At 38.7% G+C, this 522,121-nt stretch overlaps 7 protein-coding genes across 14 annotated transcripts; 4 read left to right on the top strand and 3 right to left on the bottom strand.

Moving 5' to 3' along the window:
- Positions 1 to 22,217: 22,217 nt before the first annotated feature.
- SLC46A3 (solute carrier family 46 member 3) lies at positions 22,218 to 42,492 on the top strand. 5 transcript variants are annotated; one of them, XM_058185477.1, is made up of 6 exons: positions 22,219 to 26,848; positions 27,048 to 27,252; positions 30,158 to 31,022; positions 33,345 to 33,428; positions 36,130 to 36,286; positions 39,343 to 42,492. In XM_058185477.1, exons 2-6 carry the CDS (start codon positions 27,061 to 27,063, stop codon positions 39,428 to 39,430), a joined length of 1,386 nt encoding a protein of 461 aa, XP_058041460.1. In that variant the 5' UTR covers positions 22,219 to 26,848; positions 27,048 to 27,060; the 3' UTR covers positions 39,431 to 42,492. The 5 variants fall into 5 exon arrangements, with proteins under 5 accessions (XP_058041461.1, XP_058041460.1, XP_058041457.1 ...); XM_058185475.1 differs by having other exon boundaries at positions 22,223 to 22,380; XM_058185476.1 differs by having other exon boundaries at positions 22,223 to 22,380; positions 26,105 to 27,252.
- Positions 42,493 to 44,376: 1,884 nt separating this feature from the next.
- POMP (proteasome maturation protein) lies at positions 44,377 to 59,457 on the bottom strand. The gene is made up of 6 exons (XM_058186142.1): positions 59,345 to 59,457; positions 52,076 to 52,173; positions 49,799 to 49,859; positions 47,737 to 47,838; positions 45,777 to 45,870; positions 44,377 to 44,868 (listed from the first exon to the last, which is right to left on the bottom strand). Exons 1-6 carry the CDS (start codon positions 59,345 to 59,347, stop codon positions 44,801 to 44,803), a joined length of 426 nt encoding a protein of 141 aa, XP_058042125.1. The 5' UTR covers positions 59,348 to 59,457; the 3' UTR covers positions 44,377 to 44,800.
- A 24,701-nt stretch (positions 59,458 to 84,158) lies between these two features.
- Positions 84,159 to 223,759, top strand: FLT1 (fms related receptor tyrosine kinase 1). Its single transcript, XM_058185588.1, has 30 exons — positions 84,159 to 84,457; positions 98,531 to 98,627; positions 99,018 to 99,241; positions 106,804 to 106,928; positions 116,097 to 116,259; positions 116,794 to 116,930; positions 118,458 to 118,632; positions 119,554 to 119,671; positions 126,175 to 126,344; positions 127,448 to 127,604; positions 153,477 to 153,591; positions 165,285 to 165,393; positions 169,017 to 169,307; positions 175,522 to 175,668; positions 178,355 to 178,486; positions 184,997 to 185,103; positions 190,793 to 190,928; positions 197,767 to 197,871; positions 198,594 to 198,707; positions 198,954 to 199,042; positions 203,779 to 203,938; positions 204,296 to 204,393; positions 207,817 to 207,939; positions 209,532 to 209,643; positions 210,756 to 210,855; positions 215,773 to 215,878; positions 216,800 to 216,942; positions 218,710 to 218,791; positions 220,130 to 220,221; positions 221,430 to 223,759. Exons 1-30 carry the CDS (start codon positions 84,391 to 84,393, stop codon positions 221,623 to 221,625), a joined length of 3,990 nt encoding a protein of 1,329 aa, XP_058041571.1. The 5' UTR covers positions 84,159 to 84,390; the 3' UTR covers positions 221,626 to 223,759.
- Positions 223,760 to 231,478: 7,719 nt separating this feature from the next.
- On the bottom strand, positions 231,479 to 305,955 carry PAN3 (poly(A) specific ribonuclease subunit PAN3). 4 transcript variants are annotated; one of them, XM_058186376.1, is made up of 19 exons: positions 305,183 to 305,954; positions 287,619 to 287,740; positions 282,561 to 282,627; positions 281,216 to 281,286; positions 273,330 to 273,491; positions 260,039 to 260,189; positions 257,511 to 257,758; positions 256,166 to 256,270; positions 252,054 to 252,111; positions 250,097 to 250,258; positions 249,665 to 249,781; positions 249,459 to 249,560; positions 244,393 to 244,558; positions 243,031 to 243,118; positions 236,906 to 237,045; positions 236,215 to 236,344; positions 234,932 to 234,996; positions 233,767 to 233,905; positions 231,479 to 232,371 (listed from the first exon to the last, which is right to left on the bottom strand). In XM_058186376.1, exons 1-19 carry the CDS (start codon positions 305,619 to 305,621, stop codon positions 232,231 to 232,233), a joined length of 2,673 nt encoding a protein of 890 aa, XP_058042359.1. In that variant the 5' UTR covers positions 305,622 to 305,954; the 3' UTR covers positions 231,479 to 232,230. The 4 variants fall into 4 exon arrangements, with proteins under 4 accessions (XP_058042359.1, XP_058042362.1, XP_058042360.1 ...); XM_058186379.1 differs by lacking the exon at positions 305,183 to 305,954 and adding an exon at positions 305,155 to 305,173; XM_058186377.1 differs by lacking the exon at positions 256,166 to 256,270 and having other exon boundaries at positions 305,183 to 305,955.
- Positions 305,956 to 318,514: 12,559 nt separating this feature from the next.
- FLT3 (fms related receptor tyrosine kinase 3) lies at positions 318,515 to 382,583 on the top strand. Its single transcript, XM_058186601.1, has 24 exons — positions 318,515 to 318,650; positions 325,514 to 325,635; positions 330,134 to 330,342; positions 331,742 to 331,857; positions 337,700 to 337,814; positions 339,342 to 339,490; positions 340,806 to 340,945; positions 341,569 to 341,722; positions 344,802 to 344,967; positions 359,175 to 359,281; positions 359,603 to 359,711; positions 361,594 to 361,769; positions 362,644 to 362,729; positions 362,813 to 362,945; positions 363,027 to 363,131; positions 365,553 to 365,663; positions 366,283 to 366,436; positions 368,890 to 369,011; positions 370,542 to 370,666; positions 371,826 to 371,948; positions 376,344 to 376,455; positions 377,148 to 377,247; positions 378,427 to 378,532; positions 379,276 to 382,583. The coding sequence occupies exons 1-24, from the start codon at positions 318,596 to 318,598 to the stop codon at positions 379,399 to 379,401; spliced, it is 3,021 nt and encodes a 1,006-aa protein (XP_058042584.1). The 5' UTR covers positions 318,515 to 318,595; the 3' UTR covers positions 379,402 to 382,583.
- Positions 382,584 to 412,684: 30,101 nt separating this feature from the next.
- CDX2 (caudal type homeobox 2) lies at positions 412,685 to 437,564 on the top strand. Its single transcript, XM_058185937.1, has 3 exons — positions 412,685 to 413,183; positions 423,144 to 423,289; positions 437,364 to 437,564. The coding sequence occupies exons 1-3, from the start codon at positions 412,685 to 412,687 to the stop codon at positions 437,562 to 437,564; spliced, it is 846 nt and encodes a 281-aa protein (XP_058041920.1).
- Positions 437,565 to 465,583: 28,019 nt separating this feature from the next.
- On the bottom strand, positions 465,584 to 482,259 carry PDX1 (pancreatic and duodenal homeobox 1). The gene is made up of 2 exons (XM_058185178.1): positions 481,839 to 482,259; positions 465,584 to 465,972 (listed from the first exon to the last, which is right to left on the bottom strand). The coding sequence occupies exons 1-2, from the start codon at positions 482,257 to 482,259 to the stop codon at positions 465,584 to 465,586; spliced, it is 810 nt and encodes a 269-aa protein (XP_058041161.1).
- Positions 482,260 to 522,121: the final 39,862 nt, after the last annotated feature.

Below are 522,121 nucleotides of genomic sequence, written 5' to 3'. Positions count from 1 at the left end.
CTCTGCACATGCACACACTGGGAACAGGCTCCCGCTGTTCTTCTGCCTCACTGATGTCAGACTCTGGAGGCTCCAGAGACTCCAAAGGCAGCACATAACTATCAAATGGCCTTGGCCCCCTCTCTGCGTCTGATGCAGAGCCCTCGTCCAAGCTTTCCCCAGCCTGCAGGACTGGCCCAAGTTCCTCCCCAACCTCCTGACTGTCCGACACTGCTGCCAGCTCCACTGGCCACTGGCAGGCCACAACAGCCTAGTCTGTGGCTTTTTCTCCCATCTTCCAAGGCCATTCCCACATACCATTATATTTCCACAGTCTAAGATCTTTTAGTTACACTGGGACTAGAACACATAAAATTTGTAACGTTCAATTTGGAAGAAGCTTCTATTTTGATGTGCAAATGGAGACAAAGCTGGATTGAAGATTTCTAAGAATACATATAAAAAAAGATACAAATGCAGATATAGACCATGTTAGATTACCTGAAATGATATTTCAGCCTATATTTCTTTTCCATTTAAGATGCATTACCAAGTGCCCACATTAAATGAGCCAAAAGTGTGACCATAAGAGAAAAGACCTTTTGAGTAATATTATCTTCTTGTGGTGTCCTTTTTATTTTCCAGATAAAACTAATCAACAGAAAAAGAAAAAATGTATATAAACAGAGTTAGTTAATTCACATTAAGTATGTAAGTAAAGATAAAAGTGAGGTAGGGCCTGGAAATTTATCTCATTAACAAAACAGTTCCAAAAGTGTTACTAGATCACTTAAAAGTCCTCCTTATTGCTCCAATAAGTAACTACATAAAAACAAAAACAAAACTCCTACTTCAAACATAGGCAAGGCACAAATATTAACAATATATTGCCACAAGCCAGGTGTAGGTTTTCCTCTCTAATATTATTGGTTTTGGATGTCTCTTATGTGGAAGAAGTTCCCAGTCCTTGATGTGCTGATAAATTACAGATGTTAGGAATACAGCCAAGCAGTTATGCATCCTTAATCAGCATAAATCAGTCTAAAATTTTCCAAAATATAGCAATAATAGAACAAACTATTTTCTAAGGTGTCTAATATACCAAACTGAATTTTGCTTTGCAAACATAGTCTATATTTGCAAACTATCTATGTATCCTCCTTGTCCACACATTAATTTATAGATTGCCTTCTTCTCAAGTTAATTTGCCTTATAAATATCTTTGGGTAATATAACGTTGTCTGAATTTCAATACTTCTACTTTTGCGTGAACAATATGAGCCAAAACCTGATACACATTTTGTGGTAGAACATAGGAACTGAAAAAATATTATGGTCTGCAAGAGCTCTTGAAGCCAATATAGCAAACTTCATAAAGGAAAAAGTTCAGAACTGTTGACTTGGAACAGCAGTATAATATTAGTTTATTAAAACATAATCGCATATAGAGAACAAATCACAGATAACTGAGGTAATTAACTTAACATTTATTTTGTTTTGCAATATATAAACAAATTCAGGGACTTTACTGTATTACACAGTGTGACACTCCACTTCAATCGGTAGATTTTGATTGCATTAAATGGCACAAAATTGTCAATTATTTACTTATAATACGTTACATTAACCATCATGGTGATCAGAGAGAAGAAACTCATTTTTTTCTCCTCCTTCAACATCAGAAAGCTCCAAGGATGCTGTGTAGCTAGTTCTACATCAGACATCCCCTTAAGGTTTTAAGAAGTCTCCAAGCAATCTGTAACAAAGGACAATCACTGTTGTAGGTTGTATTAACCAGATAAGCAGTTGCAATTAGTGACACCTGCTCCATACATGATAAATGGTCATAATAATATCTGAGCTCTCAAGCTTTATTGTGCAGATATAATGATACGAGTGTTTCCTGCTTCATTGATTTAATTAGCATTAGTCATATTCAGGCAAGGAGATGTTCTATTCTGAATATTAATTCGGCAGTCAAATAGCATTTAGACCTTATATTTAATTGTGGGGTTTTTTTGGTAAGTTTAAAATGAAATTTGTTTTATGTTCCTGATAGAGACTTATATTTTTTGGTATGGTTGATAAAGAGATGAAGGAAATATAATTTAATTGAAATTTAAAATCTGATTATCCCATAAGTAGAATATGAATTGTGATTTTCATCTGCACAAGAGAGATTTTATCACATTTCCAGAGCACGCACTCACAGAAGAGATAAAACATTGATTCTAATAATATTGTGGCTTCACAAGTAATTACCATGGTTGGGGGTTCCTTTTTGCATTTAATAGCCACAAGACAAGGAAAACAAGTCTAGAGTAAGTGGCTACAATGCTTATTATTGCTTCCTATAGATTTGATTCAAATATTTCTATAAAAGTCGAGATTGGTTTGTCTCTGTAGAGATTATATGTGAAGGTGAGCCAGGAGTGCTATTCAGCAGGTTCTGACAGGTTCTGGAGAACCAGTAGCGGAAATTTTGAGTAGTTCGGAGAACCGGCAAATACCACCTCTAGCTGGACCCAGAGTGGAGTGGAAATGGAGATTTTGCAATATCCTTCCCCCAGGAGTGGGGACGAAATGGGGATTTTGCAGTATCTTTCCCCTGGAGTGTGGTGGGAACAGAGATTTTGCCACACCCACCAAGCCACGCCCACCAACCCACACTACACCCACCAAGCCACGCCCACAAAACCAGTACTAAAAAAAGTTGAATTCCACTCACTGAGGTGAGTTCATTAAATGAACAATCTCACGATCACCCAAGTGCAATTGGTGTGCCAGTTGTAGACTTAACTGGACCAAGACATCACACAGTAATGTCTGCTTCACCACTGTTTATTTGGACTTCAGCAAAATCTCTACACAGCACTGAAGTCCTCTCAAAAATTCAGTTCACCCAGAGTATAATGGCCAGGTCTTAACTGGTATATGAATACCAACCATGAAGACCATGAACATATTACTGTACATCTGTGTGACAGTATGATAGGATGTAGCATGGATTTATAGGAGGCAGGAGTTCCTTCCCAGAGAGCAAAAAGACAGCAAAGCTTGGAATCAATAAATGAGAATATTTGTAGTTCAGGGTTGAAATTAAGGGTCCTTGGTGTTCTCTGAGCTTGCTTGCACTGCGGAAATTATCTAGTTTGGGTAATGAAAGTCTGCAAGGAAAAAAAAACTTGGAATGTCTGGTAGGTAGGAAGAGGACAAAGACAGCCACTCCACAGCAGTTCAGAGTATATCTATGGTTATGAAGAAAGTTGCTTTAATATATAAGCAAACAGCAGCAAAGAAACTACTCAGAAGTAATTTCATAAAAAGTAACTCTGTTTTTGGTTCTTGAAGCCTGACAGTCAGACTCTACACTGGCTTACTATTAGCTTTTCGGGCAATTCAAATTTATAAGGTAAAGGTTCCCCTCACACATATGTGCTAGTCATTCCCGACTGTAGGGGGCGGTGTTCATCTCCGTTTCAAAGTCGAAGAGCCAAAGTCGAAGAGCCAGACGTCTCTGTGGTCATGTGGCTGGCATGACTAAATGCCAAAGGCATACGAATGTTGCTACGTTCCCACCCTATTTTTCTATTTGCATTTTTTACGTGCTTTTATGAACTGCTAGGTTGGCAGAAGCTGGGACAAGTAACGGGAGCTCACCCCATTATGCGGCATTAGGGATTCGAACCGCTGAACTGCCAACTTTTTAATCGACAAGCTTATAGGTCATGTCTAAAAAATCCTTGGTGCTGAGGTATTTGTAAGCTGTGTCCTCCAACCAAAATTGACCTTTCCAACTCACACACCTGGGAGGAATTGTGGTGACCCCCTATTTTCACAAACATGGTGTGAAGCTGCCCTTCTCAGTGATAGTGACTTTAGTAGAGATTAGCTTCTGCTTTGAAATCAGGTTGGTCCATAAACCTTTAGCCTTCTGGAAATTATATAAAATAAAGTTTGAGGTAGCTTATGAGTGGTGATGAAATTCCCAGGACCAAGTGAGATTCAAGGGTTTTTCATACTTGACAGTTGCCACAGTTGATGTCTGCATTATTCTAAACTTACCAAATTTGGAAAACACTGTTTTAGAATTATTGGAATTGTTTTAACTGAATTGCTCTTGTGTGTGTGTGTGTGTGTGTGTGTGATCTGTGTGTGTGTGATGTGCTTCATTATGCTAAACTACTGAGAATCTAGTTGATTGTGGCAGTTATAAATCTGGAAGACAAAAATAAATAAATAGAAAAATATGGGAAAAATACACTGTGAAAGAAAAGAAAAATAATGAACCTTTAGCCAGATCTCTAAAATGGTATCCTATGAATTCTGCTATCTCTCATAAGAACATGTAGACAGAGGTCGGAGAATGTTATTTGATTTTGCCAAAGGCAAAGAAGCTTTAACCAATGTAACAATAATATTCTCCAAGTGCATCTGGAATTACAAATCATTAAATATGAAAAATATTCAATTGGTCACTTTAGCAAAGAGTATGATGATATTAAAAAAAGTCACAATTACTGAATTAAAACTACCAATAGGTACTTTTTAGGTGTGTTATGTGTGCAATTAAATTTTTAAAAAGGGGCCCTCAATCACATATTTACACTCACCTATTTCTGTACTTGATTTCTTAAAAGAAGGCATAGTTTGCCAGTATTGTGTGGAACATTTTACAGGCAGGGATCGCTTTAAAAAAAAGATCCTTAAAATATACACAAGTAAAATGCCTATATATTTCAGCACCTAAGACATATTCAAAATTGTGAAATTGCACTTCCATTTAGTTTTCAATAGATGGCACTTAATGTAAGCTACATGGTTACAAAGAAAAGGGAATTTTAACAACTACTTTGAGATACTGATTGCACTACGGTATAAGCTTTTCAAATATAAATACAAATTATTGAATATGTCAGTGTTACCTCCACAGGAAAATGGTGCATAGCCCTACAATCAAACATAGAGTACAAGGAAGGCTGAGAATATAGTAGCACAAATACCATGATCTACTTCAGGCATTAATTCAGTCTGCTTGTCATATATATATGGGAATGCTACAAGATGCCCAACTTGTATTACCATGCTCTTTAATCCTACTCTTTAATGTTTATCTCATATCCATGTATAACTTTGACAATGGAGAGTAATTATTATTCATATTCCCACTCTAAACGAGTTGAAGGTACTATTTTGAAAATGCCACCGAGGCAATGTGGAACTATTCAAAACAATTGCACACGACAACACATACAAAGAATGGGCATAGTAAATTATTTTTACAATAAAGAACTTTTGGAGAATTTGAACATTCAAATAAGGGTCAATAAGTAGTCATAATAGCCAAAAAAAAAAAAAGCCTAGTTAAACAATCAGTAACTGATGAGTTTGCATGGAAATATATACTTGAACGGATTGGGGTATAATGTGATACACCAAATGTTTCTGGATTAAAATCAGGGAGGAAGGCATAATGGTTTAAATGAAGGGAGAGATCATGGTTAAAGAAGTAGAGAGGGATCATAGTTTCAAAGCAAAGCACCTGCTCTGAATAGAGAGAGTCTGCAGATTCAAATCTTGGCATCTCTACTTGAAAGGCTCTGATAGCAGGCAGGACTAAAAGAGAACCAGGGGTGAAATGCTCCCGGTTCAGACCAGATCGCCTGATCCGGTAGCGATGGCAGTAGGTGGTTCGGAGAACCAGTAACAAAAATCCCTGCCCCCTCCATGCCCAGCTGAGCCACGCGATCATCAGAGGTTGTTTTTTTTTACTTTTAAAAGCATTTTTTCTTCTGCTGAAAAAAAGCTTTTAAAAGTAAAAAAAAAAGCCTCTGATGATTGCGCGGCTCAGCTGGGATCATCAGAACCCTTTAAAAGGTTTTTTTTCTTCTGGTGATCCCAGCTGAGTTGCCTGATCATCACAGGCTTTTAAAAGCATTTTTTACAACCTCTTTGGCGGAAATTGTAGAAAAAATGCTTTTAAAAGTAAAAAAAAAAGTTGGCCACGCCCACCCAGTCACATTATCCCACCACCACCAAGCCATGCTCACAGAATTGGTAGTAACAAATTTTACATTTCACCCCTGAAGAGAACCCTGCCTGAGATTACTGTCAGGAAATTGTTATTTGCCTAACTAGTTGGCCAGGCAATATATAAACTAACTATGTACGTTTGTAGAAAGGCATGATATTGCTTTAAGGCTGTGCTGCATCATGCGAGCATCCTGATTGGTTGAGCTCCGTAGCCAGTGTATAAAAGGACTACTAAATTATGGCTTATGGGGAATCTACAGGTACGCTACAGCATTGTAACCTAATGACATGCTGCAACTGTATATTTGAGCTTTATGATCATTGCTTGATCATGGCTAGTTACTGATTCCTCAATATTTACTGGCTGTTGTGAATTAAACTGTGTTTTGCCGAACTGAAAGAAGATCTTGTTTGTTGTGCAAGTCTACGTTGGTAAGAAGACTTGATATTTGTAACATCCCTGACTGGCTTTATGTGTGTATGACCTGGATTGTTTTTGGACTATGTCTTTGCCTTTTCCCTAAAAGTAAAGGAATATCAAACCCCCGTTTGTCTGCAAGTGTCTGTTATTGTATACAACCAGTCTCAGTCGTTTTCATGTGCAGGGTACTTTGCTCAACAGTCCACAACCTTGGTTGTGAACCCAGATTACCCTTAACATTTACCACAAATAAAATCTAAAACTAGGTAGAACTGGCATTTGGTACATTCTTTTTCAAGTCAGAATAACAGAGTTGGAAGTCTTCTAGTCCAACCCCCTGCTCAAACAGGAAACGTTATAGGAAACCCTATAACGTTTCAGACAAGTGGTTATCCAATCTCTTCTTAAAAACTTCCAGTGATGGAACAGCCATAACTTGTGGAAACAAGTCATTCCACTGATTAATTGTTCTGTCAGGAAATGTATCCTTAGTTCTAGATTGGTTCTCTCCTTGATTAGTTTCCATCCATTGCACCTTGCCCTGCCTTCAGGTTGATCTCCTCTTCTTTGTGGCAGCCCCTTAGATATTGGAACACTGCTGTGAAGTTAGCCCTAGTTCTTCTTTTCATTAAGCTAAACATACCCAATTCCTGCAACCGTTCTTCGTATGTTTTAACTTCCAGTCCCTTAATCATCTTTGTTGCTCTTCTCTGTACTCTTTCTAGAGTCTCAACATCTTTTTTATATTTTGGTGACCAAAACTGGATGCAATATTCCAAGTGTGGTCTTTCCAAGAAATTCTAAAGTGGTATTAACCCTTCATGTGATCTTGATTGTATACCTTTGTTAATGCAGCATAGCTGCATTATTCTGTACCTGTGCATTTGGTTTTTCTTGCCTAAATGTAGTACCTCACTTTTCTCACCATTGAATTTTATTTTGTTAGATAGGGCCCAGTGTTCCAATCTTTCAAGATCCTTCTGTATCTTAAACCTATCTTCTGGAGTTTTGGATATTCCTGCCAGCTCCATGTCATCTGCAAATTTGATCAGTTCCCCTTTTATCCCCTTGTCAAAATCATTGATGAAGATATTGATGATACTTCTATTTGTGTATGTGGAACCCCAGTGTCATTGAGTTGGTGCCCCGTCCTAAAGCCCTACCAATGTGGAGGCATACATCTCATCCTGGGACTATGCAGAGACCAATAGCCATTTTTTCTCTCTTTACACAACAAAGTTTTTCTTTGGCAAAACCAAAACTTCCTGTGCAGGAGATACGTGCTGCCCACCATACGACTGGGCTGCCTTATGTGCAAGCAAGCAGAGTCATATCCACAGAAATACTGAAACAGAATCCCACTGCGTCCTGCTGCCCTCAGCCAGGAAGAAGCACGTCCAATATTCTTTTTGCTTCAGCACAACAGGCACGTAATGTGCAGAACAGAACACAGCCCTGCCGAACAGGTTTTGATACATCCCATAAGTCATACAAAGTTTTAAAAAAAACTTGCAGAAGCTTTAGCCAAGAAATTCTGAATTCTTTAATATCTAGCAAGTAGAGATATGATGTTTTTGTAAACCTGGGTGGGAGCAAAGGAAAAAGTAAGGATATCCAGGTTAGAAAAAGAGGGGTGAAAGAGTTTTGAGAAGGACAAACAAATTGTCAGATACATTTCGTATTTACCATTTCTTTGTGGAGTAACTTCTCGGAAATTCAACAGGAGCCTTTTTGGAACGAATGGCAGGACATTACATTTAGCGTACAGGAAAAACAATGCATCCCACAAAATCAAATAAATTGCATCATTAAAGGAAATAGATCCACAAGGGATTCAGTCTTGTCTGTCGGTGCATGTTTACTTTGAAATGCAGGGGAAAATGAAATACACCTCCAAGATAATCTCAGGATAAAAATGTGAACATTTATGGCTCAAAGGGTTAGACGCAAATATATTAAAGTGAAGTTCGGTCTTCCATGTTATGTCTTCTATACCAGGTGTATAGAAGACATAACATTGGAGACTCCTGTTCTATACATTACATGAAAGTTACGGGTGTTCAAAAATTTGGTGAGCAGTAAAGCTGTTTTGAAGAAAAGATAGAAAATAACTCCATAAGTCTGAAATGTCCAATAGCCCATCAGATAAATAAAAACCAGACAACCCTGATCTTGGGGTTTCCATACAAAAAGCAGAAGAAGAAGCTTTCCATAGCATAAAAGTAAATCTATTTGATGATCTAACATCTCTAGCATCTGCAAGTTGATCTCATTAAAAGCAGAGCCAGAGCAAACATGAAAGGCAACAATGGTACCTTGGGGTGAAGATCCAGGGACCATGGGCCAGAAGCCTTTTTCAATGCCTGAATGAAGGAATATTTGCCAGCATTGATGGCTCCTCTGGATCAGGGGTGTCAAACTCAAGGCCGGGGCCGAGATTCTGGCCAGCAGGGTGCTTAGATGCTGACTTCAGGGCCACCCTGGAAAGAGAAAGGATTGGCCTGTGGTGCCTCTGCCAGAGGAAATGGGCTCTGCCGAGCTCTGTTTTCACTGGCAGAGGATTGCAGGAAGCCATCCTAGCTGAAAACGGAGCTTGGGAGGCCATTTTCTTTAGCAGAGGCACCACAAGCTGCCACAGGCACCCGTGACACAAGTGACATCAAGCTGGCCACACCACCCTAGCCACGGTCATCCCAGCGCCGCCGCCCCCCCGGAGGTCAAACACAACCCTGATGCGGCCCTCAATGAAATTGAGTTTGACACCCCTGCTCTGGACTATGAAAGTGAATGAAGTAGTCAGAAAACCACTTCAAGACCAGGGCTAGATAAATTTTGACTCTCCAGATATAATTGATTTTATTTCTAAATAGACCTAGGCAAGATATCCAAAATTGAGAGATATTGAGGGGCGTAAATCTGCAATAAGATTGAGGGCTCCTACCACTGATAACCAACATATGGACAGTTAGCCCACAGTTTTATTCTGTAGGGGAAAAAATTAAAAAGCAAAAAAACCAGTATTTTTCTGGCTTGTCTGTAAACCACATTTGGTCTGAGGAATATATCACATGCATGGTAGCTTCAATCAGAAGTTTATTTTGCAATATTTTTATTTGCATTGCATTTTTTTTTTCAGTTGGAAAGCCCTTCCCTTCCTTCTGCTTTCCAAAGTTGTTCATGAACTATATACATTTATAAAAATGAGTAACTTTATTAAGTATAAAGTTGTTTACAAATATGCTTGTGTTCTTGAGCTAAGCATTAAACTAGTAAACAATGGCATTGCCAATTGTTTGGCTTTCTTGTACGAGGCTTTTAAGGACTATGGAATCACAAGATCCAAATGCACCTTGAATAATCACAATATATTTGTTGTCTCTCCCTTTTATACGGGTTGGGATTAGACTCCCCAACTGAAGCTCCAACCCATGAAAGGTACTAGGAGAAAGCTGAGCCAAAGAAATGCTGTGAATAACACTTGGGCTTTGTTTGACCATTTTTTTCCTTAACGTGCCTAAAATTAAAGAAGCCATTATCAGTTTCCTACAGATTCTTTGGAAGCTGATCTGCTTCATTAAGAAACTCAAATTACGGAAGCAATCTTGTTAGAGCTACTTCCCCAGTTTTTGCATCCTGCTGTGGTGATTCATGTCTTTTTGTGTTAAGCATGGAATCCAAAAGATATTTTTAAAAGGGTCTTCTCATTATGGCTGGTAATTGCATTTTCTTTTTCTTTTCTCTCTCAAGATTTTCAGTTTATTGAGAATCAAGGGCTCCGATTGCATCTCATAATCCCCAAGTTTGTCACCATTCCCAGTTTCACATCTGCCATTGTTTTAACTACCCTGGAAGATTAAAAGCATTAAGAAGCAGGTCAGACCCTCCAGACAACATATTTTACAATATAGTGTGAATGACTTTATAACCCCAGATCCCTACTTTCTCCAAGAAAATATTTTATGCAAATGCAAAAGTGCTTGAGCTATAAATTATTTATGAAGCTGCAGAGGGATAAGATCTATGAATAATTTACATATTTTGCCAGGCTAATGTTAGGGTGGCTATGATAAATAATTCTGTGTAATGAAGTTTCCAGTTTAACAAGAAAGCTTGCATCCTCTTTTTAATGGTATTAATATAATTTAGCCAGGTGGGATGAGGACACGCCTTCTAGGCAATGATGCAGCGCGGCTGGGTAGAACTAAGATTTTTGGCTTTTTTTCGGTTTGAACAGGATTTTTAAAAAGGATTGTTTAGGCATTATGCTATCTCAAAAGAGAGAGAAAGTATTAGGAATTGTCTCTAGGATGTCGACAGAGGGATCCAAAAACTCAAGATGATGGATGGAGCTGCAAGACTGAAGCCTCACTTTTATTATGTGTCATGGAAAGAAGAATATACGGTATACCAAAATGGAAAAATGGATCTTGAAATCCATTGGAACTAGATGGCAAGATGGCAAAATTGACTGCTCTGCTTAGAGACAAAAACTTGACTAAGTTTCTTGTGACTTGAAGGCTACTGTTAGGTTTCTTACAAGACAGGGCGAAAAATCATCTTTTGATGTTGAGATTTGACGATTGGCTTGGCTTGGCTTGGCTTGGCTTGGCTTGGCTTGGCTTGGATTGGATTGGATTGGATAGGATTGGATTGGATTGGATTAGAGAAACATTCCAGCTTTTTAAATAAAAGGTTATTTACATTTGACGATTTATGATGCATTAGATTAAAATTAAACATGTGAATATTGGTATTTTGGAATGTTGATTACTAATATTTTAAGATGGTTTAAACATAGGTGTTATTTGTTTAAACTTAGAGAAAGATTGTTGTATTTGTATTATCTCTGGACTAAAAAGAGAAAGTCAGAGGTCATTTTTGGTACAAAATTGTTTGATGTATATTTTGTCACTTTTAATTTGTTTTACTATTGCCTTTCCCTTTTTTTATGTTGGTTTGTATTTTAATATTTGACTCTGAAATTTAATAAAGAGAGGATTTTTTTTTAAAGGAGGGTTGTGATTGATTGCACAATTATATTTGCCAGTTTGATTTTTTTGACACCTTCCTTGAAAACTCTCATGAGTGATCCCCCAGACTCTCAAGTCTGTCCAATCTTGCTACAAATGTTATCCCAAAGAATGGGGGATCATTGTCAGAGAACTGAGAAACTTCGTGAGGAGCAGTGGTGGGATTCAGCCAGTTCGCACCACTTCGGGAGAACCGGTTGTTAACTTTCTGAGGCCTTTGGTGAACTGGTTGTTGGAAGAAATCATTAAGGCAGAGAACTGGTTGTTAAATTATTTGAATCCCACCACTGGTGAGGAGGTTCCTTTTTCGAAATGGTTAGAGGGAGTTTGAATTTATTCCCAAATTCCCAATAAATTTCTTTGGGATTTTAAGGATCAATCTGACCCATAAAGCACCTTTTCCAATCCTGTCAACATTTTAACTGATTTAATATTACAATTGGAATTTAAAACTCTCTGAAACTCTTCTATTTCTCCTCTTTAGAAATATGTGACATAGAACAGTGGTCACCAACCGGGTGGTCCCCGAGAAAATGTTGGTGGTCCGCGGCGCACAGAGAATGAAAGAGAGAGAAAGAGACAGAATGAAAGGCAGAGAGAATGAGAGAGAAAGAAAGAAATAGAGAGGGAATCAGAGACAGAATGAGAGAGAATGGGTAGGAGAGGGGGGGAGAGAGAGAGAATGAGAGAGAAAGAGTAGGAGAGAGAGAAAGAGAAAGAGAAAGAGAGAGGGAGAGAGAGAGAGAGAAAGAAAGAGAGAAGAGGGAGAGTACTTGAAGGACCCCATCCCATCACAGGGAGTTCAGGCGCTTCAGCAAGGGGCACACTGGATTTTTATTAGTGGTCCACGGGATTTAAAATTATAAACTTGGTGGTCCCTGAAGTCCAAAAAGTTGGGGGGCTCTGATATAGAAAATACTGCAAGAAAAAAAAAAGCAGCGTAGTTTTATTCATCTATCCATTCATTCATCTTAAACAGCTGCTATCTCACTAACATGACGCTAGGTAGAATTTAAGAATGGCTTTTAAAAATAACTGATGCATTGGTTGACAGTTTCACATGTTGTATGACATAGGACTTGAATGGAAACTAAAGAGAAGTCGTTTAACATAAATTTAATACAAAGTGCCAGATCTATCACTTACATTTGGATCAATGCAATCAGATGACTGTGGTATTTGTTTGTTTAAACAATTTATAGAACTACTGATCTCACTGTGGCAGGTACTTTTCATTTGGATTAAGGGATCAATTTAAGAGGGAGAAAAATCATGGATTAGAAGTGGGGGGAAGGTTTCCTTGGATACTGATATGCCAATCAGAGCTTATTGTCAAGAAGACAGCTGCAATCTTATTTATAGATTCCAGTTGCAAAGGAAAAAGCTGTGATCTCTTCCCATCACTCTGTCAGGCTCTAGTGTGCAAATGATAGTTGACAACTGCATCAAGAGCAGCCTGGATAAAAGCAGAGATACCAGGAGCAAAAACTTCAAAGGCAGACTAGTGAGTGGTTCTGGAGAATTTCAGAATTTCTCCCTCCGTGTTCAAGTTTAGCTGCAGATTACTGAAGAACGCTTTAATAACATTGAAAAGAGAAAGTGATAGGAAGCATTATGATAAAAATGAATTAAATGTTCACAGCGCCTTTTTTTAAAAAAAATCACCTGGGACACACTTCAAATATCTTCAGATCCAGCAGTTATAACCAGATCCCTGCAATCAGATGACTATGATACATTTGTTTAAACAATCTTGTTTTTGCTGATTTCTTCCCTTGGGTGAAGAAGTTAATAAATGTAAGAAAAGACATTTTAAAAAATGGAAGAATTTCTTTAAAAAACATGGTTTCATTTGAATATGCATACATTAGAGCAGGGGTGTCAAACGCACGTCATCATGGTGACATCACGTGATGTATCAGGACTTTCCCCCCCCCTTTCCTAAACCGAGTGTGGGCGTGGCCAGTGTGTGACACATCCGGCCCATGAGGCGGGAGTTTGACAGCCCTGCATTAGAGAGCAAATTTTAATACACACCGTAACCCTGTTCTGACAATAAATTCATTTGAATTCAGAGAAGAGTTTGCTATGTGATCACTCTAATCCAGTTAATACTCTAACCCTAGATGTGTTCATTTTAGAGCTAAAGAGAGACAGATTAATTGTCTCTTCCCAGATCTAGGGTAAAGTTTTGGAGAAGTCCAACAAATATGGAGCTTTCCCAAGAACAGATAATCCTTTTTTCTCCTTCCATAGTGGTTGAAAAATGGCAGAGGGCGATGGGGCAGGGGTGAAATGCTACTGGATCGGACCGGATTGCGCGATCTGGTAGTGATTGTGGCCGGTAGTTCGGCAATCCGGTAGCGATGGCCGAGCGAAGCTCAGCCCACCCGCCCAGGGGTCATTACTTCCCAGTTTTAACCAGGAAGTAAGTATTTTTTACCTTCTGCGCATGCGCATGCACTCCCAAGCTGGTAAGGAAGATAAGTAGATTTCACCCTTGGGATGGGCTTATAAAGTCCTCACTCATCTACATGGTGTGATAGTCCATGTAGAAGCATAGAACTGGACAACCCAGAATGACATATCAGAAAAATGGATAGACAAGAGATGGGACAATGGGAGCAATACTTGCTGTCAGGGAATTTCTTCAGGATAGAATAAATTACACACATATATATTTAAAAGGAAGATAAAAACTAATATAAAGTAAGAAAAAAGTGAAAGTTAAATGTGCAAGAATTGTGCACAATTCTATTTCAGACTTAATCATACAATGTTCAAAATGTTAAACTCTTTTTGTCTTTCGAATAGCTGTAAATAAGAAAAGTATTGCTAACTTATGCTTTTCTGCCTCCAGTTCTTCTTTTGATTCTATTTTGTATTCCCCTTGACAAAATTCTAGCATCTTATGATAAATTGTGTTTACCTATCATTTCTCAAGTATAAAATGCTTCTTGTGTTTCTTATTCTTGTTCTTCTGAGAGCCACAATGGCTCTTTGTTTTTAAGGCTCTAGGATTTCAAGCATAACCTAATTTTTATCTGTATCAAGTTCTCAATATGACACTTCTAACATGATTTTAAATTCTACATTAACTTTGGTTTTGTTTGTACCACAGGTACTGATGCTACCTAAATTTCAGATCATGTTCTTCTAACTCCAAAGCCTTTTATTTCTCAACAACACATACTTTTTCTTTCTTTCTTTCTTTCTTTCTTTCTTTCTTTCTTTCTTTCTTCCTTCCTTCCTTCCTTCCTTCCTTCCTTCCTTCCTTCCTTCCTTCCTTCCTTCTTTCAAACCAAAGAGCAAGCTGCAAAATATAAACTCAATTCAAGTAAACCCAATCTTCCTCTTTCCTTTGCATTTTTAACACCTTATATTCATGTTAGATTACCTTTTGCCACTGTTTAAATGTGCATCAGTTGCCAACACAGGCATTCTCTGAAACAAACAAACAAATAACAAATATATTTTGTCCCTTTATCAAATACGTGTTTCTTGTAGGCAAATAATACTTTTTTCAAATAATGACTGCTTTGAGGAGTATTTGCTCCATTTATATTTCACATTAAGCATTTGTAATCATAATCAAGCAAAAAATTAAGAAAAGTCTATACCTGTAGGTATATACCTATACACACATATACATATATACACGTGTGTGTCTGTGTGTAAGTAATATATATATATTTATGTAAGTATATACCTATACCTGTATATCTGTACATATAGTATCATGTATCATCCTTTCAGTTTCCTGTTGTACCTGTGAAGTTTTTATGTAGTCTCATCTGATTTCCCCCCTCCATTTGAAACTTCTCCAATTACTCTTTTAATTTTTTTCTAGAAATTCTCTCACTTGACGGACAGAATTTAGTTGAAACGTCTGCTGCCTAAAAGTAAAACTCACACCTCCCAATTTATCCCATTGAACTGGGAATCTTTTTCTGTTTTAATCTCTCATTAAAAAAAGAATACTCTTTTCCGACATGCAATATTCTAATGGGAATTTATTTAAGAACAATTAAATATATGGCACAATAGACATTGCTGAAGGAGCGTGGGTGGCATTGCAGTGGCAAATGGTGGCCAGCTGGCGAATCCTGGACAGCGCTGTCTTTCTGGATAGATAGAATAGAGGATAGAATAAATAAAATTACCAGGATTTCCTGTAAAGGCTTAAGTGCTGTACCGACTCTGCTCATCTCCAGGAATATATGCTGAAGAAGGGGGATATTTTTCTGATGCCCCCAAAAGATAGCAGAAGGCAACACATCCAACCTGTATCGAATGAAGTGTGGCAGACTTTCAGGACTGTGGTGGATGGGATAAGCATTTTGGTACATACTCATCTAAAATTCCCACATGCTGCAACGCTGAGAAACAGACTGTTATGAAGATTCACATCCCAAATATGGTACTTAAGGATCCTTCTGGCATGTTCAAAGCCTGGTATTCAAAGCTTCTCCAATGATGGTCCTAAGAAGTAAAGCTTACCAGTAACTTTAAAAAATAAATCCAGGAATCTTTAAGAACAGACCGATTGAGGGAAAAGATCACTGTAACCAAAGGTTAAAATGATGATACCAAGGTCTAGCTTTCAGAAAGAGTAAACCCATCTGTCATAAAGTATAGCAGTATTACTGCATGTTGGCACTGCATGAAGAGTCATAAAGAACTAAGACCAAATAGCTTCAAGGAAGTTAATGTCTCTAAAATCCCAGTCTTGAATTGCTGACACATGATCTGAGCTATCAAAACTTTATAAGCTACAAGGATAATATGAGCTCCTTTCAAGTGGAAAAATCTCAGGAAGACCCATGATGAGTGATGAGTATAAAAAAATGTTCTCTCCAAGACATTCTTGACATTCTTAAATTTGATGATCAAATGGTTCTATGTGTGGTTCTATTTATGTACAATGCCTTGTCATTTTTCACTTTATCAGTTATGAAACCTGTGTAAAAAAATAGTTTCTTAAAGAGGACCAAACTATATTATTAGTTTTGTAAATGTCAATGATGACTAACCTTGTAAATTATGGGTATTAAACATTACAATAGCTAGACATGAATGTAATAGTTAACCAGTGAACAAACAGACATGAGTCAAAGAAAAGAGAAAGTTTGTTAATTATAAGTAATTATAATTAACCATAGGGTCAAAGATGAAATGTTTCCTCTTCTAAAAAATCTCCAGGTTTTTCTTGCCTTGGAAAGCCAATTGGTATTTTCTGTGACTACCACTTATCTTCAGTGAGATGGGTGGCCCTTTCTCTGTGCTTCTTCAGATATTGATATTCTCTCCGCTATTTAAAAGACGTCTACATGAAGATATTGCATGAAGTCATTAATCAATATGATACATGTTCTCCATCTCCATCAAGGTCAACCAGGTGACAAAGTGGTGGCTCTGCCTGTGTCTGAAGGCTATAGAGGTTTGGATCAGAAGGAAGAGGCCTCAACTCAACACTGACAGGACTGAACGGCTTTGAATTTTAGGGTCCCCTGCAGCCAGTGTTTTTCTATCTTTCATTATGCATGGGGCTTGCACTAAGCTGGGGGGAGGGCTTGGAATTATAGCTTTTGTTCAAAGAGCAGCACACCTTATTTTGTGTGCCAGATGCACCTTTTCCTGGAGTAGTAGGATGCACTGTTCATGGTCACTCATATCTTAGTCAACTCCCACAAAGATTACTGCAACATGCTCCAATGTTCTTGAAGACCATCCAGAAACTATCCAGAAATCCAGAAAGTCCAGAATCAGCAACAGAGCGATGAATGGACACACCTCAGTAGGCCCATGTTGCTTGTGCTCTGTGAGCTGCACTGGCTATAGCATGCTGAATGGCTAGAAGGCCCTTCAGCATTGAATATGCTGAAGGGCTAGAAGGCCCTTCATGGCATAGGCTGAGTTATTTGCACAAACACCTCTCCCCAGCTTTTCTTACCCTTTTGGTTCTGCCAGGAGAGGCACACTCTGGTTCCCTCAGTTACAGTAAAGATTATAATCTAATGGGAGCTAGAAAATGGACTATTTCTGTTGCAGTGCCTACCCTCTGGAACACCATGTCCCAGACATTAGATTGTGAAAGGCTAGCAGAATCAGAGCCAAAGTGCTGAAATTAGGGATATGCTCCATGGCTTCAGGTCCAAAGTTAAATGACCCATATTATTCTTACCATTTAATGTTTCTTGGTTTGTTTTTGTCAACCATTGTTGGTTTTTATGCTTTTACTGATACTTGTTGTGGCCCACCAGCAGCCAGCGGAGCTGGTAGCAGACTCAAGACAGTGAGGAGATTGGGGAGGAACATGAGCCAGTCCTTGAGTCTGGGGAAGACTCTGATGAGTGCTCTGCATCAGAGGCAGAGATGGGACCAGGGTTGTCTGACAGTTGTCAGCTGCCTTCGGAGTCGGACATCAGTGGGGCAGAAGAACAGCTGGTTGCCAGTGTGCACATGCGTAGAGCTGCCAGGAGAAGGGAACAGCTAAGGAATAAGGGTCAACTCATGAGTAAACCACAGGTGGACAGTGAATGGCCCCTCCCATAAGAAATAAAGAAGTATGAAAGGGGCGGGGAGTTTGCAGGAGACAATTAGTTCGCTTAATTGGTTCATGACTCTCACAGACTTCTTGCTAAGTTTTGAAGATATTAGCCTGGCAGCTCTCCAAGTCAGATAAGGTCTGTGACTGTAAATTCTCCCTTGAAAAGACTTTGCTGGATGTGAATGAGAGGAATTCATAGTAACTTAATAAAAAGGGGTTCATGCTTCATGCTCTTGGGAAGCCTAGGTCAGAACAGATACACCTCCACACACACACACACACACACACACACACACACAAAGGTAGCTGTCCGGAATCATATTTGTAAGATCCGCAACCATATAACTTTGATTGAATAAATATTTACCCAATGTCCTCTTTGCTGATACTTTGCTGATACCCAATGTCCTCTTTGCTGATACTTTGTCCCTACATGTGGGACAGAAATTGATTCCACAGCCTTTTTGGATTACTGACAAATAGCAAGAAAAAGATCTTTTAAATCAATTCTACAGTAGCACTTCTAAGCCTTACACTACTGAGTAAGTAAATAGGGAAAACAGCCCCCCCACTTCCTTGGAAAGAAATCAATCTTAAAAGCAATAATTTTTTTTTTAAAGGAAAAGGATGGAGGTCAGCTTCATCTCTATTTATTTTCCAGAAGTCCCTCCATCCCTGGTTTTGTCATCAGGCCTGGGGTCTCAGTGGACCCGTGGCTCCCTTGCTCTTATGTGTTGCATTCTTTTTAAACTATTTAATATTGATGGGCTTTCTGTTTTGCCTTTGTTGTATGCCTCCCACTGTCACTTCTTGTGAGATATGTGATGATATAATTTGATGTATAAAATAGTCATAGGAAAAAAATATTCAGTAACAAAGGAAACTATAGTGCTCCTAAAATCATAGAACAATTAAAAAAGGTACAAACTATAAACTATAAAAGACAACAGCAACTGTTGGCTGACAGAAGATAATGTAGATTTGTTCTTAATTTGGAAGAACTTTCAAGTTGCACCCAGAATAATATGAGGAAAAAAATGATCTCCAGAGATCATAAACTAGTTTCAACACCATTCAGGTTTTGTTGTAACATATTTTGCTCACTTAAAAAACAAAGAACACTCAAAGAGATATCTTGTTTTGTACAAAAATGATTGACTGAACTTTGTACTGTTTTAAAAAGGAATTTCTGTGTTGTGTTACTTGGGTATTAATCTAAATGAACTCAGTGCTGTGTTTGTGTAAAAGTATTTGTTTTGTAAATCCTCTGCAATTACAAACTGTTTGGGTTATTTTCAGGGCTAGTTTTCACACAGATTTTTTTACACAATTCACTTTTCTATTAAAAAACATTCATAATGGTTAACTACAATGTTAAAAATATAAGAGCTCTGTCTGCTTCCCTAAAGGTGAAGCAATTTCGCTTCTCCCTCTTCTGACAGAAAACATTATTTTAGCTATTAAACACTGAAGGAAAATGTGATAACAACTTGACATGGGCATGGCTTAAGATGGAACCATCAAGAAAGAAACGGAAGGTTTAATACTTGCTCAAGAACAAGCATTATAAACTAATGCCATGAAAGCAAAGATACAAAATCTATTGATAATCCAAACTGCCGACTTTACAACGACAAAGTTGAAACTGTTTCACATTTAATAAATGAGTGAAGCAAAATCACACAAACTAGACATGACCGAGTTGCTAAATTAACCCACTGGTCATTATGTAAAATTATTTACCTGTATCCAAAAAGTCATGGAAACATAAAGTGGAAAAAAATTGTTGAAAATAAGAAGGTGAAGATCTTATGGGACTTTAGAATACAGACAAATCATCATTTGGAACACAACATGCCAGATATCACAGTTGTCAAAAACCAAAGCATACAATTTATTGATATTGCTATACCAGAAGATGCCAGAGTCGAAGAAAAAGAACTGGAAAAAAAATCACAAAATATTGTGATCTGGCTATCAAAACTAAGTGATTATGGATAAAACATGTGACAGTGATACCCATTGTCATCGGGGCACTTGGCAACATGTTCAAGAATTTTACAAAGTACATCAAAAAATTGCAGCTTCCTGCAATTTTACACCAGCGGAACTGCAAAAGACCGCGCTACTCAGAATGATATACATTTTAAGAAGATACTTGGTCGATACCTAGGATGCTGGCAGCAACCCGTATCGACCATCAGAGCCAGTTAATGATATTTGTGATACATTTTTAAATGTTCAGTTGACTGAGTTTCATGTTTAATGAATAAAAGCAAAGGAGGAGGAGGAGGAGGAGGAGGAGGAGGAAGGAGTTGCCAAGCATCTGAATTTTGATCACATGATCGTGAGGATGCTGCAAAGACTGTAACTGTGAAAAATGGTCATAAGTCACATTTTTCACCGCTGTTGTAACTTTGAACCATCACTAAACAAACTGTTGTAGGTCAAGGACTCTCTGTACTCTTTCCTGCTCCTCTTTTCCCAACAACCCTATGAAGTGGGTTGGGCTGAGAGCGATTAGCCCAGTCACCAAGCTGGATTTCCTGCCTAAGGGAAACCTAAAACACCTGGTACCAACAATGTGAAATCTCTGGCAGAGAATTCTCCAAAATCACATAATTAACTCCTACAGTCTAAGAGGAATTTGAATCTTGGCCTACATTCAGTTCAACGTATTAAGGCTCCCATATTTTGGCACCATAATAGAAATAATATACGAACAGGTTTTTAATCTTCAATATTATTACTGCTGGGCATTTAGCTTTCACGCTGTCTGCCATTTATTATTAGTTCTGTTTCTACATTCGTCTATTAATGAGTGACTCTAAAACAGATTGGAGGCCACTTTGAATCTGGTGGATCTTCAACTGCTACGCTCCCATTAATTACTGTACACAAGGTACTTCATTTCCCAGTTATCTAATCACAGTTCTTTGACTTGTTCAAATTGTGGACATATTTCACTAACACTTTATAAGCAAGCCCCAACAGGGGATTCTGAAGCCTTTCAAATTTGGTCAGGAGAACTTTGATCAATTTGTCTAATGCTAAGTCAGATGCAAACCTTTTCAACAAAAAATAGCAAGGAGCAGCCATACGTATTCTGGTTATTTCTTAAGGACTTCCATGTGGAAAAAACAGCAGAAAATGAGCAACGGTTTTATTCTTGCCTGTACACCGCCCTGAGTCCTTCGGGAGAAGGGCGGTATAGAAATCAAATAAATAAATAAATAAATAAATAAATAAATAAATAAATAAACAGAAGCTATTGTGATTCTTAAGTGAAAAAATCATCTTTAAAGGAACATTGTCTTCAGACATCATGTTTCAGCATAAAGTAATCTGCTCTTGACAGGTAATGTGTCAACCCATTGGCTAACAAGCCAATCCATGCATATTGTTGAATAAATGATAATTCGTTCACACATATAATGGTTAACTATAAAGTTTATAAACCATGTTTGGGTTTTCCAAACGCACAATCTCAGCATCCAGGCTTTGTTATCGAACCAATCACCCTGAACCTCAAATCACTGGTAAGTCAACCAGTTTATACAACTGGTGGGGGAAATAAATACAGCAATAAATAAAATCTTAATGCAAGTTGCGAACTTAATATTTATATGCCAAACGAAAAATCTGACATCAGCACCTTTCCGTGCAAAGTCCCAAAAGTGCTTTTTTTTTTTTCAAGGGGGAATTGAACTTTCTGGTTTTTCTTTGAAGACGTTTCGCCGAAGCTTGGATGAGAAGCGAAACGTCTTCAAAGAAAAACCAGAAAGTTCAGTTCCCTCTTGGAAAAAAAAAAAGCACCTTTGGGACAACCACGACCTGGATGACTGGGAAGCTCCAGACATTTCCTTGCAAAGCTGCGCGCGTCTGCAGCAGCTCCCCCCTCCCACACACGCTGGACTACAAATCCTATAACCCCCACCCAGAATCGCCTCTTGGGATGCAGGCTGAGGAGGAAAGTATTTAAGAACTCCCGCTCTCTCCCCTTCCACCCTCTTCTCTTCCCCCCCCCATCCCGCGAACAGAGCGGAGGTGAGCGCAGCCGCAGCAATTCGAGAAGCCGCGTCACGCGTCACGCGGAGAAGAAAGATCAGTCGCTCGGCCCGAAGGGAGGCCCCGCCTTCGGGTCGAATGATATCCGAATGGAGCAATCGCTGTGCTCCTCGCCCTCTAGCTCCCCTAGTGGTGACCCGATGAACCAGCCTTGGAAGGAGAGCCGGCGAGGAACCTGCTATTCGCCGGCTACAAAAGGGCTCTTTCGCAGTCCAGTGCATCTTCTCTCGGCTCGCGACCGCTCGGACTTCCTTGAACTGCCCCAAAGCGCCCAAGCGCTTGGAATCGCCTTTTCGGAGGTGAGCGGCTGGGGTTGGAAAGGAGGACCGCCGGACAATAGTGCGGATTTGCTTGCTTGCTGCCTGTGCTTGAGCTACGTTCTTGAGCGCCTGGTTAATAAACACAAAGGTTTATTTGCAACGTATGCAATGTTAAAAACACTGGGAAATGTTTTTATGTACGCTCCGGGAAAATGCATGAAACAGAGAATTAGCCACATTTCTCTTTTTATTTTTTCCAACCCAAGTTACGACGGCTGCGCTCATGCATGGATCTGGATTTTAATTTAAAATTCCGAAGTGTTTAAAAGTTGTGGGTTTGTTGTTTTCGTGTGTATGCGTCTATGTTCGGGTGAGAAGCGATGTCCGCTTTGTTTTCCCAGAGCCGATCCGTTAGACCAGCTGCTGGAGGGGGACACAGATTGTGTGGGACTTGAATAAATTTGGAACTGAATAAAAAGAACATTGAGTTAAACTGCTGTGTCTAAGGCAGGAAAGTTTTGGGATCTGACAACCCAAATCGCTGGGGTTTGCAAGGGATTTTTTGTAAAGGTTATTTCAGGCTGAGAGGTAGCTTAAGCTCTTCCTTCACTGACTCTTTTTTTTCTTCTTGAAATTGTTGTGTAAGAACTGTATGTCTTGTGAAGATAACAGAATATGTAAAGATGCCCAAATTCCCTTTAACTTCATAGCACCTTCAGTTTTTGACAGTATTGTACTTGTTTATTGAGAAAAACCCTGCTTGGATAAAGCTATAAAAGAACAAGTCTTTTATACCTCCTGGAATAAACTGTTTTTGGTAGAATTTGTGTGCAAAACATCTTGACATGTGATAGATTACTAAGGAGCCAATAATTATATTAACTTGTGCTGTCACATGCTGCTCCTGTTCCTCAGAAAACCCTCTACAGCTATGGTGGACAAAAGTCAGTTTTGTGTTTGTTTATTGTTTTAAAATAATTTAGGTTGCTCATTAATACAATTATTCCTATGGAGTATAGAAAACAATACAATCTTAAATATCAAGTGCAGGTTTGAGGAAAGAATAGAATAGAATAGAATAGAATTTTTTGTTGGCCAAATGTGATTAGACACGCAAGGAATTTGTCTTGGTTGTATACGCTCTCGGTGTAGATAAAAAACAAGATACATTTGTTAAGAATCATAAGGTACAAACTTAATGATAGTCATAGGGTACAAATAAGCAATCAAATCATATTAGGAAACAGTCAATATACATCATAAGGATACAAACAACAAAGTTACAGTCATGCGGGCATAAATTGGAGGAGATGGGTGGTGGTAGGAATGGTGAGAAGAATAATAGTAATAGTAATGCAGCCTTAGTGAATAGTTTGACAGTGTTGAGGGAATTTGTTTAGCAGAGTGATGGTGTTCGGGGGGAAAACTGTTCTTGTGTCTAGTTGTTCTGATGTGGAGTGCTTTATAGCATCATTTTGAGGGTAGGAGTTGAAACAGTTTATGTCCAGGATACGAGGGGTTTGTAAATATTTTCAGTCCTCTTTTTGACTCGTGCAGTATACAGTTCCTCAAAGGAAGGCAGGTTGGTAGCAATTGTTTTTTCTGCTTTTTCTATTTTTTTGAAAAATACTTCAGTAGACATCAAAAGCATAGCACAGAGAAATCTTCAAATATAGTAGAATTTCACAAGTTTGTTAAGATCCCTAAATCTATTAATTGGAGAAAAGCCACCAAAATATACTTAGGTTTAAAAAATTCAGGGTTTAGGAATTTGTCACTACCAAAATCCTAAGGCATACTACCGAGAATCCCAATCCTGGATACTTCCAATTTCTGTGATATAAGTTATTGCTGCTTTTATTAAGTAATCGGGAATCAAAATCCTTGCCTATCTACTGTACCTTGCCATATTTTCTACTTTGCCCAACAAGGTATTGTGGTTTTGAGTCCCAAGTTTCATTGTAGTGAATGTGCTCTGAAGAAAAACGTCACTGAACTAATAATTGTGGATGTTTCTTATCCATTGATCAATATGTAACACACTACCTTTGGAAGACCAAATACCATGCCTGGCCTCAAAATCCATTTTTGAATGTTTCACAAACATTTCATGACATTGTCAATATATTGTGGAATCATGCCTGTCATCAGAGCTATTCACATTACATCGTGAAAACCAACTTCTGCTAAAGAATAGCAGAAAGCCCTGTATGCTGTAATGTGGACTTAATTCACTAATGTATTATAATGATTTATATACTGCTTGATATACCAGACTTTTGGATTACAATACTATAACTAATTGAGAACCTAACAGAATAACATTGCTACTGCAATATCCATATAGGTAGCTGCCGGCCATTAAAATATGCTTCTCCAAAATATATTTTTACAACTTCTCTTAAATTTTACAGGGTGTAAGAGGCAAGATGAGTTTGCATTTACTGATTTGCTGTTTGTGCAAAACTAAAGATGGAACTGAAAACCACCAGTATTTTTATCTCTGCTATATGCTAGAGTCCAAATTCTGCACTTTATAATCCTAAAAATGATTGTGTTAACTCTCTAACAGTTGGAAGACCTGAAAGATCAGGTTAAGACATATAATCATGAGGAAAGTAGGAATTTTATATTTTAACTTGGAGCATTGTGTTTTTGTAATGAAAACATCCCAGCTGCAATTGCTCTGTGCAATCACAAACTGAACAAGCTTTGTCTTAAAGTTTGTAACAGTTTGATTGTCAATAGAAGATCGCATCTGTGCAGCACCTTCCTTAATTTATCAAACAGAATCTGCACATTTATTTTGCAAGATGGGAGCAACAGAGAATTATTTTTAGTATACTGTAATCCTTACCACTTTGTAGATATAAACAAGAAGAAAAAAGCTTCATATCCAGGGGAAGTGATGATATGGGGTGGGATCAGGCGTGAAATATAAAATTTGTTACTGCCAGTTCTGTGGGCATGGCTTGGTGGGGGTGGGGGTAATGTGACCGGATGGGCATGGCCAACTTTTTTTTAACCTTTAAAAGCATTTTTTCTAAAACCTCTTTGGCTGAAGAGGGTGTAAAAAAATGCTTTCAAAGGTTTATGACGATCCCAGCTGAGGCACATGATCATCAGAGGCTTTTTTTTTACTTTCGGCCAAAGAAAAAATGCTTTTAAAAGTAAAAAATATATATATATCTGATGATCACGCGCCTCAGCTGGGCATTGGGAGGAGGGCAGGGATTTTTGCTACCGATTCTCCGAACCACCCGCCGCCATCGCTACCGGATCGGGCGCTTTGGTCTGAACTGGGAGCATTTCACCCCTGGTTGGGATTAAGATAAATGTATTAGCTTTTGGCAACATAGGTATACATATTTTAGCTCTTTATCTCAATCAGTAGAATTTCTGAAATGATGGATCTAGGCCTCCAGGTGGCCATTTAGAGGGATTTGTTACAAAAAAAAACAAACAGTCAGCCTTGCACAGGAAGTGTGGGAGCATTGCCACAGCCTAAACCCACTGAAATTATTAGTTGTATTCATGAGGTTGTTTTTAAGGGTGCTGTAGAGTTGCAGTACTTATTCTCTCTCCCTCTCTCTCTCTCTCTCTCTCTCTAACTGTTGGAAGACCTAAAACATCAAGTTAAGACATATAATCATGGAGAAAGTAGGAAGCAACATCAATGTAATAGCATAATCTGTCACTTAATTATCAGAATATTAAAATTCTGAGTGTTAACTTGGTGTAAGAACCCTACATTTCTCACTAGGATATTGGAATGCTTTCTAAAACAAGGCAGGCAAGCCTTGCAAAAGACAGGCAAGCGAGCAAAGCTACATTTTCACATCTTCTGCACATGCTCAGGATCTAGGTAGGTGTGAAATCTTCCCCAGCCTGTGGAAAACAATTTTTCTTCCGAAACCGATCCCTGGTGCCAGAAAGTTTGGAGACCACTGCTCTAAAAGTTAGCTGGTTAAAGAAAGACGGGTGGAGCTAAGGCTTCTGAATGAGAAGTATTGAAATGTCCAGCCTTTTCATCCTATGTCTTATTTATTTATTTATTTATTTATTTAATCATATTTATATACCGCCCTATCTCCCAAGGGACTCATCACTGCCACCCTATACTGCCCCTTTTTCCAAAGTTGCACTCCAATTTTTTTAAAAAACAGCCTTGTCAATACACTGGCATTTCCTGGGATTAAAAATTAGAAAGTGACAAACTCTTCTTCAGAGAGTGTCCAGAAAATGCCTAAGACAAGATTGTAGAACATGTTCAGTAGAGCCCATTGAATCATTGCATTGCATTGCTTACAATAAAAAGTTGTTCATTATTTTCCTTTTCCTTTGAGTCTCATTATAGCTAACCAGCTTCTAATGGCAGAAAAAGAAACTGAAAAGCTGAAAATGAAAGTACCTCAGTAGAAAGTAAAAATAGCTTTAAAAAGTTACAGCATGTACTCTCAAATGTATTTGGTAGAATGCATTATGTATAACGTAACAGGTAAGCCAGGTGAGTACAGCATGCTTAGAACATGATTTTTGAATTGTTCATGATTTCCCAGTGACCCCTTTGAATTAAGGAGCACAAAATAAATCGCCTGCCAACTTTTCCATCATTTGGTTAATGATCAGAAAATTGTAAGGCATGCATGAATTCTCTTCCTCTGAAAAGGCTAACCTATTGTTTTCTTCCTGAATTACAATTAAAGCAAAACCCCAAGGATGAAGAAAACCTTGTTACTGGAACCTGCCATCTCCTTATATATTTTTGCCTATTCTTTGACCACTCCCCTGAAGCAGCAATATGTATACAAGAGGATCTGGGAAGAAACAACCAACTCTACCTTCATAGTTCAAGATAATGTGTCTCATTGTGAACGGAATCAAAGCAACCCAATCTTTGTGAAACAAAAGGTAAGATTGGATTATGCACTGGGTGTGCCCCAGACAAAGTTAAACAGAGTTAATGATGCATAATAGCAAATCATGTTGAATTTAACATGTTCAGAGAAGAGGTTTCACGCCTGGCAAAGCATCTCTTCACTTAGCTGTAGTTACTGTATTTTTCGGACTATAAGACGCACCGGTATATAAGACGCACCAAGATTTTGAAGAGGAAAACAAGATAAAAAATAGTTTTTGCTCCCGCACATTTGGTTTTTGCTCTCCCCGGCCCCCAGGAGCACTCTGCAGGCCTCCCAAACCTTCTGTGTGTCCCATTTTTGAAACAGGGTTTTGGGAGGCCAAAAATGGCTGTATACTGTCTATAAGACGCACCGACATTTCCACCCTCTTTTAGAGGGCGGGGAAAGTGTGTCTTATACTCCGAAAAGTACGGTACATAGATGGGAAGCCCCCAGCAAATCTGAGGGCTGTAGAATAGTCCAGAAACAAGAATCGAAACAAAATCTATAAGCACTATTTTCCTGGATGCAGTGTGTGTCAGACACATGCAATTCACTAAGAAAATGCCTTTATCAGCATTGCAAAATACAAAGCAGAAATTATTTTTGAGCTAAAATTTTTGGAAAAATGCACAAACCTATCCTTAAAATATTAACTGTATTTGATTCAGACTCGAATGTGTCCTTTCTCATCTTTCAGCTAGCCTCCATTCTGAATTCTCAAGAACATTTCAGGGTTTTGCATAAATTGGGGATCAATAGTTTAGCACCTTTTTTCAAAGGCCTACTGCCATACTGCTGCCAAATAAACCATAGAAATATGTCCAGGGGATCCCCTGAACTCAAACTGACTCAAGGAATGTAAACAACACAGCTTCCAAACCCAATATTTCAACATGTGTCCATGTTTCAGCTGTCAGGATTTCTAACCATGCTGCCAGGAAGCAATTGCTATAACAATCTATTAAATGGTGAAGGTTGATGTGCAGATATAAAAACTTCATTGGATGTAGTCCCAAAGTTAGTAGTACCTAAATCCCTCTGACTTCCATAACTATGTTTCAGACCACATTGATTTTCTTTTATACGGCATACTAAATTAAGCCAGCTCAATTTATATTAGTTGAGTTTCTGGAGTTTGTCTGTCTAATGCAGGGATGTCAAACTTGCGTCCCATGGGCCAGATGCGTCATGTGCTGGCCATGCCCACCCGTTTTAGCGAGAGGGGGAAGTCATATGTCATGTGACGACATGACCCCGCAAGTTTGAAACCCCCAAACTAATGTGTCTTCCCCACACACAATCAATGATGATAATATCCAGAGAAAGGATGGAGGCCATACCGAAATGATTAAATATAGGGCTAGAAAATAATATGCTAAAAATAACAGTGATAGATAACTTTAAATCTTTGTTCTTGCTATTACGCTTTCATCCTCTTCCAAGTTCTCAGATCATCATTTTTGTGGCCTTGTTAGTTTTTTTCTTATTTGGCAGGTGCTTTTTAGCTGTAGTTTGCATTCCCAGGACAACTGTAACTGCAGGGCTAGATTTTGCATCCAGAAGGTCCAAACTACAATCCCTGACATCTCTGGATAAAGATGGGGAAAGACTACATTTTAAATTCTTGGAAATCTTTTCTAGTCAGTTCATTCTGTTTTGGGCTATAGCAATCCCTTGGTATAAGGCAATTTTTTGAATTTAATTTGAATTTGGAACAATGTGCTGGCGTTAAAGAAACATATATTCCAATTACTTTGGCTGCTTTGTTTAAATTGCTTGAAGCGTAGTGAACATTAAAAACCCTCACCTCATCATCTTAAGGGAAAATGGAATATTTCAGGGATTTCACAGTAACCACTTGGACACTGGATAATGTCACAAATAGTATCTGTTACATTTCAAAGTGTGTTGATTCCATAGTTTGTTTATACTACTTACCATATTTTTCGGAGTATAAGATGCTCCGGATCATAATATGCACCTACCTTTTTTGGGGAGGAACACAAGAGAAAAAAAACTGCCTCTACCTACTAGCAGTTTGCCTCCTTGCAGCAAACAGCCTGTTTCAGTTTCAGTTTCAGCAAAGCCTGATTAGCAGAAGAAAAAAAAATCTGCCTCCCAGCAATTTGCCTCCTTGCAGCAAACAGCAAACAGCAAACAGCCCATTTCAGTTTCAGCACAGTCTGATTAGCATAAGCAGCTGATTGTCGGTTGGATCAGCCTCCCATGGATCAGCTGTTTCAGGCTGCAGGGATTGCCAGGCACGAGGAGGCGGCAATAGGCAATGGCAATCCCTGCAGCCTGAAACAGTTGATGGTCAGGAGGCCGATCCAACTGCTTGTGCTAATCAGGTTGCTCTGAAACTGAAACTGAAACATGCTGTTTGCTGTAAGGTGGCAAATTGCTGGGAGGCAGAGGAAGATTTTTTTTCTTGTGCTAATCAGGCTTTGCTGAAACTGAAACAGGCTGTTTGCTGCAAGGAGGCAAATTGCTGGAAGGTAGAGGCCAAAGGATGGGGCTACATTCAGTGTATAAGACGCACCCAAATTTTCACCGTCTTTTGTGGGGGAGGGACTCCAAAAAATACGGTACATATTCAGGATAGATACATTAGATAGCAATTTACTGTCAACTAATATTTCATGCACTGAATAAGTTGGAGTTCGGTATATAAAAGGTTTAGTTTAATAAATCCATTATACCATTACAAAGCTCTTTTTAATGTGTTTACTAATTAGCTATCATACCAGTAGCATGGCTTTAGAATATTCATAGTATCTTTGATTGCTGGTTTCTATACACAAAGCTTTGTAGCAAACCAGAATTACTATTTATAGATGAGACCAGAAGTTGAACTGTAATCCATACATTGATTGATTTGTTTCTATTCTTGTTTTATTTTCTTCTTTCAGGAAGTCCAAGAAAAAGCCTCTCTCTTTGCTATGAAAACAGACTTATGTGGGGCAATTTTCAGCATTTTGGTGGCCTTTGTCCTCGTAGCAAATGGAGATCGATATGGACGCAAAATATCACTGGTTCTTCCCCTGGTGGGGAGTCTTACCAGCAGCATCTTCCTCTTTGTTATGTCAGACTTATCTTTGCCCCTCTATCTTTTCTTTATTTTCTCCTTGATTGGGGGGCTGTTTGGAGACTTGGCTACTTTTCTTGGAGGTGCCTTTTCCTTTGTAGTTGATTGCTGTGAGACTCAGAAACAAAAGACCGTCCAAATAGCCGTGGTTGACTTAATCTTTGGATTCGCCTCCGGATTGGGAGGATTGGTCTCAGGGTACATTCTAAAAAAAATAAACTTTATGTGGACATTTGCCATGATTTCTCTATTTCACATGCTCAACATTTTATATGTCATATTTTTCTTGGATGAAACAGTGAAAGTCTCTGCAATCCAGACCCAATCTTGGCGGGAAGGTCTTAAAGACACACTTTCTGGAGTATATCTGCTCTTTAAATCTTCCTCCTGTAAGAAGCGAATTTTAATCATCTTGCTGCTTTCCACATTCATGACTTACCTTTTCACAGTGTTGGGAGGGCTTAGCCTCTATGTGCTATACGAACTGAATGCTCCTCTCTGCTGGGACGCCATTTACATCGGATATGGCTCAGCTGTGTCCACCTCGGTCTCTGTGACTGGATTCCTAGGGATTGTTTTCCTTTCTCGGTGTCTGAGAGATAGCTACCTTGTTTTTATTGGAATTTTCTCTTATATGGGAGGAAGTATCATGGCCGCCTTTGCCAACACTACCTTGTTGATGATGTTGGGTAAGTTTCACTTGGTTAAGTTCAAAGATGATGGTAAAACATTTTGATAACGTAGATCAGTGTTTTTCAATCTTGGCCACTTTTAAGATATGTGGATCTCAACTCCTAGATTTCTCCAAGTTGGGGAATTCTGTGAGCTGATGTCAACATATCTCAGGGGTGCCTAGATTGAGAAATATTGATGTAAGTGATTAGAAAATTGGTGGTGCTTGTTATTTTCTACATTATTTATGGTGCTGTCCTAGACTTGGGACTTTCTCATGATCAGCCGCTCAGATTTTTAGTTGGAAATGCCAGGGGATTTAACCAGGACTTTCTGGACACAAGTTTCAACCTCTACACTCCAACTCTGTAATATGCAAGTGATGAAGTTTGTAATCTTTTAGAAATGCTGTGCTTCGAATTATAATTCCCATGCCTTTAGGACAGCGGTTTCCAACCTTTCTGGCTTGGTGGACCGGTGGGGGACGGGGGACGGGGAGAGGCAGTGGTGGGATTCAGCCAGTTGGCACCACTTTGGGAGAACTGGTTGTTAACTTTCTCAGCAGTTTGGTGAACTGGTTATTGGAAGAAATCATTAGGGCAGAGAACCGGTTGTTAAATTATTTGAATCCCACCACTGGGGAGAGGGAATGGTGCTGTATAAATGATAGGCGTGCATAAGCGCATGCACCTGCTGCTTGTGCAAGTGGAGCTGCACGCTCGTCCGTCCCTTGCATGACCCTGTTCTGAATGGGCCGTGGGCCAATAGTGGGTCATTGCCCAGGGGGTTGGGGATCCCTGCTTTAGGATCTGTAAGGCAACATAATAGCAGGGTAAAATATAAGCTACAGTAAAATAACAGCAATCAGCAAAACTACCAGAGGCAACAATTTATATAAATCATACCAAAAGAGCCTCTTGAAATAGCAATATTATAACTTACTCGCTGAAAGCTAGCAGTAAAAGTAAAATGTAGCTACTTGCTACATTTTTATTGGAAAATAGAGGTGAATCTTTTACTTCCTGTCCCCAGTTTGCAGAAGAGGCATAACTTGGCTATGTTACGTCTATTATTTTCTTGTCTTTTAGCCATTTTCTATAACTAGAGAGATTTCATTCTGTTAGTTTGTCATTTTAGGGAATGTGATAACTTTCCATTTTCTTTGTCTGCTGTCCCCACAATGTTTTTGAATAAGATAACATTATAACTAATTTAGTATATTTCATGACTTTTGTCCATTTTCTACCATGCTGTACTCCACCTAAACCATGACTGGTGCTATATGCAACTAAGGGAAACAGCACCTGTCCGATGTTGCATTTAAAATCTGAATGTAATGAATTCCTTCTTGCAATTGCTATGCATGAAAAGTATCTTGCAGCTTCATATGAGCCACAATGGCGCAGTGGTTAGAGTGCAGTACTGAGTGCAAATTGCTGCCTGCAATTTGGCAATTTGAATCTCACCAGGCTCAATGTTGACTCAGCCTTCCATCCTTCCGAGGTGGGTAAAATGAGGACCCAGATTGTTGGGGGCAATAGGCTGACTCTGTAAACTGCTTAGAGAGGGCTGTAAAGCACTGTAAAGTGGTATATAAATCTAAGTGCTATTGCTATCCACATGCTACAATTGAAAATGTGCACACAAAGGAATATCCAATATCTTCTGAAAGAGATATACATTAAATATTTCAGCTACTATTTTTATTACTCATACAAAATTCCTAAGTGGACAAACATATTGCTTATGACACAGATAGTCCTCGACTTACAGCCATTCAGTTAGTGACCGTTCAAAGTTACAAAGACACTGAAAAAAATGACTTATGACTGATTTTCGCACTTATGACAGTTTCAGCTCCCCATGATCACGTGATCACAATTTGGGCGCTTGGCAACTGGCACCTATTTATGACAGTTGCTGTGTCCTGTGGTTGTGTAATCACCATTTGTGATCTTCCCAGCTGGCTTCTGAGAAGCAAAGTCAATGAGGGAAGCCAGATTCGCATAACAACTGCATGAATCACTTAACAACTGCAGTGATTCTCTTTAACAACTGTGGTGAAAAGGTCATAAAGTGGGACACAACTCACTTAACTGTCTTGCTTAGCAACAAAAAATTTGGGGCTTAATTGTGGTCGTAAATTGAGGAATAGCTGTAATGAAAATATATTTGGTGGACGGCATCTTTTCCCTACTTTAAATCCATGAGGATTTCTGAAAGATGCTACCATGCTGTACCATTACCCAGACAATTATTTGCTGTTATTTGTCACAGTATAAATTGATTAGCTATTTGGGGTAATTATTTTAAAGACTTTCTTGTCTCCTATTTTGCAGTGAGAATACCATCGATGCTCCTTTTCATACCCGTTCCAGTTATTCGAGCCATGTTGTCAGAAATAGTTCTTCCTAATGAACAAGGTGAGTTGGGGCTGCTAAAGAATTAATTGCAGGTGTCAAAGGTGTCAGTGAAGTTCCTTGGATCTGTCAGTTTGGTTTTTTTCCCTGAAGCAACAGCTTTATATTTTAGTGTTATCTTAATTAATTCTGGCACCAATAACACCATTTCCATTTAGCGAATATAAGTTCCATTCTGCAATTGGATACCCAGATTCATGGCATTGAGTATCCTCATCAGCTTAATTTGGTGGCCACCTTTGAAATTTTATTTATTTATTTATTTATTTTTGTCACAACAGTATACACAAACATCATCATAAATTAAAAAAACAACACAACATGAAAGAAATATATATATATATATATATATATATAAGTAAAAGTATGCAACAGCTATGTTAATTTGATATAATGAAGGGAACAATAGGACAGGAACGGTAGGCACTTTTGTGCTCTTATGCACGCCCCTTATAGTTCTCTTAGGAATGGGGTGAGGTCAATAGTAGACAGTTTCTGGTTGAAGATTTTGGGATTTTGAATAGAGACTATGGAGTCAGGTAATGAGTTCCAAGCGTTAACAACTCTGTTACAGAAGTCATATTTTCTGCAATCAAGTTTGAAGCGGTTGACATCAAGTTTAAATCTATTGTTTGCTCTTGTATTATTGCGATTGAAGGTGAAGTAGTCTTTTACAGGAAGGATATTGCAGTAGATGATTTTGTGTGTTAAACACAGGTCATGTCAAAGTCGGCGGAGTTCTAAGTTTTTTAAATATTAATTATTAAAATATTAAATATTAAATATTAAGTTTTTTAAATGTTGTGATTCTTAGGAAAATGAAGTGTCCTGCATTCTATACTTTCATCAATCAATCAATCTTTATTCAATCATAGACCAGGACTCTTATTTACTAAACTTGTGAGGGTAGCTTAGTAGGAAAAGTTAATGCTAGCTTAATAGCAGGGATCAATCTTGTAATGCATACTTAAGCATATTTTGTATCTAAACACAATTCACAATATTTTTATTGTGCTTAACTTTATGGTAACCATCTGCTAAAGTATAACAAGGATAATCTGAGGGTGTAATAGTTGTCTGGGAAGGTTAAAGTCAGTTTCCAGCTTATAAATATTAAGTTGCCTAGTGTAAGTTGCAGCTCTAATTTGCTCGAAAACTAATTGGTTTATTAGTTAGATTTCTATTCATTTTTTTCAAGATATACATTGTATAACCCCTTTCCATTTTCCCTTTACTGCAGTCTTATGAGGTAAACCAATCTGAGATACAGGGTCTGGCCCAGTATAAATCCTGACTGTGGGGATTTGAACCTAGTCTTACACACTGATCACTACAGCAGCAGGATAAGGAACGTAACCCCCCTCCCCACCCTCTGCATAGTACACGCTGCCCCAGAATTTGTGTAAGCAGAATTAAATATGGGGTTGAGAAGGGAAGGTTTATAGAGTAAAATGGGTATCTTTCAAAAACTTTAACATATCTTCTCTTTAAAATCTGGATTTCCCATCCAAAATCAGAATGACTTATTTTTCCTGTAGGTTGGGATTATGGGACCAAATGGAGTTTTTAAGTCTTTCAAAGGCGCTGTTTTCTTTCCTTGACTGCCCCTCCAACTTTTTTTTAACATCCACAAAATTCTACCCCTGCTCCAGTGATGCTATGATGTCAGCCATATTTCTTTCAGACCCTAGCCAGGCAAATCTCCAGCTGAAGAGGTTTGCCCACCCTTGCACTGATAGCTCCGGATCTAACGCTGTTAAAAATGCTTATGAGAATCATCCTTGCTAATTCCATTGTGCAACATTACAGAAATCATAGAAAACAATTCCAGCCAATGTGGCCAATAATTTTAGAGATTGTAGTATCATCCTATTTGGAAAGTATTGGTTGGGGGAATATTACAGTAGCATATTTTTGCAAGGTTACAGAACCTGTATTATAACGAAGAACAGACAGATAGACCAGCTTATCTGGTCTGATTCTTGGGGTCTAACTTGTGTGGTTCAGACACTTGCCTGACCTGTCAGAGAAATGCCTTGGATGGTATGTGCAGAGAGCTGAATCAAACAGCCATTCCATTACATTATCAACTTTCTAGTAGTATAGTGTAGTGTAGTGCAGTGGTGAAATGTAAAATTTGTTACTACCAGTTCTGTGGGTGTGACTTGGTGGGAGGGGGGGTAAAGTGACTGGGTGGGTGTGGCCAACTTTTTTTTTTACTTTTAAAAGCATTTTTTCTACAATCTGTTCGGCCGAGCCGTGCGATCATCAGAGGCTTTTTTTTTTACTTTTAAAAGCATTTTTTCTACAACCTCTTCGGCCGAGCCGTGCGATCATCAGAGGCTTTTTTTTTTTACTTTTAAAAGCATTTTTTTCTACAACCTCTTCGGCCGAGCCGTGCGATCATCAGAGGCTTTTTTTTTACTTTTAAAAGCAATTTTTTCGGCCAAAGAAAAAATGCTTTTAAAAGTAAAAAAAAAAAACCTCTGATGATCGTGCGGCTCAATGGGGTGGGGTGGGGGGTCAGGGATTTTTGCTACCGGTTCTCTGAACCACCCGCCGCCATCGCTACCGGATCAGGCGATCCCATCCAAACCGGGAACATTTCACCCCTGGGGTAGTCTAGTGTAGTCTAATTATACAGACACACACACACAAATGTCTGGATCTCTGTAATCTAGTTTTTCTTTTTCCTTTTTTTCAGGAGCTTTATTTGCTTGCATTGCCTGCTTAGAGGTTGTGACTGGGACCATTTCAATTACTGTCTTTAATACCATCTATGCAATGACTGTAGCATGGTTTCCTGGCTTCAGTTTTCTCTTATCAGCTGGCTTCTGCATAATTCCACTGAGTTTAATGTGGTAAGGAAGGAACGTTCGTTTTTTTAAGGTTGGAATCTGTTTTGTAATTTCCCAGAAATGTTATCTCCATACAAAAGGGATAGTAGTTTTTATTTCCAATTCTCATCATTCATATAATTGTATTTTTCAATTATAGAAAATGTATTATTTTATTTTGATTTGATTTTGCTTGTATTGTCATTTTATCCTTGATTATTTTAACATTTTTTATGGGGTAAGCCACCCAGGGTCACTTTGAAAGGAGATGAGCTGGAAATAAATTAAATAAAAAGACTAGTCTGTTGTTTTCTATGACGGTGGTCACCAACTGGTGGTCCATGGACCACTGGTGGTCTGTGAGAAAATTTTGGTGGTCCGCAGAAAAATTATTTGCATTTTTTATATTCCACTAAATCAGAGGGTCTTCAAACTACGGCCCCTGGGCCAGATACGTGCAATGAACGTTTGTGTTATTGAACAGAGTCTCCCGCTTTGGGATCTTTTTGTGCGGGTCGGAGGGGGACAGAAATTCTGACTTGGGGTCTGCTTCAGCCTCCTGCTGGAGGGCTTTGGGCGAAGGCTGGGGGGAAGTGCTGCTGGTGGTGAAGAGCCGAGGGCCTTGTTCCAGTGGGACTGTATCATGGCCTGGAACTGCCTGACCATCTCAGCCCACTGAGCCTCTAGGCACCGGTACCTGGCCTTGCATTCCTGTAAGTCTTCCCTCTGCTTGAAAAGCCTCTGCTTGTAGTCCTCAGTGAGGTGCTTCTGCTGAGGCTCCTTCTTGGTCAGATCCAATTTGAACTGAGCTGTTTTGCCAACTCTTTCTTATAGTGGCTGATTACATCCAACAACTGGAGGGGAGGGGTGAGTTGAAGCCAGCAAGGTGCCCCTCGACATGAGTGACATCAAGTTGGCCACACCCACCAAGTCACATGACCACCTAGCCACGCCCACCCAATCGGTCATTAGGCAGATCATATTAGTGGTCCACAGGATTTAAAATTTGAATTTAATGGTCCCTGAGATCCAAAAGGTGACCCCTGTGCTATGATACCCCTTTCCATTTATTCTGTACCAACCTGACTGCCCACACTTCTCAGTCAGAAAAAGGTCTATGGGAGGAATTCCTCCATGATTTAATTGAAGCACACAAAGCTAGGGAGGAGAGATGGTTATTCCCTAAAGAATAGGACTGTCAGATACCGGCTATGGACCACCTCTTAACTAAATGGAAGAACATAGAATAACAGAATTGTAAGGGACCTTAGCGGTCTTCTAGTCCAACCCCCTGCAACATTGCTCTATTTAACTTAAGCCCTTTTTTAAAAAAAACAAAATTTTAGAAACAGATTCTCTGATATCAGTTCAAATGAAAACTAGTAATAAAAACCATAGGAAATTTATCTGCATGACGTTGACCATACCACTATTTGTTTTTATAAATAGAATACTAGACAACGCATGACCCCTTGAATCATCCTTTTAGAGATGTTTCCTTATGAAATTTCTCAGTGACAGAACTTCTAATGCACCGCCTTCACTGGAAAAATTTGGGGTACATTCAGAGATAACCTGCCTTGAAAACAGCCCATGTTGAACTGTGTAGCATGAACATCTGCACAATAAATATTTTATGACATTTTGTATTACATCATAAACTCTTTTATGATAAATTTTATGTGATAAAATGTTTTATAAAATTCGCCAAACATCAGTCCCACGGAACTAATGAGTCCTGGATTTTGGACACATTCTGTAGGTTAGCCCATTTGAGGTATCTTGGTTCAAAAATTGTTGCTCTATGATGCATTATTTCTACCAGTTAAATGTTGTGGGAATGAGAGTTTTAAAAGTATATACTGTAAATGCGGCATCTATTTAAATTGGAAATCTCCACCTTTAAATTGGTTAGGATTTGCTACATTTATTTGCTGCCCATCTCACCATGGGGCTATAGTAGGTGGTTTGCAACAAGAAGAAATGAAAAGAGTGTAAACAGAACTAAAATAATAGAATATTATTATTATGAGACTATTTCCAATTAAGTCTGAAAATCTGGAGTGTGAATGTCTTTGAATCTGATTTTAAATGGGCCTGGAGCACAGTGGAGCAGGAGAATTAAGATAAACATCTATTCACGTAGTAATAGGATTAGAGTTAGATAAATTGAAATTATCATTTGGCTTGTTTAGTATTTTATCTGGACAAAATAGTCTTGAAAATGGCTTGTTTAAAGAAGGTGGGGAGGGAGATAGTATTACAGGCAAATTATTTTAGGTTATTTTAGATTATATATCTATTTTACACTTTGAAACTACCCAATAACTAAAGATCTTGGGGCAGTTTATGATAAAACATGCTAAAAATACAATTTAAGTTAAAACATAAGGTAAAGGTTCCCCCTGCACATATGTGCTAGTTGTTCCCGACTCTAGGGCGCAGTGCTCATCTCCTTTTCAAAGCCGAAGAGCCAGCGCTGTCTGAAGATGTCTCCGTGGTCATGTGGCTGGCATGACTCAATGCCAAAGGTGCACAGAATGCTGTTACCTTCCCACCAAAGGTGGTCCCTATTCTTCTACTTGCATTTTTTATGTGCTTCCAAACTATTAGGTTGGTAGAAGCTGGGACAAGTAATGGGAGCTCACCCTGTTATGCAGCACTAGGGATTCGAACCGCTGAACTGCTGACCTTTTGATTGACAAGCTTGGGGTCTTAGCCACTGAGCCACTGCGTCCCTAGTTAAAGCATACACAACAAATATAAGCTAAAATATTCTAAATAGCCACTGAAATTTGCTGTTGTCTGTTTGGGTTTTCCCCCCTGCAATATTCAATTGTCCTGGGGAAAGCATGTTAAAGTGTCTGAAACGCTCTTAACAATTTAGAGCCACCTTTAGTCTTAATCTAAAAATGGCACAATGGACATTTTCTTCCTAAATTAACTTCAAGGAAAAGAAAGATTGTGTCTCTTTCGTGCTAAAGAGAATACTAGGCTTTTTGTATTACAATTTATGGCAGTTTTCTGGCTTATGTTCGTTTTCAATTGAATTAATATGTCTTATCTCCTTTTCCCCCCAGTTGGTTTATGTATGTTACTCCGCGCAAAGAGGACTATGCGCAACTCGCAAATGAAGAGGGCTGTCCTAGCCAGAATGACGACAGCTGAATAGAGAATACACCTAGCAGCTACTGCTCTTGCGTTCTATAATGGATTGACTTGTGGATGGGGTTGCCAGAGTTTCAGTATTTTCAATGGCTCCATTTTGAGAATTCCACAATAATTGATTGGCTCAAGTTTGCTTTTATCTTGGATTGCTATAAGCTGCCATGCAAGGGGTGCAAAGTAAATGTAAATATGCTCTATACTCCTTGAATGTTGACTGTGGGGTTTTCCTGTCTTAGATTTCTTCTCATTGCTGCCCTGTTGGCACATTGCCCTTTGATCCAAACTAGGTCAACTAAAAAAAGGGTATTTGCTTTGTCAGATCACACATTACAAGATTATTATGATAAATAAGTAAGTTATGCTTAAAATATTGATTGGATCATATGTGTTTTCTAATCCCTCAACTAATTCTGTGTCCTGAATCCAAAATTCTCAAGATTTATTTATCTAGGTCAGTAAGGTTAATCCTTCACTATCACCCTATGAAGTAAATATCTCTTCTTTTTTTGTCTCTGTCAGAATTCTTTAATGCCTATTATATTCACTGGCTCCTCTTTTAACAAATGCATACGCTTAGACACGTGTGAAGTAGTTAGTAAGAGATTGGGCTGGAACTGGGGAGGATTACCGTTTCCCCTGAAATAAGTCATCCCCTGATAATAAGCCTGATAAAATCGGGTTTTTGAGCGCATGCGCTAAAATAATAAGCCCTCCCTGAAAATAAGCCCTCCCTGAAAATATTTAAACGCATGCACAGCTGGTCCCCACCATTTCCTCTGGTTAGGGAGACAGAGCTGGAAATCAGGTAAGATAGCAAGAGGAGCCCCGTCTTGCTCCATGTGCCCCAAAATAATAAGACATCCCTGAAAATAAGGTCAAGCACTTATTTCAGGATTCAAAAATATATAAGACAGGGTCTTATTTTCGGGAAAACATGGTAGATAAAGTCTGCTCTCAGCCATAGAGCAGTCAGATCTAGGACAAAAATCAGCCAAATTTACATCACTGGTTGTTGTGGAGAAAACAAGGAAGGTCAGAGTATATATTGACTTAAAGGCAAGAACGGAATGTAATAACAGTAAAGTTCAGTGATTCATATTCCTTACAGGAATTGAAAAGGAAAGAGAAGGAGTGGTGAGCCACCCTGAAAATCATAACCCTCCATTCTCCTAACTTATTTAGTTTTGTAAAGAGGGTATCATGTAGAACATGGGTGTCAAATTCGCACTGTCATGTGACATTTCGCGACGTTTTTCCCTTCCGTGGAACTTGGGTGGACGTGGCCTGTGTGTAATGCATCTGGCCTGCAGGCCACCAGTTTGACACCTCTGATGTAGAGGATAAAGCAAAAAATCATACATTTGCACTCTAGGATGGAAAAAAGGGTCAACCCATAGGCGAACATAGCTTTTTAGTAGGGTTCAAAAATCTGTAAACTAGAAATTTCCTTCAGAAAATAGAAAGCATATCTTTATTGAGAAAAAAACAGAGTTACAAGTTCTGGCAGAAAAAGAAGGGAAAGGGAATGGGGAAGGGAAAGGGAAGGGAAGGGAAGGGAAGGAAAGGAAAGGAAAGGAAAGGAAAGGAAAGGAAAGGAAAGGAAAGGAAAGGAAAGGAAAGGAAAGGAAAGGAAAGGAAAGGAAAGGAAAAGGCATGCCCTGATCCAACACGACTGTTTAATGGATTTCTCTTATGTAGTTGAGAAACCCTTGCTTGGATACTTGCCTCCATCTCAAATTTTTTTTAGCAATCATAAATCAGCATAAAATTGTAGCAATACTGTAAAGACTTGGAATCCTAACGGGTACATTAATAGCTTGTATCCCCTGTACAGATGCATTTTGAACAGAGGGATATGGGAATGAGGAGATTTTTCCAGGCATGTACAACAGTCAACAAATTTATGTGTTGTGATTCAACAGTGATATCACTATTTTTTGTAGGAATCATTCCCTTTCATCTGTGGAACAGTAAACTTGACTGAAAACTTCTCTTCTTATTCCACATGGTCTCTGAAAGCCTCTTGATTTTATGAAACAGAATAGATTCTCCTCAACAGAGCCAGTTTGGTCTCATGCCTAAGGCACCAGGCTAGCAACCAGGAGATTGTGAGTTCTAGTCCCACATTAGGCATGAAAGCCAACTGGGTGACTGGGCTAATCACTCACTTTCAGCCCAGCCCACCTCACAGGGTTGTTGCTTTGGAGAAAATAGAGTAGTATTAGGTATGTTTGCCTTGTGCTATTTATAAAAATAATAAGAGATATATAAATATTAGAATATTAACAGAAAAGTATGTTGTCACTACCTGATGTTTGCCATCTTCTGTTAAATCCTTAAATGTGCTCACTGCACTTCTGCCCTAATGTATTAAAATGTACAACTTTAGACATGCTAGTCACATGACTTATCAAATCACATGTGCCAGAAAGGCAATTAATCAGCAATATTTCTTGTGCGTTGTTTCTTCTGAAGTGCACTGTGTAATTTGACATAAGAAAGAGGCTTTTAATGGTATTTTGATTTTGCTTGGGAACTGGTAAGTGGTAGAGGCATGCATCAGTGATTTTAGGAGAATCTTACTATGAATAATGGAAGTGACATACACAGTGTCCGCAGTGCTTGTACTGCAATATATAACTGCCTGCAGAGCAGGTTATTTATTATGCCTTCAGGCTGCCATTGAAGACAATGTTTAAACTGAGGTGAAATGAGCAAGAAGAGGGTAGCCTAAATGCATTAGCAGCGAAGTACACCTGATAATGTATTGGCTCCATTGAACACTGTGGTTTCTGGGTAATTCCATATAGGGTTGTACTTTACAACCTTTAGTGGGTTGTGGCTTTTGTATTTTTGTAAATACACAGCATTTTATTGTTAATAAAGACTAAAAGCTATGATTAGAGAAGCAATCATGTGTTCTGTTGCCCACGATTGCAATTATGCATATTTTGTAATCTTTCTCATGTGTTTTTAATATAATTCTTATATATTTTCCATCTGGTTCAGAAACCTTTTGCATTTTTTATGCTTCTGCAATTAAACCAAAGATAAGCATCTAATTGGTCGTTATTGTTTTAAATTGCCATGTAACTATACATTTATGCTTCTCTTCCAAGATGTTGCAAGCGCGTATGTCATTGTACTTGCTCAGTGCTACTGTGAGACATGAATATTTCTATACCTACAGTATGTGCAAGTAATCTAATCTAAGAGGGCTAACCCATCACAATGCCATAAGAGCATTCAAGGCAATGAGATAAAAGCAATTTCTAGCACTTTGGTCTGCAGTTCAAGGAATCCCATTCAGTGCCTATAGGAAAAGTTCTGCGGATGCCTTAGTGGATTTCCTGTAACTTTTAACTCCATGTGCGTATTGTTTTGTTTTCACATTATTTTGTCGTGTTCTGCTGCCACATCTTGGACGTTTGTCACATGAGCAACAGCGAGATTTAAACTGGAAGTCAGATACATGATCCATCTTCAGATGGATTTTGTCCGTGGAACCAAAAGTGAGGAAAACATTTTTGCTTCTTGCCATTTGCTGACTGTTAAGATTATTGTTATTCCATATGGAGAACTAGATGCTGGGAGCAATCCATTCTGGCAAATTAAATTCAGCTGGTTTTTTTTTGGGTTTCCAGTAGATTCCTGAAGCTACCACTGTTGGTGGCTTTAGGGAATAGGCAACAGATTGTGCACATCTTCCCATCATTTAAATGAACTCACAGTCCTTTCCTAATTTACAAGTAAGTAGCCCCAAAATGCTTGTTAACCTGCTTGTTGAGAGTCAATGTGCTCCATGCCAGGAATGGAGAAACCCAAGCTAAAATCCAGCCTTAGTTATGGAAACTCACTGGATGACGTTAGGCCAGACTCTCTCGAATGTACAACTTAAAAGTATCCAATACAATAAAAATCAAAAAGGGATATATTGTAAGTAGATAGTGGAAAACAATTTACAGTGATTTTTTTAATATGCTATTCTTTATATGTATTGAAGCTAGAAGTTTAATTATTTAAGAAACAACATGAAAATGAATATAATGTTTGAAATAGAAAAAAAGCCAATAGATATTATCCCTGGTGTCATAACCATGAACAAAGATGTAGTTACTGAAAATCATGACGACGTTGACCGGCCATTTTGGAAGACTCCAAAATGCTATTTAGGTTTTATTCCCCCCATCCCACCCCAATATAGCAACTGTTGAGAAGTCTTTGTCAGTAACTCATCTTAAAGATAAAGGTTCCCCTCGCACACATGTGCTAGTCGTTCCGGACTCTAGGGGGCGGTGCTCATCTCCGTTTCAAAACTGAAGAGCCAGCGCTGTCCGAAGACGTCTCCGTGGTCATGTGGCCAGCATGACTAAACGCCAAAAGTGCACGGAACGCTGTTACCTTCCCACCAAAGATGGTCCCTATTTTTCTATTTGCATTTTTTTACGTGCTTTCAAACGTAAGGTTGGCAGAAGGTAACTTATCTAACTTTTAGCTAGTTCAGTTTTTAGATGGAACCCATATTCCCCATACCAAGGTGAGGGAGAAGACACATGTCTGAGTCTTAGAAGTGGGTGAAGGCTGCCAAATAACTGAAGATTAATAACTGGCTAATAGCCAATACTGCTACCAAATATTAGAAGCGTCCTGACAAAAAGGAAACTACAAACTCTTATCAAAATGAAGTTCTTCTGAAGGAAGAGTGCCTGCCAAGGAAATGAAGCTCAATAGAAAGGTATTACTTCAGGCAGACGAAAGAACGTATTAGAGACTAGTACCTGCTCTTATGATTAGTTATCACCAGATTCAGCTTCTGTCTTAAAACGGCATTAGTGACAAATAGGCTAGCGCTACATTGCAACTCAACAGTCTCCTAACAAAAACAAGTCCTGCTTGGGGTGAACAATTTTAAAAATGCTATTGAACACTCAGAAAAAGTCCCAATGCTTATTGAAAATGTTATTTATTGTTTAAAAGACATCAACAATCAGGAGCAAAGAAAAATTAACAGCAAATCTCTTGCTTTAAAATTGCAAAAAGTTTTTCTGCAAAGATTTTCTAATCCTAGCAGTTTCATATTTTCCTGTTTCTGAATATATTTTAATGTGTGGCCTTCTCTAACTATAAATATGAGCCACTATAATGTTGGATATAGTCATATATCTTTTTTAAAAAATCCAATTCATAAGACGTTTGACAGTAAACACAGAGCAGGATGTTTGTAATGTTTATTGTGCTTTTTTCACTGAGTTGCTGAGAAACTGCGTATCAAAACAAGTAGTTTTACTTTCACTTAATTTAGTTTATTTCAACCCTCAGAAACATGGGTAAGAAAGTTCTGATGAACAGAAAAAGCTGTAATGTGAAGTATTATAATAAACCAAGTTTATGTTCAACCATCATATGAGGCTCTGCCATTAGTTCACTTTGTGCAGGATCTGGAAAAGAGATTTAGTAAAATGTTAATTTAAGACAATTGAAGGCATGTTTGGCAGAAAATAGGTCACTTATGCATTATACTTCTCTTCATTTAATATATATTGAGCAAATTTAATTTTATTCACGTCTGAATAAAATCTAGTATTTGTTTCTTATATAACAAGTAATTTCTTTCAGGTCTAGACATTGCACACAAATATTTCGTCTCTTCTCTGCAGACTATACAAAATATCTAAATGGACGGTTTCACATATGAAAAGGAATTCTGCTAGATTGGACTGAAGACCTATTATGATCCATCTTTTCCTGATAATAAACTACTACAACATAGTAAACAACTACAAGCTCAACTTAGAACAGTTCATTTAGTGACCATTCAGTTACAACAGCACTGAAAAAAAATGACTTGTAACTGTTCTACACAGTTACAAACTTTGCAGCATCCCCATGATCATAATCAAAACTCAGGTGTTTGGCCACTGGTTCAAATTTATGACCGTTGCTGTGTCCCAGGGTCACATGAACACCTTTTGCAACCTTTTGACAAGCAATATCAATGGGGAAGCCAGATTCACTTAATAACCAGGCTACTAACTTATCAACGGCAGTGTTTCACTTAACAACTGTGACAAGAAAGGGCAAAATTCACTTAACAAATGTCTCACTGAACAATGGAAACATTGGGCTCAATTGTGGTTATAAGTTGAGGACTATCTGTAGATGCCTATTAAAATGTTTAAGAAGCCCAAGGGGCAGGAGACAAAAAGTATGTCCTTAGGTTGTTTCTATTACTAGCCCTCAGCAATGTATGGCCATGCATATAACTATGCCAACATGGGAATATGACCAAGTTCAGTCTTGTCTCCCTAGAACTTAAAACTTGTCTAAACTTCAGAAAGATCCTTACCGCCAAAAATATCTTCAAAACCAATGCAGTCGTCATTGCCTTTTAAGATATCCAGTGCCAGATTAGAGCTGTGAAGGAAAGGCAGGCGCTGGATCTACAAAAGATTTTACAAGTTAGCCATCCATATTTACTAATAATCAGATATATTAAAGGAACAAGCGAAACAGTATCAAGTTGCTGTACTTTTTGTATTCCACCCATTTAATGTTTGAAGGAGGATGTAAATGTAGCATGAAATGTACTGAAAAAATACATTCTAAAAATATGAACTTTACCATTTTGCCACCATACAGGAATACTGCAGTTAAACTATATCTCCCCTCTTCTTCTGAAACGTCAGCAAGAAGAAATAATTGTTCTTCAAAATAATATTTCTGTCTTGGCCTCACATTCATTTTTGACTAGTTAATGTGATATGATTCTTCCATTTGAAAAATAAATTACTGAAGGGGCGGGAAGACACACAACTTTTCAGGCAATAGAGGTATCGGTGTTAATTAACAATATTTTACATCATATTTAATATCGTACAATGGCAAATTCTGTGAAGGGGTAATTCCCCTAGGAAACACGTAATGCCTAGTAGGGTTGTCTAAAGAATTTGAAATGGCTCTGCAAGGGGTGAGTGAAGCTTCCTTTAGAAGCCTCACACAATTCTGTGCGTACGTATCAAAAAGTTAATTTCAGTGCAGATACTGAGAGTTAGTCCAAATAAATCCAGAGCACTAATTTATATTTAGTTAATAATCCTGACAAAACATATGTCGCTACCCATTCCCTTTTGGATAAAGCAAACTCAGGCAAAACTCAGAGAAAGACTAAGAAATAGTAAATTAAAAGAATATAGAAATGAGATATGAAGTTCAACTAAATCTGTTTTATACTATGGATGCTCAAGTATACAGTCCCACAATTATAAATCATCATCTTGGGCCATGCCAAACTTATAAGTGCTCAACTTACATAACAGAGCCATATTTTCCATTATAAATCATGACAGCCACGATGGCACCCACATTACTGGACCTGATTTGATATTTTTGTGGTGGTCGTTAAGTGAACAATACAACCATTAAGGTAATTTATGTATTTCAATGGGTTTTTCGCTAGAAACAGGCTAAAGAGGCACAAAAATAGCAAAAACCATTTTAAACAGCAATAGCTGTTTACCACTTTACAGTAGTATTACAGTCCCCACTAAGCGGTTCACAGAGTTGCAGTTTACTCCCAACAATCTGGGTCCTCATTTTACCGACCTCGGAAGGATGGAAGGCTGAGTCAACCTTGAGCCGGTGAGAATCGAACTGCCAAACTGCTGGCAGATGGCAGTCAGCAGAAGTAGCCTACAGTACTGCATTCTAACCACTGGGCCACCACAGCTCTTCAAATTGCAGTCATGTGACTGGAACACTGCAATCAGTCACAAAATGAGCTAGTTGCCAAGCACTCTAACTGCGGTCATGTGGCTGTGGGGAAGTGTATGCAGCCATCAGAACTCAGCCGTAATTTTTTTGGGGGGGCGGGGAGGAGGGCTGTCATAACTTTGAATGGTCACTAAATGATCAAATGGAAGTCAAAAAGCACTTGTACTGTGGAAGCCCTAAACTAGTACCTGGATAGAGGCTCTGGATAGAACAAAACAAGCTTAGATACAATCCTAGCAAAATTAACTTTTTTACCCATGAACATTTGGACATTTTTGAACATGAACATTTTTGCCCATTATTTGGGGAAGTATAAGATGCCCTGTTAATAGCTACCTTAAATATTATTGTCCTGGAGTTTTTTACTTTATGCCTTTCTCCCACATTTTCATTGTGTGTCATGTTCAACATTTTTTTCAAACTGAGATAGATAATAATTAGTAGCCATTTTAATTCTGTAAATTTTAATTCGTGTTTTAGATTTTTAAAAATAAACTAAAATCTGGAAAATATTTTTTTGTTGAAAATAAGCATACCTGTTTCGCTGCTTTGAATTCCATTTGCAACTTTAATGGTGCATGTAGCCCTTGAATATTTCTCAGAGTCGAAAAGTTCATTTTATCTTGAGTTAAGGAAAACTACCAAAAGAAATGGTAAAAACATTATTTTACATTCGAGGCAGACAGATGTGAATTAACTTAGAAAAAACTATGCACATAGAGAATGCTATTATTCACTTTTTTCTCACTGTCCAGAAAAAGAAAATCTCCTCTCCAGAATAAGAAAGTTTAAGCATGTTGTGGCCTATCGGCTGCCGGCCCCTCCAGCAGCCAAATCAGAGGAGGAGGAGACATGGGAGTCAGGATCAGCATCAGGGCAACCTGGGAGCTCCGAGCGGGAAGAGAGAATGGAGCTGGCAGAGAGAGAGACAGAGGCGGAGCTTGAGCCGTCTGTCAGCCTTGAGATGGAGAATCAACAGCCCCCAGGTCTGGAGGTGGTTGATGAAAAAGAATAGGAACAGCTGGGTCCAGTGCCTGACTCCCGGCTGCACAGAAGGCAGAGAAGGGTAGAGCAATGGAAAGCTGTGGGCCGATTCTGGGGAAGGAAGAGCCACTGCTAACAAGGCCCTACCCTAGCTCTGGGGATAATAGGCAGGGGACAGAGATGAATAGGTGTGGCAGACAACTATTCATCTTCCGGCTTGATGGACTTTTTAGGCTGCAAGATAAATTTTTTTGCTGGGGCTGCCAGCATTCCTAACAAAGGAATCTTTTGAGCTCACATCAGAGTGTTTGTCATGTTTGGGGAGCTGGGTCAGAACAAAGCATTCCTTTCCATTAACATACAGCTTTCCTGTTTTACACCAACTGAATTCATGTGATCCGCACGTAGTGAACAGATGAATGATCCAAATCCTACACAAATCACCTACCACCAATATATTTGGCATTGTCCTCTTAACTTTGGCTATTTTGAGAAGGGAAAAGAGGTGACTTTGCCAAAGTTTTATGAGAATCTGGGCAATTTATCTTACTAGTCTATTTCATCAAATTTGTACAAATTTGAGTATAGTATTATGTAATTATAGATTAATTTCTATCACATAAATCTTCAGACTTACCGTATTTTTCAGAGTATAAGATACACCTTTTTCACCCCAAGAGGGTGAAAAATTGGGTGCATCTTATACACCGAATGTAGCCCTGGCCACCCGCCAGCTCCCACCCTTCGGCCTTGGCGCGACATCTCAAACGGAGCTTTTGAATGGAAAACCTCTCAAACAGCCTCCAAAAGCTCTGTTTGAGAGCCACCTTTGCGGCCTCCAAAAGCTCTGTTTGCAAAGGAGCTTCTCTTTGCAAAGGCAGCCTCTCAAACGGAGCTTTCGGAGGGTGAAAAAGCAAGGCGCAGAGACCAAAATGGCAACCCAAAACAGATGCTGCCTTGTCGGACCGGTTCCGTGCTTCCCTGGCTGTACTCACTGGAGCGCCTTGCGATGATCAGCTGCATTTTTGAAGCTGCCTATCTGCCCCAATGAGGCACAAGCTCACAACCAGTGAACCTGTTGCTAAAGTTCACCCCTGGGAACAGCGGATTGGAGGTATTCCAGGAGGCTGCTCCACCAGCCAATCAGCTGCTTCTGCTGAATCGGGCTAATGTGCTGAAGCTGACCAGGCTGTTTGCTAAGGATACTAGCCAGATGAATGCAAGTAGGATGGATGAATGGATGCAAGTAGGCAGAGGCAGAATGTTTTTTCCCCTTATTTTCCTCCCTCAAAACTAAGGTGCGTCTTATACTCCGGAGTGTCTTGTTATCCATTTAGCCTTCTCTAATGTGATATGATTGACAGCAGGAATTTTAAGTTCCAATGGAATTTTCAACTTCACTCATAAAGAACCCTACCAAGGTGTTCTTGTACTCTGCTATCATTTTTGCAGCTTGTACTAATTATTCAAAGGTATCTATTCTGTAAATTATTGGTTGTTCAGAACGTCTCAGTTTTAGTTCAGGAACCTGAAAAGATACATTTTGCTATGGACAGGGTTTTTTCATATCTATAACTACATCTGCACCTATCTATAATATTCGCTTCTACTTACATTCTTCTCTGAAAGTTCCAAAGGATGAACAGGAAAAAGTTCACTCTTCACATGTGGAAAGCTACAAACACAAGTAAACAGAGATACCACATAAAATCTTATGTCAAAGTCTTGTGAATGAAGGCAAATATACATGTCAGTCTTGTTTCCTTCACCAATTTTAGAAGCCATTCCAAATACAGGCTTTGAATTCTAAAAGCCTGAAAATCTGACAGAAACCAGAATTATTTTAATTATTTTTTTCTTCATTTTTACCACTGTAATGTTCACTATACATTATATTTTCCTTAGCACATTTATATACTATTGAAAACATTTTAATTGTATTCCACGAATTTATCAGTGTCCTTGAATTGTATCAACTGTGAGATAAATAGTTCTTGTATACAGGTAATCTTGACTTAAAACCATTTGTTTAGCGACTGTTCAAAGAAAAAAAGTGACTTATGAGGTGTTCTCACACTTACAACCATCACAGCATCTCGATGGTCACGTGAGCAAAATATGGGAGCTTGGCAACCGGCATGTATTTATAATGGTTGGAGTGTCCCAAGGTCATGTGATTCCCGTTTACAACAGGGATCTCCAACCTTAGTAACTTTAAGGCTTGTGGACTTCAACTCCCAGAGTTCCTCAACTCCCAGAGTTCCTCAGCCAGCAAAGCTGGAGTTTGTGGAGTTGAAGTCCACAAACCTTAAAGTTACTAAGGTTGGAGACCCCTGATTTACAACGTTCTTAGCCAGCTTTCGACAAACAAAGTCAATGGAGGAGGCTGCATTTGCTTAACAACAATATGATTCATTTAACAACTGCAGTGATTTCCTGTGACTGTGGCAAAAAAAGGTTGTAAAATCGGGCACAACTTGCTTAACAACCATTTAACAACAACGATACTTAGCAACAGAAATTCTGGTCCCAAATCTAGTCATAAGTCAAGCACTGCTTGACTTATTTTTCCCTTAACCAGCTAGTTTGATGTAGTGGTTAAGGCATCAGGTTAGAAACCAGGAGACTATAGGTTCTTGTCCCACCTTAAGCACAAAGACATCTGGGTGACTTTGGGCTACTCACTTTCTCTCAGCCCTAGGAAGCTGGCAAAGGCAAGCCAGTTCTGAAAATCTTGCCAAGAAAACTATAGGGATACGACTGAAGGAAAGGATTTTTCCCCCCATGACTGATAACATTGAAGATTTTAGCCTTGTTTTGCTTACTCTTAAGTGACCCTCTCTATCAGTTATCAGGATATTCTCAGTTAGCACTACGGTGTATCTATTGTGAGAGAAAAATGAGGCATGAGTATTTCTACAGTAGATAATATGCGTGAAAACTAGGCTGACCACTCTAGAGTTCTGTGTGACATATGAACCCAGACAAAGTTATTATATAAAATATATCTTAGCATGGTGTGTGACTCCAAATATTCAGTAGCCTGGTCATTTACTTATTTTACTACTAAATTGCTATCAACCGTTCGCAGCCACATATTTTCCACAATGATTTGGTTACTCAAGGTAAAAGAATTCCAAAGAGACAGTGCTACAGAACTAGTAAGACAAAATTAGCTTTATATTTGTAGAGTCATACAAATGTTTTTGTAACAAAAGGAGTCAGCTTCAAAATCTTCATTCACAGAAGTCTCGCTCATTTCCGGCATGTAGAACTATACACACTTGCACAGACCCCTTACTCAGACATCAAGCTGATGGAAAATGGCAGCTATCTACTACTAATAAAAGAAACTTTTCACCTGATTCAAGAAAATGAATTGGTTCCACTACCTAAGGTTGGAAGCATTCTGGAGAATGTCTTAGGGCCAAAATTATGTGGAAATAATCTATATATTAGGCATTTATTTATTAGAACTGGATGACTGGGTTTAAGTTCTAAAAGTTATTAAATATTTTTATTGTAAGAATAAGGTAAAGTGATATTTGGAAAAGGGAAGTATCCAGCCCACAAGTGACAAATGGACTCCATTCCTTTGAAAGTTATCTTGATCTTGAACATTTCTATTAAGGAATTGAAGTTATAATTATACTAAATGATTGACAATCTGGCATATCCAAATAGATTTAAGTTTCAGCTTATTACAAGCAAAGATCAGCCCTCAAATAAGATGCTAGTCAAGAAATTGACTGGAACTTGGAAATAAACTATTTCCACACTATTTTTCACAAAAGTATACAAAGGTCAAGCAGAAGCATTTTTTATCATTGTGACTTGATCTGATTACACTGGAAATTCACCCTGATATTTCTATAAACCTCAGGTACTTACCCTTTGTGTATCACATCATGACTTTCAAATGTTCCACTAGCTGAAAAATCAGGCACTGAAATGCAGTCCTTCAGCTGAGATCCAAGCCCTCTGGTATTCTTAAACAGAAGAAAGCTATTATTGTAGACAGGCAACATTGTTCATTTTAATACAATTAAATTCTGTGCAACTGAGACTTCAAACTTTGCAATAATTGCTTGTTAAATACAGATGGGTCCTTGACTTACAACCATTCATTTAGCAACCATTCAACATTACAATGGCACTGAAGAAAGTGATATGACCATCTTTCACACATACAACCTTTGTAGCATCTCCAGGGTCATGTGATCAAAATTTGGATGCGTGGAAACTGGTTCATATTTATGACAGTTGCAGTGTCCCAGGTCATGTGATCACCTTTTGCACCTTTTGTGATTACCTTCCGACAAGCAAAGTAAACGAGAAAGCCAATTTCACTTAATAACTATGTTACTAACTTAACTGCAGTGATTCCCTTAACAACTGTGTCAAGAAAGATCATAAAATGGGGCAGAATTCTTAACTGTGTCACTTAGTATGAGAAATGTTGGGGTCAACTGTGGTCACAAGTGGAGGACTACCTATAGATGACAGCATTCAAAGTCAGGGTTAATGCAAAACATTTTTAAATCATTTTTTCCTGTTTACTACACTTTTAACACAAGCATATTATCTTGTAGTAAATTTGGGTTGTATCACTAAAGCTCTAACAGTTTTGATCTATTCTGTCCTGTCAAAATAGCAAAGTAAGTTAAAGCTTAATCTATAAATTGTTTCGACCTAATAATATAATTAGATGCATTGATAATTAATTTACACAGAGTGCAACTCATCATGTAACTTAGCTGTTCTCTGACTTGCTAAATCAATTACTTTGGTATGCAGGCTGTTCTTAAACAGTTCTTGAGACTACACTTTCTACAACAATTAATATGTCACAAGGCTTATTGCAACTACTAAAATCTTTTTATAAAACAATACAGAAACATTTTTATTATACTGTTATCCATACACTTGGTCAACTCAACACAGCAAACATAGTACTCCGTACAACAATACCATTTACACCTTTGTTCCTGCAATCTAAGTAAACATACTTCTATCAAACTGTAAAAACCAAAGAGAGTTCACCAAGAGACTTGCCACAATGGCAACAATTCTTTTTGCATTTAAAGCAGTGGTTCTCAACCTTTATAGTGCTGCGACCCCTTTAATACAATTCTCCACGATGTGGCAACCCCTTTAATATAATTCCCCACGATGTGGCGACCCCAACCATAAAATTATTTTCATTTTGAATTTAGCACGCCTGAAGCCGTATTGGCTAGCGATCTGAACTGCTTGCGATTGCCTTGAGGATGGAGGCATTAAAGCGGAGACTCCTCCCCTATTAAGTTTATCGCGCCTGAAGCCAGATTAGGCTAGCGATTGGGAGTGATTGCAGCTGGCTTGAGAGGGAGACATCAGAGCAAAGATTTCTCTCTTTTTTAATTCATCGCGCCTGAAGCCGAATTCGGCTAGCGATTTGAAGAGCCTGCAGCTGGCTTGTGGAGTCAACCATTGGAGCGCGATTCTTCGACTCGCAAGTATACTTCCCATATTTCCGATGGTCTTAGGCGACCCCTGGCAAATCGTCATTCGACCCCCCAACGGGGTCCCGACCCACAGGTTGAGAACCGCTGATTTAAAGTATCTCTAAACATTCTCACTTCCAGGAAGATGAAAGGAGCATAGCAACCATAAATTTGGGTTAGTTACTAAAAAGTTTTAGAGAGAAAAATTATAGTTGTATTTTTAGCAGCCAAGTACTATATCTATATGATAAACAACGAAGAGGGAGGGACGAAGAGAGGGAGAGGGAGAAAGAGAGGAAAAGTTGAAAACTCAGGGATATGGAAAATCCATTATAAAACAAGCAGAGTATATAAATTGTAGAACTTACCATAAATTGTAGAAATAAGGTCTGTGATCAAGATAAAGAACAAGACTACCTAATGCTTTACCTATTTAGTGACAGTGTCCCCCCCCCCCAAAAAAAAAATTAAATATTCCCATATGGTTGTACATAATTCTAAGATGTTCACTATAAACAACAATACAATGAAATAAAATTAAGACCATATGACAAACAGTCATGGAATATAGAATAGACTACCGTATATACTCGAGTATAAGCCGATCCGAATATAAGCCGAGGCACCTAATTTTACCACAAAAAACTGGGAAAAACTATTGACTCGAGTATAAGCCGAGGGTGGGAAATGAGGCAGCTACTGGCCAATGTAAAAAATAAAGATAGAGCCAAGTAAAATAACATGAATATTTATTTGAACGAAAAACAATAAAAGTGCAAAAGGGGGAAGGAGGATTCCCAGCTTTAGAAAATTTAGAACTACGCCGCCTTTGGTATGACCTGAGCATAGCTCATAAAATTATCTGCTACAATGTACTTCCTATCAATGACTACTTCAGCTTCAACCACAACAATACACGAGAACACAATAGATTCAAACTTAAAAGTGAACCGCTCCAATCTAGATTGCAGAAAATGTGACTTCAGTAACAGAGTTGTTAATGCCTGAATGTGCTACCTGACTCTGTGGTCTCTTCCCAAAATCCCCAAAGCCTTAACCAAAGACTATCTAGTATTGACCTCACCCCATTCCTAAGAGGTCTGTAAGGCGTGCATAAGAGCACCAGCGTGCCTACCGTCCCTGTCCTAATGTTCCTTTAGTTGTATTCCTTTTATGTATTCAATTCATGCTTATATTTATATAATTATTTAATATGTATTTGACAAAATAAAATGAATGAATGAATGAATAGAATAGAATAGAATAGAATTTTTATTGGCTAAGTGTGATTGGACACACAAGGAATGAATGAATGAATGAATGAGTGAGTGAGTTACTTCAACAACATTGTCTCACAGAAATTGACAATACAACTGCAAGCATGAAAATGAGTCCTCCTTTAGCTTCCAAGGGACCAGGGTGCCTCTGAAGGTCAGTGCTCTAAGCACTAAGAACCCAGCACAAATCTAAGCCTGTATGCACACCAATAGTGAAAATACCCTGCACAGTGTCTCTTGGCAGAAGGTTAATTTTCATAGGCGTTGGGGTGGCTCTTTTTTTTTTGGCAGGGCAATAAGGGTCTCTAATATCATTAAACCCAAGTGTGAGGAAAAGACAGCAGCTAAAATGTTAAGGCCAGTTGTGTGACCTTCTCCAATACAGTTGGCCTGGCTGTTTGCCAAAACTTAAAACACCCTCCCATCCCCCTCCTGCTAAAGCTTCTTTCTTAAAACAATTGTGGTCTTTGCCTTTCATGTCGCTCAACCTTTCACCTGCCAGGTTCCTAGCCCTTCACCCTTGACCCACTGCTGTGTTTGCTTAGCATTGTGTCGACTTTAGAAGTCTGTGTGTGTGTGTGTGTGTGTGTGAGAGAGAGAGAGAGAGAGAGAGAGGGAGGGAGGAGGGGGTGCAAAGGGGAAGGAGGATTCCCAGCTCTAAACAAAGGAAATCCCGGAATGCCAGCGCGAAAGGCGGTGCTCGCGTTCCTCCTCCCTTGCTCAAAAGCCCCAATAACCTTCACCAGCAAGGCAGACCCCCACGGGAAGGAAGGGGACGGGCTGACTCACCGAGCATCTGGCTGAAGAGCAGCTGCTCCAGGTCACCCAGCACGGTGACTACTAGCTCGGGATCGACCTTCAGGAAAGCCTTCTCCTCCGTCGGGGCCCCCTTCCCGGCCGGTTGAGTGGCCGTTTGGGGCGGCCGTTTGGGGCAGCGCCGCCGAAGAGAAGGAAGGGGACTAGGGCACACAGGCGCGCACACACACGCCCAGCTTCTGAAGCACGGAGGGAGAAGAAAGAATGAAAGAAGGGGAGGAACGGCCCCTCCTTTCTCTCTCTCTTTCTCTTCCAGCGCCGCCGAAGAGAAGGAAGGGGACTAGGGCACACAGGCGCGCACACACACGCCCAGCTTCTGAAGCACGGAGGGAGAAGAAAGAATGAAAGAAGGGGAGGAACGGCCCCTCCTTTCTCTCTCTCTCTCTCTTCCAACGGGAAAACGCTCTTTCGCTTGCGGGGGAGAGGAGGGAGGGAGGGAGGTAGGTTGGCTTATTCAACCCTTCCCGGCTAGCCATCCAGCCCTTCCCAGGAGAAGGCGAGGAGTTTTGGGCGAGCGACCTTTTTGCTAGAAAGCGGCAGCGGCTGCCCCGACACCACCAGTTGGGGCGGGAGCCGGGTGAGCCGCAGTAACTCCCGCCAGGCTATGCATTGGCGCGGGGAAGCCCTGGCGGTGCAGTCCTTCTCGGCTGAGGAGGAGGTTTCCCGACGCGAGCTTCGCCGCGAGAGCCACCCAAAGGCCAGAAGAAAAGGTCATTCCATCGAGTAATGGGCGAAGGCTCCTTCCTCTCCGCCTTACCCATGCTGTGCGAGCCCGGCTGGGCTGCAACCCCGCGCCGCCCCTCCTTCCTCACCCCCCCGGGGCTCGCGCTCTAGCAGCCGCCAAGCTCAGGCCGGACTCGGCAGCTCCCCATCAGCACTCGCACGGCGCGATTCGGGCAGGAGGAGTCGGGCTCGCTCCGTGGCGGTGGCGGTGGCGGTGGCGGCGGCGCCACCGCCACAGAGCGAGCCCGACTCCTCCTGCCCAAATCGCGCCGTGCGAGTGCTGATGGGAGCTGCCGAGTCCGCCTGAGCTTGGCGGCTGCTAGAGCGCGAGGCCGGGAGGCTGAGGAAGGAGCGGCGGCGGTGTTGCAGCCCAGCCGGCTCACACAGCATGGGTAAGGCGGGAGGAAGGAGCCTTCGCCCATTACTCCGATGGAATGACCTTTCTTCTGGCCTTTGGGTGGCTCTCGCGGCGAAGCTCGCGGTCGGGGAAACCCTCCCTCCCTTAGCCGAGAAGGCTGGCGGCTCCCCTGCCCAGCCCTCTCACTGCACCACCAGGGCTTCCCCGCGCCAATGCACAGCCCGCCAAGTTTGCGCCGTCCGCCCACCAGACACGGGAATGGGGGCCGTCCTGGGGGCGACAAATCCCGCGAGACCTCGGCGGGCCCGCTCCCCATCCCTCCCATGGGAGTCCATTCGGTACCCCCTCCTGTGCGGGGTTCCCGAAGACGTAGACTCGAGTATAAGCCGAGGGGGCGCTTTTCAGCACAAAAAACGTGCTGAAAAACTCGGCTTATACTCGAGTATATACGGTAATTTATGAACTGAAACACAAGCTGATGTTATACTATGAAGCCAAGATTCCCACAAATATTAGCAACACTTGTTTCCTTTCCCACCATCAGCTTTTCTTGTTTATTTTAACTGCACCTTATTTCTGTCTCTTTCAACCAATCTGCATGGGTTATTACACCACATAATCCTGACATGAATCTCCAGGCATTTCCTTTGCCCAAACACACACCTCAATTTTACAAATATTTAGAGTGTATAAATTTAAAATGAGCTGACTTATTAAAGCACAAGGCCTAAAACTGGATAGATTAAGTAAATAAGAGGCTGAACTGCAGGAAATCCTTCCAACAATGACACTGAAACTAATGTGCTATTGCTTCCCTATGGAAGTGAAATATTTGCAAAGTAAATCCTGCAAAAATCTTGCCAGCAGTCAGCGATCCAGCAAAAGTAACCAAGAAAGGTCTAGCTAGTCCCAGGGCAAAGCGAGTGGTTGCGATTGTTCAAAAGCTGCATTTACATTAACACTAAGAGTGATGCTTCCATATTTAATGAGTAAAATGTCTTTTTATACATGGCTGCTTAGAACTCAATTATCTCCACAATTTCTAGCCACTGCTGGACTTTTTTTTAAAATCAAGTATTCATTTCATTTTTATGTTTAGTTGTCCATCCCAGTGTGATGATTGTATCACTATTTGTTTGTCTCCATAAATAATGCAAATGTTTATGTGTTGGATCTTGTCATCATAGTTTTAATATTTGCATGCAGATACTATTTCTTAATTGTGGTGTTTACATTTATTTGCAACTATGCTTTTTAGCAAAATCCATGTAAAATTACAGATATCCACTTTAGTTCAATACATCCCCTCAAATTCTAACAACACTATTTGTCAGCATATGCTTTTGTATTTTCCTTATAGCCTTTGCAAATAATGGAACTTGTTATATGTTCACCTGTATCAGTCAACATAATTTTTTTCTTCTAGACTGATTCAGCAGGATTAACAAAGGCAAAAGATCCAATATTTGCATACGGATATTATTTTCTAATTTATATCCAGCCTTTTCTCCAGCGCCAAACATTCCCTCTTCTAATTTTATCCCATAGCTATAATCTGTGAGGTAAGTGGGCTGAAAGAGAGTGGCTGGCCTAAAGTAACATCAACTTCCAAAGATGAGTGTCTACTTCAACTTGGGTTTTTCCAATCTTAGTTTAATATTTTTGGAGGATTATCATTTTTCCATCACAGCTGGGTTTCCAAGCACTGCAGTCATATTTCTGGGCTACAGAATGCATTTGAAATGGAAAGCAGGCCTAGATGTAAACCCTGCAACCAATTCTACTGTCTTAATCCAATTAGCATGTGAAGTCCATGTAAATTTTTTGACAAAAGATCAGGCTCTCTAAGCAGTATAGAAGAAAAGCAAACTGACAAGTAATACAGCCTCCACCCCCTTTTTTTTAAAGGAAGCATTCGGCTGCAGTTGCACCAGTATAGCAGCAAATGAAAAAAACGAAACTGTCCTTATAAACCTTTTAAACGTAGCAATAGCTTTACTAGCCGCCCCGAAAGCCTGAATAAACTGCTAAAATAAATAAAGTATTAAATCGTGATCCTTTACCCACCGATATCCTGCAGAAATCTAGAATTTGAGTTACTTGGCCAAGAAAACCCTCCTGCTAGTTAAGAAAGGAAAAAGAGATGCAGAATCCACAAAATTGGGGAAAGACTCCACGTGACAATGTAGCCGCACTCTCGGAACCAAGATACCACCAGGCCTGCTTCTGATAACACAGAACCCCGTCGGGAAAGCCAGGGATCAGCCAGCATTGAACGTTAAAGCAATCCCCCCACCACCACACACACACACACATACACTGCCTAAAATCCCGGTTCTGTCCGGCCCTCGCTCCACAGCACGCGAGAATCAAACGCTCTTCGGCTCCTCGCGGCGGATCTTCCCACATTTCCCTTTCTCGTGCCTCGCGTTCCCCCCCCCCTTTCGCCCACCAACCGCGCCTTCTTCACCTCCCTTCAACCCCGCAACGACCCACTCACCATCTTTGCGCAGTCACCGGCGGCTACTTGCTTCCGCAGGCTCCAGGTGACGTCAAATACGCCCGCCCCGACGTACACGAAGTTCTCGCGCGACGGGAGAAGAAAGTAAGGGTTGAGAATGAGCTCGGGGAGCGGGAGGGGGCGGGGCTTGGAAGGCTCCTCTACCCGCCAATAGGAGGCGGCCGCTTGCGGAGAGAAAATAGTTTTCTACTGTGCTGCGTTTATTCTTCTCCCTTTGTTTACAGCAGGGGTCTCCAACCTTGGCAACTTTTAAGACTGGTGGACTTCAACTTCCAGAGTTCTTCAGCCAGCAAAGCTGGCTGAGGAACTCTGGGAGTTGAAGTCCACCAGTCTTAAAATTGCCAAGGTTGGAGACCCCTGGTTTACAGGGTGGGAGGTGAAGCGTCTCGACTTCACAAATTATTGCAGTCATTATTAGGTGGTTTCTGTTTCTGATAGTCCTGCTGGGATATTTTCTCACAGTTGCAGCCTCTGGGAGGTCAAAATAAAAGTGGGGAGGAAAAAGTACATTAAAGAGTTGCATTATCTTTTTTTTTTTAATGTGGAAAATATAGGAGACCCAAGTACAATCAGTCACCGTTTCTTGAACTCTTCTAAGACGGGTATTAAATGCTTGCTTTTCTAATAGTTGTGAGAGCTACTGGCCATCTATTATTTGTGGCCGCCATCTGTTCCATTACTAAAAAGCTCTTATTGTTGTGAAATGTTTCCTGACATTAACCCAAAATCTTCTTCCTTATAGTTTAAATCCATTGTTTCTTAAGCTATATTTTGCAGCAACTCTAAAAAAAGTCTGTTTCACGTTCAACATTACGGTCCTTCGGATATCCTGCAGTTTTCTCTTTCCCACGTAAACATTTAGGCAACTGTTTCTCATACCTTTCTTATTCCAGTGCCTTCCTTTACTATAGTTAGTTGTTCTTTGGATGGTTTCCAGGTTTCTGATTGTCTTTTCAGCAACATTTCTTTTCTGAACTATGAAAAGATTAACATATTTACATCTGATACTTTGTCAAAATTAGCTTGTGAATGGATGGTTTTATTGATATACAATACAATATGGTGTAGTTGAATATTATTGCTGTAGTCCTTCGTGTGAGAGATATTTCTAGACATTTCTTTTCTGAACTATGAAAAGATTAACATATTTACATCTGATACTTTGTCAAAATTAGCATGTGAATGGATGGTTTTATAGATATACAATACAACATGGTGTAGTTGAATATTATTGCTGTAGTCCTTCGTGTGAGAGATATTTCTAAAGTTATCTTCAAAAGGGTCACCATTGTAAAAAATGAAGCCTCATTTCCTTGAGGTTTCATTATATAATCCAAAAGGAGAAATAGCAGAGGTAGAATAGCATAGGAGGAGCTTGAAACCAATCTTGACTTCACTTATCAATGCCCTTTTTTGAAGGATGGGGTAAAAAAAGAAAAGAAAATGCCCCATTTATAATGGGAGTGTAGTGCTGGAGCATAATAAAAATAATGAGTGAATAATTTCTTGCCTCATCTTACAACTATTAATTTAGTGGTAGTCTTTGACTTACAACCATTTGTTTAATGACCATTTAGAGTTACAATGGCTGGAAAAAGTGACTTATGAGTGATTTTCAGACTTGGTCATATGATCAGAATTCGAATGCTTGGAAATTGGTTCAGATTTATTATGGTTTCAGAATCCTGGAGCCATGTGATCACCTTTTGCAACCTGCTGACAAGCAAAGTCAATGGGGAAGCCCAATTCACTTTACAGCTGTTTTACTAATTTAACAACTGCAGTGATTCACTTAACAACTGTGGCAAGAAAGGTTGTAAAATGGGGCAAAACTAACTTAACAATTGTCATTCTTAGCAGCAGAATTATGGGCTCCATTGTTGTCATAAATTAAGGATTATCTGTAGATACCTACTAATCAAATGACAATGGTTTTTTTATTGGTAGGAATCGGCATCAGTATGAGACATCATCTTTTAGCAAAATATTTTAGGGCATCAGTTGTGCTTCTGTTCCTTGCTCAAACACAGCCTCTAATAACAGAATTTTGTTCTGTTGTTTTGCTTAGCATGATCTGCATGCCATCATACCCTAAAATGCTTAGTCATATTATAAGAAAGGTTGATCTTTGCCAAATAGTATAGTAGAACAACTTAATACCTGATACTTGAGTGTATTTTTTCTACACACTTACATTTTGCAAAGTAAATATTAGCTTAATTAATGTAAGGGATTTTTTTTATTAAAAGGTATGGAATGTTCTTAAATTTCTGCTTAGTTAATTTTCTAGAAAAAAAGTAAATCTTTCATGTTTCTCTCTTATATTTGTGTTTGTTGATCAGGATGTGAAACATTTACATTTCAAAGTTGTCCTTGTAGATGTAGGATATAGACACAACACCCTCATTACACGTACATAATTGACATGTTTAGGCTATATAACAAAAGAATGTATTGTTGCAGTAATAATTTGGTTTCCCTTAAAAGCAGACTTCCATAAAAGGGTAACATGCTAAATATAAATAGTGAGAAAGTTTTGCCAACAGGTTTGTTCCCTTCCCCCCACCCTCCTGGGTTTGCCTTTCTTTTAATTAATCTTTTTAAGTTTATAAGGTAGGTGATAACCTTGTCCAAGTTAACAGAGTAAATCTAACTGAGCTCAAAGTTCTTACTCAGAATATGTTTGTTTGTTTGTTAGTTTATTTATTCATTTATTAGCTTTATCTCCTGCGTTTCTTCCAGAAGCTAATTTAAGCAGTATATATAACCCTTCCATTAAAAAACGCAGAATGGCATTGACCTATACAACTTTAACTCAGAAAAGTTAAAATACTTTGGACCACCTACTTTTAGCAAATAAGAGTTTAGTTATGTAAACTTGTATTGAATCAGACCTGGTCCACTCTAACAGACAGTTGTTTCAGTTCATTATGTTTTAAAAAACAAACTCCTACTGTATTGGACACATTCTGTTGGGAATGACTTGAATCATATGCTAGTCTTCTGGTAGCTGGCACTTATTTATCTATTTATTCAATTTGTATGGCCAACCATTTAATCTAATTTGGAAAAGAAGAGCAGGCTGCATCACTGCAGGAAGCAAGCACCATTTTTGGAGTGGCCACCATGAATTGTGTTGATTCCAAAAATGGCACCCACTTCCAAGATACCAATGGGTGAAGTGGCTCACTCTCCTTGCTCAATGTGATCTCCAGAGTTTCAGAATGTGCATCAGTGAAGGAGAGCAGAAAGCTCCACCCCTTGGCATCCCTAGAATGAAGGGCTCCACCCAGGAAACAGCACTATTTTTGGAGAGGCTGCAATGAATTGTGGCTGCTCCAAAAATGGTGCCAACTTCTGGAATGGCCTTCAGGTGTACCAAGATTGGGAGTGACCTGCTCACCTTCCCCAACATGAAGCTTCAGAGATCTACAGAAGATAAATGTGCAATTGATGATAGGAGGTGGGGAGGAGGAGGGCAAAAGACCTAATGGGCCTACAGAGACCCTAAGGGACAGGAAGTGGAGTGTGGACTGCCCCAGCTCTCCCACCTAACAACCACATTGGAGAAAGCAGGGATAGGGGTTCTTAAGTGAAGCAATCATGGGTGCCTCGCTTAATGACTATCACATCTTGCAACTATAATGTAGAGGCTTCATTAGAGTCCTAAGTCAAGGAGTGCTCATGTGAGTAAAGTGTGTATATTTTTGAAACTTTTACAATAGTTACCTGTAATAAAAAAATAGATATACTTGTGCCTTTTAACTTTTATTTATCCTAATCCTTATGTTCATAAAAACAATAGTGTCAGCCAGAGAAAATTCTCCAGGACTGATAATAGTCAATGTACATAGTTAATTATGAAGATGATAACTTTCAAAATGTATGACTTTGTTTTAAGCAAGTAGGTTATGCTTCTCTGCCTGAAAATACATAAATTCAAGCATAGACATTGATTTCAATAAGTGTATAATTCTATTTGGTAATTTATATTGTGTTGACCAATACATGATAAGTAGCTTTAAGTTTTCAGCCTTGGAATTAACAGAATTGAGGACAAAAAAAGATACTTTTCACAAAGATGTTGTAATACAACTTTAATAGTACAAGCGGTAATGGAAGTATTAACTTATTTTTGCAATGTCAGTAAACAGCCTGTTCTATAGAAAAAATAATCTGTTCAGGAAAATTTCAACTAATAAGAGAACTTTGTCAGGAGTGATTCATGAGCTTGTTTAAGTGAATGTCTTAATAAATGTATTAGAAATAAATATACATAAATAATATTTACATTATATGAGTAAATATAGAATTGTAACTGATAGCTGTTATAACAGTATATTGTACTTTGTTTTTTTCTTTCTTGTTTTTTTCAGCAGTTTTTATGCATTATTTTCTTCAAGACTGTATGTATTTGCATAGTAATTTTCTTTGTGTTCTTTTTCTAAAAAAAATAAATTAAAAAAGTGAAAGTCTTTATTAGCATTCATGAAATAAAATAAACACTTGTTCTTTGATCCCTAACCAACCCTTTCTTGTTAATCTATGCTAGACTTTTATGTTTCAGGGCTGATTGTAGATGTAGTTATTTGAAAAGTGATTTTGTTTTAAATTATTTAGCTTTTACTGCATATTAGATAAACACAGGCATGTTTTGCTAAAGATTAAAAATAATTTTCACACAACACTGCAAAACGTAGCAAAGATAATAATGTGTAGGCGTCAGTGTGTTCCAAAACAAAACTCTCTGGGGGCCTCTTTTAACACACTGCTACGTTAAAATCGTGTTCTGAATGCCTCAGGAAACCCCTACTTGAACCCACCCTTTCCTGAAACTGGTGAAAGTATTTTTAAAAATATTGCAGTGAAAAAAGTTGCTGCTAACTTTGCCAGACCAGATTGCTTTGTTTGGTTGCTGTTACCAGTTATTTCAGTTTGTGTCCAACATATTGATAACACTGCTGTTTTTAAAAATAACTTTCAATGTAAAAATAAAACAATCTAGTGGGTGAGGAAGACAAAAATTCTGTTAAGACCAACCTGGATGTTAAAGTAAAATAAAATTGTTAATTTAAATTTTTTTAAGACTTTCCTAAGACGAGGTGTTTAAAAAGAAAGATGGGAAAACCTGATATTGTGGCCATTATGGAATTAGTCCCAAATAAGATATTATAAACTAACTTTATTTACTGTTTGGTACCTCAGCTGTTAAGATTACTATAAACCTGAAGCAAAAAGTTTACATCTATTGTATAATAGCCAAAAACCCTTTTTGATTATAGCCAAAAATACCCCACTCACAACCATTTGCTTGGTTGTCTCAGAATCCTGTTATTTTTTGCCTTTTTGAGGTATGACAATGTTGTATATTATACTTACTGCTTTATTGCCTTTACTTAATCAAAATATCCTTTCAATTCAATTATAGTGAAAGATTGCCAATACAAGTAGAATTTTTGTATGTAACACAAATTCACATAAACAGATCTCAGCACATTGTAAAGCAGAAATATACAAGATACCTATTCTATTACAGTGAAAGCAAAATATTTGCAGTGTCATATTTGCAAACGAACACTAGAGGTTGCTCCATAGCTAAATACTCTACACCTTTGGCAGGGTTGTAAATGTCTACCTGATAATAGCTGTTTCCTCAACATATACATAGAAGGTGTCCTGTTTCAGGTATATTTGCCAGCTGATGATAGCAATTTACTGAGAGCTGAGAAGATGAAAGACAGAGGAGGAATGGAATGTATATCAAAACAGTCTCTTGGAATAAAAGCTTGCCTGGGTAGTTTGCTTCCAACAGGAATGCACAGAAGCAAAGACAAAATCCAATCCAAAATCCAGCAAGCCAAGGTTCATTAGCCAATCCAAAGGTTGGAAGTTCAAGATTTTCCAAATGAGCAAAATACACAGGAACAACACAACAGAACAGGCAGTCAACTTGCTGTTTCTAACAGAGAAACATGGATCAGGATTACCACTTAAATCAGGATGCAGCCAGCTCTCTTTAATTAAGAGAGTTATTTCCTTGCTTGGCAAGAAGCCTCACTGAGGATCTTTGCCCTATTCTCTGCTCTACTTGCTGAGTCTGAGAGCTTGGAAGCTGTATATCATCATCTGACTGCTCCAGTTTTTCTCATGGTACCTTTGTCAGGGGATTCTTGTCTTGGTGTTCCCTGAGGTTCCTGTTCCAATGGTTCAACTGCAGCAATTTCTTCAGAGTCCGTATCAGAGTCTGAGTCCTGGACCATTAGAGAAGGTAGATACAAAGGATTTTGCTTTGTTTGCTTTTATAAATGTTATTAATTTTCATTATAAGATAAAAAAACAGGTGAAAAAAACAAAAGTTAGGAACTAAGAGAGAAAGAAAAGTGCAAAAGAGTAAAACACTTTTTTCCAACTTTTTTTCAGTGCAGAAAATTCAGAAACAAAAAACAACCTCAACCTTTTGCTTTTACATTTCGTAACATTTTAAGCCATTTCTATAACAAAATAGTTCTAATGATCAAAACCTAAAAGTTTAATATATTTTTTTCAGTTTCAAGCAAAAAGTCCAGAAGCGGTTTCCAAATATAAACAAACTAGATATTCTCCAAGTAGAAACAACTATATTCTCTTTAATAAAATTAGTAGTTTTGCTATCTCCACTAATGTCACATTTACCATCTATTCTTCCATTTTGAAAATTAGTGTATCTTTCCATCTTTCTGTATACAAAATTCTTGCTGCTGTCAACAAATATAACAAAGTTCCATTTTTTTCTTTCAAGTTTTGTCCATTAAACGTAAAAAGAAAAACTGGTTTCAATTTTATACTTATTTTAAGAGACTAATGAATTAAATTAAAAATCACTGTTTCAGGTGGGATCTGACTACAAAAAAATGAAGTGGAGCAATTATTTCCTGTGATTTGGAATTAAATTCCATTTAATATACCCTAAAATTACATTTGCCTTATTTGCAATTATATCAAAATACTTGCTCTTTGGTATGCAATCAATTATTCAGAGATCTTTTACAAGTATTATTACTTGGTATTGCTCATCTCATATTTGCACATCTAATATTTTATTCTTAAGTGCATATATTTATTAAATTTCATTCTGTTACTTGAAGCTCATTATATGTTCTGTCAAGATAGTTTTTAATTTTATTTCCATCCTAATAGAGCAGGGGTATCAAACCTAAGGCCTGGAGGTCGGATCTGGCTCACGGGTGCTTACATCTGGCACATGAGGCCATCCTGGAAACAGCGAAAGCAAGCCCATGGTGTCTCTGCCAGAGAAAACGGAGCTCAGGAGGGCCCCTCCCGAGGTGCCATCCCGAGCTCCATTTTCACTGGCAGAGGGTTGCCAAAAGCCGTTGCAGCCAAAAATGGAGCTTGGGAGCCCGTTTTCTCTGGCAGAGCTCTCAGGCCAACACAGGCATGAATGATGTCGAGCTGGCCATGCCCCTCCCAGGTCAAACAACTTTGATGCAACCCTCAATAAAATCGAGTTTGACACTCCTGCTATAGAATATTAATCAACCTACCCAATTGTGCTGTATATCATCTGTAAATTTTATAAATATTCTATTTCTTCTTCCAAATCATTAATGAAAATATTTAAAAAAGGTTTAGGACTGATCCTTGTGATACTCTATGTGATACAAGATTTCAATTTAATTAGGAGCCATAGATATGACAAACACTATGGAGCTTGTCTATAGTACTTATCTATGCTCCTAAGCACTAGGAGCATAGAAAAGTACTATTTTCAAACCAAATGAAATCAACACTCTAAAGGGAGTTACGTGATCAGAAAATCAGATACTCATATCTTTATTATGACAATAAACCATCATAAAATGTGTTAAGATTAGTCTGAAAAGTTTTGTTATTGGCAAATTCATGATGACTTCCAGTCACTACTGCAGTGTTTTCAAGAGTGATTTATAATCTCTTCTAGAATCTTCTAGATATCATCAGAGGAAATGGTCATACTATATTGGAACTACCTATACCCTTCCAAAATAGGATATTTGCTTTCTACTATTCCTCTGGCATGTTATCATTTCTGTATGGTTTCTCAAAATTACCAAATAATGTACAGATTCCATCAGACCATGGGCTAGTTTTCTTAATAGACCAAGCGCCATTCATCTGATTCTGTAGATTTAGATTCATTCAAAGTAAAGATTCTCTGATCATGTTTATGTTGATCTTAAGTTTTAAACCTATCCATTCATCCTAGTGGAAAGTGAACCAAAATAGCAGTTAAAGTGCTTCAGTTTTCAATTGGCATTTTGCTTTCTTCATTAAGCAGCTGGCATACTGCTTTTTTTGCCCCTTTCCTCTCCTCTCCTTTCCTTTCCTTTCCTTTCCTTTCCTTTCCTTTCCTTTCCTTTTTCCTTTCCCTCTCCCTCTCCTTCTCCCTCTCCTGATCTTTCAGTTTTCTGTAGAACAGTGTATATTCCCAGGCTATCTATATCCTTCCATTAGTGATTTGGCCCTTCCATTTTCTATAGAATTGTCTTTTGTTTCCAAATCTTTACTAAACATTCTATTTTCCTGTCCTCATCCCTTATTCTCATCACCTACTCCTTTTATTATCTCGTTCTATAAGAATTTCTACCATCTTGCGCTCCAACTCATTAGCTTCTCCTGCAATGGCTTTCTGCTTATAGTTCCTTTGAGTTTATTTAGACTTACTTTTATGAAATCTATAATATAAGTTTGACTATACTTAGTTGTTATTTTCCCTTGAATTTACAAGCTTCAGATGGCATTACATGGTAATTTTTCTTTACTGTTCTTCTCCTTGCACTTCCCTTTTGATTCATTCCAGTTCAAGGATAAATCTTATTTGCTTTCTCCTTACAGAGATTTTGTGGTGCTGATTAGGATTATGTCCATTCTGCAGATAAGAGAGGAAGTAGTTTGGCTTCCCCTTTTCTAGTGCTGTGTCCTTATCCAAATAGCCTTCCCTGCTTCCTCAAGTCTCTTTTCAGCAAAAACCAAGAAGTATCACATCTTGTTTTAACCTGCAGAAGTAAGCATAAGACTGTAAACAATATCCGGAAGTGTATGTAAAGTAGTGAATAATATATTAAATATGATGAAGTAGCATTAAGAAGAAAATCTATGAGTTAGAGCAACATTTCTCAAATTTAGAAATTTTAAGATGTCTGCGTTTCAATTCCCAGAATTCCCCAGTCAAATAAAATGCCAAGATTGAGAAACACTGAGTTAGAACAATATTCTGAATGAGATTCATCAACATATTTTACCATTTGCATGTAATTTGTTTTTCCACAATGGAAGTAAACTAGGTATTGTTTCTGACAAGGATATGAAAAAAGAATATCTAGCAAAAAATAATTAACACTAATTTGCTTCTGCTGCATTAGTTCTGACTGATATCCATATAGACTTGAGCTAATGTAATTCATAAAAGCTGAATTCACTGTGTATCTAGCAATATTGTTCAAAATCTTATCACAATGCTCTGAGATATAATGTTGTATAAATTCTAAACATCTGATACTGTTCTAAATAGAATACACGAAATGCACTCTTACCGTGAATCTTTTCCATTCAATTTTGCCACTGCTCCATAACCCAAATGCATTGCCAATACTGGCTTTCTTTGTTGGATCACCTTCAAAGCATGCTACAAGATGGTTGTATGATAAATCTCCATTGTTCATTGTAGACAGTTATTCTTCATTAGTTAGAGACCACTATGTTATTTTCCTCTTCTTAATCTAAGCCAAGACTACTGTGAAAAATATAAAAGATGAATACAGAATCTGTTATTGCCTTTAACTTTTCTTACATTTTATCTGGATATATTTGTGATGTAATTAGTAAAATTATATATTTATTTTTATGTTTAATTTCACACTTTCAGTTTTTCTTCATGTTATTTGCATATTAAAAATATAATTATGTTATGAAGTTTCACTGTTTATTTTTCTTTTCAGATTTGTGCCGACCACAGTCAAATAACTGATATTTTTTCTAGTTTTCATCCAAGATTTCCATAATTATGCTAGATAAGGAATTGGCTATTTTTCACTAAAATTTATTTTAACCATGGTTTGCCAAATAAGCCAGACTTGAATTTGAAAATGAATTGAATAAACATGGTTTGTATTGACAATTCCTGCTTGTTTTCAGCTAGTGCCTGGAAGCATTCAAAAAAAAATTGTCTTGGCTACTTTTTATGGGAATGCATCTTTTGTTTATTGTGTGGGGGTATGCTTTCCTGTATTTGTTGTTTCTTCATCCAGAATGCTTATTCCAGGTGTATATTTTTAATAGGATGTGTGTTTTACAGGATCTGGGAAATGGGGTGTTTTCCTTGTTTTTGTTTTAGCAAGACATATAACATTGGATTTATGTCTGTGTTTTGCTCCATGCTCATAAATATGTTTGTTTGAGGGTGCTTGAAGGCACTGATATTGTGATGCGATATTACATGTCTGCATATGTTTTTGCACTTAACTTTTATTTATTGAGTATGTGTACATGAAAGATGATTGGTATTTTTAAATATTTTTCTGATCAACCCAATTTCTTGTTACAAAATGCATTTGGCATGCTCTCTGAAGTAAATATATGGTTGGTGTTTGGACAGGGGCATCTACAACATATGATCAGAAGAGTCAAGATGTCAGCCACAATAATGCAAAGAAAACTCTATTTTATGTATAGTGTGATAGACTTGATTGTATTGTCATGGCAGCCATCTTGATTTTTTTAAAACCATACACTATGGCCACCCCTACTTTTGGAGGTTGGATCCTATTCCTGCCATACTCAAGGCAGGGGGAAAATTGAATTCAGTCCATGGCAAGTTCTATCATCCATATTTTTTTTCTTTTATCTCTTATTGAGGTCATGTTCCAGCTTCATCTTCTTGTAGGCAAAATTGTAGATCCAGAGATTGAACTGGACAACCATTTGTCTGAAACGGTATAGGATTTCCTTGACTAGAAGACCTCCAAGGCCCCTTCCATCTCTGTTCTTCTGTTAAGAGTAACATCTATGATTTTGGAGTAAAAGACGTCAATCAAACTATTTAGTGTAGAACAGGGTTTCCGAGCTTTACAGACATTTCTAAAATTTTGTTTTCACTTTGCCATTATGGGGTACTGAGTGTAGCTTAATGAGGGAAGAAATGAATTTCAACTGTAGAATCAATCTGCAACATAACAAAATTGACAAAAGTGAAGGGGGTCTAAATTCTTTCTGAATGAGCTGTATTTTAACAGTAATATTGTTGACACAAAAATTCACTGACTTAGCCAGAAGGGAATTCATATACTTTATAAATATGCTCACTATTAAGATATTTAAATTGGAGCAGTGGGGTTGCGCAGTGAGCCAGAACACACAGTTATGGTTAATTGATTGTAGATTGCTAGCTCCTGTGTGAGGCAATCTGTGCTGTGATTGGTTGCTGTGGGTTTGGAGGGGGAGTTTCCCTTTTTCCCACCTTTTTTCCTGTGTGTGCTCTGTAATTTACCTCATGATGTGTTTGCTGTGTTTCATTTATCTCACGGTGCTCCTGTTTGCCTGGCTATCTTGTTTGATATAAATATATTTATTTATATAAAACTACAAGTTTATGTCCATAAACTTGTCATTTGGACACCGGCTGCGCAGTTCCATGACACTGACAATGCTTTTAAAGAACACTGTTTTATCTTTAAGACCAGCGCCATTTATATCAGTATTTAAATACTTCAAAGTAGCAAATGTTGATGGAGATTCTCAGTCATCCATGTCATGGTTATCCCAAAGGTGCTTTTTTTTTTTTTCCCCAAGAGACAACTGGACTTTCTGGTTTTTCTTTTTCTTTGAAGACATTTCGAAAGCTGCTTGGATCAGAAGCAAAACGTCTTCAAAGAAAAAGAAAAACCAGAAAGTCCAGTTGCCTCTTGAAAAAAAAAAAACTTTGGTTCAAAGTAGTAAATATCTTCATTTGGTGTCCCACCTATTCTACAAGAAAAAAATGATAATCTCTTCCTCTCAAATGCTATGCATACAGTATAACTTTGCAATGAAAGAACTGAATCCATTGTATCCTATCTGGTATTTTTACAATTATTTTCACTTTTTCTACTTTTACATTAAAGTATACTGATATGTCTGTTCCATGTATAAGAATAGTTATGGTGGACATCTCTTCATTGTTGTAGGTCCAGTATGGTACCTGGTGGTGCCAGTCTGTTCCTCTAATACTTTCTTTAGTGTTGCCAGACTCCAGGTGTCACTTAATAGGCAACAGCTGCAGCCAATTATTCACACAAAGAATAATAATATAGAATGGGGATCTAGAAGGAATAAGAGGCAGCATGTTGATAAATTAATGTAACTGCTTATTTCACAATGGTTGCCATTTTGTAAGAGTATAGTACTAGATGTCTCCTCCTAACCCTAACCCTAACCACCCCCCTCCTGGTATCCATGTCAAGTAAATGCAGAATAATTTTCAACGTTTCGAACAAATGACTTGAACAAGTGACACAGACTGCAAATTGCCCAATAACATTTTATATCTTGTTCAGATAATAAAGCCAGTAAACTGAATCTAATGAACAGAGATTGCTTGCTCTGGAGTATAATTGGCTATAAGAGTTAAATGCTGGCTTGCAAACTACAAAATCTGGCTTAGAAAGAGACTATCTGTTAAGCTTCCAAAAGGGAGTTCTTCATTACAATCTTTGTGATTCACACATAGTACTTCTCTGGTTTTACAGATGCTTATGTAAAATGTTCCATAGCCTAGAGTTGTTCACAGAAATTGGAGAAGATTGCTTCTATAATATTCCTTTGTTTTGATTGCCTCAATGATACTATCTCATACTGCTCTTTTCTTCATCTACCAAAACTGATCATTTTGAGTTAAACTCTCATATTTTCTTTCAGGAAATACCAGGATAGGATCTCAAATTCCAGGAACCATTCCTTGGGCTTCATCTATGTGGGCAACATATGTGGGAACATCCTGGCTATAAGAGTGTAAAGGTCAGAGCACAAACAAGGGATATATAGACTACCCAGAAAGAGACATCCTATCCACCAACTGTCAGAAAACTCCAAAGGAAACTGGAGCTCTATGCTATGATACCATCTTTATAAGACAAGAGGGCTTTGGAAGAAGCAACAGCAGTCAAGAATTGGGATTCCATTACCCTAGAAATTGTCATCCTGGTACTGGTAACTATACCCAGTCTGAAATGCAAGGTGATGCAAGTGACTTTTAGGTTGAAGAGTAAAATATATATGCGTAAAAACAATAATGAGATATAGATGTTATTTATATTCTCCATCTTCTTTAGAAATCTCAATATACTAAATGTAGGACTTGCAGAACCCTGATGTTACCAGTTGCCCAGCTCCACATCTGTAGTTTCAGCAGTACTTCAAGTGTCTGGTTTTTGTTTTGTTTTTTGGGGTGGGGGCGGGGTTTATTTATCAATTTTATAATTATTCAAAAATCCTCTAAGGGTGTTTTGAGTAATGTACTAATAAAAGCTTGACACCTCTCTGCAATATTTGCATATATTCTGATTGAGGAATGTGGATTTAAACAGGCAGAGATCTAAGAAATTGATAAGAAAGATAAGCTTTAGGAAGCTCAAACCAACAATTTGAATAGTTAAAAATACTGCATATTGAAATGCATGTAAAAGAAGGGCAAGAGCTAGTGCATGCTTATCTAACAGTGTCTGTTTTCAGTAATGGGAGGTCATATGCTAAATGGCTAACCGTTTCCATTACATTTTTCTTACCTCAGAAATCTATGCTGTTTGCTTTTTCTAGTTTAAAGAATATGCACACACACACACACACACACACACTAATGAGTGAAACAATATTTCTCATCAACCATCTTTGTACCATCCTTTGTTAAACCTTACCAACTAAATGTACCAACTTTTAAATGCAACTTTCACAGCATGCAATAATTTTATGGTACTTCATTCTAATAACCTTGTAAAAATATCATCTAGTAATAGGACTCTGCTTCAGGAAGAATAGCTTCATGGATCTAGCTATTACCTTACTCCTCTGTACAACTAACATGCAGCTTCCCATTAAATAAATTCCTATATTTATGAATATTTTTTCTAACATGGAAAAAAGAAAACCTATTATTTTGCCCTGAGGATAGCTGTTCATCTCCTCAAAGTTATCTGAAATAGTTCTACACTGAACTACATCTTTTGATTTTTTTAAGACTTGGGAATTTTACCCTACTTTCCTAGAGCAGAGTTGGAGGCTTCATACCAGTTACTCTTTACATATGAGTCAAATGGCTATAACTAATCTAAATTATCTCCAACTCAGAGACCTTGAGTTCAGTGTGTGAAATAGAACTGCAGCAAGCTGAAATTATTTCATTTCCTATGCATAGACAGACCAGATTCCTTTAATGGTCTGCCTAGTTCAGAGTTGTTGTTTTTAACTGAAGTTACCCTAAATCTGAAACTTCAGAAACAGAAAAAAATCTGGAATGGGGGGGGGGGTGGAGGAGAGAATACTGGATCTAAAAAAATCCTATTTTTACCTACAGTAATTTAATATTTATTAGTAGCAGAGAATGTGCACTCTAGGAAAATCTTTCTTCACTTAAATGAAATAATAGTACATGCTAATTTGCATTATACATTTTTTATTCCTTTTGTAATTAATTGTGACATCCATAAGATTTCACTGAATACTAGAATCAATGTGGTAAGTTTAGAGTATGTGCCATCTGGATCTACCAAGGAAAGACCAATTATCTCTATGGGTACTATATGTCCTACACTTATACACTCATATTTTCCTATATTATCTGTGTAGTTTAGAAGAATGAGTGGAATTTCAGTGCATCTGTGAAGAAATATGGCCTGGATTGGTGATCACACCACAGGATGCATTACACTCTAACAGACACAAGCACTAGACATTTCTTAACAGGAAAAGATAAGTAACATCTGAAGAAGAGCCGCTGTGTTTCAAAAGGCAGTTTAGGAGACATTCTTTCCTGTCATGAATTCACTCTCTTCAATTTCTTTTCTCTTTCTAAATATTTCTCAGAGTTCTGAGTCTGAACATAGTCCCTCTTTTTAAGATGTAGTAGACCAACAAAGAAATAATTTTGTGCAGAATTGACTATGTTTTCATTAAATATTTTGGGACAGTTATTATGGTCCAATAATATAAGGTTCTTAAAAAAATAATAGTTATATTATTTACGCTATGATTTTAGGTTTAAGCTTTTACACTACCTGGGTCCACTCAGTGAAATAACTGCCCGGGTCAATTCTTTAAATAATATGATTAACACGTTAGGCAATCTGTTTAAGTATCTTTTTTGGATCTGCAGAAGATAATGTAGAATTTAATAGGTGGGACTATTTTGAAGTTTTTCTTTCCTATTTCCTGTTATCACAAATTGATAAAGCAAACCTAGAGGAATAGATAAAATAAATAACAGGTGATGTGTCACCAATTAATTCATCAGCTAAGAATGCAAAAGAGAGCCGAATGGGGATTTTAGGTGTCAAAGTAACATCTTTAAGGCATCTTTTTCTACCTATAACTTTACAGAATCTCTCTAGAGCAAAATATGTAATTTTATTCTATTTTATATATTTATCCCAAGTCAACATCATATTGCAATAAGAACATCTTGGAAGAATCTTAGAGAATATTTAAAGAACAAAAAATATTTTTATGCAGGTGTTTTTTTTAAACATACATTTAAAATTGTATATATGGCAGAAGCAGGAAATCTGTTAAAATTCTGTTCATTTAACCAAGAAAATGATATCAGCAGTGACTTGTATAAGAAGTCTTGCATTTTCTTTTCTTTAATCTGTTCTTTTCTTTTACTGGCATATCAAATGGAATAAGGGAAAATATTCTAAAATGTGAAGTCGGATGAAATTAGAAAGCATTTACCTGGAAGTGAAGCCAGTGAACTTAATAGTTTATTTCTGAACATTGTAGCTACACCATAGAGTTACACTGTTAATCGTTCTTGTGATGCATTGGGAGAGTAACTGTTAGTAACTACTTGCTCTACCAACTGGATGGGTGTATCCTCCAGTTTTGTCTCCCAATGTACATGCACTTTTATTCTCAAGATCAAAAGTTCCCTGTTGCAGTGGTCTATTTTCACAGGCATCCTTTCTTACCATGTCTTTGTTAAAAAAGACAATAGATTTTTGTGTCAGTCTTATTGGCACCAGTTTTGTATAATACAGGAAACACCATTTCCTTTTAGTACTGGAAAATTAACTTGGATCATGCTTTCCCCTTTTTATTGCTAATCAGGACACACCCCGGGAAACCTGGCTTTGTGGTTCTGGAAAAAGGAAGGGAAGCAGCATCTGAATCCATTCTGATTGCTTTTCCCTGAAACTCTACTTTTTTAACAGTGATGGAAGGTTACTTGAAGAAATTAAACCCAACAAACTGACCATATACAGGTAGTCCTCGACTTACAACAGTTCATTTAGTTTCCCTTCAAAGTTACAACGGTACTGAAAAAAGTGACGTATGACCATTTTTCATAGTTCCAAATTGTAGTACCCCATGATCATGAGATCAAAATTCAGATGCTTGGCAACTGGTTCATATTTATGGCCATTACTGTGTCCCAACATCATGTGATCACCTTTTGCTACTTTTTGACAAGCAAAGTCAATGGGGAAGCCAGATTCACTTAACAACCGAGTTACTAACTTGTCAACTGCAGTGATTCACTTTAACAACTGTGGCAAGAAAGATTGTAAAATGGAGCAAAACTCACTTAACAAATGTCACAATAACAGAAATTTTGGACTCAATTATGGTCATAAGTCTAGAACTACCTGTACTGTAGGTGTAGAGCATCTTTTCTCATTTATCATGGTTTACAAGGCATCTTTGTTTTGACATAGGACAACATTCCAGAATTCACCTACTCAAAGAAAGATTGACATAGAAGGAGAAGGTGGTAAACTGCACCATTCCTTCTTTTCCCATTTAACTCTTTTTGACTGATTATGTGCCATCAAGTTATTTTCCTTTCTTAGCAACCACATAGATCAAGAAGAAGAAAAAATACTTCTTATATTCTATTAGCCTAGAAAAAAAAATCATGAATGTAATTATCGAGCGTTGATTCTACTGTGACTTTTTGTGACCTATTGAGACAGACAAGCAATCCTATAAGCCAATGGAGTGGTTTGGTGCTTGTGAACAGGAGTAATCAATAAATGTTCTGATTTGCTTCCCTGGAACTGCAAAATAGATATATTAAACCGTCATCATCTTGGCTTTCCTATTTGTTTTATAGAAACTTCACCAGATTGTCAAGAGTTCCTGGCATGCCTTAGTGTAATCTTAAAATAGGGTACAAAAAGTACACTCTGGAATTTGCAGTGGCCCCCATTGTGCTTTTTGTGGTCCCCAATATAGCCAGATAAATGGGGGGCTGGGGTATTAAGCATAGCTTGTATTCTGCAAGCCTTGCAGATTATAAGAACAGACAACTGATATCCATAGTCTATCTGCAGGCACTTCATGCACCTGTACTGTAGGTGTAGAGCATCTTTTCTCATTTATCATGGATAACCCTAAAGATATCCAAAACTGAAATTCTGGCCACAGCGACTTTTGTTTAAGCATCTTGAAGTATAATCTATTGCTTCTTAAGTTTGTTTATTATCAAAGTTGTGTGCGTGCGCATGTATTAATTATGTACACACACACACACACACACACACTTGGTGGATGACTTCTACTATACCAGTGTGATGTAATTTAGAGGAAGAATCCTAGAGCTGAAGACAGAAAAATGATCCTTGTGGCAGGGTGGATGTGATCTTCTTGCTCCTAGCTTTGCTTATAATTATTCAAATCACCCTATTACATTAGGAAAAACAAGATAGGAACTCCAACTGTAACAACATCAGCCCAAAGAAGCAGTTGCAACATTTTCTTTTTTTCAATACTGTTTTAAGATTGTGGATCCCTGGTTCTCTTCATCAGCCCACTGCATGAGCAAAATCAGTTTATAGGCACAATATTAAAATACGTTTATAAATATATTCAGAGAGGTGGTGATAAATATTTTCTTCAACCATAAAACATCTTGTAGAACAAAGGGTAAACAGGTCAGTACTGAAATCCACCCCCTTTCTGCCTTGAACCTTAGTTCTTTGGGCTGTAATTTTCTTAGGTTCAAATTTACAAAGGAACCTTCTGACTCAGTGGGAGGAAATAACTTGATTGCATCAGTAGAATAAGATTCCATTTCCCACTCTGAATCAAGTTAACTTTTCCTGTCATCGTAATTTTCTAGTCTATTTTTTTAATCAAAGGAAGTGAAATGTTAAGTAGGGAAGGAAAAGCAAGTTTAAAATAACTACTTTAGTTTTAAATATAAAATCAAGTTAGTGAATTACTTGGCTCTTTAACATAAAAGCTCCCTTAAAGCTAATCTTTAGCAAACATCTTAAATGAACTAGAGATGTGATGAGTTTTGTGTCTTTTTTAATATACTTATTTATACAATTGACATATCTGCCCATTTCACTGATGGGACTTTGGGCAGCAAACAAAAAACAGAAAACAATTCAATTAATGAAAAAAGAAATTACAACCGCAATCAATCAATGATCTATGTGGGAAAGGACATAGACCAGACATCTCACAATCAATCAATCAATTAAAAAAAAAAACAAGATCCACAAACCAGGCAATCAACAGGGCTCACCTCCAAATGCCTGGAAGAACTGGTTGAAAAATTGAACCTTTTCTTCATCATATGCTTTACTTCAAGCAAGTGTTGCAGATTCTTAAACAGAAAAAATGACATACAACCCAGTTCCTCAACATCTATTAAAATCAAACTATGAATCAGCTGGTATGTCTTCTGGTCTACTTACTTCTGGCTAATGTGAGCTGTCATGAGGAATACATAATATAACCCACCCATCTGGGTTTGAACTGATTTCTCATTTTCTCAGTGTTAGGTTTGCTTCAATTAGTCCACACAGTTGATTTTGATATTTAGAGGCACTTACTTAATAAAGTAGATGGAAATGTATCCCCCAAAGAATGATTTTTTAAAAATCATGTCCTTGTAATTGTGTGCTGCCAAGGAGCATTGGTAAAGAGATTTAATATAGGGAAGAGGCTATCCTTCAGGATAGGGTGTTCAGATATATGGACTGTCAGTAATAGCCATGACATTTGGGGCTTTTTGGAAATTGAAATCCTCACATTTACAAGTTGCTAAAGTTGGAAACAGAATTTAGGGAAATGAAATCATTTCCTACAGAATAATGATTTTATATACTTATGCGACAGGAGTCAGCTGAGATTTCTATAACTAAAGAGGATGTGATTTTAAAAAATCTTTTATTTTCCCCATAAAACCTGGATCTAAAATAATATGGTCCATTGATCAGTCTCGTTCTATGAGAGCTACTACTTTTTATCTTTTAACATGTGAGATAGAATTTTACACACTTTCCACTGCATTCTGGAAATATTTTTTAAATTGGGAAGCTGATTTTTTTTTAAGTTGTCATCCTGGTTCACATACAAGTTGTTATGGGATTTAAGAAATCTAACTCATGTTCTTAGCTCTTTCACTAGCTTCCTATGATATTGAACTGATTGCTTAGTTTTCATGTGTTTTCACTTTCTTTTCTTCACATTAAGGATTATTATCTTTGCTTATCTACCAAATATATTGAATGTAATTTACCTTAATGAGCCTTTATTCATATGTTAATTAATAGACCGTTAATTCCATTAAAATATTTTTGAAATATGTTGTTTATGGATAAGCATTAGGTCAAGTGTATTATAATTCAAAGCTGAAGGTTCAAGTACTACCTTACAAGGATAAATCAAATGGGTGGGATTATTTTTTTGGAACACCAATATTTGGACAATCACACAAAGTGGATGTTAGATATTTAGGGCAAAATTATAGTTCCCTTCTTTCCATTGTTAGGGTGGTGCTGGAGACAATTCTTCAGTTTTAAACATGGTATTCCGTTTCACCCTTTTATAGAGCTTTTGTGCTTTTTACACAACAGCCAGGCACAAAATCATGCTTTTGGCTTTTGTGGACAAAACAAAATGAAACAAAAGAGTTCCAGAGCCTCCTGTGGCTTGGCTTATTCAAACACCTCCACATGGTGCAATTCTTGTAAGGCATGGGTGAAACATTAGATTTTCAAATTAGTGCCAGTTTGGCATCAACTCTCAGTGAGGATGTGGACATTTACGTGCCTCTCAAAAACACAGCCACATCTTTCCACTATTTTGAAGATGGAAAATATTTGATAGACCTGAACATCACTCACTATTTGGTGCTGTAAAAGGAATAGATAAGTAGTGTTCCCAATATGCGAGTGGACAGATACTCTGGCCCTGGAATAAATATGGGTGTGTCTTAACAGAAGTTTTGAAATTAATTAGTGTTTATTATCTGCAAAGTTATCTGCAAAGTTATAAACCTGACCTTCTTGAAATGTCTTTAAGAGAATATGAGCTATTATATTGAGTGTGATTTTAAAAAATGATTTTTTTGTTTTAATGTGCTGCTGATTAATTGAACCCATCCAGCCTCCTAAAGTGGAGAATCATTCATTTGCAGCTTGCTTTGATTCTTTTGTATGACGGAATTGACTTATGAGCTCCTGTTGATGTGAGCCCACTTCAAGGAATGCAGAAGAATTTATAAAAGATTATTTTTGTTTGTTTGTTTTACTGCCTGGCAAGCATTTAGTTGAGCCCAGCAGAAAAGTCTCATGTGGAATACCACTTGAAATGAATGGGAGCTATGCAAAATCTTATGGAATACAATTCAAAATGGAAAGTCTTTGTTTTGTTGTTTATTATTATATTTATAGCCTTCCTTTCTGCTTAGATTTTACCCTGATGGTGAAGATGATTTACATTTTTGCATATTCAGGGCAAGTAAAAACTTGATTCATCTAATTCCAAAGGAAACTTTATAAGTTTCTGGCAATACTACACTACTATTTCTGTTATAAATTATATTATGCAGTTTTTATGTCTAATCTTGCAAATGCATTTAGTTATTTCCCACCTCAGAAGTATGTTTTATTTAATGATAACTGCCTGTGTAGTATCAGTTAGAAATGTTCATGGATTCCTCCAGTGAAGTAAAATCTTCAGGCCTATGGAAGTTTAATGAAACTTCCAAAAGCTGCAGTTAAATAATAAGCAAAGGTGGGAACAAAAATAGAGAGGGTTATTTTTAACCATGTCGCTAAATCTATTTTGCCCTTTGCATTGGTTGCTTATTGATGACCGCTAGCACTGTACCAAATCATGTTTCATGCAATTTGTTTCATTCGCGGTTCCTAAGAATGTTTTTAATTTCTAGGAGCTTCCTGTATTGTTACAAAGGTCAGCGGGCACACACTCATGGGTGGTTTTCCTATAGTCCAAAATGTCTAGGGCAGTGGTAGTCAACCTGGTCCCTACCGCCCACTAGTGGGCGTTCTTTTCATGGTGAGCTGTAGGGGTTTGTCCGATACTGAAGCACTTTCCTTTTTTTTAATTTGACTTTTTTAAAAAAATTCATAGCATTATTTAAAAACATTTTCATTAGGTTTTCATAAAATTCCCCATGACGATTTAAATTTCTGAAAATTTGTATCACCCACGCATAAGTTTAATTCACATTACGTAAGTGAAACTAAATGGTGCTATAGTGTGACCGCAAACAAAAGAGCCTCGTCCCAGAATAGCTCATGCATCTCTCCCCACACCACCCAGCTGTAACAGACAAGCAGAGCTGGTAGCCAGCGCCCCCCCACAAACCCAATCCACAATGCACGAGAGGCATGTGCAGACGACGATACACGGCGCATTACTGTGGAACCAGTGGGCAGTTAGAAAATTTTACTACTAACAGAGATACAAAAGTGGGCGGTAGGTATAAAAAGGTTGACTACCCCTGGTCTAGGGCAACAGCCATAGCTCAGCCTGAAAAAGCCCCAGAGGAAGAAATTCCCAGTGGTTTCTTGGTGTCTTCCTGTAGATTGAAGCCAAGTGTGAGAAGCCAGGGACTTCCACAAAAGACTGGCATTCTAGTGAATGAAGACAATGTCAAATATACGCATGCCAGTATAATGCTGCAGAAGCCAATGTGAGTCAGACACTGGGACCAAAGGTTTATTCTTCCAAACTCTTGGCCTCATGCTGGAGCCCATCAGGGAATTTCTCTCTCCAGGATATGTGCACTGAGCTGTTCTACAAATTATATTTATATGGTTTTATGCACACTCACATACACACACTTTCTCCCTATGGTACCTAAGTAAGTGAACCAGGAACAGATTTTAAACATTTCCTTTCAGCAAAGTACCAGAGGATTGATAGAGAGCAAACTAAGAAAAATGACACTTTGGGGCAGCAAGGCAGGGCCTAGCCTGGCTGGAAGAATAACTTGCTAATGATTTTTATAAATTTGCTAATGCTTATTATTTACTGTCGTTAATTGAGGGTAGTAAAACATCCGGGGGAGTCTCACTTTCTCGGATTAGCAAATTGGATTAAAAGGCACGTGACATTTTCTGCCTTTTAATGAAAACGTGTTAATCGGAAATGGGGCTGCCAGAGTTTTTTCCTCCTGGGTTTTTTGTTTGTTTGTTTGTTTGTTCCTGAATCAGCCACGGATCAGGCCGTTGGGCTCCGTTGGTGGACCTCCAAGCCGAAGTCAGGGCAGATCTGGAAATTGCGCTATCAGCAGGGGGGCGGGAGAAGAAAGAGAGTCGTGAGTTTCCATCACAGAAGTGAGAAGGTTTGAAAGCCCCGCCTCGAGAAAGAGCAAGCGAAAGCTCCGGGCTGGAGTAATATCCTGGAGGGGGAATTTCCTCGGAGGTTGGTGTCCTATTGGGGGTTGGAGGAACCTTCGCAGATAACCAGCGGGTGGTGAGACGCGAGCGCGTCATCGAGAGGTTTAGCCTTTGACAGATAGAAGGCGGCGGAGCTCCTGAGATAGGTGCCTTCCCGTTTCCTTTCCCAAAAGGTGTCACGCGTTTCGTGTCATGCTTGCCGAGAAGGTCTCAGCTTTGCAAAGACAAGGCTAAGCTATCCTCCTGCTGTCCAGGCCCCGTCGCTCAAAGCAAACATGCTTTCCCAGGAGTGCAACGTGTAGAACGTCCACGAGCAGAATCAATGTATCGGTAGTCAATCCTGCGCGAAGGCATTTGCAAGTCGCCGGGTTGCGAATCCGCTTTATGGCAAACAAAGACCTAAAAGAGGTCTTTGTCCTATCTCCTCTTAGGGACTCGATCAGTGTCCCCCACACGATCTGATGGATAGAGGAGGGGAAGCCATGGAGTCACTGGCCCGGAGCCCCATACCTGGATGCGGAGAATCAAAGGATTGGCTGAATCAGTGATTTCTAATGAAGGGTTAGAATGATCAGTTAAACTACGATCCCAAGGAACCTTTCGAAAATAACTTTAATGGGCAAAAAGTAGCGAGAGGGCAGGCAACATAAGACACAGGGAGAAAAAAGCTGCGAAGAAGCAGGCTGAAATGTTGGCAACTGCCCAAAAGTCCAGGAAAACCTTCTCTCCCCCTCGCTACCCCCGCAAACTGGAAAGCCCTATTTGGAAAAAGTTGCCATTTGGAGTTGCGATCGTCAGCAAACCAATCCTCTTTCTGGGCAAGGCATTTGTCCGTGTAAACCAGGGGTGAAATCCAGTAGGTTCTGACAGATTCTGGAGAATCGGTAGCGGAAATTTGGAGTAGTTTGGAGAGCCAGCAAATACCACCTCTTGCTGGTCCCAGAGTGGGGTGAATATGGAGATTTTGCAATATCCTTCCCCCAGGAGTGGGGAGGGAATGGAGACTTTGCAGTATCCTTCCCTGCCATTCCACCAAGCCACACCACACCCACCAAGCCACGCCCACAGAACTGGTAGTAAAAAAAATTGGATTTCACCACTGCCGTGGACCCCACGAGCATAGGGGCCCCATACTAATATGTATATGTTACACCTTCAATGCATCTTGTATCATATAAATCTAGCAACATATTTATTACATTTTGCTACATTTTTTAATTAACAGTAACATGCAAATATAGGTTTGATTTTATCGACGATTTACATTTGTATTCCTGTGAGTAGCTGTAGTAAAGGCCCCAGTACGTTGCTTTGCCCGGGGCCCATAATGCTGTTAAAATGGACCTGACTGGCGTGTTAACTAAACGCGCATCAAATCTCAGCATCTCGATCGGGACGGCAAAGTAGTGGCCGTTCCCTCCCTTCGTTGGGCAGAGAGAAGTTGGAAAGTTTGCAAGAAACGCAAAGGGAAAAAAATTGTGCCTGAGACTGAAGATGCAAACTGAAGGTGCAAACAGCCCTTTTTATTTATCTATGTATTTCACAAGAGTCGCCTTCGATTGGCCAAGGCGGGCGTGGGATAGGGTGGGCTGGGGCGAGGGAGAAGCTCACCTCCTTGGGAGCGAATAGCCTCAATAGCAAACCTGGCACAGCGTCCCCCCCGCCCCCCAAAATAGCTTCGCTTCCCCCCTCCCCAACGTGATCCAAGACGGTCCAGAGCGTGCCAGAGAGAAAGAGTCGTGCTCCCGGTTCCCAGATGGAAACGTGCCCGAGAGAGCATTCGCTTTCTTTGCCCCGCCAGGAAGCATCGCTGGAAATGGGAGGGGGGAGGGGGGAGAAACAGACCAAGTGACGTGAGGTGGGGGGGCGTGATGGAAAGGAGGGTACGGACTGGGAAGTTATAAAGGAGCTGAGCCCGGTGAGCTCAGCACCCTTCGGATACTGCCGCGAGGTGTGGATCCCCCAAGCTGCTTGCGTAGCCCGGCACACTTGAGGACCTCTCCGGCTAGCTAGAAGAAGCTTTCCTGCGGGCGCCGGGCGAGCAGGGCGCTTGGGCTCAATAGGCAAAGCGGATCTCGGGCAGAGTCGGGCATTCTCTCCCTTCCCGGCGGCGTTCCGTGAAGTTCAGAAAGCGGCATGTTGAGCTGGGGTCTCCCTGGATCCGTGCTGGGCGGGCTGCTGGGTTTCTGCCTTCTTCTAGCAGGTAAGTGCGAGTTGCGAGTCGTCGTCATCCCCCCATCAGCCCTCGCCCTCCGCTTTCCCTGGACCCGGTGCCGACTCTATCTGACTCGGATCAGGACTAGAATGGTTCCAGGGCGGGACGAGGCAAATAGGGGGTTGTCCGGTGGGGAGCACCGTAACCTCTGAGCCTCGTGGTTTAGCCACCGTAACCAAAAGCTCCCGTGGCGATGAGACCACAGCTTTGGCATCCGCGGCGGTGCTTTTTGTCTTGCGCTCGGACTGGGCAAGTCTTAGTTGGTCCCAGCCGGAGGACCAAACACTCCCGTGGCGATGCGACCACAGCTTTGGCTTGGCCACTCGTGCACGGGTGTGGTGGGACGCGCTGTGGTGGGAGAATCTAATCCTGAAGGCTGCCGGATCTCGCCTTACCCCTTGGCTTTGCCGCGAAGGCACCTGCGGGCGCAGAAGGGCCGCGAGATGGAGCGCGCTGAGAGCTTTCCTTTTTAGACGAACGCTACCCTAGAGCTGGAACTGCTGGCCCGCATAGCATAGCGCGGATGCAGATGGGCTGCTCCTCCCTTCTGCTATTTCGCTGAGCCTATCCTTGTTTTTTCACACACACCACACACGACAGGTTGTGCTCTGAGCGAGCTCGGCCTTCTGAACGATCTGGAGGACCGTCAATGCTAAGGGATTGTTCAGTTTTAGGAACGGGGACTTGGGATGCCCGGGATTTTCAAACGCGTAGACTTGGGACATGCATATTATTATTTCAGGAGGCCCTTGGCATTTTCACTCAGATGGGCGAAAGACAGCGTGTTTGTCTATGCGAATTGTTTTTAAAGCCGAGCAGAACTGGCTAGGGGATTTCAGAACAGGTTCTTACGAAGAGCGTCCTGGTTCCCGTTATCTACCGCGACAGGTGATGAACGACGGACGCCTCAGTTTGGCGCAGTAGAAAATCACATAACTTTGTACGCCTGGTTTCAAAGGGGGGTCGTCATCATCCGATCTGAGCGTAAAGTTTTGTATGGAGAAAAACATGGTTTTCGTGGTTTAGCGTGATGCAAAAACCTAGGCATCGTGGCTTATTCAACAAACCAAGATAGGGTAAAAATGGGCGGCTAACGCGCTAATCCTTGTGATCCCTCCCCCGTAAATCTGGCTCTGGGTTGGGAACCCAAGCAGCTCCGCAAAAAACAAAAAGACAGGACAGTCTTGGGAAGAATCTGAGGCTTGATTTTCTCTTTGGAAAGAAGAAGGATGCTGTGAGTTATCGGCTTCTTCTCCCGTCCTGGCCGGGCAAGATACAGTCAGCTACCCTCTGGGGAAAGGGAGTCGCTAAATGGTCCGGCGGGAATTACGTGTCAACCCACTGCAGTGTTTTTCTTGGTGAGCTTCAAAAAGCTTGCAAGGTATGTGCGTGGGTGCTGGGGGGGGCGTAGACAAACGCTCAACTCACCAGTGAGCTGAACCATGGAAGAAGAAGCAACCAGCGCTGGAAAGAGGCTGGAGTTCACTACAGTTCTCCTGGCGAGGAGACCTACCGAGAGAAGAAGCCAGGAGACACCTGCTGGGACGACAAGCCAGGGGATATAAGGGGAGAGAGAGAGAAAAAGACCATTGACCTTGACCTGCAGTTGAGTTGGCTGCCCTCCTCGTATTGGAGAAATGTGTTCCCTTAGGGAATTGGGGGGGGGCATCATCAGTGGGGCTGGCTTAGAACCCTGAAAGAGAAGAAGTAGCTGAAGAAGTGAGCAATGTGGACCAAAGATGATCCCCACAGTGCCAAACTAAATACTGGGAGATTTCGGAACAATGAGAGGAAGTACATCTTTATACCGTCTTATTAAAGCTGGGAAGGCCAGAGGATGAGATGCTTTGGAAAGGGGAGAAAGTGGCTAAGGACTAAAGCAGTAGGGACCTTTTCAGGCCTTAGGCAGCACACCTTAATCAGTGGCTGCTGGGAAACAAACAAAGAAGACCTCTGTGACTCTCCTCTCTGTTCTAAGGTACTCCCTGAATGAGTTTGGTTAGCCATGGCTGGACACACAGTGCCAATCTGATGTGCCTTTGGCTTAACCCTGCAGGATTCTTAAACATATCAGTGCTTATGTATGATTAGAAGAGTAACTTTCCCCCACAGTCCTCTGATTCATTCAGCTGAAGTGTTCTTAGTTGTTCTATTCCATTAAATACCTTCATTCCAAATATAACCTTGACTGAAAAAAATGCACTAGTATTCTTTGGGAATTAATTTGCATCTCGTGGTTTGCTTAATTATGCGATAATTAATTGAATAAGCCAACAAGCAGATGAGTTCACCTGATACACTAAACCAAAACCAAATTTTGCCTTAGTGCAATTTGTGAATGGAACTATAGGGGTTTATTTCTGAAGAAATATTCCAGGATTGAGTTAAGTAAAGTCTGCCAACATTTCATAGTGTTTGTACAGTAAAAATAGTTCGATAACAAAACATTTTTTTCACAGTGTTGTTTAAAGACATTGAAGTCTACTTTGGTCAGAATGGGTTCTGTAAAAATGTTCTTTTCCAATTAGTACTGCACATAAAAAAATTGTATATCACTTCTCAAGGATATGTAATCCTTTGAAAAGTGTTAGTGATGGAGACACACACAGGGTTGAAGAAGCTCTATGGTCAGCCTACTGTTTTATTTTTTTAAATCAGACATTGGGAATGCTAGCAGCCCTTTAAGTTCCTCTTTAGAGAAATAACCAAATCTAATTTTGGGTCAGCATTCTGCTAAGTGATTTTCCCCCCTAAAAGAAGCAGATCATAGTAATTTACTGTATAGATCACTCACAAAGAAGTGTGTGTGAAAGTTGATAAAATCCATAGTAAAGTATAGAATCATTACTTTAAGTCTTAAGCTCATAAAAGACGAACTGAAAATATATAATTGATACAAACTGAGAACTCAGGTATTAGGTATAGCTATTAGATGGGAAAATGATAATTCTAGGGTGTGTGTATATGTGTGATAAGTAACATCTACTGCAGTTGGGGGCATGGCCTAGCCAAAGACACATATTTCAGCATTGAATGAAATAGGTAAGTTAGGATTTACATCTTTACTTCCAAAATAATTGGCAAGATATAGTTGTATCTAGTAGTATTAGTAGTAGTTGTCATTTTTATGGCAATTCCTGTGATAAACTCATAAAGAATAAACATATAAGGGAGTCTTACTCTGTGCCTTTTTCATACTAATATTCCTAAATTTATTTGTCATTCAGATTTGCACCTGAAAGTTATCCTTAGGCAGTAATCCCACTGAGATAAATCTCACCAAGTACACTGTTCTTTATTTTTTAGTATGGTAAATCTGTTTTAGAGCTATTATCCTGTTTTACTGATGAGCTACATTCTGTGTTTTGTGGGTCGACTTCTAAAATATTCCCTGAATACAACAAATATATGTATAGCATATTCAAGCTTCCAAATTAGAAGCTTTTTCAAAAAATGAGACAGGTTATGATAGTTAAAGTCAAAATATAACATTTTAGCACCTTAAATTTCAGGCAGGGCATCTGCTGCCCTTTAAAAAATCTTTGTGCAAAATTTTTTTTGCCACCTCTTCCTTTAATTTTATTTACTAATTTTTTTTTAATTGAACAGAAGTTAAGACTAGATGAGAAGTTTGGAATAAGCATGAATGCTTTTAATATATAAAACCTATCAATGAAAGTAACATCAGAAAACCATTAAGACAAAGAATCATTTATTTTACAACATACAAGTAGTCTTCACTTACTGGCCACAATTAGGAGAAGCAACTCCATTGCTAAGTAGCAGTCATAAAGTGAAATGTCACATGATTGTGACTGATTTACAACATCAGTTGGTTAGTTCTGGTTGTGGTCATTAAGCAAATCACCATGAATTGTTAAGTGTAATGCCACATGACTCCTGCCAGCTTCCGCATTGACTTGCAGAAGCCAGATGTGAAGTTGCAAATGACCATCATGTGACCAGAGGAGGCTGCAACCATTGTAAAAGTGCACCAGTTGCCAAGTGCCTGTAACCTAATCATGTGGTTGTGAGGACACTGTAATGGCTGCAACTTCAAGGACTGGTCTAAGTGTTGTAACTTTCAATGGTCAATGAACGAACGGTCAATAAGCAAAGACTTATTTGCTTAAAAGACAATTTTATTCAAGTAGTGAGCAATAGTAAATATATGATAGACATAAACATAATTTCAATTTTTAGACAACTGTATTTGGTAAGTAATCCATTAAATACTGCAACATGATGCAGACCAGAAGATGTTAGTGGTGCGGTTAGTTTGTGTAATGCATATTGTTTATTTAATTGATGTACAATACTTGTTTCAGAAGCAGTAAAATCTGACGTAAGTGAGCACACACAGTTGGTGTTTGGAATGGAGAACTGATTTTTAAGATGTAATTTTCCTCCCACCCACCACCACTATTGATGTCTTTTTGTAGCACACAACTTGCATAGCTCCTTGTGACAGCTCTGTGTTCAGAAAACTCTTAAATATTTTGTAATCATTTTCCTTTCTTGTATGAGTCACAGTGGCACAGTGGTTAGAGTGCAGTACTGCAGGCTACTTCTGCTGACTGCCGGCTCCCTGCAATTTGTCAGTTCAAATTTCACCAGGCTATGGAGCTGGCAACGGAGCCAGACAAGGTTAGCCTTCCAGCCTTCCAAAGTGGATAAAATGAGGACCCAAATTGTTGGGGGCAATATGCTGACTCTGTAAACTGCTTAGAGAGGGCTGTAAAGCGGTATATAAGTGCTATTGCTATTTAGGCTGCATAGAGGTGTTTGAGCAGACTCCAAAGAGTTGTTTAACGTTTGAGAACAATTAAAGGAATCAAATTGTTATTGAGCATAGATACTTTTTTTTAAAATTTGCATTTATATACCGCCCTTCTCCGAAGACTCAGGGCAGCTTACACTATGTCAAGCAATAGTCTTCATCCATTTGTATATTATATACAAAGTCAACTTATTGCCCCCAACAATCTGGGTCCTCATTTTACCTACCTTATAAAGGATGGAAGGCTGAGTCAACCTTGGGCCTGGTGAGGCTTGAACCTGCAGTAATTGCAAGCAGCTGCTGTTAATAACAGACTGTCTTACCAGTCTGAACCACAGAGGCCCTATACTGTATGAAACTCTAAGTACTGTATGAAACTCTAAGTATTTTCCAGTGATACAGCCTATATCTGAAACCAGTTCAGGTAGATAATCTAACCTAATCTTAGCTAGTGCATCACCACCAACTGTGTGTTTCTAAAACAAAAGATACTGGCTAGAAAAGAACATTAAGTATTTGCTTCTTAACAGATGGGAAAAATTGAATTGAACGAATCCCTCCACTGATACAATAATGAACTGCTTGGGATCTCCTTGATGTATCTGAAATTATTTTTGTTTAGCTATTTGATTTATGTTGATGGTATTTTAGAGAGGATCAACCAGAGAGATTCTTGTGGAATGTTAAAAAGAATGTTCTAATGATCGAAGCTATTTGACAGTAGAACCAATTACTAGGCTTCCCTTTGCTAGAAATTTCCCCACAGAAATTGGATTGACAGTTTTCAAGATTGTTTTAATCTGGATTCTTGTTTTTGAGAAGGAGATTGGACTCAATGCTGTCAAGAGCTCCTGCCAACTCTCTGCTTCTAAAATAGTGTCTCTGTCGCAGATACTTTCAGTTGAACGTAGTGAAGATTAGGAGAATGAAGAGACACAGGGAAAGGATAGCATCCATTTCAGTTACATTAAACTATAGCACAATTTTATACAATGCCACTCAAAGGTAATTTCCACTGAATACAGAAGCCCTGACTTCCATATAAGTTGGACCAATTGCATTCTTGAGCTTGATTTTAACACAACACAAGGAATATAGAGTTGTGCTAAAGGCAACACAGAGCAGGAGAGTTGTATGGACAAGGGAGATGCTTGTGTCATCTTCTATTCTGAGAAAGAGTTCCAGGCATAATGGACTTTGAGGAAGTCATTGAAGGCAAAAAGAAGTGCAGAAGTAGAGATGGAGAAATAAAGGTAGCCAAAGATGTTTTCCAACACAAGATCAACATCCTTTAGCAATGTTTGAAAATAACCTATGTATACATGTGATGTCACATTAGCTGATAATTTACTATATATGATACAGTAATAATTTGAGATTTATTTATTTAGAGAATGTCCATCTCATTTGGGGGGAGTAGGGGGTTGTTTCTGTTTTTCTTGCTGTATATCTTCAGACCCTGAAGATAATATTTATTAAATAGGCATTGCAATAATAATTTAAGAGGCTCAGGCTTCAGAACTTTTCTGTGGCTTTTTCGGGCTTGTTGTCTACCTTTCCTTCCATGTCCCAGAAGGGGGGGGGGATGATTTTAGATCAGGGTTCTCCAACCTTGGCAACTTTAAGACTCAGGGACTTCAAATCTCAGAATTCCTCAGCCAATTCTGGGAGTTGAAGTCCACGAGTCTTAAAGTCACCAAGGTTGGAGACCCTTGTCTTAGATCATGGGATGGAGTGATTGCAAGTAACAAATATAAAGAAACTGGGAACTAAGCATCAAAAGTCCCCTGTAACATCCTTAATTACTTTCTGAACACTACAGCAACAACAAAAAAGGTACAGCTGAAATGGATAGGTACAAAATGTGTTAAAGTGGGAATAGTGCAAAAAACACCCCAGACTCCTTCCTAAATAGAATAGTAGAGCTCCTTCTCTTCTTCACCTTGTTGGAAGTCTTGAGAGAAGTTTCAGTCAACACCTGCGAGGTTGGAAAGCTAATGGGTATGAAAATGAACTCAGAAAACATAGTGAGAGAGAAATGGTGTGTTGAAGGTTCCTGGAGACCACAAGGGAGGTGCATTCCAATCATGCTAAAACATCCAAAATACCTTTTAGGCATACACCCCACTTATCAACTGACATCACATCTAAGGCAAACCTTATACACATTGAGCCTATCTTGTTTTTATTACTGTATTGATTTAACTAATAAAAATTAGTTGCACAGTTTTGTGATACTCCACAACTTGGAGTATAGTTCTCCAAGTTTGGAGAACTCCAAAAAAACAATACATCAACCCTAAATCTAACATATTCAGTACTATCTAAATTTAAGGTTGTCTCCCTAAGGTGGGCTCAAACGGAGGAGACGAAGGCGACTTTATAGAGCCAAGGAGGAAATTGCTATTATCAGACTTGATTGTTCCATGATAGTATACAAGGGTGTAAAACGTGTGAACATACCAAAGGAAATAAAAACCAATTCATACTTGGGAAAAAAATGCTTTCCGTATACTTCTGTATTAAAAATTTTTTATACTTTTATGAGCATTCCTTGAATTGATGGACATCTTTCCACAGAGACTGAGAGAGCAAAGGAAGCAAGTAAGATTGAAGCATTTGTCCCCGGGGTGTAATGCATGGTTTGTCAGTCCTTAAAATATAAAAAGGAAAGGAAATGGGAGTGATATAAGACAATGGATCTTTTGTCATTGTGGCTAAAATGCCTGGCAGAGAGAGTAGAAACCATGAGGAGCATATGAGTGAGAAGATTTTTTTTTACAAACCCCCCCCCCCTTTCCCTTGAAATAATCATTATAATTTGTTTCTAAAGCTTTATGGGACAAAGCTCACTGACTTGCATTTATAGTAACTCTTCTTTGGCCCGCATACTTGTTGCAGTTCGAAATGAAAGAAACTCTGCAATTGAACAGGTATGAAGACAGGTTTGGAATTTTAGGGCACATCTTCACTTGTTCCTAACCATGAAAGACAACTGCAAGTTTCCTGTATTGCATTGATCTTGTTGATGAGCAAAACAGCATTAAGTTGTTGCTAGTTTGAAGCAGTGGTTTTTCTCCCAAGGACAGTCCCAGAACTATCAAGTCTATTAGGTTGGAAGGACATCAGTTCACTAATTGGGTACTGAGGCTATTGAGGCAGGATAGGGATGATGAATTTCATACTGGTGTTTTCTGCTACCAGTGGGTAGATCACTACTTAAGGAAAGGCGTACATGAAAAATTTACCCTTAAGCAAGACATGCTCAATTTTCTCTTGAGGAAGCAAAGCAAAATAAATTACAGTGGTATGGATATGATAGAATTATAATCTTAATAGGTTTGGGAATGTTTCCTCTTGTGTTTCCCATTGATTTCAATGGCTTAAACAGGGTGTGGTTTTGTGTCCTTTTATAATCTTTGCACTTGTCTCTCCCTATGCTAACATTCAGATTCCTCCCAGCCTCTCCTTTTCCAAAGAAAGGTTTGTTGAACATCTGTTATAAAGGGAAGTCCATCACTTTTCATGGTTACAGCTTCTACTTTGAATTGTTCTTGCTATGAAGGTTTTTTTAATTAATATTCCTTTGAAATCTGCCTATATATAGCTTAAATTAATTAGTTTGCATTGGTGCTCTGGAACAAGAGAGAAAAATAATTAACTATTTCAAGATCTTTTTCAACAAATGGTATCATTAAGGCAGGCATCCTTCCTTCTATTCCTGATGTTTTTCTTTCTGTCATATTACTCCACTTGGTTTTGCAGCATGTGCAAACTGGTAAACATCCTTTCTCTCCATCAAAGTCATTCATAACAGTTTGGGATACTGTAGTAATGGAAGATCAAAAGCCCCAGCACAACTACAGGGGTGGTGAGCGGGAGTGACAGCATGTGCATTATGGATACCATGAGCAAATGATGTAATTATGTAATATAAGTTTAATTGGTCAATGTTCCACCCAAAACCCACTTGTGTGATGTAGTACAAATGTAATTAATATGAAAGCACTTAAATTGGACTAGAAGAACACTTTAGATATTCCATTTCTTTAAAGAGCTCACATAGTGTATGTGCTAAGTCATAGGAAATATATTCATAGGAAAAATACAGCATTCTTTAAGTTTATGGACAGGAGCTCATAAAAAAGGTGTGGATATTTATGAGAATAATCTAATTGGATATTCATTATATGTCAAGAAAAGCTGATAAGTAAGCTGGGGAGCTTAAATTAATGGGAACTCATATCAATAAACCATAATGATTTGTTTGGTTTTATTGAGAATGATGGGTGAATCAGCAACAATGGTTTGCTCCACATATAGGAGCGTAGTGCAAATATGAAGACAGTCATTGTCATTGTGAAATTGCTTTATTTGCAAACCTTTTGGGCAGGTAGCTAAGAGGGCTGTGAAGATCTTCAAGATGGAATTCTCTTTGATTAAAAGTCAAGTGAAGCATTCTCTCAAAAGTGATCATAAAATTTTGCCTGTTTTGTGCTGACTGCCTTGATCTTCATGCATTCATTTATAACTAGACATACAATATCTTGCCTGCAAAAATCCAGACAACCACTAGATGTAAGGATAGGCCCTTCTGGCTGGCTGCCATCTAGTAATTGTCTAGATTTTTGCACTCTAGAGATATATATAATATGCCTAATTACAACAGTAGTTCTTCTTTAGTTGCAGTTTGTAGTTCCCTGAGAAGTAGCTTTCTTGCATAGAACCTGTTCAAGATACTGTAAATACAATCTGCCCTGCACACGTTTACTAGGAACATTTGAAAGTTTAAGACTATGCTATGTATTAGAAAGAGATTCAGACTGACATCTTCCTGATTCCTTGGCATGTCAAAGGGAGGGGCGGAAATATGGCTAGGCTTGCAAGATTGCCTTATAGTAGTCTACTCAGTAAGATTTGGTTCTAGCCATTTGTATAGTCTGTTTCCTAATCTGATCACCTTCAAAGGGCCGATATCAGTCTTGTTAGTCTGACTATGTATTCTCCTCCTTCCCACTAATACCCTAGGAAGGGTCCAGGCTTCCTAATGCCCTGTTTCCCAGGCTCAACAAACATTTTTGCACATAATTGTTGTAATAATCTCTGACTACTTGCTTTAAAGTCATCTCTGTAGCTTCCTGCAGCATCTCACTTTTCATTTAGGAACTTAAGGTGGCATATATAGGGCTTGCTTAATATAAGACTGCAGAAACTCAGAAGAAAATGGCTTTAAAATATGTCTATTTTTGAGACCTTATTTTGTTTATGCCAGGACTGTCCATTTAGTTAAAATGTTGTATTCGCCATGTTATGGAGAATTTTCTGGGCTGCTTAATAAAGTCTGCTGGAATTTTAGCAAGGCATCAGAAATGGTCACATTTAAATTGACATCCTATCCATTAAAGGGCAGCTGGAGGTACTTATAGCCTTGCTCTTGGAAATCAGGTTGGCTTTTCTAGTAGGGATAATCTTGGCAACTTTAACATAACATAAACATGTTAATAAAAAATGTCTGAAATGGTGTAGGGTTTCCTGCCTGGGCAGGGGGTTGGACTAGAAGACCTCCAAGGTCCCTTCCAACTCTGTTATTATGTTATAAACATATACAAAAGTGAATTTGCCATCCAAGTAGAGACTTTCATTACATTATAGACAACCAGGATGCCAGAAAATAGTTATAATATCCACCCCCCCACCCCCACCCCTACAAAATTTCCAATGCTGGGAAAATGACTTATTCATTTTTTAAATTAAATTTATACACTGCCCATCTCTCTAAAGGTTAATCTATGTGAATTACAATCAATCAATAAAAATCCCAATATAAAACATTAAAAAAATAAATAGTAGCATTACGTTAACATTGACAAAGTTGGAGAGGAAGGGAGCAAGATGCACCCTGGGAGAAGGTGGGGCCCTTTCTTAATCCATTAATTACCTTCAAAATGACTTATTCTTATGGGGCATCCAGGCTTATCACAGGAAAAGAGCTTTCTTGTGGAAATATTGCTTCTGATGCAGGGAAATTTGAATGCAAATGACTGGCCCATTGACTTTTATTTCTCAGCCTTAGCAACTCTAAGATGAGAAGATGTCAACTTCCAGAATTCTCCAGCTAGCATAACTTGAGGTAAAAAAAAAAAGAATTAACATTTATTATACTGTGATGTTACTTTCACACTGATATCACATTCAGTTTTGAATATTAAATTACGGTTTAATTATGCTCTGAGTGAAGAAGTACTTTCTTTTGTTCTGATTTCCTTATCAACTCAAAGAGGGCTGTGAAAATATTTACAGGCCTCTCACATCCTGGACATAAACTGTTTCAACTCCTATCCTCAAAACGATGCTGTAGAGCACTGCACACCAGAACAACTAGACACAAGAACATTTTTTCCTGAATGCCATCACTCTGCTAAACAAATAATTCCCTCAACATTGTCAAACTGTTGACTAAGTCTGCACTCACCCATCTCCTTCCACTTATGACTGTAACTTTGTTGCTTGTATCCTTATGATTTATATTGATATTGTTTCCTGATTGCTTATTTGTACTCTATGACTGTCATTAAGTGTTGTACCGTATGATTCTTGATGAACGCATCTTTTCTTCTGTGTACACTGGAAGCGTATGCATCAAGACAAATTCCTTGTGTGTCCATTCACACTTGGACAAAAAAAATTCTATTCTATTCTATTCTATTCTATTCTATTCTATTCTATTCTATTCTATTCTATTCTATTCTATTCTATTCTCTTGGTTGTAGTGCTAGGTGAAAGAGGGGGAACCAATCTCAGTTTCCCCCATGCTCGACCACAAGATCCTCTGTGGATTGGGTGGACCAGAAATATTTCAGAATAATGATAATGATTTCAAGCAGCTTCATGATTGAATTTCCAGAATTAATCATTGGAAACTTTGCTAAGGGTTTGGATGTGAATATAGTAAAAGCTGCTGGGACCATCAAGTTTAGAAAGTTTTGGAAAATGATGGCTTAAGATCCCATGGAACTTTAAGATCCAAACAGATAGGCATCTTGCTCATATTATGGATGATATAACATTTATTGAAAAGAAGAGTGCCTGGTTCATTGATGTTGCTATTCTGGGGGTTCTAGGACTGAGGAAAAATAATTGGGAAAAGTTACAAAATATTGTGACTTGGAGATTGAAGTTGTATGCTTATAGAAAAAGAAATCCGTTGTATCAATTGTCAGCCTTCCATCCTTCCGAGGTCGGTAAAATGAGGACCCAGATTGTTGGAGGCGATATGCTGACTCTGTAAATTGCTTAGGGCTGTAAAGCAGTATGTAAGTTTAAGTGCTATGGCTATTGTTAATGTATTTGGTAAGGACTTGAATTATTAAGTTTCCACCAGTCTTAAACTGAATTTAACCAGATTAGATTACCCACACATAATAATAAATTTACTTGGAATAGTTTATATCCTACAATGATATTTTTAACACCATTAATGAACAATATCTACATATTCTAGGCTTTTAGGAAGGACTCAATAAGTGGATAAAAATCAGGGGTGAAATGCTCCTGGTTCTGACCGGATCTTCCGATCCGGTAGCGATCGCGGCCAGTGGTTTGTCGATCCAGTAGCGAAGGGGGAGCAAAGCTCTGCCCACCTGCCCCAGTGTCATTATTTCCTGGTTTTAACCAGGAAGTAATCTGTTTTTTACCTTCTGCACATGCACAGAAGATTTGACGCATGTGCAGAAGGTCTGCGCGTGCATGTGGCACGTGAGGCGTGTGCACTTTCAAACCGGTAAGGAAAATAAGTAATTTCACCCCTGATAAAAATGCTAAACTCTGTCTAAACATCTGGCTGACTTGTGGCCAACCATAATAATAATTGCTGCTATGTGGAAAATTATCTTTTTTAGAATAGAGTAGAATAGAATTTTTATTGGCCAAGTGTGATTGGACACCCAAGGAATTTGTTTTGGTGCATATGCTCTCAGTGTACATAAAAGAAAAGAAAAAGAAAAAAAAACCTTCATCAAAGGTACAACATTTACAACACAAATGATGGTCATAGGTTGCATTTAACCCTTAATGATAGCAACAAAAAGTTACAGTCATACAGTCATAAGTGGAAAGAGATTGGTGATGAAAACAATGAGAAGATTAATAGTAGTGTAGATTTAGTAAATAGTTTGACAGTGTTGAGGGAATTATTTGTTTAGCAGAGTGATGACCTTCGGGAAAAAACTGTTCTTGTGTTTAGTTGTTCTGGTGTGCAATGCTCTATAGAGTCGTTTTGAGGGTAGGAGTTGAAACAGTTTATGTCCAGGATGTGAGGGATCTGTAAATCTTTTCACAGCCCTCTTTTTGATTCGTGCAGTATACAGGTCTTCAATGGAAGGCAGGTTGTTAGCAATTATTTTTTCTGCAGTTTAATTATCCTCTGAAGTCTGTGTCTTTCTTGTTGGGTTGCAGAACCAAACCAGACAGTTATAGAGGTGCAAATGACAGACTCAATAATTCCTCTTTTATAGCCTGCATCACCGGAAACAAAACTAACTGTGGTTTTATATTAGATGTTGGCAATGTTCCACTCATAATTGATGACTGAATTCACACATCAGTTTAACGACATAGTTTGATGTGAGATTATTGTCATGTGTGAACTCATTCACTGAGAATTAGGAACAGAGTTGATGGTTGAACAAGATATGTGAACCTTACTATTGAATTTGCTTCAGTAAAACGTATTTAAAGAAACCTATATGTGCAAACCTGCCCTAAAGCCAATCTTAGTTATAATTTACAAGAACTACCACTCGGTCATCTCTATGATGATTTTTATAATTTCTGTTTTTCTCTTGCATTTTAAAGAAAACATCATTTATTTTATTTATTTATTTACATTTATATCCCACCCTTCTCTGAAGACTCAGGGCGGCTTACAGTGTGTAAGGCAATAGTCTCATTCTATTTGTATATTTACAAAGTCAACCTATTGCCCCCCCCCAACAATCTGGGTCCTCATTTTACCTACCTTATAAAGGATGGAAGGCTGAGTCAACCTTGGGCCTGGTGGGACTCGAGCCTGCAGTGTTTTAATAACAGGCTATCTTACAGCCTGAGCCACCACGGCCCTAATCATCAAGTACAGTTAACAAAACTTTCCTCATCCAGAGGATAGTTCTAATCCCTTGAGGTTTTTGACTTGGAAAATCTAATTCTTCTTAGATGAAGGCATACATTTGTGAATCAAATACAGAGATAATTAGATTTTAATATTATGTCTGTTTTGTTTGCAGGATCTAGTTCAGGATTCAAATGGAAAGGTCCCAAATTAAACATAACAGGAGCATACCATGTCATACAAGAAGGAGATACTTTAAACATCTTGTGCAGGTAATTAGCTTGGCTGAACTGACCTTGGCTACTATAATCTTACATTTGAATGCAAGGTAACTTTAGGCTAAGCCTAAGTAGACATTGGTCGAGGCACCAAAATTTAAGATGTACTGACACTGCCCCTTCTTCCAAATCATTCCAAAAATGCAAATCTTAGTATCAGTGGGAAGATGTGTCCTCACTCAATGTGGCATAGAGGTATCATATACCCATGATCTGGCATACCTTGGGTGGGAGAAAGACCCTTCATTGGAAGGGTTCTTTGCTTTTATGTTATTTTTGCTTTTGCAGAATATAACAGGGAAGACCCCAAATAGCTCACTGTAATGAAAATGAAAGCTAAAAAGTTAATTCTAATGTCAACTTTTTCTTAACCTGGATTTGCAGTGGAGATGTGCCCCATTCTTGGTTTCTGCCTGAAACTCTAAGTAGGAATGACAACCGGTTGAATACAATGACTTATGCTTGTGGAAGACACAACAAGCAGTTCTGCAGCAGCCTGACTTTGAACAGAGCTCAAGCAACTGACACGGGATATTACAGCTGCAAATATCCATCCTCAAGTGAAATAAAAAAGAAGACTATATCTAAAATATATGTATTTATTAATGGTAAGATCTGATATCTTTTTTATAATGAATTTTACAGATTGTTGCATTTTCAGAATAGCTAAGGGGAAAAGACACACAGTGGTACCTCAGTACTCGACTGCTTCAAAACTCATCAGATTTGGTACTCAACCCATTTTGATGCAAAAATGTTGCCCTGGTACTCGTTGTTTCTTTGGTACTCTATGCGCTGCAATAGGAAAATGGGGGTGGCTGCGGACAGGAAGTCGACCATGCCAGAAAGGTCACTGCAAAAGGTTTGTCAAAGTAGGAGATGGCCACAGAGAGCAGACAGGAAGTTGGTCATGCTGGGAAGGTCACTGACATAGGAAAGGAACAGACAGGAAGTCCTTTCCAGTGGGAAAAAAGGGTCATGTGGTAAGTCACATGGCTTGTTTGACACTTGTTATTTTAAGTACTTGTTGTACTTCTTGGAACCAATTAACAACAAATTCTGAGGTACCACTGTATTTATACATGAATTGCAACCAATTTGCTAAAACATTAGAGAAACTAGCTGAAGATATTGTTGACTCACTCTGTACTTGGACCCTTAGGGCCAAAACTGATGTGGTATAGAAGATTTCTAAAAATCTTTCCTAACCACTTTTGTTTCCATGTTTCCAAAGTAATTTGTGAATGTGTGATGAAACATACACTTGACAGCTAAAGAGGCTTTGTAAGGGAAAGATGCAATCAAATACCCCACACTTCCAAACTGAACTTGGACAATGGTAGCAAAACAATTCCCCATTCTTTGTTTTAAAACAAAATCCTCTCCATACAGCCACAAATTCTAGTGCAATAAATGCACTTGATGCCTATTATTTAGCTACAGTAGGTCATTACGTGGATGTGGGGCTTTGTTTGCACTAAAACTGTCTGAGAATAAGGATTAAACTAGGTGAGCCACCAATACTCCAATGACAAAATTAGTGATCATTGGGGGGTTTTCTTTGAATTTTGGAGGCAGTTTAATAGGTTTTTGGAAAAAAAGTTAGTTAAACCTATTGGAAATTTTATTTTGAAGAAGAAGAAGACAAATATTCTGCTGAAACTTGATAATGTACCACGTGATAATGTTTCAGGATCATATTTTGTTGGCACAGAGGCAGCAAATATGAGGCCAGGACAATTGTGTTAGACCTACAGCCATTCTCATTCTGTCCCTTGGTTAAGTCTTTTGTCTCATAGTTTAACTTAACAATCCAATTTGGCTTTCTTTAAAAATTTTAATTAGGATTGGGAAGTGGTCACATACTTCTTGCAGTAGACATACTATTGTGTGGTGTTGGATCAAAATGCAATATTAAAATTATTCATTAGCCTTATCTGAAAGGAAGCAGACCAGAAGTGTTTTAGGGTCCAAATGTCAAATAGAACTTAAACCGGAATGGTTTCTCCTGGAGATATTTAGGGTGAAATATAATATAAAGATAAAATATTTGATGTTACGTATATTAATGGCGGCAAGGACTGCCTTTACGCAGTATTGGAAGAAAGATAGTATACCTCCAGAGGGATTAGTAATTCAAAAAATATTTGATTGCACGGAAATGGACAAACTCACATTTATTAACTCTAAAGGGAAAGGATGATTCGGAATATTATGCGATATGGGAGAAAGGGTATGAATGGATAGATAATAGAAATAAGGAATGGAAATGTATATAATATACAATGTATTGCATATTGATTCTAATTGTATGAATAATGTCACAGATCTGTTAAATAAGTAACAGAGATATCTCAGGGATATTCCAGATATTCCAATATCTCAGGGGTTACCACAAAGAAGAGGGAGTTGGGCTGTTCTCCAAAGCACCTGAGGGTAGAACAAGAAGCAATGGGTGGAAACTGATCAAGGAAAGAAGCAACTTAGAACTAAGGAGAAATTTCCTGACAGTTAGAACAATTAATAAGTGGAATGACTTGCCTGCAGAAATTGTGAATGCTCCAACACTGGAAATTTTTAAGAAAATGTTGGATAACCATCTGTCTGAGATGGTGTAGGGTTTCCTGCCTGGGCAGGGGGTTGGACTAGAAGGCCTCCAAGGTCCTTTCCAACTCTGTTGTTATATTATATTATATTATATTATATTATATTATATTATATTATATTATATTATATTATATTATATTATATTATATTATATTATATTATATTATATTATATTATATTATATTATATTATATTATATTATATTATATTATATTATATTATATTATTATATGTAAAGAGAAAAATGCAATAAAAAATAAAAAAATAAAAAAGAAGTCTGTTAGGGTATGATTAAAATATTATTTAAGCAATGTCCACAGTATGAAATACACAGCTGGTAATGTCCTTGCTAGGATAATGCTGTACATGTATCTCAACCAAAAGGTGTGAAATACCAAATCATTGCCAACATGAAAAAACACCAGAATGTCAGGAAGCAATATTAAAGATGTTTAGGAGATTAATGTTTTATTATTTAGTTGATTGATGCTTGACTCATTTCCATTAATCAACTCTACTCTAGAAGACAATCTTGATAATCTTGACCATGTGACTTTTCCATTGTTATCAAAGCAAAATAAAAGATACTGTCTTTATAAGATGCACAAAGTTGTTACAAATACTTTCCTTCCATTGGTCTTAAAGAATTCCCATTGAGTATATACATATATTACTTAGTATAAAATAAGCTTTTTTGAATGCCCAAACTAGTGATACATTATACAGTGATTACCAAATATTATTTACAATATTATTTGAATTTTGAATTTGTACTCCAAAAAAGTATAAAACTTTGCATCATTTATATTTGCAACATCTCCTGGTATAAAGTCCCTTTGTATGCAATATTTTGCTAATTTGAATAATTGTTAACATTAAATCTTTCCAGATTTGTTTTTAAATTCATTTAAATTCATTTAATTCATCTATTTTATTCCTTTGATGCATAAATGTCCCAAAATCAGCTTTTTAAAAAAAAATATAACTTCCTTCAACCTATGCTCGTTAGTAAATTTAATTCCTCTGTTTATATATGGACAGTTGTATCATTTATAAGATATGAAGGTCTGTTTGTTTTTTGAGAAAGTGGACTTAAAAAAGAGAAATCTTTGAGATTAACATTTACACTGTTGCTAATCTGATGGGGTGGAATGCTTAAATCCTATCCTTACACATTCACACTTGCAATTTTCCATACATTGGAGGTGAGTGGAATGCTGACAATTGATCCTGGTGAACGTTTTTGTCTCTCAGAAGCAATCAAACTGGTTCAATTTAGTGATGTTCCTACCTGAAGCACCTCTCCCCACTCAACCAATCTATTGTTGTGTTGAAGTCTGATGGTCTGAACAAAGCAATACAGAACTCAGTAGATTTGAAGTAAATGTTCCATTTTACTTGTTAGATTTATATCCAGGCTACTGCTCAGGAGCTCAAGATGTCACATAAAGTATTGTCTATTTTTCCCCACAACAACTCTGTGATAGGACAGACTGAGGGGAATAAGTGGTACCAAAATACCTAAGTCAGTGTTTCTTTTCCTCATCAACTTATGACTGAATGGGGGATTCTAAGAGTTGAAGTCTACCAACTTCAGGTTTATGAGGCCGAGAAACACTGATCCAGAGAGCTTCCATGGATGAAATGCACTAGGATTTGGTTGTCCTCAGTACCTTAACTACCACATTGCTTAGTAAAGTGCTCTAAAGGAACATTTTACTCTGTTGCAGTGAAACAGCCTTTAAAGCAGGGGTGAAATTCACTTACCTTTCCCTACTGGCTCTCAAATGTGAGTGCATGCGCCTCCTCCACGCATGTGCAGAGCCTTCTATGAATGCACAGAGGGTCAAAAACGGGACATGATGATGTCTGGGTGGGTGGACGGAGCCTCCCGCCACTGACACTACCGGATCACGCAGTCCGGATAGTTCTGGCTGAATTTCACCACTGCTTTAAAGATCTGTGCACCTCTAGATTTCAACTCTATAACTGATTAATGCTATTTTGCAACTTCTTAAAATGTCTGGTTTCTACCAGGGTGTTGAGAATTTGTTTAAATTTTCTCTTGAGGACATTTTGCAATTTGCATGGTGGAGATGAAGGTATTTTTCTGTTACACCTCTTTCTGTCACTCTAAAGCCCTCCTGCTCACTCCACTGGCTTATTGGAAAAGGTCAGTTCCCTCATGATAGCTTCCACTGAGATTTAATTAAAGTGTGGGAAGGCAGAAGACTTCCGGAGAAATGACTGTACAGTGAAAACAGGATATTCATAGACATGTCTCATAATTGTTGGAAAATTATTGTAATTTCCAGTTTAATTTGTGTATATAGCTCACTCCAAGGCAATCCTTACCTCTAATAAGTGCACACAAAGCAGGGTATAAGGAATTAATTAAGAACGTGAAAGAGATTTTAATAATCATGTTGTTCTATTATTGCATTATAATATGTACATTTAATATTGCAATATTAAGATATTAGTTATGCCTTTAATGATTCCCAAATTCCTTATCCCAAGATACCAAACCTACAAATCTTGGTTCTATCAATGTTAATATTTTATCTGTCATCAATTTTCCACCTAATATTTTGGAGTCTAGTTTCATAAGGCAAAGCACTAGAAAATTTTGGAAAATCACAGTGGATGATTTCCGGGTTAGTTTTATTTAGCCCACTCCCAAGCAGTTGCTATATTCAGATTAAAGCACATATATATGACACTCAGTTCATCTGGCAAAAAAATACAACTTGATATTTACCTTTTCTGCAGGGCAGTCCCGACTAAGGTTTATGGGAGTTGTAGTTTAAAGTATTGAAAGGCAAAATATATAAATCAAACCTTTTCTTAGCTAGTAGGTGCATCTGAAAACTCATAGAATACCTAACTCAAAAGCACAGTTGTTTCAAATTCCCTGAAGCTAAATTTCTGATATGGATCATGTGACCAAATTCTTTGTAAGTAAATAACATGCTTTAAACTGACATTTAAACCAGGGGGAAATGATTAATTATAAGAACAATAAGGTACAAAAACAAACCATTTGACCAGGAGATATTAGAGTGACGTAGCCTTGCAACTTCTATCAGTCTAGAAGCAGCAATTGTATCTGAAAACTGAAATTCTCCATGACTGGTCAGTGATGGTTACAGTAAGTCCAGTTCTGAGATCATTTCAGCCCTAAGTAACTTATGTTTATGTAACATGGAGTTGACACAGAAAGAGTCCCAGTGAAGTCTATGGGTTTATTTTAGAAAGAATGACACAAGATACTCTCAAATGGAATGTGTACTAAATGATGCTTTTTTGCCTTGGTAGAGAGTTTGCTTCAGATGGAAATGGGAAGGGTAAAAGTTCTAAGTCCTGGGATGAACTTTCTTACACTTGAGCTTGTAACATGAATATTTTTATATGGTCACTTTTCTGAAAACACAATTTTGATTAAGTAGTTTTCTATGCCAAATATTCACTTGCTTGCTATTGATTGTAGCATAAATATGAGTAGATTTTTATATTAAGAAAAATACACAAACCTTTTAATGATAGAAAAAGTTTAAATGCCACCAGTTCTTTTTTCCTATCTATGTGATAGATAAAAGTGTACCATTTTTCCACAAATGATCAACTTTGTATTTTATTATCATTTTCAATATAACCGAATAAAGTAAATTATGCCAGGCTTTGTTTGCAGTATCAGCTGTCATATAACTATATTGGCCCATAATAATGGAGATAAAATATGGCAGAGTTGCTAGTCGAGTGAAATTTTTTTTATAGAAATAGACAAAAAGCCATCAAGAATACTGGAATTATTATTTCCTGGAAGATTACCTATTTAAAATTAAGATTGTGACTAAGCTTGGATTGTTTCCTATCGTGGCGATTTGTGTAGTTTCTCCAGCATTTTGGCAGGTTGCAGTATTTAGAAATGCAGAACAAATGTTTGCAAATGCAGAAACAGGATCTGACAGGAGAGGAAGAATGTTCTCCTTGTCTTAAACACTTAGCACTTCCTGTAGATTGATCAATAGAGACAATGAACCAAATAAAAACAGAGAAGATTTATGTATAAAAAAAATTTAGTCAGCTAGGAAGGACAATCTAATTCAAAAGAGTTAGAGTCACCATAGACTAGTGAATAAATGTACTCCTGAATGTTTTGAACCTATAACTGTAGCAGTAGCCAAATTTACGCATCATGGTAAGCTGGAATGTGGTTTTTGGCTCAACATGTTTTTGTGAAATGAGCCATTGCAATCTGTAAATTGTAGTTAATGATTTAGTATTGTGTCCAGACCAAATACCAGCTATGAGGCCTCCAGAACTACTGGTAGTTGCGCCACCAAATTTCAGCAGAGAGGTTGCCAAACATAGATGGGAAATATGCAGTAAGCAATTGGTTTAATTGGTTTAATTAATTTTTTAATGAAAAACAAAAACAAGAATGAAAAGTAAAATTGGACAAAAACTTTGGCCCACTGAGAGGTTTCCATCTTCCAAAAGTTTTTTGTTTTTTTTTGGAAACCTCCTGAGAAAATCTCGAGTGAATTGTATCCCTGAAGATACCTGAAGGTTTGACCTTATCTTATGTTTGATAGATTATTTGGATAACACTGAGACATTCACATAAAATATCTGAAAAGTAGATCTTTGTGCTTAAAAATATATTTCTGATTTCTAAAGAGAAGGAATCTGCACTGTGGAAGATATGCATTTGTTAATATTCTTCTCCAAAAAGGCGAGGCTGTTTTGTAATCTGTGACTGTCACCTTTGGTTGCAACTAGACCATGGACATAATTCTTAGAATGAAAATGTTTTTTGTATCCTGGATCTCTTTCCTGTCATTTCTTCAGAAGATGGCAGTGACCCCCACGAGTACACCATGGGCAGCAACAACTGGTGACATAAAGTCTAGAGACTTGAGGCAGCTCTTCCTTGTACTTAAAATGGCCTGCAGGTTATACATACAGGAAACTGCTTTGCAACATTTGCTGTTTTTGGAAAATAGCTTTTAATTTCGTGACAAGGATGAATGAGCCTTAAGGGAGTAGTAACCAGCAACATTTCACTGGAGGTACAACATCTTGGTTGACCCGTTTTTATAACTGTAACTCCTGCAAAACAAAGCAGAATAGAGTTGTTGTTTTCTTTTTTAAAAAAGTCTGCCTTTTCCTTGGATGATATTAAAAAATGGAAACGTTAAGTTGTTTTTATACTTAGGGGATTTCCCCCCCCCCTCCTTTCTCTTCTCCTCATTTTAACCAGCATGCAATATGGTTCAATTCAAATGCATTTTTGAAACACTGTATCTGACTTGCTTGAAGTCTTTCTGCAATTTTTGGATGAATAAAATTCAAGATGAATCCATCAATAAGCCAGGAAAGGGTTTGCATTCCTAATAAAGACCTTTCTCCATTACTTTGGGTGATTAATGCATGTAACTGAGATAAATCACTATATGGCAAAATTAAGTGGCAAATGTAATTCATCAGGTAATAGTTTCGGTTGTATTTGTTGGCATTTTCTTATGTCATTTATTATGATTTTCTTCTCTTACTGCAGACACACAAAACCCATTTATCAAGCTACATACAAATATACCAGAAATGATACGTACAACTGACGGAGAGGAGCTGATTGTCCCCTGCAGAGTTACAGCACCTGATATCCATGTTAAATTAAGAATGGTAGACTTTTTTTTAATTGCTTGCTATATGCATTGCTTGTTATTTATTTATTTAAATTTTTTTTATTCGGATAAATGCAATTAATACATCATCCTTTGTTGGATGTGTTAGTATTCAGTTTCAATGAAATCATTGGCATGTTTCAGCTTTCGCTTATGTTGCTCAGAGTGGATGTGGAATTTTCTAAAACAGGGGTCTCCAGCATTGGCAACTTTAAGCTTGGTGGACTTCAACTCCCAAAAGCTGGCTGGGGGATTCTGGGAGTTGAAGTCCACCAGGCTTAAAGTTGCCAAGGTTGGAGACCCCTGTTCTAAAAGCCACTATGACAGCATTATAATGATAAAGAACATCTTTAGTTAAGAGACTAATTATTTATTTATTGCTGTAGAGAGGAAGTAACACCTGGGACAGAGCTATGGAACACTTGCTCAGTCTATATTACATTTCATCCATAAATATATCCAGCAGTCTCTGCAGGCTATTGCTGGTTTCATGAATGACATAATAGCATCACAACTGTGTGTCACAAGTTCTGGTCTTCTTGGGTGTGTTTGGATTGTCATAAGGCATGTCGAAAAGGGATGGGGCTTGCGTAATACAGTAACTTGGTCTGCATAACTGAAACACACCCAAACCCTGTGTGTTAACTAGTTTGGTTACAAATCATGTGTTCTAATTCAGGGATCTAAGCTGGCTGAGGAATTCTGGGAGTTGAAGTCCACAAGACTTAAAGTTGCCAAGGTTGGAGACCTTGTTCTGATCTGTCTTTTGATGATATTTTATACTTCTCCCTGATTGCCATTGGAGTGCCTTCCATCTCACCATATCTGTTGTCTGGCGTGACATCTGGTGAAAAACTGCATTGCTGAATGTTCATTGATTTGCTATGGGGGACCTTGGGGTCTCTGGGGTGCCAACCAAGTGAACTCAGAGGCTGGGTGCAACCTGCACAGTCTCTGTTCCTTTCCTTGTTGTCTATAGCTAGTCAGCACAGGCCAAGCAGGCTGTCAATGTTTTATTAACCTAGAGAATATTTACAAACACACTGCTGATTGTGAAGGGTGAGGGGTGACAGCAAGTTGTTGGATGTTTTTGATTTGTGCAAAAATGATTACGGCTGAGGAAAGACAATTAGTCTTAAAGCACAGATTAAAAATTCAGTGGAGTCTGGTATGGCTTTTTCCAACTAATGTATTTTATTAAAAAGCACAAGAGCCAGTTTGGTTTAGCGGTGTAGCAGTGTAGTAAAGCATTAGCAGAAATTGGGAGACTGTAAGTTCTAGTCCTGCTTTAGAAACAAAGGCCGGCTGAGAGATTTTGGGCCAGTCTCTCTGTCTCAGTCCTAGGGAGAAGGGAAGGACAAACTACCTCTGAAAAGCAATGCGAAGAAAACTGAAAGGACTAGTCCAGGTAGTTTCCAGGAGTCAGAAAATTATTGGAAGATACACACACACACACACACACACACACACACACACACACACACACTCCATTAAAGCTTTCTTGATCTGGAGCTCAATTCATCAGATGCTTAGAGTGGCTAGATCAGGGGTCTCCAACCGTGGCAACTTTAAGCCTGGCGGACTTCAAACTTTCAGAATTCTGGGAGTTGAAGTCCGCCAGGCTTAAAGTTGCCAAGGTTGGAGACCCCTGGGCTAGATAGAGGTAAGATATAAACTGGGTTGAACTGGGAAGGGGAGAAGGGACTAAGGGCCGGTTTAGCTCTGCCTGGTAAGGCCTGTTATTAAGAACACAAAGCCTGCAATTACTGCAGGTTCGAGCCCGGCCCAAGGTTGACTCAGCCTTCCATCCTTTATAAGGTAGGTAAAATGAGGACCCAGATTGTTGGGGGGGCAATAAGTTGACTTTGTAAATATATACAAATAGAATGAGACTATTGCCCTATACATTGTAAGCCGCCCTGAGTCTTCGGAGAAGGGCGGGGTATAAATGTAAACAAAAAAAAAAAAAAAGGACATGCCAACCTATTTTCCCTTCTCTTTTGCCCACTACCCACTTCAAGCATCTGATGAACTAAACTTTAGCTCGCAGAAAACTAAGCTCTTTAATATTGTTAGTTTGAAAAGCTGCTGGCAGAAAGCCTATTCTGATTTTTTTCAGTACCAAAATCCAACATAGGTCTACTGTAATGTCGACCATGTCACATTTATTTCCTCCATGTCAAAGTTTCTGGGAAACCAGGACATCCTAAGCAAAGCCATCTAGGGAATAAGGTATCTGTTTTCCATGCTGTTGGTTGTGGATCTATCAGCCTAGGCCAGGGGTCTGCAAACTCAGCTGGCTGAGGAACTCTGGGAGTTGAAGTCCACAAGTCTTAAAAGAGCCAGGTTTGCAGACCCCTGGCCTAGGCTACCTATCCATAAAATGGGAAGTTCGACCAGGATGGAAAATATACCGTTTTCCCCAAAACAAGACATCCCCTGATAATAAGCCCAATCGGGCTTTTGAGCGCATGGCAATGAGGTCAAGCACTTATTTCAGGGTTCAAAAAAATATAAGCCAGGGTCTTATTTTCAGGGAAACACAGTAAGACTCACACTATATTAGCAATCATTTAGGTAAAGTTCATCACTCACAAAAGCATTACCTTTTCATGTAGACTAATTTTTAATTTATTCTTCTATTGCCTTTAAAAAAAAACAGTTGTCAAATTCCAACTAAGTATGTAGTTCAAAAGATATCTGAAATTTTTAGCTTTTTCACACAATTATATTTAAATTATCCATTACTTTATGCCAAATGTAGACTAATATAAAGAAATAACAAATTTAGTCTCGAAGGTTAAAAATGACTTGATTCAGTGTAAGCTGATAAATCAGGAAAGTATTTTAATATTCTTATGTTACTTTTTTTTTTGCTCCAGGACTTGCCTATACTAATTGTTTTCAAGATGCAGTTATGTTTTATTTTAGTTCTTATTCTTAATAACAATACTATCAGTCCATATTATACTTTAAAGAATAGTATATTGTATAGTTTGTTTTGCAAGCTTAGCAAGCTGTGTAACATCAGCTACTTCAATTTCTAAGCCATGGTTTATGTTGGGATAAAAACCTGAAATTTTCTAGCTTATTTACAAGTCCCACAGACATGATAAAATGACCCTTAATGTGGTCCACATTTCCAACATAAGTCTGAAGTAAATTTATTCATTCCAGATAATTTTTCCAGAGTCATATATAATTTCAAATTTCTCTTTGAAATTGTAACATAGGGTGAATTTCCATTTTTTTCAACCACGTTTTCCCACTATTCCAACAATACGTTATAATCAAAGTTCTTAGATCAGGTTATCTATTTCAAATTTTAGCAATTTTATGTTCATTGTTTGTACATTCAATTCAGCATGAAATTCTGTCTTCTGCTGTTCCATTCCAAATGCATGACTGCCTATTTTAAATCTTTCTCATGCACAAATTGTGCATGCACAAATTGTGAAAACTAAATTCTTCTTCAGCCTGTTGCTGTCATGGTTTCAGTTATGTTGCCAGCAAAGGCATTACAAAATAAAGACTTACTCTTTTATTCCTTTTCTTTTTGTAAGTTATGCATAAACTTATTTCATGGTTGACAGAATCTCCTGAATCAATGGGCATACTGCTTATTGTCAGCATCTACATATGCAGTGATAAATCAGCTCAAAGAACAAAAGAGACGTGTCTCTATTTGGCAGCAGGAACCACAATATAATCTCTAGCATTCAAGGCACTCTAGAATCTCAGCCAGCAGGTTATAAAATAACAGGCAGTGTGTGTATTGTAAGGCACACTCCTCTCATTATTTCAATAGTTATTATGGCTTCCTAGCAGATTCTGCAAAGATAAAGGAGTATATGCTACTCTGATATGAGCTGTGACTGCTATTCATTCTGTTAAGACATATCATTGTCTAAGCAAATGGCAGAAAGTGAAGGGAGGGGCCTTCCTGTGCAGTTCAGTCCATGTAATCCATGATAATAGAATCCAGATAGAATACAGGCTGATAGTTTGAAGCATCTGTCAGTTTGTGAAAGAGATGTGAGGGGAGTTGGGCTGAGAGAAAGGGACCGGCCCAAAGTTTTCCAGCTGACTTTTATACCTTTGGTGGACTCACAGTCTCCTGGTTTCTCCCAGCACTAGATAAAAGTTAATTCTAAAGACCAAAAAGTTTCATTCTAAAGACAGTGATATTTCAACTAATGTGACCAACTGCTAATCTTGTTAAATAAAAAACAAAAAACCCCAAGGATTAGGAATTTCTAAATGGAATTCTGTATCTTAAAGTCACAAAAAAATGATCATTTGTATATGTTCATACAATACTGGATGGATTCATGACCCCATAAGTGTGATGTTGCATGCTAATGCAGTACTTGATGCCAGAGTCCTTAACTCAGTTTTGTATAATGCTGAAAAAGTATTCCTCTACATTTTATCCAACTGAGACCTTTATGCAGAATTTGAAATGACTGATATTGCAGTCATAGTGTGATAATGTTTTAAACAATGCTGGATAAAGGGATTCCCCTAGTTCCCCCCCCCCCACATCAGTTCTCATTCAGTTTAATGGAAGAGAATTTACTTTCAAAATATATTTCAAAGGCAAACAGTATTGTGAAGAGACTAATGGGATGTCTATGGAGATCCTCGGTCATCTACATCATGGTTGTCCCAAAGATACTTTTTCAAAAGGCAATTGTACTTTCTTTGTTTTACCTTGAAGACTTCATATCCAAGAAGCTTCCTCAGCTCTGACTGAATGGTGGAGAATGGAAGGATTTGTGTCACTAATGGGTTTCAATTTCGTTTGCTACTGGTTCTCTCGTGGGCATGCATGCACAAGTGCAGAGACATCTGGGCGGGTGGGCAGAGCCTCCCGCTGCCACCGCTGCTACCAAGTTTGCCCGATCTGGGGCAAACCTGTAGCAACCCACCACTGATTTATATTCCTTCCATTCTGAAATATAATGGTCGTTAGCACTCTTTCTCAGAGTTGTTGAGGCCACTTGGAGGTTTATCTGTGATGATTTTACACCCATTTACACTATTCAGGTGAAACCTGAGGGCACAGATAAAACTCTAAGTGGCCTCAGTGATTCTCCAAAGAGGGCTAATGATCAGATGACTGCAAGGAATATAAATCCTTCCCCCACTATTCAATCAGAACTGAAGAAGCTTCTTGGATGAGAAGAGAAACATCTTCAAGGAAAAACAAGAAAATCCAGTTGCCTTTTGAAAAAGCACGTTTGCGAAAACTAATGGGATGGAGTGGTGCTCTTGTACTTATTTAATAATAATACGCAGAAGCAAAGAGAAAAAAGATTGTGTAAAGGACAAGGATTAGTAACCCCTTCTAGAAAGCATGCATCTCAGGGTCAGAAAAACAAAATTGTTTGTGGACATGCAGTGTTAGTTCAGGGTGGATTCATGTACTCCTTACACAATCCTTCCAGATTCCCCTAGCTTCCTACGCACTGATTTCCACAGCACAATGAAATGCCTCTCTTTTTCAGTAGCTATGCTACTATCACCACTATGAGGGAGTTTTGTTTTGAGAAATTGTTGGAGATAATTTTTCTCACAATTGCTTTGAACACATTTTTGGTGGAGAAGGTGGACCAGCTATAATTTTAAAGATGAATAATTAAAAGGGGTGCTGGCAGTTTTTGTCATTGAGTTCTCTAAGCAGATGGGCTGAATTTGAAATGTACCTTATGCTGCATTCATAGATTGTGGTTTGTATGTGGAACAGTATGTATGGCATATATGTATAGGTGTACATACAAACACACATATATGTATGTATACACACACAAACACACACACACACACACACACACATATATGTAGGTCTTGGTGTATTTGGGTCTTTTTCCTTGTAAGGTTGAGAGTATCTTGGCGATCTTTCAACGAGGTCTCACTCGTCATCTTCAGGCTAGTGCTTACAGCTTCGTGCTTGTGAGAGCAAAGCGTGGTCGGAGCTGCTGTCTCTCTATAAATACTGGTGGGGAGCTGGGGCTTTGTTGCTGTAAGCGGGTTAGTTGGCTGTGTGGTTGCATTTTGATTGGTAGGTGGAGTGGGTGTTTGCAGATTAGTCGGCTGTTTTGTAGCATCCTGTGTGGGTGTGGTCCTAGTTGTGTGCCCATTAGTCTTTTGTGTAATCTGCAAACACCCACTCCACCTACCAATCAAGATGCAACCGCACAGACAACCAACCTGCTTAGAGCAACAAAGCCAACACTCCACACCTTCCCACAGTATTTATAGAGAGACGGCAGCTCCGACCACGCTTTGCTCGCACAAGCACGAAGCCGTAAGCACCAGCCTGAAGATGACGAGTGGGACCTTGTCAAAACGTCGCCAAGATACCCTCAACCTTACATGGGAAAAGACCCGAATATGCCAAGACTTACATACCTATACCCGTGAAAACCTACGAAAAAAATTTATATATATATATATATTTGTTTTCTGAGGTTTTCGCGGATGTTTGTATGTAGGTCTTTGGTTATTCGGGTTTTCTCCCGCGTAAAATTGGAAGTGTCTTGGCGACGTTTCAACGAAGTCTCATTTGTCATCTTCAGGCTTCAGCTTCGTGCTTCTGGGAGCAATGTGACACATTGCTCCCAGAAGCACGAAGCTGAAGCCTGAAGATGACGAATGAGACTTCGTCGAAATGTCGCCAAGACACTTCCAATTTTACGCGGGAGAAAACCCGAATAACCAAAGACCTACACACACACACACACACACACACACACACACACACACACACACACACATATACATACATACATACATACATATCTATACATACATATCTATACATACACACACACACACACACACGAGTTTGATCATTATAAAGGTGGGCATATGGAACATTTAGAAACCAATAGAGACAAGGTAGAAAAAAAACAACAAGAAAAAAAATGCAATGTATGATTTTTGGAATTCTTTGTAGCCTCTTTACATTTTCTTCTGTGTTGTGATAGAATAAAACGTTGCATACGCTTCTGTTTTCCTACTTTCTTCTTGTGTTGCAAGGACAGGGCAACCTGAATATTATCTGCTCTAGGTCAACAGATCATGAGGAGAGGGTTTAGAACAGTGTTTCTCAACCTTATCAACTCTAAGATGGATGCACTTCAATTCCCAGAATTCTCCAGCCAGCAAGTTGGTTGAGGAATTCTGGGAGTTAGTCTGTACATCTTTAAAGTTGCCAAAGGTGAAAAACATTGCTTTAAAATAAAACAACTTGTAGTACTGCAAGATGCTGTCCAGCTACCTCTCCTAGAGCATTGTACTGGGGATCTAGAAGGGATCTTTGTGTCCACAACTGCCAACCCGATTTAGACTCTTTTGGACTTGATCTTTCTTTTGCCAGCTTGTCTCCAATGCTGAATGTGATCCTGTTTTTTTCAGTTTTCAGAGATTATCCATGTTGATGGGCTAATGCACAGATGGCACAGTCTTGACCCCTTTACATAAGTCATTTCTTCCATTTGTTTGGAAAGAACAAAAAGCAAAATTGCAGACATATTTGTGGTGTTGTCCCATCACACTCCCTCATTGCCTCTCCCTTCCCACAGGGCCATTAAGTGCAGCCCTTGACCACTAAAATATGTACTGCTATAGTTTATTTTACTGTATTTATTGCCAAATATTTCTTATCTAATTGCAGTCATCCCTGGGTTTTTCCAGGGTGGCTCTAATCTTACAGATGTGGCTACTATGTATCCCACTTAGAAATTTGCCTTTCAAATGAAAAAAAATCATTTTTGGCTCAAATCCATGTTTGTTTGTTTGTTTTGTCTTTCTTGGAAAGGTCTCCCATTGCATTAAAAAATATCTCAACACTTGACTCAGAAGCAAATTTGTCATTATGTAGAGCAGGGGTCTCCAACCTTGGCAATTTTGTGACTTGTGGACTTCAACTCCCAGAATTCCTCAGCCAGCTTTGCTGGCTGAGGGATTCTGGGAGTTGAAGTCCACAAGTCGTAAAGTTGCCAAGGTTGAAGACCCCTGATGTAGAGTATATAATGTGTTTGCTAAGAAAAGGGAAACCACTTCTTACTAAATACTTAGCACAATCCACATTTGTCAAAAGGAAATTAAGAGCAGGGCAATTTTGCTTGGAAAGTCCCATGGGCTTTTGTACCATGACGAATAACAAAATTTGGTGTGGTGGAACATGAAATAGTCCATTTTTAAACCAAGTTTTTCCTGTACTAAGAGACCAAAAGATTTCAGAAATCTTCTGTGTCATTTATTGACTATTGCAATATGACTGTCCACGCCAAGTGCAAATCATTCTAACATATTTGCAAATCAACAACTGTAAATCATTCTCAGCTGCAGCCAGCGGTGGGATTCAAATAATTTAACAACCGGTTCTCTGCCCTAATGATTTCTTCCAACCACCAATTCATCAAACTGCTCAGAAAATTAACAACCGGTTCTCCTGAAGTGGTGCGAACTGGCTGAATCCCACCACTGGCTGCAGCCCCCAAGTCATTCTTATCATCCATGACCCCAAATGGCTTGATCGTGGCTTTTTAACTGACCACCTTTAGTCAATCATTGCTTTGTCCATGCTAGTCAACACCTGTGCAACAAGCCAATCATTGCACTGTCTCTCTGCTTCAAATCAGTCACTCAATTTATATCTGCCTCTACCCAAAGCTCTCTCTCTCTCTCTCTCTCTCTCTCTCTCTCTCTCTGTGTGTGTGTGTGTGTGTGTGTGTGTGTGTGTGTGAGAGAGAGAGAGAGAGAGAGAGAGAGAGAGAGAGAGAGAGAGAGAGAAACAAACAGAAAAGATCCTCAATTTACCTGGCACTGTTCTATCAAGCTCTATTAATTGCATTAATTAATTAATCTATTAATTGCATTACTTCAACCAATCCAGAGTCTGGCAAATCAGCAAACTTTTGGATTTCTGTCTAAGCTGGGGTGGATGAAGTGGAGCTGTACAAAGGATGAAAGTACAAGTTCCAGATGTCCGCACTCAAGTGCACTTTTCATAAACCGCAGAAATGCAGCGATGTGCAATAGATGAGGCATGTTCTATAACTCCCTGAGGTTCTTTGTCATAAAATGTGATTAAACAAAGCATTGATTACTTCTAGGGTTAATAAGTACTTAACTAAATGCATTGATTTCGTTTTAGATACCAGGAGGAAACATCATTCCTGATGGGAAAACAGTCATCTGGGATAACACAAAAGGCTTCATAATTCCGAAAGCAACTTATAAATTCATAGGGCTTCTTAGCTGTGAAACTACTGTTGATGGTCATGAATATAGCACCAAATACCTGACATATAGGCTAAGTGAGTACTTTTCTATACATCTCAGTTTTTCTTTCTATCTGTTTACCGTATTTTTCGGAGTATAAGATGCCCCTGAGTATAAGTCTTTTGGGGGGAAAGTAAGAAAAAAGCTGATTGGCAGGTGGATTGGCCTCCCGGAATACCCCCAATCAGCTTTTCCCAGAGGTGAATTTTAGCAACAGGTTCCTTGGTTGTGAGCTCTGTGCCTTGCTTTTTTTTCTGCCTCTGAAACTTCTGAAACTCCCTTTCAAAAAAAACCTTTTTTTCCTGCCTCTGAAAGCCTCCAAAACAGCTTCAGAAAAAATGCCTCTGAAGCTCTGTTTGGGGGCTTCTTTTCTGAAGCTTCTTTTCTGAAGCTTTTTTTAGTCTCTGAAACCTCTGTTTGAGAAGCTGGGTGGGGCTACATTTGGAGTATAAGATGCACCGAGATTTTCACCCTGTTTTTTTTTTGGGAAAAGGTGCATCTTATACTCTGAAAAATATGGTAACTAAGCAACCATCCAGTTCATTTTACTTTTTTTGTGTGTTACATAGACAATGAAATCATTAGTGTCCAGGTGAATGACTCAAAACCAGTGAAGTTATTCAAAGGACAAAGTCTTGTTCTCAACTGTAGCATCACTGCAGCCTGGAACACCAGAGTGCAAATCACATGGAGTTATCCTGGGGAGGTGTGTACTTTTTGCTTTTTAAAATATTAATGAGCAGCCCTAATAAAAATGTTAACTAAATAAATGTATTAACTTCTTGTCCTTCTGCTGAATTTTGTTGTATGATTCATTTATTTTCCATGTTGTGTTGGAAAGCATACTTTTCATATTTTATCACTGAATGAGCAAGACTACATAATAGAGTTGCATAAATTCACTGTGCATATTTCATAATTACACATTTATTTTTAAAAGTTTCAAACTTGGAAATTTCTTAGGTGACGTGATTAGTAATACTTATTACACAATGTCAAAGGGTTTTATTTTACAATAGACTTCCTCAAAGTAGGCTTCCAATTCAGTTTCAGAAAGAAACTAGTTAATTTGTACAAAATTTCAGTTGGCCTTTGAGCAAATCACTTCATCCATGATATAATCATCCAAATCACTTCATCCATGATCCACCACCAATCCATGATCCATGATTGGCAAGCTGAGATGCAATAATAGTGATAAAATAATGATAAAATATGGTTACTGAGCTTTTCTTCACCACATTTTTAGCATATTCAGCCATGTACAAATATCTCCCAGATTTCCAAGGAAAGCTTGTTAATTTGCCATTGGTTCTTAATAAAGTTAATGTATGGGAAAATTCAATCTACTTGAGTTTTGGCCTAGTCAACCAATATTTAAGAGTATATTATAAAAAGTCCACTAAACACAAGGCCAAATTGATCAATGATGCATAAAGGCGAATATCTCTTCAATGGTAGAGATGATGTTAGCAGAGGCTAACGAAAGCTAAGTGAATAATATATTTTAAGGTCTGGAGATCACCTGTCTGTCTCTTCTTTTATCTATATTTGCTGTGGCCACGAGATGAGGCAGGGGGTGGGTGGAGCTGCATCATGCACCCCATATTGGCTTACCTCAGGGCCCCTGCAGCCAGGCCACTATGCCTGACACTTGCTTCACCTCATGGCCATGATACTGGTGCATTGCTTGACCTCCTGCTCCGTTGTGGCCACAAGCAAGCAGAAGAAGTGGGCCAGTGGCCACGCGGAGTCCTGCTGGATGGGGCTGCTGGAGCTGGTACCATGAGGCGAGGCAGGTGTCAGGGCATGAGTAGCCGCACAGCCTCCTGCCCCACCACAAACTAGCAGAAGTAGGCCTTGTATATATAGGGGGAAAAATAACCCCCCCCCCGAAAGTAAGCTCTAGTGCTTATTTTAGGGCTCAAAAGAAAATAAGACCCAGTCTTATTTTTGGGGAAACAAGAGTATATGTATTTCTATACCCATAGAAAAACTTGGTCTATGATCCCAGTAAAATAATTCTAAAATAGCAGGTTCTAGATGATCTTCAGTTTCTTACTTTCCAATACAGTGATTTTATAACCATATATCTAAGAACTGCATTAAAAAAGCATGAGAATAAAGTTAAAGTCTAATCTGGAGTTGCATGTTAAATTGTGACCACTGTATAAATTCCAAATAGAAATTGTTGGTGGTAATAAGACCTATGTTACTTTTTTCTCCTTTCTAGGCAAGCAAAAGAGCCACCATTAGTAGAAGCATTCAACAAAGAAAAGACGGGCCCAACCTATTCTATAGCATCCTTGTTGTTGATAAAGTCCATGATATAGATAAAGGCCAATACATCTGCAATGTTAAGAGTGGGCCATCACTCAAATCAGATAGCGTAAAAGTTTTTATTTATGGTAAGACATAATTTGTGTATGTTAATAAAATAACTTTTATATTCCAAATGTCAAGGTTCTGACTTACGAACCCAACCAAAGCAAACACGATCGAGAAGATCCAATCTCTTTATGCAAAACTTTATTGAGTACATGATTTCGGCATATTTGAAGGCAAAATCAGATCTAGGGCTTTGCTGCGCTAACCCCTATAGTTAAAGTTCAAATTCCACTGCCCCCTCTTCCTCCATTAACTCAGGTCACATTGTCCAATACGGTCTTTGGATATTGTTGTGGGGAAAGTCTTTTTTGGCTTCTGTAAACACCTGCCAAAATGTCCTTGGTGCTCACGTCAACATCTTGATGTCTGGGCCATTTTCTCCCTCCCTCTCCCTCCCCCCATAGTTCGTTGGCTGGGATCGTGAAAACCCTTTAAAAGCTTCTTTTCCTCTGGCGATCCCAGCTGAGTTGCCTGATCACCACAGGCTTTTAAAAGCATTTTTTTACAACCTCTTCAGCCGAAGAGGTTGTAGAAAAAATGCTTTTAAAAGTAAAAAAATTCTGGTGATCACGTGGCTCAGCTGGGGTGGGGGGGGGGCAGGGATTTTTGTTACCGGTTCTCCGAACCACCCATTGCCATCGCTACCAGATTGGGCAAACCTGTCCAAACCAGAAGCATTTCGCCCCTGGAACCGGGGTGAACCAGTAGCAACCCACCACTGGAACTCAGTAGAGCTCTGATTTTATTGGATGACTAATGAGGGCATCTTTGTGGACTTCTTATGTTGTTCTTTACATGCAAAAGTATTCCTCCTGATATTGACAGTCCCTCATATAGTCTTTCGTATATAAATCATATTGCTTATGTCATGCTTGAAATATTCATCCATATCAATATTTTTAAAACATGTTTTTTCCTTTTTTCCCCCCTTGTCTTTCAAGATAAAGCATTTATCACTTTGCAACATCGACAAAAAAACATGCTGGATGTTATGTCTGGCAAGAAGTCCTATCGACTTTCTATGAAAGTGAAAGCATTTCCTACACCAGAGGTTGTATGGTAGGATTACAGTTACTTCTACCTAGAGAAAGAAGCCATTTATTTGACAAGATAACCTATTTTCCTACCTCTAAGTAGAAAAAGATATTAAATAAAGATGTCCTGAAATAGACTTGAAATATCTGCTTTAATTTTCACTATTTAAGAATCTGTGAGATGACTGTGTTCATTTTATTGTGATTAATGTCTTGCACTAAAAGAAATCTGGCATATTTGATTAGAAAGCATACTGCAGTGTTCTGTCATATATTTAATATTCAAGGAAGAAATATTACAAATTAATTTTTAATAGATCCATTTTCAAATTGGATTGATAGTTTTATCTTGTATTTAAACTCTTCATGAAAATAAACTGTTGTTGGAAGATTTTGAAGAAGAAAAGTACTGCTAAGAACAGTGCCTATATTTTTTCAGAGAGTGACTTATGCATTAGACAGGAGTGCACAATTTTTATTGGGTCAAGAACTGCACTAACATTTGAATAGTACATTGGAAGTCACATTACATGCAAGTCTGGAACTGTGTAAAATATTTTTTAAAATTGTGTAGTGGGACAGAATATGGAGAAAGAATGAAAAATAAATAATATTATTTTTTAAGTACTAACAATTAAAATATTTATTTCCTACACGTACAGTACTCACAAAAAAACCTTTCATATAGAATAGAATTTATTTATTGGCCAAGTGTGATTGGACACACAAGGAATTTGTCTTGGTGCATATGCTCTCAGTGTACATAAAAGAAAAGATACGTTCATCAAGGTACTATATTTACAACACAATATATAGAAGAAATGTACACAATATATAGAAGAAATGGGATAGTTGTAGTATGTGGGTTTGTTGTTAATATGCAACAGACTGAGGAAATATGAAGGGAACATGCTTGCTTCCTTTATGTGTTACATTGCAAGACCAAAATCAAATCAAAGTAAACACTTAAGAAGTTCTCCTTCCAGTTTCTACTACTGGTCATCAAACAACCCTACAAAGACCATGTGGAACATATACCAGGACAGTCACTTCACTGTTATTGTTCTCAAGCAGCGGACAGTCAATAGAATGGTTCTCTTTGAAGAGCCAACTTTAGCATTACATAAAGTAAAGCAGCTAGCACAGGTTACAAGTTGGGAATGTAATAGAAGTGTAGCAAACCATTTTTTTTTTGTTTTTATGACCAGAGATCAGAAGAGGATTTTCTGTTATATGTATGAAGATAACTAGGCTTTGGATAGTATACACATTGACTTGGTTGAGTGGGAGGCATCGTTTCTGCTTTGCCTCAAGCAGGAAAACAACTTGTACCTCGTTATGTTTTATCAAAAGGCCTAGAAGTCCTCCTTAACTTTATCCTCCATGGGTCTGTCCACTGTTTTATTTTTTTTAATAAGGCTTCTTATTTAACTCACTCACAATTCAACAGACATATGAAAACTCATAAATGTAATATAGAATTCAGTGCTCAGTTTTGCCGCTGGCATTTTCATTTTGACTCTTTCTTCATAATAAAGTGTGAACATTTTAAAGGGTATGTGCTGTCCCGAGAAAGGAAGTTCTTTTAACTTAATTCTGAGACGCCTATTAAGTTATATAAATTATATTTGCAGTAATTGAAATGACAAATTCTTATGGTCTTTGGTTCAGATCCATTCATTAGCAAGATAAAAAGGGTGTTACTCCCTTGTGATACAACAGGAACTTCCTCCCTTTTCCCTGTCAGTGAGAAAATTGGCCCCTGGGTCTCTTAGTGTGTAGTGAGTGTGCCATAATATTTATTTTAAGCTTCATTCCATTAGTACATATTTAGGTTTACATTTAGAAGTGCCCACATTTTCCATGTGGGTCTAATGTAGTCCTTTATTAACCTGAAGTTTTGGACTAGCGATAAGAGGATAACAGTAGCCACACTAAATTAACAAGTTGGGAACATTTCAGCAGTAGCTCTCCTAATGTCTGCTTGCTGATATTTTTCCCTTCCTGGCAAGGGTGTGCCAATGAAGGTAATTATCTAGGCAGGCACAAAGCACTGAACATGGCCATAATTCATTCAGAACAATAAAAATACTCAATTAGAATGCAAACGTAACAGTTATAGCAATGTTTCTTGTCTGACTTCTGGAGAGAGAAATTACATTGACCTATAGACGGCATGAGGAAAAAGTATAAATGCAATATCAGATGAATACTCTGCCGTGGACATTTACGGTCTTAAAAAGGTTCTGAATCAGGCTTCCATGTTTTGTCTTTCTTTGTCTTTTGTTGAGGTCACAAACTTTCTGATTTTATTGCACTGTATGACTCCACCTGCCTACGCTTTTACTTGCTTCCTGCTCAGTTGATCAGCAATTGCTCTGAATCATTGTGTTAAAATAATCTGTTAGTGTACTTAAAGGGACCTTAATGGTAAGGCAGTGAGGAATGAATATGTCAGTGCACAGAGGGAGACAGGAAGGCAAATTTGCCTATGTTGTTCTTCAGTCTCTACGTCATGTCTGACTCTTCGTGACCCCATGGAACATAGCAATACTGGTCCCTCCTGTCCTCCACTGTCTCCTGGACTTGGCCCAAGTTCAACGCCATTGCTTCAGTGACACTACCTGAAGTCAAAATATCAAACACTTGCACACTCACTCACCTGTAAAATATCAAGTTCTTATATTAGATTTTTTTAAAAAAATAAAATCATCGTTTGATTTTGTATCTTGTACTAGAAATCTCTCAATTTATGGCTTCTTTTGCTAACGACAACTTTAAAATGATGTGGCAATCACTTAAAGCCATAGTATTTGCATATAAGGGAATTTCCCCCAATTTATTAATTTATATATTATTTCAATGAAGACTTCCTTGCACCTTTTTCTCTGTTCGGGCTATGACAAGATCTTAGCACTTGATGACAAAATACTAGGCCTAGGGGGTTCGGAAGTTGCAAAACATCCTGGAAGTAGAAAATAGCCAATAATTAATATGCTGTTACTATTTGAACATATCATATTGTCATACATAAAATTAAGTTTGTCTCAAACCTTTTAGAAACTAGTGGTCTACTGGTTAATGATCTAATAGAAGGTGCATTTCATAAACCTTAGAAGTACACAGAAATATGTACATTTATAGATAGATTCATGAGGTGAAGACAATATTTCTCTGAATCTAGTTTGTTTAGAGTATCAAGGCATTTAAGTCATGTTGTTGGCCTTACTGTTGAAGTATCATTAGAAGTTAACGTCTAGGACAGATGTGCTCTAAAAAAGTGACATAGAGAGGAAGAATTATCCCCACCCCTACTCCATCACAGTAAGATGTCTTATAATTTGGCCCAAACAGGGAAATGCGTGTTTTCAGCAAACCCATTGTTTTTCCTACACATTTCCTACAACTTCTATACTTCTAATTGACCTGAGATTTTCTTGGGTCATGAACATATTATTTAAGGAGTGTTTTTGTATTACTTGCCTGTGAAACAATGGTATCAATTTTGATCTCAGTGTTGCTTTTGTTTTCATTCAAATCATTCTAAATGGCAGGGGCTATTCCTGAATTCATTAGTGTTTCACAAAAGCATTGCTACAAGACTGATTAGGAAAACAGTTCCCTGCATGCATGTGTAGCATTAGTTCACCATACTTGCAGCCAAATTTAATGTGTGCTCTAAAGCTTGAGTTTCCACCATTGAAACAATCGCATTTCTAAATAAAAAATAGAAGCTGGAAAAGAGTTGGATGCAGGCCCAGTCCTTGGGAATGCTATTTGGCCTCACTTGTCATTGGATTTAAAGGAGGCAGCTGTTATGAAGAGTGCATTTGCTCCATCACGGCTAGTGGTTTGCTATGCCTTTTCCTGGCCTATTTCAATCTGGCATTTGCCTCTTACCTTCTCAACTATCACAATTTATTCTTCCAAGAACCAGTCTGGAAAAAAATCTTGCAAATTGCTGTTGGTGGAAAAATGTATGCCTTTATGCCGGTAAATAAATGTATGCCGATAGCCTTCCGGGTGTAATTCAAGGTGTTAGTGATCACCTTCAAAGTGCTCCATGGCTTAGGACCGGGTTATCTACGAGACCGCCTTCTGTCACTGATAGTCTCCCAACGACCTGTGCGCGCCCACAGAGTGGGCCTGCTCCGGGTGCCATCATCCAAACAATGTCAGTTGGTGGCCCCCAGGAGGAGAGCCTTCTCTGTGGCAGCACCAGCCCTTTGGAACGAGTTACCTCCGGGGTTACGCCAACTCCCCGACCTCCGAACCTTCAAGCGGGAACTGAAGACTTTACTATTTAATCGTGCGGGACTAGCCTAAGTGTGTTTTAATTATGTTTTAATTAATTTATTTATAATTTTAGATTTTAAAGGGTTTTTATATCGGTCTACGACCGTTTTAGTTAATTAGGCCTATTAAATATTTCGTTTTAAATCTGTTTTAAATTTGTGATGTATACTTTGTATATTCTGTGTTTTAATATGGCTGTGAACCACCCTGAGTCCTTCGGGAGAAGGGCGGTATAGAAATTAAATTATAAATAAAATAAATAAAATGTAGCTGCTAGGCTGATACCTAGTTGTATTGGAAGATGATCATATGATTCTTCTACTGAAGGACCAGCATTAGTTGCCAACTGTTTATCAGGTACAATTTAACATCTTAAATGACTTAAAGATTGACTATTTCACTGTTACTAGCCTGCTCACCTTTTAAAATCGCCAGGAAAAGGTCTGTGTTGCTAGCACTTGGAAAAGTCCTACCCACTATGGAATCTCTGCTTTTAGTAGACTCATGTCACCCCAGTTAGATCTCTGAGAGCAACCAAGCCTCAAGTCTTTGACCATAATTTCCTGGTCAAATGTCAACTGACATGGTCAATTGAAATGGTCAATTCTAATTTTTTTTTGGTTTACTATTATTTTTTAGTTTTCTCTCCTGTCTTTTTATGTCAGTTTTATTAGCTAATCAAATAGATTGAATGGAAATGCAGGAAATACCACAAAATAAATAATCCGTATATTTGATTATTTTACTTTATTAAAGTAAACTAATGAGCAGATGTTAGCATTGCTATATTAAATATTATTTTTAATTTGTCTTTTATAAGGTCTAAAATTAAATCATATTTTTTTATAAAAAAAATATTGTTGGAAATTTTAGCAAATCAGTAATTATTAGCATTTTACACCATATGCTTCCTTGTGCGTACATCTGAAATGTGATATCAGATCCCCAAGTATCACACCTGACTATATCCTCCTCATCCTCTATGACTAGTTTGCATGGAGACGAGGCTACACCCTTTTTTGTTTTTTTAACTAAAGGCTACCACTTCTTTCTTTAATTCAGCCACAGCAGTAGTAATAGAAATTAAACCATATCAGAGGAGAAGGAAACTCTCTTTTACAGAGGGATCTGTCATGGGGTTTAACTGACTTTCAAAAGAACCAATTATTGATTCTGGGTGATCATTTAGTCCAGCGGTCACCAACTGGTGGTCTGTGGACCACAGGTGGTCCGTGTGAAAATTTTGAGGGTCCGCAGAAAAATTATTTGCATTCTTTATATTGCACTAAATACTATTTATCTTTTTAAAAAATTCATATTAGTGGTCCGCAGGATTTAAAATTATGAATTTAGTGGTCCCCAGTTTCAAATTATTGCCAGTAAAATTATTAGATTTGTAGATTTAAGATAGCATTAAAATGGCAGATTTTTTTCTGGGTTTTATGTTCAAATATTCTGATGTTCCCTGGAAATTTTAAGTTTGGAATGTCTTTTAATAAAGAACTAAAACAGGAGGAATGCCACACACTCCAGGAGCTTTGGGGTTGTGGTGAACTCTTGTCACTTTTCTGTATCCATGTATTCCCTAATAATATTTAATAAAAGGAATGTCCAACATTTCATTTCATGAACACTTGAAACACTTCACATTTCTTTTAACAATTAGTATTTGAGCAGGAATGAAATGAGTAAAGGGAAATTCACTAGAACCTACACATGCTTCATATAATATGTAATTCAGTCCACATGGAGTTTGAATAAATCCACTAAATTGTCCATTAATTAGCTTTTTAAACATTTATAAAGTCTTGTAATATAATTTGTTCCTTCAACCTTCAATGTCTCACATCAGAGTTACACAACAGCCTGTTTCTGGTCCTCAGAAGTCTTGGATATGTGTCCCCTAGACATTATTCAAAGCCTGTCATTAAAGGTTATCTTTTTTCATGTTGCAAGTGGGAAATTAGTAAAGACACACTTGAAGAGTAATTATATTAACCACATTAATGTAATTTAAATGATATCAATTTCCATTTTTATACCTGCTGTTCCTATTTCTTCATATTGGCCCTAACTATGATGTGTGCCTCTACCATGCTACTAAAAGAATAAGTGTGGTCCTTGATCCATAAAAATGTGCACTGGTTGCTTGCTATGAAATGTTTATAGATTACATAGGTAACGTATGTAGTGATGTCATAAGCAATTATGGTTTTGACTGTTTTTCCACAGGTTGAAGGATGGGTTACCTGCTGCTGAAATGTGTGCCAGATATAAAATTAAAGGTTTCTCACTCATTATAAAACATGTTGCTGAAGAAGATGCAGGAAACTACACTATAATGTTGAGCACCCAACAGTGGAACCTACAAAAAAATTTAACAATAACACTCAGAATAAATGGTGAGTCCACATTACTATCACTGACAGTAAGCTGCAATCCTGTAAACACTTATTTGAAAATTAAGTTATCTTGAATTCTGACTAAACATAAATATTCTTTTAGAAGTTTTCATTATCAGAGATCACGTTGTTATGCTAAAATCGTTCTGACAAAGGCTTTTAAAGGCTGTCTTTTAAAAAAATGGCATTTCCATGCTCAACTTTTGTGTCACCAGCTGATTAGCTTATGTCCTGTGTCAGGGGTCAGCCACCTGAGGCTCTGGAGCCGCATGTGGCTCTTTCACCCCTCTGCTGTGGCTCCTTATCACTCAAAATATGTGTCACAACCGCCAAAGTGCAACACCAGCCAGCACATGATTTGTTGACCTTTTCAACCCCCGGTAGGCCAACCATAGGTAAATCCAAGAAAAGAAAAACTCCAGAAGAAAACAGAACGTTTAATTCAACTACATATGCTAGGTTTGTGGTCGCTCAAATAGTCAAAGAAATAGTCAGGCATAGGAAGGATTTTGTGGCTCCCAGTGTTTTCTTTTCTGTGGGAAATGGGTCCAAATGGCTCTTTAAATGTTTAAGGTTGCAGACCCCTGACCTATGTGTCCATGCAAATGGGTTGTTTGAGCCAGGCAGCTCTGCCTGCAGCCAATGCCCTCTTTTCATCTTTCCTCTTTACCTCATTTCATTGGCTTCTTACAAAAAGAAGGGGGTGGCGATAAGCTAGTCACTGTCAGATGAGGAGTGCAATTGTTTATCTACTGGAGAAAGATAGGGCAGAAGGAGCCCATCACTTGGATTATGGAGAGAAGAAGGAAATTCTAGAGGAAGTAGTTAAGACAGGATGGAAGTCCCTACAACTGTAGCTCCAGAACAAGCATTGCAAAACTACTGTTGCAGCACTTCTGAAGCAGAGAGCAAACTGATTCAGATTTTCCAAGGCTGTTGGAAACTGCATTGTAAGAGTACCTGTATAGGCAGCAATGATGTCAGATCAATACATACTGTATGTGGAAGGGGCCAGAATCTTAGTTTTTCTTTTGCAACAGTAATTCTTTCCATTTTATTTTAGAATAAGATTTCTGTTTACTCCTGTTCTTGTTTGTTAACAGTGAAACCTCAGATTTATGAAAAAGTGTCATCAATTCCTGGTCCTACTCTCTATCAACTAGGAACTAAGCAAATTTTAACATGCATTGTTTATGGCATTCCTCAACCTGTGATAAAATGGACCTGGCAGCCATGTCAACAGAACCATTCCAGAACAAGGTAGATCATTTTTGATCCTCACTTCAAGTACTCTATTTATTTATTTATTTATTTATTTATTTATTTATTTATTTATTTATTTATTTATTTATTTATTTATTTATTTATTTATTTATTTATTTATTTATTTATTTGATTTTTATACCGCCCTTCTCCCGAAGGACTCAGGGCGGTGTACAGGCAAGATAAAACCAGCAATACAATATACAGGTTAAAATACAATTTAAAAAACTTATTTAAATTAGCCTGAAAATTAAAATTTACCATAAACTAAAAACCCCGTTTAAAAAATTAATAAAATTTAACATTAAAATTCCAATTTAAGCCAGCCCCGCGCGGATAAAGAGATGTGTCTTCAGTTCGCGACGGAATGTCCGAAGGTCAGGTATTTGGCGTAAACCCGGGGGAAGCTCGTTCCAGAGTGTGGGAGCCCCCACAGAGAAGGCCCTTCCCCTGGGGGCCGCCAGCCGGCATTGTTTGGCGGACGGCACCCTGAGAAGTCCCTCTCTATGGGAGTGTACGGGTCGGTGGGAGGCGTGTGGTAACAGCAGGCGGTCCCGTAAGTACCCAGGTCCTAAGCCATGGAGCGCTTTAAAGGTCGTAACCAACACCTTAAAGTGCACTCGGAAGGCCACAGGCAGCCAGTGCAGTCTGCGCAGGAGCGGTGTTACATGGGAGCTACGCGTAGCTCCCTCTATCACCCGCGCAGCTGCATTCTGGACTAACTGAAGCCTCCGAGTGCACTTCAAGGGAGCCCCATGTGAGAGCATTACAGTAATCCAAGCGAGAGGTAGCAGGCGCATGAGTGACTGCGCATAAGGCATCCCGATCAAGGAAGGGGCGCAACTGCCGAACCAGGCGAACCTGGTGGAAGGCCCTCCTGGAGACGGCCGTCAAATGATCTTCAAACGACAGCCGATCATCCAGGAGGACACCTAAGTTGCACACCCTATCCTTTGGGGCCAGTAACTCGCCTCCGACAGCCAGCTGCGGCTGCAGCTGACTGAATCGGGATGCCGGCATCCACAGCCACTCCGTCTTGGAGGGATTAAGCTTGAGCCTGTTTCTCCCCATCCAGACCCGTACGGCTTCCAAACACCGGGACAGCACTTCAACAACTTCATTGGGGTGGCCCGGGGTGGAAAAGTACAGCTGGGTGTCGTCAGCGTACTGCTGGTATCTCACCCCGAAACCGTACAGATCGAACAACCCTCTAAATCTATCGTTGCCCTTCTATATTTAAAAGTCTTATCCATGCAATTTGCAACTCAGTTTAAGGTATTTATGATGTCCTAATGTTAAAAATGTTTTAAATTAATTATGTTGGTATCATGAATCATAGAGGAGGAGGTAGGATGCCTTCATGATGCAATAGCTGGTTTTTACCGTGGAGTGTTCTGACCTAGGCTTCCTGAGTCAGTAAAACACATGAGTAGTCCCAAAAACCTCTTTTATTGCAACAGCTGCGAATTCTGTTCATTCACAGATGAGTCCCAAATAGTTGTACAGAGTTCTTTGGGATAAGGCTGATAATCACCCACCTTTATCTCCCTTGACATGCTGCCAAATATCTAATTGGCAAAGCCACATGGAGTCCAGAATCAAACAGAGCTTCAGACTTTAAACTGAACAGAATTAACAATGTTGCTTCCTCCAAAGGCCCACGTGCCTTTGCTCTTCTTTTAAGTCTTATGGGAGGGGCCAATAATCTCCAAGCCTTACTCTCAAATCATCCCTATTGTTTGAACTATTGTTGCCTTCTGGCAGCTCTGCGTATGCAGGCTCACCCTGTTCTCTGCCTCGCTGAGGTCTGACTCTGGAGGCTCCGGAGGTAGCATATACCTCCCAGATGGCCCTTTCTCTGCCTCCGATACAGAGCCCTCGTCCGAGCCTTCCCCAGACTCCAGGACTAGCCCATGTTTCTCCCCAACCTCTTCACTGTCCGACTCTGCTACCAGCTCCGCAGGCTGCCAGCAGACCACAACATGGAGTTCTTGGCGCTCTCTGAGCCTGGTGGTTTGCTTGCTGATGCTTCATTACCCATTAGGTAACTTCATCAGCGTCACTGGTTTTGTTCCTCACGCAGGTTATCTAAAGACATTATTGGGATGAAAAGAAATTAAACAAGCTCTGCTTTTTACCTTGAAATTGCAGCATGCCTATCAGTAGTGGGTTTCAATTTCGTTTGCTACCGGTCCGCTTGTGTGTGTGTGTGTGCACACATCTGACGCTTCTGTGCATGCACAGAAGCATCCAGGCAGGTGGGTGGAGCCTCCCTCTGCCACTGCTACCGGTTCACCTGATCCGGGGAAAACTGGTAGCAACCCACCACTGATGTCTATACAATGCTTATAAATATGTTGCTTAATGATCAGTTTGAATATCTTGCCTTAGATACATGTCAGACTGACGGATCTGTAATCTGAAAAACTTTTGAAGTTCATTACTATCTGAAGTTCAGTATGCAAGCTTTAGTTCCTCTTCTTTTGGATAGCTTATATTCAAGTATTACCTGATCACTTTCCCTCAAGATGCCATCTTTAATTCTTCATCTGATTCTTGCCTGTTGGTAGGGATTAAGTACAGGATAGGAGACGCCACTGTAATTTCTTTCACTTTTTGACAAATGGAGTTGTCAGGAAGAGGAGACAAGAATGTTTTGGATCTCTGAGTCTTGGCAGAGTTAAATTCCCAGAAGACGCCAGGATAATTTAAATCCTCTGTTGCATGCTTTTTCAAAAGATTGGTCTATCCATTTTTCCTTCTGTTATCGGCCTACCTATCTTTTCTCTTGGATTTGTTACTCACAAATAAATTATAGCCTTTTAATATTATGGAGTATCATTGATACTCATAATGTGAATCATTGTGTATCATTGTGAATCAGACCGTTCTCCCTTAAATACAATATTGATTGGTTGTTGATAAAAATAAGATTGCCAACATGATTGCCAACGTCCAATGATGGATAGAGCACAAGACAAAGACAAAGTTAAAAGCTGTGTTCCTAATCATACTCAAAGATTGAACCCATGGTCTTTTCATGAAAAGAGTGTGCTCCAGAGCTATGGTTATTCTCTTCTTCCTTTCTATTGATATTTATTTATTTATTCATTCATTCATTTATTTTATTTGTCAACAAATACAAGAAAACAAGTAACAGAGTAGACATAGACATGGACACATGAAAAATTTTTGGCACACAAAAAAAAGGATATAAACAGGCAAAACATAGCCATAAACACATAGAATCATTAATATATAGTACGACCAGTAGGACAGGGAGGGTAGGCACGCTGGTGCGCTTATGCACACCCCCTTAGAGACCTCTTAAGAAACATGAAAGATCCACAGTAACAGTTTATGGTAAAAGGTACGGGGATTGGAGAGATCATCAACAGGATCAGGTAGATTGTTCCAGACATTTACTACTCTATTGCAACAGTCATATTTCCTACAATTAAGATTAGAGCAAATTACATTGAGTTTAAATCTATTGGTGGCCCTTGTATTATTATGGCTGAAATTAAAGTATTCATTTACAAGTAGAACATTTTGGTAAATAATCTTACATAAAATATGATTACAGAGGAAAAAGAATTAGCTTGAAAACGCACCACAAACGTTCGCTTACCTACTATGATTAAAATATACCACTGTATTTTCTACTAAGAAATTAATTTCTACGAACAACAGAAATAAAACAAGGAAGGGCCAAGCGAGAGGTAGCAGTAATGAGTTCCAAGGAAATGGACCAGATTTCAGCAGAAAAACATTAATGAAGGAGAATTGAGCAATGACAGTCATATGGGTGGAAACGTGGTTGCATTGTGGAAGTGAAGAAAGTTGGTTATGCAAGAGACTGAAAAAAAAGTCCAACCCAACTAATCCTTTGAAATTTACTCTACAGTTAAAGAGTTCATAAGACAATGTGCAGTCTCTGAGACAATAAGATCTCTATATTCACACACTTGTATTCTTCTGAGTAGGAGAAGACATTCTTTGACTGGGATTTATTTTAAGGTAGCTCAACAAACAGTGCTTTAAATCAGGGTCCTCCATCCTTGGCAACTTTAAGACTTGTGGACTTCAACTCCCACAGTTCCTCAGCCAGCAAAGCTGGCTGAGGAACCGTGGGAATTGAAGTCCACAAGTCTTAAAGTTGCCAAGGTTGGAGGACCCTGATTTAAATGGTTTCATTTAATACATGAACTCATTTTATATATGGACTCACATTCCTTTCACTCTTGAATGAGAACTCAAAAAACTCTTTCTTACAGCTGAGTAGAAGTGTCATCCAAGTAAATACACTGGTATAAACCTTGCCATCCTCTCTGGCAAACCCTATCTTTCATAGGTACCATGGTGGTAAATGCTGCTGTCCTTATGTCTGCCACATACGAGGCATTAAGAACAGGGACTGGCAGAATCCCCTGATTTTGTTTTTCTGCCTTCTCATCAAACATTACTAGTCAGAGGATAAACGTGCCCTGAACATATATTCATTAATGTAGCTAAGGCATAAAGTAAATTGCTTGGAGTGCAATTATCTGGCACTATTAACTTCAAAAGAAGGAGATTGAAGAGCATCTTATAATAATAATATCAGAGTTGGAAGGGACCTTGGAGGTCTTCTAGTCCAACCCCCTGCCCAGGCAGGAAACCCTACACCATTTCAGACAAATGGCTATCCAACATTTTCTTAAAAATTTCCAGTGTTGGAGCATTTACAACTTCTGCAGGCAAGTTGTTCCACCAATTAATTGTTCTAACTGTCAGGAAATTTCTCCTTAGTTCTAGGTTGCTTCTCTCCTTGATTAGTTTCTACCCATTGCTTCTTGTTCTACCCTCAGGTGCTTTGGAGAATAGTTTGACTCCCTCTTCTTTGTGGCAACCCCTGAGATATTGGAACACTGCTATCATGTCTCCCCTAGTCCTTCTTTTCATTAAACTAGGCATACCCAGTTCCTGCAACCGTTCTTCATATGTTTTAACCTCCAGTCCCCTAATCATCTTCTTTGCTCTTCTCTGCACTCCTTCTAGAGTCTCAACATCCTTTTTACATCGTGGCGACCAAAACTGAATGCAATATTCCAAGTGTGGCCTTACCAAGGCATTATAAAGTGGTATTAACACTTCACGTGATCTTGATTCTATCCCTCTGTTTATGCAGCCCAGAATTGTGTTGGCTTTTTTGGCAGCTACTGCACACTGCTGGCTCATATCTAAATGGTTATCCACTAGGACTCCAAGATCCCTCTCACAGTTACTACTATTGAGCAAGGTACCACATATCCGGTACCTGTGCATCTTATCTTATATCAGCTATCTATCTATCTATCTATCTATCTATCTATCTATCTATCTATCTATCTATCTATCTATCTATCTATCTATCTATCTATCTATCATTTTTGTATGCTGCTGTAATCCAATTGACACTCAGCAGCTTTCACCAAAAGAAGGCTATTCCAAAATAACATTAAAGTTGTCTTCAAAATCAGCCTAATTCGTAGCTGACCGAAATAGGGAAAGTTCTTTCACGGTATCAGTAGCAGAGAAAGAAATAACTCTTTCCCACTTCTTCACCACGTAAACTTTCTCCTCATTTATGCCACCCCTGGACAGCTGCTATTGAGGCTGATCCAGGTAAAGATAAGAACTTGGTTTGAAAGATACTGTCCTCTTTGTCCAAAGCAAAAAATTTTGGCCAGAGACTGAAGAGAAGGGACAGGCCTGCACCAGCTAAAGTGAGCACTTGATATTAAACTGGCTGCACTGCTAACAAAATGATCAGTAAAATGCCTTAGACAATATTTACAGCAAAACTACTCTATGTTGCATTAAGGTGAAACATGACTTTAACACCGAGAAGCCAAAACTGATGGCTTCATGCTGACTTATGGACTTGAGATCAGACAAAGACGTTCTGAAAGATTGCTGTGATATGCTTGGGCTGTAGGGAGACGCAGATGAACAATGACTGAAAGACAAAACTATTAGGATAGTTTCAAGTCAAAGAGAAGGACATTTTTTGCCCCAAATAACTTCTTTTCCCCCAACAAAATTATTATGGAGCTCATAAAATCATCTGCTACAATGTCCTACCTGTCAATGACTATTTCAGCTTCAGCCACAACAATACATGAGCACACAATAGATACAAATTTAAAGTGAACCGCTCCAAACTTGATTGCAGAAAATACGACTTCAGTAACAGAGTTGTTAATGCCTGGAATGCACTACCAGACTCTGTGGTCTCATCCCAAAACCCCCCAAAACCCCAAAACTTTAACCTAAGACTGTCTACTGTTGATCTCACCCCATTCCTAAGAGGTCTATAAGTGGCGTCCATAAGTGCACCAGCATGCCTGCCGTCCCTGTCCTAATGTTCCCGTTAATTGTATTCATTTTATGTATTCAGTTCATGTTTATACTTATTTATTTATTTATTGATTGATTGATTCATATTTTTATACCGCCCTTCTCCGAAGACTCAGGGCGGTGTACAGCAAATAAAACAACAAAAATCCAAAACAAATTAAAATATTATAACAAGTTTACAAATCTAATTCGACCGCTGTATACTTAAAATATTAGCTAAAATTTTTCAAAAGCTAAAACCCTGTTAAAAAACCTGCTAAAACCCCCCATATTAAAATCAATCAGGCCAGCCCCGCTTGGTGAAAAAAGAAAGTCTTGAGCTCGCGTTTAAAGGTCCGGAGATCAGGGAGGAGACGGAGTCCCACCGGCAGCTCATTCCATAGAGCCGGGGCCCCCACAGAGAACACTCTTCCCCTGGGGGCCGCCAGCCGACGTTGGCTAGCCGACGGCACCCTAAGAAGGCCCTCCCTGTGAGAGCGCACTGGACGTACCGGACAATGGGAGGTAACTGGCGGCAGCAGGTGGTCCCGGTCCAATGCCATGGAGCGCTTTATAGGTGATAACCAACACCTTGAAGCGCACTCGGAAGTGCAGTGCAGAGAGGTGTTACATGGGAGCTACGGGGAGCTCCCTCAATCCCCCACGCGGCCGCATTCTGTACCAGTTGGAGCCTCCGGGTGCTCCTCAAGGGGAGCCCCATGTAGAGAGCATTGCAGTAATCCAGACAGGAAGTGACGAGGGCATGAGTGACCGTGCATAACGAGTCCAAGACCAGGAAAAGGCGCAATTGGCGAATCAGGCAGACCTGATAAAAAGCTCCCCTGGCGGCGGCCGTCAAATGGTCTTCTAAAGACAGCTGTGTGTCCAGGAGAACGCCTAAATTGCGCACCGATTCCCTGGGGGCTAACGATTCGCCCCCCACAGTCAGCAATGGGATAAGCTGACTGTGCCGGGACACCGACATCCACAGCCACTCCGTCTTGGATGGGTTGAATCGGAACCTGTTCGTCCCCATCCAGACCCGAACGGCCTCAAGACACCGAGTCATCACATTGACGGCTTCGTTGGGGTGGTTCGGGGTGCAGATGTACAGTTGAGTATCGTCAGCATACAGCTGACAGCTTACCCCGAAACCACGGATGATCTCTCCCAGCGGCTTCATATAAATGTTGAACAGGAGGGGTGAGAGAATTGACCCCTGCGGCACCCCACAAGTGAGTTGCCTAGGGGTCGATCTCTGCCCCCCTGTCAACACCGTCTGCAAGCGGTCGGAGAGGTAGGAGGGGAACCACCATAAAACAGTGCCTCCCACTCCCAGGCCCTCCAACCGCCGCAGCAGGATACCATGGTCGATGGTATCGAACGCCGCTGACAGATCTAACAGGACAAGAACAGAGAAACAGCCCCTGTCCCATGCCCTCCAGAGATCATCAACCAATGCGACCAAAGCCGTCTCTGTGCTGTACCCAGGCCTGAAGCCGGACTGGCACAGGTCTAGATAAAGAGTTTCCTCCAGGTACTGGGGGAGTTGCCAGGCCACCACACTCTCCACAACCTTCGCCAAAAAGCGAAGATTGGAGACCGGACGATAATTAGCCAAAATAGCTGGGTCCAGGGAAGGCTTCTTAAGGAGGGGCCTCACCACCGCCTCTTTCAAGGTGGCTGGGAAGACTCCCTCCCTCAGAGAAGCACTGGTAATTCCCTGGAGCCAGCCTCGTGTAACCTCCTGGGTGGCCAGTACCAACCAGGAGGGACACGGGTACAATAAACATGTGGTGGCATTCAACCTCCCCAGTATCCTGTCCATGTCATCAGGAGTCACAGGGTCAAACTCAGCCCAAACAATGTTCTCAAGACATGCCCGCTTCATCCCGTCTGGATCTACCCAATCTGTGTCCAGCCCGTCCCGGATCTGAGCGATTTTATTGTGCAGATAACTTCCAAATTCCTCAGCACGTCCCTGCAAGAGGTCCTCCCGAGCGGCGGCAAAGTATACTTGCTTTGCCGTCCTTATTGCCACTAGATAGGTCTGAATATGTGACCGTATATTATCTAATAGGTATTCGACTAAATAAATAAATAAATAAATAAATAAATAAATAAATAAATAAATAAATAAATAAATAAATAAATAATAGGAACAGTTATTTCTTTAAAGCACTGTTTCAGAACCAGATGTCCTCTACATCAGGGGTCTCCAACCTTGGCAACTTTGAGACTTGTGGACTTCAACTTCCAGAGTTCCTCAGCCAGCTTTGCTGGCTGAGGAACTTCAGGAGTTGAAGTCCACAAGTCTCAAAGTTGCCAAGGTTGGAGACCCCTGCTCTACATGGGTTGGCTCTTGACTCTCTGAATGCCACAGTCACAGACATGTGTCTGTATTGATCAGATCAGTTGTAATCCCATTGTAAAGAAGACTGTTCAAATTAGCCCCTTCAGCTGTCCGAGAAAGTAGTTTGGTGCGACTATCCTTAGACCTAATTCCCTTAAGCTGGGAAAGATTGACTGTTCCTTCATGTCATTTTTTACATGACCTCTCATAGTCAGCAAGTTTATAAATTACTCTTCCTCTGTTCATTCTCAGGAAATCTTATGCTTCCAGAATTCAAACTAGCCATTTTTAAAGTATTTAACAGTATTATTTCTAGGCTAACAATCAAGTTATTACCTAAAATAGTCATCATGTTTATTGTGGTATCCTGACATAAATTTTCATGTAGGCCTTCCTGGGTGATGCTGCTGTTGATGAGAAAGATGTCTGTGTGGAAGAATCGATTGCACAGCAATTCTCATGGAAATTACGTTAGCATACAGAAATTCTTATCCTATTGAAAGACAATAAACCTGTTCTGACCCGGCTCCCAAACATGACAAACCCTCTATAGTTAAATCAATGATTCCTTTATTAGGAGCATCAGCAGCCCTGGCAAAAAGTCTCTCTTTCTCTCACAACAGGATGTCCAGTAGGGAGATGAATAGTTGTCTGCCACACCTTTTCATCTCCACCCCTTGCCTTTTATCCCCAGAGCTAGAGTGGGGTTTTGCTAGCAGCAGTGTCCCAAGGATCAGCTGATAGATTTCCACCGCTCTCCTCTCTTGCCTTCTGCACATCCGCATGTCAGATACTGGACCAGCTGTTTCTCCTCTTCCTCATCAGCCACCTCCAGACCTGGGGGCTGTTGACTCTCCATCTGAGGGCTGACGGATGGCCCAGGCTCTGCCTCTGTCTCTATCTCTGACAGCTCCATTCTCTCTTTCCCCTCGGAGCTCTCAGGTTGCCTTGATGCTGGCCCTGACTCCAACCCCACCTCCTCATCTGATTCGGCTGCTGGAGGGGCCGGCAGCCGACAGGCTACAACGAAATCTATTTTGATCCAACAAACCTAATTTGATGTTGGATAGGATATAAATGGCAGCATCTCTATTTCTGATGTGCAGAGGTGATGGCTAAATGGCGTCATTCACACATGTAACATGTAAGAAGATTGTAACCCTCAAAATGTGACTTGGGCAACATATCATTTTATTAAATAAATGAACAAAGACATCATTGAGTGTAAAATGACCCCCTCAACTCCCCCCCAAATCTTAATAAAGAAATTGAAAATGCTCAGTGAAAGAGTTATTAGTTGATTGTTCAAAGGTAAAGAGAAAAATTGGAAGAAAAAGGAAAGGTATGGGATAACATGGATACTCACACTTCAGTGTCAAAGTTCCAGGCATTTATTTTATTTTTCTTCTGTTTTAACCAATGCTTATGAAATTTCACTGGATGAAATGGCTAGCTAATTCACGAATCCAAAATTCTACTTAACAACATTACATGTTTGAAATTTTAAAATAATAAAGTGAAAGTTCAGATGAAATAACTAATCTGTCCTCAGCCTCTTGAATTGTTTCCCTATTGCAGACCATCTCCTACAAATTGCAGAAAGAGTTATTGCCCATTGCTCATAATCGCTCATTAGCCAAGAGCATTCTGCCTTTTGGCATTCATCCAACTGGAGAATATACTGTATTTCCTAGCATTAATTCTTTCTGAAACAATTCAAAACATCCAGTGTATTTTGGTGAGTCAGCTCTGGATCTCTGCTCATCCAAACATGCTTAAAACAGGGACTAAATTAAAAATGACTAATACTGAGTTCAGTGAACGCACATCATGCACAATAGGTAGACTGGATCTAACTGCTTGTGGTTGAATTATCCCTTTTTGCTTTTTAAAAATTTATTCTTCCAAAAAAATTACTAAATGATTTCCTTACTGGAAACCTCCTGAAAATGAAGCAGAAGATATCAAATGCTGTATTACAAAGCAAATTTATCTATTGTTAGTTTTGTATTCTGTCTTTAATTCAGGAGTTCAAATTCTCTGTAGCTGACCTTCTCGTGCTTACATGAGGGGCCAGGTTGCTCTCCATCTTGTTATAATGGTCTTTCTGGGGCATAGAGGACACAACCTCTTGGTGGTTCTTTGACCTCATCAGTAGATGATTTTGAGATCTTCAATAAGCCATGTTCAGATATTTATTTACCATTATATATTTATTTATTTATTGTTTGTTTCAATAAATAATGCTTCTCCCAAAGGACTCAGAGCGGTTTACAGCCAAAGTAAAAACAATTAGTACAATTTTTAAAACCAGTTTAAAAGGAAAATTTAGAGTTGGTTGAAGAACTTAAAACCAATAAAACCCATTATTAAAACTCCATTAGGCCAGTCCTGCACGATGAAACAGAAATGTTTTCAGCTCGCGTCGAAAGGTCCAAAGATCAGGGAGTTGGCGGATACCTGGTGGTAGCTTGTTCCAGAGGGTTGGTGCCCCCACAGAGAAGACCCTCCCCTTGCACGCCACCAGCCGACATTGGCTGGCTGACGGCACCCTGAGGAGAGCCTCCCTATGGAAGCGCACTGGTCGATGGGAGGTCACCGGTAGCAGCAGGCGGTCCCGTAAGTAACCTGGTCCTATGCATGGAGCGCTTTAAAGGTGGTAATTAACACCTTGAATTGCACCCGAAAGACCACCGGAAGCCAGTGCAGCCTGCGCAGGAGAGGTGTTATATGGGAGCAACGAGTCGCTCCCTCTATCACCCGCACAGCCGCATTCTGAACCAATTGGAGTCTTCGGGTGCTCTTCAAGGGAAGCCCCATGTAGAGAGCATTGCAGTAGTCCAGACGGGAAGTGACGAGGGCGTGAGTGACTGTGTACAAGGAATCCCAGTGTAAGAAGGGATGCAACTGGCGTATCAGGCGGACCTGATAAAAAGCTCCTCTGGCGACGGCCATCAAATGCTCTTCCAACGACAGTCATGCATCCAGAAGGACGCCCAGATTGCGGACCTTCTCTGTGGGGGCCAATGACTCGTCCCCCACAGACAGCGATGGCCGCAGCTGATTATACCGGGACGCCGGCATCCACAGCCACTCAGTCTTGCCGGGGTTGAGTCGGAGCCTGTTTTTCCCCATCCAGACCTGCACGGCCTCCAGACAACGGGACATCACCTCAACGGCTTCGCTGGGATGGTTAGGGGTGGAAATGTACAGCTGCGTGTCATCAGCATCCAGATGACACCGCACCCCAAAACCACGGATGATCTCGCCCAGCGGCTTCATATAGATATTGAACAGGAGAGGCGAGAGAACTGACCCCTGGGGCACCCCACACAAGAGGTGCCTCACGGTCGATATCTGTCCCCCTGCCAATACCGTCTGCGACCGGTCAGAGAGGAAGGAGGAGAACCACCGAAAAACGGTGCCCCCCACTCCCAGCCCCTCTAGCCGCCGCAGCAAGATACCATGGTCGATGGTATCAAAAGCCGCTGAAAGATCTAATAGGACCAGGACAGACGAACAACCTCTGTCCCAGGCCCTCCAGAGATCATCCACCAATGAGACCAATGCCATCTCAGTGCTGTACCCAGGCCAGAAGCCGGACTGGAACGGGTCCAAATAGACAGTTTCATCCAGATACTGAGGGAGCTGATGCGCTACCACACTCTCAACAACCTTCACCACAAAACGAAGTTCAATAAAACAGTAGTTCAATAAAACAGCTGGATCCAGGGAGGGCTTCTTGAGGAAGAGGGCTTCTTTTTATATATTACTAATAAATGCATTTTGAACAAGATAGATTTTATTCAGGAGATCTAAAAACCTGAGATATTTGGTTTCATGAAGTACTGTATTTTTCAGACTATGACGCACTCCCCCGCCACCCAAAGTGGATGGAAATGTCTGTGCGTCTTATAGAGTGAATACGGTAATCCAGTGGGTGAACTGGCATTAAATCTTAGGCTTCTATAACTTCAACCAGTTAGTTTATGGATTATTGTACATTTTTCTAGTTATTGTATTGTTTCTCTATCCATATTCTCCAGAGTTCAATCTGATAAGCATACATATTTATAATAAAAATTATATGTTCAAAATCTTGTGAAGTCACAGTGGCCAGTTCTTTAGCTACTGTTGGCCTTCTTGCACATCTACCGTACCTTCCCAAGAATTTAGGATGTTGTAATATATTGACATAGTATATATGTGGATAACCATGGCCAGTTTATGCCATGATCTTTGAGTTTTGATTTTCAGATATTGATACTTTGTGATCTTCTCCAATTTTCTGTCTTCTATTATTACTTGGTATTGTCACATCAATTATCCACACATTCTTGTTTTCAATCACAGTTATATCTGTTATATGTATTGTTAGCTTTGACTTTATCAATCTGTATTCAGAAATCCCAAAATATTGTAACCTGCTCATGTTTGGCTTCTTTTTCAACTATATGTTCCTACCAATTTTTCATGACTGTTACATGATAATTTTTCCAGATGTTCCAGTGAATCATTATGGTTACTGTTTATATTTATATATAGTTACTGCTATTGTTTATAATTAATTTGTGCAATCCTCTGGCATGAGCTGAGAATAGGATCTATTGTTTCTTTTGCTTGTTCACACAATCTGCCCTTTGAATCATTTGATAATTTTTCAACACTGGCCTTGATTGCATTCGTTCAAATATTGCACAGGCAATATCAAGGGTTTACTTTCTTTTTTAAATGTTCCTGTTTTATGCCATTGCCAGATTTTATCTTTATCCACTTCCCCCTCGATGTTTTATAGACATGGACCATGTGATTTTTTTGCTTGCCAGCATTCTGTTTGTATTTTTTTATTACACTATTTTGATATTTACTTTTTATTTCCTGTACATTTAGTAAGTTCCAATTTTTAACTTTCATCAGTTCTTGGCTGTTTTTTTTTTAAAGATAATCAGCCAATCCATATTTTTTTTACTTTGACAGTTTGTTCAACAGAAGTAAACCTCTGCTTCCATTTCTCTGTGTGGGCCATATATAATTTATCAAAATCACTATGAGACTGTGATGCATAGTGAATAGTTATCAGTTTTCTTGTTTTTCATTCCTAACTGCCCAGTGCAACTTGGGTCCAGTTAATAATTTCAGCAATGTATTATATCACAGGTATGGCCTAGGAATTGATGGCTTGGATCGTGTTACACCAGTCAATTTTGTCTTTAGCAATTCTCTCATTTTGGATGTTCTCTTTAATAATCACATTTTTAAGTTGTCCATACCTGATGTTTCCTAACTATAAAATGGCCAGATAACTTGCAAGCCTCCTCATGATAGCTCTGGATGGTTGATCATTTGGCATTTTAATTTCATTTCTATTTGGGATTTTATACTTCTTTGTTGCTACTCTAGAACATTTCCTCAGTTGAATTCTATTGTTATAGCTGTGCTAAAGATTCTGTCCATGTGTTTGGCAATGACTGGATTTTGATTTTTGATTTTCCATAAAGCTTCAGATCTTCCATAGAAAGCCAATGTGAGATTTTATTAACATGTTTTGCTGTTTGACAGCCAAGGTTTGTATTTGTTACTTTCAAATCACTGAAAGTAGGATCATGACAATGACAAATAATAAGAGAGATAATAAATAATCCTGGAAGATGTCTCTCCAAAGGTTGATACGCCCATATTTTTAATTTCCAACCACCAATTCTGTCTTCTACCACTCGGTATAGTTTTTCTAATATTTTTACTGATATCAGTGTTTCCAAACATTTGATGATCCAACTATATGGTGATGAATCAAACACCTTTTTATAACAATCCAGACCATATTCAAACTGGTTTTTCAGCAATTCTCCAGAACAATTTTATCACTGAAAAACTGATCTTTGGTACCTGTGTTTTTCCTTTTTTTCCTCTTTCTGTTCAACAGGGAGGATACTATTTTCTTCTATCTAATTTTGGATGTTGTCTTATGCCTGTGAGTAATTTAAACAAGCAAGTATTTAAACATATAAGCAAGTATGTTATACTTGTGTTATCAGTTTTGCTGGGTCTTTTTGAATCAGATACAGTTATTAGCTGATGTCTCCTTTATGCAATATTTCATTAAGATGTTTAGCTATAATTGGATGTAAGTAAATCAAATATTTGAGCCAAAAGCCATGTGGTTGATCACTTCCAGGAGATGTCCTGTTTTTAACTGGTTTTTTAACCATTTCTCTTGTCGTTAGTAAAGTTTTTCCATTTGATTTTTATTAAATTCATCAACAGATTCTTTTTATTCATCCAGAATTTTCTTTTTCTTTCTCATGTCCCAAAGAGCTTTTCAAAGCTGGATTGTTTCCTTTTTGTTTGGTTTTCCATTTTCAAAATTCCTATTGCCATTTATACTTTGGAAGAATCACCTCTGGTCTGATTGAAACAGCTGATTTTGTTTAAATTGGATAATTTATGTCATAGCATTCAATTTTCCCAGCTGTTCTGATATTTGTTGCTTTATTTAAAGTTGCTTCATTTTTTTTCTAGTGTTAAGCCAATATTTTTACTAGGCTTGTCCTTATCCTTACCTCTTCCATTTTTGTTCTTTCCTGTTTCTTAAATTACTTGCGAACAAAGGCCAACACAGCTAAAGAACTAGAAGTAAAGATGGTACCAATTCTAATAAGCACTCTGGATGGCACAACGATGTAATTCAATGACTGTTTAGTTTTACAGAGTGCCAATCTGAGTGTGAGACTGCTTGTTAAAAGTAGATTAATCGCAATTAATGGGATTTATTGCAAACTATAGCGTAGGTGAAGTTACTGTGGACTTTATAGCACAGAAGCAGTAATAGTATGAAGATGGTTAGTCAATGCATATGATACAGATGAACCCTTTCCAGCCTAACAGCTGCGAATAACTGAAAAACTTAACTTTACATGTTCATAAATATAGAGTGAGTCCTTGCTTACCAATTGCCTCAGATCCCTTTTATTTCCTTTCTGTTAGACCCATTGTTGCTTTTAGCCATCTGTACAGTATGCTGATGTGTGCAGCAAATACATGCATTCCTATTCATAGAATACACACATGCAGAGACTATAAAACTGCTTGGAAACTATAAAAGACAATATTTATCTGCCTGGTGTAACACAATTCATTGAAGATAGGAAGTTGAGTAATCCCTAGAACATGCCATCGTATTGCATTCAGAAACATTAGGTCACTGATTCATTCAGGAAACAAAGGCATATAACAGCCACAATGAGCCTACAAAAGTTGTGGGTTTAATAAGGAAGATTCCTTCCTTGGAACACTGCCAGGATTGTTCTGTTTCACTCTCGGTTGTGTTAGAATTGGTTCAGATGACAAATAGGCATGAATAAATGCCTAGTTAACTCCCTGTAATAAATGTTAAAAGAGGCAACCTTGTGACCTTTTGTGGGTGTCTCTTATGTTATATTGTTCATGTGAACTTGGGCCTTTAATTATATTATGGACTTATTGTCTGCTTCCAATTAAATGTAGCACAAATTATGAAGGAAACAAATGGAAAAGAAACAGACAACAATGTATAATTGTCACTGGTTAGATTCTAGTTGTCCTTTCTGTATGAACCATGTGGGTTTGTGTTTTGGAATCAATATTGTATGGCTTTTACGAGTAATTCTGGCATTTCGCTGGTAGGTTTATGAACAAGATTCCCCACCATAAAACTCTTACCTAATGTTCTGCTTATATAATATTATGATTACTAAAGCAAATCACTGAAGACACCTCTCAACCTGTGTAGATATGTTTCTGAGATCACAGTAGATCTACTTTCCTATGGATTCTGGATATCAAAGGCAGGCAAGTAGTGAACAATTTTTCAGGGAGTGGAGGATGTAATCAAAGTTATTGGTGGAAATAAGATGGCTGTTTTTTTTCCAGACCTTCGGTAGATTTTTTTAAGGCAAGGGGAAGGGAAAGCAAATGACCTCACAATGGTAACACTTGAAGAAAGGTGATACAATCTTGGAATGCTGAGGACTGCAAATGAGATGCTGAGCTATGTGGGTCACGAGGCAAGGAATATACCTCTGAAAGAAATAATTCATATTGATTGAAATGGAGACCGATGAGGAAAATTAATTCAGCTACAACTTGGAATGAGAATGACTAGATGTGGTTGAAAGAAGCTGTTGTACCTTTTCAAAAAAGATGACATCATTTTTATGCCTTTCATACACGGAAAGTCACTATTTATCTTCGTATTTAAGGCTTTATAGTTTTTCCCAAAATGACACTAGAATGTCCTTTTGAAAATTATCCATAATTTCAGGATGACTCATAAACATGCAAGATTTGCCTAAATACTTCTTACAACGAATATCTCAGAAAGGATTTGCAAAGTTGTATAGTATTCTTTTTAATAGTAACTTGTGTCACATTTTACATTTCCTTTTATTGGATACTATATGCACTGGAAAATGTGTCCTGTTTATGTTTCAAAAACATTGCTATAAATTCTTTATAAAAGCCAAAATTCATATCTTACCTGGTAGTTTTTTTATCCTAGCAGGTTTTTAAAAAGTCTTAAGACTCTAATCTTTTTACAGGCAATAGTGATATTCAAAACTTATTACTCAGGAGTATTTTACGGATCAGAGCATTCTTTATCTGAAATGCTATGCCTGTAAAATACAATATATATAATGTATTCTGTTTATCACAACAATATCACACCTAAAGACATAGTTGTGTTTTTATGAGTGATCTAAGTTCTATTCATACAGCCCTGTTACTGGATATTATATCAGCAGTCTTTGTAATCAGTAAACTAATTTATACTTTAAATCCATGGACAAATATCAAGGTGACACGCAGTAAACTTTCAGCCTGCAAAGCTTCCCTATCCACAGTTATAAATATTTCATTCTATTGTACTTGGCAAGCTGCAAGCAACTGGAGGTAGGATCTCATTAAGACAGCAAACTGTGGAATAGGGAGAGGATAGTGTGAAGCTAAGGGTGATAACAGTGGCCTTGTCCAGAATAGGCCATGGGAGTTTTCTTATCTTACTTAGGCAGGAGGTGCTGGGAGCTTCCTGTGCGAAATTAGGAGCATATGCTGCTTTCCTCTTGTTGTTTGGCTTCCTCCTGCATATAAGACGGTTCCCAGCACAGTGATTATCTTTGCATCTTCAAACATGGCACAATTTACTTCCTTAAGAGTTTGATGTATCCTTAAGAGTCATGTCTTTCCCCCCCTCCCATCTCCCCCTCTGTCCTAGATTCCTTCTCAAGAGCTTGCTGGTTGATGTCCTAGGCATATGTGCCTTTTAAAATTTAGCAATATATGCTCCGTAAGACCAAAGCATACAAAATATGCCTCCTGGGGCATGGATACTGTTTTGGGAAAGTACACGGTTCTTTACAGAGCTAGTGTTCTGGAATGTACGATTATTAGATTTACAGCTTTGACTGCTTCTTCCTCTGTCCTCATTTCTATGGAAATTGAAACTAAAATTAATGACTTCTGATTTCCAAAGCTGAATGATACCTTCTCAAACACATACTAACTGGATCTTTAAACGTGGATATGTTGATAGGCATGTAGAGTGATAAGTAGATGCATTATGAAATATTTTTGGTAAAAATGAGGTTTTCATCATTCATTGAACCACATTCTCTTGAGTTGGGCTATCTAATAAAGCTATAGTTTTATTTCCAAATTCTTTCCAATTCTGCCTGAAACAGCATTCTTCCAAAATCTGTTTAGACTTAACCATACTGGTTCTTAGGAAGGCTTTTAGGACTTTGGGAAGAGATATATTATGAGCTATAACATCTTTATTTGAAATTTCTTTCTTCTGGATGGAATGATATCACCCCTTGGCTAATCAGAAAAATCATTTTCTGGTTAGATAAAATGGGTTTCATGAGTTTTTCTTCCTTCCATTATTGTTTTAATCTCATTTGCCCAGCAGGCTATGTGAGTTATTCAAGACCACTAATGAATGGAGTGGTATATACAGTAAGCCCCACTTTTGATCACTGATGGATAAATCTGGAAATTCAGGGGGAAAATATCAAGGCTTCTGAATATTTAGAATATTTAAATTAATCATAAGTCTTGGATACTTTCCAAATACTAGCTGTCTCTATGAGCTAGGCTAGTCAGATTACAAACAGAATAGCTCATTTATGTTACATGGAAAATGAATCACTGGAGATATTGCTGAGTCCCACAGAGAATGCATTATTAAAACTACTAGGTGATTCACAGTGAATCTGGAATACGGCCAAGACTACAATGTATTTTGCATCTTTGTTGATGTTTGTCTTTTTTCATAGGACAGTGTTCACATTATGAAAAATAGATTCCTATCATTATTTTTCTATTGGTTAGACCAGGTTGCCCTGATAGACCAGTCTCATGGGGGAAAAAAACCATTCCTATTGCTATTTATCTTATGGATAAATCCCAACCATTCATCAACTTCACATAACTTTTAAAGAAAGTAACAAGATGAAATTTGAACAATTAACATGGATAAGCAACTAAGCCAGGGGTGTCAAACTTGATTTCATTGAGGGCTACCTCAGGATTGTGTTTCACCTTGGAGGGGGGGCTGGGGTGTGTGTGGCCAGGGTCAGCGTGGCCAGCTCGACATCACTCATGTCAAGGGCACCTGCCAGCGAAAAATGGGCTCACAAGCTCCATTATCAGCTGCGACAGCCTCCTGCAACCCTCTGCCAATGAAAATGGAGCTTGGGAGGGCTGCACATGGCTATCCCCAAGCTCCATTTTCACTGGCAGAGGCACCGTGGGCCAGTCTTTTACTGTTTCCAGAGCGGCCCTGCAGGCCAGATCTAAGCATCCCACAGGCCGGATCCACCCCTGGGCCTTGAATTTGACACCCTAAACTAAGCTGTGAGCAAGAAAAGTCTGGATTCATATTTTTTATTTGTTTATGTCCCACCTTTATATCCAATACATCTTCCAGCTTCTGTTTTTCCTGAACCCGTCTCCCTGTGAGGTGAGTTGGGCTGAGAAAGACTGAGCCGGGTTCACCTAGCTGGCTTTCATGGGTAAGGCATGACTCAAATTCATGCTCTTTTGCTTGCTAGCCTAGTGCCTTAATTGCCAGACCAACTAATAAACTTATTAAACTTATCAACTTGCAAGAAATTCAGCATGGAAATCCTAATTTAATTTGCCACAGCCCTATGCTATTTAGGTTATCACTCTTTCCCTCTCTGCTTCAAATTCTTCAAATTCTTCAAATTCTTCTCAATTATTTCTTTTCTGCTTCTGATCCTAATTTACTGGAGTCTGATTATAGACATGAAGGAATTCAGCCAGTGGTGAAATCCAATTTTTTTTACTACCGGTTCTGGGGGCGTGGCTCAGTGGGCATGGTGTGGCTTGGTAGGCATGAGTTGGTGGGTGTGGCAGGGGAAGGAAATCTCCATTCCCACCGGTTCTCTCAACTGCTCAAAATTTCTGCTTACCAGTTCTCCAGAACCTGTCAGAACCTGCTGGATTTCCCCCCTGAATTCAGCCCTTCCCTGGCCATGCACTGACCAACTTATTCAGACTTTCTGGAAGAGAAGCATATCTTGACTACAACCACTGAGCCAAATCATTATGCTTCTGGTTTTCTTGCTTTCCTCCTAAACTAGCTTCCATTTTAACTCAACTGCTGAAGTAAATAAAACCTTGTTACTCTTAAGTTGTGCTGGTATCCAGTATATTTGTTGGCATGTCATACCTGGAACATGTGAAAGGCGATTTTGTTCATCATTTTAGGCTTACAATGAAGTGCTAACATTGCATTCCCAACAAAAGATCTACAATAATTCACATATCATTCCTGTCATAAAGAATAGTAAAAGGAATCTGCAGCTACTGCTTAGATTTTAATAGGTAGCCATGCAGCTGGGGTTAGACCAGCATTTCTAAACCTCAGTAATGTGTAGACTTCAACTCCTAGAATTCTCCAGAAAGTTATTTTGCTTTCTCCTGTGTTGTTAACATCAAATTCTTCTGATACTTTTCTTCCATTTATGAAGGAATGAAGAAGGCATGCAAAACAAAATTTGACCCTTATGTAGTATCAAAATTCACAGAGTCCAGTTTGTAGAAAACACGTTGTCCTTTACGGTTAAGAGGACAGTAAGAAGATTGGACAATGCTACACTTGTAGTACTCTGTGCCATGGCAGTTTGTCAAGAAATTCTCACTGATGGTGCCATTCCATTCTAGCACTCAAAAGTTTTGGTAGCTTGTTGAAATTGTATAGGTAGTCATCAACTTACAACCACAACGGAGCCCAAAATTTCTATAGCTAAATTAGACATTTGTTAAGTGAGTTTTGCCCCATTTTAGGACCTTTCTTGCCATGACTGTTAAGTGAATCTCTGCAGTTGTTAAATTAGTAACACAGTTGTTAATGAATCTGTCTTCCCCATTGACTTTGCTTGTCAGAAAGTCACAAAAGTTGATCGCTTGATCCCAGGACACTGCAACCATCATAAATATGAACCAGTTGCCAAGCATCTGAATTCAAACATGTGACCATGGTGATGCTGCAACAGTTGTAAGTGTGAAAAATGGTCATAAGTCACTTTTTTCAGGTCTGTTATACCTTTAAATGGTCACTAAATGAATTGTAAGTCGAGGACCACCTGTAGTTGAAGTTTTGCATTATTACTATTAGTATACGTATTATATAAGATTCAGTGTTGCACAAGTTTTTTTTTTTTAAATCAGCTGCTTTAAACTGATGGGAAACTGACACCATAAGTAGTATTTTTAAAAAATAGAAAAAGACAAACATAGAATTATTGTCCTAGACAGGACAATAAATAAACAACCAACCAGACTGTTTGAAATCTTCTTCCTTACCACTCCTGAAAAAGAATCAATTCAAACAATGGCAAAGAAATACGTTAGCAATTGACTACTGCAGGTGTAGAGTTATTTCTCTAAGGCTATATAATTATCTATTACATATTTGCCATATGGCAGTGTTTTTCAGCCTTGAAAATTTTAAATATGTGGACTTTAGTTCTCAGAATTCAGAAGTTAGCTTGCTGGCTGGGGATTCTGGGAATTGAAGTCCACACGTCTTAAAGTTGATAGGGTTGAGAAAGTTGAGAAACTCTGCCATAGGGTGTTACAAATGAGGAACTGGTCTGATTGGCAAACCAATTGAGCATCCCAGACATAGACTGATATACAGGGATTTAAGTATTTTAATAGTAAGTGCTCAAGGCCACTGCATGGAGTTACTGATTGATGTTTTTGTTTGGGAGTAGGGTTGTTTTGCTTTATGTATGCCAATTTATTTCCTTTCATCAGGATCATCTTGTTAGCAACATCTGTCTAGCAGGGCTTTGGACATTCTAAAATGCTAATTTTCCATGTGATAAAAACCTAAGGGAGATTCAGAAATAGTTTGCAAAGTTGATGCTCAAATAAATGAAAGGAGTAACAACAGTTCCAGATGTGCCTAATCTCCTGGCAATTTCAAATAACTTTTAGAATGTTTGCTGTATACTTCGAGATAGCAGGCTAGCTTTCTTTAACCTGATTCATAACCCTACCTCATTATGGATAAGGAAAGCATAAAATTATTATTTTTTTATATAAATAAAAGTGGACAATTCCTAGTATCTTGACCTAGTAATGAATCATCTCTAAATCACGATGCTAATCACCACCCACACAATTCTGTAATGCAACATCCTGCTTGTCTTGTTATGGGCAGAATTTATAATATAGTATATAAAAGCTGAACGGATACATAACTGTTTAGTGAACACATCTTCTTCTTCTTCTTCCTAGTGTATTCCCACAAGTGCAGGGTCATTGAACACCACTTTGCTTGGTCAGCTGTGTCTCCAGGGCACAGGCCCACAGCTTGCATCTTTGTTGATAGTGTCTTGCCATCTCTGTTTTGGGCGCCCGCAAGGTCACTGGCCACTGACTTCTAGTTTATTTTATTTATTTATTTATTTATTCATATTTTTATACCGCCCTATCTCCCTAGGGACTCAGTGTACAGCCATATAAAAACAACATAAATATATACAAAGTAAAACATTAATCTAAAAAACTTATTAAATAGGCCAAATATTTAAAATAGACATATAAATAATAAAACCCAATTTAAAACCAAAGCTAAAATTTAAACAATTAAAATTTAAAAATCTAGTCCAGTCCTGCGCAAATAAATAGATGTGTCTTAAGCTCGCGGCGGAAGGTCCGAAGATCAGGAAGTTGACGAAGTCCTGGGGGAAGCTCGTTCCAGAGGGTGGGAGCCCCCACAGAAAAGGCCCTTCCCCTGGGCGTCGCCAGTCGGCACTGCCTAGCTGACGGCACCCTGAGGAGTCCCTCCCTGTGAGAGCGCATGGGCCGGTGGGAGGCATTCGGAGGCAGCAGACGGTCCCGTAAGTTGGTAGGAAGTCTCGGCCATGGTGGAATGGTGGAATGGCAATGGTGCTCTCAGGACATGTCGGTATCAGCGAAGCTGGTCTTCTCTCATCTTCTATATAATTGGTGCCAGACCAAAATGTTATTAAATGGTGTCATCTATGATGTGGTCAAGAAGGGAGATGCCCGATATCCAATAGAGCATTCACATTTCCATGGCATGGAAATAGCTTTCGGTCCCTGTTGTTGCTGCCCAGCATTCATTGCCATACAATGCAACAAGGCAGATGGTTGTCTTGTAAATCTTAGATTTGAGATGTGTTGGCATTTGTCTGTCACATAACACACCAATGAGTTCTCGCCAAAGCATCCAGGCTGCATTCACTATGATCATTCCATGTTTCGTTCAGTGAACACATACTGTATCTTATATGAAATTCCCAGATGCTTTTCATAAGTATATCAGGATTTTTTTTAAATTTCAACATAACATGCTAAGGATGCTCTGTATGGAATATTTGTTTATTTATACTATGTTTCCCTGAAAATAAGACCCTGTCTTATATTTTTTTTGAACCCTGAAATAAGCGCCTTATTGCCATGCGCTCAAAAGCCCAATTGGGCTTATTATGAGGAGATGTCTTATTTTGGGGAAAACAGGGTATATATTAAGATGCCTCTTTACCATTCAAAGTTAGGAGAAGATCCAATCTCATGTTAAACAATACTCTGTTCATTCATAGTAAACTATATGCCAGATTGCAATTCATTTTCTGTGCTTTTATGAATATGGCATTCATATGGCATCATTTGAAATTTATCATTTTATGTATGCAGTATTTTGTGACTCCATACAGGTTTTTAAAGCATTTATTACAATATTACTAAAGCTATAGTACTATCAGCGTTGAACTTTCAAGTTGTAATACTATAACATAGCACAATATTATTGTTAAAAAATGCTTTCCAGTCATTTCAATTTTGACAATGATTTAGGAAGATATTTATTTATTATGAAAAGCAAGATTGTTGATCAAGCTGTTACTGTCTGTCCGCCCATTTATCAATCTTTTTTTACTGATCTTGGAAACAGTTAAGAGCACTAAAATTCTGTGCAATGCTGTTGACAGTTGCATGCAGTCAAATGGTATTGTGAGGTATATGTAGAAAAAAATAACACACAATCAGGTTGTACACATTATCACAATCAATACACACATTTTTCTTAACTGTATTTTCCTCTGATGTCTCCCAAGTTTAATCTGGAAGGTTCAAAGATATTCTAGAATTAACCTGGTGGAAACAAGGACATGGAGAACAAAAAAAACTGTTTTCATGTTTTCCATAATATTTATATTTCCTCTGATGCGTAACAATGAGTTGTTGCTTTTTCAATGAAACAAACCAGTGTTTTTCAAGCTTGGCAACTTTGTGTGTAGTTCAAATCCCAGAATTCCCCAACCAGCATGAAAATCACTGACATAAATAGTTGAAAAAATTATGGGATGTTTTGATGCTTTCTGATCATGGATCACTGTCAATGAAAATAACAGAAACATTTAATTTTAAATTCCACTTTGCTAAAGATAATTATTTACAAGGAAACTAACAAGAACTTGTTTGCTTTAAGGAGAATGTTGATAAATATTAACAACCTAATCATGGAAAATAAAAAGTTTTACAAGAGCTCAAAACTCTGACATGCTATGAAGGACTAAATGTACAAATGTGGAATAGAAGAAAGAATACCTTCCAAAAACAATATGTATGATGTAATGAACATTTCTTCAAATTTATTTCCATAAATGTCAAATTAGGTTTTCAAAAATTATTTCCATCAAAGCTACACTTGACTGTTTTGATTAAGAGTTAATTAATTATATAATAAAAGGACTTCAAGAATTTCAACTGATACATTATAACATTTGTGATTTCTGTGATACCTTAAAGATGCCTTAAAGAAAAAGAATGTGTCATTTAAATTTACATATTTAAATGATTTTTCCCTAAATTTTGTAAACTACATGGAATACATTATCATACTATTAACTGCCTTTAAATTGATCAATTATATGCCTTCAAGTATGAAATATTTCAGTACCAAAGAACAAATTATATGTGGGTGATTAAATATATTTTCTATATTGACAAAAATTTCTGCAATATGGGTGTTAATGGGATACAATATAAAATAGATGTTTCAAAATTTACTTTTTATAAATGAAACTTAGTTCTTAACTTTCACATTGAAACATTCCATCTGAAAAATCAAAACTTTCCTAAACTTGAAGATTGAAACCTAGATTTTGAAGTTTAAAATAATTTTTAAAATAAAAATATTATAATTATGCCTGAGGAATAGTGTTAGTACTAAGTGGATAATTGTGTTAAATTTCAGTTGTGTTCAAATCAGCTAAAGATTTAGGAATTAGTTGATTACAAGCTATAATTTTTATATTTTTAAATATCTATATGTTTTCTACAAGCATTTTGGCCTTTACCTCCATATGTTTTTATAAAACGTTTTGATTTAATTTGCTACCTATAATTAATGGAAAACCATGTGTTTACTTTGAAATAATTGTAACTGTAATCAAGTTTCCATTGCAAGACAATAGGTGCAGGCTTACAATAGGAAACTTAGTAATGAAAGCTTGAATTAAATTTCAAACAGAATTTGTGGTTGGGAATGCCTTAGTATTTTTGGTGTTCTATTTTATAAAACCGTTGCTTCATTCTTATTTATCCTGCCACAGGTATGACTTTTGCTCCAGTTCAGAAAATTCGCTAGTTTTGACACCTGAAAGCACTACAGGAAACAGAATCCAAAGCATTACACAAAGAACAGCTTTAATAGAGGGGAAGAACAAGGTATGACACTTTGGAGGGGGAAATTAAACATTGAGCATCCTTTTTATGAGTTCCTGCTAAAGCTGAATGGTTGTTTGTTAGACTATAATTGTGAAAGCCACTGCCAAATTTTAATCTTATCATAATTACGATATAATTACTTTATGAGGTAACTTGACTGATAACACTGTCATGCTACAATAGCATTCAGCTCAGTAGAGAACATGGATCACACCTGTTCAAAACCAGCCCTTCAGTATATCTGTTTCCAAACAATACATAACTGATGCGACATCCTTCCTCATGTAGTTCTTAACTTTTGACAGCTTGCTTAGTTTGAAGTTACAACAGGCTGTCCCCTCCCCCAAGGTGCTTTTACAACCTGATTCCAAAGCTCTGACAGATTCCCCTCTTTGCCAATGGTCCCATTCCAGGCACTATGCAACCAACCCTGCTTATAGCTATTTGCAGCAACTTGTGATCACATGACCACAATTTACGAAGTTTTCTGATAATCTGCTCTACAACCATGACTTCTGACTGAAATAGCAATAGCACTTAGACTGATATACCGCTTCACAGTGCTTGAAAGCCCTCTCTAAGCGGTTTTCAGAGTCAGCATATTGCCCCCAACAATCTGAGTCTTCATTTTGCCCAACCCGGAAGGATGGAAACCTGAGTCAACCTTGAATCTTGAACTGCCGAACTACAGCCAGGAGTCAGCAGAAGTAGCCTGCAGTACTGCACTCTGACCACTGTGGTACCATGCCCCTCTTAATGGACAGGCTCCATTACAGTTGTAAATTAAGGACTACATGTACAGCAATAAATCTATTCCAATTATAACTAAACTTTTGCTTGCGTTAAGTGACTATTCACAATGAAGAATGGAGCTTTGGAGATGTTTAAATTCTTGTTTTGATATACTCTTAAGAATAAGCCAGACAAAATATTATGTTGTAATAGCAATAGGAATAGCACTTAGACTTATATATCGCTTCACAGTGCTTTAGAGCCCTCCCTAAGCGGTTTACAGAGTCAGCATATTGCCCCTAACAGTCTGGGTCCTCATTTTACCAACCTCAGATGGATGTAAGTCTTGAGTCAACCTTGAATCATTCAGAATTGAATTCCTGGAGTGAGTTAGCCTGTAGTACTGTCTTCTAACTACTGCACCACCAGTAGTTAGTTGTTAGTAGTTAAGTGGCTCTTAAATAAAATAAATGATCAAAAATCCATTTACCACTGTAATCTTCTCCAAAAAAATATAAATTCCAAGCCACAACACCTGAAGCCAATGTATGAAGGCTTGTTTACTGAATAAAGTATTAAGGAACATGATATTATTTTAGTGACCTTCACCAGTGGTGATTTGCCCCCAGTTCGGACTGGTTCTATAGAACCGGTAGTAAAACCGGTGAGAGGCTCCACCCACTGACCCAAACGGCATCTAAACATTGTGTACGGGCACGATGCGAACAGGTTGTAAAGATAAGTAGAACCCACCCCTCGCCTTCACCCAATGTCTGGTTCTGGTAGCTTGTTTGTCTCCGTCCTCACTTTGGAGTAATGAGCTGGCCTACAGCCAGTGGGTTCACAGCTCCTATCATCCTGGCTGAGAAAACGCAGCTGCCTGCCAAAAAATTCAAACAGATTAAGACTTCAGCTCACTTTGACACCGTTCAGCTAATTTGCTTCCCGTGGAACTGAGAGCAGTCCCAAAGCTCCTTATATATCCTGTGGGGTGGGGCAGGATCCTGTGGGGTGGGGCTCCTGCCCCACCCTTCCCTTTGATGACACCGCCTCTCTAATCTTCTGAAGCGCGGGTCGATCCAGGCTTGATTAGTATGATTATCACTTCCGTCTGAAGGTGTAGCCTGAGGAAGGGAGGAATCAGGGGATGTCAGCCTCATTACGTCCTCCATCTGGCCTGGTTCTGGCTCCTGGAGCCGGGCCAAAGGAATCGGTGCTTCTGAGGTAAGCCTTACCGGCCCTTCCCCCTCACTCTCGGGCATGGGGCCAGGTTCGGAGGATGGAGCCACAACATAGCTAATGAAAATGTTTGCAAGACATTTAACAAAAGAGAAGGTCTGGAAAATGATATAAACAAAATATGAAATCTTCGCCAAATATTCAAATATTTGGTGAAGCAAATATGAAATATAGATAAATATAGATATAGATATAGATATATTTCATGATTTCAGACAGAAATGCAGTGGGGATTAACAAGCAAGTAGATGAGAAACGTGTATGTATTTATGACTTCCTGGATGAATGGAAGCTGGAAGGGAGACAGACAGCTATTTTGCCCTTGTAGAGCTTGTACAGAGAACAATATAAATCAATTTCAGTTCTCTTTCCCTGTCCATTTTACTGTAAATGAGTTTATGCAAGCAAGCAAGCAAGTTAATTATGAAAAAGTGATGCCCCTAATTCAGTGGTGGGATTCAGCCAGTTCGCACCACTTCGGGAGAAGTTGTTAACTTTCTGAGCAGTTTGGTGAACTGGTTGTTGGAAGAAATCATTAAGGCAGAGAACCGGTTGTTAAATTATTTGAATCCCACCACTGCCCCTAATGATAGTGGTTTCCTAGAAAACTAAGAACTAGAGATATGTCTGATCTGGAGAGATGCGCTGCTCTTTAAAAAAGATGCACTTCCACAGCATGGGAATCCTTTTTGATGGGGCGTTGATGTTGTACACAGATGACAAGAAAATGATTGTTGTCCTTTCCTCTGGACAGAAGTCTGACATTGAGTAAAGCATAAGCATGAAGAGAAGCAACCTAGAACTAAGAAGAAATTTCCTGACAGATAGAACAATTAATCAATGGAACAATTTTCCTCTAGAAGTTGTCGATGTTCCAACACTGGAAGTTTTTAAGAAGAGATTGGCTAACCGTTTGTCTGAAATAGTATAGGGTTTCCTGCCTAAGCAGGGGGATCGACTAGAACAGGGGTGACAAATTCACAGCCCGCAGGCTGGATACATCATATGCTGGCCACGCCCACCCCCATTTTAGCAAAGGGGAAAAGAGTCACAATACGTCACATGACAACAACATGACGCCACAAGTTTGACACGCCTGGACTAGAAGACCTCTAAGGTCCCTTCCAATTCTGTTATCCTATAATCCTCAGTGCTGGATTATGTGCTATTTGTGGGGCAGATCTTGGAGATGGCTTGGAAATTACAAATAACTGAAAATGCAGCAGTACTGGGATGGTGAATAACGTTTCTGGGAAGTACTAAATCACAACATATTGAATAGCTCCTTTAGTTACTGCTTTCTGCATCCAGCTCAAGTTATTCACCATGATACAAAATCTTACCTGTCTTGACTTAGAATATTTGAAGGACTGCCTACAATCTTATTTCCTAAAAATGACTTGTCAGTAAATCACAGATCTCCTGACACTTGATAGTTAGCTTAATTTGTGGGCTAGAAAAAGATGAACAGAAAATAAGTCAACCTGACTAGAAACTTTACTGTAGACCAAAAAGGAAGCCATAGAAAACGGTTGATTGCCGACTGTCAGTGAAAAGAAATACTGTAAATGGCTTGGCACTTCTGATCTTCAGAAAGTCATTGAAGATTTGGTTGTTTCACGAAGCAGCCCTTTGGATAAGTAACCATTCTCATGCACATACTGTAATTAACATGCATGTTCTGGATTTTAATTTTGGACTGTTAGGATTTAGATAGTGGATTTAACTCAAACTGTAGATATGGGAAATTGTCGCTCCAATACCGGGTTGATTGGAATGACCTGGTAAGGAAATGAGTATATAGAAACTCTTGTAGTATAAGATTAAGACTTTGTTTGCTCACTTTTATAAATTAAAGGATACTGAGATGGCATTTGGTGGACTTGAAGTCAGGTGTTGTTTTATGTTTACTGTAATGTATTACTGTAAGTTTTGGCGGGAGTTTTAGGCGGGAAGTATCTCGCTTCTGATTGGATGCAGCCTCTGGCTGAAGTGTATATAAGGAGAGGTTTTTCTCCAGAGTTTTGCTGGGTCACACTATATTAAAGAGCTGTTGTCACTAACCTGGTCTCCTGCCTCGTCAATACCCAAACTTAACATTGGCGACGAAGGTGGGATCTTGAGGCAGAGCACCAGAACAGAGCTGAACTCACTACGAGAATCAAACCCAGCAAGGTGATAGCGAATGCAGCGATGACCGGCTACACGCCACCCACTCCGTTTGACCCTGCCCAGGAGACATGGGGAATATATTTGACCCGTTTCGAAAGTTTCCTGGAGGCAACGAGCTACAGGAGTCTCCGACAACCGCAAACGGGCTTACTTCATAAGCCACTGTGGGTCCGCAGTCATCGCCGTCGCAGAAGCCCTAGCGGAGCCAACACCGCTACACTCCGTGTCGTGGCAGACCCTTCAGACCCTCCTGAAGAATCACTACGCACCAGCCCCGTCCAAATACGCTCGACGGTACGAGTTTGGGAGCGAGGCAACAAGAAGGCGAGTCTATCAGTGACTACATGGCAGCCCTGAGACAAGCCTCCAAGCATTGCGAGTACCGCGATCTGGACGAAGAGCTGCTGGAACAACTTATACGGGGGGTCAGAGACATCCGTTTGAGGAGACGGTTGCTAGCCAAGAGCAACCTGACATTGGCAAACGCTCTGGACGAAGCCAGAGCCCATGAGATGTCCAACCATGCAGCAGACACCTTACAAAAGCGACTCACGCCGATGGCGGGCGCAAAGCCGAGCACAGTCCACCACTAAGAAACCTATCGTGAGTCAACCAGCGAAGAGGAGGAAGAAGTCCACTACACCGGAAAATCGACAAGGAAGACCCGGAGGAATGCGGAAGTTGCGGGCGACATCAGCGCCAAAGATGTAAGTTCAGGGCGCCATTTGCGGCGGTGTGAAAGGAAGGGCACCTGGCTCAAGTCTGCCGAGCACCCCAACCTTCCCGAAAATTCAAATCGGCCAATCAGAGCGGCTCTGAGTCAGAGATGCAAACCCCACATTCCGCCGAAATTTCAAACCAGCCAATCAGAGCGCGAGATCGGCGAGGCGACCCGCGATTGGCCAGGAAAGAAAGAGCGCGAAGTCAAACCGAATGACTGTTACCATAGACCACGCAGCTACCCGCATCGAAGAAAAGATCTTCACAAACCCGACAATTGAAGGCGTACCGTGCCGACTGGAAGTAGACACAGGATCAGCTATCACAATCATGTCCTGGGACACTTTTGTGAAAGCCTTGCCGCACATCGCAAAGCGCAAGCTACAGAAACAACGGCTCCGGGTGCAGGATTACCAGGGCAACCGCATCCCTGTTCGAGGGACAACGACCGTCGAGGTCAAGTACGGGACATACGAAAAGACCCTGCCCATCACGTTAGTCGAGGGAACCTTGCCAAGCTTGCTGGGGCTAGACTGGTTCAGGGCGTTGGGAATGGGGGTGACTGGCGTCCACCGGAGCGGATGCAACCTGCAAAACGCCCTACTGGAGGAATTCGCAGACGATTCGAGGACCGTTTAGGCAAGTACAAGGGGACCCCTATCTCCTTCAATTTAGACCCCCAAATAGCTCCCATTAGGTTAAAGGCAAGGAGGGTTCCTTTTGCACTCAAACCTAAAATCGACAAAGAGTTAGATAAATTAGTCAGCCAGGGGATACTAGTGCCAGTTGACCATGCCAAATGGGAGACGCCAATCGTCACCCTATAAAACCAGACGGGTCCATAAGAATTTGCGCTGATTACAAGGCTACCTTGAACAAAGCATTGCAAAAGAGCGCCTACCCAGTTCCAGTAGTGCAACACTTATTGCACTCACTAGGCACGGACAAGTTTTCGCCAAATTAGACTTGGCACAAGCGTACCAACAGCTACCCGTAGATGCTAGCACAGCTGAAGCCCAGACCATTGTAACGCACCGGGGTGCCTTTAAGTGCACCCGGTTACAGTTCGGGGTGAGTGTGGCCCCGGGGCTATTCCAAAATTTGATGGAGCGGCTCCTACAAGGGTTACCGGGAGTCGTACCCTATTTCGATGATGTGTTGGTATCAGGGGAAGATTTAAGAGAACTGGGGAAGCGGTTAAGGAAAGTTTTGGCAATTTTTAGGGCGGCAGGATTAAAAGTCAAAGCAAGCAAGTGTCAGATAGGGGTCGAATCTGTTGAATTTTTGGGCTATAGAATAGACATAAAGGGATTCACCCACTGAGAGCAAAGTCAAGGCGATAAAGAGAGCCCCAGCACCCAAAAACAAGACAGAACTCCAGGCTTTCCTGGGTCTGGTAAACTTTACGCCGTGTTTTTAAAAGACAAGGCAACCGTTGCTGAACCGCTGCATAAGTTGCTTGGAAAAAACACTGCTTGGTCGTGGGGGAAGTCAGAGAATAGGGCATTTGAGGCAGTAAAAAGTTTGCTATCAAGCGATAGCCTGTTAATACAATACAACAACAGACTGCCGTTAGTATTGGTTTGTGATCGTCCCCTATGGAGTAGGAGCTGTACTTAGCCACAGACTCCCAAAGCGGCACTGAAGCCCCTATAGCGTTCTATTCACGAACGATGTCCCCGGCTGAGAGGAATTACAGCCAGCTAGATAGGGAGGCTCTAATAGTGTCAGGGTGAAAAATTTCACGAATCGTTTTGGGAGAGACTTTGAAATTATCACTGACCACAGACCGCTATTGGGATTACTGGCTGGCGACAGCCCAACGCCAGTGGCACTATCACCCGGCTGACCAGATGGACTATTTTTCTGGCCGCCTACTCTTACAAACTGCAGCATCGACCTGGAAAGAGCTGGGGCATGCGGACGCATTGAGCAGATGCCCATTGCCGGGAAATCGAGGACCCTACTCCGGGCACCCCGTTCTACTAATTGACTCTTGGGACTCTGGCCCAGTCACATCGCAGGAAGTGGCTCGGCCTCCTACCGGGACATTGTTTTAAGAACTGTAATCGGTTGGGTTCAAGGGATGGCCGCTGCGGGCGACCGTTTTAGAGAGTTTGCAAAGAAAAGAGGGGAATTGTCTGTGCAAGGGGGGTGCCTGCTCTGGGGGGATAGGGTGGTAGTTCCAGAGAAGCTGAGAAAAAAAGTCCTGGAACTACTGCATGAGGGTCACCCAGGAATTGTAAGGATGAAGGGCTAGCCAGGAGCTATGTCTGGTGGCCCCTAATGGACAGGGAAATCGGTGACAGGGTTGGCCGATGCCAGGTATGTCAGGAATCCAGCCCACTACCACCAACGGCCCCAGTGTTGGAGTGGGAGAAACCCCAAGGCCCTTGGTCCCGCATACACATTGATTTTGCCGGCCCCTTCCACGGCCAAACATTTCTAATTGTGGTAGATGCATTCTCCAAATGGCTGGAGATCATCTTAATGAAATCCACAACCGCGGGAGCTGTCATTGCAGCACTAAAACACCTTTTCGCCACGCACGGGCTACCGGACACCCTCGTGTCCGATAACGCCCACAGTTCACCGCAGCATTATTTGAAGGGTACCTGGCTGAAGAGGGCATCCGACATGCCTCTCAGCGCCGTTCCACCCTGCGCCGAACGGCCTTGCTGAACGCTTTGTTCGAGTGCGAAGAAGCGCTATCACGAAGCGGCCCGGCGATTGGCAGGCACACATCGACGCATTCCTAACCGTCCAACACAGGACCCCTGTGTGGCCACCGCCGCAGCCCAGCCGAGCTATTAATGGGCGGAAGCTACGGTGCCCACTAGACCGGCTACACCGAACTACGACAGGACGGGTTCAAAACAAAACCAGATAGAATCCGGGAATTAAACATAGGAGACTCAGTGTGGGCACATAATTACAGCGACGGCCCAAGCTGGAAGAGGGGATAGTCATAGACAAACGGGCCCCAAATCTTATCTAGTGGAAATAGACGATGGCAGAGTTTGAGGCGCCACATAGATCAATTAAGAAACAGATTGAGCGATAAGGCAGAATTAGGCGAGACCAGCCCTGACTATGATTTAATTAACCCCACAGCTGACTGGAGCCGAGAACAAACAGAAAGCGAGAACCAAACAGAGACTTATCTGAGTCAGGCGAGGTCCAGCGACACCCTCCGGTCCCTCTAGAGGACAGCAGGTCCGAGCCGGCAATAATCCAGGGCCGGATGGCCGGGAGGAGGAGCTCAGAGGAACGAAAAGCCCTCCGCAAGCTCGACTCAACTCCAGAAAGTGAATTGCGCAGGTCCGGGAGAGTCAGGAGACGCCCCACGTACCTGCGGGACTACGTAGAGAAGTAATATGTAAATATTGGCAAAGTGCCTTCTGGGAGGGAAGGAGTGTAATGTATTACTGTAAGTTTTGGCGGGAGTTTTAGGCGGGAAGTATCTCGCTTCTGATTGGATGCAGCCTCTGGCTGAAGTGTATATAAGGAGAGGTTTTTCTCCAGAGTTTTGCTGGGTCACACTATATTAAAGAGCTGTTGTCACTAACCTGGTCTCCTGCCTCGTCAATACCCAAACTTAACATTTACATAATGGCCATATCTGACCTGGACACTGTTGAACCTTTCCCCAGACTTCACCCTCTGGTTTCCAGGTGTAAGCAATAAAGATTTTTATGAATTTGCAATTCTTAGTAATTCAGCTGAATCTAAACAACCTGGAACAAATGGCTAGTAAGGAGCCTCTCAGGCAGTGCTCCTCAATGGAGCCTGTTATGTCTCTCTGAAACTGACTCTCTTATTGTTGGTTTCTATATGCATTTAAAACTTGACTTGTTTCTGAGATCCTGAGGAAAGTGACCAATCCTGTCATTTTTTTTATTGTACTGTTGTTTGCTGTTTTATTATTTTTTTTAATATTTGCAAGCCTTAATTTTGTACATTGAATGTTTTATTGTAGTGTACTGTATAAGTTAATTTATAGCTACCGTTAAATCACGAAGAGATTTTCGATTGCATCCAGTATGAGTTCAAATCAGGGGTCTCCAACCTTCACAACTTTAAGAGTTGTGGACTTCAACTCCCAGAATTCCTCAGCCAGCTTTGCTGGCTGAGGTATTCTGGGAGTTGAAGTCCATAAGTCTTAAAGTTGCCAAGGTTGGAGACCCCTGGTTCAAATCATCATCTACATTATTATCTGTGCACACTCCCATCCTGTCAAAACTAGACTCCTCTTGCTACATTAATTGAGAACGAGAGAAAATTATTTGTCACGGGGCTGAAATAAATAAGCAACCACTAGGAAATAACTTGAGTTTAGCATATAACACCATAAGACTAACAGTATTTATTTATTTTATATATTCCATTTCTATAGCCACTCAGTGAAGTGACTGGGGGCATCTTATAATTCTTAAATTATAAAACAATTAAAACCATTTAAAAACATTAAAATAGTAAAAATAGACACAAAATATTTTTTTTGCTGAAACAACAGGTTAAGGAAAGAGTCAAAGAGAAAATATATCTATGTGGTTGCTGGGAACTGACAACAATTTGATGGCACATAATTAATGAAGAAAGTATTTTAATGTTTTTGTTTGAGCAGGGCAATTTATATTTCTGCAATATTAGGACATGCTTTTTTTCTCAGTATAATGGCAAAAGTTGGGAGGATTTTGCCCTAATTCTTTAGCATCTCATTGATAGAACCTGATAGAATTTTCCATTATATTTTTATACTTTTCAACTGGTTATAGTTGGCCAGGTTACTAATTTTTTCAGTGCAATTTTATTCTACTACGTAGTTACATCTAAACATGATAGAAATTTATTAAAATAGGAATGCTTAATTAAACGTTATTAACCTGAGTGGTTCCATGGAAATATTTTAGTTTTCTTAATTCTGAGACTTTCTGAGATCCTTTAGCAGGATTAAAAAAAGAAAAGCAGGGTTAGAAAAGTTTCCTTTTTTCAAAGCTTATAATAGAGGCAAGACTACCGGTAATTTAAACATTTTCATGCAAGTTGCAGAAAATTACTTCTGTGATTCTTAGTCCCTGCCTGAAGGTTATTTATGTGAGATATAAAATATATAAAACGTATCCCCTTCCTATCTCTGCTGATTAAATATCAGAGTTACAGGCTGCTTTGCAAAGGCCATTTAAATCCTTGCATGTTAAAGCATCTTTTTTTTAATGTGAGTCATAGCAAGATATGTTATAAAAAGACATTAATCTTAGGCAGAAATATCCATGATATCTCATGTGCTTGATTTTTTTATTATAAAAATCTTCCTGCGTTGGTATTACACTTGTGTAGGCAAGAATCAGTGTTATTTACATGCCATAAGAGACCTGTGTGTTTCTTGGATGGCTGTGAATGCTTTGTCTTCTTGGATCAAAGAATACTATGCATATGAATAGTATGCCATTGAAACCTCTCATTGTTTAATTATCAGCTTTTCTTTATAAAAACAAAGGTGTTGTTTAAAAAAAAACAGAGGAAAGAGAGTGGTTATATAGAGATCCTCCTTTATCTTTGGCAACTAAACACCAGTTGGAAAATATTGGTGACTAATGAAATATTTTTTAGGATGTATTGTAAAATGTTGACAGGCTGCTGTTGAGGATGGTAGGGGAGAAGGCTAAAACATCAGACAAAAATGGGGTTTGTTTATGAATGTGATGTTTGGGTAAAACAATGACAGCTTCCATTGTTGGCTGTTTCCCTGTTATTAATCACAGCAAAGTTAAATTTTGCTTTGTAAGCAGACCTTCAGAACAAAAGTGAGATAACTCATTAAGGGAATATCTAGACCATTGGTACAAAGTGCATTTTGTGCATTTTAGTCTTTGAAAATTATCAAAATCATACAATGATTTTTCCGCCCCCAAGAACTGTTTATCCTCAGTGGCTTCATTTTTCAGACATATGTTTCTTCTCCAGAATCTTCTTTATCGCTGAACATTCACTAATTGTAAGCAGTGGACATAATTTCCAACAATTAAATGGCCATCTGTGCTAAAAATAGATTCTATTTTGCTTATTAAATAATCTGAATGCCAAACTTCTTATTGTTGTTTTTTTAACTTGCCCCAGGCAGAGTTATTATTAATTGTCTTGCAACTGTATTTAGTATTTAATTTATAAGTGAGAAAGGCAAGGATCTCTTCCTTATCTTAACCGTTTCTTCGTTCTCCAAATGAGAGACAGATTTTCCTAGAAATTTCCTTGCCAATTTTTCTTTCTGACTCAGAATCTTCATTGTACCACACCTCATTGGCTGCAGCATCTTAAGCATGAGATCAAACAAATCATCCTAATTTTATATATTCAAAAGGAAATTACTATGATAATATAAAAGTCTCTTGGGAAAAATGGGCTTTCCTCTTAATTGTCTAATTATCTCCATAAGCTTTTTCTGCAATGAAATTTGCATTTGATTAAATCAATGCTGCAGTTGAACCAGTGGCTGAAATTGTTTATACTATCCTGAAGAGAAGGAAGAATCATGTTTTATGTATCTTCATATATATATATATATATATATATATATATATATGAAGATACATATACATACATACATAGATATATATACATATATATATACACATACACATATACATATATATATGTTTACTTTTTTATCATTGTGCACTATTTCTTTACTTTTATCTTTGTACAGTATTTTTAAGCTTTAATAAAATTATTTTTTTAAAAATATAACAATCACATTAGAGATATTGTTTAGCTGGATCTGTGAAAAACAGTTCAAATGTATAAATATAAAATTATTGTTCCTTTCACAGACTGCTAGCATCCTGGTTGTGGCTGAATCCAGAACATCTGGAACCTACAGCTGCATAGCATCTAATAAAGTAGGAAAGGACAAAAGAGACACCAGTTATTTTGTAACAGGTAAAGCACATTTCATGTTCCACTAATTCATATGACATTTAAGTATATTGGGTTTTTGCTATTTTGTGATTAATGAATAGCTATGACAGATGCAACAACATTTAATATTACCTAAGTGATCATGTTTTGGCTTGTAAATAAAATCAACAGCTAATATAATTAGGCATTCCTCTTGAATGCAGTTATCAAGGAAGTTGCTGTCATTTCAAAGCATCTCATGGCCTCTGAAAATATTCTTGTACAAGTTTTCCTGTGTAAATTTATTCAATACTACATTTGCTCACCTTAATGACTAACAAATGGATCCTTAAACTCTAAAATACAATGAAAACTATCAGTACTAAATTACTATAAACATTTTGTCTGGATTTAGCCGTCATGGCTTGGTTTGCTCTGACATAACATGTGTGCTGGGTTCACATGAACAGAGGCAAAGTAAGCCACGGGACGCTGTGGTCCTGCCAAAAAAGGAAAGCTTTTTAAATCAGTTTCAGACTCAAGTAGGTCTTGCTATGGGCTTAAAAAAAGTACGGAATGAGAAAAGCATCTGTGTGAAATTGTTCAAGCTTAAACTAGTGTAATTAGCTAGCATTTTCTTCTCCCAATCAGCTGAAGAGAAAAAACTGAATGTTCTGATTTACTAGGGAACAAGAAGAACAACAACAAAAAAATATCTTTAAACTAATGCCAATTCAAACTGCTGATGGCTGTGAACAAAAGGCCAGGATGCTAAAAAGGATTTCCTTTCAGTATATTCAAAATAGATACTTTGGGGCTAGACTGATTGCTAGAAGTCTGTTAGCTTTTCAACAACTTTTAAGTTTGTTTTTATTTTAAGTCTGGCAAAACTAGAGAGAATGCTAAGGTGGGGGCAGGAACATATGGGGGAACGGTTAAAAAGGCCATTCTCTTTTGAGACTTTGCTACTTTATACTGTCAATTAATTAGATTGAAATCTAATTGAACTCAAAAGTGGGAAAAATTGGGCTTTCCCAATTTCCCACCACCTTTGTGAGGAGAAATGCTGGGTGAATATTTTCCATCAGTTATTCCAGGAGATTTTGTCCCTTAAATTTTCAAAACGTGGAATTCTTCTTGGTGATAGCAAATTGTTTTGCTACAATATAATGCAGAGAGGGCCCTAAGATTTCATGGAAAGCAAAAATCTAAGGAGATTTGCATTTGCTGGAGAAATATTATGCAATGTATCAAAGATAAGGTATTCTGCCAATCCTTTGGCCACCTTGTAATTAAGTAGAGACAAAGACACTATGTGCTATTTATAAGAAGTTCTCCAATTTTCCTTCTTCTTTCAGGGTATACCTAAAGCAAATACTCTTTCATCAGACTGAACAAGAAAGTATAGTTGTAGAAGGCTTTTTTGCTAGCTATTAGTCAAAATGCAGGGCATCTCACCAAGATGCCGATGAGGGTTGATTATAGATCAGTGTGGATCCCTGAACTACTTTTTTCCCCAACTAGTTTGATTATGAATTTAAAATATAGAAAAATCTCCTTTATCCTTCCATTAATGATCTCCTCTAGGCTTTAAAAAGGAAAAGGAAGCAGAACCAATAAAAGACAAAGGAGCAGACAAAGTTAAAAAAAGAACATCAATTGACCACAGCTCAGTCCTGTTTTAATATTTTTTATGTGATTAGGGTTCGCTCCCTCCCCCTCCCCCCCATTGTCTACTCAGATTAGAAAAATTCATGAATCTGAATTTTTGTTTTAAGTAGATTTCATTTTAGGGACTTCATAACAATCAAAGTTACCATGACTGCCTTAGCTATCTCTGAATGTCGAGTGGTTCGTTCTCTATCTTCCATACACTCCACCCTTTCACTCTGATCCTTCCCCTATTTGTTGGGCTGTTTTGCTGGCACGCAGCAGGACCCTGGGTGGGTTTGCAATTACTGAGGGTGAGACAGGAACAGTGTAGCCTTATCTCCTGGCTGACCAGTGTCACTAAAGGCATTTTATTTTGAGATTCCTGATGGTGCTTGGCAAAGATAAACAAAATCTTCCATCAGGAAACCTGGGAGCGATTTCCACAGGAAGTTTCAAATCACTAAAGTAAATATAACTCTTTTACATTATTCCAGCCACTCACTATTCAACTGGTCTCAGGTTTTAATACTGTGAGGTGCTTTTAAAAAAGTTATTTTTATTTTTTAGTAAATGTATATTAGAAATTATCTCTTTCCCCCCCAGCTCCTTTCTTTCTAACAAAATTTAACTTGTTTATTATGCCTATTTCATGCCATTTTAAATGATGTGATATATCATTTCAAAAATGACATTATCAAATGCACAATATGCCAAAGGTGGATTAGAAGTGACGTTTCTTTAGGAAAAGCCAACTGACCGTCCCAGAATGTTTTGATAATATTGCTCTTAATCCCCAATCAATGGTCACCATGGATGAGGCTGGTAGTTTTCAAAGCCAGGTAACTTACTGACGTGTTAAAGCATTCTGAAAATATTTGAGCATCATAAACCTCTCCCCAGAAAAATATGTTGCCTAGCCGTCTATTAAATCATAAGAATTGATTAAATTGCAATAGCAGAAATCAAATTGCATCCTCAGAAGTATTATCAAGGATTACTTCCGATACAGAAAAAGTAATTGTTTTACTTTTGCATGTTTCCCTAAAGGCCAAATAGATACAATGCTCAGGGCAGCATAAAAATATATTAACCCTTTCCTACTCCTGTTCCCAGTAACAGAGGAATGCTATTCACTGACATCGGAGTACTTCTGAACATGGTTTTTACAAGTAGAAACTTTAGCTTTTTTCCACAACTTTACACTGCAATTCAGATTCCAAGAAACTTTTCTGTGACCAGAAAAAGATTTTGATTTCTTATATTAAATGTATATATAACAGAAAAGAATGACTAGTGACAATGTAAAGCATTAATTGGTCTCTTTCAAAACCAGGGTATTCAGACTTTGCTTTAATCAATTTTTAATTGATTAAAGCAATTAAATCAAATTTAATTTCCAAATCTTTTAGCTGATTTTATGGGTTTTAAATTTTTATTAATTTTATAGGGTTTGATTGTATTTTAAAATGGGGCCAAATTGAATAAGTTTTTTAATGTCTGTTTTTAGTATTTTATATGTTGTTGCTGTATTTTACCTTGGCTGTAAACCACCCTGAGTCCTTCGGGAGAAGGGCGGTATACAAATTATATTATTATTATTATTATTATTATTATTATTATTATTATTATTATTATTATTATTATTATTATTATTATTATTATTATTATTATCAGGGTTAGATATCTAGTGACAAGAACAGTGATAAGAAAAGCAGAAAACCCATATGCTTTGTTAGAAATAAAATAAGCATATATTTTAAGCCCTTTACATACTGATTCTTTGACCCTAACAAATATTCACCAAATACACTCTGTGTGTTTCATCCAGTTTATTTCTGTGAAAATATTCAATGCATCATAAAAGTTTTCCCATTATTTCCTCCAATTACTCAATAATCCCACTCACCACCATTTAATTTCAACACCAGGAAGGATACTGGGACTATGTCCTAGAAATTATATCTTTTTTCCAGATTTCCTATAAACTAAAAGAATGCTTTGGTTTTTGACAGATATACCAAATGGATTGTCTATTAACTTGAAGAGAGCACCTGTTGAAGGACAAACACTGGCGCTGTCATGTCTAGCGAACAAATACTTATACAAAGACCTCACTTGGCTTTTACCAAGGACAGCTAACAACCAAACAAGAATTAAAAAAGTCATTGTGAAGGAATATTCCATGGAGCTCCCTCTCATCATCAAGAATATTTCGCTTGACTATTCAGGCACCTACGTCTGCCGAGCAAGAAACGTCTACACTGGCAAAGACGTGCTTCAAGAGAAAAACGTTACCATCAGAGGTGAGCGCTGTAACAAAAGGGCTGTTTTCTCACGGATCCGCAAATTTAAGAGCGCAAGGAATGATTGTACAACACAACACAATGTAAGCCAATAAAGGACTAACTAAAAAAGTGACACTTCACTGATATAATCTTGATTGACCACTACTGTACACTTCCAAATATGGAGGTTTGGACAAAGGAGGAGTAACAATGCCAAAAAAAAAAGAAAGAAAAGAAAAAGGCCTCCACCCCAAAGTAAACACAAAAATACCCTTGTCCCTAAACCTGGGCTTCCAATTTGGTTCAGAAAGTCCTATTCTACTTTGACAAAGATGTGGAAGTTGGCATTTGGGAGAGTTCCCCCCCCACACCGCCTGCATTGCATTTTGTGTGTTATGTTGTATTGTTCTTTGCAGTCTCCCACCAAGTGCTAATGAAAAACTTTGGACCCAACCTGTCTTCAGGCTTTGATATTCAACCTTCTCCCAAGTGTCAAAGCTGCATAAACTGAAAACTTTTTTAAAAAAAATATAGAAAGACTGATGATGCCTTTGATCAACATTGGACACTTTGTAAGTTAACTTTGGTGCAGAATAAGCACAGCTCAGTTTGAGAGATTGACTGGACTATGGTATTATTTACTTTAATCTGCTCTTTGTGGATTTATAAATATTGCCTGCTGAGCAAGTTCTTCTGCTTATTTATTTGAATTCATTTTTTTCTACCTTAAATACACTCATCTTTTTTTTTAAAAAAAAAACTTTTCTCAGGGAAAGCTCTGAGGAGACTTTAAAATGAAAAATAACATGTTGAAATTAGATTCATTGTTCATGAATTAGACTATTTAAGTCCATCAAAATTGGACCCATTTTCTTTGAGTAAATAGATTGTGGGAGATTTCCATTGGGTCTCCCTTTGCTTTCCTTTCAAATGAATCACATACTATGTTAAACATGTGTTGACATAAATGGGAAAAGTCTTCATTGACATTATAATGAAGAAATATGTAACTGTTAAAACTAACTTAATAAAGAGAACTACCACATTTACCCTTACTAATAAGGTTTCAATCATCACAGCAAATATTTAATGTATTTAAAGTTAAGGCAACAAGTATATGTATGTATCTGTGTATGTACAGTATGTATGTGTATGAAACACACACACACATACATATTGACACAGGCACACAGACACACACACACACACACACACCATCATTTCTTTTTCATTTCCAAATGGTAATAAGATTTCTAAAATGACTAAACTACTGATAGAGAATTAAACACAATCTATCATTACTTTTAAATGTTTCTTGTCAGTCTCTTTTGTGATTTTATTTCTAGATTTCCTTTGTAATATAAAATCTATATAAGAAAAGAGTCTACTATTTTGAATAGATCTGATAACTTTATTTTTTTACAATGTGTACCTATTATATTTTGGATGGGTGTTCATCTATGATTAATTATTATATAGAAAATTTTAGCCAAACATGTGGGAATGACAATAGCAAGAGCAAAAAATGGAAACAAAACTGCCTTTGCTATGAAAACAGAGGGAGGGGGGGTGTCAAATATGATGGCTTCTAGTGCCTGAGAACTCACCCACCCATTTCCTTCTTTAAGGTAGCAGGACCGTGTCCCACAGCCAAGCTGGTCGTTCACGTGGGAATTGCTTTTGTCAAGCGGTTGGGGTAAACAATAGCATTTCCCCATCATACCAGTTTTGTAAAGTCCAAAACGGGATGAAAACAATTAGCTACCTGGAAGTTGTCAGAGTGAAGGAAAGAATAATGGTTCCTCTTTTGAAATTTTGCCTCTTATCCTACCTTTTATAAAGCAATTTTTTCCCCCAGTGTTATCCAGAAACAATTTGTGTTCCTGTAAAAGAGGACTTGGTAGCTATTTTTAATATGTTGGAAGCCAATCCTATCCCTGGTAACTGCATGACAGTGATAGCACAACTTATTTTACTGCATTCTAGAGGGGGTGGGAGAAAGAAAGAAAGAAAGAAAGAAAGAAAGAAAGAAAGAAAGAAAGAAAGAAAGAAAGAAAGAAAGAAAGAAAAAGAAAAGCCCTAACAGGATTGTGAATTTTATAGATGGGGTCCCTCAAAGACAAATTGGCAGAAACCTGAAAATTAGAATTTAGGGGATTGCATAAAGAACCTCTTTAGCTCTATAAGAAGCTCTAGTAGAGCTAAAGAACAGAATAGAGCATAAGTGTAGAGAGTAAAATTCAATCCAGCAAAAAAAAAAAAAAGATTTATACCAGTTTACAAGACGAATTGAAAAACAGGCACATAAGCTTATTTTATAAAGTGCTGTTAAGTTTAAAGCTTAATACTGACTTAATGCTATGAATTAAAAAATGCTCCATAGCACATTGTAGACATAAGAAGGGATATTGTTTCTGTTTTTTGGGAGCTGGGCAATTCATAAAAATAGCTATGAATTACAATGGTAGATATATGTTTTTCCTGCATTGTTTCTTATGTTGAAATTTATAATACAGTACAATCTCTGTGATGCCACTGAAGGCAAAGAGTTTAGACAAGCCTCTTTTAAACTCCCCCCCCCACAGCTCCCCATGATCAATACTAAATCATGCACATGTACTGGAACATACAAATTTTGGTCTTCTCTGAATGATTTAGCATTGCATATGTGATTGGAGAAACTCTGCATGTTAAACTTCAAATGTGTTTTTTTTCCCCGATTTAAAATGAAGCCGATCGTAGGTAATTGCTTCATAATGCAATATTTAAAAAGTAATTTTAAAAATACAAAAAAAAAATGGGAGGGCAGAAGTGTTTAACATAAAATCGCATTTTATTTGCTGATCGTGTTTATGGGGAGAGAATTTCTTTTCTGTCTCAGGGTTAATTTTTTTTCTCTGTCTGGCTAATGAAGGCATGGGACAAACTGTATTATTGTAATGGAGGACTTTGTACCGTGCCTGAGTTCTCCCTTCATGTTTCTGGGATCAGAGAAGCTACGGTTTTACAAGTAATTTCTTTAGTCGAGAAGTAGTTCATTGTTGACTGTGTACAGAATAGCCAGACTGGTTGCAACTGAAATCAGAGAGAGATTGGTACTTCAGTCAAGGAAAAATACCTAACGATCTTTTGGAAAATCCCTAAACTTAAAATCAGAAAATGTACATGTAAGAATCAGGAAAACACCAATTTTTTGCTTTAACCAGTTATTTCAAAACCAGCTAGTTATGGTAACAGCCTTACTAAAAGTAACATGAAGAGTGATGCAACCGAATTTAAAGTAAGGAATTGTTTCTTGATATGTATATGGCTGTAAACAAATTAAATTTAGTCAAAAAAACGTATCTAGATTGTGTGACTCTTTTTTCCAACTCATTCTACTTACCTCAATTGCACTGTTATGTATAGTAATCCTATAGAATACAAAATTCATATATGTGGCAAAATTCATATCCTTTTGTAATGGACATATTTTCAAAACATGGTTTTATATATAGCTTATTATTTCTTTTATATATAGTTTATTTATTTCTTTTAAGAAATAAAAATAAAATAAAATAGTGCATCACTGGTAATTAGGAGACAACAGATAAAATTTTTAAAATCCTTTTTTAAAAATAATTAACTAGTATAACAAAATGATTCAATGGCTTGTACACCAATCACCTTTCATAGAAATATAAATAGAAAATACCATTCAGTATTTTTACTATAGTGTTCAGAAGGTCTTCAGCATTTAAAGATATGCTGTGTAAACAAACTAATGTATGTTAAAAAAAACTGCTGGCTGGTTATACAGCACCAATCAGTTCTTAGTTTAATGCAGAGAAATAGAGATTTTCTTCAAGTAACAGAGGTCATTTTAAGAAGCCACATTTTTAATGTCAGCTTTCAACGTTTTTGTGAATAAGTAGTAAATAAAATTTTTAAGAGAGTATACAGATATAGTTCTCATAAATACTTGGTTTGCTGTAATTAGGGACAGAATAAGCTATCGGCTCTTGGTAAGAGTCTGAATTTCCTACAAAAAGAGGAAGTATCCATTATAAGAACAACTCAGATGCTGACCTTGATCCCATCACATTGGAACATAACATTGTCAATATGAAAACAGTCTGAGAAATGTTTTAGTCTACCAACAAGTATTCCTCATTGTTACACTAAAAATTCTTATTTGAAAGTTTTGTAACAGGGGCATTTGATGAGGTGGCCAAAATGACAATTCAGAGCCATCAATTTCTTTTTTCTTTTCCATTGCATTTTTCAAAAATCATCTATTTGTATGCAAAGCATGTGCAGGATCATACAAAGATGATGAACAGGAATAGGGTATCCGAGTTGTGTGGTTTGGTGCCAGAACAAGGATATGAAAAGCTGCCTGAAATTTTATATAATCAGGGAAATAAATGTAGCATTTGAAATGTTGACTCCTTTCGTGTGACTGCTGGTAAAAACATCCTACATGGTGATCAGTGACAATTTATTCAAAGAAGCAAACTTAACTTTATACAGATTATATTAGCATTGGACAACCACCTGTCTGAAATCATATAGGGTCATTATGGTGAACCTACGGCACGCATGCCAGAAGTGGCACACAGACCCATCTCTCCAGGTTCGCCAGCCGTTGCCCATTGTTCTTCTGGGTTCCAGTGTGCACATGCGCAGTGGCCAGCTAGTCTTCATGGGACCGCCAGAAACTGGAAGAGCAACTCCCTGGTGCGCATGCGTACACCGGGAAGCTGAGCTTCCGGTTTTTGGTGCATGTGTGCCAGCCAGCTGGTCTTCGAGTGTGCATGCATACCAGAAACCGGAAAACCAGGTGATAGACGCATGTGTGCACACCAGAAATCGGAAGCTTAACTTCCCAGCACGCACAGGCATGCCAGGGAACTGCCGTTCTGGTGCTCCCGCATATGAGCACCAGGGAGCTGCTCCCGCATATGAGCACCAGGGAGCTGCTCTTCTGGTTTCAGGCGCTCCCCCGCACGCACACGCACACACCCACTCCCATTTCAGCACTCGGTGCTGAAAAGGTTCACCAACACTGGTATAGGGTTTCCTGCTTGAGCAGGGGACTGGGCTGGAAGATCTCCAAGGTCCCTTCCAATTCTGTTATTCTGCATATATCAGGTGTTACATTTGATATATGTATATTCTTAAAAAACCTTGAATTATATGTCACATGCACACATATATGCATAGACACATATGATAGCTTTTTTTTATCCACCTATCAAGTCTTTCCCAAGAATCTGGGATAGGCAGACATTGTTTGATGCTCTTAAAGGTATCATCCCAGGATGTAAGCTATTCCATTTATAAAATGGATGCGTGCACAACTTATAAAATCATTCATAACCCTTTATAAGATGATCACACTTCACTTGGGGTACAAATGTGTTATCCAGTAATTATCAATATGATTGCACTGACAGTATTAATAGTATAATTATATTATACATAATTTCCAATTATGCATTTCTTTGACATTTTTATCATGATAATTGTGGCATTTTGCTTTTGTTTCCATTATTAATCTTCCATTTTTATGGAGAATTTACTGTTAAATTGGTGTAAAAACTCTTGCCAAATATTACAGCTATGCTCATTTGTCTAGTGCATTTTATTCCTATTAATAAATGATTACAAGTGAAAAAAAATACATTTAGGCATCCTATCCCATCCCATCCCATCCCATCCTATCCTATCCTATCCTATCTATCCATACTATCCTGTCCTGTCCTGTCCCGTCCCGTCCCATCCCATCCCATCCTATCCATCTTGTCTTATCCTGTCCTAAATATACAGTCCTAGCCTATGGATGAGTACATAGAGGTAATCTCATATCCTTCAGTGGAATATATTCCCAGGATTATGTGGTCATGGAAAAATTTTGAATCTAGCATTGAGGGTAAGTGATTAATTTCTAAACACATATGCAGAAGATTATGCAGTTAGATTATGCCTTTTCATATATGCAATAAAAATATTCACACAGCAACAATAAGTCTTGCATTCTCTATTCTGTACTTTCATTTTCTTCTACTGGTATGGGAATGGTGCTTTTCTTAAAAAAAAAAACACAAAAAAAACCCCTGAGATACTTGTGTAAGTATGTAGAAGGCAAATTGGCAAACAACCACTATGTAGAACAGGCAATTGGGATGAAACAGAACATGATGCCATTGCATTAGGAATGTACTAATTGATTTGTTAATTTGTTTTATAGCTCAGGAAGCCCCATATCTCCTTCGGAATGCCACTGATCAGGTGGTCAACACCAGCTACTCTCTTAGCCTGCAGTGTTCTGTACATGGTGTGCCAGAGCCCCAGGTATGGTGGTATAAAAACAACAAACAGATACATCAAGAGCCAGGTGAGTGCAGCACCCATTGATTTTTGTTTCTGCCTAAGATTCCTTGCATTTTTCTGCTTCATGTGAAATAGTATGACTGAGTTCTGCAATACTGAGCTACCGATCACAAAGTTGAACTGCTTCTACATCAATTTTAGAAACCTCTTGTTCATTAGCCTGTCCTTGACTTGAGGTTTAGGTTAGCCTTTTTTCAGATTCTAATTTTCTAGGGTGTTTGTGTGTGAGAGAAAGAGAGGGAGAAGGAGAGAGAGAGAAAGATGGTGATAATATACCAGCACTCTAGATATTTCAACTAACTTGAAACCTTCTTAAATTGTACCCTTGTGCTGGAATATTCACATGAACACTCTTTCAATGCTTTGCTCCAATATAAGGTAAAGTTCTTAGGACATAGCCCAAGAAAGAAAAGAGTGCCCAAGCCTCTGTCATTTCAGTAATATTTCTTAAATATGTTTTTGCATAAAAACATACCTACAAGAGAAACAAGTCAATCATAAACAAAGTGTTTTATTCACAGGGAGATCATAGATAAACGCTTGGAATTCACCTCAAAATAATTTTGTTGGCTAAAGTCTGTCCCCAATGCAGAGCATAATCAGGTGCCCAAATTCTACTTAATAGCCATTGGTCATCAAAAGTCACCAACTACTTCATTACTGTTCATGAAAGAAATATATTTCATTATTAATTATACCAAAGAACACAATTCACATTAGTATTTGCATACATATTAGATCAGGGGTCTCCAACCTTGTCAACTTTAAGACTTGTGGACTTCAACTCCCAGAATTCTGTACAGAATTCTGGGAGTTGAAGTCCACAAGTCTTAAAGTTGACAAGGTTGGAGACTCCTGTATTAGACATAATGGCCAATCTGGTTTTATACTTCACTGTATGAAGATCCACATTTGGACATGCCACCAGAGATAATGGATAATTATCTAACGCAACCTGATTAGAATCAGTACAAGGGATACAGTATCACTATTACACTTAAGGACAAACCTATGACATTTCAGTTTCAAGCATCCAAGAACATTAATCAGCAGACATCTGCCTCTTATCCTGGGCAAATTTATTTGTGCCAATTTCTCTAAAATTATATTCAATGGATAAAAATATTGTTGGCAGGGATGATATCAAACTCTTCACATACAAAGGATTGATGGTTATTTTCTAGTTCAGAAAGACCCTCCTTGGAAAAAGATCTTCTAGATTCACAGCTTTAAACCTGCAGGACGTGTAGTTCCTTTGTAGAAAAAAAAGGGAGGAATCTTATTTCCTTTTTTTAAAAAAAGAGGGGCCCACATGTTCCTCACTAATCCCAATTGTCCTTTCCACTCAAATCTGTAGATTTGGTGGATTTTAGAAGAAATCCTATACTATCACCTCTTACAATACTAGGCAGCACAGTATCAACAGTAGAGTCCTTCAAGTTTCTAGGTTCTATCATATATCAAGACTGAAAATGGACACCTAATATCAAAAACATCATCAAAAAAGCACACAAAAAATGTTCTTTCTGTGCCAACTCAGAAACCTCAAACTGCCCAAAGAGCTGCTGATTCAGTTGTACAGAGGAATTGTTGAGTCTGTCATCTCCATCTCTATAACTCTCTGGTTTGGTTCCGTAACCCAACAAGACAGACACAGACTTCAGAGGATAATTAGAACTGCAGAAAAAACAATGGCTACCAATCTGCATTCCATTGAAGACTTGTATCCTGCACAAGTCAAAAAGAGTGCTGTGAAAATATCTACACACCCATTGCATTCTGAACATAAACTGTTTCAATTCCTACCCTCAAAAAGACACTATAGGGCACTGCACACCAAAACAACTAGACACAAGGACAGATTTTCCCCAAATGCCATCACTCTGCTTAACAACTAATTCCCACAACACTGTCAAATTATTTATTAAGACTGTATTACTATTATTCGTTTCTTCCTTACTAGTATCTATCACTTCCCACTTATTAGAATAGAATAGAATAGAATTTTATTGGCCAAGTGTGATTGGACACACAAGGAATTTGTCTTGGTGCATATGCTCTCAGTGTACATAAAAGAAAAGATACGTTCATCAAGGAACAACATTTACAACACAATTGATGATCAATATATCAATATAAATCATAAGGATTGCCAGCAACAAGTTATAGTTATACAGTCATAAGTGGAAAGAGATTGGTGATGGGAACTATGAAACGATTAATAGTAGTGCAGATTCAGTAAATAGTCTGACTATAATCATGTTGCTTGTATCTTTCAATTTATATTGTTTTTATTTGTTTCCTAGTACGATTTGATAGCTTATTAGTAACCTTGACTATCACTAAGTGTTGTATCTTTTTATTCTTGATGAATGTATTTTATTCCCCTTGTGTACATTGAGAGCATATACACCTAAGACAAATTCCTTGTGTGTCCAATCACACTTGGCCAATAAAAAATTCTATTCTATTCTGTTCTGTTCTGTTCTGTTCTATTCTATTCTATTCTATTCTATTCTATTCTATTCTATTCTATTCTATTCTATTCTATTCTATGTCTTTGTTTCGCAGGGCATATCACAACTTTGGAACTGTCTTATAACTCCAACATCCATCATAATAGGATTTTCTTTGGCAGGTTACACTCCATGTTTATGAGCTACTCATTTTGAATCTTTCCAATTCTGCAGGTATAATATTAGGGCCAGGAAATCAGAGCCTCTTGATTGAAAGAGTGCAAGAGAGCGATGCTGGATCCTATCAGTGCATAGCCACTAATCTGAAAGGAATGGTGACAAGTTCAGCCTATGTTACAATACAAGGTAATGAAGTCTTAAGGCAATGGTTTGGGTTGCTTGATTTTTCCTGTTTGATCTTTCCTGAAATCCCCAACTGATTTTTATACAGGAGATCTTGTTCTTCATAGAAAAACAGGTAAGGAGCATCTTATCTGGGACATGCTGCTTTTATTTCTGTTGAACAAAGCTTTAGCAAAGGAAATGCACTAGGTCAACAGGACAGCTAACGGGAAACACTTAATCAGAATGTGTTTATATTGACCTGAAAATAAGTTTTGTTGCATTCCAACAAACAAGAGTCAGAATAGAAGGGCCATGTATATTTAGCTTCATTGCTTGCTTCACTTCCTGTTCCAGACTATAAACTGAGTGACCTATTTGATTCATCCTGAAGTCATTTTCTGTTTTCTTCCTTCTTTCATTCATTAAAACTGGTATGCTCTTGTTTGAGAATTGTGGCCTCTGAGTAGGTTGACAAGTCCAATACATGGTGCTGGATTACCACCCTACATAGCACAAGAACAGACTATTTGTGGGACTATCTGTGTAGCCTTGCTTTTATGCACCACACTGGGTCTATCAGGGAGGGCATGCTCCAAATCCCATCCAGAAATTCATACCAAATTCTTGGACCCCAAAGTCATATCTTGTGGAACAGCTAACACCCAGTGATTAGGACCCCTGTATCTATAAATCTATATCTATTTACACCCACATCTATCTGCCTGCCTGCCTGCCTGCCTGCCTGTCTGTCCATCCATCCATCCATCCATCCATCCATCATTTATGTACCATCTATCTATCTCTATCTACCCACCCACCCACCCATCTTTCTTTCTATCTGTCTATCTATCCATCCATCTATCTATCTATCTATCTATCTATCTATCTATCTATCTATCTATCTATCTAAATATCTATCTAAATATCCATCCACCCACCCATCCATCTATCAACCCTTTCATCCATCCATCATCTATATACTAACTATCTATCGATCTATCATCTATCTATCTATCTGTCCATCCATCCATCCATCCATCAACCCTTTCATCCATCCATCCATCATCTATATACTATCTATCTATCTATCTATCTATCTATCTATCTATCTATCTATCTATCTATCTATCTATCTATCTATCTAATCTAGGCTGTAATATGGAACACAGTAAATGAAACAGCTTACTGGATAAGCTTACTTTTATACCATGGTTCTCATCATACTGTTTACACATTTCCTGTAAGACTAGGTGAAAGCAATGTATTAGCACTGTATTTCATGTTTATGTATATCATTCCTCTTAATTACTTTAATTATCCAAATAAAACCACATAATTTTGAAAAATTCATGTTTTCTATGTGCATTGATATTTGAGAAAATCAATTTCTCTCTCTCTCTCAAAATCTACTGCAAGAAGTAGATTTATCTAAGTGTCCTTTTATTTCCAGTTATATTCTGTTTTTAAATAGCTCAATAAAACCATAAAACAATTATATATAATAATCTCCAGGGTTCTTATCCCAAGCAGACAAAACCTGGTGTTGCTGCTCTTAAAATCATTCATTGCTCCGGTAATTTTAATAGTGTAGCTCTGTGTTTTGAGTCTGATCAGGTCATGTAAACAAGCATACGATAAGCTAATGAATTGTCTGTCTATGTGACTGCCAAGCCAGTACATATATTTTTCAAAGAGGAGTAAGAACAGGAGCGTCAATGAGATCATATCAATGAATTGTCCCTATGTTTGACAGATTTGTGGAAAAAAAACCCAGTTTGTGATTCAGAGAGGAAGGAAACTGTCTGCTCTTTTTATTTCCTTAAAAAAAATAGTACTGACTACTATTTTTGTATCAAAAAGGGATGATGACTGAGCAGGATTCAGCAAGTGCTTTCAACAATTAAGTGTCCTAATCTTGGAATATTTCTAGAGTATAAAATTGGAACCCATGAAAGTGATGCTCCACCTTTTAATTATTTATAAACTTATTAGTCACTTTCATGATAGGGACAATTAAGAAAGGGATCAAAAATAAAACTGCCAATATTAAAACTCTTTTGCAAAAAAAAAAATGTGATTGAGGCACACCTGGATTACTGAATGGGATCCAAGTGGGAAAGAAAGAAAAGAAAAGAAGGAAGGAAGGAAGGAAGGAAGGAAGGAAGGAAGGAAGGAAGGAAGGAAGGAAGGAAAAAGAAGAAAGAAAGAGGGAAGGAGAGAGAGATGGAAGGGAGGGAGGAAATTAAGAAGCAAAAATATTGAAATAGAACAAAATCAGGAAGCTGGAATATAAATAAGATTATTAATGAATAAATGCTGGTTAGAGTAAAGATCCATACATAGGGATTCCATTATATTTTTACTGCCAGATAATTAAAAAAAATATTCCTATCTTCTACTAAATATTTCTTTTTTTATAATAATTTTATTGAAGTTTACACATTGTATATATCATAGCCAAATTCTGTGCAGCATTTAAAAGCCAATATGAGATCATGAGCAGTTTTCTGTTTTAAAATAGGCAGCTTATACATCTATTCAATAAATAAATAAGTAAATTAGTAAATAAGAAAGAAAGAAAGAAAGAAAGAAAGAAAGAAAGAAAGAAAGAAAGAAAGAAGAGATAGTCCATCAACATTTGAGATATTCCCATAAAAATGTGAAATTGACTATGTGCATCTCAATCTAGCTTTTGTATCAATATTTTCTTCTTTTTCTTTGTCTTAGGTTGTTGATTTTTAACCTTGATAAAAGTTTAATTCATTCTTTCTGGGAACTTTCTAAATATAACTTTCTGTGTCTTTCAATGTACTGCCTCGGACTAGCATTACAAGACCCAAACTTTACTGTCATTTTCAAGTGACTCTGAATGACTGTAGGCTATTGTTAGGTTTAATAAACATTTATTCAAGTCTTACTTTTTTCACACACTCTGATAAGAACTACAGTATACCAGAAATGATAGGTAGGAATCTGAGTAATACTATGAAGAAGCTGCCTTAGAAACAAAACGGTTGAAGGAAACCAAGAATGTGACTGCCCCTTCATAAAGTCACTTAAAATAGGCATTATAGACCTCTGGGCTAGTCAAGAACCCCCACAAGGAAGACATTAATCATTCCCTCTTTCTTTTGCCAAGAATGACAGTGGGCTGGAAGACTGAACAGCAAGACACATTCCTGGAAAATCATATTCCAGATCTGTTCCAGCGCTTGCTCAGCAGATGTTCTGTCCTAAACTAAGAGGACATTTGAAGAGAATGTCAGAGTTACAGGAAGTTTTAAAGAAATTCTATATATTGTTGGGATACAAGCTCAAGAAGTGAAATAAATATTTTACTGGAGATGTATGAAGAGAATTATGTTATAATTAATATTTTTTTCTTCAATTTAGATTCTACTCTTTTTCTTCCTTTCTCCTCTCTTTTTACACCTCTTCAATCATTCATAATGAGATTTGTATGTTTCTTGTGGTGCTTCATCATGCAGAATCTGATCAGGCCACGAACACATAGAACATCTTATCTAAGGATTTTAGCTTTTGAGATACGTAGTTGGGATCAGAACCAGTCTGGAGTAGTGATTAAGGTGCTGGCCTAGGAACCAAGAGACTGTGAGTTCTAGGCCTCCCTTAAGGAGTGAAAGCCAGTTGAGTGGCTTTTGGCCAGTTACACTTTCTCAGCCCAGCTCACTGTATAGGAAGATAAGGAAGAAGTATTAGGTATGTTTAGTGCCATGAACTACTTATAAAGATAGGATAAAAACCATCTTTTAAAAATTAAATAAACACATCTATTATTGATGGAGAATGTTAACATATATAAAGCAACAAGTTAGCTTGTGACCACTGAGCAGCTGAATACACACGATGTTGCACTGACTTGACAATTCAAAGCAATTCATTGTACTTATTACTATCCTGAGAAACTCTTGAATGTGCAAGAAGTACCGGGATAGCTCAGGCTGTTAAGAAGCCTGTTATCAGAACACAGTAGCCTGCAATTACTGCAGGTTCAAGCCCGGCCCAAGGTTGACTCAGCCTTCCATCCTTTATAAGGTAGGTAAAATGAGGACCCAGATTGTTGGGGGGGGCAATAAGTTGACTTTGTAAAAAATATACAAATAGAATGAGACTATTGCCTTATACACTGTAAGCCGCCCTGAGTCTTCGGAGAAGGGCGGGATATAAATGTAAACAAACAAAAAAAAGTACAAGCAGACTGGAAATTTTATATAATAGCACAAAGAAATGGCAGTATGGAACTATCTATGTCACAATAGTGAGGATTCTTTCAATCAATTCAAAATACATTTTTATCAGGATTGACATATATGATATACAAAAGATTTTTCATAATTTTTGTTAACAACACCCTGTTTTGAATAATCACTGATAAGGTTTATATCCTAAATGTACAGGATACGAATTTGAGGAAATAGAATGTGAGACGATTTCTGGTAGGTCATTCTATAAATTAAAAAGTACCATGTGTAGGCTTTAGTAAGGTTGTTGAAGACCATATGTGACCAGAAATTAAGAGAAAATCTGGAAGGTCCATTGTAACACTTCTTTATTTATATGATCTTTCTCTTCTGCACTTTATCCAGCCTTAAGACCATTAAGATCATTTAATTTGCTGAAATTTCTGAAAATTGAAGATGGTGCCAAGAACCATGCAAAATGTATGGGAGGATGGACAGAAATGGACCCATCTAAGAATATATACTTATTAGCTTCCATATTAGCTTTTGTCTTCACAACATTTATTTTCCATAACACATAATAAAGTAAACTATTTTGCAGACATGACTTCTTCTAGACCAGCAATTTCTGACTGACACTATATTCATGGCCTTTTGCATGCAGAATCCTTACACAACAATTCCAACAAGAATACATGAGAGTTTCTGAAGTATACTATAGATTATGGAAGTTCTCTGAGAACATCTCTGAGAATGGAAATTAGCATGAATAAATTATTTCTAGATAGACTTTAATTATATGCCAGTTTTTTTCAGGTGAGAAGGCCTGGAATATATTTTTAAAGATTTGAAGGAATATATTTTTAAAGACTTGAAAACCCGGATAAATAGATTCATTATTAAAAAAAACAACACTATGTTCTCCTTTCTAAACGGACTGTAGTATATCAAATTCAAAAACTATTTATAACAATCAATTTTCTTGCACTTCATTCTCCTACCTGTGCTACACTGGTGGGTTGCTACTGGTACGCAGTGGTTTGGGTGAACTGGTAGCACCGACGATCATTTGGTAGCAAATCGGTTCCTACCTATGTTCAGATTGGCCCACCTGGGCTCCTTTTTTACCTTTATCTTCTCAGCTGATTAGCACGGCAGAGTGGATTGCCGTGCAAATTAGCTGTGCTCTCCCCAGTAGAAATGCGGAAGTGGAAAGTTTTTGCAAACTGTGCACACACCTGCAGCGTGTGTTTGGTGTGCGCGCGCACGAAGTGCACAGTCAGCGAACCGGTAGTAAAACCGGTAGCAACCCACCACTGCTGTGCTAGAAGCAAATCTCTGTTGAGTAGGCAAAATGTCCATCTGTTTCTTGTTTTGATGATGGCCTGATCTAGTTTCAGGTTGTTTATTTTTGATTAAATGAGATTCACAGGAATTAAAATGTGATGGCCTTGTGAATCGGCTTTGTAAGAGATTAAGTACATCATTTTCTGTAAGTTGTGATGCCCATGAAAAAATAGAGGAAGCTTGGGATCATACCATCACAGCTGCCATCTTGACTCTTTGACCATGGACACTGCTGCTTCAGTTGGTCAGCTTATTTCTTTATCTCTGAAAAGGAGGCAGGATGCCAGATGAGGAGGTTTTAATGAAGCCATCCAGATTCCAATGAAGCAGCCAGCCGCAGCCTCAGAGCAGTTAACTTAAAACCGAACACTTATTTTCTTGGCATTTGGCTATGGAGGGCAGCCAACAGTCTAACTCATTTGGACCTCTTAAAATTAAGATCGGCATCTTAATTTGAAAATACCCTTAAAGAAGATCTTGAAACTACAATTGGTTCAGAATGGTTATAATGGCATTATTATACTTAAATTGCACCTATAATACTGTGGTACACAGCAGGGCTGTCAAACTCCCAACCTGTGGGCTGGATGCCTCACGCATTGGCCAGGCCCACGCCCGTTTAGCAAAGGGGAAAAAAGTCTGGATACATCACATGACGCCATTGTGATGATGTGAGTTTGATACCCCTGGTATACAGTATAGCACAGTAATATAGTACACTATAGTTATATAGTAATACTATGATACAGTGTAGTATAGCAGTATGATATATATAACAACATGATAGCCAGGAATTCAGAGAATTGTGTTAGTCAGTGATTATATCTGTTGCCACTCTTACTGGTTCAACTGATGGCACTTAAAAAGGAAATAGCTGTGTACTACAAATGTATTTCAATATATGTTAAGCTCTCGATTTATTTTTATAGAAACTAATGCTGGTATTTACAATGAACTTGTTGGTTTGCTTGCTTGTTTTTAGGAACATCTGAAAACTCAAATCTGGAGCTAATAACATTGACCTGCACCTGTTTGGCAGCCACACTCTTCTGGCTCCTGTTAACTCTCTTCATACGAAAGCTGAAAAGGGTAAAGACAAAGGCATCCAAAACTTCTATTTTAGAAGTTTAGAAGTTACTTTAGAAGTGTGGTTGCCCAACCTTTTGGCTTGCCTGAGCTGCATTGAGAGAAATTGCCTCATATAAAATATATCAGGGGTGTCAAACTTGATTGTGTTTGACTTTAGGGGATGTGGGGGGCGGCCAGCCATGGTGGGCATGGCCAGGTTGATGTCACTCATGTCAGGAGCGCCTTTGGTGGCCTGAGTGCTCTGCCAGCAAAAACAAGTTCCCATTCTCCATTTCCAGCTGCGACGGCCTCCTACAACCCTCTGCCAGCAAAAACGGACCTCAGGAAGGCCGCACATGGTCCTCCCAAGCTCCCTTTTTTCTGGCAGAGGCACCACGGGCCAGTCTTTTGCTGTTTCCAGGGCGATCCCACAGGCCAGATCTAAGCATCCTGCAGGCCGGATCCAGTCCCCGGGCCTTGAGTTTAACACCCCTAAAATAGATAATATAGTTAATGTATATAAATAAACTTCCTTTATTTTTAAAATATTTTTACGATCCTGTGGGGCTGCATGACTAGCTGGCCAGGGCTGCATGTGGCTAGTGGGACCGACATGCCTGCTTTAGTGTATCTTTTAGCCAGAAGTTTATATTTCAGGGTTATGCATGTGAGAGAGACTCCCAGTTTCATACACAACTATGCTCCATTGGCCAGTATACACTAAAAGCTGGATATACTTGTAAGTAAAGTTGGGTTTAATCAACTTATCACCATTGATTTTATCTGAAGCACAAATTCATTTCTTCTTAGCGGTGGCTTAGTGGGTAAGACGCTTAGCTTGTTGATCGAAAGGTCGGCAGTTCAGCGGTTCAAATCCCTAGTGCCGCGTTACTTGTCCCAGCTTCTGCCAACCTAGCAGTTCAAAAGCATGTAAAAATGCAAGTAGAAAAAATAGGGACCACCTTTGGTGGGAAGGTACCAGCGTTCCGTGCGCCTTTGGCATTGAGTCATGCCGGCCACATTACCATGGAGACGTCTTTGGACAGAGCTGGCTCTTTGCCTTTGAAACGGAGATGAGCACCGCCCCCTAGAGTCAGGAATGACCAGCACATATGTGTGAAGGGAACCTTTACCTTTTATTTTACAAAACTTTTGCTAAAGAGCTATTTAGGAGAAGCCTACATTCTCTCAGACTTGGAACCTAAGCCTAGGTATTTATGGTATCTTACGGTACGCTCCCCCCTTTTTTAGCATAAATTCTGGGTGAGTGGATGCGTCCGTGTGTATATCTCTCTGTGTGTGTGTGCTTTGTATTGTATTGGCTTAAAGCACAACATTCTCCTGTTTCTTCCTCAAATGATTTCACCACAATGATCAACATAAATCATCCATGCAATTCTCTTTCCCTTTACTAATCCTGTGGGGATCCTGGATAGCTCCCCCCTCCCCATATGGTGCAAGGTTGCACATATTTTTTTTAAAAAAATAATTTTATTAAAATTACAATTAAAAACTAAAAGCTAACACAAACTACAAAAAAAGAGAACAAAAAAGAAAAACATGAAAAAAATAGACAGGGGGGGCAAAAAAAGGAAAAAAATAAAGAAGTAAATTCCCCTATCAAAAATTCAAACAATTCTGATAATTTATCACCGTCTCTTAAAATATATCACCTGGTGTTTTCTTTTCCATATCTCATCTCTTAACCAGCTTAAATTTTCTCAAGCAGGCTTCCATACAATATACATGATTTAGGGCTCATTGATCATCGTATCTTCTAATTAGAACATAAAGATGTTCCTTTTTAGCGAACACATCCTCCTGAGCAGTGGTGAAATCCAAATTTTTTTACTACTGGTTCTGTGGGCATGGTTTGTGACATGGTGTGGCTTGGTGGGCGTGGCTTGGTGGGCGTGGCAGGGGAAGGATATTGCAAAATCTCCATTCAAACCCCACTCTGGGGCCAGCCAGAGATGGTATTTGTCGGTTCTCCAACTACTCAAAATTTCCGCTACCGGTTCTCCGAACTGCTCAAAATTTCCACTACCAGTTCTCCAGAACCTGTCAGAACCTGCTGGATTTCACCCCTGCTCCTGAGGTAGCCTTTATCTCAACCCAGGTTTCCCATGGAGGCAGCTTACATTCATCTTTGGCTGTTTTAAAATAGATCTTTTTTTCCCCTCTCTTCTTCCGAGACAAGACTTACTGTAGAAATACTCTTCTACTGTATGATGTCTCATTGACAAAGTTAAACATGACATAATCTGGACTTGGGATCTGCTCAGATCCCTTTGGTTACTTCTTTTTTTTTTTTTTTTTTTTCCAAAAAAAAGTTTTTATTGGTCAAAAAAAAGTTTATACAAATACATATCAGGTATGGTAAATTTTCATTTTTCTTATACGTGATAAGAATTTTACTCAAAATTTTAAACACATACAACAGCCATATGGCAAGCAGGTAATACGGAGTAGCTAAGTTTACCAATCTTACATACGCAATAAAGAAGGGTCAAGAATAATCAGAATATCATACGAAAGAGAATAAGTAAAACCAACACAATACCAAATATCTTTGTCACCTCCTAGTTTTGGATCTCAGAACTCTGGGTTCAGCCTGACCCAACTCCAGGGCCGCAACAGCGGCAGCCGCCTCCGCCCCATGGTCTATAACCTCCCCTTCTTCAATTCCTGGGTCATCTGATTCCAGGAGGGCTTTGTGTTCCTCCACGTAGGCCGTAGCCTCCGCAATTGTACTAATTTTTTTCGTAATGCCCTCCCGGAAAATCATCAATCCTCTGGCATCAGCCATCTGAAGCCTACCCTTCTGGTACAATTTGCTTGACAAAAGTAATATTTCTTTCTCATTTCACGTACCTGTCTGGGAATCTGCCTCAGAATGGCTATCTCCTGCCCCTATAAGTCAGTGCCCCACTCCTATGTTTTCTAAGAATTTCATCTCTCGTCTCTCTTTTCACAAATTTGACATGAACCTCTCTAGGAACTGCATGCGTGCGTGCATATTGTGAATTAACTCTATAAACTCGATCCACATCCCAATTCATAAAATCAACACCTCTCCCAAGAAATTCTCCCAACAGTTTAGTCACAACATCTCTCAAATCTTCTTGGTCCACTTCTTCCAAATTTTGAAACCTAAGGAAATAAGACATTTTATCCATCTGTAGTCCAAGCACAGCATTGCTTGTCGTCTCCCCTCTTTTCTGCACTGCCCGCATCTCACCCTCAAACCTTCCACTTTCTGCTTATTTTCTGCTGAGACTTGTTGAGTATCCTTTAAATCCTTTTGGATAGTCACAATTTCTGCTCTTATTTCATCCAGTTTCTTGTCCATATTAGATAACTTTTCCAAAATTCTCCATTTCTCCAGCAGTTGGTCTCTGACCTTTGCCATTAAAAAAATTTTTAAAGTCCTCAGGCAAGCACAGTATCCTTATAATTTCCTCCGGATCCACCAGGGGCACTCACAGGAGCAACGAGTCCAGAGTACAGTTAGTCAACCAGGAAGTCAAGGGAAGTGATGTCATCAAGATTCTCATAGTGAAGGCGGAAGCTGGACGCCACCATTGTTCCTCAGAGGAGGGGCCTCAAACCTCCCTCCTAAATTTCTCCATCACCTCTTCTCCAGAGCTCCACAAAACCGTAATCTTGTTATTTTAAGTTCTCCTCTCTCCAAAGTGATTCAGATTCTTCCAGTCGCAGGGGAGAAAACCCCCGCACTCCGGAGCACTCCACTCACGTTTGCCGATATCCCTTCCTTCTTCATTCCTCAATTCTTCTCCGTTCCTGTTCACCACCAGGCTGCTGCAATTATAAATCCAAAGCCCCGTGTCACTGGGCACTGTGCCTGCAAGCGACCAAAATAATGGCGGCCTGTGGCCTCGAACCCCGCCGAGCCTAGGACGCGCCAGCATCGGTCCCCACAGTCCTGTATGTCGGCTGGGAGACCCCTGGCGAGCCGTCCGTGCGGCAGGTGTCCTTTTCGGAACACCTGGCCCCTGAGGGCCTCGGCGGCGGCCGGATTCGGACACTGGAGGCAGGAGAAGCCTTCCAGACGTCCGTTGCCACCGGATACCGGAAGTCGTCCCCCTTTGGTTACTTCTGACTGCTGCAGATATACCACCAGTCCTGGAAATTACAAAATGCTGTTCAGGCATTAAGTAGACCCACATCTGTGCCTGCATCTTCTGAAATATTGTTAGACTCATAATGGTACAGAACGTTGATGTAACCTGAGGGAGAGAACCAGAATAAAATGTGGATGTGATTTCCATTAGACATCCAACACTTTAGTAATCCCAGAGACAATGAAAAACAGCCTCACACTGAATGCCTAGACTCAGTGGTGGGATTCTACCAGTTCTACCCGGTTTGAGTGAACTGGTAGCTGGGGTTGCGGGAGGCTCCGCCCACCCACCCGGATGTCATAATGTCCTTTTTTTTATGCTCTGCACATGCGCAGAAGGTCCTGCACATGCGCGGAGGTGATTGCTCACATTTGCAAACCAGTAGTCAAGATAAGTCAATACCACCCCTGCCTAGACTGATCTTTGGGATCTTTTCAACCATACTAAGATGTGGGAGGTCAATAGAAACTTGACCTCAGCTTGTTTGCTGGATTCACACTGAATCATAGATGGAATCCAGAAGACATCGGGTTTTCCATCTGATAGGGGAAAGAATAGTATCTCCATATCTTTTAAACTGAGTGATAAGAAGCATGATTTCAAAAGTGCCCATGTTATAAACATTTTGTGTTCATACTACCTTTATATTTTAAAAATAAGCTAATTAGCATTCTAAAATTGAATTTAGAAAGCAGTTATTAGATCAATAAATACAAATAGTTCATTTAAGTATCTTGCAAAGTGATTGTGTCATCAAGAGCACAGGCTGGAACTTGTTCTTTTTTTTCTCTGAATCAAGATTAATTAGCTTGATCATCTGTATAGAGACTCATGCCTAAATCTCTCCGAAATCAGTAAAGCTTCTTCAGAAAGAAGTATGTATAGGATTACAGTTTTAATCCTTCCCACAGGCTAGTGATTCTAAATTACTTTTAGCAATGATTGTGGGGGAACAAGATCGTGAATGCAGAAGTCTAGAGGGAAATGCAAATTCCTGAACATTTGAAAAATGCATGCACAAAATGTTACTGATTAATGTTTTGCAGATTACATCCAAGCCTTGCACAACTTTTAAACCACATTTGGTCTCTCTCTCTCTCTCGTTTTTTTTTTTTAACAAACATTGACAGCTGAACTTATCTGTTGCATATGCCAGAATTTTGTTTTGTGAATGGCTGTCAGCCAAATCTATTTTTAGGGGTCAAGGTTAGTCATCTTCTCAAAATACCCTTGCTTGAAAATACAGGCTTGAATCTCTATTGCATGGCTATTATTGAGGATTTTTTAAAATATGGATTTAATAAAATGAAAAAAGAAATCAAGCGTCCAATAAGTGAGAGACAGTGGTACAAAATGTGGCCATAATGAAAATCTATATGACACAATTAAAGTGAAGAATCTTGAGAATCTTGTGTTTTGGCACAGAAAATGTACATCTGTAATGTGAGTTGCTTCTGCAATCATCGCTAATTAATCTACCATTTTCCTGACCAGAATCAGAACAACTTTGTCGGAATTGCTTTTATGTCCTATAGTGACAAAGGAATTTAATCATTCTTTTCTAGCCTGCTTCCTCCGAAATAAAGACAGACTACTTGTCAATCATAATGGATCCTGAAGAAGTCCCCTTAGATGAACAATGTGAACGGCTTCCTTATGAGGCCAGCAAATGGGAGTTTGCCCGGGAAAGGCTTAAGTTGGGTAAATATATCTATATTATTTTGAATGAGTAGCATGAGAATTTAAAAATGCTGGTTATCTATGTACTTTTCTTCATTTGATTCATTGACTAAAACTTGGATGAGAATTTTTTTAATCAAGGGAAGTATTACCGGTAAATTGGGATGATTAATTAGGTATGTTTCTTTCCTTTCTATATAAGTAGTCATATACAATCTATAAGCAAATACACTGGAGTAGGTAGCTACATTAAATCTAAATAATCGTAATTCCAGTGGATCCTGCATTTTCCTGCTCCTTTTGAAGATATATGTAGTATTTGAATTAGGAATTGTTCAAGTGTGCTCAAAAGCCCGATTGGGCTTATTATCAGGGGATATCTTATTTTGGGGGAAACAGGGTAAAAACAACAACAAGATTTCTGTCTTGAATGTGCACATAGTAAAATTATATTTATCACAGTTACAGTAAATGTTCGAGTTTCTTAGAGAAGGGTATGGACGTTAAAATAGGTTCTTGCTTGGAATGCAGAAAACAGCACTCATATAATATTCCAGCTTAAGATCTCAGTATTTCACAAAGATATCCCGCATCAATCACACTTGCAATTATTACATTATTGTATTACATTTTGCCTTTTTATCTACTTTGAAAATTGTGTGAGTTGGAAGTACTTGAGTGCCTATGTTAATATTTTCTTTCAACCTGAAAAATTGGAATTCTACCTTCAAAACAAATTTTGATTTAGATGTGTCCAGGTTACAGTCTGACAGAATGTTCTAGTTGAATGAAATTTGGCCATAAAAACTGAACAAGGATATTACATTCTCAAAAGCTGAGATTTTCTACAGGAATAATTTCCTCAGGGCTATGCAGGGATTTGTTTAAAGGGTTCCAGTGTTCAAGTTGGAAAGCCATAGAAATTCTCTACATAGATATTTGCTTTAAGGTAGCATTTTTATATGTGCGGCCGCTATATATGCCTTTCACAATGCATTGCTCGGAAGTTCTCTTCTAGAACTGTGTGTAGGTGCAATGCAGTGGCTGAATAGGCAGATTAGAAAGTATAGATAGAATTGTGGCTTGAGTCCAGTGCAGGCCAGTCTTTGCTGTTCAAAGTGCTGCTTCAGTTCGCCTAATGATACATGCACTGATATTGTCAAAACCTTCCTCATTAGAGGCACAGGGTTTGTTTTTTTTTTCCTTTCATCCTCCATGCCAGTTTCTAGAGCAGGGAATCCTGGAATGAAAATTGGAAAAAAAAAATCAATTGAAAATCCTGTCAATGACTACTTGAGTTTCAACCACAACAATACATGAGCAAATAATAGATATAAACTCAAGGTAAACCGCTCCAAATTGAATTGCAGAAAATATGACTTCAGCAACAGAGTGGTCAATGCCTGGAATGCACTACCTGACTCTGTGGTTTCTTCCCCAAAGCCCCAAAACTTTAAGCTTAAACTGTCTACTGTTGATCTCACCCCATTCCTAAGAGGTCTGTAAAGGGTGTGCATAAGTGCACCTGCGTGCCTACCGTCCCTGTCCAAATATTCCTTTTTACTTACTCTTTTCATGTATCCAAATTATGTTTATACTTTTACCTGTTATCTTATATACGATTGACAAATAAATAAATAATAAATAAAAAAAATAAAAAAAGCTGCACTGTGAAATCTTGATTCCTTTGACATTATGACACTGACCTCATTTGTTGAAGGAAGTGCACTGATAGATTTCAAGTGCATTAACTTAAAAATATAAAGCATGAATGAAACAAATATGGGTCTTCCAAAATGAGCACAAATATCACCCAAGCAAATTTGCTAAGAAGCCACAATGGTTCTTATGCTTATCATTTATTTGTGCTGCTCAAGGTGGAGTTAATTCAGTTCCTTAAATTCAGGCTTGTAGTTAGGAGTTAAGGTCCAGATCAGAACTAAGAACCGCGTAAGTGTTGTGTGTTTGTAGATGGGAAGGGGAGACGGAATGGCATAAACAAGGAAAGAATGTTGTGATCATGAATGAAAAACAGATTTTGAAACGTTGGCTGAATTCACCATGTTGCTAAATCATCTTTTGCCCAAATCTCAGCTACAGGGGAATCAGTCCAACCTCATATTGACCTTGGCAGCACAGACAGCTATTATCTACCATACATGACATGTTCTTGTGGAGCTTCTCATTTTTAGCCTCACACATATTTTCCTTCTTCAACAGTTAAAAAAAAAGCTCATAATAGAAAGTGATTATATGAATCTTAGTGTTTTTCACTAAATGTTTGTGGAAATTGGAACTACACTGGTAGTCTTGAAAGTTGCCAAGGTTGGATATTCCTGGCCTACATGATAGGTCCAGATCCAGAGAGATTGTTTTGTTGCTCTTATTCCTACTAAGGTATAAATTTAACACTTAATGATACAACACTTAATGATAGTCATAGGCTACAATTAAGCAATCAGGAAACAATCAAAATCAGTATAAATCGTAAGGATACAAGCAACAAAGTCACAGTCATAAGTGGAAGGAGATGGGTGATGGGAATTATTACAAAATCTTGAATATACCCTGTTAATCAAAATAGCCAAAACTGGGCTATATAGTCCAAGTATCTGGTCTGGTATAAGGCAGTTTCCTTACTGGAAATGGAGAGTTCTCGATAATGTGCAACCGTTCCTAAATCTCTTCACAAATGAAACTGCAAATAAGACATTATAAAATATCTAGGATAATCACAGAGAATCCCAATCATTTCCAAAGGCCATATTGGTTCCTTCTGGTGAAGAAGATGATCCCTTACACAAAGCAGTGTCACTCACTAGTGGTGCACTTTGTCTTACATTCGCATTAGCTTCTCACTCATCCTCCTTAATGAAAAGCCATGGTCGCCTTCTGGCCCCATACCACTTAACAGTGCATTGTAGCTAGGAAAAAGAAAACTTTAGAGTATATTCTGCCATTGCTTCAAATGAGTTGTAGCTCACTTTTCATTTAGTAATAAAATTGCTTTCTGTGTAATTAACTTCCTATGCCCTTGGGGAGAGTTTATGCATTTTATAAAACAAGGCGAATTTCATCAAGGTCTTAAAGTTTTCAAGTATGTTCAACAAACCCTTAAGAGCCTACATTTGGCAGTAAAATGTAATGTGACTGAAACCAGAATACGGGGGGGGGGGGGACCAACAACCAAGAATGGGGGTAGGAGTAAGGGAGTTTTATTAGATTTTTCTGTGAAACTGAGATTCTTCAGATGGAAGACATGCCTAGAAAAATATGTCAATGTTATAATACAACAATACCCTTGTGGTGCTTAAGGCCCACAGAATGAGGTTTATGAGTTGTTTATTTCAGCGTGTAAATGAAATATTAATGGACTTTTTTAAAAAAAATGCAAAATCTTCAGTCTATATATATAGGAACAAATGAACAGTAATATAGAACCCTAGTATCATATGTAGGAGAGGCTATTTAGGAGTCCAGCCTCCTACTCAGTGCAAGAGTTCAATAGAAAGCATTATCAGCTAGGACTTTCCAATTTGTCCATACTCAACAAAGAAGGGTTATTGAATTTCATTGATCCCACAGCAATTTTATTTTTTTTACTATCTCTTCTCTCTTACCTTTTCAAAGCTATTTCAAGTAAGAGCTGAAATGTTCACAGTGTAGGCCCTAGATAAATTCTACAGAAAAGGTGCTCCATAGCAGGGGTCTCCAACCTTGACAACTTTAAGCCTGGAGGACTTCAACTCCCAGAATTCCCCAGCCAGCTTTGAAGTCCACCAGGCTTAAAGTTGCCAAGGTTGGAGATCCCTGCTATATAGTATGGGTGCCATTGCTGACAAACACTTATATTGAACCTCAAAAAGGAAGACCAGAAAAAGGGTCCTAGCAGAAGATCTCAAAAATAGTTTGGGGAAAGTTTTTATCTCGGGCCTTTGGCCTTAAACAAGCAGAGGTTGAAGTAATTAAGCAACATAATTCAAAATTAGAAAATAAAATGGATGAATTTCAAAGTAAAATGGAAAAGACAGAGGATGAAATAGTTTTGATACAATACAGAAATATGGAATTTGCTCTTAGAATCCGAGGTTTGAAAGAAAATAAGGAAGAGAATTTAAGGGAAATTTTTTCTGAAGTATTTGCTGAGATATTAGCAGCTCGTCCAGCAGATGTGGCTTATCAAATTGAAAAAATATATCGTGTGAATTCTTGGATAGCAAGGCAAAAAAAGTTGCCAAGGGATGTTGTTATTTATTTTACAAGCAGAATAGTGAGAAATCAGATTTTGCAAGCTTCATATAAGGGGAGAAGATTCAGATTGCTGGTCAAGATATCTTGATATTAAAGGAAATTCCACCAAAATGTTAAGGGCTAGGAAGGAATTTGCCTTCCTGGTGAATGAACTTAAAAAACATCAGATTGAATATAGATGGGATATTCCAACTGGTATAATAGTATATTATGCAGGGAAAGTACATCGTTTCAATACGGTTGGAAAAGCAAGAGAATTTTATGTTGAGGTATTAAAAGTTGGAAGTCTTCCCCCATTGGAAGCTAGAAGAAGGGAGGCTGAAGTGAAGGAAAGAGAAGTGAAGCAGGTACAAGAACAGATTGTGATGGAAGAAGATTTATTACAAGTGTTGGAAATACCTACGACGGGTTTAGATTCAAAAGAACAAAGGCTGACTAGAGCTGCTGCTAAACGCAAGGAACAAGAGATGAAGGCACAACAACAACTGGCAACTACTACAATGGAAATAGTGGAGGAGCAAGGCCTAAAGTAAAATGTGATCTGCGGCTGGTGTTCCAAAAGTTTCCTTTGGCCGATAATGGCAATTAAACTATTATCTTGGAATGTTAATGGCCTGAATTCACCGCAGAAGAGAAGGAAAGTATTTCATTATTTGAAATAATTTAAAAATGACATTACCTGTTTACAAGAAACACATATTAGATCTTGCTAAATGTTGGAGATGCAATTGTGAAGATGCTACTTATTACCATATATGGTGGACTTGTAAAAAAGTTAAAGTATTTTGGATTAAAGGCTGGTGGATCATGCAGAATATTTCGAAAAAGAAGATTAAGTTTGCTCCGCAGTTCTTTCTATTAGGAATAATTATGGACTATACAGCTATAGAGACTAAATTGATTTTGAACTTAATAACAGTCGCAAGACTTTTGATTGCTCAGTATTGGAAGAAAGAAGAATTACCTACAATCGAAGAATGGACAAAACAAAACAACAAATGGACACTCAAAGTATCAAATCTGGCAGAGATGACAAAAATCTCCACTTACTTGAAAGACTATATACTAGAAAAATATATTTTAGAATGGAAAATGTGGATTGATTATATTTAAAATAAGTATCAGATAAAAAAAAATATCGAATAGCATATGAGTAAATTTAGGAAATATTTTGTATTAGATATATTTTTGAAGGAGAGGGAATTGAGAGTGTGACTAAGTGTGGTGTGACTAAAGATTATAATTTAGGAATTATTTTGGATTATGATTGTTAGTTTTGATACCCTGCATTTTGTTCTGGGAAGTCGGGTGGGGGTGGGGGTAAGGGGAGGGAATTGGGGGGTTTGGTAGAGATGGAGTGATGGTTAATGTACAGGGATTATTGAAGAAATATAATTAATGTAGGGTCGGGTCTGCATAGTTACCATTTTAGAACGGTGGGGGGGGAGAAAAGAGAGTAGGAGGTAGGAAAGAGGAGAAGAGGAAGGAAGAGGGATAGTAGAGGAGAAGGAAGGTGTAGGGTGGAGGAGGAGGATGTAGATAAGAGAAGGAGAGGAAGGTTTGGAAAGTAAAAGAAGGTAGAAGAGGGAAGAGTGTTAAAAAGGGTGGTGGTGACTGGGCAAGCCCGACTAATTGTATATAACTGTACATTGGATGAATTATTTGATATGATTGTAAAAATAAAACTTTTTATAAAAAACAAAAAAAAACAAAAAACAAGCAGAGTTGTAAAACATGTTGACCAGGTTCCAGGAGAAAATAAAAAATCAATGAATTTTATTTTAAAAACTTTTAAAATATGAATACGAACTTGGCTGTACTAGCCAGATTATGACAACAGTGCGTTGGCCCAAGAGATTGGCTGAGATAATGTTTTTCTGTTTTGTAGTGCAATTTTCTTGGAATTTCTAGACAATTTGTCATTTGTTAAAAATCTTTCTTAATATAACCCAGAAACATTTCAGATATTCATGTTGTTGCCAAAATCACAACAGCAGAGCTAGAATACACAGGATCAAAAAGGGTCACAAGGAGTAATTTCTGCCTTAGGGACCATATTGAGTCTCTCTTCCTATTTTTCTCACAACTTAAAATCCTACAGTTAAAATAATTTCATCTAGATCAATATAATACCAGTTCATTTTATCACACATTCTGTATATTCATGCATTTTTGGTAGAATGCTGCCACATTCATACCAGAGGTGGGTTTCAGCAGATTCTGACCAGTTCTAGAGAACCGGTAGCGGAAATTTTGAGTAGTTCGGAGAACCGGTAGTAAAAATTCTGACTGGCCCCGCCCCCATCTACTCTCTGCCTCCCAAGTCCCAGCTGACTGGGAGGAAATGGGGATTTTACAGTAACCTTCCCCTGGAGTGGGGTGGGAATGGAGATTTTACAGTATCCTTCCTCTGCCATGCCCATGAAGCCATGCCACACCCACCAAGCCACACCCACAGAACTAGTAGTAAAAAATTTTGAAACCCACCACTGGTTCATACCGAGAAAACTTTAAAGCTTATTGGAGAATATAATATTGTAATTTTACCCAAAGCTGTCTCACTTTTAAAAATAATGTCACAAACAACTGTGATTTCTTTTTGATGCAGGGAAGACACTTGGGAGAGGTGCTTTTGGGAAAGTAGTGCAAGCAGTTGCATTCGGAATTAAAAAATCACCCACGTCCAAAGTAGTTGCTGTGAAAATGCTGAAAGGTATGATGAGCTTATGTCGAGAAAATCCTTATATTTATGGGGCATAAAATTTGATTCATAGTTGTGAGTAATCAAAATGAATGCATCCTCATTTTCAAATGTTCAAAATTTGTAAATTGTTGGACTTTTATTACTTAATATATTGCATTTTTGGGACAATATAGTGATAGACAACAGCTTTTGAAAATGGCTGAAGTATAATCACTGTAGCTTCTTTTCCGTCCCTCCCTCTCTCTTTTTCTCCCTCATTAAGCATTAAATTATAAAAGCTGAAATGATTAACTGCTGGCCTATGGGTGAAAGGTTTATAGACAAACTCAACCCTTAGCCAGGTCCATGGGTGTCCTGGAACATCATCCACATCTCCAGATCCAGATTTGACATCAACAAATTCCATATACGTAAATAGAGTGAACTGAAAAGGAAGAAAGGCAGGTCTCCAATACAAAAAAAGGATCCAACAACTAAGAAATAACTTGCTCCAACTTGGAGAGAACAGCCAGTTGCACAGCAGTCCCAAGTTTAAGTTTCTGGAACAGGTGACATAATTGCAGTCTGAATTTCCAACTATTAAAAGAACCCCAGCAATGAAGTGTTCTGAAGTTCAGCAAGAAGCATTGGCTAGGAATAAAACCATCTGGCAATCTAGACCAGAAAGACCTAGTCATGGAGCTGGCACTCAATCCTTCCCTCTAATACCGTAATTTATCTTATCCTTGTAGAAGGAGCAACAGCAAGTGAATATAAAGCTCTGATGACCGAATTGAAGATTTTGACACATATAGGCCATCATCTTAATGTGGTGAATCTGTTGGGAGCATGTACAAAGGGCAGAGGTAAAAAAACCAAAAAACCTCAAATCAAATCTGAAGCTCTTATTCGTTAGTTTTATTTTTTATGGAGCTAGAAGTAATTTGTTTTGCTTTTATGTTATGATAGAGTGTAGGATAATTAATGCTAAGTTCACATCAATTTTGTTTTTATTGTTTTACCTTTAAGAGAACTTTTACCTTAAGTCAGTGCTGGTACTATTAGTATAAATGTGTTTTCTTTATTCACCTTGTCACTCATGTTGTTCACAGGACCATTGATGGTGATAGTTGAATATTGCAAATATGGAAATTTGTCAGGTTATTTGAAGAGCAAAAGGGATTTATTTTCTACCCACAAGGTAATGCCTCAATTGCCTAATTATAGTTTTTCAGCTTATTACAAACTTACATTTTACCTCACTGCATCATGTATCAAAACAAAGGGATCTCAGAAGAATTCAGGAATAAGACCCTGGTGGCTTGAGAGGGTTTCCCCTATAGCAGGGCTGTCAAACTCGTGGCCCATGGCACAGATGCTTCATGGACTGGCCACACATGGTTTAGCAAGAAGGGGAAAAGTTAAGATGCATCATGTGACAACACCAAGTTTGACACCCCTGCCCTATCGCTTTACCTTGATTTTTGATTCATCAAGTTACAGGATAACAGTACCACATCAAAATGATCATGTAACTCTCTTCCTATGGATATGGCTCAAATAAATAGGGAACTCTAAAATAGAATTTTTATTGGCCAAGTGTGATTGGATACACAAGGAATTTGTTTTTGTGCATATGCTCTCAGTGTATATAAAAGAAAAGAAAAAGAAAAAAAATACCTTCATCAAAGTACAACATTTACAACACAAATGATGGTCATAGGTTGCAATTTAACCCTTAATGATAGCAACAAAAAGTTACAGTCATAAGTGGAAAGAGATTGGTGATGAAAACGATGAGAAGATTAATAGTGTAGATTTAGTAAATAGTTTGACATTGTTGAGGGAATTATTTGTTTAGCAGAGTGATGGCCTTTGGGGAAAAACTGTTCTTGTGTCTAATTGTTCTGGTGTGCAATGCTCTATAGCTTCGTTTTGAGGGTAGGAGTTGAAACAGTTTATGATTTTTATTTATGATTTATTTATGATTTATTTATGATTTTTAGATTAGAGGTCAAAATGATGTGTGGGCATATAAGCATTCCTGAAAATGGAAATCTGATTAGTGACACAAATTTTATTACTATACCTTAAAGGCAATTTATTTGCAGGAAATGCATTATAGAGGGAGACAAAGCCTAGCACCTAACTGCATCCTACTAGGAGATGAGTCAAAGAATATGTGTTCTGCTCATGAGAAGAAAAGCAGTAGGAAATGACCTCAGATTAGCAATCTCAGACAAAGAGCAGTCAGAGGAATGAACAGAGAAGGGACATCAAATAGATCATTACATCTACACTGCTCCCTTGCAATTAGGAGGTCAGAAAGTATTGAAGAATTAATACCACTGTATTCCTATCTCCAACAGGTATTTTTTAAGGTGGCAAGGCAGGGATAGTCAAGTGAGAGTTCCTTAGCCAAATCTGTCCTACAAAATCATAATCCTGTTAAGTGAATATAGTTCCAGTCCTAATTTTATGTGAAATCTATTTGTGTATAGCATTCTTTTGAATAAAGAAACATAAATTTTATGAATCTTAATTTCAATACCATTTGGATTGCATATATCCATATAGATATATATATGGATAGATATAATTATCTATCATTAAAATCTTAGTACTTCTTACATGTTATAAAATAATCTCTGTATCTCCCCTAGCTATTTGCTTTGCTGAGTTGGAGACAGGAAACTGTAGTCTAACTGAAGTTTTGAAGAAATCACTACTATGCTCCAAATCTTAGCATTGTATACAGGTTAACATGAAAGACAATTCTACATAGTTTTTTTTCAAAATTGGAGCTGAAAGGCAGGGAACTCTGTATGCTTCTTAAAGCTAATCATGAAGTATAGTCCTGAAAAATAATTTCTCTCTTCTAAGCGTTCAGTATTTTTTGTATTTTATATCATGTTTATAGGGTCACACATCTTACAAAAACATAACTGTGGGTGGTGTACAACACTGAATTAAAAAGAAAAACCTTTAATTATATGAAGTCATCTTAAAAACTATAAAAAACACACAAGCAGAGAGGATGACTTTAGCCAGTGTAAGGGAGCCACTGCAGGATCACAATGGAGCCCCGAAATTCTCAGGAATGATGGCATAGCCAGGTCCTGAGGGATTTGTGGAAAGAGATGAAGCTAGCCTCATTTCCGGTGGTAAAAGATTCCACAATATGGGTGCCATAGCCATAGTCTCTCTCTCTCCTGGGACCTGTCAAGTTTAATTCCTTAGTACAAGAGGACCCACAATGCGGTTTCTCTGCCAGATCTGGTGGGACAACTGTATCTGAGAGGTGGTAGTCCTTCAGATAACCTGACCCTATGCCATGAAAGACTTTAAAGCAGATGTCAGCAACCTTAAACACTCAAAGAGCCACAAAGGTCCTAACCAGAAGCCCCCATTCAATTCTGGAGCTGACCAGAAATCCGGTTTCCCCCACCATAGAGTCTCCTCCTAGCACAGCGTCCTTTTACTTCTGCCAACTGGAAGTCAGTTCCCCCACCAAAGAGTCTCCTCCTGGCGTGGCATCCTTTTTCCTCTACCTGTCCTAACCGAAAGCCCTATCAATTGTGGAGCCGACCAGCAACAAGAAACCACAGCAGAGGGTTGAAAGAGCCACAAGCCACAGGTTGCTGAACCCTGCTTTAAAGGTTTAAAAAGAGTACCTTGAATTGGACCTGGAGGCACATTGGTAACCATTGCTGCTCATGGAGCAGTGTGCTGTTTTAGGACCACACATAACTACCCGCACTACTGTATTTTGCACCAAGTGAAGCTTCTGGATACCCTTCAAAGGCAGCTCCATGTAGAACACGTTAGAGAAATCCAAATGGGAGGTGGCTAGGACATGATTAACATTAAGCAGAGCCTCCCAATCCAGGTATGGGAGCAAATGGCTCACAACAGAAAGCTGTGCAAAGGCCCTCCTAGCACAATGGCCACCTGATCTTTGAGCAGGGGTTCTGAGTCCAGGAGAATCATCAGATGGAGCACTGGGTCTGTCCAGGGCAGAACAACCCCATCTAGCCCCAAAGATGGCACAGCCCTAGAACTGGAAGGCCCTAAAACTCAAAGTCACTCAGTCTTGTAAGAATTCAGCTAATGCCTGTTGTTCCCCCATCCAGACCCTCGCAGCCTCCAAGCACTGAGATGAGATGTCCACAGCATCACTCACTTCAGTAACAGTAACAGAGTTGGAAGGGAACTTGGAGGTCATCTAGTCCAACCCCCTGATCACGCAGGAGAACTGTACTAGGGATTCAAACCACCGAACTGCCACCTTTCTGATCAACAAGCTCACTGTCTTAGCCACTGAGCCACCTAGTCAGGCCTTGAGCCACTCCTGCCACTTCAGCAGGGGTAGAGATGTATAACTGAATATCATCAGCACACTGATGACACCTTACATCATGGCAATGGTTGACCCCACCCAGCAGCCTCATATACAGTACATACAGAAGAAGTTAATAGAATAGAATAGAATAGAATAGAATAGAATAGAATAGAATAGAATAGAATAGAATAGAATAGAATAGAATAGAATAGAATAGAATAGAATAGAATTTTTTATTGGCCAAGTTGATTGGACACACAAGGAATTTGTCTTGGTGCATATGCTCTCAGTGTACATAAAAGAAAAGATACGTTCATCAAGGTACAACATTTACAACACAAATGATGGTCAATATATCAATATAAATCATAAGGATACCAGCAACAAAGTTACAGTCATACAGTCATCAGTGGGAGGAGATGGGTGATAGGAACGATGAGAAGATTAATAGTAGTCAGACTTAGTAAATAGTTTGACAGTGTTGAGGGAATTATTTGTTTAGCAGAGTGATGGCCTTCGGGAAAAAACTGTTCTTGTGTCTAGTTGTTCTGGTGTGCAGTACTCTATAGTGTCGTTTTGAGGGTAGGAGTTGAAACAGTTTATGTCCAGGATGTGAGGGATCTGTAGATATTTTCACAGCCTTCTTCTTGATTCGTAGGTAGGAGAGTAAATAGGAGAGGAGAGAGTACCAAATTCTGTAGTACCCCACATAGAAGGGGCCAAGTCTCTTCTCAACTACCTCCAGCTGGTAACAACCCTGGAATATGGTACTACCAAGCTGTGCAATTTTTTTTCGATCAAAGGGATGTATGCCCTAAAAGTTGTTGATTGTTTACATATTTATAGATTTAGTATTATGACTTTTCCCTCTTAAAAGTTTATAGCATGTATACAAACATTGTGGCTGATTAATCATCGTGTAGGAAGAATTTTATGAGTTCCATGCTTCTTTAAAATGTCAATATTTTTAAAATCTCTGTAGGACATTATGCTTATCCTCTCTGCTTTCGTTCCAGACCATCTTAAATTGATCAAGCTAGAGTTAAAAATATTGACTGGGTAGATAGTTAGCTGCACTAAAGCGATGAAATATGTTTTCCCCTGACAAATTAACTAGTAAACTGAAGATGGAGAGAATGCTTTCTCTAACAAAAGTGGTTTTACTCACTTGCATGAATCATTTCCAAGGGACCTAATTCTCATCACTGAAGAACATTAAGTTATGGAAGGAATTCACTGGCACATTTCAAGCTTTTTTGAATGGAAAGATGCAAATAACCTACGGCTCGGCCTAAGTAATGTTAAGTACTTCACATTGGGTTGGATCCCACATTGGGATGGATCCAAAGTTAGTCATACTTAGAACTGACTGCAATTAATGAGATTTAAAACCCTCTAGTTTAAACGGCTCCTTGCTAAATATGAATATTGCTGGTTTTATTCTTTTAATTGGAGTAGGGGAAAAAATTAAAGTCCATGTTTAATTATCAAATTGAAATAGGTGGAACTCAAAAGTGTTTTATAATGAGCGGGTCATGGAAAATTGCAATTCCACATTGCTTTGCCAATAATTTCTCCTTGTTTAAATAAACAAGTATGGATCCATTCAAAGAGACCCTTTGATGGAGAAGAAGGATGTTGAGCCCATCAGCGGTCCAAAAAAAAGACTGGAGAATGTCCCAAGTCGAGAAAGCTTAGCAAGCTCTGGATTTCAGGAAGATAAAAGTTTAAGTGATGTGGAGGAGGAAGAGGAGGGTAGGTATTAATTCCTTCCTTTTCCTATACAGCCTGGGTAGTTTTACAGTCATGCTCTGCATCTTTGTCATTTTCTTGCTCCATTTATCACCCTCGTAAACATCCGTGGGAGATGCTCAGCTCCAAGAAAAGATGGTTTAAAATAAGCTTATTTACAGAATTCCTCAGTCAGACAGGAAGATGTGTTACGGTCTCTTCCTTATCCAAGGGGAAGTCTTTGGTATATCATAAGGATTCCCCACCCCCACCTCCACCCTGTCTCATTAGTGAACTAAATTTGAAATGCTCTAAGGAGAATAAATGAATTACTGTCAGGATGAGATCATATTAACCACCTCCATGCCGCTTTGATTTCAGATGTCAGTGATTTCTACAAGTGGCCCCTTACCATGGAAGATCTGATTTCTTACAGCTTTCAGGTAGCCAGAGGCATGGAATTCTTGTCATCTCAAAAGGTTAGTTTTCCTTCTTTGCATTTGCCTTCAGAATAGTAACAACAACAACAAAAAGAATTGTTAACTAATATGCATATAGCTCCTAGCTAGTGGGTTGTAAGGCTGAGTATATTTTTAGCTATTTATTGGATCTTTAAACTACCCTACTCCACCAATTCCAGGTGGTGTACAAAATGAAGCATAGCATAAAGCACAATAGAATAGAATAGAAATTTTTATTGGCCAAGTGTGATTGGACACACAAGGAATTTGTGTTGGTGCATATGCTCTCAGTGTACATAAAAGAAAAGATACGTTCATCAAGAATTCTAAGGTACAACACTTAATGATAGTCATAGGTACAAATAAGCAATCAGGAAACAATCAATATCAATATAAATCGTAAGGATACAAGCAACAAAGTTACAGTCATACAGTCATCAGTGGAAGGAGATGGGCGATGGGAACGATGAGAAGATTAATAGTAGTGCAGATTTAGTAAATAGTTTGACAGTGTTGAGGGAATTATTTGTTAAGCAGAGTGGTGGCGTTCAGGGAAAAACTGTTCTTGTGTCTAGTTGTTCTAGTGTGCAGTGCTCTATAGCGTCGTTTTGAGGGTAGAAGTTGAAACAGTTTATGTCCAGGATGCGAGGGGTGTGTAGTTATTTTCACAGCCTTCTTTTTGATTCGTGCAGTATACAGGTCCTCAATGGAAGGCAGGTTGGTAGCCATTGTTTTTTCTGCAGTTCTAATTATCCTCTGAAGTCTGCGTCTGTCTTGTTGGGTTGCAGAACCAAACCAGACAGTTACAGAGGTGCAGATGGCAGACTCAATACAATTAATTAAAGAAAGCCCTATAAATAATAAGATATAATCCTGGTGTGGTTCATCCTTGGCTTCATAAGCAGTGCAGACTGAAACAGATACATTTTGTCACTGAAGCTCTCAGTTGTGAAGAAGACAATATGAAAATTCCTTCAACCTATTTTGCTAAGAGCTTGCTTGAGCTCATCTCATTGGTAGGTTTTAAATTTTTTTACTACCAGTTCTGTGGGTGTGGCTTGGTGGGTGTGGCAGGGGAAGGATACTGTAAAATCTCCATTCCCACCTCACTCCAGGGGAAGGTTACTGCAAAATCTCCATTTCCTCCCATTCAGCTGGGACTTGGGAGGCAGAGAATAGATGGGGGTGGGGCCAGTCAGAATTTTTACTACCGGTTCTCTGAACTACTCAAAATTTCCGCTACCGGTTCTCCAGAACTGGTCAGAACCTGCTGAAACCCACCTCTGGCTCAGCTGCGGGTGCATGAGCATTAATAGCATTGAATGACACCAACACTAACTGTAAATGTAATTAACAAAGTCTTCTGGAAAAGGCAGATTTTAACTATTTTATGGGAAGCTATAAAAGTGGGAGACATCCTTCCTGTTCCAAAGGCTGTACCAGAGGAGGAAAAAAGCCAAGGATATGGCCTTGCACAGTAGTCTTCAGCCTCTAGAAGAGGCTGCTTGTATAGAAAGGAGATGACATGTTTGCATTACAATGGGTTTTGTTCGTCCTTCTTGCATATTGACTCCAATGTCCCTAAGGATTAGTCATTAGCGATGGCAGAAAAAGTTGTATTTGACATGGGTATAGCTAATGTTAATGATCTGCTTTATACCTTCTCGGTACTGTATTACTGTAGTAAAAATGTTACATGAAAGTGACAAGTCTTCATTCTGACATCTCAATTAGGGACTTCAACCCCAGTATTCTGGGAGTTGAAATCCACAAGTCTTAAAGTTGCCAAGGTTGGAGACCCCTGTTTTAACTGACCAAAGTCATAATAAGCAGCAAAGGTCAATATGTATAGATTCATCTGGTGATTATTTATTATTTATTATTCTTTTTGTATTCTCTATTTAACACTGATTTCTCCAGAAGGAAATTGTGTGATGGGTATGTACAATTGTACATATGTATGCATGCATGTAACATTCCTCACATTTTAGCAATTTTCCATCAGATGTATAAGGCTCACAATCCTTTTTTTTTTAAAAAAGTAGAAATTCTGTGCTCTTAAGTGTTGCGTAACAGGTAGCGTATGTACGTATGTCAACAACGATATAGTTTTGTAGACAAAATGGAAGCTTTTAAATTGTTTCTTATCTCACTAACATTAAATAGTAATAGCTAAAAAATGTATGAGACGACACAATTCTGTTTATCTCAGTTCAGGGATTTAGAAAACAGCTGTTTTCCTTCACACCTTTTTCACTCCCACAGACACACACCTTTATTCAAAAACCCACATGCGCTTCCCACCCTGACTATCACTGGAAGAAAGACATAGAAGAAAATGATTTTTTTTTCAGTTGGCAGAATAGGGTGAAAATTTCCAGAGTTCCTTATGAGAAGATATAATGAGCTAGGTGGCGCAGTGGTTAGAGTGCAGTACTGCAGGGTACTTCAGCTGACTGCTAGCTGCAGTTCAGCAGTTCAAATCTCACCGGCTCAAGGTTGTCTCAGTCTTCCATCCTTCCGAGGTCGGTAAAATGAGGACCCAGATTATTGGGGGCAAGAGGCTGACTTCGTAAACCACTTAGAGAGAGCTGTAAAAGCACTATGAAACGGCATATAAGTCTAAGTTGCTATTGCTATTGCTACAATGTACCAAGTTTGTCAAAGATGGTGCTGATTTTAATATATTTACAATTTGAAGGGGAAATTGTAAACCACTCTTAATTTCTCCAAAGCAGCTGAAAACTAAAGAGGAATTTCCTGACAGTTAGAACAATTAATCAATGGAACGACTTGCCTTCAGAAATTGTGGGCGGTCCAACTGGAAGTTTTTAAGAAGAGGTTGGATAACCATTTGTCTGAAATGATGGTAGCTGTCCCTGCCTGAGTTTACAACTTTGTTATTCTATTATTCTGTTAATTCCTTGATTCCAGGCAGAATTTGTAAACAAAAATTATGCCTCTATAAGAAGTTGTGTCCTGTGCGTTATGATATGCCATCCTGCCTTTGTTTCATATCATTCATTTTAATGTTTTCAGTTAACTGTGTATTGTTATCCAATTTAAGCAGAAAGATGTGCTAAAAATATACTTTTTAAAAGTATAAATAGAAATTACTTTGAGCAGCCAGTTTTTCCCAGCAAGCGTCATTAAGATATCTCGACTGATGACTCACATCACTGTTAACCAGAACTATTTAGGTTAATCTGTTTAGAACGAATTAGAGAAGAAAGGTCAATGTTAATAAGTCTGACTCTACAGAGCATCTCTATCCGTGGGAAAAGAAATTATTATTAAATCAGCTTAAGTCTGCCATGTTTGGAAATATCCCCGAAAAATCAAGACTCATACAGCATCTTAGAAGATAAAAGGCAAGCACTCTACTGTGTTATAGAAAATGGAAATTTAATAAATTATTTTTATGCAACCATTTTCTTATAGTGCATCCATCGTGATTTGGCAGCCAGGAACATCCTTTTATCCGACAACAATGTTGTGAAGATCTGTGATTTTGGCCTTGCAAGAGATACTTATAAAAATCCTGATTATGTGAGAAAAGGCGACGTAAGTCCAGCAGGCTACTGTACTTGGTATTTGCACTTTTGTTTATCATTCTGAACAGCTCGCGAAAAAGGTCTTTCGGTATTTACATTCTCCGTAGTCCAAAGGCCCCTAAAAGCATTGGTGCTCTTTCCTTTAGCGTCAAAATGAGCAATCCAGATGAGTTGTATACATTGTACTTGTTTGCATCCTCCACAGCAAGGTTCGGAAATGTTCATCAGTTCTTTTATTTTTTAAAAAATAGTTTATATGTTGATATTTTATTTCTGGACTAACCTTGCCAGACCAGCCAATGAAAAAGTTTCGAGCCAAGGCATGAAAGAACAAGGTACTTGTTGTGTATCAGTGGTGGGCCAGATTGGGGCTCTGATGACTTTACAACAAACCCGGAGACCTATTGGTTAGGATTGTATTTTGGAAAGTATAAATAACATACAATTGTTTAGGAAGCGTGCTATCCAGATACAATTTAGAAAGTGGTGGAAAGGGCACACTTTTTGACTTACATCTTGCTAAGATAGCAGAAAGCAAAAGTCTACTGCCTAGATCCAGAATTATGTTTTCTGTTTGTAAAATATAGCAAAGAGACTATACATGGTACTTAGCTTTTGTGTAAGATTAAAAACAACCCTCAGAGTCCAAAAAAGGGAGCAGCAAAGAAGGACATTACTGATTAAATTTGGGGTCTGCCATGGTGAGCCGCAGTGGCGCAGTGGTTAGAGTGTCGTACTGCAGGCTACTTCTGCTGACTGTTGGCTGCCTGCAGTTTGGCAGTTCAAATCTCACCAGGCTCAAAGTTGACTCAGCCTTCCATCCTTCCGAGGTGGGTAAAATGAGGACCCAGATTGTTGGGGAAATAGGCTGACTCTGTAAACGGCTTAGAGAGGGCTGTAAAGAGGTATATAAGTCTAAGTGCTATTACTATCTCTCTATGCTTAGACCTGGAGAGAAGCTTGTCCTCTCCCAAGATGCACTGGAGCATCATGAAGACAATTTGGCCACCTGTATATTGTTCTGAAGGGTTCTGAAGAAGGGTTATAATGTTGGTAATATTCCATGAATGCAATGTCAGAGTTTCCAAATACAAAGAAAGCAATTTTAGAAGTCACGCTGCAGTGGCTCCCTTATATCTCTAAGCAGAGTCATTCCATTTAAATCTCATTGAAATTATCATAGGCTTGGATTCATACAACATGATAGGGCTAAAATAGAATGGGTTTCTTTGGTGTCAATGGATTGTGAGAAGTCAGCATTGCCTTGCATATTGAATGTGATCCGAACCATCACATCAGGCATAACGTGATTTGTTTTGGACAGAGTGTGTTATATTTGTTAACATGGGTTTAGTATGGTGGGTGAACCCATTCAGTGAATTATATTCTCTTTGGACATATAACTCAGAAATGGCAAGATGTTGCCTAAATCTATATCCTATATCCTGGCACCAATAGGAGTTGACTAGAACTAAAGTGCTAGAGCTGGGCCAGGGGAGAAATTTAGCATCCTACCTGTATTTTAAAAAGGTTTATGACCCATAGTCAAAGAAAAATCTACTTCCATAAAACACTTACAAGATTCATGAACTTTTGTTGCAGGCACGTCTTCCTCTCAAATGGATGGCACCAGAATCTATATTTGATAAAGTCTATAGTACCAAAAGTGATGTCTGGTCATATGGAGTATTACTCTGGGAAATATTTTCTTTAGGTAAGAAAATTAAAATATTAAGATACTCCATTTTTAAGGTTTGGGAAATAAAATAAGTAAAAGCAAATACATAATTATATACTGTATGTTGAACTTCACCCGATTTGGTACATACATACATACATACATACATACATACATACATACATACATACATATCCTCAATTATTTTTTGTAGTACAGGATTGCAGTCTATCTATGAAAGCCTTAATTCAGCCATAACAATTTATATATATATAAATTAACATCTTTCAAATCCATTAATAAAATAAATATGCATATAATTACTGGTGATTTTATACTAGATCATTATACAAATAGATTATTTGCAAGAAAATTGTAACCAGTGGCAAATCAACATTTTAAATCCCCCAATTTCCTGGAACCTGTAGATGAATTAGGATTCACAATCTCCAAATTATCAGATGAGTTTTATCCTAACACAAAGAGAGCCCAAAGTTGGGAAAAGGAATCTTTACTATTAAATTATATCACTCACAATCATTTAAGAGATATAATCAAGTGAAAACAATCAAACGCCTGACCTAAATTCCCAACAATTTTTTTCAAAGGCATTGATCTCAAAATTGTGGTGTCAGATAACAGATCCTTCTAGACATAGAGAAAGGGGAATGGGGGGAGGAGATGGGAGGTCATAACAACCAACTGCAGTTACTAACCCATTGGCACACACAGCTGCTTCCTTTCTGTACTGATCAATGGGACTCACCAGGCAGACAAACACCAAAATATCTCAGACTGAAGTAGTATAAGGCATTCAAGATGAGAATGCTGAGGCATTGCATTCTTTAAAAAAAAAAAGGGGGGGGGAAATGCAGGATACAAAATCCATCCTGCAAAGGAAGCAACAATTTCATTCATCAAAGAAGAATGGCAGATAAGACAGACACAACAGCAGAGGAAACCGGTCAATGGTAACAGTTCCTTAGACAAACAATCTTCTGGTCATCTAGTACATGTTTCTAGGGCAGCTTTTACCTCTGAATTAACTCCTTGCTTTCTGAGAGAGAAAAAAACGGCCGGATGAAAATATGAATTTGGGAGTGAAGTACTTAACTCTAAAGATTCCATTTCTAATTCTTCTTTTTCAGGTGCATCCCCATATCCTGGCATACAAATAGATGAAGTCTTCTTCAGAAAGTTAAAAGAAGGCATATGCATGAAAGCTCCGGATTTTGCAACCCCAGAAATGTATGTGTGTGTGTGTGTGTGTGTGTGTGCACTTTTATTTGGAATATGCACCCTAGTTCTAAAGTTGATCTTGACAGCTATCAGTTCCTTTCACAGCTGCTTGAAGCCTGTGAGAAGTTTCTTCCCTTTTCTAGAGACATCTCCACCAGCTCGCATCCCCCCCTCCATATACCAGAAAAGCCTCCCCCCTCCCATTACAATGGCAACCGATAGCAAGCAAGCATCAGAGGCAGAGGCTGAAACAAGGTTAAAATAAGTTAAAAGTTAAGAAGTCAAAGTTAAAAAAAAAATTAACAAGGCTAAAAGGGGTTTAATAAGGCGCAGGGACCATCTTCAAGCCAATCAGCCATCCTCAGGATTGCATAAAACATTTATTCCATGCTAATTGGCAAATCCATCTTCTGAAAGGCCGTGTACCAAAGGCCGTGTACCAAAGGGTGGGGGCAATGGCAGAGAAGGTTTAATTCAGGGTTTATATCTACCACCCACTTTTGTATCTCTGTTAGTATAAAATTTTCTAACCGCCCACCGGTTCCACAGTAATGTGCTGTGTATTGTCGTCTGCACATGCCTCTCACGCATCATGAATTGGGTTGGAGGGGAGCACCGGCTACCAGCTCTGTTTGTCTGTTACAGCTGGGTGGTGTGGGGGGAGATGCGCGAGCTATTCTGGGACGAGAGCTTTTTTGTTTGCGGTCACACTATAGCGCTATTTAGTTTCACTTACATAACATGAACTAACTTTATGCGTGGGCGATGCAAATAGTATATTTTCAGAATTTTTTTTTTTTTTTTACATTTATATCCCGCCCTTCTCCGAAGACTCAGGGTGGCTTACAGTGTGTAAGGCAATAGTCTCATTCTATTTGTATATTTACAAAGTCAACTTATTGCCCCCCCAACAATCTGGGTCCTCATTTTACCTACCTTATAAAGGATGGAAGGCTGAGTCAACCTTGGGCCGGGCTTGAACCTGCAGTAATTGCAGGCTGCTGTGTTCTAATAACAGGCTCCTTACAGCCTGAGCTATTCCGGAAATTTAAATTGTCACGGGGAATTTTATGAAAACCTAATGAAAATGTTTTAAAATAATGCTATGATTTTTTTTAAAAAAGTCAATTAAATTAAAAAAAAGGAAAGTGTTTCAGTATAGGACAAAACCCCTACTGCCCACCATGAAAGCTGGAACGCCCACTAGTGGGCGGTAGGGACCAGGTTGACTACCACTGGTTTAATTCAAATATTTCCTGTTTTAAAAGTCAAATGGAAGAAGAGAGAATAATCTTCTTTTGCCTTTTCTACAAACGAGAGAGAAGAAAACGGGAAAGTCTTTTAAAATATTGCAAAAAGAAGAGCGAATGGAAGGGAACAATACTGAATGGAAGAGGTTTGAGAGATCTGGGACTGTCTGGATTTTGATGGGAATAGCCTGGAGATTGTAACGTCCCTTCCTTCGCATTTTTCAATTTCAATTCTGAGACTGAGCTTGCAGAGTCTTGCTGATATCTCAAATATGAAGCACAAGGATTGATTGTACCTCCGAATAGAATAGAATAGAATAGAATAGAATAGAATAGAATAGAATAGAATAGAATAGAATAGAATAGAATAGAATTTTTTCTTATTTGTTTTACTAATTTCTCCTCCTTGGAATCAGTCATAAATCTAAAGCTGTCATAACTGGGTACAATTTAAGAAAAAAACCCTTTTCAGTTTATTATTATTATTATTATTATTATTGTCACAACATTATATATAAGCATAAGCATGAAATAACTATACGATATATAAGCATTTCTAGACCGGGATGCCTTATGCACGGTCACTCACGCCCTCGTGACATCTCGTCTGGATTACTGCAATGCTCTCTACATGGGGCTCCCCCTGAGAGGCATCCGGAGGCTTCAGTTAGTTCAGAATGCAGCTGCGCGGGTGATAGAGAGAGTCCCTCGCGGCTCCCATGTGACACCTATCCTGCGCAGACTGCACTGGCTACCTGTGGCCTTCCGGGTGCGCTTCAAGGTTTTGGTAACCATCTTTAAAGCGCTCCATGGCATAGGGCCGGGCTACTTACGGGACCGCCTACTGCTACCGAATACCTCTCACCGACCTGTGCGCTCTCACAGAGAGGGACTCCTCAGGGTGCCGTCAGCTAGGCAGTGCCGTCTGGCGACACCCAGGGGAAGGGCCTTCTCTGTGGGGGCTCCCACCCTCTGGAACGAACTCCCCCCAGGACTTCGTCAACTTCCGGACCTCCGAACCTTCCGTCACGAGCTTAAAACACATTTATTCATCTGCGCAGGACTGGATTAGATTTTAAATTCATACTGGTTTTAATGGGTTTTATTATTTATATTGCTTTTTAATAATTCGGCCATGTAGAATAAGTTTTTTAACTGTTATTTTAGTCTGTATTTATATGTACGTTTTATTTGCCTGTGAACCGCCCTGAGTCCCTAGGGAGATAGGGCGGTATATAAATGTGATAAAATAAAATAAATAAATAAATAAATATAATCATAAGTATGTAATAACTATATGAATTTGTATACAATCAAAGGGAACATTAGGACAGGATCGGTAGGCATGTTGGTGCTCTTATGCACGCCCCTTACAGACCTCTTAGGAATGGGGTGAGGTCAATAGTAGATAGTTTTTTGTTAAAGCTTTGGGGATTTTCGGAAGAGACCACAGAGTCTCTTCCCCCCAAAAAAAAAAACAGACAAAAAAGTTATTTTGTCTCTATTGTTTAAATTATTAAAAGGGACTAATTGTTTTAAACTTTTCTGTTATCACCAATCATGATAACAAACAACAAATCCAATTGAGCCTACTTCTGAAACAGAGATTATTTACCAGATAGGGCTCCCCAAACAACTATGGGAACCCCATTAGGCTTTGGCCATATTCTTCTAAAATGACTTTTATAGCCCTCCTGGAGTCTGTTGTAAGGGACAGATGGAATTCTCAGTAGATATCCAACAATGCACATGTGCAGCAGAATATTTATTTATTTGTCGAGTACATATTAGACAATATATATAAGTATAAGCATGAATTGAATACATAAAATGAATACAACTAAAGGGAACATTAAGTCAGGGACGGTAGGCACATTGGTGCACTTATGCACTACCCTTACAGACCTCTTAGGAATGGGGTGAGATCAACAGTAGACAGCCTTAGGTTAAAATTTTGTGGGTTTTGGGATGAAACCAAAGAGTCAGGTAGTGCATTCCAGGCATTGACCATGCTGTTGCTGAAGTCATATTTTCTGCAATCGAGTTTGGACTGGTTCACTTTAAGTTTGTATCTATTGTGTGCTCGTGTATTGTTGTGGTTGAAACTGAAGTAGTCATTGACAGATAGGACATTGTAGCAGATGATTTTATGAGCTATGCTTAGGTCATACCAAAGGCAGCGTTGTTCTAAATTTTCTAAGCCCAAAATTTCAAGTCTGGTGGCATAAGGTATTTTGTTGCAAGCGGAAGAGTAGAGGACTCTGCTTGTGAAATATTTCTGGACACATTCAATTGTATTAATGTCCGATATGCAGTGCGGGTTCCAGACAGACGAGTTGTATTTGAGAATTGGTCTAGTAAATGTTTTGTATGCTCTGGTTAGTAGTGTAATATTACCAGAGAAGAAGCTATGCAAGATTAGGTTTACAACCCTTAATGCCTTTTTGGTGATGTTGTTACAGTGGGCTTTGGCACTTAGATCATTTGATATGAGTACTCCAAGGTCCTTGACAGAGTGAGGGTCATCTACAAGGTCATGTCCACTCAGCTTGTATTTCGTGTTCTGATTCCTTTTGCCAATGTGTAAGACAGAGCATTTGTTGGTTGAGATTTGGAGTTTCCAATTTTTTGACCATTCCAACACAAAGTCAAGGTCTTTTTGAATACACTCTGCCAACATCTTGTTAATTAATGTTCTAACTTCCAAGGGTGTGTAGCCAATGATAAAATTTATGGATAGCTGTCCAATGGCAAAACTATGGAGTTCATTTTTCTGACTGGCTTTGGTGAATGGGTGTGCGTATGCTAAAAGAATAACAGAAATTCAAGGAAGAGATCAGAAATTATCAGAGGCTGAGATACAGTGTCTGAAGTAGCTGCTGATATTTGGCTTGAAAATCAGTACAGAGACTTGATAAATTTGGAACACCTGAAAAACTGATATGAACAAAAGTGTAGCCAGTGCTTGGAAGACTTTCACTAAGTTAGAAAAGCTTTTAGATAATTATAGATAATTATTATATTGAAATAAGATGCAGTAGGCAAGATTCAATTTCCCATTAAAGTGCTCCATTGCTTGAAATTTATACTGGCAACAAAACATCCCATCAACTCCAATGTTCCTAACTGTATCCTGTCCTTATTTTGTTCCCATCCTAGATTTTAAACAGCCTTATGGAATCATTACAACAAAAATCCATGTTTTTCTCCTCAAACCATCACAGAGCCAAAGTATATAAGCATTTTTCACTTCATATCTCTTTTGGAAAGTTCATGTATAATAAAAAAAATAAACAAAAGGCTCTTTAAACAAATCCAATTACAGTTCTTACTCAAGGTGCAAATAACTAGGCTCAAATGATCATTCTTTTGCATAGTATGCAAAGTCCTATCTCTCGGGAGAAAATTCTGATGCTGAGAAAAGTAGAAGGAAAGATAAGAAGGCAATGACCAAGAGCAAGGTGGAAAGACTCAACTCCAGCGACAATTAATTCCATTAAAATTGTTAAAAAGAAAAGTGAAAGGTGTCCATATATCTTAACTATGAAAAAATGGAGCTCATATGGAAGGATGTGGGTTAAAAGTGGTCCACAAAATGAAACTGACTTCACTTGAGATAAGCCACTGCAGAAGTAAAGTTTGTGATATCTTTTTTAATTCTTCTGTTTATTGGCAGATACCATATTATGCTTCGCTGTTGGCAAGGAGATCCAAATGAAAGACCATGGTTCTCAGAGCTGGTGGAAATATTAGGGGATTTACTTCAGGCTAATGTACAACAGGTAAGTAGAAAACTGTGATGTGTCTTGTATAGCTTTTTTCTTTGAACAAGTTCAGTGGAAACTATATCAACTTTCCTCATACTTCTACTCTCTTAGAAGTAAGATTTAATGTTGCTATAGCATAGGGGTGAAATTACTTACCTTCCCTACCGGTTCTGAAGTGTGCGCTCCGTGCACATATGCGTCATGTGCGATTTTGGACCCTTTGCACATGCGCAAATCCTTCTGCACATGTGCAAAGGGTCAAAAACAGGTTACTTCCTGGTTAAAACCAGGAAGTAACAATTTCTGGGCTGGTGGACGGAGCTTCATGCTGCCACCGCTACAGGTTCACCCAAACTGGTACGAACCAATAGCATTTCACCCCTGCTATGGCAGCATGCAAATGATCTCCACGGCTGAAGTTGAGCAGATTCAAGCATCATGGAGGCTGGTGCCATGATCTTTTCCAGAGATAAGCTACTTGCTTTGCCCATAAGATTCAATTGCATGTGTAGTCAATTCATCCACCTTTGAGCTTCACATTCAATTCACAAGATGCAACTCTGATAGATTTTTTTTCATTTCTCAGTTCAAGTAGCAGATGGCATACTTAAGGACATTTTTCATACACTTTAACCTGGTGTTTAGGAACGTATAGTATTATGGGAAGTTTATTCTATGAAACATTTTAAAAAAGCAAATCATCCAAAAATGCTTTCAGGATGCATCTCAATCCCCATGTTGATTGTGCCATACAATTATTCTGAATGTAAAGGAGCTAAACTAGCTTATACTGTAATATTTCAGCTTAAGTGTGAGATGAATCAAACTGTTTTAAGATACTATGTAGAGAAATTTTAAAACCTATTACATAATTGTGAGATTTTACATTGCTTATACAACAATTCGTTTTACCACTTTCTCCTTCTGTCTTCATAGGATGGCAAAGATTACATACCTTTGAATACTTTGTTACCAGAGGACACCAGATGTGACCATTGCTCTCCTAGTTCCTCTGATCTTCATGAGAGAAAAAACAGTTCAGTACCAGCCTTGACTAATGCAAGTGCTGAAATTTTGGGGTAAGATGAAATGCCAGGATATTTCACAAATAAAAAATAGATGAATAACAGTGTAGTTTGGCTATTGGACCTAGAAAAATAATGCAGTGTGTTGACCATTTTAAGAAGAGCTTTGATGGATCAGAACAAAACGACCTTTTGATTTTTAACCATAAATCAAATACATAAATAAATCCTGCTTCCCTCATGGATGTATCTGGGAAGCTTCCAAACAAGGTATAATTGTAGAAGGCAGAGGGGATGGCCTTGATGGACAGGAGGAAAAATCATTACCAAAGTAATAGAAGGAAATCAAGTCTGGAGCAGAACTTTAACCTGAGAAAACATTTCAGCAAGCTCCTCCCTAATTCTAGAGAAGATAAGGGAGAGTGGGAGGAAGCTCCTTCTGATTTGCAAGCTCCTTCTGATTTGCAGTTATTATAACTTTACAGTAAAACTAGTATTGACTACGTGACATAGGATTCCTAATCTGAACTACTTTGGAGGGCTGACAATAATACTCTCTCTCCACTATGGCTCCTGGCAATCGGCACTGAGTAACCTTATGAAGTTATTAACTTCACAAGTTTACTCAGTGCCGATTGCCAGGAGCCATAGTGGAGAGAGAGTATTATTGTATTTCTGCTTTGTGCTTTGTGCCAGAAGTCCCTTCCATACTACCACCAGTTTCATCCCTCAAATCCTCAGAAAAAAAATTAAAATTGATCCATAATGCCTTCACAATGGCTGAAAATTCTGATAATCTCCATGAGTCAACCAGTGTAGCTTTCTAGGTATCTAAAGGAGAACATAAATGCTACCTAACCAACAGTCCATATTGTATTTAATTATTTGTAAAGTTTATTGCATCACAGGGATGTGGTGGCTCAGTGGCTAAGGCACTGAGCTTGTTGATCGAAATGTCGGCAATTCAGCGGTTCGAATCCCTAGTGCTGCATAACGGGATGAAGTTATTTGTCCCAGCTTCTGTCAACCTAGCAGTTTCGAAAGCACGTAAAAATGCAAGTAGAAAAAATAGGGACCACCTTTGGTGGGAAGGTTCCGTGAGCCTTTGGCATTTAGTCATGCCAGCCACATGACCACGGAGACGTCTTCGGACAGTGCTGGTTCTTCGGCTTTGAAATGGAGATGGGCGCCGCCCCCTAGAGTTGGGAACGGCCAGCACATATGTGCGAGGGGAACCTTTACCTTAAAGTTTATTGCAATCACAAAAGTTGGCATGGTACCATTCCTGCTCACCATAAAAAAACCCCTGTAAAACTGTAGTTCAGCATTGATAGATGTGATGGCTGAACCTCTGCAGATAGCAGGGAGAATCCAAGAGCTGAGAAATTCTACCAATGATAAAGCAGCCCATTCCCTAACTTTGTGCAGCTCCAGTGGTTCGGCTCCGAATTAGGCTTGCATGCTTTTAGGTGGTTTTTATTTTTATATTAATGAAATTTATACAGCCACCCATCTCATCAAAAGAGACTTTTTGAGTGGCACACAAAAATACGATAAAACAGAAAACATAAAAACAGCAGGTATTGCAGGTGAGCAGGAAATAAATGCCATATTAAAATAGTAACCATGCAAGGTTGGTAAAAAATTGATATTCTTTGTATCACATATAATTTGTGAACATTCTTTTTATGATTAGTAAAAAATGTCAGGCATATACTTACGCTATCATCCATGATCAAATATCCACATGCAGCTACTACATAGTAATGTTTTGAATTGATATTATCTCAAAAAGCACTTTTTCCCTGTTTAATTTCTAAGAAAATATGTTCATGCTTTCAAGACGAAACCATTCCAAAGAGCCTTTGAAGAAAGTTCACCTAAGCACAAGTTTCAGCCTGATGTAAGTAAGTCCTAAAATATGTGGCACAGCTGTTCTTTTGGATTCAGCCCTAGACTGATGAATTGAGACATACTTGATTTCCTCAAAAACAGTCTGTTGTTGTGTGGAAGAAGAATTTCATACAGGTTATCTTGGGTTATAGAGATAGCAATAGCACTTAGACTTATACACCTCTTCATAGCCCTCTCTAAGCTGTTTGCAGAGTCCAGCATATTGCTCCCAACAATCTGGGTCCTCATTTTACCCCCCTCGGAAGAATGGAAGGCTGAATCAATCTTTCTTTCTTTCTTTTTCTTTCTTTCTTTCTTTCTCTTTCTTTCTTTCTTTTTATTTATTTATTTTCATCAAGCATGTATTTTATGACAGATACAAGTGTAAACATAATTATAAATACATGTAAAAGGTGTGAATAAAAGAAAACATTAGGACAGGGACGGTAGCGCTTGCTGGAGCGCTTATGCATGTCCCTTTCAGCTTTGCTGGCTGAGGAATTCTGGGAGTTGAAGTCTACAAGCCTTAAAGTTGCCAAGTTTGGGCACCCCTGGCTTAAGGGGTAAGGAGGATTTGAGGAAACCATGGCTTGTTGTAACTCGTTGGAAAATCTGTCCCTCAAAAGGGTTTCCAGGCTGATTTCCAGTACACCAGAAAAAGAAGAGAGTTTTAATCTCTCTTTCTCCCTCCTTCCCCTTTTTCCACCATTCATGGGGCTGGACCAAAGCCATTGTTATCACCATTGCCATTACAAATTCCATTTAAAAAAATTCTTTTTAAAAGAGTTTCTGGAACTCTTGACGTTGATTATGATGCAGATGACTTTTTTTTTCTTTCTTTCCTCTGGTTAAAGATTTTAACAGCAGCCTGGAAAGAGTTCAGGAGATCATAAAGTTCTTATTAAAATCTAAACTCAAAAATTTAGCTTATGTATTTGTTGAGCATATACCATGCATAAAAATTGAAGGTCCACAATATTATAGATACAAATAAGAGGAATGAGCACAAATTCAACCAAGCAAAATGCATCCATTGACTATTGATCGTTTTCCTCACAAATCACAAAAAAAATGATAAAACAATGATAAAACATTGTTTCGGGCCAATGATAAAACAAAAAAGGTCTCATATACTGCCTCATTTTGGCAGTATAAGGTCTGATCTGGGCATGAAATAAATAAAAATTTCCTCACCACAATGCTACCGTGAATCTTGCCAATAAAGTCATATTTTCTGAGATTTACAAAACGAAGTTTAATATTTTGAAATTCTATGCATCTAGATAGGTTTGGCCATGTTATAAAAGAAAATCCAAAGTTTCATAATCAGAACTGTATTCTCTTTCAGAATTATCAAGCTGAGGGTAGAATGGTGCTGCCTTTGAAACAGCTGAAACGTTTTACATGGACTGGCATCAGACCAAAGCAAACTTTTGGGAGGTATTTCCTTCTTTCATTTATTAAAAATATTTTCAACTTACCAGTTGCCCTAGGACGGTAAACAGTTTTATGAAAATATATCGCAATATGATAGAACAGAAAACAAAATACATCATAATAAAACAAGAATGAAAACAGCAAAGTTAACTATAAAAAACATAATATTCAGTCCTGGGAAGATGACAGTATGAGAAAGAAACACAAAATAATTGAGTTTGCCTATTGCCTATAAGTTTGATTTAAAGATGGGTCAGAGAAAAAACTGATGGGTTGTCAAGATCTTGCTATTCTAAAACAGCATTTCTAGTTTGTCTGTTTTTTGATATTGCCTACTAATGACTGGGGACGTGGTGGCTCAGTGGATAAGACGCTCAATCAAAAGGTCGGCAGTTTAGCAGTTTGAATCCCTAGTGTCGCATAATGGGGTGAGCTCCCACTACTTGTCCCAGCTTCTGCCAACTTAGCAGTTCGAAATAAAAATGCAAGTAGAAAAATAGGGAAGGTAATAGTGCTCCGTGCGCCTTTGGCATTTAGTCATGACTGGCCACATGACCACGAAGATATCTGCAGACAGTGCTGGCTTTTCGGCTTTGAAACGGAGATGAGCACCGCCCCCTAGAGTAGGGAACGACTAGCACATATGTACGAGGGGAACCTTTACCTTTACTTTACTAAGGGCTGACACTTCCCAAATAACCTTCTGTCCTTCTGAAAGTTGTCTAGAACTTCTGAACTTAAACGCTTCAGTCCTTTTTACCTAGGCTACATCAAGGTCTTTTTCCTTAACAATAGCACTTAGACTTATATACCACTTCATAGCGCTTTTACAGCCCTTTCTAAGCGGTTTACAGAGTCAGCCTATTTCACCCAACAATCTGGGTCTTCATTTTACCGACCTCGGAAGGATGGAAGGCTGAGTCAACCTTGAGCCTGGTGGGATTTGAACTGCCGAACTGCAGCTAGCAGTCAGCTGATGTATCCTGCAGTACTGCACTCTAACCACTGCACCACCTCGGCCCTTGCTCTCAGCTTCCTTACTCTGCATATGTTAACTATTTAATTTTATTGATACTTTAATTAGAACACTACCTCTTCAGTGTTTTTATTTCACATTAGTTACACAATTATGTTTTCAAGAGTAAATAGCAAAATACGGTAATAGTAAACAACTTGCCTCCCAGCTAAAGAGACGTTTTTTTTAATTACAGTTTGTACCCTGGAAACAGAAGCAAGGGAGCTGTTTTTTTGGACACGGCTGAGCCAAATGAATACAGTTTCAGTTTTGATCATATCACTGATACGATGCAGCCACTTACCTGTAGCAAAGTAATGTGGGAAAAGAAACTAGTGCAGGATCTTTCTCCTTCCAGTCTCAATTCAATGGTGCGCCATTCTACTTGCTAACGTTAAAATACCTGTCTTTTGAGCTGCAGGTCTCAGCCACCACTTCGGTGCACCAAATATTATACTGCTGCTCATTAATTCATTATCCCTTGGCTCATTTCTATAATGCAACTCCCCACATTATCATGCATAAGCCCCTATCCAGTTGATATAAATAGGAGGAGGAAGGGGAATTATGTATGTTGCCTTATTTATTACAATAATAAAGGTGGGAGAGAAATATAGTACAGAAGAAGAGCTATTTGCTGGAAGGAATGAAAATCTTGTGCATTGATTTCCCCAGTTCTTAACATCAGATTAATACTCTGGATTTCTTTCTTTTATTCAGATTATATTGTGCAACAATGTTTACTATTTGAAAAACAGCTGCCAATCTAATCTTTTGTAAGGCTGACTTCACACTTTTACTAGTCATTTACCTTTTTGTGGAAAAGGAATGATTTTACGACACTTTTCAAACAATTTAAATCAAATCTGCTACCCTTTTGGCTGAAGAGGCATAGTTCAGTAATACTATTTCCAGCTAGCTGAAAACAGAAACACTGACTAAAGGGACAGTTTCTATCTTTGAACAAGAAGAAGCAAATTTGAAAAAGTGGCCCAACCACATATTCAGCTGGCTCTATTATTAGGCAGAGGGAAGCAACTGCCTCATATTAGCAATTGTTGAGGGCCAGCAAAAGAGTACCCCAAGTGTCTTTTTGGGGGTCTCAATTTGAGGACAGAGCATAACCTCATACCTGCAGAAGTAATTCATTCAGTAATTCTCATACCTATAAAAGTGCAGGTAGTCCTCGACTTGCAACAGTTCATTTAGTGACCATTCAAAGTTACAAGGCTACTGAAAAGAGTGACTTAAGACTGTTTTTCACACTTTCACACTTAATGGTCACACTTAAGACCATTGCAACATCTCCATGATCATGTGGTTGAAATTCAGACCCCTGGCAAGTGACTCATATTTATGACGGTTGCAGTGTCCCAGGGTCGTGTGATCACTTTTTGCGAACTTCAAGCAAAGTCAATGGGGAAGCCAAATTCATTTAACAACCGTATTACTAACTTAACAACTGCAGTGATTCACTTAACAACTGTGGCAAGAAAAATATCATAAAATGGGGCAAAATTCACTTAACAAATTTCTCCCTTAGCAAGAGAAATTTTGGGCTCAATTTTGGTGATAAGTCGAGGACTAACTTGTAATTCGTTACATGCTTTCTACAGGTCTAATATAAGGTGTTATTAAAGAAACATACTGCAGTATACCTTGGACTAAATAAATATGCATAGAATTGCTTTTTAAAAAAAAATATTTTGAAGGTTATAGAATTTAGCATCCCTTAATGCGCCAAAAAAATAACAAAAATTTCTATATGTATTTCTTATATTATATTCAGATTTTATATTATAAAATAGCAAATGACAACATAGGGAAGATTAATTATTTTAAGTTAGCCTATTGAGGATAAAACTACTATCCTAATGTAGCTAATCCATATGGAATGGGAAGGCTAAGAAATCTCTTCCTGAAGTACTGCTGAACTGAAAATTGCTGGTGCTATTTCAGCTGAAACATTTATATAATCCTGAAACTGTCCTGCAAACTTAATTCATATGGAAGATTGGGTAGCATTGTTTCGGTTCATTAATGAACCACTGGATGTTAATCTGTCAAAGCCACTCATGTTAGTCATGCTTACATTCCACTGACAGTAATGAAGCTTAGATTATGCCTAAATTTGCTTCACTGAGGTCAGCCAACAGTTTTTGGCTTAAGTCCTATCCCAATTATTTTGAATAAAGTTTCATTGAACTCCAATGCAGTTTATTTCTGAGGAAACCTGCATAGTGTTACATTGTTAAGTGTGTTTGGATTTGGGAGCATTTTATAAAATCAATACGCCTATGATCCTGATATTAAAGTATGCTTCATGAGAAACTAAAAATTTGGGGTTGGGATTTAATTTTTAGTTTAGGCTATTGGTTATAAATGGAGTATTAAAAAACAAACCAACAGTTCTAATGCTTCTAACAAGACTTTAAAAACTGGATGTAAATAGCATGTACTGTACCTGTACCTTAAGCTTTTAAAGCTATTTTAATGTACTTTTTTGAATTTTTGAAATAAAATGCATTCCAAGCTTTAAAATAATGTTTTTTTTGGGGGGGAGGAAGAGGGGGAAAGAGGGGGAGAAAGAAAGAGAGAGAGAGAGCATAAGAATTCAGTCATCTTTTACAGAACTGTTTTATCGTTGGTCATTCTTTGGAGCAAAAGAATTTAAGCATTTTGATGAGGAAACCACAATCTGTCAGAACTTTTCAGAACACATAGGTCTTTTCTCAAAAATTAAAAATTCATGTTACATAGCTAGAAAAGTGTCAAGAAGTGTTAATCCTAAACCTAACTTCTTTCAACAATCACAATGGACAATGAAACATCTGGCCATAGTATTTGCCCTTGAAGGCAAATACATGAGATTTCAACTGATGTACAGTAGTTCAAGGTAGAACTGCTGAATTCTTAGCGCTCTCTGAACTTGATTGTTTGCTTGCAGATCTTTCATTACCAAACATAGGTAGCATCTTCAGGGAAGAAAACAACTAAGCTCAGAGAGCAACAAGGATTCGGCAAATGAGCTTCTGTCCTTGAGGAGAGCATCGTTTGTCTCCCTCTGGCCTTTTGTATTATCTACACACATCCATCATGCCTTCTGAAGAGTTCATAAAGGGATATGGCAAGTTCACAACCGCAAACTCTGAATTTCAACACCCTGCTCCTCTATAAGATCCTATGTATTTGTAGGGGGAATCTGAGGCAGTTAAAAATTTCCTCACAGCAAGCTTCATCAATGTTCAAAGGACTTTCAGAAAGGTATTGAATCTTAGGAATTGTGAGGGTAGGTCACTATCACTATATGCTGTTCATTTTTCTATACACATTCCTGACGCCTTGCAGAGGGTTTATAAAGATTTAAATTTTTATTAACTAATAGAAGTTTGTGAGTTTTGGTAGCAAATGATATATTTTTAAATCTTACACAAGTCCCTAAAGGGAAATACTTTAAGTATTCCTATTGTGCTTCAAACTAATTTTTAAACTGAATTGATAATTACAATTCCACGTCTCTTAAATAATACATTTCCTCCATACTCAAAATCCTATTATATTTTTCTTATCTTCCCCATATTTTCTCTACATTCCTGTGGAAGGCCTTTAATACTGTTTTCTTCTTGAGGAAAAGACAGTTGCACTCTTTGTCAAACATGTATTGAAACCAAGTGCATTAGAGTCCTTATCTTGACTCACATGACATTTGGTGCATCAAAACTGGTGCTTGATATCTGAACATTTAGAAATGTGTTAACTGATAATGCAAGGCAATGCTGTAATCTAAGGGATTGCTACTGTAATCTCTGACTAATCCTACTTTGACTCTTATCTCCTTCTGTACTGATTGTAGTAACATGCAATCCTTCACTTCAAAGGTTATAACTAGCCCCTAGTAATCTGTGGTTGGTAATCTTTTCTTTCATTGGAAATTTCTTTCAACAGTCAATGATTCAGTCTATGAACTAGCACAGATGGGTTTCTGAAACAAACTGTCTTTAATCCCTCCCCTTTCCCAGAGTTTTTCTAACAAATACCTTGTTAGATATAACAGCTCCATCCATAGATTCAGCTTTCATGAATACTGTAAGGTAAAAGATAATCAGAAACCTCAATCCATGCAACAAACAACAAAGATTCTAACCTACAGCAAGTGTGTTTTCTTCATAAGACAAGGCACATTTGGATTCAGATCTTTTGGGGAAAGAGCATATTCAACTCACTACTCAATTATCAATTGCATACAGTATTTCTAATAGAATTTTCAGCGCAACAAATGTATAACCAAAGATTTTATTGTGCACCATTTATAGAAGCTGTCATCTATGCCCAGGTACAATATTGGTAATCTCACGGTTCAGTGAATTCTGCAATCGTTCAAACTTGTGATGGCACTGAACAAGGGGGATATATGACTAGTCTTGGCTATTGCAGTGTTACTGTACTCATGTGATTATGATCTGGGTGCTTAGCATCTGGGTCACAATCATGATAATGAAGTGACCCGTGATCACATTATGATGTTTGACATTCTCTGTTGGCATTTCAAAAAAATTAATGGGGAAGCCATCAGGAAATCGGAAGTCACTGTCACTTGAGATCTTCACTGAATGACCTGCCTGGTCATCGCTTAACTAGGGCAACCAATACCGCCAAACTTGTCATCCCTAAGCAATGTGGTCATGTGACATCACACTTTATGACTGTGTTACTAAGGAATTGCAATTACATCCCCATTGCCACTATATCCTGAGATCCATCTATAAACCATAAGCCTCTCAATGTTTCAATTACAGACTGCCCTGATCTGAAGAAATTTCATTTTACCCAAGCATGATTGCATATACAGTATATCTTTAACTGACCCTTTAAAAGTGTTCTTGAATTCAGACCTGAATTTGAATATTCCTATGAAAATGGTGGATTAGGAAATCTGGTTGGAAAACTTTGCCTGAAATATATACTTTGATGCTCAGAAATATTTCCAAAAACAAACAAGGATATGCCTTAATTTAAAACTACTTCAATGCTCCCCAATTCCATCTATCTTTGTATCAAATTTCAATCTATACCAGGTTCAAAATAATCATCTTCCTCCATCATCCTCTCCAATTGCTTATTAGCCAACTTTTGAGCAACCTTCATTAAAAGGGATTGTTGGATCCAAGCCTCCTTCAAAGCCAAAGAAACTACCTCCTCTCTCTAAAAAAGCCAACATCAACGCATGGATCTGATGTTTTATTGCCATAATCAATAAAGATAATCTCAGATATGGACTCTTGCCCATCTTTGATCAGATATAGTTTTCATCTACTTCAAATTCTGGGCATCTCCTCTGGAGCTTCAAAGTGGCCACATCTTATTCACAGCTGTTGAAATCATTATGAATCATTAGGGTAAGGCATCAAGGCACAACTCACAGCATGTATGTGTTCCCTAGAGCAGAGCTGTCAAACTTGCAGCCTGTGGGCTGGATGCATCATGTGCTGGCCACACCCACACCTGATTTAGCGAAGGGAAAAAAAGGTCCGATATGTCATGTGATGCCCCTGTGACGATGCGAGTTTGACACCCCTGCCCTAGAGTATATCTTGAAGAGGTGAGGCCATTTGGAAATCCTTTTTCAGTGTTTTCATTAGGAACCCTACCTGCTTAGTCATGGGAACTAATTTTTTTTTACATGTATTAACAGCAGTGAGAATAGAATTTACACAATGGAAAAGTGAAGAGAGCCCAACAGATGAAGGCGTGACTAGAAAAATATTAGAATGTGCAGAAATGGACAAGCTAACACAATTAAGGAAAAGAAAGAAACTGAGTATTTTTTTACTTGGGACTTATTTTATCAATGGCTAGCTGGCAAAAACAGGAGCTTGAAACGTAAATATATGAAAAGATCAGTGATATAAGGAAGATTATGTTAAATTGGTTAAACGAATAATATGATTATTACTGTTATTAGTATTAATATAATTGATATTAATACAATAAATATTGTTGTAAACACTTTATTACTTTCTAAAATGACTTGTACCAGACAACACACTGTTCAATTGAAGTTAGAATTTTTTACATATTATAAAATAAAATAAAAACTTATTACCAAAAAAAAATGGACAAAAGGTTAGCTTTCAGCTACAAGAAATATAAATCAGTGGATCTAACTCTTGTCAATAATTCAACTGCTTATCCAGATTTAACTGCCATGATAATCATTTGTGCGTGAGTGCAGAAGATACAGTTCTGACGAACTGGGCAAATGATATTGTAGTTTCACAAAATTAACATTATATCTATCAGTTCACCATCTTTGTTACTATACTCAGATAAGAAAAACAGGCAGCCTGTTGTATATTACTTCCCTCACACAGAGTTCTTGTGACTATCAATATTTTTATTAATCAGAATATCTCCTGCCCCAGAATATTCTGGTTTGATGAATAAATATGTTAAATATCAAAAAAAGGAGAAAATACAATCTACCAGCTGCCTCCGTTCAACTTTAAAATACAGAATTGCATCAAAAATCCTTCCTTACCTACAAAATCTGAGATCATTTGTCAAATGCTTACAATGCATAAACAAATATAGGAAACGAACCTAAAATATTTATCGTTTAACTTGAAAGTACACTGCTACATTATTACATTCACATTAGGGAGGAATTGACTCTTAAGTCAGAATTTTCAATTTTTTAAGGCTAATTTTTGAAGGACCTATGAAGAACCTTTTTTTGTTTTTTTTAAACTTGCAACTCTATCACGAGGCAAAACTCTAGTGATATAAAACTGGCTGGATCTGGTTAATAGCAACAATAATTTGCTATTAGTCTCTCCTGAAACTTAAGTTTTAGCAGAACCGTAGAGTTCTGGACAGTTTGAAAAGACAGTTTGAAAAACCTTGCTCTATGTCTTGTTTTCCCTCCCTGAGCATAAAAAGAATCTACTTCAGAATATTTGAGCATCCACTGTTCTATTATTTAATTTATATTCCAACTATATTTTGCACAACTCAAAGAAGTAAGTGTACATCATCTTTTCTCCACAACCATCTTTTCTTCACAACCACCACCTTGGAAGCCTCGCTAAGAATTAAGGCTTTTGTACATAACAAAGAACTAGAATTCAGAGTCTCCAACTCAAACCCTAATTTAGAGGTCTTCAAACTTGGCAGTGTTAAGACTTGTGGACCTCAACTCCCAGCTGGCTGGAGAATTCTGGGAGCTGAAGTCTACAAGTCTTAACGCTGCCAAGTTTGAAGACCTATGCCCTAACTAGACAGGGAACTGCAAATTCCCTGTCTAGTTTGTTATGTCCAAGTCTAGTTCTTTGTTATGTTCAAGTCTACAGCAAGAACTGCCAATCTCTCCTAATTTCACTTTAATACAACCTTTTATCTTTCCCCATACTTAGTGGATTTAAATAGGGAAATTACAAATGCGTTCTGGGTCATTATGTGATAGATCAGTGTATATTTTTTAAAAATAGCTTATTAATTTTTTCTGCCTTTTTATGTAAGGGGAGTTTACATATAAGGGATAAAGGGCACCAAGCAAACTTCCTGCAGCTTTTATTTTAATCAGTTAAATAAATTTTCTAAAGCAAGGTCTGCATTAAAGAATAAAAAATCCGGATAAATTCATACAATGGAACAATATTGACATTTTTGTATAATTACCGTAGCGCGAAGCTTACGAGTTTTTATACTTTACATAAAAATTACAGGGACTGTGCCTTCACCATCTTTATTTTTTGCAAATAACACTTCAAGTAATAGAAAATTTCATAAAACTCAATTATAATGTTTTGAATAACTATCAACATTTTTGTTAAAGGTGACAAGAGAATTTGAACTATAGGAAATTAAAATATTTTTTCAGAGAGCTTTGATTACTCTGAAGTTTGCACTCAGTTGATATAAGCAGTATATTCTACTACTTGAACATGGGCAAACATTTCACGTTTTTATTTTCTAATGAACTTCTGCACTTTATTTTCCAATGAACTTCTGTACTTCAAATAGGCAATGTGTCTTTTCAAAGACTGTGATGTGTAGTCAATCTCCACAGTGGTGTATGTAATATTGAAAGAAAATAATCATGAATATAAGAAGTAGAACACAATACCCATATCTTTGCTTGCTCAAAGAAGCCATATTATTTCTGGAATTCTTTATTAAAAATACTGCTGTACATGTGAAAAGAATGAAAAACAGGATTAAAAGGTAACACATAGTGGGATCATGACATCAGAATGTAACATACTGGTGCTTTTTAGGGGAAGATGCTCACATCTAGAATTTTACTGGGATAAGGGCAAAATGAAAAACAAAATGAAATCACATTATAGACCCCCCAAATATTTACAGTGTAGCAGAAAACAAAAATCCAAACAAGCAAGCTAAAACAGAACAATTTAAATTTAAACTAGTATTACATGATTTCAAAGGTTGTCCATTCTGTGCTTTATACTATAAAAACAGGAAGGTCAGAATTGCTTCCTTGTGTGGAAAAAGTAGGCATTGCTTTTCAAAAATTTTCTTAATTCAGCTTTAGAGATGACATAAATGACTCTTCCTCTGAATGGAACATGCTGGACAGCCTTCTCACTGGAATTGTACTGGAGTGGTAGAATTCTCCCCCCAAAAAACACCAAGTAGAAAATTCAAAAACATGGACCACATAAAAACAAAACAAAACAAAATTCCATGTTGTTCTATGCATCACCCAACAGCAATTATTTCTAGGTAACAGTTACATATGGAAATTTATTGGCTCTCTGCACTTTTCATTTTGTAAAATTTACTTTAAAACAAGTCCTGAGATTACTGGGGCCAAGGAATGGATACCGTGTGCTGACAAAGATTTGCAAAATGCAACTTGTCTTGATGAGGTGGGCCTTGCTTACTTACGCAGCGAGGAGGAGCCTGAAGCCCTGCTTTACCCCTGCCTTTGCATTTCCTGAATTATTGGTCCACAAAATAATCTGTCAAAAACTTTTTCCAATTGCTGCAACTGAAGAGATGATCCCCTTTCATTTAAAAAAAAAAAAAGACCAAAACAAAACACAATAGTGGGAAAAAGAAGCCTCAGCCCGCTTATAAATAAAGCATTCAATATTTCTCCTAGAATACAATTACTACTTCTTTTTGTACAAAAGAATTACAATATGATTTTCAAAAACATATAAAAAGACAGCTGCTCTTCATCAAATACATGAGCTAATGATAAAAGACTGGTTTCCCATATTCGTATCTTAAAGTCCCTGTTCCTTATGATATTAAAAAATAATGTTATGGCAACTGTTATCTTCCAAATAATAAACGTTACGGTTTCATTTTCTGCCAGATTAAAATAATTGGCTTTTATTTACTTCAGCTCATTGATTGATACTATTAATTTCCAGGCTCCATTGTGTTTAAGTAAAGGTGTTAAAGGTGGGCTTTCCTTTTCCAAAGTCTTCGTTATGAAGAGCACTGTTTTCTTGTGGATAAATCTAAAGTAAGAGTGTCATCATTAAAGCTTATAAAACTGGAGAGAACTATTAAAAATTTATCTGAAATTACAAATATCGAGAATAAAATGGATGCCAGTAACATCAGTTGGAAGTGCTTTGAGTCAGTTCTGACACCTTTTAGAGAAAGTTTCCACATTTTCTTCATGGTAAGCACCCAGTGCTATCAAATATTCAGTGCTGGGTAAAGGAGGCCGATATACAGTCTTCACTACCGCTTTGAGAAAGGAAAAAAAAAATAGTCCTATATATTTGGCAGTCATCCGTATCAAAGTGTAGATGTTCTACTATCAATTCCCTTGAATACCAGGCTTGCAGACAACAGTGGATCCAGTTTTGGAAAGTTAATTAAAGGGGAAAATCCAGACTTGAAGACCGAATATTCATGTGTTGAGTATTATCAAAGGTAATAATATTACTTTGGGCTAAGCAGTGACTGCAAAGGCACAGCAGACCGTCATTCCTCCAGAATCAGACTATAACACTTCAAAAGCTTTCGATGCCAGACAACTGCTGTGTGTACTTAATCTTCTGAACAGTGTCTCTGTCTCTGTATCCAGTGTAAAGTACCATAATAAAGCTGTGGTTCAAAGAACAGAACTTTATACAAAAGAAGGGTACTATAGGTAACTTAAAGGAATACATTCCTGAACTCTCAGGACTGCAACAATTATTTTTTTAAAAAGTCTATTAAAAATTGCATAAATGTAAATGTATCTGATTAGCAGGAAAATATAGAAACAGGTATTTTATTTAAAAGGCGCTGGTTGTGTTTAGAACAAATTGGGCTTACCCCAGAAAGTACAGTACACAACTCAAAATGGTGCTGTTTCGCTTTGACAAAGCTTCAGCCAAATAAAAGGGATTTTGTATATGATGTTTCTGAGATATTTTACTTGATTTTTTTGTCTTTAAATACTCATCTTCTCGTTTGATTAATTAATCAAACAGTGGATGGCATCTTATACAGTTTTACAGAGGTTACAAGCTACACTGTAATTTACAGAACACAATTTCTATGAAATTATTTACCTGGTCCTTTATAGTATTTGGAGTGCAAATAATATCAAAACCAATAGATTGCAGTATATTCAGTGGCAAAAAAAAAAAAAATATCCCAGAAATGTCTTTGCAAAGAGATTCCCTTAGTAAGATCCAATGTGGCAAAATATCAGGGATCAGAAAGTCTTTAAAAATTAAAATTAGTGCATATACAAGTGGAAAAAAAATAAAAGCAGGAGCATCATGCTCTTGATGTGCTCCTTTAAAATAAATTCTTCACAGATAAAGCCTCCAATGGCAGCCAGAGCTCCAGGGTAAGCAAAAACATTCTTCCCTTCAAGTAACAGTGTACCTGACCAAAGTTGCACCATCTCATGGTGTTTTGTTTCCCAAAATATGAAATGAGATGATGACAATCTGTTGTAGTGCAATTTGCGCTTGGTTCTGTTCCTCAGCAATGTCCTGCATGCTTGTCTGCAAACACTACAACTGGCCGTTTGTGGCTGCAATCAGTTCCTGAAAAGTATTTTCAAAGCAGCGTTTTAGGTCGCTGTATGCCACCACAAGGACACTCTTCTCATCTCTGGAAATGAGGCTTATTTTTTCTGGCACACCAGCATCTAACTGAAATCAAATTGGAGACAATGTCAGGACTATTTGTTAGTAGAGCTTAATAATCAGCAACAGTATTGGCAGGCAAGAAAACATTTTTTTTCTTCATTTATTATCCCAGCATTCTAGTATCTTTTGATTTAATGACAGCATTCAGTCTTTTTGGGATAGGAGCAGCGGTGAAATGCTACTGGTTCGCACCAGTTTGGGCAAACCGGTAGTGATAAAAACTATCAGTTCGGGCAAACTAGTTGTAAAAATAGGCTACCAGTTAGTCCGAACCGGTATTTCTAAAATCACAAGAAAGCATGAAATCCTGCTTTCTAGTGAACCTAAATCGTGTGTCACAGCTGTTACCCCCTGCTATTCTAGTTACCTTCCCAAGCCTTTTTCCGTGCGAAGCGTGCGTTTGGTGCGTAATGCACATGTGCATGTGTCACATGTGTTTGGTGCACACTGCGCATATGCATACACAGTGTGTGTTTGGCACACACCGCGCATACGCGGGCAGCAAACCAGTGGCAAACCGGAAAGGATTTCACCACTGGATAGGAGCATATTAGGATGGCAGTCTTGCCTTAGGAATCTTTGCCCAATGTTATTGTACATTTTTTATTATTTTCCCCCAAAATATTTCAGTTTTTTTCAATTGAATTGTACAGCTTACATATTATATTAAAAGTGGAAAAAAATTCTGAATTGATTTATCTTGGCCTGTTTTTTTTATATCTCAAAAACCTAGCATTTTAACAGGGGTGTCTGGACCTTTTATATCCACTGTGTATTTCTAAATTGTTGAATGAAGAACTAACATGTTCAATTTTGAAGAAACAATGATTCAGATGTTAAAAAGCATAACATATAAGAAGAAAAAAATTTTTTTTTAAATTTAAAAATTAAAATAATCCATCTAAATCCATCATCATATATAGGTAGTCTTTATTCCTCACAGTATAATTATCTTTTGTTTTCCGTCAGTATTGTACTACATTATTAAAAAAATGAATACAACTGTTGTCTGAAATCACAGTTTCATCTGTGCTTGTTTTAATTATCAGTTTAAATTAATTCTAAGTATGTAAAATGAAAATAAACCATAGTTCTTTTTTAAATTAAAATTGTTGTTCACAACCATGCTGTTGCTTACACGAATTAAGAAGAGTGTGTGATAGTGATTCTTTAGCGGTTTTCCTGAAGCAGGTCTGTCACATGCAGCACCCAACTGATGAAGCGTTCATACGACAATTTAAAGTGCCACCATTGAGTCAGGTGACTGCCAAAGGCAGTGACAAACATGCATTTTGAGAGAAACTTGCTTGTGTGCCAAAGGGAGGGGAAAAAAGCAAGCAAAAAAGACAATTCAATGGATTTGCAATGAATGAAAAAAATACTGAAGTTCTAGCTCACCTTGTTAAGACAAGAGATAATGTGACTGAGATCAATCCAAGGAGTACCCGCTTCTGTCACCTGATGGAAAAGATGATCCCTAAAAAGCTTCAGGAGATACCTGTCTCCAGTTTCCGACCATGTTGGATCCTTCTGGAACCTATCATAAAAAAGGGGTGTTTATATTTCTCATTAAAAGGACACATAGCTCAGTCTACATATATTTGTTTATGTAAGTTATGTTTAGTTTTAAGAAAAAGAAATCTTCAGAATTCGAGATAGTCAAAGCTCATTACGTCTATGGCATCATTTATAAATGTATTATTATGGGATTTATTGATGTCCTCAATTTGATCAGATTCCTAAAATGGGCTGATTTTAAATTAATTTTAAATTAGTCATGCTCTATATTTTTTCCCCTCAATGAAATAATCTGGATATTTTGAAAGATGTATCATATAGGCTCTTATATAATAATTCTGTAATTTCTAGCATTCAACATGAAATATTCCATTACACAATTTCACGTTTTGGTATCATTCATTACTATGATCAGACTTACAGTGTTCGGGAGAATGCACTCTCTATAAATATCAATTTTTGTTCCCAATCTCCAGAATTGGCACTGTACCACTGTATGCACTTGGAGGTTGTTTGCTGCTGTTGGGAGAAAAAACTGAAATACCTTCCCAAAAAGAAACTAACAGTTTGGAGTTTAAAACAGTTACAAGTCTCATGAAAATGGAGGAAATTGTTAAATTCTATGAAGTATTGCCTTGCACTAATTATTTTTAGCTTTCACCCAAACCTTCAAATCAAGGAATGATTGTCCTTCCAGACCATGAGTAATACTTGTGTAGGTGCATGCATATATATAAATGTATGTATATAAAAATCACATATCATAAAATTTTGGTGGGGATATTGATGAAAATAACCTAGTTAATCTTTTCAGAGCCTGATATACTTTAAAACTTCACCCTACATCAGGGGTGTCAAACTCGTGTCATCACATGACATATCACAACTTTCCCCTTCGCTAAACCAGGTGTGGGCGTGGCCAGCGTGTGATGTATCCGGCCCAAAGGCCACGAATTTGACAGCCCTGCCCTACATAATTATTTGAGCTCTCCAGTGGTGGCATTTGAAAAATAAAGTAATGATTAAAAAATTCTGAATTCCTTACTCTGGTCTTTCATTGATTGTTCCCAATTTTGCAAGAAGACGAAATAATCTTCCATTCTGAACTTCCTGTAAAACAAGATATAAGACACAAATTGGCTTGAGAAATAATAACAACAACAACAACAAATATCAAGAATATTTCAGATTAAAAGAAAACCCAATGTATAAATATTTCAGCCCAATGACAAAATGTCAGCAAAAAAAATATTAGGTATCTATTCAAATTTACCAAGAGCTAAGTCCTTCCTTCCCTGTGCTGTTAAACCATTTAGTTTGTAATTTGTAAGCCCTCCAATACTAATACTAGCTACAATGATAAAATGGCAGCATCGATTATAACTGAAATCACACATACCTATAGGAGATAGGATATGGTGAGGAACTTGATGCAGTAATTTCCTGAATCCTACAAAAAATATTCACTTAATGTCAAGTAAGTCAAAATAATATATAGGCAAGACTTTCAGAACCATGACACCTACATCCTATTGTCAAGATAATAGTTCCCTCACTGTCACATAACTTGAAGTGGCATGGCCACCATTCCAATGAAGGAACATGTGATCCCTTTGAGGCGATATTCCTAATGAGGAATAGGACTAGGGCTCATTAGAAAAAAATAATAAAAAGGATACAAGAACCCTAAGGGCTCTAAAACCATTTATTGAGTAACCTGACTTGAGTAATATGCAAAATATGAGTACTAAAGTTATAACTTTATCCCTAAGAAAAAGTTACAACCATTAGTGACTCTTTAGACCAGAAAAAAAGAGATAAATGACTGAACCAGTTAGCAGTATACCTGTGAATAGCAGGGAAAGCAAGGAAAAGAACATCTGACAAAATTAGCTATATATTGGGGAGTACTTTTTCACACAGTATTATACTAAAACTACTGAACTGTCATCCGAAAGGACAGTTACGGCCATATTGTGGATAGTTTTTGTATGACACAAATTCATCAAGGATAAAGCAATTCATAGCTACTTTGCTAAATTGGCTAAAAAAACCCAAAACAACCCAACTATTTATTCGTAACAATGTCTCTATATTATTCCTATTAGCTGGGACTACAAACTATTACATGTATTATTTCAAAACATAAAATAACAGCAGTTAGTTTCCTATCCATCTATGTGGCCACCGTACAAACAGGATGCTGTTATCAGACAGTCCACTGACCTAATCTGCGTACCTATGATATTCTGAAAATGCCTTGAAACAGCCAATGTAGGGGGCAAAATGACTGCAGTGTGACATGTAGGTTACAGTAAGGTATTTTACCTTTGCAAGATCCTCTTCTATAACATCGTTCCTCATTTGGGCAGCATCCAACTGAGTATAGAATCTTGCACCAATCATAGGCATTATATCATTTACACTTCGAAGCCTGTTTTGGTCAGTCAGCAAATATCTATCAAAAGAAATTCCTAAAAATTATTAAGGATTTTAAGGAAAATTCTTGACAATGAAAGTATTCTATAAATTATAAATACGGAGTCAAATACAACCTGTATATGTGGTGTGGGCAAATAAAAGATTTCAAGTGAACTCCTTTCACTGAAATTCAGTGAATAAACAGCTGGTTTTCCAAAAGCAAAAAGCCACCCAGTGAACTTCATGATAAAACTGAAATTTTAACCTAAATCTTGCATTAACAAGTGCAGCAGCAAATGTAAATGACCATAGACTGCCAAAATTTGGAGTTAAAGATAAGAGTATATTCATGTGCGTGTTTTAAAAATGCAGTACTGCTAATTTATGTTAATTAAAATTGGACTTTATTTTTCCTTATTGGTGGATGAATGAGTTTTGTTCTACAATTTCTCAAAGGGACTCTTCTGGGTGCCTATCATTAGGAAGAATTCTTTTCATAGTTATGCTTTTTTGATATCAAAATAACTATAATAGAGCAATTATATACACATATTTTCCACAAATAAGGTACTATTATTCTATAATCAAGTTTTCTTACAAAATAAGATTCTTCAAATCAGAGGAATAGTTGATTGTCACCAGTTCCATTGCTTTCTGCAAATTCTCTCTCTGAATTCCTGCCAAAGAATTGCAAGCCAAAGCCAGCACAACCTTCCCAAGAGAGATCAAATCTGCTTGCTACAACATAAACATAAACAAAAACACACACACATTCATTCACTGGGATCTGAAACACACTTCATGCTTTCTTAACACTTTAAGATAAGTATGCTATACAAATGATAATTTATAATGAACAAAATTGCATAATATACCACTGATTTTATCTTCTGGGTGATTTTAATAAATACTATTGGTATTTATTAAATAATGGATTCTGCTCTTTCACTTTCTTTAAGCCAATTTCCATCTCTGTGGAAAGATTTTGCTTCTTACCAGGTATTCTTCATTAACCTTTGGCAAGTATCGTTCATCAGTTAGAAACTTGTAATTCAAAGCACTTTCATTAACTGCAAACCACCTTTTTCCAAGGCTTTCTACATCCTTCAAAAACATCACAGATACACAAAATGTTGAATGAATATTTAGGATTATGATAACCCATTGATTGTTTATTACTTTTAGGTTGTTTGTACACTAACAGTAATGATCAAATATTAACACGAGTGTCAATTAACTATGTTGTATTCCTAATAATATTACCCTTTTAAATAAAGACAAACTCTCAAAAGTAACACAATGATTTATTCTTAATATAGTGGCAGGGTTTGCACATCATGATAAAAAGAGTTTGGTTTTGTTCTGATTTAATCTGATGTGTAAATTCAGCCATTTTAGCTTATAAACCACCATTTATGGATTAGTCTGTATCAGGCCAAAGGAACTATGATTGAGAAACTAACTAACCAATCACTCAATGTTGCTTCACACAATGAGATGAGCAGCATATAAATTTGATTGATAAACAAAAACATGAACTGTGACTTAGCATAATGTGTGACTAGAATCACACTGCAACTGTGCTGAACTATCTAGAATACTTGCTACGAAAGACGGAAGAATAATCACCAGAGTCCCAAATTTTCCAAATGCACTTGAATGTTCAAATAATTCTCTGGTCCAGTTTTCTAAGGATCCTACATGAAATTCAGTGCTTCTACTTATATCCTTTGCAGTTTGTGTGATATTATTTATTTTCATTAAATGAAAAATGATGTAATAATAATCACTGAACAATTCCTTATCGTGACCACATATTCCCTGATGCTTCATCAAAAAATAGTCTTTGTGCAATTTTAGTCTCAAATGCAGAAGGGTAGAAATACAACATGCTCCCATTCAATTAACGCTGTCAGCCATTTTGATGTTTATGTCTATAATGATGCAAAATATGCTCCAGTTTTCCTTCACACTGCTTGTTTCTTACCTCCACATATTTTTCTTTTTTGTTGCATTCTTTTATTTTCCCCCTCAATTATGTTTCTTCCTTTCAATACTTGTTTTTTCCTCTGATTCTATGATTCTATTTATGTCCATACTGTACAGCAGTCTTTATTCATGTGGCTGAAACAGACTATGAAAAATAGACTGCAAGAAATAATGCATGCTTTTCTTATGGCCTTTCTAATTCATCTGTCGCTCCATTCGTTTCTGAATTAAATGTGTAAGATAATACAGTATAATGGGGTTGCTCTGGACAAGCAAAAAACTTTCAAGGATCTATGTGCTATGTAATATTTAATTCTGATTAAATAAGCAACAACAATTTCAAAAGAAAAGTATTACTGAATATTACTGATAGTAGGAATAAGTATGTATTAGTTACTCAATAACTTGAGAATTAAGCTTCATTTTTAGCTTTGTCTTCTCTCATTAAAAAATGATCTGAAAATAAGATGATAATTCCACAAGCATTTATTATATATGATGATGAATTCAGAAACAGTATAAATGCCTTCAAATTGTTTAGCTGACATATTTGTAACTTGATCTGGTTCTGAAGACTAGCTGTTAAGTGGACAGTTAGAAATTTAAACACTAAGTTCAATAGGCACAAATGAAAATACAGACATTAGAAAAACCGTATTTCTTAAGTTGTACATATAGTATTTTTGGCCTGTAGGAAAACTGAAGCAATTAAATAGAAGCTAAGATATTGAGCATCATATAGTTCAAACTCCAATATCAAGGCAATATGGCCAAATGAACTCCAAATACAGGTAGTCCTCATTTAACAACAGTAATTGGGACCAAAATTTCTTTCACTAATGATGTGGTCATAAAGCATTTCACATGGCCATACTGCTTAGCAACAACAGTTCTGGCAGTTTCTGGTTATTGTCATTAAGTAAAGCCTGTGTAGTAGGTCATTAAGTGAGGATCTCAAATGACTGTGACTTCCAACTTCCTGCCAGCTTTCTTCGACAGGGAAAGTTAAAAAACATGATCACAAGGCTCCAGGGGCTCTGTGACAGCTAATACTTCAAGAACCGGATGTAAGTACCATTAATTCAGCACTATTGAAAAGTTTGAATGGCCACTGAACGGGTGATTGTTAACCAAATACCTCCTGTAATATGACTTCTCCATAAAAGATAAGTTTCAACTTAAATCCATTCTTAATTTTTAAAAAATCATTCTCAGATTTGCTCTCATTTTACCGTCTGACATAGCTTAATTAGGAAAAAGCATTACGTAGTGTGCAGCGAGGAGATCAACCCTGACTGCTCTTTAGAAGGCCAGATCCTGAAGATGAAACTGAAATACTTTGGCCACCTAATGAGAAAGAAGGACTCACTGGAGAAGAGCCTAATGCTGGGAAAGATTGAGGGCAAAAGAAGAAGGGGATGACAGAGAACGAGGTGGCTGGATGGAGTCACTGAAGCAGTAGGCATGAGTTTAAATGGACTCCAGAGGATGGTAGAGGGCCGGGATAGCTCAGGCTGTTAGAAGCCTGTTATTAGAACACAGCAGCCTGCAATTACTGCAGGTTCAAGCCCGACCCAAGGTTGACTCAGCCTTCCATCCTTTATAAGGTAGGTAAAATGAGGACCCAGATTGTTGGGGGGGCAATAAGTTGACTTTGTAAAAATATACAAATAGAATGAGACTATTGCCTTATACACTGTAAGCCGCCCTGAGTCTTCGGAGAAGGGCGGGATATAAATGTAAACAAACAAACAAAAAAAAGAGGACAGGAAGGCCTGGAGGAATGTTGTCCATGGGGGTGTTGTGTCTCGCCCACTCCCCCTGCCGCAGCCGGGCCCCTCTTATCTCCTGCCGGACGCTGATAGTTCGGAAGAATGTCCTGGCATGCCTCCAGGCCCCAGCCCTGGCACCATGCCTGGACAGGCCGAGCAAGACGAAGGGCCTGACGTGCCTTCAGCCCCCAGTCCTGGCACCATGCCCAGGCAAACGGAACAACTAAACCCCTCCCCCACAGCATGTGAGCCTGAAGAATGTGAAGCCAGTCATGAGCTCAGATTACCAACAGCTGGAGGCTGGAGAGATCCTCGCTTCCGGAGAGTTGAGAGGCGACGTCAGCAAAAGGAAGGGAGGGGCAGGCCTGGATAAGTGCTGAGTCATGGAGCCACACCCCATGGCCTATATAAAGGATCTGCTTTCTGGCATTCTCTGAGTCAGGCAAAGTCTAACTTGGATTGCTGAAATCACTTTCTGGTCTCCTGCCTGCCTTGAGAACTCTGATAGGACTTTGGCAGAGCTGCAGAGGCACGCTTGATACAGACTTCCCCGACCCGGCCATCAGCGGAGGGGTGGGACACGACAGGGGGTGTCCGATGGGTCGGACACGACTTCGCAACTAACAACAAAAAGTGTGCAGCAGAAATATTCCAGGTGATGAAAAGACTTTCAGAACTGGGCTCAGTTACTGGATTATATTGCAATAAATCGTAAAGGCAGATTAAAGAAAAGCTGCCTGCAGTCAAAGAACTTGAGCCATTTTTTGGCAGTAGTTTAATAAATATTTTGTGAAGACTGGCAAGAGATTTGGGTCTCAATTTCCCTTTGGGCCTCACATGTACAATTTTCTGGAGATGGTTCAGTGGCCATTTATGTATTTCACTGCCCTCCCAGCAATACTCTCACATTTTGGATTGAGACTTATCACCCACTCTGAATCTTAACATTTCAATCAATATCTTTTTCTTAAGATAGTTAGAAGATATATTCCTTTTTTCCTTCAACATCTGAAGACATATCTGACTTCCAAACTGAGAGACTACTACAGTACACTGTTAGAGAGGACAGTATGAATAGTGAAAATGGACTCTTTTTAAAAGACCGAGTTTAATTTTTACCTATGTTATGTGTAGTATAAAAACCAAAGAGCAGGAAAAGAAAATCTACTTCTCTCATATATGAGAAAAAATTAGTATGTAAAGATAAATTAAGTGTAAAGGTATAAATAGTTTCTGGGTTAAGTGCAAGGTAGTTCACATATTTCAATGTAACAAACTTTTTTTTAAACTTACCACATTATATATTGCTCCTTTAACTGAAAACAGGGGAGTACAGAATTATCAAGAAAAATTCAAGGAAATACATGAACATTTTTCACAGAGGTGAAGATTTGGGACAAATTCCCGTCATTTAAATTTGGACATCATTCAGATTTGGAAAGTATTTTTTGTTTAAGATTGAAAAGAGTTAAATACTACTACACAGGAATAAGTACACATATATTTGCTGATTTTTGAAAGCCAATTAAAAAAATAGAAGGCTTAAAAACATGCAGATTTGCTACAAATCTAATACATATGTATGTATATATGTATAAAGGTAAAAGTTCCCCTCGCACATATGTGCTAGTCATTCTCGACTCTAGGGGGCGGTGCTCATCTCCGTTTCAAAGCCGAAGAGCCAGTGCTTTCCGAAGATGTCTCTGTGGTCATGTGGCTGGCATGACCAAAGGTGCACAGAATGTTGTTACCTTCCCACCAAAGGTGGTCCCTATTTTTTCTACTTGCGTTTTTTACGTGCTTTCGAACTGCTAGGTTGGCAGAAGCTGGGACAAGTAACGGGAGCTCACTCCGTTACGTGGCAGCACTAGGGATTCGAACTGTTGAACTGCCAACCTTTCGATCGACAAGCTCAGCATCTTAGCCCCTGAGCCACCGCGTCCCTGTATATATGTATACATACTAGTAATTTCCAATTCCTAGTTTTAGGTATGGTGACATCCTACTACAAAAAGAAAAAAAAATGAAGCATTTTCCCATGCAATCTAGATATGGTCAGTGTGATGATGAAAACCAAGACAGGTATGATGAAGATGACTTTCCTGTTCCATCCTTGCCCCCTCTCAATCATGAAAGGCCTCTCAAGTACCTGTGACAGCGGTACTTTCCACTGGACTAATAGAGAGGGTTACAGCTTGATTTTCTGGGTTATCCCTCCATATCAACAGATCCACACCCTATGAGAGGCTTCTGGGTAGACTGGGAATGGGAAGAAAGCATAGGAAATAATTTCTTGCCTACTCTTGTCTACAGGCTTTTGTTTTCACAAAAACAGGTTCAACATGATTTTTCACCTTAGCCTTTGCCAATTTAACTTATTTTTTGCTTCACAGTATATGTATATAAATTCTTCTTTAAAAAATTATATGCCCTTATCAATTTTAACACCATCTATATTACAGGGGTCTCCAATCGTGGCAATTTTAAGACTTGTGGACTTCAACTCCCAGAGTTCTTCAGCCAGCTTTGCTGGCTGAGGAATTCTGGAAGTTGAAGTCCACAAGTCTTAAAGTTGTCAAGATTGGAGGCCCCTGATATATTAGAACTTATTCCTTGTCATGCTTTTCCCAATGGTTTGCAGAATCTGCTTTAGAATTATACATTCCTTATAGGTAGGACCTGTCTACTTTTTTGTTTTTGAATGTCTGATTATAGTGAGAATAGTGCCAAAAATTACAATGACAACCAATACAAATCTTAAATTACCAACATGTAAATTAAGGTAGTTCGTGAATTAACATTGCCAAAGGTTTACTAGCAGCAAGCATCAAAGCAGCTACATATAGGAAATAAAGAAACTTCATACATTAAAAAAAAACATGACAGATACTCCAAGATAATCACCAACAAATATTCAGTGAGCAAATAATATAAAATTAGGGATACAATACTGGGATCTTACCTGATATTGGGCCATTAGAGCCAAAGGATTATTTTGGCTGTTATCAAATGTTAATACATCAAAGACGCCAACGCAATTCACTCTCAACCTTCAGGATAAAAGCATTATAGAAAGAAAAAGTTTATAAACTCCTTTTTTTACCTCCACTACAATCTCTTCAACAATTCCATAGAAATGTTTGGTTAAGCAACTACTGATAGTAAATTAATATTATCATATTAATAGGATAATATTACAATCTAAAAGTGTATGGTTTGTGATTCATGTGAGCGGGACGAATATATGCATGAGCAAGTAGGCAAGGAACACACAATACAAAAGTGTTTGGTGCGCTTTCTTTCTCTTGCTATTCAAGAAGAAATTGTGTCACAGAATGCTGTATATTGCCCTAGAGTAGACAATCAATATTAGAAAGATACATTATCTACTCTTCTACCCCTTACGCTTTGCATGCTTATGAAGATGTTAGGATAAGCATAACTACTGATACAACTTCAAAAATTGTGATATCACTTGATATTTAAGATTATTAGATTAAGACTGCAATTGTAGGAAACTACTTGGTAATAGTTGGTACTCAGAACTGAGGAACCTATATCCATAGGCTTGAAATCCCATAATTCCACTAGCTACTAGAATTAGATATACAGGTCCTCGATTTATGTCAACTGAGCCCAAAATTTCTGTTGCTAAGTGACACATTTGTTAAGTGAATTTTGATTTTATAACCTTTCTTGCTATGGTTGTTAAGTGAATAACTGCAGTTGTTAAGTTAATAACACAGTTGTTGACAGAATCGGGGTTTTGCATTGACTTTGCTTGTCAAATGGTCGCAAAAGATGATCACGTGACCCTGGACACAGCAGCCGCCATAAATATGAGTCAGTTGCCAAGCATCTGAATTTTGATCACATGACTATGGGGATGCTGCAATAGTCAAAGCTGTGAAAAACGGTCATAGGTCACTTTTTTCAATGCCACTGTAACTTTGAACAGTCACTAAATGAACTGTCGTAAGTCAACCACTACCTGGACCAAATTCTGTTATAATTAGATATAAATTATCTTAGCCAGTGGTGGGATTCAAGTAATTTAACAACCAGTTCTGTGCCCTAACAATTTCTTCCAACAACCAGTTTACCAAACTGCTCAGCAAGTTAACAACCGGTTCTCTCCCGAAGTGGTGCGAACTGGCTGAATCCCACCACTGATCTTAGCCCTACGTCATCTTCTAGGCTGAACCATTAATTAGGATGAATATGAAGGACTGTATGATTCTTAGCAGAATGGGTGCAAAACGCAAGCTTTTAGGTAGCAAAGCAGGTGGCAGAGATCTGGTAATATATTAGGAAAATGTCTTACCTTGTTTTGCCTGTCACTAGAATCTTTGTGGGATCCATTACTCGACAGGCCAATCCTGCTGTATGAATAGTCCGCAATGCCGAGCTAAGCTGCACAATGTAGGCCCAAATCAGGGACTCGGGCAGCAACCCTGCATGTTGTCGGGGCAGAGGTCCATCATGCTGACCTATGGCAGAATTGGGAATATAAATGAACTCTATATTTGCAGATTTATACTACTCGTGGCAATTTTTAACACACAGTAAAACTAAAACTTTTCGGCTAGGCCCAAATTTTGGCTTTTAGAAGGGCTTAGCAAGGCTTTTTCAGGGTTGAAACCAGTGCCTCCAAGTGTCTAAGTAGACACTATGGAGATTCTCAGTTAGCCAGGGCATGGTTGTCCCAAAGATGCTTTTTCAAGAGGCAACTATGAAGACGTTTCTTCTTCAGCTTCTTCAGAGCTGAAGAAGCTTCTTGGATAAGAAGCGAAACATCTTCAAAGAAAAACCAGAAAGTCCAGTTGGCTCTTGAAAAAGCACCTTTGGGACTTTGTCTCTAAGCTTGCTGAAGTGTAAGGCGCTCATTCCCCCATTAAAGCAAAAGAAACGAAAGGGTCCCCCAACCTAAAATCAGGTCCAGTTTGGATGCTGTCACCCCCAACCTTTATGCTGTAGTCCTGACATGCCACATAAAATTTGGTGTGACCCTCGAGTACAAATACACTGATGTTCCCGTTATATTCTGTTATGAGACATGTGAATCAGGTCTTTCGGATGTGTTGCTGCAGCTTTTCACAATCCAGTACCTTCTAGAGATGTTAGGACAGAGAGTTCTAGAAAATATATCTGGAAGCTGCCAGGCTGAGAAAAGCTATGTGGCTTGTTTTAGCAACAGTGTTTAGCAATGTCGCTAAACAGGCTTACTTGTTTAGACAGAGTATGCAGGAAAATATCAACTGCTGAAAAAACTACTACTTGGGAGAATTATTACCATTGTATCCTATTTATAATTTACCAAATACTACCGTTGCTTACTTTATGAAAGAGGCTCATGAATTATAAAGATCTTTTATCATTTACGTAAGTGTAATTCTTAAGCTGGAGAAAGCAGCAAAGACATGTATACTGATGAAACAAAATATGCCACGCATACAAATAAAACACTATGGCAGATGACATTATCAGGACAAGCTATGCTTTTGTTCTGCTTTTTCATAAAAAATTAATCAACACTAATTACAAGGCATGTATAAGAAAAAAAATACATTCCAAAATTTCCAAATCCATTAAATATATGACTTGAATACATCAAGTCATATATTTAATGGATTTGGAAATTTGGAATGTTGCATATTTTTCTCCTTAGAATATTTGTCTTGTAGTTTAAGTTAATTTATTTGAACTATTATTATTTTTATTTTGCTCTGCTTTATGGAAATAAGAATTGGGGAGAAACTAAAATGATGACTACAATAGGAATGGGACATTTTAAAACCATGTGTGGTAAAATAAGTAGCACATAGGACCAAGAATCAATGAGTGCTGAACAGGTAATAGGTACAAAAGTCATTCACCAAAACTGATTGATCTATCATATAATGAATTATGGCTGACAGACAAAACAAAGAATGAAATATTTAAAAAGAATGGGTAGACTGAAAAAGTCATATCTAGATGAGATTCATGAATTTCCAAAAAGAGACTTAGTACTTTAAAGATCAAAAGGCAATGTATGTATGACATGATGCATGCTGGAAGGAAAAATATTTTGTAATAATCAAACAGCATAAACAGATACACTGAATGGCACTAGTATAAACTCAATTTAGCCATATTTTCTTTTATCTAATGCTTTTATTTTATTTTATTTCTTATTTCTTTTCTGCAGTTTACATAATGCTGCTTATCCTGAAAGGGTTAATATGATAGCAATAGCACTTAGACTTATATACGGCTTTACAGCCCTCTCTAAGTGGTTTACAGAGCCAGCATATTGCCCCCAACAATTTGGGTCCTCATTTTACCCACCTTGAAAGGATGGAAGGCTGAGTCAACCTTGAACCTGCTGAGATTTGAACTGCCAAATTGCAGGCAGCCAGCAATCAGCAGAAGTCGGCTGTAGTACTGCATTCTAACCACTGCGCCACCGCAGCGGCTCATGATCATGCTAGTTCAAGTTTTTCACTTTTTTCAAAGCTTTTGAAATACATCATAATACGATTTTTGAAGAAAAAAAACTGATGGTAAGATCTTTTGCATCATGAAATATCAGACCTCAAAATGATATCAAAAGTATCAAAAACTCAAAGCTATGTAAGTTGCAATTCAGAGACTTAGTTGTCAGACCTGTTCTCAAAATAATTTCTAGAATTTTAATTATTCTATTAAAAGATAAGTTTTTATAATTAATTCTTCCTGCCATTCCATCCATCACTTTTTAAAGCCATTTATATTTGGTATAAAAGTTGCTTGTGCTGCAAACTAATAGAATCTTCTCCTACAACTTTTTGCTTTCAGCATTTTTTAACAAACTCAAAAGTATATTAGAATATCCATGTACGCATCCAAGATAGGTTCAGAAGCAGCATTTCCTCCAGCAATTTTTTAAAAAGTTTTTTTCTACAAATGAAGGAATGCTTGCTTTCCTTAATCTGCAATGCACTCAGGCAATACCAAACATAATTTGTATTGTGAAATCAAAAGTACATGATATAAACTAGTTCATAAAATGTTTTGCTTTTATGGAAACATAATTAATGTTTTAATTGCTTCCACCCAGAGATAGGGCCTTGCTATTGTGAAATGCATGCAAATTTCTGCACTAACCAATGAGGGCTGACATGTTCAAGGGAAGTTCATGGTATGTGACTGCTGATTATGTTGCTAAGGAGAGAAAGTGTTATTGGTTGTGTTTGGTTTTATTTTCATGATTTTGCATCAAAATGTATACATGTTGTACTTTATATTTTATGGTGTTATTGTATTTTGTTAATATAATAAAACACAAGCAAGGTAAATGGGGGGATAACACTTTTATATTTTAATAAATGATTTTAATTTAAAACATTTTTCCACCCTAACTTCAATAGTAAGTAATTTCAGGTAAGGAAACAAATTATTTATTGGAGGTAAGACGTAATACCTTCAGAGCAGTAGGCTAGAGCAGGGGCCCCAATCTTGGCAACTTTAAGCCTGGTGGACTTCAACTCCCAGAATTCCCCAGCCAGCAAAGCTGGATATTCTGGGAGTTGAAGTCCTCCAGGCTTAAAGTTGCCAAGGTTGGAGATCCCTGGGCTAGAGGAAAAAGTTAGGTGAAAAAGAAGTTATTGGTAAATCATATTTATACTATATCAGGAAAACTGCATGATGATTCAAATGTGACACCAGGAGCTGTAATCAGTTTAAAAACACTTTTTTAATGCTTCAATGCACTTAATTAAGTCAAGCCTTTTAATGGAAATATGCCAAATTGTCTTTTGTTTAAAAAGGCCACTAAAAGTTTGAATTAGGTTCAACCCAAGCACAATCTTCAGGCAGAATGGGATAAATTGAAACTTGCTTACTGATCAGCTAGAAAGCAATCCAATAGCTCACAGGTGTTCAGTTCAGAAATAAATTCAATGTGACATGTCTTGACTAAAAAAAAAAAACTTTATACCACATCCTCAACCATAAAATTCTGAAATGTGTTACAAAGTGACATGGCAAAATAAAAAAAAAAGACTGACCACAGTATGACAGCAAAATTTAATATGTGAAAACAGCTATGTAACCACAGTTCTGTTCTTTCAACTGCCAAAGCCAAATTAACAAAAAAGTTTCTTAAATTATTAGTTCACTGAGAACAGAATGCATTATATCAAGAGACTCCTCTTAAAATTAAAGAATAAATGCACCCTAAAACTGCAAAGTATAAATTGAAGCACTTAAACAAATGATTTTTCTTCACATACCTTTCTCCCTCAGGTCCCCAAATATTCCTGTGTCTTTTAAAAAGTAGTATTCTACTATTATAAGTTCTATCAAATTGCCACAACACACCTATTCTAAACATTTTTCTGCCCCCCAAATGTTCTATCTCATATACACTAGAATAAACTGTGTACCATATAGCATGAAATATACCAGTTTATTTCTGGCCAAATGATACGCAAATTTGTGTTTGAAAAAATTACTTTAGAAGCATTATAATTAAGTAAAAATTGATTTTATTTTACTGTAGAATTTATATCAATACAAATAACAGAAGGACCAAAATTATGCATGCTAAAATAAGAGGAATTTAAAAGATTTTAGATACAACATTATAATAATTTGTTTTTAGTCCTTAATAAAACTAATGTTCATTCCATTACAAAGTAAGCATTTCTGGAAAGCCAGTTTGAACTAAACTAAGGAACAGTAGCATCAGTATACAGATAAAACTACAATAATGGTACCTTTGGAAAATCTCAACAATCTAATTGTCTGAAATCTCCCATGTGGTATTAGGAACATATTCTTTGTTATTTATAAGAGCTCTTATAGAGCCTGATTTTTATACTTTTGAATTAAAAAATAAAATGAGGCTATGGCAAGTTGTAAAGTGAAGCACTAGTTTCTTTTATAATATTTATTTCCAAGAAATATTGTGGGCCTTCCATGTACATTAGAAAATAAACATAGGAAATAACTGTGGTACAATTCTTGTTTAGAAGAATGCTCTGTTCAGACAATAAACTGAGAACCTAAAGAGCATTTAGACCTTTTTTTCTAGTTACTGCAATGTTGGTTTGCTTATAAAATTTATTTACTTATAAAATTTATTGACCCCATTTTACCACAAGTTATAACTAGCTGCATCTACCACAGGAGACATTTTGTGATGGATCAAACTCTCTTTTACTGAAGCCATTTTGTAAGAGAACTGACAATATGCCTCAAAACAACAAATGGATCAATACCAAACAGTTCTGTATTCCTGATTTTTTAAAAATATGTAAGTACATGCATGTATGTGCGTGTGTGTGTACAAAGAAATGCTTTAATGAAATTCTAATAACAATTTTACAATTTTTTTGTACTGCAATATATATGTATTTGCCTTACCCCACTTCCGTTTTGTGAAGTAGCCATCAGCACTGGGATCATTGAAATGCCTGCTCATCATAGTCTCTCCTCCAGCATGGAAATCATATGCAAACACAAGAGCTTTTCAAAGAGAGACCAAGGTGAGAGTTAGGCAGGCATCTGATATATGCTCTTTGATATAATTTGATATAATTGGCCAACATTTCTTGAAGTGAGAAACTTACAATGCTCTCCAAATGCTTTAGTGGTGAATACTTCTCGCAATGTTATGATATTTGAATGCTGGATTTTTTTCCACATGTCAACTAATACCATGCATTTTGTATTAACAAGACGAAAACCTGAGGAAAGAAGAAATAGAACCCCTTTCACATACCAAGCACTCATTAATTTCCAATGGAACGCTCACATCTGTTCCAAAATCTGAGCTGCCACCAACAGACACAACAAAACAAAACATATTTATTTCTTCATATCCTATTCTATGGATCGCCATTAGGGCCAAATTCCTATTCCTTATTTCAAAGGAATTTTTAAAGGAATGATTCCAATTTAGTATCCAATTTGTGATTTATACATAGAAGTGCACAATGTTTTAGGTTTAAATATCTGTACCATTGAAATTTTAAAAGATGACAACTTAGGATTTCCCTCACCATGTATCCTCCGAAGGCAATATGGCAGATCATCTTTGCTATTTACAGCTTTGTAGCATGATGTTATGTACCCAAAGTTGCTTGTTTTCTGTATCCGATTGGGTGGTGGCAGTGGTTCTAAAGGGAAAAGGCTGTGGTAGCTGTCAACTTCTGTTGGGACAGCTAACCCAGTTTACAGAAATACATTAGACACTACTTAAAATTATTAAGAAAACAGTTATTACAGGCACAGAGAAGATCAATTAGATGCACACACTTTTTTAGAGGATTGTAGCAAAGTTAGAAGTTTAAAATGACAGTTTGATGCAAATCATACACACTTGGTTTATAATAGAAGACATTTGCCTTAGGAAGGATAGAAGTCAAATATTAAAGAACAAGCGTCCTACTGCAAATATTGTGATCATGATTAGCTATTTTAAATATAGGCAGAAAAAGATATATGTGATCATTGTTAATCATAAGGGGAAAGTTTTAAGCCAAAAATCATCAGTATTGTACAAAATAAAATTTTAGGAGAGAATATTTGTGAAAGCTTAAAATAAGCTTAATTTAACCTTGCTTAATAGCAATAGCATTACCATTTAGACTGATATACCTTTCACAGCCTTTCTAAGCAGTTTACAGTGCCAGCATATTGCCCCCAACAATTTGGCTCCTCATTTTACCAATCTCGAAAGGATGGAAGACTGAGTCACCTTGAACCAGTCAAATTAATGACTTGCAGAACAATATACTGCACTACTAGGTATTACTCATACTATTCCTTCCATGACGATCAGGCATTTCTTAATTAGATAGATTCTGAACTTATCTATTCCCATCATCTCATAATTAGCTTCCTTTATCACAGAACCTCAGACTAATACCTGAAGAAATCCAACTGCTGTACAGGTCTAAACAATTACTGATCTTTTTGCTATAGTAAAACAAGTCAATTCTGCATATTTGCTGATTTTTACTTCCATAAAACTACAATCCAGAAAGCTTCTTTTGATACATTTGCACTGACATTTTTGCTATTTTACTTTAAAAAGCTATTCTATTCAACATCACTTTTGAGATTCTGAGAAAAGGAACAATCCAAAACTCTACGAAACATGTGGAGATAGCCAAAGATTCAACCAAAGAAGTTATAAATAAAAGTTATGCTTAAAACTGAACAGATGTTTTCCATTCAAGGTATCTTTTCATGCTGAAAATATTACACCAAGTTTAATTATCAGAAAGTTATCGTGATGTTTTGAGCACCATCCTACAGTTGATGTACTCTCTAAACCAAATGCAATAAACAGAAGATATAAAGCCATACTATTCCACAAGAATATGCCATTTGTGTTAACACTTATAAAACACACATACATATATTGCACTTGCTGTGTAGCCTTGGAAGCCAGATTTACATAGAAAATTACCCACCATCTCCAATTTGAAACCCTTCCTATGGCTATTAATATTGAAGAAATATTATGAATAAGGTGGGGGGTTATTAATACATAAGTAAAACCAAACATTTGTATTAAGATTTAGGCTGAAAGTAAAAACAAATTTGGATCTGTGGAAAAAAAGAAAATATGATAAGAAATACATGTAACTACATTAAGTTTCAATATAGAGAGAACCTCATATACTAAGCCAGGCTGATTATACACAATACAGCAATTGGTTATATTAACAAGCAGACTCTGCAAGCACATGGAAATAACAAGAAAAATGGGTCTAGGTTAACTTACATTTAATGTATCTTTAATAAATGTATGGTGGGTGTGAATGTGTGTGTGCTTGAGTGTATGTAAATCCATACATACACACACAAATGTTATGTAGTATTATACAATATATAGTGTATGTATATGTATGTGTACATGCGTGTGTGTTAGTAGTGTTATGAAGCTGAAAGCAAGCATAAATACACTTCACCAACACAAGTTAAAATTCAGGATCTTTAATTACTTACCAGGCATATCTGCTTGATCTATCTGAGCCATTGTAATTAAGTGTCTGTTGATCAGCTCCTATAAGTGAAACATTTTATACTCTTACAGATAAAGTATAAAATTTACGTTGTTTTTTTAAATGAAGTTGTGGTAAACTATAAAAATAAACTGATGTATTTTTCTCTTTTATCTGGTCTGACTGCTTTACAAAAATGTAAAGCTTACCTAAAGTAGACTTCTTTGAGATCTATGAACTTTTGAATATGATTGTTGATATATCTAATAGCCAATTAATTCTTCTGCTTTAAGAACTGACTCTACTAACCCTACCAAGAAAATTCAAGACTGTTCTTCAGTAAGTATGTCTTACAATTAAAGCAAGTAATTCTTACAATTAAAAAGCTCTTCCATCCCAGATTTTTTACACTATGCTTTAATAGTAGCATTTTTGTCCTAGCATTTTTATAGCTGTTTTCTCCCACTATTCTCTGGCAATTGTTTTAGTTTTCTTTTCTCAATGCTACAGATTCACATTTAAATACAGCATAGGCATTAGACCACTCCTCTATTTAATTCAGTCCAGATCATCATAAGATAATGTTTGCATCTATGTAAGGCAGTGCTTCTCAATTATTTTCTGTCATGCCCCCTAGGAAGAAGAAAACATTTTTCGCGCCCCCCGCACAACTGTAAATAGTATCATTATTAAATGCGCCCCCCTTTACGGAGCCTCGCGCCCCCCTTGGGGGGGGGCGCCCCACTATTTCAGAAGCACTGATGTAAGGGAATAAGATTTTGGAGAAGATACTATTACTTGATTTTTAAAAATAAAAAGCATGTTAGCAATTTTGCAGTATTAACATATATATATTATTGGATTATATATATTTACAAAGTTTCTCTGATCTCAAATAACTATGACATAGCTTCTGATTCAAAAGCGAAAAGGTGCTTCAAATCATGTGGGGGTGATCATATAGCAACTCTTTGCAACTCTTTAAGCCAAATGAGATTTTTCCTCCGAGAATATCACAACTATAGATTCCAGAAAAACATGCCTTTGCACACAGCCTTACAAATAAATGATTTTTTTAAAATTCTTCCTAGCAAAAAATTATTTATCAACATCTACACATTATATGTATTAAATATGATATTCCAAAAACTTTGACAATACAAGAATAATCTTCTATTCTGTCTTCCTAACAACTAGCTTGCTCAAACTTTCTAGTATAATTGTGGTTTGCTTTCCTTACAATTATACCACAACTTTGAGGCATGGTCAGTTTCTTTTCTACAGTATGCTATTATATTCTATGGTTCATACAAATATTGTCCTGTGAACGAATGTAGACTTCAAGATTCTTCATACAGCTGACAAGGAATATATGTTAGCTATTTATTTTATTTTATTTTATTTATTTATTTATAATTACATTTCTATACCGCACCATCTCCCGAAGGACTCAGGGCGGTTTACAGCCAATATTAAAATACACACACCAATACTATATAAATATAATAAATAACAATATTTAAAAGCAATTAAAAGCAAATATTTACTGGCCGAATCACTAAAACGGTCAAGGACCGATTAAAACCCATTAAAATTTCGCTAAAATATGTCTTAGGCTAGTCCCGCTCGGTGAAATAATAAAGTCTTCAGTTCACGTTTGAAGGCCCGGAGGTCGGGGAGTTGGCGTAACCCCGTAGGTAGCTCGTTCCATAGGGCTGGTGCCGCCACAGAGAAGGCCCTCCCCCTGGGGGCCGCCAACCTACATTGTTTGGTTGACGGCACCCTGAGGAGGCCCGCTCTGTGGGAGCGCACAGGTCGTTGGGAGGCAATCGGTGGCAGAAGGCAGTCTCGCAAATACCCCGGTCCTAAGCCATGGAGCGCTTTAAAAGTGGTAACCAGCACCTTGAATTGCACCCGGAAGGCTACCGGCAGCCAGTGCAGGCCGCGCAGGATGGGTGTTATATGGGAGCAATGCAGTGCCCCCTCTATCACCCGCGCGGCCACATTCTGGACTAGCTGGAGCCTCCTGGTGCCCCATGTAGAGAGCATTGCAATAGTCCAGGCGGGAAGTGACAAGGGCATGAGTGACCGTGCGTAAGGAGTCCCGATCAAGGGACAAGGAAGCTAAACTAGATTTGTCCTCTAATAACTGACTATCTCAAGATAAAGGTGCAATATTGTATCAGGAGATAGACAGGCAATGGAAGAGATATGCACTGTTAATTTGACAGTGGCTGTAGTTGGTATTGTAGTCATATATGTACAGTTACTTTGTCAAATATATTGGTAACCATACAAAGGTACTACAGACTAAAACCTTTACAAGTACAGGTAGTCCTCGATTTACAACCATTTGTTTAGTGATTGTTTTAAGTACTGAAAAAAGTGACTTATGACCATTTTTATGACCATTGCAGCATCCCCATGATCATGGAATCAAAATTTAGGCACTTGGAAATTGGTTCATATTTATGATGGCTACAATGTCTCAAGAGTCATTTAACCTTTTAAATGACTCTTGGGACCTTTTGTGATCTTCTGACAAGTAAAGTCAATGGGAAGCCAGTTTCAATTAACAACCGTATTACTAACTTAACAAATTTAAGTGATTCACTTAACAACTGTGGCAAGAAAGGTCGTAAAATGGGGCAAAACTTACTTAACAAATGTCTCATGTAGCAACATAAATTTTGGGCCCAATTTTGGTACAAGGACTGAGTGTATTTTATGTATTTATAAAATTTCCAAAATTTCTACATCTAAGTGACTCTTAATGAATACTCACTGTTTGAGAATTAATGACTGAAACTACAATCCTATATGTTTATTGAGTAAATCGTATTACATAAACTAGGACTTGCACCAAGAAAGTTATGATGAGATTCCAGTTTAGGATGAGTCTTAAATATAGCTTGCTGTTCTGTGTGATAACTTGGTTGTGTTCTATTAATACTCTCATTCTGTGGGAGTAACCAAGTCCTGTCTGGGAATTTAGACTTATAGTCCAATAGTCTTCCTATATTTTTCAGTATATTGGGTAACAAGTTTCTGCAACAATTTTATCCAATTTTAATGGTTTCTGTTTCTTTGCACGGGAGTCCAATGTTTATCAAGTTTTCTTTAAATAATTTTTTTGGCAAATTTTAATGGGTTGGTCTCTCTTCTTCTTCCCTCCAGGTGTTCCCTGCCATCCAAGAAATGGCAGTCCTAGGGTAACAGTTATCCAGCAGATACAAAATGTCCTCCAAAATATAACTTGCAATCCCTTACAATGTATTATAACCTGAAGGAGTCACTTCCTAACATCCCATTATTAGAAGGAATGTTTTGGTAACTGAAAACAAAGATTTTTCATGAGCAATACAGGTAGAATACTGAGCTTTTGTGCTATCACAACCACAATTTTCCAAGTTTTGCTTCCGTATATTGCTACTAAGAGATTGATGGCATTGTGAAAACAGACCTTGTTGCATTGTTTACTATTAATTAGACCAAATGGGTGCAGAGATTGCAACATTGGTTATGCTTTTCTTTGTAATGTTGCTCCTCAATGTCTCCATCGTTTCATAGTGCAACTGCCTGGATAGGTGAATCTCTCTAATTCCTCAAGGGGTTTGTGTCCAACAACCAACTACATACTCCCTTGAAGATTTCCAAATTGCATGAGTTTCACACAGTTCTTATTTATCCTCAGGGTGATTTTTACCAACCTCTATTTTCAAACTGGCAATCATGTCTTATGCACATTTCAACGTTTCTGCCAGAAGTTTCACCTGCAAATCCAAACCTTTAAATCTTGAGTAATCTTTTCATAGGATGCTTACATTTGTCATACTCATAGCCTTTCTCATTATGAAGTTTACAATCAAAAGGACTAAAAATATGAATATGAAACCTTGCCAAAGCCCACACCGCTATTAGTACTCACACAGCACCTCCAATTCAAATAGAGTGTACTTATGCATATACTACACTTCCTGCAATGCAGTACTAAGTTTTACATACATATGCATTTTACATATGCATACAGCTTTTTACAAAAATTTAAAGGAAACATTGTGCAGACATTTAGAAATAAAATCTATTATTTATTTTTATATTTTAAAAAGAATTTACCTGTCTGAGTTCATCAGCCATGAAGAAGGAAGGTGCATTAGCTTTTGGTTGCATATAAGCAACATGAGGTGCGGTTGGAGGGTAAATGTGATAATTTGGGAATACCTATTGAAAGTCAGTTAGGAAACAGATAACTTTCATAAGCTGAAAAATCAATAGACTTTAAAAACTGTCTTAATACATTCAAGGAAGCACCATAACACAGAACTTCTTAGACACAGAGCTTCTTAGATATAGTATAAATTCAAGCCTATTATAGGCTTGAACTTATACTATACTGACTAGCTAATTCTAGCAACATCTATTCTACAAAGGATTCTAACATATTGTTACCATTCATTCACTATAGTTTCTCTAAATTAATTTGGCTACTTCAGACTCCAAATCTTATTTTTTTAAATTAACATTTCACAGATTTGCTTAGTCTTTTTGCCCTATTACTTAGAAAAATATTGATTTTTAAAAAAATTAAAAACCCACACCTTCAGCAATGTAATTTAATTAACATTACATTTACAAATTAAAATGTTGGTGCCACTTTAACTTGTATTTAACATTTTATATTGTAAAGTGAATCTCTTACTAGAGAGGTTTTTTATATATTACAGAGAGATTAATAACTGAAGGTTCTCTATTTCCAGATCAGGTAAGCATCAAATTTTATGATATAAGGATCTTTATTAATCACTTAACAGTTCAAAAAATTTTGTTGTTACCAGCTGTTCAAATTCTATTTTGGACAAATCCTCTCATTCGAGAGAACAAATCAAATTCTTTAAGAAGCTAGCTATCCTTAAAATACAAATGTCTTCTAGGCAAATGTATAATATTTTCTAGGCAAACCTGAGGTAGCAGGTAGCCCTCTATCTAAAATATAGCTTACTCTCCCTGTTAAATTCTACTTACTTAAGAGCATTTCTAACGAAAATTACAGAAATACTTTACATTCACTCTGATGACATCTAGCTACTAACATCTGTTCCAACTGGCAACAGCTCTTAAAAATTTCACTAAGATACCTTATCCCTTGCCACCAGAGCTCTGCTACTGAGCTATAGCTTCTTCCCATCTGTTCTAGGGGATAAGAATTGTACAAAAATTATAGCCTATACAAAAAGATAAAAGGCTACTTTGGAAGGAAGCTATAGTAACAGTTTACCATGATAACAATGGCTTACCATGCCAAGAATTAACTCAAAGCTAACATAGTTTATCATATTTGAGTGCATGTAATATCTCCTTTATAAAATATGAAGAAGGGACATTTAATAGCAATTAAGTACTGAAAATAACAGTAAATAATTTTTTGCTGACAAGTATCCTCACAACTGAAGCTAAATCTTACCATTCCAGTTAGAGGTGCTGGAGTTGTGTCAGTATAGAAATAGGTTGTTCCACCCACAGTTTCTTTCTGAATCACTTGGCCAGTTGTGGGGGGCTGCGAGACAGCATTTGTAACTGGTGTAGAGGCACTAGTAGGCACCATATAATTTGCTGGGTTGGGAGTGTGACTTCTTCGTCTAGGAGCAGGAGATGTGTGAGGCGTGATTTTAGGAGAATGAAGGGGTGAAGATCCTGCTGACAGTGACATTCCTTGTGCAAATAAAAAGGGGAAAAAAGAGTTGCTGGTAAACCAGGAATATGTTCCAGCATGAACTCTAAAACTTGAAAAATTACAAATTCTCTTACAGATCAGAAAAAAAGAACTTTGGAACAAGATGTTTGAAAATGTTCCCAACTTCAGCCTATATTCAGTCTTCAAATAAAATAGTTAACAGATATAATGTAGATTGATTGACACAACCTCAAGGTTGCATATTGAAATCAATGCCTCAGCATTATAATAAATCTAGTGATCTGTAAAACTCGCCAATTTAGGAACATTCTGTTGCAGGCAACTCCAGAAAATTATTTTCTCCTCCCTCCATATCATATTAAATCTCCTCTAAAATGTCAACAACCAGATTTGATATAGTCTGGAGAACATTCCACCTCTGATATTTTGTATTCAATATTATTAGGCATTGTCTTTAAGGAAAAACAATTTGGTAGAACAATTATTTTCATGAATGAAATTCAGTTTCTATCCATAGTATCTATGACATTTTTAAAAAAAACTCTGACTCTGAAGAACAATTAGTGAAGAATGCTAAATTAAGATTCCCTAGGCTGTGCACAACAATGAATGTAATCATCATCCCCAGGTTTGATTTAAATGATAATTTTCCTCCAGAGAAATTTTATATTTTCAGAACAATTTCTCAAGGTAAAAGATTCAGATTTAATTTTATTTCTCCATATTACATTTCTTGCTCAAGCCACATAATTTAAAAAGTCATATATTTGTGCAATTTTTATATACCCATAACCGCAGGAAATTTCATAATATAGATCAACATACAGTTTTCATTATTTGTTAGATTTGCACTCCACTATTTCTTCAGGCTCATACACACAGTATTGTTTCTTTCCATTTTATTCTTAAACAGCATGTAGATTGGACTCAAAGACAGTGACTGGACATTTATAAGCTTCCATTGTCTAATATTGCCTTAACTTGGATCTCTCTAACATTGTAACTAATCCCTTTAAAGGAGATTGTTTTAAAATAAACTCCTTTTCAAGTACCAACATTTATTTATTCATCTAGTTTCTAGATTTTTTTATCCAGCTTTTATTATTTTATATTAACTCAAGGCAATTAACTCACATAATTATTATTTATTAAAAACCTTTATATGACCACCCAACTCATGCACAGTGATTCCAGGCAGCTTACAACAAATTCCACAACATAAAAACCCATCCATCCCTCCCTCCCTCCCTCCCTCCCTCCCTCCCTCCTCTTCCTATTTTCCCATTGTGAGGTGTGAGGTGCTGGACTGAAAAAGCATAGCCGGCTCAAAATCACCCAGCTGGCGTACCACTGGGTCCCTGAAACCAACTTTCAAAAAATTGAATTTATCTATACTATAGATATCTACATAAAACAACTATACAGGAATCTTATTAAGCAAGATCTACTTTCAAGAGGTCTTAGCCCAGCAGATCTCAAGCCCCATGTGATTCCAAGTCCAATCTTATCAAAAGAAAAGACAGCTAATTAGATTCTATAGATTTTGTAGTCAAAAGTGTTTAAGTCTAGAAGCACAAATGACCAAAAGGAAAGAAAGTCTCTCTCTCTCCTTTGACCCCAATATAGGATGTAGGAACTAATCACAAGATTTGATTGAAACCTCAGTTCAGTAATTCAGTCATTATTTAAAATCTTAATACAACTTAGCTTTTGAATCAGAATCTCGATTCAGATATTTGAAGCTTCTGAACTCCTATATTTTTAGTTACAAAATCTACAAAATTTTGGAAGGACAGTAGATATACAGATTTTGGTTGAGTATGATTTATTTTCAAGCTAGTCTAACTTTAATACGAAAGTCAGGAACAGTGATGAGCATTTACTGTCAAAAACAAAATAATATGAACATCAATGATTTTGTAATCAAGCATCCCAGAATCCTGACTTTTCATTGTTTTGCTCATGTTATATTTTGCAACCACATCTACACTTTTGTACAGGTTTGTGCCCCCAGCCACTACTTTAGGAAAAATTAATAACTTCTTTTTTTAGTGCCTAGAAAAATTAAAATGCATAACGTACTAATGCCAAATATGACAAGAAACCTTTAAGAATTACTCCTATAACAAAGCAATTTGCAAAGAGATTAGAACTACATGAAGTTACAATTTGCATAGCCAAGATTTATTATATCAATCAATTCCTAAGGTACAAGAAGATAAATTTGTTACTACTACTTAGCAACTTACATGTGCTATATTTTAATTTAAAAAGTAAACAAAGTACTTTAAACTTACCTGGAGCTAACCCAGGATTTGCAGGATTTCCCATGGAAGGATGAGAGAACAAGGCTTGAGAGAAGGCAGATATATTTGAGTGTGACATATTACCAAGTCGGGAGTTTGATCCTCCTTTAGGAATAAACTCACTTGCAGTGGGATTTGGCGTCTGTTTAAAAATCAGGATATTATATGTTAAATGTGAAGACATATTTGTTTACTAAAAAAATCAGTGGAATTAAAACTCCAAAATCTAATATTTCAAATTTTAGCAGACAATTAAGAATTAATACCAAGGTCCGAAGACTAAAATTACACCAGTGAAGTTAATGTGTACTTTATATGCTATTCCCTTTTATTGTAATTGGCCTCTAAACATAACTTTTCAAAACTGGGCTTGGTTTGTAATATTACATGATGAAGAAGAAAAGGAGAAAAAAAGAAAACATTCAATTAAGGCAGGCATTTTCGATCTAACTGTCTTGAAGTACTCTTTTACCATTAAGAAGTCTGTTGAAATACAGATCTCCATATAACTCTATAATTTAAGATCTGCAAATCTGCAATACACATAGGTCAATTATATTTCAGCAATTGTCAGCTTCATCATTATGCTGATGGTAGCCTATTCATATAAACAGATGGTATTTTAGAGAACTAGACTGTAGAATTATTTCAAAAAGCTTATTTTATTTAATTATTATAATTTGATTTATGGTCAAAGATCAGTTATCAATTACACTTTATACATGATCTAAAAGAAAAAAACAGAGGCACTAAAACTTAAAACAACATAAAATATAAAAGCCTAAAAATAACAGAACATACCAATAAATATATATAAATTAAATAACGAAGAAGCAATTATATTCACCCTACATCATTTGCTGTAAATGCCAGTTTGAATCTTGATGATGTTATATAATTCAGTACCAAATGCTGGACAAATTAGAATAGCTCAACAAAACATTGGATAGCATGTTCAGAATGCAGTTATGAATTTCTTGGCTAAAATACTTTATTTAATAATACAACTATTATCATACTTAAAAAGATAAAATGAATTATAATCATATTTAAGTGTATTAACATATAGCAGAATACTAAATATTTATCTTTTTTTCCTTTTTTATCTAGGTTCAATAAATGAGATTTCCTCCGCCTTTTTTGAAAAAAAATAATTGTGCATTTCAGGCTATTATCTAATTATAACAAAACCTCAATATTTGGACCCTTCACTCAGCAGACTTCAGATGCAATGGACAAAATTTATTTTGGACTTTGCCTACAAAGAAAAGTATAATGTCTACTAATTTTAAACCAATGTTAACAAATCGTTATTTTTTTTTCAATTTTGTTACTTTATATCACTTGTATAATAACCTAATTTTGCAAATGACATAAATTTGCACAAATTATGTAAAAGCCTCATCTACGAAATAATGAAAATGAAATCAAACCAAACGTATGTAAAAAAAATTCAAGTGGAAGTGACATAAATTACGTAAAGAATGTAAATTTGGATTTGATACTCTTTCCTCCCCAAATGGAGCATTAAATGTAGATTTTCCTGTAAGATTTAAGACATTTTAATTTATTGTATATTACTAAACCACTCCTGTTTGTCTATTTGTAACATTCAACTGGGCCAAATTGTGCATCATAGGACAACAATTTTTGAATCAATGTACCTCAAATGAGCTAACTTGAAGAATGTGTCAAAAATCTGGAACCCATTACTCCCATAGGATTGGCAATGTTGTTTCACTGCTGCCATATTGCCATAGTCAGTGATCATCATTTCCACTTCACCTTGCCAGCTTTCTCCCAGGAAAGTCAATGGGGAAGCCAGCAGGGAGCCAGAAGTCACACCTGCTCCCACTACATTATTGCCCATCCCTGCTCATTCTATTTCTCAGCTTAGGTCAGAGGTCTGCAACCTTAAACACTCAAAGAGCTATTTGGACCCGTTTCCCACAGAAAAGAAAACACCAGGAGCCACAAAACCCTTCCCATGCCTGACTATTTCCTGAGTGGCCACAAAACTAGCATATGTAGTTGAATTAAACGTTCTGTTTTCTTCTGAAATGTTTCTTTTATTGGATTTATCCATGGTTGGTCTACCAGGCGTTGAAAAGCTCAATAAATTGCATGCCGGCGGGTGTCGCACATTGGCGGTTGTGACGCATATTTTGAATGACAGGGAGCTGCAGCAGAGGGGTGAAAGAGCCACATATGGCTCCAGATCCACAGGTTGCTGACCCCTGGTTTAGGTAAAGAAATAGGTCTGATGAACCAACAGGTCAAGGGTTGTCTAATTATTATTACTATTAAAAACTGTAGTTATCTTCACGTCAAATAAAACCAAGGAAACTTAAATAACAAAATAGCCAAAAAGCTACCACACTGCTGAGAAGTAACACAATTTAATAAAGTGCAGAAAAAGTCACAATAATGGAGGCCTTTGAGATGAGGAGTGTGAAGCACTGTGATAGTCTGAAATCTTGTGATACTGCAACTGCATACATGAATTTGTGCGAGGCCCTTATGAATAAAGCTAATAATTTCATTGAAGATAGGGATGGGCAAGAAATAAATAGGATACCTTTCAAAAGATATATAGATTTGATCATAATTACCCTAGGGTTATTTTCATCAACACTACCCTTAAATGTCTTTAGCTGTTCTCTTCCTACCCAATAAAGTTGTCCTCAATTTGAAAACCTATACATTTAAAATAATGGATAAATGTGGTGAAGTTCTTTAATTAACATGTACACCTGTTCAGACATTTTTAAGATCATAGTTATACTCGCCTGAAGTCACTAACCAATAATAAACTATCTGCCTTCCAAAGTATCCCAACTTTATTTATCTCTCAAAACTCATTTTTAGGCTTTGCTCCCTTTTTTCTATAACCAAACCTAACTCAAAATGCAATGTGTTTTCACAGTACTATGACTTAAGAGCTGACTGAGTAAAAACCAAAAAAAAAAAAAAAATCACTCCCACCAGAGTTCCTGTCTGTTAAATACAAATTAATATCTGTCTACTTTTCTTAATAATGTTTAGAAAAATCTTGTCAGATCTGAAATGTTATAGCATTTTATTGTGCCATACTCTACAAGACACAGTATTTATTGCACAGTATTTACTGCACACCAGAACAACTAGACACAAGAACAGTTTTTTTCCCGAAGGCCCTCACTCTGCTAAACAAATAATTCCCTCAACACTGTCAAACTATTTGCTAAATCTGCACTACTACTAATCTTCTCATCGTTCCCGTCACCAATCTCTTTCCACTTATGACTGCATGACTGTAACTTTGTTGCCGGCAATCCTTATATTGAACCAATTATATTGAACCAATATATTGATATATTGATCATCATTTGTGTTGTAAATGAACAATGATGAACGTATCTTTTCATTTATGTACACTGAGAGCATATGCACCAAGACAAATTCCTTGTGTGTCCAATCACACTTGGCCAATAAAAATTCTATTCTATTCTATTCTATTCTATTCTAGTCTAGTCTAGTCTAGTCTAGTCTAGTCTAGTCTAGTCTAGTCTAGTCTATTCTATTGCAACAGTTATTACAACCACTTCTTGAGCATTACAGAGTCACTTTATCAGTGAGATGGGCAGCATATAATTTGAATTAATTAGTTAATTAATTAAACTTTTACAAGACTAATAGTTTACTCTGTATCTTTATATGTATCATTCACCTTTGTAGGTATGTTGGCTTTGTGTCTTTTCCTAAATAAACACAGCATTTTTACAAAAAAATTATCCAAATACAATATTTTTCATCCCTAACATTTTGACACAACAAGATGACACAATATATTTTCCCTATCAAGAAACTGGAAACCATCATATTTAGTTTTAATGAAGTATCATGACACAAGCAATTGTTATTTTCAAATACGACAAATCTTGGAAACAATTGCTAATCTTGAACAAAAATGTGAAAAATAAAAGGGTAAATGGATAAAAATCTACCTTTTAATATGCAGTAATGAAAACAGCTCAAATATGAAACATGGAAAATATGATAAAATAAGATAGCAACAAACAAACGTAATCAAGACCCAACTTACATCTCATTTATAAAACTTTCCTGACTTTATGAACAAAATATTAAGCATAATATAGTCCTGAACAGAATATATTAAGAGAAGGCAGATTGATTAAAGTTATTCACATAGTGATTTACATCTCATTTTCCAGAATAGTTAAGGCACAAGTATATTGTAATAACAAAAAAAGAGCTTTTTCATAACATAACATAACAACAGAGTTGGAAGGGACCTTGGAGGCCTTCTAGTCCAACCCCCTGCCTAGGCAGGAACCCTACACCATCTCAGTCAGATGGTTATCCAACATTTTCTTAAAAATTTCCAGTGTTGTAGCATTCACAACTTCTGCAGGCAAGTCGTTCCACTTATTAAGTGTTCTAACTGTCAGGAAATTTCTCCTTAGTTCTAAGTTGCTTCTTTCTTTGATCAGTTTCCACCCATTGCTTCTTGTTCTACCCTCAGGTGCTTTGGAGAACAGCCCGACTCCCTCTTCTTTGTGGCAACCCCTGAGATATTGGAACACAGCTATCATGTCTCCCCTAGTCCTTCTTTTTATTAAACTAGACATACCCAGTTCCTGCAACCGTTCTTCATATGTTTTAGCCTCCAGTCCTCTAATCATATTTGTTGCTCTGCACTCTTTCTAGAGTCTCAACATCTTTTTTACATCGTGGAGACCAAAACTGGATGTAATATTTCAAGTGTGGCCTTACCAAGGCATTATAAAGTGGCACTAACACTTCACGTGATCTTGATTTTATCCCTCTGTTTATGCAGCCCAGAACTGTGTTGGCTTTTTTAGCAGCTGCTGCACACTGCTGGCTCATATCTAAATGGTTATCCACTAGGACTCCAAGATCCCTCTCACAGGTACTACTATTGAGCAAGGTACCACATATACGGTACTGGTGCATTTTGGTTTTTTTGCCTAAATGTAGAATCTTACTTTTTTCACTGTTGAATTTCATTTTGTTAGATAGCGCCCAATGTTCAAGTTTGTCAAGATCTTTCTGTAATTTGAGCCTATCTTCTGGAGTGTTGGCTATTCCTGCCAGCTTGGTGTCATCTGCAAATTTGATGAGTTCCCCATCTATCCCCTCGTCCAAGTCATTGATGAAGATGTTGAAGAGTACTGGGCCTAAAACAGAGCCTTGGGGTACTCCACTGCATACTTCCCTCCATTTTCATTTCATTTTTCATTTATTTGATTTTTATACCGCCCTTCTCCCGAAGGACTCAGGGCGGTGTACAGGCAAATAAAAACAAACAAGACACTATATATAAAATGTAAAATTAAAAAACTTATTATAATTTGCCTAAAAATTTAAAAATATATAAAAACTAAAACCCCGTTTAAAATTAATAATAACTATAAAATCCATAAAAGTTAACCCAGCCCCGCGCAAATAAAAAGATGTGTCTTCAGTTCGCGGCGAAAGGTCCGAAGGTCAGGTATTTGGCGTAAACCTGGGGGAAGTTCGTTCCAGAGTGTGGGAGCCCCCACAGAGAAGGACCTTCCCCTGGGGGCCGCCAGCCAACATTGCTTGGCGGACGGCACCCTGAGAAGTCCCTCTCTGTGAGAGCGTACGGGTCGGTGGGAGGCATATGGTAACAGTAGGCGGTCCCGTAAGTACCCAGGCCCTAAGCCATGGAGCGCTTTAAAGGTCATAACCAAAACCTTAAAGTGCACCCGAAAAGCCACAGGGAGCCAGTGCAGTCTGCGCAGGAGAGGTGTTACATGGGAGGTACGCGACACTCCCTCTATCACCCGCGCAGCTGCATTCTGGACTAGTGAAGCCTTTGAGTGCACCTCAAGGGGAGCCCCATGTAGAGAGCATTACAATAATCCAAGCGAGAGGTAACGAGTGTGTGAGTGACTCGAACTACATGTGGATGTAGTTCCGTTGAGGACTACACGTTGAGTGCGGTTGGTCAGCCAGTTACGAATCCATCTGGTGGTGGTGCTGTCTAACCCACATTTTTCTACTTTATCTAGTAGTAGGTTATGGTCTACTTTATCAAATGCTTTACTGAAGTCCAAGTAAATTATATCAACAGCATTCCTCTGGTCTACTAATTTTGTCATTTTGTCAAAGAATGCGATAAGATTAGTCTGGCATGATCTGTTTTTGACAAACCCATGTTGGCTTTTGGTTATTACTTTGTTTGCTTCTAGGTGTTTGGTGATTCGTTGCTTGATTATCTTTTCTAGAATCTTCCCCGGTATTGAGGTCAGGCTGATAGGTCTGTAGTTTCCTGGGTCTGTTTTTTTTCCTTTTTTGAAGATGGGAACTACATCAGCTCTTTTCCAGTCCTCTGGCAGCTCCCTGTGCTCCAGGATCTTTGAAAGATATAGTTCAGTGGTTCTGAGATCCGTCTGCCAGTTCCTTCAGAACCTTGGGTGTAATCCATCCGGTCCTGGTGATTTGAACTCGTCTAGGGTAGACAGGTGTTCACTTACCATTTTCTTCCCTATTTTAACTTGTGTTTCTAATCTGTTTTTGTAGTGCTGTTTTGATAGGTTGGATTGTTTTTCCTTTTATGTAAAGACAGATGCAAAAAATGCGTTAAGTAGATCTGCTTTCTCTCTGTTGCTTGTCATCTTCTTGCCACTTTCTCCCAGCAATGGGCCAATCGTTTTCTTGACTTTTTTCTTGTTTTTAACATGTTGGAAGAAGCTTTTTTGGTTATTGTTTACTTTTGTCGCTAGCCTTTGTTCATTGTGAGCCTTAGCTTTCCTCACTTCATCTTTACAGGCTCGGGCTATTTGCTGATATTCTGCCTTAGTTATTTGTCCCTCTTTCCACTTTTTATACGTGTCCTTTTTGTCTTTCAATTTGTCAGATAGTTCTTTATGCATCCATGCTGGTTTCTTTTGAGATCTATTATTTTTCTTCTTCATTGGTATTGTGCTAGACTGCGCTTTTATAATCTCACTTTTCAAAATTTCCCAAGCTTCTTGAGTTGTTTTCCCTCTGAGGATTCTCATCCATTGAATCCTTCTCAAGCTCTCTCTAAGTTTATTGAAATTAGCTCTCTTAAAGTCCAAGACTCTAGTTTGACTTTGTTCTACTACTTGTATTTGCTTAATGTCGAATTCCAATACTGTGTGGTCACTTGCCCTCAAGGTTCCTGTAGCTTCAACACCTTCTCTCATTTCATCTCTGTTAGTGAGAATTAAGTCCAATATGGCTGATCCCCTTGTTGTCTTCTCTATTTTTTGGGAAACAAAGTTGTCTGCTAGGTTTGTTAGGAACCTGTTGGATCTTCCACTTGGTGCAGAGTTTGTTTCCCAGTTGATGTCAGGGTAGTTAAAATCCCCCATTACTACTGTGATGTGCTTCCTACATACCTTAGTTAGCTGACTAGCAAAAAGTTCATCTACTTCCTCTGTTTGGTTGGGTGGCCTATAGTATAGACCTATGGCAATATCGTTTTTCACCCCTTTTATATTGACCCAAATACATTCAAGATGATTTTCATCATTGTTGTGCTCTATTTCTGTAGAGATGTAGTTATTTCTTATATATAGTGCAACTCCACCTCCTCTTTTATTTGGTCTATTTCTTTTAAATAATTTATATCCCTCTAGCTGTATGTTCCATTTGTCAGTTTCATCCCACCAAGTTTCCGTAATGGCAACAATATCATATCTGCCCTCATTTACTTGAATTTCTAATTCACCCTGTTTATTCCTCATACTCTGTGCATTGGTGTATAGACATTTGAGTCCATTTGGATTGACCTTGTGTTTACTGTCTATATAACCTGTGTTGACTGCCCCTACTTTCTTGCCACCTGTTGGTTTAGTGCACATGGTATGGCACTCACTGTTAAATGCTTGGTTTTGCTTGATAGCAGGGCTGTTAGTCTTACCCATACAGACATCTATGTTACATGCACTTATAACTCTTTTAGTTTTCGATTGCTTTAGTTTTCATCTTTTGCTTTTCTTATGACTCTCAGAACTGTACTTTTGTTTCTTTATATATTAAATTAGGTGCAGTTTACTTGCCACCCTTTTCTACCATATAAAGAAATCAAAAAGATCATAATAATTGAATAGCATACTTTCATAAAAATGGGAAGAAGAGAGACAGGCTTATTTTCCAATGCCATAAGCTTTCAATCTTTCAATAATATGCACTGTAGACCTTAGTCTTTAATAAACTTACACTGCAGGCCCATTAGACACTGGTTGCTCTGACATCTGTAGTTATGAAAATCTTGGAAAGGTTAGTGCTGGCCCACCTGAAAATCAGCACAGATCCACTGCTAGACACCTTGCAGTTTGCCTACTGTGCAAATAGACTGGTAGATGATGCTGTTGTTATGGCACTGTACTACATCTTACAACATCTTGAACCCCAAAAGACCTATGCAAAGGTCCTGTTTGTAGACTTCAGCTTGGCATCCAGAAATTCTTCACTCTAAACTGACTCAGCTATGTCTATCCACACTTGTAGGTGGATTATAAAATTTCTGACAGATAGAAAGCAGCAAATGAAGCTAGATAAAATCAGATTGAATACCCGTTCATTTAGCACAGGGTCCCACCAGGACTGTATGCTCTCTCCATTACTCTTTTCCATCTATCCCAATGACTGCATATAAGGATTCCTCTGTTAAAGTAGTGAAGTTTGCAGGTGATACAACAGTCATTGGTCTCATTTGAGACAGTGATGAGTTTGCATCATTCAAAATGGAAGGTTGAACAACAATTGCCCTTGTACTGCAGGCGGAACAACCTAGAGCTGAACACACTTAAAACTGTAGAGTTGAAAGTAGATTTTAGAAGGAGCCCTCCTATTCTAGTACCTCTTACTGTATTAGACAATACAGTACCAATAGTAGAGATCGTCAAATTTCTGGATTCTATAATAATCCAGGATTTGAAATGGACACCTAACATTAGAACCATAATTAAAAAGGCACAACAAAGAATGTTCTTCCTGTATCAATTCAGAAAGTTCAGACTGCCCAAGGAGTTGTTGATACAGTTCTACAGAGAAATTGTTGAGTCTGTCATTTATATTTCTATAACTATGTCTTGGTTTGGTACAGCAAATGAACAGGACACGTATAGACTTTAATGTATAGTTGTTAACTGCAGAAAAAAACCAATTGCAACCAGCCTGCCTTCCGTTAAGGACCTATATACTACACGAGCCAGAAAGAGGGCTGAGAAAATATCTACATATCCCTCACATCATGGGCATAAACTGTTTCAACTCCTCCCCTCAGGACGCCATTATAGCACATTGCATGCCAACACAACTAAACGCGGAGACAGTTTTTTTTCTTCATGCCATCATTCCGCTGATTACCTAATTACCACAGTACTGTCTTCTGTCTGTGTCTATTTACCCATGTAGTAAGGTTGTTTTACTATTATCCTTCTCATCTTTTCTACTACATTTTCCTATTGGTATCCTATGATTATAATACTTTGTTGTTTGTATGTACACTGAGAGCTTATACACAGGAGAAAAACTCCTTGTGTGTCCAGTGACACTTGGCCAATAAAGCATTCTTAAATATTCTAAACTTGCAGAGGGGAAGATTATACACATCCAGTCACAAACATCCTTCCTTAAAATGCCTCTAGATGTGTAAAATTAGCATGCCTTTGTGTAACATTAAAATTCATCTGGCTAACTGAAACACATTCTTTTTCTTTCACATAAATCAAACCCCCTTCCTCTGCTGGTATGCTTGCCTCCTCCTCATGTCCATTGTTATCCCCATCTGCAATACTAACTAACCAGTGACTAATATTTGCATGCTATATATTTTTGTTATTCAGGCAAAACCTATTCCTCCTTTGCATATTACAGATTTTATTTTACAGTACAGCACATTAATCCTACTACTTCCTTAAACAGCATTTAATTATAGACAAAATATAAGAACAGAATTTTTCTCTTCATATAGACTTTTGAATTCTCCTTTTTCATATGGAATACTATAACAATAGTAAGTATACATGATTCTTTGAGTGGAAAAAAAGGGAGTCTTGAAGGAATCTGGATTATTTATTATGCCCTTATGCAAACAGAAGCCGGATTTTAGAATTTTTAAAAAATTTGCAACTATTTTACATTGTTTCTGCTATTATATTAAAATTATATTCAATAATTTTACCATTGAAACTATCAAACCAGTTTGAACTATAACGAAATACCTCAGTTGATCAATAAGCTAATTCTTAATAATAATATAATAATTACATCGGTTATCAATTGATTAATTTCTTTAAACATTGTTCTCTCTCTTTCAAATTGTATTGACAGAAAGAGAAAATAACAATGTTTAAAAGAAAAAGACTGTGGGCTTTTTTTTTTTTAATTCCTCTGGTCCAGAAACCAAGGGCACTATTTTAGCAAACCATTTAAATATTTGTTAAGGGAAAAATCAGGGGGTAACCTGGCTCTTTTCAAATAATTTCATGTCCTCTAACAAGCATGTGTAGTGGATGAAATTTGTTGAAATTGTAACCTGAAACTCATAAAGGGCAGTTTCACATAAGAACAGCTATCCATTAGTGAGATTCCCCAAGTCATGTTGGACCAGTTACCTCCCTTCAACTTGATATATCTCACTGGGCTATTATTGAGGGGAGGGTGTGCCACTCTGAGCTATGTATATAGCCTTTTGAGCGTCTTCTGCAAAGGTGAGAAACAGAAATGTTAACATTTAATTTCTCTAAAACAAATACATCACAGTTTGGCTATTGTATTTTTCCACATTCTATTAAGCAATGAATGAAAGAGTATTATTATACTGAAATACAACATTGCAAGCCCACATCCATGTATAAAAAAGATAACTTGACTCCCTGACAGGAAAAAAAGGATAACCTTCTGTGGGCTAAATGTCTATGGAGATTCTCAATCATCCTAGTCATGATTGTTCTAAAGGTACTTTTTCCAAAAGGGAACTGAACTTTTTTTTTTCTTTGAAAATGTTTGCTCCTCATCCAATAAGCTTCTTCAGTTCTCTGGAAGAAAAGCAAAAAAAAAAATTTAAAGAAAAAACCAAGAAAGTCCAGCTGCCTTTTGGAAAAAACACATTTGGGGATGCAGTGGGCTGATTTTTTCCCTGTACAATCATTTGAAGTCTTAGAGCAACTCGTCCTTGCACATGCAGAACAGATTCTATGAACTGAGAACTGTATCAGAAAAGTAAGAAATGTGGTAAGACAAATAGAAAGCCATTTTTGCTTACTGAATAACAAAGTTATAGACCAGTTAACATTTACAAACCAAAACCATCCAGCATTATCTACTGAATACAGGCTTAACTTCTCGAACTGAAAAGAGAGTGTATATAGGTCAAATCATTAAGGAACAACAACAAAATTTATCACACCCTCATTAAGCAACAGTCCATATTAAAGTTTCCTCTTGAACTATAAAAAAAGCTGCAAGATCTATCCAAAACCAAAGTACAATTTTGCCTTCCCCTGAGTGATAAATAAGTTAATGGTGATATTGTTATGTGCTATAACAATAGAACATATATGACATGTGCTATTGTTATATTATTGTTCTTATATGGTGAACAATATAATATATTGTTATATTATAAAATATATGACAAATAGTTTGCATCTTCCAAAGCTAAGGCTATGAAATGTTCTAGATTCAAGAGGACAAATCTACCAACTCATCTGAAGAAATTATTACAGTGAAAATAATTCAGAGTAATTTATTTAGTCACTGAGTTCTCAACTATTCTGACATTCTGCTATTCCACCTCTTCTGTTTGAAGCAAATATTGAAATATCAAATTGAAACTAAGATTCTTAAGGTCTTTCCAAATCCCTCAAAAATCTCTCTCTTTTTAAGATGCAAAATAATATAACTGCTTTTCTGAAACATTAACTTCTCCAGTACATTAGTAGTACTTCTCTAGGCACAAAATGCAACCTTTTGCAATTGTAATTGCTACATAAAATAATACTAAAAAAGTAATGCAGACTACTATCATTGAACTTCTAATTTACATACTAATTTTGTACAATGCTGTATTCATAGTTTGTGTTTTTACATTAGTGGCAAATTCATACTTTTTTTGTTCTGCTGCACTGAGACTTATATACCACTTCACAGTGCTTTACAGCCCTCTCCAAGCAGTTTACAGAGTCAGCATTTCCCCCAACAATCTGGGTCCTCATTTTACTGACCTTGGAGGGATGGAAGGCTGAGTCAACCTTGAGCTGGTCAGAATCGAACTCCTGAAGTGAGGGGTAAGTTAGCCTGCAGTACTGCATTCTAACCACTTCACCACCCTGATTCTTATGATTCTGCTTCTGCAGCAGCAGAATACCTATCTAGACTCTCATGCATTAACTTACAAGTATATTATTATACATTTTGTTGCTTTTACCTCAGGAAGACTATGATCTGGAAAGGCTACTAAGAGCAGAACATCTCAAAGATTTTTTTTCTTTTATTAGCACTATTATTAGTGCAGTAAAAGTTACTGAAAGCAAAGCAGACATGAAAATCCAACTAGCCCAGGAACTAAACATTTTAGAGAAATCATACCAGTCCTGAATAGGTGAGTTTTGCACATCCCTATAAATCTATTATACTAAGACAAAACTGAAACAGAATATTAAATTTGAAGAGTATTTGTTTCTCTATACTTGTTATTGTGATATTGGCATTTTGCATGATTTCTCTTTTCTAAAGGCTTGATTTAAAAAAAAAATATTTTAGAGTATTATAACTTATTAACCATTGTATTAGTAGTTATGAAGGAGGTAATCTGTATAATTTACTGAGTTCTATTATAGTTTAGCTACTAATGATTGGAGACAGCAAAGAAACAAAGGGTGTCAATGAATAACCTATACCATGTTACACCTACCAGGGATTCTGGCTTCTCCTCACTATAAGCCAGACAAGGACATCTAAAATAAACAGTATATTAACATTGTTTTATTAACATTTTTTCTAAATTATTTTCACTAGAATATCCTCTATTTTTTAAAAAAATAGCATGTGACTACTATGAGTTTTTAAATTATACTATTCTTACCATTCAAACTAAGAGACATTAGCTGAGACATTAACTCATTCGTATTTATTCGTTTATATGTGAAGGCTTTGATCAAATTTCAATCCTACTGCATGTACCTGACTTCAGCATCTTTCAAAAATAAAAGAATACCCCAAATTAATTAAAGTGACTAGGAAAAAGTAATTTTACCTGTAAATTGTTTTCTGTGACTCTGTTCCACCAAACCATATTGATGGGTACTCCTGTTTTACACCTGTCAGCCAAGCAGCCAATAGTGTTCTTTGATTTCCGTGCCTTTGATCCCACCGGAACTATCCTCTCTTCCAGCATCCCCAGTCGATACTTTCTTGGCTATGGAAAAGAAGGAAAAAAACCAGGGCACTCCCAGTATCCCTTAGATAGATATCTTTGGTTTGATTGGTGGAATAGGAAACAATTTGCAAGTAAAATTTCTAAGATGGTTTGCTTCCATATTAACTGCTATGACTTATAAAAGAAAGATCACAGGGCAAGTATAAGCAAAAACTGAACAACCTGTGGCATAATCCAATATATATCTACTCAACGTAAGATTTATTGAATTCCAAGCAAATATATTCAGGATGTATCATTTGCAAGGCCTAATTCAAAGAAGTGGAGCTTCCTTTTCATAATATTCTTACAAAATAAAATATCATTATTAGCAACCCTACATGCTTTGCTTTTCACAGTCTTTTAACCAGGATAATGAATTTTTAAAAAATTATGAAATCCTGAAAGTTCCAGAATTGAAAATAGGCATTCAAATAAATAGGCATTCAAATAAAACAACTTTACATTCTGTAACGATTTAAAGACATTTGAAATTTGAAAGTCCATGGATAAACTTTTTTTAAAAGTACAGAATTGTCCATTTTGCAAGTGTAGCTTTCAATCAATTCTAAAATTCACACGATATCTTATTACATTGATTTCTGCTAGCAGATAACATTCTGGTAACTAATAAACTAATCTAAAAGTGTCAATCATAAAATCATCATACTTCTAAAAAAATTAGCCAGGATTAATAAAGCTTGAATTTTCAATTTCAATTTCAACTGTAATATTCAGTTAGTCAATTCTAATCCTAAACCATATAAACATTATTTTACAAAAAAGTAGGGATAATCCAACAAAAAGAATAAAGAGTAAAAAATATATTTATAGCATACCTTTCTTTAGAACCAAATCTAGATGTTTGTGCAATAAAATGCAGGTCTTCTGTCGAGTAATGCTAAGGCTTACACAGCATATAGTAACATAAAAGTAATTGAAGATTAAATCATGGAGAGCCTAGTCTAAATGAAAAGAAATTGCAAAATGGCATAATACAAAGGGCTAGATGTAGTTTCATGGTACCTCCTTAATCTTAATTCTGGCTCTCTATAATGTAATAGCATAAATTGCTAGAACATATTGCTAGAATAGAAATCAAAAGAAATCATCAAACTAAAATCAACTGAATGTAAAAATACTAGAGAAGGACTGATACAAAGATTCCACCGCTACTAATAAAATAAAAAATAATGGTTTATTAGTTTATTGTATTAGTTTGAAAAGAGATTCAGGTCCACTCCCTTCTTAACAGACAAGTGTGAGATCTCAAACAATTCTGTTGCACAAATAAACTCAATTAATGAAGTTACCGAGATTCTAAATCCTTAGTACAAGGAAAAATAGCTTGAATTAAAAAATAAATAAATAAACTGTGAACTTCAAACTGTCTATATTACCCATTCATATAATACCCACAAACATTTATCGCACCAGAGAAATTCCGTATTCATCTAAGCAAGGACCCAGGTGCTTTTTGATCATTCCTCGCTCATTGATGTAACTTCAGAGAGACTACTCATATTTGAAATACAGACAAGCCCTAAATAAATGATGCTTCATTTTCTTTAAGATTCTTCTGGATAGGAAAAAGACCAGGAGCAACTTCAGTTTATCCACTTCTTTATTGGCTTTACTCAGTAAAGCTGTATACATCCATCCTATGGTTATTTAGAAAAAATAAATAAACTGTGAACTTCAAACTGTCTATATTACCCATTCATATAATACCCACAAACATTTATCGCACCAGAGAAATTCCGTATTCATCTAAGCAAGGACCCAGGTGCTTTTTGATCATTCCTCGCTCATTGATGTAACTTCAGAGAGACTACTCATATTTGAAATACAGACAAGCCCTAAATAAATGATGCTTCATTTTCTTTAAGATTCTTCTGGATAGGAAAAAGACCAGGAGCAACTTCAGTTTATCCACTTCTTTATCGGCTTTACTCAGTAAAGCTGTATACATCCATCCTATGGTTATTTAGAAAAAATAAATATTGTGGGGTTCAAATTCATTCACGCATAAAACAAAGGGATTAAAGCCCAAAGGTTTTTTCTCTAAAAACCCTTCCATTATTGTATATCCGTCCATGTAGATGCACACAGACTCATATACACAAAATGCCTCCAAACATATTAATGCATAATGCAGTATATCAGATCCTATATGTATTTATTAAATTTGTCTCTGCTATAGCCTTGCAGTCAGTACTGCACTCTGATTATAACAAAAGGGATACCATGGCTTTTGTGAATCCAAATGTACAATTTTTAACAGCTAATAATTGGAAAATATGTCAAGAATGCATGAATAATTCATGATAAAGAATAAAAGTGGAAGATTTCCAGTTCTCAAAATAAAGAATGGCGAAATACAAAGCATCTTTCTATTTTGTACCCCATAACAGTGCATGTTCTATGATTTAAGTAATGATAATTATTTACTTACATCATCCCTATACATTATATATGGCAAAATTTAGTCTTATATTAAAAACTATGAATATATTAAAGAGTACTTAGCAATTCCATATTAATCTTATTACAGAAGTTAAGCATGTTGGGTCATTCTAGGCACAAAAGTTAGTTTAATTCTGATATCACAGACTTCATTTTAGAATATTAGGAAGAATTTCAGAAAAGTTATCACCATAGTATTTATTGATATTGGCTTCTTAATCAACATCTGATACTGGACAGTGAGCAACAAGTTTTTTTTAAAAAAAATCTAACAAAAATTAAAACACCTTGTGTATGAGCAATACTCATACTCACATTATCATTAGATTATATTTAAGACTTGCGAAGTAAATATGTAATAATTTCAACTGAAAGAAAAGAGTTTAAATCTGACTGTTCATTAAAATAGGCATAGATTGTCCCTAACTTAAAGAATAAAAAATTACCATATATATGATATAAAATTTCACTTTATTTTATTAATTTGTGAGCACGTGAATAAGGTTCAAGTATAAAACTTTGGATTATGTGTAAAATTCAATTCAACTGCAACAATTTATATCACAATGCATTAAATTTATATCACAATGCATTAAAGCATATCAACGATAGCATCGGATTTAAAGGATATGCATTTTAAGTTAAGCTTTCCTATATGTAGAAGTTGAAAACTCTATTCATATTAAATTTGTAGATTCAATCTTATTTGTGGAAATATCTGCCTATGATAAAGAAAACAAAAAATTGTTCTTCAAGATTAGTTTTACTTAAAATATATTCTCAATCAGGCAGTTCTTAATGAAATTTTGTTTTATATCATAAAGAAAAGGATGGTTTATAACTGACTGTCCTATACTATGTTTCTTCTAAAGCTACAAATGGAGAGAAGCATAAAAATATAACCTTCCCATTTATTTTTTCTTTCAACCACTCATTCATCAACTTAAAACCTAAGGTGTACCTTGAACAAGCAATTCCATATAGGAAAAAGTACATAATTGAATGACATAAATAGCTGTTCTTCAGTTTTTCAAATCTGCAGTGTTTTTATTAAAAAAAAGAATACAATCCATCAGAGCAAGCTAATATGAAAGCATAATTGTCTAGGCTGCTTATTATTGAGAAAATTCTATTAGTAACTGTTGAATTATGTTTGTCTTTTCACAACACAATCATTTGCCTAAATTATAACTGAAGGTTCAGACTGAACTAGAAATTCAATTTCTGTTAGAATTCAGTAACCCAACTGATGTCCAGATTTATCCATATTTTAATTATTTGCCAAACAGATTACAGATATGTTAAAGTTGCAAATGGACAAGACACACTGATATTGTATTTAAATATAATAAACACTGGAAAATTTTACAGAACAATTTTCAAAATAAATTTTGTAGAATAGCAGAATGCTTTTTTTTTTTTTTGGTTTGCATTTATATCTTGTTGTTAACCATGCTTTTTTTAAAGAGATCATCTGAAAATTCACATATATGGATTCTATGCTAGTGCAGACATGTATCTGTTACAATTAACTTTTATAATAGTATTTCCTTCCATTATAATATAGGTGCTAAAGAGTACATTGCTTATTTTTGATCGCTCTAAAAAAATGATATCAAAATTATGGAAGGGGAGTAATAAAACAGAGATAGGGAAAAAGGCAAGGCAATGCTCTTATCAAATAATAAATAAAATTTTGGATGATCTGAATATGAAATTGTAATTTTGCCGAGTTTTGGGATTTGTGAAAGTGACCGGATAAGAAGAAATAATAAGATGAACTATGATTAGCCTTGTCAGCAGAATGTTAAGATGATACAATAGCGCTGTTCTTGTTTTGGCCATTATTCTGTTAATTAATGAAACTGAGAACACACACACTCTTCCTTTCGAAAGAAGCCCATATATTCTGAAATCAGGATGTAGACTGGATGTGTTGAGTCTATGGGCACAAAAGACTAATATTGAGGGTTTGAATATCATTATCATTGTGAAGAAGTGGAAATACTCTTAAAAAGTCCCTTAATATAGTATCCTAACACTGAAGATCATTTATAATCATGCACTATACTGAAGGTGTAAAACTGCTGTTATGACCTTTGGCAAACTGAGATTTTTTTAATTAGCCACTCGTTATTTTCATCTGTTGTAAATGAGATAGAAGTACTGTTCATTCTCCTGAATCTTCAATTCTCAACTTATTAGAAGGATTGAGGACTGTTTGTTCCAAGAGGCAAAAAAATTCTTTAGAAGGATCAAAAGCACACTTATCAGTTTAGAGAAAGCAGCGCCAATTGTAAGTATTATAACTGAAGGTTCAGACTGAACTAGAAATTCAATTTCTGTTAGAATTCAGTAACCCAACTGATGTCCAGATTTATCCATATTTTAATTATTTGCCAAACAGATTACAGATATGTTAAAGTTGCAAATGGACAAGACACACTGATATTGTATTTAAAATATAATAAACACTGGAAAATTTTACAGAACAATTTTCAAAATAAATTTTGTAGAATAGCAGAATGCTTTTTTTTTTTTTTGGTTTGCATTTATATCTTGTTGTTAACCATGCTTTTTTTAAAGAGATCATCTGAAAATTCACATATATGGATTCTATGCTAGTGCAGACATGTATCTGTTACAATTAACTTTTATAATAGTATTTCCTTCCATTATAATATAGGTGCTAAAGAGTACATTGCTTATTTTTGATCGCTCTAAAAAAATGATATCAAAATTATGGAAGGGGAGTAATAAAACAGAGATAGGGAAAAAGGCAAGGCAATGCTCTTATCAAATAATAAATAAAATTTTGGATGATCTGAATATGAAATTCTAATTTTGCCGAGTTTTGGGATTTGTGAAAGTGACCGGATAAGAAGAAATAATAAGATGAACTATGATTAGCCTTGTCAGCAGAATGTTAAGATGATACAATAGCGCTGTTCTTGTTTTGGCCATTATTCTGTTAATTAATGAAACTGGAGAAACACACACACTCTTCCTTTCGAAAGAAGCCCATATATTCTGAAATCAGGATGTAGACTGGATGTGTTGAGTCTATGGGCACAAAAGACTAATATTGAGGGTTTGAATATCATTATCATTGTGAAGAAGTGGAAATACTCTTAAAAAGTCCCTTAATATAGTATCCTAACACTGAAGATCATTTATAATCATGCACTATACTGAAGGTGTAAAACTGCTGTTATGACCTTTGGCAAACTGAGATTTTTTTAATTAGCCACTCGTTATTTTCATCTGTTGTAAATGAGATAGAAGTACTGTTCATTCTCCTGAATCTTCAATTCTCAACTTATTAGAAGGATTGAGGACTGTTTGTTCCAAGAGGCAAAAAAATTCTTTAGAAGGATCAAAAGCACACTTATCAGTTTAGAGAAAGCAGCGCCAATTGTAAGTATTAAAACAGAAGTTCCTACATCTGTTGACCTGATTGCTTGACTTCCAAACCTAACACTACATCTGCTCTAGATAAAAAATTATTCCCTGATGTCTGGCCCCATCCCTCTTAACTGTTTATAAGGCACTAAAACCTATTTATTTTAGTAGGCATTTAACCTATAGAAAAGATATGAAAGTAGCTATTTAATTTATGACTATATAAACATTTTAATGGTACGTTCTATTCTTGTATACCAAGCAGAGTTTTTGTAGATTGGAATACTATATGAATGCTTTTTTAAAAATATAACAAAATACAAAGGATCTGGAAGCCCTAGTACTAAAAGTCAAAGAACCCAAAAGTAGGATTAAAATTAAACACAAATTAATGATAGCAAAGTACCCAACCAGCCTTAGACAATGAAGAAACTGAAGCAGTAGATAGATTTAGCAGTGAATATAAACAGCAAAAGAACAAGCAGTCAAGGAATGCTACAGACTAGCATTTGGTAGTCTAAACTACCAAGTAAAACCTTGGTAAAAACCTTGGAAAAAAATATTCACATGCCATTATTATGTCTATATCTACAAATATCAGAATTGTACAAGCCATGTTATTCCCTGTGGCACTCTGTGGAAGCAAAAATCGGGTTTCAAAGAAGCAAAACAGTAAAAATATTGCTGACTTTGAAATTTGATGTTGAAGAAAAGAAGGACTAAGGATGACCTGCTAGCAGACTTCCAATAGTTAAGGGGCTGCCACAAAGAAGAGGCGGTCAAAGCACCTGAAGGCAGGATAAAAAATAACAGATGGAAATGAATCAAGGAGAGTACCAATCTCGTACTAAGGAATAATTGATCGGTGGAATGGATGCCTCCAGTGAAACAAGTTAAAGATATTTTGTCCCAAGTAACATTCAAAAATTCAATAATTTAGATAGCAGGAAGAACATCCAGGAATATTTATCTTCCTAATAATTCTGATAAAGAAATGAAAGAGATAAACTAGTGGGGTGCCAAACCAAGGTTCCTTAAGATAGCAGCTCTAGCTCTTTGTTCTTCAGCAAGTGAATATATGCTTGCTGAATCTGATATAAATCAGCACACACTGGGAAAGTAGAAATTGCTCTGAATGAAGCTAGCAGAATTATTACTGGATGTCTTAAACCTATCCCTCTAGATAAGATCTACCACCTAGATGGTATTGCCCTGTCTGCTGTTTACAGAGAAGCAGCAGCATACAGAGAGGGCTTAAATCATCTACTTCTAGACAATACTCTCTCTATGGCCTACAACCAGCTCATCAGAGATTGCAATCTAAGAAAAGCTGCCTTGGGTCGATGGAATTGTTTCAAAACAATTTGAAAGCAGAATGAACTATGGAAAGCTTCAAAGAACCAACACTCGATAGGACCAACAGAGGAGCTGGCACCTTGTCTGGAGAAAGCTGGGAAGTATGGAAATTGCTGAATAGACTGTGCATGGGTACAACAAGATCCAGAGACACTCTGAATAAGTTCGCTTTAGATTAAAAAGTAACAATTTCTTAACTGAAATACTTGTTTAACACTAACCACTGATAATATTACAGTATTAAAATTCATACTGAATCTTTACAAGAGATGGTACATAAAGTGAAGGAAACTTGTTTGGGTCATTATTAAATAACTTATTAATAGTAGCATATTAAGCACATTTGTGAACTTTATATTGTAACACTATTATTGTTACAATATAAAGTTCACAAATGTGCTTAATATGTTACTATTAATAATAATCAATATTCAAACACTATTCATATACAAAAATTTTATTATTTGGATACAGAAATTATAATGTTTGGTGATACTTACTTTTCTTCTTTGAGATAAGCTGAGGGCAGCAAAATCATTAAACAAGGATGAACTAGGTGAAGTAAGAGGATCTGCAAAACAAATTATATATATATATATATATATATATATATATATATATATATATATATATATATAAAGGAGATTTTATTTATTTACATTCCACCTTTATTTTACTAATAACTCAAGGCAACAAACATAGCCAGCACATCTTTTTCTTCCTATTTACCCCACAACAACAACAACAACTGTGAGGTGAGTTGGGTTGGCTTTCATGGCTAGGGAGGAACATTCTAGCTGGTACCTTAAACCACTAGACGAAACTGGCTCTTATCTTTCATGAGATGTACAAAATGAATTTATTTCAAAAGTAAAATTTTGCAAAAAAAAGTTTATTCATACCTAAAGTAGAGGTGAAATGCTCCCAGTTCGGATTGGATCGCCCAATCCGGTAGCAATGGCAGCGGGTGGTTCGGAGAACTGGTAGCAAAAATCCCTGCCCCCCTCCCCCGCATGCCCAGCTGAGCTGCGTGATCATCAAAGGTTTTTTTTACTTTTAAAAGCATTTTTTTTCAGCCAAAAAAATGCTTTTAAATGTAAAAAAAAAAGTCTCTGATGATCCTGCGGCTCAGCTGGGATCGTCAGAACTTTTTCAAAGCATTTTTTCTACAAGCTCTTCGGCCAAAGAGGCTGTAAAAAAAAGCTTTTAAAGGGTTCTGGCGATCAGGCAACTCAGCTGGAATCATTAGAACCCTTTCAAAGCATTTTTTTCTCTGGAGATCCCAGCTGAGTTGCCTGATCATCACAGGCTTTTAAAAGCATTTTTTTACAACCTCTTCAGCTGAAGAGGTTGTAGAAAAAATATTTTTAAAAGTAAAAAAAAAAGTTGGCCACACACACCCCAGTCACATTACCCGCCCGCCCCTCCACCAAGCCATGACCACAGAACAGGTAGTAAGAAATTTTACATTTCACACCTCACCTAAAGACTTTCCTCTTTAGTGTTGAGCCTTATACAACATTTTTATACCTTCACAATTAAAAAAATGTAGATATAGCTAACCAAACCCATATTCTCGGGTAATAAAAGTGGTAATGAATCCAGTTCCTGTTTTCATCTAAAATATTTCATCTTTCATCCCAAAATCTTAAAATACTTAATCTGCTGATATAAATTGCAGATCAGCAATGTAAAAGAACAAAACTCAAAACACTAGTTCAAATTAATACTAAAACAGTTTGTAATAAACGGTTTGAAATGCATATATTATTTAAATACTGAGGTTCTAAACCATATGTATTTTTTCTATAAAACAGCTTTAACATAATTTTAAAGCTTTCTTACCATGGCCTGCATATGGCTTGGCACTGTCATTAAGAAGGCTAGGTGAACTGCTGCTATTTGTCATCCTCTGCAGAAAATGAAAAATAGAATTGTATAGTGAATTAAGGTATTAAGACTATTTGCCCCCAGATGTCTATAACTCAAAACGGATTAACGTGGATTAACACTCATAGAATCACAGAGTCAGAAGGGATCTTAGAAGTCATCTAGTCCAAAATCTGTTCAATGTAGGGTTCTTTGCAGTATTTCTGACAGTTAATCATCCAGCCTCTGATTGAAAACCTCTTGTGAAGAACTCACGATTTCATGCAGCAGCTTTTTTACTTTCTGACAGCTTGTACAGTCAGAAAGTACCCCCTGCCTAATTTAAACCTACTTTGTTGTGGTTTTAATCCCAAGAGACACATCATTAATTCACTTTACATCTTCAGAGTCTCTGAAGGCTCTGCACTTCAACATCTTTCCTGAACATCCTCTGGGAAAAAGTTATTGGAGGTAAACTATTCCAAAAAGGAAATCCATAACAGAGCCTTTGCCTGACTGATCATCTACCTTCTCTGCTATAACCTCTAACGTGCAAATTTTAGCTAAGATTATATGGTCTTGAAGCCTTAAGCATTCAAATGTACCCAGGAACAATTTGACAATCAATGTAGCTCCCACAACAGAAGTCTTGACCTATTTTACCCCTGATCATTTTGCATCAACTGAAGTCCTGAATCATGTTCAGGAGCTCCTCAAGAGAAAGTAAATTAAACTAGTTGAACTGTGAAGTCATAAAGACATGAGTGATTCTTGCTGATGCCTCCTATTACCAAAGAGGTTTTTAACAATACATCCAATAAGTGATTACATTTTTTTAAAAAAAAAGTTCAATTTAGCTTCTTCAACTGTGGACCGCAAACTTTGGGTGCATTTTTTTTTTAGAAACTGTAAATTTCTGGGTGGACTGAAAGCCAAGAGTATAAAAATAGTACCTTCACAGCTCTAAAGAGAAGCTTGTTGCTTGCAGGAAGCAATGCGAAAAGAGAGGAGAGGGGTGCACCCAAGTAGGGATAACTTCACAGAGCTAGAAAGAATATCTAGTACCAAAGTGGCCACTTTGGGAAGCTGCTGGAGGAAAAAAAATATTCCTTCAGCCACTTTCACTGTCATTAATACTACTATTCATGGGGAATCCACACAAATTAGTTATATCAGGGGATTGTGGCATCCCAAAGATTGAAAGCCCCTAGAAGTTAAGAAGAATTTAGTAGCTAATTAAAATTTCTAACATTCAAACCAGAGTATTCAGAGATTTTAGCCAGCTAAAAAGATTATATATATACTTGAATTTCAGTAACAATATTATTAAAAAATCTAAAGGTTCTTTACTGGAAAAAATGTGGCAATTATACATATTGGAACATATTCACTTTTAGGACAGTATTACAAACACAATTTAGATATAAAACTTCTTTCAAATCAAGTTTTGCTTACGATGACTCCACAGATATGTTCATATTTACATAAAAGTAGAACAGGAGTACTTTGCCAGAGTTTGTTTGGTGTTGTTGGTTTTTTTACTTCTCAATCTAGCCAATAGTCATGATTCTTCCTGGAAGTTTCCCAATCAAACAATGCCCCAAACCCACAGAGCATTTGACTCAGACAATTCTATCAGGAGATAGCTTTGTGTCATCTAATCTTTTAATACAGTCCAAATTGCTAATCAAAACTTTATGTTAGAAAATTTTGCAGTTTAAGTCATCTATAATTCAATGTTATTGAAATAGAATCTATGAATAGTGGGAATCCATGCCCTCTTTTTCATACTGTGCACAGGTATATGAAACTGTGTTATAGTTTCCTAACTTAACTTCACCTAAGATTAAGATTCCAAATATTATAATTTCTTATCATAAGGGAATGACAAGTCAAGCTCATGACTTTAAGTGATAAGAATTAAGGAATAATGTGGAAGTTCTTTCGTGATGCCTGGAGGCTGGATCTCGGGGTTTGTCATCTTTGGTCATGGATGGGGTCACAATGCCCCAGGCAGACCCGATGCACAATCTGGGAGACCTCATACACTCACAACTCCTGTTTGAGCAGCTGGTAGCAGTCATGACTAGGAGGGCCTTTGTCCAACTCTCGTCATGTGCCAGTTACACATCTTCTTATATCGGAAAGCCATTCTCTCAGGTCACTCATGTTGTGATCATCTCCTGTACTGACTTACTGCAATGATCTCCACATGGACTACTTTTGAAGAGTATCCAAAAACTACAACCGGTGCAGAATGTGGCTGCGGTTTTGGGAGAACTAAGGATGATGCATGTAACATCTTTGCTGTTTCAGCTGCACTAGGTGTCCAGTTTGCTTCCAGGTCCAGTTCAAGGTGTTAGTTACTAGCATTAAAGGCCTAAATGGCATGGGGCCAGGTTACCTGAGGAACTATCTTACTCCCCTGTCACTTCAACCCATCCCATCTCATCCCATCCAATTAGACAGGGAACATATGTTAAGGACCTGGTTGATTAAAGAACTGGCAGAATTCTTGAGAGAGAGAGAGAGAAAAGAGTCTTCTCTGCCGCTTACCCCACCCTATGAAATGTATCCCCGAGAGGTGAGGCAGGACCCTACTCTCCTGGCTAGAATATGAAGACCTGGGTCTGCCAATTTATGTGGGGCTTGAAGAAGAGCACGCAAACGCCCTGAAAGCAATCCTGCTACCATTTACGGTAGTTTTTAATTTATTTTATCTACGTTTTTACTTGGTGCCAATTTTACTGAACTTCGTATCCATTGTGTTTTTATGGATTTTTTTTTAATCTGAAAACCACCCAGAGTCATTCAGACAGTGAGGTGAGCAATATCCAAATTTGATGAATAAATAAAAATATTATTTATTCATCAAGAGAAAAATAAATCTAGACACCAGAAACAATATGAATAGTAAATATATGTGTTCAATAAATATATGAGCAATACAATTTTGCTAGCATTCCATTGCTATGTTCATAATGGAATATTTCAATTTCACACTAGCATTAACAAAACATTGGCAGTGCTTATTACACTTGTCTTTCCAATAAAATAGAAGAACCATAATGATATTAAAGCATCTTGCTCCCTGTTAGCTTACTTTCTAAATAGTTTGCCACTTGCTATAATTATGATTATTCATTCAACACATTTTCCAACTTTCTTAGATCTATACATTTTCTGCATGTCTGTATGCATTTTGGATTGCTATGCTGTGTAATATTTTAGCTCTTTTCTTTGTAAGAAAAAGCAGTTTTTATCTCCTTTTACTCATATATGCTTTAAAATGCTGAGAAAATCAATAAAAGAATCCAGTCAGCAATCTCAACAAGGATTCTATTGATTTAGAGGAGGGGTGCCAAACTTAATTTCATTGAGGCCCACATTAGGGTTGTTTGACCTCGAGAGGCCGGGGTGTGTGGCCAGGGGACGTGGCCAGCTTGACGTCACTCTTGTTGAGAGCACCTGTGGTGGCCCAAGTGCTCTGCCAGTGAAAACAGGCTCCTGAGCTCCGTTTTCAGCTGCCATGGCGTCCTGCAACCCTCTGCCAGTGACAACGGAGCTCAGGAGCCTGTTTTCACTGGCAGAAGTACCACAGGCTGATCTTTCTCTGTTTCAGGGTGGCCTCGCGGGCCAGATCTAAGTACCTTGCGGGCCGAATCTTGACTTTGACACCCCTGATATAGAGAGATGTCATTCTTCTAACAGAAAATAATATTCAAATGAATGTTATAGGTAGTTCTCGAGTTATGACAATTTGTTCAGATATCTTTCAATGTTATGATGATGCTAAACAAAGGGAGTTTTGGTTTTCAAAGACTGGTCTTCGAAGTTATGACTGTACCAGTACCTACATGGTCATGTGAACAAATTTCAAGTGCCTAGCAATCATCCCACACTTACAATCAGTTGCAGCATGATCGCCATTTGCACCCTATCCTGCCAGCTTCCCCCAAGCAAAGTCAATGGGAAGCAGGCAAAGAAGGTTGCAAGTCACATGGATAAGTTTCCTTCTAACTGCCTATTTTGTTTCCATGCACCACCACTGCCTTCTTCCCCCATTTTCTCACACATTTGCCCCCTTCCCCTGGCTTTCGTGCCCTTGCCCTTGCACATAAATATTCTACCCTCTTTCCATGACCTCCCTACAATCAGACGTGCAACCATACACCCTGCATCTTCTTTCCCTGGCCTCTTTACAATTGCACGCACCCTTCACACTCATTCTCTGGCCTACAATGTGATAAAATGGGTAATAATACAATGTGATGAAATGTGATGTTGAAATGAAATACAATGTGATGAAATGAGTAATAAAAACAAAGAAGAACCAACAATAGAAAATTCTAAAACTAGAAACAATGCAAATATTTTTAAATGGCTTGGCTTGGTCCAAGAACACATTCCAGGCTGAGTTTATCACTACAAGGACACTTTTCTTGGCAAGTGCTTACAATTTACTATGATTACTTTGTTGTTTTGGTCTGTTATACCTTTTATGGTTTTTGTATATTTTAGTTCGTAGTAGTAAACTGCCTAGAGTTATGTGGGATTGCGATATTCTATTAAATAAGTAACTTTTATATAATAGTACTCAGAAAAGGACATTTCCAAAAATGTCAACGGACATCTCAATAGACAGTTAGGTTGCTAAAGAAAAAGATTTTCTTCCAGGAATATCACCAACTTACGCAAATGAAAATTCTAACAGCCAAACTTTGTGCTAACTGAAGATGTTATATAATTTCCAAAAAAGCACACTGCCAATAGGATTCTAGATTACAATAGTTATAATATTCTTTTGGTCATTACAGGTATACCAACTAAATTCAAACAAGCCACATCTTTCCTACATTGCCCTAAAAGTGGTAATAAAATATACTTTTTCTTCAAAAGAGTTCTATTTGTATCACTGACATGAGGTTTCCCACCTATGTTAGAATTCATTTACTGCTTCCATAGAAAAAACTTCAGAAATAATTTCAATCAACAACAGACCATAGATAGACACTCTATCAAATGACTCATTACCTGCATCATAGGATACTTTGATTCTGCAGGACTTCCAAACCCATTGACTCCAACAAAACTGGTGCTGAAATAGGAGTCTGTAAGACTAGCTTCAGCCAGGGCACTCCCATCTATACCCGGAACTAGAGATAAAAGGAGAAAAAAGTGTTTTAAAGGCTATCAGTTTTGCAGATCTTTTCTTCCAACAACATACAAATTTACATTCCAATATCTATCTAAATACAGAGGAAGAAATTAAAAAGACCACATACCAACAAAGTATATCTTTTCATCACAGTAACAGGACTCTGATTTATAGACAGTGGAGAGAACCAGAAAATGGAAATGGAATATAACTGGTAATATCAGTAAACTAAGTATAAACAACAAAGTTTAAACAAAAATGTAAGCTAACTGAACATTAGCATCACTCTCACACTTCCTCTCTAATAGTAAAGTAAAGAATCAGTAGTTCTTTAACAAGCAAAAGCAATTTGCTCCAACATCCACATTACAAGTCTTTGTTTAATTATCAATTGAGCTTAAGTAGATGGGGTCTATTTAATTCAAGAGGGGAGCACAAAGAACAGTCTAAAATTAGAAGTCAAAAGAAGTGAAAAGAAACTCCTCAATGATGTAACATATTAAACAGATTCTTAAATGCTTTCATGATTGCCAGTTGAAATGCACATTTCATAATCTATTGAAGACAAGCATTTCTTCCTATTACAGGTAGTCCTTGACTCACAACCACAATTGAGCTCAAAATTTCTGTTGTTAAGCAAGACAGTTGTTAAGTGAGTTTTGTTCTACTTTACAATTTTTCTTGCCACAGTTGTTAAGTGAATCACTGCAGTTGTCACGTTAGTAACATGGTTAAGTGAATTTGGCCTCCTCATTGATTTTGCTTGTCAGAAGGTCACAAAGGTGATCACATGACCTTGGGACACTGCAACCATCATATGAATCAGTTGTCATGTAACCATGGAGATGCTGCAATGGTCATAAGTCTGAAAAATGGCCAAATGCCAATTTTGTCATTATCACTGTAACGTTGAACGGTCACTAAACAAACTGTTGTAAGTTGAGAATTATTATCATTACTGAGAAGTAGTTAAGTAAAAATAAAATGTAGTTGGTAACATGAAGGCAGTAAGTATTTCCTGAATACTCATGCTTTCAAAACTACTGGCTAACTCTGTTAAAAAAAGACACTGTAGTGCAGTGATGGCTAACCTTTTTGTCACTGCGTGCTGAAAGCACACATGCACGTGCGACAGCATGCACACATGCCTACACCCATAATCCAATGTGCGCGTGACCACCACCCCCGTGCCCATTTTTGGTCCCAGGAGGCTACAGGTAGGTCTGCTAGGCCCAAAAGAGCCATGAGGGGCGCTCCAAACCCCTGCACATGTGCATGTGACACCCCCCATTCCCCGGGCAGGCACGCACATCTCCCACATGAACCCGGCCCCCCACACATGCATGGCAGAGACCTGAAAATCAGCTGGCTGGTGGAAGGCGTATATGCATGCAGGGTGGAACTGAGCTGGGCGATGGCTTGCATGCCCACAGAGAGAGCTCTGAGTGCCACAGGTTCACCATCACAGCTGTAGTGCTTCTCTGACAAATGGAGAGTAAGGGAAGAAATAAGACTTATTGTATATTATAGTGGATGCAGTAACCTGCAGAGGCCACCTCTATGTCCACTGATGAACTGCCCACAGCATGTCTTGTTCAAACATTAAGGACTACTATATTGTAGTCCTTAATGTTTGATTAGATGGTGACTCAATTATGTATAGGTCTGAAGGCAAATGCTGTCTACTAATGACAGCAAGAGAATGGGATCCAGACTAATAGTGCAGACCTTGCAACTGTTATTAGCTCTGTGTCCCAGCAGTAATGAGAATTTTAAGAGTAGAGTTCCTGATTAGACCTCTGACTCAGCCCTTCTGATTTAAAAAAAACCCTGAAAAATAGGGTAAAATTGGCATTGGAAGAAGAGTCAGGAGGTTTTATTTCTATTTGGTGCTGCTTTGCTCAGTTGGATTTGCTTAAAATAAAGAGGGGAGACCAATAAAGTCTCCTTCAAATCAAACTCAACTACTGTTAACTACATAGCCATATTTTCTTGGCAACAAGAAAATTCTTAGGTAACTATTTCTTCCAGGATTTCTTTTTTAACGCAGCAGCCTAGTCTACAGCCCTGTGATTTCCTGCTGGTTTCTCATTTGAGTTGAGTCTACAAAACTGTTTCAAGACCAGACAAGATTAACCAGATGCTGCCATCCTCACTAATTAAGAGTTATATTCAAGTAGAAACAGGATCTTCAAATCCAGGTGATAATGGGCTGGTGGGTGGGGACAATATAATAAGGCAAAGGTTTCCCTGTTCAGTTGTGTCCAACTCTAGAGCGTATGTCCAACAATGAAATGATAATATAAATCCAAAATCTAGTTTCAGTTTCATATGTAGAGTGAAGAATAATTATCATCAGCTAGAGCAGGGGCTATCAAACTCACAGCCCGCAGGCCGCACTGACAACGCCCATGCCCGGTTTAGTGAGGGGGAAATTAGTCCCGATATGTCACGTGATGCCGCCATGATAACGTGAGTTTGACATCCCTGAGCTAGAGGAAAGTATTGCAGGTAATTCAAGAAGGCCCATTAATGGTATATTTATTTTCCAAACTATAAAGGGCAAATTCATTCTATCTGATGAAAGTTGTGTTTAGTTGTGTTTAGTTTTCAGCATTTTAGAGGCTCAAGTTACATTGATTCAAAGGCATTTCTCCTTTCAAGCAGAATTTAAAAAAAGAAAAGAAAAGAATACATATTTTAAGTTTTAAAAGCAAACTTATACAACTTAATTTTGTATTATATATAAATTATGGTTACACCTTAGATTACAATCTTTAACACCCTTGACACAAATATCCCAGAAACTGAGACTGTATTCCAAAAATTGCTGGATGGGGATCAGTATAAAAACTAACTCTGGTTTAATTTGCATTTACTAGAACTAAACATAGCTAATTTGAGTACTTTGCAGTTATTCTTTTAATACTCTCCCGGCTTGAAAATCTTAATTCAGCAGAAATCCTTATAACAGAGTATGCTCTTGAATGTAAGGAGGCTTCTGAAAGAATATTAAATAGCTAAGTAGCAGAGTATCCAATTTGGGAGGAAAATTGGTGGCTCAACAGACTAAGCAGTCTGTTATTAACACAGCTGCTTGCAATTACTGCAAGTTCAAGTCCCACCAGGCCCAAGGTTGACTCAGCCTTCCATCCTTTATAAGGTAGGTAAAATGAGGAACCAGATTGTTGGGGACAATAAAAGTTGACTTTGTATATAATATACAAATGGATGAAGACTATTGCTTAACACAGTGTAAGCCGCCCTGAGTCTTCGGAGAAGGGCAGGATATAAATTCGAATTTAAAAAAAAAAGGAAATGGTCATAGTTTGACTATGAGCTTAGTTCAGGTATCAGTGAATGCAGATGACATTCACTGTATTTCAATAAAAGTCCATTTATATGCCTCACTTCTGTTTAAACTACTGAATAACTTGAAGAAAAAGCAGAAAAGAGGATCAGCCAGGAAGTATCTTTCATTTTTTAAACACAGATTTGTTAAACAGATCAGCTGAGAGACAGTATGCTCAATTCAAAGTATGGTTATCATTCTTCAAAGCCTTGCATGGCACAGTGCCAGGTGATTTACAGGATGGTATTTGCTGTTTCAAATGTAATCCAGATCCCTGCATTGAACAATCTCACGTTACAGAATCAAGGAGGGATCCTTCTCTTAGCACATTTGCCGTAAGGAATACCACCCCCTTCCTCAAGACTGAGAGAACCCTGACCTTCCTGTCCTTTCAGAAGGCTGTGGAGACCTGGCTTTTCTCTCAACTGCTATATTGGGATTTTATATAAGATCAATATAGGTGTCGTTTGTGTGGTTGGGTCTGTTACACCGTGTCTTGACCATAGCAATATGATTACTTTAATTCTGGTTTCTGCTTGATTTATAGAGGTTTTATTATATTGATTTTGCTGTTCATATGCAAGATGAACAACCAAATTTTCTAAAATAAATAAGACCATAAATCCTCCACAGCCATTGGATATCAATGTCATTTACTGCTGACTTAATCTTTCTTTCCTGTGATAACTGAATTCCATACAATTTTTGCTGCCTTTAGTCATTACCCTGGCGTCAGTAAATTCCGAAGTTGTTTAGAAATTTGGAAACCCACATGGCTTTGCAACTAGCTTCACTAGCTGAAATGTGCATGGCCCTGGTGGAGGTCAACACTGCAGCAGCTTGTCTTCTCTCAGCGCAACTGATTTCTTCACCCCTCCAGAGGATCAGGAATTGTTTACAAACTTGCTGTTAGCTCTAACTTCAGCCCAATCTGCATCCATATATCCAGTTAATTCAGGGCTACTGCTTGCTGTCAGTCTTATCTGAAGTCAGTGGGACCCTTGAGGCATTTTCCCAGCCTCTTGACTACAGTCCAGTCACTTTAGGTTGGCGTAATGAATTTTCTGTAAAGAATTTGTACTGTTGTAGAAGTTTCTGGTCTAGTTATTGACATATACAGCATCTTACTAACCACTTTGTCAACTTGTTCACTGTTCTATCTTTCCTTTAGAAAATTAGCTTCTATAGATAAGTAAATTTACCTCAGTCAGTCTTAGGCATTCTAAGGCCCTATAATCATGTTTCTAGTTTAAGCAGATTACATCTTTCCTCATCTTTTTCAATCTGTGCTTTAAGATAATAAGGGATGTTGCCAATATCCTTCACTACAATTCCCTTTTTAGGTGTTTCACAGTCCCCTTACAATGTTGTCAGTCTGCATAACAAATTATTAAATTGTTCAACATATGGCAAGATAAAGTCCATTTATTTTTAAATCTTGGTCAGAGGCAAGGGTCAGCTTTGCACTACTTAAATTCCCTTTTAAGCAACATTTGATTTGAATTCTCTCTGAAAGTCTTTGCAGTCAGTTTTAATTCATAATGATTTTTCTGTAATTTGTACACAAGCCTCTACTTGCCAGGTTGAATGAATCCTAAGGCCTATTCTATGTAAATTTATTCTTCTAATTTGACAAATACAGAAAACACTCTTTACATCCAGATGGTCAATTTCTATCCCTCTGGCACTATGCCTAAAAAAGTCCTAATTAAAGTATTTTCATAATCTCATGGTAGTCCTCTCCATATTTCTGAGAATATCCCTTGACTACTACTCTGAAGAACAGAACTTCCCCATATGTACTGCATTTGGTCTTAAAGATCCATCTGCACTCATACTAGAATAGAATAGAATAGAATAGAATTTTTTATTGGCCAAGTGTGATTGGACACACAAGGAATTTGTCTTGGTGCATATGCTCTCAGTGTACATAAAAGAAAAGATACGTTCATCAAGGTACAACATTTACAACACAATTGATGATCAATATAGCAATATAAATCATAAGGATTGCCAGCAACAAGTTATAGTCATACAGTCATAAGTGGAAAGAGATTGGTGATGGGAACTATGAAACGATTAATAGTAGTGCAGATTCAGTAAATAGTCTGACAGTGTTGAGGGAATTATTTGTTTAGCAGAGTGATGGCCTTCGGGAAAAAACTGTTCTTGTGTCTAGTTGTTCTGGTGTGCAGTGCTCTATAGCGTCGTTTTGAGGGTAGGAGTTGAAACAGTTTATGTCCAGGATGCGAGGGATCTGCAAATATTTTCACGGCCCTCTTCTTGATTCGTGCAGTATACAGGTCCTCAATGGAAGGCAAGTTGGTAGCAATTATTTTTCTGCAGTTCTAATTATCCTCTGAAGTCTGTGTTTTTCTTGTTGGGTTGCAGAACCGAACCAGACAGTTATAGAGGTGCAAATGACAGACTCAATAATTCCTCTGTAGAATTGGATCAGCAGCTCCTTGAGCAGTTTGAGCTTACTGAGTTGGCGCAGAAAGAACATTCTTTGTTGTCCTTTTTTAATGATGTTTTTGATGTTAGCTGTCCATTTGAGATCGTGCGATATGATAGAACCCAGAAATTTGAAGGTTTCTACTGTTGATACTGTGTTGTCAAGTATTGTGAGAGGTGGAAGTATGGAAGGGTTTTTCCTAAAGTCTACCACCATTTCTACGGTTTTGTGTGTTCAGTTCCAGATTGTTTTGGTTGCACCACAAGGCTAGTCGTTCGACCTCTCGTCTATATGCGGATTCGTCATTGTCTCGAATGAGACCAATCACTGTTGTGTCATCTGCGAACTTCAGTAGCTTAACAAATGGATCATTGGAGATGCAGTCATTGGTATACAGAGAGAAGAGAAGTGGAGAGCACACAGCCTTGGGGGCCCCTGTGCTAATTGTACAGGTATTTGATGTGATCTTGCTTAGCTTCACCTGCTGCTTCCTGTTTGTTAGGAAGCTTGTGATCCACTTACAAGTCTGTTCCGTACCTGTAGCTGGTTTAGCTTAGTTAGAAGAATGTCTGGAATGATGGTATTGAATGCTGAACTAAAGTCTACAAAAAGGACCCTTGCATAGGTCTTTGGAGACTCAAGATGTTGTAGGATGTAGTGCAGAGCCATATTAACAGCATCATCTGTTGATCTATTTGCTCGGTATGCAAATTGCAAGGGGTCTAACAGCGGATCCGTGATGGATTTCAGGTAGGAAAGCACTAGCCTTTCAAAGGTTTTCATGACTACAGATGTTAGAGCAACTGGTCTGTAGTCATTCAGTTCCTTGATGGTGGGCTTCTTCGGCACTGGGATGATGGTAGAGCATTTGAAGCAAGAAGGAACATAGCACATCTCTAGTGATTTATTGAAAATATGGGTGAAGATGGGGGCCAATTGGTCAGCACAGACTTTTAAGCAAGAAGGAGTTATCTTGTCTGGGCCTGGAGCTTTTCCTGGCTTTTGTCTGTGAAATAGGTCCTGCACTTCCTTTTCTGTGATCACTCTTATGGTAGATAGTTCTACAAAATTAAATGTTGTCAAATTCCTTAACTGTAGAACACAACTAGTAAATCAAGATTCACAGACCTTTAAGTTTTAATGCTGAGAATTAGAGGTTAGAATACAGAATACATCCTGCCTGGGAAACCCAGAGTGTGATGGAGCCCATTAAATGGCTCGTGTGAGGTGCTGTCGCCAGGGTAGGGGTAATTTAGTGTATTAATTTATTATATGACTCTTCTTTTAGTATTTGTATTGTTTTTATATGGGGTTTTATATTCTGTAAGTCGCCTTGAATTGCCATGTGAAATAGGAGGCAATATAAATTCCATAAATACATACACACACACACACACACCTCAGATAGGAACACTTCAAATCACCTTTCTTCATTAAGATGCGGTCTTAATGAAACTCTTGAATTTTTTTTTCTCAGCCTGTTTGCATTACTGGCTAAGAATCAATTTCTTTGGTAAGCTTATAGCTATATCTCTTATATGCTGATTATTTGTGTTTAGAGATATACCTCGTCTCTGAGTCTCAGTGCAAGTATCTAAGTAATTTTTGTAAATAGATTCTAAATCTTCCCTTGCTTGCTTCTTTAAAATTTCTTGAATTCATAAGCTGGCAGCTTTTAAATATCTCTCAGGTTTGAGAACCTGACCCCAGCTTTGTTAGGTCTTTCATCAAATGTTGTACCTTGATGAACGTATCTTTTCTTTTATGTACACTGAGAGCATATGCACCAAGACAAATTCCTTGTGTGTCCAATCACACTTGGCCAATAAAATTCTATTCTATTCTATTCTTTATGAATGCTCTAGCTGTGGCTCATGCTGCTACTATAACTGCATTTGCCTTTCCCAGTCAGCACCACATCAGCTGGTTCTTCTAAGTTCCCTTCTGAAAATATGATGCTGGTTTGAAACCAGAAACTGGAAATAAACATTATAGTATTGTCTGCTGATAGCTGTTAAGTTCAGAGCCTGACATTTTAGGTGGCCTTACTCGCTCATCAAAGAAAGCAATACTATTGTAATCTTGCATTTGTCCTCTTGTACCCTTTTTTGCTAGATACTAATCAATACAGCTTTTTATTTTTGGAAACATAAGTATAAACTATAAGATCCAAATGTATAGGTAAATTGATTTTCTGTGGAAGCACAGTTCATAAGGTTTGTCTTTCATACCTTTAGTAGGTAGCCCCTGTCAATGACTATTAGCTGTTGAAATCATGTTATTACCTAGATTCCATCAACTAACATAGTTTTGAACCTATCCAACAAAAAATGTTTATTCTTTCTATAAACCCATTTCTGATGCAAAGGGGACAGTTCGCCCATGCATAATCCCGTTTTCCTTTATATAACCAGACATCTGTCCATTCATAAATTCTGTCCCATTATGAGAATAGAAAATCTGTGGCTTTCTTTCTAATTTATTTTCTACATAAGCCACAAAGAATCTGAATTTGCAGGTCACTTTATGCCTTATTAACAGCAAACAAAAATAAGATCCTTCATCCAAGAAAATTACAAGTGTAAAAAAAAAAATACAAATTACAAAATGCCTGCTTCTGTCTTTGATCCAAGAAGAACAGAAGTCAGTATGGATTTCTCTACCCACTGAAAATTGCTATTACGCTGCATTTTCAGAATTACTTTCGTACTACGTGATTCATCAACACACAGAGTTATGTTGATTGCATATTTGTAATTTGCAATTTTGAGATTTATTGTCAGTTGTTCCTCTGCATCTACTGTACCTGATTTTTTGTAAATTCCTACAATCTAACTGTGTATTCCAAGATTTAATACAATCTTTCCCTTCGCACTGCTCTACTAGGTCTGGAAGCTGGGATGGTTTTCTATTAACACAGAATTTACAACTCTCTGGGGAATCTACTCTGAAAAGTCCAGTTTCCAGTAATTTTCTTTCCAACAGCAGATCTCCATTCTTACTTGTTAACAATCCCCGTCAACACATTCAACTCTATGTCTCTTCCTGACTGGGTAACACATAATACAGTGGAGCCTAAATCTAGAAAAGTTCATTGCATCTTTAACATGTCAATCAATTGGCTCTTCATCACTAGTCTTCGTTTTATTACAAACTTCCAAATTCCTTTCAAACTTATGGGTTTTTTTTATTTGCTACTACAATCTGTTCTTTGAGCTTGTATCAATAACAACAAAGAAATCTTTATTTCAAAATGTTGGAATAGTTGCTCTGCCAGCCAGAGTTCAAATCACCACCCCTTTTAGTAGCTCTGGCAGCAAGACATCGTTGAGACATCTCCTTTGTCCCATAATAGATCTCTCTCTCTCTCTCTCTCTCTCTCTCTCTCTCTCTCTCTCTCTCCCTCCCTCCCTCCCTCCCTCCCTCCCTCCCCCTCTCTCTTTCCCTCCTCCCCCCCTCCACACACATACACATCCCTTTGGGAGGGAGGGAGGGAGGGAGGGAGGGGGGGGAAGATAGGAAGGAAGGAAGGAAGGAAGGAAGGAAGGAAGGAAGGAAGGAAGGAAGGAAAGTAGGTAGGTTCTTTAGCCTTCCATCCTCACTACTTCTCCCTTCATTTACACTTCTAAAGACCTGCCCAAAACTTTCATCTCTTTGGAGGTAAGATGGCCTCTTGAGGGATTTGCTTTTGCAGATAAAACAAAAACTATTTAGCTCTGAAAACAGAGGCTTTTACTTCCAAAGTGCATTTTTCTATCCCATTAGGGGTTCATACTCACGTATTTTGGATATTATGTGATCCAAAGTTTAAATGAAGCATTGCTTGTTTCAGCACACTGTAGCAGAGACAGCAGAAGGAAAGCAACGTAATTTCTTACAATTTCACTATTTCTAAACAGCTTCCAAATATCAAACATTTGACAGACATGGACTGACTGACATGTTTGCACCATTCTGTATTCTTAACAGTAACAGAGTTGGAAGGGATCTTGGAGGTCATCTAGTCCAACCCACTGCTCACGCAGGAGATCTGTACTAGGGATTTGAACCACCGAACTGCCGGCCTTTCTGATCAACAAGCTCAGAAAAGCGCATTCTTCCCATTAGATACAGACTAAAGTTTATAGCCTCTGGATGGTACAGTCTGTTAATTTGTCCCTAACATTGTTCAGATATCTCAATTCCCTGGCATAGGCACTGGGATATAGTTATTTACATATCCTAAGATATATACACAGACTTTCTAATTTGGCCTACTAATTCTCTTTGCTACTCATTTTCAGAAAGTCTTTACATTTCCAAAATTTGCCGTAATTGACAGGTTTCTAAGGATTGTTGCATACGATAGTCTCCCCTATAAATAGAGACCCTAAAAATAGCCTCCCTATTTTTATTTGAAAATAAAAAGTGCCTGGAACAGATCACATCTTTCACACATTGTTGTGTAGGCTATATCACTGCTGGTGCTCTCTGAGCTTGGTTGTTGTCTTGTAGACATTTCATTACCCAAACTAGGTAACATCATCAGTGCTAGGAAGGAAGCATCAAGGACCCCTCATTTCAGCCCTGAGCTACAAATATTCTCCTTTATTGTCACCACGTCACTGTTGTCAGAGGTGAAAAAGTAAAATAAAACAGTAATAATAATCCCTTAAGCAACAAAAACAAATCCTATTTTGTTTCTCTATATGAACTCTCCCAATCCTGGGATCTCTGGACATTTTTATAATCCTTTACTTATGATTCACCAATAACTCACAACTTGGAAGCTATTTCAGCCAAAATAAACCTATGGAATACTTGAATTTAGCTAGAGCCCTTGTTAAGAGAATGTGCTACATTGCTTGTACTTGTGCTACATAAGGAGAACCCAGAGTAATTAAGCACAGAGTTTGTTTTTTAAAAAATGAAACACTCAATAAAATTCTTGGATTGAAAACATAAGTTTAGCCCAATTATTATCAGTGAAGTAAAAACAATACATGAAAATTAAATGCTTCACTTCTACAATACCTACTTACTCTTGAAGTGTGAAGCTGGGGGGAGGGGGTGGGGACATGGAAATGGGAAGCTTGCTTTTGTTTTTTAAACAGATTCATTTAACTAACCATAGTCCAAATAGAAACAAGCAAAGGGAGAGCTTACGGAAAACCTATCTCCTTATCCATCTCCCAGCATTTGGTCTTGTGGTCAAAACAACTCGTAGAAGCAAAGAGATGGTGCACTCTCTTGTATAATGTTTATGGAGGAAGTAAACAACTATGAGGGAAATAGTTTTCAATCCTCTAGCCTTAGGCTGCACAATTCTATTGTATAATGCAGAGGTCTTCAAACTTGGCAGCTTTAAGACTTTTGGACTTCAACTCCCAGAATTCTCCAGCCAGCATAGTGAATTCTGGGAGTTGAAGTCCACAAGTCTTAAAGCTGCCAAGTTTAAAGACCTCTGCTATAATGCAACCTACATACAGTAGTGGGATTTATGTTGAACTAGATATAGACAGGATTATGGTGTTACTATCTCTACAAATCTTCCAAACCCCAGTTAAGTGCAATCCAGATGTGCTAAATTACTGTTTCTGTCATCCCCAGACAACAAAGGATATAATGTGTCTGGAGGTCATCACATTATGGGAAAACTCATTTCAAAAATATCACACAGAAAATCTGTCTCTTTCATACAAGGTATATCTATCTTTTTATTTCTGAAAATAATTTTGGAGATGTAGATAAATTTAACTGTTAAGAGTGCTGCAAAATATGGGCCTTACTGTGCCATGTAACTAGTTAGCATATGATACATATTTTCTATTTGTTCTTACATTCAAGTAATTGCCTTTTCTACAGCTTATTCTAATCATTTTTAAAGTTAGGAATTATGGATGAAATAAATAAATGAAATACTCTTTTCCAAAATGTACAAATCCATAAGATATTTGAAGACATTTACGTATAAACAAACCTACAAACGATGTGCCTGTTACCTTCTTACCAATGATAGGAGAAACATAAGCTACAGTGACCCAAATGCTTGTCCATGCAGAATGATGTATTACTTTACTTCCTTCACTGCTTTTTCCAGTCAGTGACATATTACAGTAGTTTAGCAGATGCCCTGCTATCTTTTCTACTGGGATTCAGGTTTCCCTGCAATCTGGCCTAAAAACATGCTTTAGGTTGTCCTAACCCCATTTAAGAAGTGTTACTAAGAACTTTCTATTATATTCTTCAACTAGATATCTTAATCACATTTTCTGCATAAATCAGAAAATTAGTTTTTGTACAAACAAGATAGATGTTGTAAATATTATCCATTGAATGGTCTAAATTGACAATATTCAGACAAGTCAAATAGTTTGAATACTTCTGTAGAAAATAAAATAAAATGCTTTGAGTACCTTGGCTACAAGAAACTTGTAGTTTCAGACTCTATTCCTTATAATCACCAAAGGGTGCCAAGATTAGGTAGGATGGCAATCCACAATGACCACTACCAACCAGTCAATTTGCAAAAGAACTGACTAAAGGAATTTTAAAGACATATTTGAAAGTTTTCCAATAGATTATATTTAGTAGACTGGATCAAGAGATTTCAATAAGAAAAAATTACATCTTTAGGTAGTTAAATAAATCTTTTGTTAACCTCAGGAGCAAATAAAGGAAATTATCTGCATTTCTTTCATTAGTACTTACTTTAACAAATTAAAAGCACTTAACACTTTAACACAGCAGGTTCAGAAGAGAAGTCCAGCCAGGTAGTATGTATTACACTCTTCACTAGGGAGTATTTTTATGTTTTTAAAAAATGTTAAAATCTTTCTGAAACACAACCAAATGTGAAACTTATAATGCTTGCATCAAAGCATATAATATACACAGCTCAGTGGTAAATATTAAGTTTATTATAATATTACCCTGCAAGAAAACTACATTCCGAAAAATCCATAACAGGAACAATCTTAAGTCATAAAAAATTAAACAACTGATCATAGTCCCAGAAGGCAAGAACAAACTTCGCCCCAAAATTTTAAATGTACTTTAGGTATACATCAAAGGTCAAAGAGAAGAAAATACCCACTGCACATTTATGCAATCTCAAAAGCTTTAGCAACACTTTTGTGAAACGTAATACATACACACACATCTGTATTCTGCTAGCAAAATACCGCACTACACACATGCAACCCACATGCCTTCCTACATAAACTTTAGCCACAAAGTTAACAACCACATAAATTCTAACTTCCCCATAGCAAAGTAAAATAAAAAATTAGTGATAATTTAGCAGGCAAACTGGCTGGCATGAACCTGCAACCATCTTTATATTCTATCTAGCCAAGTACTTAACTGCTTTCTTCTCAACACTCAACTGCCACATCATCCCATTTAATCTAAGCCAACAGCATCAGGAATATGACTGCTGCTTTATGTTAGCTAAGTTGCACAAAAGCAGTCCAGCCGTGGGCCACAAACAGATCAACTGTCACACTTAGAATAGGCAAAGCACTCAAAACAATACCACTTGGAAAAACCGTATGATTTGTTCTGACCATGAAACAAAACTGCTTCTGAGCTTGGAATATAGTCTGCTGAAAGGTATACTTCGCTGCTTTTGGCAACTCCTTTTACCAGGAGTCAAAAAAGTTGCCATAGCTTGTTGGAAAGTGGCTCTTCCTGCAAAGGAGTTACCTATCACAGCCTTGATTCTGTCAACACTATAGCTTAAGTACACCCTTAGCAGAAGAAGCAATAGACAGACAGCGAAAGGAGCTAGTAGAGAAAAATAATGGCATTCATGGCTTTTCCTCCTCCACACACACACACATTTCTCTTAAATCTGCTTCACTGAGTATTTGAGTAAAGCTAAAATGTAGGATTAAACATAATAATTTTATTCCGGTCTGGTTTTTTAGTTAAATTAATCAGAAAAACATTTAATGATCAATTCTTCCAAAGGTCAGGGTTTTTTTTCAGTCTTTTCCTTCCTATTATTTTATTGAACAAATTGTAATTATGGTCATAAATAAATCCTATTCCCCGCTCCTTCTATATACTTGTTTAAAATACACATACAATTGAGATATAATAGATGCATCTCAAAAAAACAGCTTTCTGAATATAATTATAGAAAGGTCCCACATGCTTTGGCAATAAGTCTACAAAATATGACTGGCGGAGTATGACTATCATGACTAGACATCTTTTTTGAAGAACAAGACAATCCAGTGCTGGACTTGAAAAAACTGAGTATAGCAATATTGTGCTATAAAGTAGTGAATGAGACTAGTTAGTCAACCCAAAAATGAAAAGCTGTCCTGCTATCTAAAACAGAGATCATCATGGGGGAAAACTTTATCAACAGCACCTTTTCAACCTGTTGCCAGATAGAATCAATGGGACTTTTATACTAAAATGCCTAGAAGCCACCAAGTCAGGAAACATTGCTCTACAAAAGGCAATAGGCTAAGGGACTTGTCTCATTGCTAATTATTTTTTAGCCAGCCTGTTGCATACTTGATTGTTAGAAAAATCCACCTAACACACTGCAAGCACTTATGTTTTTAGACTCATACACACTGAGACATTTTGATATCTTGAGAGCTTTCAATTTTGTCCTAGAAACATAACTAAAAAGGTATAGTGTTATTTTTTTCTGATAAAAACTTTTATAAATTTCTTGAAAATTACAAATGCTATGCTATTTAAGGTTAACTTTCCTTTTGAATCTGCAAGTATATTGTCATCAAAACATTGAATGATTATACCGAATTTCCCCTAGCAAACACACAGCAGAATCCAATATGTGATGCTAACAGGAAAAGGAACAACAGAATAGAGAATTGTGTGATTCATACTATTTTTCCATAATATAATTTTTGTAGATATCTAAGCAACAATTAATATATTGTACATGTTAAAAGTATACAATTAAATGCCCAATTTCATATCCAGCAATTCAAACCAGTTTTGCAATCCTTTCAAGTCCAAATTTATCCAACTATAAGGCAATCATTATCACACATATTACAGATGCGTTAAGACACAATGATTCACTTAAGATCAAGACTTCATAGAAGGAGCAACATTTAAAGGGTGTCAGACTTGCACTGTCACGTTGCTATCATGTGACAAATCGTGTTTATCCCCTTCACAGAGCTGGGGTGGGCATGGCCTGTGCCCGACGCATCTGGCCCATGGGCCACCAGTTTGACACCCCTGATTTATAAGATGTCCTAGTCTAAAGTTCATTCTATTAACTATTTACTATAATAATTCTATTATTTTAACAGGTCTTTTAAACTGAAGAATCAATACAAGAGAAAATACATGTAGGCCTGGGTTGAACTATGGCATTCTTGATGCTCTCTTGGTTGCTTGGTTGCCTGTTTGCAGTCATTTAATTACCCAACTAACTCCTTGGTAGTTCCTTTATTAAAGGTAAAGGTAAACATTTCCCCTGTCTAGTTGTTTCAGATTCTAGGGGAGGTGCTCATCTCCATTTCTTAGCTAAGGGAGGCAGTATTTTTGTGGACATGTGGTCAATATGACCTATATGCCGAGGCAATGATGTTACCTTCCCACTGAAATGGTACCTATTTATCTACTCACATTTGCATGCTTTCAAACTGCTAAGTGGGCAGGAGCTGAGGCAAGAATGGGAGTTCACCCGCATTGCGCGATGCTCAGGTCTCAAACCCGGGCTGTCAGGTTTCCAACAAAGCTCAGCGTCTTTAATTGCTGAGCCATCGTGCCCTGTTCTTTTATTAGAGTATTGTTTTCTGCTAGCAAGTGAACAATCAAATAGACAAACAATCAAGCAGGCAAACAATACCCTAATCAAGGAACTACCACCACTCCAACCAATACTGGCAGAACAAGCTACTAAATATAAGCAGGGAGGAAACCGCACTTACTTAGGCCTGTTGATGTTACCTAGTCAAGTAATGAAATGTCTGCAAGAAACAAGCTCAGAGAGCACCAAGGACTCCACAAATTGAGATATTCCAGAAATTTTACTTTTTATTAGATTAACTAATCTATTCTTTTCTGATTATTTGATAGTTACAATTATTTTCACATATCTCTTTAAGTTTATTTTAAGAAAAATTTGACCAAAAAAATGGAGGATTTATACCAGTATTTTCTTCTGTGCACAATACACACAGGGAAATGTATATTAAAACTCTCTTGTTTTTACAACCAACCTATATGGACATTCAAAAAGGCAGCTTTGTAGTATAATATACTCCCTTCTTCCTTTTACTGTGGGAAGCTGCTCTAGATCAAAGCATTTAACAAATAAAAGTTAGAACTTGATTAGAAGCTGTAAGGAGTAAAGAAAAATAATCTACAGGAATGTCCCAACAAGTTGTCAAAAGCTACACTTCAAAAGATATCCAACAAATGCTGTTGATTTTTTCCTCCACACTGCTGACAATTTAAACAGAAGATTCTACAATTTTGTAATGGGGGTGGGAGAGAGATAGATAAACCAAATCAATTTAGGCTTCCCACAAGCAATGTTTTAGCACTGTTAATATAACTAGACATAGACCCTTGAAGGGGGAAAAATGACAAACCCTAAGGGATGGCATTAGTAAAAAGATTAGACATGGCTTTGGGCTGTACTTTTAAATCTCCATTCATGCCACACAGCATGAGCATCCTTAGCCCCCATATCGCCTTTCTAGCTATATAAATAACTAAATATTTATGTGAAAATATCTATAGACCCCTCACATCCTGGACATAAATTGTTTCTACCCTCAAAAAGATGCTATAAAGCACTGTACACCAGAACAACTAGACACAAGGACAGTTTTTTCCCCTAATGCCATCACTCTGCTTAACAACTAATTCCCACAACACTATCAAATAATTTACTAAGACTATTACTATTATTCTTCTTCCTTACTAGTATCTATCTCTTCCCACTTACTACTATAATCATGTTGCTTTGTATCTTTCAATTTATATTGTTTTTGTTTCCTAGTACGATTTGATAGCTTATTAGTAAACTTGACTATCATTTGGTAGCTTATAAGTAACCTTGACTATCACTAAGTGTTGTATCTTTTTATTCTCGGTGAATGTATTTTATTCTCCTTTCTGTACACTGAGAGCATATGCACCTAAGACAAATTCCTTGTGTGCCCAATCACACTTGGCCAATAAAGAATTCTATTCTGTTCTAAATAAAAAGCTATACCCAGTGTGTACCTACATGCACACAACCTCCACCACACCCCTTTTTACTATTTCTTGACAGGCTGCCGCAGGTTCATCTCCCAATCAGATTTTCCCACAGGGAAGGAGGAGTAGGGGGCCAATACTAGCAGCTTTCCCCCCCCCTCTTACTCCGTTCAAACGTTTTACTTTCAGCTCCGCAGGGTTCAATCCCCCTTCAAAAAACCCCGAGGAAACGGCCCTATCAAACCACCGCCGCCCACCCTCTTCCGAAGCCACCATCTCCGACAGACGCTTCTAACATCTCAGCTTCCTCTGGAAGGAAGCCGCGCAGCAGCCCAGGCCCGAGACCGGAGGCCCATATAACCCACGCCCGTTTCTCTTCCCGCCGCCCACCACCACCACCACCACCGTCGCCTACCGGAGGCTTTCCCTCGACCCACACTCACTGGCCAGCCGGGGTCCGTCCAGCCCCCCGCCGCCGCCTGCTCCTCCTCCCAGCAGCTCGGGGGGTTTCTTAGGCCCCGCTCCAGGCGCCGCTACCCCGTGTCCCGGGTAGCCAGCGCTACCGCCGTGCCCCGGCGAGGCGGCCACGGCGACGGAAGGAGCAGCGGGGCCAGGAGGGAGCCCAAGCGGAAGCCCACCGAGGGCGACCGGCGGCGGAGGGCCGGGACAGGCGGCGGAAGCTCCGCCGGGCTCCTCGTGCAGGAACTGGCATTCCTCGCCGTAAAAGCACGTCTTGTCCTTGGCGTAGTAGCGGCAGAACTTGAGCTTCAGCCCGCCGGGGACCGACGCCACCGACGCCGGAACTCCCGGCCCGGGGGGCGGCCCTACTACCGCCGCGGCGGGGGCCACCGGAGAGGAGCAGGGGAGGCCGCCACTGTTCATGGCGGCGACGGCTGCTACAGCAGCAGCAGAAGCAGCAGCGAGGCCGCCTCAGAAGGCACGGCCGCTGCCGGCCACCGCCGCACCATGGGAGGCAGGCGGGGAGCGGGCGCAGCAGCCGTCCCACGGCCGCCGCTGTCACTGCCGGAGTTCCGGGAACGAAGGAGGACAAGGGAGGAAAGGGGGAGGGCGCTTGTGCTTCTCTTAAAGGGGTCAAGCGAGCCCGGCGGGGGAGAAGAGGCTAAAGGAGAGCCGTGGGAGGGAGGGGGGGAATGGGGGCCTTCCGTCAGGCGCTGAAAGGTCCCGGAGGCAGCGGCAACGGCGGGATTGTTTATTCCATTTTCCTCTTCCTGAGCTGTCTCCTCAATGCGCCTGCGCCACAGTGAGGCCCTCTGGGTAATCTAGGCCCGGAGGAAGCGAAGGGGCTGATGGAGGCCTGGCTCAGCTCCGGCGGGTGGGGCGGCGGTGGGAGCCAGGGAGCGGGCGTTTGGTTGCGGTAAACTCCGTCTACTTTTTGCCTTTCACGGCCGGGAAAGAAGCGCAGCGGCTTTCCTAAACCTTTTCCTGTATATATATAGATCCTCTCCCCCCGCACCGTAGTGTATAGATGAATATGGAATATTTGTATCGTCGAGATACATACACATTCACATAAACCGTACTCGTTTCTCTTACAAGAGTGCAATCCTCTTCGGTTTTATATGGAAATAAATCTGATGGCGAACAGTGAGGCTTGGTTGCACATATGTACCTCGCAATGCCATCCTCCACAGCCTGCTCAAAATTAAATGAATGCTACCTAAAAGTACTTTAAAAAAACAAACTTCGCTCCTATAGTTATTCTGAACATTGCTTTTGCTTGAGAACTTCCTCCCCACACACACAAATATTGATTTTTTTGTTCAAGCCACAGTTCTTAGAGCAGGGATCAGTTAATTATATAAAAAAAAGTTGGTGTGTACATTTTAAAAATATGAAAGGCATAAATATAATTTTGAAAACCTGGGTAAAAAAGATTAATGGGAAAACACTCCTTTGAAATAAGGACGTGACAAGAAAAGGCTGAGTATCCTTCCCCCCCACCCCCTCCATCATTCTTGGGATACCCTTTTTCAGGCTGGTACATGTGGATTTAATTATAAATACTTGCCCAAGGTAGGTTGATAGCTCCTGAATGGACTCTCAAAAAGATAATAAATCTGGCCATCTTTTTGTAAAACATATTGGGTACACGTACCTGATTTTTGTGTAATGGATGAAAGGAATAAAGTTAGCACATGTATACAATACTGCCTTTCTAAATGTTACATCTCAATATAATAAATACATTCATGAGGTAATACATTAATAGCAGTCCATCAAATAGATTCATTTAAATATAATTAAGAAGAACCAACAAATCAATTATTTATTATTTATTTATTTATTATATTTGTATACCGCCCTTCTCCCGAAGGACTCAGGGCGGTTCACAGCCAATAAAAAAAACAATACATAGAATACAAATTAAAAACTATATAAAAAACTGATTCAATAACGGCCTAAAAATTTAGATACAATTTAAAACCCCATTTAAAACCCCCAATTAAAACCCATAAATTTAAAAAACTAACCCAGTCCTGCGCAGATGAATAAATGCGTTTTAAGCTCGCGACGAAAGGTTCACATAATACACATAATTACCATTAGTTTAGTCAGCTCAGGAACATGAAACAAATCCTTTGGAAAGAAGAATATAAAAATAATGATAAAACCAATTCAAAAATAAAGTATCTCCCAATAAACCACAAAATAACCAAATATGCAGGAAAGTTCTTTAATTACATTAATATTAGTCATCCTCAAGTTCTTGGATATTCTAAAATACTGAATAAAAAAAAGGATAGTTACTGAAATACAATTCTTAATGTTTCAACTGTCAGTTTTCATCGTTACTGTTATAAATATTATAGCTATGAAATCAACAGAAAAGCAATACTGTCCCAGGAAGAAGTATTTTTTTCTATTTATTGTTTACAACCTGATTGAACCCTAAATGTATACCAGATGTCCAGTTTGAGTAGGCTTAGAAAATCAATTTAAGTTTGAGCAAAATGATAAAATTATTTATTTGTTAATTTGTTTATAAGAATTTTTGTGGCCGCACACTCACTCTCAGTGACCTTGGGCAGCTTACAAAAATAAAACACAATATACAATCAGTAAAACAATCAATCCACCTACCCTCTGACAACAATCAGATAAGTGACTTGATGGACTCCATCCAACTCGGTTCCCCAGGCCTGTTGGCAAAACCAGGTCTTTAGGGCATCATGAAAGAGTGTCAAAGTAGGGGCCAATCTAATCTCCACAGGGATGATGTTCCAAAGGGAGGGAGCCACCTCAGAGAAGGCCTGACTTCTGGGTACTACCAGATATATCTCCTTGGGAGAGGGGACCCACAACATTCCCTGCCTTCCATTTGGGTCCGACAGGTGGATGTAACTGGGAGAAAACAGCCCTTCAGAGAACCTGGTCCCAAGCTATATATAAGAAGATACTAAAATGCATCATGTTATCTCCAAATTGGCACAAGTATACAATAAACCTAGATTAGATGATACACATTTTAAAATACTATGATAATTTCCTATGTTTCAATCAATCAAAGGCTGCTGACTGAAAAAGGTCTTGAAGTTGAAATGTTTATAAAATAGGTGCCAGGTGAGATTCCTTAGCAAAGCTATTTCACATTTAAGAATGACAGCTGGCTTTGTTTGAAGGAGCACTCAGAGCTTCTGTAGATTTTGAGGTATATGAAGATATTTATTTATATATCGCATTGAGTGACTGCCCATCTCCTTCATAGAGTGACAAATGGACAAAAACTAAAAGCTTAATAATCATAATCATAGTCATAATAAGGGATCGTAAGCCTGAAAAAGTGATTGAAAATGAGCATGCAAAACTACTGTGGGATTTCCGAATACAGACTGATAAAGTTTTGGGACACAATACCCTGGATATCACGATTGTGGAAAAGAAAAAAGTGTGGATAGTCGACATTGCTATAACTGGTGACAGCAGAATTGATGAGAAAAAACTTGAAAAAGTCACCAGATATCAAGATTTGAGAATCGAATTGCAGAGACACTGGCATAAACCAGTGCAGGTGGTTCTAGTGGTACTCGGCACACTGGGAGCTGTGCCTAAAGACCTAGGCAAGCACTTAAAAGCAATTGGCGCTGACAAGATCACCATTGGTCAGCTGCAGAAGGCCACCTTACTGGGATCTGCTCGCATAATTCGCGGATACATCACGCAGTCCTAAATGCTTGAGAAGTGTTCGACTAGTGATCTGTGATACGAAATCCAGTATAATTATCTTGTTTGCTGTGTATACTGTCATTTTGTATAATAGTAATAATAGTAATAATAGTAATAATAATAACAGATAAAACAAGAATAGAATAATCCAGAATTAAAAAAGGAAAGGGAGGGCCTTTAGAGCATTAACTAGTCCCATGTTATGTGTTTCTCTACAGATCCCAAGCAAACCAGATCATCAAGCATTCCTGAAAGGCCAGGACAGTGGAGACCTGCCTCACCTCTGGGGCAGGAATGTTCCAAATGGTTTTAAAAGGCTCTTTTCCTCAGCCCCACCAGTCACAATTCTCTGACTGATGGCATCAGCAGCATATTTTCCCTGCCTGACTGGGTAGGATGGATTGATGTAATGAGGCAAAGATAGATCTAAAGGTAATCAAGCCTCATGCCATGTACAGCTTTAAAGGTAATAACCAATAACATGAAGTAGCCCAGGAAGCAAACCAGCATCCATGTGGCTCCCAAGTAAAAGCATTACTTACATCATCCTTGGGATGTGCAAAATTCTATGTGGGTCTGCATTCTGTATCAGCTGAAGCTTCCAGATAATTTTCAAAGATAGGCCCATATAAAGGGCATTGGAATCATCCAAATAGAAGATGACCAGGATGTGAGTGATTGATCAAAGAGCCTCCGTATCCAGAAAGGGGAAATAACTGGCATATAACAACAGCAAAGGCCCTTCTAGCCACAACTGCCACCTGCTTCTTGAGCAGGTCTCATGAGTCAGGAGGAAAATTAAAAACCACATCTGCCTGGGATAGGACATCTACAGTCCAGGACCAAAATGATAAACTCCCAGATTCAGAGGCTCCACCCCGCTACTCATATATATCCTAGATGCAATGATAAACTGTCCTTCATGCGCGGGGCAGTGCTGAAAACCACTGTGTGCATATGCGCCGGCCAGCTGATTGTTGGGTGCACATGCACACCAGAACTTGGCAGTTCGGCTTTTCCGGAGCATGATACCCTTTCCCACACAGCAGTGCTGAAAACCACTGTGCACATGTGCACTGGCCAGCTGATTGTTGGGTGCGCATGCGCGCTAGAACTCGGAGGTTCGGCTTTTCCGGAGTGTGGCCCCGATGAGTGTGAGTGTGTGTGTGAACGTTTCCCTGCTACCTTTTCAACACTCAGTGCCGAAAAGGTTCACCATCACTGCTCTAGGTGGTGTGCAATGCCCTTTTGCAGATTTCGGAAGCTGCGTTCTACAGCTTCCAAAATGTTTTTTAATGTATGGCAGGGTGTATTATGTGGTTGGTCTTGTACCTTGTTTCTTCCTTTCTCTCCCCACCATGTTGCACAGACATCTTGTGACAAATGATTGCAGGTACCCATTCTGCCTGAATTGTTCACATAGGTACCTGGGTACTGCCATATCGTGTTCTGATGCAACTGTTTTTGATGGCCTTGCGATAAACTGTGGTTTCTAGGCTTTCATCTTTCTGTCTGTTGACCAGTACATCTAAAAATGTCTTGGAAGATGGAGTTCAGTATGGTATGAAAGTCTTTCTGTGCATTTCTCTTGATGACAAATGTGACATCCAGGTAGCGGCACCAAAATTTAGGTGTGTAGTTCTGAAATGCACAGTGTTCTAGTTCACTGTTTCTGCAATGACTCCTGATATTGGGAATCCCATGGGTGTTGGGCTTGGTCATACCATGCCGTGTCATACTGTGAAGTGCAGAAAAAATGTTTATTTATATAAATATATTTGTGCAGATTTGGCCCTAAAATACTTCTTTTGAGTGTATTACTAAAATACACTCAAAACCGTAGAAATGGTGGTAGACTTTAGGAGAAACCCTTCCATACTTCCACCTCTCACAATACTTGACAACACAGTATCAACAGTAGAAACCTTCAAATTTCTAGGTTCTATCATATTGCAAGATCTAAAATGGACAGCTAACATCAAAAACATCATTAAAAAAGGACAACAAAGAATGTTCTTTCTGCGCCAACTCAGTAAGCTCAAACTGCCCAAGGAGCTGCTGATTCAGTTCTACAGAGGAATTATTGAGTCTGTCATTTGCACCTCTATAACTGTCTGGTTCGGTTCTGCAACCCAACAAGAAAAACACAGACTTCAGAGGATAATTAGAACTGCAGAAAAATAATTGCTACCAACCTGCCTTCCATTGAGGATCTGTATACTGCATGAATCAAGAAGAGGGCCGTGAAAATATTTGCAGATCCCTCGCATCCTGGACATAAACCGTTTCAACTCCTACCCTCAAAAACGACACTATCAGAGCACTGCACACCAGAACAACTAGACATAAGAACAGTTTTTTCCTGAAGGCCATCACTCTGCTAAACAAATAATTCCATCAACACTGTCAGACTATTTACTGAATCTATTTATTTATTTATTTATTTATTTGTTTATTTATTTATTTATTTATTTATTTATTATTTAAACTTTTATACCGCCCTTCTCCCGAAGGACTCAGGGCAGTGTACAGCCTACATTAAAACAGTTAAATATACAAACTTAAAATAACAATTAAAACACGTATTCAATAAAGGCCGAAATTAAAACCGTCAAATTGACCATATTAAAATACCCAATAAAATTATTAAAATTGAAAAAATTTAAAAATTTAAAATTCAGGCCAGTCCCGCTTGGATAAATAGATAGGTTTTCAATTCCCGGCGAAAGGTCCGAAGGTCGGGTAATTGGCGTAAACCGGGGGGAAGTTCGTTCCAGAGAGTAGGTGCTCCCATAGAGAAGGCCCTTCCCCTGGGGGCCGCCAGCCGACATTGCTTGGCGGACGGCACCCTGAGAAGACCCTCTCTGTGAGAGCGCACGGGTCGGTGGGAGGCATGAGGTAACAGCAGGCGGTCCCGTAAGTACCCGGGCCCTAAGCCATGGAGCGCTTTAAAGGTGGTAACCAGCACCTTGAAGCACACCCGAAAGACCACAGGTAGCCAGTGCAGACTGCGCAGGAGTGGTGTTACCCAGGAGCAACGTGATGCTCCCTCAATCACCCGCGCAGCTGCATTCTGGACTAACTGGAGTCTCCGAGTGCACTTCAGGGGTAGCCCCATGTAGGGAGCATTGCAATAATCCAGACGAGAAGTGACGAGAACATGAGTGACCGTGCATAAGGCATCCCGGTCAAGAAAGGGGCGCAACTGGCAGACCAGGCGAACCTGGTAAAAAGCTCTCCTGGAGACGGCCGCCAAATGATCTTCAAATGACAGCCGTCCATCCAGGAGAACGCCCAAGTTGCGTACCCTTTCTGTTGGGGCCAATGACTCGCCCCCAACAGTCAGCCGCGGTTGCAGCTGACTGTACCGGGGTGCCGGCATCCACAGCCACTCCGTCTTGGATGGATTGAGTCTGAGTCTGTTTCTCCCCATCCAGACCCGTACGGCTTCCAGGCAACGGGACAGCACTTCGACAGCTTCGTTGGGGTGGCCCAGGGTGGAAAAGTACAGCTGAGTATCATCAGCGTACAGTTGGTAACTCACCCCAAAGCCACTGATGACCTCGCACAATGGCTTCATATAGATGTTGAACAGGAGAGGCGAGAGAATCGACCCCTGAGGCACCCCACAAGTGAGGTGCCTCGCGGTCGATCTCTGCCCCCCTGTCAACACCGTCTGCGATCGGTTGGAGAGGTAGGAGGAGAACCACCGATAAACGGTGCCTCCCACTCCCAACCCCTCCAACCGGCGCAGCAAGATACCATTGTCGATGGTATCAAAAGCCGATGAGAGATCTAACAGGACCAGGGCAGAGGAACAACCCCTATCCCTGGCCCTCCAGAGGTCATCCACCAACGCGACCAAAGCTGTCGGAACGGGTCTAGATAGACAGCTTCATCCAGGTACTGGGGGAGCTGCCACGCCACCACACTCTCTACAAACTTCGCCACAAAGCGAAGGTTGGAGACTGGACGGTAATTACCCAAAATAGCTGGGTCCAGGGAAGGCTTCTTGAGGAGGGGTCTCACCACCGCCTCTTTCAAGGCGGCGGGAAAGACCCCCTCCAACAAAGAAGCATTTATAATTCCCCGGAGCCAGCCTCGTGTCACCTCCTGAGTGGCCACCACCAGCCAGGAGGGGCACGGGTCCAGTAAACATGTAGTGGCATGTAACCTCCCCAGCAACCTGTCCACGTCCTCGAGAGCCACAGAATCAAACCCATCCCAAATAACCTCAACAAGACGCGTCTCAGTCATCTCATCCGGATCATCGCAATCTTGGTCCAAACTATCCCGAAGCTGAGCGATTTTATCGTATAGATAACCACTAAACTCCTCGGCACGTCCCTGCAAGGGGTCATCCCGTCCCCCCTGGTGTAGGAGGGAACGGGTCACCCGAAACAGGGCGGCCGGGCGGTTATCTGCCGATGCAATGAGGGAGGAAGCGTAAGAACGCTTCACCACCCTCAGTGCCACTAGGTAGGTCTTTGAAAAAGACCTAACTAGTGTCCGATCAGCCTCGGAACTGCTGGACCTCCAAGTACTCTCTAGGCGTCTTCTCCGGCGTTTCATCTCTCTCAGCTCCTCAGAGAACCAAGGAGCCAATTGAGATCTGCGCCGGGTCAGAGGCCGCAAAGGCACGACATGGTCCAAAGCCCCAGCCGCGGCCTGTTCCCAGGCCGCAACTAGTTCTTTGGTCGTGCCGTGGGCAAGATCCTCAGGAAACGGCCCAAGCTCCGTCTGGAACCTCTCGGGGTCCATCAGGCGCCTGGGACGGAACCAACACATTGGTTCCGTCTCCCTGCGGTGGTGAGCGGTGGTCTGAAAGTCTAGGCGGAGGAGAAAATGATCTGACCATGACACCGGTACCATCACTAAATCCCCTAATACCAGATCATTAAACCACTGTCCAGAGATATAAATCAAGTCCAGTGCGGACCCCCCCGTGTGTGTAGGGCCATCAGTTACTTGAATCAGGTCCAAGGCTGTCATGGAAGCCTGGAACTCCTGAACCACCGTCGATGACAAGCCGGCCGATGGCAGGTTGAAATCTCCCATGACCAAAAGTCTGGGGATCTCAACCGCCACCCCGGCAAGCACCTCCAGCAGCTCAGGCAGGGCTGTAGTCACGTAGCAAGGAGCCAGGTAAGCGATCAACAGACCCATCTGATTCTTATGGCCCCACTTCACAAGAAGGGATTCACAACCGGCTATCTGAGGAACAGTGGACTCTCTCGGCTCGAGACCCTCTTTCATTACCACCGCCACCCCTCCACCCCTACCCTGGGCCCTTGGTTGATGGAATGCTCGGAAACCTGGAGGGCACAGTTCAACTAGGGGCACACCCCCTTCTGTGCCCAACCAGGTCTCAGTAATGCCCATAAAGTCCGCGGACTCCCCGTGAATAGGATCGCAAATCAGGGGGGCCTTATTAACCACAGACCAGGCATTGCACAACATCAACCGGAGGCCCGGGCTCTGAGGATCCTGACCTTCCGTGGAACGGGGAAAGACTGAGGGGCCAGAGCATGTGGTCGCTTTTAAACAGCGAGCACGTGCTCCCAGAAAATGATACGGCCCCTTGCTTCCGCCATATCTGCCCCTCCTACTTACCGTACAGATGGAACCAACCTCAACATCTGGAACGTACCCCTCACCCCCCTCCTTTGGACCGGATGAAAGAACGCCGTGAACAAATCCTGGGACTGGACCTACCCTCCCCGACAAGTTTTTTCCCCCACCCATCTCTTCCCTCCCCCCCCTTTAAAAAACCCTTGTACAAAACCCCACAGATTCTTCTTCCTCGCATGCCACCTCTCCGGGTCCCAAGACCCCTCGTTAAGGCAGGCCCTCGATAACCCAGAGGGCCATTCCTGCGAGGCGGGGGAACCTCGCAGTCGAAGAAGTTCAGCAGACGTATATTTCATGCATAGAATTATAAATAACAGCGTGGAAAAAAGGAGTTCCCTGGTCGCTAGATGATATCGCGGCCTATGGACAAAGCCAGGACAGTCACAAACCAGGACCAAATGGCCGGTAGGGGCAACAGTCAAGATGGAGATTGGGCTGATGGATTCCGCCCATACTGAAAGCAGCAAAAGTTTTTGCCCACTAATGCCGTCCATGGCTAAAACCGAGGCCGTCCAAAATTGATGCCGCCAGTCCCGGAAGCAGAGAAGATTTTCAGAGAAGCAGAAAAGATTTTCAGCCACAGATGCCACACGATATCATATACAAAGTCAGCTAAAAACAAAATTCCGTCTGCCAGAGCTGTCTGTGTCCAACGCCGGTGTTATCAGTGTCGCTGAAAATAATACGGCAGACAGTCCAGCCGCCCGCCATTGATGACAAGTACGGTCATAGCGCGGCCATGACGCGACAAGACGATCCCAGATGTTACCGATGGTACACTGATGGTATCGCTGATGTAAAATACCGCTGAATGCTGCCAATGATGACAAAACAGCAAACTATCGCATGTGGCCGACAGGCAGCAAAACCGCGATCCAGCCCAGCCATTTCCAGCGAGCGCCACTCCATACCGCTCCGCGCCCCTCCAAAATGGCCACCGCCATCTGCCATCCGATGGAATCATTGGTATCAGTGCTGCTAAGCAATGCCGCTAAAGAACTAAGCGGCCCACTCCCAGCCGCCGGTGTCATGAGCGGCCGACAGCAGCAAACCACGATCCATTTCTAGCGTGCGCCAATCCGCGCCCCTCCAAAATGGCCACCGCCATTCGCCGCCGATGGTGTCAGTGCCGCTGATGGTATCAAGGCCGCTGATGGTATCAATGCCGCTGGACGATAAATCGGCCACCGATGTCCTATGCGGCCGCCTGGCAGCGAAACCGCGATCCGGCCCGGCCCCTTTCGCTGGGCGCCGCTCCGCGCCCAGCCAAAATGGCCGCTGCCATCCGCCGTCCGCCCGACTTTCCAGCCCCGTTCCCGGCAGCCGAGGGTCTGACAAGACCCAAAGGTCTCTCTTCGGCTGTCGGAAGATGATCTACGGGGCAGTGGGTCCAGGCAGCTCGGCATCCACCTCCGCGGCATCACGGCTGGGGAAAAACCCGACCTGCCGTCCGCATGACTCTCAAAATGCCGCCATCCTGCGCATGCGTAGTAGAAGAATCTGCGCTACTATTAATTGTCTCATAGTTCCCATCAGCAATCTCTTTCCACTTATGACTGTATGACTATAACTTGTTGCTGGCAATCCTTATGATTTATATTGATATATTGACCATCAATTGTGTTGTAAATGTTGTACCTTGATGAACGTATCTTTTCTTTTATGTACACTGAGAGCATATGCACCAAGACAAATTCCTTGGTGTCCAATCACACTTGGCCAATAAAAAATCTATTCTATTCTATTCTATTATTTACTAAAGAGAAAGCTCAATGTGAAAGAATGTACAGGTGCACTTTGAAATAACTAACTCAAAACAATTCTCCATAATAATTAAAGCTATTTCATGAGAAAACAGATATTCAAATAATAATTATCAGAGAACAGCATAAATATGCTTATATATCCTTTATTTACTTGAAGACTTCCAGATGTGTGTGCGACATGTCAAGATTTTTAGTCAGCAAGCTGGGTGATGGTACCAAGAATTATAGTTCCAGGAATGAAGAGTTTCAGATAAAATAAAATTATTGTTGCCAGGTTCAACATCCTGTAAGATCAGGACACTGCCATGGTTGCATTTTTAAAAAATTCCACAACAGAAAAACAAGAGTCAATGGGTGGGATTTTGAAGAAGTTGAAAGGCGAAATTAATTAATTAATTTCTGGAAGGTTATCCCCAATATGTCATACACACACATGCCCCATTACACATGTACATGCACAGTCACACAGAGCGCATAGGTACTCTGAAAATCATTGATAGTTCTAGGAAGGTGCATGATTTATAGAATAAGCTAGAAATGGCTGGAAACATATATCATTCCAGCCCAGGAGTGGGCTTCAAAATGTTAGCAAAGGGTTCTCTGCCCGGTTGCTGGGTGGGCATGGCCATGGTGGGTGTGACCTAGTCAGCCTCTTGCACCATGGTGGGTGGGTGTGCGTTTTTGCCCTCCCTGGGCTCCAGAGGCTTTCCTTGAGTCTCCGGGAGGGTGCAAATGGCCTCCCTAGGCTCCAGAAGCCATTTGGAGGCCAGAAACAGGCCCGTTTCTGACCTTCCCAAACTTCCAGTAAGCCCGTTTTTTGCCCTCCCAAGCCTCCGCGTATGCCCTGCACTTAACCGCATCCAAAACTGGTCTCATGGAGACTCCGGGGAAGGGAGGAGTTGGCAGAGCCAGCCAGGAGTGGGATTTGGGGGTTCTCCAAACTGCATGGAATCTTAGCAAGAGGTTTTTCCGAATGCCTGCAAACCCCCAGCAGGCCACCTCTGTTCCAACCTCAGATCAAACAAACTACATCGTTGCCTTACTGCAGTAAGTGAATTTAATCATTATCTTTTCTAGCTTTCTGAGGGTTTGAGAAGGCCATAGGGGGTTTCTGGGATAGAAAGTTCTCAAACCTGGAAGCTTTTCTGAAAGATGATATTTGTATGGTGTTCCCATCCCAAACTGGGAACTTCAGGATTTTAAAAAGAATCACAACATTTCGAATTACTTACTTAAAAATTAGTAAGTTTGAATCTATTTTTTTCCTGGTATAGCCAAATAATTTTGAATGCTCTGTTTCCCTTCCTAGCATCTTTGTTTTATATATAATGCTGGTATTCCTCAGGATTCTAAAAATTCTGAAGTATACCTGCATTATATATGTGACTTAGGTGCATTCACGCTGATAATTTATCATTAAGAAGAGTTATCATTAAAGGAACCAGTTCTATAACTGAGGAAAAGGAGGCATCCTCTAAAACAGGGGTCTCCAACCTTGGCGACTTTAAGACTTGTGGACTTCAACCCAGAGTTCCTCAGCCAGTTTTGCTGGCTAAGGAACTCTGGGAGTTGAAGTCCACAAGTCTTAAAGTCGCCAAGGTTGGAGACCCTTGCTCTAAAAAGCTGGTTTTGGATCGCATGTTGAACTAATAACATATGTTTTGTTTGCAATTACTATTTCCTTTTTTTAAGTGATTGGTGACTGGTGTTTGACACTGAGTCTGAATAGGAAGGAAAAAAACAACCTCACTATTTGATTAGGTTTCTAAAATGCAGCTCAGTAAACCTGATGATTCTGATGTCTGAGAGCCCTCTACTGGAGTATGGATTTAGCACAACAAACTTGTTCCTAAAAAGAACTATGCCTGTATGGTTAATTCTTAAACAGTAAATATTTCTTGAAATAAAAGGGGAGGGTACTGAAAAAATAAAAACACCATGGAGCTTTATAGACTTTTCTGCGGGAATCAAAACTTTTCATCCTCAAAAATGATAGGCAAAGAACATATTGAATACTATAGAAAGATATTGTTCACTTTGCTGGTGGTTAACATCAACTTTTGTAGGGTTTTTTAATCTGCTGTTATCATTATCATTATTATTGTTTTGTTGCAGGAAGAGCCCCAAAACTCCTCCTCAGAAAGAAGAAGTGGTTTACAGTCAAGAGGCTGAGTGGTTGTGATGGATTCCCGAGAGAACCACCTGCACATACAGAGTGTAAGCTCTTGAAATAACATTTCACTCAAGCGCGGAACTCTTGCACCAACAGCTGCAATGAGACGGCAACACTTCAGTATTTTCGTAACTAAAAGTCAGCTGCAGATGCTTGGTAAGTGTACCCATTGACATCAGCATTCATAGTTCTTGCCTTGCTGATCCAAATTTTCCTCCTCTTCCTATAGTTTTGTCCTACACCTTTTTCTCTTTTTAGTGTCTCCTTCTCTGATTTTTTTTTATAACTCATTTTTCTTCATTTCTATTTGATTTTGTCCCATGCATCTTTGGTTTTGGTGTTCTTTTTGTGCCCTTTTTCTGTTTCTCCTTCCTAACAGAACAGGCTGCTTGTATCCTCAGAAGTGTCTGAAGGATGGATGACAATTGTTGATGGGATTTAAAATAAGCAAGGATGAAGGATTTTTAGATCAGTTTTTTTTCTGATCTGAGAGATTTGAAAACTACTGGAAAGCTCAGAAAGCCAAATGTAAATGAAACCTTTTCTTAGAATAGATTTGAGTATATGTTAGCCAACGATACAATTAATATATCTTGATAAAGTAATGAGTGTAGATCTTTATTAAAGGATGGTTATTGTGTTGATGGATATGTATTTTGCTTAGCTACTGCTAAAACTTTGGCTACCAGTTCACTGAATGGTTATATGGTGAAATTGTATTCATAAAACTGTGAAATCATTTTTAATGCTTTTTTATCTTAGCTTTTCATACAATTGAACAAAGGACAAAGCTCATATTTCACTTTCTGGGTATCTTGCTGAATATGTTTAATATTATTCATATCCATACTTAAGGGAAAACCATGACTCCTGAGTGAAAGTCCAGTAAGCTCTAAAATGAACCCACAGCATAATTAGCCTCTTTTTGATCTTTCTTACAAGGAACTAGTTTGGTAAGGAACTTAATTTAATCAAGAACTTAATTTTGCTTGTTTATATCCTTTAATCTTGTTAGCAAGAAAAGTAGTATAATTATGTTTTTCAAGATTTAGATAACTATATTTGCCTCTAGGGCTGACATATAGAATAATATGTAATATTATTAGGTAATAATAGAATACATGTCATGATTTATAAGAGCTCAGCCTTAATATATTCTCTTTTATGCCATTATTTGCTGATCCACATTATTATGTCTTTGGTTAAGAACCTTTGGTTCTTAATTTGCATGGTTCAGCCATTCTACAATAATACAACAGCATATTCCCACCAGCTCTTATGTGCTGAATTCTAAAATTGTCAAGGTTTGATTTATGATTTCTCATACAACACAGCCCCGAGTACATCTGGTCCATGGAGTTCAATGGGATATATTCACCTGCAAGCATGCTTAGAATCCCCACTGAACTTTGATCTGTCTAGTCTGAAATAAATCTTTTTGAAATAAAATCTGTTTTTCTGTTGGAAAACCCAAAACTCCAATCCAAATGTTGGGGAAAACTGCAGCAGGAGCAGCATTTCCTACTACAATATATTGTAAAATAAAATTCAGCTCTTTTTGTAGTTGCCCTTTTTTATATGTATTGTACATTCAAATATTCAAGCTCACTATTTTACTTATTTGTCTTGTAATTTAAGTAGTTTTTCTCCCCGTGTTGATTTTGGCAGTTTATTTTAAACTAAATGTAAAATATGTTCAAAAATTAAAATGCTATAAATTGTGCAATTTCCTTTTATTCTTGGTTGTGTTTATACAGTTTCATATCTAGGTCTTCAGTTTCACAAGTATTTATTGTGCTTTAAATTCTGTTCTGTTCTCAGTAGAAGTTATAATGGATTCATCCATTATAAAAAGCCAAGGTACTTATTTGGGGCTTGGCATAATGTATAAAATGAACAGTTTTTTGAATATATGGTTTATTACTGGCTTCCTTTTTACATTCCATCCTGCATATTATACTAAATGATGCAGCAAATACACTGGCAAACCTATGAAGAGTTCCAGAAAAGTACATGATTAATGAATTGTTTGTGTCTTGATTAGCCAGTCTTAGCATTATACGCAGATGTAAAATCCTAGATTCATTGGAAAAAATCAGAGAATAAAGAGATCAAGCTATATATCTGTCTTCTGGTTTCTTTAGGATTGATAAAGTCAGAGCCTTTGATTTAAATATCATGTTAAGCTTGTCTATGTAAGTCTTGTTAATTGCACTTACAGGTGGAGGCTTCAAATACAAACAATTGAATTTACTGCTAAGCCAATCTTACATTTCAGTGTGATATGCAAATTCAGTCTACATCTGTAAGTTAATGTCATGTGCAAGCAGAAATGCATGGCTTCTTTATGATTTCTTTGGTTATTTCTTGCTTTTTTTTTAATGTCCTGGATCTCAAATAGGTTTATATAAGGACAAATTAAGAGATGCTAAAACAAGGAAAACAGACTGCATTCATACAAATGTGGCATTCTGTAACTTTGCTCATATCTATAAGATTTATTAGTTTCTCTAAATCTGAACAAGCCATAACTAAAGCAAAGAATAACGTAGTCCATTAACATAAGAATTGAGAAGCTGAGGCAGAATTCTCCTTCGAATGAAAGATGGCAGGGTTCAGTTGTGATACTGCATTGGGATTTTGTGTTTGTGTGAATTTTGCCAGAACAGTTTGTGAATCATGTTTTTTATTTAATATATCGTATGAATCCAAATAAGTACGAACTATTGAATAAATCAAATTATGTCTTAATACAATGTATGTCTCATTCTGCATTAATCTACCTTGAAGGAGTATCCCTGAGACTGGATAATGACTATTCTTTGCTGAAACCCACTCCACATAGCCCCAGAATCATTCTAAGATATGATTTGATTAACCATGATTTATGAAATAAACTCAGATTTATTGGGTTTATACATTATAACGAGGTACGGTTGATGTTTTATAAACCACAAAGGCTGAGTGTGCAAAGCAGGGGTGAGTTCTACTTACCTTTACCTCTGGTTCACAATGGGAGCGCACTTACGCGCTTGCTTTGCTCATGGACTTGCTTTGCTCACGTACACACGCACGCTTCTGCGCATGCACAGATCGTCAATAATGATGTCCGAGCGGGTGGGCGGTGCCTCCCGCTGCTTTTACTACCGGTTCACAAGAACCTGAGAGAACCGGGAGCAACCCATCACTGGTGCAAAGCCAAGATGAATCAAATTAGTGCAATGTTGATCTCTGCCATAATGTTATAATCCTAATTGTTTCATGGTTAAAGCTCATTGTGAGTCTTATCATCATAAAGTTCTTTATTTCATTATTGAACTCAGTCCTTTGCCTAACTTATAAAGAGAAAGACTCCATCAGGTTTAATTGGAAACTCACAATAATTACATGAATATGTCCAGAGCTGGATTTTTTTGGTCAATAGTATAAAAGTACAGTACTAGGAATAGAAGCATAAAGTACCGCATAGAAGCAGTTATTTATTGCTTTCTTCCAGGATTTTTTCCTTCTTTTTTCTTTTTTTATGTTTTTTACTTGTTGGTTTAGTTTATGGTCTGGAATTTCAAGGTGGTGTCTCATTCGAGTATTAACTGTCAAGCATTGCTTAGCTTTTTTTTTAGATAAACCAATATTCATTGGGTACCAACAACCTTTGCTTAGTGTAATAATTCATAAGTGACAAGCCAGTTCTTAACTTCTCTTTGAATGTACAAAGAAGGATAATGTATCACTTCCCAATATATATTGATAGATATATATACAGTAGATAAACAGAAGGAAAAGAAAAAGGGAGGGAAAGTATAAATTCAGACACATAAAGAAATGTGCTTTACAATTGTCTAATAAATCATTATACTATATCATTTAAAATCCTAAAAAAACAATTAAATTCGATGCAAAATATAGTTGTCAAAAACAACAAAAATGTGTATCATAAAATCATAAAGTGCAATAAAGCATTTTAAAATTACTATTAGTATACAAAAGGAAAAGGGGAAAAAGAATGAGAATCAATCAAAATATTATTAAGAAACCACTTTTCAAGTATACCCCTTCTTCCAATTGTGCTTCAAATATACCATAAATTACAGTCAATATATTTGTAAGCATTAGGTTTCTAATTTCTTGTCGGGTCCTTTTATCCATTTTTTCCTTAGACATTGTATTTAAATGTCTTAAGTTTGCGTTGCTGTGTAATATACAGCATATCTGAAAGCTATTTTTAGTTGAATTTGTTCAGTTTCTGTAGTGAATGGGTACTGCTAATTTTTTGCTATTGCTGTGTATTCTCCATGTTTAGTGATTGGTTTAGTTATTGAGCTACTCTGAGCATTGTTTTTCTTAGTAAGTTTTTCCTAAAATGAACTTGAGCTAATGCAGTTAATATGAGAAAGGTCCACCAATTAACACTTCTTTTTAAAAGGCGTCGTATTTCTCAATTGTTTATCTGTATGAAGTCTGCCTATTTTAAGTCCCTACTATACAAAAGGTATTACCTTCTAAGTCAACCTGTAGACAGTACATTAGTGGCCAAAGTAACATTGTTCCTAGTGACAAAATTATAGCTGTGTTAAGCCTATGAAAAAATACCTCCAAATCCAAAATGAATAAAATCATTATTAAGACCCAATGAACATGTCACAAAAATTATCCGTAAACTTTCAGGTTCTCCAAGTCTCCAATCCAAAACTTAACCCAGATTCTTCAGACATAGATTTGTAATTCAGAGTCAGCCTCAATTATTAGAATGAATGCATTAATCAGGGGTGAATGATGTTGGTGAAATCTCGTCTAACCTTCCATAATAGCACACACAAAAATAGCTGACAGCCGCATCTTTGAAACCTGAACACTATTAATCCCAAATTTAAACTAAATGTATATCCAGCATCAGAACTCAAATAAATAGCTGCTAGATTGGTTTCATATTTTTTTTTTACATTTATCAGTCTCTCTTATCCCATACAACTTCTGGTTGAAAGACTGTTCTATGCCATGTTAAACAAATGCATTCCCTGTTTTTTAAAGTATTGTATAGTCAGGCTGGTAAGAAGCCTGTTATTAGAACACAGCAGCCTGCAATTACTGCAGGTTCAAGCCCGGCCCAAGGTTGACTCAGCCTTCCATCCTTTATAAGGTAGGTAAAATGAGGACCCAGATTGTTGGGGGGGCAATAAGTTGACTTTGTAAAATATACAAATAGAATGAGACTGTTGCCTTATACACGTAAGCCGCCCTGAGTCTTCGGAGAAGGGCAGGATATAAATGTAAATTTAAAAAAAAAATCCTTTGGGGACTATTTTTATTTATATCCCTTCTCAATCTAGTCTAATATTGGCAACCACAGCTGCAGTCTTGCATACTGGAAATAGAGACTAGTGCAGGAATGTATCATCATTTTGTGGTTGTTTTTTGATAAATCACATTTGCTGTTTCCCATTCTTATTTGTCATTCAATTTTTATTCCATTTCTGAGACAAAAACAGAATTACAGAATAAATGAATTGGAAGGGACCTTAGAGGTCTTCTAGTCCAACACCCTGCTCAGGCAGGAAACCTTGTACCATTTCAGACAAATAGTTGTAGAATCTCTTCTTGCTCCAGTGCTGCAGCACCTACAACTTTTGGAGGAAAGTTGTTCCACTAATTAATCATTCTAATTGTCCGGAAATTTCTCCTTAGTTCTAGGTTGGTTCTCTCCTTGTTTAGTTGATAAAATTTGGCTTCCATTTGTGATACTATATTTCATTAAGAATATTTGCAATTACCTTAGCTAAAAAACTAACTTCCCAATACTTTTATATTCCCCTGCATCTCATTTTAATTTTGACTGGAAAGATTAATAAAATACTGGCTGGAAGAGACTTGAATGTTTAAAATTGAATTGTTCCCTTATTGTGCTTTGTGTTTGTACTGATTTTTATTACTCTTAGCTTAATTTCTGTGTTCTTTGATTCACAATGAAGGCTGACTTATCTTTTATCAAATCTACTGCTTCAACATTGAATATTAAATTATATTTAATTCATCCACGCTGAAAGACCATATCATATGCATATTCTATCTTATGAAATGGTCAAGTTTTCCATTGATTCTGGCTTTCTGCCAGCCTAGGAGACATTTCCAAAATGCTAAATTCCACTCCAGTCAGTGGCCAATACACAAAATAGGATTGACATTCGTGGCATCTATAATTAAGTGAGTAACATTAGAGAGATAGAATGATAGTGATATATAGATATTGGCTGAGTAATCTTCAGCATCTTCAAAAATGATCTAGATGAGGGGATAGAAGCGGAACTCATCAGATTTTCAGATGGCACCAAGCTGGGGGAATAGTTAACGTTTAGCAGATAGAGTCAAAATTCAGAAGCATCTTGACAGACTTGAACACTGTATTCTCGTCACCACAATGCAAAAAAGATATTGAGACCCTAGAGAGAGTGAAGAGAAGAACAAAGAGATAAGGGAAGATGAACCATATGATGAAAAATTGAGGGACTTAGGTATGCCTAATTTACCAAAAAGAGGGATCATATGATAGCAGTCTTCTAGTACTTGAGGGGTTGTCACAGAGAAGAGGGAATTGACCTATTCTACAAAGTACCTGAGGACAGGACAAGAAGTAGTGGGTGGAAAATAATTAAAGACAGATCCAACCTAGAATTTAGGATAAATTTCCTGACATTGAGAACAATTAATCAGTGGAATGGCTTACCTCCTGAAGTTGTGGCTGCTCATCACTGGAAATTTTCAAGAAGAGACCAGACAGCCATTTGTCCAGAATGGTGTAGGGTCTCCTGCTTGAGCAAGGGGTTTGAGTAGAAGATCTCCAAAGCCTCTTCCAATCCTATTATGCTATGTTTTGTGTTCTATCTGCTTTATTTAGTGAGAAACGTACTTGTTGAGAGGCACAAATGAATGGGAAAAAGGACAGTGGGATGAAAAAAACACTACAATATATTCAGCATGTTTACGTTTTGATTTCATTGTACATTTTTTGTTTTCCTTTTTGGCAGTTCTGATTCTTACAGTGACATCCACTGTTGTGATAAGCCAAACTACATTTGAGATAACTTGCTTTTTAATCAAACAACACAACAATGCTTCAAGAAATTGGGATTCTTCACCTTCTCTCAAGGTAAAGGAAAATTAGAGTATAAAAATATTGAATTGGATCAAAGTCCCATTTGGTCTATAATTCTGTGCCACAGAATAGCATCTTCCTGTTTGTGTTCCCCATCACATCATACTGAAGACAGAGTGTTATGGAATATAATCTAACATTCTCTACTATTTTTTACAGCATGAAATAAGTTTAAGCTCCACTTAAAGCTGTCTGGTGGACATTGCAAGGAATGTCTGTAATTAATGAATTGAAATCTTATATGATCTCCATTCATTAATTACAGACATTCCTTCCTGCTTTCATGTATGTTGGACTTACCACCATCCAGTTTCACTTATCCTGGGTTCTAGCATTATGAGCAAAGGATATGTCTTCTTCCTCTCCACTTTCTCCGTAGAGTACATATCTTCCTCACCCACTTAATCAATTATTTAGTAAATTAAAGAGTCTCAACTTTCAATTTTCCTTCCATGTGAAGATCAGCCAGTCCTTCAATATTTTCATTGCCTATTCCTGCACCTTTCCCAGGTGAAATACAATCATCAACTTACAATTGAGCCCAAAATTTCCATTGCTAAGTAAGGCAGTTGTTAAATAAGTTTTGTCCCATTTTACAACCTTTTTGCCACAGTTGCTAAGTGAATCACTGCAGCTGTTAAGTGAATCTGGCCTCTCTGATTGACTTTGCTTGTCAGAAGCCTGCTGGGAAGATTACAAATGGTGATCACATGACCCCAGGACAGTGCAACCGGGTCATGTTATGATGGTGTGATAAATACATACCAGTTGCCAAGCACCTGAATTTTGATCCTATGACCACAGGAATACTATAAATAGGCAATAGGCAATTAGTCACTTTTTTAATGCCATTGTAACTTCAAATAGTAACTAAACAAATAGCTGTAAGTCAAGGTCTACCCTGTAATCAGAATTTCTTTGCATTTTTCCATTGGATGTGGACTTTACCTTCTTGAGGCTTGGGTAGATAAATGCTGTCTTCTAAAATGTCTTGAGTGATGTCTTCTTCTGCCACCAGCTTTTCTCTGTGCCTTCTGGCTTCCAAACCCACCAAAGCAATTTCAATTCCACAAATACCAGCTCCATACAAAGGCCATTTGCCACCAGTAGATTCCATTCCATCTGCTGGATTTTCCGGCTGGCCCATGGCTCTGACACAGAAGATGTTGAGACAAATGATTAATGGGAAAGGCCATTGCCACTGTGCTAATTCTTGATTCTTAAGCAGTGACTCTCCTCTCATGGTAATTGGTGTAATGAACAAATATTCAAATTGCCAGGCTTCACAACCTGGGTTTGGGAGTAAATCCTAGGCTTCCTGACCTTTCACAACTTACTCTGCAATTTGGCTAAAAACGTTTGGGCAGGGCTCAATTAGATTTGAATCTTTACTACAGACAAGAATGAAGTCATACACAATAGCTGATTGCCCATTGCTAATGCAAAATTTTTAGAAATATATACACACTCAAGATTTTAACAATTCCCTTCCAAGTGAATTGATACTTGGTGGGATGCTTGGTGGCTTTGAAGCCAAAAGAGTTGTACATTTACCTAATGACCATTTATGGCTTGAGATCTACTAGTCCTCACCTCATCTCTTTCAAAAGACTTCTTTCTTTGTTAACTTATAAATAATGGTTTTGCATTTTCCCTTACCCATTGCTTTTCACTGCTCTTTTTCTGTGAATGGAGCTCAAGCAATGATGGATGTTGCTACTACCTGTCAAAGTATTATAAAACTGGATGTCAAGGTTTTATTTTATCTTTATAATAAGGGATTTTATTCTCCTCCAGATCTTTAATTCTCTGAGCCTGAATTGGTTTTATAATCAGGCAGCTGTTTGGAGTGCTGACCTCTGAAGTATAAGCATAGTTTATGAAGTCCCATCATAAGCTATGCATTCAATTATTTTTTCAACAATTGAAACAAGTCACAAAAATAGTTCATCTTAATGGTAAAGCTAACATTCTTTCATCTTTTCTCCACTGACAGCTGTTCTGTTTCCACACTCTCTTGTGGTCTTCTGAGCAATCTTCATCTTCCCTTTTTCAAACATGTGATATTCCACTGTTAATACTCATTGCCTCCTTTTGCTGCCTGACTTCCATGTCTGTGCTTAAAATTTTGAAGTGAGGTTTTTGTATGCACGTGTGTACCTTCAAGTCACTGTTGATTTGTAGTGACTGCTAAACAACTTAAACAATGCAGCTTTCTTGGCAAAGTTTTGAAAGAGGTTTCCTAAAGCCAGGTGCCCAACCTGGCTTCAGGACTAAATTTCACCATCTATTGGTTTTTTAACAAGGTGCCTTAACCACACCACCAAACTGTCTCTCTATATTGTCTAAATCACTTTCTATTTGTGATATTATTTTCTCTTAAGATATTTTTTCATGTCTCCCAGGAATATCCCCAACTTATACTCTCTGAATATTCCAAAGATACTTTATTCCTAAAGGCAACTGGACTTTTTTCTTTTCTTTTTTTTTTTTAAAGAAAATGTTTAGGGTTTTTTATGAGCAATGAAACATTTTCTAAGAAAAAAAAGGGGAAAAAACCCAAGAAAGTCCAGCTGCCTTTTGGAAAAAGCACCTTTGGGAGTCTCTACATTTGGTACCATAGCTATGGTCTAATATGGATAAATATATGTGAGAACAGAAGCGCTGTTTGACTCCATCCTCCATAAATTTATGTTCTTTTCCTCTTGTTTGCTGAAAATAAAACTGCACGGTCTACTGATTCACAGTAGTTCAGGAAATCATAAATCTTACATCTTAAAATTTATGCTATATTAAGATTTGCTCTCCCTCTTCAAATTCTTTAGTTTGTGCAAAATACCTTGCTTGCCTTTCTGTGCTAAAATAGAAATTATAACTTCCTTTCCTTTTTTTTCCTCACATTTCTGTAAAATTTCAGGTGTTCCTCTTCCTAAACGCTTTCAGTCTTTTGTTCTTTCTTTCTGCTATATTTTGCTAACTGTCTATCCTAATGCCTTGACTTGCCTCTTCTATATATATATATCCCTTCTCCTTATTGCCATTTTCTTCATCATTATCCCTCATACCTATCAATATTTTTGGTCACTGTAGACTCTTTGTTCATATTAGTAGTAGTAGGTTTAGTAGCATTTTTATACCATGTAATCAAAGATATAGCATTGCAAGGAACTACTGTATATTAAGACATATCAATCAGGAATTTGATTTAACATTGGTATGCTCAATACTTTTCTTAGTGAATACCATAAACGGCTTTGACTGACACTTTGTCAGCTATGCTTCCAAGATAAATAGAATTCAAGCAAAATCAAAATTTTACTTACTTTAATTAAAATGTAAATTAGAAAACCTCTATGCATGTAACGTGATTACTGTTCCCTATTTATTTAATAATTTTCTTTTTCTGTCACATTATAAATTACAATTTAGTGACAAATTTTGGTGAAGCTTTGAGAAGGATTCCTAGGTTTGCAAAGGTAGAGGGGTGTTAAAGGGTGTTTGTACTCTGGGCTGCCTATGGTGCACCTCTAATTTCAACACTGATTTTGCCTTTTCACTTACTCATTTAAATTGCTTTGATTTACTATCAGTAGTGGGCAGACAGTAATTTGGGTGACTGAATGTAACCGTTACAGCAAGGTTTTCCTTTCATGAAAAATTAGGTTGATAAATTAATAATAAAAGTATGTCAGTATTTGAAGGAATATTTTGTATTTTTAAAGTCAAACCAATGTATCAACCAAGCCAGAAACATTTTCACTCCATCGTTTAAATCACTTAGATATCTATCAACTCCATACTTCCCCAGACTGAAAGGAAGTAAAGCTACAGTAGTTTCATAATTTCTTATTCCAAGACATAATAAGATTGTGCCTTACATATTCATTTTCTGTGTTTTTACAAACTATGGCAAACATACGAAAAAAAATCTCTTAGGAAGGTTCAACTTAACAGGCATAACGCAATAGACAGCAGTTTTTCAAAACATGAAGGCTAAGGATTGGCTGTTTTCCAGGCCAAGTATCCTTGTAACGGCAATGTTGTATTCAAAAGATGCAAGAGATAGCTTTGATGGAAAAATAGATCTAGTTTAGAATTGGAGTGATTTGATTGTTTGCATATTCTGATAAATTAAGCATATGAAATTGCTTTGTACAAATTCAAATTATTACCCTACTTCAAAATTTCTTCTCCAAGGGTTTCTTTTCACAGCATTCATCACAAAAGATGTCCTCAACCTTCATTTCTTCATCAAATTGTGTAACCTCTCTATCTCTTTCAGTGACTGAGTGGGGAAGGACGAAGAGAGATAGGGAAGGACCTCATTTATTTGGGAAAGATAGAAGGGAAATACTACCTTTATTGGTAGTAGCTTCTCAGCTCTTTTACAGAGAACTGTATGCAAATTATCTTTCAATGCTGTTTCTCTAAAAGCGAGATAGATGTTAAATGATCCAACAGAGTAAACATATATTTTCTATCTCTTACAAAGCAGATGCAAGGTAATGTTGAAGACCTCCAGTGTTCCTTGAATAATCAAAGCACTGAGAATGCCTACAAAACAACCAAGGTTGTAGAAGTTGGTGTGCTTGAAAATGTCAGGTTAAAAGCAGTATTAAATATTTCAGAGAATATCGTCTGCCACTGGGTTTTTAAAGAGATCTGGACCAAATGTAATTCCTCTCTGGATTTGGAGAACCGGTAAGCAAACAAACAAAACACATTAAAAATACGAAGAGCAAAAGTAATATTTATTCCACTTCACATGAGCCTCCAGCTCATGAACAAATGAACAATTGCAATTTTTTGTGCACATGAATTTCCTTCTCAGTAATTCGAATTTTTAAAGATGTGAATAACTGGGTGGTTGCTTGTCTATTTTGAAGTAACACTACTTGCCAAAATTCTCTTGCATCATTCCCTTTCACATATAGTTCTAATATTCAATACTTAGCATTCATCCTTCTTAACTTTTCATAATATATTTCCTGTACTTGTCCTAATTCATTCTTACGGAGAAAAATTGAAGGCAGAGCACTATGCTTCATCAGTGAGTGAGAAGGAGGGAGGTGTCCTTAATTGCCTATTCAATCAATTGACTCTCCCTTAATTCCTATTAGACTGGGCAGAATTGAAGAACAGGAAAGCTTTGGATTCCCATGGATCCAAATCCTCACCTAATCTTTCAATGCAGCTAATTCTAATTCCCAGGTTTCATATACATCTTTCCTTCTCTGACATTAAAGATCCATGGCTGGAAGAAGGTTTCAGAAGCTTAATGGAAGAAATTGGAAGTCAAATTTCCTTCTCCAGAATTCAAGTGGGGAATCCCCACCCAATATTTATACGACTCTAGATGTTTTCCAAATTTATAAATATATTTTTGATTGGGACCCATCCAGGGTTAGTTAGACGATAGACGCTATATAAATGTGATAAATAACCAGTAATGCCTTTTAACGATAAAGTTATGCTATTTAGCCTATTGCTGGATTAAAAGTGATATTGAGAGAATCAAATTCATGTCTCAGTCAGCTATGTTGACTGATTGAAGCTGGGTCCGTTGCTAGATAAAATGTAAAGAAAGGGAAGAGAGGGAGAAAGGAGGCAACTACATTGCTATTAGCTTTACCAATAGACTGCTAATAAAATAAGAAACTTGAAATGAGTTAAGGAAAGTGGTGTCCAAACTGTGACAAACCACCTGAAGTTATCTGCTAAAATTCACAGAATAATGACCCATTAAGTTCTAACCTGCAGCTGGAACTATACTGCTTATGTCAGTCTACCAGTCTTTCTAAATGAAATATATAGTTGCATATTGAAGCTGAAAGCATAATCTCTTCCTCTTCTTGGAATCAGCAAGAAGCCACTAACATTTGGAGCTGTAGAGATTTCAAGAACTTCTAGAGAAGTGTAAGTAGAGAAGAACCGTCATTCTGGCTAACCTAATTCTGTAGGTGATTCATGAAATGGTTTTTCTGGTCCATATACAAGGTTTTTGTTTCCTTTTTGTTTGTCATTTTGGCCTAGTTCTGCACACTGAAGGTTTTTTTTCATAATTATTTCATAAAGGAAGTCTTGTTTTCTGTCTCAACAGGCACATCGTTTCAGTGGAGTTCCCAAGAATCAAAGAAACCCAAGGGGGAAATCACACACTGTTAATTACAACTGAAACCAGTAACTACAAGATAGTATTTATGTTGTATATAAGGAGTAAGTATGACACATGCAGGCTGAGTGGTTTTATATCTTATTTTACAATTAGAATACCGCCCCAGTTAATATTTTAGGTAAAATCCTTTTAAAAAGTATTTAAAGATATTTATTTAATACTACATACATTAAATAAAATGTGTCATGATTCTCATGTTATTGTTGGAGACTTCATTTAAAGCAGATTTTCCTCCTACTTTAATCATATAGAAACTTTAATTTATTTTGGGATAATGTCATGCAATAATCAACAAAGGACAAGTTGTCAATTGCTGGAGTATTCTGATGTTATTTTTCTTGCTATTTATAAATACAGAATGTATAGATTTATAGGATACTGTATATTAGTTGTACTAAGAAGAGATAAAATACAAATAGCACAGCAACGGAAAGCAAAAAACAGAACTAAATGTATAGTTAATGTTGGAAAATACGGGAGTTAGTATGGCTTGTAAAATGTATTGATTTTTTTCAAGCTCAACAAATGGATGATAATTACGTTTATATAAAAGTTATTTATCAACTTTTCATTGATAACTTTCAAAATATGTTGCAGCCAAATGTACTTTCTTTATAGTTATGAATATCCTTTTTTAAAAAAATTACTATGCATTTTTCTATAGGAACTTGTTATATAACAGCCCTGGTGGCGCAGTGGTTAGAATGCAGTATTGCAGGCTAATTCTGCTGACTGCTGACTGCCAGCAGTTCGAGTCTCACTGGCTCAAGGTTGACTCAGCCTTCTATCCTTCTGAGGTCGGTAAAATGAGGACCCAGATTTTCGTGGGCAATAGGCTGACTCTATAAAGCACTTAAAGAAGGCTGGAAAGCACACTGAAGCAGTATCTAAGTCTAAGTGCTATTGCTATTGCTATATAGTTACAGGTATATTCTTCCTTTTAAAAAACTAGAACCCAAAGCTAACCTTCTGAAAGGATGTCTGTGAACTGTCTCCCCTTTGAAAAGCTATCCAGTTCAAGGGTCTTATTACAGGTGTTTCTTATATTAACAGCAACTGCCTGCAATATTGCAGGTTCAAGTCCCACCAGGCCCAAGGTTGACTCAGCCTTCCATCCTTTATAAGGTAGGTAAAATGAGGACCCAGATTGTTGGGGGGCAATAAGTTGACTTTGTATATAGTATACAAATGGATGAAGACTATTGCCTGACATAGTGTAAGCTGCCCTGAGTCTTCGGAGAAGGGCGGGATATAAATGCAAATAAAATAAATAAATAAAATTGTATAATCATCCTACATCATTCATGAAATTTTACCACTACATTTGCAAATGTCTTTTTCTACTGTTTGTTCATATTTTCTTTCTTGAGGATAAAGGGAAACTTCAACATTTAGGTGCTATCAGCCTGAAAGCACTCCCAGGTAAAATTTAAAGAAAATAAAAGAGAAGAGAGGCTTTGAAGTTCCCCATCATTTATAGATAGCTCCTGGATAGGAGATTGAACAGGAAGACATATCTGTCATTTACATATCTGAATATATGGGGTATGAATATAAATATTTTTTGTAATTATAGTAACTGAATATTACAGTTGGTAGTGGATTTGTCAATGGATAAGAAAAATCTGCCTAATTTTACAGACAGAAAAGCAAAATTTAGCTGTGTTCAATGAAACTAAATCATACTGATCTGATAACAATAACAACAGCAACATAAAAAAGAGAATTTCCCTGGGGTTTTACAAATAATAAGTTATAGAGTAGGTCTTTGAACTCTTATTTAGGGTACAATATAGCAAGAGATTAATTGCACTTTCAATAATCCCTTGTCCACAGGGATATAATCTTAGTTCATACGGTACTTTTCTATCAACTCTCCAAAACTGCTGTGTGAAAAGCATTGAAGCGTGTTAACATAAGTGCTCTTTGGCATTTAGAAACAGTTAACTGGTGTATCTCACTGGTTTGTAAAAGGAACTTGACTGCTCTTAAAATGTTCTTAAAGTAGAATAGGTTGATCTTGTTGGGTTTCCAGCTCTCTGATAGATTGATTAAATCTGAGTGCACACTCAGAACCCATGATTAGGAACACCTCAGTGGAAAAGCTGAGAGATTAAAGTTTTTGTGAGATTGGTCTGTACCATATTGACTTGTAATTGTCCTCAATAAGAAAATAACTCAAACCTGTGGGAAAGAAGAGTAACTTCAACCAACGTAGTATGGAAAGGTCCATGTACCTGTTTCAATTCAAGATAGTCCTCCTTCCTTAATACTACATTTAATACTACATTTAATATTACATTTAATACTACATTTAATACTACATTTAATATTACATTTAATACTACATTTGGACTCTTTCAAGAGAAGAAAAGGAAGTTTAAGGTCCTAGCTGTGCACCAAAAAGTACTTATGCACAAACCTGTCACTTGCTCATAGTCTTCTCTACAAAGATGGCATATATTATATTTCTATTTAATCACAATAATTATGTCTACATGTAAAGTGCATTCCCTTTGGCATAGAGTGCATTAAAGCATGACCATTTTTTGATAATACATAAGTAGCTCTTCAATAAGGGTTGTTCTAACTGACATTCAAAGGAGAGATAAATAGGTAGAAATGAGGAATTTTGAAACTTGAAAATGTTTTGTATGCTGTGCTTTTAAACCATTTATCCTTTTTCCTATTTATAATCCACCTTGCATGTTAGTTCCATTATTGTGGGATATTTTTCCACTCTTCTCACTACTTTTAAGCTAGAGCAGTTTCAACCTTCGTAAGGAAAAGCTCTGAAATGCTTTGAGTCAATTCATGTTTCCCTAAAGTTTAAAGTATCAAACTGACATAGCAGTGGTGCTGGGACACTTTTATAAGCCTTCTGGAATAACAGGATTGACTGGTAGTTCTCTGAATGAGCTGTGATCTGTCAACAAGAGTTTCTGATTCCCAATGGTTTGACCGCAACAGTGCCAAAAGCTACCATGCCACTTAAATTAGGCTGATAACATGAAGATAACCGAGAGTAGGGCTGCTGTATGAGTGAACTCTGTACTGAAAACAAAAGAACAACTTGTTGTTCCTTAATTCTAAACATAGGTTTTCACCTCCCCACCCCTGTTTTGTACTTGACAAATTGGTAACTTGTATAAAAATAGTAGCTCATGGAACTTTAATGTCTTCATAAGGCTATTTAAAAATAATTACCATTGTTTCCCCTTTTTAAAAAGTATAAGAGAGTCAGCTAATTGGGCAAGAAATCATATTTAAGAATATATTTAAGAATCAGAGAGCAAAAGGCTAATGTTGAAGTTCCAGAGGAGTTGCCCACTTAGATGGCAATGATTTCAAAAACCTAAACAAGCTCGGGCCTTGTTAGAATTGAAAACCACCCAAAAATCTCAGGACTGTAGGCTGGATCAGAAAATTGGGAGGTGGGGGATGAAAAGCAATGCAAAGTATTTTTATACTGTTGTCAAAAAAACCTACAAGTTCATGAACTCACTTGGAATTGAACTGAATTTGAGACTTTAGCTTTTGAATCAGAAATTATTGCTGCTCAAAACTTACATTTTCTGGGGCCTTTCCAGTTTTTACACTACTCAGAAAAAAAAATACAGGGAACTTAAACTACTGATACCCAGAGCTGGACTCTGCACAAAATGGCCCAAAACTTGAAAAAAAGCTATATAGATAAATAAAGATAAAGTTACAAATTTGTTGAAATCAGACCACATGCGGTTGACTCCAAGGGACATGAGAAATGCAATGCAGGAGTTCTATCAAGAAGATGAATTTTCTGTTAAAGAGTTTGGCGGAACAGATTGCACTAGCTGAAAAACTAGCATCATATAATCATTGTATGATTGAGATAACTGAGATGGGTTTTGGGGGGAAGGTGTATGCATGGATTCTCTTCCTCTAAGCCACAACTCCCCCCCCCCAATTTTCCAAGACATTATTTTAAACCAAAGTATTAACCTAGATAAAGTAACCATGAAAACCGTACAATTTACTTTCAGTAATCAAATATGTGCTCTAAGGCACTTTCAGATCTGTTGCAACAGTAACTTCCACAATTCCTGCACAGCATAGCAATTGGCCCTCTAATTCACCTGGGAGTGCAGTTTGAGAAAGTCTACTGAAATAAGAATTAGGATATAGTAACAACCTTCCACAGTTCTGTTTTTGATAGAAATAATTGGATTAAATGTTCAACACCAAAGTTCAATTCCGCACACACACACACGCTCAAATGATAAACTTGAGATGAATGCCCTTTTTTTGCAACATGCCTAGGCACTTTGATTCACCTTTGGATAAGTTGGCAAATAAAGGAAGCTACTCTGCTAATTAGTTTTCAATGAATTTCATTTGGAAATCATGGCTTCTAGTTAAGAGTTTAGGCTTGGAAGATAATATTACTCTATCACTTAGTATCTTAATTTTTTTCCTGACTGCAATGAAGCCCTGCAATTTTTATTAAAAAGCTTCCTGGCTTCTTTAGTTACTCAGGAGGTTATTTAATCAAATATAGTTTATATTGCAGCTTATATACAGTATTTCTTCATATTTTATTAATGTGTCCTTGCATGACTAAACAGAGCCAATTATCTCCATTCCGAAAAAGTATCTGTATTCCCCCCTCAAGCATCTGTATTCTAATCATTATTTAGAAAATACCTTTAGCAGTGATGAAGGGAAGAAATTAATGTTGAATAGTAATTTGCCTAATGTTGTATTTTTTAGCCAATGTCAAGCTGAAGTTTGGTTATCGTTTGAATTCACGGTTCTCAATTTTTTCATAGCCGTGCTAATTTTTTGCTTTTTATTTTAAAAAAAGTATATCGTGCTGGCTTGCATTAAAAATGTTCATAAACATAATGTACAAGCTGCATTAATTTAATGGGAATGGTAATGGTTTGCAAAAACAATATAGATTAGGCAAATTGAATTGTAAGTACACATATCAGAAGACATATCTGCACACCAAAACAGGTACATGCTATAATGGAGATTGATGGGGGAAATGCTCAGGTTTAATAAATGACAGTTTATTATTCTTTGACAGTTTCAAAGAAATGACAGAAGCTAAACAAACAAACAAACAAACAAGAAAACACACATATCCATTGGGAATGGTAAAATAAGAAAAGGTAGGATCAAGGATTAATGAATGAATATCAACTAAATAGAGGAGCAAGAAGCTAGCATGAAAGAAATATACAGTGGTTTGAGAGAGAATAAATGGTAGTAGAGAGAATAAATTAGATTTGAATCACAAAACAATATGCACAAGGGGAAGCCCCAGAAAGTCATGGTTGGATGGAACTGATGAGATCCACAAAAAGTGAAAGTTGAGAAGCTGAAGTAACAAAAGACAATTTATGAGGAAGTGTATGGACATGATGGAAGCAAAGATAGCACTAGCAATAGCACTTAGACTTATAAATTGCTCCATAGTGCTTTACAGCATTCTCTGAGCGGTTTACAAATGTCAGCCCCAAAATACTGCCCCCAACAATCTGGGACCTCATTTTACTGACCACGGAAGGATGGAAGGCTGAGTCAATCTTAAGCCAGTCAGGATCGAACGTCAGAATATGGACAGAGTTAGCCTGCAATACTATGTTTAGAATTGAATTATTGCATTCTAACCATTGCGCCACCAGGGCTTCTAGATGTTTTACCAAGATAGAAAAATATAGAGAGAATAAAGAGAATTGGAGATGAGCAGCTATAGAAATTTCATTATGTATATAGCGGAGACAAACTCTTTACATATTTTTTGTAAAAATGAACATAAAAAAATAACTAAGATTCATGTACAAAATGCATACCTAAAAAGCACTAAAAAAGCACTATACGCATCATTTTCAATAGGAAGCCCAGGAAAGCCATATTTCATAAAACACGGAGATGAAAGTGTGAGGTGCATATCAGAAGGACATCCTACACCAGTTCTTGAATGGTTGCCTTGCCAGGTTCCTGATGAGAAGTATGTGGCTTCAAACTATTGTCTTTTTTTTCCTTTTCTTTTCTGGGACTCTCAATTTTTGCATTATTTACGTTTCATCTGAGAGAAGATGCCCACAGAAGAAAATATTTGTAACTCAGGGTTGAACTGTAGGATCCTTGGTGCTCTCTGAGCTTGGTTTGCTTGCAGACGCTTCATTACCCAACTAGATTACATCATCAGTACTAGAAAGGACTGGGATTTGCTTTCCATTTATATATAAGTGGCTTACTCTGTAAATTTTGGCATAGTTGCTCTTGGTGATTCCTTGATTAGGCTGTAGTTTACTGTTTGTCTGAGATAGTAGTTCCTTGACTGAGATATTTTTCTAAGAGAGGATGTCATGCAGTAAATAGACAGAATGCTATGGCAAATGCTATGAATTTATTTATATGGAATTTATTTATTTCCGATAATTTCCATACTCATCCATTGAAATTGCAAAACGATCTTCCTGCCTTAAAATTTCTTGCTATGTGAATTTCATTGCTATGAGAGCAGTAGGCAATAGCATTCTTTTAGCAAAAACCTCATTGCTTCTAGAATGTAAGAAACCTAGGAATTAAGTTTCAGAAAATGTTTGAACCAATTTCCCCTTATATTTGGCTATACATTTAAATGCCCAGACAACACCTGCTTTCTCATGTGTGGGAAAATAGGAGGCGGGGATTTAGTAGAGAGCTTGTCTTTAGACATAATAGCATTCTTCCTGTCGGTCAAGGTCAGGCCGATTCTGCATCTGGAGAAGGAGTGGTCAGAGTGCTGTCCCGAGATGAGACGGAAGATGATTGGAGCATGTGATCAACTGAGGAGTGAGGGGATGGTTTTGGGGGTTTTGTTTTACTGAGGGAAAACCCGGACCTCTCAGATTTGGGTTTTCCCAGATGTGCCAGTTTACCTATTCTAGTAAATAGAACTTTGCAAAATGCTTGCTTCAGAGTTTTTACTCTGGGAGGTTTCTGGAACGCTGACAAAGTGGTTTTCTCATAATTTTGTTGTACTCCTTCACTAAGGCTTCCTGTCCTCATAAAGCTGATGATGCAATGTGACTCAAGACAGGGAGCCAGCAAATAGAAATAGATTTTATGCAGATCTTTGGTATATGAGCCCCTTCCTTATTGATGATGCTCATTCAATTTATCTTAGACTTAGCAGTTTTCAATAAAATATAAGTATTTTTCCGTTATCACAATCTCATCTACTGTACCTCATTGTAACTGTGGGCATTTTGAAACACAGCTACAGCTATTCAGCGATGAAGCATAATTCCTAACTTAAATAGTCACTAAACTATTCAGATATAGTTTTTCCCCCATCCCTAAATGATGATAAATTAATTTATCTTTATTTAGGAAGAAGTTCTATACCTGTGATCTGTAAAGAATAGAATATCATTACTTGCACTGCTATATTTTTTCTATGCTAAAAAGTTATGAAGAGAATTAACATTTAAATCAGTATTACCATCACCAACATTTTATATTAATCTGTTGCTGTTTTGATTTATAGGTGTAGATTTGTTTCTGAAGACCTGAGGGAAAATCAGAAAGCACAGCTTTCCTTAAGAAAAGAGGGCTTGTTATTTGAACCACATGTATGGTGCTGTGCAACTACCAGTAATAACCGGAGCAAAGTATGCACAGAGCTTTATACAATAGGTAAAAAAGTACAAACTGAGTCTGCCTTAGGATATCTTCTTCTTGTTGTTGTTGTACCATACCTGTCATCGGATGTTGGCGATCATGTTGGCGATTCTATTTTTATCAACAGCCGCACAAAAAAGTGCTGCTGAGTTTTGTCCAAACCAGTTCTTCTTCTTCTGCCTGGACTTCGTTTGCCTTCAATCTTTCCTTGGAGGATTAAGTGAAGGATGCTGTATTTTTCCGGGAGTCGCATCACATGTCCAAAATATTCTAACTTTTGCTTTTTTATGGTTTTGATGATTTTCCTCAGCTTTCCCAGGCACTTACCACCTCCTCATTTCTAATTTTGTCAATCCAGTTTACACGTAACAGCTGCCTGTAAATTCACATTTGAAATGCTTCTAGTCTCTTCAAGTGGCTTTCTGTCAGAGGCCAAAACTCTGCTCCGTAGAGATTGATTTTCAATCTTAGACTTATGTCCTTAGAATATATTAATTTATGTTAACTGTGCCTTCGGATTCCTAAAGTCAAGAACAAACTTCAACATAGAAAGAAATACTCATGGGCATATAGCCAAAGGATTGCCCTTAATACTTCACTCCATAAAGAATTGAAATGGTTCCTCCCCTTCCCAATATTTGAAGTTATAACTTCAAATATTGGAAGCATAAACCACCTAAAATAACTGGGAGTCAGGCGGCATATAAATTTATATTATTATTATGCCTAGTCCCAAAGTCAGCCAGATGTTTAGACTGGATTTATTATTGTATCTGAGGAAGACTAGTAAGTGTGTTTGGTTGCTTTAGCATATAATCAGATTCAAATGCACAAGCTCAAACATGAGCTACAGATCTTAATACCAGTGCAATTTAACTCTGACTTTAACGCTAACTCTTTTGTTGGAAGTAATGCATCTTTTACATGCTCTAATATATATCTGTATAAACTAGGGAAATAATTTTGAGGAGGTGATAAATTATATTTAGGGCGGGGGGGGTTGTGTTGTTGTTTTTTTGCTTGGTATGCTGGCTGGGGATTTCTGGGAGTTGAAGTCCATAAGTTTTAATGTTGCCAAGATTGGACACTCCTCACCTAAACTGAGGGGCACAAATACATTCTAAGAGTTTAAATCATAGGCCAGCAGTTTACTATTTATGAGTCTCATGGACAATTCCAGCTCACCTGTGGCATCCCCTAACCCACCAATTTCACATTGCAAGAACTGTAATATCTCACCCTAGAAAAATAAGGCTCTCTTATATTATTTAATAGTAGAAGTTATAAAAGATTTCAGGATGTTGGTTTATGGTGTTTGGTCAAAATACAGATCTGAGTGGAAAATCAGAAAGCCCTGGGCAGGAACTATTTCTCAGAGTTGGAGATCCACTGTTCTTAAGATGCAGATCCAAATATAACACTCATCAGTTTGGAAATAAGTGGCATTTTGGAAACAAGCAATTAACAAAGGTAATGAAATGATCCATTTTCTTGTGATAGTGACTACTAACAACTCCAACTGGTTATATTAAATACTAACTGAAATAAAATGTATGATTTTAGCATACTTCATTTCTCATACTTCCCAATTCAAATAAGAACAGTTACCACATTCGGTTTGTTATGAAACATACTAACCAGTCTCTTTATAAAATGTTTGAGTTGTTCAGCATTCTTAACTTGCTAGATTTCTTTCCATAGCCTCCTTTCTTACATTACATTGGAATTGTTCTCAAAGGTTAATTCCCTTCCTACCCTATAATGTTAAACTGTTTCTTTTTTTGTTTGGTTTGAGAAGTGATATTTCACTTCTCATCCAAGAAGCTTTTCAGTTCTGACAGGGTGGTGGGGAATGGAAGGATCCAGTCAGAGTTCAAAAAGCTTCTTGGATGAGAAGCGAAACATATTCAAAGAAAAACAACAAAGTCCAGTTGCCTCTTGAAAAAGCGCCTGTGGGACAACCATGACCTGGATGCCTGAGAATCTCCATATTCATCCACCACTAACATATCCCCCAATGTGAAACTTTATATAGGTCTACCCTGAATAAAAGCTATCGGGTCTTACATTCTAATCTTTATTTAAACGTTTAGAATATGACGCTAGAAGGAAGATGGCAATTGAATTCGTCTTGGGTTAAGACTCTGTATGCATTTATGTCATCTGTGGAACAACATAATGGTGGTAATTATACTTGTTCTTCTGAAGAAATTGCTGCTAAGAAAACTGCTATAGTTAGAATTTTAGGTAAGACATATTTACCTACGTTGATATATGCAGTAGAGATAATTGATAGGATAAAATGTATGTTGTTTTCTATAAAATGTTGATAATGAAGATAAACACATATTGTTGTCCCTTCCCCCAAATACTGTGTCTCATGCCAGTGGATTGTGGCCAGTTTTTCTCTTGATTATTGGCGTGGAAGGTTATTGGCCAGTTAAGGTCCTCTGAGTCTGTGCAAAGATATAAGAATCTAATTTCCTTGTTTTTCCATTAGAAATTGGCAACTGAAACATTGATTCTATGATTAGAATTGCAGAAAATATGACTTCAGTAACAGAGTTGTTAATGCTTGGAATAAACTACCTGATTCTGTGGTCTCTTCCCAAAATCCCCAAAGCTTCAACCAAAAACTGTCTACTATTGACCTCACCCCATTTCTAAGAGGTCTGTAAGGGGCGTGCATAAGAGCACAAGCATGCCTACCGTTCCTGTCCTATTGTTTCCTTTCATTATATCCAATTAATATAGTTATTACATACTCATACTTATATATATGCTTATATAGTATGCTTATATAGTATATATATATATATATATATAGTGTATATATATATATATATATATATATATATATATATATATATATATATATATATGTTTTCTGAGGTTTTCACGGGTGTTTGTATATAGGTCTTTGGTTGTTCGGTTTTCTCCGTGTAAAATTGGAAGTGTCTTGGCGACGTTTCGACGAAGTCTCATTCGTCATCTTCAGGCTTCAGCCGTGCTTCTGGGAGCAATGTGTGATCGCAGCTGTTTCTTCCTTTAACTGCTAGTGGGGTTTGAACTGATTGGGTGGGAGCTTGGCTGTGCTCTGATTGGATGGGGTTTTCTGTGCTCTGATTGGCTGGGGTGTCCTGTGTTGGTGGGGGCTTGGTTGTGCTCAGTCTAATCTGTGCTGCAGGGGATTTGAGCTGGTGAGCTGCACTGCTGCTGTTTGGCTTCGTGTTCGTGGTCGTGCTACATCTTCGTAGTGGGTGTCAGTCTGCTGCATGTATGGATTGGAGGGTTTGAAGTGGCTAATGTTGCAGCTGCGGTCTGGCTTCTGGTCCTTGGTCGTGCTTCCTGATCAGTGTGGGTTTGGGTGTGCTTTCTGGGTGGATGTGTGGTGGTGACATCCTGTGTGGACCTCGTGAGTGTGGGTCTGGTGTCATTCCTCGTGTTAGGGACACGTTTGTCAATAAGGCAGGTTTCCAAATGGCTGGTAGGCGGGAGGTATCATCTCGTTTGTTCATGCTGTGTGGGCGTTTTCTATCTCGATGGCTTCTCTGATTATTCTGTTGTTAAAGTGTTCAGTTTTGGCGATAGTTCTGGTCTTTTTAAAGTCAATATCGTGTCCTGTGACTTTAAAGTGTTGGACCAGGGAAGAAGTTGGTTCCTCTTTTTTGAATGAGGTCTTGTGTTCTTCAATGCGTGCACTTATTCTTCTGTTGGTTTGTCCAATGTATGTGGTGGGGCAGGCGGTGCATGGGATTTCATATACTCCTTATACTTATACATATACTTCGTCGAAACGTCGCCAAGACACTTCCAATTTTACACGGGAGAAAACCCGAACAACAAAGACATATATATATATATATATATATATATATATATATATATATATATATATATATATATATATATATATATATATATATATATATATATATAGTAATTACATGCTTATGTTTATATATACTGTGTGACAAAAAAAATAAAAAAACATAAATTACTTGTGATACATGGCTTTCCCCTCATACTTTATAATTAAAATTTAAGAGGCTTAGAACTTTCGACAGTCTCTCCATTCTTTTCTACCCTGTTTCCCCCAAAATAAGACATCCCCTGATAATAAGCCCAATCAGGCTTTTGAGCGCATGGCAATAAGGCCAAGCGCTTATTTAAGGGTTAAAAAAAATATAAGACAGGGTCTTATTTTCGGGGAAACACGGTAGGCTTATCATATAGTCACATGATTGATTTAACTATAGTTAATTTCAATTGTAATAGGGGTTTGAACTAATATTTGTCATTATTCTTGATGCAAATGAATATTTGGTTTTGTTAAAAGGGGAGAAAAAAATAAGCAATCAGAAGTGCTAGATATTTCCAGTATCATCCCTGTCTGGCCCACATGATATCAATCAGAAATTAGAAATCAAATGTAAATAAGTGTATATCATGGATGCAATACAATTGCATTGCTTTTATTTTGAATGCAGCTGTTTTTTTAAAAAATTATATATGTGAGTCCATGGGTGCCTATATGCCTTCACAGCCCCAGTTTTTCACATGGCCTCTTGGGAAAATTAATTGTCCCTGGTATAGGAGAATAGAAATGTTACTACACTTGAGTTATTTGACTTATATTACACTTAAGATCTTCTCAATCCTATTCAAACATGCATATAATTGTCCAGCAATTTTTAACTCTATTTTCTTCTGCACGAAAAGAAAATCCTTTTCGTAAAACATAATTTTTGATAGATTAGAAGGAGCAACTGATGAAAAGTCAAAATAATTTGAACATGTTATGCTCTGATTGCAAGGCTTACTAACTCTGTTGGTTTCAAAACTTTGTATTCAAAAAATATTATGTTTAAAGATAGGGCTTCCAGTAAAGGTAGCAATGACCATGTTCATTGGATGATTATGAAAACTATAATTTAACATCATCTTTATTGGAGAAAGAAATGGCTAATATCTATTAACTGAGAGTCAAACAGAACTTCTATCCTCTGCCTCTCAGTTGCCAAGAAACATACAGTACAGTATAACAAGGGAATGTTATCACATTAAAGATCAGCCTCTAGTGTTCCTAAGCAAATTTAGCTGCCCCTACGTGTAAACATATAGCTGAACTATAAAAAACATGATCTAAGAGGACCTACAATGTATTCTTATATTTGTGCCCCTGTCAGAATGAAAGTCTGACACCCATCCATTCAATAGTCATTTAATTGCTGTATTAAATGTAGGAATACCAAAGGTGCTTATGTTCAAATCCTTCAAATAAGTACTGAATTCTGCCACACAATGTTGATCTATCATTTAACAGACAAAGGGTTTATCAATATAACCAATGCAAAGGAAGATTTTGAACTTGGCATAGAAGAAAATACCTGCCTTGAAGTTAAACTTAAAGCCTATCCACCAATCAGATGCATTTGGATATTTTCCCAAATGTCATTTCCGTGTCAGCAAACTTACACAGATACTTACAGGTAATTCACTTTATTTGATTACTTTTCTGTAATGCGCTTTGGTGCATTTTCTCCATTTCTGATGCTTAAAACTATACTATTTATTCGTTGTATATGTTTTTATTTTTTGTATGCCGCAATCTGTTGTTTCTCCAGTTAAATTAAAAAGTTCATGATAGAGAACTTTAATGTGGTGCACCCTACCAGTGCCTTATCAAATCAGGGGCTTTTTTCTAGAATGCAGCAGAGAGATTTGAATACATCATGTTGTAATTCAGCATGTTAAAGTTGTACAGATTTTTGTGTAAAAATTTCAGCATCAATCTGATTTGAAGGTGCTTCAGTTTGGTTGAGTTCAGTCTTCTCCCTTGGGGTATAAACTTAAGACAGACAGACAGACAGACAAATAAACAAACAAATAAATAAAATCAATTAATTCAGGGGTGAAATCTACTTACTTTCCTTACCGCTTTGGAAGTGCACACACACACCCCCGCGTGCAGACCTTCTGCAAAGAAGGTAAAAAACATGTTACTTCCTGGTTAAGACTACAAAGTAATGACACCCAGGTGGGTGGGTAGAGCTGTGCGCCGCCATCGCTACTGGATTGCTGAACCACTGGCCATGATTGCTACCGGATTGTGAGATCCGGTCAGAACCAGGAGCAATTCACCCCTGAATTAATTTCTATTGATGAATTTCCCAGTATGCTCCATGGCTTAGGACCGGGCTATCTACGGGACCGTCTACTGCCGGCTTCTATCTCCCATCGTCCGGTACGTTCCCACAGAGAGGGACTCCTCAGGGTGCCGTCAGCCAAACAGTGTCGACTGGCGGGCCCCAGGGGGGGGGCCTTCTCTGTGGGCTCACCTGTGGAACGAACTTCCCCTCGGACTTCGACAATTACCTGACCTTAGGACCTTTCGCCGCGAACTTAAAACTTATTTATTCCGTATGGCTGGACTAGCCTGATTCTTATTTTTATTGGATGGGTTTTTAAAATTCTGTGATTTTACGGGGAAGTACGTTTTTTAATATTTTATTTATTTATTTATTATTTAAATTTATATACCGCCCTATCTCCCAAAAGGACTCAGGGCGGTTTACAGGCATATAAAACATCAGTATACAAAATTAAAATAATCTTTAAAAAACTTATTCCAGTGCCCTATCATTTAAAATAGAAATATAAATATTAAAATCAATTTAAAACCCCTATAAAATTTAAAATCTAAGCCAGTCCTGCACAGATAAATAAATGTGTCTTGAGCTCGCGACGGAAGGTTCGAAGGTCCGGAAGTTGACGGAGTCCTGGGGGGAGCTCGTTCCAGAGGCGAGCCCCCACAGAAGGCCCTTCCTGGGCGTCGCCAGGCAACACTGCCTGGCGGCGGCACCCTGAGGTCCCTCTCTGTGAGGCGCTGCGGGTCGGTGAGAGGTATCTGGTCGCAGTGGCGGTCCCGTGATAACCCGGCCCTATGCCATGGGCGCTTTAAAGGTGGTCACAAAACCTTGAAGCGCACCCGAAGGCCACAGGTAGCCAGTGCAGCCTCGCGGGATGGGTGTTATCACGGGAGCCACGAGGGCTCCATCTATCACCAGCGCCGCATTCTGGACTAACTGTAGCCTCCGGATGCCCTTCAAGGGAGCCCCATGTAGAGGCGTTGCAGTAATCCAGGCGAGGCGTCACGAGGCGTGGTGACCGTGCATAGGGCCTCCCGGTCCAGAAAGGCGCAACTGGCGCGCAAGCGAACCTGGTAGAGCGCTCTCCTGGAGGCGGCCGTCAAATGATCTTCTAGAGACAGCCGTTCATCCAGGAGGGCGCTTAAGTTCGCACCCTCTCCGCCGGGGCCAGTGACTCGCCACCGATGGTCAGCCGTTAGCTGACTGTGCGGGATGCCGGCATCCACAGCCACTCTGTCTTGGAGGATTGAGCTTGAGCCTGTTTCTCCCCATCAGACCCGTCGGCCTCCAGACACGGGACAGCACTTGATAAGCCGTTGGGGTGGTCGGTGTGAAAACAGCTGGGTGTCATCCGCATACAGCTGGTACTTCACGAAACCACTGATGATCTCACCCAGCGGCTTCATGTAGATGTTAAACAGAAGGCGAGAGAATCGACCCCTCGGCACCCCACAAGTGAGGCGCCTCGGGCCGACCTCTGCCCCTGTCAACACCGACTGCGACGGTCGGAGAGATAGGAGGAGAACCACCGATAGCGGTGCCTCCACTCCCAATCCCCCAACGGCGCAGCAGGATACCATGGTCGATGGTATCGAAAGCCGCTGAGAGGTCTAATAGGACCAGGGCAGAGGAACAACCCTATCCCTGGCCCTCCAGAGATCATCCACCAACGCGACCAAAGCCGTCTCCGTGCTGTAACCGGGCGGAAACCGGACTGGAGCAGGTCTAGATAGACAGTTTCATCCAGGTGCAAGGAAACTGATATGCCACCATACTCTCTACAACCTTCGCGAGCGGGTTGGAGACGAGCGATAATTACCTAAAACAGCGGGTCAGGAAGGCTTCTTGAGGAGGGCCTCACCACCGCCTCTTTCAAGGCGGCGGAAAGACTCCTCCACCAAAGAGGCGCTCGTAATCGCCTGGAGCCAGCCTCGTGTCACCTCCTGCGTGGCCAGCACCAACCAGGAGGGCAGGTCCAGTAAACATGTGGTGGCATTCAGCCTCCCCAACAACCTGTCCATGTCCTCGGGGCGACAGGGTCAAACTCATCCCATACAATGTCACCAAGACCACCCTCAGCCGTCTCACCCGTATCACGCAATCTTGGTCCAAACCATCCCGGTTGAACGATTTTATCGATAGATAACGTTAAACTCTCAGCACGCCCCTGCAACGGGTCATCCCGCCCCTGGTGTAGGAGGGAGCGGGTCACCCAAACAGGGCGGCTGGGCGGTTATCTGCCGATAATGAGGGAGGAGGCGAGCTACGCCGCTTCCTCATTGCCACTAGGTAAGCCTAGTATAGGACTTCACTAGTGTCCGATCAGCTTCTGAACGGCTAGACCTCCAAGAACTCTCTAGGCGCCTTCTCCGCGCTTCATCCTCTCAGCTCCTCGGAGAACCAAGGAGCTGGTTGGGACCTGCGCCGGTCAGAGGTCGCAAAGGCACGACCCGGTCTAAGGCCGCCGCCCGCTCCCAGGCCGCAACAAGTTCCTCAGCCGAGCTGTGCCAGACCCTCAGGAAATGGCCCAAGCTCCGTCCGAACCCTCCGGGTCCATCAGGCGCCTGGGACGGAACCAGCGTGTCGCTCCGTCCTCCCTGCGGTGGTGAATGGCGGTCAGAAAGTCCAGACGAAGAAGAGAGTGATCTGACCATGACAAAGGTTCAATGACTATTTCCTTTAAGTCCAGATCTCTCAACCACTGACCAGAGACAAAAATCAGGTCCAGAGTGCCACCCCAACGTGAGTAGGGCCATCAATTACTTGGGTCAGGTCCAAGGCCATGGAAGCCATGAACTCCCGAGCTACCGTCGATGACGAGCCGGACGATGGCAAGTTAAAGTCCCCACGACTAAAAGTCTGGGGTCTCAACTGCCACCCCAGCAAGCACCTCCAGGAGCTCGGGCAGGGCAGCTGTCACGCAGCAAGGAGCCAGGCACGTGACCAGCAAGCCCATCTGACATCTATGACCCCATCTCACAAAGAGGGATTCGCACCCGCAATCTGAGGTACAGTGGTCTCCCTCGGCTCTAGACTCTCTCTAATCACAACCGCCACCCCACCACCCTACCCTGGCCCTCGGCTGATGAAATGCTCGAAACCCGTGGGCACATCTGAACAAGGGCACCCTTCTGGGCCCAACCAGGTCTCCGTAACGCCCATAAGGTCCGCGGCACCCCTGAATTAATTTCTATTGATGAATTTCCCAGTATGCTCTTAATGCCATTCCAGGTCAAAGTGTGAAAATTACAATAGCAGCTGCCAGAACCAGGCTATTTTTAAAATTGAGGTATAGAACAGGTGAAACTGAGGGATATCAGGGCAGAGAAAGCTGCAGAAAATATTTGTGTGTCTTCAAGTTATTTTCGTTTTCATTTCTTTGTTCTGCATGTTCCCTCTTCTCTTCCAGCATTAATTAATTAATTATCTGTCCCTCCTTCTATCAGGCAGTAATGAGGACCAACAAGGCAATATTTTTGGTGAACTTTTTAAAGCCCATGGCTCTGAATCAGGTGGTCCCTGAGTGATGCAGAATCCGGAGTTTGCTCTGATGGTACAGCAGTAGCAGCACTATTGATGATAGGCCCCATTATGGAGCTGTTTGGTCATGTCATGTGCTGATGTACTTAAAACTTTATTGGTTTGTGTGTGTGTGGAGGGTTGTTACTGTAATTTTAACTTCTAGACCTGTGATGGGAAACCTATGGCACACATGCCACAGGTGGCACATGGAGCCATATCGGTGGGCACGCAAGCGTTATCCTACATCAGCTGCAGTGTGCATGTGTACGCTGGCCAGCTGATTTTTGGGCCTTCCAGGCCCACTGGAAGTCGGAAAACAGGCTGTTTCTGGCCTCCGGAGGGCCTCCAGGGGGAGGTTGCCATTTTCGCCCTCCCCAGGCTTCTAGAAAACCCCTGGAGCCTAGGGAGGGCAAAAACCGGGCCTACCAGGCCCATTGTGCCATCGCATGCCAAAAGTGGGGAGAGCGTGGGGGGGGGCACATTGAATTATGGGTATGGGCATGCATGCACACGATCCTCCCAAGCTCCCCCTGCTTTTGACACGCAATGGCAAAAAGGTTCTAGACAATGGATGTTATGTGTGATTTTGGAACATCCAATTATTTTTTTATTAAGATAGCAAGTTGGATATTAAAAAGGTGCTAGTTTAGTGAGATGTGTCTTGGCTTCTATGACTCTGCAAACATTAAAGTCGAAAAATAAATGTTTCCCTTCCTGCCTTCAGCTTTTTTCAACCATAAGGAGGAAACTGGTAGGTCTGTGTGCAACAGACCTTGAAAGTACATGGTGGCCCTATGCAGCTTTGTGTATTCCTCTACCCTGAAAACATCTTGTTTATTTAAAGAACTATTTCAGAGCACTTTTTACTTAAGACTGACTAAGGAACCTCATCTGCTCAGCCTTCTTTTTCTGTTTGGTTACCATGTACAGTATAATTTTCTGATGTGATTATCTTTACATTTATTTTGATCCACACTGTAGACGCCCATCCTAGAGCCTGCAATTTATTCCAAAGAACCCTTAAGAAGATTCTCCTAAATCAGAGCTGATATTTAATTCCCTGCAGTTTCTATGTTAGTTTTAATCCTGCCCTCTAGGGCAAAAGAGATTAAGTCACATCCCTAGCACAGAATTGGATGGAATGATGCCTTATTTTATGAACGCAGCCTTAGGTTGTTATAGTTGCTGTGAGGCATTGCTGGCTTATTAGTATGATTACTAATAATAGTTTCCTTTTCTTGCTCCTCTCAAATTCTTTTTGAGTCTATCTCTATTTCTTTTTTTGTCTTGTTTTCTTTAGGATAGGTGTTAAATATATATATTATTCTTTGACTCTTTTCCTGAAGAACAGAGAAGACACAACAAAGCAGGGATCAGACCTGCTATTTCTCTGTTCAAAATTAGCATCCCTTTCCAGGAGATAAAAGAGAGCAATGACTTCTATCAGGAAAAAATGAAACAAGAAACTGGGGAGTAGAAGCAACTTTGACAAATTTATAGTAAAAAACAAAAACCTGAAGAGCCTAACCCAGTAAAAATGTGAACAAATGTTCTCATTCTTTGCTCAGGATGAAAAGAGGAGCGAGGTTTGGCAAATAATGCAGCGGTTTCAGCAGGTTCTGAACGGTTCTGGAGAACTGGTAGTGGGAATTTTGAGTAGTTCGGAGAACCGGTAGTAAAAATTCTGACTGGCCCCACCCCCATCTATTTTCTGCCTCCCGAGTCCCAGCTAATCGGGAGGAAATGGGGATTTTGCATTTATCCTTCCTCTGGAGTGGGGTGGAAATGGAGATTTTACAGTATCTTTCCCCTGCCAGCCCACCAAGCCACGCCCACCAAGCCACACCCACAGAACCGGTAGTAAAAAATTTTGAAACCCACCACTGAAATAATGCATAATACAGTAAGAATAATTTCTACAGTTGGAAATAAATAAATAAATTCCTCGCATAATTTTTTTTCTTTCTTTTTTAGTATTTTGATTCCACTCCACCTACTACTTCCTCTAAGATTTTCCACAAAGTGTTCTTGGTACCTTTTAGTTTTCTGTTCCTTCTTTATTTGCTTTCACTTCTTCAATCAAGCATAAAGCAAAACTTATTAATGTTGATACAACAAATCTTCCTTTATTTTTCAGCAGAAGTTGGTTTAATTTTCCAGAGTGCCACCCCAACGTGAGTAGGGCCATCAACTACTTGGGTCAGGTCCAAGGCCGTCATGGAAGCCATGAACTCCCGAGCTACCGCCGATGACGAGCCGGACGATGGCAAGTTAAAGTCCCCACGACTAAAAGTCTGGGGTCTCAACTGCCACCCCAGCAAGCACCTCCAGGAGCTCGGGCAGGGCAGCTGTCACGTAGCAAGGAGCCAGGTACGCCACCAGCAAGCCCATCTGACATCTATGACCCCATCTCACAAAGAGGGATTCGCACCCGCAATCTGAGGTACAGTGGTCTCCCTCGGCTCTAGACTCTCTAATCACAACCGCCACCCCACCACCCCTACCCTGGCCCTCGGCTGATGAAATGCTCGGAAACCCGTGGGCACATCTGAACAAGGGCACGCCTTCTGGGCCCAACCAGGTCTCCGTAACGCCCATAAGGTCCGCGGCACCCCTGAATGAGATCGTGAATTAGGGGGCCTTATTGGCCACGGACCGTGCATTGCATAACATCAGCCAAGGCCAGGGCCCTGAGGATCCTGACCATCCGGGAACGGGAGAAGTTTGAGGGCTCGGGCGCGTCGCCTGTAAGCATCGAGCGCACCCCCTAACGCGATATGAGCCCCACTTCCGCCATATCTGCCCCTCCCCTTACCGTGGAAATAACACCACCTCGACCAATGGAACACCGACTCCCCATGACCTCGGACCCACCAACCCCGCCACGAGCAAGTGCAGGAACTGACTCCCGACGGGTTACCCCAACACCCACCCTTCCTCCCGCCCCAACCCAAGCCCGCCGGTTTCCTCCCCTTAAAATCCCTTTAAAATTCCCTTAAAAATCTATTAAAACAGCCAATTAAAACCCTAAGCCTCCTATTTTTCGTGATGCCACCTCTCGGGACTCCAAAGCCCGTCCTCAAGGTGGGCCTCGATAATCTGAGGGCCAGACCCAGAGAGGGGCATCTCGCAGGGCAAGAAGGTCAGCATGTAAATGTTCGCATCACTGAGACGGTCCGGGCAAGGCCCATCCTGGGCTGGTCAAGTTGGCAGCAAAAGTCATAACAGATGATAAAATGACCATGACCAGTCTGTCCTGATGGGAAATAGTTCGAGATAATCCATGTGCGGTAGATGGCAAAACCGCTGACTCAGTCAGTTCGCCACCCCATACAAACGACCTGGGGTGGGCTAAGGAAGAAGGGGAGCGGAACGATGGTAAAGATGTTATAAAGATGGTAAACAGTGGAGGGGTTTGGGCATTTAAATTAGTTTTTTAAGGGATGTTTTTAATTATTGTGTGTATGTATATTTTATCTGCCTGTTCACCGCCCTGAGTCCTTCGGGAGAAGGGCGGTATACAAATTAAAATATTATTATTATTATTATTATTATTATTATTATTATTAACGCCATTCCAGGTCAAAGTGTGAAAATTACAATAGCAGCTGCCAGAACCAGGCTATTTTTAAAATTGAGGTATAGAACAGGTGAAACTGAGGGATATCAGGGCAGAGAAAGCTGCAGAAAATATTTGTGTGTCTTCAAGTTATTTTCGTTTTCATTTCTTTGTTCTGCATGTTCCCTCTTCTCTTCCAGCATTAATTAATTAATTATCTGTCCCTCCTTCTATCAGGCTGTAATGAGGACCAACAAGGCAATATTTTTGGTGAACTTTTTAAAGCCCATGGCTCTGAATCAGGTGGTCCCTGAGTGATGCAGAATCCGGAGTTTGCTCTGATGGTACAGCAGTAGCAGCACTATTGATGATAGGCCCCATTATGGAGCTGTTTGGTCATGTCATGTGCTGATGTACTTAAAACTTTATTGGTTTGTGTGTGTGTGGAGGGTTGTTACTGTAATTTTAACTTCTAGACCTGTGATGGGAAACCTATGGCACACGTGCCACAGGTGGCACATGGAGCCATATCGGTGGGCACGCAAGCGTTATCCTACATCAGCTGCAGTGTGCATGTGCACGCTGGCCAGCTGATTTTTGGGCCTTCCAGGCCCACTGGAAGTCGGAAAACAGGCTTTTTCTGGCCTCCGGAGGGCCTCCAGGGGGAGGAAGCCATTTTCGCCCTCCCCAGGCTTCTAGAAAACCCCTGGAGCCTGGGGAGGGCAAAAACCGGGCCTACCAGGCCCATTGTGCCATCGCATGCCAAAAGTGGGGAGAGCGTGGGGGGGGGCACATTGAATTATGGGTATGGGCATGCATGCGCACGATCCTCCCAAGCTCCCCCTGCTTTTGACACGCAATGGCAAAAAGGTTCTAGACAATGGATGTTATGTGTGATTTTGGAACATCCAATTATTTTTTTATTAAGATAGCAAGTTGGATATTAAAAAGGTGCTAGTTTAGTGAGATGTGTCTTGGCTTCTATGACTCTGCAAACATTAAAGTCGAAAAATAAATGTTTCCCTTCCTGCCTTCAGCTTTTTTCAACCATAAGGAGGAAACTGGTAGGTCTGTGTGCAACAGACCTTGAAAGTACATGGTGGCCCTTTGTGTATTCCTCTACCCTGAAAACATTTTGTTTATTTAAAGAACTATTTCAGAGCACTTTTTACTTAAGACTGACTAAGGAACCTCATCTGCTCAGCCTTCTTTTTCTGTTTGGTTACCATGTACAGTATAATTTTCTGATGTGATTATCTTTACATTTATTTTGATCCACACTGTAGACGCCCATCCTAGAGCCTGCAATTTATTCCAAAGAACCCTTAAGAAGATTCTCCTAAATCAGAGCTGATATTTAATTCCCTGCAGTTTCTATGTTAGTTTTAATCCTGCCCTCTAGGGCAAAAGAGATTAAGTCACATCCCTAGCACAGAATTGGATGGAATGATGCCTTATTTTATGAACGCAGCCTTAGGTTGTTATAGTTGCTGTGAGGCATTGCTGGCTTATTAGTATGATTACTAATAATAGTTTCCTTTTCTTGCTCCTCTCAAATTCTTTTTGAGTCTATCTCTATTTCTTTTTTGTCTTGTTTTCTTTAGGATAGGTGTTAAATATATATATTATTCTTTGACTCTTTTCCTGAAGAACAGAGAAGACACAACAAAGCAGGGATCAGACCTGCTATTTCTCTGTTCAAAATTAGCATCCCTTTCCAGGAGATAAAAGAGAGCAATGACTTCTATCAGGAAAAAATGAAACAAGAAACTGGGGAGTAGAAGCAACTTTGACAAATTTATAGTAAAAAACAAAAACCTGAAGAGCCTAACCCAGTAAAAATGTGAACAAATGTTCTCATTCTTTGCTCAGGATGAAAAGAGGAGCGAGGTTTGGCAAATAATGCAGCGGTTTCAGCAGGTTCTGAACGGTTCTGGAGAACTGGTAGTGGGAATTTTGAGTAGTTCGGAGAACCGGTAGTAAAAATTCTGACTGGCCCCACCCCCATCTATTTTCTGCCTCCCGAGTCCCAGCTAATCGGGAGGAAATGGGGATTTTGCATTTATCCTTCCTCTGGAGTGGGGTGGAAATGGAGATTTTACAGTATCTTTCCCCTGCCAGCCCACCAAGCCACGCCCACCAAGCCACACCCACAGAACCGGTAGTAAAATTTTTTGAAACCCACCACTGAAATAATGCATAATACAGTAAGAATAATTTCTACAGTTGGAAATAAATAAATAAATTCCTCGCATAATTTTTTTTCTTTCTTTTTTAGTATTTTGATTCCACTCCACCTACTACTTCCTCTAAGATTTTCCACAAAGTGTTCTTGGTACCTTTTAGTTTTCTGTTCCTTCTTTATTTGCTTTCACTTCTTCAATCAAGCATAAAGCAAAACTTATTAATGTTGATACAACAAATCTTCCTTTATTTTTCAGCAGAAGTTGGTTTAATTTTCCAGACTGAATCAACCTTATGAAACTGAAATCTATGCATAACTATTTTTGTTTTTGTTTTCTACTTATAATATTGTAAATAAAATCAGAAGGATTTTTTTTTAGCTATTCTGCTGGAGGCTAGGAGAAGATGGATAAACACATTTCTATGACAATCATGGAGAAATGTGCTTTTTTTTTTTGAGCAGCTCACCTGTTTCTTTGTATCAAAGAAGAATGGAGAATTGTGTCCCTTACATTTCTGGTTTTCTATGGCTACCAAACATGCAGCAATAAAAAGCCAATTAATGCTTGCAATTTTGCCTTCAGAGATGGAGCTTGTAAAAAAAAATGTTCTAATCCTTTTTTTTAAAAGTGATCTTATATATCCCATATCACACATAATATGCCTTGATTCTCAAGAAAAAAAAACACATTTGGTGGAAACATAGTTATTTGTGGTTTGCTTATTTCCTCTTATAATTGTTAAGAAAGCTTTTGGACCAATAGATTTAGCCCCCTGCTTAAATATTGGTATTGGTATTTTTGAAATTGGTATTTCAAAAATACCCTCCTGTGGATTTCTGTTCAGTACCATTGAAATCCCACCAAAATGAATTTTGATGAAACTACAGCTGAACTGTTGTTCCAATACATTCATCATCTACATTTTAGGTCAGAGGTCTTCAAACTTGGCAGCTTTAAGACTTATGGACTTCCAACTCCCACAATTCTGGGAGTTAAAGTCCACAAGTCTTAAAGCTGCCAAGTTTGAAGACCTCTGTTTTAAGTAAATCTTACACCTGGAAATCTCAGGACTAAAACAAACAAACAAAAATTATATGATGAGATTCCTCCAATGCGTGTGGCTTTTATTATTATTATTATTATTATTTCCCTGTCATCAGTCATGATCAGAGGTTTCTGAAAGGCAGTGGTAGAATTCAGTTTTTTTTACTACCACAAAACTGGTTTTGCAGGGGAAGAATACTGCAAAATCTCCATTCCCACCCTATTCCAGGGGAAGGATACTGCAATATCCCCATTGCCTCCCCACTCTCTGGGAAGGATATTGCAAAATCTCCATTCCCACCCCACTCTGGGACCAGCCAGAGGTGGTATTTACCGGATCGCCGAACTACTCAAAATTTCCACTACCAGTTCTCCAGAACCTGTCAGAACCTGCTGAATTTCACCCCTACTTAAAGGGTGAGACACTACAGATATCCCTATTCTTTCAAAACTGCTAATCTGCAAGTAGCCCTTCCCCTGCTGAGAATCCTATTTCATTTATACTTTTTTTTTGTCCCACAAGAAACATGTTAAAAACCATCTAGACTCTTTTCTAGCTACAGTGGAACCCAGCCCTTGCTTTGAGAACTGAAAGAGCTGCCACTGTGCTAGCATAATAACATCCTGGTTCTGATTCTCCTGTTTGTTTTCTGGCTGCTGGGTGTTTTCTAATATGGTCAACAGCAGGATAGGGCTGTGTGAATCGTCTTTTGCAGCAAGACTTAATGGCAAGATGTAATATTGTGGCTCTAAAGCTGTTCCAGTGATGCTGTAAATAACTAATAAAGACTCCTGGATCAGTGATTGTTTGGTGTGTATACCAATAGCCTGTGTGACTATCTTGATGCCTGACAGGGAAAGTGAAGGAAGGAGTCCAACTCATATATTTCCAGCTGTCAATAAATTGATCCTGAGACTTCCTCCTGTCCTGTCTTTATCTCCTTTGAATTACATGTCATGCTTTGCTCTTTCTTGCTCCGTGTGCTATGCCAGGTCACCATCATTTGCTTCTGCTGTTCTTGAGTTCAACACAGTGTGTTGTGACCTAGGCCCATGTAGTTATTACCAGACACAATCAGTCCTAAACAAACATATTTTTTTAAAACAGCTGAGAATGAAGTAATTCTTAGTCCAAATTAATTCCAAAACAAATCCTTCAGAAAAAGTCCTTCAGCCTTATCACAAACCTTTGTCTTCTTTGGCACCCTGCAAAAGGCTTTTCTTGGCAAGAGCCCCATGAATTTCAGAAACAGGAGACAAGAAACAATTGTAGCAATGTTGCTTTCCTACAAAGAACCCAAGAGCACTTGCTTCTCTTTGAAGCCTTATGGGAGGGGCCAATCATCTCCTGGCCTTACTCCTGAGTCGTTTTTTTTGCTTTAGCTGCTCTTGCCTTCTGGCAGCTTTTTGCATGCATGCACTCCTCCTGTTCCTCTGCCTCTCTGCTTTCCACCTCTGGAGGCTCCGGAGTCAGTGCATCGCTCTCAGATGCCCTGGCCCCATCTCTGCCTCTGATGCAGAACCTTCACCTGGGCCTTCCCCAGACTCCAGGACTAGTTCATTGTTCTCCCCAGCCTCCTCACTGTCCGAATCAGCTGCCAGCTCTGCAGGCTGCTGGCAGACCACAACACTCTACCGGGAAAATAATTAAAGTACAACCTGCATTTTTGAGATGAAGTTAACATGTGGAGATAAGAATTTTCTATTTGAGCAATATGTATTTTTATCTGAGATTTCCCTGCAATAGTAAATTTGAGATCAGGTGAAAGAGAAAATGCAAGCTCTTTCACTCTATTCATTTACCTGTGTTATGCAGGGCTAAATGACTGGTGCAGGCTAAATGCAGGATTCAAACCTCTTTTTGTAATCTCTTTTTGCAAAATAGGAGGTAAGAAGTGTTTTTTTTTCCTGTTAAGGAAGTTTCGTTACTTCCCTTGAAATCTTTATTGCTACATGCCACCACAGGACAGTCAAAGTCAAATATAGGTAGAAATGTGGTTGTATCTTTATTTAGCATACCAGATTAGTGACCACAAAACTGGCAAAAATACATCCAGGCGTTTTCTGTTCTTTGCAATTTGTACAAGCTTTGTAGTTCATGGAGTAACTATGGAGTTACTCCATAAATGAAGAGAAAAAAACAAAATTTGAAGATTCAGACTGAAATCCCTGAAAGACTTCATTTGACCCAAGAATTGAAAGTTCTTGACCTCTAATATGTTAAAAACTGTTTATTCTGATAGTGGTGCTATAGATTCTCACCTGCCTCCCCCACACCTGCCAGATCAAAGTTGGACATGAAAGCTGTCCTTGATGGATACAAATCTGAACTTTTTGTGTTATTACAGTTTTTAAAAGATTAGAAATAGCGTTATATCATCTATTTATCTACCTACCTACCTACCTACCTATCTGTCTACATACCTATCTAATTACCTATCCAGCCTGTACTTAGTTTATATAAATGACTGGACTACTGATCGGAAATTTGGAGAGTGTGATAGAGTAGTCAAGCCAATGAAGTAGGAATAGAGAGTCTTAACTCCTAGTCTTAGCTAGAAAAGTTGATCTGGTAGGCTTGGGCCGGTCATCCCCCTGAGCCCCAGACCAGAAAGTTTAAAAAACAACTATCTATCAATCAGCACTTCAGCAATATGCTACATTATATGGTCCACTACCTTTAATGAAGAGAGTTTCATCCTGAAGGCGAGGAGGAAGAGCGTTCTTAATTGCAAAACTTTTTTCTGGCCTCATAACAGGAGGGAATAAGCATCAAAATCCATCTGTGCCCTGCTTCAGATCAAATCAGCAGAACTGAGGGTTTATAAAGGAAAAAAATTGTGTTGTTATTTTTTTTTGTATTATATAGCATTGGAGGAAAGGTCAAATGCATGACCAGATGCAAATGTAATATTGTATCTGTGGTTGATTTCCTAAAAGTCTGTCTGCTTGGCCCATTTGTAGAGATTAGGAAGCTTCCTTTCCTTATTGCAATATAAAGGAAAAGAAAATGATTTTTCCCATGAGTTATTTCCATAGTTTCAGATGCCATAGCGAAGGTTCTGCTTCTTAAACCTTCATGGGAGAACAAAATTACTTGGTTGCAATGTTATTTGGTGTTTTTTATTCTTTGAGAGTAACCTGGGTAGCTTAAGAGCTCACCATAGAGCCTTTCGGAAAAGATTACACCTGAATATACACTTGAATGATCCTTTCCTCCTTCCTTTATGAAACAGCATCTCTGCAAGCTTCTGTGGTCATAAAAAGCAACCAGGCGAATATTTATTCTATGCAGAAAATACTGATGTGTTTGTAAAGAGGACGCTAAGACTCTACGTGAAGAGTGAGTATGTTTTAAGAAACAGGATCAACAAAATTAGTACTGCTGTGTAATATCTTTTATTCTGTGCTAGGTTTGGCTTTAAATATACTTGACTTGGAGTTGTATAAAGATCCATCCATTTAGACCAGGGGTGTCCAAACTTGGCAACTTTAAGACTTGTGGACTTGTGGACTTCAACTCCCAGAATTCTGGTTTAGACAAATGGGTTTGTAATCAGAACTAGTTAAAACAGAAAAGGCTTAAGTTTTGGGAAACTGTTCTGGCAACGTTTGCAAAATTGAATTACTGAACTATCTATCATCTTTGCTGCTATCTTTGCAGGCATACCTAAAGTCAACATGAGCTCAACGTTCAATCAGTTATCTTGCATTGCTGAAAGCAATCCTGCTTCATTGTGGATCTGGAAGGAATGTTACAGAAAACATATCAAGTAAATAAAAAAATGACTTTGAATTGTTCCATTGATGTTCCATAATCAATTGTTCCATTGATTAACAATGATATAGTTATGGATCATACAGTACTGCCATAATTGGGTTTTTTTAAAAAAAATGTAAATAAGATGCCTCAGGAATAAAAGCTTCGATTGACCTCACTGGGTCAGGCAAATGGATTCTCAATTCCATGACAAATCTCTTCCTAGAGCGCCTGTCAGAATATTCAAAATATTTCTTTTAATAAATTATACAGAAAAGTTTCCATCTTGGCCTAAATCTTGAACTGAGAACTTCAGAGAAAGTTAACACCTACAGATGTTTTTGCTGACAGAATAGGAGTCCCAGTTTACCATTATCTAGAATGCTGCTCATTTTATTCTTCTTGCTGCAAATAGGGTTACATCATGCAAGTTCCATTCCTGCAGTCTTCTCATGCCAGGCCATCTTGTCAACTTACAATTCTGGTATTTATAGTTATAGAAACTGTCACATAGCAATAGCACTTAAAGTTATAGTGCTTCATAATGCTTTACAGCCGTCTCTAAGCAGTTTACAGAGTCAGCATATTTCTCCCAGCAATCTGGGGTCTCATTTTACTGACCTTGGAAGGATGGAAGGCTGAGTTGAGCTTGAGCCAGTCAGGATCAAATTCCTGGCTGTGGGCAAAATTTGCCCACAATGCTACATTCTGTGCCACCACAGATAAGATAAGATAAGGCCCTGCTAACTGATTCCTTTCTTAGTTATGTTCTCCAAATAATAGCTTGTAAGGTTGATCTTATTTTAAAGCAGGGGTGTCAAACTGGCAGCCTGTGGACCGGATGCGTCACATGCAGGCCATACCCACCCCAGCTCCGTGAATGGAAAAAAATCATGCAATGTCACATGATGGCAATGTGATGTAGCGAGTTTGATGCCCGTGTTTTAAAGCATGTAAGTATCAGAGTTTCTTGCAAAAATCAAATCCAGAAGCACAACTGTTTCAGCAGGATTCATTAACTTCTTTATATACAAGAATAACAGATGAAGTATTTACAATACCAATATAGATTCTTCTTCAATGTAATAGCAGTTACAACACAAGGTAGGAGAGAAAAGTTAGTTTCATTTCAGCAGAGCAGACAAGTTCACACACTGGTTTCAGTTTCAATTCTCTGCACAGACTCAGAAGCTGCAGACTAAGACATGCCCTGGCTCCAGTCTGTCTCAGCTCCCAATTGGCTGACTTAGTTTCTATTCCTATTCATTGGCTGACCTTGATACCATGTCTCTACCAGTTCATGAATAATCTAACAGTAAGCAATGTCAAAAATGTTTATTAGGATATGGACAATCAACAATGGACTGCAGAAATTAAAATGGCCTTCTCATTGTCTTCCCTGAGATAGATGGGATCTCAGCAAAGATCTATAAAGACAACATTAGTGAGGGACAAAATATGCCGTAAGATTGGTTGATATATTGCATCACTTCTAGCATAAATGGTGGTGGGTAGTCAGATGGAATCTGAGAATTCCCTTTCTGTGAGTCAATATGCATTCCATGCATTCCATGTTAGGTCTACCAAATATAAAGAATCTGTAATTTTAAAAAAGGGGGCAGCTTACACCATTCCTTCATAGTTAATGCTAAAGTATATGAAGTTCTCAGGGTCATTTTGTTTTTGGGGGAAGAGAATCCAAATGTCAAAAACATCAAGATGCCAGCCACAATCCAGCGATATATATACTTTACCAAGAGTTGCCATCTTGATTTTTTTCTAATTCCTTCTGCTGAACCCCCAGAAGTTCCCACTTATTTTTTCATTTGCAATGTTGAATTTTCAATAGTTTGCATGAGCATTAGAAAATGTGAATAATTTTTTCTTCCTTTCAGTTGCACTGAAATCACAGATGGAATTTCAAATGAAAGACATCAAGGAACAATATTTGGATCATGGATCTCAAGGAGCACTTTAAATACAAAGAACATACAAACTGGACATTTTGTTGAATGCTGTGCAAACAATTCAGTTGGCTATTCTTGTGAATCTTATTTTGTTGAGCCAAAAGGTAGTGTATAATTGCACAGTTTAGACAACTGAGAATATGGTGAAATGCTATGCTGATAATTGGATTTTAGAATTTAGAAACAGCATATTGAGCAATTTTGGCCAAATCTTTAAAAAAACGAATTTAAGAAATTCAACCCATCTGAATTTTTTTGTTTCCAAACCTGTACTGAGGAAACACCATACTCACATGGTTAGATTTTGCTTTTTCATTGTAATGATTTTGTGGTCTGCATTTGCTGTTAGTAAGACAGAACACAGTTTCTATTTTACCAATGGGGATCTGAGACTGGAAAAAATTCCAATGAATATACTTTAGCTCAGGGGTCTCCAACCTTGGGAACTTTAAGACTTGTGGACTTCCAAGTCTTGTGGACTTCCAAGTCTCAGCCAGCTCTGCTGGCTGAGGAATTCTGGGAGTTGAAGTCCACAAGTCTTAAAATTCCCAAGGTAGAAGACCCTTGCTTTAGCTGACATATTTGCTCACAGGAAACACACTGGTATGTCATTCTCCAGAGGTAGGTAAATCACCAGAGGTACAGATCAGTCTCATGTATGGCCACTGTATGCTTACTTTCATTCTTTGCTCTTTTTATGAACAATTCTTAACTTTCCATTTGATAGACAGAGGTATGTTGAAGAACATGAAGGCTTGGTCTATAAGAATCAATGTACTGTATATGCTATATATGTTTGCAAGTCTAATAAGGATCTTGCAGCACCTCAAAGGTTTGCAAATTCTATCCTGGGAAGCTTTAGTACTTACTCTGTAGTCAATTTTGTCGGAAAGCATTCATTCATTCAAGGAGAGTAAATATTTACTTCCCTCTTTCACTGTTTTTCAAACTGCATGAATTTTTGCATTTGCTTTCCAGGTAATCTTTTGCTATATGCAACATTTGGAGTCTGCTTTCCAATTATTGCTGGGTTGTGCATATTAACTTACCGAAACTATAAAAAGGTAACAGCACCATTGACACTCTATTCATTTCTGCCTCCCTTTGTGTGTTGCTTTTACCATTCACAATGTCCCATTCCCTCTAGCAATTTAGATATGAAAGACAACTGCATATGATACAAATGGTTGGTTCTTCCAACAACGAATACATCTACATTAATTTCAGTGAGTTGGAGTATGATGCCCAGTGGGAGTTTCCCAGAGAAAATCTGAAATTTGGTGAGCTGTCCATGGTACTCTTCCTGAAGCTAATAATGAAGTAAGCATTGTAAAATAAGGAGAATACTTTCTTTTTTATAGGACAAGTACTGGGCTCCGGTGCCTTTGGAAAAGTCATGAATGCTACTGCATATGGAATTAGCGAAGCTGGAGCATCCATCCAAGTTGCCGTCAAAATGCTTAAAGGTAGCTAAAAGTTTAAGGAGAATGTGGTCTCTTTGTATCAACCCAATTTTCTCTCATCACTAAAGTAGTAAGCTTGGACTCTTTACACTTGTGGGTCTGGTTTCTTGTGCTTGACAGATCCCTTTCTAAACAGTTATTGGTGGTCCTCAAGCACAACTAAAGAAGACAAACAACTCTCTCTTATGACAAGTTATCATGCCATCTCTCTCTCTCTCTCTCTCTCTCTCTCTCTCAATATTTTTATTGTACATTTTCCTTCATTTTACACTGCCATTTGAATTTTGCAACAACGATATGCTGGTTGTACCAGCACCCTTTTAAATATACATGATATTATACCCTAGTTACAACCATTTTTCTCTTGTTCATACAGTATAGTCCATAGAAGAAAGAATAAAAACTTGATATTATACAACATACTTATATCTATTGTATAAATGGTTATAACATACTTCTCTATACATTTATCACTCTATATATTTTGATTTGCAATTATGTACAATCTAGTACCAATATTGCTTACAATCAGGGGTGAAATCCAGCAGATTCTGACAGGTTCTGGAGAACCGGTAGTGGAAATTTTGAGTAGTTCGGAGAACTGGCAAATACCACCTCTGGCTGGCCCCAGAATAGGGAGGGAATGGAGATTTTGCAATATCCTTCTCCCAGGAGTGGTGAGGGAATGGGGATTTTGCAGTATCCTTCCCCTGGAGTGGGCTGGGAATACAGATTTTGCAATATCCTTCCCCTGCCATACCCACCAAGCACTCCCATCAAGCCATGGCCACCAAGCCACATAACACCCACTAACCCATGCCCACAGCACTGGTAGTAAAAAAATTGGATTTCACCACTGTTTACAATACATATTCTTCTATATAGCTTTATACCTGTATTTGTTTCTAACTTGTTGATCATCTTTCACCATCCATTTCCTAACCTTTTTATCTATTGTCTAGCCAATTGTACCATAGGTCCCATATCAGGTAATACTGTGTTTCTCCTTTGTCTTTAATTTCCAACGTTAACCTGTCCATTTCAGCACAATTGAATATTTTCCATCTATAGATTGCCATCTATCTCTTGAGTGTGGTTTTTGGAGGCAAAAGAGTCTTCTGACCTGAAATCCATGCTGTAGCATGTACTGCACATCCTAAAAGATGGGTTAGGTGATTAGCTTTCTGATATTTGTGTGTTATAAATTCTTTCTTAGATTTGAAAGCAGTAAGGAACTGATTAGATAGTTATCTCTGTGCCACAGATTGAACTGCAATCTGGCCAACGATGTTTTATTCCATTATCAACACGTATAGGCAGACTATAATTCAATGTGTCATGTGAACTAACTAAAACGTATGGTTGTTGGATAAATGCAATGCACACATACAGCCAATATGAAGTTTATGTTGAAGTAGATAACTTCTACCTCACCAGACTTATTGATTACATGCCATAAAGTCAGTGCTGACTCTTAGCAACTACATAGATTTTCTCCATGAAAGTCACTAAAGTAATGTGAATCAATATATTTCTGGTCCATGTCGGTAGCCAGATATGTTGACCTAATATTATTCTCTCATTGTTTTTACACTGTGGCTTTGCTGTATGCTCTTCAATATTCTGTTATCCATCTCAGTGAACATTGTCTTTTTAAATCATTTTTCTAAAAGTCCTTTTTACTTAAAAAGCTAGTTTTTAATATAATTAAAATTATATTAAAGAATTAAAATTTTATAAGAATTCTAATTTTAGAGTTCTCCTTAATTTAAACAATTTCATATACATATATTCTTCTGATACCCTTTGCAGATGGATACCTTTCTAGGTGTGATACTTGAAAAAAGAGCAAGGGGAAAAATCCACTAAAGAGAATGATACCAGCTTGTTCCATGCCATAAAGATGCATCTGAAGTACTATATATGCTGGGAGAACTAGATTATTTAACATAGAAATAAATTTGTATTAAATTTGTTATACATCCTGGTGTTTTGCTAGAAATGTGTTGTCATCAAATCCTAGTGCAAGCAATGAACTTATACAACAGTTACAGCTGTCAACAGCAGTATCATTTTTCCCATTTTATTTTAGGATGAGTTTCTCTTTTCTTCTTTCCTTAAAAAGTATTTCCTAATCACTGCAGATGTGGGTAGGCATATAACACAGTCTTTCTTATTCTTCTTTATGTTTCCTTTACTTTTGAGTAGTAATGGGCTATCCTATGATATCACAGAACCAGGAAACAAGGCACTTCTCTAAGAGCTATAGCCATCTTATACTTGTTCACTCTCATTTCCTGCTTCAAGAGAAATATTTGACTAATTAGTAATTCTGTTAATAAAATTATTTTTAATGTGTTCAATCTGTATATATTTTATTGTAAAAATTCTGTATAGTTACTATCTGCCATGTTACTTTTACAGAAAAATATGACTCTTTGGAAAAAGATGCTCTAATGTCTGAACTCAAAATGATGATTCATATTGGAAGTCATGAAAACATTGTGAATCTGCTAGGAGCATGCACCAAGTCAGGTGAGCCACGTATTTCTGAAATGTACTAACAACTAGAGCATTAAGTCATACATTTGAGGTCCTTGCATGACACTGGTGGGCATCTGTGTGTTCATAGCCACCTAGCATACTTTTATTTCCAAAAATGGTTTTAGATATCACAAACCCCATAGACATATTGAGAAAATAAAATGTCCAATACATTGCCTAACTGTATTGTGCAGAAGATAAAAAACACATTAGTTCCTGGTTAAAACCAGGAAGTAATGACATCTGGCTGGGTGGGCGGAGCTTTGCTCCCCCATCGCTACCGATTCACCGAACCACCGTCCACAATCGCTACCGGATCACGAGATCCGGTCAGAACCGGGAGCATTTCACCCGTGTGTCAAACAGATGTTTTGCTACAGTTCATAGAATTCCTAGCTAGTATGTCTTACAATGAGAATTCAAAGACTTGTAGTTTTTGGAATAAGTATAAGATACAGAGATTTCATTTTCATATGATTGAGGTGAAAATTTCTAACAACATTCATTTCCTTTTTTCTACATCCAAGAAATGTTTTTTTTTCCAATATGATGCATGCTAAGTATATATTAAGTAAAAGATGATTTCTTATATTTTAAACATGTATTTTAGGGCCAGTTTACTTAATTTTTGAATATTGTTGCTATGGGGACCTCCTGAACTACTTACGAAGCAAAAGAGACACCTTTCACAAAACATGGGCTGAAGTCTTCAGTCAGCACAATTTTAGTTTTTATCACAATTTTCGAGGACAAATCAATTCAAGGTAAATATTAACCATGGTTTAATTGTGATAACTATCTACATTATGCCCAGATGAAGAAACTTTTGCATCATGTGCAAATTTTTGCATCATGTGATCAATCAATTACGGTAACACCATTTCATATCTCAAGTAATTCCTATTTTAGAAGTGTAGCTGTAACAAAACAATACAAAAAATAGAAAAATTCTGATAGCGACAAATATTTACAGCTCAGGGTTGAACTGTAACATCATTGGCACTCTCTAAGCTTTCTTGTTTTCTTGCAGACATTTCATTACTAAACTGGGTAACAATCAGAGCTAGAAGGAAGTGGGGTTTGCTTTTATTTTGTATACTACACTACACTTGATCTTAGCCAAAAGGCCAAGAAGTATACTAGTGGTTTGCTCTGTCAGTGTTGGTGGGAGTAATCTTGGTGGTTCCTTGATTAGGCTGATGTTTACTGTTAGCATGTTTGTCTGAGTTGGTGGTTCCTTGGTTGGGTATTATTTACTTCTTGATTGTTGATATAGTGCTAATCCTGATGTGCTCATCTGGATGTTGATGTTGCTGATGAGTAGATGTTCTGGTCTTTTTGTTTCCTTTTTGGCTTTTTGTTTGTCTCTTTTGAGTGATATGCAGATATTGTTTGTCTCTATGGGCCAATTTGTCTGACTGCCAGGCTTACAGGAATTCACTCGTGTTTTTAAATTTGGCTTGGTCTACGATGGTCACAATTTCCCAGATGAAACTACAGTTCAGTTTGTCCATATGTTGTGAGATTAGGGAGTTTTCATCATGTCTAATGACTACTAGTGAATATTCATGGATATGTTCTGCTAGTTTTCTAACTATATGGCATCACCATAACAGAGAAACCAACTAAAGCCCTCCAAAACTTCCTAAGTACACCAAAATACCCAGCAGCCCTAGAGTACTGAATCCAGTTTTGGACACCACGCTATAAAAAAGTTGTTGAGACTCTAGAAAAAGTTCAGAGAATGGTTACAGGAACTGGGCATGGCTAGTCTAGTGAAGAGAAGGACCAAGGGAGACATGATAGCAGTGTTCCAATATTTGAGTGGCTGCCACAGAGAGGAAGGGATCAAGCTATTTTCCAAGGCACTGAAGGCCAGACAAGAAATAATGGATGGAAACTGATCAAGGAGAGATTCAACCTAGAAATAAGGAGAAATTTTCTGACAAGTGAAAACAAGCAACCAATGGAACAGCTTGCCTTTGGAAGTTGTGGGAGCTTCATCACTGGAGGCTTTCAAGAAGAGATTGGACTGACATTTGTTAGAAATGGTGTAGGGTCTCCTGCTTTGGCAGGGGGTTGGACTAGATGACCTACAAGGTCCCTTCCAACTCTGTTAATCTAATCTAATCTAAGAGAAAACAGCAGCCCCTTAAAGAGTCATCTACAACATAGTGTTAAGAACTATAACACTATAACAACTACTATGCAGGACAGACAGAAGGCTAGTAGAGCTGACAGGGTAAGCCTTTAGTATATAAAATGAACACAAACTCTACTCCCTTCTAGCAATGACGATGTTACCTAGTTTGGTAATGAAATCTCTGCAAGAAAATAATCAAGGTCAGAGAGCACCAGGAGGACTCCGTAGAAAGATGCATCGTGCATTACCAAAAATTGCTGGTGACAGTGAATCTTATTTCCAAACCCACATTACCCTACAAGTTCAGAAGAAATACAACAGATGGGAATATTATCACAATCAATTTACTCTTAATAATTTTTTTGAAGCTGCAATAGTTGACAGGCCTTTGATCATAAGCTGCAGGAAGAATGTGGCCAGACAGGTGACGGTAAAATTCAGGCAGATAACAAAGAAAACTATAAGCACTGGCAAACTAAATTTGATATTAACTGTTTGAAAATATTGAGAAAAATCTCCCTCAGTAACACTTTAATCAGACTAAGCTAAATTTTAAGTATGATGTTTTGTATGAAGCATCAATTAACTCCTCAATGTAAGAGAAGTCTGGGGACATTGTGTGAGCTTCCCAGTCATGCAATTTTATCTGACCCATGCCTCTGTTCAGAAGTCCAGATGTCCTTTTACAGTCCCTGCCATTATTTTCATGTAGTTCATAGGGCCACCTAGTCTAATACAGTTTCAGAACTGCATTTTGATAGAGAAGTCCCACATGAGACTGGTTGGTTTCATTCTGCTGTACATTGTCTGATTAGAAACTGTCACAGATCCTCATTTAAAAGGTTTGGTCACTTAAAATGAATACAATAATAGTGAATTCCATGTTGTAGGTGGTAACATTTTGATTAAGCATGATTACACTCCAAATTTGTTTACAAAAACAATGCATTATTATCAAAGTTTCAGTACAAATTTATTACATTTATTATTTCATAATCAAGCTGTGTTTGTCCTTATTGTTATATTAGATGCTTTAACAAATTCTTTCTTTCTAAGTGTACCCCTTATCTCCAGAAATGGAATCATGCTAACAAAAGGATCTTACCTACCAGCTGGCCAAATGGATCAGTCACACGCAAAACAAGACTTAGATGTGATCTCTAAAACATATGGAAGTGCCCTGATTTCAGAGGAAGGTAAGAGGTTATAAAAATTGTTGTAGAAATTAGAGGTGGGCAGAAAGAAGTTTGGAACTGACATAAGATGTGCTTTCTCTGTGGTGCGGTAGCCTAGAGGTGAAGCTCTTGCCTCACAATCAGGAGGCTGTGAGTTCGATCCTAGGTAGAAGCAGATATTTCTCTCTCTGGACACACTGAGAATATATCTGCCGAACAAAACTCTGCATTGGCGACAGGAAGAGCATCCAGCCATTAAAACACTTTGCTAGCTCCATTCAGTTGCCCAGACTACACCCCGCAAGGGATTGTGGGGCTGTTAAAGGAAGATGATGATGATGATAAGGTGCCTTTCTCTAAAAAGTCTTAGCAATAGAATCAGTGAAAGCTGGCATGGACCATCTTTTTTCAGAAGCCTTAAAACAAAAAGACTGAGTTAGTACATGCTAGGACTTTTCAAGTACCTAAAGAGATATCACACTGATGAAAACTGAAGATGATTTAATCAAGCAGAAAACGCACAACCATCTGCTTTAATTTTTATTTCTGCACTGAGCAAAATTTTTTACTACCGGTTCTGTGGGCTTGGTGGGCATGGCAGGAAAAGGATACTGTAAAATCTCCATTCCCTCCCCACTCCAGGGGAAGGATACTACAAAATCCTCATTCCCTCCCGATCAGCTGGGACTTGGGAGGCAGAGAATAGATGGGGGCGGGGCCAGTCAGAGGTGGTATTTATCAGTCCTCCGAACTACTCAAAATTTCCGCTACCGGTTCTCCAGAACTGGTCAGAACCTGCTGAATGCCACCTCTGCTAGATATAATCTAAAAGGAAGCTTCCAACAGAATCAATTCTGTAATTCTGATTTATATCTCAATAGAGAACAGAGGCACCCACTTTCCTCTTTCTTAAGTTCATCGGCATCCCATGATTATCTCATACCTTTTTGTTCTCTCTTAAAGAAATCAAAAGAGAAAGCACGGTATTGGTAGGGCCAATTTTTAATCTTAATAGAGATATGGAGTGGCGTTTATCCAAAATAGGAAGTTCACAAACCGCATGCAAGTTCTGAATGCTGTTTGTCTACTTCTCTCAACCCTCCAAGTGCTATAATGCAGCAATAAACTATCAGGCAATCTCCTGGCCCTCTGCCCCTAAAAGAATAACGTATTTGTTCTTTTGAAGATGAAATCCCAACTCATAAAAAAAGAGAGGGCGCGCAACTAAAAATCCCAGCTCCATCTCTCCAGTGAAATACCATGTCGTTGCCTTGTGAGTCTTAGCCATCCATAAGATGGCATCTGCTACCCAAACACTGTCTGCTTCTGAACAGCATCAATACTATTCTATTTACATTCTATGCTTTGTGCTTCAGTCTCTCACTAATACATGCAATTAACTATTTTATTTGCAATGATGGTTGCTAGTGCATAGGAAAGAATGCAATATATTGAAAGTGAAGGGTTCTGGAGGCCACATAACAAAATTAAAAATATAGTTGTCCTTCTTTCTACTTGAGAAATCAGCCAATCACCATTTTTCATTTGCAGATGCAATGAAATATGTGAACAGGAGACTAGATGTTGACGAAAGCCTCAATATATTGACTTTTGAAGACCTTCTCTGCTTCTCATATCAAGTTGCCAGAGGAATGGAGTTTCTGGAATCAAAATCAGTAAGATTGTGCTGTAAAAAATAGTGCTGAATAGTAAAGATTACTGAGGTGGGGAATGCTCTACTATCTAAATTCATCACTAGTTAGATATTTGAGATCAATCTGGTTGAATACTAGAATTATTAGTATTAGAATTTTTCTAGGAAAGAAAAATGTCACTTATATAAAGTATATGTCATTGTTTGGGGTTAGATTTTTATGTGGTACTCTCTGAGCTTGGTTGTTTGCTTGCAGACATCTTATTAGCCAACTATGTAATAACATCAGTGTGCAATTTGATTTCCAAATTTTTAAAAAAACTTCTTTATAGTGCTATCTGATAGGTATTTCATCCAGATTAAAATTGGGCAAAGAAGTTATGTGGAGAGAGAGAGAGGTTTTCCAGTAGGGAAAATCTGTTCTTGACAATCTGAACTGGGAACAGGCTTGTAATGTGATTAAAACTGTGCTTAAAGGTCACATTTAATTTATGGTGTTTCACTTCTGTATATATGCTTTCTGGGCAGGTAATATTCACTGTCTATTTTATGCCAGTGTTTTTCAACATCAACAACTTAAAGATGTGAAGATTAATTTATCAGTTTAAGACATCCTAACATCTTAAAGTTGCTGAGGTTGAAAAATACTGCTTTATAGAGTGCTTAAATTGGTAAATAAATGCATAAAACCTACTTCCAAGCAATGGGCATTCTGGGTTTATGTATTTAAAGGACAAAAACTGTTTGCTATCAGTCTCGCTCCTTTCCTTGCTTAGTGGAAAGAAGAAAAATGAATCCGGTTGGTTTCTTGGAGACCCACAGTTCATATTGAAGCATAATTCCAGGATATTGTCCGTTGTTAACTGCCCTTTCTTACATCTTAGGAAACATTTTTAAAATCACGGAAAGAAATGTTTGTATTCACTCCATCTTAGATTTTTTGTGTAATGTTTCGTTTTAACCTTTTGGCCTCTGCGTTATTATATTTTTAAAGTTCTCACTTTAAAAGTAAAGTGTTCTTTATTTTACTTTATTTTACTTCTCACACTTCATAAAGAAAACTTACTACACTTTATTTAATGGCTTTCAGCATACTGTATTATTTCAGTGGAAAAAGACATTTTTAAAAAAGCAGTCAGAGAATTAAATTCTGTCCTCTGTACACTTCTCTCTCTTGACAGTGTGTTCACAGAGATCTAGCAGCCAGGAATATACTAGTCACCTATGGGAAAGTGGCCAAAATATGTGACTTTGGACTTGCCAGGGATATAATGAATGATTCAAACTATGTTGTCAGAGGAAATGTAAGTTGGTGTTTATTGTAGATCATGGTCCTCAATGTTTTCTGTGAAAGATCTGAAAGTAAAAACGAAATTACTACTAATATCTTGTGCAGCCAAATCCAGGTTCAGACAGGTGATAATATGACAAATTTCTTTTCCAACTTCAGTTGGTTGGCTGGATAGAAATGTGGTGTGTGTGCTTTCAAGTCCATTTTTGCTGCCTAAGCAAGTCCCTGCAGTTTTCTTGGCAAGGTTTCAAAAGTAATTTGCCCTTCCCTTCTTCCTAGAGCTGAGAGAGAGTGACTGGCCCAAGGTCACCCAGCCAGCTTTCATGCCTAAGGCAGGACTAGAACTCACAGTTTCCTGATTTATAGCCTGGAGTCTTAATCATTGCACCAAACACTTATAATCACAGCACAGTTTCAGCTACAAATTGCATTTCTATATCTCCACAACTTTACTATTTACTATTGGTGAGTGTCTGAATTAGTTGCTGCGTTTTCATGGCAGCATCTTGAGAAGCAAATGTCTATGGAGATTCTCAGTCATTCCCAAACATCTGGTTGTCCCAAAGGTGCTTTTTCAAGAGGCAACTGGACCTTCTGGTTTTTCTTTGAAGACGTTTCACTTCTCATCCAAGAAGCTTCTTCAGCTGTCTTTGTGCCTATGGTGGGACTAGAACTTATGATCTTCTCTTTTCTAGCCTGATGCCTTTTTTATTTTTATTTTTATTTACATTTATATCCCGCCCTTTTCCGAAGACTCAGGGCGGCTTACAGTGTATAAGGCAATAGTCTCATTCTATTTGTATATTTACAAAGTCAACTTATTGCCCCCCCAACAATCTGGGTCCTCATTTTACCTATCTTATAAAGGATGGAAGGCTGAGTCAACCTTGGGCCGGGCTTGAACCTGCAGTAATTGCAGGCTATTGTGTTCTAATAACAGGCTCCTAACAGCCTGAGCTATCCACGACCCTTAACCACTACACCAAACTGGCACTACAAAAAATAGAGATAGCTGCTTGAATCTTAATTATCTTGTAAGCACGGAAGAAGAGCTTGCTCCTAACTTCTGAGATCCTGTATCCCATAGAAATCAATCAGGTATCAGTGAGAGTAGAATTGATAATCCCTTATTTGGTCGTCAACCACCATATACTATTCTCTGTACATGTCATTTCATTCCCTTGCATAAAAATTGGAGATTTCCAATATGGAAAGCACTTCCACATCAGAAATTCTTAGGTTGTATGTATACTGCCTTCTCAGCTTTACACATATGCCCAAATTTATTTTATTACAGATATCACAGCAAGAATGCAAAATTGTTGGGTGTGGGTTTTTAAAAAAAATAAGATTATTAAGTTTAAAGCCGCCTTGGTTTTGCTAAGGTTCCTTCAGAGACAAGGAAATAGTGGTTGAACTGCAGTTCAACATTGCATGATTGATGTTGGGGAATTGCCACTTAGAAACCTCTGAGATCTACAGATTCTCCATCCCCGAGAAATCAGCCAAAAGTTGGTACTCAACTTTTTCAATAGTTCCATGTGGGGAATGATATATTGTGTTGAAAGAGAAACCAATTCAACTGCATATGTATATTAAAGAGTCTTATGGCACTTTAAAGACTACTATATTTGTTGCTAGCTGGTAACCCAGTGTTGCCCGGGTATTTATAGATGTTGATATTTATAGATGTTGCAGGGACATGCTGAGGAATTTGGAAGATATCTGCACGATAAAATCACTCAGATCCAGGACGGGCTGGATGCTGATTGGGTGGATTCAGACAGGATGACGGAGGCAGGTGTTGAGAATATTGTTTGGGTGGCGTTTGACTCTGTGACTCCTGATGACATGGACAGGATACTGGGAGGGTTGAATGCTACCACATGTTTATTGGACCCATGTCCCTCCTGGTTGGTGCTGGCCACCCAGGAGGTTACATGAGGCTGGCTCCAGGGAATTATTAGTGCTTCTTTGATGGAGGGAGTCTTCCCAGCTGCCTTGAAAGAGGCGGTGGTGAGACCCCTCCTTAAGAAGCCTTCCCTGGACCCAGCTATTTTGGCTAATTATCGTCCTGTCTCCAACCTTTGCTTTGTGGCGAAGGTTGTTGAGAGTGTGGTGGCATGGCAGCTTCCCCAGTACCTGGAAGAAATGGTCTATCTAGACCCGTGCCAGTCCGGCTTCAGGTCTGGGTATAGCACAGAGACGGCTTTGGTCGCGTTGGTTGATGATCTCTGGAGGGCACGGGACAGGGGTTGTTCCTCTGTCCTTATCCTGTTGGATCTGTCAGCGGCTTTTGATACCATCGACCATGGTATCTTGCTGCGACGGTTGGAGGGTTTGGGAGTGGGGGGCACCGTTTTTCGGTGGTTCTCCTCCTACCTCTCCGACTGTTCGCAGACGGTGTTGACAGGAGGGCAGAGGTCAACTGCTAGGCAACTCACTTGTGGGGTTCCGCAGGGGTCGATCCTCTCACCTATCCTGTTCAACATCTATATGAAGCCGCTGGGGGAGATCATCCGTGGTTTCGGGGTGAGTTGTCAACTATACGCTGACGACACTCAGCTGTACATTTCCACCCCGAACCACCCCAACGAAGCCGTTGATGTGATGACCCGGTGCCTTGAGGCCGTTCGGGTCTGGATGGGGACAAACAGACTCCGACTCAACCCATCCAAGACAGATTGGCTGTGGATACCAGCGTCCCGGCACAGTCAATTAACTCCATCTTTGACTGTGGGGGGCGAATCGCTGGCCCACAGGGAATCGGTGCGCAATTTAGGCGTTCTCCTGGATACATGGCTGTCTTTAGAAAAACATCTGATGGCCGTCACCAGGGGAGCTTTTTATCAGGTTCGCCTGATTCGCCAATTGCGCCCTTTCCTGGATCGGGACTCGTTATGTACAGTCACTCATGCCCTCGTTACTTCCCGTCTGGATTACTGCAATGCTCTCTACATGGGGCTCCCCTTGAAGAGCACCAGGAGGCTCCAACTGGTACAGAATGCAGCCGTGCGGGGGATTGAGGGAGCTCCTTGTAGCTCCCAAGTAACAGCTCTCCTGCGCAGGCTGCATTGGTTGCCGGTGGTCTTCCGGGTGCGATTCAAGGTTCTGGTTATCATCTTTAAAGCGCTCCATGGCATGGGACCGGGATATTTACGGGACCGCCTACTGCCGTCAGTAACCTCCCATCGACCTGTGCGCTCCCACAGAGAGGGCCTCCTCAGGGTGCCGTCAGCCAGACAATGTCGGCTGGTGACCCCCAGGGGGAGAGCGTTCTCTGTGGGAGCTCCGGCCCTGTGGAATGAACTACCAGTGGAGCTACGCCTTCTCCCTGATATTCGGACCTTTAAGCACGAGCTCAAAACCTTCTTTTTTCACCAAGCAGAGCTGGCCTAATGATACAGTTTTAAATTGAATGTTTTAATGGGATTTTAAGGGAATTAATTTTATTTTACTATTTTTACTCAGATATTTTTAATTCTTCAGCTTACTGAATTAGATTTTTAATCATTTATTGTATTTTAAAGTTTTTGATATTTTATTTCTCCCTGAGTCTTTGGAGAAGGGCGGTATAAAAATACGAATAATAAATAAATAATAAATAAATAAATTGAAGCCTTTGTCTGACAGGGAGCCATTCTTCCCCCTACTCCCATGCCCATCATCCTTGTCCTCTCCCATCCCCCTCCCATGCGTTCCTCTTTCCCGCCCTGTCTATAATCCTGGCACTTTGCCCCAAATCCATCAGATGCTTTCCCATTGCTCCACTGGACAGAGAACATCACAGCTGCTTTTCCAGAGGAAGCCACAAAGGAATTGACATCACAAACAATTGCCACTCTAGGATGCCGCACTCACTCTCCTTAATGGCTCAGGCATTCCACAGTTATGCTTGAATGCACATACATACCAGGGGTGTCTTACCCATACAGTACTTGTTTCCAGATAGTAAGTCATCTGTGTACCAAGTTTGGTTGAAATTGCTCAAGGCATTCCAAAGTTATGCTGGAACATACATACATACAGCCTTTTTTATATAAATAGATTAAGTTTTCATGGATCACAGGCCATTTCATTAGATTCATGGCATTCAGCCCTGGGGAAGATTATTTGTGCCCATAGCTCTTTTGGTTAGTGGGAGAAATTAGAGTTGTACAAAACAAGGGAGAGGATATTTGATTATTCAAAATCCAAAATCCCAACCTCCAAAAGCAATCCAATGGGAATATTAGAGTACCCATGTAACCAAGAGTATTTTTACCATCTGATGGGATGCCAACAAGAGAGATGATTGTTCCTTAGGGGAAACTTGTTCAGTAACAATGTGATTTTGCAGTGGGTCTCCCTATATGAGATCACTTTGTGGAGAAATGACCTCTCTCTTCTCTGTGTTTTCTTTTTCCAGGCTCGTTTACCTGTCAAATGGATGTCCCCTGAAAGTTTATTTGAAGGGATATACACAATTAAAAGTGATGTCTGGTCTTATGGAATCTTACTCTGGGAAATATTCTCTCTTGGTGGGTTCTGGAATATGTTCCCTAGTTCTCCAGTCCGAGATTTAACAGAACTATGTTTCATTCAGAGATCTAAGCAACCTAGAACAATGTCTTTAGAATGTTGTTTCTTGCTAGTAGAGTTCCAAAGTGGGGAATGGGGTGACAGATGTATTTTCATTCTGTAAATTGCCCTATTAGTATAGAAGGAGTGTCTGCATGTGAGTCTTTAACTTCAAGTTGGGTGTTCTTCTGGAATACTTTAGGAGAGACATCTTTTTAAGAAGAAAAACAAATATCCTTTATTCATCCTTTTTCATCCTTTATTCAATTGTCATAAATGTTCTACAGAAGCTCTTGGCAATGTCTTTGTTAACCACTTTTGGATTTTCCATTTCTTTTGCTTGTAATATATAACTGAATAGTCATTTCCCTAAATATCCAAGAAGCATATGCCTGCTCAGTGTGGGTCCCTGTCTTGCTCTCCAGGTTGCAGAATATTTGCAGGAAATGGTCAGAAAGGTCAAAATGGCATGCAACGGAGTAGAGAAAAAAAAAACCAGGCAAAGTTTCAATTGGACTGTTGTGGTTACCGTTTTGACTTTTCGGACCACACCCTGCAGACATCTCTGCAAGGTTATGCAAATTAAGAAAGCTTCTCCAATGAAGCTTACTTCAAACATTAATTCTTTTCTTTGCCACTTTTTTTTCTTTAGGTGTCAATCCTTACCCCGGAATGCAAGTTAATGAGAAATTCTACAAGCTTATTCAAAACGGATTTAAGATGGACCGTCCATTTTATGCTACGGAAGAAATGTATGTTCTGGGTATAAAGGTTAGGGTGGGACTCCCCAGAGTATATTGTAAGAAGACACATAGCCCCTGCTCTCATTTCCTTGCTTATAACTACACTGTTATCTATGACTTTCTTGGACTACCTTTGGACACAGACAAGCATTGTGCAGTATAAATCAATTTATAAATAAATCAATTTATTGGCCAAGTGTGATTGGACACACAAGGAATTTGTCTTGGTGCATATGCTCTCAGTGTACATAAAAGAAAAGATACGTTCATCAAGGTACAACATTTACAACACAATTGTAGTCATATAGGCCAAAAAAATTAACCTTTAAAAGAGGATAGAGGTGATTGGCCTTGATGATTTGGGGTGTTTTTGTGGAAAACTATAAAGGTATTTCTACACAAGAGTCCTGCATTGCCTCGACTCAGCTCTCTGTTCCCACAATATAGGTAAGTCCTCAACTTATAACCAACCCAAAAAAGAGGTCTTATGACTGGATTTGAAGTTCTGATAGTTGGATCTCCGTGGTTACATGACCAAATTTCAAGGGCTTTGCAACCCAGCCATATATGCATCTGTTTGCAGCAAACATAACATGTCATCCTACATTTTGTTAAGGGATAATTTTAGTATATCAATTATGTTTAAAAACTTGTGCCACAACATTACTTCTGAAATGATGGGCCTATAGTGGAGATTGCCACTCAGTTTAAACTATCATCTGCACCAGATAAAAATGCCTAATACATAATTTGTAGAAATAGATTTAGGACATAAATATTTGCAAGATACAACTAAGACAATTCAATCAGAAAGGGAATACTTAAGATTGTAGATACGTTTCGATCAAAAATGCATCTCCAGTTATCACTCAGATCCATTTCAATCCCCATCACTATATGCAATTATTAGACCATACTAGTCCATCAACAGCTGGATTACAGCAGGTCCTAACAGCATACGTATTGTAAAATTTAAAGCATAATATTAATTTTCAATTTTCTGCTTTTTGATGCTTCCTATTTGTAAACATTTATCAATTCTATATAAAATTGATGTTCTTCATATTCTAGGTTCTTTTGACTCTGCATAATACCACAATATCTGTGACATATCTATGTCTCCTTGGTTTTATCAGTTAGAAAATACTGAGTATTTTTCCTCTCCCTTCTTTTATCTTGTTTTTGCAGATACTTATTACTGTGTTCCTGCTGGGCTTTGGACTCCAGAAAAAGACCATCCTTTTCGCAGCTGCTTTCCCTTCTGGCATGCCAGCTGGCTGAGGCAGAAGGAACAGTAAGTGAGCCTTACAAACAAGCCATTTTCCCCCATTCTAGGCTTGCACCGTATTTATTGGCACACATACCAGGGGACTATGAACAATATCCTTGCTGCTGATTCTTTTTAGAAAGAGTAATCTTTTCTTGGGATGAAGGATGCTAGGAATCCAATCTTTTTCCTAGTTGTTTAAGAAGGTCTCAAGATAAATTGTAATTGCTCTTCCTCCTTCCTTCCTTCCTTCCTTCCTTCCTTCCTTCCTTCCTTCCTTCCTTCCTTCCTTCCTTCCTTCCTTCCTTCCTTCCTGTTGACATTGGTAGTTCAAAATTTTTCTCTGTTCCATGGTTTGGGAGACAATACAATCTAAGCATCTTTTCCAATAGTTCCAATATGTAGGAAATGAGAGATGATGATGGAACAGAAGGCAAACCTGACCAGCCCCCAAATGCATCAAGGAATTACTGGTTAACTAATTGATACCATGACAACATATTCCCTATATGTGCACCAGAAAAGGCTGCATTGGGCGGGGGGTGGGGGTGGGAATGACCTGTCCAGCAGGTGAGAATAAAGATGAGGGACCAAAAGAGAAATTGGATGTTGCTTTACAAAAACCTTCTGCCCCAACACATATTCTTAAAATTTTCCCACACCTCAGCAAGAGAAACGACATGTAAAATACTGAAAAGAGCTATATAATGTTGTTCTATTAATAATGATGGTGTTAATTTTGCTATTTGTGTTCACATCCTATAATTTAGGCATGCTGGACAGATCGTACTGATACCTCTAAGCACGTTTCCAGTTCCAAATGCAACCCTTATGGGACGGGAGAAGCAGAGCTCACTATTCCTCTGTTGGATGAAGATATTGCAAGGGAAAAATAAAGCAGACTTTTTAATATATTATTTTACAAACTAAACCACATAAGCTGAAGGAAATCAAAAGAGATTACTCTGCCTTCCTTAAAGGGTCTAATTTGCTGCTATTGCCACTGAATTGTTCATATCAGTTTTATCCACTTTGCTTCTCAGCTGAAATTTGGTACGGGTCTCCTTCCATTTTATTAACAGAATGGAAGATCTTCAAGCCTCATTTTCAAGCATGGTTGACTCAGAAGTTGTTGCTGAATTTCTTTCAAAATTATATGCATCTCTAAAGTCAAAGTCTACATTCCAGATCTTTGTATTTCAAGCAGATGCAAACAGTAAAATCATATCCATATATTTTGCAATTGAAGTTCCCAAACATGAATGTATTATAGCCTGAGCTTAACTCACACAGTTCAGCTAGCTGCACTTATATTATATCCTCACTAAATATAAAACCAAAGGGTTATATCAGCTATCAGAAGGACAATCATATAGATATGGATATTTATGGAAATAGTGAATTTGGGTAGATTACAGGGGTAAAATCCAGCAGGTTCTGACAGGTTCTGGAGAACCAGTAACGGAAATTTTGAGCAGTTCGGAGAACCGCCAGCGGAAATTTTGAGTAGTTCAGAGAACTGGCAAATGCAACTTCTGGCTGGCCCCAGAGTGAGGTGGGAATGGAGATTTTGCAATATCCTTCCCCTAGGAGTGGGGAGGGAATGGCGATTTTATAGTATCCTTCCCCTGGAGTGGGGTGGGAATGGAGATTTTGCAATATTCTTCCCCTGCCGCACCCACCAAGCCATACCATGCCCACCAAGCCACGCCCACAGAACCGGTAGTAAAAAAATTGGATTTCACCACTGGTAGATTATCCCTGAATGTCCCTCAGACTACAGACTTTTTAATACTATTTCCCAAAGACGTTAAAGATAAAAGGTTTCATTGGGCATAAAATACTGGAATTATAGATATATTGCTACTGAGATTGATAAAATCCAGAAAAACAATATTTGGGGCAGAAATGCAAGAAAATTCCAAATGAAATTGGAACAGGAGCATCCAAATTTTGGGAGCTAAAATTTGTTCAGAATTTTAACTGCAGGCACTATTACAAAACACAGCAGCTGCTATACATTAGATGTGGTCCATCACAAAGCACCTATTGAAAGAAACCTAATTAGGGTGCTTCTTACCATTCTTTCCAAGACCTCCTACATACTATCCCCCACCACTTATTCTTTCTTCAGTCAACCACCATTTTTATTTACAACTTAATGTAAGTTCTTATAAAGCTCAGAAACTTAATTACAAATTATACAGATGGTGAAAGATGGGGGGCTTGTTTTTGGCATGCCAGCAGCAAATCGGGGAACAGGCAGGCTGGTAGAGGATTTGGGGAAAGCTAGGTTTAGAGCATCGAAATAACTTCATAAAAAATATAACTACTTGGCCACATTCATAAAAAGCAGGGGAACATATTCTTCAAAAGCAGCAAGAAAAGCTCTGGGAATGCTGCGTACAGAACAAAGAAAGGGGTGATGTACTAAGTACAAATTAATGCATTCCCCCCACCTCTCTGCTTTAAATAAAAGGCCGGGCAGGAGAAAATCTACAAAAGACTTGTTGAGTATGCAAGCATAGCAGGAAAGAAAGAGAATTAAAAATGCTAACTTAGATTGTCCAGTCCACTATAAACTCCAATGAACTGGATCCAGAGCTAGAATTGTAAACTTAATAGAAGTTAGCTGCTTTATAATTCACAATTAACATGTGACATTAGTTGATAGGTGAGTCAATGGCTGCATTCACCCTATACAAGTAATCTGTTCTGGTGTTATTCTAAAGTAAATACCTAGTGAGCCAGCAACAGATGATCAGGGGCATTCTAGACAAATAGGGAACAGCCATTTAACAATTCACAACCCTGGGGGGAATAATCAAATACTAAAATATTTGCTGACTACTAAAATCAATTTGTTCTCCACAATTATCTTCAGCATTAAGGACTGTATTAAATGATTATCTGAATATTTGATAGCAGTTTATGCTTATGCTTGATAATGAATGTGTAGCAATATTCGACAGCAATGTGCAACTGAATTACTGCAGTATTGAATTATCTCTTACAGTTGCCATGCAGTTGATTTCAATGTGTGCTTGTATATACCTTTTGTGCCTGCCAAAATCAAAAGATGCTATCGCCCTTAAATTTTTATGGCCATGTCAATTCCAGGTTTCAGTCTTCACCTTTGAAAATGGTTTGGGGATTAAGGCAAATTTATAAGTTATTTTTTAAAGTTTACTTTCATTACAATAAACATTGGGGCTGGAACATAAATCAAAGGATATGAGTCTTCTTCTTTTTGATGAGACAATGACAGGTTATTGTTGGAAACTTGACAGAGCAGGAAATTGATTTTATGTATGCATTCCCGCTTCAGTGTAATAGCAATAGTAACAGCACTTAGATTTATATACCTCTTCATAGTGCTTTATAGTCCTCTCTAAGCGGTTTACAGAGTCAGCATGTTTCTCCACAACAATCAGGGTCCTCATTTTATTGACTTTGGAAGGATGGAAGGCTGAGTCAATGAGAATCAAACTGCCAAACTGCTGGCAATCGGCAGTCAGCAGAATTAGGCTGCAATACCTATTCTAACCTCTGTGCCACCACAACTCATAAGTCATAACTAAATTAAATGTGTGGCTCTCTTCTGATGCCACTGCTGTCTATGAAAATGTTCATAAAGTGCCAATTAAATATAGCAGGATGCATAAATTACTCTGTGGATTCTGAATAGAAACTTGCTGTATTGCCTCTATAATATCTATTTGTACTTTTTGTGTTGCCTCTATAATATCTATTTGCAATTAATGTGTGATCTTTGGTAAAGATGTTCATTATGATCAAATAATTTAATTCTAGATCCTTTATTTAATAGGTATTGTGTGAAATTGTTTTAAACTCAGTTTCCACAGTTATGTTAAATAAATTCAGATCTATTCTTTCTTTATTTTGAGCAGAAATGCTCATTTTATTCTGATTACCTATTTGTTCTGACAGTTTTACACAAATATTGCTGCTGCTTTGGGCTGATTTTACCTGATTAATTATTATTTACTATGCTTTTTATATTTTCAATTGTACACACTTTTCAGAAAAGAAGTGCATAGTTTTTAACAAGCCAATATGTTTTTACAGACTTTTTGAAATCTAGGATGACAAAAAATACATTGACAATAAAGATGATCTTTATTGTGGCTTATTTGTCACATTTTTTGAAAAACAATTGGAGGAATAATGAAAAACCGTGATGACCATAGGAAAATTATGATATATACATGCATTCTAGACCCAAATATTTCATTAAAAGGAATGTCATCCCTGGACTGACAATGGACTGTTTCAGGTGATTTCCATTGTTTCAAGGACTAAATGGCTCCTGCGGAAGCATGAGCCCAGATTCACAAGGGTGCTAATCAGTTCATCCCATATTTTTAGTTGCTCATTATTTTTTATTCTATAACTTTGATCAGAAACTTTCCCAAATGACTGATCATAAGCTTGGTGGGATGGTTGCAAGGTTCATTTACACTGCTCTCTATTGCTTTATTGTGCAGCACTCCATTACTTATGCAACCTGTACCTGTCATTTAACTAACAAGCACCATTGAATAACATAGAGCAGGGGTCCCACGGACTGGCACCAATCCACAGCATGTCAGAAACCAGGCTGTGCCAACAAGCAAAGCCCCTTTTGCAGAATGCAGACAGCACAAGAAACCGTGACCCCCTCTGGTCCATGGAAAAACCTCTCTCCACAGAACCAGTGTCCAAAAGGTTGGGGACTGCTTATGTAGAGCAAAGTGAATAGGAACAATAAAGAAGGGAAGAGCAATACTGCAACCAAGTTACTGCAGTTAATCCCACCAGAAAGTAATCCTTGGACTACACAAAAACAATGCTCCCTCAAGTAATAAAAAGAGCAACAATACGCAAAACCCATTGTTAGCAAAACAGTGGAACAACTTTAACACATTTATTTGAGACACCTTTGTTCCTGTTTCTATAACACAGATTTTCAAATATGCATTAAATCTGATTTTAAAAATTAGGTCTAACTTCTTTTTCAGAGAAGTACTGTGCCTGGGTAGGTAAGCAGCTGCATCATGCCTGGTTAACACATTCCAGGCAGATGCTTTTGCAAAATCCAGATGCCTAGTCTTCCCTATAGCCAAAGACAAAATGGCCTGGAGGTCAGTGCCCAGTGCCCAAGGGAAAGGGGGCATACTTGCAGCAGCCTAAACTGGCCAATAGGAGTTGGGCAGATCCAAATTTGTAAATGCACCATCAACAAGTCATTGATGAGTTGTTGGTTGTAGATCATGTCTCATGATTTGTACTGGGGGTTGGGGGTGGTGGTGGAAGGAAATACTCCTTTAAATTGGAAGCATTAAACACAAACTGAAGTTGCCTCCCTAATGGTCTGGAGACAAGACACAGGCAACGTGATATATGGCCACCCTTTAGAAAGCTTAGCATGATACCTTGGTGAGAACTGAAAGTGAGTCTGGTATTGTATTAGGCACATTCTATCCAGCCTGCACAGGTGGCTCAATGGCTAAGCTAAGACACTGAGCTTGTCGATTGAAAGGTTAGCAGTTTAGCGGTTCGAATCCCTAGTGCTGCATAATGAGGTGAGCTCCTGTTACTTGTCCCAGCTTCTGCCAACCTTGCAGTTCGAAAGCACGTAAATAATGCAAGTAGGAAAATAGGGATCACCTTTGGTAGGAAGGTAACAGCGTTCCATGCGCCTTTGGCATTTAGTCATGCTGGCCATATAACCATGGAGATGTCTTCAGACAGCTCTTTGACTTTGAAACGGAGATGAGCACCGCCCGCTAGAGTTGGGAACGACTAGCACATATTTGTGAGGGGAACCTTTACCCTTTTCCAGCCTGCAAAACTTCAGAAAATCACTAGATGGTAAGAAAGTGACACCAAAAAAAACCCCTTTTTATTGTTACCTAACAGCCATCTATAGTTGTACTGCTTACATATGATATGATTTAAATGTCTTCCTAAAAAGAAGAGATTTTAAAAAGAGGGTTTGCAGAAAAAATAATTGCTACCAACCTGTCTTCCATTGAGGACCTGTATACTGCACGAATCAAGAAGAGGGCCGTGAAAATATTTACAGATCCCTCACATCCTGGACATAAACTGTTTCAACTCCTACCCTCAAAACGACGCTATAGAGCACTGCACAACAGAACAACTAGACACAAGAACAGTTTTTTCCCGAAGGCCATCACTCTGCTAAACAAATAATTCCCTCAACACTGTCAGACTATTTACTGAATCTGCACTACTATTAATCTTCTCATAGTTCCCATCACCAATCTCTTTCCACTTATGACTGTATGACTATAACTTTGTTGCTGGCAATCCTTATGATTTATATTGATATATTGACCATCAATTGTGTGGTAAATGTTGTACCTTGATGAAGGTATCTTTTCTTTTATGTACACTGAGAGCATATGCACCAAGACAAATTCCTTGTGTCCAGTCACACTTGGCCAATAAAAATTCTATTCTATTCTATTCTATTCTATTCTATTCTATTCTATTCTATTCTATCTCTTTTGCATTAAATTCTCTGAAAGGTTCCTCCACTTCCATTTCTTGAATAATAAGGTATGGAACACTGAATTTCTCAGTTGTTATTTGGATTTAGCATTTATGCCTAAGCAGAATTTAGAACTCAGGAAGTAATAATCTACAGCACAGATTTTGTAGCTGGTAGAAAAAGCATTTTCATGAAAAGACATGTCCACCAATGACATGTGGCCAATGATGCAATTATAATATGATGAGATATAATATTGAGCTTTCAGCCTTTTTTGACAGGATCTTGGATGCCTAAATGGAGCAAAATATATACTTTTTAAGATTTCAGTAACCTAATGAACTGTTTTGATCCTTATTCTAGTGATAAAGAAAAGGGGGCCATATCACCAAAAATATTATCAGTATTTTCTTCAGAGATAAAACAAAATAATGGAATTGTGAATTGTATTTCTATCTGGTCATTGACCATAATACATGATTTGTCATTGTGGTTGTATACCAAAGAAGCAATGACTCCCTCAATCTTTATCTCAGTAGCTCTTCCTAACACAGTCCCAGCTCTTCCTAATATTTCTTATGTAGTAGATTCATGCAGCAGGAGACTTGAACTAAATTCATTAGTTTTCTTCAGTGCTTGATTGCCACTAGGTGAAAGAGAGCCCAGTTCACTTGTTTTTACACAAACACAAGGTGGTGCTGGAAGATCATTTTTGACAGGTGGAGTTTTGGTTTTTAATTTTTTCTTTTTTTAAGGCTACAGTTATCAGATGTTTGGAAGAAAAATCAGTATTTTGTATATACCTTTCTCTTCCAAAAAGAGTTGTAAAGAGCTAGTTGATTTAAAGGTGGTGGATTTAAAGCATAATAACCCTCATTGGTTTCAAAATTGTGAATGATATGTATAATAATATTATAATATAATATAATATAATATAATATAATATTATATTATATAATATAATATTATATAATATTATATAATATAATATAATACAATACAATACAATACAATACAATACAATACAATACAATACAATATAATATAATATAATAATATAATGCAATGCAATGCAATGCAATGCAATGCAATGCAATAATATTTATTTATTTAGCACATTTCTACACTGCCCACCTCATCTAAGTGACTCTGGAGGTGTACAAGAAAAACATGTCATAGTGCAAAAGAATAAACAAGAACAAATTTAAAATAAGATTTAAAAGGTGGGATTGCAGTATCAAACATTAAAAAGTTAACAAGGGGTAGAAAATACCCTCACAACACCAACTATTCCCATGGTCGCACATCACTCTTTGACCTCCAAGCCAATTGCCAGAATTAACTCTTAACACTCTTTCTGAGTGGTTGTAAAAAAAAATGATTCTATTCTCACTTTATAAATATTATAAATGTTCGTGTTCATAACAGCTTTATAAATATTACGGTAGCAAATTCTAGTTCACCAAATTCCATGGAAGTTCTACTTTGTCTCTAAAATAACAAATTACACTTGTCTTTTAAAGCCATTTATAATAGAATTTTCCACTGGGTAAAGGGATGTCGGACTACAGATTTTGGAATGTCTAAATACTGTTAGCCAGGTATAAATAAGACATGTGGAAGGTTGGGTGGATCGGCTAAAAATGGAAACCTCTTTTGGTTCAAGCAACATAATAATTAGGGAAAAGGAAGCAATAACTTCTTGAAAATGCTCAATACATTTATGCAGCCGTCTGCAACCTTCCACCTCTCCTCTCTTACATGGCATTTTCCAACCAAGGTGGACATTCCAATCACCCAACATCTTCAGTTGAGAGGATGTTAGATCACACTATCAAATCACTGAAGAGTTACAGGTTTGCCATCCTTGATCTTTACAATACTTTCCTTTTCTAAAAAAATTAATTAACTAATTAGGAAAGCTGGGTTTAGATCCCTCCATTTCAAGAAGTTGGAGCAATCTTTCCTAGAATTCTGTTTTTTACAAGATAAAACCCTGTAGGCAAAAAATAGCACATGCAAGTTATAACATAACGTAATAACAGAGTTGGAAGGGACCTTGGAGGTCTTCTAGTCCAACCCCCTGCCCAGGCAGGAAACCCTACACCATCTCAGTCAGATGGTTATCCAACATTTTCTTAAAAATTTCCAGTGTTGGAGCATTCACAACTTCTGCAGGCAAGTTGTTCCACTTATTGATTGTTCTAACTGTCAGGAAATTTCTCCTTAGTTCTAGGTTGTTTCTCTCCTTGATTAGTTTCCATCCATTGTTTCTTGTTCTACCCTCAGGTGCTTTGGAGAATAGTTTGACTCCCTCTTCTTTGTGGCAACCCCTGAGATATTGGAACACTGCTATCATGTCTCCCCTAGTCCTTCTTTTCATTAAACTAGACATACCGAGTTCCTGCAACCGTTCTTCATACGTTTTAGCCTCCAGTCCCCTAATCATATTTGTTGCTCTTCTCTGCACTCTTTCTAGAGTCTCAATATGTTTTTTACATTGTGGCGACCAAAACTGAATGCAATATTCCAAGTGTGGCCTTACCAAGGCATTATAAAGTGGTAGTAACACTTCACGTGATCTTGATTCTATCCCTCTGTTTATGCAGCCCAGAACTGTGTTGGCTTTTTTGGCAGCTGCTGCACACTGCTGGCTCATATCTAAATGGTTGTCCACTAGGACTCCAAGATCCCTCTCACAGTTACTACTATTGAGCAAGGTACCACATATACGATAACTGTGCATTTTGGGTTTTTTGCCTAAATGTAGAACCTTACTTTTTTCACTGTTGAATTTCATTTTGTTAGTTAGCGCCCAGTGTTCAAGTCTGTCAAGATCCTTCTGTATCTTGAGCCTATCTTCTGGAGTGTTGGCTATTCCTGTTAATACAACCTGGAATCCAAATAACCAATAGAGAAGAAAATTAATTCCACCAACTGCAAAAAGCTTAGACAGTGAATGTTAAATAAAGGATAAAATTGGAACAAATGCTTTAATATATTTTCTTATTTGCATTGTTGTGCTACAGAAGCATTCTTTTATATTGATTTCTACTGTTCTCCAAAGAGAAGTTGCTATACCGAAGAGAAGAAATTTGTTAATGAAATTCTAATTGGTGGAGTAGGATAATTCTGCATTTCTTTAATTACAAAGTTGCCAAGATGGGTGAACAAATTATAGCTGTGCACAGAAGATGTGTTGTACCTTAAATAAAATTACTTTTCTAGAAGCCTAAGCAATACCTATAAGTGAGCTGGCTGCCTCATTTCTAGAAAAGTGATTTCTGTGAATGCATAGAAACTGCCTTTTTGAAGCACCTGAAGGAAAAAACAAGAAGGAATGGATGGAAACTAATCAAGGAGAGAATCAGCCTAGACCTAAGGAGAAATTTCCTGAGAGAACAATTCATCAGTGGAATGACTTCCCTCCAGAAGTTGTGGATGCTCCAACACTGGAAGTTTTTAAGAAGAGAGTGGACCAGGGGTGAAATGCTCCTGGTTCAGACCAGGTTGGCCAACCACCTGCCTCCAAACGATGGAGGCAGGTGGTTTGTAGCAAAAATCCCTGACACACACACCCCATGCCCAGCTGAGCTACGCGATCGTCAGAGCCTTTTTTTTTAACTTTTAAAAGCATTTTTTAACAACCTCTTCAGCCGAAGAGGTCATAAAAAATGCTTTTAAAGGGTTAAAACAAGGCTCTGACAATCCCAGCTGAGGTGCCTGATTATCAGAGGCTTTTTTTTTTACTTTTAAAAGCATTTTTTTAAAGGTGAAAAAGCTGAAGCCTGAAGGCAAAAAATAGGGGGTGTAGGCAAAAAATAGGGGGTGTAGGCAAAAAATAGGGGGTGGGGGTTCGTTTGATAGAAAAAGAGAGAGAGAGAGAAAGAGAGAGAGAAAAAACAGAAAGGAAGGAAGGAAGGAAGGAGGGAGGGAGGGAGGGAGGAAAAAGGAGAGGAATGAAGGACTACAAACCTGGCACTAGACCCAGCTTCAGAGGATAATCAAGGGCTGGAAGGGACCTGGAGGTCATCTAATCCAACCCTGCTCCAGCAGGGTTAGTGAGTTTCTGTCTTTTGATCACCCAGTCACATAGCCACACCCACCCAGTCACATGAACCTCCCCACCAAGCCACACCCACCAAGAACCAGTAGGAAAGAAATTTAGATTTCACCACTGGATTGGACAACCAATTGTCCGAAATAGTATAGGGCAGGGGTGTCAAACTCAAGGCCCGGGGGCCAGATCCGGCCCATGGGGAGGTTACATCTGGCCTGCGGGGCTGCCCTGGAAGCAGCAAAGGACTGGCCTGTAGTGCCTCTGCCAGCAAAAATGGAGCTTGGAAAGGCTGCATGCGATCCTCCCAAGCTCCGTTTTCGCTGGCAGAGGTTGCAGGAGGCCATTGCAGCCAAAAATGGAGCTTGGGCAGAGCACTTGGGCCACCACAGGAGCCCCCTGACATGAGTGATGTCGAGCTGGCCATGCCCACCCCAGCCCCCCAAAGTCAACCACAATCCTGATGTGGCCCTCAATGAAATCGAGTTTGACACCCCTGGTGTAGGGTCTCCTGTTTGAGCAGGGGGTTGGCCCTAGAAGATCCCTTCCAAGATCCCTTCCAACTCATTATTCAGTTGGTCAGTTAAGCAAAGTGAAGTGGCATGGACATTTCATGGCTTAGAAGCAGAGAGATGCCTCTCTTCTTTAAGTGTGAAGCATCACTTTAAAAGTTTGCACAACCCTACAGTGAATTCTTTCCTTGTAAAAATATCTCTGCAATATCTACTTTTTGCCATGCTTAACATCAATCTCAATCTCAAGAATTAGACATAGTATGGAAACTCCTCCCTTTGGCCTTTTACTATTAGCAGTATAAGTAACCAAGAAGGCTGCAGAATTACAGAAAGAGGTGAACAAAAAGTAACATCATCAGTAGAATCTTCTATCACCTTCAACAAGCAACTCGGCTCAGAAGCACCACCAGGAGAAAAGAAAAATGGGAAACATTTCAAGCAAGCTGAAAAGAAGTTAGTCTCTTTCTCGGGTTTTTTTTTAAAAAAAACTTTTTGAGAAATTGCAGCACAAAGTTCAGGACAGAGTAAATTCAGAAGATAGTCTTGTGGGTTTCATATAGGTAGAAAAAAAATAATTTTAAAGGTGAAAGTTCTAGAGCAGCTCTTCCCAATAAGGAAGTTAGGAGGAAAAAAAACACAGATTCCTAAGAAGAGGCAGCTAATCCCTCTGGATCTTGGCAGCAATCTACACCTTTTTTCCCTCCACAGATTTCCATGTAGCTAGCACTCCACCTATGTTTACCGTTGTGTTTATTACCCGCGACTGAGCTGTAAAATGCCATGTTATGTTTTCCATAAGTGGAAAAAGCTCAGGAAGCAAAAGAGAAAGACACGTGTGTGAAATGATCGTTTGAAACAAATTGGTGAAATGAGGATACAACTAATGCACAAAAGAAACCGGAACCTTTTCTTCTTCTTCTTTTGGAAAGCTTATATCAGATTCAAATGCCTGTTTGGTAATGGATCCTCAGGGAGCTTTGGAAAAACAGTCATCTCCCAGAAAGGATTCGGTGTATTCGATGCTTTGAATGCAAAGCAGATGAGAGATCTGAATTCTGACATAATGCTACTCCTTTGGGTTCATAATTTCTATTCCACTATGCATTTCATAGGAAAGAGATTTTGAAAACACACAAGAGAAAATCTTCTTCCTTTTCCATTCATTTTAGCTACTCTTTTAACAGGAAGGCTCAATGTTTATCTGTCTGGGAAGGCATTTTATAGATAACATTTTAAAATAGGATCCACCCTTACCCCTATAGCCACTATGATCTATAAATCTTCCAAGATCCTAAATAGCAGCTTTCTTTCAACCTGCTGCCTTTCAAATGTGTGGGATGGCAAAGTCTACTAGTGTCTGGAAGAAGGCACCACCAAACTCATCCGTAGGGTCTCCAAAAAAAGACCCATGAAAGGGTCATATATCCATGGAATCAACAGGAAAGGTCTCTTCCAACTCTATTCATTACATCAGAAAGTATGAGCTTGACTTTACATTTTCATCCCATGAAATTCAATGGGGTTTTTGAAAGAACAGGCTCAGATTGACCAGATTCACAAATAAATAACTTAAATTGTGATTTGTTTAGTTTAAGACTATGCTAACCCTGGTAACTGTGGTTTATTCAACAAGTCTTGACTAAGCAAGTTGGTTATGAACCTAGTCAAAAGCTAGAAGAAGTCTGGTGATATAAACAAAAGGGACAAAAGTTATGAAATATGTTAGTTTTGGAGAAAATGTCAACTACACTTTCTTTTATTTTTATGACCTTAAGTATCTTTTTTTCATTACAGTCATGTATTGATTAATTTAGCTCTATGACAGTTTTGTATCTTACATAATTTAAAGCTGAATAAAAAAGTTGGAGAAGCTTTCTCCAGATATCTTCAAGGGAAAGATAAAACTACCAACGTTTTCTTAATCACATTACTGACAAGCGCAAAAAGCAAACTGCCATCCAACTCTTTTACTTGATTTCATGCTTTTGTTCCTAATACAACAAAGATTATATTATGGATGGATATCCTGTAAGCTTTACATATAGTCTGTCTAGATTCCCTAAAAAGCTCTTTTCCTTACCCCACCAAAATTTGAGGCACTTTTGGAAGGACTCTTTCCAGTGTCTTAGCAAAATTATGTGGACAATCTAAGATAAATTAAGGGTTGATTTTCACTGTGCGTTGGTGCAGCCTTATTCACAGATTTTTTTACTTAAGTTTAAACTGTAAAAATATCATACACACTTTCCCACATAGTCTTCTTCTTCCAATAGTAGAAAAATCTGCAAGGAGAAAAAGACAGAATAGAAACTGGTTTCCATCAGTAGCATTAAAGATCATCTTTTACAGAGGTGTTCTTCAGCTAATTCCTTTCCCCTTTCCTTCTTTTTATTCATTCATCCTAGGCTCAAAGTACATTTTAGCTTCTATGACCTTTCTGGTAATGTTTTTATTTATGCCTATTCTTTGCAGCCTTCAGCACATAGTGCAAAAAAGCAGAATAAATTGCAACCATCCCTGGAGGTGGAAATCATTATAAATTGCTTCCTAAGTTGCCAACTGTGCTGGCTTTCTATCTGCAGGGAGTTTATAACTTAGAGGAGTTATCCAAATTGGGTTGAGATCGTATTAAACCCCCTATCGCCATATTCTACCTATGGTACAGCAGGGTTGAGATGCTACTATTTCAGCTCTCAAAACTTGGCTTTTGAGTTGTGCTCCCATCTTGGGTACCCATCGTTTAAAATGAGTTCAGCTGACATCAATAGGATTTCCTTCCTGGGAAATGAGTTTAGGTCCAGGATGTCATAAAAGCAAAGGAAACAACCTGGAACATCTTTCTTGGAGGGAGGCACTTACCCTGGGGGAAGGAGTTCCCAGACTCTAATTTCTAGTTAGTTGTGGATCTTTGACCAGTCATTAAAGATCAGATGGAATTGAAATGTTGCAAAATGAGCCACAAATAATTCATTTCTATACCAAATGTTGTTGCTGTTGCTGTTGTTGTTGGTTTGTTTGTTTTTACAGGGATGGCAAGGCTGATAGGACCTTCGGAGAGTGACCGCCTGCTAGTTTTGCCATTATGGAATTATAAGATAAATATTGGTCTGATTTAGAATAGAATAGAATAGAATTTTTATTGGCCAAGTGTGATTGGACACACAAGGAATTTGTCTTGGTGCATATGCTCTCAGTGTACATAAAAGAAAAGATACGTTCATCAAGGTACAACATTTACAACACAAATGATGGTCAATATATCAATATAAATTATAAGGATTGCCAGCAACAAAGTTACAGTCATACAAAGTTACAGTCATACATTTAGAATAAGGAACTTGAATTGGTTGTACAAAGAATATACAATGCACTGAATCAAGGTAAACATGAATGTTTATGCTTTTCATTAATCACTTTCAATTTCACATAATGCAGAAGAAGTCAGACATATTGCAGACTTACTGATTTACTGAATCATCACATTTTCTCTTTTTGCAATCTATTAATAGATTGATTAAATTGGCTAGCTAAGTTTATACAGCACACTACCACTACAACCCCACTGCTCAAAAGCTAATCAAGTTTGACATGAAAGAACTTTAGCATTTTACTGCAAATGCTGCTACTGTGGCTTTACTTAACTATACATTTAATATGTAAAATACTATAGCTTTACCCAAGCTTTACCCAGGTTTACCCAAGCTGGTTAAGAGTAATGTGTGAACACAGCTAAGAATTATCCAGTGGGATCACACAATTATCCCAAGTCTGATCACAGTCTGAGAAAAATAATGAGTTCTAGTCCCACCTCAGCCATGAAAGCCAGCTGGGAGACTTTGGGCCAGTTACCAACTCTCATCCCAACTCACCTAACAGGGTTGTTGTGGGGAAAATAGGAGGAAGGAGTGTTGATTATGTTTGCCATCTTGAGTTATATGTATAAATAATACATGTAGGAGATGTGTGTATGTTATGTTTGGGTGTATATATGTGTGTGTATGTGTGTGTGTGTACATACCAGTATATACATTCATATATAGAATAGAATAGAATAGAATTTTATTGGCCAAGTGTGATTGGACACACAAGGAATTTGTCTTGGTGCATATGCTCTCAGTGTACATAAAAGAAAAGATACGTTCATCAAGGTACAACATTTACAACACAATTGATGATCAATATATCAATATAAATCATAAGGATTGCCAGCAACAAGTTATAGTCATACAGTCATAAGTGGAAAGAGATTGGTGATGGGAACTATGAAACGATTATCTTCTTCTTGATCCCACAAGACATCCATATTGCTTCTAGACCATCAAAATCCTTCAACAAGCAGAACTTGAAAACATTATCACCACATAGCATTTATCTGCAACATACAGAGGATTATGAGAAGCCACCATGACTAAGAGCCAATGGGGTCTCAATCTATGTATGAATCCTCTGAGTTTTTAGAACTTTCCCCCCAACTTTAAAAGCATTTACAACACAATTGATGATCAATATATCAATATAAATCATAAGGATTGCCAGCAACAAGTTATAGTCATACAGTCATAAGTGGAAAGAGATTGGTGATGGGAACTATGAAACGATTATCTTCTTCTTGATCCCACAAGACATCCATATTGCTTCTAGACCATCAAAATCCTTCAACAAGCAGAACTTGAAAACATTATCACCACATAGCATTTATCTGCAACATACAGAGGATTATGAGAAGCCACCATGACTAAGAGCCAATGGGGTCTCAATCTATGTATGAATCCTCTTTGAGTTTTTAGAACTTTCCCCTCACCTTTAAAAACATTTAAATTGGTGGTCATCATAGTAATAACAATTCATTTCATGCCTCCGTCTGTATCAACTTTGACATCCATGTGTTCTACTTTTGTCAGTCCAAATAAGTTTTTAAAAAAACAAAAAACAAAACTGTTCTCTGTTCACATTACATAGCCCAAGTATGTGAGTTTCACCTAGTTGATCTGCATCTCAAGAAGGCTGTCGGCCTTTATATATGATAGATCTAATTAGTTGGGGGGGGGAGATATTTTATCTCTGAAGAGAACATAAAGAGAAGTGAGCGTCTGTAACATGGCCTCACCTTCTCTAGAGACCTTCATTGGGACCATATATGTTTCTTCGTAATGAAGCTGCTTAGAGATCATCCATTCATGCCCAACTATGCCAGTTCTGTAGTTTTTCCAGCCAGTTTTGCTTCACTGCTCGATAAATTGGCCCTGGGATCTCAAGGCGTGTATTTCAACAATCCAAATATCATCCCCAGGATAACAGTATTGGCTTATTCTGCAACATAATCTACATCAAAGCCTCCGGGGTAGCTAGCTTGAAAAGGGCCAAGATGCTTTTTAACTTCTTATCAGGCCTGTGCTTAAGGGTAGTCATAAATTCCACAAGTCGCTCTCCCACAGGGTCCCTCCTTTGCTTCTCCTCCTCCTCCTCCTCCTCCTGCTTGGCCACCAAAGGCATGCAGAGAGTGATTTTTTTTATAAAAAAAAAGGACTTGCAAATAACATTGCAGAGGGACGCGGAGGCAGTTCTAGCAGGAACCAAGCTGCCACAGGGAATGAAAAGGGATGATCTGGCTCTGATAAATGCAAATCCCACATAGAGTTCTCCTCTGCTGAATGCAACTTATTTTCCTCCTGGTTTCACTCTGGCCAGATTCGCAGAGCATGCCAGATAAGCTCAAACAGAAATTGGGTAGTTTGGGGGTGACTCGTGGGAACCCAGTCTTCCCCTTGGCATGTGGTGTGAAGTGTGAACCGAGTCATTGCATTCAAGCCCAATATAGCTTATTTTAAGGGATTGACTCATAACCCAGATTTTAGCATAGCGGATAAACACTATCCATTGAGGCTTAATTTATTTACTTATTAGATTAATACCTATTTTTTTTGTTTAGGAGTTGAAGGCAGCAGATATAATACTGTTGCTTCCCCTTTTTCCACGTAATAACAACCCTTTGAAGTAGGTTGGTCTCACTGAAGCCACCCAGTAAATATTTGTGGCTAAGGATGGACTTGAACCTCTGTCTTTCCACTGCCAGACCCACACCTTAAACCCTATAGACCACTAATATGGGGAAATTGCTTTTCTGTACTACAGGGGGAAAGGGGGAGAGGAATGTTTCTTCCTGATTTTTATTAAGGAGCTTGGGATCCATGCTAAGGAATATGTCTATAGGCTATGATTATCCATGGTTAATCGAATTAAATTAACCCCATTTCCTGGGTTTGTAATATTTTTGAACCAAAGCTAAATAAATACACAGGCTGTGTTCACACCATACGCAGGCTCACAAACCAGCATGATGCTTTCATGCGAAAAATGTATTTCAGAAACACAACCAATGCTTATAAGATATTCCCCAGGTGGTTATTTTTGCAATTTAATTCTGAATGTTTACTCCAGTTCAGACTTTAAACTCTGCACAGAAGCTTGTATGAATCAGTTTGCTGGTAGTTAAGACATCAAGCTAGATATCAGGAGACTGTGAGTTCTAGGCCCACCTTAGGCACAAAGTCCCCTGAGTAACTGTGGGCCAGGCAGTCTCTCTCAGTCCTAGGAAAGAGGCAATGGCAAAACATTTCTGGTAAATCTTGCAAAGAAAACTGCAGGGGCTTGCCCGGGCAATTGCCAGTTAAAATTAAAACTGAGTCAAAGACACAAAACCGAACAAAAATTGTACTCCAGGCAAATAGTTAAAACCATCTAAACTCATTTTTGTCATATATTTCACAAATTAATTGAGTTCACATTTCATGGAATTCAATCAATAACTAATTTAATTCAACTGAAAACATCTAGTCCTATAGTTGGGTGTTTCAGATTTTAAAGTAATTTGCAAAGTATGGTGGGTGGGTTAGGCAGGCAGGGAGGGAGGCAGGGAGGGAGGGATGGAGTTGAGACTAAAGACATTTCAGAAAAGGCTATTTTCTTTGCAGCTATAAGAATTAAAATGTCATCTCTTTTAAAAGAATGCCAAAACTCTGCTTGTTTTATTTTTATTAAAAAAAAATTATTGGTATCCTTCAGTCTCAAAAGACTATGGTACCATTTTTATAAATAAGATTAATTAAAACGTAGAAGGATTTTGGTTAAAACAGACAGAAACTGTAATGGCATTAGCAAGAGTTCTTAAATTAGTCTTGCTTGTCTTCATGAGAGCTAGAAACTTTTTTTAAATTCAAAAACTCTTTATATTTCTCCCCAGCTTTGCCTGAACAATGATAGTGACACTTAAGGGAAAAGATGTTAACCTCTAATTACATCTCTACATAGATCTAAGGAATACACACAAATGCACACACACACAAACCCACCATTTTACTGCCTCTCTTTTGGTTTAGGCTTTCTAGATTTCACAATGCCTTGTGTGTGCGTGTTCCTGTCAGCGCTTCTGAATGAGAGCTCCTGAGGGCAAAAATATTTGCTGTGGTAAAAGTAAAGTTTCCCTGAGTGTCCTGAGAAGTCGGTTGTGGTTATGTTGGGGGGAAGGGTTGGGGAGGGGAGGTTGGTGCAATAGTTTAAATAATCTAGAACAGGGGTCTCCAACCTTGGTCACTTTAAGACTTGTGGACTTCAACTCCCAGAGTTCCTCAGCCAGCAAAGCTGGCTGAGGAACTCTGGGAGTTGAAGTCCACAAGTCTTAAAGTGACCAAGGTTGGAGACCCATGATCTAGAAACTGTTCCTTTTACATATAAAGAACTTTATAAATAGTAGCAGTGAACAATCTAATTGGCGAACCTCTGTGGGCACACACGCCATTGCCAGCTGCTCTTTTGGTTTCCGGCACGCGCATGCACACTGGGCATCTAGTCTTTGCACTCGTTGGAGTGCCAGAAACCCAAACAACAACTGGCTGGTACGTATGCAAATCTAACTAATGATTAGAGGGCGCTTTCTGTGGGTAGAAAAGCAGTCTGCATGTGCATGAGGGCCATCTGGTCTTTGGGTTTCCAGCGCTCCGGCGTGTGCAAAGACCAGCTGGCTGATGCGCCTGTGCGTGCACACGCACACACATGTACTGGTTTGGGCACTCGGTGCCTAAAAGGTTCACCAACACTGGCTTAACTCAATGTTGAAGTTACCCTTTTGGCTTAAAATTGACTACAGTGAGCCCAGGATATTTCTCTGGGTGGTAGAACAACCTCTGAAAAAAGGAGTACACACTGCCAGTGGAGGAAGAGTTAACAACACTTATTTCCCAGTATCCAAACTATCAGAGATGAAACCCGGCTAAACTTGACTACCGTGTTTCCCCAAAAATAAGACCAGGTCTTATATTAATTTTTGCTCCAAAAGACTCATTAGGGCTTATTTTCTAGTTAGATCTTATTTGGGGGTGAATACAGTACTAAATGCATCCATCTGGCTAACAATCTTAACTGGGGCTTATTTGGGGGGTAGGGCTATATTATGAGCATCCTGAAAAATCATGCTAGGACTTATTTTCCGGTTGGGTCTTATTTTTGGGGAAACAGGGTATGTGGCCACCAGCCTTCTGATGGCTTCGTATCCATTGATGCAATAGTATTCAGTATTAGTCACATAAGACAATGAGACACAAAGGTAATAGTAATTTACTATAAAAGTAATAGTAACATGAGACAATGAGACACAATAGTTATCATATCAGTCACATGAGATTCTTATCCATGACCGGGACAATTTTTTTCTTTTGGATTTATAAAATAGCCTTGTTAAAAACCCTGAAGAACACTATGCAATAGGAAATCAAATCATGTTATAACACTGAATAAACTAAAGTAAGAGTAAGAATATTGGAAGTAAAAAGAAGGAATATATAGTTGGTTTATTTGATCAAGGTTAAAAGAAGATACGTTGTTATTTCTGGCAACTCTTCATGGACTTTCTGCTGATATCAGAACTGAAAAGACTGTGCTTTACGGATAAAGGATGGGATATGGGATGAAGAGATAATTGGAACATTAAAAAGAATAAGGACTCATTAAATTTGTTAGTACTTGTGATGAATGTTGGAAGTCACTTCTTTATGTACTTCTTTTCTCATTCTTCTTTTCTCTTTCTTTCCTTAATAAAATTATATATGCAAGAGACTCTTGTCCATGATTAGCTTAATCATACTTCACCAGCATGAATCATAAACTATCTACTTGCTCCCACTGGGTTTCCCACATTGCACTAGGTTCAAATGTGGTTGGCTCATTGGAGGTTCAATGTGAAAACAACCAATCAGTATTAATCAAATAGTTTTGCCCTCTGGGCTGAAAGACTTTGGTGTTTTTCCCTGCTCAGAAGCCTATTTTCACTACTCAGATGCATGTATTCCTTCATTTTAATTCCAAGATAGCAACCCAGCCCCACTGTTTAGGGAACACTCCATGACCCTTGTAGGCACAGCATGAAATGGAACATTTGAAGGTTTCCAAAGATGAGCCCACCCAGAGAATTATTGCACCATTTCCCTCTGTGTATTTGATCCGGATACCTCATACAGTATCTACCAGCATCCTATTCCTGGCCAAGGATGATCAATTGTGACTTGGATAATAAGAACCACTTATCCTTTGTGAATCTGTTCGGTTCTGCCTGTTGCAGGTGGCAGCCATCTCCATATCTCATGGTAGTGAATTCCATAAGCTAATTATATGTTGCACTAGGAAATTCCCAGCCTATTTAAAGATAGCCATTGTCTTTGCTCATGTTCTCTGCCATCCTTGTCTTTGTAATTTTACAAGCCTTCATTTGTTTACAATAGGGATTTGGAGTGATGGATAAAAGTAGGAGAAAGGCCAAGGGTGGATGTTATTTCCTTCCACAGCACCATTATTTTTCCAGGAAAGAAAAGTCCAGTTCAGTATATTGAACAAGGATATTTCTTCTTTCTTTGATTATAAATTGAGGAAAGCCTCTTTCCTACAAATAAACAGGACTCCTTCAACTATCTCAACAATAACAATAACAATAAATCTAGGAGGTAGATTTGACTGAGAAAAAATAAGGGATCCAAAGTATCAAGTGAACGTTCATGGCTGAGCTGGACTTGAACCTTGTTTCTCCAACTCTTAGTCCAACATTACATCCCTAGGACTCCTTAACATGAATGACTGGAAACTGAAATACAACTGACAGCATTCACACAACACATAAAACCCTGCTTTATTAAACAAACTGCAGTAGGAGCATTTGTGAATTTTATAAAGATAATACATCTATAATAAGAAGTGCATTCAGAGAAAATGATATAATAAATGAGAATGAAAGAAATGATTGAGAAAAAAGAGATAAAAGAAAAAACAGAATAGAAAGCATGAAAAGAAATATAAAGAAATGACTTTATATCTTCCTCTCGTCAGTGCACATACAATTCTAATTAAATAATATTACACCACATAAACTAACTTTATAATATTATATCATAATTTTTTTCTTTATATAACCTATTCTTTCTCATCACCAAAACCGTATGTCGCAAAGTAATGTTCTTTTTTATGCAAAAAGCCCATAAGAGGTTTACAGTCATCACAAAAAGTCCATAATGGATTTCCAAGCCTGTCATCCAGATTTTTGAAAGAAAAAGGTGGCTGTATAAATTCAGTATCTCTTAGATTGTGATTTGCATGCTTGGCCTGGGTTTGTCCCAACAACCATAACTCAGGAGGCTCAGGAAGTAGACAGTAACAAGTATTCTTGCTGTTATTCATAATTGCCTGGACTGAAGGAAAAAGGAAGGAAGGAAGGAAGGAAGGAAGGAAGGAAGGAAGGAAGGAAGGAAGGAAGGAAGGAAGGAAGGAAGGAAGGAAGGAAGTTGAGTCTAAAGACATGGAATTCAATCAATAACTAATTTAATTCAACTGAACACATCTATTCCTGAAATTGGTTGTTTCAGATTTTAAAGTAATTTTCAAAGTAGGGAGGGAGGGAGGGAGGGAGGGAGGGAGGGAGGAAGGAAGGAAGGAAGGAAGGAAGGAAGGAAGGAAGGAAGGAAGGAAGGAAGGAAGGAAGGAAGACACTTCTGCCAAATTGATACATTTACTGTTATTTTTTTTTCATTACTTCCCCACACAGCACACCCCACAATCCAATCATAGCAGTAATTTAGATTGTGAGCAATCTTTCCCAATCTTGCACCCCTGTCAAAGAAATTGAATTCCAGATGTTCTCCTTCTCAACCTCTGAAGAGAATAGGGTGTCTGTTCCACACATCCGGAAAGCACTAGGTTTGCAAACCCTGCCCCAAATGTCATAGTCTTGTTATGAAAACAGCTGCTCAGTAGATGGGGAGCAGCCTGTTCTGCATGATTCAGGTTGTCATTTGGAAACGGTATGAAAAGCAGTGAAGCTTCAGCTGAAGAAACTGTTCTTGTGAGTGAGCTGAACATTTTGAAAGTGTAATCAATCCATATTTATTCAGGAAACCGTTTCAGTTCAGGAGGATTGATTCCCAAGTAATTATCTATAACAGGGGTCCCCAAACTTGGCAACTTTAAGACTTGTGGACTTCAACTCCCAGAATTCTCCAGCCAGCATAGCTATAAGATGGCAACTTTAATGTTTGCTCACAAAACTCAGAAAAGCAATGGTTTCAACTGATCTTCAGAATTAAAGAGTACATTTTTTTTCTTTTATTTATTTTCATTCATGCTAATACACAATAGAGAAAATCAAAGTTAAGGCCTGGTTTTCTACAGTCATAGAAGCAGCAGTTAGTTCTGTTCAGTATAGATGAACATATCTTTTCTTTTATGTAGACTGAGTACATATGCACCAAAAATTCTATTCTATTCTATTCTATTCTATTCTATTCTATTCTATTCTATTCTATAGCTGCTAACATTTGTTCTAATGATTTCAAATGGCAGGACGCCACTACGGAAATATTGGTTTTATATAGATATTTTAATAATTAACTAACAATTATTGTATTTAGTTCCCTCCTCCTAAAAAATATAAATTGCATTTGTCTCATACATGCGTGAATGTTGGCATTGAACTGCACATAAGCAAGCAAATGTGATTTACTCAGAATCCTTTTTTGTGAAATTCAGTAAATGCAGTTGTGAGACTTGTCACATTTTTACCCGACTGTTAAACTACCTGGTTCCATCTAGATCCTATTTCTGTCTTTCTTGAGAAATATTGAAAGACTGCTTTTTAAACCAGATTATATATATGCCTGAGGTCAAGTCCATTTCAAATGGACTTCCGCTGAAGTTGCTTTGTATGAATATTCCATGCCAAGCATCTTTAATCAAGAGACAAATTAATAAACATCAAGGACTCTATGCATGTGCAGTCAGAGTTCAGTGGACTTTACACTCGAGCATATTTCAGACTGTAGCTTTATGTCAAAAATTTAATGAATAGGATTCTTTATTCTTTATTGGCCAGGTGTGATTGGACACACAAGGAATTTGTCTTGGTGCATATGCTCTCAGTGTGCATAAAAGAAAAAATACTTCATCAAGAATTATAAGGTACAATACTTGAGGATAGTCATAGGGTACAAAAAAGCAATCAAATCATATTAGGAAACAGTCAATATAAATCGTAAGGATACAAACAACAAGATTACAGTCATACAGTCATACAGTCATAAGTGGAAGGAGATGGGTGATAGGAACGATGAGATTAATAGTAGTTTAGACTTAGTAAATAGTTTGACAGTGTTGAGGGAATTAGTTGTTTAGCAGAGTGATGGCATTCGGGGAAAAACTTCTTGTGTCTAGTTGTTCTGGTGTGCAGTGCTCGATATCATCATTTTGAGGTTAGGAGTTGAAACAGTTTATGTCCAGGATGTGAGGGGTCTGTAAATATTTTCACAGCCCTCTTTTTGATTCTTGCAGTATACAGGTCCTCACTGGAAGGCAGGTTGGTAGCAATTATTTTTTCTGCAGTTCTAATTATCCTCTGAAGTCTATGTCTGTCTTGTTGGGTTGCAGAACAAAACCAGACAGCTATAGAGGTGCAGATGACAGACTCAATAATTTCTCTGTAGAACAGTATCAGCAGCAACTTGGGCAGTTCTACAGAGGAATTTTTGAGTTGAATTATTGAAAATTTAGTTTAATGAAAATTGATGAAAAGAAGGATTAGGAATGACCTAATAGCAGTGTTCTAACCTCTAAGGGGCTGCCACAAAAAAGAGGAATCAACCTCCAAAGCATCTGAAGACAAGAAACAATGGATGGAAACAAGGAAAGATGCAACCTAAAACTAAGGAGAAAAGTCCTGACAAGCAGAACGATTAATCAGTGGAACCACTTGCCTCCAGAAGTTGTGGATGCTCCAACACTGGATGTGTTAAGAAGACATTGGACACCATTTGTCTGAAATGGTATAAGGTTTCCTGCCTGAGCAGAGGGTTGGACTAGGAAACCTCCAAGGCAGGGGTGAAATCCAGCAGGTTCTGACAGATTCTGGAGAACCGGTAATGGAAATTTTGAGTAGTTCAGAGAACCGGCAAATACCACCTCTGGCTGGCCACAGAGTAGGGTGGGAATGGAGATTTTGCAGTATCTTTCCCCTGCCACGCCACGCAAGCCACACCATGCCCACCAAGCCACGCCCACAGAACCGGTAGGTAGTAAAAAAAATTGGATTTCACCACTGCTCCAAGGTCCCCTCCAAGGTCTGTTAGCCTGTTAAATAAGGGCATGATAAATTAGGTGAGTTTGTGATGGCTGTAGGATATAGACAGCCAAGAAAGCAAACAAATGAATCACGTCAACCAAAATTCTCATCTGAGACACAAATGACCAGGCTCAAATTATTGTACTTGGGACACATTATGCAAAGACCCAGCTCTCTGGAAAAGGTGGGAAAGGTGAAAGGAAAGAAGAGAGGATGACCAGCAACAAGGTAGATGAAGTTGGTTACATTGGCGAAGAATGCACTATCTGAAGACTTGAGGCATCAGTTCAGGGACAGATTGTTATGGAGGAAATGTATATATGTGGCTGTGAATTGCTGACACCAATCTGATGGCACATACCAGTAATCAAGGATATACAATAGAAGAGCCTTTTCTTTCATCCTCAGTCCACCGAGTGTAACTAAAGCCATATAAAAATGTTCTACTGCAGTGTTTCTTAGCCTTAGCGACTTAAAGACATGCGGACTTCAACTCCCAGAATTCTGGGAATTGAAATCCACAGGTCTTCAGGTCACTAAGGTTGAGAAACACTGCAGTAGAAATTTTTTTATATAGCTGTAGCTATACTGGGTGGACTGAGGGTGAAAGAAGATAGAACCATATCTTTTTACCCCAATGGGTATTTGGATGATAATTTAATTATATTCCCTGTTCATATAGTCATCACTATTTAGCCCATCACTTAATAAATGCCTGATGAAACGGCATAAATAAGAAATCCCTCCCTCCGGTAACAGTCTAAATAAAATGTGACAAAGAGGGGAAGATAACATGAGGAATCTTCGAACTAATGTCTCATTTCCAAATGGAAATAATTTTGAAGGAAGCCATAGACTAGGGTGTCAAACTTGGTCCTTTAAGATTAGGATTAACTCCCAGAGTCCTCAGCCAGCAAAGCTGGCTGAGGAACCTGGGAGTTGAAGTCCACAAGTCTTAAAGGGACCAAGTTTGGACACCCCTGCAGTAGTGGGATTCAGCCAGTTCGCACCACTTCGGGAGAACTGGTTGTGAACTTTCTGAGCAGTTTGGGCAAACTGGTTATTGGAAGAAATCATTAGGGCAAAAAAACCGGTTGTTAAATGACTGCAATCCCACCACTGCATAGACCAGGGGTGTCCAAACTTGGTCCCTTTAAGACTTGTGGACTTCAACTCCCAGAGTCCCTCAGCCAGCAAAGCTGGCTGAGGAACTCTGGGAGTTGAAGTCCACAAGTCTTAAAGGGACCAAGTTTGGACACCCCTGGCATAGACCATTTAACTTCACAAGGATTTGAGACTTCTAGGCAATATATACACAGATTAAAAACAGCACAATCCAGAGTGCAGACATTACAGGAAGTCCTCAATTTACAACAGTTCATTTAGTGACCGTTCGAAGGAACAACGGCACTGAAAAAAGTGACTTACGGCCATTTTTCACACTTATTTATTTATTTATTTATTTATTTATTTATTTATTAATCGTATTTGTATACCGCCCTATCTCCCGAAGGACTCAGGGCGGTTAACAGGCACATAAAAACACATAAATACAAAGTAAAAACAATTAAAAAATTTATTCTAAAAGCCGAATATTTAAAACAATATAAAAATAAAACCCATTTAAAACCCATAAATTTAAAAACTAATTCAGCCCTGCGCAAATAAATAAGTGTGTTTTAAGCTCGCGGCGGAAGGTCCGGAGGTCCGGAAGTTGACGAAGTCCTGGGGGTAGTTCGTTCCAGAGGGTGGGAGCCCCCACAGAGAAGGCCCTTCCCCTGGGCGTCGCCAGACGACATTGCCTCGCTGACGGCACCCTGAGGAGTCCCTCTCTGTGAGAGCGCACGGGTCGGTGAGAGGTATTCGGTAGCAGTAGGCGGTCCCGTAAGTAACCCGGCCCTATGCCATGGAGCGCACAACAGTTCATTTAGTGACCGTTCGAAGGAACAACGGCACTGAAAAAAGTGACTTACGGCCATTTTTCACACTTATGACCCTTGCAGCAGCCCCATGGTCACATGATCACAATTCAGATGCTTGCCAACTGACTCATATTTATGACAGTTGTCATGTCCCGGAGTCATGTGATGACTTTTTGCAGTTTCATCAGGCATTTATTAAGTGATGGGGCTAAATAGTGATGACTATATGAACAGGGAATGTAATTAAATTATCCTCCAAATACCCATTGGGAGAAAAGATATGATTGTATCCAGTGGTGGAATTCAAGTAATTTAACAACCGGTTCTCTGCCCTAATGATTTCTTCCAACAACCAGTTTTCCAAACTGCTCAGAAAGGTAACAACCGGTTCTCCCGAAGTGGTGCGAACTGGCTGAATCCCACCACTGATTCTATCTTCTTTCATCCCCAGGAATGAGTGCTCAGCACCGCAGCCCTAAAGCAAAGCCTGGGCCAGCATCAGGGGTGAAATCTACTTACCTTCCTTAACAGTTTGGAAGTGCAGGCACCGCACATCACATGCGGCGCATGCGCAGAAGGTAAAAAAAAAAAGTTAAAACCAGGAAGTAATGACACCTGGACGGGTGGGTGGAGCTTTGCTCTGCCATTGCTACTGGATCGCCGAACCACCGGCCACAATCGCTACCGGATCGCGTGATCCGGTCCAAACCGGGAACATTTCACCCCTGGCCAGCATGGTATCATTGCAATGAGAAGAGAGGACTTGGTCAGGGTAGATGAAAGTTCAAGGTCTCATTCAGCCAAGAAACTCCTTGGCTGAACAAGGGCTACAGAACGTTGTTATCAGGATAAACATGGGTAGGCAAGGGAGAGAAAAACATGAATTCCACCTTGAACAGCTTGAAAGATAGGTGTTGATAAAAAGTTGCAGTTTTTTTAAGTTTAGCTGAGTAAAATCATACCTTATTATTTGTTTGGTTTCTTTTAACTCTTTTATAAGCTCCGAAATACTGAACAGCTGTATTTATAAGGATTGGGTGGAGGGGGTTCCTTTAACCCTGCTTTACTGAATTAGCCATATCTGGTTAGGTTAACATAATACTCTGAACTGTGGTTTCTGCCACACTATCTGAATTCCCATAATTGCTAAGTCACCCAACAAGCAAGCAGCGTTTTGACTGAGTGTCATGTGTGAATTTTTTTCAAGGTACATTTTTTTCCTCATCTTAACTTTACTTTACTTTACTTTACTACACATACCATAGATTTCAGGTCAGACTATTAGCTTTTGGCAGCTTTTGTGTCTGTGTGTGTCTGTCTGTTTTTGTGAGCTGGCATCCTGTAACCCACTTAACTCACGCAATCCAATGATATTTTCTCTGGATAGATTGACTTCAATGTGCACAGGAGCATAAGCCAATGTCCTCTTTCCTCTTCGCGTTACAAAATTCCCCCAGTTAGGAAAGTAGAAAATGTGATGTATGTGTGTACCCACAGAGACAGTCAGATTCCTCACATGCAATTGCCCAAAATATGCGGGGACTCTTTCAATACAATCTATCGTCAGTCTAATTATCTTGCTTTCTCCTGTATTGCATCATCCAGTGCACAGACACTAAGATCTGCTCTGCTCCAGCTTATCGGAAAAACCGATTGCAAGACTCGGCCTTTGGTCTTGAGGGCGGCTGATGAGGGGGAGTGTTGATGTTAGAAGAAAGCCCTAAGGTTCCTCCCTGCCCCGCCCCCCTTCGGCAAGTAAAACAAATTGTCTTGCTTTCTTCTCTCTTTTTCTTTTTTCCTTTCTTCCTGAACTACATCCTGATGGACCGCTTCTGAGTGACAGATTACTTTCATTCCTTGGTGGGATAGATGCACAACCTGATTTTTTACTGGTATTTGTTTGGAAATGCTCTGGATTTGCTCCCACCCAGGAAATAAGACACAGTACAAACGCATTTTCTTTGGTCTCTGGGCTTTAGGTTCCCAATAAGACCGCTTCTTGAAATGACAATACTTTTCTCTTTCAAGTGTTTTGCTTCATGGATTCTGTCCTACTGTGTAGGGAACTCCAAACCTGATTTAAATAAGCAGGACAGTCTGCAAGCATTCACTTTCATAACCAATAACCTTTTATGGAGGTTGTTCTCTGCCGGATTTAGATCTCACCTTTCAGCCCAGTGATAATAAGTGAATATATTTAGGAAGGAGGAGTTTCAAAGAAGCCCTTAAAAATGTGTAAAAACCCTTCATCATTCAGTAAAATAGCTAAAGGAGGACGAAAAAATGAGTAGAAAAAGGATGGAAATTGTAATTGGTGTTTCAGTCTGGTCTGCATATGACAAGCAGAGAGCTTTCACTTTTTATAATTATGAATACTTTATGGGGATATTCATGACATTTTATCTTTAAAATGTGGCTGGTGGATAGCAATTGTTAGGAATCTGATGGTTTTTCTGTACAGTAAGGAGGGACAATTTGGCGCCCATCAGATCTTTTGGATTTCAGCCTCCAAAAGATGGGTTGGTCAGTTGTGATATACAGAAAGCAAAAATTGGGATTGTTAATCCTATTTCTTCCTTTGGTTGTCTTTCCTTCCAGATTATGTGGTCAAGTAGATTCAGGGGTGAAAGCCAGCAGGTTCTGACAAGTTCTGAAGAATTGATAGCAGAAATTTTGATTAGTTCAGAGAACTGGCAAATACCACCTCTGGCTGGCCCCAGGATGGGGTGGGAATGGAGATTTTGCAGTATCCTTCCCCTGCCATGCCTACCAAGCCACACCCACCAAGCCACACCATGCCCACCAAGCCACGCCCACAGAACCAGTAGGGAAAAAAATTGGATTTCACCCCTGCATAGATTCTATTTCCACTTAAAGCAACTTTCCCCAGTCCACCCCTCCAGATGTGTAGGGCTTCAATTCCCATCCATCCTGAAAAGGTAGCTAAGAATGAAGACAGTGGGTGTCTTGCATATCTGGAAAGAAAGAGGCAGGGAAGAACTGACTTAAAGCTATAAGTGCCCTATGAGTAAGATTTATAAGTAAAACTATAAATCTCTTCTGTTTAAGCTGAAGTGCTTTTTTTGACTAGGCTCAACCATTTCCCCCAACAATTGTAGTTTGATAAAACTGCTCAGCAGCATTCTTTGGGAAACTACAGTATCAGAATTTGGGTGGGGATAAAAAAGCCCCAAGGTGGTCACACGCCCTAAAACATCCCCAGGGAAAATCCTGAAGCTATGTTGGCACACGAGGCTTGAGCGGGAAAGAAAATAGTTCTCACAAGATATTAGCTTGTTTAGTTTCAGTGAATGGCTTTAGCACCCAGTTCCCTTAGTTATTTAATTATTATTGCCTGAAGTCTGAAAAAGCATAATTTATCAATAAGCTAAACACATTGTGAGAATGCAGGCTCAGAGCAGCAAAGAAAGTTGTAGCAAATCTAAACTTTGAGTGGAGGTCAAAAGTCCCTCATTACCATCAAGTGGCTCCCAGTAGAAATTCAGCACTAGATTACACAGTCTGGGATTATGCCTTAACCTTCTGTGTGTGCTAGCCCTATTTATCATGATCAAGCATGTCTGAACGCAGGCAATATTGATGGACCAACCTTGCTTTCTCCAGAGCCTGGGTCCGTATCCCCAAATTCCTTCCTCAAACCATTGCCCTCCAGATGGCCGACAAAGCATAATAGAACTTGAATTCCTACATATCTACAGGACACTAGGCTTAAGGTAAGTGCTCTAGATAGCACTAGCACTAGCACTTAGACTTATATACCACTTCACAGTGCTTTACAGCCCTCTCTAAGCAGTTTACAGAGTCAGCATATTTCCCCCAACAATCTGGGTCCTCATTTTACTCCTTGGAAGGATGGAAGGCTGAGTCAACCTTGAGCCTGGTGAGATTTGAACTGCCAAATTGCAGGCAGCTAGCAGTCAGCAGAAGTAGCCTGCAGTGCTGCATTCTAACCACTGCGCCACCATGGCTCTTTATAGAGTTTTTCAAATGTTGTTGCAGTTTCCCCAACCCAATTTTGCTCTTTAGGTTTTATCTTACGTAATGCTCCTTAATAGTACTTAAAAAGAAAAGGATTCAGAAAAGGAGCAACAGTAAAGAAAAGCAATCTAAGGACTGCTTAATGATCAGCACATCTTGGAACCAAGGTGTCTCTTTACTCATCTGGCATCACATAGTTCCTCATTGAAATAAAAGTAATTCCCAGCTTTCTTCATGCAAACAACTGTTCCTCTGAGCAGCCTTCTTATAACCTGTAGGGGCTGCCTGGCACAGAGGCTTTTATTGTCCTCCGTATGTTTGCTTAAAGTTGCAGGTAGCCTTTATTTGACCCGAAAAGAAGATTATTGTTGGGTCCAATGTGAGTTTATATAGAAAAAAAAATCTCCAAAAAAATCAAAGCTGAGAAGATACTCCCTTTTCAATCAATAGTTAATATTGATTTTCAATAGTACTTATTATACTTTAAAGACATTTGGATGGTGCCTTTCTGGCCCAGTAGGGCCATTTGAAGCAAAAAAATAATAATCAAGGAAAACATTGCTGCAAAAATCAATAAGTGTAATATTCTGACATGTAATTTATGAGAAAAGAAAATTCTTCTGCCATTCCCATAAAACATCATTATCAACATCTTTACCATGAAATAATCAAAAGATGTATCTAGATTGCCCTGCACCATGTAGAAAATTAGGTAGGTAATCTAACAATAAATATTTTCACTTCACTTTTCAACTTAAACCTCCTTCAGAGTTACCATGAAAAAAAACCTTTTGGCTGAAACTGTCCCCCATTCATATTTTTGCTCCTTATGCTGAACTATTCAACATGCATGTGGAAGTGTTGTTTCCCCACTGGTATCCAATGGAAGCATATTTTCCATTGATACACACTAAAGCAATATAATTGTTTTAAATATTTTCCCTTCCCATCAAGCAAAATTTGATACACCTATTTTATTTATTTATTAAATGTCTACACCACCCAGTTCATCTAAGTGACTCTTAGAAAATTTCTTTTTCTCTAAATCCATCTATGTTTAAAATTATGAGGTACAATTTATACACATTCTTGATCTGTCAGTTAGACAGAAGAGTAAGAAGGGGAAATGAAGGGAGATTAAAGGGGGGGGGACAGCAAATAAATAGTAAGTTTATTCAAAGGGCTTTGCAAATAAAGGTTTATTTATGTATATTTATTTATTAAATTAATATGCTGCTCCTCTCATTATCCAAAGCAACAGGTTGGCTGGTTTTAACACTTTTTATACTTAATTCTAGTATTCTGTTTCTTCTTTATCTTTTAGTTCTTTTGTGAGTTTATCCATCTCTGCACACTCTAACACATTTTCCACTAATGATGCATTGTTATCCTTGTGCATACATTATTCTCGCTGCTGTTGTGATATGTAAAATTAAATATTGTATTTTTTTGTATTTTTCCTAATAAAAATAATTCTAAATATAAAAGGCCACACAGCTTAATATAGACCAAGGACCGACATACATTTCCATTTTTTTTAATAAAACAAGCCAAAAAAAATTAATGGAAAGCTTTCCCATAAAACAGAAACTCTTCTTCCCTAGCCATTCCCAAGACCTCCTTCATTTTCCTGCCTGCACAAACCAAGTTAAAAGCCGGGGAAAGGGCCTATGTGTGTGCGTGCGTGCGTGTGCGAGTGTGTGTGATCCTTTCCATTAGCACAACGTGGTGGAGCGCCCTGGGGACGGACCGAGACTGCCAGGTGTTCCTCAGGCCTGATGGGTTTGGTTAACTCCGTGACCTGGTCTCGAAATCCAAATCGCAGCGTCTCGGCAAAGGAGATACAAAATGTGACTTTGATATGAGAATGCTCTTTCGCCCTGCAGGGCTTCCTGGAGCAGACCGGCTTTGCCCTTTGAAGATGCGACAAGCCCCCTCCTCCTTTTCTTCTCCCCCCCCCCTCCTCCTCCAGGCCAGCGCCTAGCCAGATTCACTGGTTTGATTTTTTGCGTTAACTCTTCATCTTGTCTCGGGCGTCGTGCAAGAGGTGCTTGAGCAAGAGACGGTGGCATCTACATCCAGGCAGGGCAACCTCCCCCCCCCACACGGTTCTTCTCCGGATCAATCAGCTTTGCCACTAAGGTGGAAATATTTTCCCCGTTTCCCACACACTAGAACGAGCTGCAGTGTTTCTTGCAACCGAGGGACTTTCTTACAGGACCTTTCTTCAGGGTGGCAGCCAGATAAGGAGGGGAGGAGCTTTCTTGGCGTATGAGAAACCCCTAAATAAATTAAGATATGCCTGTTAATGTTCGAAATTCACTTATCGGCTGTTTTTTTGTAATTGGGGCTGAACGCTTCTCTGGGATGATTCTGGCCAATGATTATTAATGAGAAAATGGTTTTAAAATACGAAGAAGTGCTTTTAAGAGGGAGAGAACCATCTCCCGCAAGGCTCTAAGCAAGCCCCCCTTTGAAGTGGAGAATAGGCGCTGGCAAACTTTCCCTTGAAAGCAACAAGATGTGTGTTAGGTAGCCTGTCAGGTTCCCCCTTCGAATAGAATAGAATAGAATAGAATAGAATAGAATAGAATAGAATAGAATAGAATAGAATAGAATAGAATTTTTTATTGGCCAAGTGTGATTGGACACACAAGGAATTTGTCTTGGTGCATACGCTCTCAGTGTACATAATTCTTCGAATTCTTTTCCAGAAATTATTGGGTTTTGGGGGGGTTTCTCCCTCCCTCAATCCCTAAGTCGCCCCCAATATCTATCTTTCTTTTTCTTTTTTTCTTTCTTTCTTTCTTTCTTTCTTTCTTTCTTTCTTTCTTTTTCTTTCCTTACGCCACCCTTACACAAGCACGCGCCTCCTGCATTCTCCTGCCCAGACTTCCCGGCTTTACTGGGTTTCCATTCCCACCCTTCCCTTCCTTAACCGATTCCCCCCCCCCACCTCCGCCCCCGCCCCCAGTTGCTTTCTCTTTTGCAAATCCTTCGGATTGAGTCCTTTGAACCTGCGATTGGAGGTTAAAGTGCACCAGGTTGCAATGGAAGAAGGAAGCTCTTAAAACAATAAATGCTTGGGCTATGTTATTGTGATCGGGTCGCTGCCCTCTCGCTTATCCTTTTAAATGCAAATCTTCCTTGGGGGGCGAGGAGCAGCGAGACGGCCCCGGTGCCTGCCCGCCTGCCTTTCTCTCTCTCTCCTTTCCTTTCCCCTCCCTCCCTCCTCCCTCTCTCCACGTCACCTGCCTCGGGTCGTGGGCCTGGCCTGGCCATTTCCAAGAGAGCCGCCTCAAGAATCGTTCATCCTCCACAGCTCCCGGCGCTGCCGGTTGCCTGAGCCTCCAAAGCCGGCGCGGAGCGTCTTTGCGCCCGGAGGAAGCCGCAGCCCTTAAAGGCCGGGCACCCGCCGCTCAGCTCGGCTCAGCCTCTTCCCCCCATCGCAGGTCCTCCGCTTTTCCAAGACTCTTTTCCTGCAGCAGCATGCAGAGAAGCGCCGCTCGCCTCGGACCACCATGTACGTGAGCTACCTGCTGGAGAAAGAGAGCCCCTCCATGTACCCAGGTTCGGTGCGCCACGCGGGGGGGCTGAACTTGAGCGCCGCGCAAAACTTCGTGGGCGCTCCGCAGTACCCGGACTACGGCGCCTACCATGTGCCCGCTGGGATTGGACTGGACAACGGTCAGTCGCCGGGGTCGCCCTGGCCAGCCGCCTACGGCGCGCCCCTGCGAGACGACTGGAACGGCTATGGGCAGGCGGGCGCCCCCGGGACGGCGACCGCCGGCGCCCTGCACGGACCCACCCCGGCCGGCTTGGCTTACAGCCCCGCCGGAGACTACCTCCCGCACCCGCACCACCCCTCCCAGGGACCTCCGGCGCCCCCCTGCGGGGTCCCCCCTTCTGCGGGGCTGATGCAGCCTCTCAACCCGCCGCTCGGTTCGGATCCTCTTTCCCCTGGCGGCCAGCGGCGGAACTTCTGCGACTGGATGAGGAAACCCACGGCGGGGGGACCCGGTAAGGCGGAAAGGGCTGGCAGGCTGTGTGTGTGTTTGTGATTCCGAGGAGAGGTGCCGAGATCCCGCCTGGGCTTATGCCTCTCCACCCGAGAAGGGAAGCAGTGGCAAGGTGCGGTCACGCAGAGGCGCCTTGCCAAGGGCACTCTGCACCAGCTCCGAGACCCTCTGGCAGGGACGCTTCTGACTGCCAGATTTGAAAGAGAAGGCGAAGAGTCCCAGCGGGGGGCGTGGGGGGGCTGAGCTGACTGATTCCAGACTTACGGAACCGGCGCTTCCATTAATGTGGCGGGTTTGATCGGAGAATCACCGGCTTTGGGGTCTGTCGCTTTAAAAAAAAAAAAAAACCGACGGTCAACCGCCGGCTTTCTTTTGGCGACACAATCTGTGCCGACCAGGTTCTCCCTCATAAAGAGAAAAAGAGCCAAGGCTCCGGAACCTGCTTGGCAGGGAAACAAGGATGCAGAAAGGCTGACCGTCCCCGCAGACAGGTGGGAGAGTTTGCTTTTAGCGCCCAGTTTCCTTGATACCCCCACTCCCCTTAAAAGAAAGAGTCCCTCCCCAAATACCTGGCACCTCCTGGCCAGCCTTTCTTTCCAAGAACGGTTAAGCAAAGAGGCTGTAGTCTCGACCCCCACCCAGCCACCCCCATACCTAGAAGGGCTGCATCCAAGCTACAGTCTCAGGTTTGAAAGTTTCGGATAGACTCATGAATTGTTCGCGTTTGTGTTTTGTCATTCAAGACAGTTGAACTCACTGAAGATATAAGTTAATTTCTATTATCTGGGTTTCTTTTTACCCCGTCGCCGTCTGTTGAGCTCTTGATTTCAAAGCGGGGCGGGTGGGTGGGAAGAACGAGAAGTGGGGAAGAAAACTCCTTGACATAAAATGAGTGCGAGGAACGGGGTCTTAGTAGGGCCTTAGTAGAAGTCTCTACGACGAGCATTTGTGCTTTATTTCTTCTATAAAGAGTCCCGATCCTGCGAGTATTTCTGAGGAAGTGCCCCCCTCCCCCCCTTTCTATTTATTGCTCGAGATGCCCCGAGCGGCATTTGACCGGGCAGTTTCACACGGCCATGGTGCCTGCAAAGTTTTTCACGCCGGCCTGGGATTCGCTCCCACTGACATCGAGCTGCTTCTGATTCCTCGAGGGCAAATAACCGGTAGGTGGCTGAGCTTACAGTCAGGCAGCGCCGCTTCACAGAGGGGCGAATGCAAAATTCGCTCTTTTTGCAGTTTTTGCAAAAAAAAAATAAAAAAAAATCCTGATTTTAGGCTAAGTTTAAATGTTTAGCCGAGAGACAGAGAGAGGGAGGGAGTGGGGAGTGGGAGAGAGAACAATCTGCAAAGGAAAGTTTTATTTGTTTGTTTGGAATTTGAGTGTGAACTCACAATACAGAATCCATAACATCAGAGCCAGAGACGAAGAATAGCAACCCGCCTTTCCCAGGATGTTGTAAACTCCAAAAATTGAGGGGAGGGGGAAGCTTCCCGGGAGGCCCATAGATCGCTTTATGACTCTTTCGGACCCCTCAGCTGGGGAAGCTGGGTAGAGATTCTCTTTCGGCTCTGTCTGGATCTTGATGCTCCAACTCGCCCGCTAGTTCGCCTAAAAATCCCGGATTAGCGCGGGTGAGTCTGCTGTCATCGTCTAATAATCTACTGACCCTTTCCTCCAACCCTTTCAGCTCCGTCAGAGGCTCTTGGGAGCCTCCGTCAGAGGCTCTTTCCAGCCCCTTCTATAAAAAAAATTATCAATCCAAACTGGAGCAAACTATCGGCATCTTGTCCAAGCCAACAAAATTGCATGAGGAGTAGCCTTCGCAGCAAAGCTATTCCATGCCAATGAAGAGAACTTTATCCGGTGTACCTCGGCTTCGAAAGAGTCAAGAATGAAGGCCTCATTTAACTTTCAGCTTCATCTCCTATCTCTCGGCATCACAGCCAAGACGTTTTTATCATTTCAAGCATTGAATGAAGCATTTCAAGACCTCAAACGAATAGAATAGAATAGAATAGAATAGAATAGAATAGAATAGAATAGAATAGAATAGAATAGAATAGAATAGAATTTTTTATTGGCCAAGCGTGATTGGACACACAAGGAATTTGTCCTATAATTCCGCAACAACCGCGTTAGGTGGGCCAGTCTTCACCAGCACATAAGCAAAGCTCGGGGAATCTTAGCAGGCTCCCCTAGAAATTCGCTTTCTTTTTTCAACTGTGTTTTGCTATAAAGACAACCATTTGCTCGTGGAAAGGGTAGGGGCCCCTCCGGAGCTGAACTAGAGCGAAAGAACAACGGTAGACACGGGAAAACAGGGAGGGCGAGGCTCTTTTTCCTCTGGTCGTTTGTCATTCGAGGTACCGGACTACAGAGTCCAATAGATCCAGGCGGGCGGGCGGGCGGAGGGAGGGGAAGGAAGATCTGGCCAGTTTCGCAGCGTTATGTGGTCCAGAAGCGACGGGAGGTGACAAGGTGCGAGCAGGCTGAAGAAGCCTGAAAGAAACAAGGGCTGCCCAGAACCTGGCAATTTGTCGAGGTTTTGATAGACAACGCCTGTTATCCATCCGGGAGCAAGGATCAAACCCCGGAGCAGGACGTAAGTGAAAAGCAGTTTTCTCACTTAGGATGTTTGGACCTGGGGCAGCTAGAGGGCCACTGAGGACCACCCCCGGGGCTTTTGCCACATTTTCAGAGACCCCTGCTTCGTCTGAATTGTTCCGCCCCGACTTCTACAGATGTGCTTTTCACAGGGGGTAACTAGGGAGATTTTTGAGCGATTCTAGAACTGGTATATAGGGCTAGAGCTAAATTCTTGTGGGCACGGGATAAATATTCTGATATCGCCTTCCGTTTTCGGTATTAAAAGATACTAAGCACGCACGGAAGCAAGCAAAGTTGGCTTCAAAGCTAGGATCTGAAATCAATACGTCTTGCTCAGAGATAAATTCAAATCCGAATTGGAGGATGAGGAGTTATTTTTTCCGGCAGTCGAATGCAGATGTAATATTAATTACAGTATCCATATCTAAGATCTGGGTTCCAATCTCATTTACATCTAATTCTTTTGCATAAACCTCGAGCCGTGTTTTAGGAGAAGGTTCCTTGAAAATCCACAGCATTTAGCCCTACCAATGCATGCAGGCCTTTTTTTTTTTAAAGCGCAGAGACTGGGAGAATCAGTTACTGTATATCGTTCCAAAGAGCTCGGGATTCTGACTAATATTCTGTCCTTGTATGTTATGTATGGGTGCATGTGCGTGCCCACACAAACACACACAGAGGGGTAGGCAGAATTGCTCGAATTGAAGGCTCGTGTACATTCTGGGGGTGAGGAATAAAAAAGTTTTGCGTGCAGGCAGGTGATCAAGACGCCGCTTTAATCCAGTCCTCTTAAGCATTTAACTAAAGAAATATAAATAAAATGTGCAACCTCCTCTTTCGGAAAAGTTCAGGGCCTGCAATATAGAAATCGGTGCCAGGCGAGGATTAAGGGAACTCCACAGTTTCTCAGATTCTGTCGACTTTTTTCTCCTTTTTCCCCCGGTGGCGGGGGAAGGCTCCGACCTTCCTCCAGAGCCTATCTCAAGATGAAGCCAACAGCAGCATCCGCTGAAAGGATTCTCCCCCCCCCCCCAAGTTTCGGCTGCTTTTCCTAGAGAAGATGATGAAACACGCGTGACGTTTGCGCGCAGGAACTTCCCTGAGATTCAACAGCCAAAAGGAGCCGGAGAACTTCCCCAGCCTGGTAGTCTCAACCAGCACCCGGCCTGGCGAAGTGCTCTGAAGTAGCTTTCCAATCGGAGTTTCTCTCGTTCTTGCTTGATCGTGGTATTCGTCGCCCGTGGCCACTGGTGATAGTCCTGTCTACACGGATGATGGGGGTTATAATCCAGTCCAACTGGGAAGCCCAGTTAGCTTTGGTTCTACCCACCTTGGCGGGGGCGCAGGGGTCCAATCTAATTGCCGGAATATTCTTCCATCAAATTCTCTCTTTCCTGCAAATAAAAGTTGGCGTGGAGGGGAAAGCTTCCCCCCCGCCCGCACTCCGCAACTCCATACTATCTGTTGGCCAAAAGAAGGTCTGTGCCAACCTCTGTCTCAGGCCCTGGACTCCAGCTCAAGCGAACGAAATCTTGGGTTATATACGGAAGGCGTCCTGGGCACCCTGAGCCAAGCTACGAGTCTTATTCTCTACCCCACCCGGGCAAGGAAAGGCTGCTTAAGGGCGATTGTCCGAGTTCTAGTTCCGGTGGAGTTGATGTCGGACTTCAGGGGAAGGGAAGCCTGGAGGCCCGGTTACAGCCACTTAAAAGATTTTTTATAACCAATTACAGTCCAATAAATCATCGGTGACTGCGCGGTTAGCTTTTCTATTGGTTTCCGACACGCTGCGAGCATGCCTTTGGATTCTCCTCGCAGCTCCGGCTGCTTTGCTGCTTTTACATCGCGCAGGGCGCCCTGCTGTCAGTCCTGCTGTTGCTCCTTGTTTTTAAACTGCCGTGGTTTTTGTTCCGATCCTTGGAGAAGGAACACAGAGGGCTCCCCAAAAGCCGCTGGGACAGGAACATCTCCCGTCTGTTCGCTTCCCAGCTGAGGCTCTCTCTGGCTTCTGGGCCTCGAAAAGACGCCTTGCCTTCCGCCTTTGCTGGGCCACTCTTGAAGGATTTTCGCCTGGCCAGGGGAACGATTAGCCACTTGATGAAACCTCTAATTTGTCTCTTTTTCCCTCTGGCTGCAGTCCTGGGTGTGCTTGAGTCCAGGGACTGGTTCTTGTTTCTGGGTTACTTTTCTTTCTTTCTTTCTCTTTCTTTTTTTTGTTTTCTTCTTCGGCCAAGTTGCCTCTTTTATTCTTCTGGATTTATTTCCCTTCCAGGAAATGGAAGTCTCTTATTCGGTTTTGCAGAGAGCCGAACACATGAAGGATTTCTGGGCCTGCCTGCTGTTCAGTTAAAGATTCTTCCCTAAACCTGGTCTCATTAGCAAGTGATCATCTGGCTTGGCCACCTTCCCTTCTTGTCATTCCCCAAGCTACTTTGCACCTTTCAAAGGCGTTGTTGAACTTAATCAAAAGCATTGTAATCATGATTCACTTTCTCTAACTCCCCACCCCCTTTCTTTCCTCTCCCCAGTCTTGGTGGTGAGGGTAGGGAGTGCCCAGGCTAAACTGGGATGGCTTTCCTTTCAAAACCTATGGCATCCAGTCCAGGAAGGCTGTCCCTGGCAAAATGGGAAAATGAGTATTATTTCCGTTTAACATGATTTTCTTCTCAGATGAAGGAGAGCTGGATCATGGAAAGAAGCATGCATTTGGTAGCCTGGTTACAGGCCCTCTGGTGTTCCCCTTTATATGGATATGGTAGGATTCACCCTATAGCAAGTACACTTAGGACAGTAGTGAAGGAAGATGCTACACAAAAGATGGCTGGGGGGAGGTCCAGGCACCCTTTGTGATGATAACAGTGGCGCTGCTTGGAGGCCGGACTTTCCTCCTGGGCAGACACCCCCCCCCTCCCATCCTTCACTACTGGGGGTGGAAACTCATCTTGCTTTGATCTACACCTTTCCTCACCATTGTTTTCCACTTTTCCCTCCCCGGAAAAGAAAAGAATGGAAGAAGGCAGAAGGCAGACTTTTCACAGTCAATACTGAAATATATCATGCTCTTTCCAGACCTCCTTTGTTTTGGGCAAAGAAGAAGTGGGGAGGGGTGCTATGAGTGTAGAGAGCTGGTTCTGGTTAGGTCACAAAATCTCTTTCCCTGGCAGATCATCAGGGAAAGGGGATCCGTTGCCTTCAGATTTCTACTCCAATAAACAGCCTGATTTTTATGGAGTCATCCCCTACAAAACATATAGTGGTTCTCCTTAAAACCCAATAGCATCATATTGAATAGCATGTGCACAAATGCATACCATGTGCATTTGTGTACCACATGTGTGTTTGTGTACCACATACACAAACAAGATACACACACACCCTTGCTGCAATCAAATGTATGAATATTGTATATTATGTGCATCTCATATTTTGTTTTTAAAAATACGGTTGCTATACTTTTGAAATATTTTATCTTTTAAAGTGAAACAGCATTTAGCTAGCCTCGGATTTGAATAATCAAACAAACCAAAAGAAAACTACCGCAACGCCTATTTCCTTATAATAAAAACTCACCTGATCCCTTCGAAATTTATTTCTCACTAGGCATTCATGGGATTGTGCTAAAAGAAAAGAAAAGGAATTCCTATAAAATGGAATGTTTGTTTTTAAGTGTAAACACATACATACCACAATCCATTCCAGAAGAGATTCCTAGAATTTGTTTTTATCTCCAGTCTTCTCTGAAATGTTTGAGAAATTCTAACAAAGTTGGTTCCTTTTGGATTCACTCTGAGATCCAGTTGATTTCTTCCTCTCCTGGTCTGGATGGTTTTACATCTTCTCTATCTTTTTATCCATGAGGTCTCCTTGAGATGAGATTTGAAGTCCACGCCAAGTCATATTGACTTTTCCTCCCCCCTTTCGCGTTCTCTGTCCTACAAGGCAAAATATCCCAAAGCTAAGAATCTCTTCCACCATCTGTGAAAAACAATACTTTCTATTCAATTGGGGCGTGTTATGTACAGCTATTTAAAACGTACAATAACCATTATTCGTTTTAAGAAAAAGAAATGTCCATTCAAAAGTAGCAACATATATTTTTAAGTAGTCAGAAATCATTTGTTTTCCACAACTCTTGTACAAGAGAGCTCAAGTGCCAAAGGCACCTCATGATTTTTATGAATGAACACTATTGATATAGGTCCTATCATTTCTCCATTGTTTTAATATCAATATTACAATGACCCCATCACTGTTACCTACTGTATATCATCTAAAAAGTGTGCCAGGACTGAAGTTTTTCTGTGGTGTGATAAAGTATGATTGGCCCATATTTAGAGTTATTGCATAGATTTAAAAAAAATTCTGGTACTACAGTGTTTTAAGAAACTACTCAAATAGAAAATGTATATAGTATGTATGAAAGGAGAAAGAAAAAAATAGATCAGGTGATTCCACCCCACCCCCAACCCCCTTTATGGCTTAAATCTCAGGAAGTGCAGACCACATTTTGGGATCATCTCCTTAATCCCTCATTTTCAGATAATTTGGCTAAAAAGGGGATGGGTTCTTGACTAACCCGGGCTTCAGTTTCCCCCTCGTTGGAAAAACCCTCTACATTGTATTATTCATCATTGCAATATTATACTTTATTATAATATTACTTTTTATAAGTCAAGAGCTCAGCAAACGAGAGCGCGTGGAAACCAAAATAATCACACAACCCGTGAGGTCAGCCTGTTTTGACAAACCTTTATTAATGTTTTGAGTGAAAAATAAAAGAGCCAGCTATTTTTAATACTTTAATTATAACCTGGAGAGAGGCGGTGCAATCGCCTTTCACCCTCTTTTCCTAAAAGCGTGGAACCCTCTCCGTAATTCGAAGGGGTGGAAAAGAGTTTCCATTCCGATGTTTCTTCTTAAGAAGCAGAAATCGGCGCCCCCCAACTTTTCCCAGGCGATGCATATACCGAGCCCCCAGCCCCAAAAAAACTAGGCGGGAGGCGATGCGGGGTTGAGATGCGGGGAGCCGGCGCTTTGCTCAAACGGAGCTTGGGGCGCGCTCCTAGGCGCTGCGCCGGCCCTTCCTCAGCTCGGCCGCCGGTTCCCCCGGGGCGCCCGCTCGGCTCGGCGGGGTTGCACCAGCGGCGCTTTGAGGCCTGGCTTTATTGGCCTAGTCGAGCCAGTCTCGGCCTGAACAGACAGGGCCTCCCAAGTGGGCCCTCTAATCCTGGCTGGGCGGGGAGGCGGAAACCAAGTGGGGAAAGAAATACTTGCAAGAGACAATCCGGGGACCCCGAAAGAAGCCAGGAATCTCGGGGCCGCGGTGGTGGAGTTAGCCGGGAGAAAGCAGGGGCTGGCTTTGGGTCATCATGCCGCGATTCCTTCCTTTCCTTTCGGAAAACTGCTTAAACCAGGCTTAGAGGGAGGTTAAAAAGAATAAAGACTGCAAAGCGTCCGGATTGATTAGTTGGCCTCTCCAAAGCTGGTTTGGTTTGGTTTTTTTAAAAAAAGAGAAAGCCAGGAAGGATTTTAGATTCAACAGTCCAAGGCAAAAAGAGAGGAAAAGGTAATTAATGGAAAACTCTCTTAGGGTAACTGCTGCTGCTGTTGTCAAAACACATGAAGTTCAAATGGCTGGATCAGCAGGTTGTGAAAGGAAGTTCTAGCAAGGATTTCCAAGCTGTCCCACGTTCCCGTTTTTTTTTTTATTTCTTGATCTTCTTGGGTTCTTCCAGTGAACTGAAATGGCTTCTGGGTGCCATTTCATCTTTAAGTGACCATATCGAAATGAAAGATTTTATATTCTTTAGGATCAGTTGGAGTATAAGTGCTTGAGACACCACCTGACAGGCAGGTCGTAGATTTTTTTTAACAGTCCTTTCGCTATGAATGGTGTGGATACCCCCAGCCAGAATGATTAGAAAGAAGTGAAGATTTTATGATCATTGATATGAATCGGGGAAGCATCAGCAATCATTTTTATCGTTACTTCTACTGCTATTATACTTATCTTTCATATAATATTTTTTTCTTGGCAACTTGAACAATCTTTGGGGCAGGATTTACTAATCCAAGCATCTATAAGATTAAAACAAACTATAGGAATAATTGCACAGTTAAGCAAATTCATTTTGCTTCAAGATTAAAGAAAATGATGACTCCAAGGCAAACCTAGATAACTGGATGTTCTCCCCAAAAAGGATGATATGCTTCCAGATTCCTAGTTCAAAGCTGACAATTTCTCATCTGTGTTCTCATCTAACTGGAGTTCCTGCACAGGCATTCCTGTCGAATATAGCTTGTTAAACTAATCAAAACCCACAGCTTGCCAGATCAAAGATGATTTTAAATTGACCATCTTCATCCAAAAGACATTGTATTTGGCTAACATTGTATTTATTCATGTATGTATGGTAATTAAAGTTGCCATTCTTTATTTGGAAAATCAGAACTCAGAAATAGAAATGTATACAAATACTAATGTAACTTGGGGAAAAAAATCTTTCTGAACCTTTTAGGTCTTCATTCTACATTGAAAAAAGTGTTAATGTAGATTGATATCATTTTGAATGATTCTACCAGTTATTTGACATATTCTACACCACAAATATAATTTAGTAGGATTTTGCCCAAGCCCTGTTAAAATGAATTGCCAAGCTGCCATGTGCAACTCATCTCAGTAGGTCTTATGCCTCAAGGATATCTTGTAAAATGAACTAAATGCACTTAAGTCTCTTTCCTTGCACTCAGAATTGCTTAAGAGTGCTTATGTGTTAGGTCTGCATTGTGTATATCACCCATGCTGAAAGCTGATTTCCTAAGTACATTTTCAAGGATAAATTGCTTTTAATTCTAAGCACTGATCGTAACAAGCCCAGTTACAATATACACCCACAAATCAAAGTGCAACCCACCCTCCAACACACTGGCTTGTGTGGATGTGTTTGGTTTGGTGGCCATAAATCCCGCAGCTGCTTGCTTTTTACAAGCACTCATTGTTTGAAAATCACTTCCTCTTTGAGCCAGACATTTAAGGGTTTAGTAAGTTTAAACTGGTAAAAAAAAAAGAGAGAGAAAATACTTCTATAACTTGTTGGAGCGGGAGGTGGTAAAAATAATTAGCAGCTGAGTTTTGGAAACTGAGAGGAAAGATCTAAATCTTATTTGGAATTTGATCATATTCTAAAGGAGATTTCCTCCTTTTTCCCACTGTTCAAAAACTCTTCATTGCTGGAAGCTAGTTGGCATTTTATATACAGCCTATGCTCTGGTTATATATAATTTCAGAAGTGGCATTTAAACATAATGCTGCTAGTGTGCTTTTTTCAACTTACTTATGTCTCTTTTTCCCAGTGAAAACCAGGACGAAAGACAAGTACCGTGTGGTCTACACAGATCACCAGCGACTTGAATTGGAGAAGGAGTTTCACTATAGCCGTTACATCACCATTCGGAGAAAAGCTGAGCTTGCAGCCACACTGGGATTGTCAGAGAGACAAGTAAGAATTTGCTCTGTGTAATGTTTCCAAGCTTCCCCACTCTGCATTCAACCTCCCTCCCTTCTTCCAGTAAACCTTCCTGATCTTACTTTTGTTTACAGCGATAAATGCACACAATGACTAATAAAACATAATACGCCAAAGTGTTTGTATTAAACAAACCACCCTGCCTTTTAAGAGTACGTAAATTATTGTCCCTTTCAGTATGAAACAAACTGTTTAAGAATGGAAAAAATGCCATCTTAATTTACTCAGAGTCACTGTAGGGTGATTGACAACTGTCCAGAGTTTGGGAAACCAGTTCTATCCAGCCTGTGGTGAAAATTTCAAGAATGCATTTCTTATGCAAAGTAAGTGCTCTGCTACTGAGCTTTTGTCCTTCCTATAAAATAAAACAGGTTTATCACATATGAATATTTGTCAGAGACCCAGTATTATTGCACTGTCAGTTGCATTTGTTGAGCATGTCCTAAATGGAAAAGCTAGGCTTATTCTTGTAAAATGAACTAGTGCTTGGATTTGAACAGCCTTCCTAACTTGGTGGCCTCCAGGTGCTGAAAAACATGTTAACTTACTCATAAAGTCAAATAAAGCTTCATTGTAAAGAGTCTGGTTTTTTAATCTATGAAAATCTCTTTTTGTCTCTAATTTCAGCCAAAGTTAGTAAGAGTTGCCTTGGATTTTGTGATGGAGATAGGTGATGTAGCAGCCATTTATCTTTCAAATTCTGTCTCTGCCCAGAAGCTGACCAGGCTGTTTGCTGTTTGCTGCAAGGAGGCAAATTGCTGGGAGGCAGATTTTTTTTTCTTGTTTTCCTCCCCAAAAGCTAGGTGCGTCTTATGCAGGGGTGCTATTCAGTAGGTTCTGAAAAGTTCTGGAGAACTGGTAGCGGAAATTTTGAGTAGTTTGGAGAACCGGCAAATACCACCTCTGGCTGGCCTCAGAGTGGGGTGGGAATGGAGATTTTGCAGTATCCTTCCCCTACCACGCCCACCAAGCCACACCACACCACGCCTACCAAGCCACGCCCACAGAACTGGTAGTAAAAAAATTTGAATTCCACCACTGGTCTTATGGTCCAGATCGTCTTATAGTGTAAAAAATATGGTAAATTATGAGAAATTGCAAAAAATTTTCACCTAATGTATCAGCCTACTGGTATTTCAGGATATGGAGTGTCTTTCTATATCTGGAAATTATACTTTTCCACTTTTGTACTCTTTAGTGAGCAAGGATCAACGTGGGGAATGATTCCTTGATATTGCACAACTACAGGGACCTGGAATTGTTTGCCTTTTGACCTTTTTTTTTTTTGCATGTTTTGAGAGAGCAAGTGGTTAACATTTTATTTACATTTCTTAAGTCATATTGATGGCTTATAAAATTTATTTCTTTTGTTGACAACTGAAAGCCAGTGGGAAAATGCAAATTCTGATTGTGGTTTGCCATTAAATATTGTTAGCCAGATCTAGAGGCCACTGAAAAATTGAAGGGTCTAAGGGCTAATTGTCTAGCAGTTGCTCACTCTTGCTCAGTCTTAAAGGTAGGGCCAATCCTCTGAGAATCAAATTTAAATGCACATAGCAGGATGAAGATTTAAGGTACTGTAGCAAATTGTAGGGCTGCTAAGAGATGCTTTTCAGGTATTTGAAGAGTTTAGGTTTGCAACTTTTATGCTTTTATATAGATCAGGTCAAAGAAGTTTAACAATAAATGATTTGGATATTTTAATCAAAACTTTACAAGCCATAACCCAGAATCTGTTGCAACTATCAGGTTGATTCAAATGGAGACAGTTGATATAAATGTCCTTTTAAATGTATGCAGAATTAATTTTTCATTAGTTCAGAGCCATTGTTGGTGTTACCACTTTCTTTTCAACAGATGTGGTTCTAGGGGAAGAACATCAAAAAGAGAGGAATAAATCCCTGTCATTTAGAGCAAGAATAATTGTCATTGTCTCTGCTTTTATTTTTTACTTTGTTTTTACTACCTCAGGGAATAATTTATTTGTATTAATTAGATTTTCTTCAGTTTATACTAGGACTTGAATTGTGACCCAAGAAGAAGATATAAGAAGTTTAATAAAACCTTCTGTCCATGGATGAATGAATGAATAAATGTATGGAGAGATGCTTAAATTAAAAATTTAAATAATAATAATAATAATAATAATAATAAAATAATAAATAATAAAATAATAAATAAAATGGATGGATGAATGGATGGATGATCTGTCATCAAATTGTTGTTGACTCTTAACCTACAGTAGATGGATCTTCTCCAGGATTATCTATCCCCACCTGCCCCTTCAGGTCTTCCAATACTGTACCAATTACCATTGTAATTGGCTCATCCACCTTACTGTTGATCATCCTTTTCTTCTCCTTCCTTTCTCCTTTCCCGGCATGCCTTATAGACTTCTCAAGAGAGCTCCACAATTATAACAAGAGACTGGTTGTTTGCCAAGTGTCATTTCAGCAAACACTTTGGAATGGTCTGTTCTATGACCCACTTGTTTCTTCTTGGCTGTCCATGGTATTCTCAAGAGTATTCTCCAACATCATTGTTTAAAAGTGCCAATACTTTCCTGTCTTGCTTCTTCCAAGTCCAGCTTTTGTTTCCATAGAGCATCATAAAGAAAAACATTGCAGGATTCTGATGTTTGTAGGAATCATGGAATCTGAAAACCTTTTCCAAGAGATCTTTACTCTATCAAATGCTAGTCTCTGAAGTATGTTTGGATGCTAGTTATTGTACTGTTGATAGTTGAGTCTAACATGCAGATTCTATATACCATTTCATTGCCAGTTGGTTGCTGTACCTTTAGTCATTAGTTTGATCTTTCATTCTATTCAATTGAAGTCCCAGTTTTTGCTTCACTTCTTGGCTTTCATTACTAGAGCTTGCAGATCATTTACATTTGCAGTGATTTTACATAGTGAAGATTATTGTTGTTTCTTCCTCCACCTTTAAACCACATTCATCTTCTTCTAGCTGTTCTACATTTATATAAGGAACAAGCATACACAGATAGTCCTCAACTGACAACAGTTCATTTAGTGACCTTTCAAAGTTCCAACAGCAATGAAAAAAGTGACTTATGACTGTGTTTCACACTTATGACTGTTGCGGCATCCCCATGATCACGTGATCAAAATTCGGATGCTTGGCAAGTGACTCATATTTATAACTGTTGCAGTGTCCAGGAGTCATAGGATCACCTTTTGCAACCTTCTGACAAGTAAAGCCAATGAGGAAGCCAAATTCATTTAACAACCACGTTGCTAACTTAAGAACTGTGGCAAGAAAGATCATAATATGTAGCAAAACTCACTTAACAAATGCCTCATTTAGCCACAGAAATTTGGGGCTCAATTGTGGTCCTAAGTCGAAGACTTGAGTACCTTGCCTACTTAGAGCCAGACTATTTTACTTTCTTCTACCTGGGCTATGGCTTTTTGTTCTGTGGATAGGTTTTATCCAGTGGTGAAATGTAAAATTTGTTACTACCGGGTCTGTGGGCGTGGCTTGGTGGGGGGTAATGTGACTGGGTGGGCGTAGCCAACTTTTTTTTTTACTTTTAAAAGCATTTTTTCGGCCGAAGAAAAAATGCTTTTAAAAGTAAAAAAAAAAAACCTCTGATGATCGCACAGCTCAGCTGGGCATGGAGTGGGGGGCAGGGATTTTTGATACCGGTTCTCCAAACCACCCACCGCCAGGTCCGAACCGGGAGCATTTCACCCCTGGTTTTACCTGAGGACAATGATATGTTCTGGGATGCCTAATTTCTGTCTAGTCATTTTACAGCTTGACATGGTCAAGACAATCAAGGGTCTTTCTAAAGTTACTAAAGTACAAAGGGGTTTCATTTTTATATTGTTTGGCCTTCTCAATTACCCAGCTTGTATCAGCAACAGCTTCTCTCATTTCTTACGTTTCTTAAAGCCAGTTTGAATATCTGTCCCCTCTCTTTACATGAAGGGCTCTCTTGGATGATCCTAAACATTATTTTAATAGCATATGAAATTTAGGATAAGGATGCACACTCCATTAAATCTCCTTTCTTCAGTGCTGTTGTGTAGCCCCTATCCAATTGTGTCATTTTTTGCTGGGTCAGGGGCTTGATATTGATGGTGTTGGTATTGGTATTCCTGAGAAGGATGAGCAAGGAAAACCTGTGAGTTCCTTCCAAATCATAAGTATCTGCTTTCTAAACATAGGAACTAAATATAGAAAATGTGCATATAATAAATGCACCATGCTTGCTTGTGTCTCTTGTATCTTGTATCTGAAGCCTCAAAATGCATGGATTGAAGACTTATATAGTTTATTACCGGTCTTTATTTTATTAAATTTATATGACACCCATCTCAAGACTTATGTAGTTTTTATATAGCGTAATTATACTTGTAATTTTAATTGTTTCTATATTTACCCTTTTACTGCTTGTAAGCCTTTCAGAGTCATCTTTTCAGTAAGAAGGACGGCATTTAAATTTTATAAATTAATTAATTCCAGTGATTAGGAAATCTCTTCATTTTGCTCGTAATGTTTGAGAATATATGTCTTGTAGTTTTTAATCTATTTCCTATTGATGCCATTAGTCACTTGAATTTAAGCAAATTTTTTAAAAAAGCCCTGCATGGATTAAAAATTAAGTACACCATAAGCACATGAAAGAAGCACATGAAATTTGTAAAGATTGTGTGTCTGTCCTTCTTCCTCATTTCATGCAAAGATCTTTATTCTTGGGTGCTTTTTCCTGTCATCTCAGAAGGGTGAGGATTGGTTCTGGGAACTCAAGGTCATGAAGTTCTGCTCTGTATATTTTTTTTTTTTTTTTAATTCAAAAAGTTTTACAAAATTTTTTTTCCCCCTTTCCCCCCCTCCTCCCCCCTCCCTTCGCAACCCCCCTCCCCCCCCCCGACTTCCCGGAACGAGCACAAGGTATAGTTAAAAGTAAAACAAACATATGCTAAAAATTTTCGTCCCAACTTAATTATACCCTACAATCATCAATTCCTAACTTCCCCAAAAGCAATCAAAATAATACATCATAATCATTCAAAACAGTCTGATAACTCTTAGTCTGATATCTACGTTGAATATAGTCAATCCATTTTTTCCATTCCTTTAAGTATCTTTCTTGCGTATTGTCTTTCAAAAAGGCTGATATCTTCGCCATCTCAGCCAAATTGGCAACTTTCAATATCCATTCTTCTATTGTTGGTACTTCTTTTTTCTTCCAATATTGTCCTATTAGTAATCTTGCTGCAGTTATTAGATTTAAAATCAATTTAGTCTCAATTACTGTACAATCCGTAATAATTCCCAACAAGAAAAATTGCGGCAGGAACTTTATCTTCTTTTTCAGAACATTTTGTAAAATCCACCAAATTTTTATCCAAAAGGCCTTTATGTCCTTACAAGTCCACCAAATGTGAAAATATGTAGCGTCATCACAATTACATCTCCAACATTTTGCTTGCATTTCTGGATACATACACGATAATTTTTTAGGATCTAGATGCCATCTGTAAAACATTTTATAAAAATTTTCCTCAGATTCTGTGCCTGTGAATTTAACATTTCTAACCCAAATTTTTCCCACGTTTCCAATAATATTGGCTCCTGAAAATTTTGTGCCCACTTTATCATACAGTCCTTTACCAAGTCCCTTTCAGAATCTATTTCAAGTAACACATTATACAATCTCTTTATATGCTCCTGAGACTGATTTCTAATTTGCTTTACCAAATTTCCCTCGTTCTGCTCTATACCAATTTTTTGATCTCCCTTCCATCTAGCATGTAATTGCTCATATTGAAACCAAGTATAATTTTTCCCTTCCTCTCTTAATACTTGCAGAGATTTTAACTGCAAATTACCTCTTTCAGTATACAAAAGATCTTTATATGTAATCATTTCCTGATTCTGTTCTATGTTTATATTTTCTACTGTATGTCTAGGACATGCCCATATAGGAACCTTATAATTTAGTTTATAAGAGTATTTTTTCCAAACACGCAGAAGGGCATTTCTTAGCACATGATTTTTAAAGGCCTTGTCCACCTTTTTGTCATAAATTAAATATGCATGCCATCCATATAACAAATCATAACCTTCTATATTCAAAATTCTGTCCTCTGTTAAATTAAACCAATCACTTATTGCAGAGAGAGCAGCTGCTTCATAATATAATTTAAAATTAGGCATTTTAAACCTCCCTTTCCGAGAATCTTGAATTATTTTCATTTTAACCCTAGCTTTTTACCTTCCCATATAAATTTGTTAATTCCTTCTGCCATTCCTCAAGATTCTTATCTTTCTTAATTATTGGTATCATCTGAAAGAGGAATAAAAATCTAGGTAAAACATTCATTTTAATAGCAGCAATTCTCCCAGCAAAGATAATTGCAATTTTTCCAAACAATCAACTCCTTCTGAACTTTTGCCATAAAACCTCATAGTTATTCTTATACAATTTCACATTTGATGACGTAATATAAACCCTAAATACTTAACCTTCTTTACAATTTCAAATCCTGTTACTTCCTCTAGTTTTTCTTTCTGTTGTCTGGCCATATTTTTATTATCACTTTTGTCTTTTCTGATTCACCTTAAACCCTGAGACATTCCCATATTGATCAATTATTTCCAACAAAGATTTACTAGAATTTATAGGGTTTGTTAAAGTAATCACCAAATCATCTGCAAAAGCTCTTAACTTATATTCATACTGTCTAACTCTAATTCCTCTATCTCCTTTACTTCTCGTATTTTATCCAATAATGGTTCTAGAGTTAAAATAAACAATAATGGTGATAAAGGACATCCCTGTCTTGTTCCTTTCGCAATCTTAAAAGGTTCTGTTAAGCTACCATTGATTATAATCTGTGCTGTTTGCTCTCCATAAATTGCCCTAATTATTCTTAAAAAACCATCTCCAAATTGCATCTTTTCTATTAATTTAAATAAAAAATCCCAATGCAATCGATCAAAAGCTTTCTCTGCATCGAGAAAATAAATGCTGCTGGAATAAAATTTTTCTTTTCTAAGTACTCCAGTAAATTAACAATCTGCCTAACATTATTCCTCATCTGTCTCCCTTTTATAAATCCAGATTGATCATTATGAATTCTTCGCTGCAGAATCAACATTAATCTATTAGCTATTATTTTAACAAAAATCTTATAATCATTATTTAAAAGTGAGATTGGCCTATAATTCCCAGGTTTAGAACAATCCTGTTCCTCTTTTGGTATCAATGAAATAAAAGAGGTTCTCCATGAGGGGGGTATTCTCTCTCCTAGTTGTATCTGATTAAATAATTCCTTAAGTGGACCTAACATCTCATCCTGTAAATTCCTATAATAACTAACTGTAAGCCCATCCGTACCAGGAGTTTTCCCATTTTAATTGTTTAATTACCAAAATAATTTCTTCCGAGGTTATAGGCCGATTCAATTCATCCGTTTGTTCTAAAGTTAAATTTTTAACCTTATATTCCTTCAAATAATTATCAATATCCCTATTCAATATATTATCTTTAAGATATAAATTTGTATAATATTCTAAAAAAGCTTTGTTAATTTTATCCTGTTGATATCTCTCTTTACATTTGTATTCTATTTTTCTATAGTACGTTGTTTTTGTCTTTTCCTTAAAGTGTATGCTAACCACCTACCAGGTCTATTTGCGTTACAAAAGTATTATGTTTGGCATATTGTATATTTGTTGCCACCTGATCAGCCATTATCATATTAAATTGATTCTGTAGTAACTTTATTGCATCTTTAAGTTTTTGATCATGTGGTTATGTATTAATAATTGTTGTTTCTTATAAATTTCCTCTTCTAAATACCTACGCTGTCTTTGTTGCTTATTTCTCTGTCTATTATTAAGATATATTAATACACCTCTCATAAAAGCTTTACTGCAGTCCCAAACCATTTCTATCGATGTTTCATTATTCAAATTATAATCAAAAAATTCTTTCATCTGCTTTTTACATTGATTTACATTATCCTGATATCTAAACAAATTTTCATTTAATCTCCAAGTTCTTCTACCCTCTTTTCCATATTGCAATTCCATCCAAACAGGACTATGATCAGACAAACATCTTGGAAATATCTTAGTTTTCTTCACCCTAAAAAGCAAATCATTAGAAATTAAAATAAAATCAATACGTGAGAAGGATTGATGCCTATCAGAGAAAAAGTATAGTCTCTTTCCTCCAAATTCCGCAGTCTCCATACATCTCTTAACTCAAAATCTTCTATCATATCAAAAAGGATTTAGGCAGCTTTGCATGTGCAGGTATCTTCTTGGAAGAAATTCTCTTGTCCTTTCGTATCTATTACTCCATTCCAATCTCCCAATATAATACACGATTTATAATCCCATAGATCAACTTATCATATAACATTCTATAAAATTTTTCTTGTTGCTGATTGGGTGCATATATACCAAGCAAGAGAGTCCTTTTTGTTTCTATTGTAAGTTCAATAGCAATATAACTTCCGTGGATATCTGCCTCTATTAACTTCGCTGGGATATCTTTTCTCAAATAAACCACTATGCCATGTTTTTCTCCAAAGCTGAAGCAACAAAATGTTTACCTAACTTTGAGTTTATTAGGTACTTTTGATCTGATAATTTAATATGCTTTCTTGTAAGCAAATAACATCATTTTAAATTGTTTCAAATAATGAAATATTTTTCTTCTCTTCTGAGCTGAGTTCAAACCATTGACATTCCAAGTCAAGATTTTATTTGCCATTACTGGGCTGCTGAAGCCTTTGAGCAATCAACTGAAGATCGTCCTCCCGTATCTTCGGCCGTGCTCCTCCCACCGCTTCTGTAGCAGAGTCCTGAACTTTACTTTGAGTTTGTTGCTCCTTTTCTTTACGCTTAAGGGCTCCCCTCGTCAGTCTTTGTTCTTGTGGTTGTTCCTCTGATGGTAACATCACTGGAATCACCTCAGCTTCCACACCCATTTGAGTCTCTTGAATTCTTTTTCTATTATTTCTATTTCAAATTTCAGCACTGTAGAAAGAAAATCTTTGGCCTTAAGCACTGTGTCAATACGATATCTTCTTCCTGATAATACACTGTCAAGCCAACTGGAACCTCCCATCTAAATTGAATCTGGTATTTCTTAAGTTCTTGTGTAAAAATGTAAAGTCCTTTCTATCCCTTAACATCTTGGGAGGAATCTCTTTCAAAACCTTCAACTCCTGTTCCCTATTTTCAAGTTTTTCTGAAAAGCAACTTGCTAAATTTGATTCCTCACTGTTCTTTTCAAAAAATAAACCACAATGTCTCTAGGAAGTTTCTTTTGCCTAGCAATCCAAGAATTAACTCTATAAATTTTGTCAATTTGATAAGCAACCTCTTGTGGATCAAGTTCAATAAATTCAGCCAGAGCTTCTGATAAAAAATTTTTTAAATCTTCCCCTTTGTCCTCATTCAAACCTCTAATTCTCAGAGCTCCTTCCATCATTCTATACTGCATCACCACCACTTGATCTTCATTTTTATCCAATTTGATTTGCATTCCCCATTCTATTTTCTATTTGTTGATTTGACTGAACAATTTCTTGCACCTCCTCCTCCACCACCTCCAGTCTTTTGCCAAACCTTGAAAAGCCATCAAGATATCTTCTCTTATTTTTTATTATTCTCTTATTTCTTCTCTTATTTTCTCATTATTATCCATAATCTCCTTAAACCTTTCTTCAGACACTTTCCTTGCTCTTTAATCAGATCTTCTAAAGCTGGTTCAGAACCCTTCTGCCCCCAGTCTTAGGTGGTTTAGTAGCCATTTCAGTTTTAAAATTCACAAAATATAAGTCTAGAAACTTCTCTTTCCCTTTAAGTATAGGAGAGCTCAGTTCACTTCATTAAACTCCACACATAACATTTCTTATCTTCTTAGTTGCACAGACTGTTTAAAATTCCATTCGTCATTTTCACTCCCGTTCAGGCGCCATCTTTAAGAGTCAATTAGAACAAAGAAAAAAAAATTTCTCTTTTTTAGAAAGTAGAAGTCAGGAAATCAAAAATACTTGCAATCCAATAATCGTCCGCTTGCACTCATTCCGTCTGCTTAAAGAGATCCATTAAGATAAGACAATTAGCAGAGATGGACACCTTCTTCTTTTCCTGCTTTTGCAGACACGCACTGAAGTCGGAGATGGCAGGAATATTTATGGGACCCATCGACCCTTCGAGGCTCTGCTTAATTAAAACAAAGCCTCTGGGGAGGTCTACCAACATTCCTGCGCTCTTATCTTGCCCCTTTCATCCAGGGAAAAAGATTAAAGCCGGCTTTTCCTGGCTTTTACGATGTTCAGTGCGGAGCCCCTTTAATTAGGGCTCAGCGAAGAGGTGGAGCCACCCGGAAGTCCAGTTCTGCTCTGTATATTACCAGAAGAGGCGTTTACTTCCATATTACACCAAGAGCGCTGAGTGCATGATAAAAGATAGCGTAATATTTTAAAGGTAAATAAGCAGTAAGCCAGAAAATTCCTAGTTCCATTTTCTCATAACAGAGTGGGCTAAACTATTATCCCTCTGATCTTCCCATCTATAACAGGGGTACATATCAGAAAAAGGGGAAAAATTCAGGATTATTTTTTTAAAAAAAATGCATGCAAAATATTCTGAATGCCCCCAGGTACTAAATAACATGAGGAAAGATCTTACTGAATGGAAATGGGTTTAAGGTCCCTTTCATCTCCATGGAATCCAAGCATGCCTAAATGTTTGCATTTAGATTTGAGGAGGCTTAAATCCAAGTGTGCATGTGTATCTATTGTACAGAGTTAGTTATAGCCCACCTTTATATACCAACACTGCCAGATTTTGTTTATCCCCTTAGTCAGCGAAGACATCTTAGCATACCCTTTGCTTGCTTAGTTGTTATTGCAAAACACACACACACACACCCCTTCATTTTCAAAGTTCAATAGACTTGTATTTGTGACTTCTGAGCAACCCCCCTGCTCCGGGTGTCCTTGGCATTCCTGGAGGTGCATTTGTTCTGAGTCATTTCCCACATGAGTAGCTTTGCTTCCCCTCACCCACCCAACCCGCAGGTGTTTTGGTGAGTATTAAAAAAAAATTGGTCTCTAATATGTCCTAGATTTTTCTACTTGCTACTGTTGAATTTTGGATATAAGTCAACGCTTTCCCCCAGTCTGTCCTCTAAAATTCATTTTAATTGTCTTTCCTTTCCTTTCCTCCTCTTGTTCTGAAAAACACAAAAAGGCCCCAACTTTCTACCTTGATACAGTCACCACTGCAAAGAAACCTTTCTGAATTCAAATGTAATGTGCAACGCACACTATGTTCAGTCTGAAACCTACAAAAGCTTTTTCCTGCAAGTAAGAAAACTCCCTATCCCTATTAGATGGTGGCATTGATGTAGTTGAAGACTGGACAAAAAGATATTTCATGTGTCAGTGGATCCTGGAAGCATTTTGATCTGTTGTGTAGTAGTGTAGAACTTTAAACCCAGCTTTGGTTGGAAGGCAGCAAGCAGTTTATTTAGGAATAACATTGTGCTCTTTTTTGTAATATGCTGATGGTATAAAATCATTGGAGGGGGTGGTTTACCATATTCCTTTTTTGGTCATGCTAAAATTTTGGCAAACTGCTTTCTATTGTCTTACAGGTAGATGAAAACTACTGTATGTTTGATATAGATTTCAAACCAGAGATATTTTTGTTGGGCATTCTACACAAAAATATGATAAAAAGACTACATATTTGATCCTGCATATACTAACTGCAACTAGAATTGCATTTGCACAACAATGAAAAAATGATGAGATCAGGGGTAAAATCCAGTAGGTTCTGACAGGTTCTGGAGAACCGATAGCAGAAATTTTGAGCAGTTCGGAGAATCGGCAAATGCCATCTCTGACTGGCCCCAGAGTGGGGTGGGAATGGAGATTTTGCAATATCCTTACCCCAGGAGTGGGGTGGGAATGGGGATTTTGCAGTATCCTTCCCCTGAAGTGGGGTGGGAATGGAGATTTTGCAGTATCCTTCCCCGGCCACACCCATCAAGCCACGCCCACAGAACTGGTAGGGGGGGAAAATGGATTTCACCACTGGATGAGATCCTGCCTGAGGGGAATGTAATTAAGAAAATATTAGAATGTGCAAAAATGGACAGATTAACACTTACTATTAAGGATAAAGAAGAAACTGAGTATTTTTTGATATGGGACATATTCTATCAGTGGCTAGATAACAGAAACAGAAGTTAGGAAGGAGGAGATGTAAAGAGAGGAAATGGTAGAGTGGAGAGTTGTTAAAGAAGATGACTTTAAGTGTTAAGTATTAATATTATTATATTATTATGTTATTATATTATTAATATGATGGAGATGAATTATCACAACAAAGATGTGTAATATGACTATTTAAACATAACTGTACCCAGAACACACACGGTTTGATGAAAATTGAATGTTATATAAATAAAATAAATAAAACATGGGGTGGGAGAAGAAAAAAGAAAACTACTATATGTCCTGTTTAGGCAGTCACAAATAACACGTGCACTATTTGTTCTAGTGAATTGTGTGGTGAGGTTTGTGGTTCGTAAATCGTTTAGGTTCACAATTAAGATCTTGATGGCACAGGCATTCTAGTTACGTGGTATATAATTGTTCTGAAGTAAGCTTCACAGGATTAATAGCACTGAGTCTTATAAAGATGCATGTAGAGTCCGCATTTACACCCTCAGTATCCTGGGTTATATCTAGCAATGCTTAACTAGGGAGAGTCATAGCTCAGTGCTAAAACACAGGCTTTGTATCAATGGTGAAATCCAATTTTTTTTAATACTAATTCTGTGGGCGTGACTTGGTGGGTGTGGCAGGGAAGGATATTGCAAAATCTCCATTTCCACCCCATTTCAGGGGAAGGATATTGCAAAATCTCCATTCCCACCCCACTCTGGAGCCAGCCATTCTCCGAACTGCTCAAAATTTCCACTACCGGTTCTCCAGAACCTGCTGGATTTCACCCCTGCTTTGTATGGAGAAACTCTCAGGTTCTGAGTTCCTGTATGTAATCTTGGAGTATCATATATGGGATGGTAGAAGGCTGCACGGAACAAAAGCATAATTTACTACGAGTCACATTGCTTTGATCCACATTCCCAGATTTTGGTATATAAAACACTCAATTGATTAGATGTTTTTCAAAAGATGGTGTTATCATACATCATCTAACATTTAGAGTTGAGTTTTTGGTAGTCTGTTCCTTAGCCTAGAGGCCATTGGATTAAAGCCATAGTCCCCCAGCATGCTGGCTGGGAATTCTGGGAGTTGAAGTTCACGCATCTTAAAGCTACCAGGAAACATTGTCTTAAGGCTGGCCAGATGGAGAAGTGAAGATTCTTTACACATAATAGACAAAATTCTGATTCTAATGTTGGAACAAAATGGATATATTTGTTTCCCATAAGAAAACAAAATTTCCTTCTAAAAATAAGTGATGTTTCTGCTTAGATTCTCTGGAATTTATTACAAGTCTACCCTCTTTCTGCAAATCTCCATTAAAAAGAGGATAGGAGGGAGAGCTTTGCTTTTCTAATCCAGTCCCTTCTGTATGTTTACAGAGTAAAATCCTGTTGTACTCTATAGCTAGATATGCATAGGAGTGTTGTGTGGATAAACTCATCATTGTGCCCAGACTCACAGACTTGAATTCAATCCATCCAAAGCAGTTTTAGTCAACCTGACCCTGAATCTCTGCCCTCAGAGTTGGTGCCATTTCACTGACCTTGTCTGAATGGCAAGTAATAAGGACGGGTGTAGTCTAATTCAGGCGTCTCCAACTTTGGTAACTTTAAGACTTGTGGACTTCAACTCCCAGAATTCTGGGAGTTGAAGTCCACAAGTCTTAAAGTTGCCAAGGTTGGAGACCGCTGGTCTAGTTAATACTTGGGTGGGAGGCCCTCAGGAATTCTAGGTTGTAAACTGGACTATGAAGTTGAAAATATCTAGCTCACTATTCTTGATACCAACTCTCCCTTTCTCCCTAGGTGAAAATCTGGTTTCAGAATAGGCGGGCGAAAGAACGGAAAATCAACAAGAAAAAGTTACAACTATCTCAGCCTGGAGGAGTGCATAGTGGATCCGAACCCCTGAGTCCTGTCTCTTCCATGCAGGCAGGGACACCTGGGTCTGGTCCCAGTGGAGGTGTGTTGGGTGCTACTGGCTTGACCCCAACTGTTGCACAGTGACAGCCGTCATCAGGAAAGACTGAGTAGCTGAAAAGAGTTTCTGCATTCCATACAGAAGGGGAAGAGTCCGCTGGTCATACAACAGTCAGCCCAGGAGGAAGAAAAAAACCACTAATCCAAGAGTGAAACCGATGAAGCAAGTGGTGACTCTCCATATCCTGCACTAGGATGGGCTGCATTGAACAGCGTCACACTTTGGGATGTTCTGCCCATTTATACAAAATACACTGTGGGCCAACCCATATATTCCGGGCCAACAGGGGAAGGAAGGCAGTTGATTTTCCTTAATTTGTTTCATTCTTGTCCCGGATGCTGCCATAGATATCATATAACTGACATTTAACTCTGCAATGAAAAAACACCTTTTCTCAGGGAATTGGGCCAGGAATGCCTGCTTGTTATTCTTTTTGTGGTTTTTTTTTTGTTTGTTTTTTTAATTACCAACATGTCGGGTTAATGATAAATGTTAACAGGGGGGCGGGGGCAGAAGAAATTAAACCATATTTTACTTTGTTTTTCTGGTATCCTAAATAAACTGAAAAGGAGAACCATTCACCTCCCAACCGGCAGGAAAGCCTAAGAGAAGGAAGCTGCTGAGATGCTTTGAAACAAGTCATTGGATGGTAATTTATTGAAAACAAGCATATAAATGAGCGGTGATGATATTATGTCCTGATTCCTGCCTGCTGCCTGCCTGCCATCTCTTTATCGCTGATGTTAGCAACACACTATGAACAAAAAAAAAATAATAATCTATTTTTATGAGGACTTTTTTTTTTCAATAGAGAATATTTTTAGAATCAGCTTGACAGTAAGATTCATGCTGAGCCTCACTTGTGATCGCGAGCATCCTTTAATCCTTGTTATCCTGTCACTGTCGCTGACATCCCCTTTTGACTGCCTGGGCTGCTTAACAAAGGATAATGTCTATATTTGAGAATTGGGGTAAATATTTTGAGGACGTCATTTGGCCGTTGAAATACATTTTCTGCCCTCCCCTAAGAAACAGGCAGCTCTTCCCAAAATGTTCCAATAGCGGTTCAGGCCTAGTCCCCTTGGGGTAGGCCTGAACCGCTATTTGCCTCAGTTTGCCTTCTCAAATACGGAGGAGGAAGAACAGCATCTCCCCTCGTTGATTCAGTGATGGATGACGTAGCAGAAGCTAGCTCTGTTACTGAACGATTAGCAGATTTTGTGACATATGGGCTTGAGCAAAGAAAGCCGATGTTTTGTGCTCAGGAAGGGGAAATACTGGGGTTACTACCAGGTCATTCTGGAACTGATTTAAGTTGCAAATGAGGACACTAGATTTCTTGAATCTGGTGCTAACGGTTATTAAAATCTATTAAAATCTAACATAAATTAGAGATTCCTGACTAGGGTATAGCACCCTAATCCTTAATCCGAGTTTGGAATAGAACTCGGTTCATTCTGATAAGAAAAACATTTATAAGAATAAAGGCAATTTTCGATCATTCTACAGGGCTTCCAGAGGGGAACCCAAGAAAATTTGCAGCCTAACTTTTAATGCCAGTTTCTGCAAAAAGTCTATCCACTTTAGAATTAGCAGGACCGAACTCAAAAAGCTGTAATCCCACGGCATGTGAATTTGTATCCATGGGCACCCATGCTGGCGAAGTGGCATCTGCCAATGATATTGATTTCTCTTTTCTCCATTCATCCCCACATCTGCTGACTAGCATCTTTGGGGGGTCATTTGGGAGCTGAGAGGTCAAAGAAAGTGCAGCAGGGTCCACTCGCCTTGATCATCATTCATTTACTTGAAAATAGATTTCTTTAAAAAAAAGGAAACTGAGTCATGTAAATTAATAATAAACGAAACAATTTATGTATTGAATACATATGCAAGCACCTTTACCTTAGAGCAGAGGTCTTCAAATTTGGCAGCTTTAAGACTTGTGGACTCCCAACTATGCTGGCTGGAGAATTCTGGGAGTTGAAGTCCACAAGTCTTAAAGCTGCCAAGTTTGAAAACTTCTGCCTTAGAGCTAGAACGATGTGCTCTTTTTTAATTTTACATGTTTAAGCTGACATTCAAACAAAACATGTAGAATTCATGCTGTGAAAAGCACAAACCATCCATCTTTGAGCGCAAACTAACTTTCTGGAAATGAACCCATGCCCTTTTTGCTTGGACCCATTCATTTCAATGGGATGTAAGTAGAGCACTATGGAACTAAAGTCCTGGATCCCATCCGACTCAGAATTTCACATGAAGCCTCAGAGGGGCACAGCTGAGAACCACAGAACTATATGTATACTGCATTGCTTGGTTTACTTAATTTGATTGTGTTTATGAACAGATAGATAAACATACAGACAGATCTACTAATAGCAACTTGTCCCTCCTTTATGGAATCTGTCATATATTTTGTGAGATGTTTTCAGTGAGTTTCATGAAAAATCACAAGTGCTTGGAATTTTTCCTTTCATCAAGATTCTTAATATGGGCTACCAGATCAGGGCTGCCATACACATCAGGTGGAATTCAACCGGTTCGGACAGATTCGGGCGAACCGGTAGCTCCGATGATTAGCTGGGAGCGAACCGGTTCGTCCTAATGATCAGATGGGCCCACCCGCTCGCCCGCACTATTTTCCTACCTTTATCTTCTCAGCTGATTTACACGACAGAGCAGACTATCGCGCCTCAGCTGTGTTTCTCCTTCGAAGAAATGCGGAAGTGTTGTTCAAACTTCAAACTTTGCCCATGCGCAAAGCACGCAATCACTGAACCAATAGTTAAACCAGGAGGATCCCACCACTGATACACATGTAGCCTTTTGGTCACCTGTGTAATTTCAGAGATATAGCTCATTAGCATTTAAATACTAGCCCCTTTGAAAGTTTGAAGGACTTTCAGAAAATAGCCTGAAGAACTGAGAAAGACTTGCCCATATTGGCAGGTAGTGATGGTCATTATCACCTCACACACCTGGAGGACACCTAGCTGTAAATCTGCTTTAGAGAAAAATGGATGGAACTTAGAAGAAAGGCTCCATAGTGGAAGAGGAAAAAAGGAAATACTTTTTGAAACTTTATGGATGGTAGAAAGGAGGAAAATATAGTAAGACCTTAGAGTAAGACCTATCTACATCCCAAATAGAAACCAGCCTCAATGATTTTCGTGGAAATCATTTCTAGTAAATGAGTTTTTAGGTATCAGTTTATTGCCCAAAAAACCCACCCATTCCTTGCAAGTCTGAGATCTAGATGTTGTGAGAAACCACCTAAGTTCTCTTGGTTAAATTCTTTCTAGCAAGTCCCCCAAATTCCAACTGTTTAAACAATTGGAAATGAGTTTGTGTGGGTAAACATCCATACTTGCCTTCTTTTTCTTTTGAACACATCAGCCACATGATTTAGTGAAAACTCATTCAAGGAAATCACACTGTTAATTTCTCCATGTAAAGCAGGTAGAAATACTTAATATCACTTAGACTGTAGTCAAATAACGCAGTTTAAAAATATTAATCAAAGACTATTTTTTCTATCTTGGAGAGTAACCTAACTAAATTATGTTGGTATTCTTGAAAGAGTTTGTTATTTTCATCAGTAATCATAGTTACATTCTTTGAAGAAAAACAGGAATCCTGACGGAGATGGAGGTATTATTACAAACATTCATGAGCAAATCAGTACATAAACTGTCATAATCAAAACTTTTTGGGCACAAAAATGAGAATGTTTGTATTTGAACAAGTCTTTTCTAACAACAACAATAACAAGGATAGTGACAAATAGGAAATTGCATTAGCAATTAGCTCAGGATTAACATTTTCGGGGGTGGGGTGGGGGAAGTCACACAGAAGACTAACGGATGAATCTATCACTGTTGCTAGATTTGTTAAGCAGAGGTACATCCTGGCTGTTTTAAAATTTCAGATTGTTAATTATGTTAAGATTTACCTGCTGATAGTAGGTCTCCCTCTATTAGAATTGCATATGTGTATTCTCAAAACCTAATCCTCTTTCCACCAGTGGAGTGAGATACTGGTATTTATTCAAGTGCTACACAGAATTAAGCTTGTGCAAAGCATGGAAGGAACATTTTCCTTCAACAGAGATTCAAGACAGCAGCATCTTTATCTGAGTTAAGTCTTGAGACCCTGATGAGAAGGTTGTGAAGAGCCATGTGTTTCTGTGCCTGCATAGAGTGTTCCAAAAATAGCTGTGGCAGAATATCCTGAAAACCTCTTGTCTTCTCTGTCTAGTAGCAAGGAAGGAAGGAAGGAAGGAAGGAAGGAAGGAAGGAAGGAAGGAAGGAAGGAAGGAAGGAAGGAAGGAAGGAAGGAAGGAAGAGAGAGAAAGAGAGAGAGATGGGGAGGGGGAGGGAGAGAGGGAGAGAAATAAGAATGAATAAAAGAAAGGAGAGAGAAAGAAAAGAAAGAAAAGAAAAGTGAAACATAATATATTAAAGATCTTCAAAAGTCCAGACCATCTTCTGTATCCTGGTCATCTGAATTTTTGCTACCCACAGATCTGTAGCCTGATTAAAGATGAAGTACAGATAGCGGATTGCATGCCAAAACAACTAGGCACAGAGACAGTTTTTTCCCCTCATGCCATCACTGGGCTGAACACCTAATCTGAACACCACTGTCTTATGTCTAAGGATACAGGTAGTCCTTGACTTGCAACAGTTCCTTTAGTGACCGTTCAAAGTTACAATGGCACTGAAAAATGTGACTTATGACCATTTTTCACATTTATGACCATTGCAACAGCATCATGATCATGTGATCCAAATTCAGATGCTTGGCGATTAGTTCATATTTATGATTATTTCTGTGTCCCAAGGTCATGTGATCACCTTTTGCGACCTTCTGACAACAAAGTCAATGGGGGAGTCAGATTCACTTAACAACCGGGTTACTAACTTATCAACGGCAGTGATTCACTTAACAGCTGTGGCAAGAAAGGTTGTAAAATGGGTTGTAACAACAGAAATCTTGGGCTGCATTGTGGTTGTAGGTCGAGGACTACGGTACCTGTACTAATATGCCTGGACAAAGAGCTGCTTCTTCCGAATAGTAACAGTGGCCATTCTAGAGCTAAGCTAGGAATTGAAGTCCAATTCACTCCTTTTTTCCCCAAGCAGAATTATGAAATACAGAACACTTGAACTGGCCCTCTATTAACCACAGCTGACTCAAGAAAAAAGCTAGAAAGATCTACCCATCTCTTTATCATTTGGGCTTAACCTCATTCTTATAGGTGGCAAATATATGGACCTTTGCCCTTGACTCTCTTTTATCCACCACTAGTAATAAAACATGGTGCCCAGATGTTCTGACCCTCAGCAGATAAATTTGCACAGGCAGGTTCTGCAAACTTTTATTCATCAACATCTCCTTATATCAACATTGTCCAGATGTGTCACACGGAGTGCATTCGAAGATACCTTTGTGACATTAGAGTATTGCAAATAGATCTCTCTTGAGTCCCAGTTCGGAAAACAAAAACTGGAGAAGTTGCTCCTCAAGGCTGCTCCTCAAGGTTGACTCAGCCTTCCATCCTTCCGAGGTGGGTAAAAGGAGGACCCAGATTGTTGTTGGGGGCAATAGGCTGACTCTGTAAACTACTTAGAGAGGGCTGTGAAGCGGTATATACATCTAACTGCTATTGCTATTACTTTTAATAGTACAACAATTGGTCACCCTATGATTTTCTTAGTAGATTTAGATCCTGTTTTTATTCGAAGGGTGGCAAAGGGCTGGCAAGCAGGGGCATTCTTAATTTCAGTGCACCTGATGAAGAGACCTGGTGCGCCTGGCTGGGGAGCTGAACTTGCCTTGTCTCTCCTCTCTTCCTTCTGGAGGGAGGGCCAATGCATGGAATCCAGTGGGGGGGGGGGCGCCTCAGTAAGAAACAATCGACAAACATTCCATGTCCTCTTCCCCACCCTCGTCCCCCTCCCTCGGCCAGCCTGGAGCCCCGGTACCTCTTTAAGAAGCGATTAACCATAAACTAATAGCTGGAAGGACGCGGAGGGCAAGCCGTCCGCCGGCGGGCTTGCTTTCCCGAAAAGATCCATCTTGCCCAGCAGCACTGAGAGTCGCCTCCACTCCAGGACCGGGGCTGCCAGGCAGGCAATGAAGGAAACCCCAGATACCTCCGTTGCTAGAGAACGGAAGGTCAATAATGCGTATTTGGATTGTGGAACGGAGCGCAAGGTCTGTTTGCTTAGTGGTTAGAGGTTCAAAAGTCAGCACTGTCTTACTAGCAAGCAGAACTCTCCGTCTGTGGAAGGAAGAAGGAGCTCCCCAACCCATTAAGCCCATCAACAATGCGGCCGCTTCAATTGTAGCAGCCCAGTTGGGCTTTAAACAGAACCGAGTAACGGAGCTGGAAGGGATTTTGGAGGTCTTCTCTCCAACCAATCCCTTGCCCGAGCAGGAAACCCTATGCCGCGAGCAGGACCCCTATGAACTACTTGTCTGTCCAAAAGATTGGACAGACAAGTAGTTGTCCAATCTTTTCTTAAAAACCTCCGGTGATGAAGCAACCCGCCACTTTTGGAGGCATGTCATTCCACTGATTAATTCTTAATTTAACCAGAACAGAGCTGGGAGGGTTGTGCAGGCAGAGCTCAGAAAAGCTGAATGTGTAAAACAGAACGAAGCTAAACTCTTGGCCTCTTCCTCGTGAGTCAGAGAGATAAACCACAGTTTTCAAGATGCAGTGGTTAGGCTAAGCCAGAAGCAGGCAAGTCCCATTTTGGTTTGGAGGCTGTGGGGACCAATCCTTTGATCTGGTCTATGTATAAGCATAGTAACTAGAACATACTAGAATAACAGAGTTGGAAGGGACCTTGGAGGTCTTCTAGTCCAACCCCTTGCTTAGGCAGGAAACCCTGCCCCACTTCAGATGAATGATTATCCAACATCTTCTTAAAAATTTCCAGTGTTGGAGCATTCACAACTTCTGGAGGCAAGTTGTTCCACTGATTAATTGTTCTGTCAGGAAATTTCTCCTTAGTTCTAAGTTGCTTCTCTCCTTGATTAGTTTCCACCCATTGCTTCTTGCCCTACCCTCAGGTGCTTTGGAGAATAGCTTGACTCCCTCTTCTTTGTGGCAGCCCCTGAGATATTGGAACATTTCTATCATGTCTCCCCTAATCCTTCTTTTCATTAAACTAGACATATCCAGTTCCAGCAACTGTTCTTCATATGTTTTAGCCTCCAGTCCCCTCATCATCTTTGTTGCTCTCATCTTCACTCTTTCTAGAGTCTCAACATCTTTTTTACATCGTGGCGACCAAAACTGAATGCAATATTCCAGGTGTGGCCTTACCAAAGCATTATAAATTGGTATTAACACTTCACGTGATCTTGATTCTATCCCTCTGTTTATGTAGCCAAGGAATGTGTTGGCTTTTTTGGCAGCTGCAGCACATTGCTGGCTCATATTTAAATGGTTGTCCACTAGGACTCCAAGATCCCTCTCACAGTTACTACTATTGACCAAGGTATCACCAACTCCACTGAGCATATTCTGACTTATTCAGCAGGGTATAATTAAGCAAACCATTACTATGATTGTAAAAGGGCAGCAGTTTTGGAAGCCATTTTTTCCAGGACCACTCAACTTTGGCAGTGCAAAAATTGCTGATCTCTTTCTTTCTATGCTTTCTCATCCAGGATTCACATTCTGGGTTTGCACAATGTGTGTTAGTCTAGGCTACAATCAGATCTTATATCTTGGATTTTAGTGTGTACTAGGCCACCACTTTAATCCACGATATGTTTGTCACAGAATATTGTATTAATTCACCAATTGCCCTTTGACAACCTGGGATTGCATATTTGTTTGAATCCAATCAGTTCAACGTTGGTTTTTTTGGGTTTTTTCGGAGTTCTAATTTACGAGTTACTTACTCCATAGAATATTGCAGTTCAAAACTCCCCAAGAAAGAAAACCAACCAAACTCAGTTACGTTTGCTCCTGGAGTAAATACACATAGATTGAAACTAACAGATTTCAAAGCAGGAAGTTTCGTTAAAAGTCCTCATCCGGCATATTTTAAGCACAATGACTCAGGATTTTTATTCCACAGAAAATTCCATGCAATTTCACTCCATGCAGCAAGCGTGCTTAAGGGAGCATCTTCAGCTATGATTGGCTCATCTGCAAAATCAGTTCTGAAATTGCTGCAAACCCTGAAAGGGGGGTGAATTAAGAATCTTTCCAGAAGTGATTTATTGCACAAAGAAGGTGCATCTGTTACAGAGGCTCTGAACCTATTTGCTTTCCACAAACTCCCTTCCGTTTGTTGCTAGGGACACAGGATTCTCTCTTTCCAGTTAATGCCACATTACAGTTATGTTGAGTACTAATAGATTTAGGGTATATGGCCTGTGATTGCTTTTTTATCCCCAGACTCCAGGCATTTTCATTCCTGGACTTTTTGTGTCACCTAGGAACAGAGAGGCACTCCTTAAGGAACTCTATTAGAGCTACCTTTAACAGTTATAAACCCAGAGTTGTGTATACTCTGGACTAGACAAACAACAAAGGGTCCTTTTCTGCATATGTCCATGCCAAATGCAATATGGTGCAGAAAACACCACAAGCCAGTTATTTCTTTAGCAGCTATTTATTTATGTTCCTTTCACCACAACATACAGTAATCTATAAATTGAAAATGATAGCATTTATTTCCTCGCTGCATGAATGATTGGTCACCTGTAGGGTTTTTTCAATAAACACAAATTTGGAGCAGTTTTTTTTAGATAGCCACAGTATAGATATAAATAAGCAGCTTGTACACTATTCAATATGTACAGCAGATTCTAAGCATGTAAATTCTTAAAAACTGTTCCTTGGCTCAAGGGGCTGCCCTAAGACCACATACAGCTTTGATTTAATTTTATCTACTCTTCTGCCTCATTTTTGCAGTTGAGAGTCATTCACTGCTTTCTTTGCAATCTGCTTGTTGGTTGGAGGAGTCAGAAATAAAGGCTGAAAATGAGAGGATGGGTAACCCTAGTTGCTTTTGCTATATTTGTTTGGGATTTCAGCAGATTATGCCATGGGAATGCCACCTTCATCAGGTAAAACTTTACGCACCATTGTGCCAATCTATTTCTCATTGTCCAGTATAACCTCTGATCACCTACTTTACATCATCCAGCAGTAACAATGAAAATTCTTCCAATATCACAGGATGCTGGAATCCAGGGAAATCAAATCTGGAATTGTAAAAGATAATGACTGGAAAAACAACATTGTACCCTTTACCAGATAACTTTGCTATGTGGTTTGTTCTGTCAAGTAGCCCTTGCTGTTTTTCATTAAGCCATTCTTAAATAAACCATGGCATTGTCTGATGTTTGAATGCCGTCAATATATTTCGATATGACAAGTAGGAAGTCACTTGCAAATTTTTTTTAAAGAATTGGGCTACATGCTGTAAATCCGACCATACTAAAAACAAAGCCAACCATGGAAAAATTAATTGCGGAATTAATCCTGAATCAACCTCTAGAAATGTGTTCAATTCCCTATAGATAACAGTGGGATGTTAAAACAAATTGTAAATATTCCTTTTTTCAAGCAAGTTATCAGTTGGGGAAAAAATTGAGAGCCAGATTAAACTGAGATTGTGTTCATATCTTGTGCTAACATGATTTGTGGAACATGCTTCATTATCTGGTTCATCTTAACCATCAATCATGGTTGGGTCTTCATTTCTTGCAACCAATAAACAAAAGTAGCAACATTTACATTTTGTTATATATTGCAACAAAAAGTCAAAATTCTAATAAAGATTAGATTGATTACAATAGAGGTGTTGATGTTTCAAATTTAAAGTATTTATTGATCTGAAACCCTTTGAGCACATTGTGCTCATAAATATACATTTCTACTTTGGTAACCAAAAAGAAAATAAGTGGAATCTAAAATTTCAACTCTCTCTTTTACGGAAAGAGCCTATCTCTCTGTGTGTTCAATGCAAGTCCTGCCTTACCCCCTTCGAGCCCAGCCTTCGATGGTTATCCATTACAGATAATTTCTAATCCTATCTGCAATGGAAGTGTCCATCTATTCAATTCTGCTTAATTAACAGAAGTGACTTCCCCGTCTTTAGAAGTGCCCTTCTTCCTCCAGCTGGCCATTTACAATCTATTGACCCCTTGTACTGGAAACAATTAGTGTCATGGCATATATATATCATCAGGTACAATTAGCACACTATCCAAGTTCCTTTACCCCAATGCGGAAAGACAAGGGAAAATAACAAGAAGTACCCAATCGCTTCCAATCCTTATAGGAGGGAGGGAGGGAAGGGACAACATTAAAGGGGGAAAGGTCAAACAATCAGAGGAAGAGCACACGACAGTGGCAGATATGGTTAGCTTCGAAGTCCCCAGGGTCTTGTTCACTGGAAGCATTTCTAGCCTCTTTAGTCATCTTCCAGGTGCTCTTTGATGTCAGAAGCTTTTGTTAACTCTTCTGGTCCTTTTACCAAAGCTTCCCACTCGAATGCAAACTCCAGTGGGCATCTTCTCTTTCTTTCTTTCTTTTTTTTTTGGTTGATTTCAAAATGAGAAAGGATAGCTCGATACTGATTTTTAAGAAGGGCTCTTGCCTCCGACTTATGAAACTCTTGTAACAAGGCAGCAGCCCAAACTCCCATTCTTTCTGCCCATCCATCTCCAGGTTTTATAAGGTGTCTTGTCCATCTGTGGAACAGCTGACATTAATCATTGACTAGACCAGGGGTTTCCAACCTTGGCAACTTTAAGATGTGTGGACTTCAACTCCCAGAATTCCTCAGCCAGCTTTGCTTCAACTCTGGGAGTTGGAGTCCACATGTCTTAAAGTTGCCAAGGTTGGAGACCGCTGGGCTAGACTATTGTTGAGAAGATGGGTCAGTATGTTAGGCCACACATGATAGGGCTGACTCACGCTACATCACACTTTTAATGGTAGTCATAGAAAATTGTTCTGAGCCTCCAGTTGGAGCTAACCAACTCATCCCCATGGCTCAGAAAACTCAGTTGTCTAGTGCCTCTCAAAATAGTATTAAAAAAAGCTGTCTCTATTTGGGAGAGTATAAGACCCAGCTTCTTCTCCTAAAGATATTGCCATAGTTCTCTGGAAGGATGATGTCAGAGTAGAAGGTGGCGCTATATTTATCATGAACAACCAAAGAAAAGAAACACCCTTTAATCAATATATTAGTGGCATCCAGCTCTATTTCTTTATTATTTTTAGCATTAATCATGTAAGAAAAAGGGATGCGGTGGCTCAGTGGATAAAACCCTGAGCTTGTCGATTGAAAGGTAGGCAGTTCAGCGATTCAGATCCCTAGTGCCACATAATGGGGTGAGCTCTCATTACTTGTCCCAGCTTCTGCCAACCTAGCAGTTCCAAAGCACGTAAAAAATGCAAGTAGAAAAATAGGGACTACCGTTGATGGGAAGGTAACAGCGTTCCGTGTGCCTTTGGCGTTTAGTCATGCCAGCCACATGACCACGGAGATGTCTTTGGAAAGCGCTGGCTCTTCGGCTTTGAAACAGAGATCAGCACCGTCCCCTAGAGTTGGGAACAACTAGCACATATGTGCGAGGGGAAACTTTACCTTTCCACGTAAGAAATCACATAACATCCTACTCTTTTTCATCCAACTCAGGTGAATCCATGAAAGTGCTACATTCATATCTTGTGCGAGGCATAATGTAAGTCATTGTTTAAAAGCTACGGGGTAAATTTCTACAATGTCCTAACTGAAAACAATCAAATCATATTCTTGCATAATGTAAAGTGTGGATCCAGTCTGTGGCAGGGATTAATGGAAGAATGAAGGTGAAGACGGAGCTCCCAAGGTAGTTACTCTCAATTAATTAGACTTTGGATTCCAGCCTTAGGGTTAGATCTAGTGCCGCCTAGTGATATCTATGGGATAAATGCTAGGAGCTCCTTATCTATCCACATTGGCCTTTGGGCTTCACAATTGAGCAAGATACAGTGCATTCTTTTTGCCTTGATGTCCCTCTTTGTATGCACTACAGTACATTCTTTTTCCCTCACTGAGTTTGCCGAGCCCTATTCATATCTACACACAGTTCAGTTTTGAAGCAGACTAGACCTGAGGCAGCTTTTTCTGACTTTTGGTCTTTAGAGAGCAGGGCTGTTGAAAAGCCATTTCTAGTCACAGAATTTCTGCCATGGTTGCCTGGCTAGGGAGTAATGTCTATTCACCAGATGGCCAAGTGGAACAATCGTCTCTAATTATACCTTTAGCTTTGTGGCAGGGAAGTGGGTCCACGTCCAAACAAAGAACTGGGCTGCAGCCACCCACCAAGTTTTGTTTCTGAGCCTTATGTGGCCACTCTTGTAGGCAAAGACGATTCGACACCTATTTTATTTATTTATTTATTTATTGTTTATATTTATATACCGCCCTATCTCCCAAAGGACTCAGGGCGGTTTACAGGCATTTAAAAACAAGAAATACAATAAATACAATTCTAAAAACAATTAAAAAACTTATTCAAAAGCCTTAATTAAAAATATAAAAATTAAAACCCAAGATAAAACCCATAAACTAAAAACTAACTAAACTCATTTGGTTTGGTTTCACAAAATGCCAGCTTATATTATGTTATTTTATTTATGTTAATTTTATTTAATTTTAATTTTAGACTGGGAGCTTGGTTGGTGCCATAGAAAGCGTGCATAGAAACATTATTGGTGCCTGCCATTACCATATTGCTTTACCCTAGTCTAGTTAATTTTGTCTCTAGTTGACTATTTTATTCATCTGCTATGTTTGCATTAGATATATCACCATGACAGAGAATCAAGAGTTGTTAAGTTAAATAACCTACATAAATTTGATTAATGTATGCTGCTCCGAGTCCATTTTCGTTAGATGGATGATTATATGTATTTGATTAATAAATAAACAAGCTTGAAATGTTCTTTGTTAATATCTCATTCAGTGCAGGATTCTTATAATGGATGTTTTCAAAGATTCCACCAGCTCTTGATACCACTTTTGTAAGTCAAAGAAAGTCCCTAGTTCTAGGCGAGGCCCTAGCTAGCTGGATTTCAGTACTCTGCAGCAAAAATGGTTGTATTAAGATATTGGCAGCTCCAATTTCATTGGAGAACAATTCATAATCTGCTGGGAAAATAAAGAAATTGTTGAAATTCTGAGTTGGCATACCTCGCCCCTGATTCAACCAGAAGAAAGATAATGCAAAAACAAAAAAGAAGAAAGAAAGAAAGAAAGAAAGAAAGAAAGAAAGAAAGAAAGAAAGAAGGAAGGAAGGAAGGAAGGAAGGAAGGAAGGAAGGAAGGAAGGAAGGAAGGAAGGAAGGAAGGAAGGAAGGAAGGAGGAGAGACAGACAAAAAAAAAGAAAAGAAAAGAGGAAGAAAATCAACCACAAAAAGCATTATATTTGGTAAATTAAGTATTGAGGGCTGTGGGGTTCAATGGTGCTCTAGGGGTGTGTGTGTGTGTGTGTGTGTGTGTGTGTGTGTATGCACATGTATACAGGCGTGTGCATGGACACACACATGTGTTATTACTGAAAACTCCCTTAATGTAAATTGCCCCATGATTAATTCAGAAATTGCATTTTAGGGTGACGTCATTATAGTGTTTACTTCTGTGGAAGACAGCATACTATCCTATTCTATCCTTTCTTCTGATTGATTGGTGGGATGGCATTTTAGTACTGATGGGCTTCCCTAAGGCTGGAACCAAACCTTAAGATAACCTAGGACATCCTTAGTGATCCAAAGCAAAAGCGAACTCAGTATTTATTCCTCCCTACCGGTAGGCCATAAAGTGAAAAAGAGTGACTCCTACATGGATGTAACCATGCAGTTTTCTTGACATCGGTACTTCATTGTTTGCCTTTGCCTTCTTCTAGGACAGGGGTCTCCAACCTTGGCAACTTTAAGCCTGGAGGACTTCAGCGCTCAGAAGTCCGCCAGGCTTAAAGTTGCCAAGGTTGGAGACACCTGTTCTAGGATGTGTTGTTTTACTTCCTAGTAATTTTACCTAGTGGACTCCCAGTCCAGTACTAATTTACAACCATCAGACTTGAAATTCTGGGTTTAGAAAATTTAGAACTATGCCACCTTCAGTATGACCTGAGCATAGCTCATAAAATCATCTGCTACAATGTCCTACCTGTCAATGACTACTTCAGCTTCAACTACAGCAATACACGAGCACACAATAGATGCAAACTTTAAAGTGAACCGCTTCAAACTCAATTGCAGAAAATATGACTTCAGTATCAGAGTTGTTAATGCCTGGAATGCACTTCCATGCTCTGTAGTCTCATCCCAAAACCCCCAAAATTTTAACCTAAGACTGTCTACTGTTGACCTCACCCAGTGGTGGGATTCAAATAATTTAACAACCGGTTCTCTGCCCTAATGATTTCTTCCAACAACCAGTTCACCAAGCTGCTCAGAAAGTTAACAACCGGTTCTCCCGAAGTGGTGCGAACTGGCTGAATCCCACCACTGACCTCACCCCATTCCTAAGAGGTCTGTAAGGGGCGTGCATAAGAGCACTAGCGTGCCTACCATCCCTGTCCTAATGTTCCCTTTAATTATATTCGTTTTCTTCATGCTTATACATATATATTATCTAATATGTACTCAACAAAATAAATAAATAAAATACAATAAATAAGCTAAGCCTTACAACTTTAGCCTTACAACTAAGCCTAAGCCAGGTGCTGCCACCTGCTGAGATTCCCAAGACATTGAAAACAGGTAATCCTCAACTTGCAACCGTTCTTTTAGTGATCCTTCTAAGAGACAATGGCATTGGAAAAAGTGACTTATGACCCTCTTTCACACAACCCCTGCAGCATCCCCATGGTCACATGACCAAGATTTAGATGCTTCACAACTGATTCATATTTATGACGGTTGTAGAGTCCTGGGGTCATGTGATCCCCTTGTTCAAACTTCTGACGAGCAAAGTCAAGGGGGAAGCCAGATTCACTTAACAACCGTGTCCCTAACCTAATGACCACAATGATTCACTTAAGAACTGGGGCAAGAAAGGTCGTAAAATGGGGCAAAACTCACTTAACAACAACTTTGGGGCTCAATTGTGGTCATAAGTCGAGGACTACCTATATATGTGAACATAATCCTGGACATAAAAATCCACCTGAATCCATGATTACTCCATCACTTTGTTTCTTCCTGATTTCCAAAAAGGCCTACAAATGGATTACTCCTCGTTTAATGTCATGTGAATCACGTCCCTTCAGGCTAGAGCTATTCTATTTGAGTTGCAAAAATCCAGGCGGCCACTAGGTGGAACCCAAGAAAATGCTTCTACCTAATAACCAGGGGTGAAATCCAGCAGGTTTTGACAGGTTCTGGGGAACCAGTAGCGGAAATTTTGAGTAGTTTGGAGAACCAGCAAATACCACCTCTGGCTGGCTCCAGAGTGGGGAGCGAATGGGGATTTTGCAGTATCCTTCCCCTGGAGTATGGTAGGAATGGAGATTTTGCAATATCCTTCCCTCTGGAGTGGGGAGGGAATGGAGATTTTGCAGTATCCTTCCCCTGCCACGCCCACCAAGCCACACCATGCCCACCAAGCTATGCCCACAGAACCGGTAGTAAAAAAAAATGGATTTCACCACTGCTAATAACCATAATAAAGACTTTACTATTGCTAGCAGTACTAAGCTATTACCAGTGGCCATCCAGATTTTTGCAGCCTTGATATTCCCCCGTCTTAGATGGTATTGTAGTAACAGGTTCCAAAGTTTGACTGTGCATTATATGATGATCTATATTGAATTCTTCATTGTTCAACCCTCTTGGGTGACCCCAACATAGCTGAATATTATTTCATAGGATCATGTATGAGAAGAAAAAGTCCGTCTTATTGGAACGATTACTCATGTTTTTCTTGCCTTTGTTGCAAAATAATATCCAGATGTGGCTATTGTGACACCTCACCAGTAGATGGCAATATTTACTTTTCCTTGGAAGCATGACCGGAAAGAAGGAAGGAATGTAGGGAGAGAGAAAAAAATAAGCAGAGCTTTCAGATTGCAAGAGAAAACAGCTGGGTCATTATTTCAGCTATTTCCTTTCTTCTTTAGTGCCTGAACTCACAATCCTTCAACTATTTCCCTGGCAGTCAGCACATGTGAGATCACTGGCTCTGTTCCCATAAAGTGTTCACTTTAACCATGGCTTAAAAAGTTAACCCAACTTTCTGGTTCTGGCTAAACACAACAGAACATATTCAATATAGGTTTTCTGTAATATGTTAAGCTAATAATAATATTACAGCTAATAAAAACAATTGCTACCAACCTGCTTTCCATTGAGGACCTGTATACTGCATGAGTCAAAAAGAGGGCTGTGAAAATATTTGCAGATCCCTCGCATCCTGGACATAAACTGTTTCAACTCCTACCCTCAAAACGACGCTATAGAGCACTGCACAACAGAACAACTAGACACAAGAACAGTTTCTTCCCGAACGTCATCACTCTGGTAAACAAATAATTTCCTCAACACTGTCAAACTATTTACTAAGTCTGCACTACTATTAATCTTCTCATCATTCCCATCATCCATCTCCTTCCACTTATGACTGTATGACTGTAACTTTGTTGCTTGTATCCTTACAATTTATATTGATATTGTTTCCTAATTGCTTATTTATACCCTGTGGCTATCATTAAGTGTTGTACCTTATGATTCTTGATGAACAAATCTTTTCTTTTATGTACACTGAGAGCATATGCACCAAGACAAATTCCTTGTGTGTCCAATCACACTTGGCCAATAAAAAAAAATCTATATGAGGTTGGCTAATTTTAGCTCAGTTACTATCTTCACCAACCCCTTATTAAACCAAGTGCTTTGGTTGCAGCTGCCCTTTATAAAAAGTTGGGATAGTTTTTACTTTGGTTCCTTTGTGTGTGTCTCAGTGAGTTCCACAGACCCATCTCTTTTAGATCCACTAAACCGTGTGGCGTGAAAACTAAATCCAAGCAAATTAGAAAGCAGATCCAGCCCTGCTGAATACATTGTGTGAACGAGACAAGTAGGACTTCTTTAGAACAATTCAAAGCAAGTATTTGTACATTTTAAACACCAACTAGTAAAACAAGTTTAACAGTAATAAATATATTGTGGACTAGTTCCTGTGTACTATAAGTCCCATTTCTCAAAATCATTTTGGATTGGGGATGATGAGAGCTGTAGTCCAAACCATTTGCAGGACATCTGGAAAAACTGTTCTGAGCAGATAGCTTTCAGCCCAGCCCATCCTGTCATTTCTTTTCACGTGCAAAAATATAGCTACTCAAATAGTAACCTTGGGCAATGGGAATGCAGTTTTCACAAGAAAGTTGCAATGGGTTGATATGTTCTCAAATCTTGGTATGCCTATTTGTCACCTCTCCCAGCTAACTATAACACTTTTCCATGAGAATGAATAGGGAGTATGTCAGTAGTGAAATCTAAATTTCTTTCCTAGTGGTTCTGTGGGCGTGGCTTGGTGGGTGTGGCTTGTAGGGGGTCATGTGGCTGGGTGGGCGTGGCTATGTGGCTGGGGGATCAAAAGACAGAAACTCATTAACAATGTCCTGCTGGAGCAGGGTTGGACTAGATGACCTCCAGGTCCCTTCCAGTCCTGGATTATCCTCTGAAGCTGCATCTAATGCCAGGTTTGTAGTCCTTCCTTCCTCTCCTTTTTCCTTCCTTCCTTCCTTTCTTCCTTCCTTTCTTTCTTTCTTTCTTTCTTTCTTTCTTTCATTCTTTCTTTCTTTCGTTCTTTCTTTCTCTCTCTCTCTCTCAAACAAACAAACAACCCCCCCATTTTTTGCCTTCAGGCTTCAGCTTTTTTATCTTTTAAAAAATGCTTTTAAAAGTAAAAAAAGCCTCTGGCGATCAGGCACCTCAGCTGGGATCATCAGAGCCTTGTTTTAACCCTTTAAAAGCATTTTTTAAACAACCTCTTCCCACCTGCCCACCCTCCCCAGCCTTATGCCATCCTATTTAGGCACTTTTTTAGGCTGGGCACATGTGTGGAAGGCGTGCATGCAAGCAATGTGCATGTGTGGAAGGCAGGAGTGTGCGGGGATCAGGCGCACGAATGCACGAAGTGAGAGTGCACAGCACACACGCGGCAAACCAGTAGTAACATTATGTGAAACCCACCACTGTGTCCAAGATATTCATTTGTTGATTTTAGGTGAGGGACTTGAGGGAATACAGTCATCTCAATATTATTCAGCAGTGCAACACACCAAGGGCCCACAATCTCTATGGCCCCAGATGACCTTTCAGAGTTTATCTGATAAGGTGCAGCAGACTCTGTGAAGAAGTTGAGGCAGGCAGTCTCGCTGGGTGGGAATGAGAAGTCATGTTGAGGCGGTGTAGGAAGTTAGCACTCACCCCTCTCCTAGAAGAATGAAATATTTTAGGAAATATTAAAAAGGCAGAATTTATTTCCCTGGATGAGAAATGGAGAAACATGTTTTAAGGACAAAGCAGCTCCCTGCAGCTTCCTGCCTCCCCTCCCCTTTGTCAATGGACCATCATCTGCAACACAATAGGACCATCTAGCAACAGAAACTCACCACATGGCACCTGGGAAGATTACATCAGCCAGCAAGGCTAGCCAAGACCCTCTCCCCCTGGGAGTCTGACAACCAGTCAGGATGCTCTTCCTGTGCCCCAGGAAGTTCAAAGCTCAGAGAGGGCATAAAACCAAGGCATGCTCAGTATCTCGTCCCTTTTCTTTGCAGGAATTGAAACCATGTGATCCTGTCCACCATTAAACCATCTTTCCAAGCAGTCTCCGTGTTTCCAATGTCTTTTTCCCCACTTGGAACTGAACCGAGATGGACATTTCTTCCAACAGCGAGTTGCACCTGTGTCTTTTTTTCTTTCCACTATCTCTTTAATCCTCTTTTTTCTTTTGAAATGAAAAACAGTTCCTAGTCAGAATTCTTGTTCAGCAGATGCTCTCATTCTTATTTAAAAGAACAAATATCTTTTTTTCCTAATATCTTTTTTTCCTACTAGGGGACACGGTGGCTCAGTGGCTAAGACACTGAGCTTGTTGATCGAAAGGTCGACAGTTCAGCGGTTCGAGTCCCTAGTGCCACATAACGGGGTGAGCTCCTGTTTCTTGCCCCAGCTTCTGCCAAAATAGCAGTTCAAAAACACGTAAAAAAATGCAGGTAGAAAAATAGAGACCACCTTTGGTGGGAAGGTAACAATGTTCCATGCGCCTTTGGCATTTAGTCATGCATTTAGTTTGGCATTTGGCATTTAGTCATGGAGATGTCTTCGTACAGCTCTGGCTCTTCGGCTTTGAAACGGAGATGAGTACCATCCCCTAGAGTTGGGAACGACTAGCACATATGTGCGAGGGGAACCTTTACCTTAACCTAATCCTGACCAAGACATGGTCAGTGAGTCATGCTCACTTTAAACAAGATTTTCTGAATAGACTATCAGAATATTCTTTATTGGTCAAGTGTGTTTGGACACACAAGGAATTTATCTCAGTTGCATATAGAGTTTATGCATGCACAAACAACAAATCATAAGAAACCAATATTGGAACGTAATAGGAAAGATGTCACAATTGAGCCCAAAATTTCTGCTGCTGTACTAAATATCTTACTGCAGGCTACTTCTGCTGCCTGCTGGCTGCCTACAATTTGGCAGTTCAAATCTCACCAGGCTCAAGGTTGACTCAGCCTTCCATCCTTCCAAGGTGGGTAAAATGAGGACCCAGATTGTTTGTTGGGGACAATATGCTGACTCTGTAAAGTGCTTAGAGAGAGCTGTAAAGCTCTGTAAAGCAGTATATTAGTCTGAGTGCTATTGCTATATTTGTTAAGTGAGTTTTGCCCCATTTTACGACCTTTTTTGGCAATAATTGTTAAGTGAATCACTGCAGTTGATACGTTAGTGACACGGTTGTTAAGTGAATCTGGCTTCCTCATTGACTTTGCTTGGCAAAAGGTTGCAAAAGGTGTTCACATGATCTTGGGACAACAGCAATGGTTGTAAGGAAGAACCAATTGCCAAGCGTCTGAATTTTGATCACATGATCATGGGGATGGTGCAAAGGTTGTAGGTATGAACAATGGTCATGTCACTTACTCCAGTGATGTTGTAACTTTGAACGGTCACTAAAGGAACTGTTGTAGGTTGAGGGCTACCTGTATCCTTAGAAATAAGACAGTGGTGTGAGAATTAGGTGTTCAGCCCAGTGATGGCATGAGGGGAAAAAAATGTCTCTGTGCCTAGTTGTTTCGGCACGCAATGCACTTACCTGTACTTCATCTTTAATCAGGCTACAGATCTGTGGATAGCAAAAATTCAGATGACCAGGATACAGAAGATGGTCTGGACTTTTGAAAATCTTTAATGTATTAGGTTTCACTTTTCTTTTCTTTTCTTTCTCTCTCCTTTCTTTTATTCATTCTTTTCTCTCTCTTTCCCTCCCTCCCTCTCCCCCTCTCCTTCTCTTTCTCTCTCTCTCTCTTTCTTTCCTTCCTTCTTTTTTCTTTCTTGCTACTAGACAGAGAAGACGAGAGGTTTTCAGGATATTCTGCCACAGCTATTTTTGGAACACTCTATGCAGACACAGAAACCCACTTTGACACCTGGGTCTTCACAATCTCCTCACCAGAAGCTGAGACCACAGGGCCTCAAGACTTAACTCAGATAAAGATGCTGCTGCCTTGAATCTTTGTTGAAGGAAAATGTTCAAAAGTGGCATCCTAAGGGGAGGAGTTGAAACAGTTTATGTCCAGGATGTGAGGGATCTCTAAATATTTTCTCAGCCCTCTTTCTGACCAGTGCAGTAGGTCCTCAATAGAAGCCAGGCTGATTGCGATTGTTTTTTCTGCAGTCCTAACTACCTGTTGAAGTCTGTACCTGTCCTGTTTGGTTGCTGTAACAAAGTATGGCCTGTGAATGGGCCACACTTTGAATGAGTGACCGCCTAAGCCACACTTACTTTGAGACATACACACACACGATGTATTTGACCACAATAGGGCAACACCAAAGAATCATGATGTGAGCACTGGTGAATGTGAATGTATAAGCTATGGTCAAAAGAAGCAAACTCTGTCCTTCCCTGTATTGAGAACTACGATATGCAGATAGTGCTTGGCTTATCACCACAACTGGGACCAAATTTCCGTTGTTAAGTGAGTCACGCCTGATTTTACAAACTTTTTGCGATCGTTTTTAAGTGAATCATTGCAGTTGTTAAGTGAATCACATGGTCGTTAAGCAAATCCAGCTTCCCCCATTGACTTTGCTGGTCAGTAGCTGGCAGGAAAGGTCACAAATGGTGATCACGTGACCCCAGGACCATCGTAAATACATGCTGTTTACCAAGCACCCAATTTTTGATTATGTGATCGTGGAGAAGCTGCTAACAATCAAAATCAAGACGACTGTTTGTAAGTCAGTTTTTTCAGTGTTGTTATAACTTTGAATGGCTGCTAAATTGATGATTGTATGTTGAGGACTACCTGTAATTTAAGTGAGGGGCAAATTAGCTCATCTACATGTTGCTTTTGTCAATTCTCACTGCACTTTCTTTTGTAAGGTGAGTTTTCAAAAAGAGTTTGTTTAAGATAAGAAAATGCAGTGAGTAATGATACAGTGACAACTTTTCTAAATATCCTCTTCTTTGGGCCTAGAGCAGGGGTCAGCAACTCATGGCTCTGGAGCTGCATGTAGCTCTTTCAGCCCTCTGCTGAGGCTCCCTGTCGCCAGTCAGCTCCACAATTGATAGGGCTTTCAGTTAGGACAGGTAGAGGAAAAAGGATGCTGCGCCAGGAGGAGACTCTATGGTGGGGGGAACCAGACTTCCAGTCAGCAGAGGAAAAAGGACACCATGCTAAGAGACTCTATGGTGGGGGAACTGAACTTCCGGTCAGCTCCAGAATTGAACAGGGGGCTTTGAACAGGGAGTGTTTAAGGTTGCTGATCCCTGGCCTAGACAGTAAGCACATAGCCCCTCTTAAAACTTGCCACATTTTTAGGGCATTGTTTCTCAATCTTGGCAATTTTAAAATTCTGACTCCCAGAATCCCTCAGCCAGTACATTTTAAAGGTGCCAAGGTTGAGAAGCAATGTTTTAGGGACCAGCTATAATAAATAAGGATCTTCATTTTCAGTTTTGAAAGCTGCTAAAATATTTGGCTGTTAATAGGCAAATTTAGGTTTTGATTCAGGTTTTCACAGGAAATCACTACTGTGAAATAATTCAGATTTGAAGATAGCAGGAACACTTGGGCCAAATAAGGGAACAAAACATAATTTATTATTAATGGTTGCTTTAAATACTTTGAGAAATTCCATTTTGTGTGTGATACTCATTTCATTCACTTGGCGATATATACAAGGGAAACATGGCCCAGATACTTTGGCAGCTTCAGGTATACCTACAATCTTAAGAGATGCATTTTATATTTTATATAGAATTTGTAAATAAGAATTAAAGTTACCATTGGTTGCATACTTAACCTGTGAAACAGAGAATTGGAATATCCAATCTTGGAAAATCAGTTTCTAAGAAATGTAAAACATACTTATGATTTAAGAATGACATTAATTCATGAGAAAATATCATTTTCATTTACCATTTTTTAACTCCAATAATGTTGGTGGCATTGTTCAAAACTTATGGACACATTTAATTAAATGATATTGTCTTGTCTAGGCATCACTTCATATTAGTTTCAAATCATATCAGAAGTTAATATAATTTGGAAAAGAAATATAACAGTTAAGAATGTAAATGTGATGTCAAAATATATTTCTAAAATATGAATGTAGTATTTTATCGGGGTGGGGGGGCGGAATTACTTCACTGTACCACAGGATCAAGAAAGAGGATAATCTTATCTATGTGGAATGAAATTTATCCTCCTATTAATTATTTTTTATATATGATTTTATATAACAAATGATTTTATTTTATTTTTGAAAAGACTTTATATTCTAAAAACGGGAAGCTGCACCAGTGGAATAGATCTAATCATATGTTTAAGAACTGAATTAATGCCATACGGATACTAAGTATTACATCTTTTTAAATTAGTACTTTTCCCCTCCTTTCTCTTATACTTAGTTTACCTTAATCATTATAATGTATTGGTATATACTTTTTTTTTAATGTATAACCCTTGTTGTATTTTTGTTGTTGATAGAAATGTAGTTGTTTGCAGGTTACCATATAAATAATGTAAAAACCAAATAGATGAACAGATGTAACAGATATTCTGCGTAGATAGCTCCAAAAATAGATCAGATTACTGGTATAACAGCTAACAGTGTGTGAAGATAGCCTGTTATTAAAACACAGCAGCCTGCAATTACTGCAGGCTCGAATCCCACCAGGCCCAAAGTTGACTCAGCCTTCCATCCTTTATAAGGTAGGTAAAATGAGGACCCAGATTGTTGGGGGGGCAATAAGTTGACTTTGTAAATATACAAATAGAATGAGACTATTGCCTTACACACTGTAAGCCGTCCTGAGTCTTCGGAGAAGGGCGGGATATAAATGTAAATTAAAAAAAAAGGGAATCTCCTTCTCCCTTGCAGCACGCTCACGCTCACGCTCACGCTCACACACAAACACAAACACACACAGGCATGCAGAAATGCCTTTCGGTTTTAATCAGGCTACATTTAGTCATAAGCATTTAATCATGTGCATTCATGTTTAAGAGTAGCGTAACAAGCTGCAGGCATTGGGTTGGTGTGTAGGTTTGTGTAAGGCCATGATGGCGAACCTATGGCACGCATGTCAGAGGTGGCATGAACAGGCCTCTCTGTCGGCACACACACTTTCACCAGCTGCTCTTCCGGGTTCTGCTGGGTTTGTGCGAAGACCAGCTGCTCTTCTGGAGCACTGGAACCCAGAAGAGAGCAGCTGTCCGGTGCGCATGCGCACCGACCAGCTGCTCTCTTCCGGGTTCCGGTGCTCTGTTGGGCGTGCGCTCCAGTTTTGGCACTTACTGCTGAAAAGGTTAACCATCACTGGTTTAGGGCATTGGAATAAGCTCTTAAGCATATAGAGCAGTCCTGGGTATTTTATTTCCCTTGGGCCACATCTGGCCCTTTGACTGTTCCTTTCTGACCCACATGAGGTCAATCGGCAATTGGAAATCAAATATAAATAAGCGTACACCATTCATGAAACACAACTGCATTGCTTTTATTTTGGCTATTTTTTTTTCAATTTATCTGTGTGCATCAGTGGTGGGTTGCCCCCAGTTCGGACCGGTTCTATAGAACCGGTAGTAAAACCGGCGGGAGGCTCCTCCCACTGACCCAAACATTTTCAAAACTCTTCTGTGCACGATGCGAACCAGTAGTAAAGGTAAGTAGAATCCACTCCTGGTGTGCATGTGTGTGTGCGCGCCTATGCACCTTCACAGCCCTATTGATTTGGCCCTCCATCAATACTCCCAGTTTGTCATGTGGCCCCTTGGGAAAATTAATTCTTCACCCCTGAAATAGCGGGAGAGGACAGAACCGGACTGACCTGTGGTGAAAGCCAGAGTGGCTGAGGAGAGTGCCCGCAGTAAACTAACAGAATTAAGCAAATGTATTTATTTATTTTATATTTACCTATTCCAATTCTATAGCTGCCCAAATACCATATCCAGGAATCCCTTGACTATGCCACCAACAGAATGGTTGGCAAAGACAGTCTGATTGTACCCATGGCCAAAAGAAAAAGGGTGGTAATCAGGAGTAACGCTAGAACCAGGTCGCAGCCCAAAAAACCCCATGATTATCTCATCCTTAATGTACATGCTGCAAGTGAAGAAGAGTCCTAGGAAATATCATCTGCAGAGACCCTGTCCTCAGAGAATAGCATAGGACCATAATAGCAAACCTATGGCACATGTGCCAGAGGTGGCACGCAGAGCCCTCTCTGTGAGAACGTGCTCCATCGCCAGCTGCTCTTCTGGTTTCTGACGCCTGCCAGCTGATCTTTGCGTGTGCTGGAGCCCCGGAAGACCACCTAGCCAAAGCAGACGCGCATACCAGAAAGTCCAGTTGTCTCTTGAAAAAAGCACATTTGGGACAACCATTGCCAATGTGTGAGAAATCATGTTTTGTGTCAGAAAAAAAAAAAAGATGAGAATGGCCACTTTAATATCAAATAAATTAAATATGGTTTCATGGTCTTAGTTTTGGCAGGATGAGACACAGGCAATGCCATGGGGACATGTCCATAAGACAGGGCTTCCCAAACCTGGGTAAATATTGCCCCAAATTGAGTAAAAGTGTTTTTTCCTTAACAACACATGAACTCATTACTCATTACAACAGGGACATTTAAATTGAGTAAAAGACTGCCACATGTACTGAAATATACTAAAATAACCTCCAAATCCAAAGATAAAAATCGGTGAGATTACCAGTGGTAATTTATTGAAATGACATAAAGATCAGTGATGTTGGGTTTTTTTATAATACAAGTAGTCCTTGAACTACAATCATTCGTTTAGGGGCCATTCAAAGTTATGACCATTCAAAGTTATATTGAAGGGAGGGTTTTACATCCAGTTCTCAAAATTTAATAAGTTCTGATAAGCAGTTTTGGGTAACAAAAGAAGTAGTTTGGGAAGCATTGCAATAAGGAATCCTCAAGCTGCAAGTAGGAAACTGTGGAGATGATGCTTAAATTGGTATCTCATCCATCCCAACCAGGATAGGAAGCAAGCTCATTAATGTTGCCACCACCCTGGAAAGTTCTTATTGTTAACCTTGGAGAGTCTCCAACCTTGAAGATTGCCAGTCATGTTACCTTTTTAATTTTCCTTATGTTTCCTGTAACCCTAAGCAACTGTCCAAGATAATATAATCTAATGAACATCTATCTCAAAGGTGTCCACAGGATATGATTTTTAAAAAAGCCCATATAGCAGCCACAAGCACACAGCTGAAGTACTACCTTTTTGTTTTTTCTCGTGTGTAATGAACACTGAGCCGTGGTGGTGCAGTGGTTAGAATGCAGTATTGCAGGCTAATTCTGCCAACTGCCAGAAGTTTGATTCTAACCTGCTCAAGGTTGACTCAGCCTTCCAGCCTTCCGAGATCAGTAAAAGGAGGATCCAGATTGTTGGGAGAAATACACTGACTCTGTAAACTGCTTAGAGAGAGCTGTCCAGTAGTGGCCAAAATTGTGGAAACCTTTTGGGAAAGGTGTATTTTCTAAAACTAGCTAACACCACTTTTTTTGGAGTAGTATAAAATGATATATCAATGGAAAGATAATTTAATCAAGAATGTAATGCAATAACTTTTATGAAGGATTTGCTAATAGAATAGCAGTTACAGTATAAAGACAAGAGAAACACGTAGAAAAAAATGAGATATACAAAAATTATCACTATAGAAAAAATGAGATATATAAAATTTATCACCATGTCAGTTTATAGTTGCGTAACCTTTAGCATGAATGATGGCTTTACAACGTCTTCCCATGGAGTGAACCAAGTCTTTTAGTTCTGAAGCTGTTACAATGTGAAACCAAGATTGAATGATTGCTTCTATTAACTGGGTTTTATTGCTGGGTCGCTTCTGGCTAACAAGTTTCTTTAGTCAGCTCCATAGATTTTCAATTGGGTTAAGGTCTGGGCTATTCCCAGGTCTTTCCAGCAGTGGAATATGACTACCTTGAAACTCCAAAAACAAAAGTGGTGTTGTTAGCCATCAAATCTCAAAAATACAGTTTTTCCGAAAAGTTTCCACAATTTTGGCCACTACTGTAAAGCACTGTGAAGCGGTGTATAAGTCTAAGTGCTATTACTATAAACAGAGATTCAAAATGCACTGTCACAGCCTCTCATGTTGACTTTTCACCATATACTGCAGACATCCCTGTTGTCTGAAAGGAACATACTCCCAAGTCAGTGTCTGTTGAATTGCAGCTTGTGTTGAAAGGCATATCTCTCTGTGTCACACACTGCACAGTCTCATAAAATGGTTGCAGTGATAAGTGGAGTCATAAAACCCTGATTTAACTGAAGGGGAAGGGATGGGTTTTGTCTCCAAGATCTCCCCCAGTTTCCAAGGTTGCAGCCACTGACTCTGCGAGTTTGGGCATCACTGTAAAGGAAAGTTATGCTTGAGGTTTTGCTTTGCAGCATGCTGGTTTCTCATTTTGCTTTTAATGAGAAGAATGTGAAAACATTAAAGATCAACAAGGTAGCCAGGCGGGCATAGGAGCTATCCTGGAAATATAATAGCTCCAAAATTATCCAGTGCAACAAAAATCTTTCTTTTCTCCTCCCACTTCTCCAATTCAGTCACTGGCTAACAGAGGTGGGTTTCAGCAGGTTCTGACCAGTTCTGGAGGACCGGTAGCACAAATTTTGAGTAGTTCAGAGAACCAGTAAATACCACCTCTGACTGGCCCCGCTCCCATCTATTCTCTGCCTCCTGAGTCCCAGCTGATGGGGATTTTGCAGTAACCTTCCCCTGCAGTGGGGAGGGAATGGAGATTTTACAGTAGATTTCCCCACCAAGCCACACCCACCAAGCCATGCCACACCCACCAAGCCACGCCCACAGAACTGGTAGTAAAATTTGAAACCCACCACTGGTGGCTAAGTGTGTGTCACATGGAGGAATCATTTAATTAACCAACTTTGTAAGCCTTGAAAATAAACTTCTTCTTTTTTAAAAAAAATATATCCCAAGACTGGATTAAAATGGGGAAGGGGGGAGACAAACAAAGTAGAGACAAATGGGAAGGGACATGGCTCTTGCTCCTCTTCCTCTCCGACCAGGTACTCCGTTGCGTTGGACTACAATTCCCACGAGTGTCACTTCTCATGGGAGTTGTAGTCCACTATATAAGTCTTTCTTCCTTACGGTCGCAGCCTCCCAAGACCCTGCAGAATCTCTCGAGAGGCGCGAGGTCTCCGCCAGGGGGCGCTCGAGGGGCTGTCCGCGACTTCCCGCCCTTCACCGGGTCTCGGGGGGCCGACAGGGGGAGACGGTGGGGCTGACGGGGAGCAGCAGCTTGGCGACGGGGGACTCGGCTTCTTGCCCTTCCTCCTTCCCGGGTAATTCCCCCGAGGACACGGCGGAGTCCTGCTCAGGCTCCTGGCTGCCCCCGCCGCCTCCTCCGCCTCGCTTCTTATCCTCCTCCTTCTTCCACTTCATCCTCCGGTTCTGGAACCAGATCTTGATATGCCTCTCGGTCAAGTTCAGCATGACGGCCAACTCCACCCGGCGCGGTCTGGAAATGTACTTGTTGAAGAGGAATTCCTTCTCCAACTCCAGCAGCTGCGCCCTGGTGTAAGCCGTCCGGGTCCTCTTGTTCTCCTCGGGTTCCACCAGGTAGGAGCCACCTAAAGGAAGAAAGAGAGAGTCAGGCGTGGCCCGGATGCATCTTAAGGACTAGAAACTCGAGAACAACAGGAGAAACTGCTGTTTGCTTGTAATTGTTTGGGAAGAAAAGAATTGCACTCGCAGGAGGAGCGCTCTACTACAGTAGTGGCCAAAGTTGTGGAAACCTTTTGGGGAAAGTGTATTTTTGAGGCTTGATGGCTAACACCACCACTTTTTTTTTTTTTTTGAGTTTCAAGATAATCATATTCCACTGCTGGAATGGCCTGGGAATAGCCCAGACCTTAACCCAACTCAAAATCTATGGAGCCGACTAAAGAAACTTGTTAGTCAGAAGTGACCCAGCAATAAAATCTAGTTAATAGAAGCAATCATTCAATCTTGGCTTCACATTATAACAGCTGCAGAACTAAAAGACTTGATTCACTCCATGGGAAGACGTAAGGCCGTCATTCATGCTAAAGGTTACCCAACTAAGGATGATTTTTGTATATCTTGTTTTTTCTCTGGTGATAATTTCTGTATATCTCATTTTTTCTACGTGTTTCCCTTGTCTTCTTTATACTGTAACTGCTATTTTAATAGCAAATCCTTCATAAAAGTTATTGCATTACTTTCTTGATTGAATTATCTTTTCATTGATATATAATTTTATAGTACTATTCCCAAAAAAGTGGTGGTATTAGCTAGTTTTAGAAAATACACTTTTCCCAAAAGGTATAGTCAAAAGGAGAAGCTATCTACTGCCTGATTAAACCTAACTCTATGCACCACATAACTAATCTCGACTGATCATGAAAAACTAACTAGGGTCAATATTTGGATAGGATACCACTAGGAAAATCTAAGAGGTAGAATAGAGTGGGAAACGAGGGGAAGGGGACTATGGAGACATCAGGCATTAAATTGGATTTAAGAAGTGCTTTAGCCTTTGGGAGAAGAGAACTGAATCTACCTGTATCTATCAGTATTTATCTAAAAGGACAATCAGTTATATATGGAGTAGGTAATTTGCTCCCTTAATAAAATTTCTTCTTGCTGGATAAAAGTAAGATCCACTCTCAATTACTTGGCATTTTTTCTCAAAATACCCTGGTATTTGGGGCAGCTGCTTCAATTAACTCTATATTTATTTGTGAGAATCGATATAGTGGGGAAATTGTTATTTGTTTGAAATGCACCCTTGCCCTTCAAAAATCGAATTCTCTGAGTTAGTTGGTCCATTGAACTCCTTTCAATCACTCAGTAGCAGAAAACAAAAGATGTGATGCATTTCCCTCATGCAAAGAAATGTGGAATTGGGGAGGGCTTCCCTGTATGGTATCAGTAAGTATACCAGCAGCAGGTATCATCATCTCCCTTCCCATTCCACCTTTCCAACCTCAGAGTTTTTCTGAGGGCGTTAAGGATACACTGGTGGTGTCAACTTAAACATTTTAAATATTTTATTTAAACATTTTAAATGTTAAACATTTCCTATCTTGGATGTCTATGGACATCGTTGACTTTTCATTCTGAACTGTTATCCCTTGATGGGCTCTTGGTCTGAATAGTTTCTGCTTGCCTCTTCACCCTGGAAACACCTTCTTCTCCTCTTCTTCTCCAACTCACCCTCCTTCTGCATTTCTCCTTCCCCTCTTTTCCTTTTGTCTCCCACTCATCCACCTTCCCTTCGCACCTGTTATCCCAACCTCTTCTCTTGCCCTGCCCATTCGGTAGAATTCTTCCCACCTCAATTTCTTAACACCAAACTCCATTATAACCACTCTCAATTTTTCAAAACATTTCTCATCTAGGCTTTCTTGGAGAGTCTTCCTGTTTGGGTAAAGCGACAAAAGATTCTTCCTATTTCAAGTCTTCTTCTCTTGTTCTCCTTTTGAGAAGTTGAATGGCATTTCATCTCTAGGCAGGTGAACATGGGCATATTGCTATAAGCCTGAACAATCTTTCTGGCAATTGCTTGTCTCCTGGATTAATTAATGAAGAAACACAACAAGGATGGGAGGCAGTGAGGTGGTGCTTGCATTATGTCCAGGGTTCAAACCCTGTATATATCTTGAACAAACAAACACACACACACACACACACACACACACACACACGTTAAATTCAAGTTCATTTCTCTGAGAGAGAGAGAGAGAGAGAGGGAGTGTGTGTGTGACTGGCCCAAGGTTACTCAATTGGTTTTGTGCCTATGGTGGAACTAGAACTCACCATCTCCTGGTTTTTAGCTGATGTCTTAACCACCACATCAAATTGGCTCTCATGTATCTTATTAAAATACAAGGAAGAAAGTGTGTGTTCCTCTTCAAAGAGACAAATCATGTAAGCTGCACGAAAACACTAGTGCAGGGGTCTCCAACCTTGGCCAGCTTTGCTGGCTGGGGAATTCTGGGACTTGAAGTCCACCAGGCTTAAAGGGACCAAAGTTGGAGACCCCTGTTCTAGAGGACATGGTGAGATTCAGCTGACCCATTACCTCTTTTGCTGATTGGAGGCACCCTATGAAACTTTTTAGAAAAATAAAACGTTTGTTGTCCTTTCCTATTATACCTGAGATAAAAGCGCCTGCTTCACATTCTCCTTTGGATACCATTTTGACCTTGTGCTTAACCTTGGTTTTGGCGACTGGTTTCATATAACCACCTCGGCTGACAAATCAGGACTACAAGTGTTTTATAACGGCTAACCTTCATTCAGTCTTGTGGAAAACGAAACCATTTGCTAACTTTTATTTCAGATTGTCCTGTATCTGGTTTCACCTCAGTTGAATAGGAATAAGCTAAACGAATACAGATTGCAAGAGTAAAAGAAACTTCCCTAAATGGATTAAAATGGGGGAGTGGATATTTAAGAATTCAAGGGCTTATATCCGAGTGAATCTGCACAGGATTTCTTAGTATAATGTCAATGGAACCTTAATTATAATTTTTAAAAAAGCATTATGCCATTCATGAAATCCTTCTGTAATTAAAAAGATTTTTTCCAAATCCGCTCCTTATTTTAATATTTAAAACCTCTTTCTCCTGTGCTTTTTGTTTCGATGACCACTTTCTCTTTCTCTGATGCACCCTTATTCCACATGGGGAAGGGAGCTGTTATATTCCCCGTTATATTCGGAAAGTTACAGAACTTTACAGTTTAGTATGCATATATTTGCATGGATTCGTCTTCTCGACAAGCGGAGGATTCAAGAATCCTATCATGCCCACAGATTTATTCTAAGCAAAAAGTTTCAAGGATCTTTAATTAGCGCGCATTTTCGCTTTGCTGTTACAAAGCGGAGAAGCGCATATCCTAACGAACTGTATGTAGTTGGTTGGTTGGCTGGCTTTGCTACAATGGATTACCATTTGGCCCCTGAACAAGCCTCCCGAAGTGCCCAACGGGGCTTTTTTTGCGCCTATTCCCACCCCCTTTTTTTCCCTTTGGGGAACCGAACCCGACCGAATCCTACAAACGAGGGGCAAAGTGAACGTAGAAGTTCCCCGGTCCGCTACGCATCTTTATGTTCGTCTGCCAAGGAGTAATTCTAGCTGAAATTCAATGGGGTTCACACCATAGGGTAGGACGGCAGCCTCCGGCTTCGGGCTCTTTTGTCCATCGGCGGGTTATCAGTGCCGCGGCGACCGTAAGCCGACCAAGTTAAATAATATAGATTTTATTTATCGCAACAATAGATTTCCTCCAACATCACTCCAAAAATTCTCCAGCGTTTAAACAATGACCAATAAACGTGCGCGCAAACGAACGAAAAAGACCGGCCGGCGAACCGGAGTTTCATTCTTAGCATGAATCCGATTTAATTAATCCGATTTAATTAATCAGAAAGCCGGGTTGATCCTATTGAGACGAAGGAAAGGGGTAGTAGTAGTGGCCTCGCATTCTGGAGTAGCCTGACCGCTCTCATGCTTTGCGCCATGGCCCCTTCTCAAGGTATCGCTTCAAAACGCAGGGCAAGACCCTGCTTGAAGCAATTGCGTCAGAGAGATAGGTTTTATCTCATTCGGCGACTACATGATGTGATTGAACACGCTGTAATAGGTACTTATATTATGCGACCTAAGTTTAATTAAACGCTCGGAATCAGGAGTCGTGGCCATATAAGGATAAATAAAGACATCGCTATTCCTCGGGAAATTTTGATTGCTTCACACTTTTTCTCAAACCTGACTAGTAATTCGAATTTCTTCACACTGTTTCTCCAATTCGACTAGTAACTTGAAAGAATTGCAATTATTCTGGTCTTGACCATGCTGTTATGAATCACACACTAGTCTATATTTTAAAGCTTTCTATCCCATTGGAATAACGGGACATAAACATTAAACACTTGTCTGTTTGAATTTAAGCCATTAAATTGACAAGTATTCGATTTTTTTTTAAAAAAAATGCCCTAGCTGACTAAAAGAATGTGGAAAATAAGCATGTGCCAATAATTCAAAATAATATTGTAAATATAATCTTTTTTCAGTCAATAATTTTCAATAAAATATCTATTGGTAATTCATAGGTTTCAAATACTTTTGGGTATTAGTTGGGACATTTGTGCCGGAATAAATTTATAGCATATAAACAAAGCTTATTTATAAAATTAGAGAACCAACACATTTTCTTTTAAAACATTATCCTAGAGCTCCCATTTACATAAGTGAATTCAAGATTAGAAATGTTTACAAAAACATTCTTATAAAGATGTTAAAACCATTCCAATGCATGATATATTCTAGTGCAAGAAAATGCACATATTCTTCCATCATCAAATTAAATATCAATTGTCAGTTTAGCCTTGGATTAAGGCAGAAATATTCACAGAATTTGAGGAAGTAAATTGATGGACAAATTATTGGTCATAAAACAGTAAGATTGTCTACCAAAATATTGAGGTTTGTTTGTTTTCTAAACGTGTATCCCATCCTTCAGAAACTTGGGGAGGCTTACAAAGAGCTCTCTCCTATTTTCACCCATAATAACTACACTACAAGGTACTTTGGATTGAAAGAGTAGGATTAACCAAAGTAATCCCACAAATTTCTGTTATTCAGTATAGAAAACCTAAAAACTCCAGATTCTAAATCTAACAATTAAACTAACTCACCTACATTGTCTCTCCTTGAGATGAATTAACCTCTCATAAAATCAGAGTTGAAGATTTCTAAGTGCAAATTAGTGGCTGGTTAGTTACTGGAATGAACATGTATTTGTGGCAATTGAAAACGTAACCCCTCATTTACAATTTACTGCTTCTAATGGGAATACCTATATAAATGCACTGTAGCTTTGATTAATAAAGCTTGATAAAACACACTGCTCCTTATGTGGTTGTCCTGCTCCACAACCTTTAAAGCGGTAATGAAGCATTTATTTGGATAGGACAGAAATTCTACTTCATTCATTAAATGACAAAATGTCTGTTACTTGGGAAATGATCCAGCACAAAGTTACCTTGGTGGATTAAATTGGGGCCACCTTTTTTTTTAAATAATATCTTTATTAAATTTCAGAGTCAAACATTAAAATGCAAACTAACATAGAAGGAAAACGAGAAAGGAAATAATAAAACAAATTGAAAGTGACAAAAATATACATCAAGCATATCATGTATGCTGACATTGATTAGATGCTGGATGGGAAACACTTCATTAATATTCTGAGATTTTTCTACCTGACCAACATTTGTTTATAAATTGGAAGTGATTTTTAAAATATGTTGAATTTTGTTTTCAAAATGTAATTGGACAAGCTGTTCGAACTTGAAAATAAATATAATTTTTAAAATCCTGTTAATCAAGGTTCATTTGCTGAATTTGCAGAACCTCCCTAGCGCGGTGGGTTTTTTTTTATCTTTTGGTTTATCTCTGTGGTTCTTCTGCTTCATTTTGGTTCCCTCTAGGATTCTAAGACTTAAGTCTATCATTTTTATTTCTTAGAACTGGCTGCTAGAATCTGGTATCCTTCAGATCTGTTAGAGCATAACTCCCATTAGAATAGAATAGAATAGAATAGAATAGAATAGAATAGAATAGAATAGAATAGAATAGAATAGAATAGAATAGAATAGAATAGAATAGAATTTTTTATTGGCCAAGTGTGATTGGACACACAAGGAATTTGTCTTGGTGCATATGCTCTCAGTGTACTTAAAAGAAAAGATAGGTTAGTCTACAAGGCAACAAACTCAGGAATAACGATCCGGCATTGTAAGCTTTAAATACTTGAAAAGGACCCAGCTGGGAAAGATTCCCCTCCAGTGACTTTGAGGTTCATGCACCTTCGCTGACAGTTTTCCACTACAATTCAGTGTCAGATTATTCCTGGGCAAATACAATAGGTTTGTCACTCAATATTGCAGTACTAAAAGGGGACAAGCTCAGCGTTCAGTTCGAATCCTAGAGCTCCTAGAGTTACTTGTCCCAGCTCCTGCCAACCTAGCAGTTCGAAAGCACTTAAAAAATGCAAGTAGAAAAATAGGGACCATCTTGGTGGGAAGGTAAGGTGGTGGGAAGGTTCCGGGCGTCTTTGGCGTTTAGTCATGCCAGCCACATGACCACGGAGATGTCTTGGGAACGATTAGCACATTAGCACGTATGTGCGAGGGAAACCTTTACCTTACTGCAGCACTAACACACCAATTATCTAACATTTTGTGAAGGAAGCAAATCCCTATGAATTCAGGAAGAAGTTAATGAAAGCTGAAATCCTAGATAAAGTTTCCTTTGAGTAAACCTCTGAACAGGCACCCTTTCTGTAAATGGGAATTCAAGAATTAACAAGATTTATTAAGGCATCAATCTTTAATCGAATGCTTTCTGGGGAATTCTGAGAAGGGTAGCCCACACATCTTAAAGCTGCCAAGTTGGAAAACATCTCATCTTGGGAGGGGCAGATGCCATCTTCTCATGTAAACTTCACTGATTAGCTAATAAGGCAAGTGGTATTTCCCTTGAATGTTAATTTGTAAATGTTACCATTGGTTTTATTGCAACTGCCATACCTGCCTATTTTCAATGTGCAACTTTTTATTACAGGTTTTTTAAATGATAGTTTAATGTTAGATTCAATGTTAGTAGTTTTAACTATTGTAAATATTCTCAAGTAATGGTGGTGCATGCACATACACACATATACCCATCAACATATTGTTAAGGGGATTTAGTCAGCAGTAATGTAGTTTGCACAATACATGGATTTTTGCTTTAAAAAGATAAGATTCTTCGCATGAATTGTTAATTTGATTGTTTCAATTTTTCTGCCCCCCTTCCCCCCCAAAAAAAAACCCTCAGGGAGAAGCATTTATTTATTTAAGACTTGGCCTGGATTGCACCATACATTTTGGATCTTCTAGGTGGTCACTCACAACCTGCTCACCTCACAATTGGACTACTGCAGTGCACTCTACATGGGACTGCCCTTGAAGACTGGCTGACATAATATAGTGACATAGGTAGTAATGGGCACTTCTCATCATGCCTATGTGTCACCCGTGCCACGAAAGCTGCATTGGCTGCCATTTGGCTTCTGTGTGCAATTCAAGGTGCTGATGGTTACCTTTAAAGCTCTTCATGACATACAACCCAGTTACCTACCTTCATTACTACCTACAGTAATGGCCAAAATTGTGGAAACCTTTTGGGAAAAATGTATTTTCTAAAACTAGCTAATAACACCACTTTTTTTTAGTAGTACCATAAAATTATATATCAATGGAAAGATCATTTAATCAAGAATGTAATGCAATAACTTTTATAAAGGATTTGCTATTAGAATAGCAGTTAAAGTATAAAGAAGACAAGGGAAACATGTAGAAAAAATGAGATAAACAGAAATTATCATCATAAAAAAACCGAGATATACAAAAATCATCAAGTCAGTTAATACTTAGTTGGATAACCTTTAGCATGAATGACGGCCTTCCAACGTCTTCCCATGGAGTGAACCAAGTCTTTTAGTTCTGCAGCTGTCATAATGTGAAACCAAGATTGAATGATTGCTTCTATTAACTGGGTTTTATTGCTGGGTCGCTTCTGGCTAACAAGTTTCTTTAGTCAGCTCCATAGATTTTCAATAGGGTTAAGGTCTGGGCTATTCCCAGGCCATTCCAGCAGTGGAATATGACTATCTTGAAACTCCAAAACTATTATTAGCCACCAAACCTCAAAAATACACTTTTCCCAAAAGGTTTCCACAATTTTGGACACTACTGTATCTGGGTACTTTTAGGCAGGGCGGGTACATTTCCACTCTCTTCTGTTAAACATTGCCATCTTACAGGAGCTAGGAAGCCTGCCTTCTCACTGTGTGTGTGTCTCCATCCTTTGGACCAGTTTCCCTCCAGAGATATTTTTCTAATATTCTGAAAAACTCTTAAAAATCTTGGCTTTGGGCTTACATATTGGAGGGATGTGTGTGTGCATGTTCAGAGGTGTATGATGCTTTTTTTGCTATTTTTTGTTATATTTTTATTTTTAGTTATTATTATATTGAATTTGGCTTTTGTTTCATTTTTAAAAAAATATTTTAATTAGCATATTTTGTAAGCCACCCAGGGTCTACTGCAGTGAGCAACTATATTAGGTCTAAATTATTTAATTATTTTGTTTTCAGAAGCGTGAAATGAGAAGCAACTTGTGGAACAAATACCCAGAACAATTTAAAGCATACCACCCTCTGTTTGCCTATCTGATTTTAAATAAAGAATACTTTTGACATTCTTTCAAAATTTAAAACTAATTAGTTTTTACACCCTCTCATCCCAGGTCTGTTATATGTTAATACACTGAAGATATTTGAGCATTTAGCCAGTATCTCATGGTTAACATTTTTAGAAGAGCAACATCATAGCAAAAATAATTTTGGTCTAAAAGCATCATCAAATAAAATCACTATAATTTTGCTTTATCTTTCAGAATAAACCTAGTGTGATTCTGGAATCCCCCATTTGTCCTTGGAGAAATACAGAGGGGAGGAGATTAAAAATTAGTTTATTCTATGGCTGGACTGTAGCTTGGAATCTGGTTGAGCAAAGAGCCCAGGAGTTCATTTAATGAAGTTGTTTAAATCATGGACCTTAGACAGACTGGCTGGAGATTTCTGTCAAATCAAGTCTCAGTAAGAAGAATCAATTATCACACTTTTCCTGTGGAAGAAATTAGATTTTAAAATGTTATTTTTAACCATTTACTCTTGGCGACTTGATAGGCAAGTGCTGTCCATGCTATCCCCTCAAGCACAGCTTCTTTCAATTGTTGGATGTTCAACTTTGCATCAGATTTGATGCTATCAAACCAGCGTGTTCTTTGCTCGCTCCTTCTTCTTGGTCCACCAGCCTTTCTTAGAATCACTGCCTTCTCCAATGAATTGGCATGCATAACATGGCCACAGTAAATCAGACTGTAGGTAGACTTATTTACATAGATTTTAAAATATAGTGGCTAAAATGAGGTGATTAAAGCATGATTGATAGATTACCTGCAGCAGGCACCAACCAGTGAAAATAATCCACCTCAGGCTCCACTGAGGTGAATGGGGAGCTAGCGAGAATGCTCTGGTTCGGCTCTCATTCCTTTCAATGGGGTTTTGTCCCCAGCCATGTTTTAAGTTTTAATTGTCTTCAATAAGTTGTTTTAGAATAAAACTCAAGTACAAACATTCGTCCAAGCCCGATGCAAAATTAATTACTTTTGAAATTATTTCTGAGTAGGGATATATACAAAATTGTGCCCTGTATTATCCTTAAGGCAAATGAAAATGTCTTAAGATGGCTTTTAGGGAAACATTGCCAGAAAACGTTCCAGTGGGTAAGTTTTCTATCGCGAACATCTGCACCAAAATATTAAAAGGGAGATCTATGAAGTCAAGCGTATTTCCTTCTACGGCAGCTATAAAAGAAATACATCCCAGAGAATCCCATCAGGAAAACTGAGGCGGACAACTTCGAGAGGAGACCCAAACAGAGAAGGTGAGTGCTCGCATGTCCCGCAAATTTTGAAGGATCTAAAAACTTTTCTTTCAGGAGGAAAACTTGGTGCTGGTTAAGTTTCAACGGAACTGGCTTCAGGCACTTGAAAAATGCAGGCATTTCTCCGATTCTAACTCGACTTACTCTCTTATAATAATTTTTTTCCTACATTTTTCTTTCTTGCTACTGCACTGCAGACCGAGCTGTCTTTCTAGCCTATTTATAAGTAAAGACCCATTAAAATCAGTGGGAGGCAATCTTGGAAGGGCAGTGAATTGCAATCAGCGATTCAGAGGTTTTTTTTTTACAATGGGATTTATTTTTGTGTAGTTATCCACCTAGTTGCAAACTGCCACTATTCAAAAAGAAATTATATTAATTATGCTTGAAATAATATACCGTATTCTGTTGACTAGGAGTTTCACTCTTATAGCAAATCCAATTCTATGTAGAAAATTTAAGGCATCTCACAAAATCCTTTTCGGTCCACAAAGATTTTTTTTAAAATGTTACGTTGCTGCTTTATAGTTTACTGCGTTTCGGCGTATGCATTTAAAAATAACGCCAGTGTTCGTATAAAACGCATATTGTGATGCGACTTAAAACTTTGTAAACAGCTCCCCACACACACACACACACTCACTTAAATGTAATCCTCTGTTTATTATTTTCCAGTAGTTTTGCTTTTTGGGGAAACGGAATTTCTTTCTGAGAGCTTCTGCATCGGAGACAAATAAATTCTTTGTGTGTCCAATCACACTTGGCCAAATATGGAATTCTACCCTGTGCTATTCTAATTCCATTTGGGTTCCTAACTGAAGTGGCCGCAGACGAGAGTTAAGTCTGCCCGAACGGTTTGTCCCAACTAAGAAACTGTAGGCATCCCCCCTCCCACCCACCCCGCATTTCTCCTATCTGTTCTTACAAAGCTCTTAATGCAATATTTGCCCAAAGGCGTGACCCGCTGAGCTCAGGACGCAGGGCGCGATAACATTGTGCTGCCGGAGACCGATCCGCTCTTCCCCCAACTGCCCTTCCGGGCGTTTGGCTCACTTTCCCCGGATCGGAAAGGCAAGGCAAACCCCCCTCCCCACCTCCCCGGGAGGTGTGAGCCCTTGGCAGCCAAAACTAAACCCCCGAGTCTTGCGCTTATTCTCGGAGCCAAGGCCGGTTCTGCTGGCCGGCAGTTGTTCTTCGGCCGCGTTTGGAGAGTCCGGTTCCTTCCGGAGAACTGAAAAGGGGGATGGTGTAAGAAAGGGCGCCGCTTGCTGCTTAGCGCGGAGGGACGAGAAAAAAGGCTCGGCGAGTCTGTTGCACCAAGACCATTTCCACACATTGGCGCTCGTGGCCTCTGGGGCTTCATTGCGAAAGAAGCGGAGCGATTTCTTTGGAGGTCAGTCCAGACTGGAAAGGAAGGAATTGGGACCCACGGAAGCCTTGGCGAGTGGCCGTCTGCGAAAAGCTGCCTTTCCGGGCCCACGAGTGTTTCCGGAGACAGCAAGTGTGGTGGCGGTCTCTGCTGGGGCTTCTCGGGTTGGGTAGATACAAGGACCTTCGTTAGCTAAGGCCGGTTGTGCTTTTGGGTTCTTCTCCGTCTGGAAATGGTTGGATTTTCCGTTGGAATCCCACCAGGCTTTCTCAAAAGCAACTCGCCCAGTTTAAGGGCGCGTTTTCACTCTCTTACTTTTCGCTGAATTTTCACTAACTGCAGTGCAGATGGATTATGAGGACAGAGAAGTCGTGGAGACTATAACTGGGATTTCCACTTTCGGAACTTTTAGGAAAACTCCAAACTGCCAGCTTCTTCAAATAAACCCAGGGATTTCTACTGGGAATATATGGGTTTATATTCCTAGATAGGTGTGCTGGGGGATTAGATGTCAAGGCCTCGACAGAGCTTCTGATCCTAATCCAATTCCGGTTAAATAGGCATTCGCAACTGCTTCCGGTGGGCATAACCATTTTTATTAGCATCCAAAGAATCGCTGAACAGAATGGCATCTTTTGTTCATTAGAAGGGCCAGTTAAAGCTGCTTACTGTCCTTTTCAGGATTCTTACTAGCGTATACAATGTGTGTTTGCACATGAAATTTCCTGCACCCTGTTCTCTTTGCAACGACTTATTTTATTATTTCTCACTGAATGCAGACAAGGCATAACGTGTACAGATACTAAACCTATATTTACTTATCTTTAGAAGTTAAGCGGAGGTAGGGGGGTGTAATTTTCATGCAAATAAGTTAGGAATCAGCGCGCAAAGTTTGTTCTAAGCGTGGATCTCTCTGCTATAGTTCTACGACTCTTATTGAAGTAGGATTCGATGGTGAATTGGTGCCCGCAGCTTTCCCCCTTTCACTATGTTGAATTTGCCCCTAAACGGGGGGGGTCTTTTTACCCATTAACATAAACACAAGGGAAATGCACCAGATTTACAACGCAGACTCTTCTGCCCACATTGCAAAGTTTCACCATTTGCAATGTCAGCCAGTTCCCTGGTATTTTAAGAGGTTATTTCCTGGCAAACACGTGAAGGACTCTTAATCCGTCTGCCCGATTTCCGTGTCAGTCTTCACAAAATCCAGGCACCACCTTTCATTCGTTTTAGGTAAAATCAATGCGGAGTCTCCCTCCACAGCAACCTTCACGTTTTGGTCGCAACGGCAGCCCTGAGAAGATCTTGGCCTTGGCGAAGCAACTCAATCTGATCTTCTGCAGATGTAAGGAACCGAGTTCTACTAAACCGAGGGATCCACTTTTGCAGCAGAAATGAGAGAGAGATAGGAACGCTGGCCGGCAAGGCAGTTGCAACCTACTAATTCTGCCCCCTCGTGAAGTCGCCTTTTAGTAGGTTGCAATCCCGGACTCTGCCTTGCGTTCCTATTTCTCTCTCATTTCTGCTGCAAAAGTGGATCCCTGGGCACGGTCCTTTTTCCTGGACAAGTAGAAAATTTGGTACACATCTTCGGACAGCAAAAGCTACATGAGCCACATAAATTATTTATTTATTTGTACCCAATGACTATCATTAAGTGTTGTACCTTAGAATTCTTGATGAAGGTATCTTTTCTTTAATGTACGCTGAGAGCGTTTGCACCAAGATAAATTCCTTGTGTGTCCAATCACACTTGGCCAATAAAATTCTGTTCTGTTCTGTTCTATGAGAAAACCTCATCATTTTCTCCACTGAGATTTAATTAGAAGTGGTGTTTTTTATCAGCACAAAATCAATGAAAGCAAACTGCTTGGAGTCATTGACAGCTAAAATCCATTGATCAAATACAATCAATTCACTGGTGTGTGTGTGTTTTTTTTAACGCAAAAGGTTCCAATGACTTTAAATCAAAATATAAGTGTCATGAACACCCAGCACTCATAAACACAGAGCTTAAAATTGAATTTCCCCACGCTGAAAAATGTAATAGTTCCAAGTCTTTGTAATTAACATCTAATCCTTTCAAAGAGATAAAATAATATAAAATACACAAGAATATGGTATATTCTTATTATCCTTTTCCTTAAAAAAAAAAAAAAAAGCTGTGAGCAAATGCCCAGGTACAGGGCAAATATTTTACAGAACTACTTTAAAGTCATACTCCAATTAATTGTAAATAAAGAAGACTGGAGCGGGTCTCCACAAACTCCACAAACTCAATCAAAGGGTCCTTTACAGAGGCATCCCAAACAAGTGTGGTATGAAAACAAACATAGACCGAATTTAATATGAGACTCACCTCCAGGTTTGTAATGCAAACTCAACAGTTCATTAAGAATCACTATGATATTAATTACATATAATATGGTATATGCAGTTATAATCTTGCCATCCTAGTTTATTTTTTCCAAAGTGTTAATTCATGTTGCAGTAAAAGAACATTTCGGATATTCACAAGATATTTTTAAAGGATTAACAAATAAATATGTGAACTACACTTTCCTTCCTCAGATAACACTGAAGGGGAATGGTGGGCCCCACAAAAACCTAGGCCATACATGCCAGTGTATGAAATGACACCTCTGATTCCTTATTTATTTAATTGGGCTCCTGTGGTGCTTTGCAGAACTAAAAAATATCCATGAAAGTAAGGTTTAATGTGGTTCAGTCTTTTTCCAAAAGCCTTTGGACTGGAAATAGTGGGCTACTGGAGTTTAGGATTCCACTTATCTTAAGCGTGGGTACTCAAAAAATAAGTCTCGCTATGTTTATTCAGGCTGATATTTCTGCGGCAATGCAGGATTGCAGGATTTCCTTCCCCTGCTTTCTAATTGCATCAGAGAAGTGAAAGGTGCTGCCATTTTGATAAATGCATTAATAAAACGTTTGAGAGTCGAAATGGATAATAGTGGTAACAATGACAGCGAGGATGGCGCGCATTCTCTGCTAGGTTCCTTACCAAAAATCACTAGCTCTCTGCAAAGACATCAGACTGTTGTCTCTGTAGAGTGTCTTCCCGGTTTCAACCAGGAAATAGAAAGCCACCTTCTGTGAAGCGGACAGGCCAAACTGGGGTACCACAGAGCACAGCCCCTCTGCAGGGAAGGATTCAGCAGGCTGAGTTTACCACAGTGAGAAAGAAGAGAAGTTTACTAAGGCAAAGTGTGCAATTTTTACCAGGATGAGTGGTGTCCTTAACTCCCTCCCGAGTGGCCTGCAGAATGGTGAATGCAGAACAAAAAACCGCCATTATGTTTCTTGCATTAAAATCGCACTACTGTACTATCAAAACAATTACTCTCCAGTCATAAATTTAACTGTTTCTCTTTTCGTTCACACTCAAAGTTACACAAGTTCTCTGGGAGTATTCTCAAGGTTTTCTGGGTGTAAAGAGCTGGGAGGCTTTTGAGTCGTGAACCGCTAAATGAATCCTTAAACTTCCATTTGGTCAAGAGACAAAGGTTATTTCACAGGGTGCTGCTTTAATATTTGGAAGCATGGCAGAGGGCTTTGAAAACAGCTGCAACCTTATTTATTTTATTTTATTGGCATCCAATGTTTTTGTTTGACAATCTCTAGAAAGTCAATCATTGATTTATTACATTTTTATATTTATTACATTTCCAGAACATTTCCCTGTTTCAATACATGCTATTTTAAGTGGCTTGGGGATTACTTACTTCTGAGTAAACAAAAGTATTTATTGCAGGGCAAATCACACAAAGTAAAATACAATGCTCTGTGGTGTTACTTTCTTTATATGATATCCTCAATGAATTTAGAGGAAGTATCTTTGGTCATATTAGTTTATTAGCATATCAGCCAGCCTTCTATATGAGCTGTAGCAAAACTCACAATTTCTACAACCACTTTTTCTGAATTTCAACTCATAGGAGAGTTCCAGGACTTCTCTGGTAGGAACTCAAGTATTCTACATTCAGGCATCATTCATTAAATTTCAGTGGCATTATCAAGAGCTCATCTTTCAGGATGAACAGGCACAAGAACATGTTGTAACCCCGGCTGTATTTACATCACAGCCTTATGCTTAAGTGACATTTATCCATAATTTATTCAACCCATTTTCCCAGCTTTGCACATCACACTAAAACTATAAACTAATACGTCTAAAACTGGCTTTGCATTAACACTTTAAGCTAAAGCATGGCTGGATTTGGGTTTCTTCTTCTTCTTTTAATAGAGAATCACCAACTCCATCCAACAAGCCCTCTTTCTTGATTGGCCAGCCTTTTTGAGCTGGGTGGGCACTCTCCGGATATGTCGGACTACCATCATCCTCAACCCGCAGCCGCGGCACTGACCCGGGGATGATGAACATTGTAGTCCAAGCTATCCGAGGGAGCGTCCGCTTTGGAGACGGCTAAGGGCTGCCTGGTCCCACAAAAGCCAAAGGAGCGGGACCCAGGAGAGGCGTTCTTCTTCGGCCCTAGGTAGAAAGAAGAGGAAAGGCGCCTTACCCGTGCCGATCCACTGTCCCTTCCACGCGTGAGACTTGGTCGACTTCATCCAGGGGAAGGGCAACGGCGCTCTGGGTTGCTCCAGCAGCCCGGCCTCGGTCCCTTCTCCGAAGGGAAGGGTCTCCTGCTGCGGTAGAGAGAGCTGAGCTGGATGGTGGGGGGGAAGGGGGTGGAGGTGAGGGATGCCCGGGTCCTCTGAGAGGGGAGGCACTTCGTAGGGAGAAATATCCGGAGGGCTGCCTTGATCCAAACCCCCCAAAACCCCGGCGTAAGGAGTGGGCTGTTGCCGCCCCATGTACAGGCAGGCGGGGGGGCTGGAGTTGTAATCCGGAGGCTGCGATCTCTGGAAGGCGCAGGGCTCCTTGTAGAGCGGGTGGCCGGTGCCGCTGCCGGAGGCGTAATACTGCTCTTCGGCGTTCATGGCGAGCGGGGCCCCGCGCGAGAAGCTTCCCAGGGCGCAGGTGAGGGGCGCACCTTTGACAGGCTGCTTCACCTGCCCGAGCAGCGGATGGAGTCCCAGGTCGGGGGGGGGAGCATCCCGAGGGGCTTTTTCGATTGGTTGGCTTGACCGTCCGCGTGAAACGGACCTAGGTTTCTATTGGGCGACCGCTTCCCAATCAGAAGGAGCGCTTCTGATGTTTGGATCTTTAGCGTTTCTTTCGTTTTCTTCCTAACTAAGAGGTTGATTTTTCCCCTCCCTTTCCTTTCTCTCACTTTATCATAGAACAGGTCCAGACAGAGTTGTTCTGGTGTAAAACCCCATGTGACACTGGTCCTTAATCATAATCAAGCAAATCAAGTTTGGCTTTTTTATTTATTTTTATTTATTTGTCGAGTACCTATTAAATAAGATATATATAAATATAAGCATGAACTGAATACATAAAATGAATACAGTTAAAGGAAACATTAGGACAGGGACGGTAGGCACGCTGGTGCTCTTATGCACGCCCCTTACAGACCTCTTAGGAATGGGGTGAGGTCAACAGTAGCCCGTCTAACGTTAAAATTTGCAATTACTGCAATTACTGCAGGTTCGAGCCCGGCCCAAGGTTGACTCAGCCTTCCACCCTTTATAAGGTAGGTAAAATGAGGACCCAGATTGTTGGGGGGGCAATAAGTTGACTTTGTAAAAAATATACAAATAGAATGAGACTATTGCCTTATACATTGTAAGCCGCCCTGAGTCTTCGGAGAAGGGCGGGGTATAAATGTAAACACAAAAAAAAAATTTGGGGGGGTTTGGGGATGAAACCAGAGTCAGATAGTGCATTCCAGGCATTGACCATTCTGTTGCTGAAGTCATATGCTTAGTACAGTATGTATGTACGGAACCTAATGCAGAACCTCATATTTTTCTCCTTTTGGCAGAAATGTAGTCTTGAAGCATTTCTGTTATCCTGTCATCTCTGTCTCTGTCTCTCTCTGTCTCTCTGACTCTCTCTCTCTCTCTCTCTTCCTCCCTCCCTCTCTCTTCCAGTGGCAAAGTCCTCCCTCTCAAGAACAACACTAAGTGGCTCCAGCACCACGTGGCTCTACTCCAGCCTCACCTGAGCTTGCTGAGCAGGAGAGGTCAGTGCAGAAACTTGGGCTCCAAGAATGTCTATGGAGATTCTCAGTCATCCGGGTCATGGTTGTCCCAAAGGTGCTTTTTCAAGAGGCAACTGGACTTTCTGGTTTTTCTTTGAAGACGTTTGAGAACGCTTGAAGAAGCTTCTTGGATGAGAAGCGAAACACTGAAGAAGCTTCTTGGATGAGAAGCGAAACATCTTCAAAGAAAAACCAGAAAGTCCAGTTGCCTCTTGAAAAAGCACCTTTGGAACTGGACTCCAAGAGTTAAGGCTAAAGGCCGCCATAAACATATAAAAAGTTCATTGAACCTGTTCATGATTAAAGAGCATTTATTAATAGTTCCAGGAACAACTAAAACATGCCAACTTTCTATACAGGTAATCCTCGATTTAAGACCACAATTGAGCCCAAAATTTCTGTTGCTAAGTGAGACATTTGTTAAGTAAATTTTGCCCCATTTTACAACCTTTCTTGCCCCATTTGTTAAGAGAATCACTGCAATTGTTAAATTAGTAACATGGTTGTAAAATGAATTTGGCTTCCCCAGTGACTTTTGCTTGTCAGAAGGTTGTAAAAGGGGATTATATGACCCCAGGACAATGCAACCGTCATAAACATGAGTCATTTGCCAAGCGTCTGAATTTTAATCATATGACCATGGGGATGCCTCAACGGTCATAAGTTGAAAAAAGCTCATAAACTGCTTTTTTTAAAGTGCTGCTGTAACTTTGAATGGTCACTAAATGAACAAGGATTACCTGTATTCAGTATGTAGATTTGGGGAAAATAGGTTTCAAGCTTAATCTCTAAATTCTTACACCTCTCATATACCAACATAGGTTAACCCAGGGCTCTCCAACCTTGGCAACTTTAAACCTGGAGGACTTCAACTCCCAGAATTCCCCAGCCAGCTTTGCTGGGGAATTCTGGGAGTTGAAGTCCTCCAGGTTTAAAGTTGCCAAGTTGGAGACCCCTGGGTTAAAACATCATCATCAAAAACTTTGAATAGGTTTCCACATCCTTGAACGTTCTGTTATTTATTTGAATTCTATTTTCCTTATTCTTTCTTATTGTATATTAGTGGTTAGTTTTTATATTCTTGTTTAAAACTTTTAATAAAAACTACACACACACACACAGACACAGAGAGAGAGAGAGAGAACACATAGACACACAGGTAACCCTCAATTTATAACAGTTCGTTTAGTGACCGTTCAAAATTAGGAAGGCACTGGAAAAAAGTGACATCTGACCATTTTTAGACCACTAAATGAACAAGGATTACCTGTATTCAGTATGTAGATTTAGGAAAAATAGGTTTCAGGCTTAATCTCTAAATTCTTACACCTCTCATATACTGACATAGGTTAACCCAGGGTCTCCAACCTTGACAACTTTAAGTCTGGAGGACTTCAACTCCTAGAACAACTTCCTTGTTCATTTAAATGCTTGGCAACTGACTCATATTTTTTACGGTTGCAGTATCCTGGGGTCATTTAATGACCTTCTGACAAACGAAGTCAGTGGGGAAGCCAGATTCGGTTAACAACCATATTACTAATTTAACAACTGCAGTGATGCACTTAACAATTTTGTCAAGAAAGGTCATAATATGGGTTAAAATTCACTTAACAAATGTCTCACTTAGCAACAGAAATTTTTGGCTCCATTGTGGTTGTAAATCGAGGACTACCTATATATAAACATACACGTACACACACACTAAAAGAGGGAGTGGGGAGAGAGAAAGAAAAAAGAGGGGCAATAATTTTGCATGAAGTAGTAATTGTGCAGTTTTAAGAAACCCAATCATTTTTGCTGCACAAGTCTCTACTCTTTTCTTGCCAAAGTCTCAGAAGTGCCTTATGATACAAGACTGCCTGAACTCCTGTCCATCTGAACAAAGTTCACAGATTCTAATCGCTATTATAAATGCTACTGTGCATTGCTGGAAAAGAATCTACTGCTTTGTGTAAAAAAGAAAAAAAAAAGCAAAATATAAAACTCAATTTCCGGATAGCAACAGAAAAACCCAAGACGAGGGCAGGAGGGGAGTCAAATTATGGAACACGGCAGGTGGGACTGTTTCTGGCTCAATCAACAAGTGTCCAAGATTGTTGAATTTTAAACCTCAAGCCTGGGAAAAACTGTTGACCGGCGTGAATTCTATCAGCCAGAGATTAGAAAGGCCACTGGCTGCTTATCACCTTTTCACAGTTCCTGCAAGCAAGGAAGTTCAGGCTTGCAAACAGAACAGGAACACTTCCAAAAACCTTTCATATATGCCGTGCTCAGAAATAATGCTGAATTAAAGCAAGTCAAAAGGGGAATCACTGCACTCAGTCCAAAAAAGTTAATTTCTTTTTCCATAAATTCCATAGTGTATAAAAGAGACCCTGCTAAATACCTCTGAAAAGTAACCACTTGTCAAATAACAAAGTTATTCAAAAGAGATATTTTCAGGTATATACAGTATGTTGATGCAATTTATAGTAACATAATTATTGAATTTGGTGATTAATTAAATTAATGTTATATGTTAATAGCAGTATAATATATAATTAAGTTTGATTAAATCAAGTTTTCATTTATGGTATTAAGATAGAGAACTCTGTTATCACTGGCAAACAGTGTGTAATTACACACACTTTCTGTAGATCTTATATAATGGAGTACACCAGATAAAGACACACAAACATTTGTATATACATCTGATAGACCAGGAGTTTGCAAACTTGGCTCTTTTAAGACTTGTGGACTTCAACTCCCAGAGTTCCTCAGCCAGCTTTGCTCAGAGTTCCTCAGCTTTGTTGGCTGAGGAACTCTGGGAGTTGAAGTCCACAAGTCTTAAAAGAGCCAAGTTTGCAGACCCCTGTATAGACGTATATGTTCTGTCCCAAATCACTTCCTCCACATCTTGCTTATAAGAAGGGCTTTGTGGTTCAGAAACTCGTCTTGATCAAAAACTGTGGTTTTCACACTTGCCAAAGGTATTTCACCAAGGTGCTTGAAATCAAAATAAATGTAGGAATGTATCTCTTTCTCAGTTTTATTCCCTTACGACTGTATTGACAGCTATCCCAGCGTTGTTTGGAGTTGGATGGCATAAAATAAAATGCATTTGAAGGTATGCTGTCCCAGCTGGAGGTAGGCTGGTCTTTGAAAGACCTCTTCAGGAAATTATCCAATACAGGGGTGAAATGCTCCCGGTTTAGACCGGATCGCCCAATCTGGTAGTGATGGTGGCGGTTGGTTCGGAGAACGGGTAGCAAAAATCCCTACCCACCCCCGACATGCCCAGCTGAACTACTCGATCATCAGAGGGTTTTTTTTTTACTTTTAAAAGCATTTTTTCTTCAGCCGAAAAAATGCTTTTAAAAGTAAAAAAAAAAGGCTCTGATGATCATACGGCTCAACTGGGATTGTCAGAGCCTTTTAAAAGCATTTTTATACAACCTCTTTGGTTGAAGAGGTTGTAAAAATGCTTTTAAAAGACTCTGACAATCCCAGCTGAGTTGCCTGATTGTCAGAACCTTTTACAAGCATTTTTTTACAATCTCTTCGGCCCATGAGGTTGTAGAAAAAAACGCTTTTAAAAGTAAAAAAAAAAAAGTTGGCCACGCCCACCCAGTCACATTACCCCACCACTACCAAGCCACGTCCACAGAACCGGTAGTAACGAATTTTACATTTCACCGCTGACCCAATACCATTTTAAAATCATTCAATTTAGTGGCCATTGATTCCACATTTAATTATGCATCAATTAGCCACCTCTGGAACAATATGACTCCCATGATCATTGCTGTTATATTGGCACAACAATAATTGCATAAGCCTAGAAAACAGATGATACTGAATGTAAAAATATGGATTACAGCCAGGTGTCAGCAAACAAAAACCGAAATCTCTCTGTGTTGCCACCAAATGATCGGTCAGGTTTTCATAATGCTAATCTAATAGACTCATAAAACAAATCAGTCCAGTGTTCTCACTCAAGGCACAAACAACCAGGCTCAAATTGTTACATTTTGTGAGAACTAGTTTGCTTAAAAACCCCTAAAATTCTGGAAAAGGAAGAACACAAGAGAAGACAACCAGCAGCAAGGCACATGGACTTAATTACAGTGGCAATGAGTTCCCCATTGGAAGATTTATTCTAGTCCTAGGACAGATTATTCTGGAAAAGATCTATTTATTTGTGAAAAGCCAATGCCAAATTATAATGGTACATAATCAATCAATCAAATAAACAGTAAAATAATAGAAGTTTCAATAACAATATATTTTTTAAATGTCATGGGGTCTTCAAAAATCCAGGTAACCATTACATTCAGCAGTATCAGGATTTATTGCTTCCATCTACTTGTTGTACAATTTTTTTTTCATCCCACATCTGATATCCCTACTCTTCATCTAACCTTTGGTTCCGCCAATACCAATATGAAACCTGCTACCTGACCCCGATTCCTTTCCTCCTATTGCTCCAGACTAAATCTACACAACATGAAGTATGATCACAAGGGGCATCATTTGAATTAGGGGCATCATATAAAAAGAATAAAAAAAAAGAAACTGGAGGTTTTCTTCATGGAAATTTTGCATCAAACTATCAATATTATCAGACAGTTAATCACCCCTAGAAGGGATGCAGTGGCCACTGAGCTAAGACTCTGAGCTTGTCGATCGAAAGGTCGGCAGTTCAGTAGTTTGAATCCCTAGTGCCATGTAACGGGGTGAGCTCCCGTTACGTGTCCCAGCTTCTGCCAACCTAGCAGCTCAAACGCACGTAAAAAATGTAAGTAGAAAAATAGGGACCACCTTTGGTGGGAAGGTAACAGCGTTCTGTGCGCCTTTGGTGTTTAGTCATGCCAGCCACATGACCATGGAGATGTCTTCAGACAGCACTGGCTCTTTGGCTTTCAAACAGAGATGAGCACCTCCCGCAAGAGTCGGGAACAACTAGCACATATGTACGAGTGGAACCTTTACCTTTAATCACTCCTAAATCAGTGGAAAGACAAATTAGAATATTCTGAAGCAGATTACCTAAAGTGATGTCTTCCAAATGTGCTGGATTACAATCTTTATCATCCACAACCTGCATATTGATTCAATGCTATGACATATTACTTTTCAATGAACTGCTGTTTTTCATGGAATACAATGCAATATCCTTGCAGGACACAGTAAGTGTTTCTTCAGCATGACTATTCTGGTATATATTATCAAAATTACTTAAATCTTTTGTGCTGCTTGCAATATGAATAAAAAGTATCTTTTATAGATTGAGCTCATACCTAACCTAGACTCTTTTAAAATGAATGAAGTTATGAACCATAACTACCTTAAATCCTTTTATTTCACAAGAGTATCTTTTAATATCCTTAATTAAGAGATTCATGGTTAAATGGAGAATAGATATAGGCATCTTTGGGCATAGCTAGAGCTCTAGACTACTTGTGGTCTTCTCTTGGGAAAAGACATCTGGACTTAGATAGGAGGGAGGAAGGCAGGTGATTGAGATAAAATGCAACATAGGGAAGGATTGCCTTGTGTGGTATGAGTAGGCCCCTTTATGAACTGTTATTGTAGAAGCTCATCTGTGAATGAGCTCTTTGTATGATGGATACTGTAGGACTACCTCTGGATTGAGTGCATTGATTAGTTAGGAACCTGAAAAAGGTTGACCTCTGGAGATAAATAATCTGCTTCTTCCCAGCTGGGACTGGTTGACTTGGCGACGAGGCTATGAAGGGGGTGGAAAGCTACACAAAGGACAAAGATCATTTCCTTTACCTGGGCTCGCTGGCTTGCTTACACTCAATTCTCACTCAGACACTGTTCGTGTTGACTCTGCATTCGTTATCTAATTGCACTTTTCTCTTAAAACTAAACCCATCTCGTGAAGTTCCCACATAGCATCTAGTTTCTTGGAGTGAGTGTAAGTGTATTTGGGAAAAAGAGAATTGTAAGCCCTAAGCCCTTCTCCAACACACCCTGTATCATTTGCCATCCGTGATGGTCCCTAATCTGATCTAAGGCTCATCTCAAGCAATATTACTTAGCTACCCCATTCTCAGTCATTCACAAGTAAGAAGTAGATGGTACGGAAAGCAGTAGGTTTCATATGATGGGAAAGTTCTGTCTGCAATGTGAGATCTATTGTTGGCTCATTTTGCACGAATCTTGATGGTACTGCTAACAATTGAGGGTAATGGATAAGATTGCAACAAGGGGCACTCATTCGTTACTCATCAAACCGAGTTCATGGGGATAACAACAGACTCAGCATGTGACAGAGTTGAAATAAAATTCCGGAAATGTGCTCATTAAATGTTGATGAAAAATACATGACTAGAATTGGTATGATTTGTAACTAATTTTCATAAAGCAGGTTATCTGTGGGATACTGTCAAACATTATTTGTTACATCAGCAGTTGTCTAGTGTTGCCAAATACTGATGCATGTCAGACCTGTTGAATATTAACTCCCTGCAATATCTTCAGATGCCATATATTGATTTTGATTATAAAATATTCACTGAATGTTGACATAGTCAGAGCATGTTTAGAGAATAATATTCTCACATTAAATATTGCATAAGAAAATTTCTAGAAGAATTCTTTGGAGCCAGTGAGAGGTGTAACATGAGAAATGTCTTGTTCAACAACTCTTTATAAGTCTACCCAGAAGTCAACTTAATATCTTTGCACAAAAGTTAAGCACCTCCGAATTCAGTGTTACCTACTTCCGGATAGATATATGTACAATACAGCCAAGAGTTTTCTCAGCTTTCTCAGCTCCAGCAGAATATAACATCACTTTAATAGATATCAAGATCTCTAGAATAGAGAATGGTCAGTTTGGGTTCATATATAGTGATTGCTGGCAATTCCAATGTTAAATCAGCTTTTTCTTATCCTGGCATCTTGTGTTGGCACTACAGATCGACACATAAAGACTTTTGTAATTGTCTATTCAATTTGCAGACAGAAAAAATCAGTGGAGAATTGTCAGCATGGAAATTGTCTAATGATTTTTGAGTGGCAGGACTCTCCTTGATAGTGATAATAGAAGCACTACCAAAGTTCAACAAATGTCTTTTTTTGTGATGTGACAGCAGTATGGAAATCCAAAAAGACTTCAGAGACTTTCTCCTAAGCACTCATTCGTTAGAGAGCTGAGGACATGATTATACACTGAAAAACAGAACAAGTTCATACATCTCTTGGCCACCACACCACTAAATGAGTACAAGAACTCTATATTCCATCCATGAAAATTTCTTTTTGAGGTTTCTTTGTTTTTGAAATTTCTAAAGGAAATTTTCTTTTGCCAAGGGGGGAATGGAAATTGTCAAAGATTGTAAGAAAAAAACAGGAAAATTTATGTCTCAGGAGTAATTGAAAACTTCTCAGATGGTGTATCAAGGCATAATAAACAGTCTAAAGACTCAGCAAAATTTGCTCAGTAAAGATAGGAATTTGAGCTATTCACACATTGCTGGATATATAAAAGATGATCTCAAAAAGGAGGGACTTTGAGGAAGGGGATACAATTTGAAACATAACATAAAACTAAGATCACCTATTAAGAGATAGTTGATAGACAGACAGACGATGATAGATAGATAGAAGATAGAAGATAGATAGATAGATAGATAGATAGATAGATAGATAGATAGATAGATAGATAGATAGATAGATAGATAGATAGATAGATCATAGACAGAGATACAGACAGAACAAATAAATAAACTGGTTGATAAAGTGGATACAAAACTTCAGAGATACAATACAAAAGGAAAAGTTATGGAAAATAAATAATTTAAGAGAAAATTGGTACATTATGTTTTACAAATGGTATATAACTGTCAATATTTACCAAGATAGACAAATAATATAACAATAAATACTTGAAAGTCATAACAAAAGGAACATTTTATCATACATGGTTATGTAAAAAATCCTCAAAAATACTGGAAAGAAATACGTCAAAATATTCAATATGAAAATCCTAATATAAAATTTGAACTGAAAGCAAAAATATTTTAGAGGCATGATTACAGAAAAAAATAAATGAAAGTATCATAATTAGCTAAGATATAACCAAGAATAAATCTGGCAGAAAATTGGAAGAGCGGCAGTAAAAGGATGATTTCTGTATGTAAATCAAGAATGGCTCTTGGGGGGAAATGAATATGGAAGAAAAAGGAAAAAAATGACAAGAAACCGAGGTGAAAGAACTACTATAGGAAGTAAAAGTAAAAGGGATGCAGTGGCTCAGTGGCTAAGATGTCGAGCTTGTCAATCGAAAGGTCAGCAGTTCAGTGGTTTAAATCCCTAGTGCTGCATAACAGGGTGAGCTCCTGTTACTTGTCCCAGCTTCTGCCAACCTAGCAGTTTGAAAGCACATAAAAATGCAAGTAGAAAATATAGGGACCACCTTTGGTGGGAAGGTAACAGTGTTCCGTGTGCCTTTGGCATTTAGTCATGCCGGCCACATGACCACAGAGACATCTTTTGATGGCTCTGGCTCTTTGACTTTGAAACGGAGATGAGCACCGCCCCCTAGAGTCAGGAATGACTAGCACATATGTGTGAGGGGAACCTTTACCTTTACCTTTATCCTGTATGAAAAATGTGTTCAAAGATAATCTTCCTACAGAATGAAATAAATTGGTCATAAGGAGAAGATATGTGGAATTTGTTGGAACAAAGGCTAAAAGTTATGCTGGGAATTGTTTTTGATTCCAGCAGGATTTGACATTGTGGACAAGTAATGTGGTAGAGTGCCACAGATGAGTATGGTGTTACGCGAATGGAAAATATAAAAAGCATGTTTTTTTGAAAGATAAACGAAAAGAAACCATACAGAAAGAAAATGCATGTAAGAAAACGATCGCTGCAAAAAAAAAAAAAGAGGGTAACCATGATACTCTAGAGAACATGCATATAAACTAAAAGTCACAAAGCAACAGATAGTTAAGGTTAAAGAGGTAGCAAACTTGCCCAGCAATCCTGATGGACATTGTTTTGGAAATGGGTGAAGAAATTACTCATAGGAACAGTGATTTGAATGAAACATGAGAGATTAAACCAGTAGCAATACTTAAGAGATCTCCATGGGGATACATTGAAAAATTGAATTGAAATAAATGTTATATATCCAGGACAGAAATGGTATAAGAATGTTGAAAAAGGCTAACGCTGCAAGTATGGATGATGTAACCAGAGAATCTTAAAATATGGATATGGTTTATTATGCAGTGGCTGTACTTAATGTATGTGGGGCTGCATGGCTTTCTGAAAATGCTGGTATTGTTCACTTTATAAAGGAAAAAGGGAGGAAGAATGAATGCAAACATTACAGAAGGATTAGTTTGCTAAGTGTGATTGAAAGACGTTTGGTAGGATTCTGATCAAAAGGTGCAAAAGATGATAAATAAAATGTGGGAAATACAACATGGCTTCAAGCCAATTGGTTTAGGCCAGGTGTACAAATCAGATTTTTGCTCTTCAGTGATTATGGAGACTCTCAATCACCCAGCTCATGGTTGTCCCAAAGGGGCTTTTCCAAAAGGCAACTGGACCTTCTTGAGCTTCTCACCCAAGAAAAAATGTTTCGCTTCTCACCCAAGAATCTTCTTCAGTTCCCTTGCTTCAGTGGGTTACTGATAAATGTAAAAAGAGAAACAAAGCTGATAGTAATAGATACCTTGGGTAAAATCCCAGAACATATGGAGAACCTCTTGAACACCATCGGCACTGACAAAATCAGCCAATTGCAAAAGGCAGTTTTACTTGGAACAGCTTACATCCTGCAATAATACCTTTAACACCATCAAACAACATCTGACTATCTCAAGTCCTTGGAAAGACAGGTGGATAAAAATGCCAAATACAGTCTAAACATCTAGCTAACTCTGTGACCAACCATAATAATAACGATCACATAGTGGGAGATGGTTATTGATGAGATATCTTCTCCAAAAGATAGATTCACTACTTTAACCCACCCAATCCTCTTCTCTGGAAAGCAATTACTCTTCAGGTCTTTACCTTCTCAGTAATATCCCAAAACCAGTGAAACATTTGGTTTAATACTGATCCATTAAGCAATTGCTCTCCCAAGACATTTAACAGCAGTCCTGATGAATAAACAAACAAAAGGGTAATAAAGCAATTAGACTAAGGACAGTGAAAATCCATTCTATTACTTGGATGAGATAGGTGACTACATGTAGGTTATTGAAAAAACCTTTTCCTTTGCAAAGGGAGAAAGAGATCGTCCTGGGAAAGAATAGGATCAAAATCTCAGTACTCACCAATCTCTATATGATAATTAATTATTCCAACCTCATTTTCTATTCTCCTGTTGTCTTGGATATAGGAACAATTTTGATATTCCCATAGTAGGGATATCTGGATTTTATCTTTATAGAATCTTATGGGCAGTTCATTATTTCAGCCAATAAATTAATTTGGCTCATGTCTATGAAAAAAAAAGAAGAAGAAGAAGAAAAAAGAAGAAACTTCATCAAGAATGAATCCTTGTGGCCAAAGGCTGCATTTAGTCTTCAAATTACGTGCTGGAAGCTATGCTTCAAAATGATCAGGACTGGAAAAGAAAAATTAAAATTAATCTTATGTACAGGTAGACCTCAACGTACAACCACAATTGAGCCCAACATTTCTGTTGCTAAGTGAGACAGTTGTTAAATGAGTCTTGCTCCATTTCACAACCTTTCTTTCTTGCCACAGTTGTTAAGTGAATCACTGCAGTTGTTAAGATAGTAATACGGTGGTTAAGTGAATTTAGCTTCCACATTAACTTTGCTTGTCAGAAAAAGTGATCACAAGACCCTGGGACATTGCAACTGTCATAAATACCAATCAGTTGCCAAGAGTCTGGATTTTGATCACATGACTGTGGGGAATGCTGCATAAGTGTGAAAAACAGTCATATGTCACTTTTTTCAGTGCTGTTATAACTTCAAACAATCACTAAATGAACTGTTGTAAATCAAGGACAATTTAACTTGTACAGTTAAATTAAACAAAGAGTAATTCTCTTCGTATATTTAACTATACTTCTCTGTCCAGTTCAACGTTACAGCTTGATGACAGTTTTCAAAATTTGGAGAACCATACCAAAGAGTTGGAATCTCAGTCTATCACTCAGAGTTTTCATATTTACAGAATTCTTGCCTTTGAAATCAATGCAGTGGTGGATTTTATAATGCAGGATGTATTATTTCCACTCAGGACTTGTGTACCTCCTGGCAGATTGGATTATACTTTCAGTGATCCACAGGCAGAAAGAGTTCCCAGTGTAGACGTATTTTTTTTAAAAGCCATGGTCCAGGGTATTATCCCACAATTTCATACTAGGATGTAAGCAAGACTAACACCAAGATCACCATAAGGTCTAATATAAGGGTGCAAAAAGTGAGACCCAAGCCTGCAACCTTCTAACATCCATGTTTTGGCCTGACACATATGGTTGTGCTCATTTCAAAACTTAAAGTTGAAATGAATGTTCCCAAAACAAATTTTGGACTTGTCCACTTTTGGAGTACATCTCTGAAATGGTGTTGGTTTGAGCTCTGAGCTTGGTGATTTGGTTGCAAACGTTTCGTCCCCATTCGAGGAGACATCTTCAGTGTGCTTTGGATTGTGCTTGTCCAGGGGAGCACTGGCCTTTAAGCACTGGCCTTTAAATTTCTGGCTCGTGGTTTGATTTCGTGGTTTCCGGTTGATTTGATTGGCTGTGTGTGATGTGATCCAATTTCTTGTGATCTGTTGAGTTATAACTTTTTTTGCAGCATGGCTTTTGGTTGGTCTTTAAATGCTGCCTGGGGACGAAACGATTGCCACCAAATCTCCAAGCTTGGAGCTCAAACCAACAACATAACTACCAGCCCAAGCTACTAATATTCAAAGACATTTCAAACGTCCCTGAAAACCTGGTAAAGCCCTCAAACTGACAGAAGTTGAACAAACTCCTGGTCTTCCAGACGTCTGTGTACTCATTTCTGGAAGTAGACTTCTAATCTTTCTTCTTCCTTTACCCTCCAATCTCCAGGAAGCAATGTGAGGTAAAAATATGCCCAGATTCAAGTTTCATCTTTCTTGCATCATATTGTGGGAGATTCTAGATAGGATTAATACTCTTTAGCACTTATTTAGATTCAATTTGTTCCAAATAGAGATTGTTAATGATTCTGGGCCTGATTTGATTATGGTATTTATTTAATAATAACAACAACAGAGTTTAAAGGGACCTTGGAGGTCTTCTAGTCCAACCCCCTGCCCAGGCAGGAAACCCTACACCATCTCAGACAGATGGTTATCCAACATTTTCTTAAAAATTTCCAGTGTTGGATCATTTACAGCTTCTGCAGGCAAGTCGTTCCACTTATTAATTGTTCTAACTGTCAGGAAATTTCTCCTTAGTTCTAAGTTGCTTCTTTCCTTGATTAGTTTCCACCCATTGCTTCTTGTTCTACCCTCAGGTGCTTTGGAGAACAGCCCGACTCCCTCTTCTTTGTGGCAATTTCAATAGGACTTCTTGTCTCACTAATGTTAACAAAAGTAAAACAAAAAACAAAAAAACATTCCTGAAGGGACTAAACCACACTTGAGCTGTCCAATGTATTGAACTTCAGCTGACACTTTCCAGCCCTCATGGCTGTGAGAATCCTGGGAAGTACAAATAACCATTCATATGACAACAGCATTATATGATTCAGTGAGCCGACCTTCCAGACCCCATACCAGTGGTGAAATCCAAATATTTTTACTACTGGTTCTGTGGGCGTAGCTTACTGGGCGTGGTGTGGCTTGGTGGTGTGGCAGGGGAAGGATACTGCAAAATCTCCATTCCCACCCCACTCCTGGGGGAAGGATATTGCAAAATCTCCGTTCCCACCCGATTCTGGGGCCAGCCAGAGGTGGTATTTGCCAGTTGTCTGAACTGTTCAAAATTTCTGCTACCGGTTCTGCAGAACCTGCTGGATTTCACCCTGCCCCATACATAGCAGCAAACCTTCACATGCCACTTTTGTTCACATCAGTGCTTCTCAGGTTGACAGTACTGGGAGACATCAACCTCCATGCCAGTAGTTGGCCCTAAGAGTACTGTGGGCAGCTTTACCGTGGCCCTGCTTGATCCTGGAATAGTGAGACCATAAGGACCTTGTGTAAGGGGCTTTCATGGTTTACTACAGAAATTTTGAAGAGGAACTGGTAGAAGTGATATCTAGATCAGGGGTTTCCAACCTTGGTCCCTTTAAGACTTGTGGACTTCAACTCCCAGAGTTCCTCAGCCAACTTTGCTGGCTGAGGAACTCTGGGAGTTGAAGTCCACAAGTCTTAAAGGGACCAAGGTTGGAAACCCCTGATCTAGAGCAATAGTGAGGAAATGGCAGAAGTAAAACCTAGATGGAGGAATGATGGAGGAAGATAAAAATCAACACAACTAACCATTGATATGAGCCCATATGTGGTGGGCATATGCTTGGGTTGGATGGCAAAAAATCAGTATGTAACTATTCTTACTGCATCGACAGAATATTGCTCAGAAGTTATGTTTCTTGAACATGTTTCACCTCCTCTTTGGAATTTTTTCAGAAATATGTATAGTCCCCACTTTGCTTGCCTTCAAGTAATTTAAAAATGACCCAGAGACAGTCCTTTTCAAGAGGTCCCCTACCCTGTTCCCTAAAGACACCACTCCAGGGATGAAATCTAGCAGGTTCTGACAGGTTCTGGAGAACCGGTAGCAGAAATTTTGATCAGTTCAGAAAACCGGTAGCGGAAATTTTGAGTAGTTTGGAGAACTGGCAAAAACCACCTCTGGCTGGCCCCAGAGTGGGGTGGGAATGGAGATTTTGCAATATCCTTCCCCCAGGAGTAGGGAGGGAATGGGGATTTTGCAGTATCCTTCCCCTGGAGTGGGGTGGGAATGGAGATTTTGCAGTATTCTTATCCTGCCACGCCCACAAAGCCACACCCACAAGCCACAGCACGCCCACAAACCATGCCATACCCACATAACCAGTAGTAAACAAATTTAGATTTCACCATTGTACCACTCTCTAACTTTCCTGAGAACAACAAAAACCTGGCTCTTTAAGAGAGTATCCTTGTTCTGCAAGTTGCACAATTATGAGTTGTTTCATACCTTCCTATGTGTTTTGTCTTTTCCTTGATTTTATATTATGATGGTATTTGGTTCATGATTATTACTTTATGATTTTTACCTGAATGTTAGGACCCTGGAATCATTGGAGCTTATAAGGGTTACATGCATTCATAAATACAAAAATAAAATATTTGACTTGATTGCATAGCAGAGTTTCATTGTTTCCTCCTTTTCCCTGCTCAGCACAGTAGTCTGAACTTTATTGAGGTAATAATTTGGGGTCTAATTATTTATTGAGAAAATAATTGAAGTCATCAAATCTTCAAGAAAATTAATCCCAATTGGATTCCAATTTTGGAATCCCTAGGTTTTAATTTTAATAACTGGAAAAATAAAGAACCAGAATAAACCAAAATAAAAATAAAGAATAAAGAACCAATAAAGAACCAAAACATGGACTCTTCCTGAATATTATCTTGTTTCCCATATTTATATGTTTTTCAAAAATTAAGCTAGAACAGGGGTCTGCAAACTTGGCTCTTTTAAGAATTGTGGACTTAAGACTCTGGGAGTTGAAGTCCACAAGTCTTAAAAGAGCCAAGTTTGCAGACCCCTGAGCTAGAAGTTGGAAAAGATACACACACAGAGAGAGAGAGAGAGAGAAAGAGAGAGAGAGAGAGTGAGTACTCTCTTATACAGGACAGCTCCATTCAGGGATACTATATAAACTACTTCCATAGATTTACCACTTGCTTAGTGTGATTTCAGTGTTAAAAGACAATGGCCATTTATCAATAATTTCTAGGACACATCTCAACAATGTTCAGAGTTATATTTTCTGAATTTGTTAAGATGTGGGAAAAATCTGCTTCCATTAAAGACTTATTTGGACAGTGTGAAACGTGTGTGGTTGAAAAGGAAAAGAGATCAATTTTAAGTTATCCTTAACATTTAGCTGTATGTATAATTGAGTCACAAATTTAAATCCATACCTTCCAATGGTTGGTCTTTAATTTGTTTTCTTTCCCCTATGCTCCTTGAACCTATAAATCTAATCTCAATCACATCAGAAAGTTCAAAACTGCATTCTATTGTTCAAAATTGCATCCTACCTATCAGGTGCAAGAAACCAGGAGCTGGGATAGAATTCAAAAGTACTGCAAGTTTATTTCATGCTACCTTTACACAAGAATCTGATCTACTAATGGTCAAGGCAAATTGGTGCTAAATTTGAGTCAATGGGGAGTCAATAAAAGTCAATGGGGAGGCAGGTAGAAGTGGGACTTCTCAGGGTGCCGTCCGCCAAACAATGTCGGCTGGCGGCCCCCAGGAGTAGGGCCTTCTCTGTGGGAGCACCAACACTCTGGAACGAACTCCCCCCTGGCTTACGTCAAGTGCCTGATCTTCGGACCTTTCGTCGTGAGCTTAAAACATATTTATTCATTCAAGCAGGACTGGCATAAATAGTTGTTTTTAAATTGGGGTTTTAATAATATTTTAAATTTTTAAATGTTTTAATTATCGGCCGCATAGTAATAGTTCATTTTAAATTCTTTTAATTGTATATATTCTGTGTTTTATTTTGGCTGTACACCGCCCTGAGTCCTTCGGGAGAAGGGCGGTATAGAAATTTAATAAAATAAATAAATAAATAAATAAATAAAACCAAAGGATGCTTGAGGCCAGTGATGGTGAACCTTTTTGGCACCGAATGCTGAAAAGGTCGCATGGAATTGTTGCACATACATGTTCGTTGGGGCTGCACTCCAGAAAAGCCAAACTTTTGGGTTATAGCACGCATGCGTGTCCAACAATCAGCTGGTCGGTGCGCATGCACAAGCTGGTTTTCGGCATTGCCATGTGCACAAAGGAGTCGCACTCTGGAAAAGCCAAAATTTCAGGTTCTAGCGCACATGTGCTCCAGATGATCAGCTGGCTAGTGCGCATACACAGGCTGGTTTTTGGCACTGCTGCATGCGCGAAGGTATCATGCCCCAGAAAAGCCGAACTTCCAGGTTCTGGCGCGCATGCGCACCTGATAATCAACTGGCTGGCATAAATGCGCACACCGATTTTTTGCACTGCTGTGCACGTGAAGGACAGCTGATTGTGGGGCACGCATGCATGGCAGAAACCCAGAAGACAAACAGGCAAGGCCGCGCATGCCAGGCGACATGGCTTCGTATGCCACTTTGGGCACGTGTGCCATAGGTTCGCCATCAGGGCTTTAGGGCATCAACCAATTCATTTTCTTTGTAGAATTTGTTTTACCCTTCAGGACAACCAACCGCCATGGTATCTACGTAGACACCATCAGAAGTTCTTGCAAATAGAGCTTACTCTGTAAAATCCAGGGTTACTTTCACTTGAGCTGTTCTTCTGAAATGTGGCCTGCCTAGAGCTGATGGGGACACATTTACTGCAGCAGTGACTATTACACATAGACAAGCCAGGCAAACAAAGACAGGGCAATAAAAAGCAAAGTAAATTGATTCTTCTCCAGGGGAGCACCATTAGCTGGTATCCTAATGTGAGACACTCTCTCTAATGAGCATTTCTAAGTAGAACAAACACTTTCCTTTAAAAGTACATGAATTTTATATGATTTACAGCTAATTCTCTTTAATTCTGCCTGCATGAGCAGGTGATAAGAGAATGTGAAGCTAGTTAACAGCAGCGAACGCTCAGGAAAAAAGCTTTCATATATTCTTTTTAAAAATTGTATTCAGGCATTGGCTAAATTAAACTTGGCATAGCATTCTGGAAGTCATAGCAAAGCCTGGTGCTCACTCTTACCTCTGTATCTTTTGACAGAACACAGATTTTATAATTGCTTGGAAGAGGAAATAGAACAGCTTTCATCAATGGTGTAGTATGGGCAAAATAGTTTTGACTCAGGGCTAGCTTACAAATACGTCACTTGATGCCTACAGTAAGAGTGCCATGAAAGATCTCTGGTGCAAAGGTAGCAATAGCAATAGCACTTACACTTATATACCGCTTTATAGTGCTTTACAGCCCTCTCTAAACAGTTTACAAAGTCAGCCTATGGCCCCCAACAATCTGGGTCCTCATTTCACCCACCTCGGAAGGATGGAAGGCTGAGTCAACCTTGACCCTGGTGAGATTTGAACTGCCAAATTGTAGGCAGCTGGCAGTCAGCAGAAGTAGCCTGCAGTACTGCACTCTAACCATTGTGCCACCGTGGCTCAGAAGATAGGGGTATAACTCAACAAAATGACAAGGACGAACGCTCGGCTACCTCACTATGTTCTGAATAAATGGAAGTAGGACAGTGCTGATCTTGTCCCTTCCCTTTCTAGAATATATATCTCAACAAAGAACATGCTTATATCATACATCTATAGATCCAAATTTCACACCACTCAATAGCTGAGATTTGAATCCTCCATTCCATGACCCAGCATTAAACAGAAACATTTAGGAATCACTTGGAGAATAGAAATTCTGAGAGCTCCTATTAGTTACTTACGCCTACTTAAACCCTTTCTTTTTTTCTGTTACTAAGTTGGGTCCAATTCTTGGAGACTGCCTAAACAAGTCCCTGCAGTTTTCTTGGCAAGGTTTTTCAGAGAGGTTTTCAACTGCCTCCTTCCTAGGCCTACTACACCATTGCTCACCTTTATGCTTTGGGACTAAAGTGGTACTAGAATTCACAGTCTCCCGTTTTCTAGCCTGGTCCCTTAACCACTACATTAAAATGGCTCTTTCACTCCTTAATAAGTTGTAGGTAATAAATTATATGGCATAGTTACTTTAATCCTTGAAACATAATTGATGCAGCTTCTCTTCTTCTTTTCATGTAGTTGTTATCTTGATTTCCAAGAAAAAAATAAATAAAAACAGATGTGAACCAAAATGAATAGAGCCTGAGGAGACATATTTTGCAAAAAGGTTTCACATATATGTCTAGGAAGTGGATAATACCACTCTTTCCCCAAAAATAAGACTCTATCTTGTATTTTTTTTCCACCAAAAAAGGCACCAGGTCTTATTTTCAGGGGGGGGAATGTCGTCCACTGACTCACCTCACTTGTGCACGTTGCCCCCGGCCTCCTTTTCACTGGCAGAGGCCTTCAGGAACTTCTTCTGTGGTCGGCAAGGCTGGCAAGGCTTTCCTGAAGGCCGCTGCAGCTGATAACAGAGCCCCGGATCGATCCAGAGCTCTGTTATCAGCTGCAGAGGCCTACAGGAAAGCCTTGCTGGCTTGTCGACTGCAGAAGAAGTGGGCTGGCAAGGCAGGTGTCAGGGTGTCGAGGTCTGGCTGCAACTGTCCCAAGATAAGTAGTAGGGCAGCTCCACCCCCATCCTCACCTTAGCTTAATTTCTACCTGTGCACCCTGGAGTCAGCAGGGTCTTAATTAGGGCTTATTTTTGGTGTGTGTGTGTGTAGGGCTTATATTGGGTGCACGTGTAAAAATCAAACTAGGGCTTTCTTTCAGGGTAGGTCATATTTTCAGGGAAAGTATATTTCTGCTGAAAAATGCAATTCAATCAAAATATTTTCCCCATGGAAAATGAAATAATTGCCTTCACTCTGATTTGGCTTTCTGTCATCATGATACAGATAAAATTGATTGACTATGTATCATAATCTGCATAATGACAGCATTTCATATTTGTATTCTGTTTTAGCTAACTGTCCCTATCAGGTAGCTAACTTTTGCATGTCATATTATTATCTATATATATTTTGGTTAAGGTCACCTCAAATAAATACTGCCATTAAAAAATTGTTAAGAAGGAAAACTTCAAAAGACCAATGTTTTATTCCAATGTAAGTAAAGAAAACTACCAAAAATCATAATAGAGACCTTACATGGGGAATCAAAAATCTGAGCAAACACATAGATTTAACCCCAAAAATTATTTGAAAAATATGAGATTATCATCTCAAATGTACTTTTTGTTTTTTTTCCCTGAGGAGGAAGAAGAAGTCCATGTTCTGAATTGAGAGGACCATTGGTTTGAAAGAGGAGGAAAAGAGGCCATATATGTTAACAATGAGCAGCCCTCTCTCAACAGAGAGAGAGGAGTTCGACATCACCTATTACCTATTTCCTATCTACAACGCAACCCTCAAAGAAGTTCCAAGAAGATTCTATCCCATTTGCTCTCTGTTACAGGTGACCCTGCAGGCACAAATAAACTCCCAAGTGGCCTCAAGAGCTCGCAGGAAGAGTGCTAATGACCAGATGCCTGCAAAGAAATATGATCCTTTCCAATATTCTTACCACCGGTTCGTCCAGCGCGTAGATGCTCGTTTCGCGCATGCATGCCCTTCCATCCATGCACCCAGTCTTCCATGCATGCACTTTGCTCGCTTATGCGCCTTCCATGCATGCACCTGGCCTCGAAAACGTCCCTAAATAGGATGTAATAGAGCCGAGGCTGGTGGGAGGGGTGGGAGGGGTGGGCAAACCTCCCACCCACAAACTCTGCTGTCAGTTCACCTGAACTGGTAAGAACCTGCTGAATACCACCTCTGCTTCCACCTCACCTGCATCCTGTCAGAACTAATCCTTCCATCGCCCCCACCATCCTACCAAAACCAATGAATCTTCTTGGATAAGAAGTGAAACATCTTCTTCCTCAGGGCAAAAAGCAGTCCAGTTGCCGTTTGAAAAAACACCTTTGAGACAGCTATGACCTGGATGACTAAGAATCTTCACAGACACTAGATTATCATACATACAATGATTTTCCTCTTTTCCTCACACCTAATTACAGTTCCCTTTGGGCTATTCTTATCGTTTCATAGTTTTTGTGGTTTTCGGTACTCACATCATGATATAGCATAGACGGGTTTCCATGTAGTCAATGTTTTCCTTCTCTTTGAACTGAGAGATTGGATTCTAATAAAAAAGTATATCTATTAAATCAATCTATTAATATTTGAAATGATTTGCAATCAGCTTGACTGGAATCCTTATTGTTAAAAAAGTGTGAACAACTTTGCTCTTCCATATAATTCAATTGGGTTTAGCTACGTTTAGGAGAATATTGCAGTGAAATGAAATGGAATTTGTATTTCCTCCTCTACAATAGGTGTTTTAAATTAAACACAGCAATTTTAGTAGCCAAGAAACAAATATTAACTTACTCCAAAAGCAAAAAAGAGACCAAATATTTTAGCCCATCAAGGAAATCCTCAAAGGTTTGGTGGGGGGGAATTGCAGTGCCCAACTTTATAGTTCATAAAGGTAGTTTACTTTATTGATTAGCCCTTGGGCCATATCGACACAAATTATTACTAAAATTGGATAAAAAGAATTTAAAACAGAATTGGATAAAATACAATTTATAAATGAAATCGGAATAAAGTCTGATTTAAAATGAAATTGGAATAAAATACAATAATTTAATATATAGATAAACAAAATATGATAAAATTATCACCCTTACAATCTACCCCAATTAGTCCCACATATGCTGATCTCAACAGAACCATTTTGTTCAAGTACTGTGCTGTGTTAAATGTTATTTTCAGATTCTGACCACACATAAGGTAAGTTGTTTTGATATGAGGATCCCAATGGGTCATTCGTTTAGTTTAGTATATAGACCAAGGTATCTGTCTCTCACCCTCTTAAACCAGCAACAGTCAAATAGGATGTGAGCCAGGTCTTCTACCTCTGCTGCTCCGCAAATGCAGAGACATCCATTGTAGGGTATAGAATGGAATCTTCCATATCTGACCATTGTGTCGAGCTGTTCAAATCTCTCTTGCGTAAATATCTCCCTAAGATGTTTTGGCAGTTGTAACTTTAAACAGCTATCTATTTGAAAAGTATGTTTGTAAGTAAGTACAAACACCGGCAGAGTACAGCAGAGAAGAGTTTCAGTTTCAATTCAGCAGACTAGTTTCAGTTTCCAAACAGTCCCCATTGGCTGATTTAGTTGCTATGCCTATTCATTGGCTGACCAGTCTCTGGTCAGATGTCTCTGCCAATCATTAATACTCATACACACTGACAATACAGAACCTCATATTTTCTACTTTTGGCAGAAATGTAGTCTTGAAGCATTTTTTAAAAATTTTATTTATGGAACGTTTTTTCTAAACAGTGTATTGTCTGGATCAATTTGTTTATATAAAGTATTAATAAACTGTTAGTAAAAGTAATAATTATAATGACATTCATAATTAAAATACTAAAATTTACTTATTATAGTGAATATTCTTACATCATTTACTTATATATTTCAATAATCTTTCATCCTCTAATTTCTACCTCTTTTATCCAACCATTGATAAAACATATCTCATGTTAAAAAATATTCTGTTTCTTCCTTGTCTTTTATTATTAATGTCAATCTGTCCATCTCCGCACAATCTAATATTTTTCTAATTATATTTTCATCTGTGTATTCTCATTTTGCTCTCTAAGCCTTTCTGTTACCCTGACCGACCTCCCTCCCTCCCTCCCTCCCTCCCTCTCCAGGTGTGAAGGTAACATTGCCCACTCCATCTCCAATTCTTGCCTCACACTTGCAGTTGTGTGATGCCTCTCAAGGTCAGTTACAAGGAAATACTCTGGAAGGAGGAAAGAGTGAGTCAGAGGGCAGAGGGGAGTGGTCCAGCTAGGGGCAAGGAGCAGGAAAAGAGCAAAGAGGTACAGAGTCTACCAGAAACATTTTGTTGCACCATTTATGAGCAGAAAGAGGACTTTCAATCAAGAGTCCAAGAAGGATTGATGGTGCGTGTAGGATCTGTCCATTGAAATCCCTCAAGCTCGAAACAGAGAGAGCCATAATGTTCCATTAAATTGTTAGTGCACTTTGTGTATAAATTGTAAATATTTTTATAGTGCAATAGAAAAGTATCACTGTTTTGACCTAGAAACGTACATTAAATGGGTGGAATTGGAACAGTTTTGAAATGACAGTCTGATGCTGCAGCCTCGCTACCTTAACAATACTGCGCCTATGGACTTAGGCCTTTGAAAAAGCAATAGAAAGCCAAGTGGGTGAATGCAAAGGTAACCTCTTTATTGTGGAAAAAATTGTTCTGCTGGCAATTTTGAAGGATTTCTGCAGAATTTCATGTTTAGTTAAAGAAGATGCAGATATTAGAATAAATAATATCATTCTTAAGTTCATTGAAGGAAAAAGTCTTCTCTTTTTCCAATCCAGTTAAGTTTCATTCTCTTGCTCCTAGCATTCTAAAAAGGTAAAGGTTCCCCTCGCACATACGTGCTAGCCGTTCCCGACTCTAGGGGACGGTGCTCATCTCCATTTCAAAGCCGAAGAGCCAGCACTGTCCGAAGAGGTCTCCGTGATCATGTGGCCGGCATGACTAAACACCAAAGGCCCACGGAACACTGTTACCTTCCTACCAAAGGTGGTCCCTATTTTTCTACTTGCATTTTTTACCTGCTTTCGAACTGCTAGGTTGGCAGAAGCTGGGATAAGTAACAGGAGCATTCTACAGTAGTGTTAATAAGTCTGACTTCAACTCCCAGAATTCTCCAGGGCACTCTTGAGCTGTTTGAGGAAAATAATAGAATAGAATAGAATAGAATAGAATAGAATAGAATAGAATAGAATTTTATTGGCCAAGTGTGATTGGACACACAAGGAATTTGTCTTGGTGCATATGCTCTCAGTGTACATAAAAGAAAAGATACGTTCATCAAGGTACAACATTTACAACACAATTGATGATCAAAGAAGATACATACATACAAACCTTTTATAAATTTCTGTTCTCTTAGAAAACAAGACCACAGACTCTGTTTGGAAATCAGCCCTTTTTTCTAGGCCAGGTTATGGGCCTGGTGCTCCATAACAGCTTTCCCTAAACTGTTCCCTCCCCAAACTACTATTTTATGATTATTCCCCATTATTCACTAGTTATAAGGAACACAACAACAAACAATGAAGATTGTTTTTCAAAAATACTGCATGGCCAGGTATAGTCAGGTTATTGAAACTACAAGTTAAGTTTCTGTCCAGCTCCATCATTTGATAGTGCTTTCCCCTATAAATAACATGTCAATACATGCATTTGGTTTGGGACTGATTTTTAATTGCAATAGTGTTATTTAAATATATATTGTTACTGAAATTCTTGTTGATTCTTTCATTGTTCTGTTTTTACTGCTTATTTACCTTATGCAGTATGAATTACCTTGAACACGATTTCAAATTTGCCAAATCCTATGCAAATTAAAGTATAGTTTAATCTCTGTAGCAAACCTTTCAAAGAAACATCTATGTCAAATTTCTTTTTTTTTAAAATGGATTTAGTTCTTCATTCAGCAGAGTATATGAGTATAATGGCATTAATTGGCTCTCTGATGTTTTAAATTTGGTACCATAAAGATTGCTAAGATTAACTCATTTTACAAACTGATTGTCAGCACTAAAATATGCCAGTGGCAGAAGATTTTATTAAGGGTCTGTTCGTTTTTCTTACACCCTAAGCACAAAACTAGCTATATTAACTGGAATTAGATATGTATTTGGAAGAAAGTTAACAGGTCATAATCTAGTTCTTAATCTACTCAACCTAACAAATGGAAAAAGTTTGTCAGAGGTTTCAAAAGGATAAAGATAATCTGAGCTTTGCTTTTGGTCATTACACCAATATGTTGTGTACACCAAACAGAAAGCAGCAAGTGAAGCTAAGCAAGATCACATCAAATACCTGTACAATTAGCACAGGGGCCCCCCAAGGCTGTGTGCTCTCCCCACTTCTCTTCTCTCTGTATACCAATGACTGCATCTCCAATGATCCATTTGTTAAGCTACTGAAGTTTGCAGATGACACAACAGTGATTGGTCTCATTCGAGACAATGACGAATCCGCATATAGACGAGAGGTCGAACGACTAGCCTTGTGGTGCAACCAAAACAATCTGGAACTGAACACACTCAAAACCGTAGAAATGGTGGTAGACTTTAGGAAAAACCCTTCCATACTTCCACCTCTCACAATACTTGACAACACAGTATCAACAGTAGAAACCTTCAAATTTCTGGGTTCTATCATATCGCAAGATCTCAAATGGACAGCTAACATCGAAAACATCATTAAAAAGGACAACAAAGAATGTTCTTTCTGCGCCAACTCAGTAAGCTCAAACTGCCCAAGGAGCTGCTGATCCAATTCTACAGAGGAATTATTGAGTCTGTCATTTGCACCTCTATAACTGTCTGGTTCGGTTCTGCAACCCAACAAGAAAAACACAGACTTCAGAGGATAATTAGAACTGCAGAAAAAATAATTGCTACCAACTTGCCTTCCATTGAGGACCTGTATACTGCACGAATCAAGAAGAGGGCCGTGAAAATATTTGCAGATCCCTCGCATCCTGGACATAAACTGTTTCAACTCCTACCCTCAAACGACGCTATAGAGCACTGCACACCAGAACAACTAGACACAAGAACAGTTTTTTCCCGAAGGCCATCACTCTGCTAAACAAATAATTCCCTCAACACTGTCAGACTATTTACTGAATCTGCACTACTATTAATCGTTTCATAGTTCCCATCACCAATCTCTTTCCACTTATGACTGTATGACTATAACTTGTTGCTGGCAATCCTTATGATTTATATTGATATATTGATCATCAATTGTGTTGTAAATGTTGTACCTTGATGAACGTATCTTTACTTTTATGTACACTGAGAGCATATGCACCAAGACAAATTCCTTGTGTGTCCAATCACACCTGGCCAATAAAATTCTATTCTATTCTATTCTATTCTATTCTATGTTCATGTTCAGGGTTCATGTAGCTTTACTGGCAACTATACAGACATAGTTTGCTATTGCCAGTATCCTCCTCCTCCTCCCATTCTAGCCTATATTCTTATGTTTTCCTATATTCACAACCCTATTTAATCCCTTAGTGCAGGAGTGTCAAACTCAATTTCATTGAGGGCTGCATCAGGGTTGTGTTTGACCTCAGATGGGCCATGGGGCCATGGTCAGGGTGGGCGTGGCCAGCTCGACGTCACTCATAGGCTCCCGAGCTCCATTTTTGGCTGCAACGGCCTCCTCCAACTCTCTGCCAGCAAAACGGAACTCGCAGAAGCCACACATGGCCCTCACAAGCTCCATTTTCGCTGGCAGAGGCACCACCGGCCGGTCCTTCACTGTTTCCAGGGTTGCCCCACGACCAGATCTAAGCACCCCGCAGGCTGAATCCGGTCCCCGGGCCTTGAGTCTGACACCCCTGCCTTAGTGAAAGGATTGTTCATATATATATATCCCACTTGAACAATTGTAGTATATTTCTACTATCTAATGAACTGTCTCATCCCAATTTCATCAACCCAGTCAGGCAGAGGGAGGGCATGTTATGGATCCCATTGGTTAAAGAATTTTCTGATGGAATCTAGGAAGGCAGCCTTCCTTCCTGTCAACCCTCCATCCCCCACTGTATGAAACAGCTTTATTCAAGATGCAAGGCAGGCCACCACTCTCCAGGCCTTCCAGAATAGCATTAAGACCTGGCTTTGCCAAGTGGCCTGAGAGGTCCAAGATTGCTAAGTAACTCTGGGCATGATTGGGGGCAGGGCTGAAAGTGTTCCCTCTCCCCCTTTTAACTTTGTCCCTTTTAATTTTGTTTTCATCTGGTTTTTAACTTCTTTTTACCTATAGCTTTTATATCGCTTTACTCTTTTATCTGTAAACAGCCCAAAGGCATGCAGGTGGGAAGGATATTATAGAAATTTGATAAATAAACTAAAATTTTCAGTGTATTGTTTCTAACAGAAAGCAGAAGGGATCTTTCTTATCACATGTTATTATTTAATTATTTCAGCCCGTGTGCTTTACCATGCAGGATGCTCAGACTGATACAGGGTGCAAATCAGCATTTAAATTCTGTGCAACTTCTACTTCTTCCCATGCGTATATGGTCAGCAATTTAAAAATCCATTTTTATAATCAGAAAATAATGTGACTTACTTTGGAAGGGAATTCTCTGCTGGGTATATATGTACGCAAAATTAATCAATCAACATAACCAAAACCCAATAACCCATGCATTTTCCAAAAGATATTCATAATACTTTTATCAAAAGAATGACAACTCTCAGGCACCATATGATTTATTATGTCTGTGTTTTAATTTATAAACCTGACACTATCTTGGCTGATAAATCCTGATAATATGCTGCATGCACTTGTGATAAAAATTGCTTGCCAAGTGGTGACACCTGACTGCCTCTGCAAATAGACCAGGGAGCTCCCTTAATTCTAAAGGAATGTTGTTCTGATTTACTATAATAGATTATATAAAAATATAATGTAATGTAATATAATATAATATAGATTCTATTGTATTAATGGTTCATAAAAAGCTTTAGTTCAAAATAAGGTTCAAAAGAAACAAAGCAACTATATTAAACATAGTTCTTCACTTGCTATCTTAACTACAACGATTCTTTAAACCCAAGTCTTTGATAAAAAAAATATTACAGGCATGGAAGACACCTGGCCATTCAAATATGATAAACTGCAATTCTAGAGTCCCTCACCTTGACCAAGCTATCTGATAACTGCTGGAGCTGTAGTTCAATACATTCTTAACTATACACAGATTGGAGAGCCTGCAATGGTGGTTGTACAAACATTGCCACTCAGCATCACTTGCTTGAGATGGGTGGCTATAGGTTTTAAATCAAGGAGAGATCCAACCAGAACTAAGGAGACATTTCCTGACAATTAGAACAATCAGTGGAACAACTTACCTCCAGAAGTTGTGGGTGCTCCAATACTGGAGGTTTTTAAGAAGAGATTGGACAATCTTTTGCCTGAAATGGTAATGGACGGATTTCCTGCCTATCCTGCCTGAACATCCCTTCCAGTTCTATTATTCTGTTATTTTGTTATATACCAAATGAATGCATACATGCATGCATAGATAAAGGTAAAGGTAAAGGTTCCCCTCGCACATACATGCTAGACATTCCCGACTCTAGGGGGCGGTGCTCATCTCCGTTTCAAAGCCGAAGAGGTAGCACTGCCTGAAAATGTCTCCATGGTCATGTGGCCGGCATGACTAAACACCAAAGGCACACAGAACACTGTTACCTTCCCATTAAAGGTGGTCTCTATTTTTTTACTTGCATTTTTTACATGCTTTTATGAACTGCTAGGTTGGCAGAAGCTGGGACAAGTAAGCGGAGCTCACCCCATTACGCGGAAATAGGGATTCGAACCGCTGAACTGCCGACCTTTCGATCGACAAGCTCAGCATCTTAGCATCTTAGCCACTGAGCCAGCGCGTCCCTATGCATAGATACACACATACATAAATTTAGTTCATCTGTAGTACTGTGATCTATCAAAGTGGCTGGTCTTGCACTCAAGCTTGTGAGATATCATGGGTGGTTTCCTTTGCAAAGCAAGTAACACTATTCAAGCTACAAAATATACAATACAATACAAAACACAATGCATAATGTATTTTACTGTACAAAATGACTCAAAGATATGAGATAATAAAATAGAAAAGGAAATATATATACACTCTAGTTTACTATTTTTCTATCCTTGCCATTCGTTCTTGTTTTCCTCAAGTCTATATGTTCTTTCATAAGTCATGTTAACTTGTTAATTTCACACATGCAGAGCACATTTATTTTTTTCATTTTTTTGTTAATTTGTTGTAAGTCCTCCAATTCTCATCCTGTGCTTAGATATGCCCCAGCACAGCTGCCATAATGGTTGTATGGGATTTTGTGTGCCTGTTCCTGTGCATGTACACTTTATCTCGGGGGCTACAATTTGCCACATTTGCTTGTCCCAATGAGATGTAATTATTCAATTTTATCAACACCACCAAGATTACCTCTCTGGGGAGCTCTTCTTGGAGAACACTCTTCTGCAGAGCTCACATAACTCTCTAACCCATGAAATAACCGTAATCTATTCAATTAATTGTTTAGTTGTTTTATAATATACCGACTATTAAACCAGTCATGTTGCATGGAGTTACCCAACACATTGAGCCATAAAGCAGCCAATTACATTTTACCTTAGGAAAGAATTTTGCAGGCAAAATGCCATCTTCTTCTTCTTGTGGCATATCTGTCATCAGACATTGGCGATCATGTTGGTGATCCTATTTTTATCAACAGCCGCACAAAAAAGTGCTATTGAGTTTTATCCAAACCAGTCCCTTAGATTTTGAAGCCATGATATTCTTTTTCTGCCTGGACCTCATTTGTCTTCAATTTTCCTCCTATCAGTGGTAAATTAATGGGTTGTTGGCTGATGACCATGATCTTGGTTTTTGAGGTGTTAAGCTTCCAACCGTATTTTTCAGATATTTCAGTTACTCATTCAGTTGATGAGTAACTGAAGATCTTCATGCTTACTGGCAAGCAGAACTGTATCATCAGCATATCTTAAATTGTTGATCCGAACACCGTTTGCTTTAAGGCCAGCATCAATGTTTTCCAGTGCTTCATTGAAAATTGATTCAGAATGTCAACACCCACTGTAAAATTTTCTCCTTTAGTCATTCCACTCTCAAGGGGATTTGGAGAAAATTAATGAGATTGCGTCAAATATGTCTGAGCCTTTGCTAGTTACTTTTATTTGATTCTCAGGTCAACAAGACATTCTTAGATTCTTCTATCTTTATTTTTTGTCATCCCGGAATTAGAAAACAAATGTTACTGTCATGCTTTCTCATTTCTGGAGGGTCAACTAAAAAATGGGTAGAGATAATCTTTATTATTTTGAATACCAACAAAATGTATTTTGTACATTTGATTATTATGTACTTCTGTTGGGAAATATATGTGGGTTTTTTCCTCCTTGTCACAGTTTTGGTTGAATTTCTGGAGGCCATTTGTTGGGGATATTTTAATTTGGCTTCTATGATTCCATGGATGAAATTGATGGCCTTAAAAGGCTCCTTTTAGCTCTAGAATACTACAAAGTATAATTTGGACTGGCCAAATTACAAGTTGCATATTAAATCTGAGCCTGAATGTATTTTTTCCTCTTCCAACTATTTAATAATAGTATTTAATAATTTACAAATTATGATTGAGTCCCTACATCTATAGTGCACTGACTGAAGTTAATGCACTTGTTTTCATTACAAATCATAGATACATGTTAATTTGTATTAGAAGCCTGATTCATCCTCCAAGTTTTCTTAGTAATTTCAAAAATAATGTGGGAAACAGGAAACTGTGCATCTAGTATTATCCTTCTGCTGCCGTAGCAGAAATCAACTGACAGGGGGCAGTGTAACTTCACAATTTTTAGTGTTGCTCTTCCACCCTCCAGTCTTAATGTGCTTTCTCAGGCAGCAAAATTTGCAAATGTGATTACAAAGGTAAATTTACAAGGGACAGAGTGCCAATATGTCAGTAATGTGTCGGAGATATCAACAGCACTAGCAATATTATTTGGCGCTGGTGTGAATCATGAAAGAAAAAGTTACATACTTAATTTGGCCTGCCATTTGCAAATGTTTTCTTTAACTTGGATGTCATCCTATATATACTTGCCTGGAAGTAACCATAAAATTAAAAGGGATTCAATTTTCTGATTATTCATTGTGTTTCTTGTTATATTGGTATTATTCACAATAATAAAATACCTTGATGAACATATCTTTTCTTTTATGTACACTGAGAGCATATGCACCAAGACAAATTCCTTGTGTGTCCAATCACACTTGGCCAATAAAAAATTCTATTCTCTATTCTATTCTATTCTAATCCAAGCACATCCAGTGTATGTTGGGCAATCACTGATAGAATCAGCATCAAAGAATTGGTCAGTGTTTTGGGTCCTTGAGTGGCGCAGGCTGCTAAACAGTCTGTTATTAACAACAGCTGCCTGCAATTACTGCAGGTTCAAGTCCCACCAGGCCCAAGGTTGACTCAGCCTTCCATCCTTTATAAGGTAGGTAAAATGAGGACCCAGATTGTTGGGGACAATAAGTTGACTTTGTATATAATATACAAATAGGATGAAGACTATTGCTTAACACAGTGTAAGCCGCCCTGAGTCTTCGGAGAAGGGCGGGGTATAAATGTAAATAAATAAATAATAAATAAATAAATAATAATAATCTGTTGGGTCAGTGTTTTGGTCTTTGCTTAATGCAGGAATCCAGATTAAAGCATCTCCAACAGACAGCTATCCAGCATCTTCTTCAACACTGTCAGAGCAGGGAGCACCTCATATCACTGAGAAATTCCCCTAGCAAGCTGCCCTCTATCGTTCAGGTTTTTTTCTTAATATTCAGCGTAATTTGTTTGCCTAAGAATGTAAAAACATCGCTTCCTATCTTCCACTCCAGGATGATAGACATCAGGCCTTCAGTTTCCTTTGTATGACAGGTCCTTAAAATTGCTATTGTATGACGTCACTGACTGAGGACAAATGCTGCACCCACTTTTGGTTGCCACAATGTAAAAAAGATGTTGAGACTTTAGAAAGAGTGCAGAGAAGAGCAACAAAGATGATTAGCGGACTGGAGACGTGAGCACATTCGTGTTTACTGCTTTCTGTTGAGTCTCACTCAATCTTTAGTGCTGGAGAGGTCACTCAATTTTTTTCCTTTGGATTCATCAGCAAATTCTGAGGTTTCCTAAAGCTTGCTGGCTACAGTTGATGGTGACATTTTGGATCCAAAATCAGGCATATATATATTTTTTTCACAGCACAGAATCAAGTGCCACTGGAGGTAACATGTTTGCATGCAGCAGATCTGAAGTTTAATCCTTGGCCCTGTTTCATTAGACTGGAAAAAAATCCTATAGATCAGTGATGGTGAACCATTTTGGCACCAAGTGCCCAAACCAGAAATTGCGTGCATGTGTGCATGCCAGAGTGCCAGGAACCTGAAGATCAGCTGGCCGGTGCGCATGTGCATGCTGGCCAGGTGGTCTTCAGGTTTCTGGAACTCACATGTGCGCTGGAGCACCAGAAACCAGCTGGCTGGCACGTGCATGCCTGTTTTTTGGTTGTTTTTTCAGGCCATTTTTGGGCTATTTTCAGGCCTATTTTTGGCCCGTTTTCAGGCCCTTTTCTGGGTTGTTTTCAGGCCATTTTCTAGGTTGTCTTCAAGGTGGTTTTTGGCCTTTTTCCAGGCCATTTCAGGCACTTTGGAGCCCGCGAAGAGCAGCTGACGACGGCACGCATGCCATCATGGCTATAGATAGTTATATACTATCATGTGAGTCATACTCTTATCATCCAACAGTGGGCAAAGTTTTCCAGTAGTATGAGTCAGTAGAAGACATTTTCCTCTGCACTTTTCTTGGCAAGTTTTCAGAAACTTTTTTTTTTCCAGAAGTGGTTTGGCCTTGCCTCCTTCCTAAGGCTGAGAGAAAGTGGACTTGTCCAAGGTCATGCAGATAGCTTTTTGTGCCGAAGGTGGGAACTAAAATTCACAGTCTCCTGGTTTCTAACCTGATGCTAGATATTCCAGTCCCCAGAATCTTCTACCGCTGGCCAGATTGATTTACATCATCAGGAGTAGCTGGCCACACATCCTTCTTTCCTAATAATAAATAGTTGTTAGCTATGATAGTGAAGTGGAAACATGACATCCTAATCCAATCCAGTCTACTTCATGGAAAAGAAATAATGGAAGGCCTTCCATTTTAGGTCCAGCTTGCTTCCCAGAAACATTTAGCTAATCTAGCCTGAAATAGAATACTAGCTGAAAAGGAGACAGGTTTTTCTTTCTCTCTCTCTCTCTCTCTCCTTTTGTACAATAAGTGCTTCATCAAAACAATCTCCTTCTGAAACTGGACGAGCACAAACTTGAATAAAATCCTTGTTAGCTTTTTTTCCCCTCAGCCGAAGAGGGGCTCAACCAGTAAGGAAGCACTCCACTAGATGTCACTGGATGCCAGCCTGGCCAGTCCAGTTATAAGGAGCACTTGCTGCAAATCAATTAATTATAGGCCTTCCTATGAAAATAGTTTTTTTTTTTCACTCTGGAGACAGGATGCTGAAATGCTTTCTTTCCAGTACAAGCTCCAGGGAATCCCATAGGAACCATGCAGTTGTTCTTCAACACTCCTGCACCATCAGTTCTGATGGGACTTGCACAAATCAACAGTCTTGCAAAGTGTGACAAACGTGTTTAAAATATGAGTGAACAGTCCTTCTATGGTAGAGATGACACTTTTTACTCTTTATTTTCAGCCAATGAGGGCTGTAGAAGGTATATGACAAGCACCTAAGATGGGATTTTTACATAGGGACAGGCAAAGTTTAAGGAAAAAGCTGTGCTGAATAAGATGGCCAACTTTTTTACAATGAGAAGGAGGACACAAATAAATTGAAGAAAAAAAATATTGTAAATAAAAGAAACATTTTATTCATTGCAACAATAATACAGAATACACTATAATGTGATAAATGCATAATAAAAAACATTTGTAACAATAACATTTTATATTGTAATTATGCTCACATGCCTATTAATTATTATTTAAATGAGTACTTTTCCATTGAATAAATAAACTTGTAAAAAAAATTATACCTATTTGGAAATTATTAAATAGATAACGAATTAATAAAACATGAATTATTGTGCTCACCTGTATATGATTGAATATTCACTGAGAAAGAAGCGAGTCTAATGCGTTTGTGTGTGCCATGTCGAGTTTTGGTAAAAAGTAAACAAACCCACTTGCGCATGGCACTCTTGCGCGTGGCGCACTCTCTCAAAACAATTCTCCTGTGCAGAGTGCGACTCATAATCACATCTCACCACAATGTACTGAGCCTTGACGAATCATCATGTCAAATACAAATACGTCACATCACACGCAATGGATCGGATCGGCATTGATAAAATACTGAGATTTACAGATTAGTCTTCAAATATCAAAAAAGAGGACATGTAGGAGGGCATTTTTCGAGAGAGGACACATCTTACAAAAGAAGGACTGTCCTCCCTAAAGGAGGACGATTGGTGTTGGACAGTATTGCAGTATAACAACACAAATGGTGAGCACTGGGGAGACCCAGACTGAAATAGACAATGGCATTAACAGGATTAACAAAGTGCAGATACATCCTGGAGTTCTCAGCAAAAAGGTGAGCTATAAACAGAAGAATTAAAGCAACATATTTTTTCCCCATGTTTCATGAAGGAGGAAAAGGCAAAATGTTTGATCATTAAACTTCCAATCTCTGCAAATGTATTTTAGTGTTGCCCTTTGAGAAGTTTCTGGAAATAAATTAAAAAGAGGCTGGGTTTATAAATTTATAGAGCTATACATCCAACTGTACGTTTGAATGGTTAAGTACAGGGATTCAAGACATCAGGAGTTTAGTAGCAACTTTCCTGATTTAACAAATTTTACTAAAAATGCGTAAAATTTTGAAGCTGCAGCTAATGCATATGGTGGCTAAACTGATGTAGATTTTACATTTATGTTGTTATTCATTTAAATAATAAAAGGAGGGAGGGGGGGAGGGAAGGAAGGAAGGAAGGAAGGAAGGAAGGAAGGAAGGAAGGAAGGAAGGAAGGAAGGAAAGAGAACTTGGAGTGAGGTGGGGAAAGGGAGAGAAAGAAAGGCTGATTATGTAGATGTAGTTTGCATTTGAGTAGAAATAACTTTATCAATTAACAATTCAAAACCCATTGTATTGGTTGAGACCTTCTGAGATTGTCTGAAACTTTTTGACACCTATGAGTTCTTGTTTGATAGTCCTGCTTTTCCAAAATAATCACTTTCAGCTCTGCTATGAAGTGTCCTAGGAGGCTGAAATGTTTTGATATTATTTTATTGTACTTTTCTGCCCAAGGAGCTGCTGATCCAGTTCTACAGAGGAATTATTGAGTCTGTCATCTGCATCTCTATAACTGTCTGGTTTGGTTCTGCAACCCAACAAGATAGACACAGACTTCAGAGGATAATTAGAACTGCAGAAAAAACAATGGCTACCAACCTGCCCTCCATTCAGGACCTGTATACTGCACGAGTCAAAAAGAGGGCTGTGAAAATATTTACAGACCCCTTGCATCCTGGACATAAACTGTTTCAACTCCTACCCTCAACGACGCTATAGAGCACTGCACACCAGAACAACTACACACAAGAACAGTTTTTTCTCCGAATGCCATCACTCTGCTAAACAAATAATTCCCTCAACACTGTCAAACTATTTACTAAATCTGCACTACTATTAATCTTCTCATCATTCCCATCACCTTCCACTTGTGACTGTATGACTGTAACTTTGTTGCTTGTATCCTTACGATTTATATTGATATCGATGGTTTCCTAATTGCTTATTTGTACCCTATGACTAACATTAAGTGTTGTACTTTATAATTCTTGATGAACGTATCTTTTCTTTTATGTACACTGAGAGCATCTGCACCAAGACAAATTCCTTGCGTGTCCAATCAGACTTGGCCAATAAAAAATTCTATTCTATTCTATTCTATTCTATTCTATTCTATTCTATTCTATTCTATTCTATTCTATTCTATTCTATTCTCCTGTTACTTATGAGATTTCAAAGATACATGGCTGGCAGATGGGGGAATACAATACATCACACCAGAGGAACAGCATGTAAAAGACCCAATAATCTAAAACAGGGGGTCTCCAACCTTGGCAACTTGAAGACTTGTGGACTCCAACTCCAAGAATTCCTCAGCCAGCTTTGCACAAGTCTTCAAGTTGCCAAAGTTGGAGACCCCTGATCTAAAATGTATACTTGGTGTGGTGTGGTGTAAATAGAATAGAATAGAATAGAATTTTATTGGCCAAGTGTGATTGGACACACAAGGAATTTGTCTTGGTGCATATGCTCTCAGTGTACATAAAAGAAAAGATACGTTCATCAAGGTACAACATTTACAACACAATTGATGGTCAATATATCAATATAAATCATAAGGATTGCCAGCAACAAGTTATAGTCATACAGTCATAAGTGGAAAGAGATTGGTGATGGGAACGATGAGAAGATTAATAGTAGTGCAGATTCAGTAAATAGTCTGACAGTGTTGAGGGAATTATTTGTTTAGCAGAGTGGGGACAAGATAGACATCTACAGTAAGTTGGTTGCAGACTCAACATCATTGTACTGGAGTACATTCTCTATGCTTTAAAATCTGGAGAAGAGGCATCCATATATCATGTGATTTAAGGATATCCCACCTTATTATTTTGGATTAACTGTTGCCATAGAATCATTGTGACATTTCAGATGACATCTTTGCAACTTTGTGTGTGTGAAATAAAGATATATTGGAAAAAGTCAGCACATTTGAGACCAACTGTGTGAGTTGGCATCTATAAATTATAAAAGAATGAAGCTGGACCCAGACTCCCAATATTTTGAATTAAGCCACTTTTCTCTTGGCTGGGACTCTTCAATATGCCAGGACTGCAGTTTGCATTCCCTGGAGAGCTGCCAACTTGGAAAGACTGAAGTAGATCCATTGAAATCAGTGAAATTTATTTTGGCACCACTAAATTAAGTCTCATTTAAGCAGATGTACTCACAATAGACGAGTAAGAGTATACAGTAATTCATAAAAAAAGTATTTATTTTTAATGGAATGTATATGCTCATTTCCTAATCATTAGATTAGGCTGAGAGATGTTGATTAGTCTGAAGTCACTGACTTTGTTTACACACAGCAAGCTGAATTGGATCGTTAATGATATAAGGGATATATTTGCATAATATTTAGCTTGGTTAAAGCTAAACTTTAGTTTGCTTTTGTAGTTTAGTTTAGACTCAGATCTCTTGATAGCTGATGGCTCTATGTGTTCTTCAATACTCAAAAAGGGATTCTGTAGCAAGAACAGAGTGGAATATTCTTAATAATCACTATTCTCTTCCCCATGTGTGAATTTCTAATTTATTTTTATCATCCTTTTTGTTAAACAGATCAATAGGGTTTTTCTTGCTGTACCTGTGAAGCTGCTTGTGGTTTTCTAAGCAGTGAACACTCACTAAAAGATTCATGGAAGTAGTGGTGAAATTCAGTCTTTTTTTACTACCGGTTCTATGGGCATGGCTTGGTGGGCATGGCAGGGGAAGGATACTGCAAAATCCCCATTCCCAGCCCACTCCAAAGGAAAGATATTGCAAAATCTCCATTCCCACCCCACTCTGGGGCCAGCCAGAGGTGGTATTTGCCGGTTCTTCGAACTGCTCAAAATTTCCGCTACTGGTTCTCCAGAACCTGTCAGAACCTGCTGGATTTCACCCCTGCATGGAAGCCTTCTCATTCGATAAAGTAGAGTAACAATAGTTGCCAGCTGATTTAGTATTATTATCATTATTTGTATTTTGACAGGAAATGAAAGTTTTAGGTAATTTAATAAACTTCTGCTTGTATTTTTATTTCCTGGGAGGAGTGTTTCAAACAGAGATGTTCACCTTGATCCATCCTGACATTGCAAGTATGCATTCTGTATTGAAGGGAAAGCAGCAACATGTTTTCGGTAGCATATCAGAAACATTTCACAATTTAAGAAAACTTAAACTTGTGTCCATATTTCGTATCTGGCACCTACTGGTGAATCTGTCCCTTTAAGCCATGGGCCATGTTGGGTATTTGATTTCCTCCTACCATTCCCTCTCCAGGTTGACAAATGAAAGTGGCTGGAAGGGATAGGTCACATAGAGACCAAGGCCCTCCTCTCTAGATGCTGTACATAACTGGCCTGTTTATATAGTCTGAACTCAAGGAGGGGCCCCATGGATTCTGCCCTCTGCCCTCTTTACATGGCACCTCTGTTGGGTCCCTCACTGTCTCTCAGTCTAAGTTCAACCTCTCTAATCCTTCAGAGGGCCATCAAGAATCACCTGCCTCTGACGATTGCTGTGTGTTTAACAAGCCCAATTACGATGAACAAAGTTGAAGTCAAAGAGACCTATGTAAAGCACAGTTCTGGGGAAAACTTCTGAGATCCTATTTTCCCCCATTCTTCTGTGCAAGGGGACGCTGGCTTGTTTCTCCCTCCCCCCACCCCGCCTCCCTCCCCCTCCTCCCTTGTCCAACTCCCTTCTTCTGTGAAAACCCAAGACTTTTGCAAGTTCACCAAAGCTGTCTCATGCTTCATGACTAATTCACATATTTAAATGGGAGACCGGTCAAAGCTGGACTATTTGATGCCAGCCATGCGCATTTATCAGGTCAGAAAGCTCACAATGCCTGCAGGCAATGCGGGTGTGCAGGCAATGGAGTGGCGAAATGGCGTGGAGAAAAGGACAGGGGTGGGGGGGGTTGTAATAAATACAGAAGGCTGGCGGGCTGCCTTCCTATCCCAGAATGGGAGACTCCCCAATTGCAAAGGGGCGATTTCTTTTAAAGCTCCTTCCTCCTCCGGGTGTGAGAACATCCCCCCCTCCTCCTCCCTTTCTCTTGCACGCGTGTGCGCACACACAGACGCAGACCCGCCACCCCTAAATGTGCTTCACAGAACAGCATCTGATCAATTACAGCCCTTTTCACATGGCTGAGCAGTTTCAAAGATGCCACATTTTATTATCGGCTGACCCCTGACACTGCAGGTCCAGACTGAATGGTGGAAAAAGCACAGGGCAGGGCAGAGAAAGGGAAAGTTAAAGGAAGGTTAGTCTCTTGGCCTCCGCCCTCTAGGGAAGACCCAAAGGCAGAATTCACAGGTGAGAAGACTGGTGAGGAGGAGAGCTTTGGAGTTATCTAGGCAATTTCTGAGGCAATTAAAAAAAAAAGATAGGTAAAATGTGCAGGCTTCTCAGTTCTTCAGGTCTCTTCATCAAGAGAGATGTTGCAAGACCCGATTTTTGGGGGGAGGGGGAGAGAATTGATATTCATCCTGCATAGTCGGTGATAGTTTGCACAGAGACCTAGCCCTGAATGTTCAATTGCTGCTGGATATGCTCATAGTTTTCCAATGGTGATGTCCTCCACCTTGAGTTTTCTGTGGACACATCCTTACAAACTTCTGGGTAATAGTAGACTAGTGGCACAGAGTTGTTCTCTATTCCTCCTTCTATCCAATGGGATGGGAGGGGGAAGCTGCACCAGGCAAGAAGAGGAAAACTGCTTTGTCTGGATGCCTGGGGGCTTCAGATCCAGAGCACATATGTGCAAAAATGTGCTGCCTTCAGGTCGGAACCATCAGCCATGAAGTTGACCCATGGGCCAAGTTTCAGGACCTGGAGATCGCCTGCGGACAAGGTCAGGATCGATCTGCCAGGGGCCGCTGTCCAGATGAATTTTGTGAGTGGATGCCTCGCCACAATCCAGTCCCCCTTGACCAATGACCCCTGCATGTCTACGGCTTGGATTCACGTGGGAGCTGCCTCCTTTTTCAAACGGGCCCAGCCATTCCATTCAAGACATTCCATTGCAGGACTCATTACCCCCCCAAACCCCCAATTTCTATTCTATCTCTCTGTTTTAGGGAGTGCATGTAGGGAAAAGGAAAAGGGCACACACACACACACACACACACACACACCGCCCCTTCCTGGAAGGCGTATAAATTGGTGAGTTTTGCCTCACCAAGCTTGGATACAATTTGATGCTCAGAGTTACATTTATGAGCAAAGACATGG

This window comes from Ahaetulla prasina, chromosome 5, assembly GCF_028640845.1.
Source record: "Ahaetulla prasina isolate Xishuangbanna chromosome 5, ASM2864084v1, whole genome shotgun sequence".
Lineage (NCBI taxonomy): Eukaryota > Metazoa > Chordata > Lepidosauria > Squamata > Colubridae > Ahaetulla > Ahaetulla prasina.
This window is presented reverse-complemented; position numbering and strand designations above follow the sequence as displayed.

Coding starts and splice junctions, on each gene's coding strand:
- SLC46A3 (XM_058185477.1), top strand. CDS start 27,061: ATGAAGAAAACCTTGTTACTGGAACCTGCCATCTCCTTATATATTTTT. Junction 31,023..33,344: donor TACCTTGTTGATGATGTTGG/GTAAGTTTCACT, acceptor CCTATTTTGCAG/TGAGAATACCATCGATGCTC. Junction 33,429..36,129: donor AGTTCTTCCTAATGAACAAG/GTGAGTTGGGGC, acceptor CCTTTTTTTCAG/GAGCTTTATTTGCTTGCATT.
- POMP (XM_058186142.1), bottom strand. Junction 45,871..47,736: donor AATTCAAAGCAGCGAAACAG/GTATGCTTATTT, acceptor AATCTTTTGTAG/ATCCAGCGCCTGCCTTTCCT. Junction 44,869..45,776: donor TTTTGAAGATATTTTTGGCG/GTAAGGATCTTT, acceptor TCTCTTTTCCAG/ATCCTGCACAAAGTGAACTA.
- FLT1 (XM_058185588.1), top strand. CDS start 84,391: ATGTTGAGCTGGGGTCTCCCTGGATCCGTGCTGGGCGGGCTGCTGGGT. Junction 119,672..126,174: donor CCTACACCAGAGGTTGTATG/GTAGGATTACAG, acceptor GTTTTTCCACAG/GTTGAAGGATGGGTTACCTG. Junction 185,104..190,792: donor TCATACGAAAGCTGAAAAGG/GTAAAGACAAAG, acceptor ATTCTTTTCTAG/CCTGCTTCCTCCGAAATAAA.
- PAN3 (XM_058186376.1), bottom strand. CDS start 305,621: ATGAACAGTGGCGGCCTCCCCTGCTCCTCTCCGGTGGCCCCCGCCGCG. Junction 257,759..260,038: donor AAATCCTGGGTTAGCTCCAG/GTAAGTTTAAAG, acceptor TATTTGCACAAG/GAATGTCACTGTCAGCAGGA. Junction 256,271..257,510: donor CAGCACCTCTAACTGGAATG/GTAAGATTTAGC, acceptor GACTTTCAATAG/GTATTCCCAAATTATCACAT.
- FLT3 (XM_058186601.1), top strand. CDS start 318,596: ATGAGACGGCAACACTTCAGTATTTTCGTAACTAAAAGTCAGCTGCAG. Junction 325,636..330,133: donor ATTCTTCACCTTCTCTCAAG/GTAAAGGAAAAT, acceptor TCTCTTACAAAG/CAGATGCAAGGTAATGTTGA. Junction 359,712..361,593: donor TGTTACAGAAAACATATCAA/GTAAATAAAAAA, acceptor TCTTCCTTTCAG/TTGCACTGAAATCACAGATG.
- CDX2 (XM_058185937.1), top strand. CDS start 412,685: ATGTACGTGAGCTACCTGCTGGAGAAAGAGAGCCCCTCCATGTACCCA. Junction 413,184..423,143: donor ACCCACGGCGGGGGGACCCG/GTAAGGCGGAAA, acceptor TCTTTTTCCCAG/TGAAAACCAGGACGAAAGAC. Junction 423,290..437,363: donor TGGGATTGTCAGAGAGACAA/GTAAGAATTTGC, acceptor CTTTCTCCCTAG/GTGAAAATCTGGTTTCAGAA.
- PDX1 (XM_058185178.1), bottom strand. CDS start 482,259: ATGAACGCCGAAGAGCAGTATTACGCCTCCGGCAGCGGCACCGGCCAC. Junction 465,973..481,838: donor GGGACAGTGGATCGGCACGG/GTAAGGCGCCTT, acceptor TTCTTCCTTTAG/GTGGCTCCTACCTGGTGGAA.